At 36.7% G+C, this 576,716-nt stretch overlaps 8 protein-coding genes and 1 pseudogene across 12 annotated transcripts; 6 read left to right on the top strand and 3 right to left on the bottom strand.

The window, feature by feature from the left end:
• The first annotated feature begins 2,153 nt into the window (after positions 1–2,153).
• On the top strand, positions 2,154–36,107 carry LOC118538763 (transmembrane protease serine 11A). The gene is given in 10 exon segments (XM_036096930.1): positions 2,154–2,256; positions 6,342–6,412; positions 16,944–17,011; positions 19,164–19,324; positions 23,718–23,756; positions 25,704–25,781; positions 25,784–25,874; positions 32,437–32,696; positions 34,070–34,212; positions 35,946–36,107. Coding segments are annotated over 10 exon segments (1,176 nt in total).
• Positions 36,108–68,408: 32,301 nt separating this feature from the next.
• LOC118538753 (transmembrane protease serine 11D) lies at positions 68,409–104,212 on the top strand. Its single transcript, XM_078068176.1, has 11 exons — positions 68,409–68,465; positions 70,134–70,185; positions 73,165–73,302; positions 75,203–75,321; positions 83,871–83,938; positions 89,021–89,178; positions 91,946–91,984; positions 95,362–95,539; positions 98,920–99,179; positions 100,296–100,438; positions 103,381–104,212. Exons 1-11 carry the CDS (start codon positions 68,409–68,411, stop codon positions 103,540–103,542), a joined length of 1,374 nt encoding a protein of 457 aa, XP_077924302.1. The 3' UTR covers positions 103,543–104,212.
• A 12,547-nt stretch (positions 104,213–116,759) lies between these two features.
• Positions 116,760–116,966, bottom strand: LOC118538755 (large ribosomal subunit protein eL39-like). Its single transcript, XM_036096922.2, has one exon. It carries the CDS (start codon positions 116,964–116,966, stop codon positions 116,811–116,813), a length of 156 nt encoding a protein of 51 aa, XP_035952815.1. The 3' UTR covers positions 116,760–116,810.
• Positions 116,967–120,636: 3,670 nt separating this feature from the next.
• LOC144381237 (transmembrane protease serine 11C-like) lies at positions 120,637–181,299 on the top strand. The gene is made up of 10 exons (XM_078068175.1): positions 120,637–120,710; positions 128,538–128,656; positions 134,137–134,255; positions 145,643–145,710; positions 149,355–149,518; positions 170,974–171,012; positions 174,288–174,459; positions 175,663–175,922; positions 176,792–176,934; positions 181,138–181,299. Exons 1-10 carry the CDS (start codon positions 120,637–120,639, stop codon positions 181,297–181,299), a joined length of 1,320 nt encoding a protein of 439 aa, XP_077924301.1.
• A 15,403-nt stretch (positions 181,300–196,702) lies between these two features.
• Positions 196,703–210,540, top strand: GNRHR (gonadotropin releasing hormone receptor). Of its 2 annotated transcripts, none has more exons than XM_036096920.1 (3): positions 196,703–197,221; positions 207,614–207,830; positions 210,296–210,540. In XM_036096920.1, exons 1-3 carry the CDS (start codon positions 196,703–196,705, stop codon positions 210,538–210,540), a joined length of 981 nt encoding a protein of 326 aa, XP_035952813.1. The 2 variants fall into 2 exon arrangements, with proteins under 2 accessions (XP_035952813.1, XP_035952814.1); XM_036096921.2 differs by having other exon boundaries at positions 207,739–207,830; positions 210,296–210,323.
• Positions 210,541–221,402: 10,862 nt separating this feature from the next.
• Positions 221,403–221,490, bottom strand: LOC118538764 (small nucleolar RNA U3; annotated as a pseudogene).
• A 4,419-nt stretch (positions 221,491–225,909) lies between these two features.
• On the top strand, positions 225,910–334,835 carry UBA6 (ubiquitin like modifier activating enzyme 6). Of its 4 annotated transcripts, none has more exons than XM_078068737.1 (34): positions 225,910–226,048; positions 229,637–229,699; positions 249,635–249,729; positions 250,502–250,530; positions 254,295–254,389; positions 254,906–255,017; positions 257,052–257,132; positions 260,154–260,276; positions 262,117–262,240; positions 263,903–264,006; positions 265,230–265,292; positions 266,087–266,163; positions 266,748–266,814; positions 271,857–272,000; positions 273,350–273,417; positions 274,515–274,593; positions 275,688–275,768; positions 279,257–279,334; positions 280,647–280,828; positions 282,329–282,434; positions 284,304–284,393; positions 284,501–284,581; positions 285,372–285,500; positions 293,916–293,967; positions 294,056–294,119; positions 295,094–295,163; positions 296,481–296,552; positions 299,734–299,851; positions 300,996–301,189; positions 302,006–302,133; positions 303,680–303,767; positions 303,928–304,022; positions 306,024–306,126; positions 334,577–334,835. In XM_078068737.1, exons 1-34 carry the CDS (start codon positions 225,978–225,980, stop codon positions 334,622–334,624), a joined length of 3,174 nt encoding a protein of 1,057 aa, XP_077924863.1. In that variant the 5' UTR covers positions 225,910–225,977; the 3' UTR covers positions 334,625–334,835. The 4 variants fall into 4 exon arrangements, with proteins under 4 accessions (XP_077924863.1, XP_077924865.1, XP_077924864.1 ...); XM_078068739.1 differs by lacking the exon at positions 334,577–334,835 and adding an exon at positions 331,710–333,973; XM_078068738.1 differs by lacking the exon at positions 334,577–334,835 and having other exon boundaries at positions 306,024–308,400.
• STAP1 (signal transducing adaptor family member 1) lies at positions 322,038–354,702 on the bottom strand. The gene is made up of 9 exons (XM_036096924.2): positions 354,514–354,702; positions 344,028–344,099; positions 338,327–338,440; positions 337,028–337,084; positions 334,464–334,636; positions 332,655–332,783; positions 327,039–327,108; positions 324,286–324,382; positions 322,038–322,831 (listed from the first exon to the last, which is right to left on the bottom strand). The coding sequence occupies exons 1-9, from the start codon at positions 354,631–354,633 to the stop codon at positions 322,797–322,799; spliced, it is 867 nt and encodes a 288-aa protein (XP_035952817.1). The 5' UTR covers positions 354,634–354,702; the 3' UTR covers positions 322,038–322,796.
• Positions 354,703–363,631: 8,929 nt separating this feature from the next.
• On the top strand, positions 363,632–450,513 carry CENPC (centromere protein C). The gene is given in 20 exon segments (XM_078068736.1): positions 363,632–363,882; positions 368,416–368,462; positions 373,406–373,476; positions 374,191–374,285; positions 376,550–376,655; positions 381,851–382,136; positions 383,073–383,288; positions 386,086–386,631; positions 386,633–386,697; positions 393,740–393,931; positions 400,146–400,437; positions 407,060–407,203; positions 408,370–408,452; positions 426,042–426,101; positions 435,146–435,250; positions 436,011–436,139; positions 437,791–437,886; positions 439,586–439,740; positions 446,016–446,106; positions 447,003–450,513. Coding segments are annotated over 20 exon segments (2,868 nt in total). The 5' UTR covers positions 363,632–363,864; the 3' UTR covers positions 447,074–450,513.
• The last annotated feature ends 126,203 nt before the right edge of the window (positions 450,514–576,716 follow it).

Here is a 576,716-nt window from a genome sequence, read left to right as displayed (position 1 = left end):
CAGGGTGATTATTGATAGATAAGAATTTAGTGCCATTATATTACCTGTAAAGTTAGTGTTTCTGGAGATTTTTCTCTGTTCCTTTCTAGTCTTTGCTGCTTTCAGCTTTTCTTTCCCACTCAAAGAGTCGCCTTTAATATTTCTTGCAGGGCTGGTTTAGTAGTCACGAACTCCTTTGGTCTTTGTTTGTCTGGGAAATTCTTTCTCTCTCCTTTTATTCTGAATGACAGCCTTACCTGATAAAGTATTCTTGACTGCCTATATTTCCTGTTTGGCACGTTGAATATATCATGCCACTCTCTTCTGACCTGCCAAGTTTCTGTGGATAGATCTCCTGCTAACTTAATTTGTCTTCCCTTGTAGGTTAGGGATTTCTGTTCCCTTGCTGCTTTCAGGATTCTTTCCTTATCTCTGTATTTTGCAAATTGTACTATGGTATGTCTTGGTGTTGGCCTGCTTTTATTGATTTTGATGGGAGTTCTCTGTGCCTCCTGGATTTGGATGTCTGTTTCCTTCCCCAGATTAGGGAAGTTTTCAGCTATAATTTGCTCAAGTAAATCTTCTGTCCCTTTTTCCCTCTCTTCTGGGAACCCTATGATATGTATTTTATTACACTTTATATAGTCCCTGAGTTCCCTAAGTCTACCTTTGTGATCCAATATTTTTCTTTCCCTCTTCTTTTCAGCTTTATCTTTCTCCATAATTTTATCTTCTATATCACTTATTTGTTCCTCTGTTTCTTCCATTCTTGTGGTCATTAAATCCAGTTGGTTTTGCATCCTCTTGTTTTCCCCATCAGTGGTTTTGGGGAATTGTTTTTCTTGTGCAATGCCCTGTGCTCTGTTCCCCCTGCCCCTGTCTCTCTCTCCTCTTTCCCTGATTAGGGCTCCCTCCCCTCCACAGCACCAGTGATTCTTTTCTCCCCCAAATCATGTCTCTGCATCTCCTACCTTCCATGATGTGGCCTCTAATTGCAGTCTTCAGATTGATTTCCTGGGTGTTCAAAATGATTTGATATTTATATAGCTGTGTTTGAGGGACAAAGCAAGCATAGGGTTCTCCTACTACTCCACCATCTTAACTGCTCTCCCTTTTTTCTTCTTTTTTAAATCTTCTGACTAGCATTCCATGAACATCCATGAACAAGCATTCCAAGCATCACAGTGGTATAAATACATCTAGAGCTATGTTTCTAAACTGTTCTGTGGAACATCAGAATCCCACAAGATATCAGTAGATATGGTGGTTTTTTAAAAAGTACATTTGAAAAACTTTCATTTCAGTTCAATTTGATGAATAGTATTCAAGTACTTACTAAGAGTCAGATGATGTATGAAACACTGGAGTTGTATCAGGGAACAAGATAGAATATATACAAAACCAAGCTAGAAATGCGGCTCACTTTACCTCCATTTGAAACCAGATTCTGAGACTTCTAGAAGTGAGGATCCTATCTAACTTTAACCCCATTTTTTCCAAACTTATTTGAATATGGGAAACCTCCTTTCCCCTGCTCCCTGGGAACATTTCTGGAGAAATGCTCCAATGCTATAGATGACTTTTTCACTGTCTTCAAGATCTTACACGCTTTAGGTTGAGAGGATATTTGTACACATAACATCTCAATAAATAAAACATACAGAGAATTTGTGGTAGCATGAAAAAAAGTGTCAAGTTAAATAAAAACCTTCAAAGTTTACAGACAACCCCAAATATGGTCATCATTCCATCAGCCCTTCCCCTCCTTCCTCCCCCGTCCAGATGACCTCTGCCACTGTCATAGGAGCCTCTGTGAGGAGGGAAACACGAGAATCCTAACTTTTTGAAAGTTCATCAGAATGTAAAGCCAGTAGAAAGGAAGATGTGAAAGCAAAAATAAATTTAAGCCTTAAGCACAACGAAGATGGGTGGCCTCTTGGATCAAATAACCTCCACTTTCACTTCATAAAACTCTTCATTTGCCTTTTATGCTGCTTGAAATACCACACATTATTCATTTGAATTAATAGGAAGCCTGTTCTGAAAAATATAAAAATCACTCTCAAAAGAAGTTTGATATCACAGAGAAAAATGGTTTTTGAGTCACAGAGGTCAGTTAGGTTTTAGTTCTGCTTACTGGCTACATGAATTGAGCAAGTTATTTACTTGTAAACATGAAGATAAATAATTCTACTGACAAGAGTGTTTGGAGGATGAAGTGTGACAATATGCCATCAACAGATGAACGGATAAAGAAGAGATGGTGTGTGTGTCTAGGTATGTCTATATATAATGGAATGTTACTCAGCCATAAAAAAGAATGAAATCTTGCCATTAGCAATGACATGGATAGAGCTACAGAGTATAATGCTAAGCAAAATAAGTCAGTCAGAGAAAGACAAATACCATATGATTTCACTCATATGTGGAATTTAAGAAACAAAACAAAAAAGGGGGAAGAAAGAGAGAGAGAGTGAGAGAGAAGCAAACCAAGAAACAGACTCAACTATAGAGTACAAACTGGTGGATACCAGAGAGGAGGTGGGTTGGGGGATGAGTGATATAGGTGAAGGGGTTTAAGAAGAGTACACTTATCATGATGAGCACTGAGTAATGTACTGAAGTGCTGAATCACTATATTGTACACCTAAAACTAATACACCATTGTATGTTAACTATACTGGAATTAAAATAAAACACAATAAAAAATAAATAAAATAAAGTAGTCCCAGAGTACCCAGACAGATATTCACATATCAGAGTATATTAGGTCACCAAAAAAGGTTGCTTTCTATAGCAAATATCTGACTTCAGTGGCTCAAACGGAATGACAATTTTCACTGGTAGAGGGAGAGTTTGGCACTTTGGTTCTAGAACAACTTTTCTCCAGGGATGGGCACCATGCTAGGAAAAGACGAGCAAAGTTTTCTGCACCAAAGAGCTTCTAGGAATTTAGTGCACTTAGCACTTTTGTTCAGTTACATTAGGAGTTAAGTAGTCTTATACGTGGCCTGGGAAGCTAACCAGTGGAGACAAACCATGAGAGACTCTGGACCCCGGGAAACAAACTGAGGGTTACAGAAGGGAGGAGGATGCGGGGATGGGGTAACTGGGTAATAGGTATTAAGGAGGGCATGTGATGTGATGAGCACTGGGTATTATATGCAACTAATGAATCATTGAACACTACATCAAAAACTAATGAAGTACTAAATGTTGGTTAATTGAACATAATAAATAAAAAAATTAAAAATAAAGAGAAAAAAATAAATCAGATAGTATATTTTAAACTTTAAGATACTGTATGAAGATTTATGGGAACATAACTTGTCTGTAAATTGGCATTTGTATAATAACCACGTTTTTACATTTGTACAATGATAACATTTACCTACAAGAAAGCAGAAGACTAATTTTGAAAATGGAAATATTTAGAACTTACAGATAAAATGATAAAGGGCACGTGGTTGACTGAGGAGTGAGCCTAAGGTGCTGCCTTCAGGGAGGGCCTTTCTAGAAAAAGGAAAACCATGTGGAGAAAGAGGTCTATAATATCTTTTGTTGACCCAAACCATCTTTGAACTCACATATATAAAAGTCATCACCTTAGAGCTTGGTTACTGAAGAAATGAATATCCCAACTCAGATCATTAACAGTTCATACTGCTCTATATATTCCTCAAGGTGTGTATTTTTCAGTCTGCAATTATTCACATTATCACCATGTTTTCATTGACAACATCTTTGGAAATATCATGTGATGAATATGCCCTTTTAAACACTGAATAACCAAACTTAATGAAGATGAAATGAATATGATAAATTGGATTTCACACAGATTATAGGTTGTGATACTCTGAATAAGTATCATCTATACTTGCCTTTTTCTTAAAGGAATGCAGAGTGCTAATTGGGCATAATCAGGGATTACTTTTAGTTTTCTTCCCATTTCAAGTTCTAAGAGTTCACTTTGTATTCCCCCCAATTTTTAGTTGGGTAAAATATCCCTTAGTCTTCTAGTTGTATGTTCAACATAAAATTCCATTCTACCACCCCCACAAAATTTAGAAATTTTAAATCTTATATGCTTTCTCTGAAGGCTATAGAGATTTCTGTCCATTTTCATGAAAGTCATAATATTTCCAGCTGTAAAAAAATTTTAGAAAGAACTCTAAGATTCCCATCCCCTGATGCATACATTTCTTCTCCCAGTTATTCAAACACTAATCCATGTGCTGCTGTAAGGGAATTTTGCAGATGTAATCAAGGTCTCAAATCAGTGGACTTTAAGATGAAGAGATTATCCTTGGTGGGCCTACTCTAATCAGGTGACACATTTGAAAAGGACTAGCTAGTTCTACCTGGAGAGACAGACAGATTCAAGATGTGAGAGATTTGTTTGAGGGTGATTCTTCATTGCTGGCTGTAGAGATGGAGTGGGCCACATGCAAAGAATGTGGGTAGAATCTAGGAGCTGAGAGAGGTCTGTGACAGCCAACAAGAGAATAGGGACCCCAGTTCAGCTTCAAAGAACTGAGTTCTGGGGCGCCTGGGTGGCTCAGTTTGTTGGGCGCCCAACACTTGATTTTGGCTCAGGTCATGATCTCAGGGCAGTGAGATCGAGCCCTGTGTTGGGCTCCCCACTCAGTCCCGAGTCGACTTGAGAGTCTCCCTCTCCCTCTGCCTCTCCCCCTGCTCACAAACATGCTCTCTCTCTCTCAAATAAATAAATAAATAAATAAATAAATAAATAAATAAAATCTTCAAAGAACTGAGCTCTGCTTATAACCTAAGTGAGCTTGGAAGATGATCACAAATGTCAGATCAGATAGCTGCCCCAACCAACACTTGATTTCAACCTTGTGAGAGCCTGAGCAGAGAACTCAGACATGACACATACAGAATTATGAGCTAGTTGCTTTAAGTCGCTAACTTTGTGGTAATTTGTGGCAATAGAAAATTAATACACCAGTGTATGTTTTATGATGCAAGCAGGAAAAAAATGCATGAGCACCATGGTGCAGTGCATCTCTACTTACAATCAGGCTAGATTCCCAAGGCTCTACAAAGCCTATTTCTTTTCAAATCTAAAATGATATTATGCAAACCACTAACAGTATCTCTCTAGAATGGAAAGTTGGTGATGCGTGTTTGCTTTAATGCATTTCTTGTTTGTATTCATAAAAGCGACACTGAGTTGAAAGTTTATTCATACAGGATTAAGTAGCAGCAGTTTTAGCCTATGGCTCCTGAAGCTTTTGTAATTTGGCATTGTACACCTGATATTCCCCAGATGTTTTCTCAAAGGAAGAAACATTAACACTCCCATTCATTGGTCTCCATTCCCCACTCCCATGCTCACAGCTCCTTGTATGGGATTTATAGATATGACTGCCACAGCACATGAAGCAGTGTGTCATTGGTTATTGAATCACTCTTCTGCTGAGAGTCCCACCGTTCAGTCTGTAACAGTGTGAGTTTGTGTGCATCTCAGTGGTGGGATATGATCTTTCTGTCAGCTACTTTCTTCATTTGTCCTACTCAGAGGAACTCTGCTATGATGGGAAGATAGATTTCAAAGCTTATAAATCTCCTTGAGGTCTAGCCTTTCGTCTTTGGTTCTCTTATTGTTTTTGAATGACTTGAAGATATAGTAAGATTCTCTGAGAAAATGGTCAAATAAATGAAGAATGAATGAATGATTGAATAGATGAATCTATAAAAAATAAATCAATTTAAGAATTTTAACATGGACTCAATAGAAAAGCCGTCTGGCACTGCAAAATAAATAAATAAATAAATAAATAAATAAATAAATAAATAAATAAATAAATAATAATAGTGCCCCAGGAGTTAAAAGGCATGAGTTTGAGATGGCTGCTAGTTCAGTTATATCAAAGAAGTCATTTAATCATCTCTGGGCCTCAGTTTTCTCACCTGGAAAATGTGTTGAATTTTACAAGTAGCCTCTAAGTTATCTTTCACTTCTGAATTTAGGTTTTAAGCCATTTAAGAGGCTAAGTAATATTATACTCCATGGAGCTTCTATTTGTTGTTATATTCTGGCACCTTAGCTTTTGTCCATTGGAAGACATGCTGCCTTTCCACAGCCAGTTGTCTAGATTCTTTTTAATCAGTCAATGCACACATTGTCACTTTCTTTAATTATTGTAAGTTTGGGTAGGATCACTGGCTGAGGTAGTACTTTATTTGAAGAAATATATTTTAGCAATATCAGGAGATATTTTTAAACTATAGGGTCATTACAAATGTGAAAGCTATAAGCTTGTAATACCATAACGATAACTAACATGTATTGAGTGCCAAGCACTACATTAAGCATCCTATATGTATTATTTTAGTTAATCCTCAAAAACAACTTTATGAGGTTAAGTGCAATTACTATCACAATTTTGCAGATGAGAAAATCAAGGTACAGAAAAGTTAATTTACTCAAGATCATACAGCTAGTAAATAATAATTGTTAAAATTTAAGATTACATGTTCTTAATAAACTTCCATCATCCCTAAGAATCATCTGTGTGATTTTACTTCCCATCTACAATCCCACAAAATTCCAGAAATCAAGTAATTATCCCTGTTACATTAGTGTCTTTCAATTACACTGTCAATGTTGGCCAGTGACCATCGTTTGCATTAACAATGGCAATGGTTGGGAATTTTCTTAAGGTTGTCTCCCCGTAAAAAACCCTGCTCCTGTGCCCAAGGAGCACCCAGGGACACTCAAAAAGGGCCTAAAATGATTCTCAAAATATCCTTTTTTTTTTTTTTTTTTTTTTTCTAAAGATTTTATTTATTTATTTGAGAGAGAGAGAATGAGAGACAGAGAGCATGAGAGGGAGGAGGGTCAGAGGGAGAAGCAGACTCCCCGCCGAGCAGGGAGCCCGATGCGGGACTCGATCCCGGGACTCCAGGATCATGACCTGAGCCGAAGGCAGTCGCTTAACCAACTGAGCCACCCAGGCGCCCTCAAAATATCCTTGATACTATGTGTCTATATAGTCTATAGCTGTAGAAACAAGGAACTTAGAAAGAGATGCAAGGACATAAACTAATGAGAAACACTCTCTAAAGGAATTAGGAGACAAAAGTGAGAGATTTGGCTCTGATCAACACTGAGGCAGGAAATGCTCCTACCAAGAAAAGGCAACTGAGTCAAGGTAAACTTAAACTTAGCAAAGGTATTAGTCTTAAAGTTTGGACTTGCATAAGGTAAGAGAAGTAAAAGATGCTCCATGCTTGGTGTAGGGCTGTGGCCCTATGCCTAGAGAGAGGAAACTGGATTTGGAAGATTTGAGAAAAAACTAAGCAGACATTATCAAGAAACTTCATGTTCAGAGGTTAGAAAGATTGGATGTAGAATATGGCTGAGACCTTACGTGAGAACACAGACTTACATTTATTTTGTAATTAAAGATTAGGCATATCTGAAAGAGGAAGATGTGTTTCACTGCACCTCTGACTTCAATGTATTTAATTTGAATCCTGGAAGAAAAAGATAATTGTTGTATATTTCATGTCTAATCTGCAATGTAACACTGCAAAGGAGACATTATTATCGACACTTTATAGATAAGAGAACTAAGCCTCTGAAGTTAAGGTCCACAGCCAGTAAATGACAGGGGGATATGTGAAGCCAAAGAGGTAATTTGAACATGTGCTCTTTCCATTAAATTGTTCTACTTGTCAGGAAGGAACTCAGCTAAGATAGGAAGCTTAGTTTTACATCAATTTTTCTCCCATTTAACATTTAAATTTATTATTTTCCTATTTTTTTATAATTTAAATTTTGTTAGTTATAAATTACATATGTTGTGCTAGGTAACTTTTACTTAAGCAACACATTGGGTTTATTTATTATATAAGTATGTCCTCCTCCATATTTTCCTCACTTCCCAGTATCAGTTTTGTGTTCAGCTTTACTGAGATACAATTTACAGATAACATTGTGTTAGTTTACAGTATAAAACATGTTGATTTGATATACTGCAAAATGACTACCACTCCATCATGTTACATAATTACCCTTTCTTTTTTGTGGTGAGAATATTTCAGATCTTATTCTCTTAGCAACATTCAAGTGTAAAACACAGTATTATTAGCTATAATGCCCATGTTGTACATTAGATTCCTAGAACTTATTCATCTTATAATTGGAAGTTTGTACCCTTTCATCAACATCTCCCTGCTTCTCCCATGCCCCACCCCCACCCCCAGCCTTGGTAACCACCATTCTACTCTGTTTCTGTGAATTCAGCTTTTTAGAGTCCACATATAAGTGATATCATACAGTACTTGTCTTTGTCTGACTTATTTCACTTAGCATAATGCCCTTTAGTTCTATCCATGTTGTCCCAAATAGCAGGATTTCCTTCTTTCTTGTGCCTGAATAATATTCCTGTGTGTCTGTGTGCGTGTGTGTATAGACACACACGCACACACACACACCTTTGTATATATACCCATGGGATTGCTAGATCATAAAGTAGTTCTAGTTTTAATTTTTTGAGAAAATTCCATACTGTTTTCCACAGTGGTTGCACCAGTTTACATTCTTCAAAAGAGCGCACAAGGGATTGCATCCTCTCCAACACTTGTCATCTCATCTTTTGATGATAGCCATTCTAAAAGGTGTGAGATGATATCTCATTGAGTTTTGATTTGCATTTCCCTGATAATTAGTGATACTGAACCCTTATTCATGTGCCTGTTGACCATTCAGTATGTCTTCTGTGGAGAAATGTCTATTCAGATCTTTTACCCATTTTTTAATCAGACTTTTTTTTTTTGCTGTTGAGTTGTATAGGTTCTTTATATATTTTGGATATTAACCCTTTATCAGATATATGATTTGTAAATATTTTCTTCCATTCAATAGGTTTCCTTTTCATTTTGTTGGTGACTTCCTTTGATGTGCAGGAGCTTTTTAGTTTGATAGATAGTACTAGTTTTTGCTTTTGTTACTTGTACTTTTGGTGTCATATTCAAATAATTGTTGCCACAACGAATGTCAAGAAGATTTTTCTCCATGTTTTCTTCTAGAAGTTTTATGGTTTCAGGTCTTATGTTTAAGTCTTTAATCCATTTCGAATTATTTTTGAGATGGTGTACAGGGGCGCTATTTCATTCTTCTGCATGTGGTTATCCAGCTTTCCAACACTATATATTGAGGAGATTATCCTTTCCCCATTGAGTATTCTTGGCTGCCTTGTTAAATATTAGCTGATCATAAATGTGAGGGTTTATGCCTGGGCTCTTGATTATTTTCCATTGGTCTGTGTGTCTGTTTTTATGTCAGTATCCTGCTGTTTTGATTACTATAGCTTTGTATTAGTGTTTGAAATCAGGAAGTGTGATGTCTTTGGCTTTGTTCTTCTTTCTCAAGATTGTTTAGCTATGCAGGGTCTTTTGTAGTTCCATACAACTTTTAGGATTTTTTTTCTATTTCTGTGAAAAATGTCACTAGAATTTTGATGGAGATTGCATTGATCTATAGATGCTTTGGACAGTATTTACCTTTTAACAATATTAACTCTTCCAATCCATGAACACAGGATATCTTTCATTTATTTTTGTCTTCTTTGATTTCCTTCATCAAAATGTTATAGTTTTCAATACAGAGATCTTTCACTTCCCCAGTTAAATTTATTCTTAAGTATCTTATTATTTTTAATATGATCTTTTTTATTTCTTTTTCAGCTATTTCATTGTTAATGTATAGAAATGCAGCCATTTTCTGTATGCTGATTTTGTATCATGCACCTTTACTGAATTCATTGATTAGTCAACAGTTTTTGGTGGAATCTTTAGGATTTTCTCTATATAAGATCATCTATCTGCAAATAAAGACAATTTATTCCCTTCTGATTTGGATGCCTTTTATTTCTTTTTCTTGCTTGATTGCTCTGGCTAGAACTCCAGTACCATGTTGAATAGGTGGTGAAAGTGGGCACCCTAGGTGTCTTGTTCCTGATCTTAGAGAGGAAGATTTCAACCTTTCTCTGTGAAATAATATATAAGCTGTGGGCTTGCCATAAATGGCCTTTATTATGTTGAGGTATGTTCTTTCTATATAAAATTTGTTAAGCATTTTTATCATGAAAGGATGCTATATTTGTCAAATGATCTTTCTATATCTATTGAGATAATCATATGATTTTTATCTTTCATTCTATTAATGTGTGTATCACATTTATTGATTTGTGTATGTCAAAGCATCCTTGTACCTCAGGAATTAATATTGCTTGACCATAATGCATGATCCTTTCAATATATTGTTGAATTTGACTTGCTAATTTTGTTGAGAATTTTTATATCTCTGTTCATCAGGGATTTTAGCCTGTAGTGTCTTTATCTGGCTTTAGTATCAGGATAATGCTTGCCTTGTAAAATGAATTTGGGAATGTTCCTTCTTCTTCATTTTTTTTTTTTTTGGAAGAGTTTGAGAAGAATTATTGTTAATTTTTCTTTAAATATTTGGTAGAATTCACTAGTGAAATCATCTGGTCCTGGGTTTTTCTGTATTGGGAGGTTTTGATTACTGATTCAACCTCCTTACTCCTTATTTATTGATCTGTTCAGATTTTCTATTTCTTCATGATATAATCTTGGTAGGTTGTATGTTTCCAGGAGTTTATCCATTTATTCTAGGTTATCCAATTTGTTAGTATATAATTGTTCACAGTAGTCTCATATGATCCTTTGTATTTCTGTAGTATCTGTTATAATATTTCTTCTTTCATTTTCTGATTTTGAGTCTTCTCTCTTTTCTTCTTAGTCTAGCAAAAGATTTGTCAATTTTTTTTACCTTTTCATAAAACCAACTCTTAGTTTAGTTAATCTTTTCTATTGTCTCTTAGTCTCTATTTCATTTATTTCTGCTCTGACCTTTGTTATTTCCTTCTGCTAACTCTGGGCTTTGTTTTTTCTTCTCCTTCTTTTTTAAAATTTTAATTCCAGTATAGTTAACATAGTGTTATATTAGTTTCAGGTGCACAATAGTTTTTCTTCTTTTCTAATTCCTTGAGGTGTGAAGTTAGGTTGTTTATTTAAGATCTTTCTTTTTTCTTAATGTAGGCATTTATCACTATGAAATTCCATCTTAGAACTGCTTTTGCAGCATCCCATAGTTTTGATATGTGTTTCCATTTTCATTTGTTTCAAGATATTTTTTTTGTTTTCCTTTTGGTTTCTCCTCTGACTCATTGGTTGTTCAGAAGTGTATTGCTTAATTTACACACATTTGTGAATTTTCTAGCTTTCCTCCAGTTACTAACTTCTACATACCATTGTAGTCACAAAACATAGTATGATTTCAGTCTTAAATATTTGCTAAGACTTGTTGTGGCTTACAGTGATCTATCCTAAAGAATGTTCTGTGTGTTCTTGAGAAGAATGTGTATTCTCTTGCTGTTGTGTGGAATGTTCTATATATGTCTGATTAGTCCATTTTGTCTAAAGTATGGTCAAGTCCAATGTTTCCTTGTTGATTTTCTGTCTGGATGATGGATCCATGCTAAAAAATGGGATACTGAAGTCTTCTACTATTATTGTATAGTCTATTTCTCTCTTTCAGATCTGTTTGTTTTTGCTTGATTTATTTAGGTATTCTAGTGTTAGGTACAATATTTATGATGGTTATATCTTCTTGATGAATTGACTCCTTTGTCATTATATAATGACTTTCTTTGTCTCCTGTTACCAGTTTGGGCTTATGGTCTCTTGTCCATATCAGTTTTTGAGGAGGAAGACAACAGAAACAAACAACTATAATAGAGGAAGGAGGTTGATGAAAATATCTGCATGTATATGTTTAGCACAAACAATCTATGATTGGAGGAAAAATGTGGATGGGTGTTTTCTGAGAGAAGTTTTTTTGAGAAAGGAAGCAATCTGAACCATCTCCAAACTTCCTGATAAAGTTGTGACTATAGCACAGTCTTTACTGGATAATCTATTTAGATTATTGTTCATCATTCAGGAAGTATAAGAGATTCTAAGAGTAATGATTCATATCCTCTCTCTCTGTTTCTCCTTCTCACTGAATAATTTAGAGATTTCCAGGACAACACGCCTGGAGAGCACAGGAACCTTCTAAAAAATGACCTTCCTTTGCCTCAGGCATTCTGGTTTAAATATCTTTAGTACAACTTTAAAAAGACACAAATTATATATATTCCTCTTCTAAAATGGTAATTCAGAGATCTAAGCCTTTGTGTTATGCTGAAAGTTAATAATTTATCCTTTATCACCTTAATTGCAAACATTTCAATTTATTGAATTTACTTTGGCTCTCAATCTCAGGAATATAAACCAATTTGGGATAAGGTTATCCAATATATTGCTACTTGCTATGTGTGATCAGACAGTTACAGATGTCCATCTGTTTCTTTCTGACGTCATACAAGGAAACACTGAGAAGGACTAGTGCAATCAAAGAAATAACTTTGATAATATCACATAATGTCACAACCCATTTGTTGATATCATTACCTCCTGGTTTAGGATAATCAGAAAGTCACACTTCCATGGCACTCCACCCACACACCCCACATGACATTGGATCCAACTGTCATCTCTAATAGACACAGCACTGGGTTCAAAGCTGTGGCAGTTGTTGTTTTTTGTTTTTTTTTTTAAGTGACTCAATACCCAGAAGGCCACCAAGCTTCAGAATCCCGTAAACACCATCACTGTTCGGGTTGGCCACACTCTATGTAAGTTTAGAAAAATTATTCATAACTGACTTTTTGATTCTTGTTTTGCCAAAAATCTAGAATTTTAAATAGATACAACTTTAAAAATTGCAATAAGAACTATCAAGATTATAGTTCTCATATTTAGAAGGCAAAGAAAACAGACTGCCTTTGGAGAGGGATAAAACAGTTTCTTGACCCCTTACATGCTGCCTACTACACATCAGTGGGTAGGGGCTTTTGGTAAAAACCCACATGTGTGCTCATCCCAAGGTCAGCTGGCTCACTGCTTTGTCACCTTGAGCAAGTCATCTATATAATGCAGACAACAATAGTATTCACCTCAGAGGGTTGATAAGAAAAGCAAATGAGCTCAGAAATACAATGGAGTTAGTGCTTGGTGCACAGGATACACAACTATGATGATTATTTCTACTATTATATCTATTGCATTGTTACCATGGAGGGGCTTTCCATAAGCAATCAAATTACCTGAAAATGTCCAAAAGGAGAAAGAATTCCCATCAGTAATTCATAGTCAGTTTGCTTTTTTCTCCAGAAGCATTGGTCTAAATCTGATGAAAAGCTCATTAAAAACTCTTGCAACTTTCCTGGTAAATGCAAGACTTTCTGATAAATGTTTGCTTTCTTTCATTCATTCATTCAACAAAAACATGCTGTATTCCTACATATTGTAGAGCATGAAAAAATCAATACTTATACCTAAAGGGTGTACAGTGTAGTAAAGGAGATAATATACTTGCATAAATAACTATATTAAGGAGGAAGTAGAAGGCATAGGAGGGATAAGAAAAATTAAGACAGAAAGAGGGAAGATTATTCTGAGGTTCAAGGAATAACCACAAAGAAGGTATTATCTGAAATAGACCTTGAAGGAGAGTTGTGGTTCAGAAAAGCAGGGCCAGCAGAATGGGGGAGGGTGTTACAGATTCAAGGAATAGCCTCTAAAGGGCAAGTACACAGGAAATAAGGGTCAAGCCTGACAGGTACAGGTGGTGTTGAAGACTGGACAGGATGGAAGATGGGCAACAGACGGTGAAGCCCTTGAATATCTGACTCTGTGACCAGAGGCAAAAATGAATTGTGCTTTATTCTCTATTTTTACCTGGAGGTCAGCCCTTAATTTCAATTAAGTCTTATTTAAGGCGAAACGTGTGTTGTTGTTTTTTTTAAAGTATCTCATACTGTTCTTTGTGTGCTACTCTTATTATAATTAGGAGAAAGCAACAGGATCTGAAGTCTTCTTCATGGCATGTTTGTGGGTCCTTTAATTCTCAGGGCTCATCTGGTGTGACATTGGAAGAAACTGTTTTTATATTCCACTGGCCGATCTTTGGTGGCATATCTATCTGAAGTTTGCAGTCTCAGGCCTGAAACACCTCCTACGTAAATACTAAAGATTGCTGAGAGAGAAGCCAAGTTGGGAAGCCTCTGACGGTGAAAGGCGGGTGACATGTGTAAACACATTTTGTTCAGGAATGAGAGCTGAATGGTTGGGCGCGTCTGTTTGTTGGAGTTAACAGCCTCTCCCTAACTCTTTTATTAAACACTCAACTAACCTTCAATTGCCCTTTTAGAACTTAATCTCAGTGCAGCTTCCAGCATTTCAAAATCATCAAAATAAAGAAGTACTACCCTGAAAGGGGTGGGGTCTGTGTTTAATGTTAAGTGACTAATTACAACTAGTAAACTCGGCAAATGCCCCAGAATGGGAGGTGGGCTAGATTTACAAATCAGTATCTCTATTAGTTTGTGTAAATAATACATTTATAACAAACTGGCACACAGTTTAGAAAAAAGTGTTCTTCTAAAACTGCTACAAATTTAAAATGCCAAAGTATCAGCAGAATGTTTCTTATGAAGTAAGCCTTCATCTTCTAGGAAAGAGTAATCATGATTAATGATTAATCATTATTTTAGGGTCTCTAAAGCTAGTTCATACATAAAATCCATTCAGCAAGAGTTTAGGTTCCTGTTTTCTCTGATTCCCCCTGCTGAAAATTTCTTTATTGTAGAAACCCTTTCAGCCAGTCCCTGTGCTGCAGCATTTCTCAGTGTTTTCCTCAGGCTACCTGATCACCTGGAGATCCTGGGCCTCACCCCAGGCTAATCAAAGAGGCTTAATAGGGGCAGGGTCCTGAGATTTGTATTAGAAAGAAGAAAACTTTATTTCTATGATTACTGAAGTCACTTATACCTAGATTCTTAACGATATTCTTCCCAGACAACTGAACCATTCAAAGACCGGATTGATACTGGGTACAGATATTTTTCTCAGCAGCCATGTGACTTTAGAATGATGTCATCTAAAGTCAAAAACTTAATCTAATATCTTCACCAACAAGTTACAGACAGCCAAGGGAACAATTGTGGGTGGAATTTCAGAGGATAATTACAAACCAAACTTCTATAAATACTCAACTGTTATTTACTTTTCTTCCCTTTAATATTTGGCACTTTTCTTCCTGTTGGGTTGGCCTGGGTTTTTTTGTTTTGTTTTGTTTTGGGGTTTTTTTGCCATTTCTTTCCTTTTGGATTTCCCCCAGATACTGAGTAGTAAGACTAGCTGTGTGTAACAAAAGAGAAGCCATTACAACGTCACTCCTGCAAAAACACCCCTTCCAAAACAGTTCCATTTCTAGCTTATAAACTCCACACCTCCTCAGCCCATTTAACCTCTTATGTAAATACAAATAAGTGTGTATATTTTGGATACTAGCAATTTTTCTACTTTCTAAATACTGCCTTTGATCTTCAGGTTTACAAGTATATGACCAATTATATCTTGGCTAGTTCTATACTTTAAGTCAACCAACTGTTTATTTTATAACTTATTGTTTCGTGTTCTGTGAAAGAACTTGAAGTAAAACGTACATCACATTTAACAAGGAGGCTGTGTGGTTAATGAGAAGAGATGGCCCTGCAAACAGAAGAACTAAATTTAAGTCCCAGTTTATGATCCACATGATGGCAGGGAAATTTACCTACTGCCTCCAAGTGTCAGTTTCCTCTTCAAATAAAATACAAATCAAGATAATTTTTATTCCATACCAGTTATTGTAAGGGTTAAACGAGATCAAGAATATTTTGTGTCCCAATTAAGCACTTGTGAATGCCTGGTAGTGCTAAGGAAGCCATGACTTGTTCCTTGATCTCTAATATAGCCTTTCATTTATTTTTATGTTTTTGCATTTTTCAAAATGAGTTGGTTTTCTTGCCCCTTCCTTAAGGATTTAGGACATGGTTTTTGCACATTTGGTTCATCTACGATCAAATGTGAAATGCAATGCTCAACGTTTAGTTTAGATGACACTGTTGCCACCAAGTGGTCACTAAGAGATACTGCAAGCCAAAATCCAGGTGTGATAAGCCACAGCCACATGATAATGGATCAGGCAATTAAAATTCTGTGCAAAAGAACCCAAAGTAGTAGCTTATCTTCTCCTTCCTTGGTGATATAAACTGAGTAATACAACTTTGATCTAAATCTGCAACGCCATCTTACTCTTTCTTCCTCTCTGATTTACCCTAGGGCCCACAATCAACAATTTAAATAATCATTGGCTCTCTCCCAAATCCCCAACGCTGGTTCTCTGTACTAACAGCCAAAGACCTGCAGAGAAATCTGAGACCTGAAATGCCGGGATGGGGGGTACAGTTCACTACCAAAATATACCCAACATCTTATGTGTGTTTAATCTTTATACCCTCTGAGTAGCATATCAATATCTTTTTTTTTATAGGCTGGGAAACTGAGGCTCAGATTGGTTCAGGAACTTCCAACATTGCCCAGTTTATGAGCAGCAGGATAGGCTTCAAACCCAGTACTCAACCAAGGTTTTGCTCACCATCTCTCAAAACCTCTCTCTGTGTCACATCTTGGCTCTGTGTCTTTTGGCTTCACCTTCTATATAATTTTAGGAAGATACTTCAAATTACCTATGTCTGCACATTAGAATCACCTGGGGAGGTTTTTAAAAATATGAACGCCTAGGTTCCTGGTTCCCTCCTAATCAATTATAACCAAAACTCTGAGGGGCTCCAGTATCTATAATTAAAAAAAAAAAATTGCCAGTGATTGTTTCACTGTGAGAGCTGAGAACCATTGGTTTAAATAATATTATTCATTTTAAAACTCCTTTCTATTGCTTTAGCATTTAATCAGAAGGATATTCTTATTATAAAATATCTTATTAACACAGAATTTTTCTCTTGTTTTAATAACAGGTGGATGAGATATTTATAGATTCAGCCTTGAACAAGCATTATATCAAGAACCAAGTAGTCAGACTGACGAATGTATGTTTGGGCAAAGGTGGACTCCCAGCCTGGAGGGACATAGAGCAAAGGAGATGGGAACTCATATGTTGTTGCCTCTATGAGTTTGGCTCTTGCCTAAGTTTTCTCATGAAGAGTATCTCTACAGCAATCTGGAGATACAGGGTTGACCACCATTTTCTAAATGCAAAAACTAAGACACAGGGAAGTTAAGTGAAGAACAAGGATTCAAACCCCATCAACTGGGGTGCCTGGGTGGCTCAGTTGGTTAGGCGACTGCCTTCGGCTTGGGTCACAGTTCCAGGGTCCTGGGATAGAGCCCCGCGTGGGGCTCCCTGCTTGGTGGAGAGCCTGCTTTTCCCTCTCCCTCTGCCTGCCGCTCTGCCTACTTGTGCTCTTTCTCTATCTTTCTGTCAAATAAATAAAAACCTTTAAAATGGTAACATTTTAAAAAAACCTTTAAAATGGTAACTCTTTAAAAAAAAAGGTTAAAAAAAAAAACATCAATTGATTGTAAGGCCCAGGACTACCAGAACCCGTGGCCTTGGGAAAACCCACCAAGTAGTCTTGACAGACGTATCAGTTCAAAAATAAGAAGGCAAAGCTGACTACAGAATGGGATCATAAGTTTTACCTGTAATGAAGTCCCAGGAGGCATGCCCAAAAAAAAGATGTTCCTGTTTTAACGAATTTTCTGCTTGTTATGGTAGAGGCGGAAGGCTCATATCAATTGCAGAAATTTCTCAGAGGTTTCAACTATGTTATTTGGAAAGCACGTAGCAAAACATAAATACATAATAGGTGCAAACCTATGGGCCCATAGGACTCATCCTCTTAAAAAATGAGTATGTTCAGACAGATTTATATAAAGGAAATAATAATAACTTTTCTCATCAACAGACTAATGCCTTATTGGAAGACTTACTCCAAGTTCCTTATACTTTACTAAATAGCTAGGGACCTCCAGAAAGATTTTATAATATAAATTGGATAAATTCTACAATGTTTAGGAGATAAAAAGCACATATTTGCTGAAATTCTCTGGACTTCATATCCTTTCTTTTCAAATTCTGATTTGCCATAACATTCTAGAAATATTATCATAGTCTTGTGAACTCCTTTGAATTTATAGTCATTATAACAATGTAAGCTTTTGTGTGGATCCAGAGAAATTCCACCTCATAAACAATGTTTTCCTTCTGTTTCAAGAGGGAAAATTACTTGGTCATACATTTGCCAATTTGACATAAAATTCTGATTATTCGTATCTTCACATTCTAGAGCCTAAATGGACCACGATATATAAAATGCTTCAGAATCAATATTTCCTGTTTTTAGTCAAAGGATTCAGGAGAATTCCTGTAGTGTTTTTCAGAGCTTGGGTCTTTTGAAGTGTAAAAATAAGAGACATGGCAGATCAATACATAGAGTTCAATTTTTTTTTAAAGGCCTTTAATTGTTTGGTTTTCCTAATTTAAAAGGAAAAACTGAATACTACAGGTAGAGGGTCTTGAACTTGCTTATATGAAAAAAAATTCAAGGAACTGGACATGTTTAATGTGGAGAAGACTCAGGAACCAAGATGTCACTGTCTTCAAATATTTTATGTGGGAGAGGAACCTGATGTTTTATATATATGTCCCAACTGGTAGACCTAAGCCTAACATAATGGGAGATATAAAGTGACATATTTCAACTCAAAATGAAGAATTATCTTAAAATTAGAGCTGACCAAAGAGAAACAGCCTCTGGAGGGAAGTAAATGTCCCACCATTTTAATTCCTGCACGGGGCTAGAGGGCCATGGATGCCTAGAGGTGATGGAGGTGTCAGATACATGAGAGATTGGCCAAAGACACCACGAAGGTTTCTTCTGATCATCAGACTTTACAATTTGGATGAAATTTTTTTGATATCTGAGTCTTACCCAACTGCTATAATAAGCCTTCAAATTAATGGGGAAAATTTACTCAAAACATGATGGAAACTTGAAGAGGGAACATACGAAATGATATTGGGTCAGCAGTGACATACAGATGAATGTCAACGTAAGAAGATTAGTCCTCAGCACTTTTAGCAATTAAGGCAAGATTCAGGGGCATTAAATCCAGGAAAGAGTATAAGACCCGATGTATTCTTTGAATAAACACCTTTCTCTTGTATGTTGTAGTCCAGAGGAAGATGGTGTGAAGGCAGACATCATTATGGTGTTCCAGTTCCCCTCTACTGAGCAAAGGGCCTTAATAAAGGAGAAAATCCTTAGCATCTTAAATCAGAAGATAAGGAACACAAGAGCCTTACCCATAAATGCCTCTTCAGTTCAAGTTAATGGTAAGTCAGTACATCTTTCTATCAGATGTGAAGTTTTCTATTAGGTCCATTTTATGTCTAATCTTAAACTTAACTTGCCATTACTTCCATTCCAAATAACAGCTAGAATTTAGATGGGAAAAGTTTTTCTAGTTAAAAAAGTGACATTTCAAGGTTTTATGTTTCTCTGATGAAAGCATGTCTGAAGTTAGTTGTCAAGTGGTTTTTCCTGTAGGTACTGACTGACACTCATCCTTAAATAAAGGCCAACCTTACCACTAACGAGAATTAATCTGACCCAGCCACTGCCTCCATGACTAAGCTAGTGCAAATACCAAGCATTTAGCAACAACTATTTTTTGGGGTGGGACCTTCCTAAAACATAAACTCATTTGTTGCCTTTAAAAAATATGTGTGGTGTCTGTATATAGTGAAGTTTCTCTCCACTTTTTCTCCTGTGGGCATTTGGGAAGATAGTAAATCAACTTTGGAGCCACTAAAGCCACCTTATAAGTGATGTTTTAAAAATCACTGAGCTAGAAAAAAATCTCTGGAACCATTATACCATTATCATTGCTCTAAAAAGGCAAGTCAATCTTTATCAAGGCCCTTTTCTATGCCCTTCACATGCAGCATCTAATTTCTATATTCTTAGGAAGTAGGCAAATTCACCTTTATAAATATAAAAGACAAAAAGTTAAGGATGCTAATAAATAAAAGGATGTAAGATTCAAATCTAGATCTCTAATTTCTTGAGAGGCTCTATATGAAAAAGTGTTCTGTGGTCAAACACATCTTAGAAATTCTGTCTATGATATTCATTTCTTATATTAGCATATTAAAGGCTCTGCGGAGTCCAGCTAGACAGAAACCTGTTTACCCTTGTGCATTAAGCTGCTTCCGCAGCACCTACTTCTGGCACCTAAGTGCAGATTTCTCCTACAAATTCCAATGGACACCAGACTTAAAAGAGTCTCAGAGTAAGTGATTAATATCAGAGGTGAAACAGGATGCCCTACCCTTGTAAGGGTCTGGCTGATTCTTCAAGAGGAAACCTGACCAGGAAGTGAAAATCTGAGAGAATGGGATGGGCAAGAGTTTGCTGGTGAAGAGTCAGCTACTCCCGGAATGAAGCTGGGGACGTCTCCCAACCCAGGAGGGAAAACCTGTCAAGGGCTTAATCCACCTTGTTAGGTGAGGAAACAAATGAATCGAGGTTGTGAAATAGTGGCAATTCTGATAAATTATATGATGTGTTGTGTGTGATTTCCAATAACCAGTTAATTTGCCAGGAATTTTAAAGCCTGAGCTATTTGAAACCAGCAATGAAGCATGAAATGGTTATCAGTTGCCTGGACTTTTTGTTTTTTACAGGATCAGCTTGTGTGCTATAGCATATTTTAATGACTAGTAGCTTAAAAGGCAGGGTGCTGATGGAGAACCTGGTTTGAAAGTTACCTAATTCTGGGCGCCTGGGTGGCTCAGTCATTAAGCGTCTGCCTTCGGCTCAGGTCATGGTCCCAGGGTCCTGGGATCGAGTCCCACATCGGGCTCCCTGCTCCGCGGGAAGCCTGCTTCTCCCTCTCCCACTCCCCCTGCTTGTGTTCCTGCTCTCACTGTCTCTCTCTCTTTCAAATAAATAAAACTTTAAAAAAAAAAAAAAAGAAAGTTACCTAATTCTAACCCCACAGAGTCACTTCAAGACCACCCAAGTAATTGGCCCATGACTTTACCTCCATTCTCTCATCCATAAAACTGCAATGATTCTTCCTGTAATCATAGAAATAACATGAGGATATACAAGAAAATAGAAACGGTGAAACATACATAGGCCATTACCATTTAGAAAGCCGTAAGTTCTACACGTGCTTTGGAAACCTGAAAGCATAATGCGAGTGATTGGTAGTAGAAAAAGCTGGATAAAAGGGTTTCCCTGAAATGAGAAGGGACAGGTCGGGCCAGCGGAGGGAAGCGTCTGGCTCTGTAGGAGCCTCGCCAAGAGGTGCGCTGGACAGATCCTCGGGCTGGACCTCACAGATTCCGAGGCCGCTAGCGAACCTTGAAATTTCCAAATGTAAAAAGAGCAGTGTTTACTAACACTTAGGAAAACCCATTTAGTGAAAAGCTCAGCAGAATCCTCAAGACAATTCTTTTTAATTATTATTATGTTATGTTAATCACCATACATTACATCATTAGTTTTTGATGTAGTGTTCCATGATTCATTGTTTGTGCATAACACCCAGTGCTCCATGCAGAACGTGCCCTCTTTAATACCCATCACCAGGCTAACCCATCCCCCCACCCCCCTCCCCTCTAGAACCCTCCGTTTGTTTCTCAGAGTCCATAGTCTCTATGGTCCATCTCCCCCTCCGATTTCCGCCCCCTTCATTCTTCCCCTCCTGCTATCTTCTTCCTTTTTTTTTTTTTAAACATATAATGTATTATTTGTTTCAGAGGTACAGGTCTGTGATTCAACAGTGTTGCACAATTCACAGCCCTCACCATACCGCATACCCTCCCCAATGTCTATCACCCAGCCACCCCATCCCTCCCACCCCCCACCACTCCAGCAACCCTCAGTTTGTTTCCTGAGATTAAGAATTCCTCATATCAGTGAGGTCATTCTTAACAGGCAAAATCACAGCTCTCCAGGAACACTCAATCTGGGCCGCTCCCAATGACTAGAAAACTATCAAAATTCTAGACCAAGTCTAGAAATAACCCTGCAGCCCAAGATTATCTGTTATTTGTCAAGAATCTGTGGGTTGGTTTTGTTTTTTTGTTTGTTTTCTGGGGTTTCTTTTGAAAAACAAAAACTGTGTGGCATGGATCCTTCATGGGAGGCAACGTGTCAAAGCAAAGCTAAAATCAGCTTCTTTGCATTACAAACACCATGGTTGTGAAAGATCAGCTCACTGCCTACATTTGGTTCATGTGTGCTCCCGTTCCCCTTATGCTACTTGTAGCATGTCGTATTCCCCTGAATACTACCAACTCGATTACTTTCAACTCAGAAGTATATTGGAGGGTCATTTTCATGACTAAAGTGTTAATGTTTATTTCACTCATACACATGAAAAATAAAATTATTTGGTAAAAATCAGATATCAACAGCTAGTTACTTGCGTGGGGGTATTTTAACTCTACGTGTAATCATTCTCCCTAAAAATTCAATCCTCAAAAATCCAATTACACTCACAACCATTTCAAGCAACCTGGTATCCTTCCTGGAAAGGGGCAATTTGCATCTTGCTCAAACTAAGATGAAGTTTTAAGGAAGAATTCTAACATTATACTGTTTTCCATTTTAATTCATTACTATTATGGGGCATATTAAATTAGTTTTTTAAAAAAATGAAACAAGAAATTTACCTACTTTAAAACTACATTTGACAGAAAATTGAGTTCTTCCATAGAGTAAATACTGAGAATCTGTCCTGAGCAATTGATTCTTCAGCATATAATGACTTGGGCATGCATGTAAGGGTATTCTTGATTCGGATATTTTCAAATTTCCCACTTCACAGAATTCGTCATTACTAGTTTGCCGAGTGGGATCTATAGAAGGTGAGTAGAAAGAAACCTTCTTATTTTGCACAATGTAAAATTAAAGACAGAGTATGATTCTGAGAACCATGGCACTGGTTGAAATAAGTAAAACAGTTTATCCTCATACTGCTCAGTAAACCTTTTTATCTTGAAAATCATCAGTTTTCAAATAGCTTTCCACAAATTTGAGTTGAAATGCTCATGTGTCCTTTGTCAGATTCCTAACTTTGTTGGAAATTGAGGGAATTTAATTTTAGATTCTGTCCAATAATTGGTCTTTACCAATATTCAGCAGATGTTGGATAAGAATACACAATAGTTTATTCTTCAGAAAAAATAATTTTGATAATCTAGTAACTGTTTTAGAAATATTTTAAATATAGTTTATGTGGGTGGTTTCAAAGATTTTTTTCATTCCCAAACCCTTTGACTAAAGAAAGGCTTATGTGAATTCTTAAATAGAAGAGATAAAAGCAGAGCTGCTCTGACTGAGGCTGGGTTTGAGCCTGGAGACCCCATCTAGTGGCTTCCTCTTTCCCCATTTTCTCTATCTCCTGAAGTGAAATCCAAAGAGGCTATATCCTGCACCATTAGGAAACCACTGTTCTGTTTTAATACAAACTATTTGTGGGTTTTAATCATCTACTATTTGTGCCTTAATCACCTACTGCTTGAGCATTTATCCACCTAATTAGAGGTTGCTTATGAATCTCTATAAAAATTATATACATATCTTGTTTATTGGGTTGCCGTTCTCCTGATTATATGCTCAACTGTCTAGAGTCCATATATAGTCAATATACTCTGAAAGACCAATTAAGAGAATATCACTTATCCTTCTATATTCTATTTTGTTTTTCAGCAATGAGCTCATCAACAGGGAAGCTAACTGTCCAAGCATGTAAGTCTAGTTAGCTCATAAAAACAAGTTCAATTTCCACATGAGAAAGGACACTATCTTCAAGTTAGCTCATAATTTCCCATCCATGTCACACATTTTCTTTGGAAGAGAGTAACAATTGGACAACAGATGGACATACATTTTTCTAACTCTGAGACTGATCTTTTTCATCTTGTTCAAGAAAAACATTTTACATGGTGGGAATTTGGGGGCAATTTGAAGAAATTATGTATTTCTGTTTTGGAATAAATGGGCTTGCTTTTCTAATTTTTTAAAAAATGCTATGAAATGTTCTTTCTGCTGAGAAATAAAATCACAAGAAAGCGATAAATGGGAAGGAAACAGACCCTATTGTCTGTGACTGAGCTATAAAATTTGCTTAATACATTCATTTTCATGGTTGACAGCAGCTCCGCCCACTCACTTCATATCACTGTGGCCTAAATTTTGAAAGATTTTATCAAAGTGGTGATGAATTTGAGCAAAGGTATTCATGCATTTGCCTCTCTGTCTTGCAAACACACTATATATTTCTATTCATTTATTCATTCATTCAGTGAGTATCTTTTTCACATCTACCAAGTGCCAGAAAGTGAATAACACTATGAATAAGACACGATCCCTCCTCTAAAATGAAGAGCTTGAAGGTAGGGGAAGACATAAATAAATCAAGAAATGTTAAAATGGTGTGATAAATGTTACAACATAGAAAGTGCAGTCAATCACAGAGTCAGCTTAACCTCGTCTTGTAGGGTCAGAAAGTGATCCCTGAGACAGGAGAGAGAGAAGTCAAGTGACAAGTGGAATGAGTGCCCTGAGCAGGGGCAGTAGTATGTAAAAATGTCTTCAGAAAAGCAAGAACATGGTCATTTCTTGTAACTGAAAAATGTCAGTGTAACAGGAACATTGAATGGGGGTTGGTGAACATGGGAAATGGGTATGATTAATAGTGATCAAGGACCAGAACCATGCTGAAACATTCTGACTTTATTTGGAGGACAATGGGAAGTCCCTAAAGGGTTTACACATACAAGAAAGATCAGTCAGTTTTCAGTATGGAGAATAGATTAGGAGAGCAGGACCAGAAGCAGGGCGATGAACTAAAGCTGTTGCGGTCCTCCAGATGAGAAAAATGGTAGTCTAGACTAGAGTAATGGCAGAGTGAGGGAGATTTCTAAAATGACTGGCCACAATGCAGTGTAGTCAATATCAGTAAAATGAGTTTTCTTTGTTGATACCCAATTAGTTGGAACAAGAATTGAATCTACCATATTTTCTTTATTAGCACCATGTTTGGTATATCTGCTGCCGAAGCGAGTACTTTAGCACCATGTTTGGAACAGGCTTAATTCTTAGGAACCCTAAGCAGCAAAGTAATCTCTAATCTGATGCACATAATACAGTACATATTTATTCCCACCAATAGTGAATGGGATGTTTATGTGGAAACATGGAACTCTCCATCCTGCAGTGTGAGAAACTGGCCATTATACATTAACCCATGCACACCTTAGGAACTAGTCATGCAGGAAAATATATGGGAGAAGGAGTTCCAACAAATGGACAGTTACTTGTCTGGGGAGTTCTTCTGGTGAAGACTTCATGTCAAAGTAACACACTGGATCATCTGAAACTGGGAAGCAATAGTCTTAGTAGGAGCTCCCAGGACATCTAGACAATGGATACCATAAATCCTCAGGACACATACTTTGTGATATGTCAACCCTTTGTAGTTTAACATAGCTTTAGTAGACAATATATATCCACATCTATCAATACAGGGATGAGCAAAACATCAACATATCAGGAAACACAGAGGATAGATATTAATATTGTACATGTTTGTATAATGATAAATGTCAGTACTACATTACAGTTCTCTATTAGGTACTCTGAATCAAAGACTATAGAGACATTTCTTATAACTTAATGATCTTTTCTCTTCAGGTTGTGGTAAACGAGTTGTTCCATTAATAGTCAACAGAATAATGTCCAGAGACATTGCGGCCAAGGCTGCCTGGCCTTGGAAGCTTCCCTTCAGCGTAATAACATACATCAGTGTGGGGCCACCTTGGTCAGTAATACGTCGCTCATCACTGCAGCACACTGCTTTACGAAGTAAGTTACTGACTGTAAGTTGGCCTCCACTATTGTTAAAAAACTAAGTTTTATTATGTTCTGAGTAATAACCAATGCCCCCAAATATTACTGAGGTAAATGAGAAACTTTTCTTTCTGGTTCTTTTCTAATATAATGTTATAGCTGTATACTTCTTTGCAAAATTAGTGGGGGTAGTAGTCATTATCCAGCACTCATTGGTCATGGCCTCACAGGTTTTGGGGAGGGGTGTTGGAGTATAGTTGACACAAATGTTACATTAGTTTCAGGTGTATAACATGTTGATTCAGCTTATCTATATGTTCTGCGGTGCTCACCACAAGTGTAGCTGCCATCTACCACCACACAACACTATTATAGCATCATTGACTATTATTTCCCATGCTGGGCCTTTTATTCCTGTGAGTTATTCATTCCATATTTTTCTCATCCCTCAATCCCCTTCTCCTCTGGCAACTACCAGTATGTTCTCTGTATTTATAGATCTGATTCTACTTGTTTATTCCTTTTTTTTTGGATTCCACATATGAGTGAAATAATATGGTATCTGTCTTCCTCAGTCTGAATTATTTATTATTAGCATAATACCTTCTAGGTTCATCCATGCTGTTACAAATAGCAGGATCTCATCCTTTTTTATGGCTGTGTAATATTCCTGTGTGTGTGTGTGTGTGTGTGTGTGTGTGTGTGTGTGTGTACGCATGTGTATGTATACACCTCACATCTTCTTTATCTACTCATTTATCAGTGGATACTTAAGTTGCATCCATATGTGGGCTATTGTAAATAATGATGCAATAAAACATAGGGGTGCACATAACCTTTTAGTTTTAGTTTCTTTTTTTAAGTTTTTATTTAAATTCCACTTAGTTAACGTACAGTGTAATATTGGTTTCAACTGTACAATTTAGTGCTTCAACACTTACATACAACACCCAGTGCTCATCATAACAACTGCACTCCTTAATCCCCACCACCTATTTAACCCATCCCTCCATCCACTTCCCCTCTGGTAACCATCAGTTTATTCTCTATAGTTAAGAGTCTGTTTATTGGTTTGCCTCTCTCTCTTTGTTCCCCTATGCTCATTTGTTTTGTTTCTTAAATTCCACATATGAGTGAAATCATATGGTATTTGTCTTTCTCTGATTTACTTCATTTAGCGTAATACTCTAACTCAACGTCAATGCAAATGGTTAAGACTTCATTCTTTTTTTATGGCTGAGTAATAACCCATTGTATATATATACCATAACTTCTTTATCCATTCATCAGTTGGATATTTGGGCTGTTTTCATAATTTGGCTACTGTAGATAATACTGCTATAAACATTGGGGTGCATGTATCCATTTGAATTAGTATTTTTGTGTTCTTTGGGTAAATACCTAGTAGTGTGGTTGCTAGGTCATAGTTCTATTTTCAACTTTTTGAGGAACCTCCATACTGTTTTCCAGAGTGGCTGTACCAGTTTGCTATTCCCACCAACAGTGTAAGGGGGGATTCCCCTTTCTCCACATCCTGGCCAACACCTGTTTCTTATCTTTTTAATTTTAGCCATTCTGATAGGTTTAAGGTGATGTCTCATTTGGCTTTGATTTGCATTTCTCTGATGACCAGTGATGTTGAGCATCTTTTCATGTGTCTGTTGGCCATCTGTATGTCTTCTTTGGAAAAATGTCTATTTGGGCCCTCTGCTCATTTTTCAAGTGGAGCACTTGGGGGGGTTTTTTGGTGTTGAGTTGTATAAGTTCTTTTTATATTTTGAATATTAACCCCTTATCAGATATATCATTTGCAAATACATTCTCCCACTCAGTAGGTGTCCTTTTTGTTTCGTTGATGATTTCCTTCACTGTGCAAAAGACCCCATATAGCCAAAGCAATCTTGAGAAAGAATAGGGCTGGAGGAATCACAATCCCAGATTTCAAGATATACTACAAAGTTGTAATCAAGACAATATGATATTGGCACAAAAAATAGACACATAGATCAATAGAGCAGAATAAAGTTCCCAGAAATAAACCCACCATTATATGGTCAATTAATCTACAACAAAGGAGGCAAGAATATACAATGGGAAAACACAGTCTCTTCAACAAACGGTGTTGGGAAAACCCGACAGCTACATGCAAAAGAATGAAACTGGACCACCATCTTACACCATACACAAAAATAAACTCAAAGTGGGTTAAAGATCTAAATGTGAGACCTGAAACTATAAAATTCCTAGAAGAAAATATAGGCAACAATCTCTTTGACATTAGCTGTAGAAACATTTTCTAGACATATCTCCTTGGGTAAGGGAAACAAAAGCAAAATTAAACTACACCAAAACTACACTACTATTTTGGGACTACACCAAAATAAAAAGCTTTTGCATGGTGAAAGAAACCATTAACAAAATAAAACAAAAGACAGCCCACCAAATGGGAGAAGATATTTGCAAATAAAATTCTGACTTATGATACCATAGTAAATTCTGCCTCCCTGAGTCTAAATCTGTATAGAGACAGATTCTTAAAGTTTGAAAGACATCAGAGCTCAATAAGTCAGTATGTTAGAACCCACAGAAATCCCTTATGCAGGTGCCTAGTTTGGCATGAGTAATGGAGAGCTTACTATCTCCAAAGTTTGCCAATTTTGTGGTAGATGGTTTTACTTTTGCAAATATCTTTATAACACTGAACACCAAATCTGCAACCTAATAACTTCCACCCACTGAAATTTGTTCTTTCATCTGGAGCAGCGAAGATCAAATTTATTTTTTTCCCCATAGAACCATGGAGAGAACTAGTCCCCTATTTTCTCTTTTTCAGGCCAAACAATACAACATGGGTGAGAATCTCCAAACCACATGTGAAAATAAATATCACTACTTTATTTCACAGCATCAACTTCAGATGTCCTACAACCTTGGTTCTTCTCCTCTGCATGTTCTTGATTTTGTCAGTGACTCCCTTGAAATATTCTTCCAAGAACTGAATACACTTTTCAAAATAGATAATATGACCAATGTCATAATGACAAAGTAAAATGGGAGGGCTTCTGAAAACATAAAACAATATAAATTGAATGTGACAATAATAGGTAGCTTGGTAACTAAACAATTCTATCTAAAGGATCATGATTAAGAATTGCTATTAAAACGCTGAGGATGTTTTTTATGGCCCACCAAAGACCTTAATCCTGCACCCTGTCCTAGACAGTGTATTTTCTAGGCTTGGCAGATGATGTGGAAGTTATAATCAACAAAGTAGCTGATGACAGATGCTGGAAAGGATAACCAATGTTTGGGTAAGAAAAACAGAAATTTCAAAAGGACTTTAATTATGTTAGAGTAATAAGCAAGAACTAAATGATTAATTTTAGTAGGTATAAACGTAAAGCTCTAAATGTGTCCAAAAAAATTGAAGTATATCAGTACCGAAAGCATATTTGTGCTTTAACCTGTGAAAATTGCTTAGAAATTCTTGTCAGAAAATAACCCACTATGAAGTCAGTTGTTCACAAAACTACTCTGTGATTTAAAGTGAATTAAAATAAATGCAGATTTCAAATAAAGGAGATATTAGACTCTTCATTGGTCAAATTCTGACTGGGATAGTGAATTCTGTCCTGGACAACACACTTAAAAGAAAACTTGACAAAATGAAATACTCTTAGAGTACAGAGTGTTGGGTGACTAAAAAAAGTGATAGTATAACCATACAGCCTTGCCTTTCAAAACCTATGTCTGAGATGCTTTCCTGGGGAAGAGAATTAGGGAATCAAGGAAGAACTTGTCAACACTTAGAGCTGTTCAAACATGCAAGGGATTCCAAGGTGAAGAAAGAGACTAAGGGAAGGAGAGGTCCCCACCTGCAGAAGGGTTCAAGTGAAGACAATTGCTACTTGAGAGTGTGTTCTTGCAACAGCAACTATTACCATTTATTAAGCTCTGGTGTGCTACAAATTTTTGGTTAGATGCTTAAGATTTGTTTTATATAATTCTTACACTCACTTCATTAAGTAAATGCCTGCTTGATAAGCCCTTTTATGCTGAGGGAAATAAGAAAAGTTAAGTTGGGATGCCTGGGTGGCTTAGTCAGTCAAGCATCTGACTCTTGATTTGGGCTCAGGTCATGATCTCAGGGTTGTGAGATCGAGCCCTGGCATCAGGCTCCCTGCCCAGCACTTAAGCTTCTCTCTCTCCCTCTCTCCCTGCTCATGTACATTTTCTCTCTCTCTCTAAAATAAATAAATTAAAAAAAAAAAAAAGAAAGTTAAGTACCTTGCCCCAGGTCACAATGTTAGGGGATGGTGGAACTGAACATAAGCATATATGTCTGCCTCATGCAAAGTCCTATCTTTCAAGCACTGGATCAGTGAGAGGACCAAATAACTTTTTATGGCCTTCCCTACTCTGGGATTATTTGATATCATTGCAGTCTTATACAAAATTAACACTTTAAGAACTCTTTTCATGTGATTGATTTTCAGGCTAATAATCAACAAAATTCCCAGATCCTTTACAGGGATGGTTTCCAGACCAGGAGTCACACTTTGATTTTTTACATTTTAGTTGAGGATCTAAATTACTGTTTTATACTTATCACCACTAAATTGCACCTTTTTTAAATTTAGGCCTAGATTAAAAATTTAGAAAGTTTATCTGTAATCTTCACTTAGTATCTCTCATATCAGGTGTTTTTTTGGGGGTTGTTATCTACAAATATAGCAAGTACAAGCTGTATTAAATAGTATGAGGGTGTTCTGTGAAAGCTCTAGAATGTTACTTTCAGTTGAATAAATACAATTCAAGGTCTGTCCTTTGCATTCCCAAGTTCAAAATACTTGATTTATGTTAAGTTTATCTAGGCATGATTAAGTTGAAGGAGCAAATTTACATCAATAAAACTCAAAAAAGACTGATTTATAAACAAAAATGTCAATATATGTATACTATATGAACACTTATGTTCACAAACCAATTTTTTTTTTTTTTAAGAGAGAAAGGGAGCATGAGCAGGGAGGGGCAGAGGAAGAAGGAGAGAGAGAATCTTAAGCAGGCTCCATGCTTAGCACAGAGCCCAACATGGGGCTCAATCTCACAACTCTGAGATCATGACCTGAGCCCAAATCAAGAGCCAGACACAACTGACTGAGCCACCCAAGTGCCCCCACAAACCAGTTTTTATTTAGTTTTTCTCATTTGAGTATTTTTGCACATCAAAATTGTGTATAAAAACACAATTTCAATTTTAAATTTTAAGTTGCCTTAGAGAAAAAAATAATAATCCTAACACAATTACAGCTGTCAAACTGGACGTAAACCCCGTTATATGTTTATATGCTTCTTTCTCTGACTAAAGCTACCTATTAAGAAATAATTAGGTTGAGAAACAAGTACCTATGTAAGCAATATCTGTCTCTGCTTATCCCTCATGGATGATGTTAGTTCAATTACTTAGTTAAGAACACTAATCTTGCTACTAACAAATAGATTTTGATGGGAAACCATGTCCAATAAAGAGAAGAGCAAAGACAGGCAAGCAGACATGATACTAGGCAAATAGTTTAACCCATCTAGACTTTATTTTCCTTAAGTATAAAACAAAGGCTTTACCAGAGGATCTTTCATTACTAGATGACCTTTCCAATCTCTATACGTACCATGATCCACCAGTTGCTCAAGTCCACAAACTAGAAGTCACCCACAAGCTGGAAGTCACCCACAGTTGGTCATCTTTCACAAGACGTCTGACAACTTTTACCTTGTTAATTCTTGCCCTCCAGGAATCTATTCTCCGGAAAGAACCTATGTGATTTTTTTAAATGTACGTGAGACTACATTACTCATGGCTTAAAATTATCCAAGGAATTCCCATATCACTTGAACAAAATCTAAACACTTTATTCATGACCTATAAGACACTCTAAAATCTGGTTCCTGCCTACCTCGTCAGCTTCATGCCCCACCGCTCTTCCCTTGTGTCTCGAACTGTAGTAAGACCTTGGGAAGTTGGTCTGGAAACTTGTCTACCTGTCTTCTCACAGCTGGCTCCTCATCAATCATGTCTCAGTCTAAACACCATATTCTCAAAAGAGAATTATCTACCTACCCACCCACCCCATACTCTATTCAATTGCTCTATTTTATTTTATTCATAACCATTATTACTGCTTGGATTTATTTATCTGTTAATTTGTTTTGCTCTTTTTCCTTCACTGGAATTGAATACAGCCAGCAGCAGGCACTTTTTCTGTCTGGTTCATAACTTTAACCCCAACACTTCAAATAAGACTCACCATATATAATTTCAATAAATATTTGTTGGAGAGATAAATGAATGATAGTTTATATGCTTTACAGTTCTAGAATTCAATAATTCTTTTTTGGATTTCAGCTCTAAGATACTGTTTGTACACAGTTTATCTTTCAAAATAGCAATAGACTATATTTAAAGGTCAAAGGAAACTATCATTACAGCCAAATATTTTTAAGATGGAGTTTTTTATTAGCCTTTATGCAATTATTATAGTGCAGTTTATATATTCTGTTCATTTCTAACCTTTTCCAGTAATGCAAATCCACGTCAATGGACTGTTAGCTTTGGGACAACAATCAACCCTCCACTAATGAAAAGAAATGTCAGAAGAATTATTGTCCATGAAAGATAGCACTCCCCAGCAAGAGAAAACGACATTGCTGTCGTGCAGTTCTCTCCCAGGGTCACCTTTACTGATGACATCCGCCGGGTGTGTCTGCCAGAAGCCTCTGCATCCTTCCAACCAAATTCCACTGTCTATATCACAGGATTTGGAGCACTCTTCCATGGTGGTAGGTATTTCAAAAAGGACCACAGAGCACTATGTCCAATTTAGGACAGTGTGATTTAATCTCCATCAATATTATCCTGCCAGCCATTTCCACACAGCTTGGTTGGATTAGTTAGAGCTCTTATTTTGTAAGTGACAGAAACTCAACTCTTACTGAAGCAAAAATAATAATAAAATGGCAAATTTGGCCCTTGTAATTTAGAAGTCAAGAAAGATGAGAAGAGTCTGGTTTCAGACATAGCTGGATTCAGGAGTATGGAGTATGATGTCATTTGATTCTGAATCTCTGAATCTTCCCATTTCTGGTTCTGTTTTCCCTGAGGTTGCCTTCATATGGAGGGATTCTATCTCCACATAGTGTCAAAGGTGACCAACAACATCAGGGTTTACATCATCTTCCCCTAGTAGCTGCAGAGGGAAGAACCTGTCCTCTTTGCCAGAATCTACGTTAATCCCTGAAAAGGTCTCTTTTGGTCCTGTTTGTGTCCTTGGATTGACTGGCGAACTCAAACCCTCATTCCTGTGTCTATACCGAGAAAGGCAGGTGTGTGATAGACAGGCTGGTCAGAATCACATGGAATAAGGGAGAGGCAGTTCTAAAAGGTTGGGCTTCAAGGAAGACATGAGAGAAGCAATGTTCCCTCAGCAACACTAGAGTCTTATGTGCTCTTCTCTATGCAATGCCAGGTGTTCATCAGGTGTGCTGTCATCCTCATGCCCACCTTCACTCCGAGACTCCCTCCCTCTATGCCCCATCTTTGTGAGCCTCCCTTGACTCTTTTCATCTCCTCCTCCCCTTGGTTTGCTCCACTACTCATTTTCACCTTCCTCGTCACCTTACAAGTTTTCCCATTGCTCCGCTACAATGTCCAGTTGCAGCAAAATCTGCTTCAGAACTACAGAGGTTAACTTAAAAGGGATCAAGAATAAGAATAGTGTGTAGAGATAGTCTCTGATAACAAAGCTTCCATGGCCCTCTCTAAAATGATTTAACTTGACATATTAACTTAAACTTCTAATAAATAAAAATGATTTTGTTTTTGAATATTTTGGGGCATACTTAGATACACTCTGGATCATAAAATCTGGTGTAGGTACATACATATAACAACAGCAAGAGAGTTTACTTAACTCTGGGAAATGTTTTTCTTCCTAGTATAGGTATTTATAAAATGTGATAAGGATAATAATTATCATTTAAATGTGCCAGATTTTAAAGGGGAATTTATTCTCTAGAAACTGCTTACATTAACCTCATTCTGTATTGACAATTTTAGTATGAAATAGATTAGATCGGGAAAAAAAATTCCACTCACTTCATTCTAGCTAAGGATGTTGATTGTAAACACTAAAATGACTTTGTTTTCCCTGAAGGGGAATCCCAAAATAATCTTCAAGAAGCCAAACTGAAAATCATAAGTGATGATGTGTGCAAGCAACCACATGTATATGGCCATGACATAAAATCTGGAATGTTTTGTGCTGGATATCTGGAAGGAATATATGATGCCTGCAGGGTAGGTGGAGAGGGATTATTTTAATATCATTAACCCAAAACATTTTTATCTCTTTTAAGAAATATTCTATGTTCTTTATGTTAGTACCAATACAGATATCTTGTCAGTTCAATAATTTCTAAATGCAGATTTCACAACACAAACATTTTTAGGTGTTTCATTAAGCAAAATGTTATAAACAGAGTTTCTTTGATGCTATCAAACAAACCAACAAATTAAATTTTCTTAATACCAGAAGTCCAAAGTTTCATAAAGCAGAGTCCCTTTTCTTAAAGTGCTCTCATCTAGAAAGTAAATAATCATGAGCAATGAACTATGATGAGATTTTTAAATGATATAAGGGATAACAAATATCTTTAGCATGAAGGGAACATTTTTGCAGCAAGTATCAGAGAGATCATACTGAAGGATATGAGACCTGAGGATAAATGGCTCTTACCCAGTTATAGAATAAGAGAACAGTATTATTTTTCTATATATAGAAAGAGCATAGCAAAAATTATGAAGGTGTGAAATTATAATTCATATTTGAGGGAATCCCAAGTAATCTGTTGGGTCTCAGCCTAAGGAGGAGGAGAGGCCGTTACACTAGGTGAGAAGGTGGATCAGACCATGTTGGGACTACCTGGTGCCCTCTCCAGTGCCTTCCTCTGCTGTCCAATAGCTATCCTGCAGGTATGTTTTCTGATGAAGGTAGAAAGTGTATTTCTTCCTGGACGTACTTGCTTTATAACATGAGATTCTTGAAAACCCCAAGAAGGTGACTACATGGTGAAATATCAAAATTGTTTTGATATTGGGTGACAGAAAACTCTGCCCAGAGTCTCACAAATTACACACGTAAACTTCTGTCAGGAAAGAGCAGGGAGTTTTGTAGCCTATAGGCTGGGCAAGAGCGGAATCTGGTACATATCCAGCGTCAGTTGCTGAGAATGTGGAGGGAGGCAGCTAGAATTCAGAGAATGCACAGAGAGGTCCAAGCCATGATGGACAAGGGGAAAGTAGTGACAGGAGTCCATTTGCAGACAGCACATGGGAATCTAGGCAAATGGTGAGATTAGTGATATGCCTCAGGAAGGAGGTGGTCATAAAGAGATTTCACTGAATTGGGGAACAGAGGTAAGATTCCTGCTCCATGACTGTGCAAGTGAGTGGTAAGACAAAGCTCTAGCCATAGAAAAATTGGGGAGAATATTGAGAAAGTGACTCAGGGACAGGGTCCAAGACAGGAATACAGTGATTATAACTGAGGCTCATGGTGAGGGGTTTAGTCTGTCCAATAAAACCGAGGTCCAAGCACCCTGCTTGGAGTCAGAAAAAAATTAACACCAGCTAGACTTTCTGTTTGTGTACTTGAAATTTGCCAGTAGACCTTAGTCATTCTTAACACACACACACACACACACACACACACACACAGAGTAACTGCGGTGATAGATGTGTTAATTAACTGATTGTTGTAATCATTTCACGAAGTATATGTATGTTAAATATCATGTTTGTACACTTTAATATACACAGTTTTATTTGTCAATTATATGTCTATAAAGCTGAAAAACTTAAAATGTGGAAATTGAAATTTAAAGCTCTTATAACTTTTGAAATCTATGTTTCAATTAATTATTCTATAATTGGTAATCAATACATATGCTATAGAATAAAATATGTGGTTCATCAGAATATTTTAAGTAATAAGCTTTATATTTAGCTAATTTTCTTTCTTTTATTTTCAGGGTGATTCTGGGGGACCTTTAGTTGTAAAGGATCTTAAAGACACCTGGTATCTCATTGGAATTGTGAGCTGGAGAGATAACTGTGGTCAAAAGAACAAACCTGGAGTCTACACAAATGTGGTTTATTACCAAAACTGGATCACTTCAAAAACAGGCCTCTAATTCACTGTAAAAGTTAAATATTGATATCAGTAAGGAGGCAATACATGTATGAGAATTTAAATATTCAGTAAATGTAGTACAATAAAGTGAGATTAAATGACATTACTTATTTTAGAATCACTTCTATCAAGCAATAACCCATAGCCAATTTAAAAGGAATTTAAATCCTTATAAATTTGTAAAGTAGTGGGTCAATTTAACCTGGCAGGAAGAATACAGCCAAGACACTCAGTTCTTTACATCATGCAAGTTGGAGTATAAAAGAGGTGTAATGCAAATTTTGAAAATAATCCATGATTTTTAGAATGTCTTTGTTTTTTGTTTGTTTTTTTTTTTTAATTTTTTTTTTTTTTTTAAGATTTTATTTATTTGTGAGAGAGACAATGAGAGACAGAGAGCATGAGAGGGAGGAGGGTCAGAGGGAGAAGCAGACTCCGGGCTGAGCAGGGAGCCTGATGTGGGACTCGATCCCGGGACTCCAGGATCATGACCTGAGCCGAAGGCAGTCGCTTAACCAACTGAGCCACCCAGGCGCCCTAGAATGTCTTTGTCAAGAAGATCCCCTTAAGTGAGAAAGTTTTTAATCTCTTAAAGAGTTCAGGAAAACCTTATAGAATTCCTTATCGTTTCTCCTGAGCTCACCAATACTTTTTTTTTTTTTTAAAGATTTATTTATTTGACACAGAGAGAGAGACAGCTAGAGAGGGAACACAAGCAGGGGGAGTGGAAGAGGGAGAAGCAGGCTCCTGGCTGAGCAGGGAGCCCGATGCGGGGCTCGATCCCAGGACCCTGGGATCATGACCTGAGCCGAAGGCAGACACTTAACGACTGAGCCACCCAGGCGCCCCCACCAATACTTTTTTTTTTAATTTTTCCTTATTATTCCAAGTTTTCCAAAGAGATTTTTCACCATAATACATTTTCTACTTATAAACCCTTTGGAAGGATCCTTGAAAAAAAAGTTATATCTAGGAAACAAACTATGGTGATAAATCAAGCCAGAGATCTTCTAACCTTTCTCTGTTGTGAAATCTCCCTAATTTTTTGGTGATTTTTTTAAACACAGACACATAGAGAAAGAGAAATACTGATTTATATATCCAGAGAAATCCTGATTAATAAATGAATATACATAATAATTAGCTAATCAAAAATGTATCCTTGTTTACAAAAACTGGGGGAAGGTGATGGTAACTTCATGAGTCATTACAAAACAATGGCACAAAAATTTGACATTTCATAGATGCATTTACATGTTTGAACCACCAGGAGGTGGCTCTGTACCTTTCTATAAGGTTAAATGCCTTGAAAAAAATTGAGAATTTGCTAATATGTTGAATAATCAATGAGCTTTGTCTTTCTACATAGAAAGAAACATTCATACCTTTGAATTGCTGCAGCTAATTATCTCTTAAGGCTTGTGGCAGTAGCCTAACTATTGCAACCATGAAACACTAGTTTAAAAAAATTTTAATAAATACAAATTTTAAGGACCTACCACACAGAACACATGAACAAAGTGATCTGAAAAACCAAATGTACCCCCAAAGTAAAGTGTCTCCTGAAGATATTAGGAGAGTCAGGCTTGTGTATTCCATGATACAATTAAAGGAAGGCTTTGTAGAAACAGTTACTCCGTGACAATGTCAGCTAAACATCAGGCTTATGGGCAGGTCCAAGTATAAGCCAAACCGTTGAAAAAATTGAGTTACTTTATAACAATGTCTCCCTATGGGCTATTGATAAGCCATGAAAATAATCCTACAATAATCTAAAAGACACTAACAATTTATTTACACTCACAAAAAAATATCCATAACCTGGACCCACAGAATTTTAAAGCTTAGGAAAGACTGCAAGTCATGCAGGCCAACACACCTATGGTTCAGCTAGCTGAAGCCAGGAAATGTAAATGACTTGGTGAACCTATAGGTAGTTTGTATCCCCAGTGGGCCTAGAACCCAGGTACCAATTTCACATGCCCTTTCCCTCACAAAGTCCCTTTCTGATCACCTATATTTATTAAATAATCAGATCTATAAGAATTCCAGTGACTTCTATTGAATCTATTTTAAATTAGAAAACAAGATCTTAAGAATTTTCAGTGATGTGATTCACTTGGGCAGCTGGCTGCCAATTCTCTGAACTCATTTTAAGATAAAGTTGCTTCTTCACATATAAAAATATACATAGGCTTATAAATTAGTTGATATTATGGTAGTAAGATGTAATTCTGACTTTTAATGTTAAGATTCAAGAAATGATCCTAGAGTTATAAACTTTGTATTGCTAAACTGTTCCATGCACCATTTCATTCTTGTTCACATATAAGCAAGTACTGATACATCATTTTAAATCTAATAATAAAGTTGATGATCAGAGCATTCTACAAATAATATCACTGAATCTGTGTTAGGCCAAATCTTAGCATGAATCTTACAACTGCTGTTAGGGATTGCATTTCTTTTAAATAACTATTTTGGGTCATTTTGGTTATTGTGATAACCAAAAATATCTCCACATGTTGACAAATGTCCCCTGTTGAGAACTATTGCTCTGAAAGCATTTGATCATTTTTAGAAATGCAAGAGATGGGAAATGCAAGCCAACTGGGTGGCTCAGTTGGTTAAGCATCCTACTCTTGGTCTGCTTAAGATTCTCTCTCTCTCTCCCTTCCCCCATTCTCTCTCTCTCCCTCTCTCTAAAATAAATGAATAAAATCTCAAAAAAAAGATAAGCAAGAGATATCTCAAAATTATGACACTGAGTATTCAAAAATTATGGTCTCCTGATCAAACTGAACATTCACTATCATGTTTCTAAAAGAAGTAGCAGAATAAGACAGTGGCTATTTCAAATACAGACTGATCTCCTTGTACACAATGTGCTTGAAGGATTTCTCTCATACCCTTGCCTAAACTAGGTAGAGTATATTCATGGAGTGCCATTAACCATAACCTTGAAGGTAGGCTTTTATAAATACATCCTCTAGTAGAGTTTCTCTATCTTGACCACAATCACAGTAGAAAATATATTTCACAACACAGCTCCATAAAAACATAACAAAATACATATATGTTAAAATATTAAAAACTGAACCAGAAGTTTCATCAAACAATACTTACCTTACTCAGTGCAATAAAATCCAATATTTTCTATTCTATTCTATTTCAGTTTTTTATAATGCTTGCCCCACCAAGTAAATTAATTTCAAAACCTAGTGGGCCATGACCTGCAGTGCCTATAGAACATTCTAGAATAATAACCCACAATTATGAACACCATATTGTTATTATCTCACCTAGTCCTACTGCTCTCTCCACCTTCAGCCTCTCCCCACTCTATCCATTTAGCAAACTGCAGCTCACTTATGACGCTATTCAATAATATTGTTCCCACGCACTCAAATCTTCACTGGTTTCCCCTTTGCCCAACAAATAGTCTAAATCCATGTCTCCATAGCTTTTAAGTCCCTGTACAATCTGCCAACAACCAACAGACTTTTTGTTTTGCTTGTGCTCAGTGCTCCTGTAACACTGAATGTTACGCTTCATTCCCTGAATACATTCTCCCCGCTGGTCATGCAATATTCTCTTCACTCTACAAGATCTAGTCCAAATTCACCTCTACCAAGAATACTTTTATTGTCCCAGATAAATTACCTCTCCATTCAAAACCTTTTTGAATTTCTTTGTTCCTCCTCTAAAGCATTTCTCATATTTTGCATTGTAGTTTTAAAGTACATGTATTATCTCTAAAATATACTTTAAGTTCCATAAGGCTAAACACTGCTTTACTCATTTTTGTATTGCACACAGTATTATAATATTCTGTATATATTATGTTTAGTGAAAGACTAAATTCACAGAGGCAAATTATGATTCCTATGAATCATAATGAATCTTCCTTCATAGGAAGGTAAGACACCTCAGCTCTCAGTTATTAACTGTTTCTCCCACGTCACGTTCCTTTCCAACCTGTGCTCATCCTCCTTTGCATATTCCTGAATGTTCCTAAAGACCTCCTGCTCCCCACCTGAACCAGAAGTGATCAACATACAGTAAGGTATGCATGATAGTGGCCCTTCAGGAGACCCTCTAATTTTTTTTTTTTTAAAGATTTTATTTATTTATTTGAGAGAGAGAGAATGAGAGAGAGAGCACATGAGAGGGGGGAGGGTCAGAGGGAGGAGCAGACTCCCTGCCGAGCAGGGAGCCCGATGCGGGACTCGATCCCGGGACTCCAGGATCATGACCTGAGCCGAAGGCAGTCGCTTAACCAACTGAGCCACCCAGGCGCCCGAGACCCTCTAATTTGAAAACTGTTCCCCATAATCCCTTAAATGAGCGCATCCCAAACATAGGGATATGTGGAAGTAAGGTTAAAAATCTCCCTTTCCCTTTCATCATTTTTATTTGATCTGCTAGGACTGTCCTTTCTTCCTCTTTCTTTCATGGACCTCACAAATCTGAATACTTCCAAATGGCCATGTTAGATGATTCTACTGATTGAGGCCCTTTTCTGTTGAATTTGCCTAATAGGAGACAATGGAGATAAAACTAAAACATATGCAGTACATCTACTTTTTAAAAGTTCACAGAAATAAAGGAATTTGAATTTCAAAAAAGATCATATTTGACTTATTGATTTTAGTTATTTATATAAGACTGTCCTTTTCATTTCCATTAGTAATCAAGATTTAACTGATTAACTTTTTAAAACTGTTTTTGCTGTTTTCCAAGTTCGGGAGACTCCTTCTACACCAGAAGTCACTAAATGAAATTCAGGGCAAAAACCCAAAACAACAGTTCCTCAGATTACAATAATCTGTCCCTAGTCTTAAAATAGGTTTTATTGGTTTAGACATAGTAGATGATGTTATGTGGTATGCAGTCACTGAAAATCCCTGCATAACCTGTTGAATATTTTGCTTGGGCTATAATGATCACTTAGGGTAATATCGTGGTACAGAAAAAGCACTAGGTTGAGCACCTCCCTGACTGTTACATGGTCACTTCCTTCATAGAGTGGACTACATCCACACTCTGGGTCTCTCAGGGCCATCCCAGAAAGGTTCTGGCATTCAGTTATGCACTATCATCCACTATCATCCGTAAGAATTCTCCTGCTATCCTTTGAAGGATCATATGCGTTAGCTGGAACCTGACAGTTAAAGGACTTCAAAATTCTCAAAATCCTCTTCTACTTCAGCAAAAGCAACACACTCAAAGAAACGGCGGCAGTAACCATGGGTAGTAGAGGCCACGAAAGTCTAGACACATGGCTCCATGACACCAGTTCCCTTCAAAGGAATATTATGCTTAATGTTGAAGAAATAATATTTCTTCAAGGTATTTGATCCTTGTGGGAACGCTTTCCTGAAGAACTGGATATGAATGAAGACCCCTGAGAAAAGATAATTCCAGTTTCAGTGATAAAAGCCAGGGTTAGTTTACGGGAGGAGATTGGAGGAATCCCTGCCATTATCTATAGATACTACACAGTTACCTCTGGGGTTCCAGATAAACCTCCCTCCCATGGTAAAGTTTGTTTTACTTTGTTTGAGTGGCCAAGGCATTAAAATATGAAACGAATCACTGTGGAACCTTAACTGTTTGTTACTAACCTTGAAAATTCCCACATATTGATTCATCTTGCGGGGATCATGTCTAGACGGAGAAAGCATTCGAGGTTTCTCTCAGTGCTCTTCTTGAAACTATACTAAAGGTGGTAACAGTCTGGCTCCATCACGTATACATGGTGGGGGTCTAGCACAAGCCTGAGGCTGAGCCTCCAACTCTCAAAGCTCCTCCTGCTTTCCCGGCAGCCTGGATGGACATCGAGGAGCCTCTTCTAGGTCATGAGTCCAGCCCACAGCTGAACACAGCTCTGTCTCCTTTCTCCCACTATGTCTGAGGCAATGAATACTACCCCTGCTGCAAAAGCACAAACATTACTCCTGGTTTTTCATGAAAACCACTCTAGAGGGGCACCTGGGTGGCTCAGTTGGTTAAGTGTCTGCCTTCAGCTCAGGTCATGATCTCAGGGTCCTGGAATCAAGCCCTGAGTTGTGCTCTCTGCTCAGCGGGGAGCCTGCTTCTCCATCTCCCTCTACTGCTCTTTCTGCTGCTCCCCCTGCTCATGCTCGCTCTCTCTCTATCTCAAATAAATAAATAAAATCTTTTTTTAAAAAAAAGGAAGAAGAAGGAAAGAAAAACCACTCTAAAAACAGCCTTGCCCTCACATTACCTTTCACTGGGCCATTTTTTTTTAAAGATTTTATTTATTTATTTGAGAGAGAGAGACAGATAGTGACAGAGATAGCGAGAGAGAGCACAAGCGGGGAGGAGAGGGAGAAGCAGGCTTCAGCTGAGCAGGGAGCCCAACGTGGGGCTCGATCCCAGGACCCTGGGATCATGACCTGAGCCGAAGGCAGATGCTTAACCAACTGAGCCACCCATGCGCCCCTTCCCTGGGCCATTTTTAAAAAGAACTTAACATACTCTGATTACAACATCTCCTACGTCTCCTATTTGATCCAAAGACCATATTTCCTTCTCATTAGGTATCTCTGAAAAGATCAGATCAACAGATTAGAGCATAGGACAAAAAATACACAGACACAAAAACACAGACTGGATTCTAAGGTGAGCTGGATAGCTTCTCTCTGTTCCTTAACTACGGACTATTTCTAATCCCAGACAGCTATTATAGTATTAAAAGTATTAATCATGGTATTAAATGTTCAAAAGCCTTGGAAAACAAATCAGGATGAATCAGTGGAAATGCACCAGTATTACTGAAAACAAAAACAAAAACAAAAAGGGACTCAAGTATGTGATCTTCCAACAGTTAAGTGAGAATTGTTATCTTTGCGTCAGAAGGATTTATGCTGCACGTTCATGGTTCCAAATGGCCTCAAGCCCTGTTAAGTACCTCTCTACAGTCTTGTATTTCACAGTTCGGTGGAAGAGTGAGACATCAATACAAAACCTGGCCATTGATACTCATTTGAATCAACTGGACAATCGAATAGAGGTTCAAATACTCTTTTAAGGTATTTGTAAAAGATTACACTATCAAATCACACATTTGCTGAATGGTGGATAGTGTAACACAGAAGTAAACAATACGAAGTTCAGTGGAATGTATTTGAATCCCAGTCTCACAACCTACCAGCTGAGTGACAATGGGTCTGTTATTTGTATTTCATGAAGTTTACATACTTTTATATGTCATCTTGACTGGGCCATGGTACTTAGTTAGATGTGTGGTCAAACATTATTTTGGATGTTTCTGTGAGGTTGTTTTGGATGATGTTAACATTTTTTCCAGGTTTAAGATATAACTGACACATAAAATTATATATATTTAAACTATAGAACATGATAATTCAATAATACACATACATTGTGAAATGATTAGCACATTAAGTTGATTAACACATCCATCACCTCACAGTTATTATTATTATTTTTTTTGTAGTGAGGACACTTAAGATTTGCTCTCTTAAGAGAATTTCAAGTATACAATACAGTGTTATTAACCGTAGTCACCACCGTGTATATTAGGTTGTCAGGGGCTTAATGGGGAGGTGTTGGTTAAATGGTGCAAACTTTCAGTTATAAGATGAATAAGTTCCAGGAGCTATGGTACAGCATGGTGACAACAGTTAGTAAAACTGGATTGTATACTTGAAAGTTGCTTTAAGAGTAGAGCTTTAATATTCTCATGACAACAGCAACAATAATAAAATGGTGATTGAGGTGAAGGACAACATTTTGCAATACATATGTGCATCACATCATCACATTACACACGTTAAACTGACACAATATTATGTGTCAATTATATCTCAGTTAAGCTAGAGGAAAACCAGTAGATTACCTTGAATTCAGCCCTAAATACCTACAAAAATAAATGGGAAAATTAACCTATTCAAAATAACAATCACAAATCCAACAAAACACAATCAAGAAATTTCCTTGTTTGACAATACCCAGGGCTAAGGCAGAAAAAAATCCAAGTTCAATGAAAGGTCTATGTGACTAAAGATCTACTAGGACATGTTAGGTATATTATAAATAAAACTAAAAAACAGAGTTTTCAAATCCCAACCGCAAAGTGAAGATCATGAGGGAAAACACTCTAAATTACAAGAGTTTGATTTGTAATCTATATAGACGATCTTATGTAGCTTTTTCTAGAAAAGACAGACCTAGGGATTTATCTATTTGAATAAAGTTAATAATTCCTGAGAATGAGATTGGTATACTTCTTAATGTTCTATCAAGATTTCAATTAACCAAGAGAATGTCAACAGTATAGAATTCTCTGAAAAGCCTTCAGCATGTTCCATAGAGTCAAGGGCACAGTTAAGACAGCATAGAAAAGAACTGTTTCCTGAAACATTAGCAGTCCAGACATTTTTAGTAAAAAAATGTTTATATGTTTTTCATTCCTTCCGCAGTTGTTTCCTGTCCAAGTCTCCTAGTTCTTGAATCAATTTCAGCAATTTTCTTTTTTTTATAAATCTATTTTCTGAGCACTAAATATTTTTTATTATAGTTTCAAATTATCTTTTCTTATCTCTTCTACATCTGTTGTTATTATTGTTCTCAACTTTTTGATTGTTTTAGGTTTGTGTAATTTTTTTTATCAATACAAAGTACCCTCTTTACCCTGTTAATGTTGTTGCTTTGGACCCCCACCCTTACCTTGTCTGCATGTTCGCTTGCTTTTCTTCTTCTTCTCTTTCTTCTTGATTTAGTTGTGTATCTGATAATGTATAGGTTTCTGACAACTGGATTTTCCTTTTTTTTAAGATTTTATTTATTTATTTATTTGTCAGAGAGAGAGAGAGAGAGGGATGGCACACAAGCAGGGGGAGCGGCAGGCAGGGAGAGAAGCAGGCTCCCCACAGAGCAGGGAGCCCGATGTGGGGCTCGATCCCAGGATCCCGGGATCATGACCCGAGCCGAAGGCAGACGCTTAACTGAGCCACTGGATTTTCCTTTTAAAACCATTAGAACTTCGCTTTTTACTACATCTTTTGAAACCGTTCATATATATTGCCATAATTTTTATGTTTTTTATAACCTCTGTCGCCTTTATTTCTGCCGTGTTTTTCTTATCTTGCCTGGCTAATTTCTTAATTATCTACATTGTATTCCCCAAATAACATGCCCATCCCCAGAGTAATAAAGACCTTACTAAATATTTCTATGTACTTCCCTCCCTTGGGGGAAGCTTTTGTATTCATAATGGTCTAGTAACCATTTTAAACATATATAAATTGTTTTCTTTAAAGCATCTAAAAACAAAAATGAAAAAAAAAAGTTTTTATGCCAATACTTAATGTAATGTCATCTTCCATAACATTTCCTCTCTTCCCTTCTCTCCAGGGAAATCCCTCCTTTGCTAGAGCCTGGTCTGTACTCTTGCAGGACGTCATGGTGGTCCCCAACAGGGTATTCAGAAGAATACTCACCATGGGAATCCATACCCATAACTTAATAGGTTCTAAGGTCCTTAAATTACAACACTGCACAGCTCTAGTTATATTTTTCAAAAGTAACTACTTTAAAAATACTACTATATATTTAAGTCAGTATGTGATGAGGCATTGTCTCTGACTTTAAGCGTACAATTAAATTCCTTCCATTTTTTCATCATCTTTGCTATCTTTCATATAATTAATGACATTAGAAAAAAAAACTTCTAAATAATACTTTCTTAACACTGAACAAGAACTATGTCCAAATGCTTGTGGGATTTTTATACTGTCTTTGATATAATTTTAATATCAATTTTAAATACCAATGCATGGTGTTATGATACTCAAGAATCCTTCTAAAATGAAAAGACAGATACAAAAGATCTGACAGTGGAAAAAGTAAGTCTACTCACATCACACCTCAAATACACTTAGTCATAACCTGAAGAGAACATATTTCATAGCAAAAAACCTGTGACTTCTCTGCGTTTTTTTCCCTACATGTCAAAAAAGTGAAAGTAAATAGCAGGTGGTATTTTTAGACATTCTCATCTCACTTCTGAATCCACAGGACAATATACAGTACTTTTAGTGACTTGAACAATCACAATGAAATCAGTTATTAAAGAAGTATCTCCAGGGAAAACAAAAACAAAAACTCTACTCTTGATTATAAGGAATTTACCCAGTTAGAATGTTCCCAACACCCCAAAAGTGCTGCTGGGTAAGGCCCTCTGGGTAGGCAAGACAAACCCGTATCCAGAATAGATGTCTAGTCCTATAAGGAAGAAATGGCTGGTACTTTCAGGATGTCAGGGGTCCAATGCAGTAAATATGCTATCAGGTAGCCAGTTGGTCTCCTTAAAGAACAGTGCCATCTTGTGGAATCAGTGCGTCTTTGTTGATGATAGGTTGGACATACTAAGGAGACTAGACTGGTGCTGGTAAGTGGGAACACAAGCTGTTGGACCCACATGGTCTCCATCTCTCCCACTGTGGCCATCTCATTTATGCACCCATCATGCCAACACTTAGTGATATTGCGCTAGAGTGACCAACTATGCCAGTGTACCTAAGATTGAGTTTCCAGAATGCTAGACTTTGAGTTTTAAAGCCTGACAGTTCCAGACAAAATGGAACAAGTTGATCCCCTACCAGCACATTCCTGATGGCCTTGGTGAATGGCGTATTATCTGGGCTCTCCCATGAAACCTAATTTTCTGATGAGTCTTTATATATATATATATCCATTCCACCATGCCTACTTCTCTGAGCCTTTTGATCCCTTGGCCTCTACTGTCTCCCACCAAAATTCTGGAATTTCAACCTTGTTTAACATGGGCCATTGTTTTTTTCAGACTTCTAGGAGCAACTCCAGCAGCAAATTGACACCATTCCCTGAGTACCTTGGCAGGTGTTATGTCCTATATACTGGGAGACTGCCCCAAGTCAATCAACCCCTCCTTATCCAGCCTTAAGTTCCAGACCCCTTGATCAAGCACCCTTTAATCCAATCAAACAGAAAGTGCTCCCATAGCCCCTGCCGGCACCGGCTGCTAATTTTTGCAGCTCCTTTGTAATATAGATTCTTTCCTCTCTCTTTAGGCCTGACACATTCCCAGATGGTTATGCTGTGACTTACCCTTGGTAAGAGGACTGGCAGCCAGGAGAGGAAATGCATGCCCCTCCTGAAGAGGACAGCTATCACCTTATAGGCAAGAGGCCTCTGCAGTGTCTCTGCAGAATGCTAACTCTCAAAGGACACAGGAGACCTACTTCTGCAGATTCAGAAGGCTCAAAACAAGTCTACAGAGTCAAAATCTTCAGGGACTTCTAGCCAGATTATCTACATTCCATGTATCAGGTTCCAGGTCTTCTCAAGTAGGGTTCTGACTTTGGAATAAAAGACCTGTCTCTGTTGAGCATTCAACAATCATGGGAGTTGAGCCACTCTATCCAATCCTGTGCTTGGTATTCAGTTTTCCTGATCACCTACTGCATGAGATGAGGGCTTCTAAATAATTGACCAAAGAGAACCTCTGGATCTCATACTAGGCTTTTAATTATGTTAATTTCCCTCAACTTTTCATTATCATTATTACTGCATTATGGAGCATACACACACCCTAGCAGCAACCATGCAATTCCACTGTCCTTAGGTCTGCCACCCCCCCACACACACACCTTTCACACATGAATCAGGGCACTGGCCTGTGCATTCACCTCTACTATCATGCTGGCCTAGCTCACTGGGGCTGAGAGTTTTAATATCATACCACCATGTGTGCTAGAGGCTGTTGACATGCCACCTACCACCAAGTCCTCATTACCAGCTGGGAGGTGAGTGATCCAGTCCCCAAATTTCATCTTAATGTCTGTTTTCTTGGAGCTCTCTCAGTACTATTACAAGTTGGATTTTCTGGATAAGGAATACTGAGACAAAGTAAAAGCATAAAGGTTTATTGAGAAGTAACACCTGTTAAAGGAAAAGGGAGGAAGTGGGATTGGGCCAGGGCGTTAGCAGACAGCAATACCTATCTGACAAAATCTCTGCCTATCAACTGGGAACTCTGGAGTAAATATTATCTGTTAGAGAAATCCATATTATGTGGCAATAGCTGTACTCTTATATTACCACCTTACTCAGTCATTGGCTGAGACCACCAAAAGAAGAAAATGCCCTTGGCTTTAAAACTGAGGCAAACCTTGACAAAGGTAGCAGCTAGAGGCTGTCAGGTTGTATTAAGCATATCTTTTTATTCCGATGCTTTAATATCTGGGACTTTGCTAACCCTAGAGGGACCGCTGCTCGCAGGGCTAGCTAATACCCAAAGACAGCAAATAACTCCACCCGTGAGTGAATCCTTCATAGACAAACCAGCCAAGCCAGAGCTCATATCCCAAATACCTCCTTTTTTAAGCTCTTACACTCTGAGCCATTACTGCCATGCCATAGAAAAATGCGCCCACTATTATACTGCATGTACCCAGGGCTGTGTACCAGACAACTTAGGGACAGTTCCTATACCACAGAGCCCACTGAAATTATTCAAACTCTCCATCCTATAGCTGCTTACCCTGTCTCACTTGCTTCTTCCTATAGAAATCACAACCAAGGCTTTCGTCCATAGTTCCTCATTTTTCTCTCTGCCTCCTGACTAACTCTGGTGCTTCCCCATGTGGCCCTGCCTAGTGTGGCATGCTCCTTCCTCTTGGGAACAGTAAATAACAATCTTTTCAATGGCCATCATCTCCTGAGCTGCTGGCCTTACCATATTTAAGCAAACATAAAATCTATATTTTAAAACACAGTACTCACATACTTTGCAGCTGAGCACTCTGTCTTGAAAAATGATCTGAAGGATATCTCCATGTGTCCTACAAGAACAATTTTTTAAAAGCTCAAACATAGCTATGATACTTCTCATCCACATGAATGAATACTTAACCACATACCAGGCAAGGATGACAGGCTCTGAAAACATAGCAGTCCTTTCCCCCATAGGCCTATGGTCTACTGTGGAATAATTTCAGAAAGTGTGCTGAGTTCTGAAATGAGTATAAAAGAAGAAGCAAACAGATGTGGGTCACACTGAAGAGGAACCAAACTATCCTAGGAATTAAGAAGCTCTGGTAGAGAAAGAAGCATATAAGCATACCTTAAAGATTAATCAGATTTGGGAATTTAAAAGAAATTTATTGAAAAAGGTAGAAAAAGATGATACAAGCTGAGGGAACAGACCCAGAGGAGACAGAGAGGGCAGTATATTCAAGCATCTAAAGTAAACTCAATGGATAGAATATAGTGTAGGAAATGAGGTAGGAAGGAGAGGAGGGTAAAAAGGTAGACAAGGTCCAGATGCTGTGGAGCTTTGCCACCCATGTTAAGGAGAATGAACTGTATCTTAAATGCAAAAAAGCTACTGAAGAGTTTTTATAAGAATGGTGACATAACTCAATTTGCAAATGGTCATTCTTGTAGGTATGAAGAATGTACTAGAGTGGGAAAAGACTAGAGGCAGGAAGCTAATCAGAAGAGTGGCAGTAATCCAGCTCAGGGATTATAGTGGCCTGGAGTCATGTGGGGCAATGGGGCTGAAGACAGAAAAGAAACAGGTTCAATAAATACTTATGCACATAAGACTGAGAAAAGAGATGGAGTCAAGAATGATACCCAGATTTCTAGTGTAAGAAACTGAGTGAATGGGAGGAGACTTGTAGAGACGGGGAATGCCGGAGAAGCAGGTTTCAGATGAGGAAGGATGAAGATGTGAATACAAAGCACTAATGAAAAGATTAGCCTCCCAAAGGAAGACAAAAACCTCTTCCACTATAATAGAAAGGATATAGGCAGATGCGTAAGATATATAGATATGATAACAAGTAGTTGAAGGAGTGGCCATCTGAAACCGTCTATATTTTTCTCCAACAGTAGAACTATAAGTCATCTGTTAAAAGCAAGGGCAGGGAATAAAAAATAGAAAATAAACATTTGGGGAAGAGTAGAGAAGATCTGAAATGGTTTTTATAAAGACTAAACTAGAAACTGACCAGAGAAACCTAGTTATGTTGCTGGGCAGTAATGAAGAACCAGGTAAGGCCAACGGTCATTAATTGATAATTCGATCAATCTGAAAATAGATACTACTCTAACAGCTGCATGTATTCATACTGTTACCTTGTTATTAACCAAATAAGAAATCACTTAAGAGCCTTTTGTGGATATGCTGGATAATTTTAATTGGGTTTATCAGCCAGAACCTTCAGTTTATAAGATCACTTACATTGTGTATTAACATGTATTATATTAATTTGCCCTGATTGCTTTTCTGAATGTAGAGAAAAAATGCAAGAATCAAATTTGTGTATATGTGCAGGAAATTACCCTCCATAGGAGAAAATGATTCTATGCAGCCCAAGGGAGATCAATGTGGAGACCTTAGGAGAGAGGTAAATGATACATACTTCTTCCTTTAACAAGATAAAAAGGAACCCATGACCAAGATGTGTCTTTAATCTCTTACTATTATTAGAAACTGGTTTAAAAAATGTACACGAGGAATGCACAAAAAAAATCACTGGCTGCCAACATGAAAGCCATCACAGGTTGTAGTAAGCTTTGGATTACTTAAACCATGTTTGAACAAACTCTTTAGGAATAAGATTGGTTTGGAGAAGCAAGATCACATGTGTGAATCTAGGTGGGTGGGGATTTTAGAAACACCCAGGGCAATTTTCGAACTACATGCCCTCCATGTCTCAAGCAATTGTGACCCCTACACACATACATATACATACTCCCCTGAACATCGGAGGTGAGGGAATGACTACATTACATGTTGAACATGCCAGGTGCTTTACATTTGTTCATTCCTTTGATTTGATTTGACTGAATATAATGTTTACAACTCTATGAGAATGGTACTTTAACTCCATTTGTACACATAAGAAAACTGAGGCTCATAAACAACTTTTCTGAACCCTGCTGGGTAGGAAGCAGAAGAACTTCAATTTGACTCTAGGTGTATTCTAACTCCAGAGTGTACTGTTTCCACTACAACGTGCCTTCTGAATAGACAAAAGCCTTTGAAACATGGTGGGACATACTTATTCCCTAATTTCTAACTACCTACAAGTGGTAATATGTAAAATTAAACTTGGCCACACAAACAAAATCCAATTATTACCTGATTTTAAAATTGACATTTGGGTGCCTGGGTGGCCCAGTCATTAAGCGTCTGCCTTCGGCTCAGGTCATGGTCCCAGGGTCCTGGGATCAAGCCCCGCATCAGGCTCCCTCCTCGGCGGGAAGCCTGCTTCTCCCTCTCCCACTCCCTCTGCTTGTGTTCCTGCTCTTGCTGTCTCTCTCTCTGTCAAATAAATAAATAAATAATTTTTTAAAATGAATAAATAAAATAAAATTGACATTTACAATAAACGTAAATGTGTCTATTTAAATAACGTTTTACAACTCTCAAATGGTGGGCACATCCATTATCTTTCTTTTTCTAACCATATAATAATTCTGTGAGGGAGCTCATGACACATTCATTACCAACCATAGCCATATGACTGTGCTACCCTGAACCTGATGACTAAACATTTAAGCTCCAAATTCAAAGAAGACACCACTGGCTCACACCTTCTTAGATCATCTGCTTTTTGGTTGTTTTCTCTGCTTATATTGTTATGACGGGCTCCAATGAATGATTCATACTTCTGTCAAAGCAAGGCTTTATTAACATACATTTGCATATTTGGAGATAGTCTCTTTACCATGATCTCTCCCCCCTCGGCCTAGGCAGGCAAAAGAACCAATCTTGATGGCTCATACACTGCATGATTTATCCTCCACTAAAATAAATGATTTCTTCTATTTCCCTGAAGCCTGTTCATGTCAGTCCTCCTAAGTTGGGTTGTCTTGGTTTTGTGAGTGCACAACTGGAGGAATAAAATCAAGCATATGACAAGGAAAAAGAAGATTCTGATATTTTTGGTATAATGTCATCCTATACTCCTTATTCTTACAATGGCTTCCCCTTAAGAACAGAAAAGTCAAGACCTATCCTGCCACTCCCTGAGGATCTGAAGGTTAAGACTCAACATCTTTCGAACTAGGCCCTGTAAGAGCAATTCCTTTGCCTCACAAACCATAATTTCATTCCCCACCTCTCTTTCTGTGTTGAGATCATCATCACAGGCAAGTAGGAAGTCGCTTTCGGACTGAATGCAGTTTTTTTTTCCCATGCCACTCCTCTGACTCACTCCCAAGTTCTGTTGTGAATAGTGATAGGGCACTAAGGTCTGCATTAATACACTCAATTACTGAACATTTAAATAATATGTGTTGACTAAGCACCTACTCACTAAAAAAGGCCTTTGCTAAGTGCTCCAGGAAATACAAAGATGGAGGAGAAAGAGCATGCATCATTGGGGGAAAGTGCTGTCAACACACACCAGAAGACAATACTTCACATCTTTGAAAAAAATTATTTTTTTAAAAAGTAAATTTTTAAAAGCCATTAAAATATTTATATAATTTGGCCCAATAAATTATTTTTCCTTTCCACTTATTTCAAGGGAAAATTTAGCAGTGGAGTGAAAAATAAAAAGTATATTGGTGAAGATGGTCCTTGAAAGAATCACCTACTCCAGGCACCTGGGTGGCTCAGTCGGCTAAGAGTCTGCCTTCGGCTCAGGTCATAATACCAGGGTCCTGGGATCGAGTCCCGCATTGGGCTCCTTGCTCAGCGGGGTGTCCGCTTCTGCCTCTCCCCCTGCCTATACCCCTGTTCGTGCTCTCTCTCTCTCATTCTCTCTCTCAAATAAATAAATAAAATCTTAAAAAAAAAGAAAGAATCACCTACAGTTAAAAAAAAGAAAATATCTAAATACATTAGGAGATGCTTTCAGTGTTTTATGATAAATCTATTCAGTATAAGATGATTCATCCTTTAAAATGCAGCCACTGAAATTGTTAATAATTGATGAATCTATGTACTGTATCTGCAAGTTTTCTTTAAGTTTGAAGTGACATCAAAATAAAAAGTTATAATGCACATTTTATACAATAATTAGGTACGTATACAGCTACTAAAATAATATATACAGCTCCTAGAAATAAAAATTTAATAGCACAGGGGTATGCTTATAAAAATTACATTAGGAATAAAAAGCATAATACAAAGTTATACACTATGATATAACTGTATGAAAAAAGCTTGTATATGTTAAAAGTACTTAAAGGTTAACATGCAAAATGAAAATGGTTTGTTTAGGTAATTTTTTCAAAAGTTTTAAAAATATTTTTTCATTGTTTTTACTAAAAAAAAAAAAACCATCAGAATATCAGGCATGAGATATTAGGATCTAATGAAAATATGTAAGGGAAGGGTGGAGAGGAGCCCACTCCTTCCAGTGCCTCTTGTCTGATGTGCACATTATATAAAAAATGTGTAAGAAATTGAACACTTGCCTAATTGCAGTCCTAGAGTGAATTCATTAGCCATTAGCTATCAGTGATTTACAAGATAAAGGCATAGAATTTGAGTATAAAAGAGTCCTCTAAAACCACCTGATTCAGTTTTCTTTCTCAGTAGGTTAGTCAGATTCATAAAGCAGTGAGTGATTTTTTTTCTTAGGCTACACAGTTAGTTGGTGAGTAAACTAAGACTAAAATTTAAGTTTTAGTACCCAATCTCATTACACATTCCAGTTCTTTAGTAGGCAGTATATCTCACAAAGTCACCTCAGCACGACCTTCCAGATATAGTTCCTACTCCTTCCCGACACACGAGACAGAGATGTCTTTTCTCACTTCCGCGCTATTCTTGCCTGTGTTTTCATGGGGTGTGCCCCGGCCTGCAAACACTGCCGACGTCCCCCCCCTTAGCCTCACCCCGCACGTGCTCTTACCACACTCCACCGTCCACTCATCTGCCAGCAGTAGCGAGTTAGAATACTTTTTTCAAAGGACATATTTGGAAAAAGACAAAGTCAATTTTAGTTCCAACTGTTTTGCTTGCTTATGCCACAACTTGTACACTTATTCAATTACTTCTCTGAATCTCTGTTTCATATTCTACCAGAAGAACAGTATTTTGTCACAGAGAAGGGTGAATTCAGAGATAGTAGTACCCATTAGTGCTTAGAAAGTATTTTCTGATCACCCTCAGCTTGCTGTGGCAAAAAAGGAGGTGTGTGACAACATAACACAGGCAAGTGTCACATCCTCCTGAATTAAAAATAATGACTCCAGAGCACGTGGAGTAGTTGCAAGCTTTCATGAAATAGCCATCATCTGTTATCATGTTTAGTCACAATTTACCACAATAAATAAAATTCTTACTCAGTTGTGAAATTCCCTGTTTCTGATTTCATTCCACAGGTCATGCTATTGGTTCAAGTTGGTTCCTTCAGACTTGTTTAGCAAGTTAGATTTTAATCATGTGGGATTTCCTCCTTTGTCTTCAGCTCCTTCATAGGATCACACATAATGCATGATAGTCATTCATTTGTGTAGAAATCTCAAAGAAGTTGGATAGGCAGAAGAGAGGATCTCTTCATTGTTCAGGATCAAAATGTATAGGTAAGTCCTGTTTTCGTCTCTGTAGTTTTAGAAATTTTACTGTATCTTAGAGCATGTGAAAAATATACAGAAGCTGAAGAAATTTTGACTGTGTCTAGCAATCTTTTAGTTACTTTTCCAGAAACTTCACTGAAACTTATATTGTTTAGATAACATGTTTGATATTGTTTAAATAAGGTGCTTACCGCATGACTGATTTTTTTTACAAAATGAGTAAATGTAAAGAGACAGCTTAGGATTATGAAAACATACCTATAAATAAGGAAGTGTTTTTGTTCTCTCATGCTTTACTTTTCAAAAAGTGATGTGTGGATTTTAAAAATATAATCAGTAAAAAATTCCTCTGTTGCTTTAGAATTTTTCCAGGATTCTGTATTGTGACTTCTGTATCATTACTGGGTATGAAATACACAATGAAATCTAAAGTCCTCTTTAAGAAAATAAGATAGTGGGGCGCCTGGGTGGCTCAGTCGTTAAGCGTCTGCCTTCGGCTCAGGTCATGATCCCAGGGTCCTGGGATCGAGCCCCACATCGGGCTCCCTGCTCTGCGGGGAGGCCTGCTTCTCCCTCTCCTACTCCCCTTGCTTGTGTTCCCTCTCTCACTGTCTCTCTCTGTTAAATAAATAAATAAAATCTTAAAAAAAAAAAAAGAAAGAAAATAAGATAGTATTTGTCTACTTTTCATATACTTACCACATCATTATTTTCAAGTAAATTCTTATTGATACTTAAGAAAAAGTAGTATTTGTTTAGTTTTCTTTTTAGTTAATGAATACTGATTTTCATGCACATTCACATAAAAAAAGCAACAAATTGTGGTATCATCTACAGTCAGATGGTACAATCTCAAAATCACTACATAATTTGATGTGTTTGTATGTGCATCTATGAACGAACATATTGTTCATTTTGTTTTTCCATTAACACAGAAAAATGTGATATTAAGTCATTTTAAAAAGGTGGTAAAAGCATAAGTAATGTGTTGGCTATGTTAAGTGTAGCTGAGTTTACTCTAAGTCTACCAAACTTTAGAAAACTCAATCAAAATTTAAATTATTTTAGTAAAATATATGTACAACTATGCGCATTTGAATATATATATATATAGACACAAGTGAAAAATGGGTAGCCATCTAAGTTTCTAACAATAAATAATTAAGAATTAACAATAATATAAATAAAATAATTTCATATTACACAACGGATATGATGAATTCATTAAAAGAGTTAAAAACCTATGAATTTATATACTGTATCTGTCCTTACTTTATGCAAAAAAAAATCACAGAATTGTATTTACTCATTGACTATCACTTCACAAAGTATACATGTGAGAAAGTCTAATGAGGTACATAAAACACTAATCATATTTGTTGTATTAAAGTGGTAAGCTTGGGGCACCCGGGTGGCTTAGTCTGTTGAGGGGCCAGCTCTTGATTTCGGCTCAGGTCATGATCTCAGAGACCTGGAATCGGGCCCCCACGACAAGCCCCGTGTCATGTCCCCTGAGGAGCCCCATGTTGGGCTCCCCACTCAGCAGGGAGTCTGATTCAGGATTCTCTCTCTCCCTCTGCCCCTTCCCCCGCTCTCTATCTCTCTCTAAAATAAATATGTAAATCTTTAAAAGATAAGTGGTAAGCTTATGAATTATATTTTTCCATTATTTTTTAAATTTCTATAACAATGTAATATTGTTTTGGTAATCACTATACAGTTTGAAATGCATTTTGCTGAAACATTTGTATTTTCATTTTGTAAAGAAATTTCTCTGATTTTTCAAAAATTGACCCTTATAAGCAGCTAGATGTACATCAAAATATCATTCGAAGGAAAATAAAGAAAGATAGATAGATAATGCAAATAGTGAAAGAGATGTACAATTTTGGAATGCCTTGAATCAATCTAATTCCTAAGTTGATTCATCCTTACATGAAATACGACACTCAATCAGAACCAAATTTCCAATTACAAAAGACTCTTCTTTGAAACCTTGATTTTTACAGATCACAGTCTGAAATATTTTCTTTCTTAATAGTCTGCATCTATTAAAAATCAATTTGTTGTTCCTTTTTTAACCTAAAATTTATATCATTCCCAATTGATTTTGTTCATGGATTGGTTGGTTTTATCAGAATGAGATCATCAGGGTTACCAAGCCAAATCGATGAAATTTTGAAAATAACTTACGGATCCGCATCCAACATTTTGAGGATCCACGATTAGAAAACTATGCCTTCTGTCAACCTGAATAAAGAGCAGACTTTTCAGTGGAAAGGGGAAGGCATATTTAAATGGAGGAGGGAGTTAAAATCAGAAATATTTTCATTCTGACAATTTTACTTTGAAGCCAGGACATCTGCCTGAGTCTAATATTACAAGGAATGAATTAAAACATACAGTTTCCTTCTCAGCTGGAATATTCCTGTCAGCATAAAAGCATGCCATGCTATCTTCAATTTAAATCTCAAACTCCATGATTTTTCCAATTCCTCCATATGCTCTGAGAAAGCAGGGTATCCAAATTGGGAAAGGGAAAGGAAATAAAAGTGTGTAAAATATTTTTTATGTAATTCTTGGTAATTCTTAGGTAATTTTTGGTAGATCTCCAGGTAAATTCTGTGATACTTTTGGTTGAAAATGGGCTCTCTTGGAAAGTTTGCTTACTTTTATATATAAATTAAACCCCCAGATCCCTCCAGCTTGTCCTTTCCTAAAGGTTACAAAATGGTGTGTTTATTTCTTTACCCACCCTGCTCACTCCTCTCCGAAAAAGGAAATCGTACCACAGGGCCCAGGAACCTGGACAGCTACGTTATCATAATATAATCATTATTCATTTCAAATCCCTGGGTACTCCAGATTTTTTGTCAAGTCTACATAGGGAGTGTCTATGACTACTACATTACATAAAAAGTATGAAATGAGGTTTGAAAAACAGGATAAAGATTTATAAGCTGGAATTCAGAATGCAGTTTAAGGAAAGACTCAAGGTAAGGGAGTATATCTCAACTCAGGAAGAGACAAGTCTTAGCAGAATGCCTCAGACCATAACAAATCTTATTTACATTTTCTTCCCTTTTTGTCTGTGCTTGTGATATGATTAACTGACTAAACGGACATGCCAAAGCCCATCAGGTAGCCTGCCTTCTTCCAGCCCAAAACAACATGAGACAAAAGTAGAGAAAAAAGCCAAGACTGTCAGAAATACATTTCAAACTCTGCCTGTTGCTTCAATCCTGCTTTATGAATTGCTATGTTAACTTTCAAAAACCATGCTTAAAATTGTCAATCATTAGGCAAAGTCTGTATCTCTTAATAGAAATTAGACAAGTGAGTGTCAGCTTATCTTTACAGTCATAGAGCCCCAAAAATGTGAATTTAAAGTTCAAGTTTTGCTCACAAAAACCTCAGCTTGCATGCTGAAACAGTTGCCACATTTAGCCAGAATGTTTTTCTAAAGGTGGTCCAGGCTGGGAGGGGTTGTCCTCTGGAAGACACTCCCAACTTATTTCCTCAGAAATTTGTTACTTACCTGACTTTTATGCTGCTTCAGCCCCCAACACGGCTATGGTTGATACCCCTAAAATAAATCATGAGGACAAAACTCAACATCGACTATTGTAAGGGAACTTAAAGATATTCAATCCAATTCCTTAAAACGTATTGCTCCAACGTGAAGGATCCCATTCTCTTGAGCAAAGAAAACTTGCCATAACGGCACAATTTTTCAGAGTATGCTTTAAGTCTAAACACAGCACATGCTTATGATATGTAAAATAGAATCACCATCCTAATAAAACCATTCATTGGGTAACTATCTAAAACGATTGAAAATAAAATTGACTTTGGAAAAGTTTACACACTAATGACTAACTCAGCAGAAAGAAAATGGCAGATTTGTTGAATATTTACAGTATCCATTTGCCAGAGATATGAACAAGTGCCTCAGTGATTAATAAACAGATATATGAGCTCAAACTTCAAGCAAGTATATTAAAGAGCCATTGAATGTATTTTTTCTAACCTAGACAAATTTTTATTCTGACGATCTTACTTCTTAGCCAGGATATCTGCCTGAGTTTAAAACGGCAAAGAATGAATTAAAACATACAGTTTGCTTCTCTGTTGGAATATTCCCATCATCATAAAGACACACCATACTATCTCCAGTTAAACAATAAAACAAAGCAAAACATCCTTCCTTGACCTACATCCCTCCTCCAGCTATTGCCTTATTTCTCATTTCCTCCCCTCAACAGCAAAACTCTTCCAAAGATTTGTCTAGATGCGTTGCCTCCATTTCAATTTTCTTCTCCTATTCACTCCCTTTACTTTTTAAATTTTTTATTGTGAAATGTATCACACAAAGACTAATATTAAAACAAACCCCAAAGTAGTCATCATTTATTAAGAAAAATAGCATCACCAGGTAATATCCTGTCCATTAACTGCCCTCTCAACGACCTTGCCCAATCTAACTGTTATCTGGCATGTTATCTAAATGTCCTTGATTTTCTTTATGGTTTTACTCTTCAAAGACAGATCCCCAAATAACATATCATTTAGTTCTACCTATATTTGAAATTAATATAAATGGGATCAAAATTATGTTTTATAAAGTAGGTATAGTAATAATTTATTCATTCACACAGCTATATGATGTTCCATTGTAAGAGTATACTCTAACTTACGTATCTGCTCTTCTGGTTTTTTGCCATTACAAATACTGCAGCTCTGAACATTCTCAAATGGATCTCGTGGCACAAAAGTGCCAGAGTTTATCCGGAAAATGGATTTTCTGGGTCATAGAGTGTGGTGCATGTTTATCTTTAACCTATTCCCTCTTATCCCACTGCAAAAATGTTCTCAGCCCTACAGCTGTGAAATAGCTCATAAATAAATCTTTTTAAAAAATGAAGGTTTCTGAGTAGCAAGACCATACCTACTGAAACAGTCTATCTGGATGTTGGATGCAAGAATCTTTCTTTTTCCAAGCTTCTCAATTGATTCGTATGCACGCAAAAAATTGAGAGCAGGGGCGCCTGGGCGGCTCAGATGGTTAAGCGTCTGCCTTCGGCTCAGGTCATGATCCCAGGGTCCTGGGATCGAGCCCCGCATCGGGCTCCCTGCTTGGCGGGGAACCTGCTTCTCCCTCTCCCTCTACTGTTCCCCCTGCTTGTGCTCTCTCGCCCTCTCTATCAAATAAATAAATAAAATCTTTAAAAAAAAAAAAAACTTGAGAGCAGTTGGTTTAGATGGTAATTGAAGCTGATTGAATAAGATCAGCTAGAGAAAAAAGAGAACACCCAGACAGAGCATGGAGCAACATCAGACATTTAAGGGTAAGTAGAGGAGAAGCAACCAGCAAAAGACATTAAAAGGGGGAACCAGAAGGATACAAAGAGTGTGGAATCATAGAAATTAAGAAAAAAAAAAGTGTTTCAATAAAAAAAGAATGAGTCAACTGTGGGAAATGTTGCTAACAAACAGGTGTCTTATACTCCCTCAGAAAGACACTTAAGGAGTGCCTTAAGGCAAGGACAACTTTTTGACTATTTTCAAGATGTCCCCAGTGCTTAGCAGAATGGTATTATAAGTACTCAATTGTTATTGATCTTTGTAATATTTATTTAATAAACACTGTTAATAGAGTGCCCACCATGTCCTGGGTTGCAAAAAAAAACAATAAAATATCAGAGAAGGAGCATAGACAAAAAAGTCAAGAGGCCTCTCCATAGCACCACTTAATCTCTCTGCAGATCAGTTTCTTCTTCTGCATAATGGGAAGTCAGAGTGGTTATTCCTGAAGCTCTCTTTCATTGCTAACATTCTGTGATTCTATAGAATGTTATCACTCTTGAGAAATGCCATTTATAAAAAATTACATTATTTACAGCTAAAGCTGGGTTCTATCTAAAAGAAGAATGTAGAATTTATCACTTACTGAACACGGGCCAGAGTTCTAAGTACTTTACAAACAGCATCCCGTTTAATCTCACAACCCTCTGACGCATGTGATTATCCTCATTTTATAAATTAGGAAACTAAGGCTCAGAGGGGTTTTGTCATTTACCAACAGTCATTTAGGTCTGTCTAATTACAAAAGTCATGATTATCACCATTGTACTATATTATCTTTCTGTATTACTTGTGTAGTAGTTAAAAATACAGGCTTCTGGACAGGGCTGGTGTTTCATAGAATATTTATATAAAAATAGAAGAAACCCAGTAAATGGATGCATTGGTTCAGGAGACAGAACCCCTATGTGTGCGGCTCTTCATGCCCATGGTAAGGAGCCATGTTTACCGTGTAGACAGGGCCTCACTTCCATCATCGAACCCAACCTTACCCTGTACAGCTCCTTTTAAAGAACAGACCATTAAAAACTTTGGGAGATACAGTGGAGAACTAATCACCAGCAGTGCTTGCCCTCGTTTATTTGATTGACCGCGCACCAACACAGGGCCATGCACCAGACAGAATTCTAGTTCTGTTAACAAATGTTTAACTCGTTTGTCCTCACAAAAATCTGGAAGTAGGTACTATTGGTACCTTCATTTTGCAGGTAAGGAAACCTAGAAGTTCGGTGACTTCCCAGGTTCACACAGTAAGTTAAGTGGCAGATGCGGACTTTGAACCCAGTTAGTAGAGTTTCAGAGTCAGCTGTGGCTCGTGGAGCTTACAGTCTACTAGGGAGGAGGGGTGTGGGGATAGGAGACAGATAAGGACTTTGGCAAGCAGACAGGCTTTCTTAAGAAATACAGTGTTTTGCAAAAATAGAGTGTGCAGTAAAAGTGAGAAAACCTACCAATAGGAGTGGTCATGGAAATGAGAAGGTGCCGTCCTTTTAAAGGAGGAAAGAATAGTATGAAGGTGACAAGTAAACTCACTGATTCTTTGTTTAAGAACAAAGGAGAACACTGGAGTCCAAAGAAGTGATTTGCCTCACGTCAAGCAGTTTTTCTAACCACTTCAACAGTGTTTTACCCCTGCTATACATACTGCTTCCCAAGATAAGTGACATGTCTGCATTTTTCCTAAGCTCTGAGGAACATATTTTATTGTGTAGCCCTCAAAAATATTAGTATCACTGTTCATTTCATTATGACACAAAACCATCCTGGGAAAATAATACTGAGAATCTCAATTCTTTCCTCTGCTTCTGTAGACAATCTGGGCAAGGAGCCACTAGAATTAAATTCAGAAGGGGTTGAGTTCTAGATGTTTTTAAAAATATATTGATGTAACTAAGTATTACTCAAGAGCATTTGCAAGAGCTAATCTTGGCTTTTATCCATGATTCATTAGAAGCCACCTTTTTTTCTATGAGAACAATTATCATGTACAGATATAGTTAAATATAACTAACTATGATGAATACATGTGGGGTTCTGATTCCATTCTCTACTCATCCTAGAACCATTCTAGGAAATTTCTAGATTCTATCATGCCCATTAACCTATGCCACCCCAATTGTGCTTAAATGTCTTTCTTGCTTTAGATCCTTCACTGGTAGATTTTTACTTCCTTAACTTATGCATTTAAAGATATATATTTTTTTCTTCTACCCCACCTTTCATAGCACCCCCTTCCCTGCCTCTCTGCTCCCCTCCCCAGGCAAATAACATAAAAAACATGGCATACAGCCTTCCATACAAATTAAGCAGGATTGTTTCCTGGCAATTATTAGAATTTTTTTTTTTTTTAAGATTTTATTTATTTATTTGACAGAGAGAGACACAGCAAGAGAGGGAACACAAGCAGGGGGAGTGGGAGAGGGAGAAGCAGACTCCCCGCCGAGCAGGGAGCCCGATGCGGGGCTCGATCCCAGGACCCTGAGATCATGACCTGAGCCGAAGGCAGACGCTTAACGACTGAGCCACCCAGGCGCCCCGTTAGAATTTTTTTTATATTTGGGTCTATATATAATAATCAGATCAAACATTGGAGGATGAACATATTCGGGGCCAAAAATGCTGCTTTGTGCTCTTTTGGAGTGTGGTGTACCAAATTCTTCACCTTGGTGAGACTCACTTTGTAGAAGCAATGAAATATCCTGACACTTTCAATTTAATATTAAAAATCAAGTCACATTGAACTGGAAGTAAAGGCCCTTAAATCCTTTACTCATTTATTTTCTGTAGAAAGAAATATGTATCTAGTTCCACGTTAGGGTCAGTATATTTTGACAAAGAGATAAGGTTTTGAACATTTCGTAATGACCTTATAATAGAAGAGACCTGTTTATATACTTGAACTTTAGGAAACACAGAAGGAACTAGTATGCTTTCAGTAAAGTCACACTTCTATTCTGGAGCTACTCTGATCTAATTATATGCAAAACCTTTGTTATATATAGTCCGTAGACCAATAGCATCAACCTCACCTGGGAGCTTATTGGAAATGCAGAATCTTGGGCCCAACCCCAGATTTGCTAAAGTGTGCATTTTAACAGGCAATTCACATATACATTAAAATGTAAGAAGCACTAAACAACTACAATTAAACTTAACAGCTACACGGTAGTCTCTCAAGTATCCAAAATGGAGAGAGAGGTAAGCAAGAAGCATCCTTGCGTATTTAAATATGAATAAGAATGCCCTCTGAGCTGAGTGTGCAATAGTTCCCTAGTCTCTCCTGCAGAAACAATAAGTGCTTTGGGCTAGTTAGAACTCACAGAGCAGCATTTTCTTAACTGAGTTCTGGGAACATTGTGTTCCTCAAAATGTTAGGTATTTCAGGAATAAATACTTCTGTGCTCAAATAAGCTTGGGAAGCATTGCTGTCTAGTCAGATCAGAGCGCATATGGGAAGGAAGAAACAGGAGAATAGGAGAATGTGCAAAGAACAAATGGGTTTTGCCATTTTGCAGCTTGAATTTAAATATAAGCTTTTCTCGGGGGCTTTCTTCTCCACCCTGACACATAACAGTAATATGTGTGACACATTCCCCATGGATCTAACCAGGCTCATAAGCAATTCCTCCATGCACTACTTGTAACTTCACCCCCAAAATATAAGAAAATGCAAGTCAGTAAGAGTGATGTTATGCTAGAATTATCTGCTCTGAATTGTGTAAGAAGTAAGTCATTTCAAAACTCTGATGCTTTAACAATTATTTGTAACCAATCGCTTGCTGTCAACAGTAATACACCACTGTATCCCCATAGCTCACCGAGAATTGCACGGCCCTGGCACCAGAACTTGAACTGAACACCCATTCAGTTGAGTCCTTTTCTGCTTCTGTGAGCTCAAGCCCACCCTCACTGTCTCTCCGACAGCTTAATAATTTTGTTATTGTAGTAAGTTAACAATCACTAAAAAAATGAATTTAATTTTTAACAGCTTTTGGGATGTACCTCCATACCATAAAGCTCACCTGTTTAAGGGTACAATTCAGTGGTTACTAGCATATTTATGCTAGTTGTGCAACCATCACCAAAATCATCCCAACAGATACATTTAAGTTTAAAAATTTCAAGTACTCATTTCCCAAAGAGCATTTTGACAATAAAATCTGACATATTTATACTGTCATGAATATTTCCTTATAATTTTCAGAAAGTTGGCAAAATCATGTTGGTGCTAATAAAGGTTACAGATCATCTTCAGTCAAAAATAAAGAAAAAAAGGAAAGGAAAAGAAGGGAAAGAATAAAGAAAAACTAGGGAGGAAAAACACCTAGTTTCTTGAAAACTAAATCCAGGTAGGACAAAAATGTTGTATGGAGGAAAATAGACACAGAAGCAAATCGTCAACTAAATAATTGTTTATTGCTTAGAACCTGCTCTAGGTTAAATGGCTCTGCCGATCGCTACACTTTCTAGAGCTCAGAAGGAATACTAACATTGAATGAACAGCAGTGCCCTGTAGAGTACATGCTAAGCTCTCCCTAATATTAATTAGCAAGGAGATAGGTAACCTGTCTCAGGAATTTCTCTGTCATGACGGTTGGTTTTGAAACACAAGGCATACGTTCTTTGACAATGATAAAATCAACAAAATATTGCTCCCATAACTTTGTGGATTGATGACTTGTAGAGAAATACATTTAAAGTATCAGCATCATGGGTGGCGCCTGGGTGGCTCAGTCGTTAAGCGTCTGCCTTCGGCTCAGGTCGTGATCCCAGGGTCCTGGGATCGAGCCCCGCACCGGGCTTCCTGCTCTGCGGGAGGCCTGCTTCTCCCTCTCCCACTTCCCCTGCTTGTGTTCTCTCTCTCGCTGTGTATCTTGCTCTGTCAAATAAATAAAATCTTTAAAAAAAAAAAAAAAAGTATCAGCATCATGAAGTTTGAGAAGAAATATTTCCATCTGCTCTGTTGTTTTCAAATCACCTAGGTAGGCTCATCTTTGTAGACCATGCCATCGTCTACCATAATGCCACAGTGCCCATTTGCACACTGAGAAGAATCCATAATCTCAATTATGGAAGCAAGAACCCATGGGCCCTTTGATCAGCTGTAGAGTTCCAGCAAAGATGGCCTTCCTTATGAAAGCATATGTATATTAAGTGTAGCAGAGCAGTTACCAGAATATGCCTCCAAGTCCTTATCTGACTCTATTAGTCAGTAGTCTTCAGACATCTTCTATTAATAATTACACAAGACTGACTCTACAGTGTAAATCTCCTAACTCCAGGTCTTTATCTACATCCCCCTTAGAAATCTTTTACAATGCAAGAATGAAATAAGATGCTCAGAAGTTTAAAAAAAGAAGATTAAAAGAATCTTTTATTTCAAAAACACGACTGATATTAGAACAAAGAAAATCTCAATAAAAAAGGCGCCTGGGTGGCTCAGTCATTAAGCGTCTGCCTTCGGCTCAAGTCATGATCCCGGGGTCCTGGGATTGAGCCCCACTTCGGGCTCCCTGCTCGGCAGGAGGCCTGCTTCTCCCTGTCCCACTTCCCCTGCTGTGTTCCTGCTCTCGCTATCTCTTTCTGTCAAATAAATAAATAATAATAAAAATCTTTAAAAAAAATCATTTTCAATTGCAAAAATTTCAACATCTGCCTTATTTATTGCAGAAACATAAAGTGAACATTATTAACAGAGAAAATATTACAAAACTAAAACTATTTTTCAACTTATCAGGGTCCAAATAAATTAAGATTTGATACACTATGACGGAGCATGATCTATAATATATTCTTTCTCTACTAGTTGTTTAATGCAGCCTCAATCGCTAGGACCCAGTGAAATTTTTCTACATCAGGTAATAATTGTGGTAAATTATCTTGAAATACATTTCAATACTATAATGAAATAAGATGGAGAAAGAATGCCCATGGACTTCCAGTATATGAAAATGATTCCTTCAAGTTTAAGACCAATTAGACACATGTGAACAGAGCATCATCAGCAGTAAAGGTAGATTTGCCCTATTGTGGCCACACTTTCTCATGGGGTTCATTCTATGACGTCGATTTATTGAAAAGAGCCTGATGGGGCGCCTGGGTGGCTCAGTCACTTAAGCATCTGCCTTGGGCTCAGGTCATGATCCTGGGGTCCTGGGATTGAGCCCCACGTCGGGCTCCCTGCTCAGCGGGGAGCCTGCTTCTCCCTCTCCTCCCCACTCATGCTCTCTGTTGCTATCTCTGTCTCTCTCAACTAAATAAATAAAATCTTAAAAAAAAAAAAAAAAGAGAAGAGCCTGAGTTCCAGAGTATATCCTGAGTCCTAGGAAAGAAAATCCTTAACTAGCCTGTGAAGCAATTGAGCCCACACCTCTTAATTTCATTGGCAGCAGGGTCTCATAAAACATCATCAACTCCCAACTCCACTACTACATACTTACATGCACACACACACACACACACACACACACACACCTATTAGTCATTTGTTCATATCAACTTGCAAACTTTGTGAGAAGAATTTGGATTCTGGATTGGCTTTCCCTGTAAGTAGCAGATTCCAGAACTTTCACACATCATTTCAGGTCCGCTATATACAGTTGTGAAGTTTGTGCAATGCACAAAATTGCAAGGCTTAGGGGAAGATTGGAAGCTGACATGGAGCCTATGCTCCCTGACAAGCTATCTGTCCCAGAGTGTAGCTACATGCAGCCCACGGAGCACCCTTTTATAATTGTCTCTGTCTCACAGAAAAGCGGCCTTTTCCTAATTCTCACCAAAGTATTACATAAGTTAGCTCAGGTCCCTCACCACTTGCCCAGCCTCTGTATCCTCAGGAAGTATAAAGAGATTTATATATAAACTTCTTTAAATGCTACCCAAGATAAAAATAAATTGGCAAGTAAATCATTGAATTTAAAGAAAGTCACATAGTGCATTCCAAAAGTACACACACATAAAGTGGTGTGGGTTTGTGATTCAAGGATACGTTCTTATCTTCCATATGAACCTAGAGTTTTCAGGATGCACCATGCTTTAATAAAATAAATATATTCAACAAGTCTTAAAACTGTGGCACCGACTCTGCCACTATCCAGTTTTGCAATCAGAATAATCCTCTTGTGTCTCTCTTTCCTTTTACACTGCACCTGAGTTTATCAAGAACAACAACAACAACAAAAACTTAAGAAAGAAAGAAAAATGGTGGACAAGATCAGTGAAAATTTGCTGGAAATAGGAGGAGGGGGTCCTTTTCTCCCATTCCAAATTCAAACAGAAAAGCTATTCCATTTAATCTGTTTTCCATCTTTGAGCTTCCAAGCAAGACCTTGTTTGAACACAGTGTTTATCAACTGAAAAAAAATTAAAACATTGAATTAGATAGTCCCTACTGCCTGTCTAGTGGTAAACATCTAGTGTTAAGGAAATGGACTAAAATAAAGAAGTCCCTTTACTTTGGAACCATTTCTCATAATCTTCATAACCCCAATATATAATGTAAACACACACACGTATTCAAATATACGCATTTGTATATCCTATAACACAGGTCTATAGCAATATTTTTGAACTTTCCATTTCTTAGCATCAACAACAAGGTAGAGTGATAGAAATGAATAACAACATGATAATTAACAGAAAAATCCCCTCCCATCTGATGTGGATGTTTGCAGTTTGAGCTTGACAGACCTGGATTCACATTCCAGCTCCATCGCTTACTAGCTGAGTAAATAAGCTTCTATTTCATCATCTGTAAACTAGGCTTATTTACAAGGATTAAATTAAATGATGTAGAAAAACTCAACACAGTGCCAGGTACATGGCAAGCACTCATTAGATGGCAGAGATTATTCTCCAATCTATATTTTATTTGTCAGTATTTAAAACAAAAATGCATATCATATAATCCTACATAAAGTCCCTCCAAACTATAGTTAAATTATTTTTAAACCCTTCTTTGCAGTGTCATTCATCAATTTTTTCATAAATAATGCTTGATGTGGACTCTGTAGTGGGTGTTGTGCTAAGGATGGGACATGTCTTGACAGACACAATGCATGTGTACTTTTCAGGAGTTACAGCCTAGAGGTGGGTGCAGGCAAGAAAATTGTTGTTTCCCACAAGAAGGGATAATGACTAGAATAGAGAAATTCACTGGGAATTATGAGATCAGATGAGGGGAAACTAGGGGCAAAGAAAGTATCTACCTGGAGGGAAAGAAAGTTGGTTGAAATCCCTTAAGAACAAAATGGGAATCTATGGAGCAGTTGAGGTATGAGGTTTTGTAGGCAAAGTGTCATCACACACAGAAGTCGCTGTCCCATTCGGGCTGGCTGGGGTTAAGTGGGCAGATGAGGATATGGCAGAAGCTGAAGATGCAGAGGTGACTATGAAGGCTTTCAGTGCCATGTGGAAGGTTTGGATGCCATCCTGAGGATCTTGACAAGCTATAGATAAATTTCAAATGAGGCAGGGGAAGGGCAGAGTGTCAGAACCTAAGACTTATATTCAAAAAACTCCCTGGAAGGATTTGAAAGGGTTGATTTGAATGAAACAAAATCTTGCTCATTCCACCCCCATCTCGCTGCGCCCCTTGCTGTTTCTCAAATTTACCAGGTGAGCTCCTGGCTCAGGGCCTGCTCTTACCTCTGCTGAAATCATTCTTTTCCTGGAACTTTCGTAGCTTGCTCACTCACCTGCTCTGGTCTTTATTCAAATGTAACCTTTTCAGCATGGCCTTTCTTGGCCACTCTACCTAAATTTCCAGCACCACATACACACTTCCTTTCCCACCTCTCTGCCCTTTTCCCTTATTTTACTTACTCATTTCTGTCTCCCTTCACCATTAGGACTGCTGTTTGTCTGTTTCTTTTCATTGCATTACAGCACCTAGAACACTGAAGTCACTCACTAAATGTGTCTTGCATTAACTAATTAATGACTGCATAGTTAATGAAAGGGAGACAAGTTAAGAGGCCTTGCAAGTAATACAAGTCAGTTGATAACAGTCAAAATTAAGAACAAAATAGAGGGTACAGAAAAGAAAAGATTTAGGTGTAAGATAAGGACTGTGTGGTGACCTCTTGAATGTGAGAAAGACCAGGAGAGAGCAGGTGCAGCTAATTTCTAGGTCTCCAACTTAGGGTACCAGATAGATAGAAGTGAATCAATTCACCAATTTTAGAAATAGTTGAGAGTGTAGTACTGGGGGAAAAGTTCAGTTTCAAGGAGGGTTTCTTTTTTTTTCTTCTTCTTAGATTCTACTTTATTTGGTAAAACTCAGAAACTAACAACCAATTCACAGCCCCCCACCTCCTTCCCTCTGAAGAAAGCAGTTCCCCAAAGACAAAAAGGCTGTGGCTTGGGTATCACCCACCATTTCCAGGTTTCATACTTGGGCAACTCATGGCCTGATGGTCAGGCCTCCAGACCCAAAGCTCTCAGGCAATAGAGAAAGCTAAAGGAAACTCTCACTTCAGAGACAATGAACCCATCTCGCCTCTCTTCCCCCTACTCACGGCCTCCCCGCACCCCCAACCTAAATAAAAAGATAGCAGAAGACAATGCATGAGTGTCATACAAACACACACACACACACACACACACACAACTTCCTTTCAGTCCAAGGGTTACAAAATCCCTCCCTGGAAGGACAACTGGCAACACCAATCAAGGCTTCATGGTGCAAAGTGATGGTTGGAATCCTCTGAGACTGGTAAACATCCAGGGAGAAAATATTCCACCTTCACCCCATTCCCAGACCTCCCACATTTAAGAAGGTTGTAAAGCATCCAGAAGATGTCTGGAGATAACTGGCAATGGCGGGATGAAGCTCAAAGACAGGGCTGGGCTGAGGATCTATCCTAGGAAATGTTACCCTATAGCATGCTTGCTGAAACTATGGCATAAAGTGGGATTATCAAGGAAGAATGCTTCGCAGGAGAAGACAACTGTGGACCAAATCTTTGTTATCATGATACCTGAAATCTAATTTAAAAGGATACAAAATTGTCTAAAAGTCCTTAATATGCATATGCATCTGAATTTGCAATTCCCCTGTCACTGTTTTCCTCCATTCTTGCAGGTGATGGACATTGTTGCCAATGGCTCTATTAATCCACAGCCCTATATTGGTTGTAACTATGTGTCAGTGGCAAAGATTAATTAATATTCCTAAATAATTTTGATATATTAATGTAAGATTTACTTCCAAATTATAATTAAATCAACAATTATTTTATTGCACACTTACTATGTGTAAGACATAGTCCTAGCACTCAATGGGTGTTGATCCCATTTGCTTCCCCCAAATGAAGTCAGAAGAGATAGGAGTCCCGAAACTTTCCTGTCTCCTGTAGTATGAGGGAGGAAGTGTATGTGAAAGGAAGAGCATGTGCTTTGATTCAAAACAACCTAGTTTCAATTTTCAGCTGTCACTCTTGAGTAATTTTGAGTTATTTACTCTCTGAGCCTCAGTTTCCCTATGTTCAAAACAGGGATCCTAATACCTGCTTTACAGTTTTGAATCCTGGCACTACACATGTACAATGCCTGACACTTAGACTCTCAAAACTATAGAATAAGTTTTTCAACATTACTGTAACTTTTCCAAGTTAATAAAAGAGAGCAAACGAAAGGGGGAAGCCGGTTAAACATGTTACGACTGAATGATTTGTTTTGCTTTGTTCAAACGCAAGCACTAAAAATCTCAGTGGTCAGGAACCGGCTTTAAAAGCAAAGTATTTTCTTGCACAGATTTCCATTGCATTGAGTCAGAATTCAGTGTTTGCAAACATGTTATCTCTAATAGTTTACAAAGTAAATATTGTGCACAATTTAGTTTGTGTTGGCATAAGCTTTGTAATCAACCACATACAGAGGTTCAATGACAAGTTGCGTTACCAACAAGAGAGTAGATATTTCTTCAGCTGTTTCTACAGGGTGGAGCAACCCATTCTTAGGCAATTAATTATGGCTTGTGAGATTAAGGTGATTTGAGCTCCACACCCTTTGTTTATTGAGTCATATGTTTCATGGTGCTTTTTAGTCATTGAGTTTAAGCTGTTTTCCATGAACTGAAGCGAAGTTGGCGCTAAAGTCATTCCCATGGGAGCCTCATCCAAGCTAAAGCAGCACATGCTGACTCTAGCCTTTGGTTTTTGTTTCTCGGCCTCCAACTTACTTCCTGTTTCTCAGTACTTCTCTCTCCACACTCATAAGTCTTGACACATTAGTTCATCTCTGGTTGAGGAGAAGGATCAATCAGTTTGGAAATTATTCAGGCTTTTGGGTTCACCCTGGACTCCCAACTCTGTCTCCCCTTGGCTCTGCCATTACTCAGGAGCCACTGACATTTACTGACGTCACAAATGCCAAACACCGTGCACTTGTGATTGCATGTCACCGGCACAGAGACCACATAAGATGACACGTGAGTAAACTGAGTCTCAAAAATCAGCAAACATCAAAGTGCCAATTTCCTCCAATTTGAAGTTTACCGCAGTAGTGGTTTCCAAATGTTGGACTCTGGACCAGTGCCAGTGAAAGTCAGTTTTCACCAGTATAGCAAAATGAACAAAGAAGAGCAATGTAGTAAAAAGATATCATAAAGCTAAAGCTACGTCATTCATTTTTTGTTAGCCTGAGACAATCCTTCCTACTTCTAGCCTCTTAAATGCCCCTTCATTAAATGATAATGTTTGAGCATGGTCGGTTTTTGTATGATTAATGTGTTTATTCAACAAAATTGAAAGTTGGCAAGTCTCGGTCTGCCTCCAACAATCTCTTGATATGTTACTGGTCCCAGAACCACAGAAAACGATGTGCACGTGGCACACTGCAAAATACCAGGAAGTGCCCTTCTATGAGTCTCTGAGTTGTGGAGAGCCCAAATAACATCAGGCAGCCCTGCCATGAAACCTAAACGTCTGCGAATCACTAACCCTCAGAGCATTCTCTTCACACTTACACCAGAAGGTTGGCAAAACAAATAGGAAAAATGAGAGACTATATTCTTGCTAAATGTAACTGTTTTTCAGCTATATTAAGGCCTTAAATCTGAAACATGCTCAGAAGTTAACACATGCGACAAATATTTATAAATATAAATATTTATGAACCACCTATTTATGGCAGGCACCCTGGGAAGTGTCTGAAACATAAGCATGCATGCATGCTTTCCCCTCCAGAGGCACACAGCCTAGGAGATAACCTATTTAACTAGAAATATATTTCCTAACATAACCTCATTGATATTCAAGACAGCCTGTGTGGCAGGTATTATTAATCCCATTTGTCAGACTAAGAAAGTCTCAGATGAATGACAATATGACCTCCACACAAACAAGGGAGAAAACAGAAATTCACACTTAGCTCTTCTGGTTACCTCCGCAGTGCAAGGGTATGTGGTTGTGGGGAGGGAGGCACTGAAGAAGACAGTACCTGGGCCACGTGCCTAATAGTTACCAGATACTGTATTAGTATAAATCTATTGGCTTACACTGCAGCTGATAAATTCATGGAGGAAAAACAGTAAGTCACACATCTGCTGTTGGGACAGTTCTGATTCATTTCAGGGGCTTGCTACTCTCCTGGGCCTGAGCACTCAACCTCTGGTCACACCCCCAGTTTTAATAATATAGAGAATATGACAGGGAGGAATGCTACTGTTCTGACTCCCTCCACCCCTCTCCCCACCCAGAATGACTCCTCTTCTGTACACCACTGGGGATGGTACCCAGTTAAGGGAGCTTTACCATAGTAAGTGTCCAACATAGGGTCTTGGAAAGACAACAAAACAGTACAATTAGTTGTTACTGTTGAGAACCTCATCAACTGGCAGAAGAAGGGAAAATAATTGCAAGGCATAGGTTTGGTTTACTTATTCTTCTATCAAACTACCAAAATGTCAGCATTTTTGTGCTGAAAAAAAATTGAAAGTCATTAAGGAGAATGTTGTTAGTTCAGGTTCATTTCCAGGATTATATTCTGATCAAGAATCATGTTGTTTCCTATAAATAGAGCTATGTTCAGGCTGAAACACATAGGAAGGCAGAAAATGTTCACGAGCACTGAAATAATGGCTTCTCTGAGTGAAAGGATTAGTCTTTGACCATTTTCTCCTGTTTTAAGGCCAGCACGGATGCCATCAACCTCAAGATTCCTGAATCCATATGTAGTGTGTTTCACTGTTGTGGTGGGGGTGGTAATCTTGGCAGTAACCATAGCTCTACTCATCTACTTTTTAGCTTTTGGTAAGTACTAGAAGACTAAAAGGACCACTTTTCAAACCAAATAACTAAATACACCTTCAAATGAAAAGTTTGGCATTCTCTCTTTTATTATCACTTTTATTTTTTAATATAACATAATTGTATGTCTTATATATCCCTAAATATATGTTTGTGTCTATATTTTCCCTCAATCAGTACTTTTTTCTATTCTCTTTTTTTTAGCATAATAAACCCTTATTACTTAGGCAAGAATTATTCTAGCCAAAGGGAAAAAAAAATCTCTTGATTCTTTTCTGACACTAGAATTTGTCTATTTTGTTTTCTCATTTAATATCATGATTTCCTTCTTCATATATTAACCTGATGAAATTGTAAAAGTGAAATATTGCAAAGAATTTTAAGTTTCAACATTAAAAATTTGAAAGTATTTGTTAATTCATGATCTTTCTCCTGATAAAACAGTCTTGGGAGAAAGATGAGGAGTAAAAACAAATTTTAAAAAGGATCTGTTATTTTATTATTTCTCTTAGTATTATTATATCACAAAAATATAGGACACATGGAGAACAAACAATATAAAGAACACATGATACCCTGCTTACTCATAAACAACATTCCTTAATATCTCAGTGAACATTCTTTCAGTTGCTTTCATGTAGATAAATAAAATGTGTCAAATTCACTAGATAATATATGCTATAATCTGCTTTTTTCACTTAAAAATGCACTTTGGTATTATTTTATTTCAGCTATAATTCTGTTAAATCATTTAAATCCTACATGTGGGTGTGTGTTTAGGTATATGGGTATGTATGGGTGTAGAGAGACAGAGAGAACATAATTTATTATATGTTCTATTGTAAATAGGCAAAAATGCTTATTTATGTGAAAGTTGAAAAACTCTCAATGGCACAATAAAATTACCAACATTAAGAAAACCAGTAATAATGAATAATCTTTTCAGCCAAGCTAATTATAAAATTGTGGCTACATTTTGCTATCAAATCACCTGGAATCAACTACATCTAAAGTGATTACAGAGGCAAGAAACCTCAAGTTTATGATTAAATTAGTGAATTTTCACTCTTAATGGCACTGTATCGTCACACAAGTTGAGGAGTCTAGGTTCATCCTCTGCACCATTTATGGCCCTTGAAAGACTTATTCCTCCACCACAAAGGACGATACTACCCTTCCACCAGGATCTCTAACTCTTTCCTCTGAAGGAGATACTTCTCTGCATAAATTATGCTTACGAGTGATCAAAAGAAAGCAGGGATTTTTCCTAAGACAGGTTAGGTTATTATGTCCATGTTCATAACGTTTCTAAGATGTGTACAGTGTGTTTTAGAAATATTTACTTTCTTCACCCCGCTGAATATGTCCTCTGGCAGACATTCTTTGGTAGAAACAATTCACACTGGACAACCAATTAGTTATCTTGTTCAAAGGCTTATTTTCTAGCTTATTCTAAAAAACTAACAAGTCACTGAGTTCTCTAAAATGATTATTATTTGAAACCATTCTTAAAACTATTCAGAATTACTCTGGGTTATTCTTTAGTGTTAAATGAATAATAGCATATTATAGACATTCATTAATACTTCTTGAATGAATAAATCTGCAATCATAAATCTCCCTAAAATATAGGAAAAATGAAAATTATGATACTTCTGAGCAGTTTAATTTCACAAATAATGCTGCTCTGATTTTCCTACATCCTTAACAATTTCAGATCTGTCATTTTTTTAAAAAACTGAAAGCAAAATAATTTTATTATAGTTACATTTATAGTAAGTGTGGGGTTTTCTTTAAGAGAAGCAATTTTTTTAATTGTGTAATATAGCATCCTAAATCCTGAATAAATTAAGGTTTAAAGTACTTAGTAGTGCGACTGATTCTCCTTTTCTTTGTTTTACAGATCAAAAGTCATACTTTTACCATAGCAGCTTTCAAATCCTAAATGTCAAATATAGTAATCAGTTAAACTCACCAGGTACACAGGAATATAGGACTTTGAGTGGAAGAATTGAATCTATGGTAAGTTAATATTTGTATTTGCTCTTTATTCCATCATAAAACAAATTTGATAATAAGTCTAAAATTTTGTGATCTATTTGTAACTGCTAAATGTTCTGCATATTTTTCCTCCTTGAATATTGAAAGGTGTGTTTCTTTGTGCTTTTTCCAAGTTAATTTGTTAGTATACTGGTTCTTCTTTACATTTTTTTAAGTCATGAGTGTAAAGTGCTAGAAGACTCTTGAGTAAATTCATATTTTATATGATTATGACTTCAAAGGCTGGAAGTCTACTGTTTGTGCAAGTTGAGCATTTACTACTGCTCCCCTTGAGATTGCCTTTTTAAATCCTTTCCATTTTGCCTTCTTTCCTTTTTCTTACCCAACTAAACACACAGGTAGCAGGTGTTAAATGACATGTTTGCATGTCAATAATGACATAGTTTAGACAACATCCTACTCTGGTTCAATGATAGACAGAGAAAATAAGCAAAACAAGGTCAGGCTTTCACTTGAAGAGGCCCACCAGGAAACCTCACAAGTGGACCCTTTTGTATTCATTTATGACCATGGACCAGAGTCTGGCCTTTAGTCCGCACAGTCAGAGCTGACCAGTCTCAAGGTTGCTTACTTACCTTTTTAAAGAGTCCTAAGAATATAAATTAATCCAATGTCTCTAAAACGTCAGCATGTAACAGAATCACTTGACAGGCTTGTCAAAACACAGATTCCTGGGCCCTGATGTCAGAGTCTCTGATTCAATAGGTCTGGGCTGGGCCCAAGAATTTGCATTTCTAAGTTCCCAGGTGATGCTGATGCTAATGGTCCAAGACCACACTTTGGGAACCACTAAGTTAATCTATAATGAGAGCTCTTATGGCTGGGAGACTAAATCATTGGCTCATCTAACACATTTTTCCCTAGAGGCAAACTTCGCTAGAAGCCAAATTATGAAACAACTGCTTAGTTTAATGGGATTAGAGCAAGGGAAGTTAGGTATATTTAAATGTTTAATGAGATCAGAATAAACAGCTGAATTAGTGATTTGGGAAGAGAATCTATGAGAGTTCCTATGATTTTCCTTGTTTTTGAGAACCTTGACAGTTTTGCAAAGTACTAGCCAGTCATTTTATAAAATCCCACAACTGGGCCTTTTTTGTTTGTTTGTTTTCTCTTGCTTAGAGTGGAGTTACAGGTTTTGGGGAGGGAGGAAGATCAAAGAGGAAAAGTATCATTTTCATTCCATCACATGAAGGGGGTTCATTACACTGTCAGTATGACTTAGTACTGTCGACTTGATCACCCAGCTGAAGCAGCATTTGTCAGGTTTCTACATCGTACAGTCATTCCCTCCCTTTTCCATACCATACTCTTTGGAAAAAAGATACTATGTCTAAGCCACACATAAGGAGTAGAGGAGTGGGGAGCTATGCCTTGAATATTTGAAGAATATTTAAAATTCTTCTATTTGTCTATTCTCCCCATGTATTTATTTAACCACTTGCTTGTATCAATATAGTGGTCTTTGCATTTTTAAGATTAATTTTTAGGCTGCACTCCAGAAGTGCTCCAGTTTACATTCTCACCAGCAGTACATAAGTCCACATAGGTATGCTTATTTCCCCACAGCATTAACACACAGCATCGTAAATCATTTTAATTGTTGCTAATTCAGTAGGTAAGAAGTGACATCTCAATCTTATTTTGGTTTACATTTCCTTAATTACTAAGATTTAATCTGCCTTCTTATATTAATAGGTCATTTTTATAACTTCATTTGTGAATTGCCTGATCACAACCTTACCCATTTTCTTACTGGAGCACTTGTCTATTTTATATGGATTCAAAACAAACAAACAAACAAACAAACAGTTGTCCTTATTAGAATATTAAAGTCTGCCTGTCATTCACATTGCATATATTTCTCTGATAATGTGATTTGACTGTCAATCTTGTTTATAATGTAGGGGTTTTTTAATGTTAAACATTTAATTTTTCATATAGCCAAATTATCAATCCTTTTTATGATTTCTCACTTTTGTGTCAGGTTAAAAATGGCTTTCTCCACTCTAAATACTCTTTAAAATATTCACCTTCATTTTCTTTTTATAATTTTATTATTTCAGTTTTTATAATTTTATCTTTTATTTGTTTATAATTTACTTTGCAGTAAGGTAGAGATCCAGGTTTATCCCCAAAATAGCTAGGTGGTGGTACCAAAAGAGTATGTTCAATAGTGCAATGGATTTATATGTCATGCCACCTTTATTATACACTAAATTCCTCCTTTTCTTTATTCTGTACTCTCCTTGTCCTCACTGATTAACCTTCACTGTACCAGTACCAAGCTATTTAGAGTACTGTGGTTTTACAATATATTTACACATCTGGCAGAGAAAGATTTCCCTTGAAATTCTTCTGATGTATGATTTCCACACTCTCATTTATTTATCCTTCTGTGAAAACACTTTGAACATTTAAAACACTGTATGAATAATACTCTAATGCAGTGCTAATTTATGGTTTACAAGGCACTTTCTAACCCTCATTTCACAACAGCCACATGAATTAACAAATCATTTTTATAGATGGGTAAAGTAAAGGTTGTGAGATTAGGAGACATGTCAAACATCAGTCAAGTGGAGAGTGGTAGAACCAGCATTCAAACTAAGGGCTCGTAACTCCAAATCCAAGGATCATGCCATTTCCCAACGGTAACATGAGTACCATCATTATCCTTGTCCCATAGACAACGTGTTATACTTAATGAGCAGAAGAATAGTCCCAGAACCTTCTGTTCTATTAGGCAATTCACGTCTCTTTTCTAGCTCTCAGTTTACTCATCAGTGAAATAAAATCATGGGACCAGATGATTTTTATACTACATTCTAAATCAAAAAGTCTATGATTTTGTGACTTTCGAGCATGATATTCATCCATCTGTTTTTCCTATCCTGACCCCCTGGCCACTTCTCTGTGTCCTTACAGGATCACCCTCCTCTACACTGACATTCAATGTTGAAATTCCCCGAGGCTTTGACTTCCCTCTCCATGAGCATTACTTCAACCAATACTTATCTAATGACTCACTTGGTCTCGAGCCCAGACTTTTCTTCTGTACTTTGGAACTTTTCACCCAACTGCCAGCTTAATATCTCTACTTGGCTAGGTTTTTTTTTTTTTTAATCTCAAATTTATCATGTCCCAAAATCAAACTCATGATCTCCCCAAACCATAGTAGACTTCTTCCAATAATCCTGTCCCCATTAACGTCAATGTCACTGACTCAGTTTTCCAAGCCAAAAACCTAGAATTCATCTTTGATCTACTGCCCTCTATCATTCCAAATATCCAGTCCATTACCAACTCCTGTAGGTTTTATCCCCTCTATTTCCCTCATCTCCATTCAATTCTCTTCGTACCTAACACCATGCCCTTCCAAAGCCATCACCTCTACTCTGAAGTACTAAAATAGTACAAATAATTTGCATTATTTCTTCCCTAAAATTGAATATATCCATATGCAGCAAAAGAAATTATTCTCAGGGTGCCTGGATGGCATAGTCAGTTAAGTGTCTGACTCTGGTTTTGGCTCAGGTCATGATCTCAGGTTCTTGAGTTCAGGCACTAAATCATGCTCCGCACTCAGCAAGGACTCTGCTTGAGATTCTCTCTTCTTCTCCCTCTCACCCTCTCCACTGTGCTCTCGCTCTCTCTAAAATAAATAAATCTTTTTTTTTAAAAGAAATTATTCTCAAATTACAAATCTGACTATATTATCCCTTTGTCTGAAACACTTCAGTGACTTCCCATTATTTATGATAAAGACCAAATTCTTTACACACTAACATGGTCTGGCCTTTCTCTCACCCTAGCCTCCTTGTTCTCCATGCTACAGTTGCACTGGCCTCCTTCCATTCCTGAAACACAGCCTGTGTGTTCCCACCTTGGGACTTTGCACGCACCATTCACTTCATCTGTGAGGCTTTTTCCTTCCTCTTCAACTAGCTAACTCTGATTCTTCCTAACAATCTCAACTTCATAAGCATTTCCTCTGAGAAACCTCTCTAATCTCATTGGTTGGATCAAATTCCTCTACATATTTCCATACTTATCAGTTATAATTTTACTCCAATGTGGATAATAACTTGATTAGTGCTTGTCTGCCACCCTTAAATGTAAGCTCCTAAATGGCAAGGACTGTTTACTTTCTCTCACCATTGTACCCCAGTGCTTGATAGAAGGGGTGTGCAGTGCAAAAGGTGCTCAAAAACTGTTGTTGAATGAGTGACAAAAAAGAACAAGGTCATCTAGAAATAATGAAAGCACCTGTTTGCAAAATACATGGATCAAAACTATGAGTGCATTCTGATTGAATGGGTCTTTCTAAATAAAAGACTTCAGTCAGTATTCATACCTGGGATCAGCTGAAACTTCCCTTTGGTATCAGGGGTGATATTGCAACAAATTCTGCAAACAATTGCCACTCTTTCCAAAATATACCTAGTTATAGTCCCACAAACAAAGTAGGACATAGGAAGAAAAAAAAAACCAGTATCAATTTGAGATTAATCTTATCACATCAATTTATACCAGCAGGGCTTCTGGGTAAAATTCATTTCAGATGCATCCATTCAACAAGCATTGATTGTTCCTTAATGCCTAAAAAAGAATTTGGTACACACTTGACATTCAAATATTTTTTGAATGAATAAATAAATGATGCATTCTGTCTGTTGGTTCCCGTGTCAAGTCTTAGGGAGACAAAATGAAGACATCACTGCAGTCAGGAGCTCACAGTGGTCTCCAAATGGGGTTGTGCATTCCAGGAAGGGGTTCACAATAATTAATTGTGAATACTCAAATGCTCAGATATCACTCCACATGTGTTTTTCCCATAAGGAATACTTTTTAGAACTTTGTTACTATTTAACAAGGGAATTGACACTGGACCTCTTGTTTGGTTTTAAGTCAGCTGGTCCCACGCAATGTGTGAGAAATCTTGAGGGAAGAGGGGAGGGGCAGTAACACAGCAGAACTGACTAGGTTTTAGGGTATTTACCTGCTCTGAGTAGATTTCAGTGACGTGCAGTTTCAACTGGATTTAAAGATTGTATTATCTAGTTTTCAAAGTAAACTGAATCAATAAGGGAAACAGAAAATCATGCAAAACACAAATTTTAAAACCCGCAATTTGGAGATAACTCTAATATGCAAGGACAGTAATGAGCAAGTAAAAGAACAGTAACATAATGTCAGAACTGACACTTTCCTGCTCCTGACTAGAGCCAAATTACCAGATGAAGCAATACCTTTCTCAGAAGACACATACACACATGTACACACCCTGTCTCTTCAAGATGTAAGTGAAAGAAATTAGCCACATTTTAAATAAAACTCACAGCACGGAGAGGAGACTGAAAACCTATGTTTAGCAATGGGTCCATCATTAGGTGTTTGGATTTTCTTCTGTTTTACTAAAAATGAGGCATGTTATCTATAAAAGTGCTTAGACATGCACACATAAAAATTGGGGGAAAGGATTATCATGTTTGGTTGTTTTTGAACACATTTCTTTAAAAACATATAAAATGAAACACATTTCATTTGGTTTGCAAGGATAATCAATTGACATCAGGGAAGATGGAAAGTCACTTGCTAAATTTCAACAAACCTTTGCACAATGGGTGGGAGGGACTGACAACTTCGTGTCATGATTTATTAAGTTCTGTCAGTGATGTACTTTATGCATTTGAGCCACATAATTGTGTGGAAACTTCTTCAGCACTTCAAACCAAGTATTTAAATTAAACTTAGAATCATAACTTTGAGTCATTTTATCACAAAGTGTTTCAAAAATTAAAAATTCTATCCAGTAACATTAACAGTGAAAATATTATTATTAAATATAAATGGAATAAAATTCCTAAATGTTTGTTCTGTAACTCAACCTTTTTAATTTCTAATTTTGTCAATGTTTTATAATATATATTGCTAGCAGTACAGTATTATTACATGTATGTAATTTATAAATAAATATATATGTTTTGGCTACTCATGCACAAAATGCTTTACCCATAGGAGTGCATAATCAAAAATATTTGGAGACCATTGTGGTAACAGATCATATTGCCACATATTTTCTTTTTCTTGAAAACTGAGCTTTCCAGATCTTCTGGTTAAACAGAAAAGAAAGTGGTAACTGGAGGGTGGTTGAAATCACAAAACAACATTATTTCTATTATTCAGCTCATAAATAATATGAACAGAACGATAGCTACCAAGGAAGAAGACACTGAAAATAAGGTGCTTTGTTTTCATGATTAGCTAATAAGATCTTTTCTCTCTAAGGATGAAAATGTGTGATAATTACAAAAATTCTATATATAATTTTACCTTTTAATGACTGGTCTACTAACAAATTCAATGATTCATTTTGTTGGAATTTAAAAAACCCACATCTCACTTCAATTCTTATTAACGATGAATATTACTGAGGTATGAGGATCCTAGTCTATACTAGAATACTGAGATAGTATTGTTACCCTCAATCAGGAGGGAAATATAAAATAGTTCTCTTTTATCATTGTTTACTTGATTTTTGTCCAAGGTAATGAAAAGGTCAATAGTGCAGATGACAAAATCAATTGAGTGTGAAAGTTAACTTGTTTGACCCTTTGAACAGTAATAATTTTGAAGAAAGGGAAAAGGCCAAAAGGTTGACTGTAAAGCTCACTGAAAGTAGATGCATAGTCTTTGGGAGTTGCAGTAGTCGACTGTATACAGATAATTTTTTTAATACACTTCTGACTATGTAATTATAGATGGAAAAACTGAGAGGAAGAAAGGTTACAAGGCTCATTCAAGTTCTCATAGCAAGCTGACTTATCTCTCTGTTCGTCAACTTCCCTTTCCACTAACCTACTGGAATTCTCTACAATCATCTGCTCACTGATTTTCTACCCAACATTTGATAAGTTCTAAAGACAGGGCCAATAACATTCCACTCTGGGAAATATGGAATCTTATCCATGGTCCTCTTCTTTTATCCTTGTATAAATATGGAATCTTATCCATGGTCCTCTTCTTTTATCCTTGTATAAATATGGAATCTTATCCATGGTCCTCTTCTTTTATCCTTGTATCTTGATATCAACCAATTAATCAGTTTACTTTCTTTATGTTGCTAATTATCTTAGTCTTCACTAAAGTTTTCCACATAGCAAAAATGTCATAATTCAGGTGGATTTTTTTACTTTGGTCCAGTCTAGCCTGTGCTGGTATAATGCCAAACCATGAATTAAAATATAATCATAGGAAACATTTATCCAAATTCTAGCAATTCCTTCAGCTTTAGGTCAGTTCCTTTTACTTCTGTTAAAATCAAGTAAAATTAAAGTTAAATCATTTTATTAAAATACTTCCTATAATATACTATATTAAAAAGCATATTAAAATCGATCCTTCTTTGTAGTTCACTGGAATATAGTTCACCAAATGACAGCAATCATTAATTCTAGATCATAGAATTTGAGATTTTTTTTTGTTTTCTTCTTAACACTAATATTTCCTAAATTTTTAAAAAAGGAACATGAACTATTTCCACAAAACCAATAATCTCATTATTCTTTAAAATATTCAAAGCCTCTCTGAAAAGAAAGAAAATTATCATTTCGTCAAACAACTGGTTGGTCTGATACCAGCCTAAGGGAAAGGAGATTTTAAAAGATACAATGTGGTATAAAAGAGATTGCATAAACTTTACAGTCTCAAGAAAGATTGGTTTCAAATCCTGGCTTAATATAATATTCAGCACACTACTTAATTTCCATGTCCACGTCTCCCTTATTGCTGCCTCACAGTACAAGCCAATGGAATCCACTCCTGCATTAGGAAACCTTGGTACCTCTGACTGACCCTGCATCGTGGGAGAACCACTGCAGTCACAGAACCACCCCTAGTTCACCATGAAGCTGAGCTTTATAACTCAAGAACACCATCCTTGTTGGGACTGAAAAATGATTCAGGGAGACACTTAAGGTTAGGTCAGGAAATTACCAACTGATGTTAAAAATAACGTCAGATGCTTAGGTATTAGTCATAATTAACAAGGAAAAAACTGCCCTTTGCCTCTTTTCCCCCTTTTCATCACTCAATTTAATCTGGTGTTACCCATTTAAAAACAGTGGTTGAGGAATCACACAAATATAAGTTGTATCATGGACTCCCCTAGTGTTGGCTTGGCGTTGGCCCCAAACCCCTTGGGAATAGCCACCAAATCACACTGAGTAAAACATCTAATGTTGAGATGACTTCTAGTGAAGATGCATCCTGTCCATTATCATCTTTGTATCATAGATGAAGAAATAAGCCCTGCCTCAGAAGGCTGTATCACTGGCCTAAATCAATCTCATGTATTCTGAGAGGGAGTTGAACTAAACTGAACCGAACTGAAAACTCCAGTCCCTATTCCTCATTAACTTAAGTTCTATGTTGCAAGGTTGGGAGGAAGAAGGGAGGGGAAGAACAACTGGAACTACAAAGAGGTTTTTTTTCCTTTCTTTCTACAGATCACTAAAACGTTCAAAGAATCAAATTTAAGAAATCAGTTCATCAGAGCTCATGTTGTCAAACTGAGGTGAGTGGAACTCTATAAAAAATATATAAGCTTAGATTCAATTTGGTCCATTTGACTTTTGTTCACAGCATGGATAATGAATGAGGCACTCACACAATTTGTTGCAATATTATGAAAGAAGTATCATGGGCAGCTTAAAAAACAACGCCAAAACAAAAACAAAACATGCTACATATGACCTATTTACTAATGTAAATAAATATATCACTTCAATTCTTGATAGGAAAGGAAGAAAGTTTAAAGGGAGTGGGGTGAAGGTATGGTAATAAAGCCATCCAACTGTATAAATCCAGTGGATCCCATTCACAATCCAGCATATGTAAACAGTGCCTCTGGAGTTGTGCAATGTTGTGGTCCTGGGCATATTCATCCAAGATCAGAACACTATGACCAACATCAAGCTTTTTGGTCTGTATCTGCCTGGAATGCTCTAATATAAAGGATGCTGTGGCCAAATCCAGGCATGTCTGGCATGAATTAATAATAAGGGGAGTAACAGTATGCATTCCAGTTATTTGACAGTCCTGCCTTAGTTGAATGTGTACTATCTGTGTGATGTGATGAGAAAGGCCCTCCCAACCAAAACACTAACCCTACCACAAATGCTTCAGATGCGCACATTACCCGATCCTTCAAATAATAAGCAAAAGTCCTTTGAAAGGGAGGTATTTCTCAAATACCACCACCACAAGAAAACTAATATTTCTTATTTTTTGAAGAATCAGTAAGTCCCAGGAGCATGAACATCTGGTCAGATAAATTTTGTTAAGAAATGAGAGGAGTAGGAAGAATCCATGGGAAGAATATTTACCAAAATGAACTTCAGTCAGTTCAGTGTACATTCCCCTTAGCATTTTCCTGTAAAAATCTCTGTATTAGCCACTAGCTCTCAAAATCCATAGGACTGGATGAACCATCTGCATTTTCTCCCCTTTTGTTCCCTTCCCACCTACTGCTCAATCCCCTACAATCTCGCTTCTAATGTCACCACAAAATGCTAATTACCCTTGCCAAGTTCAACAATGACATCCAAGTCACAAGCTCCAAACAAACTCTATCAGTCTTCCGTTACCTCTCAGTGGTATTTTGTGCTGTTTTATTTTCAATCCTCCTTGAAATAGTACCATCCTGTAGTTTCTATGACCTAAACACCTTTATTTTCCGCATATCTCTCCCTTCACTCCTCAGTTTTCTTCAGCAGCTCTATTCCTTCTCTGCACATCCTTCAAATGTTGGACTTCAGCCCGTGTTATCAGCCTCTCATCTTCTCAGCTCACATTCTCTCCTTTCAGTGGCTTCCTTGCCCCCTGTATGTTCATTATTCTCAAAGTTGTATCTCTGGGCCAGTCCACTCCTCTCATCTCTAGACATGAAAGTACACAGCCATCTACTTGATGTCATCATACACGTATCTCACAGACAACTCCACTTGACTGTGTCCGGACCTGAACCTGTCATCTCTCCCCCACCAGAGGTTACTCTCCTACTGTTGCCCACCTCTATCAATGGCATCACTTTCAACCTGTTGCTCAAGAAAGAAATATGCAAGTCACCTTTAATTTCTCCTCTCCCTCAACCCACACATTCAACCATCTAATCTTTCAGTTCTATTTCCTAAATATCTCTAAGATCCATAACTTTTCTTCAAATAGTGCCCTCAACCATTTCTCTCCTGGACTATGAACAGTTTCCCGAATGAGTCTCCTTTCCTCCAGTCTTGCTCCACTCATTCTACACGGCAACCAGAAAGACTTTTTAAAACAAAATTCTAAACATATTATTCCCCTAGTTAAAATCCTTCTATTGGCCACTCATTACCTTTGCAATATGCCAAATATTATATATAAATATATGCATATCAAAGGTACATGTATTCTTGATATATGTATAATGTGTGTATGTATGTATGTGCATATACATGTACATATACATACATACATATAGACACATATATGTGTGTGTCTTTATAGATATATATACGTATATATCTATATATATATACGTATATATATACATATATATCTATAAAGAGAGAGAGAGAGGGAGGGAGGGAGAGAGAGACATTTTTATACACATACATATAACAAAGTTTATCCAACTGTCCTTTATCTGACTTCCTCTTACCATCTCCACCTCTGGGCTTATCTTTCACTACCCTCCACCTAGACTAGTCTCAGTCCCACTAGACTTCTCTCAGTTCTTTACTATCCTGAACCTCACGAGGGGTTTTCAATATTTTATTTTCAATATTTACATATCCTTATAGGTTAGACATTTCTCCTAAAACAGAAAGACAGCTAGTAATATTTTCTAATGCATTCTGATCATCTTTGCTTTATTTTAGTGATTATCCTTAAAATTTAAATAAGGAGAGCTGGCTTAATTCACCACCCTTCTTTCAAATAATATAAGGAACTTGAAACTCTTGTTCATGTTATTATAAATGATGTTTTAGTTCCACCCTATTTTAAATGACTCCAAATTAGTCATTGTTATGATAGATTACCGGTTTGCCATTTTCTTTGTTCCTTATTTACCGTCCCCTAACCCTCCTGGGTTCAATCCCCTTCTTACTGAAGTACTTCCTTTATAAATTTTCACAAGAGTCCATGAGCTATAAAGTATCCTTTTTGTTTTGCTTTCATCTAAAAAATGTCCTATTTATCTTCATTCTTGAATAATACTTTAGTGTGGATATGAAATTCTAAGTTAATAGCTATTGTCTCTCAGCAATTTGAAGATACAATTATATACTGCCTTCTTTGTTGCTATTAAGAAATTGTCCTTCAGTCAAATGTTCCTTGGTAGCTAATCTCTTCTCTATTGTTTGAAAATCTTCCATTTGTCTTTGGAGTTCAGTTTTTTTAATGATGTATTTGCATGTGGGGGGCGTTTCTTTTATTTAGTATGCCTCAGACTCTTGTGATCTAAGGCTTCATATCTTCATCAGTTCTGGATAATTCTCATTATCTCTTGTAATATTGCTGCTCCTTTATTTTTTGGTGCTCTTCTTTCGTTTTGCATTAGGTAAACATTGAACCTTCTCTAGTCTCTTATCCTCTGTTTGATCTGTTTCATCTCTTTATCTGTGTTACATTTTGTGTGATTTCTTTATTTTTATCTTTCAGTTAACTAATTTCTCTTCAGCTTTGTCTGATATTTTGTGTAACCCATCCATTGAGTTTTCAATTTTGATTAAAAATTATGACTATGTTTTCCTGTCTGCAAGCTCTAGTTGTTTCTTTTGTGAACCTGTCTGGTCTGTTTTGATAATGTCCTATACTTTTCTCATATTTATGATTCTCCCTTTTATGTTGTTAGTCATTTCAAATAAAGTTACCTATCTGTTAATTTTATTATGTGACCTTTTTGAGGTTGCTGTCCTCATTCTGCTCATTCTAGCTCATGATAAATTGTTTGCCACTGGAACTGTATGCTTACCTTTAATCCCACTTCATAAGTAGGATACTATGCAGCCTGGATTTCACATTCAATCTACAGAGCATTTGCTTCTATCAGACACTCTAGGAGGATCAGCAGCACATGGACCTTTTTTTTTTTCTTTTTTTTTGGTTAATTTCTTAAAGTTTCTGGAACCATGCAGGTGGTAGTAATGCAAATCCAAAACTTTCATGTAGGTAGGCTCATGATCATGAATTATCAGGACAGTCTCCTTTTTTCTGTCTAGACCTGGAACTCTGAGACACATAAACTTCTTTATTTTTTTTTTTATGACATGATGAGCACATTTTTTTTTTCTTTCTGATCCATGCTTTCACTGAGGGTTTAGTTCTTTGAGAATCCTGGTCTTATTTAGAAACCTCATGTTCATCTCCCTAATTAGCACTAGCCCAAAGCCTCCTCTCCAGTATCCATGTAAATGCTACAACTCAAGCTTGTTGGATATTCTAGAGCTTACTACATAATATTCATGTTCTTTATTTTTGGTCTTCCAAGATTTTCCTTACTTTAATGTGAGTTTAGCTTTGCATTTCAAATGAAATTTATTATATTTCATCAAGTATTTCTGGCTATTTTATATGGAGAATTTTTTAAAATTATTTAGACTTTCATGTTGCTAGAAATGGAAGCTATAATTATTTCTTCAGTGTCTGCTCCTCTATCTAAACTGCAAAATCCATGAGAATGGCAGGTGTGAATCTTGGTCATTGTTAATTTCTGAAACTAAGAACAGTGCCTAGCACAAGAAGGTAGCTATTTAACATTTGCTAAGTAAATATTAAATTAATATCTGGAATGAATATTATGGCAGAACTGACAATTGAGAGGAGAGGAAGAGGCCTAGAATGAATATGAGAGACAAATTTGTCTATTGCACATTTTCAGAAAAGAAGATGGCCAATGTTAGGTGGATGAAATGATTTACATGGTAATTTACACATAAGGAAGTGGAAATTATATAGATTTTTGATCATTGCAGCCTTTAGTCAAATTATTAAGGTTCATTGTGGAGAATATCTGTGGCTAACTGATACATAGATAAAATTTTAACATATGACTTTTAGCCACATTAATGCATTTAGGTACTAGAAAATTAACCCGAGCCTTTAAGTCACATAAATTTAAAACGTCTTCTCCTTATAGGTTTGTTTAATGGGGTAAGGGATTTTTTTTTTAAGATTTTTGTGAAGTCTAATAATAGCTAATACTTACAGTGCACTTACTGTATGCTGTGTACCCTTCCCAACAGTTTTGCATGTATTAATTCACATAATCTTCATAACAACCCACTTTAATGTGAGGAGACTTCAATACAGAAAGTTTAAGAAACAAATAACTTACTAAAGTCAAACAGTAAATGGCAGAGCTGATATTCAAACTCTGGCATTCTGACTTCAAAGCCAGCTATACCAAATGGTAGATACAGTGTACCATGATTTGAAATCAAGTATTTGTGGAATGGCATTGTGATATATCCTTAAGTATGCAAACACTGTTATGTGAATCTGTTCTAAAGTTAAATTCCCCAAGTGAATTTTTTAATGTTTAATCAATAAGAGTATATAAACAGAACAGCATAAAATTATAATTTTTTATTTTTAATATATTTATGACTTTCAGGCAAGAAGGTAATGGTGTGACAGTAGATGTTGTCATGAAATTTAAATTCACTAGAAATAACAATGGAGCATCAATGAAAAGCAGAATTGAGTCTGTTTTACACCAAATGCTGAATAACTCTGGAAACTTGGAAATAGACCCTTCAACTGAGATAACATGTGAGTACCATTATTTTCTTTTTTTTACCATTTTATCCAAATATATCAACTTAACCAGTTATAATTCATGTTTTAATTTAATGAGATTGACTTTTCTTTCCTTAGAATTAAACTTTATGAAAACAAAATACTATAAAGGTAGACATAATGCATAGTTCATTCTAACATTTAAAAAATCATTTAGCATTCATATAGTAAATTTTATTAGCTAGAAATTCTTTCATTAATTTTCCCTCTCAACACTCCTTATGAGAGATGTTGTTGTCAGGTATTCAATCTGTAGTATGCTATAGAAATGGTAAATAGCTGCTCAAGGTCAGAGAACAATTTAATTAACACTCCACCTCACCCAGAACACAGCATGCAATTGGAAGGTATCTGATAAACTTGTAGAATAAAGGAGAAAATTAGAAGATTTAGCAACATCCCTAACTCCTCTCTGAAAATATCTGTACCTCTGACTGTCTTGAATCTATTTCCATTTTTTTCCATCCCTTTCCATTATTATCCATGCCTAAGGGACCCACTCTGGTCCCTTTCTTACATGAGGTGTGCCTGTGTGGCTCAGCAGTTGGGCTCAGGTCATGATCCCAGGGTTCTAGGACGGAACCCCACTGTTGGGCTCCCTGCTCAGCAGAGAGCCTGCTTCTCCCTCTCCCTCTGCTGCTCCCCCTGCTTGTGCTGTTTGTCTCTCTCTCTGTCAAATAAATAAAACCTTAAAAATATATATTTCTTGCATGACTAAAAAAAGACTTAATATATGTGCATAGAATTTAAGGACCCTCCTCCAACTTTGTCATGCACTGCTACCTTAATAAACCATGATTCCCTCATAATAAGCTCAACATTAAAGGGATTTGGTTGCCCCCACACTGGACTGGTATTAAATCAGTATATACCTGTTACAGCTGTACTAGTTGTTAAGATATTGAAATGCTTTCCTATGTGTTGGTAAACCACCACTGCACCAGGCCCACAAAGGTGTCTTCCCAGCCTCTTCAAATCCTCCCATCCCTACCCTGGACTCCCGGCACGTCCCCCTGTAACTGAAGAGTTAATGCTTAGCACGGCAAGGACTTCCAAGACACTGCTCTAGCTCCATGGTTTGTTGTGTCCTTTCTGACTGGCTGATGCTCCTCCATTACAGTTTGCTTAATCCTCACAACAACCATATCTTATACTTTTATTGTTCCCACTCAGAAAAGATAGAGAATTACCCAGGGTCCTACAATCAGCATATAGGGGAGTCAGGATTTGAACTCAAGTCTCTCTTGTTCAAAAAATGAAAAGGAGTGGTCAGTTCTTTTTCTTTCCTGCCTCCAAAAAGATGTTTGGGCTCCTCTGACACTTACAAAGCAGATGTGATTCCCAAACCCTGTGAAACTTCTGGCAGCAAGGAAGTTTGGATAAACTGATTGTAGAAAGCATGAAAACCTGTCTGAGAAGTTTAGATTTATTTTATAGGAAATAAGCTGATTTCTCATTAAAAGTTTTCAAGCAAGGAAAGATATGATCTGACATACATTTTTAGAAAAAAACAACCTGGTAGAGATAGACATCTTGAAAAGTGCAAAGGTGGTGTCAGGGAATCCAGATTGAAGGTTATTGTAATAGCATAGATGTCAAATGATGAAAGCACGAACTAAAGTAGTAGCCAAAGGGAGAGGGAGGGTGGGCGTAATGCAAAGCATTGTTAGAGGCTAGAAGGTATAAACTCTGAAAACCAATAAGATGTGAAAATGACAGGAAGGGAAAAATTAGAGACTTGTTTCAGATTTCTAGCCACTGGTAGAAGTGGGATCATTTCCTAAAGGAGGAAATGTAAGTAGCAAATTTGGGGTAAATTTGGTCACATTGAGTTTGAGACAGCTGTAGGATGTGCTGAGAAAATGGTTCTGTAAGCAGACCTGAAACTACAACAGACAGACCTTCACTATCTGCTATCAACATATTTTCTGTCTGGGCGCTCCCACCATCTCCCTTCATGCTGTACTTGCACTACGAGCTTTACGGACGTGATCATTCCACAAACATCGTGCATCTCCATGCACTTGTACTCACTACACTTTCACCTGGAATACCTTTTTACTGCTTGTCTGTCTGGAAAGTTCCTTTTAGGTCTTCAAAATACAGCTCAAATGTTTTTCTCACCATGATAACTCAGTGAATATCTCAGGTAGCATGATCACCCTCTCCTGTCTCCTCTCCACTTCGCACTTATACTTATTTGAATGATTCCTTGATTAATTTCTAGCTGTAAATTATGTGAAGGCAGACCTCCTGTGTTTTGCTCACTGTTATACCTGCCCTACTAAGAATAGTATCAGTAGAGTAATACATATATATCTATATATACCTACATATATATTCAAGTAAATTAAATTTAACTTCTCTTATACTATTTATCGCATCATATCTCAACAACTTGCTTATGTTTCTGTCTTTCCAACTAAACTGAGTGACTTAAGAGCAGGAATATCTTTTAAATATCTTTTAAGTATCTTCTAGTGTTTGATGAGAAATTAAAGCACAAACTTTAATATAAATACAATAAATGGGAAGAAGATTGTAAACCCAGAGATTTCTGGGGCTTATGACTCAGAGATTCTTCCAGCAGGTCTAAAATGAAGCCTAGAAATCTGTATCTCATCAGCCCTCTGAGTGATTCTGATGATGGTTGTCTGAGAACGACATTTAAGAAATTAAGGTGAAATAATATACATTCCTTATTGTATTGATCTTACTTTCACTTTTTTTTTAATACCAGCAATTACTGACCAGGACACAGTACATATTTTCACTGAAGGTAAGTTTCAATATTATCTTATACAAACAGTTTGCCAAAAATAAATAGTAAACGTTCAAGTATTTGCGCTCTTTGCCAAGGTAGTTTCTTTTTTTTTAATTTAATTTTATTATGTTATGTTAGTCACCATACAGTACATCATTAGTTTTTGATGTAGTGTTCCATGATTCATTGTTCTTGTATAACACCCAGTGCTCCGTGCAGTACATGCCCTCCTTAATACCCATCACTGGGCTAACCCATCCCCCCACCCCCTCCCCTCGAAAACCCTCAGTTTGTTTCTCAGAGTCCATAGTCTCTCATGGTTCGTCTCTCCCTCTGATTTCCCCCCATTCATTTCTCCCTTCCTTCTCCTAATGTCCTCCCTGGTATTCCTTATGTTCCACAAATAAGTGAAACCATATGATAATTGACTTTCTCTGCTTGACTTATTTCACTCAGCATAATCTCCTCCAGTCCCATCCATGCTGATGTAAAAGTTGGGTATTCATCCTTTCTGATGGCTGAGTAATATTCCATTGTATATATGGACCACATTCCTTATCCATTCATCTGTTGAGGGGCATCTCAGCTCTTTCCACAGTTTGGCTATTCCGGACATTGCTGCTATGAACATTGGGGTGCATGTGGCCCTTCTTTTCACTACATCTGTGTCTTTGGGGTAAAATAGCCAAGGTAGTTTCTATTGAGGTGTTATCTTAATTCTTAGTTCACTCGTGTGGGTCGCTGTTGAGAGAAGACGTTGCTGATTCCACTGGCCCATGGAGTGATGTTTAGAAGAAGGAGGTGGCAGCAGTGACATTCGGTGTCGAGTTTGACCTCAGGAAAATTTACTTGGCAGCTTCGGGAAGCTTTTCCTACCCCGAGTCTACGGTGGCACTTCTGTAAACTTGTAAATTATGTTTAGTGACACCTTTTATATGGCTCCTCCTGACCACCAGAATAGCCTGCTTTGCTGTGGATTTAAGTTAATCAAAAAGTATAATTTAAAAAAATTATAAAAGTGTTGTCAGTTTTATGTCTCTAATCTGAAGGAAAAGACACGACTTCCCAGTGTCATTCTGTATACTCTCAGGCTAGTACAGCAGAAATATAATCCCTAGAAAACTGCTGTTTCCTTCTCTGGTGATGAAATGTAGTTAGAAATTAGTTCAGTGTACCTCAACAGCTGGCCTATCTCAAATACTTAAGTGACGTTACAAGGTAATGCTACCTTTATGGGTATTTCTCAACTTCATTATATATTTAATTCATGCTTCTTTTTAATGAAAATGTGCTTAAGTGATTTACTAAGGAATTTGGTTGAAGGATGCAACAAAGGAACTTATGTTCTGTGTATATTCTTAATGGAAGACTAGCCCTCCTCTATCTGGAAAGTCTGTTAGGAAAAAATGTCTTTGGATGGATGTCCTATTGAAGCAGTGTCACGACTTTAGAGCAATAGAAATTGTTGTTGGTAATTTACTTCTAATTTCTTAGTAATAGACTGAAAAAAAGCAAATAAACATGGGAATGGGAATTGAGAGGACTTGAATGATCATTTCAGATTAAGCCATTGGAATGTTCATGGGCTTTCTTTCTTAAGATGTTTAAATCTCATTTAGGTACTTAGAAACCCTCAGTTACCCTCAGGAATATCCTGTGGAGGGGCGCCTGAGTGGCTCAGTCGTTAAGTGTCTGCCTTCAGCTCAGGTCCTGATCCCAGCATCCTGGGATCGAGCCCCACATTGGGCTCCCTGCTCAGGGGAAAGCCTGCTTCTCCCTCTCCCACTCCCCCCTGCTTGTGTTCCCCCTCTTGCTGTCTCTCTCTCTGTCAAATAAATAAAAAAAATCTTAAAAAAAAAAAAAAAAGAATATCCTGTGGACCTGAAGTAACTCTTTTCCAAGGGCACATTTGGTAATATAGAATTGGTTATGGAGGTCTGGAACTTCCATGATGAGCTGGATTACCACTATGGAGATTTCTTGATAAGAACAGTTTTCCTCCAACTTCAATGTACACAAGAATCACCTATTAGAATGTAGCTTCTAATAAGTTCTGAGGATTTAACATAGGGTGACTAAGATTAATAATACAGTATCGTATGCTTGAAAGTTGCTGAGAGTAGATCTTAAGTATTCTCGCCACACACACACAAGAAAGAGTTAACTATGTGAGCTGATGGAGGTGTTGGTTGTCTTGATCTTGGTAATCAACAATGTACATGTACATCAACTCATTGCACTATACATTTTAAATATACAGAATTATATTTGTCAATTATTCCACAATAAAGTCGGGGAGAAGGAGAATGTAGCTTCTGATTTGTTCCCTGGTGTGGGTCTTTGAGTTAATTTTTTTTCAGCTTTGAGGTATAATTGACAAAATTGTAAGATATTTAAAGTACACATCTTGATTTGTTATACATATACATTATGAAAATATTCCATCTAGTTAACATATTCATCACCTCACATATTTAGCCCCCCCTTTTTTGTAAGAACATTTAAGTTCTATATTCCTGCAAGTTTCGATTATACAATACAGTGTTATCAACTGTAGTCACCCTGTTACACACTAGATCCTCAGACCTTATTCACCTTATAGCTGAAATCTTTTACACTTTCACCAAATTCTCCCCATTTCCCCCACCCTCCAGCCCTTGGCAACTACTTTCTACTCTTTCTTCCTAGGAATTTGACTTTTTTTTTTTTTTTTTTTTAAGATTCCACAACGTATAAGTGGTACCATGCAGTATTTGTCTGGCTTATTTTACTTAGAACGATACCTTCCAGTTTATCCATGTTGTTGCAAACAACAGGATTTCCTTCTTTTTTAAGGCTGAATAATATCCCTGTGTGTGTGTGTGTGTGTGTGTGTGTGCATGCGTGCACATACGTGTGTGTAAATATATATATAAACATTCTCTTGACCCATTCATCCATTGATAGACCCTTAGGTTATTTTCACTCAGTGGCAACATCTCTAATAAACTTCCATACTGCAGGTCCACAGACCACACTTTTGAATAGCAAAGCTAGAGAGAGGATGGAAATTTCCTAGTGAACTTGTGGCCCAGGCTGTTACAACCAGCACTGACCTATCTTAACTTCTATTCATGAGAAACTCCAGAGAACTCTGAAGGCGCTCCAGAATTTGAAGACTCCATGTAATTAAGTTCAGAAATATTCTCTAAAATGCAGTCTCTAGTCAACAGTAGTCACATAAGTACTCTAAAAAATAACACACTGATCATGCTTTTGGAAAGGCTAGCATGTTCTGGGGAAGAATACGTAAAAGACAGAAAAGTTGTAAAAGATAGAGAGACTCTGGCAGCATCTCCCAAATGTAAATGAATCATGATCTTCCCAGCTCATTAATGCCCTTGTCTCATTAGGCTGTGGGGCCCATCCAGACCTAATAACTTTGTCTGAGGAGAGGATCCTTGGAGGCACTAAGGCTGAAGAAGGGGACTGGCCGTGGCAAGTCAGTCTACAGACGGGTAATGTTCACCACTGTGGAGGCATCCTGATCAGTAGCATGTGGATCCTGACAGCAGCTCACTGCTTCAGAAGGTGAGGTCACAGCTTACCTACTTACCTGGGAACAACTAGAAGAGACATATACAGAAGAACTCCACCCATACCCCAAGGACTGAACATAATTGGATTTTGCTAAAAATAATTGAATGCAAAAAAATAATGAGTCTTTTCTTCTTATTCATGATAGCAAAAATATTTTTTTTCTCCTTCAGCTTGCTAATTTAATCCTATTTTTCTGTTTCAGGTAATAGTATGCTATCACAATGATTTATATGTCAGAATGTTTAATTTAAATCCTAGCTATGAAAGCTTGGGAAATTTATTGAACCTTTATAAGACTCTTTTTTTTTTTTTCCCCAAACTAGGGACATACTATTATCTATGTCTTAGTGTTTTTGACAGAATCAAATACATTAATGTAAACATATGTTAAATGTTAGCAAAATGAATCGCTACAGGAAATTTTCATATAATATTATGTAAGCTGATCAGCAGGCTGATGGCTGATCCAAGACTGTCATATGCCATTAACTAATTCTTTCCAAAACAATTATTGAATATCTACTATAAGCACAGTGTTATCATAGAAGCTAATTAAACATTGCCTGTACTTTAAAGGAGCCTAATTCTAATGTTAGAGATAGACATGCACAAAAATAATGATCAGTAATGGTGAGTAGCATAAATAAAATGAATTTAAACAACTTACAGAAAATTCTTCATTGATGTGACTAAAGGCTATTGCTAACATAAGGGTAATAATCTGCCAGTGGAGAGTAGGATGCATAAACTTACTCAGAATAGGACTTTAGACTTAGATGACTAAAACCTGTTAGGGACAGACACACTTTATTATTGGAGCATGCTAGACCCCTATAGTTGCTGGGAACTAAACTCAAAATGTTCACTCAGAAAAGTAAAGACGATCTAAAGCAAATGTGCCTCTGACCATAACTATTCTCTTCTCAGACTCACTGAGTATCCACAGTCTAAAATCCAACTTACCACATACCCTCCTATCCAATCGATCAAGACTTATTTCTCAAAGCATGAACCTTGAGCTCCAGCCAGATTGAATTATTCTCTTCCCTTGAACTCTACCTACTTTTTCAGGTTTAAGAGCATTGTGCACTAGTCCTGTAAAACTTTACTCCCTCTTAATAGTTTTCTAGCAGGTATTATTATGCAGCAGTACCCTCAAATCTGCAAAGGACTTCTTAGAAATAGTGAAGATTTTTCAGAATTTCAATGGGAAGAAATGGAGGAAGGGATATTAACATTTTAGGGAGAAGAAGCAGATTGAGCAAATGCTCTTAAACCTGAAAAAGTAGGCAGAATCCAGGGAAAGGGAATAATGCAATCTGGCTGGAGCTCAAGGCTCAATCTTTATTGCCACCTGAAAGGCCAAAGAACAATGGCACTAATTGATTTTAATCACCTCTGAATGTGGAAACCAGGAATGCAAATACTTGCATTAGGAGGCACTTAGCATAATCAAGGATGTAATATAAATTGTACTGGATTCTAAGCCCTACACAGACCCAACCACCAAAAGCTAAGTAAAGGATATCACTATAATGAAAGCCACAGTTACAAATATCACCAATGATTACCAAAGGAATTCATGATTTTAAATGCTTGGAACATCTTCTTTCCTGCTTTGTTGAAGATTAATTAACCATATAATTGTGGGTTCATTTCTGGGTTTTCTGTTCTGTTCTATTGATCTCTGTATCTATTTTTGTGCCAGTACCATGCTGTTTTGATTACTACAGCTTTGTAATATAACTTGAAGTCCAGAATTGAGATGACTCCAACTTTTCTTTTTCAAGATTGCTTTGGCTATTGGGGGTCTTTTGTGGTTCCATACAAATTTTAGGATTGTTTGTTGTAGTTCTGTGAAAAATGCTGTTGATCTTTTGATAGGGATTGTGTTAAATGCGTAGATTGCTTTGGGTATATAGACATTTTAACAATATTTGCTCTTCCAATCCATGAGCACGGAATGTCTTTCCATTTCTTTGTGTCATCTTCAATTTCTTTCATCAGTGTTTTATAATTTTCAGAGTACAGGTCTTTCACTTCTTTGGTTGGGTTTATTCCTAGGTATCTTCCTGTTCTTGGTGTAATTGTAAATGGGATTCCCTAATTTCTCTTTCTGCTGCTTCATTACTGGTGTATAGAAATACAATAGATTTCTGTATGTTGATTTTGTATCCTGCACCTTTACTGAATTTGTTTATCAGTTCTAGCAGTTTTTTTGGTGGAGTCTTTCAGGTTTTCTAGATATAATATCATGTCATCTGCATTAGTGAAAGTTGTACTTCTTCCTTGCTGATTCAGATGTCTTTCATTTTTTTTTTTTGTCTGATTGCTGTAGCATACTTATTTATATTTTTATTCCCGACACTCCCACTGTTTCTTATACAAAGTAGACACTTAGTAATGACTTGTTCAACTCTAACTAATGAAAATAATAGTTACCTTCATTGAGAGCTTACTTTGTGCACCAAACACTGTGCTTGACACACCTGTCTCAATACTTACAAACTGTGTGAGAGCATATCATCAATCACATTTTATGCAAAAATAAAATAAGAATTAGAGATAGGAAATAAGTTGCCCTAAATAACACTGTTAATGTATGGCATGGCTAAGATTTAAATCTAAATGAAACTTTTTCCAAAATCATGCTCTTATTCACTTTCTGGATAAAAAAAAAAAAAAGGAGGGAAGAAAGAGATGAAGAATATCTTCAGAATCTTCTCTGTAAAGACCCTGAGCAAAAGAAGTTCAATATGAAAAATTTGTGTAATTTGCTTGCAAACTACTTTTTTCTTTAGAATTTTTAACAAGCATTCACTCTTTTTTTTTTTAAGATTTTATTTATTTATTTGACAGAGAGAGACACAGCAAGAGAGGGAACACAAGCAGGGGGAGTGGGAGAGGGAGAAGCAGGCTTCCCGCGGAGCAGGGAGCCCAATGCGGGGCTGAATCCCAGGACCCTGGGATCATGACCCGAGCCGAAGTCAGACACCTAATGACTGAGCCACCCAGGCGCGCCTAGCATTCACTCTTATATAAGCTATTGTACCTTATAAAATTATTTCCTGGATATATAATTTTTAGTTCTGTATCAGCTCTATCTAAACTCCATAAAACTCTTACGTTATTATGTAGTTACATTTTATTTTTATTCAACCATAGTAGCAACATTGAGTTAATCAACCCCCAATTCACAGATCCTTTAGATAAATGATGATTCATTTACTAGCTATGTAACCCAGAAATATATACCAAAGAGAAATTGGTCAAATAGTTGCTAGCTGGTGACAAGGATGATAAACACAAAATTCAAATATTCGAAACGCTCACAAATTTCCTATTCAAAGTATATTTTCCTATTTTTTTAGCCAATCTAATCCTCGTCAATGGACTGCCAACTTTGGTGTTTCAATAACATTTCCTAAACAGAGAAGAAGAATACGGACTATTTTAATCCATAACAATTATAATCCTGCAACTCATGAAAATGATATTGCAGCTATACAACTTGATGGAGGCATAAACTTTACCAAAAATATCCATAGGGTGTGTCTCCCAGAGGCTACCCAGAATATTCCACCTGGTTCTTCTGCTTACGTAACAGGATGGGGATCTCGAGAATTTGGTGGTAAGTGTCTCAGGAAAAATAAAACAGCAATAACAACAAAAAGTCTCCTGGTACTTGCTGTTATGTAATTTTTTTTTTAATTAGGGAACACCTGAAGGACATATTCTATGGAAAGAAACATCTTATAATCTGATGAACCCAACCTCTAGTTATTACTGAGTTTCCTCAGCAAAGCAAAGCAATGTCCCTACAAACTATGGGGAATTCTCAAACATAGTAATAGGGACATGTAAGAGAAAGTGATAAAGAAACATGAGTTTTTCAGTGATCCAGAGACTCTATAGGTCTCAAATGTCTCCCCAATAAAGAAAATTTTTAAAAAAATGAAAAGAAGATTTGGATAGATATTCTCTAAGGGTTTTAACACCCTCTAAGGTATTAACAACCATTAAGGTATTCTGAGATGAAATGAATCCTACCTCTAGAGCAAGAAACTCTACATGTACATAAGCATTGCTCACTCTTGTTTATTGAATGAATAAAATAGGCACAAAAATGAGGGCAATGTGAAAGAACAAATAGGGCCATGGTGAAAATAAGAATATCAGCCAGGGTGTGGAAGGATAGCATTAACAATTTCTACATGCTTCAGGTCATGTTGTAGATTGTGTCTCCAAGGAATAATATGAAAGCTTAATTGTCATTGTGTTTTCATGACCCAAAGTAATTTGGTAAAATAGATAAAATTTGTACCAATCACAAAAATGGCAGTGCCACTTTGAAGGAACATTAGTGTAAAATAAATTAGTTCTTTAGCCTTGAAACCAGACTGGTTTCTCTTTCATTGCTAGATTAAAGGTTAACTCAATATGTTATTTTTCCAATTCAAAGTCAGTCAGTAAATAACTTAAATGCTACTAATCAATAGCAGATTTGTTTTGTTCTCAAGGTCTTAGGGGCACTGCATCACAAAGCTAAAGCAAAAAGAAATAAAATAAAATTGATCTGTGTAAAGGGGTTATTCTACTCTACTATAGGAATCTTTGCTGAGAAGAAACTCCTATTTACATCTTCAATAGACTATAAGAAATAGTGTTTGGGATACATTTATTCCTTCCCATGTTTTCCATAGAGTTATTAATTTATCCATTTTATTTCTGCTTTTATACTTCACAGGTAACACAGTTTCAGATCTACAGCAAGCACGGGTCAGAATAATAAGTAATGATGTATGTAATGCACCAACTAGTTATAATGGAGCTGTATTGCCTGGAATGCTATGTGCTGGTCTACCTCAAGGTGGAGTGGATGCATGCCGGGTAAGTTCATGACAATGTTATCACATCATTATCCAAGTTTATAAGTACTTACTAGCCTGTGACACTGTGATAGTCACAGAGGTAACATAATTATGATACACAGCCCTGATCCTCTAAAAATTTGTTGTCTAGATTTTCGAGTTAAAACTGTTTTATGAAGGTGATCCAACACTAATTTTGAGAAACCAAATTCCAGAGTGTTTAACCATCCAAGCTCAAGAACAATACAGAACTGCATTTTTCAATTCCTTAACCTTTGTAACCAATTCTTTTATCTATAAAATGGGGATAATAGTAAGTACAGAACTTTTTAGGTAACATTAAAGAGTAGATGAAGATTAACTATGTCAGGCATGTGCTCAACAACAAAGAAATCTCAGCCATCTCAGCTATTTTTACTGTTGTTAACCTGGACCATGACCACTGATTAATAACTTCAATCTCTGAAAAAAAAATATAATTTCACTCTCAAACTTTCAATCACTATAAAGGTTTAAACAAATTAATCACTCATCTAAGAGTCATAGACAATAACTGATTTTAAAATATAAATAACACCTGAATATCAGCACCTTAAAGATAGAAAATGTACACCAAAAGCTTAGTTACTTGAGTCACAACAGTTTCCATACCTGTAAAACAGCACAAATGAGGGGGGGAAACTACTTAGCCTGTCATTTTCAACCAAACATAAAAATGCAAATAACTATGAAATCTTAATTAGAATAGGGTTTTAATACTAACATTTCAATTAAATTATCTAAACAATTAATGTGGTTATGTCCTTTAGTAGATTTTAATCCTATGTCTGAAACCCCATATAATAACAACAAATACTATCAGAAATTACATTTCTGGAAATTTAAGAAAAATTAGTCTTTTCTTGAGGAATCTGCTGCTGTTTTCTGGAGCAAATTGTACGCAGAAAAATCAGGTTTATTCTTTCCTCAAACATTAGTGACTTTTATATTTAGTGCTCACATTCTTGAAAAAGCAGATAAGAAGTAGCTCTTCCACAGTTTTTTCCAAGATCCCAATCTATGGGCATTTTCCCAAAATTAAACATTTTTATTGAATGCAAGGTGTGTATAAATAAATGGAGAGGAACTGCTTATCAATTTCCAAAATACCATTAACTACCCATTGGCCTTTACCCTTTAAGTGGAGATGTCTTTGTAGCAGAGGACACTTACTCATGCTTTACTCAAGATGCCCCTTATCTTCTGCATACACAAATTCTGCTCTTCCCCTCAAGCCCAGATGAAGCCTTAACTCATCATGAAACTTCCCCTGTGTGTTCTACTCCAGACCCAGTAATTTTCAACTGAAATGCTACAATACATAGAGTTTGTGCTGCATAAAGTAATAGCACTTTACAAAAGAGCTTGTGAGATCATACTTGTTTCAGTTCATTCATTCATTCAAAGAAAATGTATGAATTACTTTCTGTGCACCAGATATTGTGCTAGCACAGCAATGTGTTCCTTGCTCTCGTCAGAGCTATAGTCTGCAAATGTCTGCACAATCAGACAGTGAAGCCGCCCAGATACAGGCAAAATTACACATCCCTCTTAGTTTAACATCTGTTTGCCCACTCTTGGTAAGACACTATGCAGAGAAATTTCTTCCTAGAAAGAAAAAATTGTAACAAAACACAATGATGAAAAAGCGCTGAGAACTGGTTAACTGGAGCACAAACACACAACCCAAAGGAGGCAGGTGCCAATCAGCTCCATGCAGTGCTTGCCATGCAAGTTGGTGATTCACACACTGACCCTTCTCCCCATCTAGACTGGTAATTTAGTAGGTATGAAGAGCTAGCTACTAGGAGTAGTCAAATGAATAGCAAACTATTCTAAAAGCACCCTTGGTAATAACTGACTTTTATTAGTACAGACCATATGCCAGGCTGTACTGAAAGTGTTGTGTGTGTAAAACTCATTTAAATACATAGAAACATTATTCACAGATGAGGAAACCGAGGCAGAGAGAGCTAGCATTAAACAGCTTCCTGAAGGTCATATGGCTGATAAATGGAGGCTTCTGTCCCAGGCTATCTAACTCCAGAACCCATAGACTTAACCTATCATGCAGCATGTAAAACGGACTAAATTTGCCTCCCCACCTAGATCACTGCATGTACAAATATTTGTTAGTTGGTTGATTATAATTGGTAAGTATTTCATAAGGAGTGTTTTATTCATTGCCATATAGTTTTTTTGATTATTCACCAAAGAATACTTTTTGATGACACATTATGCATCAGACACCTTGCAGGACTATGAATAGGAAGATAAATGAGACTTCTGAAGACTCATTCATCCAACAAATATGTCCTTAGCTTCTCCTGTGCACTAGAAGCTTAGGATACAACAGTGTCCCGAATAAAGGTCCTTATAGAACAGCCAAGAAAACAGACACTGAACAAACATCCTATGTGCCGTGAGTTTGGCAGCAATGTGTGGCTGCCACCAGGGGAACCGGTACAAGGGATTAAGTTCAAACAGACACACAATGTGCTTGTATAAAATAATACAGAAGCGGTGAAAGAGATACACACAGGACGTGGGAACACAGGCAGTGAAAAACTAATCCAGCCCAAAACCAGAAGGGGTTGGGGGGAGGGGGGCGGGAGACACAGGCCAAGAAGGCTTCCTGGAGGAGGTAAAGTCTGGGATGGGAAGCAGTCAGCCAGGCAACTGAGGACAGTCTGGGAAACATGCTTCTCATCTTCTCATAACTGCTGAAGGAACAAGTGTTCTTGAAGGATTTCGGTAATTTTCACTTGAAAATTGGTATAGTATTTCAACTTGGTCTAATATTTCAACAGGAAATATCAGACTAAATTTATTTACTGTGGTAATGGATGTGACTTCTGACACAGAAATAAACTCCTTAATACTTGAGGGTTGTCTCATACTTAATCATTGTGTTTCCTTCAGGGTGACTCTGGTGGCCCACTAGTTCAACAGGACTCACGGCGGCTTTGGTTCCTCGTGGGCATAGTAAGCTGGGGAGATCAATGTGGTCTGCCAGATAAGCCAGGAGTGTACACTCGAGTGACAGCCTACCGTGACTGGATAACCAAAAAAACTGGCGTCTAGCGCAATAAATGCATCTCTGGCAAAGTCTGTATGCAGGTGTATGTCTAAAATTCCAAACCTTTCCTTTTCAGGTGCAAGAGAGACTAAAAGTGCCCTATTTTAATTTCCTGTTACATAAATATGGTTTCACAAACACTATCTGTTCTTTATTACTACAGATTCTATGTTTTCTCAAGAAAGCTATATGAATATTGCATAGTATTGTGGCTGTGGGCCAGGGGAAACATGTAAGCTAGTTACAGAGGTAACAATCTTATTACAGTTGTGATAAGAGCTAGTAATGAGAAAACCAGTTACCCTGAGAGTAGACTTCAGAGGAATCTGGACAAGTCTGCAGTGTCAGAGGAGTCTTCTCTGAAAAGTCTCACTGAAATTGGGCAAAGTATAGAAACTCACAAAAGAAGAAGTGGCAGAATAACATTCAAGACAGAAAGAATAGCATGAGGCAAGAAAAATAGTATTTATTTGAAATTTCTGGTTATGCAATATTCTATAGGTGGTATTAGTCCTAGAATTAAATATGTGAAGTCACTGTACAATCCTACAGCAATCTTAATTATCCTATAAAAACACACTCGCATAGGAACTAATGAATTTCAGGCATTTAAGATCAAAGCTGTCACTCCTCAACTGAGACCCAATGAATTATAATTTTATGATGACTTTTATTAAAAATATCCTTCATCTATATGAGAGAATTTATTTCCTCTATAAACTGATGAAATACACCAACACAACCTTCTCAGCTATCTTACAACTGCACAGTGCTTTTGAACAACTATATAGGAGTAATCTTAAGAACTAAAGATCACCCAGTGGCAGTTATTTTTGAGAATTTAAGGATCCTCAATAGCTAAATCCAAGTAATGAATTTCGTCATATGTGAAGAGTTGTTTTGCAAAGAGAAAGGTTAAATAGTTTAATTTTAATAGAATTACCTTAGAAAAGAAACTTTTCCCTCTCTTCCTCTTTCTTTCTCCCTTTCTCTTCCCTACATGCACATTACCAAAGAACATAAATAAAATCCATTAAAATTCAATGGCACAGCAATTTATGTCGTCTGAATCATGAATGTAACTGAATTTTTATGGGATCCTAGCATTAACTGAAGCTTGGTTATGCATGACCATCTGTGTGTCAGGGCTTCTCTCTTCTAAAAGCTAACACAACACCTGGGTATCAGAACAACAACATGCGTTGTGATGCAAACTTCTTGTATTTCCTCATGTAAATTGTGAAGAGACCTACAGTGAAGTCATTTACTTTTAAGGAAAAGAAGTTGAAAATTTAACCAACTTGATGAAATGTACAAATTGTTGGCACACTTTATTTCAAACAAACTTTATTAAAACTATTTCCCTACCTAAGTATTTAGGGAAGTTATGATTATGAAGGATGATCCAATTTATTTAATTGGTTCTCCAACAAGAGAATTGCTAAGTAGACGCTAAAGGCTTGGTACTTTCTGCTGCCTTACAATCAAGATCTGTAACTGAGGCAAGCATCCAGCTTGACACTCCCTGGCTTTACCTTGTGAGGACAACATTAAACTGGTAATTTAGAGTAAGCCTCAAGGGGGGTGTGTTTAGTGTATAGGGCTGTGTGTGTGTGTACATGCCCTCACATAATCATATTTTTGTTTATTCCTATATGTTGAAAGCTATATAAAGTATTTATTTAGCAGAAAATAGAACAAATTCAATTTATTGAAAATAAAATATTAGTTAACAAATATGTTTATTTTTATGAAGAGATATTTGAACACCAGAACACCTATTTAAGAGCTTCTTTTTTATTTTCTTATTTTTAATGTACTGATGGGTTCCATTTCCCGAGAGCTAAATAACTCAGTGAAAACAATTTTGTACATTTGTGGGAAGAGCGGTGATTCATAAATTCTTTCAGTTCTTAAAAAAAATCATTCTGGAAACTCTGACAAAAACTTTCTAGCACCCTAATTCAGTGCCAGAAAAAATTATTAATACCAGGGGAAACCTTGTTCAGCATATAAAAAACACAGACTAACCAGTAAAAAAAAAACAAGGCAAACAAAGTGAATATTTGATGTTCAAACTGAATCCTCCTGGGTTTAAAATAGTGAGCAGAACAACTGAAAAGAGAATTATCCAAGAAAGTTTAAAGCAAACAAGTGGCTGTTTATTGCACTACTTGGAAGCCTTAATTGCAGAGTGTAGATTATTCATTTAACAAATTTATTGAGCCTTGTTATTCTAGGCTCTCTACTAGACACTAATAAAATTAAGATATATAAGACATAGTACCTACACTTAAGACACCCAGAGAATGATGGTGTTGATAAGCATACAATATAACTTGATGGATGCAATGATAAAGAGTAGGATATTTATTACAGGATAACAAAAGAAGGGTGAAGGTCCTAGAATATTCAGGGGAAATATTTTTTAATATCAAAAGTGAGTCTTCCAGGGGCCCCTGGGTGGCTCAGTTGTTAAACGTCTGCCTTCGGCTCAGGTCCTGATCCGGAGCCCCGTGTCAGGCTCCCTGCTCAGCGGGAAGCCTGCTTCTCCCTCCCCCACTCCCCTGCTTGTGTTCCCTCTCTCGATGTGTCTCTCTCTCTGTCAAATAAATAAATAAAATCTTACCAAAAAAAGTGAGTCTAGGGGCACCTGGGTGGCTCAGTCGTTAGGCGTCTGCCTTCGGCTCGGGTCATGATCCCAGGGTCCTGGGATTGAGGCCCACTGGGATCAGGCTCCCTACTCAGCGGGAAGCCTGCTTCTCCCTCTCCCACTCCCCCTGCTTGTGTTCCCTCTCTCACTGTCTCTCTCTGTCAAATAAATAAAATCTTAAAAAAAAAAAAAGTGAGTCTTCCAGAGCATTGATTTGCCATGAATAATAATTACTCTCCGGTTATATGAGAATGGAACAAAGAACTTCTATTTATCTAAATCTGTCACAGGCTCTAATTTACACAATTCAATTCCTATTTTCCAGTTTGCTAAACATTAAATAGGTCAAACAGATCCAAAATAGGTTTTTTTCTTTATATTTTTCATAAGTCTATATAATCCAAATCCCAAAACACAGTCCTTCTCATTTCTAATCAATCACTTTGATTAATATCCTATGGGGAAAACAGGTCATTTCCCCACTTATTTCTAGTGATTAATTTCTATAAGAATCAGTTGTCCTTTGAAGGAACAGGTCCCTTATCAAGAGAAATACTTAAGCAGAAGCTGGATGATCACCTGCAGAAATATTTTGGAGGATTTCTGCCACAGGTCAGGCTTAAAAACAACAGATCATTTCCATGGTCCCTTCCAGGCTAAGAGTCTACCCACAATAAGGAAATAATTTTGAGGGAGCATAAGATCTTTGAGAGAAAGAGGAATTGCCGAGCATTGGGACATTGTTTGTTTAATCAACATGAAACATGAAATAAATCCTCTAGAATAGGACAAAAGTGCAAGAAGGGAGACAAGTCAGAAGACTTTTGCAATAATCCAGGGAAATGATGGGATTTACTTGGATTGAGGAGCTAATAGTGAAGATGGTGAAAAATACTTGAAATTCAGGAAATATTTGTAGAAAGAAACAGAGAAATTACCTTTAGACTAGACTTAGGGGCTGAGGAAAAGGGAGTGATCAAGAATGACTCAAATTTTGAGCCTGAACAATTGAAAGGAAAATTTGGGAGGAGAACCCAGTTTGAGGATGGGGAATTAAAAGTTTCTTTCTGGGGCACCCTGGGTAGCTCAGTTGGTTAAGCATCTGACTCTTGATTTTGGCTTAAGTCATGATCTCAGGGTTGTAAAATGGATCCCCAGGTCAAGCCCCAGGTGGAGCCCCACTGTTGGGCTCTGCACTGCGTGTGGAATCTGTTTATCCCTCTCTGTTCCTCCCCCTCTGTCCCCCCCCCTTCGCCTACACACACATGCTCACACACACACTCTCTCTCTCAAATAAATAAATAAATAAAATCTTTTAAAAAATTAGTTTCTTTCTGAATCTGTTACATTTGAGTTGTACAAACATTCAGGTCAGACAAACAACTATAAATACATATCTGTAGCTCGGAGAAGGGATTGAAACTAGAAATATCAATTTGATGGCATTTACACTTTCAGGGAAGTAGGGGACAAAAGCCATTTTCGATGACTGGGAGAGAGAATGGGAAATGTAGTTTTTAGAAAATAAGGAAATATCTTGATGACCTCAAGAAATATCCTGATGTCTTAAGATGAAAAAAATTATTTTAGTATCATAACAAAAACAGACTTAAAGAAAATGTGTTAAGTTTGATTTTATTAAATTAAGAACATTTTGTTATTCAAAAGACACTACTAAAGAATAAAAAGAAAAAAATGACAGAGGGAAGATATTTGCAATACATATAACGAAAAAATAGCTCATATCTAAAATGCATAAGGAATGACTACAAATCAATAAGTAAAACAAAAAGCCTGATAAAAGAAAATGGACCGAAGATTGGAATTAATTACATCAGAAAAAATCGGAATGGCCAATAAATGCAATAAAAGAGGCTCAATCTTATTAGAAATAAGGAAAATAAAAAATAAAGCCATTATTATATACCACAACAAGACACCAGTGGATAAAAATTGAAAGCCTAGGGGTGCCTGGGTGGCTCAGTCGTTAAACGTCTGCCTTTGGCTCAGGTCACGACCCCAGGGTCCTGGGATCAAGCCCTGAATCGGACTCCGTGCTCCACGGGAAGCCTGCTTCTCCCTCTGCCTCTGCCTGCTTGTGTTCCCTCTCTCGCTGTGTCTCTCTCTGTCAAATAAATAAATAAAATCTTAAAAAAAAAAAAAAAAATTGAAAGTCTAACAAATTGAAACCTGACAAGGATGGCATAATATAAACTGCTTTAAATAACAGGGAAATATTGGCATTACCCAATAAATATGCATATATGCATATCATATGCATATCTTATGATCTAGCAATTCTACTCCAAAGTGAATATGTTAGAAATGGGTGTACATAAGCAGAAATATTCAAAACAGTATTATTCATAATAGCCAAAATAGTGGCAACAACCAAATGGCCATCAGCAGTAGAATGAATAAGTAAATTCTGTTATATTCTTACAATGGATTTTCCTATAGCCATAAAAATGAATAAACTATTGCAACGATGTGGATGGAACTGGAGGGTATTATGCTGAGCGAAATAAGTCAATCAGAGAAAGACATGTATCATATGATCTCACTGATATGAGGAATTCCTAATCTCAGGAAACAAACTGAGCATTGCTGGAGTGATGGGGAGTGGGAGGGATGGGGTGGCTGGGTGATAGACATTGGGGATGGTATGTGCTATGGTGAGCGCTGTGAATTGTGTAAGGCTGTTGAATCACAGACCTGTATCCCCAAAACAAGTAATACATTATATGTTAAAAAAAAAAAAAAAAGAAGAAGATAGGAGGAAGGGAAAAATGAAGGGGGGGAAATGATGGGGGAGATGAACCATGAGAGACTATGGACTCTGAGAAACAAACAGGGTTCTAGAGGGGAGGGGGGTGGGAGAATGGGTTAGCCTGGTGATGGGTATTAAAGAGAGCACGTATTGAATGGAGCACTGGGTGTTGGGTGCAAACAATGAATCATGGAACACTACATCAAGGACTAATGATGTAATGTATGGTGATTAACATACCATAATAAAATAAAGTTTAAAAAAAAGAAGAAGAAATCAGAGTCACACTTAACAAGGATGAGCCTTAAAAACACAAAGTTAAACAAAAGAAGACAGTCATTAAAAAAATACATACTATTCTATTTTCAACTGTATTGTTTAAGAATTCATTTTTACTCATGAAAATCTATTTTCAAAAAAAGCAAGGAGTCTATTACCAAAAAATAAAAAAATATGTTCACCTTTAGGGGAGCATAGTAGAACTGTACCCAAGAAGGGAAAGGCAGAGAGCTACTGGTTTGTTAGCAAACTTCTATGGATATTTGCTTTATAGTAAGTCATTAAGTTGTACATTTATATGTACTTTTGTGTATGTGTATTATTTTTCACATCTCTGATACAGAACAATTGTCAGTATCCTCAAGCATGGTGAGGGAAAGCAATCAATAATTCTCAGGCCATTCAGAAAAGAGCCCTTGAAGAAAATATATGAAACTTTTTAAAAAGTATGTACCATTGTAGATAGCAGAAAAAGCAATTTTTTTCCTGTTCATGATCCACATTAATATTTTCATTGAATTTTTATAGATTTAACAGGATGGTCTATCAATGTTAACAGTGTTAAGAAACAATTCTAGTGTGCATAGTACTATTAAATTATCTAGTACTATTTCTTCTCCAATTAGTTATTTTCCTAAATTATAAGTTTGAAGGTAAAATAAAAAGATATATATAATCCCATGTTGTAGCAAGAGACAAGCTCAAATGATTCAGAGACTGTAAATAATTATGCACATAATAATAAAAAAGTTAAAAAATTTTAAGTAAAAAAAGACAGTATGTTTTTTCTTTGTGTTTGTAAATAGAATACTTGTGATAGTCCTTGGAAAAGTACTTAGGGATTCAGTGACCCCAACTTTTCTTTGCTGGTAATTTTCTGCCTTACCATTTTCAGTCCCTCTTTAAAAGGGTTACAAAATCAGGACTAGCATTTTACAGCCTTTATCATTTGCAGTGCTTTCATACAAAAAGTCTTGAAATAAGCATCCTTTAATATACTAAACATTTCCATTTCTATGACTATAGTAATTTATTTTCCTGTTCTGGTTTTACTAGTCACAGGGAAAACAGGGTTTCCTATCAGCTGTTTCTTTACTTGATTCACAACGGAGAAAGGAAACTATCAAATATAGAAGCCAACTCTATGACTTTAAGACACTAACATATACTCAGAAGAGATAAATTCAGTAAATTCCTTGGATATTACTAGATATTTAGATGTTTGGACTCATAGCAGGGAAAATGTTAGAATGTAGCTTTCTAAACTATCATAGACTTAAAATTTATTTTTTAAGATTTATTTATTTGACAGAGAGAGACACAGCGAGAGAGGGAACACAAGCAGGGGGAGTGGGAGAGGGAGAAGCAGGCTTCCTGCGGAACAGGGAGCCTGATGCGGGGCTCGATCGCAGGACCCTGGGATCACGACCTGAGCCGAAGGCAGACGCTTAATGACTGAGCCACCCAGGCACCCCAGACTTACAATTTTTGAAAGTAGGTTTTATTGCAGGCATCCACACTGAGGAGAAGTTTTAACATAATGTCAGAGCCTTATAGATACATTTTTAGATGACAACAATATAAAGAAAAATTTGATAAACAACAATGATACTACTAGTCTAACTGCTATGGTCCAGCATTGGATAGGATTTTCACATTATCAGACATTTTTATATATTGTTATTTTTAGAAAAGGAAAGGATAAGGAAATAAATTTGACTCATAGTATGATCTAATGGTCATATTTAGCTGAAGAAGCAAGCATGTTCCTTAAAAGGCTTTTTGAACTCCAGGTAAAATGTCAGATGTTAATTGAAGTGACCAAGCCAACACAGTAGGAAATGACAGCAGACTCAATTGCTGGTTCTCTGACTCAGACCAAAGCTCTCCATCTTTGTGCACACCTCTCAGCAGCCATTTATATGTACTATTCCTGCACTCACCATGGTCTGTTGGAAGAACCATGGTGGGCCATAGGCACTGTTTCCATTTCCTTATCTGTGAGGCTTCAAAAATAATTTTCCCTACTTCACAGGGTTTTACTTCGAATAAACTAAACATTATAATAAATTACATGAAATAAACTGTATAAAACCTACTAAGAAAAGAATTTAAAAATAGAGTAACTCTGAGCCAAAAAAAAATTTTTAAGTGGGAATTTTTGCCCTGAAGTCATACAACCAAGTAATTTATTTCACAATCAGCTATACATTTTAAAAACCTATTTTATAAAAAAAAAACCTATTTTATATTAATCCTTGATTTTAATTTTAAGTAGGATGTCTTTTTCTAAAGATCTAATCACACTCAAAAGGGATATGCCCCTCTTTAGCAGAAAGTGCAAAGTCTTCCTACCTTTGCAATTTCCAGTCCTATTAGGTGAAAGACTTCAGTTCCCACCAGTCTGGCTGGGTAATTAAATAAATGCCATCTCTTTTTAAAAAAACAGATTGTATTGAGCTCCTTTTCAGAATGCCAGACAAAACCTGATCAGGAAAAATTAAAGTGTGAAAGTTTCAAAGTTCACACGCTCTTGTTACCAATCATCGACATGTTCTCATTAAGTGAAATGAACATTAAACCTCTCTTTTTATACACACAGATCAGGCAAAGTGCTTTTCTTAAGTTAGTAGGGGAAAAAAAATAAGTTCTCATAAAAATACCTTCAGGATCACATTCTTTTATGAAAATAAAGCATACCTACAATATTATGAAGTTAGCTTTTGTTACATGATTATAAAATTCATTTGGATAAAACCCATGAAGTAGAGACAATTTCTCCGAATTCTAACATAAATGTATTTAAACTGTGGTCGTTAACATTTTAGGCCTATCCTGCTACTAAAGTCTATGGATTATCCAAAAAGTCCTATATTCTTTAAAACTTGCTTCAGATAACAGTTTTTGCTGACAGTAGTTTTGTTAAGATACTCCCACATGAGCAGATTTGCTGGGTTACCCCAGTTAAACAAATGTATTTAGTCTCTTCACTTGACGAATTTTGAAGTTATGTTTCAGCTAAGAAAATTTATTTTAATCTAGAATTCACAAATATTTTCTCACTAACTATTCTACTTCATTGGGGGTATTTGTGTGTGATAAGTAGAAACCATAGAAGCAAAAATTCATTTTTCCCCCAGGAATGTTTTGGAAAATAATGTATGACACCAAGCAAAGGTGACTGATACTCCACTCATTGAAAGTATGAGCTGAGATAATAAGAGTAACGGTAACGACGATAGTTATAATAGTTAATATTTATGAAGCATTTGCTAACCACCAGGCCTTCCAGGTAATAAACCCAGGAGAGATATTATTATTAAAACCATGTTTAAGAGGAAAAACTTAAGGTTCAGAGAAGTTCAGTAAAATGTCTGCATTCACAGAGCTGGTAAATTGCAGAGTTAGGATCTCAAGGCAGTTTTTTAGATTCTAAAGCCTGTATATTTATCCTTTAGAAACTCATCTTTAGCACGATTTAAATTTGGCATATTATTTTATTTTCCAAACTCTGAGTTTTCAAGCTAAGAAGCATACAATAATACAATAATACATATAATAATATATATAATAAATATAATAATACAATAATAATAAATACAATTTCCTCTACATTAAAATGAGAGTCAGATTCTCACTAGTGCCTTCTGCATTATGAGAGTCACCATGTTTTGATTCTAGATTTTCAAAGGTTATTATGTATTCACATCTCTTACTATCAACAAATACAACACTGGCTCAAATTCAAATCAGCACCTCCAAAATCATGACACTCAGATGGTTTGGCAAATTTCTTTATGTTCTTCCTCATGTCTCTCTAGACACAGTCATACTCTCAGTGTGACAATGTAACATATAATATATGCCTCCTTTCTGAACCAGGCTGCTTCCATCTGAAAGCACCACATAGAAGCCGGTCTGTTTTCCTTTCTTTCCCAGGCTCAAATATGCCCACAGGACCCACAAAGCTACTCATAAGCCTCACCACAATGACACCTATCTTCACATCCAGGCCACAAATGCTACCATCTCCGGAGATTTCCTCAACTTCCAACCCTCGGGAATGATGGAGAGGTCTGTGCAGGGGTAGAGAGAGTGGCTTTTCAGTCTTCCCTGAAACTTGTGTCACACTTTTTCCTAACAGACGATTCTGATGGGGTCCAGAGTCTCAAGAAATAGCTCTCCAACATTTTATTCAGTTTTTTTTAATCATCCCTTCTTCAACATTTCACCAAACTCCTCATTATAATAAAATGTTCTGTTTGGGGCCCTGACTCCTCTAACTCTGGTTGATGGCAGTTCCAGGGACCTGATGCTTCCCCCGAACTCCCTCTGGGCACTGCCTCCAATAAACTCCCCCCCTCTAAGAGAAAGAAAACTAAAGCGTGCACACATATCAGTGTGATGCAAACAGATGCTGAGAGGGAACACAGGATGAAGGTATGAGGGGTATTGGTAAAAGCTTCTGGGCTTCAGGTAAGTCAGCTAGAAATAGTATTCTACTATAGTTTCAAATGACTGTATCTTTCTCTGCACATGTGGTTAACTGAATCACATACTATCTGTAATTCCTAAACTTCTTTTCTAGTTCTAATGCTGTCCTAACTCAATACCACTCATACTCGTATTTATTATGGGCCACCTGAAAAATCCTGCTTTTGCTCCTCTTATGATTTATGCCTTTTTCATGGGGTGATTTCACTGACATTTTGTTTGTACTGAACAGGCTTAGGATGCAACCCTCTTTCTTTTCAACCTTAAATATATGACTTTCTACTTTTGAGAGTCAGAACAATTTAATAAAATATAAATTTTAATAAACTGTTAAATCATAGGCAATAAAGATTTAAAAAAAATTAACACTAGCTCCAAAAATATGCTTTTACCACCTACTTGAATCAATTGAAAAAAAAAAAAAGCTTTAAAATTATTCTCCAGATGTTAAAGTCTACCTAATTATATTACTCTGGTAAAAAAAAGAAATCTTGTTTGCTTTGTAGCACTTATCAGAACAAGGAAACTTTCCTTTTCTAAAACTCTGAAGATTTTATAATCCCTTCTCTAAAACTTTTTTATATAGACTTGTCAAACTTGTTTTATATAAATTGCCTGTAACTTCATTTTTTTTTCCCCAAACCTGGGTCAGGAAACATCGGTCACAGCATGAAATGCTCTTAATTTTATGGTAACACTTACCCATGGCAGAGATTGGGATGAAGACTTCCTTTACTTCTCCACCACTTCTAGAGAACCAGAGAGAAATGTGACTTTTTGTTTCTTCATAGTTTCATATAATCTGGGGGATAAATGCCAGCATAGAAACATAGTTGTAGGACCCTCCTCAGTGGCAACATTGTTAGAAAATAAGAATAACTCTCTCATGAAAAAGAGCTCTCTAATTAGAGGGATTCTTTTATCCTGCCTCCAAAAAAAGAGAGATTTTTATTATGCTCCCTAAAATACGTTCTTAAATTTTAGAAGTAAAATTGAAAATTTCTAAATAATTTAAAAGTGGACCAAATAAAAAGACTGTGTAAGTGAGGCAAAGAAATGGAAGGAATAAGAACTAGAGGGCCTACAATCCTGAGAAAATTCGTCAGGATAATGTTTGTGTTAAGCAAACGTGAAATTATCCATCAACTAAAAGAAAATATTTACCAATATGTGAGTATATATTTTCAATTACTTATGTACATATGGAAAAGTTCAATAGGATCTTACGTTTTGACATACTGGATTTTAATTGCTCAGGTAAGTTTTAAACATCTAAAAAAGCAAGATTTGTGTGTATGCATTTACACATTAGGTTTCTTATGGAATTCAATAATATTGAATGATATAATCATTGGGACTGAGAAGACAAAAATATATAGCAATTGACTTCATGACCAGTTTAGGTCACAGATTTCTCATGAAATTTACACAATCATGCAACACACATACACAAACTTTCCACAAAATCTTTGTGGGATTTAAATTTTCAATAAATTAAAATGCAGTTGATTTTTATCTCAGAATTCCCATCAGGATGCACAACAGATAAGAGACATTCAATGAATGCTTGCCAAAGGAATGAATGAATGAAAGTTAAAATTCAATGACATTAAAGAAAATTACATTTCTTCTCATAGTAGATGGAGATTGTAGTCACAGGAAATTTTTTCTTATATGCAGCTATTTTTATTATGGCTTCTAAAATCAGAATGCCTTTGGGAAAAAAAATCTAGAGTGCATTTGTTCTAAACTTTAGTAAAACTCTTTCAAAAAATTGTCCTAGTATACAGGCTGAGTTAGAAAATGTTATAGTGCTAATGGATCAGCTAGGTATTTACAGAGACATGGACACAGACATAAACAATATTATGCAGCCATCAAAAGGAATGAGATCTTGCCATTTGCAACGACGTGGATGGAACTGGAGGGTATTATGCTGAGCGAAATAAGTCAAACAGAGAAAGACATGTATCATATGACCTCACTGATATGAGGAATTCTTAATCTCAGGAAACAAACTGAGAGTTGCTGGAGTGGGAGGTGGGGTGGGAGGGATGGGGTGACTTGGTGATGGACATTGGGGAGGGTATGTGCTCTGGTAAGTGCTGTGAATTGTGCAAGACTGTTGAATCTCAGATCTGTACCTCTGAAACAAATAATGCAATATATGTTAAGAAAGAAAAAAAGAAGAAGAAGAATGTAGCAGGAGGGGAAGAATGAAGGGGGGGAAATCGGAGGGGGAGAAGAACCGTGAGAGACGATGGACTCTGAAAAACAAACTGAGGGTTCTAGAGGGGAGGGGGGTGGGAGGATGGGTTAGCCTGGTGATGGGTATTGAGGAGGGCACGTTCTGCGTGGAGCACTGGGTGTTATGCACAAACAATGAATCATGGAACACTATATCTAAAACTAATGATGTAATGTATGGGGATTAACATAACAATAAAAAAATTAAAAAAAACACTTTCAAATATATACACTTAGGAACTTAAAAGAATTATATATATCCATGGAAACACAATCATATGCACATTAGCAAAAAAAAATTTTTTTTAAGTATTCTCAGGTAAAAATAGAGAACTTGACTAATATTTGTTTTTATTAGACAATTTTTATAAAAATAGTTTAAAATATGAATTATCAACAATGAATATACACATATATATTAATAAAATCTATAAATACTACTTTTCAAACTATGAATTGCATGTATTCCAGGATTACCTCTTAAACTAGTTTTCTTGGTATTGTAAATAAAAATTTTTACACAGAAGAGTGTCTTCTAAAATGGCTTATTATGTTTAAAAACCAAAATATTTCCTCTTTCCTAAGTGCCATTTATTTATTTATTTATTTATTTATTTATTTATTTATTTAGAGCCAAAAGTTCTCACATTTATTACTGAACAAACCTACTGGTGCAGAGGCATAGTCACAGAGCAAAATCACTTCCATGATAAGACAAGTCTATGGCCGGGTAGGAAGGATGTTTACAGAATGATAGAACACATGATCTTCACGCAGAGTAATTAAATATGTGTGCCAATTAAGTGTGTCATCTCATGATGTGTGACGCCTTATAGACCCAGCTTGGTTCTTCTCCAGTGCTTCCTCTTGGAGTTGTACCTGATTTTATTACCAGTTTTCATCCAAGTCCACTGGGGAATGGGACGATTCTGCTTTTGTTTCTTGGCCCGGAATCGCTTGACTCTGAAAGTCTTGTGAGAAGACATGGCGAGCAGTCAGCCACGCAGAGCAGGATGGTGGCGAAAAAGAGAAAGCTTCCTAAGTGCCTTTTAAACATTGAGGTATTTTTCTATTTTATCCTTTGTGGCTTTCCCAACCTTCCTTCCGTTAAATGTTTTCTATTTGAAAACTGGATAGAAAAGTGCATAATATGTACTTTATACTTACTTTTAAAGGAGATTCACTTTAAAATTTTCACCTGAAGTGTTAAAAGTGGCTATAAATGAATAGGCCAAAAAAAATTTTAAACATTCCTTCATTTTCAAAGAATGTTACCTTGTAAGTAATGTTATAGTAATGGGAAAGAGGGGTACCTGGGTGGCTCTTTATTTTGGCTCAGGTCATAGTCTTGGGTGATGGGATTGCCCAAGCCAGGAGTCCACTTGAGGATTTCTCTCCCTCTCCCTCTGCCCCTCCACCCCCCACGCTCACTTGCGTGCATGCATGCATGTGCTCTCTCTCTCTCTCTCTGCTCTCTAAAATAAATAAATATTTGAAAAAATAAAATAATGGGAAGGAATTAAAAGCTTAAAAAAAGTGACACTGACAATTATATCAATTTTCACTTTTTCATATTCTCTTCCAGTTTTCTTCTAAACATATATATAATTTTACTTGGTTTGTAATCATAATTGTTGATTCGCAAACTGACCCCTATACACAGAGGACACAGTACGACAGAAGGAAGAGGCAAACCACTCCATATGGGTAGGTGACAGTTTTAAGAAGCTAGGGAACTTACACATGAGGCTTGTCTTAGGCACCTGGTCCAGAGTAGATCTCTACATCAGGGGCCAGAATCTTAACAGATTATGTAGAGGCATCAACTGGATTCAGCCACATATTCTGTCCAGAAGGTCTCAACACATTGTTCTCTCAAGTCTGCGACCTTGAATATGGCTCCCACTGTGGGAACCATGGGCAGAGGGTAGGGTCCAAGGATGGGGGGGGGTAAGGAGCCCCTGATTGCTCACTTTGCTCCAGGGTCAACCCGCAGTTACTTCCTCTCCATGACCTCCTTTAACAATAATACAAAACTACTTTGTATTCTGCCTTATTCACTTTATATTTTATCTTTAACATCATTTTATGCTGCTTCATGGTAATTACCAAAAGATTTTAAGTTTTCTTAGTTTATATGTCATTGTATCAGTTAATACTGTTTTAAAACTAGTTTTTAAACCTTTCTCATTTCAATCCTATAGTTGGTTATTTTTAACAATAGCTTTTAAAGTGGACACTTAGAGTTGTAACAAGAAAAAAACTACTTTTAGATTTTCTGTGGCATCTTTGTTCTATATAATTTCTTAGAGCTACTGTCCTATGTCTTTCCTTAGTAGTTCTAAACATCTTATTGCTTAAAAACTAAAACTTTTCTGAAAATCTCTTTTCTGTATAACTTAAAAGCTGCCTCAGTTTTAAAGTTCACACTCAAACTTGCTACTCTAGCTGATATATTTCCTTGCAATAAACTGAAGTATGCCCCCCACCAAAAGTAGTTTTCTTAATTATGTCTCTTTCAAACTCCCATTCCGCCTAATAGTGTTATCTATACACTCTATTCTTGGTAGATTTAATCAATCCAGGGTTTTCCCAGATAGTTTGGGGTTTTCTCAGGCAAGTTACCATATTCTGTCCCATTACCTAAGTTCCAGGTATTCTAAGTTACATAGTGTCAAAGGACTGGGGCTATGGGGCTGATCTCCAGTCATCATTGTCCAGACTATCCTCTCTGGAGGGGCCCATTGCCCCAGCTGGTCTGCAGACATTATCAGCCCTCCACACCTGTCCTCTCAGATGTCCAGTTTCCCATTTTTATCTTGGATTCAGACTCCACAAATTATGCTACTAACTGCTGGCACAGTTTCCAACAGGTCAACCAGCTTTCTCACATTTTCTGCACACTTCTTAGAGGCATAGAATAAATGGACCCCACTACTCTCAGTCACCTCCAAACTAAGCAAAATTACTTCAGCGTCTCTCCACCTCAATACATTGTGAAGTCTCTCTACTTAAGGGCTTAACTACCATGATGGCACAAGTAACTCAGCAAGGTGCAAGATTCCCGGAGTTTGTGAGCATCAGATGATAAAGCAGTATATTTTGAGAAGTCCACATGGAAAAAGTAAGGATTGAGCTAACCATAAAGAATGATTAGGATTGGGGGGCCTGAGTGGCTTAGTTGGCTAAGTGTCCAACTCTTTGTTTTGGCTCCGTTTTGGCTCTGATCATGATCTCAGGATCCTGATCTCAGGGTCATGAGATCGAGCCCCATGTCGGTCTCCATACTCCATAGGGAGTCTGCTGGAGATTCTCTCCCTCTGCTCCTCCTCCCCAGTCTCTCTCTCTCTCTCTAAAATAATAAATAAATCTTTAAAAAATGAATAGGTTTACAAAGACAAATGAGAGTGAGAACATACTGGATATTTTGAGGACATGGGCAAAAGCATAGAGTCTTGGAATGCTCAAATATAATTAAAATGGAAATTTTTTAAGAATGCAAATATATCTATCTGATCAAGGTCCTATTAATAACTGATAGAAGAACTACTATGATGTTTCTTTTTCATTCTAATGCAAATATGACTTTTCTGATTATCTTTCCCTTTACATGTTTGAGAAAAAAGGAGGTAGCATAGGTAGAACAATGATTCTACTTGATCATATAATCAGGTTCCCCAAGGAAGCCTTCTCTCCCAGAATAACTAGATTCTTCCTTATTGCTGGTCCCTGGCCTCTGGCAAGTTCTTTCTCTTCCAGGTGGCTAAACATTAGGATGTGTCCTTTCTAGTCTCCACACCAATATCTAAATTGGCTGCTAAGAACAGGAATGCTATCCAAAACTTGAAAGATTATTGGTTAAACCCATATATATTTTTAATAAAAAGCAACACCCTTTGGATTTCAGGACACACAAAAAAATTAATGGGTGCTAGTATTAGGATAGCAGTAAAAATTTCTTTTTTTTTTTTTAAGATTTTTTTATTTATTTGTGAGAGAGACAATGAGAGAGAGAGAGCATGAGAGGGAGGAGGGTCAGAGGGAGAAGCAGACTCCCTGCCGAGCAGGGAGCCCGATGCGGGACTCGATCCTGGGACTCCAGGATCATGACCTGAGCCGAAGGCAGTCGCTTAACCAACTGAGCCACCCAGGCGCCCAGCAGTAAAAATTTCATAGAGGAATTCATGAAAGGATGATCTATGGGTTGAAGGAGGTTGAAGACAATTATAAATTGGAGATCATTCAGATCCTAATGTAGGGTTAGAACTTGGAGAGCCATTGGTCTTCCACCAAAAAGCAATAAAGAAATTGCCACAATCTTTGGAAGTGGATTCTAAAGAGTGAGAAGAGCAGCCACTTGTCTCCAAATTCACAAAATGCAAAACTGAGAAAAGACTCACTATCCGTCTCAAACCAGGTGACTCAATTGCTTCCTCAGTCACAACAGATGAGAGTTTTAAATTTTGCCTCCATTTGGCTCATAGGATTATTTATTATTTATGGAGTGCGTTTTACTAATATAAAATTAATTAGTAAATGTTCAGAAAGCACTTTGAAGAGGAGGAGTTATATGAGTGCTAAGTATTATCATTATCATAAAACACATAAAAGTCACAGAATGATGTAAGCTACGTAGGTGGAGAAGGACTGTGCCACATGGCACTCAAGGAGAATACAGCAAAGGGAGAGGCTCCTCAGGGACAGCGTGCATGGGCACCCCTGAAGAACAGGTAGGCTGACGGCGGGTGGGGGGCAGGAGGGCTTACCCTTGCTCCTCAGGGAAAGTCTCTGAAGGGATCAAACTAGTTCATTTCATTTGTATTTTAAAATTCTTAAAGTAACGATTTTTATAAAAATAAGAGCAATATAGGGAGCCTGGGTGGTTCAGTTAGTTGAGCGACTGCCTTATGGCTCAGGTCATGATCCTGGAGTCCCGGGGATCGAGCCCTGCATAGGGCTCCCTGCTCATTGGGGAGTCTGCTTCTCCCTCTGACCCACTTGTGCTCTCTCTCCCTCACACTCTCCCTCAAATAAATAAATAAAAATATTTAAAAAAAATAGGAGCAATATATATCCCAAATAAAAGAAAAATAAGAATGAATAAGATTGATAAATTTTAATCATTAGAATCTGTTTTGCTTGTTAATTTTTGTGAGAAATCTTTGCAGCAAAATTAAAGCATTCATGAAAAGTATGTTGAAACTGCTGAAGTAAAATTGGGGAATTTTACTTTTAAAAAGAATTTTTTTAATTAAAAGAATACAAGATAGTTTATATGTATCTATTTCTAATGATGTATGCTGACAATAGAGACATTAATATTTATGTTCACAATATGCTATTTTACCTTTAGGTTGTGGTAGATGAAAGTTTAAGTCTTAATTTTTAATAATTGAAACATCAAAATGCTTCACTGCTAGACATTTTTAGTGGTGTGATTTAAAATTTTAGTTGGAAAAAAATATTTGTGAAAAGGAAAAATAATTAAATAAAAAATAATAAAGTTTTAGTTGGAAACAAGAATAGGGGATTTCATTTCTTCCCATTAGCTGTGCCATATGCTCAGATAGCAGTTGGCCTGAAAGTCAAACAAACGTGCTGACTTGTTCCATGGTACGCACAGATGAACAAATACTTTTTATGTTTTGATTCGTAAGCTAATCAAATTAAGACAAAGATAAATGTTCACATACACATGACAGTGTTTCCTAGCACTCCAAAAAATCAATACCTTGATAAACCCACTGAGCCTGGCTCGTATTTTTAATAAAATCCTCAGATAACTTTTCTGGTTGCCGTATCTTGACAACATCTAGATTCTAGGGGAACAGTTTAATATATTGTGCAGAATGTAACTTCACAATAAACAGCTTTAATAATCAGTCACTTTACATATTCACATTAACATTTAGCTTAATTAGCTATAAGAGAATCCCAGAAATGTTTTCCAAATTGCTACTGTTAATCCTAATGAATTAACAAAAGTCTAGTAAAAATGTTTTATCTTGGCTCTAATGTGTTTTATGTCCATGTTAATTCAATCAACTCCTTGTGCTCCATAAACAGTATGTGAGAAATAATATGTAGATAGACTCTGGTTTCATCCATTCAAAGAATTAATAAAAAGTACAACTCACCAGAAAGCCACTTTTTCTGAAATTGCTAAATAATCCTCAATATCATTACCATTTCATTATTGCACCTGAATAGCTTCAGGATATACTTGGTGAATAAATAAAACAATTAGAAAAAATTAAGGCATGTTACTGAAATCAAAACAAGTTTTTCTATTGCTCGTTAACTACACCCAAGACCCAATTTCTGTCAAATAAGTAGTCTATTTTCAACCAATATTCTACATAATAATACTTTGGGAAAATGGAATTTGTATGTCTGGCATTGTTTTTAGAGGAGTACTTAAAAGAACTGGATATTGACAAAGTTTAATTTTCCTTTTGAATTCAGGAATACACACACATACACATACATGTGCACGCACACATGCACGCACATGCACACACACACAGGGGAAACTACCTTCCAAATCAATAAAACCCTTTGCAAATAGGAAGAACATCTGCATCTTAGAAAACTCAGGTAAGAATGACAGAAACACTTAGTTCATTTGCCTTTAAAATTAATTTTTATTCATTAACCAAAATTTTACATTTGTGAATCAAGATAGTAAAGTCACGGTAGTGATCTCAGATTTTGGCTGTAAGATAAGTGAGAGTTGCATGTTAGAGTGGCCTATACAATTTAATTTTCCTTCTAGAGATCAGAAAAGAATCCTAATCCTAACTCTAACCCTAACTATGCTGATAATAACCAAAGGACAAATCTCTACCTAGAATGCTTACCTTCCCTAGGTTTGAAAGTGCTAAAGAGAAAATATTGTCCTACATGTCCTCTTAAAATTAGGAAACCAGAATGGGTGATTTGCAAAGTCCCTTCCAGTTCCAAGAGGCTATGTGTCTCTCATTTTAGGAACTTTACACTGGAGGGAAGATTGAAGTCAATCTCCCTATTAAACAAATTCTTGTTTACAAGAATCACTTTTATATCAGCTTATGACAAGAGGAAACAATAAATAAAACGTACCTGTGTTCCTATAGGGTGATTTATTATAAAATTACCAATATTCAAGTTTTTAAACCTACAAAACCAGCATTTTTTAGATAGATCTATTAGAAGGACACAGTTGAGATGAATAAAAAATATACTCCAAGATTTTGCCACCAATTTCATACTACAATCATCACATTTTCATTGAGGCTTATTCCATGGCAAGCTGTATTGAGTAAAATATACAGGCATACATATGTGGGAGTGGAAGAAGCTGCTTTAGGATAACAGGATTGTAAGTTACCAGGGTTTTACTATATAAATTAGTCATTTATTTTTTCCCCAAAATTTTAAACACTCTTCTAGACTCATTGAGTTGGTCAGATTGTAGATATTTAGAGGAAAACACTTGTCATAGTGAAGTGCCTTTTAGGGATTTTTATTTTATTATGAACGAAAAATGTTCATTGGCATCATACTTTCATAGAAATATTAAGATATTAATTTTTATGTGCAAGGTGAAAACATAATTTGGAATATATTTAAATGGTCAAAGTGGTTTTTAAGTAAAATGAAATTTCTAAAAACATAAGACTTGAAAATTTCACCTGCATTGAATATCTAATTAATGTTAGCTCTTTAGGGAGTATCATCTCTTCAGGGAATGACTATTAAGTAATGAAAAGTAAATTTTTTATAGGTACTTGATTCTGTTTTCAAACAAAAATCAAATAAATGTAGGTATTTCAAACTAATCAATATTTAGTATGGTCATTTCAACATATATTAATATGGATATATCAAGCATACATACACACAAGCATACAAGCATATATGGAGTGTTGTACATATGGGTATATTATATATAAAATGTAAAATATATAATATCAAGTATATAATATAATCCAAAAATATGTTACTGACTGAATTGTGTCCCCTCAAAATTCATATGTCAAAATCCTAACCCCTAGTAACCTCAGAATCTGACTGTATTTGGAGATAGGGTCTCTAGAGAGGTAATTAAATTATGGGAAGTCATTAAAGTGGGCCCAAAGCAGTGTGGCTGATGTCCTTATAAAAAGAGGAAATTTGGACACAGACGTACACAAAGGGAAGACCATGTGAAAACTATGGCCATATACAAACCAAGGAGGGAAACCTCAGGAGAAACCAACCCTGCCAACACCTTGATCTCAGCCTTCTGGTCTCAAGAACTGTGAGAAAATAAATTTCTGTGTTGTCTAAGCCAGAAAAAAAGAAAGAAAGAAAATTAGGACACAGATATGTACAGAGGGAAGATGATGTGAAGACATAAGGAGGAAAAACAGTCATCTATAAGCCAAGGAGAGAGGCCTCAGAAGAAACCAAACCTGCCAACACCTTTATCTCAGACTTCTAGCCTCCAGAACTGTGAGAAAATAAATTTCTGTTGTTGAAGCCACCCAGTCTGTGGTACTTTGTTATGGCAGCCCAAACTAGTACTACCAGTATACTTGCAAATAAGTATAATAATATAGTATATAAGTATATAACACAAAACTAATATTTTACAGTTCTTGTAGTTTACATTTATTAGTGATCTTGTTCATCATTGTATACCCCTTGCCTAGCACAATGTCTTACACATAGAAAATGCTTAATAAACATGAATACAATAAATTACTTAACTTGTAAAGAGGCATTTCTTCCACCCACATTTTGTGTGCTCCAAAGAAAAACATTAAACTATATTGAAACATAAATACATTGGATTAAAGTTGCTCCCAATTCATAAATAATATGATAGTTTATTCTAAAAGCTTTTATTATTGTTATTCTCTTACCCTATCCAACTACTGTTTCCAAACTGTGTATGTCATCCCATGCCTTTAACAATCCCATGAGTCTATGAATAATGATGAATCATCTCCCAGAGTTTCTTAAAGATGTTTTGATTAAGATATTTGAAAGGCAGAGTTGAGCCCTAAAATACTCATAATTACACTAAATGTAAATTGTCTAAATACACCTGTAAAAGACAGATATTAACAAAATGGATTTAAAAATATAACCCAACTATATGTTGTCTACAAGAAACTCACTTCAAATAACAATATAGTCCATTTACAACTGCACCAAGAATAATAAGATACCTAGGAATAAACTTCACCAAGGAGGTGAAAGACCCATACTCTGATAACTATAAAACATCCATCAATGAAAGAAATCAAAGATGACACAAAGAAATGGAAAGATACTAAGTGCTCATGGATCTGGAGAACAAATAATGTTAAAATGTCCATACCACTCAAAGCAATCTACAGATTTAATGCAATCCCTATCAAAACACCAACAGCATTTTTCACAAAACCAGAACAAATAATCCTAAAATTTGTAAGGAAACAAAAAGAACCTGAATAACCAAAGCAATCTTGAGAAAGAAGAACAAAACTGGAAGTATCATAATCCCAGATTTCAAAAGTATTACAAAGCTGTAGTAATCAAAATATTATGGGACTGGCACAAAAATAGACACATAGATCAATAGAACAGAATAGAGAGCCCAGAAATAAAGCCACAATTATATTGTCAATTAATCTTTGACAAAGGAAGCAAGAATATCCAATGGGAAAAAGAGAGTCTCTTCAGCAAATGGTGTTGGGAAAACTGGACAGCTACATCCAAGAGAATAAAACTGGACCACTTTCTTATACCATACACAAAATAAACTCAAAATGGATTAGGGACCTAAATGTGAGACCTGAAACCATAAAAATCCTTGAAGAGAGCATAAGCAGTAATGTCTCTGACATCGGCCATAGCAACTTTTTTCTAGATAAGTCCCCTGAGGCAAGGGAAACAAAAGCAAAAATAAACTATTGGGACTACATCGAAATAAAAAGCTTCTGTACAGCAAAGGAAACAATCAACAAAACTAAAAGACAGCCTATGGAATGAGAGAAGATATTTGCAAATGACATATCTAAGAAAGAGTTAGTACATTTAACAGCAATTTTTGAAAAAAAAATTTTTAAACAGCTATTGATATATGCAACAACCTGAATGAATCACCAGAGAATTTTGCCGAGTGATAAAAAGCAAAATCTAAAAAGTTGCATATTGTAGGATTCCAATTATATAACATTCTTGAAATGACAAAATTATAGAAAAGAAGAGACTAGTGGTTGCCAGGGAGTTAAGGAGGGTAAGGGGACTGAAGGCAAGTAGATGCGGCTATAAACAACAACAACAACAACATGAGGGACCCTTGTGATGGACATGTTAGGTATCTTGGCCATATCATTATAGATATCCCAATTATGATACTGTGTTATAGTTTTGCAATTTGTTACCATTGGGGGAAACTGAGTAAAATATACCAGAGATCCCTCTGTATTATTTCTTGCAACATATGAGTCTAATTGTCACAAAATAAAAAACATTTAATTAAAAAATTTTGAAACACAAATACACAAACTTCTTCTCTTCCTCTGAGGTGGAGTATCCTGTAAGATAACTGAACCAGAGCCTTTAATAAATCAATGTCATGAAAAATTTTAAAATGAGGGCAGAGTATTGAAGCTGTTCTAGATTTGAAAAGGTAAGAAGTATAGTAACCAAATGCAATGTGAAGATTTTGATTTGACTTTTGTTCAACAACAACAAAAAAATTGTAGAAGACAATTGAGGACAACTAGAGATATTTGAGTATGAACTTGGTGATAGAGGCTGTTCAGGAATTATTGGTAATTTCATTAGGTATTACAATGGTCATATTTTTTTAATATTCTTATTTTTTAGAGGGGAAATAAAATATTTAAGGGTGAATGTCATGATGCAATTATTTTTCTGCAACTACTTGAAAATGTTCCAGAAAAATAGATGAAATATTATAAGGTGTTCACAGTTCTTAAATTTGTGTGATGGATATATGGAGGTTTATTAAACTATTATCTTATAAAATTTCTCTTGATCCCATTCCTTCACCATGTATAGTTCCATTTCTTTATTACCTTTTTTCAGCAAAATCTTTGAAAGAATGGTCAGTGGTCACTGTCTCTGGTCCCTCTACATCCATTCTCTTTGAAACCATCTCTAACCATTCTCTTCCCCTGCCACTCCTAAAACTTCTTGCATCAAGATCATTAGTTACCTCTATAATGCTAATCCAATGGTCAATTTTCAGTGCTCATTTGCTTATCTTGAGCTACCAGCAACATTTGACACAGTTGTTTCCCTTCCTTATCCCTGATACACTGCTATTGGTTTCCAGGACACTACTTTCTCTTGCTTTTCCTCCAACCTTTGCTAGTTGCTCCCTCTCAGTCTTCTTTGCTTGGTCTTCCTCTTCTTCCTAATCTCTTAATATGGGAGTGCTCCAGTGACCATATCCTGGTCTTCTCTATCTATACTTACTCCCCTGAGAATCTCTTCTAGTCTCAGATCCTAATCTATATGTTGAAGAATGCCAAATTTATATTACTATCCCAGACTCTATCCTACCAATTCTATACTTAAAACATATCCAAATTCAAACACTTTTCATTTCCTCCACCTCTACCACTCTACAACATCATCTTGTGCTTGAATTGTTATAATCATTTCCTATCTTGTGGTTCTGCTTCCACCCTTGCCTTCTATAATTTACTTTCCACAAAGCAGTCAGGGAGATCCCATTAAGAAATGAGATCAGATCATCATAGTGTTCTGCCCAAAGCCCCCTAAAAATCACATTTCACTCAGAGAAAAAGCCAAAATTATTACAATGACCCACAGAGCCCTGTATGACCAAGGCCTTGGTACCTCTCATAATTACTCCCTCATTACTGTTTTCCTCATTCACTGCTTCAGTCACACTGCCCTCCTAACATGCCCTTCTAGGCATACCTCTCCCTCATGGCCTTTGTGGAGTTGTTCCTTCTGCCTATAACATTCCAGATACCTGTATGGCCAACAACATCTTCTGTTTCAAGTCTCTCAGATTTTACCTTCTCAGGAGGCCTAACCTGACTGCTCTATTTAATATCATATCCTGCCACCATCATCTCACACACACTCCCACATTTCTGATCTTTACCTAGCTCTACTTTTCCTATAGCACCTAAGATCTTTTTACCAGTTATATATCTTATTTATTAATTATATATATCAATATATATTATTATTTATTCATTATACCTTGTTGGCTATTTCCCCTCAGTAAAATGTAATATCCATAAGGAAAGAGATCTTTGTTCCTACTACTGTACCTAGTCCATAGTAGAACATCTACAAGTATTTGCTAAATGAATGAATTTTGATTTTAGTATTACCATTATTATTCATATGTGCTGAAAAATAAGCAGACCAAATATTATATTTACTAGTTCTACATGTTTTCCAAGCTCATCAGTCCAATGAATCCATAATGTAAAATAATCCATTTTATACTTCACATCAAGTCTATATTTATTTCTGAGAGTGTCCTATATCCTGCTCATATTAACACTTGATTTCCTATTCTTTCTGCTCAGAGGGACAGAGTCAAACACAAAAATGAAACTCACAACATGTGGAAAGATTACCCTGGGTATCTTAATGCTGGTTATTGCTGCAGTAATCATTGGACTCATTGTTTATTTTGTCATTTATGGTAAGTACTCATTGTGTCTGACTTTCTAATCACATAGAATTATTGATTCTATTATTGGGAAAATTAAGAATTTTGAGAATGGGGGAAGGAAAGAAGTCAGACAACATTATTTAGCAGAGAGAATTTCTTAAGGTTAATAATATTGATTGCAAACTTCTTTAGTAACCTTTGGCTTAGGGTATTCTAAACCCAGGGATTTGGTGTACTCTTTTTTTAATTCCTGCTAAAGATTTGGGTTCTGGGAATATGTTGATGAATAAACCATAGTTCCTACCTTTGCTGAACTTGTAACTTTTTGAAGAGATAATCAATAAGTTAACAAACAAATATAAAAGCCCAGAATATGGGATTCTAAGCTAAGATTTTTTGTTTCAAAGCCTATAATTTTTTCTTCATGTAATGTTTTCTTCTAATAAAATTCTTCCTAAAAACTAGAATATTTCCTATTGAAGGATGAAATCTAAAAGGTCAGTACAAATACAAATTTTGTTTATATTTTACATAAAATACAAAAAAATTATGGGTTCCTCAAGATCAATCTTTCTTATAAACAGCACTTTGTGCCAAATTTGCTGTGTGCTGTTCTTGTCACTTTCTTTAACCCACTATTTTCTAACTTTTCAAGAACGAGGGCCTTTTTATAGGAAAAAAATATTTCTACATTCCCACAAGAGAATAATTACTTTGTTGAATAAGAAAATAAAATTCTAATGTATTTAAGAACTCACTCTTAGAATTACTCATAATAATACCTATTTCCCAGAAATTATAAACTTTAGCAACTTAAAAACTTCTTAAAAAGAAAAAATCCCAAATTAAATACTTGTGCATAAGAATAAGTAAGTTTTGTTAATAATGTAAGTTTCCTCAAGTCATAGTAAACCTGTGGGAACAAGACTAGACCCTCCTGAGACTGTGTAAAGTGTTTGATAGGGCTTATCTTTATAAAAGTCATTGGTTTTTCACCTTAAGGCTACATACCTGATGTCACAATATCTTGTATGAACTAAAACATTAAATCAGAAAGACACTTTTAAGAAGTCTACATATTTGTCACTAAATAAACCAAATCTCAATCTGATAAACCAAATATTATGCTTTTTATCCAGATGCTTTGGCATCATATAGAGGCAGCCTTATGATGCTCCTCCTTTGAATGAAGCTTTCACTACCATTTGAAGATATTCTAGTTCACTATGCCAGACTCCAAACCTGAGAGCAGTGAGCCATCTCCTCATGATAATTACCCTGTCACATATTTATTATTTAAATAAAGAGGCCAGAAAAACCGAAGCACTGTACAAATATTCATTCCCGGATACCTACCTTTTTCTGCTTCACATGACTCTATATAATGTTCTGTTTTCTATTTGGTTAACTTTTTAAGAGACAGATAAATAGGTAGAAAATAGATCAATAGGAAGGAAGGAAGGTAGAGGAGGGAGAGAGAGAGAGAAAGAAAAAGAAAAAGAAAAGAAAAGAAAGAAAGAAAGAAAGAAAGAAAGAAAGAAAGAAAGAAAGAAAGAAAGAAAGAAAGAAAGAAAGAAAAGAAAAGAAAGAATAAAGAAAAGGGGTATCTGAAACTACCCAGATTCAATTCAACAAGCATTCACTGGGTTACTACTATGTATTTAATGGCAGGTAGTAGGCCAGGTGCCATAATGGAGGAATAGCAGTAATGGAGGAAAGTTTTTAGAGCATCACACTAGCCTTTTGCTAAAAGTGCTCAGAATCTACAGCACAGTCATCACACTTTTCCCGTAAATGGCCAAAAAGTATTTTCCACTTTGGTGGGCCATTATAGTCTCTATTACAACTACTTGAGTCTATTGTTATGAAAAAACTACCAAAAAATCCTTGAAACAAATTTGTTAGGCAGGAACCCCAGAGGTGTTCAGAAAGTCCAGAAGTAAATGTCTGCTCATTCTAAAACCATGGCTTTGCAAGAAGAATAGACACTCCCTGACCCAGGAAACATTTACCTGAGAACCTTCCATTTCTGCCCTTTCTGCTTCCTTCTCTGGGTTTCTTCCTTAGGTGAAATTATGTAGAGAAATCACATCTGCATCTTGAGAATGTTCCTCTAATGGCTTCAGTACAGACCCCCAACCTGCTACCACCACAGCCACAGACAGAAGGGCCTTGAAATGGTAGAAAGTCCACCTTTCTGGGTCTTTTGTCTCAGGAGAGATTCGGAAGCAATAAGCTCCTACATGGAGGCCAAACTTTGAGTCTCTCCTTCCTTGTCTTCAGGGACATTCCCTTCCCACAGATGCCCCAAAATTCTGCTGTAGCATGGATAACACAGGCTGCACTGACCCTCCCCCCACCAAACCCATGTAAAACAGACCCTGTTGCCTCCCCTTGAACTAAAGGCTGAACTCAACTCTCTGAAATATACTCCGGACACTTCATACTTAACCCTGGCCTCACCTTAGGATCACCAGGAGTACTTAAATAAAACATTGATGTTCCCACCCAGAACAGACAGACTCTGTGGGAAAGGGCACATGTGATGAGAAGTCTTAAAACTCCACATGTGATCCTAATTGGAAACCCATGCTGAGAGCCACTTATTGAAGCCTTGTTTCTCAAGCTTTTAATGTGCATAAAAATCATTTGGATGGATGTTAACTAGACTTACTGTGATGATCATTTCATAATACATACATACATCAAATCGTTGTGTTGTACATCTGAAATTAATATATGTCAATTATGTCTCAATTTTTTTAAAAAATCACTTGAACTTTTTTTTTAATTTAATAAAAAATATAAAGAGGAGAATCAGTCAGGACATAGTCCTCCTTGGAGCTCTTAATCTTAGCTGAGTGTATCCTGGATTATTTGAAAAGTATGACTCTTCTAGGAAGGAAAAAAACAATGAAAATAACACTTAGAAGAAATCCTAGATCATAAATGTCTTTTGTTGCTCAAGGTCTAGGTTACATTTGAAGGAGAGGAGCTAATTTTTTATTATGATAGTCTGTGAGTTCCACTGAATGCCAACAAAACTCAATTTACCACTATACCTTCTTTTTTTTTAAGCTTTTATTTAAATTCCAGTTAGTTAATATACAGTGTTGTTAACTTTTATGCTCATCACAAATGCATTCCTTAATCCCCATCATCTATTTAACCCATCCCCCCACCCACCTCCCCTCTGGTAACCATCAGTTCTCTATAGTTAAGAGTCTGTTTCTTGGTTTGCCTCTCTCTCTTTTTTCCTTTGTTCATTTATTTTCTTTCCTAAATTCCACATATGAGTGAAATCACGCAGCATTTGTTTATATCTGACTGCTTTATTTCACTCAGCAAAATACTCTCTAGCTCCATCCATGTCATTGCAAATGGCAAGATTTCACTCTTTTTTATGGCTGAGTAATATTCCATTGTATGTATATACCATATCTTCTTTACCCATTCATCAGTCAATTGACCATTATACATTCTAATTAAGGGTTGGTGCTCTTATAGAGTTACAGAGTTAGACAATGGCTTTCCTCTTTAGTGTTTGAAATTTATTTAGTATTCCAAGAAGTTAATATAACCTAACACTGCCTCGATGTCTGGATTCTCAACCCTAAATATTCTAATAGAAAAATAAGAAGCCATGGAGTATTTATGAATAAAAATATATAACAACAAAAATACTATGTTTCTTTGGAATTTTCTTTTTACTGCTTTACTGAGACATAATTGACACATACATTGTGTAAGCTGAAGATGTACAATGAATTGATTTGATACACTTATATTACAAAATTGTTACCACCATACACATATATTATTTCACATGTTTCATTGTTGGTGTATAGAACAACTGTTTTTTGTGTATTGATTTTGTATCCTCAATTTTACTGAACTTGGTTAGTTCTAACAATTTTTTGCTGGGATCTATAGGATTTTCTCTATATAAGATCACATCATCTGCAAATAATGACAATTTTATTTCTTCCTTTCCAATTTGGATGCCTTTTATTTCTTTCTCTTGACTTATTGCTCTGGCTGTGACTTCTAATACTATGTTGAATAGGAGTGATGAGAGTGGGCATCCTTGTCTTATTCCTGACCTTAGAAGAAAAGCTTTTAATCTTTCACCATTAGGTATGATGTTGGCTATGATTTGTCACATATGGCTTTTATTATATTGAGATATGTCTCTTCTAGAACCTATGTGTTGAATGTTTTTAAGACATGAAAGAATTTTGTATTTTGTCAAATGCTTTTTCTGCATATATCAGAGTATATGGTTTTTATTTTTTTTTCTATTTATGCAGTGTATTTATTTATTTGTGTATACTGAACTATCCTAGCATCCCAAGACAAATCCCGCATGGTCTTGGTGTATGATCTTTTCAACGTGTTGTTAAATTCAGTTTGCTAGGGGGCGCCTGGGTGGCTCAGTCGTTAAGCGTCTGCCTTTGGCTCAGGTCATAACCCCAGGGTCCTGGGATGGAGCCCTGCATTGGGATCCCTGCTCCACGGGAAGCCTGCTTCTTCCTCTCCCACTGCCCCTGCTTGTGTTCCCTCTCTCACTGTGTCTCTCTCTGTCAAATAAATAAAATCTTTAAAAAAAAATTCAGTTTAGTAGTATTTTGTTGAGGATTTTTGCACTTATATTAATCAGGGATATTGGCCTGTAGTCTTCTTTTCATGTAGTGTCCTTACCTGGCTTTGGTATCAGAGTAACACTAGCTTCACAAAATGAATTTGAAAGTATTCCTCTTCTTCAAATTTTTGGAAGAGTTTGAGCTCTCGATCTCTTCCTCCCTCTTTCTCTTTCTCTCTCTCCCTCCCTCCCTCTAAACAAATTTGTTAGGCACTCCCTCTCATTGTGCCCTCCTAGTCTCTGGAATGGAGAGATACAACAGGATCTGAGAAAAGTTGCAAGAAAAAATTTAATTTCTGCTGTATTTGATGTATTAAAATAGTACAGTCCAGCTTAACACTCAACTTTTTCCTTTGCTTTACTTTTATACATTTTTTAGTTTAATTTTTTAATTTTACTTACTTAATTTGCAGTACTTACAAGTCATGACTCATTTTACTTTCTCTTTTATTCATTTTCACTTTCTAAGTGCTTTATAAATGATAAAACCTAGGACTCCACTGATTCTCCTAAATGTAATCTGTGATGATCACAAAAACTAAGATAATTACCTATGCTTTAATATAATTTCTCATAGTAACATATCTGTCTTCAGATGGCCAAAATTTGAAAGATGGCACATTAAAATTTTACATTAAAAATTCTGAATACACCTTTGGGTAGTGTTATAATTTCATAAACATTGCTCTGTTGAAGTTATTTTAACAATCACTAGGAATCAAGATGATTGAAATGTTGCATTTTTATCAGAATTTATATTTCACTGCAATTTTATCAGAATATTATATTTCACATGATCTTCTTAAGAATGAAAATAATTACAAAATGAATGAAGTGAGAACTATTTTGTCTTTTCTCTCCTTTCCAGAGAAGACACCTTTCTACCATCACATCAGCTTTAAAGTCAATAACATTGACTATGACAGCAAGTTTGAAAAATCATATTCACAAGAATATATGGACCTAAATAAAAAAATAGTGTCTTTGGTAAGTTGAAATTTTTGTGCATTGTCCTTTTAAATGTTATGTTCCTAGATGTGCCAGAAATCTAACAATCACCTTTCAAGTTGGAAATGATTGATAATTGCACACTATTTTTTACACTATCTTAGTTCTAGATTAAGATAGCCCTTTCAGAAAGTCAGTTAGAAAACATGTATGGCGGGGGGAAGAAGGAAAGATGGCAGAGGAGTAGGGGACCCTATTTCAACTGGTCCCCGGAATTGAGCTGGATATCTACCAGACACTCTGATCACCCACGAAACCAGCCTGAGATGTAAGAAGATCTGGATCTCTACAAACAGAATATCGCAGGCGGTTGGTTTTGAGGTATGAAGCGGGGAGCCATGATTCCACGGGCAGATATCGGAGGATAAACGGCAGCGGGAGGGTGCCTGGCCATGGGGATCTTACACCACCGGTGAGTGGCAGCCTCGCATGCTGGGGACGGGGCACAGACTCGCAGACCGGTAGTGGTGGGGAAAGGACTTTAGGGCAGCCCCCAGGGCGGAAACCCCGAGCGGCGGGGTCGCACCTGCGAACTGCAGGCCCCGGGGTGGAAACCCGGAGCAGTGGGGTCCGCGGGCGAACTGGGTGCAGCTGGAGGTTTTAGAAGCACAAAGGGCAGAGACGTGCCCCGACCTGGAGGCAGGACTGGGAGCACTGCGGAGGGGTGCACAACCCAGGACGCTGCAGTTTATAGCAGCACGGACAGAAATGGAGATGGTGTGGCCTGGAGAGCTCACTGAAGAATAGACTGCAATCTCTCTGCTCTGAGGCAGAGGGTTGGAAACGGTCTCTTCTGCTCTGACTCATGGAAAGCCACCAGGGAAAGCCACCAGGGAAAGCCACCAGAGAACAAATAAGCAACCTGGAAGACAATATAATAGATAAAAAGGGAAAAGAGGAGCCCAGGGAAAAACAACTCAGAATCCATGAAAATAGAATCAGAGAAATAAGTGACACCATGAAGCATTCCAATGTCAGAATAATTGGAATCCTGGAGGGAGTGGAGAGAGAGAGAGGACTAGAAGATGTATTTGAGCAAATTGTAGCTGAGAACTTCCCTAATCTGGGGAATGAAACAAACATTCGCATCCTAGAGGCAGAGAGGACCCCTCCCAAGATCAAGGAAAACAGGCCAACACCCCGGCATGTAATAGTAAAACTTGCAAATCTTAGAACCAAGGAAACCATCTTAAGGGCAGTTAGGGGGAAGAGATTCCTTACGTACAGAGGGAGGAACATCAGAATAACGTCAGACCTATCCAAAGAGACCTGGCAAGCCAGAAAGGCCTGGCAAGACATATTCAGGGTACTAAACGAGAAGAACATGCAGCCAAGAATACTTTATCCGGCAAGGCTTTCATTTGGAATGGATGGAGAGATGCAGAGCTTCCACGACCGGCAGAAACTGAAAGAATATGTGACCACTAAGCCGGCCCTGCAAGAAATATTAAGGGGGGTTCTATAAAAGGAGAAAGACCCCAAGAGTGATATACAACAGAAATTTACAGGGACAATCTATAAAAACAACGTCTTCACAGGCAACATGATGACAATTAATTCATATCTTTCAATAATCACTCTCAACGTGAATGGCCTAAATGCTCCCATAAAACGGCACAGGGTTGCAGATTGGATAAAAAGACAGGACCCATCCATATGCTGCCTACAAGAGACTCATTTTGAACCTAAAGATACATCCAGACTGAAAGTGAAGGAATGGAGATTCATCTTCCGTGCCAGTGGACCTCAAAAGAAAGCTGGGGTAGCAACTCTTATATCAGACAAATTAGATTTTAAACTAAAGTCTGTAATAAGAGACACAGAAGGACACTATATCATTCTTAAAGGGTCTATCCAACAAGAAGATCTAACAATTGTAAATATCTAAGCCCCCAACATGGGAGCAGCCATCTACATAAACCAACTGTTAACCAAAATAAAGAGTCATATTGATAACAATACGGTAATTGTAGGAGACCTCAATACTCCACTCTCAGCAATGGACAGATCATCTAAGCAGAAAATCAACAAGGAAACAAGAGCTTTGAATGATACACTGGACCAGATGGACCTCATAGATATTTACAGAACATTCCACCCTAAAACAACAGAATACTCATTCTTCTCAAGCGCACATGGAACTTTCTCCAGAATAGACCACATACTGGGTCACAAATCAGGTCTCAACCGATACCAAACGATTGAGATTATTCCCTGCATATTCTCAGACCACAATGCTTTAAAACTGGAACTCAATCACAAGACAAAATTTGGCAGAAATTCAAACACTTGGAAGCTAAAGACCACTCTGCTCAAGAATGTTTGGGTCAACCAAGAAATCAAAGAAGAACTTAAACAATTCATGGAAATCAATGAGAACGAAAACACATCGGTCCAAAACCTATGGGATACTGCAAAGGCAGTCCTAAGGGGGAAATACATAGCCATCCAAGCCTCACTCAAAAAAATAGAAAAATCCTGAATTCACCAACTAACTCTACACCTTAAAGAACTAGAGAAAAAGCAACAAACGATGCCTAAGCCACGTATTAGAAGAGAAATAATTAAAATTAGAGCAGAAATCAATGAATTAGGAACCAGAAACACAGTAGTTCAGATCAACGAAACTAGAAGTTGTTTCTTTGAAAGAATTAATAAGATCGATAAACGACTGGCCAGACTTAACCAAAAGAAAAGAGAAAGGACCCAAATTAATAAAATTATGAATGAAAGGGGAGAGATCATGACTAACACCAAGGAAATAGAAACAATTATTAGAAATTATTATCAACAATTATATGCCAATAAACTGAGCAATCTGGATGAAATGGAGGCCTTCCTGGAAACCTATAAGCTGCCAAGACTGAAACAGGAAGAAATTGACAACCTGAATAGGCCAATAACCAGTAACAAGATTGAAGCAGTGATCAAAAACCTCCCAAAAACCAAGAGTCCGGGGCCTGATGGATTCCCTGGGGAATTCTACCAAACATTCAAAGAAGAAATAATACCTATTCTCCTGAAGCTGTTTCAAAAAATAGAAACAGAAGGAAAGCTTCCAGACTCATTCTATGAGGCCAGCATTACCTTAATCCCCAAACCAGGCAAAGACCCCATCAAAAAGGAGAATTTCAGACCGATATCCCTGATGAATATGGATTCCAAAATCCTCAACAAAATCCTAGCTAATAGGATCCAACAATACACTAAAAGGATCATCCACCATGACCAAGTGGGATTTATCCCCGAGATGCAAGGGTGGTTCAACATTCGCAAATCAATGTGATAGAATACATTAATAAGAGGAGGGAGAAGAACCATATGGTCCTCTCAATTGATGCAGAAAAAGCATTTGACAAAATACAACATGCTTTCCTGATTAAAACTCTTCAGAGTATAGGGATAGAGGGAACATTCCTCAAGTTCATAAAATCCATCTATGAAAAACCCACAGCGAATATCATCCTCAATGGGGAAAAGCTGAGAGCCTTTCCCTTAAGACCAAGAACACGTCAAGGATGCCCACTCTCGCCACTATTGTTCAACATAGTACTAGAAGTCCTAGCAACAGCAATCAGACAACAAAAAGAAATAAAACGTATTCAAATTGGCAAAGAAGAAGTCAAACTCTCTCTTTTCACAGACGACATGATACTTTATGTGGAAAACCCAAAAGACTCCACCCCCAAATTACTAGAACTCATACAGCAATTCAGTAATGTGGCAGGATATAAAATCAATGCACAGAAATCAGTTGCTTTCTTATACACTAACAACACAACTGTAGAAAGGGAAATTAGAGAAATGATTCCATTTACAATAGCGCCAAAAACCATAAGATACCTCGGAATAAACCTAACCAAAGAGGTAAAGGATCTATACTCTAGGAACTACAGAACACTCATGAAAGAAATTGAAGAAGACACAAAAAGATGGAAAAATATTCCATGCTCATGGATCGGAAGAATAAACATTGTTAAAATGTCTATGCTACCCAGAGCAATCTATACCTTCAATGCCATCCCGATCAAAATTCCAATGACATTTTTCAAAGTGCTGGAACAAACAATCCTAAAATTTGTATGGAATCAGAAAAGACCCCAAATCACCAAGGAAATGTTGAAAGAGAAAAACAAAGCTGGGGGCATCACGTTGCCCGATTTCAAGCTTGTAATATATTCAAGTAATATATTACAAAGCAGTGATCACCAAGACAGCATGGTACTGGCACAAAAACAGACATAAAGATCAATGCAACAGAATAGAGATATGGACCCTCAACTCTATGGTCAAATAATCTTTGACAAAGCAGGAAAAAACATGCAATGGAAAAAAGACAGTCTCTTTAATAAATGGTGCTGGGAAAATTGGACAGCCACATGCAGAAGAATGAAACTCGACCATTCTCTAACACCATTCACAAAGATAAACTCAAAGTGGATGAAAGACCTCAATGTGAGACAGGAATCCATCAAAATCCTAGAGGAGAACATAGGCAGTAACCTCTTTGACATCGGCCACAGCAACTTCTTTCAAGATACATCTCCAAAAGCTAGTGAAACAAAAGCAAAAATGAACTTTTGGGACTTCATCAAGATAAAAAGCCTCTGCACAGGAAAGGAAACAGTCAACAAAACAAAGAGGCAACCCACAGAATGGGAGAAGATATTTGCAAATGACACTACAGATAAAGGGCTGGTATCCAAGATCTATAAAGAACTTCTCAAACTCAACACCCAAAAAACAAATAATCAAGTCAAAAAGTGGGCAGAAGATATGAAAAGACACTTCTCTGAAGAAGACATACAAATGGGGTGGGTTAGCCCAGTGATGGGTATTAAGGAGGGCACATATTGCATGGAGCACTGGGTGTTATACAAAAACAGTGAATCGTGGATCACTACATCAAAAACTAATGATGTATTGTATGGTGACTAACATAACATAATAAAAATTAAAAAAAAAAGAGTGTGCTTTAAGTTAACCTTTAGCAGACTAAAAACCTAATGAAAAATCTTGACTAGCCCCTTGGACATAAGCTTCCTTTATCATAGATACACTCTAATTAACTCAAGTAATTCAGAGAAAGACAATTATCGTATGATCTCACTGAGATGTGGAATTTAAGAAACAAAACAGAGGATCATAGGGAAAGAGAGGAAAAAAATAAAACAAGATGAAACCAGAGGAGACAAACCATAAAAGACTCTTATTCATAGGAAACAAACAGGGTTTTTGGGGAGGAGAGGGGTGGGGAGATAAGGTAACTGGGTGATAGACATTAAGGAGGGCATGTGATGTAATGGGCCCTGGGTATTATAGAAGGCTGTTGAATCACAGGCCTGTACCTCTGAAACCAATAATACATTATAAGTTGATGATTGACTCTAAAAAGAAGAAAGAAACTGGATAAGGAGAGATGTGACTTTCCTATAAATGGCAGTTTTTTAACTACAGAGGCTAGGGCTTCGTAGGGAATATTTTTATGTTTTAGATATGTGGTTTTCTTGTGGGTAACTGAAAAAGAAATCTCTGTGTCATTTCTTATTTTTTGTAGCTCTCCATGCTCAATTACAGTGAACAGAAATTCTAAAAATTCGAGTGAGGTGGTAGCTTAACAATAATAAATAGCTTTATTAATGGTCAGTACTGTCCTTATGTACTACTTTCTTTAATCTTCACAACATTCCCATTTTCCATAGGAGGAAACTGAGGCACTAAAAGGTTAACTTACTCAGGGTCACACTGAAAGTATGCTTCCACCTTCTTTATGATTTTTGTCCTATAATTAAAAAGCATGCAAATATAAAATCTTGAGCATGTTTCAGATTACATCAATTTCACATGGCCAGTCAAATATTCAAAAATGTTTAAACAAACTCTGTGGTTTTCACATATAATTCACTGATTCATAAATGACCAAAATGATGTCTAATATGTGTAGGGTACCAAAATTACCCATACAAAACAGGCCAGTCAAGCCCATACATCAAACTATTTACCACAGTGTCCAAGAGCAAGAGACATCTTTGGTCACTACATAAACAGGGCATCTGTCAAATAAATTTTCCACTGAGTTAATCTGAACCTGGTAGAGGCATATGCACCTTTATGCATATTCTCTATTTGGGTCAGTCTTTCAAATGACAGGTTATCTATAGAATTCATCAGGATTAGAAATATGTAATTTTTAAAAGGTAATAAAATGAAGGATAACATTCAGGACTCCTGTTCCATCTAATATAGGTTAACAATATTTTAGCTCGAGTAAAAACTGTGTTAGTGTTCATTCAATCTTAGGACCCTCAAAACATATTCAGAAAACTAAAGCACTAGCAGTGGTCCCAAATTCCATATTATTATACTCTCTAATCGAGGCTATTTTTTAAAATATTTTTTAACATCTTATTTATTTATTAGAGAGAGAGAGCACAAGTAGGCAGAGTGGTAGGCAGAGGGAGAGGGAGAAGCAGGCTCCCCGCTGAGCAGAGAGCCCAATGTGGTGCTTGATCCAGAACTCCAGGATCATGACCTGAGCCAAAGGCAGACACTTAACCAACTGAGCCACCCAGGCATCCCTAATCTAGGTTATTTTTAAAACAAAACAATATCTGATGTATTAAATGGAAATCATTGTACATTAAATTTTCAGCCATGAAGAAATTAAGAAGATGCAAGGTTTATCAAAAAAAATGTAATCAACATTACAGAGTTGTTATTCATATTTCAAATGATATAAAGATAACTAACAAAATTACTGATGTGCTAGTTTTCTTTTCTACAGTTGGAAAACAAGAATAAAAGAAATAAATACTAGATATTTTGGATTGTCTGTAGTCATGAGGGGAGGGTGGTTACTGTAAAATGAAAGAAAGAACCATAGACCGAGATGCTCCACATCTGAGAGCATCTAACTAGCAAATATGCTATCTCTTTTGCATCCACTTTTGAGGTATCTGTCATGTGAAGGTAGTATTTTCCTATCTCTATAACAACACATCATCTTACAATCCTTTGTCACACATTTAACAGTATAATTTAACAATATAACAACATCATCAATAAAATGTTTTCCTATATATTTGTGAACTGATTCGAAAGAGAGAATTTTAAATACGTGGATGGTTTGTATAATTAATTATAAATGAATATGTTAAACAATACTGAACTGTTACTATGCTAAAATTTGATAAATCAGAAACCAGAAATTCCTCAGAAAAGTGGCTCCAATTACTTTCTGGAAATTTTTCCTTCTCCTTGTGATATAGTTATTTTTGTTGATCTTCAGAAAATCTAATCTAGTCTGAAATTTTTCATAGACAATTCCTTGTATATAGCCATACACTTAGGCTTTGATCAAGTTCCTCTATTTATTAAAAACATGTATTGATTTATACTGTTGAGCCTCCTGTATTTGATAAGTATTGTGATGACCAATTTCTCACCCATAAAGGTGATTTAAACATCATAAATGATCATGATTTTGTGCTTAATAAGCTCATCCTTGGGTTCATCATTCTCAAGATCTTCCCATCAACACAGTCCAGACCTCTTTCCACCTGCTTGTCTAACTGGTGACTTGGCAAGAATTTTGTACATTTTTGTTCAAAGAGAAAGAAGGGAGAGGGAGTGTCAAGTGAAGAATCTGAGAAAAGTAAAAAAAATTAAGGTTACTGGTATGAAAGAGAAAGATTTGAAGTTTGTAGTATGTGTGTCTTTTGATTTCCATTTGAATTTCCAATCTTGTCTTTCCTTATTTCTGGGAAAATAATTAGTTCTGAATCTTATGTGGGTTTCTGAAATTTCCCACTTGATTTTGGGTCAAATATCTGACAACTTTTTTCCTATAGAGGCTGAGCTTCTTGAAAATAGGAATTGGATAAGTGTTACTGGAACAATTTCCATAACTTCACCTTACAGCTCCTTGGAACACCCTCAGCCTAAAATCACTATTCATTGTAAGGATGGCAGGCTTTGGGATTATTTAAGGTGTGTGTGATCTTTTGAGCTGTTGTGAGGTCTGGGAAGATGAAGATAATAAAAAGAGGGATGAAGAATTAAGAACGTTTGAACAAACTACAAATAGCTAGTCTTTGGAAAGAAGCACAAAAACTAAAAGCATTGCAAGTTGTTATATTTTGATTTGGAGACAGTGCCATATCTGGTGTCTGAGTTCACACTGAAGCCTATTTTAAAAAGAATTTAGCAGTCATTTGTGGTCCTCAGTCTAGTCTCCCCAGTTTCCATTCATTATATTACCATTCTCCCACTCACCTAGTCATTATGTCTTTTTTTTTTATTATGTTATGTTAATCACCATACATTACATCATTAGTTTTTGATGTAGTGTTCCATGATTCATTGTTTGCATATAACACCCAGTGCTCCATTTAGTATGTGCCCTCTTTAATACCCATCACCAGGCTAACCCATCCCCCCACCCCCTCCCCTCTAGAACCCTCAGTTTGTTTCTCAGAGTCCATAGGCTCTCATGGTTTTTCTCCCCCTCCGATTTCCCCCCCTTCATTTTTCCCTTCCTGCTATCTTCTTCTTCTTTTTTTTTTTTTAACATATAATGTATTATTTGTTTCAGAGGTACAGGTCTGTGATTCAACAGTAATCATTGTATCTTAAAGTCAATGTCCACAATTTCCATTATCTAATCATTCAGTACATTTTAATAATTATCCTTTTAAAGTGATCCAGCCTGACTTCCAAGGCAAGATTGCTGATCCCTCATTCTCTCCTCAAATCTCACTGAAATGATGGAAGGAAAATGAAAACAACCCAATGTGTCATACAATGACAGAAATGTTGCCATCAATACACTAAGAAGTATATTTGGTTTCCTAGGAATTTTTTGTCCCCCACGTTTAAGTCTTTATCCATATGGAAGTAAGTTTAGTTTAAGGTAGGAACCCAGACTCATTTTCTTTCTGGTATAGATAATCTGTCAGTTGAGCTGATACTACTTATTAAATAATCCAGCCTATTCCAATGATTAAAATGCCATCCTTGTTATATCCTAAAGGTCCATATATTCTAGGATATATTTTTGGATTCCATTATTGGGTTCCACATTAATCGGATAGTATTTCCTTCCCATGGCTTCATCTCCAACAGTCTTTCATCCCTTTATTTACAAGTATGGATGTTTTAAATAATAGATAATGAGGTTTTGATTTTGAAAGCAACCTGATAGATTAATGACAAAGTTTTCCCTATTCCCATCAATTGTAACAAGTAGTATACTTGAGTTTATTTCTCCAGTTTCCTTTAAGTAAATTATCTATTTTACTTTTTTGCTTTCTTTTCCTTGTGACTGGTTTTAAATTGTTTTTCATTGTATTTTTTTCTTCTTGGAAATTTCAATATACTTAGTTAATAGTTAAATTATTTTTCCTGGACTCAAATTTGGATGCATATATTTTTCCACTAGTATTACAGAAATTATTAGCCCCATCAAATGTTATTTCTCTTACCTAAGCCCAACCTTAGAAGAGGCTTTTATCTATTTTCACTTTTGTCCTCTCCTCACTTCCTATTCTTTACTCTTGAAAAAGTTTTTAACACTTCTATTTCCCCTCCCCCTATTTCTGGTGATTAGGTTTTGCTGAGATAGTATCTGATGCTCTAAACTATTATTAGAATGTTTCTTAAAGTACATTGCTTCCACTGCAAGCATTGAAATTATACACTCATTGCACTGAACACACACCCTCCTCAGGTTTCATTGTTCACCACTATTCCCTCTCTTCATCTTTCCTTCTATTGAGATCTCATTTCTGATTTTTTAAAATTTTTTATTGTTATGTTAATCACCATACATTACATCATTAGTTTTTGTTTTTTTTAATTTTTTTATTGTTATGTTAATCCCCATACATTACATCATTAGTTTTAGATGTAGTGTTCCATGATTCATTGTTTGTGCATAACACCCAGTGCTCCATGCAGAACGTGCCCTCCTCAATACCCATCACCAGGCTAACCCATCCCCTCCCACCCCCCTCCCCTCTAGAACCCTCAGTTTGTTTTTCAGAGTCCATCGTCTCTCATGGTTCATCTACCCCTCTGATTTCCCCCCCTTCATTCTTCCCCTCCTGCTATCTTCTTCTTTTTTTTTTCCTTAACATATATTGCATTATTTGTTTCAGAGGTACAGATCTGAGATTCAACAGTCTTGCACAATTCACAGCACTTACCAGAGCACATACCCTCTCCAGTGTCTATCACCCAGTCACCCCATCCCTCCCACCCCACCCCCCACTCCAGCAACCCTCAGTTTGTTTCCTGAGATTAAGAATTCCTCATATCAGTGAGGTCATATGATACATGTCTTTCTCTGATTGACTTATTTCGCTCAGCATGACACCCTCCAGTTCCGTCCACATCATTGCAAATGGCAAGATCTCATTCCTTTTGATGGCTGCATAATATTCCATTGTACATATATACCATGTCTTCTTTATCCATTCATCTGTCGATGGACATCTTGGCTCTTTCCATAGTTTGGTTATTGTGGACATTGCTGCTATAAACATTGGGGTGCACGTACCCCTTCGGATCACTACATTTGTATCTTTGGGGTAAACACCCAGTAGTGCAATTGCTGGGTTGTATGGTAGCTCTACTTTCAACTTTTTGAGGAACCTCCATACTGTTTTCCAGAGTGGCTGCACCGGCTTGCATTCCACCAACAGTGTAGGAGGGTTCCCCTTTCTCCGCATTCCCGCCAACATCTGTCGTTTCCTGACTTGTTAATTTTAGCCATTCTGACTGGTGTGAGGTGGTATCTCATTGAGGTTTTGATTTGGATTTCCCTGATGCCGAGCGATGTTGAGCACTTTTTCATGTGTCTGTTGGCCATTTGGATGTCTTCTTTGGAAAAATGTCTGTTCATGTCTTCTGCCCATTTCTTGATTGGATCCTTTGTTCTTTGGGTGTTGAGTTTGATAAGTTCTTTATAGATTTGGATACTAGCCCTTTATCTGATATGTCATTTGCAAATATCTTCTCCCATTCTTTGTCATGTTTTTTCTTAGTTGGGATATGTGAATGATGATCTTTAATTCAGAACCATTTTCTCTCACTGTTTATTATTTTTTCCCTCTATCTCTTTTTTTTTCTCTTCTCAAACCTCTATGTACTCAATGATATTAAGGATTTATTTAATTCCTGGGATGCAGGTAGTAGTAAAATAAAACCAGTTTAGCTATTTAATGATAACTGGTGAAGCTGAATGATGGGTACATGGGGTTGATTATACACTTTCATTTGTTATTGTGTATGTTTGGAGTTCTCCATAATGAAAAATTAAGTTTTTTAAAAATAAAGCAGTCATTATTCATTTTACTTTTTAACAGATAAATGAAACATTTCATGGATCCAAACTGAGAAGACAGTATGTCAAATCACACGTTGTCCAAGTAAGGTATGTAAAATAGCCCAAGAGGCACAGAGCAGAAAATTCTGTCCTTCACCCTCATGCCTCATCTTCAGCTGGTATAAATTGAAAGATTGAAATAAATCTTAGCTTGAGGCTTCAAAAACACTAGCATTTTCAAATGTGAAAAAAGGTATTCAAGATCTTTTTGGAAAATTATTTAACTGGAACCAAGAATTCTGACTGATTATGAGTTTCAGGTAAAGGTTGCATGGGTTTGTTTTTTATTTGAAGGCACAAAGTCAAAAAACAAATCTAAAGCCAGGAGATGATTTCAGTATAAGAAAAGAATGGATAAGATAAGAGAGGACAGAATATCTGACCCAGTATGGGCAAACTAATTTGGCTATCTAGCCAAATCTAGCTTAGAGTTGTGAATTAAATGTAAAAGCTGGGGGGGCGCCTCGGTGGTTCAGTCGGCTAAGCGTCTGCCTTTGGCTCAGGTCATGATCTCAGGGTCCTGGGATTGAGCCCCACATGGGGGGGGGTCCCTGCTCAGCGGGGAGCCTGCTTCTCCATCTCCCTCTGCCCACGGTCCCCCTGCTCGTGCTCTCTCTCTTTCTCTGCTCTCTTTCTCAAATAAATAAAATCTAAAAAAAAATAAAAAATAAAAGTTGGGAAATGTCATATAAAACACATAATTCTCAGAATGTGTTGAAAAATAAAAAGATCTGACAATACAGGGCCCACATCCCCACGTGGCAACAGTGCACTGAAACCGAGGCCGCACAGTGGCAGTTCCTAACGCTCACATGATGCGTGCATATATATTTGCACCCAACCAGTTGCACTCTTCTCCTTTGCCTTCCTGACTCCTCTAGGAATCCCATTCTACAGCTATTGTCTAGCCGCAAAGATATTTATCCAAACACTGGTGAGGCACAGATAACCTGAAACAGATACGAAAAAAACAGTAACCACAAGCACAAATAGAGAAGTTAATATGTTTTGGAATCTATTTCTCCCTAAAACTAGAACTTTTGCTGTTTGATTTTCCTGGTTTAAATAATCCATGCTCTTAACCAGTAGCCCCCTAAAACTTTATTTATCTTAACTCATTTAACCTGATAACCACCCTGTATGGTATGTATATGTTAGTTTCTTATTTTACAGATGAGGATACTGAAGCAAAGTGACTTGCCAAGGTCACACATTTAATGAATTATAAAGCTGTAGTTTAAACCCAAGCAGTTATATCTAGATGACTGCATCAACTTCAGCCTTCACTCTTGCTCCACGACTATTCTGCACACAGCAATCGAAGTGAATTGGAAGAGCACAGCCTCCCCCTACTTAATATCCTCTGACAGTCTCTCACAAATACCAAACTCCTTAGAGAGTCCATATGACCCTACCTGATCTGGGTACCCTGCCTCTCTCTGACCATAGGGTTTTTTATTTTTTTAAGATTTTATTTATTTATTAGAGAGGGAGCATGAGCAGGGGCGAGGAGTAGAGGGAGGAGCAAAGGGAGAGGGACAAGCAGACCCTGTGCTGAGCGCAGAGCCCCATACGAGGCTTGATCCCAGGACCCTAAGATCATGACCTGAGCCAAAATCAAGACTCAGTCACTTAACCGACTGAGACATCCAGGCTCTATCTCCTTTGAGGGTTACATTTCAAAGAGATGGATTTCAGGTCCTCAACAAAGACATTTCTGCGGTTCTTAAACTGCAAGAGGCTTTTAAAAGATTTGCATACAGTTCAAAGAGGCAGAAAAAGAATTCACAACTTTTCTAAAGTAAACGCTCTATAAGGAAAGGGATATGGGATCTAGAGTCAGGAAAAAAAACATTTAATAAAATTGAGGGGAGTATTAAGTCTGTCTTGGCCAGGGTCTTTGTACTTGATGTTCCTTCTTTCTGGGACATTGCTCCCCCCAGTTCTTATGACTCACTCCTTCTTGTCATTAGGACCTCACTTCAAAGAGGCTGTCCCTGCAGCTGTCTATAATGTTCCCACCTCTAACCTTCAAGTCATTTTTGTCTTCTTCATAGAACACACCTTGAAGATTATTTTATTTCTTCATTTTCTTGTTTCTCCTACTAGCATGAATGCAGGCACCTTGTGGTCTTATATGCTGATAGCTAATGAAGCTCTGACTGAGAACTCTGTCTGATATATTGCCTGGACTAATACACATCTGTTAAGTGAATGAATGAATGAATTAACGAACTGAAACTTCAGGAATGAAAGGAAAACTGCGTATGGCAAAGAATTACAGGCATTTGTCATATAAAACTAAAGATTATTTTATGAGTCAAGAGAAGGTAACATTAAAATAACCTGTAGTTCATGTTTCCAGTAGAAAAGAGGATCATGACTTTGATGATGTCACATTAAGAATCCATATGTCTGTATTTAGTTTAGTTTTAGATCGTTATTCAACACAGGAGAAAAGTTCAGAGTGACATGCATGGTTTGACAAAATCTTTAAAATAAACAGAGCAATATAACATGTCCTCGTCTATTTATTCCATGAGAAGTAAAGGGTTTGTCTCTACAAATCACACAAGAAAAAATAAGCATTGCACCTGCACAAAAGCAGAAGAGGTGAAAATACTTAATAAGTTGACATGTAACTACTAAATTCTTACTACTGTACAGAGGAAATAAAAAGAATACATGTATAGTGTTCAAAGGAAGAGCATCTGGTGTATGTATATCCTAAAACAAAGTAATAAGGGGTAATATGGAACTTAGCTAATCCATTATTTAGAATTATCCTGGAAAAATATTATTGAAATAATAAAGCTTTACAATTAGTCAGAAAATCTTGGATCTCAGCCATGGTTTCTGTGTTTGTTCATGGGTATTGCGAAGGTTTGCAAGTGGATGTTTTCAAGATCTCTCTTGAGTCACATACTCTGAGGTGTGGATTTTCAAATGCATAAATGCAGAGAAATGCCTGGGAAGAGGGGAGGAGGCACAGAAACCTAGTATAGAGACATCCCATCGAGTCAGTAGAAGTTACTCCCTTTAAAAATTTCTGGTTTATACACTTGCATCTTCAAGTGAGAATTACAAACAAAATAAATCCAGTCTAAGGTGTTTGCTCCGTCACGATTTCCAACAGATTAGAGAGAACTTGCCCACTCTTGCAAATGGTGCCTCCACCAAAACAAAAAACAAAAACCCAAGATAATAAATGATGCTCTCATCTCACCTGTTATGTTTCATTTTACTATTTGCTATTAGCCCTACATTCTGAAAGTCCATCGTGGGTTTATTATACATAGATATATTTATATTAATAAATATTTTTTGCACAGCACTGAGATTTACAAAATACCTCCACAGACGTTAATTTAGATGGTGTGTACAATAACCCGGTAAATAATATTATCCCCATTACAGAGATGCAGAAATTTGCTTAAGTACAGAGCATGCTAACGGCTTGCTGTGGTCAAGGGGTTGGCAGATGGTGAATCTAGAATACAAACACAGTTCCCCTGAGTCTAAATCACGCTCTCTTTGCTGTTCACCATGTCCATAAAGTACCATTTCCACTCTCTGGAGAGTGGGATAGCTGCAGGGAGCTGTGCTTAATAAAATTATACAATGACTCCACTAAGAATGATCAAGGTTCCAGTAATAAAAACATGATTTATTTGCCTGTTTCTGTTCTGCAGCCGAGCCCAAGGGAAAGTGATAATACATGCTGTGCTGAAGTTTAAATCCTGTTTCAAAAATACTGCAGCAAAATTTCGGGATAAGATTGAAACCACTTTATATCAGAAGCTAAAGGGCAAAACTGGGTCTTTATGTATAGATTCTTCTTCGTTTAAATTTTCAGGTAAGCCTTTTTATGTATGGTATAGAGTGATTTTCACCCTTTAATTTTAATGTCGTGTTTTTTATAAAAATGAAAACACTTCTCTCCTTAATTTCCTATACAATGGTTATTGCTTTTTAACCACTGTTAAAATAATCAGGGTCCATGTTAATCAATTTCTTGATATAATATCATTCTTGTATTCCTGGAATTAAACCTTACTTGATGATAGAGTTTTTAAAAAAGTAGTCAGAGCCCCAAATAATATTTCTTTGCAAAACAAGGCAGCCATAAACTTTTTTTTTTTTAAGATTTTATTTATTTATTTGAGAGACAGAATGAGCAAGAGAGAGAGTGTGTGCAAGCAGGGGGTGGGGTGGGTTGGAAAGGCAGAGGGAGAAGCAGACTCCCCACTGAGCAGGGAGCCCGACCCGAGGACCCCGGGATCATGACCCAAGCCAAAGGCAGACGCTTAACCCACTGAGCCACCCAGGTGCTCCGTAAGGCAGCCATAAACTCTTAATGGCTTGTTCTGTGGGTTGTGTTTTCTCCCTCAGTTCTTTTGGATATCTCAAGAATCTAGACTCCTACGTCCCAGAAATGAGTTTGAATCTCTTTAGCATCAAGTCAACTTCCTGATAGGCCTTTAATGGACTTCGTCTCTCTCACTCTTCTGTACAATATAATTCTTTTTAATTTTTTTTAATTCAGTGTAGTTAGCATACAGTGTTATATTAATTTCAGGTGTACAATTATACAATCTAATTCTTATTCTTGGTCACCTAACAATATTGTGAAAGACAGCTTCTAAAAGGTAGGGACAAATGTCCCTTCATTCCCAGGATAATGAGTGTCTCTCTGGTCTTGATAAAAGTACAGTGAATGCTTGGCACAGCTAAGCTCAGCTATCAATTCTCTGCTACCACAAATCTGATCAAGGGCAGAAAAGTATCCCTGCCCCTGCAGGAAGGACTAAAAGGATGAAATGTGTGTGGAAAAAAATAAATCAAGGCCAAGGGTTCATTTGCATAGAACATCAAAAAGATCAAAAAGCAAAACCTGAACATGCTTCTCCTGGGTAAGAAACCATCATATTGTTGAAATGTGACTCTCCCCAGGTTATTAGTGCTTTCTTTTTTTAAAAATATTTTATTTATTTATTTGACACAGAGAGACAGTGAGAGAGGGAACACAAGTAGGGGGAGTGGGGGAGGGAGAAGCAGGCTTCCCGCAGAGCAGGGAGCCCGATGTGGGGCTCGATCCCAGGACCCTGGGATCATGACCTGAGCTGAAGGCAGACGCTTAACAACTGAGCCACCCAGGGGCCCCTAGATGCTTTCTCTTAGAACCTTCCTTCTCATACAGCTTATCCTATGTGTGGTGACCTCAAAAGAACACAGAGAAATAAAGCAGATCTGCAATTTATAGAGAATTTGCCACCAAAGATATATTTTTGAAAATTCATCTGCTAAAAATGTGAACTTAAATGTAAAGAAACAGCATTACATTTCCAGCATTCCTCCAACCTTTAAGAACATTATGTAGGATCCCAGGAAAACTGACTTTCTGAGGGTCTTTTCCAGATATACTATTTTTTTTGTCAGTAATTCTATTTAATACAATGCCACCCTACAATTTTATGAAGAACAGTGACTGTTAAGCGTAGTATACTTAAGAACAGATGGTGCTTTGGTATTGTCTTAGCCTCTACTTGTTGCTTAGAAACCCCCTCTCCCTCCTACTTCATCCCTCTTCAGAAGTTAGATGCCTTGTGAAACTGGGGGTTTATAGGTGCAGAACCAAACCCAGCAACCAACTGGACCAGTTCTGCAAAACCACAATGAAATGAGTTAACACAAAACTCACATTCAAGACAGCTCTTACTTAAAGCGATTATGAATCTTCATTGGTCACCACATAAATGGGTCTCTGGTTTAGGGATTTATGAAAAGCTTATTTAGATAATCAAGGTTGCTGTCACAAGGTTGCTGCTATCTTATTGATAGCCTGGCCTTATGCTTTCTGGTTAGTTCAGTTGCTTAGAGCGTGCTCCTAAGTATGTCAGCATTGTTCAATTTCATTTTTATACAAGCTGCTTAACAAAGAGGAAAAAGTCACTACTTCTTACAGCTGCGGCTTAGACATCACTGGCCAGTGCAACTAGTTACAACAACCAGCTGAATACAGAACTAGTGTTTCTATATTATTATGCCTAGAAAGAGAAGATATAGAATCGTGGTTAAAATCATGGGACCTGCTGAGATTTGAATCCCAGGTCCTCTATACCTCTGCTGTGTGACCTTGGAAACATTGCCTAACATTTCTGCACCTCAGTCTAAACATCTCATTATGGGGATGATGATAATAAAAAATATTGCATATGGTTGTTGTATTTCAAAGACCTCATGCACTTTAAAAAACAGGACTGGTGTAAAGTAAGTATCATTAATTGGTTTTTATCATGAGAAAAAAAACACTCAAAAGGTATGTCCTATGGATTATATATTTGCAAGTCAACTTTATATATGTGTATATGCTATTCTTTTTATTAATAAGCCTGCCTATACCTTCCCCCCCCAAACTCAGGCTTCACTATGGATGAGGGGTCAGAAACTGGAGGTGTTCCTAAGGGAGAATGACCATCTCCCTCAAAGCACCAGTACAGTAGGGGCAACTCGATGTCCCCACCCCTAAACCCCCACCAAAGACAAATCACTTTATCTGACAGAGCCTTAGCTTCTTCATCTTTATAAAGATCATGGTTCATATACTTCATAGTCGTTTTTTTTTCTGAAAAAAAAAAAATGAACACACACATCTAAAGCTCTTAGTGCAATGCTTGACATAGAGCAAGTACTCAAAAAATAGTAACCAAGATAGATTTTTTTCTATATATACACTTTGCAAGAATATTTTCCAGGAGATCATGGTTATTCTTCTGATAACTGTATTCTTGGATATTCACTGCACACCAATTGAATCTTAGGGAACATACCTATGTGCCTTTGATATATAGATTCATAGCAGGGCCGCCCCATGTAAAGAGATTTTACCAGCCCCAAGAATGAAGTAAATCAGTGCCCATTGAACCAAGGGATAAAATTATTGCTTTTGTAGAAATAAAAAGTTAACCAACTCAAGTGTCTATTAATATTTCAGCACTTAATAATTATACCTACCCCAGGAAAACAGCTTTATTTAATTCTTAGTTATAATACTAAATTACTATTGGCTTAATGTATTCACTTACCAAATAGATACTGACTAAATACTGACTATGGCAAGGAAATTTGAATAAAATTCTACCTTACCATTTTTTGTTTATGCTAATATTAAATTCATTTTCTTTTCCTATGCACATACCAAATGATATAGGAATGAGTATCTAAAAAGGGTATTGGCTGATGTTTTTTTAATAATTCGCCATGTATCATCATGACTAAAAGGCAAAATCTCACAGGATTTCCATTTAGAATTTGTATTCTCTATAACTGTCATGCATATTAAGTTATTTATTCCAGATCAGTGGCAAAATCAGGAATAGTGAAAATGGGTTACTGATTTCTGGTCCAAATTAAATTCATGAGAGTTCATTATTTATTGTACAGTAGACATTTGGAAGACCTTAAAGTTGAAAAAGACCTTAGAGATATTCAGTCTGGTTGCCTGATTTATAGGTAAAGAAGAGTCAATGAAATAAAATTCACTCTAAGTCATAAAATAAATAATGGGCAAACCTGAGACTTTAACACATATCTTCTGATTCTAAGTGCACTGTGCATTCTCTACGCTATTTCATGAATCAATTTAGGACTGAGAGCTGCACTAAAAATCTACTTAAGATGTAGGTTTAAAGATTCCATTGAGAAAAAAAAATCTGGCTTCTTTTTCTAAATCTGAAGTCTATCATTACAAATCAAAATCTTTTAAACTCTGTTCTCAGTTTTAACATCAATGAAGAAAGTATGTAAACCCATATCTAACTTAAAGAATTGCTGAGAGGAGTTGAAATCAAATATTATGAAATATTAACTTTAATAAACAATTTTGAAGTACTTGTACAAACACTTTGCCAGTCACTATGGGGAAGTCAAAGAGAAAAAGAATATTGTCCCTCTCGACAAAAAGCCTATAAAATAAATAAATACATATACAAGTGTATACATTTAAGCTTACACTGATTTAGTGCATATGAAAGGCACAATCAGTATCACTATTACACAATATTTTAAGCTTATCTAGTATAAACAGTGTGATGTGGATTGGACCTAAAATCCAGCTGGTAAAATCAAACAGTGATTGCAAGTTACTGAGAACAGCGGAAAACTGATTTTGTCAACAACGTGCCCCAAACCCCAGGCTTCTCAGTCCACTGGCCTCTAAACTCTTGTCATCACTTTTGGCCAACAATCCCAGGAGAGGTCAGATTCCTTTGACAAAGCTCTCAGAGAAGCCAGTTCCTTTCCTTCACATCACTTTCCAGGTTTTAATTATGTACTCACTACAGTAATTATTTGATTACTGACCATCTCTTCCATCAAATTAAATGTCAAAATCTCCATGAGAGCAGGGGCCATGTCCTTGTTTGTTCACCATTAAGTCTTCAAGCCTAGCACAGGGCCTGGCATATAGCAGTAAATGATTGTTGTTTGCATTAGTGAATTCCATAATACCAAAGCTGCAACTGAAAACCAAGTAAGAGAGAATATATACAGCCTTTCTCAACTGAGGTTCCCCAAAAGAATTAAGCCCTAACAAAAATAATGTGAGTGACTGTTTTCAGTTCTTTTAAGGATGATACATAATACAATTCCAGATTCATAAAAGAGAACTTCAGATAAATAAAGGGGATTAAGAGTACACTTCTCTTGATGGACACTGAGTAATGTATAGAATTGTTGAGTCATATTCTAAACTAAAGCTCATACAACAATGCATGTTAATTATATTTCAGTAATAAAAGGGGGGAGTTCATTAATTTTGTAAAAATGAAAGCTCCCTTGGACATTAGAGCTTAATTCTCTTCTAGAATCCCAATAAGGAAGGCTGATAGCAAGTGTGGTGTAAATATGCTACTAGTAGATATTACCACTCCTAGATTTAGGATGGAAAGAATGCTTCAATTATTAAGGCCTATGAACACAATGTTTAATTTAATTTTCCAGTCACTCCTGAATTCCATGAAAAATGACATTCTACTACCTTCAAGGTACTAACAATCAGTATTTATGGAGTGCATTCTTTAGTTAGAGAGCCATGTTTTTTCCATCAATTCTAAACTCTCCCATGAGGCAAATTCCTTAACCTAATACCATTGACTTCAATGGGAAAAATTTTTATGCATTTCCAAATCCCTGAATTTATGTTCTCTATGCTAAACAATATCATATTCCTTTAAAATAGAGATGAGAGGGGCGCCTGAGTGGCTCAGTCATTAAGCATCTGCCTTCAGCTCAGGTCATCATTTCTGAGTCCTGGGATGGAGCCCCGCGTTGGGCTCCCCACTCAGCAGGAGTCTGCTTCTCCCTCTGCCTCTCCCCCACTGCCTCCCCACTCCCTGCTCATGCTCTCTTTCTCTCTCTCTCTCTCAAATAAATAAATAAAATCTAAAAAATAAATAGAAATGATAACCTCAATAGTTAAAATTGGTTAACACAATTTTCCTTTATTACTTATTTTATAATATGATTACTTACACGACCTGGTTATTTTATAGTTTAACAACCAAAACAGAACATATATATAATATTTAATGTTTATGTAATTTAAATTTTAATGCACAAAAAAAGAACAAGTAAAACAATACAAATGATATCTCACCAGACATGTTGACCTCACAGAGTGATGCCCTTGACACTCACTGCCATAAACTATCACACCAAGAGCTAAGAAAAAAATGTCACACTACACTAGATGTACCAACTACATGACTACAAGGATGACCACATGGTGGCTCTCCTAAAAGTTCTGAAAGGAAAAATTCAAGTCATTCCTTGTAAAAGTGAAGAAATGCCTCATAAGCTAAGTAAGGGTTTTAAATGAAACGCCTTATAAAGTTGAATGCTCATAACTTTAATGAGCATATTTAAAAATAATAATCATTTCCTACACAAAGATGCCTTGTACATACTGGTACACTTAACTATCTATTGAATAGGTGTGAGAAATATTTTAAATACTTATGCTAAATTATATGTGGTTAAAGTAAAAACTCAAATTATGTGGAAGTAGCAGAAAGAATAATAACATAGAACTTTATATACAAGGACGACAGTCCTGACCCATTATTAAGGGTTTTACAAGAGGAAGAATAAAGCTCTGGCCTACCACTCATTTGGGAGCAACTGGCCAAGGCAGACACGGATGATGATGTTAGTAGAACACATTTCTTTCATGTGGCTTGATCCTGAGATAATGCATGGCTTCATTTCTACCATGCTTTAAGGAACTGAACTAACCAATCATTTGTTAATGATTCTTTAATCCTAGAGGACATTTTTTTAAAAGCATTGTATTGCCCAGAGAGTCCTTTCTTAACTAAGAACCAATCTTAAGCTCTCTAAACCTGTTTTATCAGCAAAAGTTTTCGTAAAATATTCTTAGTGTAAGACCTTGACCATTCAAAATTCCTTGGAAGTAAGTCTTCTAAATAGGCAAATTTTCCAAAGAGTTTATATATTTTTTAAATAAAATATAGAAAGTATCTTTAAAATTATTTTTTTCAAAAATCTATCTCAAACTTAACACCTACTTTTCTGACATTATTATGGACACTCATTAATATATAGTGAGTATTGTGTTCCCTCGGGGCATTTAGGGAAATGTAAGGTTATTGATGCCTTCAATAAATGATCCCAATATTTAAGGTTTTCAGCTCTCATATTTGTTCTTTATATTTTATTTCTTTCTCGTACTTTGATGTCAAGCAGAGTTCTTGCTGTCACTTCTGTTTTCTCTGTGTTCTTTCTTCTAACTTCTCCAAATTTATTTCAAATATTTCATAGTAATTTATACATAAAAATTAGAAAAGTAAATAGCCTTTGAATGAGGGTATTTGGGGCCTTCTTATTTAAGTGAGGCTTGGATGGCTATGTATTTCCCCCTTAGGACCGCCTTTGCAGTATCCCATAGGTTTTGGACCGATGTGTTTTCGTTCTCATTGATTTCCATGAATTGTTTAAGTTCTTCTTTGATTTCTTGGTTGACCCAAACATTCTTGAGCAGAGTGGTCTTTAGCTTCCAAGTGTTTGAATTTCTGCCAAATTTTGTCTTGTGATTGAGTTCTAATTTTAGAGCATTGTGGTCTGAGAATATGCAGGGAATAATCTCAATCTTTTGGTATCGGTTGAGACCTGATTTGTGACCCAGTATATGGTGTATTCTGGAGAAAGTTCCATGTGCGCTTGAGAAGAATGAGTATTCTGTTGTTTTAGGGTGGAATGTTCTGTAAATATCTATGAGGTCCATCTGGTCCAATGTATCATTCAAAGCTCTTGTTTCCTTGTTGATTTTCTGCTTAGATGATCTGTCCATTGCTGAGAGTGGAGTATTGAGGTCTCCTACAATTAACGTATTATTATCAATATGACTCTTTATTTTGGTTAACAGTTGTGGGACCTTCTTATTTAAATAATCTCTAGTGAGTAAATTTTTTTATATAACTTTTGGCTCCTCAGACACCTTCATTTCCTGATTCTTGACTTAATTCCAGAGAAAGTGTTGCTAAGTCTCCTGAAAGATGTGGAGCATTATTCCTGTTGGCATTTCAAAATGTCTTCCAATAAAGCTAGATATTTACTTAAAATAATATTTAAGGATTTTTAAAATGCAACCTTGAGCTTAGAGTTTGAAATACACATTATTGAATAATACAACAATGTATTAGACACATCTGCCACACAGTAGGACAGTCTGTGTCCTGACTGATAGCCAACGTCACACATCTGAGGTTGGGATAGATCTGTGTGATGATTAATTTTATGTGGCAATTTGACTGAGCCACAGGATGCAAAGATATCTGGTTAAACATTATTTGTGGGTATATCTGTGAGGATGTTTCCAGAAGATATTAGCATTTGAAGCTGACTGCCTTCCCCAGTGTGGGTGGCATAATCCAACCCATTAATGGCCTGAATAGGATAAAAAGATACAGAAAGGGTAAATTCTCTCTCTCTGCCTGATTTTGAGCTAGAACTTTGGTTTTCTCCTGCCCTTGTACTGGAATTTTTACCACTGGCAGTCTATTTCTCAGGCCTTTGGATTTGAACTGGAATTACACCACTGGCTTTTCTAGGTCTCCAGCTTGCAGATGACAGATCGTGGGACTTCTCAGCCTCCATGATTGCCTGTGAGCCAATTCCTCATAATACATAAATGAATGAATGACTGAATGAATGAACAAATACTTCTGTTTCTCTGGAAAACTCTGACTAATATAACCTGCCAGAGCACACTGCCAATCACCATCAAACCCAAATAATCTTAAATTTTCTATGGGCTTTCAGACAGCCTACTTGCCCCACATACTCCTAAGAGGAGTGTACATATAGCTAGACTAATGCCCTTGTCTCCCTTCAAGTTTGTCCTAGCCTTCTATCATTTCCCAAGAACCTAAGATTTTGAGGCCATTGCACTTCTTATACCCAGGTTGAGTGAGTTATAACATAATCAAAATTAAGAGTGATGAGTTTTAAGTTAAAGAGTTTGCACTTTGGTAAGGTCCATTAAGATCCATTAAATTATGAAAACACAAGGTCAAAGCTTTTCTTTCTAAAATTTTATTTGATAATATTGTATAAAATGAGCTAGAGGGGAGAGTCTTAAGCAGACAGATTGGTTAGAAAAGAATTAAAATGGTACAAGTGTGAAGAATTGAAAACCTGAACTATTACAGTGAAAATAATATTAGAAATAGTGGACATATATCAGAGAGGTTATATTTACAGAATTGATAGAATGGGGCGCCTGGGTGGCTCAGTAGGTTAAACATCTGCCCTCAGCTCAGGTCATGATCCCAGGGTCCTGGGATCGAGTCAAGCCCTGCATCGGGCTCCCTGCTAAGCGGGGAGCCTGCTTCTCCTTCTCCCTCTGCCCTTCCTCCCTGCTCATACACTCTCTCTTGTTCTGCTCTCTCTCTCTCAAATAAATAAATAAAATCTTAAAAAAAAATTGATAGACTTTAACTGATGTGAGGCACAACAGTGAGAGGAATTGAATACAACATCCAAGTTTTAAGTCTGAGTAATTAGTGGGAGGATAACTTCATATAGAAATAGACAATAGAGAGTAGTAGAATATAGATGATTAGCTTACATTTTGAGTATTAGGTAGAATATACATCTCCAGATAAAGTTATTTATCAAACATTTGGAAATAAAAGATTGGTCCTCTGGAGAAAGTTTGGGTCTAAAACCATAAATATGATGGTCATTCCCATAACATGATAACGAAGTCCTAAAAAAAGAATAAGATTGCAAATATAGGAAGGTGAGAAGAGGGAGAGTCAAAGATAGAGTTTTGGGGAATATTTTCATTTATTAAGAAGAAAAAAAGAGGAGTCAAGATTTGAGATGATAAAACAAAAAAAAATACATGAAAAGATATGAGAAAAAAGTTTTATAATTATGCAGTAAAGAATTCATGACTTTACCTTCCAGGAAGATGGAGTAGATGTACTTTTCCCTATCCCTCCCAATAAATACAGCTAAAATTCCTATATATTATATAGAAAACAAACATAACAAGAGCCCAGACTGGGTAGTGACTTTCAGGGCCCAACAACATGGTGGTGAGTTCCCACCAGTTTGCTTCATATATTCTCAAATGGGACCTGAAGAAGCCATCGACCCAAAAACTCCCAAGAATACAGGGAAAAAAGGGGGACAAAAAGCTTGCTTTCTTCAGTCAGAAGACTAGGAAAGCATCAGTATAACCAGATAGAATGCTTTCAGACAATAACTGCCCTACTACAGCCAAAACACCAAAGAAAGAACAATGGCCTTACCCCAAATCATGCCAGCAAAGCCTGAGTAGGGATCCTCTACTTCCACCCTTCCTGAGCCCTAGTTAAATACGTACAGGACTTATATGCTGAAAACTATACAGCACTGATGAAAGAAATCAAAGAAGATGTAAATAAATGAATAGAAAAGTCATCTTTATGGATTAAAAGACTCTCAATTGTCCCCAAACTGATATACAGGATTATCTTTTTTTTTTAAGATTTTATTTATTTATTTGACAGAGAGAGAAAGTGCACAAGCAGGGGGAGCCGCAGGCAGAGGGAGAGGGAGAAGCAGGCTCCCCACTGAGCAGAGAGCCCCATGTGGGGCTTGATCCCAGGACTCTGGGATCATGACCTGAGCCGAAGGCAGATTTTTAATGGACCCAGGATTATCTTTTTTAATCCCAGGCACCCAGGATTATCTTTTTTAGGAAAAAAAAATGTAGGAGAAAATCTTTTGCGAGGGCTAGGTAGAACTCTTTGATTTGACAACAAAACCATGACTCGTAAGAGGAAAATTGACAATTTAAAATTCATCAAAATTAAAATTTTTGCTCTGCAAAATACCTGGTAAAGAGGATGGAAAGACTACAGACTGGAAAAAAATACCACTTATCAAAGGGCTGGTATCTAGAATATATGGAGAATTCTCAAAACTCAGTGAAAAAACAATCAGTTTAGAAAACAGGCAAAACACGGGAAGAGACATTTAACCAAAAAGAATATACAGACGGCAAATAAGCATATATATAGACTTCAATATCATTAGCAATTAGATAAATGCAACTTAAAACTACAATGAGATATTGCTACAAATTTATGAGAATGGCAGAAAATTTTTTAAATAATGACAGAACCAAATGCTGGCAAAGACATGGAGAAACTGCATCATCCATACTATGCTTATGGGAATGTAAAATGGTACATCCATTCTGGAAAACAGTTTGGTGTTTTTTTAATTAAACATGCAACAGCCACACAACCCATTAATTACATTCCTAGGTATTATCCCAGACAAATGATGATTGTGTTCACGCAAAAATTTATACATGATGTTTATAGCAGCTTATTCCTAATAGCCAAAAACTTAAAACAATCCAGATATCCTTCAAGAAGCTAAGGGTTAAACATATTTGGGTACATCATACCATGGAATACTACTCAGTGATAAACAACTTGGATGAATCTCTAGAAAATTACACTGAGTGAAAGAAGCCAATCCAGAAAATTATATATTGTATTATTCTACTTATATGAATATATAACATTCTTGAAATGACAAAATTATAGAAAGGGAGAACAGATTAATGGTTACCAGGGATTAAGGACAGAGTAGGATGGAAGTAAGTAGATGTGACTATAAAAGAGCAACACAACAAATTCTTGTGGCGATGGAAATGTTTTGTATTTTGACAGCATCAATGTCAATAACCTGGTTATGATATGGTACTGTAGTTTTGAAGATGTTGTCTTTACAACATCTTTGCAAGATATTACCTTTGGGGGAAATTGAGAAAAGGGTACATAAATGTTATTTATTACAACTGCATCTGAATCTGCTATTATATCATAATAAACCTTTGGATTTCTTAAAATTACATTTAAAAAGCATACACATTTAGTGGGATTAGATCTTAGACATCTGATGACTTTGGCTCTTTATCTCTTATGTTCCTAGATCTCTGAGTTACTGTTGTAACAAATATTATTTAAATGAGTCATAGCATGAGTTTTCTTAAATGTCTTTGAAAAGTTTGGCAATCTTTTTAAGACTGAAAAACTAGCATTATGGAGGTACTCTGACTAAAATATATTAATGATATTTTATCCTCCATTCCAGCAGCCTAAAAACTTTTTTTATTGAGGTATAATTGACATGTAACATTACATTTATTTCAGTTGTACAATATAACAATTCAATATTTGTATGTATTGCCAAATGAACACCACAATAAGTCTAGTTAACATCTGTCACCATACATATTTATAAAAAAATTTTTCTTGTGATGAGAACTTTTAAGTTCTATTCTCTTAGCAAGTTTCAAAAATGTAATATGGTATTATTAACTATAGTCACCATGCTGTACATTACATTCCATGCCTTATTTATTTTATAAGTGGAAAATAACCCCCTTTTGACTCCCTTCACCCATTTTGCCCACCTCTCCCGACCCCACATTGATTGATTTGCAGATGTTGAACCATCCTTGCATCCCTGGAATAAATTCCACTTGATCATGGTGTATGATTCTTTTAATGTATTGTTGAATTCAGTTTGCTAATACTTTATTAAGGATTTTTGCATCTTTGTTCATCAGGCATATTGACGTATAATTGTTTTTTCTTATGACCTCCTTATATGGTTTTGGTATCAGGGTAACACTGGCTTCGTGAGTTTAGAAGTGTTCCCTCCACTTCTATTTTTTGGAAAAGTCTGAAAAGAATTGGTGTTAATTCTTCTGTGAATGTTTGATAGAATTCACCACTGAAGCCATCTGGTCCTGGACTTTTGTTTGTTGGGAGCTTTTTGATTACTGATTGAATCTCCTTAGCAGTAATAAGTCTGTTCACATTTTGTATTTCTTCATGATTCAGTCTTGGTAGGTTGTATGTTTCTAGGAATTTACCTTTTTTTCTAAGTTGTCAAATTTGTTGGGATTATAATTGTTCACAGTAGCTTCTCATGATTCCCTGTATTTCTGTGACATAGTTATAACATCTCCTCTTTCATTTCTGATTTTATTTATTTGAATTCTCACTCTTTTTTTCTTGGTGAGTCTAACTAAAGGTTTGTCAATTTTGTTTATCTTTCAAAGAACCAGCTCTTAGTTTCATTTATCTTTTCTATCATTTTAGTCTCTATTTCACTTATATCTTCTCTGATATTTGTTATTTCTTTCCTCGTGGTAACTTTATACTTCTTCTAGTGCCTTGAGATGCAAAGTTAGGTTATTTGAGATTTTTTCTTGATATTGAAATCTTTTGACATTCATAAACAAGGTAAGATTGTACTATCTTAGAAAGGTACTAAAAAGGTACTTAGAAAGGTACTTAGAAAGAAAGGTACTAAAACCATCAGCAAAACCACTTTGATTCTTCTTTTACGTAACTGATGAATTATGTATGACTCTTGCCTGCTTCTCTTAATGCAGTACACATTAAATAGCTAAAAGTACCATATACTAGATGCCAGCTTTATTTATTTTTATTTTTTTATTATTAACATCTAATATATTATTTGTTTCAGGACTACCAGTCTATGATTCATCAGTCTTACACATTTTATAGCACTCACCATAGCACATACCCTCCCCAGTGTCCATCACCCAGCCACCCTAGCCCTCCCACCCCCCTCCACTCCAGCAACCCTCAGTTTGTTTCTTGAGATTAAGAGTTTCTTATGGTTTGTCTCCCTCTGGTTTCATCTTGTTTCATTTTTCCCTCCCTTCCCCTATGATCCTGTCTTGTTTCTCAAATTCCCCATATCAATGAGATCATATGATACATGTCTTTCTCTGATTGACTTATTTTGCTTAACATAATACCCTATAGTTCCATCCATGTCATTGCAAATGGCAAGATTTCATTTTTTTGATGGCTGCATAATATTCCATTGTATATATATACCATGTCTTCTTTATCCATTCATCTGTCAATGGACATCTTGGCTCTTTCCATGGTTTGGCTATTGTGGACATTGCTGCTATAAACATTGGGGTGCACATACCCCTTCGGATCACTACATTTGTATCTTTGGGGTAAATACCCAGTAGTGCAATTGCTGGGTCATACGGTAGCTCTATTTTCAACTTTTTGAGGAACCTCCATACTGTTTTCCAGAGTGGCTATATCAGCTTGCATTCCCACCAACAGTGTAGGAGGGTTCCCCTTTCTCCGCATTCCCGCCAACATCTGTCGTTTCCTGACTTGTTAATTTTAGCCATTCTGACTGGTGTGAGGTGGTATCTCATTGAGGTTTTGATTTGGATTTCCCTGATGCCGAGCAATGTTGAGCACTTTTTCAGGTGTCTGTTGGCCATTTGGATGTCTTCTTTGGAAAAATGTCTGTTCATGTCTTCTGCCCATTTCTTCATTGGATCATTTGTTCTTTGGGTGCTGAGTTTAATAAGTTCTTTATAGATTTTGGATACTAGCCCTCTATCTGATATGTCATTTGCAAATATTTTCTCACATTCTGTCAGTTGTCTTTTGGTTTTGTTGACTGTTTCTTTTGCTGTGCAAAAGCTTTTTATCTTGATGAAGTCCCAATAGTTCATTTTTGCCCTTGCTTCCCTTGCCTTTGGTGATGTTTCTAGGAAGAAGTTGCTACGGCTGAGGTCGAAGAAGTTGCTGCCTGTGTTCTCCTCAAGGATTTTGATGGACTCCTGTCTCACATTTAGGTCTTTCAACCATTTATTTTTTTTTTAAAGATTTTATTTATTTATTTGAGAGAGAGAGAATGAGACAGAGAGCATGAGAGGGAGGAGGGTCAGAGGGAGAAGCAGACTCCCTGCCGAGCAGGGAGCCCGATGTGGGACTCGATCCCGGGACTCCAGGATCATGACCTGAGCCAAAGGCAGTCGCTTAACCAACTGAGCCACCCAGGCGCCCCAGGTCTTTCAACCATTTAGAGTCTATTTTTGTGTGTGGTGTAAGGAAATGGTCCAGTTTCATTCTTCTGCATGTGGCTGTCCAATTTTCCCAACACCATTTGTTGAAGAGACTGTCTTTTTTCCATTGGACATTCTTTCCTGCTTTGTCGAAGATTAGTTGACCATAGAGTTGAGGGTCCATTTCTGGGCTCTCTATTCTGTTCCATTGATCTATGTGTCTGTTTTTGTACCAGTACTATACTGTCTTGATGATTACAGCTTTGTAATAGAGCTTGAAGTCCAGAATTGTGATGCCACAAGCTTTGCTTTGTTTGTTCAACATTTCTCTGGCTATTCAGGGTCTTTTCTGGTTCCATACAAATTTTAGGATTATTTGTTCCATTTCTTTAAAAAAAAAGTGGGTGGTATTTTGATAGGGATTGCTTTAAATGTGTAGATTGCTCTAGGTAGCATAGACATTTTCACAATATTTGTTCTTCTAATCCATGAGCATGGAACATTTTTCCATTTCTTTGTGTCTTCCTCAACTTCTTTCATGAGTATTCTATAGTCTTCTGAGTACAGATTCTTTGCCTCTTTGGTTAGGTTTATTCCTAGGTATCTTGTGGTTTTGGGTGCAATTGTAAATGGGATCGACTCCTTAATTTCTCTTTCTTCTGTCTTGTTGTTGGCGTAAGACCTGTACCTCTGAAACAAATAATACATTATATGCTAAAAAAAAAAAGAAGAAGAAGAAGAAGAAGAAGAAGAAGATAGCAGGAAGGGAAAAATGAAGGGGGGGAAATTGGAGGGGGAGATGAACCATGAGAGACTATGGACTCTGAGAACCAAACTGAGGGTTCTAGAGGGGAGGGGAGTGGGGGGATGAGTTAGCCTGATGATGGGTATTAAAGAGGGCGTGTTCTGCATGGAGCACTGGGTGTTATACGCAAACAATGAATCATGGAACACTACACCAAAAACTAATGATGTAATGTATGGTGATTAACATAACATAATAAAAAAAAAAAGCTTCCAGGACAAACAAAAACTACAAGAATTTGCGACACCAAACCAGCCCTACAAGAAATATTGAAAGGGGTCCTCTAAGCAAAGAGAGAGCCTAAAAGTAACATAGACCAGAAAGGAACACAGACAATATACAGTAACAGTCACCTTATAGGCAATACAATGGCACTAAATTCGTATCTTTCAATAGTTACCCTGAATGTAAATGGGCTAAATGCCCCAATCAAAAGACACAGGCTATCAGATTGGATAAAAAAACAAGACCCATCAATATGCTGCCTGCAAGAGACTCATTTAGACCCAAAGGCACCTCCAGATTTAAAATGAGGGGGTGGAAAACAATTTACCATGCTAATGGACATCAAAAGAAAGCTGGGGTGGCAATCCTTATATCAGACAAATTAGATTTTAAACTGAAGACTATAATAAGAGATGAGGAAGGACACTATATCATACTTAAAGGGTCTATCCAACAAGATCTAACAATTGTAAATATCTATGCCCCTAACATGGAAGCAGCCAATTATATAAGCCAATTAATAACAAAATCAAAGAAACACATTGACAATAATACAATAATAGTAGGGGACTTTATCACCCCTCTCACTGAAATGGACAGATCATCTAAGCAAGAGATCAACTAGATGCCAGTTTTAATGTTTTTTTTCCCTTAAAGTGATTTCTGTTACTGATGAGTTGTGTGTCTAAGAGCTTTTATTAAAGCTCATAATGTGGAAAAAATCAATAAGGGACAAGAAAAGGCATTCAAAATATGAATAGACCTTTTTTTAAAAAAAGAAAGAAATGTCTTTACTCTGTCAGGAAGAAATTTATAGATTTTGGAAATTTTTTCCTAACCAGTTTTTCCATTCTTTGTACCTTCTACATTCTTTGTCTCCTGTGTAGGATGTCTGAAGAAACACACAAGAGTCCTACATGTTTGGAGTAAGAATAGTTGTGGTTTGTGTTCAATGACAGGTTACTTGTGCAACTTCCAAAACCATGTAATTTTCATGGATTTACTCATAAGTATTGCATAAAATAAGTTATAATTATAATTATTTATTTATTATCTATAAATTATTTTATGGTTGTCATTGGGTCTATTAACCTATGCCTGAATATTTTTATTTTTGTTTTTGTTTTCAAATATGTATAGTTCCCAGAAGAATTTTTTTTAGTGTAGAAAAATACATTTAAAACAAACAACTTAAATAAATTCCAGAGAAAAAATTTTAATTCGTTCAGAATGAACAAAATATTACAAGGTGATGGTTACTTTGCATCAAAAACTACTATGTGCAAACCAGCAAGAGAACATGAAGCTAAGAAATTATCTGAGAAGATAGAGTTAAGAAGGAAAGCTTCTTGGAGAAGCTACCTCTTAAGATAGTTCTTAAAGAAAGCAATGGACATGAACTGAAAGAAATTCATCCATAAAGTATTCTCAGCTGGGTGTTGTAACAGAGCTATGCCATCAAAATGCAGACCTTCACAAGGTGAAGGTCTCCTTCCCTGGTCTAGGTACCAGGGAGAACCAAGCTAGAAACTTTTCAGATGAAAGTGCTAATCCTAAATATTAACTTTCTGTCCAATATGTGTCCTCAAAAGGGCCCCTTAGAAACACAAGTATGTCATTTCAAAAGCTTAAGACAGGTGTTATCACTTACATTGTCCACCGCTTACTGTTTTAATATAACTGTCTAAATATACCCCTTGGGGTATATGGGGCACCTGGGTGGCTCAGTCGGTTAACTGTCTGCCTTCAGCTCAGGTCATGATCCCAGGGTCCTGGGATCGCATCGGGTTCCCTGCTCAGCAGGGAGCCTGCTTCTCCCTCTCCCTCTGCCTGCCACTCCCCCTGCTTCTGCTCTCTCTCTCTCTCTGTCAAATAAGTAAATAAAAATCTTAAAAATAAATAAATAAACTAACTTCTCAGGACATGTTTTGTCCTCTCTTCATTATAATAGTCTTCTGTACAGCTTCTAAGGCTTAAAATCAATGATGGCTAAGTAGAGAATAATATCCAAATAAATTTGGATTTTTCATATTTCTTGAAATCTGCATAAAGATAAAAAAATTGGAGCACTGTTCTACCTTAAAAACTACTACCTGCATACACAATTGGTTATTAGGTTTAATTAATTTTAAAGATTTAATCAATTTTAAAATTTATTAATTTTATTAAAACATTTCATTAAAAGATGTATTTATTATAATTAATTAACTTCTAATAAATTTTTTTAATTTCATCTTCAGAGTCAAAATAGCAAACATATTGAAGATATGTGCTGTAAAGAACTAATCTACATCACTCTGAGGAAGGACAAATATGTAATGTCTAAACACAGAAATAATTTTCAGTCTAATTAGAAGCATAAAGAAAAGCATTTACTGAGGGTAAATACGCATCCAGGTGATTAATCAAAACTTGCAGTGTGCGAAGAATCAGCTTTTGTTCAACCACAATCCAAGTGCATACTCCATTCCTTTGCCTTTTAATTCAGACCATTCATATTAATGCTCCTTTTTGGGAAGAAGGTGGGCAGTGAAAATATTATGAATGAATTTCCAAGGTGGAAGATGATAATTCCTGTGTTATAAAACAATTTTATAGTAGTTACCTTACTCAGTAAGTCCATGACATTTATTTATAGTTTTAAAATTTTCACAAACCTAACATGAAAAATTTTAAACATCACATAAAATACTCCAAAACAAAATCAGTAATTTCCTCTATCTGTTTAATGCTAGAAGACTAGGGAAACTATTTGAAAAGTAGGATTAATCAATTTATTTACTATTTGGACTCATGTAAAGTAATAAATTCACCTAAGTAAAGTTAAAGCCCATGATCTATGTAAAATTTATATTATAAATGTATCTACTGCTACTGTAAAAGTCTTCCTTATGCTTCAGAATCCTACAGCTTAGTTTTCATGATTATTATGTTTCAGATATTTTTTCCATTTCTCTCATTTATTTTTTTAATTTTAATTGTATATTTCATTTTATTTTTTGTTTAAATTCAATTAGCCAACATACAGTACATCATTAGTTTTTGATATAATGTTCAGTGATTCATTAGTTGCGTATAACACCCAGTGCTCATCACATCATGGGGAAAGGGAGGGAAAACTGAATGGGAAGAAATCAGAGAGGGAGAAAAACCATGAGAGACTCTTGACCCTGAGAAACAAACTAAGGGTTGGGGAAAGGGAGGTGGGTGGGGGGGATGGGGTAACTAGGTGATGGGCATTAAGGAGGGCATGTGATGTGTTTCAGATATTTTTTAAGGAAGAAAATAGTCACTGGATATCAAACTTTTACCAGTACATCCAAATTTGCATTTCTTACTTTCTAACTCCAGAAAGACACCAAATATTAAATCCATTTAGACACCAAAAGTCCATTTAGAAAGCATCTAAGCATCTTTTCTAATCTAATGTTCAACAATGAGTGAATCATGCCTATTTTGCCCCAAGTAAATTTCATTGGCTTCTTTCCAAAAGAATGTTTGTCATCAGCTATTCCTATTTCCCCTGCTGCCCCTCTATGCTCAGTGACTTTTCTTGGTGCAACCAATTTTCTAAGCACAAATCTACCATAGCACTAATCATATAAGATTACATTATCTACTAAGTTGTACATCTCTTCCACTACAAGTTCACTGAAGACAGGGTCTACGTCAATTGTCTTTGAGTCCTGGCCCATAGGAGAAGATCAATGCACAGTTCCTGAGCTGTTTTTAAAACTGCTCTGTCTAATCATCCTTTGATGGAATCTCATTCTTGGCAGGGACAGTGCCATTGCTACATTGTAGACAGACTATCTTAGGTTACAGAGTTGACTCCTGACTCAAACATAAATTCATAGGAGTTCTAGGCTTTGAGTGTGAGCCAAGGAACTTGAAGGAAACACAAATAGCCACACAGCAGTGACTCAATCCAAAGGAGTGACAGCTTAAATCACTTCCCCATGTATTGTACCTGTCCTTCTTCCTACCCAAGTGATAGTTACTCTATTAAGCTCCGGGATGATAACAACTATTAAAAGCAAATTATAAGTCAAAAGCCTTTCTTCCCTTTAGCGAGTCATACATCAATAAAGAAACCTCAAAGAAAGAAGAAAGTTCTGTGAACATAGTAGGGTTTTCTAAATAATTAGTTCTTGTAAGGTGTAGGATTTGACATTTTTTCAGTTGATTTACAGGAGTTAAATTATATCCCAAACTCTTAATATAGTTTGATACATTTTACTAACCACACAAAGCTCAAAATCAAACTCTAAAGATATCCTGTCCAATAAAAATTAGCTTCTGGAAGGCAGCTATAAAGGATTAGGTGGAAATGGGCCACCTTTCTGTTAAAGTGGGTGTGGCTCATATCTACTCAGTCTCTCTGACGGTTGAATTGCTCCTGCCTTTTTGTTCAAACAAGCTGACTTTCTGGTAAAGGATACTTTTGTCTTCCTGATTTGTTGTGCAACCTAATGTATGAGTGTGTAACTATAATTGTCATATATAAATGGATACTCCCTGGATTTACAGAAATGCAAGAGGATAATAAAAATGAACTCACATTGGCATTTATAGTATTTAACCTATCAAGCAAATGGTGACTCATTTTTTAAGAGAAACTCTTAAGTAGAAATGGTTAGTATATTTACATTTCTCTACATCTGAAATTTGGGACATAATTGTGATTCACTTGTTCACCCTCTCCTCATACACTTTCATCATGGGTTGCAGGTTCTGCAGGGATTTGGGGCCGACAGCAAAATTGTCTATTGTAAATCTCATCCCAAAATACTCCCTAGATGTCTAGGAATGAGCAGACAATATTAAAGTCTGCCTTATTACTAAAGTAAATTTTTTTTTTATCCAAAGCAAATGGGAAATGAAATGGCATGCTTAATTGAGTATTCTGAATAATTGAAACTACACAAAGGATATTAATTTTAAAAGGATCAAAATATAGCAAAATGCACTCAACACCAAAAAATGCTCTAAATATAATAATTTACATAGTCTCTCCTACTTATTAGCATTATTTGTTATGGTATATGGTTATTTCAATATCTTAGCCTGGTTTCTCAAAAAGTGGAGCCTGAGACAGGGACTTGCATATGGTAGTTGATCTGAGAAAGAGTAAAGAGTAAAAAGAATGAAATGAGGAGGGAGAGTGTTCACCATCAGAAGCAACTCTAGCTCTATCCCATGGGATCTTCTGAGTTATATATCAGAACTGTGCTCCCCTATGACTCAAGGGGGAAGCATTTGTCCATTGACTCCCATCTTACACCAGCTCCAACAGAGTTAACTCCCACATTTCCTATTGCCCATCTGGGAATGTCCAGTGGGTTCCTTCTGGCAGAAAGTGAGAAACCTAAAGTGCTAACTTGAGAAGGGCATGTGTCAAATTACTCCTGAGTAAAGGGGATCCAAATCTGTGTGGAATTCGTCACCACATTGTGGCTGGAATAAGATATGGGCTAAGAGTATTTAAAGTGGTGCATAAATGAGGTCAAATACATCCAGTCATCTGGTGATTTGGATTGAAGATACAGTGAAAGATGATTATTTTTCATACATTTTAGTACTTTCCAGGACCCGGACCTCTTTTTCAACTTATAATGGGGAACCTGAGTCTTTTTAGAAACAGAAGAATGAATACTAAGATTTTATTTCTCTCTATGCTAATCCATGATCATAGAAGTTATAGAGTCAAGATTGAATAATTGGATTATATTTACAGAATAATGTGTTCCTCAAAACAAAATTATTAGTATTAATGTTAAAGATTATGTCCATAAATGTAAATATTTCCTTTTCCTTTTTCTTTGACTTTTAGATATTGCAATGCCGACAGCAGAAAATCTTCTCCATGTTTGTAAGTTCATTAACAAAGAGTTATTTTCTAGTGAAATTTAATTCCCTGAATGGCAAAAAAAAGACCTCCACTTGACAATCAATACGGTGTCCATAAAGATGTAATGGGAAGCCTGCTTTTAGAAACTTGGGAAAAGATGACTGTGGTTGGTCTTAAATTGACTGATATCATTGATTGACTGCTATAAATTGATTTTAAATGAGAAACACATTATTACATGCCATAATGGCAGAGGGGATCTAGGGACAAGCAGTGGTAATTATGAACTTAGGATCTAAAACCAGCTACACATCAGTTTTGAGACCCAGGTCCAACATGTACTAACTGGATGGTTAGTTAGTTTCTCAAACCTTCAGTTCCAAGCTGTTGCAATGACAAAAAAAGCACAACTAAGGTACTTACAAAAGTACACAGCTCATAATAAGCACTCAGTAGATGTCAGTTGTATATTTTATTCTACCTATAAAAACTGTAGGCCTGGGAACTCACTGTGGAATTCTGATCATGCAAGCCAAGTTTCATGTGCTGAGACTTGCATGCAAGCAGCTTGCTTGCTGGCGAAGGCATTCTGCTTCCACTCTCCCACCAGCCGCCCTGGGAAATATGATCCCCAGGGTTGCTGGAACCTGTCGCAGGCTATCAGAGGACCACTGCTCCTACCTGGGCACTGAGACTAATTAGGGCAGCTGGAAATTGCCCTCCAGGGCCCGGTGACACCAACCCTGATGACTCTTACTACCTTTCAGTCATAGCAGAGTTGAGCAACCTGGGCAAAACTTAACCACAAAGCTGTATTAGATTATTTTTCGCTCTGATATATTTTGACTGAACAGTCCTCAAGCTACTTAATAGGACACCTTAAAGTCAGTCATTCCAATTAAAAATTTTAGTACTGATACAATCAAAATCCACAATTAAAAATGTGTCAGGTTGGCAGAAGAGATGTAATCAAAACAGGAATAAAAAGAGCAGTAAGAAAGAGATCAGCCAATTTGTACATCCCCTAGCTAGAACACTAAGGAACCATCCAGACCAGTATTCTGAACTTGACTTGGCCTATCTGAGGTTTTAATTTTACTTTAAATAAATAGCAAGAGGGGAAAGGTAGGCAAGAAAAATCAAACAGGATTAAAGAAAGAATAGAGTTTGGTACATGACAAAGTATATTATAGTAATAAATGATGGAATGGAAGTTAGAAGAGTATGGAGGCTGTAAGAGCTTGGTAGATTCTTTGATGTTTCTGGAAGTATTAGCCATCAAGTCTTCATTATATTCCTTAAGTTCTTGAAATTTGCCATATGACCTCTTCTGATATAACAAAAGCTACAAGGTGCCATGTAAGATTTCAGCAGAGGTAAATAACAAGGTAATATTGCAGAGGTGGCAGCTAGAAGCTTAACAGACACAGCAACGATGAGCAAATGAGAACTCAGAATGGAAATTGATGCATGAATATAAATTAGATTACAATTCTGAACAAAAGCACAAACAGGAAAGTAGAGTCACCCCAGGGAGGCTCTCCTAGCCCACAGAGAAGCATCTTTGTTTTTCTATTTCCCTGAAGGAAGTTGAGTAAAAGCCAACTTCCTTTAGGAGTTGTCCAAACAGAAGGGAGGATAGGGAGGAACCATTATACCTTTGGGTTCTGAGTTATTTGTTTTATCCCCTGCAGATTCCATAATAAGGGAGTGGAAAGAAAGAGAAAAAGAAAAGGGAGTTACATTCAGTGAGTCAAAAGTGAGACTTTCTCATTCAAAAATAACAACCACCTAGGCTCTGCTTCAGTAAGTGGTTTTTATGAAAAGGATGCCTTAACAATCCGAAGTTTAGATTGCATCAGAGAGAACAATCTAGAATCAGAAGCAACATACAAATTTAAGGACTTCAGAGGGCTAGTAAAGACCATTTTAAAAGTCCACATGTCCCTCCCCTGTGCTTCTGATGCCTTTCCACCTTCAGGAACGACTATCTCCAGATGTTACCTTGTCACATCCCTGTGAAGCAATTGACCATCTACCTTTCCAATTAATTTAAAGTTCTCATTCTTGATACAAATACCTTTCTCTAACTCAGAGTTTCCTAACCTTAACACTATTAACATTTTAGGCCAGACAATTCTTTGTTTCAGGAACAGTCCTATGCATTATAGCATTTTTAGCAGCATCCCTGGCCTCTACCTACCAGTAGTGCACACCCCTCCCACAAATTATGGCAACCAAAAATATTTCCAGATATTGCCAAATTTCTTCTGGGGTTAGGGGTGGAATGTAAAATTGTCCCTGATTGAGAACCACTGCTTTCATCGATGTCCACTGCATTGATTATGGCAAGTTTTTCTCATTCTCTAAATGTTAGGAACATACCCATTCCAGAAGTCAAATATTTTTATTTCAAGATGTCTTGTGGGTCATATGACATAGACTTCATTTCTATAAACATTTATCGAGCTCCTTATAAGTGATAGGTTCTCCATGATAGTTTCTAAAAATATATTTTTTAAAAAGATATAGTTCCTGCCCTCTAAAAAATTTAATTAATGAGGCTGACAATCTCTAGTAAAAGATACCATAAATTGTCAAGGAACAAGCTCAGTGCTTTAGTTAGAGTAAGATGACATAGTCAAGAGAATCAGAGAGAGACAGAATTATAGTGAAGCTGTACTATTACTGCAGATTTGCTTTAAAGACTTAAAAGAGTCTAGCAGGTTCTTTGGATCTAAGTTGACATGAGAGCACAGTCCTGATGCAGAGAAGCATATCACTTTGGGAAAGGGCTGGCTCTCTTCATGTGTCATTCTTTTTAGCCAGATGTTGTGGATTGTAACTTGAATGTGAACACATTTCTGTCTACTCTGTCTCTTGTCAATATCCCATTGACATTCACAGCCATTCACTCTTTCTTATGAATGTTTCAGAGCAATCACAACTGCTCACAAAATTAAAAGGCACACATTTCCATAATAACTTAGTAACTCGTTACTGATTATTATCTTCCAAATTCAAACATTTCATTTCACTTGCTTCTTATAACAGATCAGAGCAATGCCATGCAGGTACACGGAGAGTAGATGTGACTGATGAGGATGGGGGAGGAAGATGTCAATCTCTATTTTGAATGAATTCTCAGGAAATCTCATGTCCACAGTTTGTCCTAACTTCTCCAAGACTATGGGCTTTTCCTCAGTTAATCTTATTATGAGAGTTTGTTTACTATAGCAATGCATGCATAAGCAATATCAATATCATTGTATGCTAATGAACTCTATTTTGAGCAGGTTGTGGACAACGAACAATAACTCCTTCTGGCAACAAGATAGTAGGGGGCATGGATGCCCAGGAAGGGGAATGGCCTTGGCAAGCTAGCCTGCAACAGAACAGTGTCCACCGATGTGGAGCCACTCTGATTAGTAACAGCTGGCTTGTCACTGCTGCTCACTGCTTCATAAAGTAAGCTCTGGACCACAAAAAGCCTCGAAGCCACTCATGCACCAAAAGTCTGATACATACCTTTCAAGAATATGGCCATACAACTATGCCTCCAAATGTTTGATATTGTGAAGTATACTCTCAAAATTACTCAATGAATCAGTTTTTTTTAAAAAAGATATATTCAGGCTAGAACAGGATCTGTCAACAGTGGTACTATTATATTTGGTCCAAATGATTCTTAATTATGGGAGTGGCTGTCCCGTGCATTATAGGATATTTAGCAGCATCCCTGGCCCCTACCCACCAAATGCCAGTAGCATGCCCCCCAGGACTGACAACCAAAAATGTCTCCAGTTAACACCAAATGTCTCCTGGAGGACAAAATAGCCCTCAGTTGAGACTCGCTAAGCTAGACTGAATTCAATTTTATAAAGAAACTATAAATCCCAAACTGAGCACTGGTCTTCTATTTCTTTCTCATCATTATTTCATCTGATTTTATTTATTTAGTCATAAATATTTGAATTCATCCTGCATCCTCCCATATATATTATAGTCCGATGTGAAATTATTATTTCTTTAAAGGATATATTATTGCACCAAGTGTTTGCTTTGTTTTTACCCTTTTGTTTGAGGTTTCATTTTACTAATTTCTATTGGCTTTATGTAGCACTTACTGGTTTTATTTTTAAATAAAAATCCCTCTTAAACTTGAGACTTTGAAATGTTCTAACAGCACTATTTTTCACTGCTTAGTATACAAACCCTTGATTAACAAATAAGAGCAAAAGTCAGAAATATCTTCCTATTTATAGTTTTTAATGATTATAAAAGAAGATTTAGGCTATTTCCTTAATTTCCATAAGTTTACTCTGTCCCATAATCTTGCCCACTTTTTATTTAATCTTACTATCTTGTCTTATCATATTTATCTTTCTAAATACTCTTGAGACTTTCTGGACAGATAAAATGAGTTCCCATGGCTTATCTTTTAAAATATATCTTATGAAGAAAAGATAAAAAATAAAATATAGCTTATTGAATATTCAAAGTTTATTCATGTTATTGTTTTTATTTTTTCTCTTACATATATCTTTACTTTTGTATGTTAAATGCACTACAGGTATTCAATACTTATCTAATTGTTTTAAAATATATAAGATATTAATTCCTACAACTCTGAAATACAGGATTTTTAATAAATAAATCTATTTTCTTTAGGGCCAGGGATCCCAAAGAATGGAATGTTAGTTTTGGGATTCTTTTAAGTGACCCACAAGTACAGCGAAGTATCAAGGATATTATAATTCATGAAAACTACCATTACCCCGCACATGATAATGACATTGCTGTTGTGCATCTGTCCTCACCAGTATTATATACAAGCAGCATCCGAAGAGCATGTCTTCCAGAAGCTACTTACACATTCCCACCCAATTCAGATGTGGTGGTCACTGGATGGGGAACATTAAAGTCTGATGGTGAGTTCCTAACCTTCCTCCACTACATGGTTTGAATTTGAGTTTTAGGAGTTAAAAAAAAACACTCCAAATCATAACTAAACCTGAGAAATACTTTCTCTAGATCATTTTAAAGAGGATAATGTGCAATGGATTGAAAATTATCCTCAACCACATTCATACAGAAACTACAATTTCATAGAGCTTTTACCATAATTTCCCTTAAATTTTTTGTAGTTTTTGTAGAAATGCATTATTTGAAGAAGTAATTCATTTTCCTCCATTTTATTCATTCATTCATTCTATAAATATTTACCTTGATTACCACCTTTATTCCAAATACAGGTCTGAGTGGTTTGGATATATTAATGAATAAAATAGGTAAATATTCCTGCCCTCATAAAGCTTACATTTTTAGCAAGAAAAGACAATAACCACGAAATATAATAAATATTTGTTTTATGCAGGTAAGTACTAGACTAAACAAACAAGACTGCAGAGTATTGGACATTTTTGATGAGGAGAAATGAGTAACTCTAAGTGACAAGGCAATGCATCCCCATGATCTTAATAATGTAAAGATTTAGTAGCTATTTCTGTTCATAAATGCATCTGAAAGTACAAAAAAATAAATCTAAAATTAATTCTAAGATTCAGAATTACTGTAACAGCAGAAAATCTTAAAATGATTATAAAATGTATGTTTCTGGAATATGAATTTTTCATTTTGTTTTCTAAGGTTACTAAGAAACTAAGAAAGGAGACAAAAGTCTAATTAAAATGTATGTTTTACATTGATTTGGAAATTATGCATAGTATTAGGTACTAATAAACCTAGTCAGAGATATTAATATTAACTTAGCAAAAGTTGTATAATTTTCTTCCTTTAGGAACAAGTCCTAATATACTCCAAAAAGGACTAGTGAAGATTATAGATAATAAAACCTGCAACAGTGAAGAGGTATATGGTGGTGTGATCACACCTGGAATGCTGTGTGCCGGGTTCCTGAAGGGAAGTGTGGATGCCTGCCAGGTAAATCTGCCTATTCCATTTTCTTCCTTTTTTTTTTTTTTTTTTTTAAGACTTTATTTATTTATTTGACAGAGAGAGACAGCGAGTGAGGGAACACAAGTGGGGGCAGGAGTGGGAGAGGGAGAGGCAGGCTTCCCACTTAGCAGCGAGCCCGACGAGCCCCTCAGATCCCAGGACCCTGGGATCATGACATGAGCCGAAGGCAGACGCTTAACAATTGAGCCACCCAGGCATTCCATTTTCAAGATTTTTTTTCTTGTGGTTTTTAATTCCAATTTACTTGTTCAATTTTCTCAAAAGAAAACATTTTTAGTATTTAATAAGATACTTATTAAGTGGGGCGCCTGGGTGGCTCAGATGGTTAAGCGTCTGCCTTCGGCTCAGGTCATGATCCCAGGGTCCTGGGATCGAGCCCCGCATCGGGCTCCTGGCTCAGCGGGGAGCCTGCTTCTCCCTCTCCCTCTGCCTCTCTCCCTGTTCATGCTCTCTCTCTGTGTATCTCTGTGTCTCAAATGAATAAATAAAATCTTTAAAAAAAAAAAAAAAAAGATACTTATTAAGTTAAAATACTAAAGTGCTAAACCACTCCTACTTATATAAGAAGCTGTCAGTAGGAGTGGGGAAGAGACTAAATTTGGAATAAGCAATAAAGAGATGAATGGAATATTGGCAACTTTAGTTAGATTGGCCCTCTTTCAGTGAGAAGCACCCAACTGAATCCAACACCCAACCTAATGATCATGGAGCTTTCTTAATTGAGGGTGGTTCCAATACCCTAAATATTTAGTTTATTTAACAATGCTCCACGTAGCAGGCACTGTTTTAAGCTCTTTACAAATATTAATTTATTCTAGTTATGATAATTCTGTAGTGTACATTTGTACTATTATAAGCCCTATTTCTCAGCTGAAGAGACTGAGATAAGGAGACCAAGTAAATTGTTTAAACTCACACAGGTATTAAGTGGTAGAACTCGGACTTAAACAGAGGACATTGGGCTACACAGCCTATACTCTGAATGCTACACTAAGCTGCCTTTCCTTATGCTTAATATGCTTCAAACACCTCTGATGCTATTTATAAGCAATAGTCTCAGAGTTAACAAAAGTACTACTGCAGTTATCTAGGCAGGCAGAATCAGTGGTAAATACAGAAAGACCCTATATTTTATTCATTAGTTTTTATGGATTATGAGGGGCCAGACCCTGTGCTAGGTGCAGAGGAGTTAAAAGTGAATAAAGCATTATTCCTGCACTCTAGGAACGAGAAAACATACAAATAAGTACTTGAAATACATAATTATCATCAATAATTACAGATTCCCATCTTTCCAACTGTCCCACTAACCCTATTCTTCAAAGTTATGACAACTTTAAATCCCAGTTTTTCTCGATTTTCTCTCAGTCCATCACCCCTCAGCACCATGACTCTCTTCTAACCTTATGCAGCCTAGAGGTTTTATTATTTCAACCACTCCATTGACAGCACCCTCAGTGACTTCACCATCTTCTACTTCCCCACACCCATCCATGCTAATATTCTCCAACCACAGAGCAACACGACTATTTTATTGGCTCCTATACATAAGCTCCTGAGCACAACTAGAAGAAATCTTGCAGCCTTGTAAACTGGTGTCATATAATCACAGCTGGGTCCTTAACACACTACAGAATTCTTTAATGCATCCTTTATAGTCTATGTCAGCCTTTCATTGCATTATTGAAATGTGTCCCTATATGCCTTTATATTCCTTAACATATGACATTTCCTCATACTAACTAGAAAAAAGAATGAACGAAATCATGAGATCAACTTTAATTTCTTTTCTACATGACAAATTTATATTCGTACTTATCCTCACCTTCCAGGCTCAGGACAAATTTCTTCTACTTTTCAAATCTAACCTTTTGTCTGTATTCTTCATCCCCTCTCTCTCCACACAAATTAGTTACATTAATTTGAACTTTCTTCCATATTTTCCAAACTGCCCCACCCCAATGGGCTCTTCCACATATTCTGCAAATATTATTAGGTCTCTCCCTTAATATATCCTACATCACAGGGTTTTAGGTGAGGCAGCCACAGAAAATTTATGGGGCACTAATTAGGGTAAAGAGAGAAAACAAAGAAAGAAAGATTTTGTTGTTGCTTTGTATAAATATGTAGATATATACATACAAACTCCAATATTTGAGTGTCTTAGGCACCACCAATATGGTATTCTTTTTGTTGACTCCAGTCATGTAAATACAAGTAATGAATCATGTAGTTGAATCATGCTCTTCTAGTCCATCTGCATGGCTATGTTAGGAGAAAGATGCAAACTTGGTTTTCCTTTGCTGCCACTAGCATGTCTCCTGAGGATAACTTTTCAGTATATAAAATGCAGATAGATATATGTGTACTGCAACATCAGACAGTATCGAAAGGGACAGGGTTCCCATCAGCTTATATATTTATGTCTTTTTTTCAACTCCAAATAAAATTTAGTGAGGTGTATATTTGAGTAACAATTTTACAAATGATAGGGTAAAAATTGCACCATCTTTCAAATATGGTACCTAACCCAGTGATTTATCTGAGTTGAGACATGATTGCAACCATATAAAATTTCATATAGAATATAAAATATATATATATATATATATATATATATATATATATATATATATATATATCCTACTCTTTCTTTTTCCCTTTTTGGTCAAATCTCTACAGAATAGTTTACTATCATTGTTCCATATTCTCAACTTAATCACTCTCTAACCCAGTGCTTGCAGACTTTCGCCCCACCAGACCAGTGAAAGTATTCAAGCCAAGATTACTAATGATGATCTAATTGCCAGGCATTTATGTCCAGTGTGCCATTAGAAATAAAAACCTTGGGCTCAGGAAAGAGTTCTGGCTGTACATACATATCTGAAAGTTATTGTCATCTGGGTGGTAAATGCATGAGTTATCAATACAATTGCTCAGATAAACTATATAAAATAAGAAGCACCTAAGTAATAGAACTCTGGTATAGTTTTTTAAGGGGCTAACAGTAAGAGATAATAAAGATCAGAAAAACAAAAAACAATAAGAAATTGGTGTCATGGGATTCCAGGGATCAGAGAAAAAGGGAATAGTCAATAGTGACACATGCCAAAGAGTGAGATAGATGCTGGAAAGAGTGTCAACTTCAACAATTGTTTATTGGTAAAGTTTAGAAGGTTCATTGGTGGAAAGAAAAACCATTTAGGAGAAAGTTGAAAATAAGATAAGAAAACAGAAATTTCAATATAAACTACTACTTCAACCCATTTAGCTATGAAAGGAAGATAATTAGGGCAATAGAGGAGGTCTTAAGATCCAGAAAGGCTGTCATTTTTTTCAGATGGGCAAAACTGAAAAAAAAAAATGTATATGCCTGGCAGGGAAAGACAGTGCAGGAAATGAAGACATATTAGGAAAAGCAAACAAGAGAAGATTATTGATAGAACAGTGCCCTTGATCCAGAGAACAGGTGGAGGGATTAGCCTTGGAAAGAACTAAATACCCCCATTTATCTGACAATGAGTGTAAATACAGATGTGGGCTGATACAGGTAAGCTAGGAAGTCAAAAGAGACAAGGACAAGAAATGGAGAGATGCTATCTATTGTTCTCCACTTTATGAATTTGAAACTAAGAGATTAAATTTTTCAAAATTATAAAATAAGCTTTGTGTACTGTTAGTACAGCCTCTATGGAAAACAGCATGGAGGTTCTTCAAAAAATTAAAAATAGATTACGATATGATCCAGCAATTCCATTTCTGGGCATATACACAAAAGAATTGAAAGCAGGGACACAAATAGATATTTGTACATTTAATCCATAGGAGCATTATTCACAATAGCCAAAAGATGAAGCAACCCAAGAGTACATTGATGGATAAGTGGATAAATAAAATGTTGTACATACATAAAATTGACTATCATTCATCCTTAAGAAGAAGGAAATGCTGACACATGCTTCAACATGGACGAAATTTGAAGGACACTGTGTTAAGTGAAATAAGCCAGCCACAAAAGAACAAATACTTGTATCACTCCATTCAATATTGAAATATCTAGGGTTTTTTCCCCTTTCTCTGCATCTCCCTGTCTTTATTACGGAAGAGAAAAATAAGCAGTATTCATCTTTAAAGTATAGTAATTGTATGTTTCCTTTTTCTATTTAGGGTGACTCCGGCGGACCTCTGGTTGGTGCAGATTATAAAGGCACTTGGTTCCTTGCTGGCATTGTAAGCTGGGGAGATGAATGTGCTCTCCCAAACAAGCCTGGTGTCTACACTCGAGTAACATACTATCGAGACTGGATCTTGTCCAAAACTGGTCTTTAGTGCAGAAGTTCTTTATAGATTAAAGGTTGAAAATTATACCCTTTTAAAATGTGTAATTCCCAAACCACATTTAATTTAGAATACCTTTCTTTATGCACATTTAATGTTGCAAATATAAAGATATACAATTTTAGAACTATGAAATTTTTGTATATTAGATTTTGAAAAAGGAATAGTGACAGCAATGAACCAGGATATATAATTTCCCCTATACTCCTCTCCAGACTGAAGGTAATTATATGAACAAATATGGATTACAGTTCACTAAGGTCTCTACTGATTTGTAGATCCAGGTCCCTTAGGAAATCATAGAATAGGTGTTAGCAATAAACTCCCTTCTGAGTGTATAAATAATCCCCTGGTGAATCACATGGCTGCCACAAGCTCCATATATTGGTAGGTTGTAGCCTAGTGAATTGCTGTATAGTGCCTATAAAAATTTCCAAAGAAATGCTGTCTACCTGTCTTCTTTCCATGCCATGCCAATGCTAAGCTCTTCTCTATTTATGGCTTCCTCACTTTGATGACCCAAAACAGCATGTTAATCCCATGGGGTACATTGAATAGATCCCAATGCTTGTTGATCTGTTCCTAGTTCTCTTTCATATATAAGTGAGGCCAGAAGATGTTTCTCACATACACACATACAGTAGTAAAATTGTCCTCAGACACATGGGCTACATTTCACTACATAGGCTTGAACATGCTATGCAGATAACACTGTATTACGTATCTCCAATCTCTTAAAATTCCTCAACAATATCAATTATCAGCCAGAAATAAATAATATGGAAATTTTGCTTTCCCTTCACTTTCCTTTCGCCCATACAGAAACATTCTAGCTGAGGGCACAGAGGTCTATAAATGCACTGTTTAGGGCTCATGCCAACTCACCACCTAAACAGATCAGTTGGCTTTTATCATGAATATTACCACATGGTCGTACTTTCCCAGACTGCAGTCCAGTCCTTCTCTTTTTCATCACTGACATTCCTACAGCTACCACTAATAGCTTTCATTATGATATAAATTTTGTCCATGGACCCCAAAAAATAATGACGTTAATAATAGTAGCTAACATTTATAGACCACTTACTATGTTCCAGGCACACTTGACATGCATTATTACACTGAGCCTTCACAATGACCTTGTGAGGATGGTTCCCTTGCAGACTTAATTTTTTTTTTTTGTTGGTCAGTCTATTTATTTATTTATTTATTTATTTTATTATGCTATGTTAATCACCATATATTACATCATTAGTTTTTGATGTAGTGTTCCATGATTCATTGTTTGCATATAACACCCAGTGCTCCATTCAATACGTGCCCTCTTTAATACCCATCACCAGGCTAACCCATCCCCCCACTCCCCTCCCCTCCAGAACCCTCAGTTTGTTTCTCAGAGTCCATAGTCTCTATGGTTCGTCCCCCCCTCTGATATCCCCCCCTTCATTTTTCCCTTCCTGCTATCTTCTTCTTTTTTTTAACATATAATGTATTATTTGTTTCAGAGGTACAGGTCTGTGATTCAACAGTCTTACACAATTCACAGCACTCACCATAGCACATACCCTCCCCAATGTCTATGACCCAAACCACCCAGCAAACCCTCAGTTTGTTTCCTGAGATTAAGAATTCCTCATATCAGTGAGATCATATGGTACATGTCCTTCTCTGATTGACTTATTTCGCTCAGCATAATACCCTCCAGTTCCATCCACGTCATTGCAAATGGCAAGATTTCATTCCTTTTGATGGCTGCATAATATTCTGTTGTGTATATATACCATGTCTTCTTTATCCATTCATCTGTCGATGGACATCTTGGCTCTTTCCATAGTTTGGCTATTGTGGACATTGCTGCTATAAACATTGGGGTGCACGTACCCCTTCGGATCACTACATTTGTATCTTTGGGGTAAACACCCAGTAGTGCAATTGCTGGGTCGTATGGTAGCTCTATTTTCAACTTTTTGAGGAACCTCCATACTGTTTTCCAGAGTGGCTATATCAGCTTGCATTCCCACCAACAGTGTAGGAGGGTTCCCCTTTCTCCACATCCCTGCCAACATCTGTCATTTCCTGACTTGTTAATTTTAGCCATTCTGACTGAGGCAAACTTAATTTTATAGATAAGGAAACTGAGATAGAGAGAAGTGAAGCCCAGAGTTTATAATTGGCTGAGCTGCAACTCAAAATCAAAGGACTGGATTCCAGAACCCACACTTTAAACAACTATGCTCTGTTATGTGATATGGTTATAACTAAGGATCTACCTAGCATAGTATTCTAAAATGTAATATTTGTCAAGACTGTATAGATGAATTAATACAATAACTTTATTATCTGATGGATTTTTAAAATATTTTGACATATATCAAGCTATACATTTATAAGAATTAGTATTCCTACTTTTTAATTTTTTAGAAATTAAATATTTACAAAAAACTACATGGATATTGGTCAGGATTCATTGTTGGTCACAAGTGAGAGAAACCCAATTAACACTAGCTTAAGTGAAAAGAAAACATTTTCAATTCATTTACTAAAAATCTAGGGATCTACAGTGGCAGAACTGAAGCTAGTTCTAGGGGCTCAAATAGTATCTTGACCTCTAGCCCCATCTTAACTTTTCCCTCCTCTGTCTTCATTCATGGCCAGTGCTACCTACTGAGGTGGTAAAGATCTGCTCCCTGGCTCTACCATTAGGTTTTCTTTAGTGCAAAACTAACAGTTCCACAGATATACAGCCCTCCTGCCCTCTGGTTCCAGCAAAAAAATAAATAAATAAATAAATAAATAAATAAAAATTCTGAGGATGCCTATGATGGACCCAGCTTGGATCAGTGTATCCCTCTTGGTGGAGGAGGGTGGGGGGTGGGAAGATTTGATCAATAGCCCTCAGAGCAGGGAGGGGCATTTCAAGAAAAAAAAAATGCTAGCAGACAAAAAATAATGGTCATCTATTACCCAGTGCAAAATGTGCTATCCTTTAAATCAATACAGTATTATTCTAAATTACATTACCTCACAACAGATTCTATATTTTCATGTGTTTATTATCTTAACTACAGATTTTGCATAAAGCACTATCATGCTATGCATATTCTGGTATCTTAGAAAAAAAGCAAGATGATTTAAGTCACCAGTACTCTTTTTTACCTACCTTCTTTGTGTATAGAAAGTGCATAATATTCCTGTGGGGGGAAAAAGTACAAATACTTTTTATTTTGGAAAATAATTTGACATGAAAACAGGTATGTTAAGTAAACACATTTAAGAAATCCGCCACTTCCAAATAGGGTCGGTTTAAGTGAATTGACCTGCATAATGGTACACTCTATGATGACAGACTTCCTTTCCCTCCTCTCTACAAGAGAGACTGAACAATAGGGAAACCAGTTAGAATGGTGCCTGCCCACTGGGGCAACAATGTTGTTAACGCCTGGGTCTCTCCAGAGTCAGGCATTCCTGCTCTAAAACAGTATCTGGCAAGAGTTAATGATGAGACGTTGAGATAATAGTGAAAACTCATTACACTGAATATAAATAAATAAGTTATTACCGTTTATTAAATAGGTAAGTTAAGTATTATACAATAACACTACAAGTAAGTACTGTATGTTGAAGGCCACTTTTTCTGTCAATTCCTCCTTGCTGCTAAGTAGTAATATTTTAATTAATTTATAAGGTTCACTTCCCAGTTGGTTTCTTCTTTTGCCTGTTTAAACTCCATGCCTTTGTGCCTGCTACTATCTGTTTATGCCACTGGAAGATGCATGTAGCATTGTTCACACTCTTCCTGACATAATTTAACTTCCTTCAGAAAATCTTATAGGTTAAGTGCAAAAAAGCTGGCTTCCTCAATGATTTTCATCAAGGCTTTTCACCAAGTAAACAGTACAAAACAAAAGCAAAAACCTTTATAGATAGTTTATTCTTTATTCATTTTCAAGGATCCTCTTGTTAAAAAAGAGAGAGAGAACCATATGACATACATATTCAAGTACTAGAAAAAATAGTCTTGTCACATTTTCTTTTAACCCCTCACTATGTGGGGGTTTTAATATAAATTCACATTAATTCTTTTTCTAAGAGGAAATTCTTTTTTTTTTTAAGATTTTATTTATTTATTCATGAGAGAGAGAGAGAGAGAGAGGCAGACTCCCGGTGGAGCAGGGAGCCTGATGCAGGACTCGATCCCAGGGCCCTGGGATCATGACCTGAGCCGAAGGCAGATGCTTAACTGACTGAGCGACCCAGGCATCCCATAAGAGGAAAATTCTTATTCATATAGTTCACTATAATTCATACAGTTCAAATGACATTTCTTAAAATTTTTTCATATTAAAAAAATGTAAAATCTGTATTATAGACTCTCAGTCTATAATTTCAACACCTAGAACTCTGATACACAGAAATATTTGTTAAATAAATCAATGAAAGGGCGCCTGGGTGGCTCAGTTGGTTAAGCGACTGCCTTCGGCTCAGGTCATGATCCTGGAGTCCCTGGATCGAGTCCCGCATCGGGCTCCCTGCTCGGCGGGGAGTCTGCTTCTCCCTCTGACCCTCCCCCCTCTCATGTACTCGCTCTCTCTCATTCTCTCTCTCTCAAATAAATAAATAAAATCTTTAAAAAAAAAAAAATAAAAAAAATAAAAAAAAAAAAAATAAATAAATCAATGAAAGAATGAATCAATGAGTATATCTTGGAAACTAGCTCCTATGACTGGATTAAATAAGGCATATCCAACAAATGAAAATACAACATTTTAATGAATAGAAATCTGTGCATAATAAAAGAAAATAACAGAAAATGATTTTGAAGTTGACAGAGAACTTAAAAACCATGTCAGGAATTTTACAGGTAAGAGCTGAGACCCCAGAGGCCTAAGAGTCACACAAGAAAATGGGGATCACTTGATTCCCAATGTTGTGCTCTTTCTTCTCTATTATATTCATTATGAAAATGTAGATTAAATTCCATTACAAAGAATGCTATTGCCCTCAAATGCTGATTTCCTAGAATGTTTTTTGAATAGATTTTCTAGTGTAAGGGACATTATTGTTGCTCCACTCAGATCCCTCTAATAGACACAGACATTCCTCCATCCATTGTTGAGCTACTCTCTTCTGAGAAATGCCCTGTTTATGGGAGCTACCACCCAAATGGGCCTGAGAAGTGATACCTCTCCCCACCTAACAGGTGGGCCTCAGCCAATGGGTAACTGAGGCAGGAGTACAAAAACTCAGACCCCTACCCAAATGGTGGGCAAACCGTGGTGCCATTTACACTGCAGTGCTCCATGTGGGATTGGGCTAAGGCTGGAGTCCAGCCAAAGCCACATTTGCCTGGCTTCTTCCTCTGCCCTATCTTGCTTTCCTCACTCTCTTACAGGCTTCCCCTTGGAGCACTTCCTCAAACCATCTCCAGCTCTGATTCTAGGGAACTCAGCCTAATACATTAGTTGGTTTCATTTTCAGATTAATTAGTTAGGGAAAGCTGTATTTTTCCTAAAATACATGAATGTGTTTTTCTAATACAATAAATCCACTATAGTAAACCCAACTGTATCTTTATTGTTTCAGAATATCTTGCCTAAATCTCATCATTACAAGCATGATGTTTCCTTGTATTGTACTTATAAGGTTAGATGCAGGTGGTTTAAGCATCTAAATGTAACTATACTGATTTTTGGACATGGTCTGTGTTTAACTGAACCCCTGTTATCACTTTGGTTTCTTTTTTATTCATCTTATTTTCATGGAAGTATAATGCAAAAACATTTCCATAGTAACTAACCATATCCTGGTTTGTAGAATTCCAGTTAATCAAGTTTTGCTACTCAAAGACTTTTAAGAGATTTTTATTTGTTCCTATGGGTGCTTTGATGATCTAGTTAAAAAATTCTATATAACAAATAATACTATATCACAGATATAGACCCCTATCTATGAAATTACTCTTTATAATAAAAGCCTTGAATATATATATCTGCATTATAGACCAGGGAAAATAAATTGGAGAAGGGTTATTTACAAGCTTCCTATTATTACTCTTACCTTCAAAAAATAATACTAGTAAGTTTCAAAATTATACATTCTAGCAAAATAATCACAAAAACATTCCAGATAAAAGACAGTAAAATCATCTATTGGAGTAAAAATCCTTTTCAAAGATCTTGTTAAGTAAGTACAGCATCTCTGGGTATCAATTCTCTTTCAACCTTAAGTCCTAATGATTAAAAACATAATATTGATTTTTATAAAAATCAATTTTTAAAAACTCTGTTTGATTAAAAATTATCATAAAAGAATTAATGTCATTGTCATTAACTCCAAAAGGAATAGGTTATGTCTTATGGAGCCGGAAAGATTGCTGAGTGGTTTTTGTGAAGTGGCAAAGCATAGGGTTAAGAGCCAACTTACCTGGATTCACACCCTGGTTCTACCACCTAATTTGCTGTGTGAAGTTAGGTAGCTTCCCTGACATTTCTATGCTTCAGTTTCCCCATTTATAGACTCAGAATAATAATAGTATTTACCTCAAAAGGTAGTTATAAGGATTAAATGACTAACTAGCTACAAAGCACTTAGAATAGTTCTTGGCACATAATAACTTCTATATTGGTATTTGTTAAGTAAAATCTTAATTTACAAGAGGCTAACATACTTGAAGAATGGGGATAACCATTTATTTCATATTACCTCCTCCTGTTAAAGAAATATAAGTTAGAAAAACAGGGGAAAATACTAAAATGAGAATTGTTTAAGTCAGTGTATTCTTATTCTGGTGGAATATTCTGTGTAGATTTGTGATACATTATTCCCATTATTTTATTAAGTAGGAATTAGGAAATAGTTCAATTTTATAAACAAAGAGAAATTTCCTATGCTCTCTCTAGAAGTAGCATAGGTAGTAAAATAAATTTTAAAAGCATTTCTTCACTATTTTCCCAGAAAAAAATACTACATATTTAAATATTTGTGACATTAGATACTAATTATTTCTAAGCTAACTTCAGTGGCACTCAAAACTGCCATGGGGTTCCTGGGTGGCTCAGTTGTTAAGCATCTGCCTTTGGCTGAGGTCATGATCCCAGAGTCCTGGGATCGAGCCCCACATTGGGTTTCTTGCTCTGCGGGGAGCCTGCTTCTCCCTCTCCCACTCCCCCTGCTTGTGTTCCCTCTCTCGCTGTCTCTCTCTCTGTCAAATAAATAAATAAAATCTTTAAAAAAAAAATGTACTTCTGCCATGTTGTTATACCTCACTCTGATATAGAATGGAATTAAGTGTTGGAAATCTATTTAATTCTGCTACCAAAAATATTAAACCTTAACATACTAGATGGTATGGGGCACATAACAGAATTTAAAGCAAGCAATAGTGATGATTTTTTATAAATGCCTACTGAAAGGAGAATCAGGAAATTATAAAAGGAAATAAACCACTCTTAGAAACATCAGAGCCTTTATAGAAACACTTTTAAAAGAAGAAAAAGAAGGACTTTGAATGAATAGTGAGTATGTTATATAGGAATTAATATGAGAGCCCAGTCTTTTAATTAATTTTATGGAAGCCCAGTCTTACTGAAACTTAATTTGAATAAAAATGGATAATGCCAATAACCACATATACTTTCTAAATTATATTTTGAAATTTAATTTATGTTATTATACATTTGCATCACAAATTCTTAAAATTATTGGAGATGTAGCTTTCAAATGTCCAAAGCTCAAAAAGATGAGATTAAGATGTGTTGTATTTTAGGGCGCCTGGGTGGCTCAGTCGTTAAGCATCTGCCTTCGGCTCAGGTCATGACCCCAGGGTCCTGGGATCAAGCCCTGCATAGGGATCCCTGCTCAGCGGGAAGCCTGCTTCTCCCTCTCCCACTCCCCCTGCTTGTGTTCCCTCTCTCGCTGTGCCTCTCTCTGTCAAATAAATAAATAAAATCTTTAAAAAAAAAGATGTGTTGTATTTTAGAATTGAATTACTTTATGAAATAGAAATGCTAAGTGTGTCAACAGAAAACTATCAACAAAAGAATAAAATTAAAATTATACTATTTTCAATATACAGCAGCCCACATGAAGTTTATATGCACAAAAATATCTCAACATAATATGATTATTAAATGTCTGGAAATATCAGGTATAATGAACTTTGTCTAGCCTTTCTTCAGTAACTACAAGTATAGTGCCTAAGACATAATGTTCAATAGATGTTGAATTAACTGAATTATTGAAATAAAAATGATCACCCTTGCTTTATTAGCTCATATTTAGTTACATATTATTAATTATAATTAAAACAAAAAAGATTAATATTTTCAGTATTTAGTGAATATATTAATTTTGACAAATAAACGTGATCATTATACTTCTGCTTTTTCATTCACTTCATAATATTGATATTTTTTTAATCTGATCTCTAATATCTTATGTAAATTTTCAGCTATAATATCCTATCATTTACCTCTGACACAGCTATACTGAAATGAGAACTATAATAATGTCTCATGGCATGATTCTCCAAGTAAGATACACTCTCAGAAAATGAAAGTGAATCTTCCCTTTTCAATGCTATGTATAACCACTCTACAGTATGGAGGTTCCTCAAAAAGTTGAAAATAGGGGCGCCTGGGTGGCTCAGTCGTTAAGCGTCTGCCTTCGGCTCAGGTCATGATCCCAGGGTCCTGGGATCGAGCCCCGCATCGGGCTCCCTGCTCGGCGGGAAGCCTGCTTCTCCTTCTCCCACTCCCCCTGCTTGTGTTCCCTCTCTCGCTGTGCCTCTCTCTGTCAAATAAATAAATAAAATCTTTAAAAAAATAAAAAAAAATAATAAAAAAAAAGTTGAAAATAGAGCTACCATATGATCCAGCAATTGCACTACTCAGTATTTACCCCAAAGATACAAATGTAGGGATCTGAAGGGGTACGTGCACCCCTATGTTTATAGCAGCAATGCCCACAATAGCCAAACTATGGAAAGAGCCAAGATGTCCATCGACAGATGAATGGATAAAGAAGATGTGGTATATATATACAACGAAATATTATGCAGCCATCAAAAGGAATAAGATCTTGCCATTTGCAACGATGTGGATGGAACTGGAGGGTGTTATGCTGAGCGAAATAAGTCAAACAGAGAAATACATGTATCATATGACCTCACTGATATGAGGAATTCTTAATCTCAGGAAACAAACTGAGGGTTCCTGGATGGGGGGGTGGGGTGGGAGGGATGGGGTGTCTGGGTGATAGACACTGGGGAGGGTATGTGCTATGGTGAGCGTTGTGAATTGTGCAAGACTGTTGAATCACAGATCTGTACCTCTGAAACAAATAATGCAATATATGTTAAGAAAAAAAAAAAAGAAGAAGATAGCAGGAAGGGAAGAATGAAGGGAGGGAAATCAGAGGGGGAGACGAACCATGAGAGACTATGGACTCTGAAAAACAAACTGAGGGTTCTAGAGGGGAGGGGGGTGGGAAGATGGGTTAGCCTGGTGATGGGTATTAAAGAGGGCACGTTCTGCATGGAGCACTGGGTGTTATGCACAAACAATGAATCATGGAACACTATATCAAAAACTAATGATGTAATGTATGGTGATTAACATAACAATAAAAAATAAATAAATGCTATGTATAATTTAACATGGCTTAGAAAAAATTGAATAGCTTTTAGAATTTGTTCCTCATTTTCATGGCAATTTCATGGAAACACTTCTCATAATTAATAGTCCACTTTCCTTCCTCAAATCCTTCCAATTAAACTGGAATGAAAATTCTCCCCCTTTTACTCACCTCATAGTCATCACAGACACTATCATTCTTGGTTAAATGAAGTTAAGTCATGTTTTGAAAAACGGGAAAAAATATATATTCCTCTTCTCTGATAGTGTGCTGCCTCTATCTTTTCTTCCTGCTAGAAGCAAAATGTTCTACCAAATATTTTTTATTAATATACTTCTCTTTTATTTTTTTTATTATTATGTTATGTTAATCACCATATATTAGTTTTTGATGTAGCGTTCCATGATTCATTGTTTGCGTATAACACCCAGTGCTCCATGCAGAACATGCACTCTTCAATACCCATCACCAGTCTAACCCATTCCCCTCTAGAACCCTCAGTTTGTTTCTCAGAGTCCATAGTCTCTCATGGTTCATCTCCCCCTCTGATTTCCCCCCCTTCATTCTTCCCCTCCTGCTATCTTCTTTTTTTTTTTTTTTTAAACATATAACATGCAGAAGAATATACTTCTCTTTTAAAAGATACCCAAAGGATACAAACATTGTGATCCGAAGGGGCACCTGCACCCCAATGTTTATAGCAGCAATATCTACAATAGCCAAACTATGGAAAGAGCTCAGATGTCCATCAACAGATGAATGGAAAAGAAGATGTGGTATATATATACAACGGAATATAAGGCAGCCATCAAAAATGATGAAATCTCACCATTTACAACAACATGGATGGAACTAGAGGGTATCATGCTAAGTGAAATAAGTCTATCAGAAAAAGACAATTATCAAATGGTTTCACTCATATGTGGAATATAAGAAACAAAACAGAGGATCATAGGGGAAGGGCAGGAAAAATAAGATGAAATCAGAAAGGAAGACAAACCATAAGAGACTCTTAACTATAGGAAACAAACTGAGGGTTGTTGGAGGGGAGGTTGGTGGGGGGATGGGGTAACTGGGTGATGGGCATTAAGGAGGGCACGTGATGTGATGAGCACTGGGTGTTATACACAAACAATGAATCATGGAACACTACATCAAAAACTAATGATGTAATGTATGGTGATTAACATAATAAAATAATAAATAAATAAATAAATAGAAGACCTGCCTTCTTCTATTTTTTTAGTCTTACTGGTAAAGAGATGTTAAAAATCTATTTTTGGCTCCTCTGGGTCACTTCCAAACTGCCATCTCTGTTTCTCACCTCAGAATTTAGACTTGCAATCCAGAAAAGGCTGAGCAATTGGGTACAAGAAGAGGATGGAGAAGATAATATAAAGAAAAGCAAAGATACCATGCTTGAGGACCAACTCAGGTCATGAAACAGAGATTCGCTCTTCCCTGGAACTGCCTGGGTTCCTGTTGGCTTTCTAGGAATTGTATATTATGAAAGAGGCCTCTATTATTTAAGAGAGTCTCTTTTTCTTGCAACAAAAAGGACATAATTAACATGGCATCAAACTTCATTCACCCTCTACTTCACCTATCCACTTTCATGGCCACACCCTGTACTTTCTTGTTAATCAGAACAAGTTCACATCTGGAATCTTAAATTCAAATTTCTATCTACATCCTCCTAGGTTTAAGACTCCCTTACTCCATTATAACTTGTTTTCATTCCATCAAGATTCTCTTTTCTTGACCCTCCCTCTTATTTCAGTCTACCCCACCTCCACCCCTTTCATAGATCCACTCCCTTCCCTGACTCCTAACTTCCCTAACTTCCTTCAACCCTAACTCCTTAGTGCCTTATTGCATAATCAGCTTCAAGGGATCTGTCCTCTTGTCTTTCTGCAACATCTGCCCTAGTCTCTTGACTGTTCTCCCTCTCTACTGGTTCCATCTCTAAATCTCTAAACATCCTCAAGACTTACGTATCTGTTCTTAAAATTCTTTTTTCTTTATGTCCACTTCCTCAAATTTCATGTGTTCTTCAATAGCCATTCTCACCACAATCACCAAAGCTACTCAAGGCAAATCATCAGTGACCTCCCAGCTGTCTCATCCTACTAAGTCTCTTTGGGCTTTTTCCTGTCACTAAGATATTTGATGTATGGATCGCTCCCTCTCTCCTGAAATTCTCTCCTCCCATTACTTCTCTGACATTACCGTCTTCTGGTTTCCTCATTACTTTACAATGTGGGAAATGAATGTGAGGAAGGGTTTCTGTCCCTAAATGAGAGGCAAAAGGCAAAATATACTTCAGTATAATCAGATTTTATCATGAACAATTTTTCCTTTCTTCTTTTGGTTTCTGGGCCACATATAAAAGCTTTTCCAATTTGTAAAATCTACCCAAGAGTTACCTTGTTTTATTTGGTTTCAGGCATATGGCCCTGCTAAGATTAACTGACATGATGTGTATGCAAAGCCTTTTGAGTTCTTCAGGATAATGAACTGTTACAAGGAACCTCGTATAGCTAATATAGAAGGTACAAATTTTATGGTCACAAATCTCAGATGTAAAAAAATGTCTTTTTAAATATTCTATATAAACATAATTTCACTATCTCCCCTAAACCCTCAACAGCTGAGAACTCAACAAATAGTATTTCTTTCAATCTGTTGTGAAGTTCTGGGTGAAAACACTATGTTTTTTAATATTATAAACATTTTGTTTGTAATACAGTTTAACTTACTTGGAAGCTCTAGTGGGAATTTGTTTTTCTTTAACTTTCTGGTTTTACTTACTGATTTTTATGTACAGGCAATCCTTACTACTTGCAAATTCACCTATTTGTTAAAATCCATTTGTAACCCCAAATCAATATCCACAGTGCTTTTGTGATTATTCCCAGACACATGTTTACACAGAGTGGGGAGAAATTTGAGTGGCCCGATGTGCAATTCTCATTATAGCTTTCATACTATAAGTAAGCTTCCTTTCTATAGTATATTTAGTGCCATGTTTTTTCATAGTTTTGTGCATTTTGTTAGTGATTTCACTGTATAAAATGGCCCCAAACAGAGTGCTGAAATGCTGTCCAGTGTTCCTAAGTGCAAGAAGACTACGATGTACCTTACAGAGAAAATACATGTATTATTTGTTAAAGATGTATTTATTTATTTATTTATTTGACAGAGAGAGAGAGAGAGACAGAGCTAGAGAGCACAAGTAGGGGGAGCGGCAGGCAGAAGAGAAGCAGGCTTCCCCCACCACCACCCCTCCCCGGGGCAAGGAACCTGATGTGGGGCTCGATCCCAGGACCCTGGAAATCAATAATCCAGTACATCCAGAAAAAGGAAGAGAACATTTGCTGATATGAACATGTGGCTGCTCTCGAGAGTCCTAAAGCGTAATCAGTGTGTGATGAAGCCATGGAAAAAGTGGAAAAGTGGAAAAATGTGTGGATTCATGAGATGAGGATTAATTTTTTAAAAATATGGTGGACAGCCTTGTTCTGACAGTGAAAGCCAAAAAAATAAAAAATAAAAATAAAAATAAAAAATATGGTAACTGACCTGCACAATTCAAAAGGCCATATGGTGTGAAAAATGTCCAACTTGCAGGTGTGGCAATTTCTGCATATCAGGAATCTTGGGAACAATATTTTAAATATCTGCTAAGTGTTACACAGGAAAAGGGTTATGTGAAAAAGCAGATTTTCAATAATGAGACTCCTTGTTTTACAAGGGTGTTGGCAAATGAACATATATATAATGCAAATGGTTGTGGCTCACAAAAACCTAACCCCATATTTTTGTTTGGAGGAAGTATTCAGTATTCACCAATTCAGTGTTCATGGCAACTTGATAGAAGTACCACAAATAATGAGTCAAGTCTGTATTTATGCTAGATTTGTGCTTAGAAACACATGTGATGTATTTCCAAAAGGTGTACGTCACATAATTTCTGACTCATCTATTCCTCTCACTAATTATTCTGAAGTAGTCCATTTCAGAACCAAAATACTACATTAGAAAATATTTCCAGACCCTTCAGAAAACCACTTAGGAGGCCAGAGTCCACGTCCTGCAGTATAATATTTCCTTCAAGTCTAGAAGTGGTGAGAGAAAGCCAGGAATTCTGGGCATGAAGTGACAGCCAAGAGGGAGCCCAGGTAAGCAAGTGCTCTACGTTCCACCAGATGCAGGAGGCAGCCGGCGCAGAGGGAGTCCGAGATGCACACGGACATATCCAATACCCTTATCTAATCTTCTGTAGTACCAAATAAGCTCCTTCAGGGCCCGGATGATGCCATGTGCACAATTTGTCACCTGCAAAGTCTAAGAGTATATGTAGCAGGTATTTAGTAACTATTTATTAAATAAATGAATGTAAGACAGAAAAAACAAATAAATGAATCAACAAGAATGGACCATCTAAGTCAAAAGAGTCACCTATACTCTTTAAAAAAAAAAAAAAGATTTTATTTATTTGGGAGAGAGAGAGAAAAAGAGAGAGCATGAGCAGGGGGAGGGGCAGAGGGAGAGGGAGAAGCTTGCTCCTCGCTGAGCAGGGAGCCTGATGTGGGGCTCAATCCCGGGACGCTGAATTCATGACCTGAGCCGAAGGCAGATGCTTAACTGCCTGAGCCACCCAGACGCCCCAAGTCACCTATACTCCTAACATTATTCCTGCTTTAGCTACCACGAAAGCAAACTAGTTCACAAAAGACAAATCAAGCTAGTGATTTAATAAATTCCAGTGTAAGTCATATCAGTGTTAGTAAATAATATCATCAAACACCCACCATGAACGCTAAAGCAGTAACACAGAGAGTTTCTAAGTGGCCCCAATTTGAAATGATCAGACAACATATAAAGGAATTTAAGCAAATATTCATATTACATATAAACATATATGAATGTGGGTACAGCATCTATACAGTATTGTCTCCAGTATCTCGCTGCCTTATGCAATAATGTGCAATAATGGCAAGTATAATGTTTAAACAATTATAAATGCAAGGCAATAAGAAAAAAGAGTTGATCATTTTTACTGCAGCCTAAGCATGGATAATCGGGCCATTTAGATCAATAGATAAATTTGAATGCAGACCAATTTGTATTAGATCAAATTAATTCTGTAAAGGTATTAATTAGATGTTTTGTGGAAGACGGTTTTAAATGAATATGTTTGTCTAGTGCTTGAACGCACAGCAGTGTGTGACCGAGAGAGAAAAACAAATGTTTTTGAGAAATGAATTAATTTCTTAAAACAACAGATTTGAACTGGATTCAGTTCTTTTTTAGTATTTTTCTCCAACTTCATTTTGTATCTGTTGGACAGAATAAGAGCATTTAATAGTCTTTAGAAAATCTCTTTATTAAAGTTATGTAAATAGTAGCATGAGCGGATTTTAAATTCAGAATTAAGCTTCAGATGTCCTTCTCTCCTTAGGAAAAATGTTGTGAAAACCAGGCCATCTGCTGAGGTACTACGGTTACATTTGGCCCTCAGAATGTGTTCGACATGCTCTGTTTCAGCACTCTGCTGGATTACTAGCCCGCAAAACAAGTTCACCTTGATCTTTTACGTTAAACATAAAGTAGCTCAGGGACAAAATTTGACGTAAATCTAAACCTGTGATGTTTCCATCTAAAGAAGGCAGAAATAAAACGGAGTTTTGGGCTAGATGACGACAAAACATCACAAGTGCCAGAAACACAAGTCTTGAAGCTCCGTCGGTCAGGAAACATGGCAAGCGCCTCGCCTGAACAGAATCAAAACCACTGCTCAGCCGTAAACCACAGCAACCCACTGATGCAAGGCAACCTCCCCACCCTGACCTTATCTGGAAAGATCCGAGTGACAGTTACTTTCTTCCTTTTTCTACTCTCTACAACTTTTAATGCTTCTTTCTTGTTGAAACTTCAGAAATGGACTCAAAAGAAAGAGAAAGGGAGAAAGCTTTCGAGAATGAAGGTGCTTTTAAAACATCTGACCTTAGCCAACCTGGTGGAGACTCTGATTGTCATGCCACTGGATGGAATGTGGAACATTACAGTCCAATGGCGTGCTGGGGAGTTCCTCTGCAAAGTCCTCAGCTACCTGAAACTTTTCTCCATGTATGCCCCTGCCTTCATGATGGTAGTGATCAGCCTGGACCGCTCCCTGGCCATCACGAGGCCTCTAGCTATGAAAAGCAATGGCAAGCTTGGGCAGTCCATGATTGGCTTGGCCTGGCTCCTCAGTGGTATCTTTGCTGGACCACAGGTAAACCATTATCATGAACTTGTTAGGATATGGCAATCACAGATTTCCTATCTCAACTTGACTACTGTACTGTATTATCGCATGTCAAAGGCAATATTGTATTATCTTTAAGAGCTTGGACTCAGGGAATTAGAGAGTAGAGTTTAATCCCGGCTCTGTTACCTTGGGCACATCTTTTAACTTCTCTGAGTTTCAGTTTCTTCATTTATAAAATGGAGGTAATGCCTACTTTATGCAACTTTCATGAAGATTAGATGAACAATGTATTAAAGTGTCTAGCATAATCTCTGGTACATAGTAAATGCTCCTCAAAAAATGTAGCTACTGTCAAATTTGACCTCATCCCCATTTTATCCTTTCATCTAGTTTCCCATTCACTCTGATTGATATGGTAAATGGAGAGAATCTTGAGGAACTGTGAAATTTGCATAGGTAGAAAGTGCTTATAACTTGTCTCACTTGGGACTTCTTGAGCGGAAACTATTCTGTCACTGTTGCAACTTAGAATTATTCTCAACTAGTATGTTGTAGTGGGAAATCCTGGACTTTTGAAATTTGAATATTTCTCTGAGATTGACTTGAGCTTATCTGGAGGTAGCCTAGACTGCAACAGGCTATTAGCAAGATTAGGATTGTTGGTGTAGGCACAAGGCTTCTGGTTCAGGCAGATATCACTCCAGATTGTCCTCATCAGAGGCAACCTGATTGACTGAATCTGTCTTCTTCAGCAGTCATATCTCTGAAGAAAAGGACACATTCTTACAGATAACAAAGATCCTTCAATAACAGATAAAGAAGTTGTCCGTATGCTTGTAAATGTACTGTATGATGATGAACCTAGGGTTCAAGGATGTGTCAAGAGGTAGACGACCAAGTTAACCAGAATGTTTCAAAAACCAGCCTCTACAAATGGAAGTTATCTACACATTCTACATGAGCCAGGTGGTTAAAAAACAAACAAACAAACAAACAAAAACAAACAAACAAAAATCCTGCCATGCAGAACTCACTAAATATAGCAAAAAACTAGGAAGTTGGATAACCAAATTTTCCCAACAATTCCTCACTTAAATGGAAAAAGCTAAAGTATTTTGATTTCCCTGGAGAAAAGCATAGTATGATTCTCACAGTGAATACACAAGAAGAGGTTTAGTAAATGTGTCTCTCAAAATGAGGTTATTTTAGCTAAGGTTTATGCCTGAAGTTTTCCATTTTGTTTCTTTAAAGTAAGAGTGCTGCTTATTTATTGATTTTCTTAGGGAAGACAGTTAGGCTCTTCAGACTGAGTCAGATACTGACGAAACAAAGAAACAGCCCTCGGGGCGCCTGGGTGGCTCAGTCGTTAAGCGTCTGCCTTCGGCGCAGGTCATGATCCCAGGGTCCTGGGATCGAGCCCCGCATCGGGCTCCCTGCTCCGCGGGAGGCCTGCTTCTCCCTCTCCCACTCCCCCTGCTTGTGTTCCCTCTCTCGCTATCTCTCTCTGTCAAATAAATAAATAAAATCTTAAAAAAAAAAAAAAAAAGAAACAGCCCTCAAAGAAAATGTAATTCAGTTGTGGGAGACAAAACTTATATAAAACTAATACAACTATATACTGAGCACTTTTTTAAAGATTTTATTTATTTATTTGATGGAGAGAGAGAGCACAAGCAGGGGGAGAGGCAGAGGCAGTGGGAGAAGCAGACTCCCCACTGAGCAGGGAGCCTGATGTGGGACTTGATCCCAGGACCCTGAGATCATGACCTGAGCTGAAGGCAGACACTTAACCGCCTGAGCCACCCAGGTGCCCCTATACTAAACACTTTTAAAACCTATTACAAGTGTAAGAAGAAGAAGAGATGAGTAAGAGTTGAAATGGGGAAGGAATGCTTTAAGGTTAAAGGTAGGATAATTTGAGTCTTTTAAGATGGATGGTATTTGGATGGAAAAAATAAGTCAAAGATCACATATGTTTTTCAGCAAGAGTTGAAAAGTATGATTAATTTTCACAGGAGACTTGTCTGGCTGAAGCAAAAGATTGAGAGGTAGGACTAGCAGGAAATCAGATTTGGTGGTTGCTCCCTTTTCTTCCACCTCGTAGTGCACGATTTATCATAAAACATCATGATTATGCATTTACTTGTCTTTGCCATTAAGGCATACACTCTTAAGTGATGGAGACTGTTATGCTCAACTTAATTAATATTCACAGTACCTAATAAGAAAACTAGCAAAAATAGAAATGTAAAAGGTTTGGATAATGTGATTTCTCTTCAGATCAAATAAATCCTTCACCTTCTGCTGAAACAATAAGTTTGGATGAGTGAATCAGTGAATGAGGGGTATGATGGACCTGTGTTATAGAAGACAGGGATAACCAGGGGAAATTCCGAAATTAACATGGGAGCCATAAATCCTCCATAAATCCTTTGTGAGTCCGGGGCAAGAAATAAAGTGATTTTTTAAGAAAAATACTATAAGAAAATTTACATAGACCCAAACAGATCCAAGAGACAGACAAAGCTTTTCCAGCTTTTCTGGCAATGAGGTGATTAGGTTGGTGGCTAGAGTAGTCTCAAAGAAAACTGATTGTAAGAGGGACATTTCAAACAAACAAACAACAACAACAACAAAAAAAACAAAGCTTGGCAACAAGTTGGATTTAGGGAGTTAATAACCAGAGGGTGTAAACTACAGCTCCACTATTTTTAGCCAAGGAGTTTTAACAGTAAAACCATTGAAATAGGCAGGTAGGTTGAGAAAAGCAGTGTTTGTCTACCTGTTTGTTTCTCTGTTTGTTTGAAGGGGGAGGGAAGCCAGGCTCTGAAAAGAGCTGAAAACATTTGCTTTAAGACATAATTCTACCGATATAAATTCACTGTATAAGTACAGGTATTTGGAAAGTAGTTGTTCAGTTGGGATACTGACGAAGTCTAAACAGAAGTAGAAATAGGTTAATTTGAGGGGCTAAGTTGGTTGAGTGTTCGACTCTTGATTTCAGCTCTGGTGGTGATCTCAGGGTCATGGGATCAAGCCCCGCTTTGGGGCTCCATGCTCAGCAGGGAGTCTGCTTGAGGGTTCTCTCCCTTTCCCTCTGCTCCTCCCCGCCCCCCTCCCCTGCCGCAATGCACACTCTCGTGCGCGCGCACTCTCTCTCTAAAATAAGTAAATATTTTTTTAAAAAGAAAAGAAATAGGTCAATTTGTGATCGGCCTTTTGGCTAAGATCAAGTGTGATATTAACTGAAATGCAAACCAATAATGTCAGTCTCCTTTAAAGGGCTGTCCCAGAGGCTATAAAAAATATATTGCTTTATTAATTAAATTATTTTCATCCAAATATATCACAGCAATAATAGAAAGATAGTGTCAAATACTTATTTATCTTGATGTAGTAAAAAGAAAATATAAAATTAAATTTGAATTGTTTAGGATGTTCATCTAATAGCCTGACCTCAAATACATTACTCTTCCTGAGAGATTTATGTGAATATGGGCCACAGAAAATGATGGTATTATTTTATGGTGAAACACATGACTCATCCTTACTTTCAGCAGCAGATTAAATTTATAAAGCACTTTACTAAAGTTTCCTGAAAAACCTCATTCTATGCAGTATGTAACAGCCATGTTACTATCCCCATCCCGCGTATCAGAAAGTATAAAGAGTACCTTTGAGAGCAATGGCGTGCGAACCTTTCTGGCAGTAACCCAAAGTAAGAAATACATAGCACATAGAGACTTTGCCTGTCTGTCTCTCACATACCAATAACTGAGAAAATTTTTCATAAAATATTCAACTGTGTTTCTTTTCATTTTTTAATGTTGATTGCAACTACCGATGGGTATAATCTGCAGTTCAGGGACGCCTGGGTGGCTCAGTCGGTTAAGCGTCTGCCCTCGGCTCAGGTCATGATCCCAGGGTCCTGGTATCGAGTCCTGCATCGGGCTCCCTGCTCAGTGGGGAGTCTGCTTCTCCTTCTCCCTCTGCCTGCCACTCCCCTTGCTTGTGCTCTCTCTCTCTGACAAATAAAAAATAAATAAAATCTTAAAAAAAAAAAATCTGCCATCTGAAGGGGTTCATTAACTTTCCCAATGTCACTTGGACTGTTGGACTCATGTCTTTTTATTAAGTCCAGGTTTTCTTTTTATTAGAGCTCTCTGCTATCTCTCTGAATAAAAGAGGTTTTAATCCCATGACTAATGTTACGCATACTTAATGGGAAAGATGAGAGATTGAAAGGGCTTCTTATTTCTAGCCCGTGGCACACCACAAGTCCACCTCGTGCTTCATCATGCTCTCTGGATAAGCCCACTGACAAAGGTGCATCCTGTAGTGGACAATTCACATTGTAAGGATGACTTTAATCATCATCCTCTGGTGCATATATTGATCATCTGTTACTTGAGTAATTCTATGATGGTTTGAGGATATATTTTCAGAAGTTTCAGCATAGCCTAGCTGCACTGTCAAACTTTTTCCTAGTAATGGAAGTTTTTAAAAAGCAAAAATTCTACCTGGAGCCCCAATAAATACATGAAACATATAAGTGGAGCTGTTTTTGCTGAAGAGGGATAAGCGAGGCCAGTCTTCTGCTTGGGCATTCACTAGCCCTGCTCACGGTCTCTGAAGACCTTAGATCTCCCTGCAGCAAAGCTTGGAAGGCAACAGAATAGTAGAAATGGCATGAGTATTGGATTTAAACAAAGTTGGTTTTAAATCCCAATGCTGTCTCTTACTATCTCTGTGGCTCTGAGTAAATTACTTAACCAAACTTAAAAGAATAGTGGTGAAGAAATTGTAAAGAATAAGATACATAAAATCACCTAGTACAAGGCTTTATACTTAGATACTCCATTAATGTTCATTCCTTCCTCTCCTCCTGTTTTCATTCCTTTGTTCATAATAGAGTTGTTGAAGTCAGGAGGGACAATAATAGGGAAATATGAGTATGAATATTAAATGATTCTTCAAGAGACAGCAAAGAGAATTGCTTACATGAAGATTGATTATTTCCAATTTCTCAAAATTATAGCATTCTGACTGATAAGTCAGTTTTGCCAAACTACCTCCTAGTTACCAGCCTATCCTACTCTTTCTGAAAGCTATATACACCAAAGCATAATAATTCAAGTCCTGAAGGTCTTATCTATAACAGTAAAATAAGGTTGGAAGGAAGGAAAGAAGGAAGGGTGAGAGAGAAAGAGGGAAAGAAAGAGGGAGAAAAGAAAAAGGAAGGGGAGGGAAGGAAAAAACATGACCCAAAAGAAAATCTGCCTTAAGACTATGTGTAGTTGGGCTGGTAAGTACATGCTGAGGAGAAAACATTTGCTGAATTAGGGGTGTTCATATCTCATCAAAAATCACATGGTTTCCATCGGCACTCATCTCTCACGACAAGAATCATTTGCGGAAGTTCACACCATTAGTTTATCTGTGATGATATGGAGCATTACATGCTGACAGCATTTAAATTCTGTCGCTAACCCGGGTTGGAAGGCAAGATATATGAGACATCCTTTAGTCTTTGGTGTAAAGACATGTGATCTGAAGATGTATAGAGGCTTGCCTTGACACACAGAATGCACTTGACTGGACTAGAATGTACTTCTGAACTTGACAAGCAGCTTAAATCCAATCAATTCCCATCACACGTGTACAATATGCCAAGAACTATACTGGAACATAGGAGTAGCATACTAATAACATAAATAACAACAATAAACATAAATAAATAAATAACAACTATGATGATGATAAATATTCGTTTATGGAAGACATAAATATGTGTCAGGAATTGTGCTAAATCCTTCTGCATGCATTATTTCATGTAAGGCTCCCAAAAACCCTATATATTGTATACAGTTATTATCTTTATTTTATTCATACAGAAACTAAGGTTAAGAATGTTCTATAAAATGCCCAAGATTATAGTCTAGTAAGTGCAGATGTTAGTACATCCAGTTAATTCCATCCCCAGAGCTTTTAGCTACTACACTATTGCACATTATGCAATTTTGTCTATTTCTTTTTGTCCTGTAGAAGACTAGAGAAGGAAAAGGCAGGAAAGTCTTAAGTTGAGAAGAGATGTTTAAGAACTATCAGGAAAAAATATATGGTAAATACTTATAAATATATAAATAAATACATAGGAATACACATTTATAAGTTGTGTGCCTTGAAATTTTTATAATAATGGTTACAACTTTTACAGCGCTGTGTGCCAGGCATTATTCTAAGTGCTTTGCAAGCATTAATTCATGTAATTGTCTTGACAACTCCTAGCGGTAAATACTATTAATATCTCCATTTTATAGAGGAAGAAACTGAAGCACATCATCTAAAGATAATTACCACTGGAAAAGATTAGGTGATAATGTAATTAGTCTGGGGTAAGGTGAGGGTTAAAAACAATACTCTAAGAAGCACCTGCAAATGACTCTAAAGAAGGAAAATAGATTGCTCTTGTTTATGGCAAAATAAAGCAAACACTGATGAGAACTGGGGCCAAGGATGAGAAAGGAGAAACTAAGAAATTAAAGAATTATAATCCAAGGACAAAAAAACAAAACATTGGAAGTAAAGTGTGTCCCTATATTAATCACTCCAATGAACATGGTCTTGGAGCACAAAATAAGCTAGATTCAGCTTATTCATGGGCAAGTAAGATTCTGAGTTACCATGACACTCTACTGTGTCACTCTTTAGAACTCACAACAGTCTTCCTTATGTGACAGGTGTCATATACACGCTATAGGTCCCCTACCAAATTTTAAGTTCTCTGAGAGTAGGATATATCTGGTTCATCTTTTATGACAGAGAGCACCTAGTATAGTTTTTGACCAAGTAGTTGCTTTAACAATAAGCATTTGGAGTGCCTGGATGGCTCAGCTGGGTATGAATCAGACTCTTGATTTCAGCTCAGGTCTCAGGGTCAAGAGATAGAGCCTGTGAAGGGCTCTGTGCTCAGTGGGGAGTCTGCTTGAGATTCTCTCTCCCTCTCCCTCTGCCCCTCCCCCACCCCCGTGCACATTCTCTCTCTCTCAAAACAAAAAAAAAAAATAAGCATTTATTAAACAAAGATAACCATTAGCTCAAATCATGGCCCTATTTCAAAGTTATTTTATTGAAAGTTTCATCATTATGATTTAAAAACATGAAACATTAAAGTGAAAATGTGGCAGAGCAGTGCAAAACAGGAAGTCAAACTTGGGTCATCTGGGTCCAAGTATGATTGGGAAGATGGGGAGAGAAGTAGCTAAGGTTTTAAAGAAATACTAGATTCTCAGGTTCTTTGTGAAGTAACCCTTCCAAAGACTTCAACTCACAACATCTGTGGGGCCAAATTCAAAACTAAATTTTAAATAAGATCAGGTTGCCAAAAAGTATGGAAAATTTAAAGGGTTACTTTGTGATGTGGAAAAAATTGGTCTGGATTGTAAAGTAGAATTAGCTGAATAGAGGTTTTGAGTTTCTGAACTTTAAATTTGATTATATGATCTTTGGGCGCCCTCTAGTGGATTAATTTAAAAATACTATTTCGCCCTTGAAAAAAGATCTGAAACTGAAAATCAACATTTTGATTACAAATAAAAGATACAGCATTATATTTTATATTATGTTTACTATATTTTATTTATTGTTTATCATATTTATATTTTATTAAATTTTTCTACTCCACAAGCAAAGAAAGTAAATATAGGGTTTTTTTTTTAAAAGCACACTCTACTCCCATTCCAATACCTCAAAAAGGAAAGAAATCCTGGGTCTGTGGAATTAATTAAATTAAATTAAAATTTATTTATTCAATCAAAAACTTTAAAAAATAAATACTGTCCCTCATTTGCTTAAAATTTTTTAAATCCTGTAACATTTTGTTTGAATTTACTATTAGTTTTACAGTGCTTGGGCACTCTTATCTTTTGATTTTAATAATGCATCATAGTAAAATGAAGTTTCTCAGTGGAAAAGCTTAGAAATGACTGGATAAGAAGTGTGCTTGATAAATGGGGAAAGAATGAGTAAATGTCTACTAGAACTTCTTTTTGAAAACTACTTGCAACATTTGTTTAATAGTTGATACAATTTATGATTTAAAGAAAAACATAATTTCACACTTAAAGAAAGTTTGCAAGAATCATACAAAGATTTCTGGAATACCTTTCCCTGGGCTTCCCCAAATATTAACATTTTACTGCATCTGTTTATTTGCTTCGTCTCCTATATACATTTTTTTTTCTGAATTGTTTAAAAGTAAATTCAGATATGATGTCCCTTTTAATACTTCAATGTGTTTTTTCCGGCACATACTCACAGTACAAGTATCAAAATCAGGAAATTAGTACTGAAAAAATACTATTATTTAATCTATATAACTTATTCATATCTCACCAATTGTCCCAGTGATGTCCCTTTTAACAAGAGAAAATCCAAGATTATGCATTGGATTTAGCTGCCACATCTCATTAGCCTCCTTTAAATTGGAACCATTCTTCAGCCTCTCTTTGTGTTTCATGACATTGACATTTTTGAAGAGTGCAGGCCACTTATTTTGTAGAATGCCCCTCTAGTTGAGTTTGTCTAATGTTTTCTCATGGTTAGATGTAGGTTATGTACTTTAAACAGAAATACCAAAGAAGGAATGGTGAGTACTTCTCAGTGCATTATAGGGAAGCAGCTGCTGTCCATTGGTCCCATTATTGGCAATGCTAATTTAATTATTCGGTTATTTCTCTACAGTCAAGTTATTAATTTTACTCTTCATAATGACTAAGTATCTTGAAGGTAGGTACTTACAAATTATGTAAATATCCTGCTTTCCTCAAACTTCACCCATGTTTTTACTATCCATTGATGATTCTTGCCTGAATCATTTATTATTACCATTTGGTAATCACTACTTTCATTATTCCTTACACATTTATTAGTTGGCTTTCTACAATAATAAAGAGTTTTTTTCCCCTCCCCATTTCTTTGTTGCTATTATTTTGTAATGTATATCAGCGTGGACTTGTGGATTCTTCCTTTATTCAACAGTTAATCATTCCTTTTTATCAGGGCTTTGTTTTTTGGTTTTGGGGTTTTGTTGTCAATGCTGACACTGTCCCAGATTTTCTTTCAAGCTGGCTCCAGAGCTCTTCTGACATGCTCCACTATTCTTTTAGTACTTCCTGGCTTTTTGGCACAAGCTGTTCTAAGCACATATTGTAGTTTGCCTCTGTCACCCTTGGGACTCACCCACTTCTCCAGTGAGCTCTGGTTCCTTTTGGTAGAGAATGGTCTTTAGAAAACAAGACCTGGGTACGAGAGTGCTGGATGTGCTTACTGCCAGTAGGATGTCATTGTTCCTACACTCCCAGCAGACAGAGCTAGAAAATAAGTACATACCCACAGACACACACACAGACACGCACACGCGCACACACGCACACATGCGTGGAAATCCACATGGAGATTTTCCTTACTCTTTTTCTGCAGGTGTATAGCACTCCATTGTGTGGTCCACCGGATTTTATTCAGCTACTGTTCTATGAATTGGTATTTACATTATTTTCAATGTTTTTCAATTACAAACAATGCACCAATGAATAACTTTGTGCCTATGTATTTTCATATAATGGAAGTAGGAGTGTATCTTCAGAGTAAATTCCTAGAGATCAGATTGCTGGGTCAAAAGTAAATGCAGATGTAGTTATGCTACTTATTGCCAAATTCTTCTCCATAGGGGTTGTGCCAATTTGCATTCCTACTAGCAATGTGGGAGAGTATTTTTTCCCCACAACCTGGCCATGAGAGTTTGTTGCTATTTTTCATTTTTGCCAATCTTGAGAGTAAAAAATGCCATTTCAGTGTAGCCTTAATTGGCATTTTATCACGAATGAGGTTGAACATCTCTTCATATGCCGAAGGGCACTGCTGTATCTTTTTTTGTGAATGGTCTATTCATGTCTTTTGACCATTTTAATGGGGTTTTCTGTCTCAAAAATAGAATTTAAATATGTATCTTGGGGGCACATTCTAACTGTTAGACACAGTTTTGGGTGCTGCAGATATAATGATAGACAAAATCACTTGCAAAAACCTAACTCAGCATAATTGCATCTGAAATTGAAATACGAACAGTGTTTAAATCCTTGGTTGATTTTCTGCTAGGTTGAAATAATTTCCAAAAAAATCCAAAATCCTATAGATCCATTCACATTACCCAAACATATTTTGAGTAAAGATCCACTTACAACTTTTCACTGAAGCGCCAAAGGGATAATATCAAGGCGCTGAGCTGTCGCTTTGGGCAATGTGTTTAAAGGCCTGCAGAATACAGAAGGAAAAAGCTTTCAAGAAAACATGCAAATACTGTTTGAAAGAAAGTAACGCCATTTTTCAGTTGTTTTTTTTTTTTCTTTTCTCATACAGTTATATATCTTCAGGATGATCCACTTAGCAGATAGCTCTGGACAGACAGGTTTCTCTCAATGTGTAACACACTGCAGTTTTCCACGATGGTGGCATCAAGCCTTTTATAACTTCTTCACCTTCAGCTGCCTCTTCATCATCCCTCTTCTCATCATGTTGATCTGCAATGCAAAAATCATCTTCACCCTGACACGGGTCCTTCATCAGGATCCCCACAGTACGTATTCCTTAGATTCGGTGTTAATTATGGGTAAACAGGTTTTACAACAGCAATATTCAACGCAGAGTGTCATGTACTAGGTGCCAGATACTATTCTAAGCAGTTTGCATATTTAATATTCACAGTAAATCCATGAGGTAATACTTTTATTATACCTCTACTATCCCCAGTTTACAGATGAGGTAATTTGGTATCTCCCAATGTTCCAAATTTGTACCATGAAATTAAAAACGAAAGAACAGTTACCTCATGTTACCCAGTAGAAGCATTAGCAAATTGCTCCTGCTGGGCCCACCACAACACTATACGAAACACCTGATTTCTAGAATATCGCAAAGCACACCTCGTTAAATGGTAGTCAAGAGACTCATTAAAGTTAAGCTGTTCCATTTCACACTCAAATCCCCTATTCCACACAACATAACTGTGCACGTGTGTGTGTGCACGTGTGTTGGTGTGAGAAATACTGTTGAATACGTCATTGACTCTTTCATCTGAATCTTCACAGCTGTGGTTGTGCCTTTTTTTGCTTCCGTAATCTGGTGCAATCTCGAAAACTAAAATTTATGAATTTGCAAAGTAAATATGTCTATGTTGGCATGACATCCAAAAGACATGTTACCAATGGCATGGCACAGAAGTTATACAGGGCACAACTTAACAGGAAAATCATCTTATTTACTGTAGTGTGATTACTCTCAGCAGATACTTTCTCAAGGAGATAATTATGGCACCGTCCTATAATTGATACTTGGGCAGTTCCCAGAACAAAATGGTATTTAATACTTAATTTAATTTATTTAACTTATTTAATACAAAAAACATTTGCCCTCAAAATCTTACCCCAGAGAAAGTCAGTTCTATAAGGGATATCTAAGAAGGGCACATGGAGAATAAGAAGATAGACCCCAAATAGGGATTAATCTGAAAAAATGTGAGCTAGGCAGAAGCAGAGAATCAAAACAGAAGAGGCAAGGAGCAATAGTTAAATATTACTAAGACAGATTTAGTTAATTAATCTTTTCTTTATTCAACCAATATGTATTAACTACTCAATATTGCTGGAAATGGTGATAGATGAGGATACTGTGGTGAATAAAACAGCCCAGTAACTATCCCACTTTCATGGAGTCTACAGTCTAGAAGAAGATGGTAAAACAGTAAACCAGTAATGAAATGTGATGATATCTCAAAATAGGCGGAACGACAGTTATGTTACAGGAGGTTCAACATTTTTTCAGATTCAGCCCCTGTGCTAAGCCAAAATGCTTTTTTAAATGTGTTCATTCCTATTGATTGCTTTATTACTTATGTCATTAAAGTTTACAGATATTGAGGATTAAATGAAATAATGTGTGAAAAGAACAAGACCCATAGCAAGGTGCACAGTAAATGATAATTAGGTTTGTATGACAGAAATCTACAACTAATCTGTACTCAATAAATTACTGATTTTAACATTTCTAGTCAAAAATTAATTTTATAATTAAAATATCATGCATGTAAATCTTTTCCTCCATGTTTCCACTCTTTTGTGATCAATGAGTAAGAAGTTGCCAAATGGCTACTTCTGAAAAGCATGATCTATTTCCGTCAGAAAAAAATATAGCATGTGAAGGGTATTTTTTATTTTAAAATAGCAGTTCTGGATTATGAAATACAAGAACAGATTTTAGGTACTTTAAAACTGCAGTTAAGAACTACGTGCTAAATGTCATGCAAGCTGCCTGTTAGAGTCCACATTTCCATTAAACTCCAGTGAATTTACACACACACACACGCAGAGCCCACATATACCACATACACCACATATTTAACAAACACATGCACACACCTCACATACACCATACACATACCACACATACACCACGCACACACATACATGTGAACTTTAAATGATTTACTGATATGAAAAGGGAAATTGTTTTGAATACCATAGAGAGAAGCACATGGTTGAGAAAGATAAATTTGGACAACACTCTTTCATCCATGTGTGATTCTCATCATCCTTACTGTCAGAGATACTCAGATAGTAAGTATAGTTCTGTGTAAACACGTAATCGAATTCAGCTCAACTTCAGTCTACTCTCTTAAATTAATGTTTTAAAAGTTTGAGTACCCACACATTTCAAATCCAAATTAATTCGGTGAAAATTTATTTTTAAGAGCACTGTCATCTTTAATCTTCTCTATTCATTATATGACATAGTGGAAAACTTGGAACATTAATATCCTTTACAAACAAATTTTCATTATTAAAAATTATTAAAAATAATGGAAATTTGTTCCTGTTCCACTAATTAGTTTTAATTAGTGACCCTTCCTTTTTGTCCATTTTGGTTTTGTAATAAAACTGGTCTTTATGTTTTTAAATTTTATTTTATTATGTTATGTTAGTCATCATACATTACATCATTAGTAAAACTGGTCTTTAAACACCTACTTTTTTCTCTATCTAACAGAGTTACAACTGAATCAATCCAAGAATAATATACCAAGAGCTCGGCTGAGGACCCTAAAGATGACAGTTGCATTTGCCACCTCATTTACTATCTGCTGGACCCCCTACTATGTCCTAGGAATTTGGTACTGGTTTGATCCTGAAATGTTAAACAGGGTGTCAGATCCAGTAAATCACTTCTTCTTTCTTTTTGCTCTTTTAAATCCATGCTTTGATCCCCTTATATATGGATATTTCTCTCTGTAATTGATAGACTATGTAGAAAGTCATACAGAGAAGAGCAAGGTAGTGAATTTCATCAAATGGGAATAAGAAACACAAAAGTTGCAGCACATTTACATACAAACAAAACAGAGTTTAAGTTTATATTAACGTCCTTCTTCTTTTTAAAATCACATTGTCAGAAACTCAATTGCAAATTAAAAAAAAATACAAACACAAAGAAAAAGAAAATTCAAGAAAAATAATAAAATATTCCCTCATAATCATAAACTTCTGAATTAATGTCTGCCCTTTCTGGGCTCCTATAACACATTACATAGGTTTCTTATCACTTTCTCCTTGTCTATTAATGTATAAATATTTAAAACAGCCATGGCCTAAGACAAAGAGATTCCAAAAAGTAAGGCTGAGAAACCATAACACAGTCTTAACCTAGGCATGCCTTTGAGAGTTTTTTCCCAAGGGGCTTAGCAGCAATTATATCTTATGCTACAATAATATCTAAAGCACAGAGTGAGTATTTCCCCTACCCATAAGATCAATCTTCCCTCCTCTGGTTAAAAAATAATGCAATGAATCTAATTTTTTTTTTAATTTCAAAAGCATTCTGAAGTTTGAAGTATTCAGCAACCAACTCACCATCCATTCCATCGTAGTTCTCCTTCATCCCAGTCTTTATATGGAACAGCGTGAAGTGCCTTCATAAAAAGGGGAGGTGTAGAGGGATTAGTATTTGGACAGGGATTAGAACATTCCTCTATGCTGCATAGTCAATGGAGTCTGTGGTAATTAACTGTAGTAATAACATTGTTTTTAAATATAATCAAGAAAAACTGATTATGTTTTATACATAATATGCCCTCTGTTTTAATATGAGAGATTTTTTCTATCTTCTGATTTTACTAAATCTATAACCCAAAAGTCCCTGAGAAAAACAAGTAAGAAATCAAACAAAAGCACAAGTGAAAAGATATTTGATACATAAGAGGAACACTGAAAACTACAGTTTTAATATATACAGGTCAAAGAAACCAATGAAGTATTGAAAAAAGGTAAAGAAAAACTGTAAATGTTTAACTAACTGATATTCACATTCAGGAGTAAGGTTTTCAAAATATGTGGGCACAACACCTCTTTTAATTCAGGACTATTTCTACCTGTTCCATGAGAAAGGAGGAGGATGAAAATTATGAGAATATAATATACACGACAAGAAAAGTTTGTAAAGGACTTTAAAGAAATTCATCCATCATTTAATTTTTTCTTAAAAAAAATAGGTAAAATACTATTATATTCATATGAGATATGTAGTGCCACTCAAAGATGAAATGTAATTTCAAATTTCCAGAGCATGTGGATCTGTGGAAAGTAAATTACTAATTAGACTAATGGTAGACTTTCCTTATTTTTCTCTTCTCACACATACTCTTCAGTGTTTATGTGTGTGTGTGTGTGTTTCCACATCCTACATTATTTTCCAATTCTATTTCCACTGATCCTGTTTGTCACCATTCAGCTCCTTCCTTTTACTCTTTCATTCATATTTTCTTTTTTACTAAGCCCATACCTTTAATTAATCAATCCATGTGCCTACTCTACAGCTGAATTGGGCAAGGCTCAAAATTTGTAATGTGCTAAAATGCTCAAAGTTAACTTTTAAGGCATGTATATTGATACCAAGATTTAATAGTTCTACCAGATGACACAATACTATCGATAAGTCACAACAAAACCAATCTTCTTTAATCTTTATCATACACTTATTCCTAAGATGGTAACAATTCTTACTTCCAGATTTAAAGGCAAAACAACACACATATATAAGATATAATTTAAGGGCTTTATTGGATATGTGTTTAATGAACACATGTCAGCATGGCTCTTAGATGTTCAAGAAACTTTTATTTAGATATGTTCTCAGGCATTTTTTGATACATTAACTAAAGGGCTATTCAAAATTTGGTGCAGGGGTTTATAACCTATGGTCCATGCACAAAACTGTATTTCAATGCAACTGCTTTTCTTTTATTTCTATTTGTGTTATTTTATACATTTAAAAACATTATCCTGAAAGGGGTTTATAGGCCAAACCAGACTGCCAAAGGAGTTCATGTCACAAAAAAGGTTGAGCCCTCATTGATTTTGTATAAGAAAGTTTATTACAATAAAATTGTATCAGGACGTATTCATTTTAAACAAATAAAAATCTTTGGGGGGGGCACCTGGGTGGTTCAGTCAGCCTCAGTTAAGCATCTGCTTTTGGCTCAGGTCATGATTTCAGAGTCCTGAGATAGCCCCGCATCCCTGCATCAGGCTCCCTGCTCAGTGGGGAGTCTGCTTCTCCCTCTTCCTCTGTGCTCTCTCTCACTCTCGCTCTCTCTCAAGTAAATAAATAAAAATCTTTTAAAAAAATGAATGTATTCATTTGTTTATATGCATGCATAATAATGTTAATATTGAACTGGATGGTTTCAATTTGGTTACTCACCATTTCAGACTTGGAAATTTTCTTAAGGCTCAATATGTTCTGAAAAACTTCTCAGAAATAAGTATATTATATAAATATTGTGGTCCATAAATTATAATATGGATATATAAATTAAAATTTATAGCTCAAGGGGCGCCTGGGTGGCTCAGTCGTTAAGAGTCTGCCTTCAGCTGAGGTCATGATCTCAGGGTCCTGGGATCAAGCCCTGCATCTGGCTCCCTGCTCCGCGGGGGGCCTGCTTCTCCCTCTCCCACTCCCCCTGCTTGTGTTCCCTCTCTCACTGTGTCTCTCTCTGTCAAATAAATAAATAAAATCTTTAAAAAATAAATAAATAAAATAAAAATTAAAAAAATAAAATTTATAGCTCAAAAGGTAAATGTGGCTTTAAATGAAAGATATGCCATTTAACAGAGAATATTCAATATTTGATATTACAGTCATTTACTCTATTTCCAATCATAATAAAAGATGAAGATTCCTTGTAAAAAAAAAATGGATATACTCTGTAGAGTGAATCCAATATATAGATAATGAAGATTCTATCTGGCTGTCTCCTTTATTTAGCATATAAAACTGGCTATAATTTGGGTTTCCTCTTGCAATTCAATTTAGTAAACAAATGACATAAACGAATGACAATGAATTGAACAAAGATTGCACTAATTCAATTTCAGCCTAAGAAACAGAGCTATAACAGCTAAGAAGGAAAAAAAAATACTGGAAGAGGAATCGGTATCACAAACATTACTTTCCAAGGAGCATATATCAGTATAAATGAGTTAGGAATTTCCTTAAAGTGACCTGGCCTCAGAATTTACTTTGTAGTCATAAAGATAATATTTATGGGCCGTTAAAATATGTTTAGAATTTCACCTATTTTACCTTTAGCCTAGTTTCAAATGTTGAGTCAATGCTTTGAGCTTTTCTAATTACTATAAATTGTGTCCATAGGAAACTAAATAAAAGAATAAGGTCGAGTTTAATCTCTAATTAAAATTCATTTATTTAAATCTTCAATTTAATTGTTAGGGTTATTAAGTTTTAAAAATCAAGTTTAAAACTATAAGCCTAATTTTTAAAGTTATATAATATATAAAATGCATGTATAGGAACAATAGAAGAATATACGTAAAAAGTATTGATATCGTTATCTCTAAGTGGTTTTTTTCAATCTTCTTTCTTGTGAATTCCTATAATTCCAAGTTTCCAGAATGAACATTGCTTTCATAATGAGAAAAAAATAATAAATGTTATATGTGTGTGTTTGCATGATTTTACATGTCACTATTTCTGTTAGAATGCTTTCTGCTGTAGTAAGAAACATCAGACTAGAAGTGACATGTTTCATCTCATGTTACAGGATGTCCATAGGTGAGCTTGCAGAATTGGTTAATTCAGAGCTTTGAATCATTTTCTCTGCTTCCGCTAGGCTTTCCTTTCACGATTAGAAGTTAGTTGCCATTCTAAGTCTCAAAAGTAAAGCATGGCTCCCTCTTCCCCAGAACTTTCAGCACTTCCTTTTAAATTGGCTAGAATTGGAACACATAGCCAATTCTAAACCAATCACTAGCAAAGGAGAGGGGAATTACCTTAAACAACTTAAGGGTATGTTTCATTTTAGGAAGGCAGGGCTCATTTCCCTGAATATTTAGCTACCAGATAACAAAAATAAAGAACGTACTTCATTCTCTCCCTCTCTCTCTGTCTCTCTCCCTCCTCTCCCTATCTCTCTGTTTTTCTCTCTCTTCCCTTCTCCCTCCCCTCCCTCTCTTTTTCTCTCAGTCCTGTCTCTTTCTTTCTCCTAAGAGCAGAAGGAGAATGTTTTGGAGGTCTGAAAGCAGCAGTAACTTCCACTACCAAAATAAAATTGAAACTATGTATACCACAAAGTTAAAATAGCACACAATTTAATACAAAGCATACAGACTAACTACCCTTATCAGAGCACAGTAATTGCATAGTAATTGTAGTCCTAAGGGGAAAGAACAGATTTTATTATTTTCCACAATCTAAATCCAAACATTTTAAACTCCAGTGGTTGCAATCTTCAGTAGATGCAGAGCGTGGTTTCTGCCCAATTATTTACTTTCTTGGGAACTCTTGGTCCCTGTTTTTTGTTTGTCTGTTTTTATCATTCATTCCATTAGGTAAGAAATTTTCATATGTTTTTAAAATTCTGGCCATCACTTCAGATCCAGAGAATAACTGTCAAATAACTTAGTAATTAAATATGTGGCAATCTGAAGCATATTTTCCATGAAGCTAATAAAACTTAACTTCAAGTTCCTTACTTATTCAGTTTCTGCCTGAGGCCCTGGGAAAGATGTCTTCACAATGTCATATATTTTTATAAAATTCACAAAAATAAGATACTATAATTGCAATGGGTCAAGACTATCTTTTCCCCTCTTTATTCCCCTCTGTTGCACTCCTCCCCTTGGATGAGGCAGTATTGGGATGGCCATGGATATCTTTAGGATCCAGCCAAAGGTGAGTTAAAATAGGAATATATTAACATTGAATCTAGAGGGATATGATGTGGTTCTTGGTCACTTTCAAGTACAGTTAAGTCACTGCTAACTATCACAGTAAGCTCTAGGCATAGTACTAGATGAAATATCGGTAACCATCATACTGATTTATCTGTCACAGTGACAGGAAAGTGTAAGGTCAGAAGTCATATCATGATGTAAATGTGTCTGGACATATGGCACCAGAACTATGTGGGTCATGGAGGGAAAACAGGGTATAAAATGTACAGAAGCTGGTCTATGGAAAATTTTTCCAGTCCTCAGGAAATGCTTTACACCCTAAAGTATTTCCCAATAAATCACAACTTTGTAGAATCCACTCTGAGGGCAGATGGAACCTGTGATTTGCTTCCAACCATGCTTTACTTACGGCGATGCTCATGGGGTGTGACTCCCTCGGTTAGGTTACAATAAGGCAAAGGTGATGGGATGTCATTCCCATGATTATGTTATGTTATGTAAGACTCCATCTTAGCTGACTGGAACCAAATATTCCTGCTGCTCTTGAAAAAGCAAACAGCCATGCTGTGAACTATCTTTGTAGAGAGGATTTCATGGCAGCGAATTGTGGGCAGCCTCCAGGACTTATGGGTAGCCTCCCACGAAGGCTGGGCCCTCAGTCATACAAATGCAGGAATTCTGCCAAAAAAACTGAATAAACTTGGAAGTGGATTCCTCCTCAGTCAATCCTCCAGAGAAGAGCACAGCCTGGCCAACATCTTGATTACAGCCTGATGAGACCCTGAGCAGAGGACCCAGTGTCACTCCAGGACTGTGTAGCCACAGAAGCTGTGAGATAAGAAATATGTGTTGCTTTAAGTTGCTATGTTTGTGGTAATTAATTATGCAACAATAAAAAACCAATTACTTCACATGTAAAATTATAAGGAAAAGATTTGGTCCTTAGCAAGTCCTAGTTAAAATGGAAATTCTCTGCTCAGAAATATACTCAACAATGCAGCATATACAAATATAAATTCCCCTACATTTTTTCCTTTTTGACTTCAAATGTACAAAGTATCTGAATTTCTGTGTTTGTAGGACACAAAACTATATGCAGTACTAAATACATCAAGTATGTCTGTTTTATGCATCTCAGTGTATCAGAGGTCATTACTAACGAAGAACTGTGAAATTGAAAGAAAACTTTTTAAACTATCAATATATAAAAATCTGTATTATAAAACATTATTATATAAAAACATAATCAGGGAGTATGCATCCAAAATAGCTTAGGGAAAAAAGTATTTTAGATTATGGCAAGGAATTAATGATTAAAATTATTTCATTATTTTTGTAGATTGATGTTTATGATATTTGTCAGCTTTTTGTAATTTGTGATTTCCTTTCTCATTCTAACAATTTTTTTTCTTTTATACCCAATTATGTATTACAGAGAGCTCTCAAAATTGTAAAAACTTCAGGCCCCAGAAAACATGAATCCTCTGATAGGAAGGAACTAAACCCCTGCATTCTTTCTTTCTTTCTTTTTTTTTTTTTAAGTAGGCTCCATGCCCAGTGTGGAACCCAACACAGGGCTTGAACTTGTGACCCCGAGATCAAGACCTGAGCTGAGATCAAGAGTGAGATGCTTAACCGACTAAGCCATCCAGGCCCCCCACCCCTATGTTATTTCTAAGATCATTTCCACTTCCCAAATTTATACACTAGTCCTAGTAAAAGGATAAAATCTTACTTTCTTGCCAAGTTTGCCATCTTGATGATCTCTCCAGAAAGTTATACTTGCTAGAATGAGGTCCTGCCTCATACTTGCCATTCTAATGCCTCTTCTGATCATGCTTGGGACTGAAGTCTGTTCTTAAATCAGCTTTAACTAGGGAAGGACATGCTATCTGATTTCAGACATCCCAGCTGCAAATTATATGCCAGGCTGTGTACCAAAATTTTTAATGCTGCCTGCGTTTATATATTTCTAATTATTATGCTCCACCCACCTGATAGGATGTATCTTGCTATACTCTCAACTACCTCTTTCCCCATTATTAGTCGCTCCCCTGAACTTCTCATTATTTATCACTAAATATGTTAGATGTGTTCTACTTTCTAGGCTGTGCTTTCTATCTTTACTAAGGGCTGGTTCCTCTACAAACAACTGCTTACCCCAATAGATGTAGTTCCCAGAGCTAGCTCCACAAAGTCTTCCCAAGTCTACTGCAGATAACAATCCCATAACTGGCTATTTGACAAAATACAACCACTACCAGAACAGCACTTTCACATTCAATAGAAATAGATCTCAGAGAAATACAGATGCAGAAACTGACAAAGATCCATCAGAGGAGAGCTCTCTCAACTTTTCACTACTAAATCTATAAACCTTCCTCAAGGACATCTTGTTCTCTGTATTCTCCTATTACAATGGAAGACTTCTCCCTGCTCCACTTAAAAGCCAATCCATCCCCCTCTGTTCTAGATACCGTTCCCTCTCTACTTTCAAGCACATAACTTCTTCAGATCTTTCCTACACCATCAATCTCTCCCTCTCTACTAAATCATTCCTATTGGCATATAAAAATACTTTATCAAGGTGCCTGGGTGGCTCAGTTGTTAAGCGTCTGCCTTCGGCTCAGGTCATGATCCCAGAGTCCTGGGATCAAGTCCCATATTGGGCTCCCTGCTCAGCGGGAAGCCTGCTTCTCCCTCTCCCACTCCCCCTGCTTGTGTTCCCGCTCTCACTGTCTCTGTCAAATAAATAAATAAAATCTTAAAAAAAAAAATACTTCATCATCTCACATCATTAAAAAAATCCTCAACTATATATTTGATTTCAGCTTCACCATCCACAATCCATTTTTCTAGTCTTCACAGAAAACTTCTCAAGAGTTGTCCACATCTGATCACTCCTCTTCCTTACTTCCCTTTTAATCTTCAACACATGTTAACCTGGATTCTGTTCCTTCTACTCCATTGAAACTCTTGTCCAAGGTCACCAAAGATCACCCTACTATCAAAACTAATGATGATTTCTCAATTCTTGACTTACTGTAATGCTCATCAATATTCAAACAATTGTCCATTCTCTCTGTAAGGAGCTCAGATGGAGGAGGACTTCATCATATCTGGGAAAATACTGGAGTAGAGAGAGATGGAGAGAAGATTTGACTTGGGAGAAACCACATGACAAGGAAGTGGGTCAGGTGATTGCCAAGCACAAGGGAGCTTCATGGAAGCTAAATTGATGTCTGAAAGCCATCCTTCCTCCTTCAACTGAGTAAAGCACATTGCCCTCATGGAGGTGACCTATTGATGGTTTCCTTATCATATCCAGTGATATCCTTCATTTTCAGATATTTGCACATCATCCCTTGATCATTCATGAAAATAGTCATTGTCCTAAAACAGTGCTGAGCCCCCATCTGAATAACCACTGTGTGTGGAAATCCCACTTTTCATTAGTCTAGTACATTTGTAATTCTCCTGAAAAGGAAGAAGCATAATTTTTTAAGAATTTGAGGAGAAAACCCAGCATCAATACTTGAGTGGAACTGGACAGTGATGAAATCCTACACCTATTCACTTCCCAGTTGAGACACTCTTCTTAGTTCTGTGAAACCATCCCCTCCTGGTTTTCTTCCTATGTTACTCACAGTTCTTTCTCAGTTTTATTTTGTGTTCCTTCTCTTCTACTTAATATTTATATGGGCTCAGGGCTAGGGATTCTTGTTTGTCTGTCTGTCCTCTCTCCCTTGGGAGTGAAAGACAGGGAGAGAGAGAGAGAGAGAGAGAGAGAGAGAGAGAACCTATGCACCTATGTGCAAAGCATACATTAGAGCAAGCGGGTTAGAGCAGTGCAAAGTGTGGTCATAGGTCTGGCAACACCACAGCATACACATCATCAGGGAATTTGTTAGAAATGCAAATTCTCAGGCCCTACCCAGGCATACTGAACCAGAAACCCTAGGTGAGGTCCACAATCTGTGCTTTAACAGGCAAGCCAGGTGATTCTGGTATGTGCTGAAGTTTTATGGCCCCTGGGCTAGAGTTTCTGGCTATCAAATCGAAGATGAGAAAATAAGCCAAAGATGAGAAGGAGGATCATCTGAACATTGTTTCAGTCAGGAAAAAAAAGGTGTAACTTTGGGAGGCAACTGAGTGTGATGGTGAACAGTGACTATGGCTGAATTTGGATCTCTTGGAACAGGGCTCTGAATGTCCTCTTTTATAAAAGGGCTTTTTTATGAAGGTGACTTTATCCTCCAATTAGGGCAGAACCTGATGCACTTACAGGACATTGCCTAGAAAGCCACAAGGATCTGAAGCCCCACTTGGGGATTTTTAGGTTTGTTACCAGTTTTCTACCTGATTTTTAGGTTTGTTACCTGTTTTCTAATATTAGCAGAAGGTTAAAATTAGGAGCATCATTTATTATACTTTATCTCCAGTCACTGTTGCATAAGTAATTAAGTCAAATAAGAAAAGGGTCTTGGAAAATTATATTTCATTTTTAATCTATGATTTGTCTATTTATTGCTCTGTAGGCAATATTTTAAAAATATTTCAGGAAAATGTAATCTGCACATATCCTAATTCTTAGGCCACTTAAGAGAATATTCACATTTTGAAAAGGTTTATTTCCTTCACAAAGGAATTTCTCTGGGTTCTTCTAAATAGTTAGCTTCAAGCCAGTTCAAATGCTACAGCAGCATCTTTGGGCAAAGAAGCCTGCGTCAGAACTCGGGAGATTGGCTGTTTTCCAATTATGTTCATGAAGGTCTGACCTCAGGACTCAGTACTTTCTATTCTTTTTGATAATCATGAAACAGGTGTTCCCATTGTTGGGATCTGGGCATAATACACTAGGAAAATACTCAATGAGGAATAAAATATCCGGCTCTGCACCTCAATGATGTGAACCTATTCAAGACATTTAGCCATTTTAAGTCATCCTTGGTAAAACAATGGGGTTGTATATGTAGATGACTGTTAAATATCCTCCCTGTGCTAATATTCAATAACTTAGGAGTATAAAGTAAAAAAAAATACATGTTAAAAAACTCTGTAATTATAAAACACAACATAGATGTTATCTTTATAATTTATGATGTGAACTATTTGAATTACAGAAATCCAATTGGCACTTAAGTTTTCAGGAAGATATTCATAACCATGTACACCTATATAATGATCAAGATGGGGAGATTTTAAATGCATTGTTGTATCTTGGATTGGATCCAGAACAGAAAAAAATGACAGTGAAAAACTGGTGAAATCCAAATAAAGTGTGTAGTTATTTAAGAGTATTGTACCAATATCAATTTCTTTTGTTTTGAAAAATGTACCACAGTTATGTAAGATGTTATCATTAGGGGAAGCTGAATAAAGTGTATACAAAAATTCTGTCTTACCTTTGCAACTTTTCTAATTTTGAAATTTCTAAAATTATGCCAAAATAAAGATTTTAAAATAAATTATTGTGCTATGGCTTTGAAATATAACTATGCATATATACACATATATGCAGCACAGGGACACAGAAATAAAGGAAAGAGACAGTGGGTCTTTGACAGATCAAAGTTGAGAAGAGAAGAGTGTCAGGAAATCACAAAATCAAACCACCATATTTTTTTAATATTTCACAAAAGCAACAGAAAAGAGAGCTCTTTGATGTTAGAAAAGTTTTACTGAAAGCTGTGAGAAAGGAAAGATAAACTTGGACTAAGAAAGTAAAAATCTGCCTTGCCATTCTTCAGGTATGGATAATAGACACAGATAAAGCCAGCTGTAAAGTTAACAGAAGATAATATTTTTCCCAAAAACAGGCTGTAAAGTGTCACAAAAACCCGACTCTGGGTAACTGCTACTTTTTTTTACTCACAAAGAATCCTTTTCTCTAAAGTCACAGATTGTCAAATAGCTTGCTCTTTGAAATCAATTCATTAAGATTAAGATATCCTATAAACAAACTATAGAAATGATTCCTGAAAGTATAGTCTTTAGCAGCAATGTCCACAATAGCCAAACTATGGAAAGAGCCAAGATGTCCATCAACAGATGAATGGATAAAGATGTGGTATATATATACAATGGAATATTATGCAGCCATCAAAAGGAATGAAATCTTGCCATTTGCAATGACGTGGATGGAACTGGAGGGTATTACGCTGAGCGAAATAAGTCAATCAGAGAAAGACATGTATCATATGATCTCACTGATATGAGGAATTCTTAATCTCAGGAAACAAACTGAGGGTCGCTGGAGTGGTGGTGGGAGGCATGGGTGGCTGGGTGATAGACATTGGGGAGGGTATGTGCTATGGTGAGTGCTGTGAATTGTGTAAGACTGTTGAATCACAGACCTGTACCTCTGAAACAAATAATACATTATATGTTAAAAAAAAAAAAGAAGAAGACGATAGTAGGAAGGGAAAAATGAAGGGGGGGAAATTGGAGGGGGAGACGAACCATGAGAGACTATGGACTCTGAGAAACAAACTGAGGGTTCTAGAGGGTAGGGGGGGAGGGGGATGGGTTAGCCTGGTGATGGGTACTAAAGAGGGCACGTATTGAATGGAACACTGGGTGTTATACACAAACAGTGAATCATGGAACACTACATCAAGAACTAATGATGTAATGTATGGTGATTGACATAACATAATAAAATTAAAAAAAAAAAAAAAGATTAAGATATCCTACTCTTGGCTAGATGACCTAAGTCACTTAACACAGAGAAGCAGTCTCTACTTCCAACCCAGGGGCAGAACTTCAGAAAAGGGGTTTGTGGACACGACACATCTATTTTAACTGCGGTTTCCAAGAAAACAACAGCCGGGGCCCATGTTGGAGTCCAGAACGAATGGAGACCCCTTTACAAACAGCCTCACTTTCTTTTGAGCCTAGAAACCACTACTTCATTTTAATTTCTCCTAAATTCCACACTTCCCCAAATTCCTATAATAAAGCCATCATTTCCTTTGTTTAGTGAGGCACCCCATAGATCTTCTGGAATGTGGACTCCTTCCTTGCAATAAACCAGAAACTTGACTTTCTTGAAATACGTTTTTTTACTGATGGACTTAAGCTTCTTGGATGAGGAAGCCTGCCCCTTACTAAAAATTTGGGAGTAATAATTTGACATAAAAATGAACAACAAAAAAAGTTTCAAGTTCAAATACTATACAAAATTATTATTAAAAAGAGAAAATAAGGAGTATAACATCATCATTATAGATGATGAAAACATACCTGAAAGATGTGCCACAAAAATAGATCAAAACTTGTTACTATTTTTAAAGTAGCTAAATAAAAAAGATACAGAGTAGGAAAGAACAACATGATTCAGAATTAGAAAAACTCAACTGAATGGCAGGAATCCTTTTACAATGTGTATTTTTATCAAATCATCACATTGCACACTTAAAATATCTTAAAAGTTTGTCAATTACCTCAGTAAGGTTGGGGAAAAACTCACAAATGAGGTGATAGATCGCAGAAGAATTAGTAATAACAAATAAATTAGGGAGCGCCTGAGTGGCTCAGTCAGTTGAGTGGCGGACTCCTGATTTTGGCTCAGGTCACGATCTCAGGTTCCTGGGATTGAGCCCCACAATGGGTTCTGTGCTCAGCATGGGGTCTGCTTGAGGATTCTCTCATTCCCTCTCCTTCTGCCCCTGCCCCCGCTTGCGTGCTCTGTCTCTCTAAAATAAATAATCTTTAAAAAAAAAAAAAAAGAAGAATAAACCAGAAAGGTGGATGGAATGGGTAAAATAGGTGAAGGGAATTAAGAGGTACAAATGTCCAGTTATAAAATAAAAAACTCACAAAGATGAAAAGTACAGCATAACAAATATAGTCAGTAATATTGTTTTAACATTATAAAAGAAAAGAAAGAATAAACTAGAAGGAACACAAAAGCTAATGCACGTAACAGATTATGATTTCCTATAAAGAACCTGAGCCAATCCTTAGATCCTCTAGTCAGTTTGGTTGTCTGATGCTCATTCTCTAGTAATTTTTCAGGAAGTTTTTATGACAACAATAGTCTCGTCAATTGTCAAATATTGATACTATATCAGGTGTTGATAATAATTTATATGCTTTGTACATGAGAGTTGCTTTTGCTGGATATAAAATCTTTAGCCCACATTTTCCCCTTAAGTATCCTAAATATGTTGTTCCACTTTCTTTTGGCAAAAAGTTTCACTGTCAAAAGTCTAGTGATATTCCAATTTTCTTCTATTTTGCAAATGTAATAATACATTAAAATATTAAATTGGGGTATCTGTTATACTTTTAAAATAATTCACACTATATTCACACTAAGATGACCTCAAATTTGAGAGTACCACTATCTTCTGTATTGATGAAAAAGGAAAAAATACATTTCAATTTCAGGGATATTAAAATGTAAAGAAATGTGGGTTGTGGATGAAATTCAAGCTATCCATTTTCTATTGTTGTATATCAATTTGCCACAAACATAGTACTAGCTTAGTACTACAGTAGAATCCTGAAAGAATGGGACATAGACCAAGTTCCTTTCAACAATTATGTAGAAAATGTACAGAACTAGATTAAGAAGCCTGAATAATGCCAAAGGCGAGCAACATGAAGTTTCCAGGTATTTGGAAATGTTCAATTTTGAAATGAGAATGAAGAGGCACAGAGGATAATGCAGTTTTGCCTGGACCTTCTCTGCACACTAGAGAGGAAGAAATCCCAATTTAAAAATATCGTACAGGGCGCCTGGGTGGCTCAGTTGGTTAAGCGACTGCCTTCAGCTCAGGTCATGATCCTGGAGTCCCTGGATCGAGTCCCGCATCGGGCTCCCTGCTCGGCAGGGTGTCTGCTTCTCCCTCTGACCCTCCCCCCTCTCATGCTCTCTCTCTCATTCTCTCTCTCAAATAAATAAATAAAATCTTTAAAAAAAAATAAAAAAAAATAAAAAAAAATAAAAATATCGTACATTACAGAAGGTGATATAACATAAAGCCAAAGTATATGCTAATTTTTAAAATCCTTTAGACGTTTCTTCAAAGGTACAGTTTAGAATGAAAGACAAATCCTAATGTTGACTACTACTAATTCTTTTCTAGGAAAGGGGAAAGGGGAACCAATAAAAAAAATTAGGTGAGAAGTCCTTAGACAGGTGTTCTAGTACTGAATCTGACAGTGACTTGGTCTGTCTTATTTCATTATTTTTTTCAAATATGTTTGCCCTTATAAACATAAAGTAATCCTTTTTCTCTATTATATGCTTTCTTTTTTTTTTTAATTTAAATTCAGTTAGCCAACATATAGCACATCACTAGTTTTTGGTATAATGTTCAACGATTCATTAGTCGTGAATAACACCCAGTGCTCATCACATCCTGTGCCCTCCTTAATGCCCATCACCCAGTTACCCCATCCCCCACCCACCCCCCTTTCCACAACCCTCAGTTTGCTTCCTGGAGTCAGAAGTCTCATATGGTTTGCCTCCCTCTCTGATCTCCCCCCCATCAGTTTTCCCTCCCTTCCCCTTTTGTCCTCTGCACTATACCTTATGTTCCACATATGAGTGAAACCCTATGATAATTGTCTTTCTCTGCTTATTTCACCTAGCATAATTCCCTCCAGTTCCACCCATGTCGATGCAAATGGTAGGTATTCGTCCTTTCTGATGGCTGAGTCATATTCCAGTGTATACACGAACCACATCTTCATCCATTCATCTTTGGAAGGACATCAGGGCTCCTTCCACAGTTTGGCTATTGTGGACATTGCTATAAACATTGGGGTGCATGTGCCCCTTCTTTTCACTACATCTGTATCTCTGGGGTAAATACCTAGTAGTGCAATTGCTGGGTCATAGGGTAGCTCTATTTTTAACATCTTGAGGAGTCACTTCGGCTGTCTGGAAGTTCTTTTCCCTCACCTATATAGTGGGAGCCAACGGGATGACAATGTCATTCATAGCTCTAAAAATCACGACTCTATTAAATCTGTGACAGTGCCCGGCCTGTAGTAGACGCCCAAAATTATTTGTTAAACGTATAACGTTTTAAAATGGAATCCCGGAAATCCTGAAAATCTGGAGCTACCTACTACAAAACTTTCGATTTTTTATTTATTAAATGAAGGGGCTTCCTCTTATTGCTATGCAACCCCATCACTTCGCTGGCCACTGGAATCTCTGTGCTTGGCCACAGAGCCAGAGGCACCGCGAAACTTCAGTGTTTCGGTCCATTAACATCCCCCCGAACCTCGGTCGCAGCCGGGCCGCTTTCGGCACACACCTGCGGCGAGGCCTATCCCGGTCCCCCGTGGCCACACCCAAACCGGAAACCAGGACGCCCCTGGGCTTGACGGGAAAGCTGAGGCCGGCCGCATGCTCCCCGGCCCCGCCCCCTCCGGTGATGTCACCACCCGCCCCTTGACCTCGCGGTCCCGCCCCCTTCCCTGCCTACCGGTAGCCTGCAGTGGCGACGTCTCTTGGAGGGATGGAGGCATCCGAGCCGGTGGCCACACCTCAGGGGGAAGAGGCGTCCTGCTCTTCCTGGGGGGCCGGCAGGTGAGGGAACGAGTGTGAGCGCGAAGGAGCGAGGGGTGGCGGGCGGGAGCCGGGCGCCGGCTTCTGCTGCTCCCGCTCGGGCGGATAGGGAGCGCGCGCGAGGCCGCGGAGCCGGGCAGAACCAGCCCTGGGAGGCGAGGGGAGCGCGCGGGGTGGGTGTGGCGTGGTGGGCTCGGACCTCTGCGGCTCCCGGCTTCGCTGAGGAGAAAGGCCACTTTTCGGTCCTTTTGCGCTTTCTCAGTTCCATTTGGGGTCTGCCATCTTCTCAGTCACTGGACGTGTCTGGGGGGAAGGGGCGCGGGGTGGAGCGGAGTGGAGCGGGCTCCGTCGAGTGTTCTGGCCCGGGTCGCTTGGTGTGAGCTTTCCAGCCCGGTTGCCAAACACCTTCCCTCCTTCTTTCCGTAAAATGAAAGCTAAGAGCGCCACTGTGCGGGATCCTGCACCGAGATCCTCCTCTGAAAACTATTACCAGAGGGAACTTGGTAATGATGAATCAGAGTCAGTCAGGACACCCTGAGGCCTCTGTTGACTACAGTTTAAAAAAAAAAAAATCCAGGAAAAAACCCAGGAGTTACTCATTCTTATTTCCCAGTTGGTGTTAAGGTTTTTCACGTCTTTTGCACGCCTGCAAAATCAGGGGGGGAAATGTTCGTGTGGTTCCTTTTCAGTCATCTCATAATTAATAAAGCGGTTAGTTACATACTCCCCACCACTAGAGTACAATATTCCAGAGATAGAAGTGATGGATATATGCTTTTGAGCTAGTCTGAGACTGTCCATAAACCTGTAGCTTTTTTGCTAGTTCAGACTGAAGGGATGTTTTCACTACCATGATATTGCCTGCCGACACATTTACTTGGGGGATATTATGTAATACAAACAAAACCTCCCCTTGTTTAAAGGATTTTTGATTGCCATATACATCTTATTACAAAAATGACTTTTGAAACATTCCAGTAAGGCAGGATTTTCTGAAAAATAAGTGCCGGTCATATCATTAAGAGACAAGGCTGTTCAGAACGTAGCTGTTCTCATATTTACTTAAGAGCTTTGCCCACTATTGTCCTCCATGCAAGCAAGACAGCTAGTGAAAGTATACTAGGGATAAGAAAACTGTTTAATAGGAAATTTTGCTTATTTTCATATTTCATTACTGTGCCAAAACAGGGCATATTGTGTATATGTGTATTTTTATTAGACAGGTGATCTCCTAAACTACAGCTGTCTCCTGGTTTGCTCTCATAATTGCAATCAGAAATATTTCTAGTAGTTGGCCATGTATCACTTAGCTAGAAGCTGATAATATTTTGATTAACTCCATTTACAGATCTTTTGGCTTATATATCAATACCAGGCTTAGAAAACTGAATTCCAAGACCTAAATTTCGTGCTTTCACATTATTTTTAGAATCCTATAATTGACAATTAGAGCTTCCCAGTACATGGAATGGATTATACTTTTGCCAAGATGATATTGATCTTAGCTGTCACTGTGTCTCAGGCCAAAGTGCCCCACCTTTGCCTGGGAACCATTTCTGTTTCCCAGTGTTTATCCTATTTTCATTTTCATTTCATTTTTGTATGCCATGCTGTGAAAAAATTGAGCTATGGTAAATGATACATCACTACAAGTATATTTTATCATGCTAGTATGCTGCTTTTTAAAAATTTTTTTAAATTTCCTTAAGTAATCTCTACACCCATCATGGGGCTCAAATTCATAACCCTGAGATCAAGAGTCGCACGATCTACCAACTGAACCAGCCTGGCGCCCCCCCCCCTTTTTTTTTAATTTTTAAAATTCATCCAACAGATACTTGAGTGCTTTCTTTATGCCTACAATGAGAAGCAGTAGGCAGTAGAGCATGGTGATCAAGAGCTAGACTGCTTAGGTTCAGATTCTGGCTCTACCATTTACCTACTCTAGAACCTTGGGCAGGTTATTTAAATTAACTTCTGTGAGCCTGTTTTTTTCCCTCTGTTCAGTGGAGTTGGTAATAGTGCCTGTCTCATTAAGTTGTAAGGGTTAACAGAGTTAGTACATCTAAAGCACTTAAAGCAATGTATGACACAGTGTTTGCTCTTAAATTATTAAGGGGTATTTGGAATTCTTAGCAGATCATATATTCTCTTGGGGAAGGCAAACAATAAACAATTAGTGATAAGTACTTTGAAGAAAATACAGCAGTTAATGAGTTAGGGAGTGACCTAAGGAGAAGACACATTTCATTGAAAGGCTGATAGAGTGGTCTATGTAATATTGTGAGGCAATATTTTAATTGAGACTTAAATGATAAGAGTCAGCTATTCAGAGATCTAAAGGAGGAACACTTCCAAGCAGAGGGAATAGCAAGTGTAAAAACTGAAGTGATAGCATGCTTGGCTTTTTGAGGAACAGCAAGTAGGCCAGTGTGGCTGAAGATGGTAAGAGGGAAAGTAGTGGGAGTTGTGATTGAAGAGGTAGTTGGGAGATAGAACACCTAAGCCCTTTTGAGCATGGTAAAGTGTTTAAATTTTTTTTAAAGATTTTATTTATTTAAGAGAGAGAGAGGGAGCGGGGGGAGGGGCAAAGGGAGAGGTAGAAGCAGACTCCCTGCTGAGCTGGGAGCCCGCTCCTGTCAGCCTGCTCCTAGGCCCTATCCCAGGACCCTGAGATCATGACCTGAGCCAAAAAGGCAGATGCTTAACCAACTGAGCCACCCAGGCGCCCCAGGTGTTTAAATTTTATTCAAAGAGTAAAGGATATTTACTGAAGGATAGTTCTAAGTTGAAGAATATCTGACTGCATTCTAAAAAATTTAGGCTGTAAAATAGAAAATAAACTGAAGGGGGAGGGCAATAGTAGCACCAGAGAGACTAGTTAGGAGGGCTTTGAAATAGTTCAGATGAAATATGATAATGGTTTGACCTGAGGCTGTACTAGCACACAGATGGAGGAAATGAGGGAACAAGCTAAGAAGATCTCTAGATTCTGGGCCTGAGCAAGTGAGTAAATGGTGGTACCAGTGAGTTGGTAAAGACTGGGAAAGAATAGAGTAAGCGGAGAGAATTAAATTCTGTTTTGGGCTTGTTATGTTCATGAAACCAATTAAACATCAGAAAAGAGAGATTGTTCTAGCAGATGTGGAAAATCTGGATGTCAGAAGAGAGATCAAACATAGAAAAATAAGTTTAGATATCATCAGTATATGGTAAATTCCATGTGTACTAGATTAGAGAGAGTATGTATATTAGAGAAGTTGTATGGGGCACTCCAACAAAATTGCTAAAATACAGATCCATCAGAATATACGTAAAACAACATCTGATAACACCTAAGAATAAAACTGCAGGCTGTAATCTTACAATACACACAGAGTAGGCAGTCAGTGAATTTAATTTTGACCTATTTTTAAAATGGAAATAAAGGGGTGGAAAATAAAATATATATCTGGTTTGTAAAATCCCCTTTAGTAACTGCCATGTATAATTGAATATTAGATTATAGAATGTGAATATTGAATACCATACTGCATATTAGACTATAGAATATGAATATTGAATAACCATACTTGCCCTTATAAGTTGTGTTGTTGTTTTTTTTTCCAGTACAAATACAAATTTGCCCATTGTATCAGCAGAATCTGTGGAGATTGATGATGCATTATACAGGTGAGAACCTTATGGAAACTGAAACTTAACTTTACTCATTTATCGTTCTGAAGTAATGGAATACTGTATTTGAAAATACCATTAGGCCTATGCAGAGTTTTGTAAATACATCCTAAGAGTTTCTCTGAGATTAAAATTGGGGTTTTCTCTGATTTTTTTTTTTTTTTTTTTCTGTAATCTGAAAACTCGAGTAATATTTAAATCTCAGTTGCTTTAGGTTTAGGTGATATGGCTAAGAATGATTTTGTCACCCACTGTAAAACATTCCTCTTGTTTTTGGACAGGAGTACATGTTTATGTTCTTGATAGTGCAGGAGTCTCATGAAAAACAGTCCATTTCACCTCAGTTATACGGTAACATCTAGAGAATATATTTATTTCAGTGTAATCTCATTAACAACATTGCATGTTTGCACTATAAAGACAGCAAGGAAGTATTATGTGGTTGAAGGTGATTTGAATGGAATTTAGTGAGTTTCTTTTTTACTGTATCTTTTCATGAAATCAAAATATTTTTATTAGAATTAAAGAGAAATTAAAAATATATGTATTGCTAGCACCTTTTTTTTTTTTAAGTTATTGATTTATTTGTTTAAGTAACCTCTACATCCAACATGGGACTTGAACTCAAGACCCCAAGATCAAGAGTCGCATGTTCTTCCAACTGAACCAGCCAGGTGCCCCTATATTGCTATCACTTCTAAGACATTTTTTTAATACTTCAAGTTGTTTGTATGGAAGATAGTATAATCTCAGTTTTAAAGTTTTTAGATTTCCTCTTTCTATAATTATGAAAAATAGATTTTATGTAGATAGAATTTGGAATAATGGGCTATTTATTTTGAATTCTTCATATTTTGTGTGGGATGCAGAGTCAATCTTGGGCATTTTAGGATGAGCTGAATCAACCTAGTAGGTTGATTTCAATTAGTTTTGTGCTGTACACTTGGAAAAAGAGATAAAAGATTAAACTTAATTTTGCTTTGTGAAAATTGTTTTACTGTATGGTTTCCTGATTATAAATATACTTTAGAAATCACCTTAAGTTTGGACTCTTAATCTATAATTATGATGTTCTTAACGTCCTTTTGATCATATTCTTGGGATAACAAATGGCAGCTTCTTGGAGTAGCATTGGCTAATTTTATTCATTGTTTAGTTACAATCCTTATGAAACTTTTTTATATCCCTCCAACCCTGTAATGGCTGATTAATGATCATAATTTTCAGTAAACCAGAGATTAAATTTTCCATTTGCAATGTTGCATAAGTAGGGCTGCAGTTTGCTTGAGTGAAAAATATAGAATGTAGTAGTTTATATACGATCAGGTATTGCTGGATCATAAAGTAGTTCTATTTTTAATTTTGGGGGGAACCTCCATACTGTTTTCCATAGCAGCTAGACCATTTTACATTCTTACCAACAGTGCACAAGGATTCCATTTTCTCCATAGTCTTACCTTTTTATTTTCTGGCATTTTGTTTTTTATAATGGCCATCCAAACTGGTGTCAGGTGATATCTCATTGTGGTTTTGCATTTCCTTGACAATTAGTGATGTAGAGCACTTTTTCATACCTGTTGGCCGTTTTTGTCTTTGGAGAAATGTCTGTTCTAGTCCTGGCTCATTTTTCAATCATATTCCTTGGGGGGGTTTTGCTATTGAGTTGTAGTTCCGTATATAATTAGGATAGTAACCTCTTACCAGATACATGGTTTGCAAATATTCTCTCTCATTCTGTAGTTTGCCTTTTCACTTCATTGACTGTCTCCTTTGCTGCGAGTTTGAGGTGGTCCCACTTGTCTACTTTTGCTTTTATTGCCTGTGCTTTTGGTATCATATCCAGGAAATTCTTGCCAAGACCAATGTTAAGAAACTTTTCCCCTATGTTTTCTTCATAAGTTTTATAGTTTGGAGTATTAGATTTAAGTCTTTAATCCATTTTGAGTTGATTTTATATGTGGTTTAAGGTAAAGGTCCAATTTCATCTTTTACATGCAGAAATCCAGTTTCGCCAATACCATGTATTAGCCCCAACTTTCCTTTTCCTCTACACTGGCCATACTAGACTACTTTCTTACCAAACACAGTTTATGCTTTTACACTTAATTGTCTTTTCCTTGGTTGCCTTTTTGTGCTTTAACAGCACTCAACACCATTAGATCCCTTTTCCTGCCTCCCTCTTCCCCATTCCCAAGCTTAATTAAATGCTACCAAATCTACTCAGTAACCTAAGCTAGAAACCTTGGTATCATCTTAGATTATTCCCTATCTGTCATCCTCCAAATTCAATTTTTTAAAAATCCTTTTAGTTCTTTCTAAACAAATCTTAATTCCAACTCTGATTCTCTCTCCCTGCATTCAGCATCTCTCAGTTGAACTACTATAATAGTCTCTTATGTGATCTCTTTAGACCTAATGAATCTCTAATCCGCCTTCCATACTTTATTCAAAGTGATATTTTTCAAATTTACTTAAAAAGCCCCGGCTTCTCTGTTTAAAATACTTATATAGTTCCCTATCATTTACATTTGTGAAGCCAAACTGTATAGTATGCATTTAAGTCTCCTTTTCTGTACAACATAACAGTGGCTGAGAGGATAATCTTTGGTATGAGATCTGAATTTGAATTATCCTTCATCATTTAAGAGTGTATGATCTTAAGTTACTTAACCTCTTAAGTCTGATTTTTCTTTCATTCATTTATTTTTTCATACATTCATCCATTCAACAAATATTTAAGGAGAAAAATGTATACAGATTGCAAATTAATCATGAAGAATAGTGCCTAGGAGCTCAATAATTTCTAGTTACTATTTACTGTTTACTGTGAGTTATGGCCATATCTTTCTTTTTAGTGTCCATGTCACTCCTTACTACTTTACCCTTTAACATCCTGTTCTTTAGCTTTGTCGAACTATATGTATACATTGTCAGAGTCTAGGATTTGATATTACCCTACTTAAAACTTAAAAGCTAACCTATTATTGTTTAGTGAATGCTGACAGAAGATGTTAAACTTCAGAGTCAGAGACAAAGGACTTCATTACTTACAATACAGAAATTAGCATGCCTATTAGGATGGTGGTGGTTCCCCTTGCTCCCAAGTCCCATAGGGGCAATGCCATGGGCCCAGATGGATTCTTTGTAGGTAATGCATTTACATCACAGCTAAAATACACTGCATTTGGGGGACCCACCATTTTATGTCAAACAGTAAGCAAGCCTGCTCTTTGTCTTAGAGAAAGACTGACCTCATCCCTCAATTTTATGTGCTGCAAACATGACCCTAAGAAAAGGCCCAAGTAAAGAACAGTCCGATCCTTGCCTGCTAGGCATATCTAGAGAAACATGGAATGTGAACGACCCATGAAGGAGTGTCTTCCAACGTAAAAACATGTTTTTTCACTGTTATTGAGGTGTAACTGATGTATAATAAACTGTACATATTTAAAGTATACAATTTGATGTGTTTTGACATAATGTATATATTAATGAAATCACCATAGTAATATAGATAATGAATATATCCATCACACCCAGACATTTTCTTTGTGCCCCTTGGTAATCCTCCTCCCTTCTCTCTCCATCTATCTACCATTTCCCCAGGCAACCACTGATCAGTTTTTTGTCACTATAGAGTACTTTGCATTTTCTAGAATTTTATATAAGTGGAATTGTACAGTATGTACATATTTTGGGGGGAGAGGGTCTGGCTTCTTTCACTAAGCATAATGATTTTGAAATTCATCTGTATTGTCTTATCAGTAATTTGTTCCTTTTTATTGCTGAGTTGTATTCTAGCATATGGATATACTACAATTTATTTAACCATTTTTTAAAAATTTTTTATTTAAATTCAATTTAACATATACCATATTATTAGTTTCAGAGGTAGAATTCAGTGATTCATCAGTTGCATACAATACCCAGTGCTCATTATTTCAAGTGCCCTCCTTCATGTCCATCACCCAGTTACCCCATCCCCCTACCCATCTCCCCTCCAGCAATCCTCAGTTTGTTCCCTATAGTTAAGAGTCTCTTATGGTTTGCCTCCCTCTCTGTTTTTCTTATTTTTCCTTCCCTTAACTGTTGATAAGCATTTGGGTTGTTTCCAGGTTTGCGTTATTACAAATAAGGCTGCTATGAGAATTTATATACAAGTTTTAGGGTCAACATATGTTTTCATTCACTCTTTGATAAACACCTCAAAGTAAATGTCTGGGATGTATGGTAGGTGTATTTTTTTAACTTTTTAAGAAATGCCAAGCTGTTTTCCAAAGTGGTTGTACCATTTTACATTTCTACCAGTAGTGTATGAGAGTTTGAGTTACCCCACATGTTTACTCACCACCTGAAATGGTCAGGTCTTTTTTAATTTTAGGCATTCTAGTATGTGTATAGTAGTATTACATTGTGGTTTTAATTTGTATTTCCATAATGACTAACGATCGTGGGCATCTTTTCATGAGCCTATTTGCTACCTATCTTTAGGGAAATATCTATAAATCTTTTGCTTCTCTTTTTTTTATTAGCTTGTCTATCTTAATGAGTTCTTTATATACTATATATATCATGTCCTTTGTGTTATATGTGGTTGCAAATATTTTCTCCTACTAGTTTGTGGCTTGTCTTTTACTTTTCATAACAATGTCTTTGGCAGAGCAAAATTTTAAATTCTGATCAGACACAATTGATGTATTTTTGGTCCTGTTTTTTAAATATTTGCAAAACTCAAGGATACTTAAGATTTTCTCTGATGTTATCTTCTTGAAGTTTCATAGTATTAACTCTTAAACTTAAGTCTATGATCCATTTTAAGTTAATTTTTTTATAATGTGAGGTGAAGGTCAGAGTTTTATTTTTTTCCATATAGCACTAATGTTTTAGCACCCCAGTTGAAGATTATCCATCCTCTTTGAATTCCCTGGGTCTCTGTCTTTGGCAGAATTCAATAGAGTATATATCTGTTGATTTATTTCTGGAATCTTCTTTTTCAGTAATCTCTGTGTTTCACTTTACAACAACATCACACACTGCCTTGCTTACTATAGCCCTGTCATAAATCTTGGAATCTGGGAGTGTAATTCCTCCAACTTTGATCTTCTTTAGCAGAGTTAGTTTGGGTCTTCTGTGTCCTTTGAACGTCCACATACATTTGAGAATCAGCTTGTTGATTCTTTAAAAAAAATCCTACTGGAATTTTGTTTGCGTTTGTGTTGAATCTGTAGTTCAATTTTGGGAATGTCAACATTTTGACAGTATTGAATTTAAGATCCATTAATAAACACCATATGTCAATTTATTTCTTTAGTGTCTCCTAGTAGTGTTATATAATTAACAGTGCAGAGATCTTGCGCAGCTTTTATCAAATTTATCCCTAAGTAATTTGCATTTTTATACTATTGTAAATGGTCATTTTTAAATTTCAATTACCAGTTATTCATTATTCTTAAATTCAAGCTCAATTGATTTTTGAATAATTATTCTTATCCAGCAAGCCTGCTAAACTTACCCCCTAGTTCTAGTAAATTTTTTCGTAAACTCCATAGGATTTTCTAACAGACATTTTGTTTGAAAATAAAGTTTTACTTCCTCCTTTCCATTGTAGATGCCTTTTAATTCTTTGTCTTATCACAGTGGTTGGAACATCCAATACAGTGTTAAGTGGAAGTGGTAAAGGTGAACAGCCTCACTTTGTTCTTGATGTTCGTTGGAAAACATTCATTCTTCCATGGTGGAGTATGTTGTTAGCTGTAGGTTTTTCATAGATGCCCTTTATTAGGATGAAGAAATTTCCTTTTGTTACTGGTTTGCTTAGAGTTTTGTTTTGGATTTTGTTGTGTTTTTTTTTTTTAAGTCAGAAATGGGTATCGAGTTTGTCAAATACTTTTACTTCATTCATTGAGGTGATTATATGGATTTTCTTTTAGTCTTTTAATGTAGTGAATTATAATGATGGCTTTTAGATTATGATATGCCCCTTGCATTCCAGTTCTAGGATGAAACCCATTTGGTCATGATGTACTTTTACATATATGTATAAAAATTTTGTGTTTTTTTTGTTTTGTTTTTTGTTTTTTGTTTTTTTTTAAAGATTTTTTATTTATTTATTTGAGAGAGAGAGAATGAGAGAAAGCAAGCACATGAGAGGGGGGAGGGTCAGAGGGAGAAGCAGACTCCCTGCCGAGCAGGGAGCCCGATGCGGGACTCGATCCAGGGACTCCAGGATCATGACCTGAGCCGAAGGCAGTCGCTTAACCAACTGAGCCACCCAGGCGCCCATGTATAAAAATTTTGTTAAGAATCTTTGCAACTGGTTATCTAAGACTGGTAAATCACTGAACTCTAGCTCTGAGACTGATAATACTCTATATGTTAATTAGTTGAACTTAAATTAAAAAATGGAAAAAAAGAATTTTTGCATCTGTGTATGTGAGGGATATTGTTGTGGAGTATTTTTTAATTCAATGATTTTGTGTTTTGATATCAGGGTAATGCTGATCTCATAGAATGAGCTGAGTATTTCTTCAAATTTCTAGAAAGTGTGTGTAAAATTGGTATTATTTCTTCCTTAAATTTTTGGTAGAAATAACAATGGAGTTTGGAGTTTTCTTTGTGGAAAAGTTTTTAACTACAAATATAACATCTAATAGACATGATAACATTCACGTAATATACAGTTGACCCTTAGCATAGGTTTAAACTGCTCAGGTCCTTGTGGATGTTTTTCAATCAATATATTGGAAATTTTTTTGAAAATTTACAACAGTTTGAAAAAATTTAAACCACACAGGCTAGAAATACTTAAAAATTAACAAAAAGGTATGTCATTAATGTATAAAATATATGTAGAGACTAGTCTGTATTATGATTTACTACCATAAAATACACACAAACCTATTATTTAAAAAAATTATCAAAACTTATACACACAGAGAATATACATGGTGCCATTTGTAGTCAAGAGAAAGGTAAACCAACATAAAAATGCAGTATTAAATCATAACTGCATAACTAATATAACACTGTATGTTAACTAATGGGAATTAAAATAAAAACTTAAAAAATTATGACTACATAAAATTAACTGTAGTGCATACTGTACTAGTGTAATAATTTTGTAGCCACCTCCTATTACTATTGTGGTAAGCTCAAGTGTTGGCGAGGATCCCCTTAAAACACCATGTGATGCTAATCATCTTAGTGTGCACAGTTTCTCTCTTCAGTAAATTGTGTATCAGTAAAAAGTGATCTCACGGTTCTCACATATTTTTCATTGTGTTTAGTGGAATACTGTAAACCTTGACTAACACTATGGGTCCCATACAGAGTGTCACTAATGATGCTGGAAGCACTCCCTAGAAGTAGAGAAAAGCCATGACATTACAAGAAAAAGTTGAACTACCTGATATGTACCATAGATTGAGGTCTGCAGCTGTGGTTGCCTGCCATTTCAAGATAAATAAATGCAACATAAGGACCATTGTTAAAAAGGAAAGAGAGAGAAAGAGAAAGAAAGAAAGAAAGGGAAGAGGGAAGGGAAAGAGTTAGTGAAGCTGAAGCTGCAGGTCCACCAGCAGGCACAAAAACCTTGTACTTTTTGCAAAATACCTTTTTATCTTGTATTGAAAATGCAGCTTTTATGTGGATATGAGAGTTGCTCTAAGAAAAACATGCTTATACACTTTAATATGATTTGAGAAAAAGCAAAGTCATAAGACAACTAAAGCAAAAAGAAGGTGAAGGATCTAAAGCTGGAGAATTTAATGCCAGCAAAGGATGGTTTGATAATTTAGAAAGAGACTTGGCTTAAAAAATGTCAAGGTAACAGGAGAAGCACTTGCTGAACAAGAGGCAGCAGTTGAGTTCCAGAAAGCCTTTCAGAAAATCATTGTGGAGAAAGAATATCTACCTAAACGCAGATGAAAGTGTCCTATTCTGGAAAAAAAAATAATGCCACAAAGAACATTTATTAGTAAGGAAGAGAAACAAGCACCAAGATTTAAGGCAGGAAGGGATAGGCTAACTCAGCTATTTTATGCAGATGCAGTTGGGTTTATGATTAGCACTGCCCTTACCTATAAAGCTGCTAACCCCCCTCTCCACCCTTGAGCCTTAAAGCAAAAAAGTAAACACCAGCCGCTAGTCTTTTGGTTGTACAACAAAAAGGCCTGGACGTAAAACTCTTTATCCTGAATTGGTTCCATCGATGTTTTGTCCCCGAAGTTAGGAAGTACCTTGCCAGTAAGGGACTGTCTTTTAATATTCTTTTGATATTGGACAATGCTGTTGGCCACCCAGAACCCTATGAGTTCAATACGAAAGGCATCAAAGTGGTCTACTTGCCCCCAAATACAACATCTCTAATTCAGCCTCTAGATCGGGGGGGGGGGGGGGTCATAAGACCTTTAAGGCTCATTACACATGGTACTCTATTGAAAGGATTGTTAATGCCATGGGCTAGAAACCCAATAGAGAGAACATCTGGGGAAGGATTACAGCATTGAAGATACCATTATTATAGAAAATGCCAGGAAAGCATTCAGGCCCGGAACAGTAAATTCCTACTGGAGAAAGCTGTGTGTAGATGTTGTACATGACTTCACAGGATTTATGACAGAGTGAATCAAGGAAATTAGGAAAGAGATTGTAGATATGGTAAAAAAAAAAGGGGGGGGGCAGGTGACGGGTTTCAAGATATGGATTTTGGAGAAATTCAAGAGCTAATAGACATCATACCAGAGGAATTAACAGAAAATGACTTGATGGAAATGAGTACTTCCAAAACAGTGCCAGGTGATGTGGAAGAAGATGAAGAAGCACTGCCAGAAAACCGATTGACATTTGACAATGTGGCAGAAGAGTTCTGGTTATTTAAGACTGCTTTTGACTTCTTATATGACATGGACTCAGAATCTGTGATACGGGCACTGAAACTAAAGCAAATTGTGGGAGGAGGATTGGTACCATATAAAAACAAATTTAGGGAAATTAAAAAGTAAAAAACAGACAAATCATGATGTATTTCCATAAAGTTACACTGAATGTGCTTGTATCTCTTGCCTACCCTTTTCCCCTCTCCACTTCTTCTACGTCTGCTACCCTGAGGCAGCAAGACCACCCCTCCTACTCCTCCTCCTATTCAGTATGAAGGTAATGAGAATGAAGACCCTTATGATCTGCTTTCACTTAATGAATAGTAAATGATCACTGTGCTGCACAGTTAATAAACTGATCTGTTGTGTGTGTGTGTGTGTGTCTTTATATGAAAAACTATTAACTGTACAGAAAGAACTGAATGAGGCATTTTTGTCATCATCATCATCATCTAAGTATTCATTGTGTAGAATATCATGTACAAAACTCAGAAGTGGCTAGCCTATCCTTACATAGGCATAAGGTGAATATGTAATACAAAATTAATGTGTTATCTTACTGTTTCATATCTTTGCCTTCAAAGAATTGCATTACTCTACAATATGACCCCTTCTCTCTCATCATTGGAGAAACTGCTTATCAGCTTCTCAATACAAGTAAGTGGGTTTTTTAGAAAATGTAACAATGTTTCCAATACTGTCTAGATGTATGACTACCGTAATACATGCCATAAAAATTTTGTAAAGATTTTCTCATTAGTATATAAGCTAGGCTACCATGAAGCAATTGAATCAGTTATGCTAGGCTACCAAAAGCAATCCTATTGCTTCCGCTTTGTTTTTAATACATGGATTGTTAAACTTATAAATAAATATGGATTCTTTTTCACTTTATCTTTTTACTTTAATGTCTAATGTTAATAATACATATAACATCTACAGTGTTTTGTATCATGTAAGACAGCATTGATATAGATACTGACAGATGATTCATCTTATAAGCAGATGATAATTTACTGTATCAATAAATACAGTACAGTACTATAAATGTATTTTCCTTATGATTTTCTTAATAACATTTTCTATAGCTTACTTCATTGTAAGAATATGGTATATAATACACAGAACATACAAAACATGTTAATTGACTGTTGTTGTTACTGGTAAAGCTTCCAGTCAACACTAGGCTATTACTAGTTAAGTTTTTGTGAGTCAGAAGTTATGCACAGATTTTTGACTGTGTGGAGGGTTGGTACCCCTAACCCCAACATTAAGAGTTAACTGCCTTTCTCTCTGAATGAGCTTTGAGAGTTTGTCTCTTTTGGAGAATATGTTTGTATCTTAGTGGTTGAACTTAGTGGCATAAAATTGCTTGTAATTTTCCCTGAATACCCTTTTTAATGTCTGTAGAATCTGAAATGATGTTCCTTCACTCATTTCTCTTACTGGTCCAGTAATTTTTCTTTTTTCCTGATCATTCTGGCTAGAGGTTTATTGATTTTATTTTAATCTCAAAGAACCAGCTTTTAGTTTAATTGATTTTCCATATTATTTTTCTGTTTTATATCTCGGTGATTTCCTTTCTTTTTGGGATTTTTCTTCTGCTTACTTTGATATTAATTTGCTTTTCTTTTTTAATTAAGTTTTTTTATTTAAATTCCAGTATAACTAACTGTTATATTAATTTAGGTGTACAGTATAGTGATTCAGTAATTCTATACATTATTCAGTGCTCATCAGAATAAGTATACTCTTTAATACCTATCACCTATTTCACCCATCTCCCCACCCCCAACGCCCTCCCTCTGGTAACCATCAGTTTGTTCTCTATAGTCTGTCTCTTTTTTTTTTCCTTAAATTTGTTGTTTCTTAAATTCCACTTGAGTGAAATCATATGGTATTTGCCTTTCTCTGTCTTATTCTGCTTATCCTTATACTCTCTAGCTCCATCCATGTTGTAGGAAATGGCATGATTTTTCGTTGCTAACTGATATCCCATTTTATATATGTACCTCATCTTCTTTATCCATTCATCTATCGATGGACAGTTGGGCTGCTTCCATAATTTGGCTGTTGTAAATAATGCTGCAAGAAACAGGTGCATGTATCCCTTTGAATTAGTGTTTTTGTATTTTATGGGTAAATAACCAGTCGTTCGATTAATGGATAGTAGGATAGTTGTTTTTAACTTTCTGAGGAACCTCCATATTGTTTTCCACAGTGGTTGCACCAGCTTGTATTCCCACAAACAGTGCCTGAGGGTTCCTTTTTCTCCACATCCTCACCAACACTTGTTTCTTGTGTTTTTGATTTTAGCTATTCTGACAGGTGTGAGGTGATCTGTCCTTGTAGTTTTGATTTGCATTTCCCTGACGATGAGTGATGTTAAGCTACTTTTTGTGTGTCTGTTAGCCATCTATATGTTGTCTTTGGAGAAAAGTTTGTTTGTGTCCTCTGACCATTTTTAAATTGGATTATTTGGGGGTTTGGGGGTGTTGAGTTGTATAAGTTCTTTATATATTTTATATACTAGCCCTTTATCAGATATGTAATTTGCAAATATCTTGTCCCACTCAGTAGGTTGTTTTTTAGTTTTGTTGATTATTTCCTTCACTGTGCAGAAGCTTTTTATTTTGTTGTAGTTCCAAGAGTTTATGTTTGTTTTTATATCCCTTGCCTCAGGAGACATATCTGGAAAAAATGTTCCTATGGGCAGTGTCAGAGACATTACTGCCTGTGTTCTCTTCTAGGATTTTTATGGTTTCAGGTCTTTTATCCATTTTGAATTTATTTTTGTGTTTGGTGTAAGAAAATGGTCCAGTTTCATTCTTTTGCATGTTGCTGTCCAGTTTTCCCATCACTATTTGTTGTCTTTTTCCCATTGGATATTCTTTTCTCCTTTGTTGACGATTAACTGACCATATAATTGTGAGGTCATTTCTGGGTTTTCTATTCTATTTCATTGATCCATGTTTTAATTTTTGTGCCAGTACCATACAGTTTTGATTACAACAGCTTCATAATATAACTTGAAGTCTGGAATTGTGATACCTCCAGTTTTGTTTTTCTTTTTCAAGATTGCTTTGGCTATTGGGAGTCTTTTGTGGTTCCATACAAATTTTAGGATTGTTTGTTGTAGTTCTGTGAAAAATGCTGTTGGTATTTTGATAGGGAATCTAAATCTGTAGATTGCTTTGGTAGTGTAGATATTTTAACAGTATTTGTTCTGTCAGTCCATGAGTATGAAATGTCTTTAATTTCAATTTATTTCATCAGTGTTTTATACTTGTCAGGGTACAGGTCTTTCACTTCTTTGGTTAAGTTTATTCCTAGATATTTTATTATTCTTGGTGCAGTTATAAGTGGGATTTTTTTTCTTAATTTCTCTTTTTTCTGCTTGGTTATTAGTGTATAGAAATGCAGCAGATTTCTGTATGCTGATTTTGTATCTTGCAACTTTACTGAATTCATGTATCAGTTCTAGTTTTTTGGTGGAATCTTTAGGGTTTTCTATATATAGTATCGTATCATCTGCAAATAGTGGAAGTTTTACTTCTTACCAATTCTTACCAATTTGGATGCCTTTTATTTCATTTTGTTCTCTGATTGCTGTGGCTAGCACTTTTAGTACTTTGTTTGAATAAAAGTGGTGAGAGTGGATATGTTTGTCTTATTCCTGACCTTAGGGGAAAAGCTCAGTTTTTTTCCCTTCAGGTATGATGTTCGCTATGGGTTTTTCATATAAGGTCTTTATTATGTTGAGATATGTTCCCCTCTAAACCTACTTTGTTGAGAGTTTTAATCATGAATGGATGTTGTACTTTGTCAAATGCTTTTTCTGCATCTATTAAAATGATCATAATGGTTTTTATCCTTTCTATTGCTGGTGTGATGTTCTTTTTCTAATTTCTTAAAGTGGAAGTTGAGATGATCAATTTTTGAGATCTTTATTCTTTAGTAATATGTCCATTTCATGCTAAAAATGTCCCTCTAAACACTGCAGTCTATGTGTCTCACAGGTATGTCTTCATTTTCATTCATTTCAGAAAACTTTATAACTTTTTTTGATTTTTTTTTTTTTTTGACTCATAGGTCATTTAAAAGTGTATTATTTGGCTTCCAAATATTGAGAGATTTTCAGAGATCTTTCTGTTTTTAATCTCTAATTCAGTTCCATTGGTATCAGTGGATAAGCTTTGCATGACTTCATTTTTTTTTTTTTTAGTGTTTTGCTATAGAATATGGTCTATTTTGTCATTGTTCTATGTGCATTTGAAAAAATGTGTGTTCTGTTGTTTGTTGGATTGTCCTATCAATGTCAAATTGATTGATCGTGTTTTTCAGGTATTCTATATCATAAATGATTTTCTGTCTAGTCTTTATACCAATTATTGAGAAAGGGATGTTGTCTTTCATTTTGTGTTTGAACATTTCTCATTTCAGTTCTGTCAGTTTTTGCTTTGTATAGTTTGAGCTTCTGTTATTAGTGCATAAACTTTTAGAATTGTTATGTGCTCTTGATGTACTGACCCTTTATCATTTTGAAATGGCCCTCTTTATCCTGGTAGTTTTCTTTGTTCTGAAATCTATTTGTCTAATATTAATAGAGCCACTCCAGTTTTCTCTTTGTTATTGGTAGCATGGTTTATCTTTTTACACTCATTTACTCTTATTTGTGTATTTAAATTTTGGCTCCTTGTAAATAGAATATAGTTGGGTTTTTCTTTTATTCAGTCTGCCAATCTTTGTCTTTTAATTGGAGTGTTTAGACGATTTACATTTAATGTGAAACAGTGATACCATTTTGCTTTCTAATTGTCTGATCTCTTACTGGTTTTCCCTTTTTTCCTGTGTTTTTTTTTTAATAGTTGAGCATTTTTTATTATATTTCATCTCCTTTGTTGCCATATTATATACTTATGCTTTGTTTTGTGATTACTTTATGGTATGTAGCATATATCTTTAATATATTACAGTGTATGTTAAAATAATCTGTCACTTCCTGTATGGTATGGGGATGTAACAACAATATAATTCCATTTCTCGTAACCCAGGATTTCACTCATTGTTGTCTTACATTTTACTTCTACATGTTACAGATTTGCAATTCATTATTGTTTTGGGCTTAAATAGTCAACTCTTTAAAAGAGAATTTTTAAATAACAAGAAAGGGTTTTTGTATTTATCCATATATTTGTCATTTGTGGTATTCTCTATTCCTTTGTGTAAGTTAAGATTTCCATCTAGTATCATTTTCCATCTCCCTGAGGATTTAGTGTAACATTTCTTATTGTGAAGGTCTGTCAGCATTGAATTCTTTCAGTTTTTGTATGTCTAAAAAACTCTCTACGTTCTTTTTTGAAATTGAGTACAGAATTCCACATTGGCAGTTTTTTTCCTTTCAGTGCTTTTAAAATGTTGGGCCACCGTTTCTGATCTGTAGTGCTTCCTGGGAGAAAGTCAATTGTCATTCTTATCTTTTCTCTGTAAATAATATGCCCTATTTTCTCTGATTGCTTTTAATATTATCTCTTCACCCTGGTTTAAACAATTGTGATATGCCTTGGTGTAGTTTCCTTCATATTTCTTATTTTTCGATTTGTTCACATTGTGGTCTGTGAGTTGATTGATTGTATTCCTGGAAAAATTTTAGCCATTAGATCTTTAAATATATTTTTATCTCTTTTTCTCCAGTCTCTTTCAGGGATTCTAATTGTTGTTCCACAACTCATTTATGCTCTGGGCTTTTTGGGTTTTTATTCAATCTCTGTGTTTCATTTTGGAAAGTTTCTGTTGCTGTATCTTCAAGTTCACTTCTGCAGAGTTGTCTATTAATTCCATCCAGTATATTTTTTCATCTTCGATATTATGGTTTTTATCTCTACAAGTTTTGCTGCTCATGCTTTCCTCTACCTTGAGCATATGGATTATATTTATAATTATTTCAGCATATTTGTATATAAAGTCTATAATCTAAGTCTGTTCTATTGTCAGTTTTTCTATTCATTATGAATTGTATTTCTCCACTTATTTGCATACCTGGTAATTTTTTAATATATGCCAGACATTGTGAAGTTTACCTTTTTGGGTGCTGCATCATTTTGAATTCCTTTAAATATTCTTGAGCTTTGTTGAGAGACACAGTGAAATTACTTGAAAACAGTTTTATTTTTTCAAAGCTTGCTTTTAAGCTTTGTTAGACCTGGAGAGAGAAGGCTCTGGAACCTGAATACCATCTTCAAATGTTTGGAGTGCTGTCACATCGAAGAGGGATTAGACGAGTTCCCTATGGCCCCAAGGAGGTAAAATTAGGACTAGTGGATGAAAAGTGTAGGGAGATATCATACCTTCAAGAAACAGAGAATCTTTAATGAATAGGGCTCTCTAAAAGTAGAGTCGATAACCTTGGTAATTTCTTTCCACTGGATACTTCACTGATATTTTGAGTATCCGCTTTATAGAGTAAGCTGTAATATAACAATGCTGGGCTTGAGGTTATACTCTAGGCTCCTTAAATCCCATCTTTACTACTTACTAACAATATGAACTTCATAGGATTTAAGTGTCACTATCAGAGTACCGGACATTGCCTAGCACAAAGTAGGTACTTAATTAGTACCCTTTCCCTTGGTGGCCAAACATTGAAAAGGTAGATAATTTAGGTAACTGCTGAGAATCTGTCTGAGATTTTATGATTCTTTGGAAAACTTTGATTCATATATCTTTGTTTTATCCTTTTGTCTTTAAGTTCTTTGTCATTTTTAACCAAATTTGTGTCATGGTTATTCATTATTTACCTAAGTAATCTTCAAAATAATTCATGAAAACAAGTCTGAGATGAAATACATTTTTTTAACATAGTTCCTGTGACTCTGAACATAGGAAGAAGGACTTAAGTCCTCTGCTAGGTAGAACATAAACGCGTTGTTTTTATTCTTATGTGCCAATTCATTTCATTAATTTAGCAGGTTGTTTTTTTGTGTCTATAACATGCCAGGCCCATGTTAATCACTGAGAATACAATAGTAAATAAAGCAAAGGCCCTGCCTTAAGGAATGTACAACCTCCTAGGAAAAATAGACAAATAGCAAAAACACATTGTGATAAATGTTGTAATAGCTCAAATGTAGGATGTTATGGATGTACATAAAAGATGATCCAGCACTGTCTTGAGTAAGTTTAGGTGTTGGGAGACATATCAAGGGGGAAAGTAATGTATAAGCTGAGACTGGAGGATGAGTACAAGTTTTTCAGGCAGAAAATATTGAGGGGAGGAATACTCCCGAAAAATATCTAATGGCCAAAGACAACACACCATGTTTGAGGAACTGAAAACCTTTAGTCCACTTGGAGCATGGAGTTTGATGGAGGAGTGACAAAAGATGAGACTAGAGAGGCAAGCAGAGACTAGCTTATGAATGGCCTTGTGACTAATATTAGAATCTAGATTGTATCATAAGAGAAATAGGAAACCATTGGAGTTTTTTTTTTTTTAAAGATTTTTTTTTCAAAGATTTTATTTTTATTTATTTGAGACAGAGAGAATGAGAGAGAGAGAGCACATGAGACGGGGGAGGGTCAGAGGGAGAAGAAGACTCCCTGACGAGCAGGGAGCCCGATGCGGGACTCGATCCAAGGACTCCAGGATCATGACCTGAGCCGAAGGCAGTCGCTTAACTAACTGAGCCACCCAGGCGCCCCCCATTGGAGTTTTTAAAGCAGGGGAATGATTTGACCAGATTTGTATTTCAGAAAGACTTTTCATGTTAGTAGGAAGTTAATAGGTTATATATAAAACTGAAAAATCAAGAAATGAAAATATAAACATATTACTGGGAAAAAGGGGGTAAATATTAGAAGAAACAACTGGAAGAATTAAGAGTGGTTGCCTTTGGTGTATAGAAATCTGGGTATGGAAGAGTTAGGTCAGGGAACTGATTTTTCTTTTTTTTTATTCCTCCAATAAACTTTATTAGAATGATTTGACTTTCTTAATCTACATGCATTGTAGCATAATGGGTAAGAGTATGGATGCTGGGGCACGTGGGTAGCTCACTCGGTTTAGCGGCTGCCTTCAGCTCAGGTCATGAATCCAGCGTCCAGGGATCAAGCCCCACATGGGGCTCCCTGCTCAGCTGGGAGCCTGCTCCTCACTCTCCCACTCCCCCTGCTTGTGCTCTCTCTCTCTCTCTCAAATAAATAAATAAAATCTAAAAAAAAAAAATGCATTTAATTTTAAAAAAAGTATGGATGCTAAGGCCAGACTGCCTGAATTGAGTCTTACCTCCACTATTTATAAATTATTTAATTTCTCTGTGTTCAAGTTTTCCTTTCCATAAAAATGGAATAATAATAATAATAGAACTTGTAGAATTTTGTGAGGATTAAATGAGTTAATACAAGTAAAACACTAAAACAATATGTGGTGCATAATAAACACTCAGTGTTAGCAGTTATTACATGTCAGCACTGTTAAGGTACTGATATACAAGAACAGACAAATTTACCATTGTATTGGTGAAGGGGTTTAAATATTGCTTTTAGTAATCAAGAGAACAAGCAGACAAAAAAATCAGAGTGTATAGAATTCATCAACATGGTTATTAAAATTAATATAATTGTATATATAAAGAATATCTAACCAACTGTTGAGTACATTCTGTTTTGAGAGCCCATGGAATATTTGCAACATTTGCAAATTCTCAAATATTAAAAAATGAAATCATATAGATCTATTCACAATGCATTTAGGCTAGAAGTAACTAACACAAAAGATAGCTAGAATATTCCCCATGAAATTAGAAGCTTAAAAATATACTTCAGATTAACCCATAAGTCAAAAAAGAATCATAATTAAAACTGGAAAATAATAATGAAGTACTGTGTATCAAAACTTGGGATGCTGTTTAAGATCAGTTCAAGTTTTACATGTGTATTTTAGAAAAGAAAACCTGAAAACTAATTAAAGTTTTTATTTCAGGAAATTAGGAAAAAAGAAAATAGAAGACACCAGCCAAGGCTAGCCTTGTAAGCAGGCCAATGACCAGCCCTGCTGTTAACTTTTCCTACACATTAAAGATGTGAAACTACAGGGACTTTGATATACTGCAGGAGGAGAGTTATTTGGTACACTTCAGAAAAAGTTTGGCATTATCGAATAAAGTTATCCCTGCATTTCTTCTCCTAGATATATTATGCTATAAATAGATCTGTAGAAACTGCTACATATACATGTGTATCATGAGACATATCTAAGAATGCTCATAGTCTCACTATAAGTAACTGTCCAAAGCTATAGATTAGCAGGGGTGCCTCGCTGGCTCAGTCAGACGAGCATGCGACTCTTGATCTCAGGGTTTTGAGTTTGAGCCCCACATTGAGTATAGAGATTACTAAATAAATAAATAAACTTTTTAAAAAAAAGCCATGCTACAAAACTATAGAATAGTTAAATTATGGTATGTTATTACAATAGAATAGTACAGTACAATAGAATAAAACAACTGAAAATTAATGAATAACCACATGCATTGATAATAAATAAATCTCATAAATACAATATTATTCAAAAGAGGCATGACACAGAAGACAATATTCAAAATGATTCCATTTATATAAAGTTCCAAAACAGACAAAACTTAAATATATTGCTTAGGGTTACACAAATAAGGGTGGCAAGACTATATAATACACAATTCTGTACATACCATAGTAGATGTTCAGCAAATTTTTGATGAATAAATGGATGGTTTGGATCTCTGAAAAAGAAATGGTAAATACTGATTTAAAAAGAAAAGTTTAGGTTTTATTATATTTTGCAGGAATAAGGAAGGAGGGTGCTTGGATGGCTCAGTTGGTTAAGCATCTGCCTTGGGTTCAGGTCGTGATCCCAGGGTCCTGGGATCGAGCCCCGCATCGGGCTCCCTGCTCAGCAGGGAGCCTGCTTCTCCCTCTCCCACTCCCCTTGCTTGTTCTCTCTCTCTCTCTCTCTCTGTATCAAATAAATAAATAAATAATAAGTAAATAAGGAATAAGGAAGGAAATAATAGCTTATGTTTATAAAGTTTCTTCTGACTAGATAAGAAAACCCTTTTCAGGCTTTTAAATTGAATATAAATAGCTGAAATACAGAAATCAAGTAAACATCTATATATATATATATATATATACTAAACAAACATACATTAAGCCAGCATGTATGTTGTGAATTCCAAAAAAAGTCTTGTAAACCAAGGGGTTTAGTTATCTGTACTTAACTCATCTTTCAGTGATTGCAAGAATCCATTGGAATGTCCATTATCTTCAAAAACTTGGTACAGCATCAAGTTTATCACTGTTCTTTCAAATTAACTTTCTGTTGCCTTTATTATTGTATCTGACTTTTTTAAATAGCCAATGCGTATTTTTTTAAATTTCCGTTCTGATGCTACCTTGTGGCTATTAATATGGATGGCTTAATAAGATCCCTTACATACTTTATCAGCATTTATATTTAAAGTAATGTTTGGGAGCACCTGGCTGGCTCAATTGATAAAGCATGCGACTCTTGATCTTGAGGTCGGCAGTGTGAGTGAGCCCTATGTTGGGCGTAGATATTACTTATGAAAAGAAATAAATAAAATAATAGAAAACTGCTATAAGTCATCTAAACTCCAAGAAGGGAACCAATTTTTTTGTCTCAGAAATCCTGTTTACAGTAAAGGCTTAAAGTGGAGATAACAAACTCAGATGCCTGTAGTGGCCCCTGAGGTAGTAAATGAAAGGAGCAGGATGGGAACTGTGGCAAGTCTAGAGACATAATCCTCCCTATCTAAACAGGACAACTCCTACTCAACTCCATCTGTTTGTTGCTATGCGAGAAGGTGGTGCCAGATCTTCAGTTTTTTCAGAATATGTCATATATTTGGCAGTTAATTTAGAAACATTAAACACTGTGCAAGTGATCCAAAACAGGTCTGTGGCAGGTTCTAGTTGCTAGGCTATTCATTTGCAAACAACCTTAAAGGATATGTAATTTGGGTGAAATAATTTGTTTTTTATTGTGTTTTACCTATAGTCGACAGAGGTACGTTCTTGGAGACACAGCAATGCAGAAGATGGCCAAGTCCCATGTTTTCTTAAGTGGTATGGGCGGTCTTGGTTTGGAAATTGGTAAGTAGTATTTTTATTCATAATTTTATATGACACTTTGAGCAATGTAAGTTAAAGAATTTAATTTCTTTCCCTTGTATATATTATTCCCTATAAAGGAAGTTAGATCCAAACCCTTGAGAAGATTCAGTTTTGATTCTTTTGGCAACACTATTTCTTTTCTTTCTTTTTTTTTTTTTTTTTATGATTTACTTACTTATTTGAGAGGGAGAGCAAGCAGGAGCAAGGAGGAGGAGCAGAGGGAGGAGCAGGCTCCCCACTGAGCAAGGAGCCTGACCTGGGGCTCAGTCCCAGGACCTTGGGATCATGACCTGAGTCAAAGGCAGACACTTAACCAACTGAGCCACCCAGGCACCCCTTGACAACACTATTTCACTATAACACTATATACTGTTAATATTCTTCCACAAGGAACCAGTAATGACTCTTTTGCTTCTCTTTGTTGTGATAATAGCCATTAATGATCATTTCTCTATCTTTGTTTTTTTTTCATTTCTGTATCTTTAATTCATTATGATAGAGCACACACACATATATTTATAACAGCCTGTCTGAAATAATACACTAAAATTTTAGTGTATTATACCTCAGTGTGGTATGATAGAAAATTTAACTTTTTCCTTTTTGTTTGTCTGCATTTTCTAAGGAACTTGTATTTCTTAGGTAGTAAAAAAGTTAAAATTATCCAGTCAGAGATGTGACCAAGCTCCATCAAAACTGTCTAATATATGTTCTTAATATTAAGCTATTCCTTTCTCTTTTTCCTTCATAGCAAAGAATCTTGTTCTTGCAGGAATTAAGGTAAGTGAGTAAATGTCCTTGGTTAAAATAAGTATTTGTTGTGAACTTTTTTTTTTTTTGCTCATCCTTAGTGGTAATATTGTTTACACTTTGGCCTAATTATTGCTGCTTCTTCATTTAGTAGCAAAATTGTTTTAATGCTGTATTTTCCTCCTTTTAAAAAAACTATTACAGAAAATTTCAAAATTATATGACAGTAGAATAGTCTTAACAAAACCCCATGTATCCATCATGCAGCTGCAATTACCTGCTCATAGACAAATTTGTTCCATGTTATCTCTTTCCCATTCTCCACTGTTGCCCAACCACCAAATTATTTTGATATAAAACTCAGACATCCACATAGGGGAAGGGAAGGAAAAATAAAATAAGATGAAAATTGAGGAGGAGACAAACCATAAGAGACCCTGAACTCTGTGAAACAAACTGAGGTTGCGGGAGGGGGGAAGAGGGGGGATAATTATGTGATGGGCATTAAGGAGGGCACTTGCTGTAATGAGCACTGCGTATTATTTGCAACTGATGAATCACTAAATTCTACCTCTGAAACTAATAAAAAAAAAACCCTTATACATTCTATTATATCATCCTTAAATATATTAGTATATATCTCTAAGTGATAATGGTGCCTTTTGAAAGCATAACCACAGTACCATTTTCACACCTAAAAATGTAACCAGTTCCTTAATAGCATTGTCTTAGTTAGCTATTGCTGAAAACAAATTACCCCAAAACTTAGCAACTTAAAATTTATCAGGGCCATCTTAGCTGGTTCCTCTGTTTGAGGATCTCTCATGAGGCTCCAATCACGATATTGGCAGGGCTACAGTCATCTCCAGGCTAAGGAAAGAATCTGCTTCCCAAGTTCGCTCACATAGTGATTGACAGGATTCACTGGCAAGGCTGTTCCACTTCATATTCCTACTTCATTTCCTTGCTGGCTCTTGGTTGGAGGTTACCCTCAGTTCCTTGAAATGTGACCCTTTCCATAGGACAGCTCACAATATGGCAGTCTGCTTCATCAGAGTAAGCTAGCAAGAAGACAAGAAAGGAAATGTATTAGCAAAACAAATCAGTCTTTTGTAACCTAATTTCAGAAGTGACATTCCGTTATCTATGCTTGTTTGGTAAAAGCAATTCACTAGTTTATGAATGTAAGGAAAAGGAATTACACGAAGGCCTGAGAAACAGGAATTGGGAGTCATTGGGGCTAAATTATAGCTTGCCTACCTCAATCATCAGATATCTAGTTAGAGTTCAAATTTTCCCAATTGTCTTATGAAAATTTTATTTTTTGGTTCTAATCGGGATCCAAGTCAAGTCATATACTGAATTTGATTTCTTTCGATGTACAGATTTCCCTTCCCTGATTTTTTTTCCCCTTAGAATGTACTTGTAAATGAAACCAGGTCATTTATCACATATACCTCTGCCCTTGTATTTCCTGTAAACTGGTAGTTCTATCCAGAGATTCAAATTCAGATTTGATTGTTTTGGCACTGTTGCTTCACAGATAATTTTATGTTTTCTCATCAGGAGGAAATCATAATCTGCTGGCCTTGTTTTTATGATTATTACTAGCTATTAATGATCATTGCCTAGATTCATTATTTCATTAAGGATAATGATATTCTAATTCTGTCATTTCTTTTTGATTTCTTAGCTGGAATAATATTTTAGACAATTCTCCATCACATATTTGGTTTCACTAAAGTGTAGTTTGTACATGCATAAAAGGCAGGATAAATACTTGATTTTTTTTTCACCCTTTATTTACCAGGTTTCAAAATCAGTAGTTCCTATCATCCCCCAACAGTAACTAGTGAACTTGTGTGGCCTGTGTGTGTACATGAACATCATGATAAATGTGGATTTGAATATATATGATTTGTTTTGATCCAGTGTAGTTATTATTCTCGTTGATGCTTAAATCATTTCATCTTTGCTTATTGGGATCTTCATCAAGTTCTGGAGTCCTTTTGATACAACCCTAGTAGTCTTTGTCACTGATGGTAAAGTCTTTTCAGTGGACAGAGCTAGAAAATTCATCATGAGTGAACACTGAAATTTCTGAGTTTCATGTTTAGGATGATAGCGTATCTACCTCTTTAATTTTGTTATTTTGTATTTGTATCTCTTGTCTTACTCTAAGGGTTTGAGTCTTAATGACATGGACCTAATTATGTATTTGTTTTATCCTATATTATATTATACCTATTTATGACATAACTTCAGCATAACAATTTCAGTATTTTTAATAACAATATAATTATTGAAATCACTTTATGATTTTCTTTTTTATCCTTAGGAAGAATCCCATCTAGATTTGGCAGGCAAATTAACTACTGTTTAGAAAGTAGTAGTAGTGGATTTTTAGGGATCACTTTTTTAAATTTAACGTACTTTTACTGTTATAAGACTTACATGATTCAAAGTAGAACTTATAGGGGCGCCTGGGTGGTTCAGTCGGTTAAATGTCCAACTTGTGATTTCGTCTCAGGTCATGATCTCAGGGTTGTGAGATCAAGTCCCACCCTGGGCTCTGTGCTGGGCTTGGAGCCTGCTTAAGATTCTCTCTCTGCTTCTCCCTCTATGCCCCCAACCCCCCGCCCCCAGCCACATTCTCTCACTCTCTCAAAAAAAAAAGACAAAGTAGAAATTATAAAGCAAGGTTTATTCAGATAAGTCTACCTTCTCTCTACTCAATTCCCTCCTTCCCTTATTAGATTGCCCACCTTTTTTTCATGTTTTTAAATATAAGCAAATGCATACATACACATATGCAATCTGTATATGGGTATGTATACATATTTATCCCACATGCCTTTCTTAGATGAAGTGCCATACTTGCCTCCACCTTGCTCCTTATCACTTAACAACATATCCTGGGATTACTCCCTAATGATAAATATATATATTTCACTCTTTTTTTATAGCTGCATGGATATACATTGTATGGATGTATCATATATAATTACCCAGTTCCTTATTGGTGGACATTTTTATTATCTTTGGGTCTTTTCTATTAAAAATAGTGCTACAGTTAATACTCTTGTACTTAATGTCTTTTCGTAGCTTTCCCAGTGTGTCTTTGTGATAGATTCTTAAAAGTGGGATTGCTGTGTCAAAGAATAAAACACATTTTGCTAGAGATTGCCAAATTATTTTCCATTGAGGTTATTCCACTCTACATTCCCACCAATAATAGAATGCCTGATTCACCTCATTCACCAATAGAGTATATTATCAAACTTTTGGATTTATGACATTCTGATGAATGAGCTAAGGTATTCCATTCTTGAACAGGGTTGAACCTGCTTAAATACTTTAAAGGACCATATGCATTTCTTTTTCAGTATACTCCCCGTTCCTATACCTTGCCCCATTTTCTGTAAGATCTCTAATATAAGTTAAAAATGTTCTTTCCGGTTAGTCATCTTGTTATCTTACTTTGAACCTAGAGCATTTGGAAATGTTTGTGAGTTCTTTTGATTTTTTGTATTTTGATTAATATAACGTGCTACTTTCCTAAATTAAAATTCTCTTAAGGGTTAAAGTAGTTTTTTCATTAATTTTCCTGGGTTTCCAGATATATATGGTCATACCTTCTGTGAATGAATCCAACTTTATATCCTTCCCAATTCTTAAGCTTTTAATTACTTTGTATTGTCTAATTACACAGGATAATTCTGATACAATATAAATGGTATTGGAGATAGTTGTCTTATTCCTGACTTTAACAGAGATTTTTCTCTTTTTCGAAGGCACTTACCATTCATGATACAGAAAAATGCCAAACATGGGATCTAGGAACCAACTTCTTTCTCTGTGAAGATGATGTTGTTAATATGAGAAACAGGTGAAGATAGGATATTTTGATGTATTTTTGTAGGATTTTTTTTTACTCTTGCAATTACTTAGAATATTTTCTGTGCCCAGAACAGAACTGTGGACTCATCACCATAAATTCACATCACCATAGAAAATAAGTGTTAACATATACTTTTTAATTCTTTATATTTGTGAAATTTTTAAGATATTCATATTGCTACCTAGAAATGAATTTAAGATTGTTAAACGTCATTATTAATCCTGAATTATTAAAAGACGTAATGAGCTTGGAACCATAGGGGTACACTTTGAGATTATATGGCTTACTATGGATATATGACAGTATACTACATCTCAAGATTATATAGTTTTCTGTAAAGATAAGTCTTACCTTCTTTCTTCCTGTATAGTTGGTTAAATTTTCATTGAAATTTTCTAACATTCAGGTTTCTCTGATATCGTCAAAGTGTCCCAAGTATGAGGGATTGGGTTATTGAACGAAAGAATTGTAAAAGTCTTTTTTTTTTTTTTTTTTTTTTTTTAGGGCTGAAGCTGTACTTCAACATATTGCAGAACTAAATCCATACGTTCATGTCACATCATCTTCTGTTCCTTTAAATGAAACCACAGATCTCTCCTTCTTAGATAAATACCAGGTTGGTACTCTATTTTATATTAGATGTTATTGACAGATTACAAGGCAGATTGTTAAGTATTATTGTAGTATATAATTAATTAAACCTAGTCTCTTGAGCAGAACAGAAAATTTTAGGATAAAAGACTTTCTTTGGAGTAATACCTTTCAAATGCTCCATTTTAGGGAAAGGGGCTCAGAATTACTGACAAAACCATTACATTTGACTAATGACCATATACATGTGGAAACCCAGCTACTTTCACAGTAATGTTCATAAAAAACTACCCAAAACTCAGTGGTTTCTAGCAACATGTATTTCTTTCTTCTGCATCTGCATGTTGGTTGGAGTTCAGCTGTTCTAGGCTGAACTCAAATTGCAGAGTCTGTGTTTTGTTCCATATGCCTCTCTTCTAGAACGAGGCGGCCACCAAGAACATGGTGTCACGGCAATAAAAGAAATGCAAAAGGGCAAGTCCAACTATCTAAACACATTTCAAGCTTCCGTTCATGTTACTCCCATTAATATTTCATGGGCCAAAGCAAGTCACATGGTCAAGCCCAAAGTTGAGGAGCAGGAAAGTACACTCTGCTCTTCTAAGGCGATGGGCAAAGGATGATGTATAATCCGATTGCAGAGGAATAAAAAGTGCAGATCAACATTCAGTCTACTTCTCAACACCTAGATGTTTTAAAAGTGATTAGGTGGACCCTGATTTTCTCTGTAATTTAATCACAGAGATTCATGAGATTAGATTTCCAGAAGGAGAGTATTAGAAAAGAGCAAATATTCGAAAAAATTTTGGCTGAGAATTTTCCAGCATTGATAAAACACAAATTAGATTCAGTGAATGATGAGTCTAAGATTTGATTTTATTCTGTTTACAAATTTAGTAAGTTAGCCTGTTACTATTATTGGTTGCTGGCAGAAAACATGAGATTCCTGGGTCAGAGACTCAGGACTTTATTACTCAGAGCATGGTAAGAAGTATGAGTATTATGAGGCACCTGAATGGTTCAGTCAGTTAAGTGTCTGATTCAATTTCAGCTCAGTTCTTGATCTCAGGGTCGTGAATTCAGGCCCCACGTTAGGCTCCACACTGGATGTGGAGCCTACTTAGAAAGAAAAAAAAAGTATGAATATTATATTTGCCTCATTTCCTCTTGCCTTCCCCCCAAACCCACTAGTCTAGTGCAGAGGACTCAGTGGATGTCTGCACATATAATGGGTTCCTTTTGAGAAGAGGACCACTGAGCTTGGGAAACCTGCTGTTTCATAGCAAGCAACAAACAGGCTTGCTCTTTGTTCCAGAGGAAATCAATACATCATTCTGTAAGCTTGCACAAAGCAAATATAATCCTGAGAAATGGCCCAAGAATGGTCAAGAGCCTTGGATTCATGGCAGACCCAGTTGAAACATGTACAAAAAGTAAGAGACCCATGGAGGAGAAATATCTCCCTACAGGAAGCACACCATATTCTGAGCTAGATAAATAAGAATAAATCCACACCTGGATATTTGTAGTGAAAGTGAGTTATCCAATTCATGGGAACTAGCAGCAAGAAAAAGTCTGGATTGAGAGTCTAGTTCTGCTTTTGCCACTTGATAGATGAATAATCTTAGGAAAGTTTTTGACCTTTATAAGTTATTTAAGATAAGATCTGATTATAAAAGCTCTCATTATCTCACAGGGTGATGATAAAAAGGTAAGCATTGACAATTATAATTTGCTATTTTAAAATAACAACTTGGTGGTTTCACTAATGATACTGTCATAAAGCAAAAGTTGTTGTATTGTGAATCTGTTGAATATATGAAGTAAAAGCAAGCTAAGCCAACTAATGTAATATGAAATATGTTATTTTTATTTTCGCTATCCCATAATTCTGCAGGTTTTAACCTTAGGATGGAGTACAATAGAATAGTATTTTTTAATAAGAAAAGTAATGTGTTTTTGGCATAATGCAAACTAAAATGCTTCTGATTTAGAAGTATATTTTTCCAAACTAATTGTTTATTTTCTAGTATTTAATTTCTTATATTCTTCTTAACAGTGTGTAGTATTGACTGAGATCAAACTTCCATTGCAGAAGAAGATCAATAACTTTTGCCATTCTCATTGCCCTCCAATTAAGGTAATAGTATCATTTAATAATGACATGTAGTTAAAGAACACTTTCACTGTTAGAATTTGTAGCTTTTCAGTGGGTTATATAAGAATTTTTTTTTTTTTTTTACAAAAATGAGGACAATCAGTTATATTTTCCTCTTTAATTTTGGCATCATATTCATTTCCTATTTTTAAAACCAAGATCTAAATTTGCCTTATAGCAAATTGCCAAAACTAAGGAAGAATTAAGGTTAGGAATGGAAAGGATAGTAAATATTGAATTCATCATCTATCTTTAAATATGGTATAATGGTGGTTTTCAGGAGGTTTATTGGTTCTTGTAAGAGATATTCATTGAGCATCTGCTACAGATAGAGTTGTAGGCACTAAGAATATGTGAATAGGAAGGACATACAAATTTTCCTACTCTAGAAGATTATCATTCAGTAAGGAAGATACATAATAAAAAAGCTAGGTAAAGAGTAGAGTATAATGTCTGCATGATGTTGGGATGGGGACCAGTGCTGGTTCTCTTAAATTGAAGGTCAGGGAACTCCTCTCTGAGGAGATGACATTTGAATAGAACCCTGAATAATGATAAAGAGCCAGCTATGGAAAATGTGGGAAAGAGCATTCAAAGCATGAAGAACAGCAAGTATAAAGACTTGTAAGTGTTAAAATTTGCTTGATGTGTTTAAGGAACAGCAAGAAGCAAGCAAGACCAAAATGGAGTTTGGGTAAAGAGGAGAGTAGTATGAATACAAGTTACCAGAGGATTAGGTTCAGAGAAGTACTTTAGAGGTACTTATATAACTTATATAACTTTGAGGATAGCTGAGTTTTAAGCCCATGATTTTGGCCTGATTTATGTTTTTAAAAGATCACTTTGGATATGCTGTATGGAAAATAGTCTAGAGCAGTAGTTTTCAAAGTATGGTCCAAGGATACTAAAAATTCTTGAGATCTTTTCATGGGGTCTGCAAAGTCAAACTATTTTCATAATATTACTAAAATGTTATTTGCTTTTTCACTCTGATTCTCCTATGGGGTACAGTGGAATTTCCAAAGTCTAGATGATGTGTAGTGATACTATTGCTTTGACTGCTAATGGAATGTGTGTGTATTCTTGTGTTTTAAATGTTTCTCAGTTTTAATCTCTAACACAGCAAATATCAGTAGTTATAACCCAAATAAATAAAAGCTCTTTCAGTCCTCAATAATTCTTAAGAACATGAAGGAATCACAAAATCAAAGAGAAAAGAGAGCCGTTGAATTATAAGAGTAGAGTAGAGGCAACTAGTAGCCTAGTGAGAGATGCTGGTGCCTTATTCAAGAGAGGTAGAAATAGAGATTTTAAGAAATCATTGAATTTGAAGTATGAGAATGGATGAATATGAGTTGTGAAGGAAAGAATGATCAAGAATGACATCTAGATTTTTCTGGAGTAATTGAGTCATGGTGACGTTGGAAAGACCGGAAATAGGTTTAGATTGGAAAAATCATAATTTATCCTGTGCAGTTACATACATATTACTAGCTCTACCTCCTTTGTGGGGTTATATATGTTCCTTTGGAAAAAGGAAAAAACTATTTGTTCCTTTGAGGTAGGCACTAAGCCAACAATCATACTCTATTAAATAGATGTGCTAAAAATTTTTGGATTGTGCTGTTTACTAACATATTTACGTTCTGTGCAACATTTGTGCTGTGGTTCACAATTCAAATTAAACAGATGAATAAAACGTAGGATAGTGAGTAAACTTAAGACAGGGCACAGAAGTTTTACAAAATAATTACACTGAGTTATGAACTAAAATCTTTGTTTATGTAATTGATGTACATAGTCCTACTTGAAAGTTGTTTTGAAAAGAAATTGTCCTCAAGTTTGCAGCTTTTAAAGTTAAAAAGTTTCTAAATTTCTGCTCAGTTTTGTTTCATAAAAAATGCTTTGTGTACCTATTTTGATAGTAAAGGCAGTACATGATCCAGTAGGAGGTAGTCTTCTATTAGCTCTTTCACTACTTTATGTAAAAGTGGTATAAATTACTTTAATGGGCTACATTTTTATGTCCAAATATGAATAGACTTTAGTTTTTGTTAAAAAAAAAAAAATCACTTTATACAGGATCATACGTGTTACAGAATAAGAATTTTTCTTTATTATTTTTAACTGTAAAAATAACTTTGAACACAAAAACAGTTTCTTTACAGATTTTTAGAATGGAGTGTCTGTATATAAAAATCACTTTTAATAAAGCGATGATTAATGATTGTGTTTAAGAATCTGATTTTTACCTCTCTTGACTTTGATGTATACTGTCAGTTCCTCAGTCCTTTTTTTTTTTTTTAAAGATTTTATTTATTTATTTGACAGAGACACAGCGAGAGAGGGAACACAAGCAGGGGGAGTGGGAAAGGGAGAAGCAGGCTTCCCACGGAGCAGGGAGCCCGATGCGGGGCTTGATCCCAGGACCCTGGGATCATGACCTGAGCCGAAGGCAGACGCTTAACGACTGAGCCACCCAGGCGCCCCCCTCAGTCCTTTTCTGTTTATTGCCTCCATTTTCAGCTTTTAGCTCTGTTCTATTTTCCATTAACTCTACTTTTGGTGAATGGACACTCTTTTTATTTTCTCAAATGAAAAGTAAAAATTTACTGCTAAGACCATTGAACCAAAATAACCATTTCTTAAATACTTTGCTTGATTTTTAGGGCAAGGAAAGAATTCTTGTTATTTAAAAATCAGAGAATGTATTATGATGATGTGCTGCATCTTCTAATTGTGTAGTAACACTTAGATATCCAGTCCCAAATACCAGTATCCTTGATTCCTGATCCAATTTACAGACAAATAATGTATTTTATTTGTGATTCACTTTATATCCCAAAGGATAATCTTTTGTTTGTTTTTGTTTTGTTTTTTTGTGGGGTTTTTTGGATAATCTTAATTATAAATAAAGTCATTGAAGGGGCTTAAAATAGTAGAAGTGGAGGTTTCTCTTTATGTAAATAGATAAGCTTGAACTTGTTTTTTATCATTTCACAGTTCATCAGTGCAGATATACATGGAATTTGGTCACGGTTGTTTTGTGATTTCGGTGATGAATTTGAAGTTTCAGATACAACAGGAGAAGAGCCAAAAGAAATTTTCATTTCAAATATAACACAAGTATGATTGTGTATATATACATATATTATTGTATATTTATATGATTGATTTTTTAAGGTTGATGTGAATACAATTTTTTAAAAGGTGATATTAGCAAAATATTGTAATATATAATATTTTTAATTTGTTTTATGATATTTTAAGGTAATTCATGAGGGAATATTATGTTAATTTCTTGATTGTATTATATTAAAACTAAATTTAAGTTAGGATATTACAAGAGTATCTGGATTCCTTCTAACGTTAATAATCGATAGATCAACATTTACTTATGTCATAAATTTTAATTTTAATTTTGTTCAGTGTTGTGCTCCTGTGGACATGAAGTGTGATTCAATGTTTGCTGAACTGTGTTTATTGTGTCAGATCGTAGATGTACTAAGTATGTCATGAGTCACCTGGCCCAACACTTGACTGCAGGAGGATGCATGCTTAAGTCATTATAGACAAAAGCTTTTCTAAAATTTGTTATATTTCTAAAACATCATTTGGAGGAGGAAAAACGTGTAAGAATTAATTACCCTTAAGATCAAAAAGTATGAACTTTCTAACCACATTCTCTTCATATAAGCTTAAGTTTTTTATTCCCTAAAAGAATTGGAGAAATCATCATGGTCAATTTCTGCTACTGGTTTTTTAGTCTAAATCATTACGTTTATTTGCATTCTTTCTAATCAATTTACATTAAAGCTCAAAAGAAGCCAAATGTAAGGAAATAATATACTTTGACCTAATAGTGTTTGTGCTTCTATCTTTATGCTTGATTTTTAACCCAGTGTAATGTTGCCTTTACACCCCTTTTTAAGAAAAATGCTAAAAAAATCATTCTCTGTCTCTCTACTTACAGAATGATTTTTTTATTCAGCCTTTAACCTTTGTACTTGTTTTTAGTTTTGTCCCTGAGAATATCATACAGTTAGAATAGGCTCCAGGGTATAGTATGGATTCTTGTATTGCATTGGTATTTTCTTTTATTGAATAGTGCACAAAGTATGAAGGTTATCCATAAAGAATTATAAAATACCATAAATGTTCCCATTTAACTTATCTGCAAATTATTCCTCTTTTTTAATAAAATCCTTAAGAATTTTATTCTTCTTGAGACATTAGTAAACCCACATTAGGTTAGTTTTATCTACATGTTTGTGATCATAGTTTTGTTCTTTTCCAAATTACTAAGCCACAGGAGACTTTTTGGAATCCTCACAATTATGAAAGACAGAATGACAATTCTTTAGGTTTTATGTAGATTAAATTATTATTACCTTACTCAAGAAGTGTGTTGGATTACATATAGCTAAGAAATTTCTGGGCCTTTGACCTATTTCATCCATCCTGTTTGGTAAGATAAGCCAATTTCTTCCTATTTTTATCCTGGTAAGCTGGGCTACATGATATTTTTTTTCCTTTAAGTGTTGGGGAGGCTTTAAACTACCAGTTTCCTGGCTTTAAATTTCTATCCTTCTTTCTTGTATTTCTTTGCTCTTCAAAGTTAGACTCATCTTTTTTTGCACAGAGTTTTTTGTAACATGACTTTAAAATTTAAATTTGATGACTTTGAATGTCTTTTAGAAGTCACAAAAATCTTTTTATCTGTGAAATATTTGAACTCCCATGTAGAATCTCTATCTCCCCAAAATATAAAAATTATATTTTAAACATTCATAATAAAATAAGATGATCATTACTTTGCGATAATTCTTAAAAGGCTTGCCTTTACTAAGTATCTTTACTAAGTGTCTTAGTATTTTGATTGTTTTGAGAATTTTATGATAGCATGGTCCCTTTTGTGTGAGATTTGAAATTTGTACAAAAAAGATATACATGAACTTGTCTTTAGGCTAATCCTGGCATTGTCACCTGCCTTGAAAATCATCCTCACAAGCTTGAGACTGGACAGTTTTTAACATTTCGAGAAGTTAATGGAATGACAGGCTTAAATGGATCTACACAACAAATAACTGGTAAGTTCATGTGTTTTATTAATTCATTTCTACTTACTTGTTATTCAGCACTTAAATAACTTAGTCTACTCAGTGTTGAGAACACAGCATTAACTCAGACAAACATGATCTAGTTCTTGGCCTCAAAACATTCAATCCAAGTGAGGAGATGTTTGCATTAAGCAGTGATGGTATAAAGAGAGTACAGGCATTCTGGGAACTCTAAATGTAGCAAAGAAATCTACCCAGTCTTGGTACAGCAGCAGTGGGGACAGAGTATCTTGATTAAAAAATTAAGATTGCATTGACTTAGGAAGGTGGTGAAAAGAATATTCTATGCAAAGACATATAATAAAAGACAGAACAGTTCAAGGGACTAAAAAATATGGCAGTGCTGGCAGTGGGAGTTGAGATAGCAAAAGTCTTAAGGTATTTAAGAGGAAATTTCATAATCTCATATAATAAGTAAGCAAAGATTCCAACATGGGGAACTTATTTATTCATTTAGGGAGTGCAAGAAAGGGAGGTTTTGGAGAGAAGATAATGCAGACAGCTTAGGCTCATCGAGTAAGGTGGCAATGAACTATACAAGTGGAGACATGTTTTTGTTCAGTGGCTTGGATGGATAAAAGGAATGAATGGATGTTATTGCAGGCAAGTTTGTGGGTTTGTTGGCAAAAAGTTGAAGAAATTCGGGGTTTTTTTAATAGATGAGATCATTGTCCCAAGGAGAGGAAAGGTGCCAAGGTCAGAGATTTGAGGAGAGTAAATATTTTAAAAAAATAGAAAGATTATCAAGCTTCATTTAGTGCCAGTTTGAAGTTGAAGATAGTGAATTTTTGCATAGTTTGTGATTTTCCTCCAGCCATGTTTAAAAGAGTTAAAGACATTGCCAGACATCTTGTAACTCAAAGATGGCATGTTTACACCTGTTAGCTAAAAACGATTCAGGTTTATCTTTAGGACATTTTAAAGTCTAATTATGTAATTACTGTATAGACTGGTAAATGGATTATTTTTTTCTTGTAATGACTGCAAAATGGATCCTTAGGAGAGAAAAAATTAGTCCCTATTATGAACTCTTTATACTAAAACAATTTTGGATCTACAATTAGTTAAGCATCTTTGGTAACAAAATTACTGGATTTTGTTTCCCAGACTATATCCAGATATGTAAAATACAGATTAGATCATTGATATTAAAGAATTTTTATCTGCTTTTACAAAAATTGACTCAACTAATCATTTAGGGTTATTGTTATTTTGGGGTCTATACAATGGGGGATTGTGATGGTTCAGAATCTTAAGGCTTACGTATAAAATGTTCCATTTGTCTGCCTATCTACTCATTAGCAAGTACCACACTATATGTTAGTATTACTTATATATAATTAGTTATCAATATTAGTGATTGATGTTGTATAAAATATTTTAATATCTAGTGATAAGCACCCCTCATTACTATTTTCCTCCTCTGAGTTTTCTTGGTTATTTTTAAGTCCTTAAGTTCACACTGGAAAAATAGCTTGTCTCGTTTTCCACACTTTCTGCCTCCTACAAAAAAGATTTATAATGGGATCTTCTAATTTTATAAATTAGGAAAAATTAACATCTTTATCATAATAAATCTTCAAATTTGAATACTTATATCAGTATATAATGGTTTTCTTATTTTTCTTTTAGTGGTATCACCATTTTCTTTTAGCATTGGTGATACTACAGAACTGGAACCTTATTTACATGGAGGCATAGCTGTCCAAGTTAAGACTCCTAAAACATTTTGCTTTGTAAGTATTTTTTTTTTTTTTTTGCTTTAAATATATTTCTTTGCAGAAGAAAAATGGCAGAAGAGAAAAAAGTAATAAAATGTTAACCGGACGGTTAATTTAGGAGCTGAACAGATTTTTGGTTTTTAATTTGTACCCACTTTGAGGGAAATGAGATCAATTTAAGGAAATAAACTGGATATCAAGATTTATATTTCAATTAAACTCACTTATTTACATTTTTAAAGTAACAGGAATATTTTATTTGTCATACTTGTCAGTTCAGGTTTTTAAATTTTAATTTCAAGAAAGAGTGTATATGTTGGAAATGTAAAGTAAGTCCTATAACCTGGCATTGAAAGGAAAATGTAAATATCTAAATAAAGAGAATATAGTAGGGACACCTCAGTGGCTCAGTCGGTTAAGTGTCTACCTTCTGCTCAGGTCATGATCCCAGGGTCCTGAGATGGAGTCTCACACTGGAGGAGCCTGTGTACCAAGGAACTAAGGAGTCTCTTGCAGCTTAAATCCACAGGCCACTTCTCATTATAAGCTGTCTACTACATCTCTATCTTTTCTTGCAAGTTCTCAAGGTTTAACTTGATTGCCTCTTCTTTTCCAGAACAATTATTAACCATAGTCCTCTACAAGGCTTAGTCCAAACCAAAGTTTGAACAAAACAACAGATTAAAATACAGTTCATCAAATCTGCCCCTGCATTATTTCGTCTTGCCACTATCCCCAGTTTTTAATTATGCCCCAGGTTTATGCCCCAAGTAAATTTCAGATTGGGTGGGTGTTTTGGGGGGATGGTTGGTTGGTTGGCTGGGTTTTTTGGCCTTCGTGTGTTCTTTGCTCCACACAGAAAATTTCAGCTTTTGAGTATTTATTCAGGTCTTGTCAGGCTAACAGTTAATCTTGATAATTTGATATCAAAAAAATATGGTAACTTTTTGATTAAACAGATTTTTTCAAGTACACAGGTGTTTTCACCAATTCTTCCCAAATATAGTATGTACAGCAGGTTGTCTCATTGCATTTAACATTTAAAAAATGATGTGTAGCAATTAAAACAAGGGACAGTGGGGAATAGTAGCTCTTTTATATTTCAATTAAACCATATTAGCCCAACCATCCATATTTATTTCAGACCTTTGGGAGAGATGTATTCCTTTTAGTGCTCTATATATTTTGTTAAGTAATCACTTACTTGCTCTGAAGTAATAGTTTTTGTTTCTTTTAAGGAACCATTGGAGATTCAGATAAAACATCCAAAATGCCTTATTGCAGATTTTAGTAAACCTGAGGTAAATAAACGCTTTGTAGGTTTGAAAGAGGCAGCAGAGTGGGGGTTGGGAATTGGTAAGAGACATTATAAAGTTAAAGTAGGGTAACCATGTATATACCTTTCTGTCAGGTTTTTTAATAAAGGTTGGATTCACATATCTAGGGTTAACTCCCAAGAATTAAAAACAGGAATTTATACCATGGAAAAATATTAAAATAATAGAAAATGTTTTACTTTAATAATGATATGCTAGCTTTGGCAGTTAAAAAAATGATTTCAATAATTTATGCAGATGATCTTACTAAAAGATTTTCTGAACCATGTAGAGTTTTATATGATACATGTTTCTTCCTAAAAACCTTGGAAGCATTTATTCTGTTCTTTTAAATCCCTGAATATAATTTTGTAGCAGTGAATGTATTTGTGATAAGGAAAGACTTATATTAACAGTTTCCAAATTGTAAATGTTGATCAGGAAAAAGGATTAGGTGATACTGATCTTGTACAGATGGTTTTTTGTTGTTGTTGTTTAATTGATAATTACTCTTTCATATGGATAATGTACTAAAAACTGGTTATACTACCTGGGATTGACACTTGGATCTGTTGCTTAAATATAGCTTCATGGCCTTGATGTCAAGCTGTTTAACTTCTCTAAGCTTCAGCTTCCTTATCTGTTAATTAGAGATAATAGTAGTATTAAGGTAATTAATTTATCGTAAGAAATAATATTTATGAAGTGTTAGCACAGTGCCTGTCTAGCACGTATTATACTCTCAATAACTGTTGACCAATTTTTAATGTTCTAAATAGGCACCTTTACAGATTCACACAGCAATGCTTGCCTTGGACCAGTTTCAGGAGAACTGTAGTCGCAAGCCAAATATTGGGTAACGTTTTTTGTTTGAAATAACTTTTTCCCTTACTATAAAAGCAGTATTTTGGAAATGATAGTTTAAAAAATTTAAAAAGTAACTAAAGCCCCTTATAGTTGCAACACTACTAGATACACCGAACTATATAAACATTTATTATAACCTTCTGTTCTTTGTTCTGGTGGAAGTGGAAATAACAATTTATAAAAATGGAATTAAGCTAAATAGGAATTTTCCCATTTTGAAGTCTTCAAAAGCTACAACTTTCTAAAACAAAAAAATCTGAGAATTATTGAATTATGAGTCCACTATGTAATTTTTTCCTTTCTAGCCTATTAAGTCAGAGGTATTGTTGCAAAAAGTTTTTGCCTTGTCAATTTAAAACTAAATCCTATTTATATACCATCCTTAGGTAAACATGATTTTTAATTAATGTATTTATGAATCAGTTACCTTCAAGTCAGGGAAGCACTTCATGCTACCTGCTGGCAAAATTCCACTTTTTTTTACATATTTCTGAAATTTTAGTTTTGAATATGACTTACTGTTTATAGCACTTGAGAAAATTGAAATTGGGGTGCTTCATTTTTGAATCCTAGGTGCCAACAAGATTCAGAAGAGCTCTTGAAACTAGCAACGTCTATAAGTGAAACCTTGAAAGAGAAGGTGAATATTCAAAGTTATGGCCATCAAAAAAGGTGTAACATATAAACATTCTGTATATTAATATTCTCTTAACTTTCAGATCCCAGCTTTGCTGCTTATTAACTCTGTGACAGTAGGCATGTTACTTGAATTTGTTCTGCTTTAATTTTTAAATCTATGAAATAGGGTTAAGCTACCTCAGAGGTTATTATGAACACTAAGTGATTTAATTTTGTGAAGTACTTAGAAGAGTATGTGGCATATAGTAATTACTATTTGCTGTTGCTGCTATATTTTTAGTATTAATATTATCTCTTCTGATTTACTTTGTTAACCCACTGAAACTCACTGTATAAAGTTGTTAAGCTTTCCTATAAATCTTTTATCCATTATTTATTCATATCTCTTAACTGCATTTTGCATATCATGTTTGGACATTTCGCCCAGAAAATGGCTTTTCCATGTTACGATGCCGGTGCCTGCTGGCCAATAGTTTCATTTTAGCAGATACCAAAATAGCAGCGTTCGTGCAATTAGTTGAAAATTTTATTGTTTTCGTTATTATACTATAAAAAGGAGGAGGAAATGAAAAGTCTTAACATTAGTGGTTAAGTAGAAAATTATCTCATATTTTACGTGAAGAAGGAAATAATGTACTGAAAACAGTGAGTCATTAACCACAAGTTAAAGGCCTTTTATGCATATTTAGTGGTTACAGAAAAGTGTGAAAAGCTACAAATAGACTGATGAAGATTGTGATTAAAAGGAAGGATATGATTAAGGATTCATCAGGCTTATTGAGATAAAACTTAGATAAAGAAAATTTCACCCTTTTTAGATAATACAGTACACAAAATTCTGTATACAATTAAACTGTACACAATTAAGTCAAAGTGTACAGTCATGTATCCACCACCATCATCAAGAGATAAAACATTTTCATAATGCCAAAAAATTCCCTCATGCCTCTATATAGTCATCTCCCTCTCCCCCAACCAATCCAAGCAACCAGGATAGTTTTGCCTTTTCCTTAGAATGTCATGTAAATGGAATCATGCAATATGTAGCCTTTTGAGTCCGGATTCTTTTACTAAATGTAATGAATTTGAATTTCATCCATGTTGTTGCATTTTCATTCGTATTTATTGTTGATTAGTATTCCATTGTATAGGTATACCACAATTTGTTTTCCCCTATAGCAGTTGGTGGACATTTGGGTTTCCAATATGAGCAATTATGAATAAAGCTCCTACACACCTCCATACGGATTTTGATGTGGACATATGTTTTCATTTCTCATGGGTAAACACCTAGTAGTGTATTACAGAGTCAAATGATAGGTATCTGTTTAATTTTATAAGAAACTGCCAAATTGTTTTTGCGGAGTCGCTGTACCATTTTTGCATTTCCACCAGAAATGTATGAGAGTTTGAATTGCTCTGTATTCTTTCCATAATGGTGTATTATCTGTTTTTTGATTTGAGCCATTTTAAAGTGTGTGTATTGGTATCTTGTTTTGGTTTTAATTTGCATTTCATTGATGACTATGAATTTTGTATCTTTTCATGTGCTTATTTGTCATTCCTGTCTCTTCTTTGATAAACTGTCCTTTCAAATCTTTGTCTGTTTTTTAATTAGGTAGGTTGTTTTCTCATTGATTGAGAGAGTTCTTTATATATTCTGGGTATCAGTCCTTTATGGGATACCTGTTTTACAAATATTCTCGTCCAGTCCGTGGGTTGTCTTCTCATTTTATTACAGTGTCTTTTAAAGAGAAGTTTTTAATTTTGATAAACTTCAGAGTTTCAGTTTTTTTGTATGTGGTTGTACCTCTTTTTAAATCCAAGGTCACAACTTTTGTCCTGTGTTTTCTTTGAGAATTTTTATAGTTTTGTGAGCTCATTTTTGTATACATGCCAAGTATAGGTCAAGTGTACATAACTTACATTTTGAATTCATTGGGTACAGTTTTGTGAGTTTATTTTTTTTTATGAGTTTATTTTTTTATACCTTGCCAGGCATAGATTAAGGTTGATTTTTTTGTATATGAACATCCAATAATTCTAGCCTATTTGTTGAAACGATAATTCTTTCCTTATTCAATATTCTGGGTATTCGTTGTCAGTAATTTATTGAACACATATGTGTAGGGCTACTTCTGAACTCAGTGTTATATCTTCTATTGGTTGTTTCTGTCCTTTTGCTAGTACCATCCTGTCTTGATTACTATAGCTGTATGGTAAGTCTTGAAATCAAGTTTGGTCTCTGTTTCTTAGAAAGAGCTCAAAATTATGTTTTTTTTCTGAGTTCTTACATGTTTTAAATATTTTCGGTAGCCTCCATGCTTGAAAGACAACTTGGCTGAATATAAAATTATAGGCCTTACTTTCTTCAGTGGTATCTTGCTTTGTATCTTACTGTTGAGAAATTTGTTGAAAAATATGATGCCAGCTTAATTTTCTTATTCTTATAAGTAGTCTGGTCTTTTTGCCTTGTGACTTTGTATATTTTTTCATCTGTAAAGTGTAATAATTTTACCTGGTTATATCTCAGAATTGATCATTCAGTCCATTTTCCCAGGTATACTATGAGCCCATTTTGATACATAGATTCAGATTTTATTTATTTCTTCCCCTTTTGCGGGGGAGGGGAGTGTTTGCTGGTGGAATGGATCATTTTGGTACTTAGTTATTAAATTTCCGACTCAAGGTGAGGTTTTTTTTGTGTTTGTTTTCCCACATCTCCCAAATGTTCGTTAAGGATATATAATTCACTCAATCAAATTTCCTCTGCCTTGTGATTAGTTTGGAGGAGAAATTTTCAGGAGCTGAAATGTTTTGATTCTAATTTTCTGCTTCCTTCTTTCATAACTTTGGTATAGTAAATTGGTTTTTCTGCATATTTTTGGTTCAGAGTAAGGGTTTTGCATGCTTTTTCAGATTACTACTTCTAAAACCCCTATTCCCTTAGGATACTGGGGTTTCTTTAATGGATGGTTTTTTGGGGTTTGGGGGTTTTTGGTTTTATTTGTTTTTTTTTTTTTTTGGAGGATAGGTGTTGGTGTCTTGTGGAACTCTTTGATTTCTGCCAAATCCTTAACTTCCTCTCTTATTTCTTGTTTTAGCCTTCTGTGTCAAAGGATGTCTCCCTCTTTCTATTTACATCATTCTCTCCCAGATAAATTCTTTCACCATAGTCAGTGCTGAGATCTGCTAGATTTCATACATTTTCAGTATTTTTTGCACTTAGTATTGGGCTTTCTGTTTTCTTAGAATGATTTGCCAGTAGGCCTTTCATTCTGTTTTCTGTGGTTACACACTTCCTGCTCTTTGTGCAGCCTTGCAACAGTATGATGTCCAGAAGTGGTTTTGTTGGAGGTTAGAACTTATTTTTCTATTTACAGGTAATTTGAGGTTCATAATGTTCTGTTTCTTAGTAATACTGAAACTCTGCCACTGGTTTATTTCTCTTCTTGTGGATAATGTGGATATATACCTATTTTTAGAGATTGTGTGGGGAAATTCAGGTTTAGGCTGTTGTCATTATCCTAAGGCAACCAAATATTGTCCAGATTTGGCTGTTTGTTAATTAAAAAATAATAGAATCTTGGGAGATAGTGTAACCTAATGGTAAGTTGGACTTTTGGGGTTCAGATTCCATTTTATTAGCTATAAAATCTTAAGTAAATTCCTTTTTCAAAGTTTCAGTTTTCTCATTTGTATGAAAAAAATTATATTTCCTAGGATTATTTTGCAAATTACATGTGGATTTAATATAAACTCACGGTAGGTGCTCAAATTACCTGCTTCTATTCACATTCTCATCATTGTTTTTAATATTATCACTACCACCAGTATCTCTGCCTTCAGAAATGGCACAGCTTAAATGAAATCATAATCTGGGTTGAGTTTAGTGCTAAGTAGTTGAAAAATAATGAAATCTAGAACAGTGAAATGGAGTGGGTGGAATAGTAAGTAGAGAGTAACCTCTTTTTGTATCACAAAATGCACATGTAGTGTTATTTTACATAGGATTTCAAATCAGTTGAGCTCTATTTGATTCTTATCATTAAGATTAAGGTTACGGGTGGGGCACCTGGGTGGCTCAGTCGTTAAGCGTCTGCCTTCGGCTCAGGTCATGATCCCAGGGTCCTGGGATCAAGCCCCACATCGGGCTCCCTGCTCTGCGGGGAGCCTGCTTCTCCCTCTCCCCCTGCTTGTGTTCCCTCTCTCGCTGTGTCTTTCTCTGTCAAATAAATAAAAAATCATTAAAAAAAAAAGATTTTATTAAGATTAAGGTTACTGGTGTTGAAAGAACAGGAAGAGAAAGAGAAGCCAGAGCTCATGAAGAGATCTTTCTGACAAATAAGAATTGTGCTAATAGCTCCAGAATCCAATTCTCCAATATTTCCTTAAAAATACTAATAAGAAAGTCTTATTTCAAGAAACACCATTTCAGTTTTTAAGTATGATAATGAGAACTTCATGGTGATTGGTTCTTAAATTAGTATGAAAAATTGCCATTACTCTCAATTTTTTTTCTAACAGTGTATTGCCTCATTATTTTTGACCTTTTACTTTTTATTTACCACTTCAAGCACAAACTGATAACTCCTTATCATTTTTTATGGATCAGTTTATCTTTATTTTCACTTTTTTAGGATCAAGGTTTTCCCATAGTTTTCATTAAAACACTTTTTAAAAAATTCTGGTTGTTTATAAATATTGACTGACATCACAGAACTAACTGGTCTTTAACAAAAACTGTAAATGGTAGATATTCCGGTTAATCTTAAATCTTACCCTAGTGTAACATAAAGATTCAGAAAGCAAAAATGGGCAGTTACTGGTATAGAGAAATACTGCTTATGGTAACTAACATGCATTTGGATCTTTTATTATGAGATTGGAACTTTTTTAGGACTTAAAATCTATTTAGTAGGGTAATTGAGTAGCTTTTTTAGAAGTTAAGCTACAGTAATTTAATAATTCTCACACTAAGCCATTGAAATTTTGAGTGTCTTTGTAACCATTGATTATTGTCTTTCGTGGCTTGTGTTTCAGCCAGAAGTAAATGCTGACATTGTGCATTGGCTCTCTTGGACTGCTCAAGGTTTTTTACCCCCACTTGCTGCCGCAGTAGGAGGTGTTGCCAGCCAAGAAGTATTGAAAGCCGTGACAGGGAAGTTTTCTCCGTTGTGCCAGTGGGTTAGTTCTGTATTTTAATATTTTTCTATACTTAATGTTGAATTTCCCACCCATACAATGAGTGTTTGTTATGAATTATCATATTAATATATTATAAAAGCAACGTTAAAATATTTTTTGATGCATGAGTTAGATGTGATATGCCACCAAAATTTAATTCTCTAATTGAAACTGACAAGATCATTGGTTGAGGCTATTGGAATATAACCCAAAGTTGCATTCTAGGATATATTTCCCTCATTTGTGAGAGTGAAGGAATGAATTTTCTACCCTTATACTTAGTTTCTAGTACTATTAGCTTAGCATTCATGGGCTCTCAGGACTTTTAAACAGTTCCAAGGAATCTTTGGGCATCAAGAATCTTCAGAATCCCTTCCTAGGTTTAAACTAACGGTAAAAGCATGGGAGTGGTGTAAGTTTGAGAACTATATATATAGGGTAAAAACATCTCAAGAAGGAATAAAAAAATCCTTTCTGTTACCAAAAGGAATAATTGGCAGAGGGTATCAAACGATACTCTTCGGGCCCTTTCCTTTTTGAAAACACTTTAACATTTTGAATATAACATTTATCTTTTTTTATGTTTTAAAAAGTATCCACATAATGCTATTTTGCTGCTGAATTACTTGATTTATTTTAACACAGAGTACAAGTTCAGTTGTAAATGTCTGGTTTAGATACAGCTGTTAACGGTATGGGGAATATAAGTTAAGTGTTATTAATATAGATTCTGTGCTGTTATAATTAAATAAACAACCATTTAGTTATATTCAAATTTAGCCACATAAGTAACTTAAATGAAAATGAGAGTGAATTCTTTTTTTAATAAACTTTAACTTGGTATTTTTTTAAATGCTAAAATTATGGCTTCCTAAATCATTTCCTCTGTGGTATATGTAATTATAAATGACGTAATATACCCAAGCTGGAAAATAAAACAGTAGGTACTTTCTGATCTAAAAGTAGTCAGATTACTTATTCAAATGTAGCTGAAATTGAATGGGGCTTCCAGAGTTTTTATGTAATTATAAATAGATTTGGAGGTGAAATTTCCTTTTGTTTGTTAAAATTAGAATATATCATTTTTAAGATAGGTAAGTGACATGAATCAAATTATATCTTTTTAACAGTTCCTTCAGGTTTAGTCATTTGTTTTAATGAAGTAATATAGGTATGTATATTGTATAAAAAGAAATGATTTTTTTTTAATGTATTTTACTCAGGATTGGCATTTTTATCATTGTTTTCCTTAATGATTATTAAATAACTACAGTAGAGAAAAACTACTTTTTTTTTAGCAATTTAATGTTTATACATAGTAAATTGTGTTTCTATCTTCTACTTTAAAGTTATACATTGAAGCAGCAGATATTGTCGAATCTCTAGACAAACCTGAACGTGAACAATTTCTCCCACGGTAATTCTGAAATTTTTCTTGCTTTTTTCTTAGTTGAGTGTTTGTAAGAGGCAACTAGGTTAAAAGAATTTTTTCTTGAATATGCATTTGTTTTAGATGTATTTTCTCATAACTTGTTGACTTCTACAGTCATTTTTTTCTCTACTTAGAGGTTATTTTAAGGGTCAGAATAATGCAGTATCTTTACCACTTTATAAATAATGAATGTAAAATTTTAAAGTGTATGCCGTGAAAATAGCATTCAAAATACCATTCTGAATTTAGACGAAAACAATTGCTATCTGCAACTTTTATTTGTATCAGTCATTCTTCATCTTTTTGAATCACAAATCTCTGAGAATGTGATAAAAGCTTATGGATTCATTCTCTCCAGAATTCACATAACCCAAAGTTCTGCTTTTAATTTAGGTGTATTAACAACTCCAAAGCCCATAGACTTCTCTAGGAACCTTTATTAAAAATCCCTACCTGGGACACCTGGGTTGTGCGGTCAGTTAAGTGTCCGACTCTTGGTTTCAGCTCAGGTCATGATCTTAGGGTTGTGAGATCAAGCCCCACGTCAGGTCCACATTCAGTGTGGAGTCTGCTTGAGATTCTCTCTCTCTTCCCCCCTCCCGTTCATTCTCTCTCTCTCTCTCTCCCCCCTTTCAAATAAATAAATAAACCTTTAAAAAAAAAAAAAATCCCTCCCTCACTTGATCTCAGGATCATGAGATCCAGCCCGGCCTTGGGCTCCACACTGGGTGTGGAGCCTGCTTAAGATTCTCTCTCTCTCTCTGTCCATCCCCCTCCATTCATGTGTGCGTGCTCTCTCTTTAAAAAAAAAAATCCCTACTTTAGAAAATTGTTTTTTCTAGATAAACTGAGGTCACCTTTACTTAACTCATTTGGATATAGGATATTAAATCAAATGGAGAAAGAAAAAACTGATTTCTTAATGGGCTTTTTGTCTTTCAAATAAGATAATTTTCTTTTAGATTGGAGGAAACTCAGAGTATTCTATTTAAAGTACAGCATTAAATTGGTATTAACAATAGTGAAACTAATCTTAATAATGTTTTTATGCCTTTCTGGTTTTTGGTATGTTTTTTCCTCAGAGGAGATAGATATGATGCCTTACGAGCTTGCATTGGAGACACTTTGTGTCAGAAGCTACAACAGTTGAATATCTTTTTAGTAAGTATAAATAATGATGAGAATAAATAGTAGTCAAACTGCTATTGTGTATCCTCAAATTCATTTATGAAAGCAAATTTGAATCTAAGTGAGTACAGTTCCTAACAGAGTAGACATTCAGTAGAAGTTTAAGACAGGCCAAATCCATTCTGCTGCCTGTTTTTGTAAATAAGTTTTATCGGAACATGGCCAAACCCATTCATTTATGTATTTTGTGTGGCTTCTTTCATGCTATAATAGCAGAGGTGAGTAGTTGTGAGAGACCATATGGCCTACAAAAAAAATATTTACTGACCCTTTACAAAAAATGTTTGCCAACCCCTAGTATAAGAATTAATACATTCAGAATTAAAATATGAGTATGATAAGTTTTGAAAATTAAATGATTTTCTAGAAATACATTAAAAATTAGATTTGGGATGAGCTTTTTTTTCCTTTTTCATTGTTTAAATTTTTTCTTACCATATGAAGGAAGATATAGGTAGAATCTGTCTTTCTTAAATCTTAGTTAGTGCATTGGCAAGATATCTCTCCCCATTACCATAAAACTCCTTTTCCTGCCATTGATGGTTTTTTTTTTATTATTATAATCAGTTGTGAAAATAACTGCTGATTTTGTAGTAATAGTTTTTTAAATAATGTCTTGAATATCAGGAGCTGTTGCTGAGCTATAGAAAGTCTTAGAATAGGTAGCTTCATCAAATGAATTTTGAAAATTATCTATAAACAAGGAATCTTTTTCATCAAAATGTTGCACTGATGTTTTGTGATATTTGTTTCTATCTCATACAAATAATTAGCTCAGTTGTTTGCTTTTGTTGGAATATTAAAATGTCTTCTGTTTAAAGGAATTGTAAATATTATGCTTTTCCTTACTTGATTTATACGTTTTTCTTCCTTGACTGAAACAGTTAAAATAGCATAATAAATTAGTTATGTATTCTAAAGTAAAATGAATCACAAATGTTCAAATTATTTTAAAAATTACACATATATTAAAAATTGGCATTTGAAGAAAGTTAATATGACATTTCCCTGTAGTAAGTAGTCTTAATTGTATTTAATCTGATATATTTCATTTTTCTCCTCTATAGGTAGGATGTGGAGCCATAGGCTGTGAAATGTTAAAAAATTTTGCTTTACTTGGTGTTGGTACAAGCAAAGAAAAAGGAATGGTAAGATAAAAATCCTTGAGAGTTAAAAGTTTGTATTTCTGTTGCTGCTCATTTTTGTACTATATTTGACTGCATAGATCTGAAATACTAATTTTTGAGGAGAGAGAATTATGCTAGAAATTGGAAAATTCTCATTCTGTTCTGACCACTTTTCCAAAAGTTACGTGACCTTGTGGCAAATTACTTTGAATTCTCTGTTCCTCAGTTTCTTTCTCTAATACTATGAAACTGGTATCTCTGCTTCCTAACTCACAATGTAATTATGAAGATCAAATGGGAAAAGGGTTTGCGAACTATAAAGCACATTAGAATTGTTATTTCTATTAAGATTCCTTATTAATTATTAAATAAATCTTTTAAGATGGGAGAAGCTAACATTAGAAAGTGGCGGAGTTCTCAGATAAAGTTTCAATTAGTGATTATCAAAATAAAAGGGAGTAATATAAACTTTGGTGTTCAATTTAAATTAAGATGATAAATGTGAGTTAATTGGGAAGCCATGTCATATATTTAAATAGAAATATATTTTGCTAATTTGTTTTGCCTTTAATATATAAACTAGCTTCCCAGGTAGTGATTTCATAGATTTATCATGGTGACTAACAATAAGTAATGAAATGACTAAAATTTATATACTAGTTCACATTTTATAGTTATACTAACTTTGTCTTAATATTCCACTTAAAAAGAGGGTATTCATTACTATTACAGTTATAGACAGATATTCTTACATACATATTTTTCCTGCTTAGCATTTCTTAAGTTGTGTTTCACATGCCACTATTAGTTCTGGTGATTTTAAAAGGTATTTCTAATTTAAAAAAAAAGAAAGAAATCTTGGTTACCTAAGTTTGGGAATCACCTGAATATCTTAACTCCTTGGAAATTCATAATGCATATCAGCATATAAAGGTACTTTGGTAAATAATCCTGATTTCAGGTGACAAAACACAGTAAGTTAATGTGCACAGATCTCTGTCCTGCAAATAGATAGATTTGCTATGTAAATTATTCTTTTTTATAGCGTTTACAAATGTAGCCAAACTAACTGGGGAAAAAGGAAAGGGAGATCCCCAGGTTCCAGGAACCAAGAGAGAAATTAATTCCTGAGCTGAAAGCTGTAGTTATTCACAAGTGTTTCTTGAGTATATGTCCAAAACATTAAATAGAAAAGGAAGTAACTCATGAGAAACTTTTAACTAAGAGCATGTACCACACTGGTGTGTGGAATCCAGAATTATATCTTACAAAAAACTTCAAGCAGAGAGATGAATATAACAAATAAGACCATTGAAATCTCCAAAGCTCTGACAAAAACAAATATGAAATTGCATCATGGTGAATCTTAAACACCAAGAGTACGTAGAATTATGCAGAGAAATTAACATCTGTTCAAGACAATTCACAATAAAAAATGACAATCCACTAGAAAAAAAGTACCACCTAGAAGAAAAATCAGCCAATGAAAATAGAAAAATCAGCTAAGAACTATAGATAACAGGAGTGCTACAAATAATGGAGCAAACAAACTTTAAAATAGAGTTTAAAATGACCAAAGGTAAAAAAAAAAAAAAAGGGCGGGGGGGCGGATAGAAACATGAGAGGGGGAAGGCACTAAAATTTTTACAGGAAACCAAATAAGACTTTTTGTATAGTCAGTGAACTTAAAATTCACATATAACTGAAGTGAGAATTGATGAATAGAAGTTAAAAACGCAGAAAGATATCTCTCTTTAATGAAAGAGGATGCATTTGCATGGTCCAACATAAGTGTAGTAGAATTTTCAGAGAGAGTAAAGATAATGAAAAACAATATATTCCAAGATAATGACAAAAGTTTCCAGAGTTAGAGACCAGTGTGTTGAAATTGAAAAGGTAAACTAGTCAGCAAATCAAAGGCAAAGATAAAAAGAGAGATTACCTAATAGATTTCTCATCAGCAATAAATGCACACCTGAAGACAGAGAAGCGTATCTTCATAGTGCTTTGGAAAATTACTATCAATCTAGATTTCTGTATCCAACTACATTATCTTTCAAGAGAAGTAAAGATAACTGACAGGTGAGATGACGAAAGATGATCATTTATTGGTTCTCATTGAAAGAACTTAGTAGATAACATGAGCAGTGCATGAAGCAAGGGTAGGTAGAGGCATTTGTCAGCATTCGTAGATTTAAATAAGTATTGGGGTTTTTTTTAAGCTTTAATTAAAATATTGACTTTGGGGATGGGATGATTAAAAATAAGTATAATGTTCATTGATATGAAAGGAGAAGGGAGAGTTCAGATATCCTCTAATTATTCAAGAGGAAGATGGAGATTGTCATTAGAGCTTAAGTCACATGTGCATGTGAAAATTTTGAGTATAACCACATAAAAATAGATGTTTAACTTCCAGACCAATTCAGTAAGGATTGAGGGGGATTGGAATGAAGAAAACTTAAGACCGCCCCCCCCAAAAAAGGGAGTGAATAAAAAGTGGGGTGGGGGAGGTAGAAAAAAAAAAGCCTTATATCAGTAATCACAATAATTATATATTGATTAAATTTTTGTTAAGAGACATTTTCTGTTTGGTGCTTTTTTTTCCTATTTAAAAGAGACACACTCTAACACATAATTATATAGAAATGTTGAAAACAAACCCCCCAAAAAACAGATACAATCAGGTAATACCAGCTAAAAGAAAGTGAATGTGTTTGTGAACCATCAGTCACTATCTAACAACTCAAACACACTGGGGAAATACTGCTCCTAGTCAGATCTTGTACAAATACTAACTTAAGTGACAAATGCATTATGAATACTTTTCAGATTATCTTGGATCTGTTTATTTTCATCTTGCATCCCTTAGAATGTCTGCAAACTTTTTCTTAAAGGACCAGATTGCAGCTATTCTAGGCTTGTGAACCAAGGATCTCTGTCACAACAAGTCAGCTCTGCCATTACAGCATGAAAACAACCATAGACAGTGCTTAAAACAAATGGCATGACTGTGTTCCAACAAAATTTATTTACAAAAACAGGCAGGCTACCTACACTGTAGTTTGTAGACCTCTGCTTTAGCAAGAGTTCCTTTCAAATTGAAACATGCAGACATTCTTTCCAAATTTGTTGCAATTGAAAATAAATATGTTTAGAAAGAAGCGCTACCACCTCTTTGGCTAATCCATCACATGTTTCTAAAATGTGGTGATGTTTTTAGCCTCTTATTTTGTTACGAATAATTAGAAAAAAGTTTTGAGCACGAATTGTCATCAGTTTCAGCAGTTTTGTTTTACATGTTCCTATGCTAAATATTAATTATAGTTAAACATAGTATAAAAATATTAGTATTGGTAACCACTAGAATATTTGTATTTTTATAACTTCTACCAGCTAAAATAATTTAGAATAACTTCTGGGAATTGTTTTAGTCTTTCTGAGAGAAGCAAAATAGATTTAAATTTTTCTCTTACATAATTTCAGCTTTTTTCTATTCTTGACATTAGGTTACAGTTACAGATCCTGACTTGATAGAAAAATCCAACTTGAATAGACAGTTCCTATTTCGGCCTCACCACATACAGGTTTGTTGCTACTCTGTTTCAAATTTAAGTTATCTATTGTGTTATACAAAAAAGAGAGTTTCCTTTTTATAAATAGAAAATAGTGCTTGAACAAGCATAATTTGTTTTTATATTACTAGACTCTCAAATTATCAAACATTGAGAATAACATTTGGGACAAATATACAATTTTTTTTAATGTAAAAATTGGTCTTTGCATTGATTTTGGATATAAAATCTAAGTTGTGAATCATGGGAAGTATTTTTTTCATTTTATAATCAGGATGTATCTACATATTTAATCTTAGAAACTAAGGATACAGAGACAGATTTCCTAATTTTAAGTTTTAATAGATCACACATTTGGCACTGTCTTTTGGAGTTTTTATTACAAAATAGGTAAAGTTTAGCACTTAGAATTTTTTGCTCTTTGATCTTACTTGACTATTTAACATCCTCTTTATTGTAAAATAATGCTAGTTTTCAGTCTTTTTTATAGAGTTCAAAATATTTAAGAAAAGAAGCATTTTAGTCAGTGAAACATATTTGCTTTTTCTTTAAAAATGTTTTTGCAGTTTATTGTTCAACAACCCATTGATAATCTTGGCCAAAGTAAGGAATGTCATTAACAGGAAAGTAACTACTAGAGCATGTGGCATAATTGCCTCACCTATCCAAATACAAAACAAATAACAGCATCTGTCAGGAACCAAAATGTATGTCACACAATTCATTGACTCTGTGCATTTTACTTATAGAAGAACTTTTAAGGCCTGTTTAATTTTATTTTACTGAGTTCTGACAAAGTTTACAATTTATGTACTTAACAGCACTGAGAAGTAAAAACGTGTCAAGGGGACTCTTATAAAACTGAAACATATATAATATTTTTTTAAATATTTCCATCAAGAAATTAGTAATATATTTATAAGATTTCAGTACCAAAGTGTTAACTTCCCATACCTGTGAGAGCTCATTTTCTGCAGTTAGGATTGCTAATATTTTACTGAATGTGTTATTTTTTTTCTAGGCACTTACCAAGTTCAAACCTTAATACTAGGAAAAATGCACTTTTAATAACTGATATTTTAAGAACTCTAAAGCACATGGCTAAAATAGAGGTTGTTTAGATTTCCATTAATAATGTGTTAATTATTCAGACTAATGTAGATTATTAAATGTAATGTGACTACAGTGAATATAATTTCCACAAACTAAAAATGAAAGCTGGTCTCATTACTTTACTCTCCTATAAAAAATGTGTAAGTTCAATTATGGTCTAGCTTTTCTGTTTAACATTTATTTCTTCTGTTTTTATTTGTTATTTTTTTAGAAACCTAAAAGCTATACTGCTGCCGATGCAACCCTCAAAATAAATCCTCAATTAAAGATAGATGCACACTTGAATAAAGTATGTCCAGCTACTGAGGCTATTTACAATGATGAGTTCTATACTAAACAAGATATAATTATTACAGCATTAGATAATGTGGAAGCCAGGAGATATGTAGACAGGTATGTTCTTAAAATTCAGGTTCATAAAAATTTATTTTGTTTTCACTTTTTTCCACACCTATTTATTGAAAAGTTACCCAATTTTCTGATCATTCTTTGTGTTTCTATTGTGGTTCTCAAGCCCACATCCTTTTTATGATTTCCCATTATACCTAGGATAAAATTCAAAATCTTTACATGGCCTAAATGTTTTTCATAGAGTGTCTGCCATCTGTCTACCACCCTAGCTTAAAATTTACCTATCTTTGCTGGCTCCCCTCATTCCAGCTACACCTTCCTTCTTTCAGTTCTTGTAAGGTATCCAACACTTTTTCACCTCAGAGACTTGTACATACTCTCCTTCAGACTCAGAAAATTATGCTTCTCTTGTTCTAAAAATTCTGACCCAAATCTACCTGGTTTAGTTTTGGGTTTTTTTTTCTTCCAACCTTTCATTTTCATCCTAAGTATCTTTATTCAAACAGAATTTCTTTAACCACTAAATTCTATAGATCCTCCTATGGTAACCTTTCACAGCATTCTGTTTTTTTCTTTATAGTGCTTATTTTTACTGATACACTTATTTAATTAATACTTGTTTCCTCACTAAATCATTTATTCAGGGACCATTTATTTTCCCATCACTGTATCCTCAGTGCCCAACATGTCATTCAGGAAATAGTTGTTAAATAAGTAGATGAATGTATAATGTATATATCTTATATAATTTTTCTTACATCTTTATATGACTTTTTAATGTTAGAGTTCTAGAGCAGATTTATTAACAGAAAAATTTGCCAGTGGAGAGTGTAGTTGAAAGTTTGTTGTCTTGGGCAGAGGAAGAATAAAAACTTTAAGAAATTAAAGTGTGTAGAATATAGGTATTATAAGTATTAAGAAAGAAGGTTAATATTGGTTGAGATAAAGAGAATATTGAGAAGATACAGTAGGACAGAACTTATAGTCAGAAAATAACCAAAGAGGGGGTGCCTGGGTGGCTCAGTTGTTAAGTGTCTGCCTCCGGCTCTGGTCATGATCCCAGGGTCCGGGGATCGAGCCCCGCATCAGGCTCCCTGCTCTACAGGAAGCCTGCTTCTCCCTCGCCCACTCCCCCTGCTTGTGTTCCCTCTCTCACTGTGTCTCTCTCTGTCAAATAAATAAAACCTTTAAAAAAAAAGAAGAAAGAAAATAACCAAAGAAGAAATAGAAAGCAAGGCAAGAAAGGGCAGTACATTAGTTTAAGAGTTAACCTAGAGTAAAAGAAAGTTGAAGCCCAAAATCTAGTAGTAGTAGTAGAAGAAGAAGAAACAGGCAAAAATTACTAGGTTGAGCAACAAAATTTGTGGGAGAAGGGGGACAGAAATGATAAATGCATTATTTGGTGGTAGTGTATCTGTTTCCTGATGTTACATTCAAGAAGTGGTCAGTGTGTGAAATGATTAACAGAAGGTGGTAAGATGTCCTCTGCTTACATTGTTATTGCTCACTTAACTGTTCGTTACCTGTTATCTTTTCAAATAGCCGTTGCTTAGCAAATCTACGACCCCTCTTAGATTCTGGAACAATGGGCACTAAGGGACACACTGAAGTTATTGTACCTCATTTAACTGAATCCTATAATAGTCATGTAAGTGAACTGACATTTTGAAATAAATGCCTCTCTTCTTTATATCTCATAATGTTTATATCTCATTTTTTTCTCATTAGTCAGCAAATTTGATTTAGCTTTCCTAATCTGTTAATTGATCTGTCAGTAATTTCCATACATATGTGCATATGCATTTTTTAAAGAGAGTTGAACTTATTTTTTTAAATCATCAAAATTTTATTTCTAGCCTTCTTTGCATTCTTATTCTTGTGTTTACTGTTATTTCTCAGCGGTGCTTAATTGGTTTTCTAACAACGTTTGAACTGACCACCCAAAATCTTACTGATGACTCAGTTGATACATGGGAGGAACCAAGCCCTCTATATATATGTATAAGGCATATAGATGTAATTTTTTTTTAAACTCTACAAGTGATTTTGATACACTGCCAAAGTTGAAAAACACTGGCCTAGGAAATAATTGTAGGGTTTAGGATTTTAAAAAAGACCAACTCAAGTTGTAAAATGGAAAGAGGAATGTTTTTACAAGTGTAACTATCACTTTATTTAATAGTTAATTTGCTTTAGTAAAATTTTTAAAGACATAAAATTTGTTTTCCCATTCTCATGAAATCAGAAGTTTATGTAAGTTTAATTTGAAGGAAATTAGAGAAAATCATGATATGCTGAGGTTATATTGGAAGATTTTCAAAATAGAGAATGCTTGATTTTCTACCACATTTTTCCCAAGCCTTTTCCTATATTCTCTGACTTTATACTCAGAAAAAATAGAATTCTCTTCCAGCTTCCCTCTTTGGTTTATAAAATATTTTATGGTATTTCATAGGAACAAACTGAAATATAAATCTCTAAGTAAAAAGAGATAAAGTGAGTCATTTTAGATTGGTTAAACCAATAAGGCTAAGCCAAATGTACCCTATAATAGAAAATGGGTCTTTTTAATGGTATTTTTTTTACATGAGACAACATAGACATTTGCTGTTTCTTTTTTGAAGGTTCTTTTTATTTTTTTAATTTTGTATTTTATTTTTTTAATTTTGTTTTTTTAAGTTTTTACTTAAATTTCAGTTAGTTAACGTACAGTGTAATATTAGTTTCAGGTGTACAATATAGTGTTCAGCACTTCCATTCAACACCCTGTGCCCATCCAAGTGCGCTGCTTCATCCCCATCACCTCTTTAGCCCATCCCCCCAACCCCATCCCCTCTGGTGACCATCAGTTTGTTTTCTGTAGTTAAGAGTCTGTTTCTTGGTTTGCCTCTCTTTTTTTCCCCCCTTTGTTTCATTTCTTAAATTCCACATATGAGTGAAATCATATGGTATTTGTCTTTCTCTGACTTATTTCACTTAGCATAATACTGTCTAGCTCCATCCATGTCGTTGCAATGGCAAGATTTCATTCTTCTTTATTTGTTGTTTATTTAATACATACTTTCTGTACAAAACTATACCAAGCATCAAGGATATATGATCCCTGCTCCTAAATTTTTTTCTCCATGGAGAAAGAAACTCCTGGTATGCTGAGCACTGTTTTGGGGATTCATGAATTACTTTTCAAAGTAGGGAATGTAAGGTTTTCAATGTCACCTTGATTCTTGGAGAAAAAAATTAATTATATATTGGAGCCTGCTGTAAGTACCACATGGTACCAAATAAGTAAACAGATAATAAGTTATATAAAATTCATGTTTTTTTGTGACACTGCTGTTAATAAATAGGTTAAGTGCCAAAAGAATCCATTTTTCCTCTTATTTGCCTAGGAGAAGATATAAAAATGTTGGGTTCATTTTATTATTTCATTTTATTTTTTAATGGTCTTAAAACACTCAATCGGCGAAAAATTGCCATTGCTTTTCTTAACTATCTGTTGTCATGTTTTATAAATTAGCGGGATCCCCCAGAAGAGGAAATACCGTTTTGTACTCTAAAATCCTTTCCAGCTGCTATTGAACATACTATACAGTGGGCAAGAGATAAGGTAATAAAGATCTTTATTTCAAGAAATTTTTATTTGAAGTAGAAAAGATATTTCCATTTTTAAAAAGACTTCTATTTGTAACTTTTTTTTCTTTCTTTCCTTTATAGTTTGAAAGTTCCTTTTCCCATAAGCCTTCATTGTTTAACAAATTTTGGCAAACTTATCCATCTGCAGAAGAAGTCTTACAGGTAAAAATCAATACATTTTAATATAATCTCAACACTGTCTCAGTGTAATATTATTTGCAAATTGCCTATAAATAGTTTATTTTACCTCTCTAAAGAAAGATTATAGCATCATTACGGTACATAGTAAGTGCATGAGGAATCTTGAAATTAGCAAGTCACAAATGACCCCTTTTTTAGTTTGTATGAACTATGTAGAATTGCCAATATTTGACCATGTTTGACCCACAGAACAGAAATTCATATGGTTCAACCTAAGAAAGATGTCATAATAATAAAATAATAAATAGCTTATTAATCAAACTCTTTGAAAAAAACTGAGATGAGTTCTAGTGAAAATTTCATGAGTGGACAGTAATCTCTGAGACTTAATACTCTTATGAGGACAACTTTAAAGATGTTTTCTTACTTTTCTTTATTCCAATACTAAACAGGCCAGCTTTTTAGTGTAAAATGTTATTCATAAGCACTTTATATTAAGTACATCTGTAGTACTAACAACTTACAGCCATCAAGACATGAGGATAACTTGTCAGATAAGAAGCTACAGTTGAAATTTCATGTGCTGTCTTTTCCCATTCTCCCTCCCAAAAAAAAAGGAAAGAAAGAGGGAGAAGAAAAAGGCAGGGACATGGAGCTCATGGTGTAAAAATTAAAATCATAGGTCACATGAGCTGGCACTTCAAACTTTGGCTAATACTTCCCCGGGAATGATGTGGGTGGGTAGGTGGGTGTTGTGTGTTTAATTAGAAATGTATTTATTTTGTTTGTTTGTTTTTTTCTCTCATGCTAGAAGATACAAACTGGGCACAGTTTAGAAGGCTGTTTTCAAGTTATTAAGTTACTTAGCAGAAGACCTAGAAGTTGGTCCCAGTGTGTAGAATTAGCAAGATTAAAATTTGAAAAATATTTTAACCATAAGGTAAGTATACATTATAAAACATTAAGAAGAGATATGACCTTGGCACATTTAATTGCTACCAAATTAATTTCACTAGCCAAACATCTGCTCTTTTGGGAATCTTTCCAGAAATAAGTAGTAAGTTAAGTGAAAACAAGTAAAGGGCACACAACTGATTTCTCTTTTAATGTTAAAAGAATTCACTTAAACTCCACCCATTGGTTTGTCAGTCATACATTTACTTGATCCTATCTCTCTGTGTGCAAAATTGGGTTTCAGATAGGTGTTCCTTCTGGAGAATAAGGAATACATTTCATCAGTAGTCTAAAAGAAGTTTGTTGTTCAGAATAAAGGAAGAAACTGAGAAAATAGAGATGTTCAGTAAGAAAGTTGAATTTTGCCTTGCCCACCAATATCCAAAATCACATTTTATGTCTGTTTTCTGTTTCCTCATTTGTAAAATGGGGTTAATAAATTGGTGCGTAATTCATAGGGTAGTGTGAGGATCAAATAAGTGAATACATGCAAAGCATTTTGAGCAGAACCTAGCCCATAAGTGCTCACTAAATATTAGCTGTTATTCTTATCTCCCATTACTCACAGTTGCTAGAATGTGTCCTGCACTCTCTCTTGAGTCTCTCCCTCTCTTTAGGCTCTTACCTATCGGACTATAAAGTAAGTTCATCTTTTTTAAAAAGTCTTTTGCTTACACTTATCCTTGCTTTTCATTTCCTTCTTGGCTCGGCTGCTTACGTAAGTGGTCTTATACTTACTGTTGCTACTTCCTCATCCAGTAAATGTGTCTTCTTTCCCCACTCCTATTCAAATTATTTTTACCATAATTATCAATGACCCCTTGTTTCAAAATCTAAAGAACTCTTTTTAGTCCTTACCTTTTGTACTTTTTTTTCCTAAGCTCTTTTGCTATGGAAAAATTCAACCAGGGAAAGTGGAAAAAATAGTGTAATGAACCCCCATGTAATTTTCACAAATCTGTCACCCAGGTTTAACATTTATCAACTTGTAGATAATCTTGTTTCATCTATATAACCTTCCCAATATACCCTCCCCAGATGGTATTGAAGTGAATCTCAAACATCACTTATCATCTCAAAATACAAAATACTGTATATTTTTACTGGTTTCGTTTTTGTTGTAAATTAGCTCTTTGAAAGGAGCAGAATTGTATGTAAAATATGCCACTGTTGTGTAAAAAGTGATAAAATAATGTATATTCATGTTTGCTGTAGATGCAAAAAAAGAAAAAACTAAGTGTTGATAAAAAATAACAAGGGGGGGGGAGAAGCAAGATGGCAGAGGAGCAGGAGACCTGGATTTCGTCTGGTCCCAGGAATTCAACTGGATAGGAATCAAACCATTCTAAACACCTACGAACTCAACAGGAGATTAAAGAAAAGAATAGCAACAACTCTCTGAACAGAAAAGCGACCACTTTCTGGAAGGTAGGACGTGCAGAGAAGTGAATCTGAGGCTATATTCAGGAGGATAGGCGGCGGGGGAGGGGGCCTCTGTCGGCCGCTTCTGGCAAGCGATAGAGCCACAGAGCACAAAATCGGAACTTTTAGAAGTCTGCTCCACTGAGGGATGGAACTCTCGCTGGGACAGTGTGGTCTCAGGACCCTCGGGGTCACAGAAAGACCGGGGGTGCCTGAGTGCGGCAGAGCTCTCAGGTATCGGAGCGGGGAAGCCGCCTGCAGAGACAGAGCTGAGGAGCGGGCTCTCAGCTCGGGTTGCCATAAACTGTGATCCATGGCACAGTCGGGCCCCTGCTCCTCCAGCAGGGACCCAACAAGCAGCAGATCCGGGAAGACTCCCCTTCCTCCCCCAGGAGGAGCGGCGCGGGAGCTCACCGCAGGGATCTGCTGGGTTTGGAGACTCCACACGGGGTCAGGTGCCAGAGATAGAAACGCTCGGTCACAGGCCGGGTGAGTACAGAGTGCTGCCGGAGTCTGGGGAGATGGGAGTGATTGCTTTTCTCTGGGGGCTCACTGAGGAGTGGGGCCTGAGTTCTCGGCTCCCCCGGGGTGGAGATTGGGAGGCCGCAGTTTTCACTGTCCTCCTCCAAAGCTGTGCAGAAAGCTTGCAGGGACCAAAAGCTCCCGAGAGCAAACCCGAGCAGATTACTTAGCCCGGACCTGGCAAGGGGGGGGGGGCAATTCCACCTATGGCAAAGACATTTGGGAACCACGGCAACAGGCCCCTCCCCCAGAAGATCAGCAAGAACCGCCAGCCAAGACCAAGTTTACCGATCAAGGAGAATGGCAGAACTCCAGTGCTAGGTGAATACTGCACATAGAATTCATGGCTTTTTTCCCATGTTCTTTAGTCTTTCAAAGTTTTGTTTTTTTTTTTAACTTTTTCTCTTTTTTTTCGAATTTTTCTTTTTCCCTTTTTCAGCCAACATCTTATCAATCCCTTTTTTAAAAAATCTTTTTTATTTTTCATTTTTAGAGTCATATTCTATCCCTTCATAGTAGTTAACCTTATTTTTGGTATATATATATAAGTTCTCTCTTTAAAATTTTGGGATACAGTTTCTTCTAACAGATGAAAATATACCCTAAATCTCTAGTGTATAGCTTTGTTCTAGTCTCCTGCCTGATCACATTCTCTCCCTTTTTTTTTAATCCTCTTCTTTCTTTTCTCAACCAACTTCTTATCAATTCCATTTATAAAATCTTTTATAATTTTCATTTTTACAGTCATATTCCATCCCTTCATTGTATTAACCCTTATTTTTGTACATATATAAGTTGTTCTTTCTTTAAAATTTTGGGAAGCACTTTCTTCTAACAGACCAAAATACGCCCAAAATCTAGTGTGTGGCAATGATCTATGCACCAGCCTGATTATATTTGGTCATATTTTGTTTTTTTTGTTTTGTTTTTGTTTGTTTTTATCTTTTTCTTTTTTTTCCTTTTTTCTTTCTTTCCCTTTCTTTTCCCCCAGTTTCAGGTCTTTTCTGATTTGTTTAGTGTATATTTTGTGGGGACGTTGTTACCCTGTTAGCATTTTGTTCTCATTCATCTATTCTCTGGACAAAATGACAAGACGGAAAAAATCACCTCAAAAAAAAGAACAAGAGGCAGTACCGACTGCCAGGGACCTAATCAATACAGACGTTACTAAGATGTTGGAACTAGAGTTCAGATTGATGATTTTAAAGATAGTAGCTGGGCTTGAAAAAAGCATGGAAGATATTAGAGAAACCCTTTCTGGAGAAATTAAAGAACTGAAATCTAACCAAGTCGAAATCAAAAAGGCTATTAATGAGGTGCAATCAAAAATAGGCACTCTAACTACTAGGATAAATGAGGCAGAATAGAGAATTGGTGATACAGAAGACCAGATGGTAAATAAAGAAGTTGAGAAAAAGATAAATAACTACTGGATCACGAGGCCAGAATTCGAGAGATAAGTGATACCATAAGACAAAACAACATTAGAATAATTGTGATCCCAGAAGAAGAAGACGGAGAGAGAGGGGCAGAAGGTATATTGGAGCAAATTATAGCAGAGAACTTCCCTAATTTGGGGAAGGAAACAGGTATCAAAGTCCAAGAGGCACAGAGAACCCCTCTCAAAATCAATAAAAATAGGTCAACACCCCAACATCTAATAGTAAAACTCACAAGTCTCAGAGACAAAGAGAAAATCCTGAAAGCAGCTCGGGAGAAGAGATCTGTAACCTACAATGGTAAAAACATTAGATTGGCAACAGACCTATCCACAGAGACCTGGCAGGCCAGAAAGGACTGGCATGATATATTCAGAGCGCTAAATGAAAAAATATGCAGCCAAGAATACTATATCCTGCTAGGCTGTCATTGAAAATAGAAGGAGAAATAAAAGCTTCCAGGATAAACAAAAATTAAAGGAATGTGCAAACACAAAACCAGCCTTACAAGAAATATTGAAAGGGGTCCTCTAAGCAAAGAGAGAGCCTAAAAGTAACATAGACCAGAAAGGAACCCAGACTATATACAGTAACAGTCACCTTACAGGCAATACAGTGGCACTAAATTCATATCTTTCAATAGTTACCCTGAATGTAAATGGGCTAAATGCCCCAATCAAAAGACACAGGCTATCAGATTGCATAAAAAAACAAGACCCATCGATATGCTGTCTGCAAGAGACTCATTTTAGACCCAAAGACACCCCCAGATTGAAAGTGAGGGGGTTGAAAACCATTTACCATGCTAACGGACACCAAAAGAAAGCTGGGGTGGCAATCCTTACATCAGACAAATTAGATTTTAAACCAAAGACTGTAATAAGAGATGAGGAAGGACACTATATCCTACTAAAAGGGTCTATCCAACAAGAAGATCTAACAATTGTAAATATCTATGCCCCTAACATGGGAGCAGCCAATTATATAAGCCAACTAATAACAAAAGCAAAAAAACACATTGACAACAATACAATAATAGTGGGGGACTTTATCACCCCTCTCACTGAAATGGTCAGATCATCTAAGCAAAAAATCAACAAGGAAGTAAAGACTTTAAATGACACACTGGACCAAATGGACTTCACAGATATATTCAGAACATTCCATCCCAAAGCAACAGAATACACATTCTTCTCTAGTGCCCATGGAACATTCTCCAGAATAGATCACATCCTAGGTCACAAATTAGGTCTCAACTGGTACCCAAAGATTGGGATCATTCCCTGCATATTTTCAGACCACAATGCTTTGAAACTAGAACTCAGTCACAAGAGGAAAGTTGGAAAGAACTCAAATACATGGAGGCTAAAGAGCATCCTACTAAAGAATGAATGGGTCAACCAGGAAATTAAAGAAGAATTAAAAAAATTTATGGAAACAAATGAAAATGAAAACAACTGTTCAAAATCTTTGGGATACAGCAAAGACGGTCCTGAGAGGAAAGTATATAGCAATACAAGCCTTTCTGAAGAAACAAGAAAGGTCTCAAATACACAAGCTAACCCTACACCTAAAGGAGCTGGAGAATGAACAGCAAATAAAGCCTAAACCCAGCAGGAGAAGAGAAATAATAAAGATCAGAGCAGAAATCAATGAAATAGAAACCGAAAGAACAGTAGAACAGATCAATGAAACTAGGAGCTGGTTCTTTGAAAGAATTAACAAGATTGTTTAATCCCTGGCCAGACTTATCAAAAAGAAAAGAGAAATGACCCAAATAAATAAAATCATGAATGAAAGAGGAGAGATCACAACCAACACCAAAGAAATACAAACAATTATAAGAACATATTATGAACAACTATATGCCAGCAAATTAGATAATCTGGAAGAAATGGCTGCATTCCTAGAGATGTATCCACTACCAAAACTGAACCAGGAAGAAATAGAAAACCTGAACAGACCTATAACCAGTAAAGAAATTGAAGCAGTCATCAAAAATCTCCCAACAAACAAAAGCCCAGGGCCAGATGGCTTCCCAGCGGAATTCTACCAAACATTTAAAGAAGAATTAATACCTATTCTTCTGAAACTGTTCCAAAAAATAGAAATGCAAGGAAAACTTCCAAACTCGTTTTATGAGGCCACCATTACCTTGATCCCCAAACCGGACAAAGACCCCATCAAAAAGGAGAATTACAGACCAATATCCTTGATGAACACAGATGCAAAAATTCTCACCAAAATACTAGCCAATAGGATCCAACAGTACATTAAAAGGATTATTCACCACGACCAAGTGGGATTTATCCTTGGGCTGCAAGGTTGGTTCAACATCCGTAAATCAATCAATGTGATACAATACGTTAATAAAAGAAAGAACAAGAACCATATGATCCTCTCAATAGATGCAGAAAAAGCATTTGACAAAGTACAGCATCCTTTCTTGATCAAAACTCTTCAGAGCATAGTGATAGAGGGTACATACCTCAATATCTTAAAAGCCATCTATGAAAAACCCACAGCAAGTATCATTCTCAATGGGGAAAAATGGAAAGCTTTCCCTCTAAGGTCAGAAACACGGCAGGGATGTCCACTATCACCACTGCTATTCAACATAGTATTAGAAGTCCTAGCCACAGCAGACAACAAAAAGAAATAAAAGACATCTGAATTGGCAGAGAAGAAGTCAAACTCTCACTCTTTGCAGATGATATGATACTTTTGTGGAAAACCAAAGACTCCACCCCAAAACTGCTAGAACTCATACAGGAATTCAGTAAAGTGGCAGGATATAAAACCAATGCACAGAAATCAGTGGCATTCCTATACACCAACAACAAGACAGAAGAAAGAGAAATTAAGGAGTCACTCCCATTTACAATTGCGCCCAAAACCATAAGATACTTAGGAATAAATCTAAACAAAGAGGCAAAGAATCTGTACTCAGAAAACTAAAATACTCATGAGAGAAATTGAGGAAGACACAAAGAAATGGAAAAACAGTCCGTGCTCATGGATTGGAAGAACAAATATTGTGAAGATGTCAAAGAGCAATCTACACATTCAATGCAATCCCTATCAAAATACCATCAACTTTTTTCAAAGAAATGGAACAAATAATCCTAAAATTTGTATGGAACCAGAAAAGACCCCGAATAGCCAGAGGAACGTTGAAAAAGAAAAGCAAAACTGGTGGCATCACAATTCCGGACTTCAAGCTCTATTACAAAGCTGTCATCATCAAGACAGTATGGTACTGGCACAAAAACAGACACATAGATCAGTGGAACAGAATAGAGAGCCCAGAAATGGACGCTCAACTCTATGGTCAACTAATCTTTGACAAAGCAGGAAAGAATGTCCAATGGAAAAAAGTCTCTTCAACAAATGGTGTTGGGAAAATTGGACAGCCACATGCAGAAGAATGAAACTGGACCATTTCCTTACACCACACACAAAAATAGACTCCAGATGGTTGAAAGACCTAAATGTGAGACAGGAGTCCATCAGAATCCTAAAGAAGAACACAGGTAGCAACCTCTTCGACCTCAGCTGCAGCAACTTCTTCCTAGAAACATCGCCAAAGGCAAGGGAAGCAAGGGCAAAAATGATCTATTGGGACTTCATCAAGATAAAAAGCTTTTGCACAGCAAAGGAAACAGTCAACAAAAACAAAAGACATCCAACAGAATGGGAGAAGATATTTGCAAATGACATATCAGATAAAGGGCTAGTATCCAAAATCTATAAAGAACTATCAAACTCAGCACCCAAAGAACAAATGATCCAATCAAGAAATGGGCAGAAGACATGAACAGACATTTTTCCAAAGAAGACATCCAGATGGCCAACAGACACATGAAAAAGTGCTCAACATCGCTTGGCATCAGGGAAATCCAAATCAAAACCTCAATGAGATACCACCTCACACCAGTCAGAATGGCTAAAATTAACAAGTCAGGAAACGACAGATGTTGGTGGGATTGCGGAGAAAGGGGAACCCTCCTACGCTGTTGGTGGGAATGCAAGCTGGTGCAGGCACTCTGGAAAACAGTATGGAGGTTCCTCAAAAAGTTGAAAGTAGAGCTACCATACGATCCAGCAATTGCACTACTGGGTATTTACCCCAAAATACAAATGTAGGGGTCCGAAGGGGTATGTGCACCCTGATGTTTATAGCAGCAGTGTCCACAATAGCCAAACTGTGGAAAGAGCCAAGATGTCCATCGGCAGATGAATGGATAAAGAAGATGTGGTATGTATATACAATGGAATATTATGTAGCCATCAAAAGGAATGAAATCTTGTCATTTGCAACGGCCTGGATGGAACTGGAGGGTATTATGCTGAGCAAAATAAGTCAGAGAAAGGCATGTATCATATGACCTCACTGATAGGAGGAATTCTTAATCTCAGGAAACAAACTGAGGGTTGCTGGAGTGGTGGGGGGGTGGGAGGGTGAGGTGGCTGGGTGATAGACATTGCGGAGGGTATGTGCTATAGTGAGCACTGTGAATTGTGTAAATCTGTTTGAATCACAGACCTGTACCTCTGAAACAAATAATACATTATATGTTAAAAAAAAAGGAAGATAGCAGGAGAGGAAGAATGAAGGGGGGAAATAGGAGGGGGAGACAAACCATGAGAGACTATGGACTCTGAGAAACAAACTGAGGGTTCTAGAGGGGAGGGGTGTGGCAGGATGGGTTAGCCTGGTGATGGGTATTAAAGAGGGCACGTTCTGCATGGAGCACTGGGTGTTATGCACAAACAATGAATCATGGAACACTACATCAAAAACTAATGATGTAATGTATGGTGATTAACATAATATAATAATAAAAAAAATAACAATAGAGGTTATTCCACGTATGGGGGCAGTGACAGGAGAATGGATAGAGAGAATACAAGGGTAGCTGGAGGCTTCAGTATATATCTTTTATGCATTTTTTATTTTTTTTTTTACCTCAGATAATATTAAGTAGTAATTTTTTAAATTAATCTTTTTTCTTTAGGCTCTTCAGCTTCTTCACTGTTTTCCTCTAGACACACGATTAAAAGATGGCAGTAAGTGTGACCAAGTGTTGAGAAGAATGTTTAATATAATTTATTACTAGTTACCTATAATGAAAATAATATTTGTATCTTTTGTTAGGTTTGTTTTGGCAATCACCGAAGAGGCCCCCTTCTCCAATAAAATTTGATTTAAATGAACCTTTGTAAGTATTTATATCCAGTTTTATATGCCTCCTTTATTGTAAATTTCTTAACTGTCTATCAGTTTACATTGCAGGGTGAAAACCTCAGGCTCTGGAAATGTTAAATTATTGCATCCCTGTTATTCTAAGAGTTAGCATATTAATCTGGCCAATAAAGCCAGACACAGTCATTCTCCCTACACATACATGAATCTGTTTGTTTAAATGGTAAAATAACTTCATTATTTTTAACTTAAGTGAAACCAAAGTGTTACCTCTTTGACTTTATCCATAAGCAAAAACCATAAAACGACAACAGATGTTTTCCTATTAAATGAAGCCAGTATTTAAGAAACTTTAGTTATTTGGGGGGAAAATGATTACTATTAAATATCTCCCTAAATTATCTCAAATTAATTTTCAAAGTAGTTAATGTTTAGACAGACATTTTTATACACACACATACCCCCATATGTATGTATTCCAGTTAAACACTTAGCTTGTTAACAACCTCCTTTCAACAAATAACTCCCATTTAGTTTTCTCATGTGATGTTTATGTTTGGCTTCCAGTCACCTTATCCTGATGGCTCTCCTATAAAACCTGCTTTATTTGTGTTTTTAGTCAAACTTCATTTGCTTAATTTGAACCTAATGTATGTTCTTTAAAACAAAATTTCTAATTTTTTTATGAATTAAAATGAATTTTCTTTTCTAGTCTAATTTTTCTACTTTTCGCCACTCCTCTCCCCAAAGTAGTCACGATCTTTTCCTGAATATTTGTACTTAGAAGGATAGACATCTAATATTTCTTATAGCTTCTATAATTTCTTTGGTCTAAACCAGAAGTTCATTGCCTAACTTTTAAATATTCCTGTAACAAAAGTTCCGTGATTATTTTTCTTAAACATTTCAAAGACTATAGTTTTTGATGAATTAAACATCTTTGAAACTGTGCATTCATTCACACTTTGCCTTATTTTTTAATTTCAAAAGGCACTTCAGTTTTCTTCTGAATGCTGCAAAACTATATGCTGCAGTCTATTGCATTCCATTTACAGAAGAGGTAAGATAACCTTCAAGCTCTAGGAAGTGATACAAAACCAGGTAAAAATTCGATGACCTATCAGCTAATAGCATCATCAAAATATGTTTTTATGTTACAAGAATTGTTCTTTGATGTAAACTTTTTGTTTTGTTGTATTGTCCATTCTAACATAGCAGAAGCTAAAATCTTGTTGCAGCATTACTAAGTAGAAGAAAGTCAAATTTTTCTTTCTAAAGTAATAAAACAAGTATATGTAAGACCTGTCTTTACTTTTAAAGCATTTATAACCTGTTAGCTTCAATTATCATAATTACTCTGAAAACCCAAAGTGAACGATTTTGTAACAATTTTTAAATATTCCTTAGAGATTCTCTTTGTTAACATTTCTTTGATTTATTTTGTGATAATAACTTATGTCTTCAAATTTCAAGAAATTTAAAATGCTATCCCATATTGACATTTCTTAACCCTTATCCTATTCCCTTAGACATCATCTTTACTAACTAACATCTAAAGGGTCTAATACAGTTTTAATTGAGAGGCGGATCTGCATTCGTGATTTTTTTCTTCACAGATACAAAATAGAGCCAAATAAATTGCTATACTTTTAGGTGGGCTGAATGAGGAAATAAGCACCAGAGCCATAATTAACACTGGCTATTTTGGACCCAGATAAAAATGCCTACTGTAAATTAATCCTTTTTGGAGCTAATGGTAAAATATACCATAAATGTCTGGTTAAAATAGTGCCATTCAGTCTGGTATTCTTTTTGTAAAAAGAGTGGCAATTTTGTGATAAGAGTGTAGGTGACCTCAAAAGCAGTATGTCTTAGTTTTTCCTAAGTAGCTTCTTAATAATATAGATCTGATAGCCTTGAATTCATCTGAGTTCATCTTGAGCTATTTAAATATTTTTCTGCTTCCAAAGGTATGAATTCCATTTACTTATGTATTTTATTTATTGAGTTAGTATTTATTGAGTATAACTTTGTGCAGGGAACTTTATAAAACAATTACAAGATAGTCCCTGATCGCAAAGCACTCAGTCTGATACAACCAGCCCTAAAACTACCTTTTTAAAAATTTATGGGAAGAACTAAGATTTCAAGTTTGTTGACTAATGAGTAATTTTTCCTACACACCACCCCTGCCTCCCACCCTTTGTGAATGGTATTTTATAGAATAAGGGTAAATTCAAAGTGGATGTAGTCTAAATAGTCCAATGATAAATTATTCAAATAGTTTAGTATGATAAGGACCTTTTAGGATTTTTTAACTTTGGAATTCAGAATTTTAAAAAATGTTTTTTCATAAAATTACTCTTTAAAAAAACAGGACTTATCAGCAGATGCCCTCTTGAATATTCTTTCTGAAGTAAAGATTCAAGAATTCAAACCTTCTAACAAGGTATGTTTAGAAATTTATTCACTCAGCAAATAGTTATTGAACTTTTACTTGTATCACGTCCCATTCTAAACCTGGAGAATCCCGCAGTGAACACAGCAAAAGTCATATTCTTATGGAAGTTATAGTCTATTGGGACAGAGGTGGACTGTTAAAAAAAAAAAATGCTATTTTATAATATTTCAATATTGGCATAGTGCTAAGAACTAAAAATAAAACAAAGAAAAGGAATAAAGGGTGATGGAGCTGGTGTCATTTTATTGGGCTAAAGGGGAAAGCCTCTCTGACATAGTACCATTTGGGCAGAAGTCTGAAGGAAGTGATGGAGTGAGCCATGCTATTATGTGGTGAAACACAAGCAAGAACAAGTTCAGAGAAAGGCCTTGAAAGACTTTGAAGGCGAGGATTTTTCTGAAGGAGAATATGCAAGAAGAGTGGTAGACAGTGAGATAGGAGAGAAACTTAGGGTTATGATAAATAATGTTTTATTATGAGGTAAGCCAGTGAATGATTTTAAGCAGAGGATGAAATAAATTTAAAAGGATGACTCTGGCTGTTGTGTTAAGAATGATTATATAGGACATGAGAGAGGAAGCATGAAAAGCTCTTAGGATGTTATAGGCAAAAGATGATGGTGTTTTGAATGAAGTAGTAGGTAACAGGTAATTTGTAATAAGGGATTGGATTCTGGTATATATTATAATAGTCCTGACAGGATTTGAAAGAGATTAGAATTGGAATGTAAGAGAAAAAAAGATTGTTACTTTCTTAGTTGAAATAAGAAGCATGCTTAATTGCTCCAGGTGAGGAGGAGGAGAAGTTAAAGGAAGTTTGAGCAGAGGAAAAAAGGTGTGAGATAATTGCTCATGGGGGTGGGAGAGTTACTTACTAGAAGATGGAGTAGAATTCTGAGATAGCACTGAGAATCCACTTAATGTTAACCCACTTAATGTATTATACTAAATGTGGCTGGGAAAAAAGGCATTTAAATGCCTGGGTGCTGCTGTAGAATAGCTGGAAAATTGGATATAACTAGGGTTGGGCTCTTGCTGGGCAAATATGTTAGAAGGAAAAAGAGATAAGGAGTATTAATAAAGATGGAACATGAAATTTAGGTAGGGTAAATAGGAAAGTTTGAAAATATTAAGTAATTTTCTTTTTCACATGCTCATTATATGCCTTTTTGTATACACTCTAAAAATCATCTACAAAACAATCTTTTGTTCCCCTTACCCTCCAGTTGTATTGAAAAATATAGAATAATGATTGCATCCCTATAAAATTCAAGCAGGAAGTGGTGTGTGCAGTCTTCCACTCTGCACTTTTATTTTAGGAAAAAGGAAAATTTGTAGCTGTTTGATATTGTACAAGTAAATGGATGTGCTGAATGAAATGTTCATGACTTGTAGCTTATCAAGAATAAAAGAACAGAAAGGTAAACAGAATTCCTATATAAAGGAGTTTCCAGTTATGGAATGAATAAGTCAAGGGAATAAAAGGCACAGCATATGGAATATAGTCATTGATACTGTAATAGCAGTGTATGGTGACAGATGGTAGCTATACTTGTGGTGAACATAGCATAACTTATGGAGAAATTGAATCACTATGTTGTACACCTGAAAGTAATGTAACATTGTGTGTCAACTATATTCAGATAATTTTTTTTTTTTTTTTTTTTTTTAAAGATTTTATTTATTTATTTGAGAGAGAGAGAATGAGAGACAGAGAGCATGAGAGGGAGGAGGGTCAGAGGGAGAAGCAGACTCCCTGCCGAGCAGGGAGCCCGATGCGGGACTCGATCCCGGGACTCCAGGATCATGACCTGAGCCGAAGGCAGTCGCTTAACCAACTGAGCCACCCAGGCGCCCCTCAGATAATTTTTTTTTTTAAATAAGCTTCCTAGCACATGTTCCTAGTAGACAGAACTGCTAGACAGAAGCCAAAGAAACATGTATGGATAACTTTACTAATCTTTATTGCTCTTCAGTGTTTTGTGGCTTGAATTGCTTCTTTCTCTATCAAAGTTTTGGAGTAATAAATTATCCTGAGCATTTTAGCTACAGTTTTAGTTTTAACATGAATTATGAGCTTTTTGCAACTCCCTGAAGCAACAAACACCGAAACTTCAGAGTCTAGCACTTCTAGTTAATAGATGCCAAAAATATCAACTAGACATTCTGGCAAATAAAAGTTTCTGCTTCCTTGACTCTTTACTGTTTCTCAAATACTTATAAGAATACTTAATCTGTAAAAACACAAGTTGAGTGTGTACTATACAAAGAAATAGTATTTTTAATTAGTGATGATGTAGTTTTTTGGTTTGAAAATACTAACTTTACTGCCCTTGTGGAATGTCTAATAAGTAATTTCTTAAAGATAAATTACTTAGATGTGCTGCTCTGAGCATGCATCTATATGAGGGTAAAGGAAGACATTCTTTAGGAAACAGCTTCTTGTCAGCAAATATTTAAAGGATGCACATATTATATATTTTATGGATTTCTTTGGAGACAGAAACAGCTCTGCATTAGAGCTATGCAATTTGGTTTGAGGTAGATTTGTCAGAATTACAGACTGTTGATTAATATTAACTTCATTCTACTGTGGAATTTTAAGAAATCTGTATGAATGCAGATCTTATAAGCTATTCAGTGAATATTTTAACATGAGTAAATTTGTTTTAAATATATTGAAGTTCTCTCAATGAACAAGATAAAGATCCCTGTTCTAAGAGTTTACATGTCAGTGTGAAGAGATAGATAATAAAACAAATACATAAATAACATAATATTACTTAACAATGGAAGGTGTAAAATACATTGGACCATAATGATTAATGTGATAAAACTAGGGACACCTGGTTGGCTCAGTCGTTAAGTGTCTGACTCTTATTCTAGGCTCAGGTCTTGATCTCATGGTTGTGAGTTTAAGCCCTGTATTAGGCTCCACGCCCTGATTTAGTGGTATCAAAGCCATCCTTTGCATATCCTTTAATAACTTCATTTTCCTGGATTTTTCTCATATATTTCAGTGATTTAAAAACATATATAAAAAATAATGTGATTAAACCAGGTAGAGGGAATATCTTCTCTGTGTGACTTATTTGGTAAAACAGATATGGTAATCAAACTTAGGTATAGGATATGATAACATTAATGAATATATGTCCACGTATTTAAAGGTTGTTCAAACAGATGAAACTGCGAGGAAACCAGACCATGTTCCTATTAGCAGTGAAGATGAAAGGAATGCTGTTTTCCAACTAGAAAAGGCTATTTCATCTAATAAAGCTACCACAAGTAAGGGGAAATCTTTATAAAAATGATTTGAACTGGAGGGAATTTTTATTTTCAATAAACTCTATACCCAAAAGCTTATGGGACTAAATAATAACTATAATAATAATGATGTTAAGTTGATTTCGTGATCATATGTAAGTCACTGTTCATCTTTAACTGTGACTAAATTCATTATTTTTTCACCCTTGCCCTATCCTCAATTGCTGAAATGTAAGTCTGCTTTATTGTCGTTGTTCTGATTGGTTTAGTCCTTAAGATTCTACTGTGTAATTCCTTTTTAACTCATGGCCAGCATAATGAGAAAAAAAATGGAGGTCCTGTATAGACTAACACTTAGACCCAGTGAAGTCACTTTAGGATAAAAAACCATAGACAGATTTATTCCTGGTTTATTAGTCTCCATAGTTATACACAGGAATTACAACTTGACCTGTATACATCCTTGTTAAATGGTTTTAAACATAAGGAAACCAAACTTGTATTCCTTAAAAACAGAGCCATTTGCTCTTGTTTGTAGACCTGCTCACCATCTTTTATAACATAAATCAGCAGTTTCCAGACTTTCAGGATATTTATGCACAAACCAGTAAAATTCAGGAAAAAATAACCTAGGTTAGCCAACTATTTATTTTGTAAATAAAATATGTTAATTTAATCATTACAATTCTAGAAAAAAACTTCCATTTCTTTCTCATTTCATAACAGATCAAACTACCTCTATCTACAGAATGATTTTTAGAAACCACTAATCTAGAAATATTTCAAACATATATTCTTTTCATTAGATTTTAACTGACCCTGTACTAAGGTATTAGAGGCAAAATGTTTCAGAGTAGTATTTATGAAATCAACTTTAGAACAGTACCCAGCGTTAACAATTTTATTTGTAAACAGCTTAATAGCAGATGTGTACATAGCTTTCTTACTTTCTGTGTTTTAGAAAGATTTTTTTTAATATAGAAACTTCTGTGATTTAGTGATATCAAAGCCTTCAATAACTTCATTTTCCTGGATTTTTTTAATATATTTCAGTCATTTAAAAACATAAAGGAATATTTAAGAATAGTGAATCCACATTGCTTTTTACCTAATAAAACCTTTACAAATTACTACAAAACTTTATTTTTCTGGTTATTATGATCAGGTGATCTTCAGGTGGCAGTGCTTTCATTTGAAAAAGATGATGATCGCAATGGACATGTAGATTTCATTACAGCTGCATCGAATCTTCGTGCCAAAATGTATAGCATTGAACCAGCTGACCGTTTTAAAACAAAGCGCATAGCTGGTAAAATTATACCTGCTATAGCAACATCCACTGCTGCAGTTTCTGGCTTGGTGAGTTTATTATTCTTTGAATGGAAATACTTCTTTTCCATTGTCTCTTACCTGTTTTCCCCATTGTACCACCCCAGCCAGTCACTCAGAGATCTTAGAGAAGGAGGGATCCATATTGATCTTATAATTTTAAATTTCAAGATATTTCTGAAAATACAGTAGTCCACATTTTGAAGCTTTACAGATACATAGACATTTTAACATAAAAATTAACCTGTGTCAAGATAGTATAATTTTTCTTATAAGCAATAATCCTCTTAATCACTCTTGTATCCTTCATACAAAGCAGGTACTGTATTTTTCTTGAATAAGATGAACTGCTCTAATGGTTACTCTTTGATTGTATTGGATTTTAGTTTTTTGCCTTAAAAAATGTAATTCCTGTTAGTGATTCAGATTTCTTACAACTTAATCTTTCCTTAATGATTCAGAATCTTTAGGCTGGCCCTAGTTCTTTTGCTGTACTATAGTGTTATACTTAGAAGCTGTGTAATTATCTGCCCCTATATTAAATTATTTTAGACTATTGTGTTTCTTGAGTTCTGGTATCTTCCAAAATAGGAAGATTATATGACCAAAATAATTTTTTTGGTAACTTTGCTCACCCCGTACAGAACAGGTAAAAAGTTTGACAGTATAAGATATGCTAATAGTGGACAGATTTATAAGAAATTCCTATTATTTCAATCCAGTAGCTGCTTTTACTCTTTCTTTACAGAGAAATGCTTGAGTAGAATTTAGGAAAATTAAACAGATGAATGAAGTCGTGAATAGGTTTGGGCTCTTTATATAATCAGATCACCTTCTTTTATCTAGGTTGCACTGGAGATGATCAAAGTAGCTGGTGACTATCCGTTTGAAGCTTACAAAAATTGTTTCCTTAACTTAGCCATTCCAATTATAGTGTTCACAGAGACATCTGAAGTAAAAAGAACTGAAATCAGGTATGCGTGAAGGTCTATTTCTCCTGCATAATGAAAATGAAATAAAATTTTTACCCTCTAAAAGGAAAAAAATCGTAGTTTTACCTCTCCTTCTCTTTTTGAGATATACATATATATATATACATACATATACATATATATATGATCCTTGCCATCACTTCAAGACTAGGTCAGAATCCCATCTTCATGAAGCATTGCTTTTTTTTTTAATTGAGACATAATTGACATGCATTAGATTAGTTTCAGGTGTGCAACACAATGATTCAACACCTGTACGTATTAAGAAATGATCAAAACAATAAGCCCAGTCAACATCATCAGCATACATAGTTAGCCTCTTTTTTTCCTTATAATAAGATCTTTTAAGATCTCTCTTAGCAACTTTCAACTATACAGTATATTATTTTATTAACTGTAGTCACCATGCTGCCCATTACATACCCATGATTAACTTTATAAGCTGAAAGCTCGTACCATTGGACTCTTTTCACCCATTTTGCTCATCCCCCAGCCCCACCTCTGGCAACTACCAATCTGTTGTCTGTATCTATGAGCTCAGTTTCAGGGTTGTTTTTTTTTAAGATTCCACATATAAGTGAAATCATACAGGTATTTATTTGTCTTTCTCTGTCTGACTTATTTCACTTAGCATAATGCTAATGTTGTTCCAAGTAACAAGATTTCTTTTTTATGACTGAATTATATTTCTGTGTATGTGTGTATCACATTTTCTTTATCCATTCACCCATTGATGGACACTTAGGTTGTTTCTATATCAATACCTTAGCTATTACAAATAATGCTTCAGTGAACATGTGAGTGCTGATATGTTTTGAGTTATTGCTTTCATTTTCTTTGGATAAATACTCAGAAGTGGAATTACTGGATCATATGGTAATTCTGTTTTTAATATTTTAAGGAACCTCCATCCTTTTGCTTTTGGTACCAAATGTAAAAAACCATCACCAAGACTGATGTCAAGAAGCTTATTACCACCTGTGTTTTCTTCTAGGAGCTTTATGGTTTCAGGTCTTATATGCAGATCTTTAATCCATTTTGAGTTAATTATTTTTTAAGATTTTATTTTTAAGTAATCTCTACACCCAATGTAGGGCTCAAACTTAACAACCCCGAGATCAAGAATCACATGCCCTACCGACTGAACTAGTCAGGAACCCCTTGAGTTAATTTTTGTGTAGTGTAAGATAGTGGCCCAATTTTATTCTTTTGCTTTATGCAAAGCATTTCTGATTAAACTAGCCATAGAACACTCACAACATTTAATCTGCCACATTATTTAGCATTATTTAGCATTAAGCTCTCTTGCTAAGACACCCTGATTTATTATCAGACACTGGAAGGCTCAACAAGGTGTTCTGATAAAAGTGGTTACCTTGTATGGTGTAATGGAGAAATAAGTTGTTTTTTCTTTCTCCCCTATGTTATTATGTAGCTAAATCAAAAATAATGGACTTCTGGGGCTTTTTATTATTATTAAAGGGAAAAATATTAAAATGTTTTTGTTTTGAATATTTTTCTACAACAGAAATGGAATATCATTTACAATTTGGGACAGATGGACTATACATGGAAAAGAAGACTTCACCCTCTTGGATTTCATAAATGCAGTCAAAGTGAGACATTTATTTACTTAGTTCATTAGTTGTAGGTTTTCACAAATAATATTTAGCAGAAATTTGTCTGCTGTCTTTTTACTGGTTGTAAAACATTGTCACCCAGCCTTTTATATCTGGACATAGCTTTGATTATTTCTCTCTTGGTATTTACTTTTAGGAGAAGTATGGAATTGAACCAACAATGGTGGTACAGGGAGTCAAAATGCTTTATGTTCCTGTAATGCCGGGTCATGCAAAAAGATTGAAGTTAACGTAAGTATTGAACCTTATATCAGAAGATTCACAAGACTTAAAACATAAGGTGGATGCACACTGGGAAATCAAATAGATTTACCTCTGCTAATTTAACCAGTTTGTTAATATCACTGTCTCCCAAAAATCAGGATCTTTATTGATAGCATCAGTGTTATAACCCATGAGCAGTAGGTTAGATGACACATGTTAACTTGTATTAAATAAATAAAAGTTAGCGTAAAAATATTTGTCATATGAATCTCTGCATGATGGGTGCTTTAACATGCATATTTTAACTAGGATTATCAGTTAATGAGATTAATCACTTTTAATTACTATAATCCAGGCTTTATGATCTATACTTAAAAAAACAAAATTGCTATTACATATAATAAGGCATTAATTTGCCTTATATTATTTTGTCATTAGGATCCCTGAGTATCTCTTGGATACATTAATAATAGTATTTCCTGTATACTACCTAGATGAGAGTAGAATGTGTGGTCCTAAAGCATACTGGTTAGTGGAATTTAAAATTTGTTGCAAGTAATTCACAGTAGTGCTTTATAAGTTGGCCAGTACTTGGAATCTCCAGCATGATATACTTTGTGAATGATATTTTTCATTTACCAGATATTTACTAAGGACCCATTAAGTGGCTAGACAAGCTTGGCTTCAGAAAGACCTGGATTCACATCCATGCCCAGCTACTTGTTTTGTCACATTGAGTAGCTTACTGAACTTTTGTTTTGTTTTGTTTTTGGTTTTTTTGGTTTTTTTTGTTTTGTTTTTTTTACTGAACTTTTTTGAAACTTAGTTTTCTATCCACAAATAGGAATGATTGTGCCCATAGCTATTGAGCATTAAAATAATAGTAAAGATTAGCAGTGTAATAGCAACTGAAAGGTAGCCCATAAATGTTACTCCTATTAATATTTTGTCATTATACGTCTTTATCAAATAGCCTGTGCCCTCAAGGAATCCAGTCTATTATGAGAAAGGGACATGTTAATCATTAAAATGTAATTGAATAATTAGTATAATAAAGGTTTTTACAGAATACCTTAGGCACTACTAACTCAAACCTTTCCCTTAGGATAGATTTCATTTGAGCTACCTTTGAAAGATATCAGGCAAAAGCAATAGCTTATGCAAAAGTATGCAGCTAATAAAGAGCATGCATGATCTATTTGGGAAATCAGTATTTTGGAATAACTTAAGGATGGGATGATAAGAATAAATGGTAGAAAGAATGAGAAGTTATAAATGGGACAAAATTTCTTTGTAAAATGGAAAGAGCTATTACTGAGGTTTAAATAGATTACATTGTTCAGGGCCTGGCATGAGATAGGTACACATGGCATATGATATATAACAGTAGGCAAGAAAGTAAAATAAGATTTATATTTTAAGAGGATTCTGGTAGCAGAGTAGATTGGAGGTAGGAGACAGCTCGCTCAAAGCTAATCTAGTAATCTAAGGATATATATATAGGTGATAACTTGATTTAAGACCGTATCAGTAACATTAGCAACAACAAAGTGGTTTTTTAGTGAATAGGATATACATGGGATATAAGAGAAAGGTAAAACTTAATGTCTTTCACTGTGATTAGCTTGAAGATTTAAATCTAGTTTGCTTTTTACTCTTTACATAGAAATGCTTGAGAAGAATTTATGATGCCTCCACACTTTATAGGGAATATGAGGATAATTCATTTTTAAAAAACATTGCTTACATTTTGGTTTTGTGGGTGGCAGAGATTATCTTTAACAAATGGTTTATATTCTTTACCAATACTAGCAGTAGTCCAGACTGATTCACTGTTAGATAAATGAATGTCTTGAGTTTAGAGGTTTTAGTAAAGAAAAATTATAATATATGAAAGCAGATGAATTATTAGATTTAAAAGTAAATGTAAAGTCTAATCAGGTCAGATTCTCTGGGCAACACTAAATAGCAAATCTCTTTCATTTTACAGAATTTACCAAATTATTTGTCCTTGATTATCTTTCTTAGAATGCATAAACTTGTGAAACCTTCTACTGAAAAGAAATACGTGGATCTTACTGTGTCATTTGCTCCAGACACTGATGGAGATGAAGATTTGCCTGGACCTCCAGTAAGATACTATTTTAGTCATGACACTGATTAACAGAAGTTGTCTTAAATTTATTCCAGGACTACTTGATTTTGGAAAGATTGCACTTAATTCAGGAATGAAAAAAAAAATCAATTCATAATACTATGGATTTCTCTTTGATGAAGCCTTAATTTAAGGGAAACATCAGTAGAAAACTACAGCGAAGAATTTTAAAGCATTTTGAAATATAATCTATACTTGTCTAGTGCTTCATATGTGAATATGAACACAAGCAATTTTGAACTGGACTGATGTTTTGTAATGCTTACAAAAAATTTGTGTATTAACCTTTCTGGATAAAAAGAAGGAAAAAAATATGTATCCATCACCAGAAGAGATAAAAGATCAAGAAATTCAAAGTAACAAATGCAACTATCCAAAAAGTTTAATCTTACTTTGTGAATTTTTTTGTTGTTGTTCACTATTTGAGACCCAGTTTTTCTATACAAATAGTGTTTGGCACCCTGCACCTCTTATAATTAGGCTTTTGAGTTTAACACCAGTGGGAAAAGGAGAGATGGTAGCAGTGAATGAAGAGTAGCCATTTTAAATTGTGTGGTTACAGTTTACTGTCCTGCTAATTTAACTAACACCAGTGGGAAGAGGAGAGATGGTAGCAGTGAATGAAGAGTAGCTATTTTAAATTGTACGGTTACAGTTTACTGTCCTGCTAATTTAACTGGAGTTTGTTAATATCACTATCTCCCAAAAATCAGGATCTCTGTTGATAGCATCAGTGTTGTAACCCATGAGCAGTAAGTCAGATGACACGTTAACTTGTATTAAATGTTAACAGTATTATATGAACTCCGACAACCCTCTTAGAGGGTCCATGAATGTGAACAGATAAGTGTGGCTAATCATTTGGTTCTTCAATATGCCTTCTAATGTGGCTATTTTATTTATTTGGAACTCTAAACCTGATTGTGATAGTATATAAGACTAAAAGGTTTTGTAAAGGGAGTGTCCTTAGAAGTAGATGAAAACTAGCAATTAAAAAAAAATCATTACTAGTTGAGTCTTAATTTTTTTTTCTTCCAGCAACCTAATGGACAGAAAAAAAATATTTTATTTTAAAGGGAAACATACTGTTTTATTCTGCATTCCCAGAAAGGGAGTTGACAAAGATAAAAATTTATTTTTTTAGGTCTTTATTGATAGAAACTTTCTGTTTTCTGATAGGAGATATTACAGAAAATTCATATAAATGCTTTCATTAAAATGATATAAAATGTACTCAACACTGTAAACTTGGTAAAAACAGCAATTTGTTTTATTTCTAAGGCTATCATGCATTCTAAAGCAATTGGCATTTTGTAACCACAGGAAGTCACTTCCCTCTAGCTGCTTTTAGTCTGATCTCTTGTTCAGGCCATTAATAGGTACTTTGATAAACTCAAAACTAGATTTACATCAGTATTACTCCTATTTGGTATCTTTTTATACTCTCTACTTAACTTTCCTTTTATTTCATTTATAAATAGTTGAAATTACTTTGTCAACCAGCGGTATTGTTTCATTGTTTTGTAAAAGTATCATCCAATTGGGAAAATATATTTGGGAGTGGAAGGTGAATTTGTATGAATAAAAGGATACTCTGCATTGGAGGCAAGGATAGGTGGACGGGATGAATTTAAAGGAAATGGATACCCTTTAAATAAGTAATTTTTGTTCAAGTATAGTGTTTAAAATTCCTTAAAATTGAATTCAGAACATCAGAGCTCTGTGGCTTGGAACTCTTAAGGCTAGCAATAATAAAAGGACTTTTCTATAAGAAGCCTTTTCTCCATTTTCATTTTGCTTTGTATGATAGTAACAGATGTTTTCCAGGTAGCCATTCAGTAATCGTCAACTATGATCTAATAGCTTGCTTATATTTTATTTAAATCTCCACGTGTTTTCAGAAGTAAATTTGGAACCATGCTATCAGTTCTTATTTATAGTGATCAGTGCTTTAATACACATAAACAAAACCAACAAGGATTAAGTTCATTTTGTGATTAAACCTGAAACCATTTTATCATTGCTTTTTTTTTCCCCATAGGGGTAATGGTTATTGCCATTAATCTCTATTTAGTTCTACTAAGCTGGAAAGCCAGGGTATGAAGTTAATGACAATTTTTTTTCATTATTTGTTTTATTTCTGTACCATGAGATCACTTTTGGTAATTAAAATACCAGGTGCAAAAATTATTTGATTTTGTATAGTACCACTGAGTGATTTTTTACTTATTAAAAATAAATTAAGAAATTTGACAGTATCTTTGTAAATCCTGTTCCATGGTTGACTCCAGAGATTCCAATTTTGCTATTCGTTTTGTACATAATGTTTCTTTGGTGTTTTCTAATTTTCATGTTTTGCAATCATGGAGATATAACAATCAGTGAGTGTAGAGGAACATTACTTCAAAGTGCCTTTGGCTCCTGGAAATTCTATTAAAACAATTGAGAAATGGTGACTGTGTAAAACCTAGAAGATCTGGTAAATCTCACACTGTTGGTTGGGATATCCAAAGTATATTCCTCTTTTTTTTTTTTTTTTAGATTTTTATTTTATTTTTAGTGGGCTTCACACACAATATGGAGCTTGAACTCACAACCCTGAGACCCAAGAGTCACATGCTCTACCGACTGAGCCAACCAGGCACCCTTAAAGTATATTCCTTTTTAGAGTTCAAAAGTTTTTGGTACTCATCAGTAATTTCCTTCCTCTAGATTGTCCCAAAGCTAGAACTTAGAAATAGATGTATATCTTTGTTTTTATTTTTTGTCTATTATAACACTCCCTGGTGATGCCAATGACAAGGCATAAAAAAGTCAGCAATGTTTAGAGTCCACTATTGTATAATTAGTAAAATGAGGACAGAAAATTGTTCTTCTCAGATCTTAAGGAAAAATCTGTTGACCTAATAATTAAATTATAATGAACAAAAATTAAAATTACAAAAATTCATTGTGATTGTAAGTAAATAATCATTTTGTATACAGTCAGTAGGTATGGATTTAACTATTTTATTTTCAACAAATCCAAACCAAAATCAGGAAGTTGAAATCATGGGGATTAGAGTAAGTAATCAATAGGTAATTTTCAGTGTTCATTTTTCTCTTGCCATTTCTTAGCTTTGTTGAGAAATATATATTCAAATATTCAAAATATTTTATTTTAAAGGGAAACATAATGTTTTATTCTGTATTATACACCATATATATATATATACACAAAAGAATATATGGAATATAAATACATAAATATATATATTGTATATATATATACACAAAAGAATATATAGAATATAAATACACAGTTTAAGGATTAATTGTAAAGTAAGGGCTTGTATAACCAGCTATCAAATCAATAGAACATTGACAGCAGCCCAGAAATGTCCCTTGTAGTCCCTTCTCAATCACAACCAGCTTCCCTACACATATTCTCTGGCAATACCACTATCCTACCTTTTGTGATAATTCTTCATTTTTATTTATAGTGTTAACCACCTATTATGTACTTAAATAATATAGTTTACTTTCTGATGGCTTCTGAACTTGATGCAAACGGAATCAAACTATTTTTTTTTGTGGCTGCTGCTTTCCTTCAACATGAGAATCATCCATGTTATTGCTTATAGTCACACTTTAGTCGTCATTGTTGTGTAGTTTACCTTTGCATTAATATACCACAACTTATTTATTCATTCTATTGATGTTTTTAGTTTGGGGCAATCACAGTTCCTCAATGAATATACTGTATGTATTTCCTAGTGCAACTAAGGTATATACCTAGGAATGGAATTACTTGGTCATAGGTATTCACATCTTAAATTTTATTAGACAACAGAGTATTGCCTTAGCAGTAGAGATATCCTGTATTTCCACACTTTGCTCGACACTGGTATTAACAGATTTTTTTTAATTTTGCCAATCTGGTGGATGTGCAGTTGTATGTTATTGAAGTTTTACTCTGTATTTCCCTAGCTACCAGTGAAATTGAGCACCTTTTTCTGCATTTGTTGGCTACTTTGACTTTCTTTTTTGCAAAGTGTTTTTTCAATTCTTTTGCCCATTTTTCTGTTGTTAGTCTTTTTCCTCATTGATTTATAGAAGATCTTTATAAATCCTGTTTTTAGTTAGCTATATATTTCCAAATATCTTCTCCCACTCTGGCTTGCCTTTCCCTCTCTTTATGATGTTCTTTGCTGAAAAGAGTTTCTCAGTGGTACTAAGAAGTATCAGTCTTTTGTTTTAAGGTTAGTGTATTTTGTGAGTTGCTTAAGACATGGTTCTCTATCCAAGGTCATGAAGGTACTCCTCTGTATATTGTCTTCTAAAGGCCTTAGCTTTGCCTTTCACATTTTCAGTTTTCAATTCATGAGGAATTAATTTTGTGTATGCTGAGAAGTTCCTCACCACCATTTATTGAATTAATAAGTATGTTCTTTTTTGCAGTGCCACTCTTCTGCATTACCACCCAAGTCATACATCCATTTATGTGTATATCTCTGAATTTTTTGTTTCTTCTTTTCTATCCCTGTGCTAGTATGGTATTTTCATCACTGTAGCTGATGTATTGTTTTTTATATTTGGCAGAACAAGTCCTCCCAATTTATTGTTCTATAAGAGTATCTTGGTTATTCTTAGCTCATTGTATTTTCAGTTCTCAAATTTCTAATTACAAATATGCAAATTCTGTCACTCTTGCAGTTTCCAGTTGTCTTGCTGAAATTTTCAATCTTTTATCTACCTGAACATGGAAAGCATTATTATTTTATAGTGTGTGTTTAATCCCAAATCTGGAACTGTCCTCTGGGTCTGTTTTTTGTTTTGTTTTGTTTCAGCTGATAATCATTATCTTACATCCTTGTGTGTATGGTTATCTTTAATTTATGCCAATATTATATGTGAAAAGTTGCCTTTAAAAATAACTTGATGTCCTGCATAGTATTTTCATCCTCCAGAGAGGCACTTGGCCACTAGTAACTCAAGACCAGTTCCAGAGTCAAGATTTTATGAGTTATCCATGTGACTCAGAGTTGAGCTATAGACTACTACTGCTCTTACTTCCTGTTTACCCTTACTCCTACAACCCTCCAGAGTTGGGTTCAAAGTGTAGATTAGGGTTACCAGGGCCCCCATCTCTTGGCTGGCACTGGACTCTACCTTTCAATCCCTCGTCCCTTAATTCCTCAGCTTCTCAGTGGACTCTTACAAATCTGCAAAAGCTCCCAGGGCCCAAGTGATCCCAAATGAATGGTTCACTTTTATGAATTTCTACTTTCTTCCAGATGTTAGTCTCACCGTTCACTAATATAGCTCTCCAATGCCATCCAACATTTTTTAAATACATTTTGCCCACCTTTTCTAGATATTCTCAAGTAAGAATGTTAATTCAAATTATGTAGCCCACTTTTTATCCTCTTTATTATGTGTTAAATAAAAATTTTTGTATTGCTTCTGTATTTGGAAACATACTAAATTCTAATGATTCTTATAAATTATTTGCAAATTAATTTGGATATTCTGTATAATCTTCAAATAAGGACAGTGTTTAGTCTTTTCTAAGATCCAACATTTTATTTTTGTTAATCCTCTCTCTTGTGTGTTTGCTTTCTATCCCATTATTTTCTGCTCTTACTAATTTTTTTCCTATTTTCTTTGCGTTTCCTATTTTCTTTATTTTTTTTTTTTGCTAGTGCTGTTTCTAACTTCTTGAGCTGGATAATTACCTCATTGATTTTCAGCCTTTCAACATATGCATTTAAAATTAAAAATTATAAATATCTCTATATTATATTATAAATGTAAATATCTCTGTATTATAAAATTATAAGTATCTGTATTACTGTAATATAATCATATGATATTCTAATTACTGTTGTAGCCATATTCCACAAGTTTTGACACATAATATGGTTTTTTTTTTTTTAACATTTTATTTATTTATTTGACAGAGAGACAGCGAGAGAGGGAACACAAGCAGGGGGAGTGGGAGAGGGAGAAGCAGGCTTCCCGCCGAGCAGGGAGCCCAATGTGGGGCTCAATCCCAGGACCCTGGGATCATGACCTGAGCCGAAGGCAGACGCTTAATGAACTGAGCCACCCAGGCGCCCCAACACATAATATGGTTAATAGTTAAAATATTCTCTTTCCATTAAGAGTTCCTTTGCAACTCAGGTTTTTTAGGTGTTTTTTTCAGTGTTTCTTCATTTCTAAACATAAAGTTTGGATTTTAGGGATTCTTTTTAACACAATTTGATAATCTCTGCCTTTTAACTGAAACACTTAGGCCATGTACACTTAATGTAATTGCTGATATATTTAGGTTTAGTTCTGACATTTTATTTTATGGGGTTTGGTTTGGTTTGATTTTCTTGTTTTATTGTTTTTTGTTTTGTTTGTGTTTGTTTTTGTCTACCCAGTTCTATGATTCTTTGTCTCTATTTTCTTGCCTTTAAAAATTTTTTTTTTGTGGTTTTTTTAATTCCATATATGCCACTTACTAATATTATCTCTACTCAACTCTAGACACCCTTTTGTATTCTGGAACTTTGCAAACTGCATTTCTCTTTTGTCATTTGGCTTCCTTTAGGTTCCATAGATAGGTGGCACTAGGAAGAGGACTGGAATGCCGGAGAAAGGAAAAAGAGACTTTTACCCTTGCTATTTGCTTTCCGACATTGTCAGCATCACCTCAGCAGTGGCTTTTCTTCCAGTAGCCTCTGGTTGGTTCTTAGCCTCTAGCTTTTCTCTGGTACTCTGCGGGGTATCTCTTCTAGGCTTCCAGGTTCTAATAATGTTACCTTCTTCCCTTTAATAGCTGTGTCCCTTGCTGATGTTTTCAATTCTCCCAAAACCTGTTTAACAAATTTTTTATGTTAAACTCTTTCTTAATATACATGATATGGTTTCTCTTTGCCTAAGCTATACACACTTTTTTTCTCTTTTCTAGTTCAGTGGCTTTTGTCTTTTGATTACCCTGTATTACAGTTTGCACATTCAGATTAAGCCAGAGTAAATTTTATCATTATCTTTACCTTTTGCTAATTATAGTTTACAAAAATGGCCACGGCAATATTTCCAATCTACGCACTTCTAGAATCTTGCAACCTCCTCCAAACCCCATAAAAGACCATCTATTTTCACTCTCTTTGAACCTGAACCAGAATTTATGATTGCCCTAACTAATATAACAAAATGCATCATATGTAACTACAACTTTTGAGGTTAGGTCACAAAAGGCTATGGCTTCTGCTTGGCTCTCTCTTCCTCCCTCTTGGAAATCTCACCCTTGGATTCCAGACATGATGTCACGAGGAAGCCGAAAGTAACCCCCATGGAGAAACTGAGGTCCCCAACCTACAGCCAGCATCAGGTGTCCAACATGAGTAAGTAAGTTCAGATGATTCCAAGCCCCAAGCTTAATGGAGCAGAGACGAGCCATCCTTGCTGTCCTGCCAAATTCCTGACCCACAGAATCCATGAACATGGATGGTTTATGCTAGTAAGTTTTGGGGATTATTTATTATTTATTATTATTATTATGTTCTAATAACTAGAACAACTCTTAATTCCCAGTTTGGCTACTATGATCACGTATTTTATTTCTGTTACGTACTTTAATTCTGTTGTCATTTACATAAATGTCTTTAGTTCTGCAAGACTGTTACTCTGTTTATGAAGTTAGTGTTTTATTTACCCATACACATATACCATCTGAGCTAAATTTCTTTCTACCTGAAAGACTTTAGAATTTCATTTTGTGAGAGTCCACTGGTGGCATACTTGCTCATGATTTCTTTGTCTGAAACTATATTTTGCCCTCATTCTGCAAAGATACTTTTGCTGAATGTAAAATTCTAGTTTGGCCTTCATTATCTTTCATTGGAGATATTTTTCTACTCTCTTCAAACTTCCCCTATTGCTGTTGAGTCAGCCTTCAGGCTAAACTAAACATTGCAGCTTTAAAAGAAATCTCTTTATCTGCTTTCATTTTATGAAGTTTAATTATTATGTGTCTGGGTATGGATTTCTTTTATCTTGTTTGGGATTTGTTCAGCTCTTTGAATCTAGGTTTGGGTCTTTTCTTGGTTCTAAGAAAGTCTCGATTCGGGGCGCCTGGGTGGCTCAGTCATTAGGCGTCTGTCTTTGGCTCAGGTCATGATCCCAGGGTCCTGGGATCAAGCCCCGCATCAGGCTCCCTGCTCCACGGGAAGCCTGCTTCTCCCTCTCCCACTGCCCCCCGCTTGTGTTCCCTCTCTCGCTGTGTCTCCCTCTGTTAAATAAATAAAATCTTTAAAAAAAAAAAAAAAAAAGAAAGTCTCGATACTACTCCTTCACATATTGCCTCTTTCCCCATTCTCTTCTGTGGGGATTCTCACTAAACACAGCGGACTTATTCTGCCTTCTATGTTTAAAACCCTCTTTTCTGTATTTTCCAGTTGTTTCTGTCTCATCATGCTTTATTCTATATCATTTCTCCTGCCCATATTCTAGTTTACTTCATCTGTTTTTTATGTTACGACCATTCATTTTGTTTTTTATTTTGGTTATATTTTTCAGTCCTAGAAGTTCCGTTTGATTCTTTAAACCAAAAAAACTGTTAGATTACCTTTTATAGTTTTTTGTCCCCTGCTGAAATTTTCTAATGTCTATTATTTAAACTATAAGGGCCATCTTATGGTCTTGGTCTGCCAGTTTTAATTTCTGCAGTTTTTGTGGCTCTTTTTCTGTTGTTTCTCCCAGCTGATTTTGTTGGTCTTTTTTTAGATTGTCCTCCTTGGCCAGTCCCTCGACTGTTTCTGTGTCCTTCATTCCTTTTTATTTTATTGCAGTCAACCACATTGCCTCATTATCTTCAGGAGTCTATTTTTTTAAGCATTCTATATTAAGCACTGTTTATTCTCTTAGAATGCAAGAATACACCCTTAACATTTTAAGATTGTTGCAAATTGGAGCTCTTCAGTCTCTTATTTCTTATCAGTATTTGGACTTAGTCGTAAGGCCCTTGAGAATACAAGATAGATTTGATAGATCTTTGTAATCTTTGCATCAGTAACCACTTGATATCACAGTAGATTTTAAAGGAGTAGTTTGCCTACTTGATTGTATATAGCAAACTTTATTGTATGTGATAAAAAGGCAGATTTCTGTATCAGTTATCCCCAGAAATTAACTCTCTAAGTCTGAGAGAGGCTTAGAATTCTTCATACTTTCAGGCATCCCATATAATTCATTAAATTGGTTTGCTAGGACTGCTATAATAACACAGACTAAGTGGCTTAAACAACAGAAATTTATTTCTCATAATTTTGGAGGCTAATCTGATCAAGGTGTCAGCAGAGTTGATTTTTTTCTGAGGCCTCATTGGCTTGTAGATGGTCATCTTCTCCCTCTGTCTCACATTGTCTTTCTTCTGTGTGTGTGTTCTGTTTTCCTCTTCCTTTGAAGACACATCTATATATAAATTGTTGGAGCTAAGAGGACCTTAGGGATCCATTCTAACTCATTTTTTTCAAATGAGGAAACCAAAGAAGCCAAATAAAACAAAACAACCAAATAATTAGATCCAGGAGTAGAATATAAGCCATACCTTTTGATTCTTACATGATTGCAAAAGTGATTCTCAAATTTGATGACCATCAAAATCACTTCAGAAGCTTGTTTTTCAAGAAAAAAATTATGAGAAAATATTTAATTCAGTAGATCTAGTGTGGGGCTGAGGAATTAGTATTTTTAAGGAATTCTTTGTGATTATAATCAGTCTCCTACTGTGTTGTACTTGTGAAATGGGTGATTACAAACCCTTTTACCATCTTTGTAGATTAATGTTTTTACAAAAGAAATATGGGTTGATTTTAAGCTTACAAAAAGACACATCAGGGGAAAACATGGAAATTGATCATTTTTATGTATTTCCAGTAAGAGAGAATGGCACAGTTTTTCTGTTAGAAAGGAGCTTCTAGTACATTTCATGTCTCTAGCATGATTTCTAGCTAGATAATTAGAATGATTTATATTTGATAAATTCGTCAAATCAGATTTCACCGAAACCTAGTGAGGCTTTTTTGGCATTGCTAGAATTTAGGAGAATCTGCTGTGGAAAATTGTATAGAGGGAAATGTATTTAATTGAAGCCTAGGAAAATAAAAACTTCATTTAGAAAGGACCATAGGTTTCCAATTTATATCATTACATAGGAATGTATATATCTGTGAGTTACTCTCATAGCCATATTCTATGGTTTCCCCATGAATTGGTTTCACTCAGGAAAGATAATGAAGTTGTATGCTATAATGTTTAATTTTGGTATTGAGGTAAGCAACTTGGTAATTAGGATCAGGAAAATAAAGGTAATTTTCTCTACAAGCAAGATCTTCCTTTTAAAAATAATAAGTTATCAAGATACATAAATGTAGTTTTCCTATTTTACTTTCATGCAATATATAGATTTTTCTCCTTTCTCTTCTCCCTTCTGTGGTGGTTTCTTAGCCTAAAAATAATGCTTAATTAAATAAAGAACCAATATCAAGGCACAGGGCAGTTTTTTTAATTTCAAATGTAAATTGATTTTCCTGTTGTACTTGGAACATTGGTGGTGTATTTAATAAATGTTAGTTAATTAAATAATGAATATTCATATGCTTTTAAAATTTTTATTTTATTTTTGACTTGTGATTTGGCTCCTAATAAATTTTTCTCTAGGGAACATTTTTTTCTTCCTGACTAGCTTAATATCAGTTACCTACCCTACCATATTTTAAAGTGGCTTTTAGTTTTGTTGTTTCTTTTTTTTTTTAAGATTTTATTTTTAAGTACTCTCTACACCCAGTGTGGGGCTTGAACTCACAACCCCAGTGCTCTACTGACTGAGCCAGTCAGGTGCCCCAAAAGTAGCTTGTATTTAAACTGCTGATTTCTTTTGGGACGCCTGGGTGGCTCAGTCGGTTAAGCGTCTGCCTTCAGCTCGGGTCGTGATCCCAGGGTCCTGGGATCGAGTCCTGCATCGGGCTCCCTGCTTAGCAGGGAGCCTGCTTCTCCCTCTCCCTCTGCTTGCTGTTCCCTCTGCTTGTGCTCTCTCTGTCAAATAAATAAAAAAATAAATAAAATAATAAACTGCTGATTTCTGAAGTTGGGAAAAATAAACTGAGGAAATATCTTTGACTGTTTTGGTTCTATCATTGCTTTTCCTTTTGGTGCCAAAGAAAAAGCTGAATGCTGGCATGGGTTAACATCAAGGATCAAAGAAAAAAAAAAAATCTCATTTTCTTTTTGATAGTGTGTTTTTGGAAACACTTTAATTTTCTCCAAGTCTCCAGATTTTAACCCTTAGGTGCTCTACAACTTCCATTTCCTAACTCAAGGCAAATTAAAGCTAAGGTCTCCTGCATCCCCACTATGCCCCAATTAGCTATGGAGTCCAAACTCCCTAAAACAATTGTAGGGTTGCCCAAAGTTTCCTCGAAGCTTAAGCACTATCTGTCAAGATGGGTTTTGCTGTTTTTGTACTTTGTTTTTTTTTTTTTAAGTCCTTTCTCCACTGTCATGTACTCTTCCAGTTTGCTGTTCCATCATCTTTCTGCTTTTCAAAGACATTACTCTACAGAAGATAGTCTGATTATTTTTCAAGGCTCTCTCCATGTGATCATCTAATTCTATCTGTTCATATGTCATGTCGCTCCCTCACTCTTTTAATAAGGGAATCTGAAATGCAGGGAGGTTGAGTAATTTGTTTCTGATCACAAAGCAAACTGAACCAGTTCAGTCACCAGAGCAATAGTAATCTGGTTGTCTGTTTCTAAAAGCATTGACATTTTACATGAACAGTCCATTTTTGGTTATTTCTTTCCATTCTTTATTTATTTTTCTCTTCTGGCCCTGCTCTGAGGATGGCACCATCTCAAAGCACTAACTACACTATAGCAATAGAGGGCAGCATAAGCACCTAACACCCCCAAAGAAAGCTCATCCTGGCCAGAGAACCTGGGAAAATGTGGCCTAAAGAATGGGTGGACAGGGTGGGTGGGGGTTGCCAGGGAGAAGGGTTGGAATTCCTGTTAGTTTTTTCTTCCTCTTCTTTTAATGTCTTTTCCCCAAAGGCGGTCCCACGGGTGGCTAAAACTCTTAAGAAACCCCATCTTTAGAAGACCAGGAAAAAGGACCTTTGGTAGCAGGAAAGTGGGGGAAATCCTGGAGAGATGAGAGAACTGAAAAAGCATCTCCTATAAGTTCCAGGCTCACCCCTAAGCTGTGCCTTCACAGAACATATAAAACCGATAACGAAGGCTTTGAGAAGTAAAAACTACTGAACTATATAAGGTGTATATAGTCTTTATGTAGTTTATTATATATATGTATAGTTTATAACTAAACTATAAACCACTGCCTAAGTCCTAGGTCAATCCCTGACACATACATGCATTGGACAGACCCAAACCAACATAACAAAGGCTTTGAAAACTGAACTGATACTGGAACTTCTTCCCACAAAGAGTAAGGCAGACAGAACTGGTTCAATCTAATCAGGATGATTATCTGCTTTAAATTTTAAAAAAAGTCTCCAGGGGCACCTGGGTGGCTCAGTTGGTTAAGCGTCTGACTCTTGATATCACTCAAATTGTGAGTTCAAGCCTTGCCTTGGCTGGTGCTGGGCATGGATCCTGCTTAAGATTCTCTGTCTCCCTCTCCCTCTGCCCCTCCCCACCCTCCTCTCAAAAAAAAGAAAAAAGTGCAGAAGACCCAACTAAGGGAGGCCCAGACTCCCAACCCACAGAAACAGGAAAGGATAGGGTGAAGGGGGGGGGGGGCGGAGAATATGAATATCTGTATACAAATATCTATCACTGGAGATGGCAATCACTGAGAAGGTTTTTTTAAAAAGGCTTCAGAAATAAACATGGGTTTGGATTCCAACTTCATTTACTAGTTGTGTTTCTGACTTAACTTTAGTCATATGTGAAAACTACTTAGGTAGTGATTATATGAATCATCTCATTTTTATTTCTCCCAATAATCTTACAAGGAAAGTATGATTATTATCCTTGTTTTATGACGATTCACATAATCATGGCACTTCACACAGTGCCTATCACAGAGTTAAGTACACAGTCGCCCAGGCTCTAGTTACTTGCAATAGTCCTTTCCTGTTTCTAAGAATGACAGTTTTCCTCTAGGAAGAAGGGAGGGTTGCTTCCTCCTTCCCTAATGTTATGCTTATTCATTCATTTATCTATTCTACCAATATCCATCAGCTTCCACTTTGTGCCAGGCCCTAGGCCAGAAGACTAATTCAAGGACTTAGAAAAAAATGAACCAATTCCTTAAAAGAAATTACCAAAATTCACTCAAGAAAAAAATAGATAACCTGAATTATCCTACATCTATTAAAGAAATTGAATTCATAGTTAAAAACCTTCAGTAAAGAAATCTTCAGGCCCATATGGCTCATTGGGTGAATTCTACCAAGTATTGAAGTAAGAAAAAAATACCAATTCTACACATATTTTCCAGACCACAGAAGAAGAAGGAATGCTTCCCACCTCATTTTTTGATGGCAGCATTACATTAATACCAAAACTAGACAAAAGGAAACTTTCTCAGTCTGATAAATCATCTTTTTAAAACCTACAGCCAACATTATACTTATTAGTGAAAGATGAAATGTTTTGTCCTTTAAAACTGGAAGCAAGGAATGCCTGGGTGGCTCAGTCGGTTAAGTGTCTGCCTTCCGTTCAGGTCATGATCCCAGGGTCCTGGGATCGAGTCCCTCATCAAGCTCCCTGCTCAATGGGGAGCCTGCCTCTCCCCCTGCTTGTGCTCACTATCTCTCTTTCTCTCTGACAAATAAATAAAATCTTCAAAAAAAAAGAAAATTACAAGGAATCTAAAAAAAAAGCTTTTAGAAATGAATAAAAGTCTAGCAAATGGAATCTTAGAATTACAAGATCAGTATATAAAAAGTGTATTTCTATATATTACCAATAAATAATTGGAATCCAAAATGTTAAAAACTACCATTTATAATTGCACCAAAAAATTAAATCGTTAGGTATTAATCTAACAAAATATGTGCAGGATCTGTATGCTGAAAATTATAAAGAACTGTAAAAGAAATAAAAAAAACCCTAAATAACTGGAAGATGAATTGGAAGATAATATTGTCAAGATGTCAGTTCTCCCTGAACTCATCTAAAGCTTCAGCAAAATCCAAATCAAAACTCTGGAGGATTTTTCTATAAGTACCATGCTGATTCTAAAACTTACACTGAAAGGCAGAGAAACTAGATTGGTCCAAACAATTTTGACAAGAAGAACAAAGTTGGATTTATATTTTCTGATTTCAAGAACTACTGTAAAGCTACAGTAATCAAGATAGCATGGTATTGGCAAAAGGGTAAGAACAGATATCAGTGGAAATAGATCCACAAAAATACGGTCAATTGATTATTTTTTTTTAAGATTTTATTTATTTATTTTGAGAGAGAGAGAGAGCACATGAGAGGGGGGAGGGTCAGATGGAGAAGCAGACTCCCTGCTGAGCAGGGAGCCCGATGTGGAACTCAGTTCTGGGACTCCAGGATCATGACCTGAGCCGAAGGCAGTCACTTAACCAACTGAGCCACCCAGGCGCCCCAAAGGCTATTTAAATGAAGAAAAGATTATCTTTTTTTAACTAACGGTGCTCAAACAATTATATACCTGAATGCAAATAAAATGAATTCTGCCCTTAAAATTAATTTCAAGTAGGTCATAGACCTAATGTAAAACATAAAACTATGACACTTAGAGAAGAAAACCAGAGAGAAAAATCTTTGTGATCTTAGGTTAGGCAAAGAGTTCTCAGATACAACACCAAAAGTACAATCTATATACAGAAGCAAAAACTGATAATTTTTACTTCATTAAAATTTAAAACTTACGCTTTGCAAAAGATACTATTAAAAGAATGAAAAAACAAAATATTTGCAAATTATATCTGACAATATCTGAATATGCACTGAATTATCAAATTTCAGTCATAAAAAAACAAAAAACAAAAATGTGGGCAGAAGGTTTAAACAGATATTTTACCAAATTATATGAATGTCAAATAGCACATGAAAAAATGTTCAACATAATTAATCTTGAGGGAAATGCATATTAAAACCACAGAGATACCATTAGAGTAACTTTTTTAAAAACGTGACAATACCAATGGGGTGTGGCTGGCTCAGTTGGTAGAGCCTGCAACTCTTGATCTCAGGGTCATGAGTTCAAGCCCCATGTGTGGTGTAGAGTTTACTCAAAATTAAAGAAAAAAAAAATTTAATGACAATACCAAGTGCTGATGAGGATGCAACTACAACTTCCCAGCATCAATGGCAGATGTGCAGAAAGGTAGAACTGCTCGTGAAGGGAGTTTGGCAGTTTCTTATAAAGTTAGATGGATTCTTTCCATATAACCCAATATCTCATTCCTAGATATTTTACCCAAGTGAAATGAAGACATGTTTACACAAAATCTGCATATGAATATTAATATAGTTCAGTAAGTAATTGCTAAAAACTGGAAACAACCCTAATACAGTTTAATTGTTGGATGGATAAACAAACTAGTTCTTCCATACCGTGAAATACTATTCAGCAATAAAAAAAGAACAAGCTAGGGGCGCCTGGGTGGCTCAGTCGGTTAAGTGGCTGCCTTCAGCTCAGGTCATGATCCCAGGGTCCTGGGATCGAGCCCCATGTCAGGCTCAATAGAGCATCTGCTTCTTCCACTCCCTCTGCCTGCCTCTCTGCCTACTTGTGCTCTCTCTCTATCTCTCTGTCAAATAAATAAAATCTTTAAAAAAAAAAAAGCTAGTAATACACATATTTGTGTGAATCTAGACATGATGAATGAAAGTAACCAGCCTCAAAAGTTTTCAATACTGTGATTCCATTTATATGACATTTTGGAAAATGCAAAACTATAGGAATGGAAAACATCAGTAGTTGCCAGGGATTATGGGTGAGAAGAGGGGTTGACTACAAAGAAAGAACATTAGGGCATTTTTTTGAGGTGATGGAACTTTCTGAATCTTGATTCTGGTGGTGGTTGTCAAAACTCATTGGACTGTGTACCAAGAAAAGAGTGAATTTTATTGCATGTAAGTTAAATTTTTTAAAAAAGAAGTATAGCCCTTGTACATAAGACACATCACACTTAGATTTATTCAATTCACAGTTTCTCCTATACTAAAAGCTCAAACAGGGCCATACTTGATCCTTAACACTAAGAATTTCTAGCCCAAGGACTTGAGGTTTCCTTCTCCTTTTAACGGCTCTGAGATCTCATGTGAGAGAGCCTGAGCTAACTCCTCAAGTATTAGAGAATAAGTGAGGAGAGTGGTTCAGCCAGCTCCAGCTGGCCGCCAGTGCCAGATGTGTGAATGAGGCCAACTTGAAACATACAGCCCCGGTCAGGCCATCAGCTGGTTAGTCGTGTCAGTGACAGCAAGTGAGACTAGCAGAACTGCTCAACTGAATCCAATCCAAATTGCCAATGCACAGAATCGTGAGCAAATAAAATAGTTGTTGATTTAACTACCATGTTTTGGGGTGGTTTGTTACACAGCATTAGATAACTGACATGAAGCAAATTATATCAGATTCACCATCACCCTAAACATTTTTTTTTTTTATTTTAGAGGTGTTACAGGAAATCCTTTGGTCTCTGGAAAAAAAAAAATTGTATCAATAGTTACTTCTTACATTAATAATCATATTAAATAATAGTTAATAGATTTCTATAAATGGTGTTTTCCTGCATTAAGCCTGTGTAATATATTATTCTGGCTATATCTGTAGTAATGTCTTCATCCCTTGTAGTTGTATCTTAAGAGAGATGTTCAGAAATTAGTATATAGAAAAGGTCAAAGATGTGATAAGAGGGCTGAAGGAACCAATAACTTACAGAGGACAGAGACTAAAGCGGGGGGACGGGGCAGGCATTGTGGCTGCTTTTATATATTTGATGAGCTTTTTAAAACCCTGAGTTGTTCCAAAGCCAGAAATGGATTAATATATAGAAGTTAAAGGAAGAAATATTTCAGACTCACTATTAAGGAAGAATTCTCTAAGATGAGCACTGATAGAAGTGAAAAACCAAAAACCAGTGAGGCGACCATCATTAGGAACTTTCAAACAAGCTGATTGGTCACATCTTAGAGATGTCTTCTGTACTCAGTGTGCAGGTGATTCCCATATGGAGTGAGATGCTGTACTAGACAATTTCCCTGAAGTTCCTTCAGACTGAGTTTCTTTATTTGGCATCACAAGATTCATAACTATGTTTTCAACCTTGGACGTTTAAAGTTGCTGGCTTTTTAAACTTAGTCAGACTTTTCAGATATGCCCTGATGCAGGTAGCCAAACAAAGTTGTTTTACCTCATAATCTGTAGGAATGGGGACTTACTTTGTTATCTTACACTTAGACTTCTGACTTTATGATAGAATAAGCCTCTCTCTCAAGTCATCTACTGCCTAATGGCCAATTCCCATAGTCTCTCTTTAATCTTCATCCATTTTAATCTGACTAGAGCATCTCATACTGTTGACAGATCATACTTTTAAAACCCCTGTTTGGTTTCCATGACTCTATACAAGTATGGTTTTCATCTTCTCTGAACTTGTTTGACAAAGCCAAGTAGAGGGGTGCCTGGATGGATCAATCAGTTAAGTGTTTGCCTTCAGCTCAGGTCATGATCCCAAGGTCCTGGGATCGAGCCCCACCATCGGGCTCCCTGTTCAGAAGGGAGCCCGCTTCTCCCTCTCCCTCTGCCTGCCACTCCCCGTGCTTGTGCTCTCTCTCTCTCATTCTCTGTCAAATAAATAAAAAATCTTAAAAAAAAAAAAAAGCCCAAGTAGAATGATGATGAAATTAGTAGTCACAATACATGCCTTCCGGCTTTTCTTTCTCTAGAATGGACCAGTACTCATCCACCAGAATATATTGGTACTCCCTTATTTTCATAGGGTTAGTGACCAAATGACTTACAAATAGATAAACTTAAAAGCTGAACTACATTCCTACCTGGTTGGTATTACAAATCATCTATGGGGGGCAGGGGGAGGGGTTGTTGTTTTGTTTTGTTTTCCTTAATACAGCAATGAAGTGAAGAACATACCAAGGGTTTCATCAGTTGAATATATAAATGGTCGTAAATTTCCTCGAGTCTCCTTCATGAAATAATCAATGACACTGAAAAGGTTTGGGAGTGTTACCTGTACAAAGAGAGTGAGAGAAGGCTCAGTGTCATCCATGTGAAGAGAGAGTAAAAGAAAGCTCAGGGGAAATTTAATGATTACTGTGAATTTCCTGATCTCTAGTAAAACATGTCAGTACTCCACTTCAGTGAGGTACTGAATGGCCAATGTTTCCTACCCATGCATTTTTTTTCTCTTTTATAATATCTAATTCCCTGTTGAGAAATTTCCCCCTCCCCATGGGATACATTTTGGTGGACAGTAATTAGGTACTCTGCTCTTCCCTAGTTATTGTATGAGAATGTGACTCAGGTTAGGCCAGAAAATTCTCCCTTACTGAAGTTTGAACTTGAGTAGAGGAACAAGGAAGGATAGCAGATTCCTAATCAGATGGTTCTTACTACAGTTGACCCTTGAACAACAGGGTTTAGGGATGCCAGCCCCCATGCACTCAAAAATCCATGTTATAACTTTTGACTCCTCCCAAAATGAAACACTAATAGCCTACTATTGACCAGAAGCCTTACCGATAACATAATTAGTTGATTACCACATATTCTATGTATTATATACTATATTCTTACAATAAAGTAAGCCAGAGAAAAGGAAATGTTATTAAGAAAAATACATTTAGCAGCACTGTTCTGTATTTATCAAAAAAAAAAAATCCACATGTAAGTGGACCCATGCAGTTCCAACCCATGTTGTTCAAGGGTCAACTCTTCCTAGTCCCTGGAGGTGCTCCAGCTTTCCACTCATTTTATGTGCTTCCTATGTTCTTAAATCTGTCTTTGCTTAAGTTAGTTATTTGGTTTCTTTTGTTTGAAACCGAAGAACCCTTAAAGCCAGAGAATTTAGCATTTTAATATCTCCCTTTAACAGGATAATTTACTTGGCCAAGAGTAGCTGAAATGGGTTGCCACCCCCAAACCATATTTTTATACAAGTAAAATCAGGTTAAACCTGAATATCCCTGGAATTCATAAAATGGCAAGCTGGTTGAAGGGTAGGGTAGGGGAGTGTGAAAGGTGAAAGAACAATCCAGGCTGTTAGCTTTCCTTACATTGGGGACTATTCGGGCTAATTACAGATAAACAGCCCCAGTTTACTAGTCACAGAGGCACATTCTTCTTCCCTGACCTTTGCTTCCAGTCAGTTGGTTATTTAGGTTATCCTTCAGCAATCTAGTTGTTTGTTTCCTTCATTAGAATTTTTGAAAAAGCCCCTGCAGGCACGGACATGAGAGCTGAGAAGCTCTGGGAAGCATTTATGGCAAAGATGAAAGTGGGGTGTATGAGTCAGCAGCTTCCCTCCTCTTGGCAAAGGTCACTACTGCATTCTAAGAAGTAGGGTCTAAACCTAAAAACTGCAGGGACTCCTGCGTGGCTCAGTTGGTTGAGTGTCTGCCTTCAGCTCAGGTCATGATCCCAAGGTCCTGGGATGAGTCCCATATCAGTCTCCTTGCTCAGCAGGGAGCCTGCTTTCTCCCTCTGCCTGCCACTCCCCACCTGCTTGTGCGCTCTCGCTCTCTCTGTCCCTCTCTCTCTCTGACAAATAAAATCTTTAAAAAAATAAAAAATAAACATAAAAATTCAACCATACTGCCCCTTTCTCTATTTGATCAACACAGTGAGCTTGGAGAGTCAGAGGCACTAAGAGCTCAATTTTAGAGATGTTAAAATAAATATCTTAAGACTCATCAGTTCCATTTATGTGATATCACTTCCCTGGTCCAATCTTCCCACCACTGCAGCTTAAGATCACACAGCTATATTCCCTTTTTCTGGCACCTGGACCATAGCTCACATCACTACATTGTCATTGGTTGAGATGAGTGTAAATACCAGTTTTCCCTGTATAATAGGCATTCCCTCAGGGTAATGGTGAAGATTAAGTGATATATGTAAGGTACTTAGCTCTCTGCCTAATACAGTGACCTAGTGATTATATTGTATCACTAGCCCCATGGTAAGTTGACTGGGATGGGAGAGGGGTTGCAGACCAGGAAGAAACCATTGCTTCATGATTATATTGCTATTATGAGGGGGATTTCTGAACTTCTGCATGACGGGTATTAGAGGACTAGGCATTCACATATTTTTTTTTCCCCATTAGAAATAAGCACATTGTAGGGCACCTGGGTGGCTCAGTCGTTAAGCGTCTGCCTTCAGCTCAGGTCATGATCCCAGGGTCCTGGGATCGAGCCCCGCATCGGGCTCCCTGCTCGGCAGGAGGCCTGCTTCTCCCTCTCCCACTCCCCCTGCTTGTGCTCCCTCTCTCGCGGTCTCTCTCTGTGTCAAATAAATAAATAAAATCTTAAAAAAAAAAAAAAGAAATAAGCACATTGAAATATGTATCATTGGTGGATGTAAAACAGATGATTAGGAAAAAAATCTTCCCTCACTGAAATAATCGTATTAATAAGGATTACAGAGAAACAAAAGTAGAATTGTTAGCAGATTATCTTCTACTGTGCCTCCTCATCCACCTGCTCTTTTATTTCGCTTCTCACCCTGGATATCTGCCACTTTCGGGTCTCCTTCACCTGGCTGTTTTTCACCAGCACTATGTTCCTAGGCAAGAGATCTGCTTTTCCACGTTTCTTTCAATTCTGTAAGGTAGATTTGGGAAAAAGCGGGAGAAAATTCATCAAAAACAGGAAATAGCTACTTACAGGTTTTTCCAGTTCAATAGTGTAGTTTTTTCCTACACTTATCACTTTGTAGTGCTTGATTCTTGGCATACTAAAATGAAAAAAAAAAAAAAAGGTTAATCTTCATTTGAATATACTATTGGATCAAATCAAACTAAAGTGAATATAAAATATCTCCCCTATAGTAAAACCTATGTTCCCATTCCAGTAGTTAGGCAAAAAAAAAAAAAGGGGGGGGGAATGGTGGTTTTTCTTTTATTTACCCGGTTCTCTATGTCTGTTTTTGGAGGGGTTATACATTAGGGATATAGGAAACTGAGTCATTGAGTGGGTGATTGGATAACAGGAAAAAATGAATCAAGAACTGAAAATCTTTCAGGCAGAAATTATTTTTTAATGCCAGTAATTTACAAAGCAGGCAACATTATAAAATCCTGTGTAGGTACATAGAAATCAGATTTTTATTCTCTGGATTAAAAGGGAAGTAGAATACTTTCTACTCTACCTCATCACTATTCCTATCAGAAATCCCTGAACGGCTTTTCTTCCCACTAGTTCATTGCCCACCTTGGATATCTGCTAACTTCATGGCTGACTTAGAGGTAATAGAAAATGCTCAGTGAGAATGTAAACACAGTAGATGAACCGTAATGTTTTCCTCTTCTATGGTCACATAGCGCTCTAAATTATTACCACCCTAAACACATGGTATTTTATTGACTAGAATTGCTTAAGAACAAGAAGCACGATCTATTCACCTTTGTCTTCCAGCATTAGGCACACAATATTTATGAAACTGAATTTTTAAAATATTACAAGCCCATCTTATAGTGCTATTTGCTACAATTAATTTATACTGAGAGCAGAAGTCAGTAGGTTTGCCTTGAATTCCTTTGATTCATGTGACAACAGTGTCTAATGTTGAAAAGTTAAAAGCATTTATTACACTGCCATTTGCTTGAAAGAGAAACTAATTCAACATCTGTCCAATTTACAGAAGCAGTCTAAAGCTATCAGGTTAAGTTTGTTGGCAGGGCCTTCCACCTTCTTTTTTATCACCCGTCTCTCCATTTCCAGATCCCAGTCCTCTAGGACTGAACTACACTTCTTTTCAAGGGACTTTTTCCTCATCTACCACTCTATCCCAATATTCTCTCAATTGAGTATCATTGGAAAACTGCTAATAATTTTATTCCAGTGGCTTATTCTAGAACTTTACTTTTAAAACATGGGATAAAACCTAACTAACTCTCTCCCCTCCTAAAAAAAAATAAAAAATAAAAAGTATTCTTTATTGCTGATCTTCCAGGAATCACTAGCAGACTGGTGAAGGAAACATTTTTGGACAAAGGTCTTACAAGTACCTTCTTTTGGGGTGGTTGGCTCTGGCTTTATTTTTATCCCTACATGAAAAGACTTTTATAATCATATAGCTACTTTTGAAAACTCACCCATTCCAATTAGAATTCCTGTATTCCTACGAAATAAATGATTATTATTCCTTGGAAGACTGATAGAAAACTTGAAGGGCATGATCTTTATAACCAGAAAGACTGAGGTTCAAATTCTGGTTCTACGTGTAAGTTCTCAGCCTTCATTTCTTCATCTATAAAATGGAGATGGTAATCCCATTCCTCATAGGGTTGTTGTGAATTAATGTCTGAAAAGTCCTTAGTACAGTGTCTTGCACATTTAGACACATAGCAAATTGTAACTGTTTTTACTACATTTTAAGTATATCATTTTAACTTAGTCGTTTCTGCAAGGCTCAGCTGCTTCATTTGTAAAACATGGAAAAAACAGTCTCAGTTTTTACTGTGGCTGAAGGAAATGCTTGTCAAGCGCCCAACACAGCACTCACAAATGGTACCCTCGAAGGGGTGACAATGATTGTTGTTAGTAACAGCTGTTATATCATCATCATTATTCATGACAAAGCTGTGGGAGGAAAAGCAGCAAAGATTACGAGAGTCTCTTGGAACTTTTGACTAAAAGGACTAAGTTCTGAAGCAGAAAGTAAGATAGAAAAAAAAATTCCATTGAAGTCGCTTAGGCTTTGAATCTCATTTTACACCTTTGTTTTTCTTTCATATTTTGTTTTGTTTTTCCCAAGAAATAAAGATAGAGGAAAAAATGAGGTTGATAAAATTTGCTATATTGAGGTTTCCTGATTATGACCTCAGAAAAGAAGTAACCTGTCTTTTAACAAGTGTGTGGCCTTAAATGTGATATAAATACTTGTTTTTAGCTTCTGACCCACAGTTTTGCAAAGGAATTAATTTGGGGTCAATATTTTCTACTGTTTCCTTGACTAATGGCTTTCCAAAGTGTATATACTACTAGCTTGCCATGTAGTCATAACAGCTTTTTTTTATTTGAAGATTTTATTTATTTATTTGACAGAGAGAGAGACAACAGGAGAGGGAACACAAGCAGGGGGATTGGGAGAGAGAGAACCAGGCTTCCTGCTGAAGCAGAGAGCCCGATGTGGGGCTCGATCCCAGGGTCCTGGGATCATGACCTGAGCCGAAGGCAGACGCTTAACGACTGAGCCACCCAGGCGCCCCTAGTCGTAACAACTTTAAGAAAACAAAGCCAAACCACTAAGTTTGTTGTAGGAATAGCTTTGTCTTAGGAATTCACACACCACTGGGTTGGGTAAAGTGGGATATTTTACATCGAAAGAGGGTCACCTGATAATTGGGCACTGAATGACTTTTGCTTCTTCCCAAGAACTACTATCTTCCCTCCTACAGCTGATTTGTTAACTGATGGAGATAATTTTACTTTCAAGCACTGCTTTGTAAACTAGCCTGTCCTGTTCAGCTAGTATTTTGCCAGACCCACATAAACTTTCACGGCTGCACATTTCTTCTACAACCTGTAAGAGAATGAATTGGTTCTGTGGGTTGTTATCCACCTGTGTTCAGGTGCTTCCTAATCATCTAGATTTTTTGCCAAAGTCTTTACATTAAGCTCTACAGTCTAACAAGCTAACATTCTCCTACTCTCTACAGCGGCTACCCTTTCTGTTAAACAGAAGATATGAAATCTAGGCCTTCTAAAAGTTCTATTTTGAGGCATTAGACAACACACATAACAATCCCTAACATCATAGATATATCTGGCTCATAAAGAAAATTGGTGCAACAACAGTTAAAATTTTTCTTATCCATTTCCAACCATAAACTATTCCCCAGAGCCTAAATGAGCATATTGCCGCTCTAGCGTTAGAACGTGCTAGTTTGACCATTCCCCTCACTCTGCTTTCTAAATATGCACTTTTGGGGGGAGGACGATTAGTTTTATGAAATGTTATGTTTTTAGGACCACCAGCTGTACAAAAGCATGGATTTCTATGTGAATTCAAACTGGAAGTGATTTTACTAAAATTAGAATTATAGAAGTTTGATATGAATTCCTTTGCCAGACTCTTAGGAGTTTAAATATAGCTTAAATACAGTAGAGATATAAGTAAAAACTATGATGTTCAATTCATATCCTAAGTATAGAAGCTCATTGTGTTTGGTCACAAACCACATCTTCAGCAGAAAACACTGTTATTTCTGATAGCTCACGTTTACGGAAAATACAGTGCAAAAGCTGGGCTAATTTAGACCATCTTAAAAAGATCAGGTTGCTATTGTGCAGAAAATATGTGGTCTGTAAAGAGTCATTAGGTCTCGGGGACTTTGTTCATTTCATACAGAATAATAATGCAGGGTTCACATGCTAAATGGGTCAAACACTCAATCCAACCAAGAAAAGAATAAAATGAAGGAAAAAAAGCTAATCACTCTCTTGTGTGATTTAGCTTTCCAGCAGTTAAATTTCTTTTTAAAACAAAATCTGAGAAATAGATTTTAATTCAGTTTTATGTGCTCTTAATTTTTAAAGGCATACTCAATGCAATTTCCTAAATGCTGAAAAAGGACAAGCTCCTTGACCAGGATGTACTCAACAGAAAAATTCACTTTTCTCCCAGGGCTTCTAAGCTCACTTATATGTAACGGCAGTCACAATTTTTATTTCTTTTGGATTTGTTTCAAAAGAGCTAATTGAATTATAAATCAGATAAATTAAAATTGAGTAATCTGTGATATTCTACCATATTAGTTGAAAATGCATTAACTCCAAATGTCAGCCTTTAAAATAGAAAATAATGAAACAACAAGAAGGTTAAGTTGACATAGGTATTCATTGTGGAAAATCACACACACACACTCACACACAGAGCTCTCTCACTTCACACACAGAACCAGGACCTGATCTACCTCTAACATTCTTGCCATCCATTCAGGGCACATGGCTGGTGTCTAAAGACAAGTTTCTGTTTATATGGAGTAATTGGCAAGTGATGAAGCTTGTTGGACCATGGCTTGTTGTAATTATTTTATTTTTACTGCCTTTACTCACTGTCAGTGTCTTCATATTTAATATATTTAGAATTATTGATATTTATAGTGGACTGACTGGTAAATAGATGCATTGATAGATATGTTTCAGCTAAAATAATTAATGGAATATTATCCCCAGAAAGAATAGCAAATTCAAGACTCAAAGTTCTGCTTATGCTTTTATATGAAAGATAATTATTGAACATTTTCATTTAGGACAAAATCTATATTTTAATTTCATTATCATTTGTCAAAGTGTTAACTAACCTGGAGTGCTTATTTATTGAAATGCAAGATTTCATAGACTCAGAGCTGGAGTGGACCTTAGCAGATCCAACCACCTTAGCTACATGGAAAAATCAACTTTTGCATGTAAGTATTACTGACTTTATCAAAGGTAAGCCATTTTACCAGAAAGAAATTCTTAACCTTGACAAGAGGCTCCAAGGGCTCCTTTATATAGATGTCAGATTATGTCACTTCTTCATGCATCACAGTCCAGTGGCCTCTCATGTCATTCAGAGTATATAACCTTGTCCCTTAGTGACCTGTAGGGCTCAGTGATCAGTCCCTCCCCCCACCTCTGGAATCTCACTTACCACTGTTTGCTTGCTCACTGTATTGCAATCACAGAGGCCTCTTTTTGGTTTTGAACAAACTGAGCCTTCTCCTGCCTCTGGGAATATGCACTTGCTGCCTGGAACGCTCTTGTCCTAGATATTGGCTTGGTTTGTCCCCTCACTTCCTTCAGGGCCCTGCTTAAATGTTAGCTAATGAAGTAGGCCTTCCCTGACCACTCTATATTAAAACAACAGAATCAGAAAATGTTTCTCTAAACATCATCTCTGAGTGTTCCCATCTCCCTCATCCTATTTACTTTTGTCCATAGACCTTAACTACTATATATATGACTTTTTAGTTATGTATTTATTTACAGTCCATGTTGCCTTACAAGAATGTGAACTCCTTAAACCAGGGATGTTGTTTTGTTCAATAAAGATATGTGAAACGAATGAATGAATAAGAAAACTATACCCAGGATCAAAGTAATTTGCCCATTCTTCTTTTTCCCTATTGCAAATATTAGCCTTGGCTCTACTTCTGAAACATTCTCTCCCTATTCTTGTATTTATATTTTTAGCCCCAACAGAAGACGTAGCAGGTGCTGATCTTGTGTGACTTTGCTTTTTAAAGTGATACCATGCTTTTAACAATACCATACTTTTTTAATTAAACATACTCTATCTCCTGCCGGATAGTGATGGAGTAGCTTTTACTGTCACTACCAGGTCTCAGGATCATATTTCCCAAAGAAGGGTTCTTCTCAAGCATCTCAGTTGCTTCTTTCCGGGACACAGTATAAAAACATCTACAGAGGTGAGACAAAAAAACAGGATTTTTTTTTTTTAACTGATGAAGATCATAACTTGAAAAAATGCTACCAAAGTAACTCTAAGAGCTGCAGTTATTAACTCTTCTTAACTTAATTCCCAGCTTTCTTATTACCATTACAGTGATACAATTACTATTATTACAATCCTGTGCCACTATTAAATACACTTTATGCTTAAGGCCTTCCCTCCCTCATTCCCTCCAAACCTCTTTCTTTAACCAAAAAAGACCTGAAAAGTTAATCTGTCAGCATGTCATCACCAGTATCATCTGAAAATCTAAGATAAGAATTAATAGTGTATCCCCAGTTCATAATCTCAGTTTATAATAAGCTCTTGGATAAATAACATTTGTTGGTGGTTTCTCTTCAGGGACACAAAGCGTTTCTTTATATGCTTCTCTTGTATGGTCTGTTTTAAATAACTGGTATTTAAGGGTGTGTCTGAATTCACTCCTTTGGGTATAATATAGCTTTCTAACGGCATTGGTGCTATTTTTATGTGTAACATTTTTAAGAAAGCACTTCCCATCTTTATAGTAAATATTGTCGCCAATGAAAAGTCTGTTTTTGTTTTTTTTTAAGATTTTTATTTATTTATTTGACAGAGAGCGAGAGAGGGAACACAAGCAGGGGGAGTGGGAGAGGGAGAAGCAGGCTTCCCGCTGAGCAGGGAGCCCTGTGTGGGGCTCGATCCCAGGAACCTGGGATCATTACCTGAGCCGAAGGCAGATGCTTAACGACTGAGCCACCCAGGCGCCCCAAAAAGTCTGCTTTATCAACAGAGAAAAATCTGGCAGGATATGCAATACCCCGAAATGTTAACAGTGAATATCTCCGGTTGGACAAAGAAGGATTTAATATTCTTTTTATCTATCTGTAATAAATATGTATTACTTGTTTTATTGAGCAAAAAAGAAAAAGAAGCAGTCTTTGTGACTTTTAACCCATCAGTCCATTAGATGTCCCTGGTTTCAGCCAAGAGTGATGGTAGGCAGGTTTCAGCAATTGTGGTACAGCTAGACTCTGTGTGAGAACCTGATGTCACGGGTGGTACCCGGACAGGTTTCCCTGACAAGAAGACCACGTTTCCAGGAGGAAAGACTTCACCATCTTAGTCACACTTTCCAGTAATGTAAGAGCAAAAAATAAAGGTGTTGCTGAATTCAGCCTGTCTGTGCCTCTTCATTTCCCCAATACCACCTTACACACTTTACACAGGGCCTTCCTCAAGTACAAGCTCAATGACCACTCACTGACGGGACAACTGAATAGAAAATTCAGATACTTAAAATTCTTTGGTGTAATTTTCTGACAGAAAATCAGTCCATCATGGATTTGCATGGTGAAAAAAAAACAAAACATCTTTTCCTTCTTTCTACATAGCAGTTTTTATTTAGGTTTGAGCTTTGGAAAGAATATCTATTTGGTCTGAAGGTGTGGGTGGAAGGGGGTTTCCTGTGTGGTAAGAGGGTTGGTTCAAACCTGCATTTTGCATTTTGTTGATCATGACACAGAAGAGGAACTGTGGCATCAACTCAGAGATCTAAGTGACAGTTTACTGTCCCTGCTTTAATGAGGTCAGGGGCTCACTGTCTGATAACTGGAGATTAATATTAACAACCTAGTAACAAACCCCGGAGTTCGTGGTGCACTTACGCTGGCATAGGACTCAGTACATCTGCGTAATCTTCAGTCGGTTCCTTCTCCTTTTCCATAGCTGAGCTCGGGGTCCGTTCTATCTCAATCCTCCTTTTTTTCTCTCTCTCTAGGACTTCATGCAGTCGAATTACTTGCCCAGGGAGGAGGGACACGTGTAGGGGAACTGACAGCTGAAACCAATGAAAGCAGTAGGCAAACAAGAAAGACAGCCGAATGACTAACTGGTGTTAGCAACAAAGAGACCGCTGTGGTCCTCAGGGGCGCCACTTACCTGACACAGGTGGATGGATAGAATCGTGAATAGAGGATCTTGGTATCTTAAAACTGCCTCCCAACCAACCAAACAGCTTTAACCTGCGCACGGTGCCCAACCTCCTTTCAATCTGGCACACAGCGAAGTATACCTACCTTGCACTACAAGCTAATTCGAGTAACAAACCTCTCACTGTTCGTGCTGAGTTCACTCGTTCTTGCTGCCAGGGAAGTCCCAAAGCACCTGCAAGGTGCCCTGCTCTCCCACAGCTAACCTGGAATTAGCTCCCCCAGCCATACGACAACATGGAGTTGAGATGAACTATTCATTAGATGACTGAGAATTGGTAGAGGTCCATATTCCAGTTTATTTGTGTGTATATTTCAAACTGACATTCACACATTAGGATTACTCTACTGCTCTACTTCGTTTTGTTTTGACCTTTTTTAGAGATGTATTTTGGATTGAGCAACCTATGCCCTCCTGATATTCATACCTCTGATATACATCTCCTTATGGCCTATTTACATGTTCTTATTAATTCCTATTGTTTCTCTCTTACACATTGCATATATATGACATTTGAAATAAAAACATAATAAGGGTATGCAATCAAAAAGTTATTCCTCTGGATAACTAAACTAATAATCACTTCAGTTATTTCCCTTTTATACCAATCCAGAAAAAAATAATAGAATGAGGTGAAACTAATGAAAAAGCTACGGCTTATATTGCCTATTATGTCCCAAGCATTGTGCTATCCCAAATCCTCACAGCAATACTATATTATAGGTAATGTTATTCCTACTCTACAAGTAGGAAAAAAAAAAAAAGGTTCAGAAAGATTAACTAGCCCAGGATCACACAGCTAGAAAGTGGTAGACTCAACCTCCAGTTTATTTAATTCAAAAGCAAAGTCTCTGCTCTTTCGACTACAGTCTGTGCTTCTCAAACTTCTGGTAAAATTCTAACAACAGCACGGTGGGAATATAAGAGTGTTCAGGGAACATAGTAAAAACCAACATTTACAGAGCACAAAAATTAAGACAACTTTTCTTCTCTTGGAAATTCACATGAATTTTATTTTGTATTCTGAATATACTTACATACATGTTAATATGAAAACAATGGTTTTTATCCTTACCTCAAAGAAAAAAACTAAAAACAGATTTTTTATGCCAAAACATCAAGTATAATTAGTGTGCCAGGAAGAGGCACCCCAAGGTTTTCCAGTGGCTTTAGTGTTCTCCTTGATAACCTTACTCACATACACTTGGGGGACTTGGATCCCAATGTAAGAAGTGCCGTGCCACACAATGATGCTTTTCCACAACACCGAAGCAGTTTCCCAAAAAGTTTCTTCCACTTCACAAGGCAACATGTCTTTCACATCTTTAACTGGCCCCCTTTTCTAGCCTCCTATGACTTCCCTGCATGGTGGCCGAGCCTCCAACTTTTACCTGTTATTGGCTGATATAAAGAACCAGCATCCATCATCTCGATAAAGTGCACTGCATATTTCATATGACTGCAAAGCCTTCACTTAGGAGCTAGCGTTGGACAGACTCTGTATTTAACTGACTGTAATAAACATAGAAAGTTTTCTTCTCTAAAGGTATCAGAGAACATGGTTCTTTTTGGGGGGCTGGCTCTCAAAGTCCCTCATGTTTATGACAGTTGCTACAATAGCTTCATTTAAAATAATGGTGGAGATCCTGCTGCAACAGTTAAATGTAAGCAGTTTTGGTCTTAACTATTTGTCTCTGATAAGATGTCACAGAGTTGAACATGTAAGCATAGCTTTGTCTTAAGACTCACTAAGCAAATGTTTGAAGGTGAATTTTCATTTTGATTGGCTCTCTGTTATATTGTTTATGTTATTCACGAAATTCATCTCTTAGCATTTTATAAATATGTATTAAATGAATAAGAAAGTAATTGGAAAATAGTTTAGAAGATGCTATGTAAGCTATAGATATCAGCATAACAAAGGACCACTGTGTCAAAGGACAGGACCAAGAGGTAGATCTCCCTGACCACCTGTAACTCTCCAGCTGGGACAAGGCCCTGTTTACTTTCTGCATAACAATAACAATTATCACAATTTTAAATTATCTTGTTCATTTTCTTTCTTCCTTTCCATCCACCTGATAAAAATATGAATTTCACGAGTAAGTGTAAGGTTTATATCGCTCCTTTTCAATTCTTGTATTTTTGACCCCTTTCACTCTGTATGGTTCATAGCCAGTGTCCAGTAAATATTTGTTGAATTAATGAATCAATCAAAAGTAATGTCCTTCCTACCTACCTCTGTTACTGTAAGAATGAAGCCTCTCCATTCTTCCCCACTTTCTGTGTTCTCTGTCTAAAGAGGAAGACAAAAAGATAAAGACAAAGAAGAGACATGAATGATTGTAAACATTAACTTCAGATAACTTTAGAATTTCATATAGTTGTTTCATAAGTCTCAAAATGTGTAAAACCATCAAAACCCAGCAAATCTTGATTTCGGCTCAGATCATGACCTCAGGGTCATGGGATCGAGCGCCCCGTCGGCTCCCTGCTCAGCGTGGAATCTGCTTGAAATTCTCTCGCTCTCTTTCTCCCTCTCCCTCTGCCCCTCCCCCCACTCATGCTTTTTCTCTCTCTCTCTCTCAAAATACATAAAATCTTTAAAAACAATCTTATTATACTGTACTCACCCTTCTTGTGATGATGTGAGCTGATAAAATGCCTACGTGATGAAATGAAGTGATATGTATGACATAGGCACTGTGACGGAGTGGAGGCTACCATTGACCTCCTGATGATAGGTGAGAAGGAGGATCATCTGCTTCTGGACCGCAGCTGACTGCAGGTAACTGCAGTCACTTCAAGCGGAGACTACGGTACTATAACATTTTTTCCTGGGTTTGCTGCATGTACAGTGACGACTTTAACAAACAGATCTCTGCTCATGGGGAATTTAGATTTTTGTGAGATTAATACCGTATTTTACAAACTATGTATATCTAACACAGAGTTCTTTTTGGAGTTTTTCTAACTGTAACAATAATGTTCTTTATCATTTGTTTTCCTTTTCTAATACAGAATTCAATCCAGGATCACACATCACATTTAGTTGTCATACTCCAGTTTCCATGATTGGGAACAGGTATCCAGTGTTCCTTTGGCTTTTCTTACAGTGGTGTTTTTGAAGACTATAAGCCAATTACTTTGCAAAATATGTCTCGATTTGTGAAATATGGGTTTGTCTAACTCAGTGGTTCCCAACATGTATCATGTTGGACATGTCTCAGATTCATCTGGGAACTTGGTGAATGTCAATTCAAGAACAACTTTTTAAAAACACCAGATGGGATCTCTGACTTTGTTGGAGGACAAAAGTATATGGTTTCAACGTGCTTGTATACTAAACAAGGGAATATGCCCTTTCAAATCCCTATTTAGAAAACTGCAGTTTTTGGCAAAAGGCAAGAAATATTAACAAAGTACAAGACTTGGCAGCTCCTCTTAAAATTCCTTTTTCTCAGCCATTGGGTTATGAAGAGGCCAATGCTATTTATAACCACAATTTGTTTCCAGCTAATTGCTTCTCCTTACTCACCTTCAGTTGCACTTCCTCTTTTGGCAAAACAAGGGTGAATTTTGCACAATTCTTTTCAGTTGAATTCTGGTCAGTAAGGCATGTGAGGTCTATTAGGTCTAACTTGTCAACATACTGCAGGGATAAAGGAAATCTCATTACATTATTTCACGGGTAACATACATTAGGTCTGGCAGGCGGGAATATAAGTAATCTCTTCCTTTCAACTGATTTGTACCTTGCATGTTATCCTGGTTTTCAACTGGGCATCGCAACTCTTCCGAACCCAGAGGGCATTTGGAAAACGTATTATGTGGCGGTGTGCTGGACCTGACTCATCAGGTTAGCAAAAGCTGATCTTTTAATTTTTAGGAATTTTGCAAGCCAGTCACTAAACACAGCTATTATTAAAAATTAAATGATATAAGCATACAATTATTTTAAAAACAAAGGTAATTAAATTCAAAACTCATTATTTTCTTTTTTTTTCTAAAGATTGTATTTATTTATTTGACAGAGAGAGACACAGCGAGAGAGGGAACACAAGCAGGGGGAGTGGGAGAGGGAGAAGCAGGCTTCCAGTGGAGCAGGGAGCCCCGTGCGGGGCTCGATCCCAGGACCCTGGGATCATGACCTGAGCCGAAGGCAGACGCTTAACGACTGAGCCACCCAGGCGCCCTCATTATTTTCTTTTTTTTTCTAAAGATTGTATTTATTTATTTGACAGAGAGAGACACAGCGAGAGAGGGAACACAAGCAGGGGGAGTGGGAGAGGGAGAAGCAGGCTTCCCGCTGAGCAGGGAGCCCGATGTGGGACTCGATCCCAGGACCCTGGGATCATGACCTGAGCCGAAGGCAGACGCTTAACAACTGAGCCACCCAGGTGCCCCACAAAACTCTTTATTTTCTAGTTGTATCACTAAATAGTATTCACTATGCTCTTGAGGTTATTTACATCTTCATTTCTGTTTGATGGAAATACCATCTAACGGTGCATTACTGTACCTTTCTTCCCAATTCAGTGAGGTCACATTCACAGGTTGAAATCAGCTATGGTGGAAGTATTTACATCCTGGAAATAGGCAAATCTTACAAATTAGGGCTTGATTTACTCTTTAATTGTCCTAGGGGCCAGCAATTTTTTTTTTTTTTTTTCCTGCGCAGGCTAGATAGTAAATGCCTCCGACTTTGCGGACCAAATGGAGTCTCTGTTGCAAATTCCTATTGTTGTTGTTGTTTTAATAGAATACTTTAAAAATGTAAAAAATATTCTTAGCTCAGACTGTACAAAATCAGGCCACCGGCTAGATTTGGCTCAAGGGCCACAGTTTGCTCTGCTCTGGTTGAGACATAAGAAAGTGAAGGAGAAAAATGTTAATAATGCAGGTGAAACTTTAAAGTTTGTTGTGTCTGAAACTTTTTCATTGTTAACAGAACAAAAAATTGACGAAATAGAGGGTGTTCTTCCATAATTCAGAAACTATTGTTACTTAGCAAAGAACTTGCCCATGTCATTGACAAAGAGGTGACATACATAATTATTGCTTTACTTTCCTCTTATTCCTTAATGTAAACAAAAATATCAGCCAACATTCATGTCAAATGTCATATTTAATGACAATAAATTTATTAGGGAAACAGCAGTTTGGGAAACAACTCCATCTGTCAAATCATGATTGAATTGCAATCATAGTTGGCTATGGATCCGAGTTCAGAAAAATCACTGAAAGTATTCTATGGGAATCAATTACCTATATGGAAATTACAATAAAGAATATTGTGTATTTTATTTTTTTAACTGTGTGCTACACATTCTTTTTATCAGTAATATTTATAATAGATTTATGTACATATATTCATATACACAATTTTTTCCAGAATGCTATTTGACATTTTTCACATGCCACTGGTTATGAGGATCCTATTAAGAAATTCCTATCTTATCCCAATACAATAAGAATGTAATGTATGGTGATTAACATAACATAATAAAAAAAAGAAAAATAAATAAAAAATTTCTTCTGAACAATTGGTATATATGGACTGGTCTGTATGCAACTGGTCTGTATGCAACTGGCTTTCTAATATTAGATCAAAACCACCTCCAGTAAGCTCAGTAGAGTGTTTATGGCATAATATTTTTTTCTGAATTAGCCTCATTCTTGACTTCTTTTTATCTTCCTCTGTTTTGCCCAACATAACTTATTTTGCTATGTTCTTGTAGGTCTCCTTATTTTATTTTTCTAAATAAAGTAAGGCATAAAAATAAGTAAGTAAATTTTTTTCCAGACCTGTTCCTATGTTGATGAAGTTAAGGGTAATTTGGGTTGACCTATTTATTTTCAATGAACAAAGAGCAATTTAAAATGGAAGGGAAGGTATAAGGGAAGCAGGATAGAATTTCAAATTACACAAGATCTTTTTCTGATAGATTGTCTAGATTAAGCTAAATGAATTTTGCTGAAACAAAGGAGGAAGCAACAGAGGAAGAAGTGGCCAAATTAGATAGAGTGCTGTAAACTGATCTATTGATTAGAAGAAAGGAACTTACATCTTTTTTTTTTTTTTTTTTTAATTGTAGTGTTGAAAAGAGCCTTAAAAGTCATCTGTCTAATCTATTGCCCTCTGATGCTTGAATCTCCTTCAGGGTATCCCTCCATGTAGCCATCCTGTCTATGTTGGAGTATCTCAAACAACAGGAAACTCAGGCCTCCTATGCCACTCTGCCTGCTAGCAAGCTTTTCCTCATATTAAGCCATAGTTTTTCTTCCAGAGAATTTCCATCCATTGGTCCCAGTCCCCTTTCTCTGCAATAACATGAAACAAATTCACAGGCTCTTTCACATGACCTCCTGACAGCCTTTCAAATAAAGGCAGCTTTAAATTCTTCCCAACTATCCGCCGAATATCTAGTTCTCACCTGTTCTGTCTCTGTGCTTTCTCCTGAGACTATCACCCAACACATTTCCTAAAGCCTGTACCCTCTTTTAACAAAACCGGTAGATGGACAGTTCTGCGGTATTTCATTGTAACAGTCTCTTCGTGGCACAATGGTTCAGAATGCTGGCTCAGGAGCAAGATCTGGATTATACCCCTTTCATTCACTGTCTGATCTTGCACAATTTCTGAATCCTGAAACTTGACTACCCTCATCTGTAAGTGGTGATTAAAACAGTACCCACCCTGCAGAGTTGTTATGAGAATTAGACGAGTTTGTATATAAAATGCTTGAATGCGGGCACCTGGGTGGCTCAGTCGGTTAAGCGTCTGCCTTCGGCTCAGGTCATGATTCCAGGGTCCTGGGATCGAGTCCCACGTGGGGCTTCTTGGTCAGCGGGGAGCCTGCTTCTCCGCCCCTCCCCTGGCTTGTGCACTCTCACTCTCTCTCAAATAAATAAAATTTTAAAAAATTAAAAAAAAATAATAAAATGCTTGATTGCTTACTCTGTGCCAGCTACTCTCTTAAGTCCTTACCTTCACTACCTTGTTTAAACCTTTTGATAACCTCATGACATGGGCTACTCTTTTCATCCTAATTTTAGAGATGTGAAAATAAGCGTGTTGGACAAGATCTTTTATTTGGTCGTCTAGGTATACTTTTATCCCTTCACTACACAGTGCTACGCACCAGGAGAGAGACTAATGTGGACAACATCTGACTTCCCACTGGGTGGGACGCTGGTTGACACTGGCAGGAGATCAGAAGACTGAGGAGAGTGAGCTATTTATTATCCTATGCAATTGTTTCCTCAGTCAAAGATCATACTCTTCTTAATGCAGTCACCTTCGCACACCTCTGTTCACTGTTCTCCCACTTTTTTTTCATATGCTGGACATGATAGAAGGGTGCTGTTACTATCCTCAGAGTTCTGTTCTACCCTTTGTGGTTTTCCTACATCCTGTCCACAGCTTTGAATATAGCATCTTCATTAAACTTTCTTCAAAAATGCCCAGTTTGCGGGGTGCCTGGTTGGCTCAGTCAGTGGAGCATGAACTCTTCATCTCGGGGGTTCGAGCCCCACGTTGGGTGTAGAGATTACTTAAAAATAAAATCTTAAAAAAAAAAAATGCCCAATTTGAGATGTCATCTGTTTCCTACCACTTCCCTGTCTGATAGACTGAGACACAGAGAGGTTGGTAGCTGGCCTGAGAACCGACAGCCAGCAGTGGCGGGGCCAGCGTAAACGCCCAGGCAGTCAGCCTGAGGAGCAGGCTGCCGTGACCAAGCGGTACCGCCTCCTGCCAGGGAGTGAGTGAGCAGTGCCTGTTTGCTCTCCTGCTTACCTGTGCTACGCACGGTGCAGGCCAGGGGTGGTCACGGGGTTACTGACATCCGTAGGAAGTAGGAAGGCACAACAGAAGAATTCATTTTGTTAAAATTTATTATGGTGTTTGGAAACACCTTTACACAGATCTATCCAGAACTCTGGTGAAAGATGATCATTTTAAGTTTGTTTTTTGTTTATTTTTTGAAACGACATCTGGTGAGTTTACCACAATTGGCACTGAAATGCCTGCAGCTGGAATACATCACAAAGGCTCTTTTTCTGTTCCTTTCACTAGATCTGGGCATGTAATAATGATGTTCTAAGAACTGTGGGCTACTACATCCACGGTCCAAAGTGTTTATATTTAAACAAGTGACCAGCAGCGCCTGGGTGACTCAGTCGTTAAGCCTCTGCCTTCGGCTCAGGTCATTATCCCGGGGTCCTGGGATTGAGTCCCACATCAGGCTCCCTGCTCTGCGGGAAGCCTGCTTCTCCCTCTCCTACTCCCCCTGCTGTGTTCCCTCTCTCGCTGTGTCTCTCTCTGTCAAATAAATAAATAAAATCTAAAAAAAAAAAATAAGCAAGTGACCAGATCATAAAATCTCCTAAGGGCATTGCATTCCAAGGTAGGCAAGCATTTGGCACTAAAATACTATTTGTGGAAAAAATGAAATACACAGTTTTCGATTTTTGTGGGAAAGGTGAAATATAAATCACTTATTTGAAATTACTACTAATAAATAAGTCTTAGAATCTCTTTATTGTTATTCTCATGCTTAAGCTCTTAGAAGTCCTCTATAGTGGGTTATGTTTTTGTCTCCCTAGGAAAATTAAATTGTGACATATGTTATAAGGCTTTGGGGGTTATCTAGTTCCTTTCAGATCATTAGTGCATGCTAGAGCAAGGTAAAAAGCTGGGGAAATTTAGGCTATCCCTTGGCATTAAACAAGTTGTATCCAGATATCTGGCTGAAGTTTTCACATTTCGAGGCACCCCCGTGGCTCAGTCAGTTGTCTGCTTTCAGCTCAGGTCATGATCTCGGGGTCCTGGGATAGAGCTCTGCATCGGGCTCCCTGCTCAACAAGGAGTCTGCTTCTCCCTCTCCCTCGGCCCTTCCCCCCTGCTTGTGCTCTCTCTCTCTCAAATAAATACATAAAATCTTAAAAAAAATAAAATAAAAATTTCACGTTTCAGCTGTTTCTATTATTGGCATCCGAAAGAAAAAAAATGCAAAGTTAAAGACATGAGTTTATACCTTCTTCTGAGGTGCCCTGGAAATTTTACCATAGGTCTTATACCTGATAGCTCCCACAGATATAACAAAAGTTCTTATTTGAATTGGTTTTACTAGAATATCTTTACGTCGGAAGACAGAAAACCCCAAATGAATAAAACTATATGACAAGTCTATATTAGGAAAAATTCAATCAGCTGAATATGTTTTACTACTTACTGTTGGACTTTTTTTGTCAGAATAAAAGAAAAGTGTAGTTCCTCTCAACTCTGTCCAATAATGTTTATACTCCTGTGGAAAAAAAATTATAAGCATCATTTCATTGGTATATATTCACCTATTTTCCTATTAATATTTTTCTTTGTAACTTTCTTAATTGCTGTTTGATATAACGTTCTTCTTTATCCTGAGATAAATCACCTAATTTTATGGCTTAATTTTACATTTAACTCTTGATTAAATCCTTTACAAATTTATTTTAGCATAAGGTGTGAGGTAAGGATGTGATTTGATTTGTGTTTAAATAGATCATTTTTCAAAACTTTCCCCATTGATTTAAGACACTTGACTTTTTATGTAGGTTTCAGTGGAAGTTTGCACCTGTAAAAGGGGTCATTTAAAGGGGCAGGATAGGACAAGCATTAAATATCTATATTCCAGAACAGTTGAAAGGATTGAATGGATTGATAAATGTAAAGCACTTAGCAGAGTACATGGCTCATAGTTTGAGTTCTATAAATAGTATATGCTTATATAAATAAAGGCAATGTGAACAGTTCATAATCATAAAAATAATTTAACATGATCAAAACTAAACTTTGAAGTCCAAATTTCATTCATGTGGTGAATATTTCATTATTGCTACATTCATATTATTATGGGTTCTATAGAAATACAACTTTTTAAGTTTAAAAAATTTAAAGTCTCATTTCACTCAAGTGAAAATTTACTTAAATAAGGGTAATTTACATTTTATATGAAGACTGGCTGTATTACGAAAGAATGGCAAGGGGATTTCGAGAATAAAATCCTTCCACATCTTAAGACTTAACCTTCATACGCAGCTCTTTCCAAAAGTATGTTTTTAAAAATTCCAGTTTCATAGACATGTTGATCATTCCTTCCTTTAGGGTTTAATAAGCTCAGTTTTTATAACACGTTGGATTATCTTGACTTATATTGAGGATTAATATAAGGGAATTACATGAAATTTTTTTCATTTGCTTATAAAATGTGAAGATACTTTTATATATTATGGTATTTTGGGTCTCTTTAATACTGACATATCATTTATCCTTTTTTTTTTACCAGAAAATGTTTGTCACCTCTTCAGAATTTATATACGTCTTTTCTCAAATAATGGGAACTCTACAGCCCATCTTGTTTTTATTTGCCTTGGCTCCCCGGAAGCTCAAGATTAAATTCGTTTTGAATTAAAACAACCATCTTTCTCATGTTCTTAGTAGAACTACTTTCTCCCTTTCTCTTCATGCCTGATAAGGTGCTATTTTAGTTAGCTTTTACTGTGTAACACGCCGCCCTAAAACTTAGCAGACTAAAATAGGAAACATTTTCTATTTCCCATCATGCTGATGCTGGTGATGATTCTTTGGGCATACTTCCCTGTGGCAGGTCTAGGGTAGCCTCACTCACTTGCCTGGGGTCTTAGCTGGGAATGCAGAACTGAGAGTGATACAATCAGAAACATATTTGGTCTTTTTCCCCAGTTCCTGGCATAGAGATCCTAAAACTCGGAATTTCCTGAGGGACAGGGGTGTTTTTATTATTCACAATGAGCCCCTTTACATAATACCTGAGTTTATACTAATGAGACCCCTGGTAGCTTCAGGCTAGGTCTGGTGGCCAGAAGAACAACTGATTAATGGGTTGGAATTTTCAGCCCCACCCACCAAACTCTAGGCAAAAAGGGGGGTGGGCTGGGAGATTTAAGTTTCATAAAAACTCTTGAACAATGTGATTTGATGAGATTCCTAATTGGTGACCACATCCACATCCTGGGAGGGTAGTGCGGCCCGACTCAATAGAGACAGAAGCATGAGTGCTTGGGACCCTTCCAGACCTTGCCCTAAGTACCTCTTCATCTGCCTGTTCTTTTGTATCCCTTACCAGTAAATATAAGTAAAGTGTCTTCCTGAGTGCTATGGGCCATTCTAGTAAATTATCAAATCTTAGGAAGGGGTCATGGGAATTCTTTTTTTTTCCCTTAAGATTTATTTATTTATTTTATATAGAGAGAGAGCCAGCAGGGGGAGGGGCACAGGAAGAGGGAAAGACAGAATCCCAAGCAGACTCCCCGCCAAGCATGGAGCCCAACTCAGGGCTCCATCTCACAACCCTGAGGTCATGACCAGAGCCAAAATCAAGAGCTGGACATTTAACTGACTGAGCCATTCAGGTGCCCCAGGAACTCTTGATTTATAGTGAATTGATCAGAAGTATGGGAGGCCTGGAACTTAAAATTGGTGACTGAAGTGGAGGGCAGCCCTGTGGGACTGAGCCCTTAATTAAGCCATGGGGTCTGCACTATGTCTGGATAGGTAGTGTCAGAATTGAGCTGAATTGTTGAACACCTACTTGGTGTCCAGAGAATCAGAGAGGTGATTGTTGGTGTTGGAAAATCCCCCACTGAGACAACTGGAGTCTCACTCCATAGGGTCTTGTCTCCAGTCAGGTAACCTAGACTTGTTCACATGCTAGCGGAAGGATTCCCAGGAACAAGAGAGGGCAAGATCCAATGTGTGAGTACTTTCTAATGTGCTTTTGTCACGTTCACCAAAGCATGGCCCAGCCCAGATTTCGAGGGGTAGATAAATAAATGCAATCTCTTGATGGAAGAGCAGAAAAGTCACATTTCAAGGGAAGATGAATACAATGAGGCTTGAACAAATTGGTAGTATTACTGTAGTGATCTACCTTAGGGACAGAGCTGGAACGTGGCACAGGTTTCTTTATCCAGGACCTGTGGTCTTTCCACAACATCCTACCTCCTAATTTACAGTTGGCTATAATGTAATGTATGGAACCTGCTGATGCCTCCTGAGCCAAGAACAAATTAACAAAGACCAATTCTAAGGGGCATAGGATTGAAGGATCAGCCAATAGATGGCCCCCAAAGGAGCAATTATGAAACTGGGCAAATAAATTCTTCCTCTTATCTGAAATCCAGATACCCAGTATTTACCTGACACATCTCAGAGTCAAGCAGTTTAATAAGACCAGAAAACAAACCTTGCCTTCAGCCCCATCAGAAATCTTTTATTTCCCTCTTTTCATATACAAAGTGTTTGTTGTTGGCATTGCGGTAGCGGTTTGCCTGGTTTTTCTGCTGCCTTCTTATGCCCTCTGATCTACCCTGCACAGTGCAAGAGAGTGAATTATCTCCTCTGCAGACAGTAGGACTGTCCCAGGTTGGAGACAATATGCTCAACTTAACCCCTTTCTGTCCTCCCTCTGCTCAGCCTACTGGGAGGGAGTGGGCGATCTTCTCTGGTCCTGCCATGTGGCAAAGGGCCTCCAGGAGGGGCAGCATTATGGCTCTTAAACTGAGTCAGTGAGTGACTCAAGGTAGCTCAAGCCTACCTAAATCTGGGGTAAAGTGTTAGCATTGTTTTGGCCATATCTAAACCACATATCGATAGATTTTATTGATGATAAAAGTACCTAACTGATCTTTGTGGGATTCCTCTGTCTTAATTTTTAGTTGGTTTCATACTTGGGAGACAAAAAAAAAAAAAAAATGCCCACAAATGGATATAAAAATCTACAGAGCAGGGGAAGTGGGAATAACTGCTAATGGGGTTCCTTTTTAGTATGACGAAAATGTTCTAGAACTAGATTGTGGTAATGTTGTGCAACTTTGTGAATGTATTAAAAGTCCTGAATTATAAAGGTGATGATGATAGTGACGACTATGTCTCCTATATGAGGGTGCACTGTTAACGGACCAAGAATAGAGGTAGGCACCAGCCTCCTGCTCTTGCTTCTTAGAGTTGTTTAAGGATTAAATGGAATAATGCTGTATATAAAGTACATAGGACCTGGGATTTAGCAAGTGTTCCATAAATGTTAGCCACTTAAAAAAAAAAAAAAAAAAGCATTGTCTCATCACTCACATTATTAACAGGTACTTTGCATTTTAAATTATCCATATATTTTTTGCACAATGGTGATTTTATGTGTGTATGTGACAGTGGTGGCATCTAAAAATCTCCAAAATAGATCTTTTTCAATGGGATTATATATGAGAAGGGGAGGATATTTTGTGAGCCAGGATAATGAAACCCATTGCCATTCACAAATAGTATGAAAGTGTGCTTTCATATTGTCTTAAATAGAGAAATAGAAAACTACATTGAGAAATTCGGCTTGAGAAGTTGCTAATATATATACTGTCTCTATGATCAATCAGATGTTCTGTAAAACCCATAAGAGCATCTAGTTACTCTGTTGAAAAATACTTGAATTTTCTCAGGTTTGACTTTCTTTTCTTTTTTTTTTTTTAAAGAATTTATTTATTTATTTGACAGAGAGAGAGAGCACAAGCAGGGGGAGCGGCAGGCAGCAGGAGAGGGAGAAGCAGGCTCCCCACTGAACAAGGAGCCCGATGTGGGACTCGATCCCAGTACCCTGGGATCATGATCTGAGCCGAAGGCAGATGCTTAACCGACTGAGCCACCCAGGCGCCCCAATTATCAGGTTTGACTTTTTTTTTTTAAGATTTTATTTATTTATTTGACAGAGAGAGACACAGCGAGAGAGGGAACACAAGCAGGAGGAGTGGGAGAGGGAGAAGCAGGCTCCCCACTGAGCAAGGAGCCCCATGTGGGACTCAATCCCAGAACCCCGGGATCATGACCCGAGCCGAAGGCAGACACCCAAGGACTGAGCCACCCAGGTTTGACTTTCTTTCTTTCTTTTTTTTTTTTTAAAGATTTTATTTATTTTATTTTGACAGAGAGAGAGAGAGCACAAGTAGGCAGAGTGGCAGGCAGAGGGAGAGGGAGAAGCAGACTCCCCTCTAAGCAGCTAGCCAGACATGGGCCTCCATCCCAGGACCCTGGGATCACGACCCAAGTTGAAGGCAGACTCTCAACCGACTGAGCCACCCAGGCGCCCCTTGACTTTCGATTAATAATAAAACAATTCAAATTTGAGGAGGGAAGCTTTTTTTTAAATCATATTTCTTTTTAATGCTTTCACATTCTGCTCTAGTGATAAGCCTCTGCAATGCAAGGAGCAAGTCAAAGCTACACTGTAGTTTGGAACTAGGTTGGGGGTGAGGGAGAGTGGGAGAGCTCAGAATGCAGGCACTTTAATTGGAGAACCTAATCACAGGTTGTGTAGTTTTCTGGAATATGGCATCTAAGACTCAAGTTCAAACTGGAGATTCTCTGATTCTCAGAGGAAAAGAAAGCATGAGAAAACCCTGAAGTCAAAGTGTACCACTCTGTTCATCTTCTTAATTAGCCTCATGAGTATTAACCTGCCATAAGACAGAAAAACTAAAATCACTAATAGCCAAAGTTTATTGAGTTTTTTCTGTATACAGACAGACATCCATCTGTGCTTCTAAGAAAAATTACTGAGGTGTTCAGTCATGAGAGAGAGTAGAATTAATCAGGGAAAAATAAGAATTTTACTGTTTGGGGTGCCTGGGTGGCTCAGTCAGTTAAGCATCCACTCTTGGTTTCGGCTCAAGTCGTGATCTCAGGGTGGTGGGATTGAGCCCTGTGTAGGGCTCTGTCCTCAGCGCAGAGTCTGCTTGTCCCTCTCCCTTCCCCTCTGCTCATCTCCCAGCTCTAAATAAAATCTTTTTAAAAAAAGAGTTTTACTGGGAAACAAACATACAGATTCATGGAAAGGATTAAAGAAGGTTTGTTAAGTGGGGGAAGAAGTAAGAACAAAGGCACTGAGTTGATAGTAAAGGCAGCCTGGAGGAAAAGAAAGATTACAAATAGCGGTAGGTCCTGTGAACTCCAACCACAGCTACAAACCTAAGAACAGATCAAACTTGTGTTCAGAATGCAGAGATCACAGTCTTGATTTAGTTTCTGATAAGCTCTTATGAGCATACCAGTACAATCTGAGGCATCTATAAATATCAATCTCAGTAATCAACACCTTGGTATATATTTATGTCTATAGAGATATGTAAATATTTTTAAAAATTAATTTTGAAGAACACATTTTTGAATGAAATACATTTAGCACAAAGTTTTTTTTTTTTATTTTTTAGCAATCATTAGTGTTGAATTTCTGAAGAAAAGGAACTGAAATGGGATTTTGAATTTATCGCTAGCTTCATAATTATTATCTGACCTTGCATTTAGAGTTTAAGGTCACTATCTCATTTTTATTCAACTAAACAGATGTTTTTGAAAGTCTACTGAGCTACTATTGAGCTCAATATGATAAAGAATCTAGTGATTAGACATCCCCAACCTTTGGAAGCCCACAATCAAATGGAATTAGTTTAGTTTGAGAGGCATCATGATGCCAAATGCTTTTCAATAAAATCCAAGCTAGCCTCCTTAATGGATGAGGAACCTTGAACATAACCTTTGTGTCACAGCTCATTCACCTGTGAAGTAAATAAAATAATTTCTACACAGAAGAGTTACTGTGAGAATCAGAGCAACAGGACATTAAGAGCCTAGTATGGTATCTATCTTATGTCCATATCTCAAAAAAATATACCCATTATTATATAGTCCATTTGATCATCACAACAACCCATTCAGTTATACAAGAGAGTAATTATCTATCTTACAAAAGAGGAAACAGATTAAAAGATTTAAGGGAATTGCCCAGCTTCCATAGTTGGACTGATATTTATATCTCCTGGCTCTCCAGCACTCTTTTCTTATTGATGTAACTAGTAAAAATGGATTACATGCAAAATCCAATTATGCTCCTCTCTATCCCCTGTCCCCAATAAAAAGTTGTGATTCTTTTTCCTGTGAGCAAGTCAAGTACCTTTGCTCAAGGAAGGATGTTGTATAGTGGTCTCCAAAGTGGGGCACATAAACTCCAAAAGTGTGCAAGATAATCCCACTGGGAAGAAACTTTTAGGATATCTAATTATATTTCATTTATCTTTCTTAATAACTTTTCTGTATATATGAAATATTTTTTTGAAGTATTAGTACAGGAGTACAATACATAATTTCTAAATAAATTAATATTCTTATATTAGAGATCTGTGCTCAAAAATGTTTTCTTGAAAGGAGTGCGTTGTTTAAAACATTTGGAGGTTACCAGCATAGAGAACTATGTTTAAGGGCACAACTGAGATAGCCCTAAATTTTTTCTCAATGAATTAGTGGCAATTAGAGGACTAGTCAGAGAAATGTTATTTTGATACTATTATGATGACCACATTCTTATGTTCAGGCTAATAAGAAGATATATTATACACATCGTCCTTAATTTTAGCATATCACAAATTGAAGAAACTATGAGCTTTCTCTTTTTAAACAGTTCCAGAAAAATGAGAATTTTCCCCATTTGCAAGAATTTTCCCCATTTTCATTGGTTTCCTGCCGTGGCATGCTCTTATTATCATCTTCCTGATCAATCCAAAATTCTAGTATTGTGGCTTAAGTAAGTCTTCCTTCATTATCTTTCCCATGAAGATTATGTATTTTTAATGGGTTCTTGACCTGGTATCCATGGACTTTCTGGAATTGTATTTAAAATAGTATATGTTGGCACCTTTTCCTAGGGGCAAAATTCTTTAAATTCTTAAAACTGCCCCTGTCACAAAACAGCTAAGAAACACCTCTAAATGTGTGATCTCCTTACAGACTAGGTTACTCCTCGGTTATATTTTCTCTAGCTTAAATGTTTTGAATTCCTTCAGCAAAGACCCCGCTTAATGTTCTGCAGAACATCCCAACTTCCTCTAGCCCATTTTCTTTAAAGATAATCTTTTATTACCCCTGACTCACCCTCACTTTCAAAGGTTCCCTGGCACTTTGCTGCTGCTTGCCTAGAAATCCCTCTATTTTCCTTAGCTTTTTCTCCCAGCTTTCATTTTCTAGCACTCTAGCCCTGTGGCTCTCCTTTGAGCCATATTAACAGTTGACCCTTGAACAATGCGGGGGGGTTAGGGGTGCTGACCCTCCTGCACAGTTGAAAATTGCATATCACTTTTGACTCCAGAAAAATTTAACTACTAATAGCCTGCTGTTGACCAGAGGCCTTGCCAGTAACATGAACAGTCGTTTAACACATACTTTATATGTTATATGTATTATATACTATATCCTTATAGTAAAGTAAGCTAGAGAGAAGAAAATGGTATTGAGAAAATCATCAGGAAGAAAAAGTACATATACAACACTGTACTGTATTTATTAAAAAAAATCCAAATGTAAGTGGGCCCACACAGTTCAAACTTATGCTGTTTAAGGATCAACTGTACTTATGGACTTAAAACTGATTTTAGTATATTAATAAGAACATGATAAATAATGAAATGGAAGGAGAATGAATCTAATCTTTAGTGTAAACCAGGTATTTTATATGTTATCTCTTTAATCCTTGAAACCACCCTGTAAATCGACATTATTGTTGTCCTCTTGTTCTCTTCTCCTTGACATACAAGTAAAAGATACGTTGCTATGAATTCAAGTGGAAACACAAGCTAATTTTATCAGAAATATTTATACCTATAGTTTATTCTTTCCATTTCAAAGCATGCTTTCTAAGAAAAGGTAGAGTAGCAATCAGGTGAGGGAGTCATCCCTCCTTACTATAAACTAAGCCTCTTGAAGGTAGGGTCTTCGTGTTATGTTTATATTCTCTAGAAGTCCATATGATGCTTGGTGCATCGGAGACACACAATAAACATTGCTTGAATGAATAAATTAATTGAGCACCTGTTGTGTCCCAGGCATAGTACCTTGGGTAGCAAGTCATATTTTTTCCATTTTATAGTTTGAGAAAATTGAATCTCAAGGAGATAGGATAACTTGTACAGATCACAAGCTGTTTAAGTGGCAAAACCATTAGGTAAAGACATATTTTACTGACTCTCTAAAATCCTTGTTCTTTCTGTTAACCGTACCAATGGAATGCCTTCTTTAAATATCAGAAGCAGTTATTATAAATACTTTGATAGCTATTTAAAGAATAACCAAATTTAAATTACAAATCAGAAATTTTGTTTTCCCAATTCCAGTTTCCTGGCAAAGTGTAACTATGTGGATAACCTGTTGTAACAAGATAGAATTCCCTTTAAAAGCATAAAGGAGGAACAAAAAATATTCTAATGTAGCTGCCAAATTTACTAATACATGTTTAACACCCATAACAGAAGGTAAGCTACCATGTCTTTGCAAAAAAAACCAGAATGTGGTATTACAGATATTTTCACATACACAATTTTTCTGTTAATAAATCTTCAGAAAATATATCCTGTTATCATTATTAAACATTTCTTGTGACATTTCTTGAAACAATTTTTTTCTACTTTGTTAGTATTAAAATTTCATAAAATTTGACCTAACTTATTTCCTTTTTCATTAATAACAGGCACTTTCATGTTTATTTCTCTCATTAATTTCAAATTCTCCGTAATTGGTATTTTAAAAACACTGATTTTAACTAATTATAAGTTTTCATTTTTACATATAAAAAAATACGAAATGGGCGCCTGGGTGGCTCAGTCGTTAAGCGTCTGCCTTCGGCTTGGGTCATGGTCCCGGGGTCCCGGGATCAAGTCCCACATCGGGCTCCCTGCTCGGCGGGAAGCCTGCTTCTCCCTCTCCCACTCCCCCTGCTTGTGTTCCTGCTCTCGCTATCTCTCTCTCTGTCAAATAAATAAAATCTTAAAAAAAAAAAATAGGAAATGCTTTTTGCATTTTCTTAGAGTGAATGTATTTATGTAGCTTTGTGTATATATTACCCACACTGCACTTACATATTAGCTTTTCAAGTCACTATGTTAATGTTTTTAGAATATATAACTATGCATAATGCTAAACAGTATCAATTTTATCATTTTCATAATATTTTACAAAAGTTTACTATTAAAACATAATTTTATCATTATTTGTAAACTTCAAATAAATGAGAGTAGGAGCAAAATGCTTAATTTCAGTCATACTATGTTATCTTAATGATACATGTCATCGTGGAAGCATACTAGTAAATTGCAGAAAAAATATAGGAAACATTTTATCTTCTAAGCGGAAATCTTCTGTAATGTTTAAATAAATTCTTTGGAAGTGTAGCTTATTAAATTTTCTTACATTACTAACTTAACATTAGAATGTTATATATAATACAGATATATATACGTGTATGTGTTTAAGCCATACGTTGTCTTTAAATTGAGCAAAATTGGCATATTTCTGAGCTCAAGGAAGAGGGTTTTGTTTTTTTTTTAAGATTTAATTTATTTATTTGACAGGGACACAGCTAGAGAGGGAACAGAAGCAGGGGGGGTGGGAGAGGGAGAAGCAGGCTTCCCGATGCGGAGCTCGATCCCAGGAACCTGGGATCATAACCTGAGCAGAAGGCAGACGCTTAATGACCGAGCCACCCAGGCGCCCCAAGGAAGAGGGTTTAATAGCAACAGAAACAAGGAGGCCCTTGTCACATCACATCAAATCACCATGAAATTACTTTTATGTTAAGACAGAAACTGCTGGTTTAACATTATCATCTATGGACTTACCTGGTATTCTGACCTCTTGACTAACAAAAACCCTTCAAAGTACAAAGGTAGAGCAGTAATCTTTAACCTTTCTTGGAAGATCCTGCGAGGGGCTGGTTTTGGGGGCTTCTTAGCCATCATACCCTCTCGGTGTGTGGTTTGATTTCAACTATATCCAGGCTCAAACAAAATGAGATCTCCTTTGTGTGAGAGGAAAAAGCAACTGTTCAAAGAGGAAGTCCCAACTCGATATTTAACCACCAACAGTACACACACACACACACACGCGCGCGCGCGCGCGCGCGCGCACACACACACACACACACACACACACACACACACACACCACTTTTTTTTCCTTTACTTTTTGTGAGGTGAGAAAGAACAGGCATAGACCAAATTTGAAAGGGCAATCTCTGGGTAAATTTAGAATTACTTAGGATTACAGTAGCAAAATAAACAGAAGATTAACATCACCAGGGGATGAAAGGAACCAATGTGGTGATTATGGACTTTGGAGGAGTCATCAAGGTCACATTTGTTTTCTTCTACCTTTTTTTATTTATTGCTTTCCATTTTCATGCCTAGAAGACATGACTTGAATTAACTCCACTTCATTAAAAATCACTTCACAGGATAATTTTATTAGTACTATTTGTGTTGTAAATCTTTTAGGACTGAGGTTTGTTTACATTTTTTTAAAAACTGGAGTTCCTTATCCCATGCCCATTTTGATGGTCCACTAACTACAAACCATAGTTATGGGAACATGGGATTTTTTACTTTTTTGTCAATAAGAATTTTTGAGTTTGTGGGTTACCAGTCGATGTTTGGCAAAATCTGTCTGACAGAGAAAGCTATAATATTTAAAATTTTTGTTCTTGTATGCTTTCTGAGTTGTGGATCACTGATGCTATGATGCATGGATGGGGGTCTCTACAGTTATCTAGTGAAATTTAGAGAGCTACACTGGGGCCAAAATGCATTCAGTAGCTGCATGTGGAAAAGGTTCCATGAGAGACTGGATTTGGCCCAGCATTGTGCAAGGAATGATGGGAGAAGGGAACCATGGAAGGAATACTGGTATGTTTCGCAGGGATCCTGAGAAGTTCCACCATTTCTTATTTCACCCTCTGTATTTAAGATTTATTCTAGATTTAGTATAGCCCAGGCCTGAGCATTGTCCCCAGTTAGAGCAGTTGATTCTTAGAAATCAAAATAAGGCAGGAATCTCCAGTTTGTTCCTCCTTTCCTAGTGGAGACATTACATGGTTTTCTCCACCACTAGGGGTTCCATTGAATATGCGCAGCCAAAGTGTCTACAAAGTGAGGTATAACAATACAGACCAATTATCAGTAAACTAGAGGAGAGTGTTTAATGCATCACCAAAATGAAAATGGTTTGAAACAGATATTGGGAGTTGAAGATTCAAAATTACTCCTTTGCTTTTATATTATCTCAAGACCTGCTTCCTATTATTACTCAAACCTTCTAAGATAAACCTTCAATATAAGTTGAGCTTATATTTTTGAGACAAAACCATGCTAATTTTTAGTTTCAATGTAATAGGAAAATGAATTGAATGACAAAGGAAAACCTCCTGATTTGATAAATGACCTCATCCACCTTCTTGGCAGCTGGTAGCTGGTGTAACAGGGAGGAAAGGAAAGAAGGGATAAGGACTGAGAATGGAAAGAAAAAGGGAAGCGAGGCAGGATGCTGAGAGCTAGCAGTAGTTGGAATATGAGAAAAGCAGTCACTGGCTTTATGGCCAGAGAGTTTCATGGGAGAAAAGAATGCTTCTAGAAAAATGTAAACGTAGCAATATTTCTGAGAAATAATCATCTAGTTAATTATGTCTCTCTTACCTTTAAAAAAATAAGCAAAATTAAAGAAAAGCCAGTTTATCAGCCTAAGATGCTTTGGTTTGCTGATTTGCAAGTCACATTAATAGTTAATATACCAATGTTCAAATTATGTCTTCCGAAAAAAATAACTCCAAGACTGCAAAAATCCTGCTGAAACATGATTAGCCAGTTAGATCTGTCCATAGTTTCCAACTGCATCATTACAATGGAAATGCTCTTAGAGATATCTCAGATTTTAGGTGGTGAATAATGGATTTGTAAGTAAGGAATCATAGTAGAAAAAGTGTTTGGGTGTAGAGAGAAAAGCCAATTTTGTTTTTACCGGCTCAGAGACCTTGAACAAACCATTTAACTTATCTGGGCTCACAGCTTCTTCCCTTCTTGTCTCCAGAGCAGCAATACGTTTCTCAGTTGTCTACTTTTCACACTTTTTCTTCTCTGACTCATTTAAAAAGCAGTCTAATCAAGTCACTCCCCTGCTTAAAACACTTTGATGGATTCTCACTACTACACACTCACTAAGTCCAATTATTATAGCCATCATCAGTATCTGTACCAGAGGAGTTTGTTATACATCAGGTACATGGCTAATACAATTCAACAACTTTGAATGGAATATAAGATTAACTCATATAACACCAAAATCTCAGTGCTCTTTTGAGTCATTTATGTTATAATGCAATTCAAATGAATGAATGCACATTTTTACAACAGTTAAGGCTCTCTAAAGTACTTTATTATCCACTTATCAGAATTGATTCAATCAATAAGTCTGTATAGGAGCCCCCAAACCCTCTCCTGTACTTCCAAATTTCTGACCTTTGTTTTACTTAATGTTTATTGATGCTTTTTGCCATTTTCATCACAATTCATTGCAGTAAATTTTGAAGATGTTTGAATTGAATACATTTACATTTACGATCCATAACTGAAGAATACATCTTTAATTTTAATGACTATGTGGAATACTTTGTGCCATGGTGAGTCATTATTATTAAAAAAATATTTCTACTAGGTCTTTTGGGACTGAAAAAAAAAGGCGAGGAATCACTGTTGTAGAAGTGATATTAGTAGCTCTGTCAGAGTGGTTTAATTTGCTAACACAATTTTTAGTACAAAGAGTTGCATCTAGGTTATAAGAGTTTTTCTAGTTATATGTTCTCACTATTTATGCAGTGTAGGGTGTAATTTATATGACTGAGAAATATTTCTTGGATGTCACATAGATACAGGACACATACTAGTTTCTAAATGACGTAAGTCATAGTATAACGGTAGCTTTAATAAAAACTCAAAACTCCAGATAGGTTGATAGTTTGGGGGGAAAGAGCAATAATGAATTTGGTTTTAACCACATCAAGCTCAATATATAGAAATGTTCGGTCTACATTTTTCTTCCTTTTCACTTCATTTAAGATCCACTACTGCTGTTTTATGGGATAAGGTAGATCGGTGCTCAATATCCATTCCAGCCCCTTCCAGTGTGCCGTTCTTAACTGCAGAGGCTGAAAAGCTAAAAATGACATATCCAGACTTTTCTGCAGCTGGAGCTGGGATGCATTCCATATTAGCAAGGAAGAACAGAGTCAGAGTTTATTCTTAATTTGGCTTTTTTTTTTTTTCTAGAGGGAAGCATAGTCGGGAGACATCTCATTTTTCTGTGGCAATACTATCAGAAGTCCCAGTATTCAATCCCTGGTTTCATGGTGGTGATAGTCAAAGCATGGAACATCAGTTTTCTGATACCTATAATGACAGGTATGGTGTGTTTCTGGAGCCAGAAGCAGTAAGGAGGCTTCCTGCTCGTGGAGACTTCTTATTTGTCGTGTCTTCCTAGACATGGCAGTTTTGTAACTGCAGTGACTTCCTGATTAAGCAGTATCACTATGGTTCTGGAGACTCCCGCATCAGCATCAGCTTCCCAAGTCTTCAATTTGCAGCAGCTGGCTTTTGGTGGTTCACTTCCGTAGTGTGTCTTTGGGAATCATTCCTGAAAGCCCCAAATACATTATTTCTCCATCCCTCCCCAACAATTATGTAAACCAATAAATGCCTATTAGTAGTTCCCCTTTTTGGCCTCAATTAACTATTACGAATTCGATTCTATAGAATTGACCCCGATCTATATAGTTCTGCACTGTCTATGGGAAGAAGTGAAAAATTATGTTAACATTGGAGGTGCTCCATAATCTAGTACCATTTTGCAAACATGAACACTCTACAATATCTGACAATTTTTCTCTGTGACAACAGCACATCATTTCTGCTTCATGTCTTTGGTTGCAGTTTATTTTCCTACTTCTCTCACCCCTTATATCTCTTACGGCTGGGCATTGCCTGCAAGCTACAGTGTGGGCACTTTGTTTATGAATCTCTACAGGCACTTGAATTGACAAACATATATCATGTTCTATAAATACTTAAAATAATTTATTTTTCCTCATAAATGGAAAACTTATATAAGTTTTAAGTCTTTAGGCATAAAGAAGAAAATGAAAATCACATGCTATTTCACCATCCACCATGAGCACTGTTTGGATAGGTACCATTACTTTTTTGGCACATTTTCTCTAGTTGTGTGTATTTATATAATCAGATTAGTACATGCTGTTTGATAAACTGCATTTTTCATATAGTGTATCTATAGCACATTTCCATATCAATAAATATTAACATTCATTATTTAAATTTTTGCCTAGTACCACCAAAGTAATATAAGTCTTTGCAAGGTTAAAATTATAACGCAGAAAGTATATTATTAAGCTTGTGGTTATTAATTGTGTTTTTTTAGTTTATTTCTTTTTTTTAAATTGAAGGATGATTGACACGTTACATTAATTTCAGGTGTACAACATAGTGAATCTAAATTAAATGTGTTTTAAATGACAAAACTCCTTTTTAAGAATTATACTGATCAGAAGTAAACTATAGGCTACAAAATGGAGATCCAGAGAATAGTCTATTTGTTGTGTTCCTCTATTTATTTATTTAAAAATTTTTTGTAAGTAAACTCTATCTCCTAGGTGGGATTCTAACTCTCAACTCTGAGATCTAGAGTCACATACTTTACCTACCCAACCAGCCTCACTGGTTGTGTTCTTGTTAAGAGTAACAATGTGTATATAATAGAATTCAGTTGCAACTAAGAATCAAACACAGCATAGAGGTAACCGTAAAGCTGTTTACACAGCACTAAAATTAAGAACTCATGGGGAGCTTTACTCAATCCATAGTAAAACTGTTTGTTTTTTTTGTGTGTGAACGTTGCTGCCACCTACCTGCATATTGCAAGCACACTTTACTAATGTGGCAATTAGAGTCTTAGAGCCTTCCTATCTGAGGATAATTTTGTCAGAAAAGGCTACTTAAAGGCTACTTAACACATGGTTAACATTTGACAGTAAGGAATTTTAAAAATTGAAATATTATATTAAAAAATACACTCCAAGAAATAAACTACAAAATTATACAAATAAGTTTATTTTACTTCAGCAAATTTTAAGTTATAATTGCAATGTCATAATTTTTACAAATTGATTTTTGGAGTGTAATTTTTTCTGACAATACAGTAATTTCCTAACATTTTCATTTTTGACTTTTGCAGAATATTTTTTTTTTTGGAAAAATTCTGAGAACATTGCAATTTTTTTTTAAGTGTTTATTTATTTATATGACAGAGAGAGACACAGCTAGAGAGGGAACACAAGCAGGGGAAGTGAGAGAGGGAGAAGCAGGCTTCCCGCAGAGCAGGGAGCCTGATGCGGGGCTCCATCCCCAGGACCCTGGGATCATGACCTGATCCAAAGGCAGACGCTTAAGGACTAAGCCACCCAGGCTCCCCAAACACCTGCAATTTTATTAATGCCACTTTGCCCTATCATTTTACCATGAAAAGTTTCAAACATACAGAGAAGCTAAAAGAGCAGTATTAATAAACACCTACACAATAATTACATCAGTAATTATTAACATTTTGCCATATTTGCTTTAACTATATCTCTGTCTTCTTTTTTAAGATTCAATTTTTTTAAAGTAATCTCTACATCGAAACTGGGGCTCGAACTTAAAACCCTGAGATCAAGAGTCACATGCTCTACTGACTGAGCCAACCAGGCACCCCTCTATCTTTTTTTAAACTGAACCAATTTAAAGTACTTACAAACATCTCATTTTACCCCTCAATACTTAAATATGTATATCCTTATCCTAAAAGAATAAGGGCATTCTCAACACAATAGCATTATAATATCTAAGAAAATTTTACATTTCCCTGTCATTTAATAATCAATTACTATTTTAGTTTTCTACTTTTTAGTGCTCTTTATGGCTTCTTTGTTTTGAATCAGACTGGCCCTAATTCACACATTGCATTTGGCTGATATCTCTCTTTCTCTCTCTACTGGCCTGACCCCCTGAGCTTGCACAGATGAGTCATCAAGTGCCAGAGGCTACCTCAGTTCCATTATAATGTTAAAATCCCTCTGAATATTCATCCCAAATCCTAAGAAGAGGAGCCTGCTTTCCCTTGTTTGGGAGACACTGTTTTGGAAATTAATCCCGGTGATCTCCTTGTTTGTACAAATAAAATTGACCCTGTGAGGCGACTCTTCCTGGGATAACTTGACTATAACTCACCAAGGAGTGGGCCTACTTTGGTTTGTTAACACTCTCTCTAACGTCCTTAATTTTTTAAGTCAAGTTTATTGAGGTATGATTTACAGCAAAAGTCATCCTGAGATTTTTGACACAGGTTCTGAGAGTTTTGTCAAAAACATAAGAGTATTATAATCACCATCATAATCAAGACATAGACGATTTCCACCATCTTAAAAGTTCCCTCATGGCCTCTGTTGTCAGCGTCTTCAATCCCCAACTTCATCTCCTGGCAACTACTGGTCTAATTTCTATTTGTATAGTTTTATGTAGGCAAATATAGGGAATCATACAGCAGGTTGTCTTTTATGTCTGACCTCTTACTTAGTATAATGCTTTTGAGATTCATCTGAGTTGTTGCATGTATCAGTAGTTTGTTTTTATTGCTGAGGAATATTCTGCTATATGGAGGTACCACAGTTTGTTTATTTACCAGTTGATGGGCGTATAACCAGTTTGGGTTTATTATGAATAAAGCAAATTTTAAGTTTTAATAGTAATTGTGTTACTATTTCTAGAACAAATTCATTTTTAGAGTACCATTTTTAATGTCTAAAATATTCTTTAAAATCATTTTAACAATTACCAATTTAAAATCTACATAAAATCCTAAGTAACTAAATGTGCTTACTACCCTTTCAAGTTAAATTTCTGGATATTTTATTTCCCATATACCCATCTAATATACATACTTCCATAGGCTGATACACACACACACACACACACACACACACATACTCCTTGCCTAGGTTTCAGTAGTTGTGATAGAAAACTTCAAGATTTAGTCAGTTGCCATAGAAGTTCATAAGGAGTGATCTGGATGTATTTTGGGGGGCAGTGGGCCTAAAATGACAAATCTGGGGTTTATAAACATTAATTAATTAACTAGCAACCCTATTTTTGGATGCTAAAAACATGGTGGAGCGATTAAATAATAGGACAGATGCAGAGGGAACTAAAAAATTTGTTTGGGAATGAATGGTGGAGTCTCCACAACTTTGGTTTTCATAAAGGTGCTTCTCCATTTTCTCTGTAGAACAGACCAGTTCATCACCAATACCCTTTGTGCCCTACATTTTACACCATGTCAAGTATCTCAAAATACCTCTGAGAGTCACTGTCTCCAGTGGAAATCATTTTATATGTGGAACTTTTACATCTGTGATTGTGCTTGCTAAAACTTCTCACTGAGAGGTAAAAAAAGTGTAGTGATTAAGTGCTCAGTTCTAGAGTCAGGACAGCAGGCTTCATCCCCAGTTCTGCCCTTTAATGGTAGTGCAATTTGGGGCAGGTTACTGAAGCACCGTCCCAGTTCTGTTGTCAGTAAAATGGGGATATTAGTCGTCTTCCCTTAATAGGAATGTTCTAAGAATTAAATAAGTTACTGCATGGAGAGCATTAAGGAAAAAAAACTTGGCATACAGTGTGAATTGAATAAATGATAGTTTTTATTATAATCTGTTCCAAATGTGACAGCATCAAATTATATTATGTAGTCTGATTGGCAAAACTTCTGCTAGATCAAGTAAAAAACTCCATAATAATACCAAGCATTATTTATTGAATTCTTACTATGTTCCAGGAATTTCACCTATATATTAAAAGGAATTAATCCAATATCTCAGCAATTTTACAGACATTTTACAGACAAGGGATTTGAGGAAGAAATAGTTTAATTAACTTGCCCACTATGGCAGAATTTGTGAAGTAGAATGGAATCCAGCCTGATTGCAGAGTTAATATATAACCTCTCTTCCCTACCAAAAGTAAATAAATAAAAAACCCTCAGCAGGCGATAACATTTGTTAAATCATTACAAGTTTAAAGTTTATTAGCTCAACTCTTGACTAATGTATTTATTCAATAAGTATTTTCTGTTTAAAATTCTCTGCAAATTTTTATTAAATCACAAAAAATAGACACAAGTTTCATAGAATCATAAAATGGTCAAGTTTTCAGAGCATCTAATTTAGCTCTCCCATTTATATAACTATATTAAGGAAACACCCAGAATGGTGCCACAAATTGTCCTAGATGACATTGCTAATGGCTGAGTAGATTCAAGACTCCTGATAAAGACCCCTTTCAGGATATTATACCTAAATGACATATATTTACCTAGGTCATTTTGTTGGCAATGCTTCATGAAAATATTATCTACATATCTGAAAAAAGAATACATTGTCATCATCATTATTATATTATTACTTTCAGAGTTGATGCATAGATGGGCTGGGGATGGTTGACAAGTCTGCATAGTGAAATATTTCTCTTCAAACAACTTCTGCAATTTCTACCTCTTATCCTTCCAAGTATTATTTTTTACTGTATAATAGAACCCTTGACAAGTCTTGCACTGGGCTCAAGGGCAAAGGCTGCTCTCAAAACGATGTCTAGCTAAGTAAAACTCCAGCTTTAAGCTCCGTCTCCGCTTGGCTGGGGAGCGAAGGAGGATCCAGCGTTAAGTAGAAAGGGAGGGCGGGGCTACGGGAAAGATGGGGCGGGGCTTCGGTGGGCGCTGCGATGGGCGGGTCTGTTGGAGCGTCCTGTGAAGGGGCGAGTCCGTAACGGCTTTCTATTGGTTGCTCGTCTCGTTTTGCGCATGTGCAGACCGTTTCAAACCCCGGAGTTTGCTGGTCGCGGTACCTGTGAAGGGCCCAGCCAATGGGTGAGGACCGTCGGTAGCGCGCTTACTGGCTCGCAGGTCTCTCGATTTTTGCCGCCTCCCACCTCAGTAGAGCTCCTGGGGCGCAGTCTAACCGCTCCTCCCGGACTCTTGGCAGTGCCAAGCTTCTTCGAGTCACGGCCCGCGAGAACTTCAGTGCCAGACTCTAGGGGCCGGGTCGGAACATGGCTGCGTCGGGTCTGGTAAGTGCAGGCTCTTGCCGCTTCTGGCGAACCGGAGCTCGGCCGCCCCTGACACCGGCGCTCGGAGCGGCCCGGGGCGGCTCGGGGCGGCTCGGGGAGGCGGGGGGGGAATGAAATGTTTAGCCGGTGCTGTGGCTTCTTGGAGATTTCAGTGGGAAAGCCCGCGAATTTTTTGAGATCAACGCTGATCGTATGCCGATAGCCAGAGTTAATTTCCGTGTATTGTTTCCTCAAGGTTTCTTTTAATTTTGTTTGTGATGGCATCTTTCTCTTCAGAGAATCTTGTGATTTCTACTTTTTTTGGCCTAACTCTACTTCTTAGTCCTCCAAATAATTTCCTGTCCATAGAAGTATTGGGACGTCTTAAAAGTGTGGACTTGATGGTCTGGAGAAGCAGATTATTTGTAGATAGGTATCTGTTAATGATAAAGTTTTCTGAAAGGCAGCTATTAGTTAAAAGGTGCTTAAGGTGGGAATGACTAAAGGGGGCGGGCACTCATTTTTTGTTTCCGTTTCTGGGCTCTCTTGGTATTCACTATTCTGTATTTCACACTTTGCTTATGGTTACTGTATATTATACAACCCATATCAGCCCCTTCCTAGTGTATTTTCTACTTTATCTCTCCCCTTTTAAGAAAATCTTCATCAATGATCTCCCACTTATGTAAAGTTATAAATGTATGCTTGTATGCATGAAGATGTATAAAAGGATGCTATAGAGCGTACTTTTTACTGTGAGCACATACATTGTTTACATTACGTAGAATTAAAAAAAAGGGAATAAAGCCATTCTCATTGGAGGAAAAGGAAGGGAATAAAATTTACCAAATGCCCACGGTTCCTTTTTTAAAAGAGTTTGTTTATTTATTTATTTTTTTGACAGAGAGACACAGTGAGAGAGGGAACACAAGCAGGGGGAGTGGGAGAGGGAGAAGCAGGCTTCCCGTGGAGCAGGGAGCCCGATGTGGGGCTCAATCCCAGGACCCTGAGATCATGACCTGAGCCAAAGGCAGACGCTTAACGACTGAGCCACCCAGGTGCCCCAAGAGTTTATTTTTTTAGAGCAGTCTTAGGTTCTTAGCAAAACTATGCAGGAAGGTACAGAGATTTTTCCATATCCCCTAACCCCCACACATGCTTAGCCACCCCTATTATCAGTATCCCCCACCAGAGTGGTACATTTATTACAATTGATGAACCTACATCGACACATCATTATTACCCAAAGTCCATAATGTACAATAGGGTTCACTCCTGGCGTTGTACATTCTGTGGGTTTGGACAAAAATCTAAAGACACATATCCATCATTATGGTATCATATAGAGAGTATTTTCACTGCCCTGTATATCCTTTGTGTTCTGCCTCTTTACCCCTTCCTCCCCACAGAGCTCTGGTAACCACTCGTCTTTTTACCATCTTCATAGTTTTGCCTTTTCCAGAATGTCATATAGTTGGAATAATACATACATAGCCTTTTCAGATTGACTTTGATTTGGTATTACACATTTAAGGTTTCTTCATATCTTTTCATGGCTTGATAGTTCATTTCTTTTTAGTGCTGAATAATATTCCATTGTCTGGATGTACCCCAGTTTATCCGTTCACCTAACTGACATCTGGTTGCTTTCAAGTTTTGGCAATTATAAATAAAGTTGCAATAAACATCTGTATGCAGATTGTTGTGTGGACAGCTGTTGTGTGGACAGCTCCCTTGGGTAAATACCAAGCAGTACGATTGCTAAGTCATGGTAAGAGTCTGTTTAGTTTTGTAAAAACCACCAAACTCTTCCAAAGTGGCTGTACTATTTTGCATTCAAAAATAAATGAGAGTTTCTTTTGTGCCATATCCTTACCAGCATTTGGAGTTGTTGGTGTACCAGATTTTCGTTATTCTAATAGGTATAGTGGTATCTCATTGTTTTAATGTGCTTTTCCCTGATGACATGTGATGTGGAGCATCTTTTCATATGCTTATTTACCATCTGTACATCTTCTTACTTGAGCTATAAGGTCTTTGGCCCATGTATTTTTTAATTTGGTTGTTTGTTTTCTTATTGTTGAGTTTTAAGCATTGTTCCTATATTTTGGATAATAGTCCTTACCAGATGTGCCTTTTACAGATATTTTCTTCCAGCCTATTGCTTGTCCTCTCATTCTCCTTTTTAATTTTTTTTTTAAACCATGATCAGTGTTTTATTTGGATAAATGTTGGCATGGATTTAAAACCGGTGATTGATAATAATAGCATCAATGATATTAGTAAACAATTTATTTTCTCATTGTGATCTCTGCCTTTCTTTTATGAATTTCTTCATAAAAATGTCAGATGAGTGGGGTAAAGAGAGTGTTTATGTGTGGTGGGGTCATTTATATCCCAATGGGCCAAGTAAGAGTGAGGCTCAATAAATATTTGGTATTGATAATAGTTTTTAAAGCATGCTGTTCATCCTTTTACTACCCAATTTTCAACTAGAATTGATTTTACAATAAAAAGATAGTACCCTAAGTATCTCAAATATGCTCTCGACTTCCAAAATCAGCATGTCTCTGTGTTTTATTTTTCCTGTTGTTCCCAGTGATGGGGCTGCTTCCTGGTTGGAGTTAATGATTTTTTTTTTTTCTTGAAGCATTCTAGTATTTTTTATTCTCAATTTTTCATAAATTTCACTATTATGTCCCAGGTATGGATCCTCTTAAATTCATCATGCTGGCTATTTATGCCCTACACATTTAGGGAATTTGATTGTGTATTTTCTTAAAGTTATCTCTTTCCTTTTTCTTTGTTCTTTCTGGAATAGCAATTGGTCAGAAGTTGGACCTCCTGATTTTTAGATCTTCTTCGTTTTATTCTTTCTCCCATTTTCTACTTCCTCTTCATTTTTTGTCTTTTTTTTCCCCTCCCAGAAATATCCTTGGCTTTTTCATAATTATTGCATTTTTTACTTTAGGCAATGATGTTTTTAATTATTAAGAATTTTTCTTGGTCTCAGTGCTTATAGTATACCACTTTTGTTTTATGAGTCCAGTATTTCAAATCTCTCTTGAAGGTACTAATTGAGTTTTGTTTTTTGTTTTTACGTTTTCTTTCTCTCTCCCTTTTTTTTTTTTTAGTAGGAGCCTAATTGAGGGGCACCTGGGTGGCTCAGTCAATTAAGCATCTGCCATCTGCTCAGGTCATGATCCCAGGGTCCTGGGATCTAGGCCCCACATTGGGCTCCCTGCTCAGTGGGGAGCCTACTTCTCCCTCTTCCTCTACCCCTCCCACCCACTCATGCTCTCTCTCTCACTCTCTCAAATCAATCAATCAATCTAGGGACGCCTGGGTGGCTCATTCAGTTAAGCGTCTGCCTTCGACTCAAGTCATGATCCCAGAGTCCTGGGATGGAGTTCCTCATTGGGCTCCTTGCTCAGCAGGGAACCTGCTTCTCCCTCTGCCTGCCTCTCCCCCTGCTTGTGCTGTGTCTCTTTCTCTCTCTCTCTGACAAATAAACAAATAAAATCTTAAAAAAAAAAAAAATCTAAAAAAAAAAAAATAGAAGCCTAGTTGACACTCAATGTTACATTACTTTCAAATGTACAACATAATAATTCAACAGGTTTATATGTTGGGTTATGCTCTTCTTTCTCATTCTTGGTTTCAGTTTTCTCTTGGGCCTTTTTCTTTTCCATCTTTAAAATTTATATCTTTTTTTTATTATTATGTTATGTTAATCACCATACATTACATCATGAGTTCTTGATTTTCCTGTTTTGCTTAGAGACTTTTAAATGTCTGGTGATCCATAAGTGCTAGTGATAGTTAAGACTGAGACAATAGAATACAATTTTTTTAGCTCTGTGCTTTTTTTTTTTTTTAATTTAAATTCAATTAGCCAGTTAGCTCTGTGTTTATGGGGTAGGGGATGTGGGGGTCTGCTATTCTGTTCATTCCCTTTCTCACTCTTTCCTCCTTCATATTTCGAGTTTTCCTAGTTTGGCATTGTTACGGCTTTTTCCTGGGCAGATCAGCTTTACTCCTCAACAGAAACTGGATCCTCCGAGCTTACTTTTGGCTCCTACTGCTTTTATTCTGTTTCATCAATTAACATACTCCATTTGTTTTCCATCTTCTAGAAATTTGTTAAATTTGTTTGTTAATCGATGGTCCTCTCTTCCATTCTCTTTTTCATTGTTGTTTTATGTCGTTTTAATGCTTAACTATTATTTTACAGGGATCTGCCTGCAAGGAAAGGAGATAAATAGATACTGCTAGTCAACCAATTTGAATTATTAGAAGCACAGGTAGTTGGAATTTTGATGATGGAAAAGGTATGGAGGCAGGTGGAAGAAAAAGAGAAAGATGGAATAAATCCCAGGATGAGCAAATAGTATAAGCAAAGATTTTGAAACAGTAGATATGAGGCAAGTTCTCTTTCAGTTGATCCAGTGAATTCCTCTTTATAGTACTATAATGGGCAATTAGCAAAACTTGCTGAATGAATAAATGAAGAACTTAAGTTTTCACCAGTTGGGTGATTTACTTTTCTTTCAGGATCATCTCAAAAATGACTACAGAAGAAGATTTTGCCGACCTGTCAGGTGAGTTATATATTTAAGCTTTTAAGGTCATTTTTATGTCTATCTTCAGAAAGTGATTCTTAAATGAAGAAGGGAAAAATTACTTCTAACATAATGATTTCTGTGCCCACTGATTAGGTATAGTCTACTTAGTAATTTTATATTTACAGAAATATTAATGCAAGCAGAGTAGTGACTTAGCAGCAGTGAGAGAAGAAATTCAGCTGATAAATTATGGATCAGGAAGAGGCAGTCTTAGTTCTGACTAAATGACAGCCATGGGGAAAGCACTCTATAGAGTGGATTGAATGGTAATATTACAAAGATGCAGCTTATTTGGTGGGGCTAAAAGAAAATGTGGGTGTAGGTTATAAAAAGACAAGAGAGGATCTTTGTAGTGTGGACTGTTCAGTATCTTGACTGTGGTGATGATATCTGAACCTACAGATGTGATAAATTGCACAGAACTAAGTATGAACATAAACGCACAAATGAGTACAGTTGACCCTTGAACAACTCAGGGGTTAGGGTTGCTGACCCCCATACATTTGAAAATCTTCACGTAATTTTGACACCCCAAAATCTTCTACTAACAGCCTACTGTTGCCTGGAAACCTTACCAGTAACATAAACAGCACATACTTTGTACACTGTATATTATATATTGTATTCTACAATAAAATAAGCTAGAGAATAGAAAATGTTATCAAGAAAATCATAAGGAAGAGAAAACACGTTTACAGAACTGTACTGTATTGATAACAGTAAGTTTTTGTTGTCTGTTTACAAGAGGAATCGTCTGTTATTACCTACTAATATAGTCTTATATGATACAGAACACTGTAGATGTTATATATATTACTAGCACTAGACATCAGACATGAAAAAATTATGTGAAAAGAAATTCATATTTATTTACAGGTATAGCAGGTATTGATAAAGAAGCAGCAATATGATTGCTTTATGGTAGCCTGGTGTGGTCAGTATGATTGTTTCATGGTAGCCTAGTCTATACATTAATGAATAGAATTGTTATAAAATTTTTATGGCATATGGTATTATAGTCATATCCATAATATAGTCTGGAAACATTGTTATACTTTTGTAAAACCACTTACCTGTGAGGAAAGACATATGTATGGAAATATAATTCTTTGAAAGGAAAGTTACAAGGCAGTAAGATAACACATTATTAATTTTATATTAAATATCACTCACCTTATGCCTATGTAAGGATAGGCTATCCACTTCCATACAAGTTTTGCACAAGGTGTTCTATACAATGAATACTTAGATGATGATAATGACGACGATGACATAAAAATGTCTCATATATTTCTTGCCATACAGTTACTAGATTTTCACGTGAAGACACACAGATACATGCAGTTTATTAATGGTATGGCATGCTGATTATTTACTGTTCATTAAGTGGGAGTGGATCATTGAGGATCTTCGTCCTCATCGTCTTCACATTGAGTAGGCTGAAGAGGAGAAGAAAGTTGAGGTGATCTTGTTTCAGGTGTGGCAGAGACAGAAGAGGTGGAGGAGGTAAAAGGGGAGGCAGGAGAGGCAGGCATACTTGGTGTAACTTTATGCAATTATATCATAATTTTTGTCTGACTTTTGCTTTTTCATTTCTCTAAACTTGGTTTTATATTCTGCTGTTTACCTTAGTTTCATTGTATGCCTGTATCATAGAAGGTCCATGTCATAAAAGAAGTCAAAAACAGTCTTGAGTGATTGGAAGCCTCTATCAGATTGTCTGATGTCATTTTGTTTTCTCGTGGTGCTTCTACATCTTCTTCCACGTCATCTGGTATTGTTTTAGAAGCATTCATCTCCATACAGTCATCTTCTGTTAATTCCTCTGGTGGGATGTCTGTTAGCTCTTCAATTTCTCCAAGATCCTAATTTTGAAACCCTTCACCCCCCACCTTTTTTGCCATATCCACAATCTCTTTCGTGATTTTTCTTGATTGGCTCTATCATAAATCCTGTGAAGTCATGTATAACATCTGTACACAGTTTTCTCCAGCAGGAATTTATTGCTTTGGGCTTGATGGTTTTCATAGCTTTTTCTATAACAATAATGGTATCTTCAATGCTGTAATCCTTCCAGACTTTCATGATGTTGTCTCTGTTCCATATTCCATAGCATTGGCAGTCCTTTCCCTAGAGAACCATGTGTAACAAGTCTTAAAGGTCCTTATGACCCCCTAATCTAGAGGCTGAATTTGAGAAGTTGTGTTGGGGGCAAATATACCATTTTGACTCCTTCAGTGTTGAACTCCTGGGGTTTTGGGTGGCCAGTGGCATTGTTCAATATCAGAAGAACTTTAAAAGACAGACCCTTACTGGCAGGACTTCCTGACTTCAGGGACAAAGCATTGATAGAACCAGTCCAGAAGAAGGGTTCTCATTGCCCAGCTTTCTTGATATAGTACAACCCAAAATCTGGCAGCTGGTGTTTATCTTTTTCCTTCAAAGCTGGGGTTTAGCAGCTTTGTAGATAAGTCAGTCCTGATTATAAAGCTGACTGCATTTGCACAAAATAGTAGAGGTAGCCGATCCTTTGCTTGCTTCTCTTCTTTAGTAATAAATGTCCTTTATGACATTTAGAGAGAGAGAGAGAAAGCGCGCATGTGTCTAAGCAAGGGGAGGGGCAGAGAGAGTGGGAGACAAGCAGACTCCTTGCTGTGAGGGAAGCTCGACAAGGGCTTGATCCCAGGATCCTCGACGAGGGCTTGATCCCAGGATCCTGAGATCATGACCTGAGCCAAAACCAAGAGTCGGATTCTAAACTGACTGAGCTACCCAGGTGCCCTCTTTTTTTTTTTTTTTTTTTTTGAGAAAGAGAAATAGTATGCGAGCAGGCATGCAAGCAGGAGGGAGGGAAGGGCAGAGGGAGAAGGAGAGAGAGACGCTTAAGCAGGCTCCATACTCAGCGTGGAGCCCGATGTGGGGCTTAATCTCACGATCCTGAGATCATAACCTGAGCTGAAATCAAAAGTTGGATGCCCAACCAACTGACCCACCCAGGTGCCCCCTTAGTGATGATGATGATGGGGATGATGATTTTTTTTTTTTTTTTTGAGAGAGAGAGCGCACAAGCGGTGGGGGCAGTGGATGGGCAGATGGAGAGGGAGATAATCTTAGGCAGACTCTGCACTGAGTGGGGAGCTCAGTCTCATGACCATGAGATCATGACCTGAGCCACGGCATGTTGGAACTCGTCTGCTGCCTCTTGTTTGACAGAAGGTTCTTCTCAAGTTATCTTGACTTTTTTTTTAAGCCAACTCTCTTTCTAAATGCCATCCTCTTCTGGCATTAAATTCTCCAGCCTTAGATCCTTCACCTTCCTTTTGCTTTAAGATGTCTTATAATAACTTTGCTTTTTCTCAAGCCATATTATAACCTATATTTATGCCTTTCTTTGAACAAGTCCTGCAATCCACATAAAAGCTGCATTTTCAGTACAAGATAAAAAGGTATTTTGCAAAATGGCAAGGTTTTGTACCTGCTGGCGCAGCTGCAAAGACAGCTTCACAAATTTCCTTTTCTTTTTTTGCAATAGTCCTTATGCTGCATTTATTTATCTTGAAATGGCAGGCAACCACAGCTGCAGACTTCAGTCTATGGTATATATCAAGTAATTCAACTTTTTCTTGTAATGTCATGACGTCTCTGTTCCTTGGGAGCATTTCCAGCATCACTAGTGGTACCTTGTTGGGTCCCTTGGTGTTATTCAGGGTTTATGGTATTGCACTAAACATGATGAAAAATGGGAGAACTGTGAGAGATCACTTTTTACTGCAATCCACAATTTACTGGAGAAGTAATTGCTTCTGCTCACTCAGAGATGATTAATGTTAGATGGCATTTTAAGGGGATACTCACTAACACTTGGGCTCACCGCAATAGCAACAGGAGTGGCTATAAAATTATTACAGTAGTACAGCATGCACTACAGTTAATTTTATGCCATTATGATTTAAACTGCATCTTTACATTTGTTCACATCTTTTGACTACAAATAACACCATGTATGTTCTGTGTGTGTAAGTTTTGATAAATTTTAACTTCTAATAATAGATTTGTGTGTATTTTATATTAGTAAATGATAAAATAGAATAGTATCTACATGTATTTTAATGCATTCATGACGTACTTAACTTTTTGTTAATTTTTTTTATATTTCTAGGCTATGTGGTTTGTCTGCGAGGTTTTTCAAATTTTGCAAATCTCCAAAAAATTTTCCAGTATGTTTACTGAAAAAAATCTGTGTGTGAGTGGACCCATGCAGTTCAAACCCATATTGTTCAGGGGTCAACTGTATATGTAGAACTGGAGAAATCTGAATAGGATTAGTGGATTGTATTGATATCAGTATCCTGGTTGTGGTAGTATAGTTTTACAAAATGTTACCATTTGGGGGAACTAGGTAAAGTGAACAAGGGAATTCCTCTATATTATTTCTTACAACTGCGTGTGAAACTACAGTGAAAATTTTATAGTGATTCATAAGCTGCTGTTAAGGTTAATAATATTAAATAAAAAATGCATTTGAGAACTTCAAGGGAAGACTGTTACTTGGAGCTGTTAGGACTTGTGACCATAGAGTTTTTATTAAAAAAGTGTTTTAGTACTGATTGGATTTCTCCAAAACCATTTATATTCTTGTTTAGATATAGCAGTAGTCTAAAATGGCTTTAGATGTGGCTCTTCAATCAAGGAATATAATTGTTAATGTAGATAACGACATACCGCTTCAGATACTTTTCTTGAAACTCTTGGACTCTCAAGTACTTGTTTTGTCCTAGATAGTGAAGGTTATATTTTTCCCATTAAGTAAAATAACATTTTATAATGAGATATGAAATTTTCAAAGTAGAAGGTAACATAAATAGCAAATATCTTCTGGAAATGATATGTAACATTTTCCCTTCATTCCTTCTTATTAGAGTACCTGACATTAATTCGAAGCAAGGCCAGAACATACTGGAAATCTTACAAGACTGTTTTGAAGAAAAAAGTAAGGCATCTTCAAGATGGACTTTGATGGTTGGGTTGGATGAAAATATAAATTTGTCATATTAATTAATATTAAACTCAGCAAATGCATTCTAACATTTAAATATATGTAAAATATTTTCCCAGAAATGTTGAGTACATGTGCAATCCTTCGTGTACTTCCTGTTACACTGAGGATAATAGTAGCAAAAATGAAAATAATTTGTCATTTCCTTTAGTTCATACTAGATTCCTGTACTCTGGGAGTCCATAAATAATTATCATACACAAGAGAAAGTTATTTCATGTAGTGGGAATAAGTGTGCAGAATTCTTGGATCTCTAAGAGATAATGTTTGATGATTTGCAGTTCTTTCTACAGAAATGGTGAATTATGGCAAAAACTTTTCAAAAGTGCTGATCAGCATCAGAAGGTATTGAAATAGGAGAATAGGCCAACCGAAGAAACAAACAAAGTGGAAAAATATTTCTTCTATATAAGCTCTGAAAGAAGAGCTGGTACATTATTTCTTCAGGAATGTTGTTTGCCTTTTTCAGTTCCTGATGCCTTCTAGGAATATTTGAATGTTGAAGTGATGTCTGTACTTAATTTTAAACTAATTGTTCTTAAAGAGTTGACAGACTTCTTCACATTTCATTTAGGGCTTCTTTTAATTGTAACTAAAAGATTTTATATCGTATTTATTTAAAAAAATTTTTTTTTTGCTTTTTTTAAGGTCTTGCCAATGACTTTAGCACAGATTCTACAAAATCATTGCTTTATTCAACACCTAAAATAGGAGACATTTGTATTCAGTCACCAAGGAAAGAGGTAAGTCAAAAAGAAGAGCTTTAATATTTTAATGAATGAAGCATTACACAATATAGTTACGTCTATTTTAGTTGTTTTTAAGTCTTATTCTTAAAAGGGAATCCTATATTCCCACTCAACTTTCATTATAATTTAGAGGTGTTTGGTGAAAATTTTGACTTGACGTTTCATGTGTTTGAAATTGGAGGTCTGGGTGTAGAATTATTAAATTACAACACAATCATTTTTCACCCCTCCTAAAATAATAGTTGAATTAGGTTTTTAGGAAAGTGGACAACTGCTGAAGTTCCTAATCCAGGTTAGCAAATTTGGTTATTTTCTGAAAACCAAAGTTGATTTATTGCTCTAAGGACAATGAATCTTACAGGTTATATCTTAAGAGGATAGGCTGACCTAACTACAAAATAGCAAACTTTCAAATAGAGTTTGTGAAGCTAATGAATAAAGACAAGTTATTCAAAAGTACAATACAAATTGGAGAGAAAAATTATGTAGTGTAGCAATAACATTCATTAGAAACTTGTATAAACACTTAGTTATACAGTTGACCCTTGAACAACACAGAGGTTAGGGTTGCGGACCCACCCATGCAGTTGAAAATCCACTTAAAACTTTGACTCCCCAAACACTTACCTACTAATAGCCTACTCTTGACTAGAAGCCTTACTGATAACATAAACAGTTGATTAACACATATTTTGTATATGTATTATATATTGTATTCTTATAATAAAGTGAGCTAGAGGGGCGCCTGGATGGTGCAGTTGGTTAATCATCTGACTCTTGGTTTTGGCTCAGGTCGTGATCTCAGGGTCGTGAGCCCCACGTCAGGCTCTGAACTTAGCACGGAGTCTGCTTGAGACTCTGTCCCTCTCCCTTTACCTCTCTCCTACTCTCGCTCTCTAAAATAAATAAATCTTACAAAAAAAAATAAAACTAGAGAAAAGAAAGTCTTAAGTTATAAGGAAGAGAAAATATATTTACAGTACTATGTTATATTTATTGCAAAAAATTGTGAATAAGTGGATTCTCACAGTTCAAACCCTTGTTCAGGGGTCAGCTATATATAGCCTTTTGGTTCCAAGGAATGAAAACAGATCCATTTCTTTCAGAATTGAGAGATCTTCTTTAATGTGGTAAATTATATAACGCTGATTTTTGAAAGTTAAATCAACTTTAAGTTTTCTGAGATAAACCACTATCTTGAATTTTCTGTTCATCATTCCCATCTTTTTTTTATAGTTACATAATGGGTGTGTTGCTGACATTTGTGTCAGCACTTCCTCCCCTACCTCTGACAGAGGTCCCGCTATTATCCATATGTTGGGTGCTTCACTAGAAGGACTTATGAGACTCATCATATAGTTGTTCTTGTGACTGAGATTTATTATAGCCAGGTAGGATACACAGCCAGATTGGTAAAGGAAAAAGACACATCAGGCAGATTCTGGAGGAATCCATGTCAGGCTTTCTGTGTTCCCCGCAGAGTCCACACAGAGTGCACTTGTTGCTTCCAGCAGTGAAATGTGTACGTCCTGTCTTTCTGCCCAGGGAAGCCTTCTGAGGCTTAACCCATTTTTATTGTGGGCTGGTTACATGGGTACCCTCTGCCCACCACAATCCTATACTCTCTGAAGGAAAAAAAGCAGGTGTTCACTATAAATCACATTTTTGTACAGTCTAGGCAGCTGGCGTATTAGGCACAACCTTATCAGCTGGTCATGGAGGAAATGTTCTGAACGCCAAGTCCCTAGGTGCCAGCCAAGGGCTAGCCCTGCTGTAAGCAAGTTCTTTAAATGATCAGGCCTGCTATGTTAACTCCTCTATTGAGTTAATCCCTAAAATATATATATATGTATATAGTTTTACATGCATCCACTTTGAACTTCATGTAAATGGGATTATGACATATTTCTGTGACTTGATTTTTTTTTGGTTAACAGTCATTTATTTCTGTTGCTGTAGTTTAGTCATTTCACTGTTGAATGTGTGATGTTGTTATAGGACTATACAATAATTTGTCCAATTTACTGTCAGAATAGGTTTTTTGCTGTTCACAGCAGCATTGTTTCCGTGTTAGGTTATTTGAAATTTCAACTTTACTAGGTAATGCCAAATTGTTTTCTAAAGTAGTTACTTCAGTATACAACTTTACCAGCTGGTTTATTGTTTTTAAATACTTGGGTTTTTTTCCAATTTAAAACCGAATGTATTTAATCAGAATTACTAATTTTTAATAGGTCTAATGTTATATATCTTTTTAGGCTCAGTGCCAGAAATCTCATCCGAAGTCAGTTCCAGTTTCTTTAAGGAAGAAAGAAGCCTCTCTGCAGTTCACTGTAGAACCAAGTGAAGTTGTCAACAGATCAGGTTGGTGGCATCCCCATAGATGTTATTTGCTTAGACATAATTAAAAGGAGATGCTGAAGGTGTTGCATGTGTTGGCTTGAGTGACAAACTCACGGGTCAGCCTAGGCAGAGTGGTCAGTGTTTGTTTTTTTTTTAAATATGAAAAATAAACTTTATTTGAATATTCATTTCTTTGTTTTAGTGGTAAGAACAATGATTATTAGGATATGGTAAGAGACATTAAGTAAGAATTATTACAGAGGCTATAGTTTTAAGAGTTTTCAAATAGATTTGTCTTTTTTTTTTTTTTTTTTAAACAAACGATAAATATTATCTCACATAGTTTCTGTGGGTCAGGAATTGAGAAGCAGCTTAGATGGTTCTGGTTTGAAATCTCATGATGAGGTGGCGGTCAAGATGTTGGCCATTGTTGCAGTCATCTGAAGGCTTGATGGGGGCTAAGGATATATTTCCCAAGATGACTCATGTGGGGCTGGATGCAAGCAGGAAGCCTTAATTCCTTCTCACATGGCCCTCTCCATGAGCTTCTTGAGCATTTTTTTTTTTTAAGTGAGGTATAAGTGACATGTGACATGTTAGCTTCAAGTATACAACATGATTTCAAAATTTGTATATACATGGTTAGTGTTCTTTTTCTCTCTTCTTTTGTTCATTTCCTTTAGTTATATGTGCTGCAACTTTTAAAAGTTTATTTACATTTTTCAAATTAGAAAAGTCCTTCATTTGAAGTAAGCCTCAAAGATTTAAAAAAATAAAGCTACTAATTGTTATTCCCATTGTCCTGCTGAGGTAACCTTTGAATGAAAACATATATAAATGTGTGCATGCATGGGTGTGCATGCTTTCAGAAGAAGCTTTACAATTTTCTTTTACACCAGCAGTGTAGGAAAGTATGTTTTACCTGATAGATCATTTGCTTTTTTATTTATTTTTTTGCCAGTTTGATCAGTATTATATGATCTCATTGTCACCTTAGTGTCTATATCTGTGATACCCACTGAGTTTGAGCACCTTTTTATATATTTATTGGCTATTTGAATTTCCTTTTTTCTGAGTTGTCTATTCATATCCTTTGTCCATTAGTTTTTTCTTGTTAATGAAAGGTCTTTGAATTGAGTATCTATAACTGTTGATCTGTAATTTGTGTGACAGATATTTTTCCAAATGATCCCTTGACTACAGATTTTGTTTATAGTATCTTAAACCATATGATGAGTAAGATTTTTTAATTTTAATTGTCAGATGTGTGACTTTATAGCTTTTTTTTTTTAAAAGATTTTATTTATTTATTTGATGGAGAGAGAGCGCGCAAGCAGGGGAAGCGACAGGCAGAGGGAGAGGGAGAAGCAGGCTCCCCGAGGAGCAGGGAGCCCAGTGCGGGGCTCGATCCCAGGACCCTGGGATCATGACCTGAGCTGAAGGCAGTCGCTTAACCAACTGAGGCGCCCCTGACTTTTATAGTTTTTGACCTTGTTTTGGTTAAAAGGTCTATCTTATCCTAATGATATATGTAGAATCTTAGATTTTCATCTTGTTAAAAAAAGTTTTTATTTAAATTCCAGTTTGTTAACATACAATCTAATATGAGTTTCAGGTGTACAATATAGTGATTCAGCACTTCCATACAAAACCTGGTGCTCATCACAGGTGCCCTCCTTAGTCCCCATCACCTATTTCACCCATCCCCCCACCCACTTCCCCTCTGGTAACCATCAGTTTGTTCCCTGTAGTTAAGAGTCTGTTCTTGGGGCGTCTGGGTGGCTCAGTCGTGCCTTTGGCTCAGGTCATAATCCCAGGGTCCTGGGACTGAGCCCCGCATCGGGCTCCTTGCTCAGTGGGCAACCTGCTTCTCCCCTGCCTGCTGCTCCCCCTGCTTGTCTTTGCTCTCTCCCTCTCTCTCTGTATCAAATAAATAAATTAAAATCTTAAAAAAAAGTCTGTTTCTTGGTTTTCCTTTCTTTCCCCTGCACCCCCCATATGTTCATTTGTTTCTTAAATTTCACATATGAGTGAAATCATATGGTATTTGTCTTTTTCCGACTGATTTATTTCACCTAGTATTATACTTTCTGGATCCATCCATTACTACATTTTGTTTTATTCATTTATCCATTGATGGATATTTGGGTGGTTTCCACTTTTTGTCTTTGGTGAATAATGCTGCTGTGAATGAGAGCGTACAAATATCTTTGCAGTCTCTGCTTTCGGTTCTTTTGGATACATACCCAAGAAAGGAATTATTGGATCACATGGCAATTGTATTTTTAATTTTTTGAGGAACCACTAAACTGTTTTTTGTAGTGGCTGCATCATTTTACATTCTCATCAGCAATGCGTAAGAGTTCTAATTGCTCCACATCTTCACCAACACTTGTTATTTTCTTTGCATGTGTGTGTGTTTTGTGATAATAGCCATCCTGTGGGTTTGAAGTAGTATCTCATTGTGGCTTTGATTTGTTCATCATTGTCATTAGGGAATTTTAAATTAAAATAATAATTAGATACCACAGCACACCCAAAAGAATGGCTAAAATCTAAAAAACTGGTTCTCCTTTGTAACTCATTTCTTTGAGAGTTTCTGTCTTTTCATTTGTTTCAGGAGAAACAAATGAAAATCAATTTATAATTGATTGTTAAAACATTTTATGAAGGATGCTTTAAAATTCTTATTAAATAATTTCAACATTTGATTCATCTTGTCTGTGTCCATTGATCATATTGTTTTTGTTCAGGTTGTGTTTTTCTGGCTTTTGGTATAATCCGTCATTTTGATTGTATTCTTGACATTTTGGTTATTATTTTAGGAGACTCTTGATTGTATTTAAATTGTTTGTTAAAGCATATAGTTGCCTTGTTTTGGTTTAATGTATAGGTTCTTGCTTACTTTTGTGGATTTTATTTCCAGTGACAGTTAAGTGTTTAGAGTCCTAGCAGTGGTATTTTGGTCTGTTTCATTTCCTGATGCTGCTGAGATTCCTCCTCAGTTCTTGCTGGTGCTGTGTCAGATGAATGGAAGGTGCTTTCCTGAGTCCCCCATGTCCTCATTCACTCAAATGGGGGGTTGGAGTCAGAACCCGTTGGGATTGGATCTTCTTAAATGACTGGGTGGAGGACAGGATGGGGGATGTAGCGTTCTTTTATGTTCTTCCTGCCTTAGATTAGACTGCCTTTTGGGGCCCTCATTGTGAAGTAAGGCCTGGGTTGTTGACTAACAGTGGTTCAAACTGTCACCTTGGTCTGTGAAGCAGTGGCTGGGAAGGTCAAAGACTTCACTGCTTTGCAGCTGTTTGTGGAGCATACGGCCTGCTGTCTTTGACTGTTGAAGTGGGTACTGGGTTAGTCCAGGGACAAGGTTAGTCCAGACTTTGCTCCTCTGCTACTGCTGTCCCATAGAAATTATGGGGTGGGGCCTAGCATGGCCTAAGGCTTTGCTGCTCTTACAAGGCCACTGCAGAATGGAGTATTGAGTGGCCCAGGTTGTGGAATGGGAGTTGGGGTTCCCCACTAGGTCTCTGTTGTGTTTGCCTTCTCCAAGTCTTTTGGCCAGAAAATGCAGGGTTTTTTTTCTCCCATGCCTATTTATGGTTCTGGGTTACACGCTTCTCTAGAACCCAGTCTGGGGATACATGGGAAATAAAGGAAAACACAGAGGATTCACCGTATTGTCTTTTGTTGCTTAAGACTTGAGGTTCCTAGCAAATATACCTCTTTCCTTCCAGCTTTTAGAGTTCTGTTACTGTTTGATGGATAATTACCAGGAATTTAGTTTAGTTATATTTAGAGGGAAAAGTAGAGAAAACTGAGTATACTGTCTTGTTCTATAACCTTCCAAAAGCTCCTTTTGGATTGTATTTAAAATTTTTAAATCTTTGCTTTTTTTTTTTTTTAATTTTTTTTTAACGGAGAGAGGGAGAAAGGGTGAGTGCGTGGGGGGTGGGGGGGGAGAGGGGCAGAGGGACAGGGAGAGGGAGAGAGAAACCCAAGCAGACTCTGTGCTATGTGCGGAGCCCAGCGTGGGGCTCTATCTCACCACGCTAAAATCATGACCTGAGCTGAAATCAAGAGTCGGACGCTTAACCGACTGAGCCACCCAGGTGCCCCTAATCTTTGCTTTTTAAGAGTATGAATCAATATGAAATACTCCCCAACAGTTCTACTCTTTCTTTGATATTTGAAGGCATAAGGCTAAGAGAATATGTATATTCTTTATATACATGTATATAAAGGTACATGTATATATGTATATAAACTTTTATGTATAACGTATATTTTTATATGTATACCTTTACATATATATACACACATACAAATCTTTTATATAACACTATACATATCTGTTATGTCTCTCTGTGTGTATGTGTGTGTATAAATATGTGGTCTAGCTGCCTTAGTTTACTGACTTTTTTTTTTTAAAGATTTTATTTATTTGAGAGAGAGAATGAGAGAGAGAGAGCGAGCACATGAGAGGGGGGAGGGTCAGAGGGAGAAGCAGACTCCCTGCTGAGCAGGGAGCCCGATCCTGGGACTCCAGGATCATGTCCTGAGCCGAAGGCAGTCGCTTAACCAACTGAGCCACCCAGGCGCCCCTAGTTTACTGACTCTTAACCTAAAAATTGAATCTCATAATTTCTCTAGCATTACTTCATTATTTTAGCTGTGTCTAGATTTATTCAAATCTTGGGTAAATTGAATATCCATAGAATTGTGAATTTTCTGTTTGAAAATTTTTGTCACTTCAAAACTTAAGAGCATGGAACAAATACATTTTTTTTTTAAAGCTTTTTTTTTTTTTTTAAGATTTTATTTATTTATTTGACAGAGAGAGACACAGCGAGAGAGGGAATACAAGCAGGCAAGCAAGGGAGTGGGAGAGGGAGAAGCAGGCTTCTCACTGAGCAGGGAGCCCAATGCAGGGCTCAATCCCAGGGCCCTAGGATCATGACCTGAGCTGAAGGCAGACGCTTGACTACTGAGCCACCCAGGCACCCCCAAATACATCTTTATATTCATTAATTTCATGAATTAGAACTTTTAAAGCACTTATATATTTTACTCATAGATCTTTGATTATAAACTTAATGAACCGTGAGTCTTCTGAAAACTGTATCTAGTTATTGCTGCTGAATTTTAAAAAACACATTTGGTTCTAATATTATTTAAAAAAATTTTAATATCTTCATATAATTTTCTTCTAGTTCAAGACCATGAAGTTCATCAGCAAATTTTGGCAACTGATGTTGGTTCTAAAAATACACCTGACTCGAGAAAAATGTCAAGGAAAAAACTAAAAGATCATCACAGTGAAGCCGATGAGGAATTATACTTATCTGTTGGCTCACCTTTTGTTCTTTTGGATGCAAAAGCTTCTTTATCGCAAAATGCAATTACATCTATTGCCCAAAAGAGAGAGACCTACACTTCTGAAAATTCAGTGAATACATTGTCTTCAAGTACAGAGATTTCTCTTAAAACCAGAAAAAGGTGAATTTTTATTTATTGAAACAATATGAATCCTACTTAAAAATTTTTAAGTTACTAATTTATTAATTTATTTTTAATGTATTTTATGGTAAATATTGAGGAATATTAAGATGAGAAGAGCATAACATAGTTCAGTTTATATTCAGTTTATATTTAATAAGGAAGGCTTAAAGTATACTTCAGAGAAGTTTGTGGGTAAACATTTCTATAGTGTATGGAAAAAAAGTATTTTCTTATAATATGTTTTCTATAACTTCCTAAGAGTATTTTCTCTATGTCTTTTGTAATTACAATGGTAGGTATATATCGGGTCATTTCTAGGATGGCAAAGGGTAAGTATTTTGAGGATAAGTTGTGGTAAATCCGTGTCTATTTCTTGGGGCTCATTTTGGCCTTTAAGAAGCAAAGTAGATCATTCAAAGTCCTTTGCTACTGGGGACTTTTATAGTGAGTGTAATTAATGTCTGTCTAGTGTCTTGTGTAATTCTTGGAGCCAAAGAGTTAAGTACATTTTAAGATTTTGCTATTCAAAATGTGGTGTGTGGCTCAGGATCAACAGCATTGCATTATCTGGCAGCTTGTTAGAAATATAGAATCTCAAACACTATTCTAGACCTACTAAATCAGAATCTACATTTTAATAAGATTCTTCAGATGATTCAAAATCTTACTAAATGTTTGAGAACTAGTCCTCTAACCTACAGATTTCCTTGGTCTTTTCTCTTACTTTTTTATTGACAAATAAGAAATGTAATTTTTCTGAGCAATTGCCTTGTGTATTTTAAGAGATTACAAATCAGAATTTGTGGACTTTAAATAAAGGACTAGTGAAAAATTTTGTAAGTGGTCTCTATGGTTACTGAAAGGGGGTTCAGGAAAATTCCTAACTCAGCAAACTGTGAGAGTATTCAGCTTGCCTTCCTTTTAAACTTTTAGGTTAAACTTTGAAGATAAAAATTCTTTGAAGAAAGTAGAAATAGCAAATAAAGTATCAGAAATAGAGGATAAAGTATCAGAAGAACCACAAGAGAGGAAATCGTCAAGAACATGTCAGAAAAGAGTACCAGATTCAGAAGATGAAATTCAGCCACAAACTAAAAAGAGTTTTTCAACATTGTTTTTAGAAACTGTAAAAAGAAAAAGTGAATCCAGGTGAGTTATTAAGAAACTGTCTTTTGAGGCATTTTTCTTTTATATTCTGTGAACAATATCAAGGATTCTTAATGCTATTTAACTAAAAGTTAACCTTATTGGTGCAAATTTTAATTGAAATTATGCCTAACCCTAAGGAGAGTATAGTTTCTTACCAGCAAATCACCCCCAAAGCCATCATTAAATACTTACTAAATTAAATGTGAAAGAAAGTAAGTTTATTCAGCACTCATTGCTTTCATTGCTTATTCAGTGCTTTTGCTCATTAGCACTTTCTAGTTTGTATGATATCAAAAAATGAAGGTAGTATTTAGAAATAGAATTATGTCATGGTGTATTTCACAATTAAGAGCTTTAAATCTTCTTTCCTTTTTTTCTGCTTGTGTTAAAAGTATAGTCCTAAAATAAATTTTAATCTGTTCTTGCCTACTTAAAAACCTTCAGAGGTTCTACTGTGTCCACACAGTGATTCTTAACTGTGGCTGCACACTGCAGTTAACTAGAATTAATGCAGCGAGGGATGGGAACCACTGGCCTATAAAAACTTTAGATTTGTCTGCTGGTATTTACAGCCTTCACTCTCCCTAGTTAGCTGTTTCTGCCAACTCGGTTGTACACATTTGCATTTGTCCCTGCTTTGGCATACCATTTTCCCCTTTCATGTGCCAGTCTCCTTTTTCTTTTCTGGTGACATCTGCTTCCTGGTTCTTGGATGGCTGTCTTCTTGCTATAACCTTACATGGCAGAAGGTGGCAAGGGGGCTTTCTGAGGCTTCTTTTATTAGGGTATTAATTCTATTCATGAATGTTCTACCCTTATGAGTCAATCACCTCGTAAAGGCCCCACCCCAAATACCATCCCATTGGGGATTAGGTTTCAGTTTATGAATTTTGGAAGTATATAGACATTCAGTCTGAAGCAAGTGTCAACATTGTTTTCTAAGGATATCTTCAGTTTGAATAATCTTGATGTTATGGAAGTCCCTTGAAGTAGAATAGAGGAGCAGATTAGAGAGTTCTTTTATTTATTTATTTATTTATTATTTATTTATTCATTTATTTATTATTTATTTATTTGACAGAGAGAGAGCGAGAGCACACGCAAGGACAAGCAGGGGGAGTGGCAGGCAGAGGGAGAGGGAGAAGCCCGCTTTCAGATGTGGGGCTCAATCCCAGGACCCTGGGATCATGACCTGAACTGAAAGCAGATGCTTAACCGACTGAGCAACCCAGGCGCCCCTAGAGAATTCTTATTGGCTGATTTAGGAAGGCTTAATTTTTAAATTCTTAGCATTACTTCTTTATATATAAAAACTAACAGATATTATGAGTTATATACAGTAAAGCAAATTAAACCTATTTATAACAGATTGGCTAGTTCTTTAAATGTGGAAAAGTAACATTTCTGTTTAAACATTCATTCATTGTGTTTTCTGTTTATATTGACTTTGTTTTTCATTAGATTTTCTAGAGTTTTCTAAGTATATAAACTTAAAAAACTCTACCTAATAGAAGATAGTATATTTCTTAGCATATATGTATATATGTATGTATACACACATACACACATATATGTGTATATGTATATATGTATACTGTTTTACATTATAACAGTTATCAGGGATTTGAGATTAGGGAAGTAGAGAAGGCATTTTCATTTCATAATCCTTTTGTATATCTTATTAGTGAAAAGATAGAAAAAGCAGACACAATAATGGTTAAGCATCCTTACTCAAGTGGAAAAGGCAGAACCAGGAGTGCATATGCTAGATTCAGAGTTTGGATGTTTACCCTAAGTTTTTACTTATGCATATCTCACTTCAGTATGTAGTTTGCTTGAAGCTGTTCTTATAAAAGGGAAGGAAATGCAAAAGAGTCCATCAGATTACTGTCTTTTAAATAATTCCTTCCTTCTCTAGAAAGCTTTCCCAACTAATTGGAAGAGATGCTGTTTAATCCCAATTTGCCTGCCTTTCTAGCTACTTTCTATTTATTTCTATACCATGAATGCAATATTAAAACTTATTTGAGGGCGCCTGGGTGGCTCAGTTGGTTAAGCGACTGCCTTCGGCTCAGGTCATGATCCTGGAGTCCCGGGATCGAGTCCCACATCGGGCTCCCTGCTCGGCAGGGAGTCTGCTTCTCCCTCTGACCCTCCTCCCTCTCATGCTCTCTGTCTCTCATTCTCTCTCTTGCAAATAAATAAAATCTTAAAAAAAAAAAAAAAAAAGTTAAAAAAAAAAACAAAAAACTTATTTGAAAATGTATGTGAATTATTCAAACTTGGAATGAATTTTTACATAATATAATTTAGTGCATAATTTAGTAGTGTTTTCTTAGAATATTAGACTTGAAGATGTCTTGGAAATAATCTTGTTTTGGATGTGAAGAAATCTGGCCCCTAAGAGACATCTATACAAACATAATTAGCATAACATTACATATAACAATGGCATGCATTTTTGGACTGTCTGACAATGTGTCTGCGCTATGTTTAACACATCTCTGGGTTTCAACTGTACAGTATATATAGTTGGTTGGGGGGGCATTAATTTTTTTGATGTCTAGGCTTCCTTCCAGCTCTAAATTTCTGTGATCTCATTAGTGTTATAAATGAATATAATCAGGCATTATAGAAATGTAAAAGAAGAGGAGGATTTTCAAGGGTAAGGGAAAATTGAGGAGATGTGCACTGTTCTTTAAAAGATACATAGATTTTATTTCCTATATATTTTCTTCACACAGCAAAGGTAAAAACTGTTTTTTGAGCTATTATTTATTATAACATCCTGTTTTAGTCCTATTGTTAGGCATATAGCAACTGCTCCACTTCACTCATCTCCTTCAAATGACCTAAAGTTGTTAGAGGATGAATTTATAATTGATGAATCAGAAAGAAGTTTTGCCAGTCGATCTTGGATTACTGTACCCAGAAAGGCTGGGCCTCTGAAACAGTGCACAGTATACCCTGCAGAGAGCTCTGCACTCCTTCAAAGTAAGAAGTCGAGAGAAAAACATCACAATGTATCACCTACAACTTTGACAAGTGACAAACATTCTGACACAGATTACCCAATAGAGAAATCTCAGCCCTCTGAACAAAAAAGACTGGGTAGGAGTTGTGCTTTGACAAATGAACTGGAAAATCATTATAGATCTACAAAATATGAAATGTATTATGAGAATGCAGAGAAATCATCTGGAAAGAAAAGGACTATAAAACAAAAACAGAGAAGAAAATTTAAGGACAGTGTACTTGAAGAACAGGTTGATACGGAACAATCTAAAGATAAAAATATAAATATGTCACGTATCACCCAAGGTAAGTTACAGAGAAATTCAGACAAATATGGAAGAGTGTGAAGAGATGATAAATGTTGATATTTCCAAAAAACAGATGCTGCCTGTGGGTAAGTGTTTTATATTAAGTATAACTGTGAACATTATTCCACCACTTTATGTTTTTGTAATATTTCTATTTAGCTTTCAGAAGTAGGCAAAGTAAACCTAAATCTATAGGCTCTTTTCTAGCATCTCTATTTTACATGTAATTCAATTCTGAGTCACTTGAGTTTTGTGTAGCTTCTAAGAAGATGGCAGTATATATAAAGGGAATAGTGAAGGGAAAAGGCTTGTAAAACAGGTGGTTACCAGAATATGAATAAGACAACATCATATATTCTTTGAGGTTTAGTAAAATACAAACGGAAAAAAAAACCCAAGATAGTATGGGGCTATTTTTAAAAAATTTTTTATTGTTATGTTAATCACCATACATTACATCATTAGTTTTTGATGTAGTGTTCCATGATTCATTGTTTGTGTATAACACCCAGTGCTACATGCAGAACGTGCCCTCTTTAATACCCATCACCAGGCTAACCTATCCTCCCACCCCCCTCCCCTCTAGTATGGGGCTATTTCTTATAGGATAAAACTTCATACTCTTCTGTTCCATCATTTACTCATTGATCTAACATTCAGTAAATTGCCAGACACTGTATTAGGCACTGAAATTACAAAGATGACTAAGACACAATTAATCACCATTAAAAAAAAAATCAATCTAGTAGTGTCTGTAGACTAGCAGATATACACATATATTCACAGGATGATAATAGAATTACAGAGAACAGTTGTCCAAGTAATATCTCAATAGATCTTTTTATCTTGGATCATTATATTATTTATCATCCAAACTGGGACACTTAAGAATGAGAGGGGATGTCAGGACAGGAAGCATAAACTGGGATTGTCTCAGACAAAGTTGGAGTATGGTTACCTTCTTTATGTGATCATTGTATAGTGATTGAGGTTTGTAATGATGACAATGTCATGAAGAAAAGATTCATTTATGTTCTTTGTACCACTTTTTAAGTAATAGAAAAGATATTCTTACAGAATTTCTTTAGAATAGTTAATGGAATAGAAAACAAATATGTAACAAATGTATTAGACACTTTATATGTGCAAAATATAATTTAATCCCTCTTGACAATCCTGTAAGTTAGGTGGTAACACTCAAGGTTAAAAAATACTGGCTCAGGATCTGTCGCGTGGTTAGAGCCTATATTTTTTCAGCACTATCAAGAAGTTTTGAAATAAGTAAAAATGTTTTCGATACTGATTTGAAAAAACTATTAACCAGAAAACTCTCTTCACTAGAATAGTATTTGTACCTAGAGGTCCTAGATGACTGTAATATAATATAATATTGCTGATACAGAAGGGAGAGAGAGTATATATTAAAGCATAGTATTTAAGCTAGTTTTTATGAAAAGAAATTCCACTTCAATTATTATTCAATTATTTTAGCTTTCTTTTTGTATAATCTACAAATAGACTTTATATCACCTGAAATAATAGTTGTCAGTTTTGTCTGTGTTACCTTTGTGTATTTGAAAAATTCTGCTTAAAATAAAGGGGAAAAAAGCCACCTTTTCTATTTTGTGGACCTCTCTTGTAAATGTCTGACATGTCCCATATTATTATTTTAAAAAAGATTTTTATTTATTTGAGAGAGAGAGCATGAGTGGGGTGGAGAGGGATAAGCAGATACCCCACTGAGCAGGGATCCCGGTGAAGCTGGGCTCTATCCCAGGACCCTGGGATCATGACCTGAGCCGAAGGCAGACACTTAACCGACAGCCACCCAGGTGCCCCCCCATATTATTTTTATTGGATTCTTTCCTTCCTTCCTTCCTTCCTTTCGTTTTCTTTCTTTTTTCTTTTCTTTTTTCTTTCTTTCTTTTTCTTTCTTTCCTCCCTCCCTCCTTCCTTCCTTCTTTTCTTCTCTTTTCTTTTCTTTTCTTTTCTTTTTTCTTTCTCTCTCCCTTCCCTTCCATTCCCTTCCCTTCCCATTCTTTCTCCCTTCCCTTCTCCTTTCTCTTCCCCTTTTCCTTCCCCTTCCCCTTTCCCTTCCTTATTAGCAGCTGGCTATTTTAAGAAAATACAAAGAATCTGACTAAACTGAAGTTATATTATAGGAAAGTTTTTTTTTCTTATTAGTCCTTTAAGTAGAATATTAATTCATAAAATTTGAAGGTACAAAATTTTGATTTATTCTAAGTTCTTAGGAAAAAACATTGTATCAAGAAAGTATAGGGGTGTCTGGGTGGCTCAGTCGTTAAGCGTCTGCCTTCGGCTCAGGTCATGGTCCCAGGGTCCTGGGATCGAACCGTGCATCAGGCTCCCTGCTCAGCAGGAAGCCTGCTTCTCCCTCTCCCTCTCGCCCTGCTTGTGTTCCCTCTCTCGCTATGTCTCTCTCTGTCAAATAAATAAATAAAATCGTAAAAAAAAAAGTATACTTGAAGGATATTGTTTAATTATAAATGTTAAACATTTATTAAGTACCTGCCAAATTCTTCACACTGATTTTCAGATATATTAAATTCTTTATCTAGATTGGTTAGTGAAAATAATGTTTGATTTATTACCAATTGTATTTATTTTGTCTCACTGTCATAACAAATTACCACATACTTAGTGACTTAGAACAACACACATTTGTTATCTTATAGTTTTTATGGGTCACAAGTCTGAAATAGATCTCACTGAGCTAAAATCAATGTGTTGACAAGGTTGCTTTTCTTTCTAGTGATTCTAGGAGAGAATCTGTTTCCTTGTCTTTTCCAGCCTTGAAGTTGTTTATATCCTTGAATCCATGGTTCCCTTCTTCCATCTTCAAAGCCAGCAATGCCAGCCTTCTCACATTTCCAAATTCTTTTGCTTCTTCTTCCATTGTCCTGTCTTTCTGACCACTGCTTTTAAGAACACGTATAATTAGATTGGACCAGCCTAAATAATTCAGGATAATCTCCCTATTTTAAGGTTTATACCTTTAGTCACATCTGCAAAGTCTCTTGCCATATAAGGTAACATTTTCACAGATTTTGTGGATTAGGGTGAATACATTTTTGGCCAAAATGAATATATTTTGGAAGGATATTCTGCTAAACATATCAGTTTTCAAAGACTAATATGAAAATGATTTAATTCCAAGGATATTTTTACGCTGAAGATATTTTGTCTTTAATTCGAAAGGCACTTGACAAATTTGCAATGCCTAAGCTAATGATTTATGTTGAGGCAGTGGACTTTTCCACTTCTCATGTCTCTTAGGCTTCTCAAACTGGATGTATTAGAAACTAAATTCTTCCAAACTTGCTCCTGCTTTAGTTCTCCTATCTTCATAAATGGGACCATAATAAATTTGGTAGCTCAGGAAAGAAATCTGAATCATCTTTGACTCCTCTTTAGCAACCTGTATAAAGTTTGACTTTCATATCTGTTACTTCTCTCCATTCCTCTTGCTGTTCTCCTTGCCAAGTTAGAGTCATTTATTTCTTAGATTATTGTAGCAGTTTATGCACATACCCTCTGTCTTCTCTCTACTCTCCAGATTCATCTCCTGGGTTACTTTATAATGAATTTCTCCCAGTTCCATGAACAGACTACTGTCTCAACTGTGGGCCTTTTAAAATGCTGTACCTTTTGCTTAGAAAAATTTTCCTAAATGTACTCTGTCCCCTACCAACCTTTGTACTCAGTTTAAATATCACTTTACTTGATTATTACTCCCTATCCCAGTATGTTCCTATATATGCTCCAATAACATCCTTTTTATTTTATCAAACATAAAATTACTTGCTAAATTTCCATCTTTCCTTCTGGCAGTTAGACTGAAAGTTCCATGAGAACAGCAACTATTTCTGTCTTATTCCTAAAATACCCCTCAGATCTTAGCCTTAGCAGTTATCTCTGTGGGTCATTGGAATACATTATTATTAATGACAGAAGTATTACTCTATTTTGGATGAATAATTTTGCTGTGTTTATTAAAACATATCCCACCTTTAGAAAGATACTCCTTTACATGTATATATGCAAAATTTCCTGTAGTTAAAGAAATGTATCACTTCTAAGTCACCTCTTTTTCTGGCCATTGCCTTACTTAGGACATATGTTCCCTCAGTTCTAAGTCAGCTCTCTTCACGTTACCATCTGTTCATATATCAGTTGTATCTTCTGTATGTGTTCTTGTTTATTAGTTTTCTAAATTGTTTGTCATTCAGTTTCTGATCTTCCCTGACCTAGAATTAGTTTCTGAAATAATTAATTGGTTTGTTTTAGACTTTGATATTCTTTTTCTGTGTCACGGTCTGAATAAGTCTTTCACAATAGCATTTTCCTCCTGAGATTCTTTTCCCCTAAATCATTGTTCACATTGATTTCTTTTTTTGAAGTTTATTCATGAACATGGGCAATTTCTGTCATCATGAGCACATCTCATTTGTTAGAACAGTTCCTGAGGGGGTGCCTGGGTGGCTTAGTCAGTTAAGCATCTGCCTTCAGCTCAGGTCATGATCCCCGGGGGTGCTGGGATTGAGCCCCACGTCGTCGAGCTCCTTGCTCAGCAGGGAGTCTGCTTCTCCCCCTCCCTCTGCTGATCCCCCTGTTTTCTCTCTCTCTCTTTCTCTCTCTCAAATAAATAAATAAAATCTTTATAAAAAAAAAAAACAGTTCCTGAGGTACTTTTGATAAGGTAAGGGAAAGAAAAAAAGGGGGGAAATAGAAGAAAAGGAGTTGGAGAAGGGAAAGGAGGGTGGACATATAGGAGGCCTGAAAATGATGCTCACTGGTGAGGATTCTTGCAGTTGTACAGATAATTCCTTAAACCCACTAATTAGTGGCAACCATGTTGAAAGTTCTCTTTGCTTTAGTGTTTTGTAAACTGACCCTTTATTATTTTCTATATCCATTCCCTAAAATATGTTCTTTATCAAGATTTGCTATCTGTGGTGGCTCTTCAAATATCTCCCATTCTCATCACTTCTAACATATTGGTTAATTCCCATATTAAGCATAATATTGGTAAAGTATATTCTTTCCTTTTTCATCAACTTTTCTTGTGTCTCGTTCAGATCATTAAGGCTAATGTTTTTCTTTTACTCCTTTTATAAGCATAAATCATTCTCTTTATCTTAAATTCAGAGTTGCCGAATCCTGTAACTTATTCTCAGACTGGACTCAGAGAGTTTTACTGCTGTAAGGGATCTTGACATACTTTGGCTCGTTTTCTATCTCTCTACTCCTCAGTCAAATTTACCTGGGAGAATGACTACAACAGCAGAACAGTGCTTTTCAAACTTGCATATGCATTTGAATTCCCTGAGGATTTTCTTAACATTTTGATTCATAAACCGGCTTAGTAGGTCTCAGGTGGGACCCAAGATTCATTCTTTCTTTCTTTCTTTTTTTTTTAAGATTATTTGGAAGAGAGAGAAATAGAGCAAGCAGAGAGAGGGGGAGGGACAAGCAGACTCCCTGCTTAGCACAGGGCCTGACACTGGGTTTGAGCTCATGATCTGAGAGCATGACCTAATCTGAAATCCAGAGTTGGACGTTTAACCAACTGAGCCACCTAGGTGCCCCAAGATTCTGTATTTCTAAACAGTCTCTTCCGGGTGATACTGATACAGCTGATCTGTGAAGCATACTTGGTGTATCAAAAACGTGGATCCTATCTAAAATAGCTCATGCTGGGAAGTACTTTTGCCAATTTCATTACTGTAACATTGGCTTCACCCTGAATTCATATTTCAAGCCTATGTGCCAAACACAATGTTATATGCTACATATAGTAAAGATGACAAGATGTAGTTTTCATTATAGCCTAATTAAACACTAGCTAATTTCTGATGCTATAATATTTTGATTCTCCTATTTTTTTGTTTGATTTCCTTCTATGTCTTTATTGATTACTTTTCCTCATTTCATCTATAAATTTTGGTGATTCTTTCCATATTCCCCGTTTAATAGTTTGTCCTTTGCTCTTCCTTTATATTCATTCCTTGAGAAAATTATTCCTTTGCTTTAGATATCATCTCCATCTGAATTATTTCCCCAAATTTACCTTCTTAGTGAAAGTCTGGTCTTGTATTTCCCATATTTCCAGGTTTCAACCTGTATTATGTTCTCCTTTCATCTTTTTAAAAAGTTCTGTATAGTTTTATATTTAATTATGTGGTTAAATATAATACCTGCTCTATTGGTCTTACATACTTTTATGTAGTTTGTTTACTCCATGAATATTTCCTACTTGATATGAGTTTAATTCCTTCTTTGGACCAGAAGTCTTTGTCTCAGTTGCTTAATAAATGATGGTTTCTTGATTTATTTGATGATCAAGAAAATTTTCCGTTGTCTACTAACACCTAATATTTTAAACCTATTTCTGAGTAAAAGAAATTTTCCATTTTGGTGATTGTGCCCCTCTTAACTGTATTATTTGTATTGAAATATCTTGTATTTCCCTGATTTTTTCTTCTTCTGGTTGTCAGCCACAAAAAACAAACTAGAATTGATTTCACCCTTCTGTTAGATTCTTTTCTTACCCAATTGTCGTGGTAGTGAAATGAGGTTACTACTGACACCAAACCTTTTTATTAGCTATGTATTGCTTGCCATATTCATTGTTTCTTTTCATTCTCTTTTCTTTTTTAAATTCTGTTAACATAAAATAATGGTTTTCCTTCATATAGGAACATCTCTTTATTGAAACCTCACTTTAAATCTCTTTCAAAAATTAGATTGACAAAATAATGATTTAATTCAAAACAGAAAAGCAGTGGTTACGTTTTTTTTTTTTAACTTGGAACATTGGTAAGTAGTTGGAAGAAGCCATATATTTTTCCTTTTCAGAGTGTACTCATTTTTTTGGCTGAGGAGTATGTTAGTTATCAAGCAATGTCAAAAGTTTATATTTAACTGACAGAAACAGATCTTATTGAGAACATTTGACTTAAAAAAAAGAGAGATGAAAGAAGCCCACAGAATAAATTTAAGATATTCCTATAATTGAGAGGTTTTTTTTTTTTTAACCTATTGTGATTTTCTGAAAACTCTTCAGTTCCATAGATTGTAAATTGTTTTTTATGGTGTTCTTTATAGGAAGCAAGAAAAATAGCACCAATGTTCCTTATACAGAGACTCAGAAAAAAGATAAGGAATATAAAAAGAAGCATTTTCCCAGTGGGTCCAAGAAGAATAAACTTGTACCTGAAGAAGTGACTTTAACTATTACAAGAAGTCGAAGAATTTCCAGGCGTCCATCTAATTGGTGGGTGGTAAAGTCAGAACAGAGTAAGTATTTTATTTAAATGATGTTCATTGAGAGCTCCAAAAAGTCATTCTATAAGAGGCTTTATGTTTGATTTATACTCCCATTTTCCACAGAAAACCTAATGAGGACAAAGTTAAATTGGGTCATTAATAGAAATATTAAGTCAGTTAAGTGTGAAGATATTGGGCTCTACTATATATTGTATTCTAGATATAGGGATATAGCTGTGGAAAAACAAATCCCTGCTCTCGTGAGACTTAACATTTGAGTGGAGGAAGACCAGCAATATAAGTGTATAATTCATGCAGTGATGGGCAATAAAGAAAAATTAGCCTGGTGATGGGTATTAAAGAGGGCATGTACTGAATGGAGCACTGGGTGTTATACGCAAACAATGAATCATGGAACACTACATCAAAAACTAATGATGTAATGTATGGTGATAAACATAACATAATAAAAAAAAAGAAAAATAAAGCTGATAAAGGATAGAGATGGGAAGTAGAGGTAGAAGTGGGGTGGATAAGAAGATAGAACAGAATAATGTTTTTGTAAAAGGTAGTAATAAGAGTCCATTTTGATCTTTCAGAGCATATATCTCAGAAAAATGAAGAGGGGAACCATACAAATAACTTGGTGTGTAACATTTCAGACCAAGGGAACGTATTTATAAAGGTGCTGATGGAACATACTTGGCATGTTTGAGGGATTCAAGAAGGCTAGTATGGCTAAAGATGAGTAAGCCAGGAGAGATGAAGTCAGAGAGGGAGGCTGTGATAGACAGTTTAGACGAAGTGTATTGAGAAGCTACTGGAAGATTTTAAGCAATGAAGTGACTTGATTGAATCCTCTTTTAAAAGAATTATTCTTTTTTTTTAAATTAAGAGACTTTTTAAGAAGATTTTATTTATTTATTATTAGAGAGAGAGATCATGAGTGGGGTGAGGGTCAGAGGGAGAAGCAGACTCCCCGTTGAGCAGGGAACCTGAAGCGGGGCTAGATCCTGGGACTCCGAGATCATGACCTGAGCCGAAGGCAGATGTCCAACTGACTGAGCCACCCAGGTGCCTCTAAAAGAATTATTTTTACTGCTACATAGAGGGGAAACTAAGGCATGGATACTAGTTAAGAGATTGTTGGAGGGAAGAGATGAAAAGTGGTTGGATTTGGTACTAACAGATTGGAGTAAGAGAACCAGAAGTCTAGGATGACTCAGATTTTTTTTTTTTTTTTTGCCTGAACAAATAGAATAAGGGAGCTCTACTATTTACTGAATGAGGGAAAGTATGAAAGAAGCAGATTTGGGAAGGATGTCAAGATTTCAGGTTGTAATAAATTAATTAGGTATCAATGTAGATACATTGAGGAAATAGCCTGGTAAATGAGTTTAAAGTTAGGGGAAAGATTTGGGAAGACATATAACTAGGGACTTACCAATATATAGATGATATTTAAAACTTTAGGACTGCTTGAAATTCCTAGTGATAGACTGAACCTAGAGAAGAAAGAAAGCCAAGGATTGAGTCCTGGGAGACTCCCAATGCCAGGAGTCAAGAGGGAAAGGAGGATCCACCAAAAGAAACTAAATAGTTGCAGTTAGTAAGGTTAAAGGAAACTGAAGAGAACTTAGGGTTATGGAAGCAAAGTAATGAAAGCATTTTAAGGATTGAGTGATGAACTCTTTTAAATACTGCTGATGGCTTGAAGTAGACGAGAGTTAAGAACTGACAATATAATTTCGGCCATGTGGAGGTTGTTGGTCACTTTGATAGAAATGGTTTCTGTGGAATGATCAAATCAAAGGCCTGACTGAAGTGGTTTCAAGAGTAGGAAGTGAGGAAGGAGAGATAATAAGATAAGGAAGCATAGAGATGTGGGGTCAAGGGAAGGTCTTTTTTTTTTTTTTTATAATGTACAAGATGTTACGTCGGTTTATCTGCTCATTTAAAATAACCATAGAATGTGGAGAAGGGAGAACCCTCTTGTACTGTTGGTGGGAATGCAAACTGGTGCAGCCAGTGTGGAGAACTATGGACGTTCCTCAAGAAGTTAAAAATAGCTGTGATCCAGCAATTGCACTACTAGGTATTTACCCAAAGAATATAGAAATACTAATTCAAAGAGATACATACACCCTGATGTTTATAGCAGCATTATCTACAGTAGCCAGATTATGGAAACAGCCCAAGTGTCCATTGACAGATGAATGTATAAGAAGATGTGGTGTGTATACACACACACACACGCGCGCACACACACACACACACACACACAACGGAATATTACTCAGCCATAAAAAATAAAATCTTGCCATCTGCAATGACATGGATGGAACTAGAGAGTATTATGCTAAGCGAAATATATCAGTCAGAGAAAGACAAATACCATATGACTTCACTCATACGTGGAATTTAAACAAAACAAATGAGCAAAGGGGAAAAAAAGAAAGATAGGCAAACCAAGAAACAGACATTTAACTATAGAAAACAAACTGGTGGTTACCAGAAGGAAGTGGGCAGGGGGAAAGGTTAAATAGGTGATGGGGATTAAGGAGTGCACCTGTTGTGATGAGCACCGGGTGATGTATGGAAGTGTTGAATCACTATATTGTACACTTGATATATTGAACTAATATTATACTGTATATTAACTAACTGGAATTTTTTTTTTAAAGATTCCATTTATTTATTTGAGAGAGAGAGAGAGAGAGCGAGAGAGAGCACAAGCAGGGGCATAGGGAAAGAGAGAAGCAGGTTCCCTGCTGAGCAGGGAGTCCCAAGTGGGGCTCTATGCCAGGACCCTGGGATCATGACCTGAGCTGAAGGCAGATGCTTAACTGACTGAGCCACCCAGGTGCCCCTACTAACTGGAATTTAAAAACTTAAGAAAGACTCTTGAATATAAAAAATAAAATAAAAAATTAAAAAAAAAAACCAACCTCCTAGAAAGTTAGAGTATAAATACAGGATCACAGTCCTTGAATAGGTAAGGAGGGGACTGTGATGCAGTACACAGATGGAAGTAGGGTGGTAGAGTTGATGGTGAGAAGATGAATATGTACTCTTCTGTCTTTTTTGTTTTCTCAGTGAAGTAGTAAGCAAGGCCATCAGGTGAAAGTGTAGTGAGAGAAGTGCTAATGGTGTCTGAAGTTTCCTTACAGCAAGAGGATACAAAGCAAAATCAGAGAAAAAGTACATGGGCAAAGTCTGAAGGAGTCCTCTCTCAGTGGATTCATACCAGAGGCACTTAGTTCTTTTGGCAATGAATACTAATGATAGATGTGTGAAATGTTACCTACTTGGGAAGCTCATTAGAGATTTAGAGCCCAAGATTTTTACTGGAGGTGGTCACCTAGGCACCCTCTGCCTAGTAAGTACTAAAATTCCAGACTCCCTGAAGGAAAGCAAGTATTTGACATAAATTGTATTTTTTTGTAAAGCAGTTTAGGCACACTAAACCACATTTATCAGTTAGGAAATGATGGGAACCCTCTGAAATTAAAGTTCCCAAATGCTAGCCAAGAGCTAACTTTGCAAGCAGGTCTTTCTAAGGATAACATTCTTAGGTCTGCTATGCCAACTCTTTTTCTGTACAATGTGAAACATTTATTGTTTTGGAAACATCTTTGATTTTTTAAAGGAGGTAATCATGAAAAAAAGAAAATCATACTGTTGACTCTGTGGTATTTAGATCCACAAATGAGAGTAGAACAAATATGGCACTACATCTGAGGCCTTGTTGCTATGAATTTTTGAGTCACTGGGATCCTTGATTGCCAGTAGAAAGAAATACTCTTTTGCAGCCTTTCTTGGATTTTGGACTTAGACTGAGTTTAAATTATGATTTCTCCACTTTGGGTAAGTTATTTTCTTCAGTTTCTCATTCTGTAACATGATTACAAATCCTTCTACCTCATGATAAGGAGTAAGTGGCATGTAGTTAGTATATAAAACATTATCTACTCCTGTTATTGCTCTGTGGAACTCACCTTTCTGCCCCAGGTGCCTGAAACTGCTATAGCAGATGAGTGTGTAAATATATAGGTAAATAAAAATCTTACAAAGCCTGGATAAGTTTTCTAGAACTCTGGGACTTACCAAAAAAGACTTATGTAGCAGTCTTGAAACAGATGTTGAGTTTCTGATCAAGTAGGGAGTCACAAAAATGGAGGAATTCTTATAGATCTCAGAGTTAAAACAATCCTTCATCTGCTAGAAAAAGAAAGTCTGAAGCTCAAAAAAGCAACATGGCTTGCAATCTAAGGTCATAGACTTTTGTGCTAGAACTGGAAAACAGTAGAACCCAGGTTTCCTGACTGTTGATGTAATATTTGTTTCCCTAATAAGCAACCAAGATGCCTGTAGTAGATGTGTGGCCCTACTGCTTTTATGTTGAGAAACGTTTATGGAGTGCCCACTGTGAGGCTGGAATGGTGTTAGGCACGGCCAGTACTACAGTGGTGCAAGTGAGTAACAGAATGAGAAATTTGAGGAGGCACTCGGTCTCGGGTTTGTGTGAGTTCAGGTTCAGTACTTGTATGACTCTCTGAGAGTGAGCACCTTCTTAAATTTCCCACCCTAGTTAAATTTTTTTTTTTTTATGATGAGAACTTTTAAGATTTACTCTTTGGTATTCATTTTGCAATATATACATATATAAAATTTTTACATCGTGTACCCTAGACTTATACAATGTTATGTGTCAATTATATCTCAGTAGACTGGAAAAAATTGCTTCACCACAGTCCTGCCCCTGGTGTTAGGCATTGGGAATATAAAGATAGGTAAAAGAGCAATCTTGGTCTCAAGGAATTGTCAGTCTGCTGGAAGAGAAAGATAAGTAAACAGTTAGATGGATGATAAATATTATTAAAGGGTTGAGAGAGAGCTACTTAATTTAGGCATGGGAATTAGGGAAAGCTTCCTGAAGGATGAATTAGGAATCAACTGAGTGACTGGGTGGGGTGAGGAGGAAGGATGAAATGTTTCCAGTAGAGTAGCATGTACAGAGATATGGAGCTGAGAGTTTAACCTTTTAAAAATTGTTTTATCAGAGTTATTTGGAGGGCTTGTTAAAACACAGATTATTGGGCTCTACTCAGAGCTTCTGATTTAGTAGGTCTGAAGCCTAGCCTGAGAATTTGCATTTGAAACAAATTCTCAAGTGATGCTGATCCTGCTGGTCTAAGGACCAACAAGAGGGCACGTACTGAATGGAGCACTGGGTGTTATATGCAAACAATGAATCATGAACAGTACATCAAAAACTAATGTTGTAATGTATGATGATTAACATAACATAATAAAAAAGATTCACTTTGAAAAAAAAAAAAAGAACCAGTGCTTTAGAGAAATGCAGGTAGTTCAGTATTGCTGGCTTTTTTTTTGGTTTGTTTATTTGAGGAGAATGTTGAAAATTTTGATTAATGAAGTAAATACTCTAGGTGTAGAAATAAATTACTGAAAATATTTGGACTTAATCCTTAAGTTACAGATAATCACTAAAAGATTTTAGCAAGGTTGTCATGATCCAGCTTGTGTTTTCTTAAGATGATTCTTGAAGCAGTGTGAAGAATGGATTGAGGAACAGCAAGGCTAGAGAAAGGGAGACTAAGAGGTGCTTTAATAATCCAGTTAAGAAATGATGAGGGTCCAATGATAGGCAGGAAAGCTTGAAAGACGTGGATTTGAGAGGTATTAAGAATGTAGAAATGACAGGATTTGGGGATTTGATTGTGGATAGGGATAGGAGTCTTGGATGACTCAGATTTCTGATGTAGGTATCTGGGTAAATAGTTACACTTTCATTAAGATAGGAACTAAAACCAGAAGGTCAGATTTGGGGGAGAGTGGTAGGTGAATATTATGATACCAGTATCTACATAGTAATTAAAGTTAAGAGTAGAAGGGTCCCTCAAAGTAGATAGAGTGAGAAGCTGAAGCTGGAAGCTTGGGAAATAACAGGATCTTAAGGATGGCCAAAAGAGTAGTGGGCAGAGACACAGAGGGTGGTTTTGGGAGCTTGTGATACATTTAAAGGGGTTGAAAAGCTGCATAGTTTATGACTTTAATTTGAAAACAAACAGCCTATGAGATTGGTGTGTGTGTGTGTGTGTGTGTGTCTGTCTGTCTGTCTGTGTGTATTTACATGTAAATAAATAATGTTGGTATTTCAGTGAACCTGCTAATCTGGATAAACATTATGCTAACTTTAGGTTATCACTGAATCCTTCAGGTCTTGTTTATAGCAATTCTTCAAGAAGAAATGAATTGTCAGTGCATCACAACAGTAGACGAAAACCTGCTGAAAAATCAAATCAATCATCTAAGAATATTGAGGAAAAAACCATTCCATTTAAAGGGCAGAAGAGAACTACTTTGGGCAGCTCAAGAGCACAGGAGTTTTTAAATACTAAAGATTCTGGAAGAATTATTGACCATGATGAAATTGCCGGTTGTTCCCAGAATGAGTCATTGGAAAATGATGAGGAAGACCTGGCTAAGAAGAAAAATCTTGATCATTCTGGGTAATGTCTGTTAGGTATACAATATAGTTATTTTTGCCGTTCAGCATTTAATAGTTTGTCAGTGTCATTTAATCATTTATGGAGAAACTGTTAGCATAAAGGGCTCTGCAGTCTGGCAAACCTGGTTGTAAATCCACGCCCAGGGCAAAGTAGCAATCTGAATTTGTTTCCTTATATTAAAATGGGGAATAATATATAGTACCACGGGATGTGAGTGATTTTTTTTTTTTTTTTTTAAAGTGGTAAAAACATAAAATTTACCATTTTAGTCATTTTTAAAAATGTATTTTATTTTTTAATTTCAGTATAATTAACCATCTTAGTCATTTAAAAAAAAAAAAAAAAAAGGATTTTATTTATTTGAGAGAGAGAAGAGAGTGAGAGAGAGAGAGAGTGCATGAGCAGGGGGGAGTGGCAAAGGGAGAGGGAGAAGCAGGCAGACCTCAGTCCCTGGACCCTGGGATCATGGCCTGAGCTGAAAGCAGACGCTTAAACTGAGCCAGCCAGGCACCCCTTAGTCATTTTTAATGTATAGTTTGATTTGCTTCCTTTTAAGTGAGGTTAATGTGATTTCAATAATTAGAAATACATCTTAATACTTCTCCCCCTAAGGTAATAATAGTTAACATACTTTGAGTGCTTATTATGTGCCAGGTGTTTGCTAGGAGCTTTCAATGAATTTTCATCAGTCCCGGGCGCCTGGGTGGCTCAGTTGGTTAAGCGACTGCCTTCGGCTCAGGTCATGATCCTGGAGTCCCTGGATCGAGTCCCGCATCGGGCTCCCTGCTCGGCAGGGAGTCTGCTTCTCCCTCTGACCCTCCCCCCTCTCATGTGCTTGCTCTCTCTCATTCTCTCTCTCTCAAATAAATAAATAAAAAATCTTTAAAAAAAAAAAAAAAAAATTTTCATCAGTCCTAACAACCTAGTGAGTTAGGCATTGTTCTTGCGTATTTTTGCTTATTGACATAGTATGTATTCTTTCATTTACTCAACAAATAATACATATTATATGTGAGAAACTGCAAGGTGTTAGGGATTTATGGGAATAAATTATAGTGCCCTAAAATATAGCAGTGTATGTCATTGTAGTACAGAAAAAAATCCCATACACATTCTCTTTTAACTTTTTCACACCATTTCCATACCATTTTCCAGGTTTACAAAATTATTTCAGGTTTACAAAAAAAAAAAAAAAAAACACCTGATTCCCCCATGACCTCACTTAAGAAATAAAATATTATAGCGACCGTTGAAATCCCATGTGTACCTTTGCTGAGCCCATTCTTCTCCCTTGTTAGTGATACTGAATTTGGTAGTTACCATTCTCATGGATATTTTTATACTTTTCCTACATGTGCATGTTTATATGAACAGCATGTGGTATGGTTTTAAAAGTTTATAAAAATGGTTTTATTAGTATATACATCCTCTGTGACTTGCTTTTTTTCCACAGTTCATTTTTGAGATTATTCATGTTGATAAATGATTTATTTTTATTCCTTTATAAGAAGTGGAGGTTGGCAAACTTTTCTTAAAGGGCCAGATAGTAATTATTTTAGGCTTTGCTGGCCAAAGGGCAAAATGGAAACAGTTATGCCTATAGGTAAATAATCATTTAAGATGTAACCTTTGAAAATATACAAACCATTTTTAGCTCTCAGTATATAGAAAAAATCAAGTGGCTCATTGAATTTATAGTTAACATCTTGTATGGTTATATGAAAATACTTAGTTTCTCTCTCTTTTTTTGTACTTCATTCCTTTTTATTGCAAATAATATACCACTTTTTATCCATTCATTAAAGGGTGAGCATTTGGGTGGTTTCCACTTCTGCTGTTATTTTTTTAAATGATTTTTATTTATTTATTTTATTTATTTCCAGATGCTACTGTTTCTTTTCTTCAAGTATAATTAACATAGTGTTACATTTTCAGGTGTACAATGTATTTAGTCTTTTGATAATTTTTCACTATGAAAAACCAGTAGAGGAATTTTAGGAATTAAAACTTACTAGGTTTTTTGGGAGAAAATAAATTGAAGCCTTTTCAATACTAGAATATTAGTGACACATACCCCCCACACACACACGCATGCGTGCGCACACACACATGTGTTGAAATCAGGGAGGAGGTGGATAATAGTATTTAAGCCAAAATCAATAAATTAATTTGTCTAAGGAGTCTTCCTTTTTTTAAAAAAATTTTTAAGGCATCTTCCTGATTAGAGATGTTACATGAGTTACTTCTGCTCTCTGCATGTATCTAACAGATATTGAAACTTTTAACTTGTTTAAAAGTGATATTTTTTGCGTCTTTATAACCATGAGCATTAATTAAACTACAAGCTAACTTCCTTTTTCCCTATTAAAACCTGTTGGGAACAAAATAAACCAGACTTTAAGAGCTAGAGCACTTAAAGTGTAAGCAGTCTTCACTGAGTTTCTTTCATTCAAATTTATGTAATCACTTAATTTCTATATTATTTCTAGAAGCCAGATGGAACAGAAGCTCATTACAGTAGATTTCTTTTTTAAAAGTTTTATGAAGGATACTTCACATATCATACAATTCACTCATGAAATGTGTACAATTCAGTGGTTTTATAGTATATTCACAGATAGGTGCAAACCATCAACATAGTCAATTTTAGAGCATTTTCAGCACTTCACGAAGAAGCCAGTACCCTTTAGTTAGCATTTCCCATTCCCTCTTCCACTGCTCTAAGCAACCACTAATATACTTTTTGTTTGTATAGATTTTACATTTTGGATTTTCACCTGAATAAAATCCTATAGTATGAGTTTTTTTGTACTGGCTTCTTTCTGTTTGGATATTCACTGCCCCCCCATCCCCCTGGGTTTGAACTCATGATCCTGAGATCAAGACCTGAGCTGAGATCAAGAGTCAGACACTTAACTGACTGGGCCACCCAGGTGCCTCCTGTTTGGATATTTTCAAGTTTCTTGTTGTAGCATGTATCAGTAGTACTTCATTACTTTTTATGACTAAATAATATTTTATGGTATACCATGTTTTGTTTATCTGTTCATTCATTGATGGACATTTGGGTTGTTTCCACCTTTGGCTCTTTTTTTTTTTTTTAAAGATTTTATTTATTTATTTGACAGAGAGAGACACAGCGAGAGAGGGAACACAAGCAGGGGGAGTGGGAGAGGGAGAAGCAGGCTTCCCACCAAGCAGGGAGCCCGATGCGGGGCTCGATCCCAGGACCCTGGGATCATGACCTGAGCTGAAGGCAGACGCTTAACGACTGAGCCACCCAGGCGCCCCCCACCTTTGGCTCTTTTGAATAATGCTGATATAAACATTTGTGTACAGGTTTCTATGTGGACATATGTTTTCAGTTCTCTTGGACATATACCTAGGAGTGGAATTGCTGAGCCATATGGTAACTCTATATTTAAATTATTTGAGGAACTGCAAGACTGTTTTCCAAAGCATCTGCACCATTTTATATTTCTGTGAGCAGTGTATGAGGGTTCCAGTATCTCTGCATCCTTGCCAACAGTTGTTATTACCTCACTTTGATGCTAGCCATCCTAGTTGGTATGAAAGTGGTATCTCATTGTGGTTTTCATTTGCATTTCCCAGATGACTAGTGATGTTGAGCATCTTTTCATGTGTTTATTGGTCATTTGCATATCATTAGAAAAAGATCTTTTCAGCCTATTTTTAGTTGGGTTGTCTTTTTGTTTTTTTTGTTTTTTTTTTAATTTTGTTGTTAGAGGTCTTTATATATTTTGGATACAAGTTCCTTGTCAAATAAGGGATTTGCAAATATTTTCTCCTATCTGTGGGTTGTCTTCTTTGCTTTTTAATGGTGTCCTTTGAAGCACAAAAGCTTTTAATTTTGATAAAGTCCAGTCTATTATTGCTTATACTTTTTTTTTTTTTTTTTTTTTAAGATTTTATTTATTCAGGGCGCCTGGGTGGCTCAGTCGTTAAGCGTCTGCCTTCGGCTCAGGTCATGATCCCAGGGTCCTGGGATCGAGTCCCACATCGGGCTCCCTGCTCGGCAGGAAGCCTGCTTCTCCCTCTCCCACTCCCCCTGCTTGTGTTCCTGCTCTCGCTGTCTCTCTCTCTGTCAAATAAATAAATAAAATCTTTAAAAAAAAAAAAAAAAAAGATTTTATTTATTCATAAGAGACAGAGAGAGAGAGGCAGAGGGAGAAGCAGGCTCCCCGCTGAGCAGGGAGCCCGATGTGGGACTCGATCCCAGGACCCTGGGATCATGACCTGAGCCGAAGGCAGACGCTTAACCATCTGAGCCACCCAGGCGCCCCTATTGCTTATACTTTTGATGTCATATCTAAGAATCCAAGTTCATGAAGATTTGTCCCTATCTTTTCTTCTAAGAATTTTATAGTTTTAACTCTCTTGTATTTAGGTCTTTCATCCATTTTGAGTTAATTTTTGTATATTCTGTGAAGTAAGGGTTTAGCTTTTCCATATGACTATCCAATTGTCCCACTAAGTGTTTATTGAAAAGACTATTTTTTTCCCCATTGAACGGTCTTGACACCATTATTGAAAATTAGTTGACCATACGTATATGAGTTTCCTTCTGGATTCTCAACTTTTTTCTCTTGATCTGTATATCAGTTCTTGGTCCAGTACTGTACTGTGATGATTACCATTGCTGTGATAAGGTTTGAGATCAGGAGGTATGAGTTCTTTTTATTCTTCCTTTTCAGGATTCTTTTGACTATTCTGGGTTCCTTGCAATTCCATATAAATTTTAGAATCAGCATGTCAATTTCTACAAAGACATCAGTTAAGATTCTGATAGGGATTGCATTGAATCTGTATATCAGTTTGGGGGATATTGCTATTTTAACAGTAAATCTATTGATCCATGAACATGGGATGTTTTTCCATCTATTGAGATCTTTAACTTATTACAACAATGTTTTCAGAGCATAAGTTTTACACTTCTTTTGTTAAATTCATTCCTAAGCATTTTATTTGTTTTGATGCTATTGTGAATAGAGTTGCTTTTAAATTTTACTTTTGGGTGTTCATTGCAAGTGTATAGAAATACAGTTGGTTTTTATATATTCTGCAACCTTGCTGAAGTCATTTATTAGTGCCATTTATTAGCTTTTTAGTGTACTTAATAGGATTTTCTGAGTACAAAAATCGTGTCATTTTTGAATAGAGATAGTTTTACCCTTCCTTTCCAATCTATTATTTATTTGTTTTATATTGCCTAATTGCCCTGGCTAAAATCTTTAGTACAGTGTTTAATAGAAGTGGTAACAGCAGACTTCCTTGTCTGGTTCCTAAATTTTAGGAGGAAAACATCTAGTCTTTCACCATTTAGTGTACTGCTTAGGTGTAGGTTTTTCATATATACCCTTTTTTCAGGTTGTGGCAGTTCTCTTCTAGTCCTAGTTTGTTGAGCGTTTTTATCATAAAAAGGTGTTGGATTTTGTTAAATGCTTGCTTTTTTTTTTGCATCTACTAATATGATGATGTGATTTTTTTTTGTTATTGATCTGAGGTATTATATTAATTGGTTTTTGGATGGTAGACCAAACTGCATCTCTGGTATGAATCCCATTTGGTCATGATGTATGTATAATTCTGTTTACACATTGTTAGATTTCTTTTGCTAGTATGTTGAGTTTTTTGGTTTAGTTTTCTTGTGATGTCTTTGTCCAGTTTTGGTATCAAGATAATCTTGGCCTCATAAAGTGAGTTGAGAAGTTCTCTTCTGTTTTTTGAAAGAGTTTGTGAAGAATTTGTATTATTTGAATGCTTGGAAGAATTCAGCAGTGAAACCATTTGGGCCTGGGGTTTTCTTTCTGGGTAGTTTTTTGATTACTGATTTATTCTCTCGTTACAGGTCTTTTGAGATTATTTCTTCTTGAATCAGTTTTGGTAATTTGTGTGTCTTTAGGAATTTATCCATTTCATCTAGGTTATCTAATTTGTTGATGTATAATTGTTCATAGTATTCTCTTATAATCCCTTTTATTTCTTTAGACTGTGATCGTAGGACCAAAGTCTGCATGTTCTTTAGTTATTTTGCATGCAAATTATTTTCTCACATATGGTAAGAGTAGGCTGATAGACTGAGTCAAGAAACAAATTAAAACATAGGACTTACAAGAGAAATGGGAGAGAAGAGAAAAATTATACAATCTGGGAATAATATGTCCTATTTGCATATATTGGAGATAAATTAAATAGCTGTTAGCTACTAAAGAGATGAACCAGAGTCCCTCTGAGCATCCTATTGTTCCTCAATAGGCTGACTAGGGGTGTCAAAGAAAACAATTTCAGTTGTTTGTGGATTTTCAAAAAAATGATAGATTAAGTGTGTAATATACATTATATGCTGCCTGTAGTAATGTCTCCTTGTGTTCCCCCCTGTCATCACCTCCATCTTAGGCCAGGTCTGTACCATTTCAGAATTTTTCTTAGTAGGTCCTAGAATCAAGTTTTCTTCCTAGGCTAGTTGTAAGTCCTAGGACCTGAATAGGGTTATCTAATATTTGTTACAACCAGTATTATATGGCCTATTCATTGTGTATTGTTTCTAGAAGAAATATTTTATGGAGAAATGAAAATAATTTTACACTTTACATTTTCACAGAGGTACAAGAAGCACAAAGGATCAAGATAATATGACTGGACAAAATGTTCATCTGAAGTCTCAGATCAGGGGATTTACACGCAAGACGCCAGCAGAATCTAACTTGGATTCTGGAGAGCCTAAGACTTCAGTTTTGGAAGGAAGGTATGCATGTGTTCTAAGGATAATTGGATTTACTTATTATATTAGTCACTCATTGCTGTGTAACAAATTACCCCAAACTTTAATAGTCACTTGCAAACATCTATGGTTTCATAGTTTCTGTGGCCCAGAAGTCTGGGTTAGCTGGCTAGTTCTTACTCAGGGGTTCTAATGAGGTGTAGCATTCAAGATGTCTACCTGGTCTGCAGTCCTTTGAAGGCTTGACTGTGACTGGAGGATCTACTTATAAGGTAGTTTGCTCCCATGGCTGTTAGATGCAGGCCTTCCTTGTCATGTGGCCCTCTCCATAGGGCTGTTCAATATGGCAGCTGGCTTTTTACAAAGCAAGTGATCCAAGAGAAAGTGTGACTATGATGGAGGTTAAAATTCCCTTTTAATAACCTAGTATCTGAAGTTGCATACTGTCACTTCCACTTCATTCTGTTTGTTAGAAAAAGGTCATTAAGTCCAGACCACGTTCAAGGAATGGGGGATTAGGCTCTCTCTCTTGAAAAGAGGAGTATTTAAGAATTTGTGGGTATGTGTTTAAAATAGGTACACTCAGTGAACAAACCAAATTAACCTATTCTTATAATATCTGAAGTCATATACCCTTTTTTAAAATGAAAGAATGGTAAATTATAACATTCTCAAGACATGTAAGTGATGGCTAAGATTTCTTTACTATTTGGTGGGTTATGACTCCTAGGCCTATCCTGGGTTCATAATAGAAGGAAAGGAATCTAGGGCTGGGATAAGCTGAATTATCTCGGAACAACTTCTGGACTATATTTTAAATTCCACTTGTTTTTGACTGTATTTTTAAATTAAGACAAGCTGATTTATTTCTAATATTTTTTATAATACTGTTTGATTTGATTTTTATCAGGGGTGTTACTTGAGTTGACTTAAAATTTAAAATTGATTCATGAAATTTAAAAGGTTATAAAATTCAGTATTTGTCCTCTTTGACAGTTATAGGATTAAATTATAGATCCTTTATTTTATGTAGCATGTAAATATATTTTTGGTAATCTATAGCATCACTGTTGGTTTTATAAGAAGGAAACCTTTGGCAGTTTTTGGGAGAAAAATGACCATTAGGATAGATAATTAGATATATGTATTATACAAGTACAAATTTGATGGTTTACTTTTTTATCTTAAAGTGGACCTTTCAGGCTCAAGAATTGTTTAACATCTGGAAAGAATAATTCCGATGTGGATGACAAGGAAGTTCAGAAAAGTTCAAGTAGGTTATTATTTATTGTCTCTTGTCTTGATATTTATGGCATTATGCATACAAAGTAAGGGTGTGCTATGTTTTATATAAATTATCACCAGTGGCAAATGTGTATTGAGTACTTACTCCAAAGAGCCTTACTATATGTTTAGAGATTTGTAAGACCTTACACCTATGTGATAGAGGAGGAAGAGAAAGAGAAAGAATGCCAGAGTGACAGTCCTTTCATTGAGGTAGAACATAATGAAATAATTGACACTTAAAATATCTCTTCTAGTATTGAAAAATGTTAAGGGGTGCTGGGGTGACACGGTTGGGCGCCTGACTCTTGATTTCAGCTCAGGTCATGATCTCAGGGTTGTGAGGTAGGGCCTGGCATTGGGCTTATGCTCAGTGCAGATCTGCTTGAGACTTTCTCTCCCTCTCCCTTTGCCTCTGCCCACCACACACTTTCTCTCTCTCTGTCTCTCTCTCAAATAAATAAATCTTAAAAAAAAATAAAAATGTTACGCTGCTAAGGGTATAAATGAAGCAAGATTAGCCGTGTATTGATTACTGTAGCTGTATGATGGATATATCAGTTTCATTATATAATTTTTTCTATTTTAAATATGTTTGAAACTTTATATAGTTAAGTTTTTTAAATGCCTCTTAATAGTTTTGTAATTTTTATGCTGCTAAAGAATATGTGCTTGGAATTTAATCTGTTATACTATTTTTTCTTTCCTAATTCACTAATTAATTTTCCTTTTATTTTTAATTTTTTTAAATTGGAATCTCTCTCTTTTTTTTTTTGAGAGAAATGGAGCACACGCAGGTGTGCCCATGAGCGGGGCTGGTTGTGGGGGGGGTGGGGTGGCTAGAGGGAAAGGGAGAGAATCTTAAGCAGACTCCTTATTGAGCTCAGAGCTGATCTCACAACTCTGAGATCATGACCTGAGCCAAAATCAAGAGTTGGACACTCAACTTACTGAGCCACCCAATGCCCCTCTTTTTCCTTTTGATTTGCATCTCTTGAAATGCTAGGAATGTGGAATTTGGAATTTGTTTTTTTAAAGATTTTATTTTTAAGTAATCTCTATACTTAATGTGGGGCTTGAACCTACAACCCTGATAACAAAGAGTCGTAGGCTCTATCAATTGAGCCAGCCAGGCGCCCCCTTTGTTTTTCCTTTTAAATTGTTTTTTTCTCCTTGTGTTTAGATTTATTTTATTATTTTTCTCCTCTAAGTTGAATGCTTTCTCTAATTATTTTTCTATTTTTTATTTGATAAAAAATTTTTTATTTGAAAAAACAATGAATTTTCCTGAGTAGTATTGGCTTAATTTTAGAGCTTTTTATTTATTTTAAAAATTTTTTTAAAAGATTTATTTATTTATTTATTTATTTATTTATTTATTTAGAAAGTGTGTGTGGGGTTGGGGGAGAGCAAGAGGGAGAGAGAGAATCTGAAGCAGGCTCTGTGCTGAGTATAGAGCCCCACCTGGGGCTTGATCTCAAGACGCTGAGATCATGACCTGAGCCAAAATCAAGAGTCAGACTGTCAACCGACTGAGCCACCCAGGTGCCCCAATTTTATAGCTTTTTAAATGTTCTGTTCCTTTAAAAAAAAAAAAAAGATTTATTCATTTATTTTAGAGAGAGAAAGCCTGCGAGCAGGGGGAGGGGCGGGGGGGGGCAAAGGGAGAGAGAATCTCCAGCAGACTCCCTGTTGAGCGCAGAGCCTGATGTGGGGCTCAGTCCCACCAACCCTGAGATCATGGCCTGAGCCGAAATCAAGAGTTGGATACTAAACCAGCTGAGCCACCCAGGCCGCCCCAGATGTTGTATTCTTATTGTAGTATACCCTAAATTACAGTGATTTTTCTTTGACCCAGGAGTTTTTTTAAGAGTATATTAGTTAAGAGCTTGGTCTCCAGAGTCCCTGGGGTTGAATCCAGCTCTACCACTTATTTACTATGTTATCTTGAGTAAAAAACTTCATTCCTCTTACCTTCAGCATCCTTATCTATAAAATGGGGATATCGTTTCCAATCTCATAGCTTTCTTGTTTAGTTTAATATCTGGTTTATGTTAAAACATACTGTTGGCTGTTATTCTGAAGTGTTTTGTTCTTTGTTAACAATTTCTAGTTTCATTTCATTGTTCTAGGGAACTTTGGCTTGTATTATTTATTTTTTGAATTTATTAAGGTTTTCTTTGTGATCCATAGTGTGCTTAGAGCATATAAAAAATTCTCCCATGGGTGCTTGAAAAAGAATATTATTCTTTTGTGTACATATATGGATATAAAAATACACATCCACTTATTTTATTGAGTGGATGTATATTTTTGAATATATTTTGAATATTTATGGAACTCACATTTTTTTTATTTTTAAAGATTTTTATTTATTTATTGGAGAGAAAGTGAGTGAGCATGAGCGGGGTTGGGGAGGAGAGGGAGAGGGAGAAACAGACTCCCCGTTGAACAGGGAGCCCGATGCAGGACTTAATCCCAGGACCCTCAGATCATGACCTGAGCTGAAGGCAGATGCTTTCACCCAGGTGCCCTGGAACTCTTGAATATTTATAGAATATTATGGAATACTTACTATGTATCCTTCTAGAGGCTGCAGATGTGGTAGTGAACAAAACTGACAAAAACTTCTGCACACCTGGAGCTTACTTTCTGGGGGACCAGGATAGAAGACAATAAAAAAAAAGATAGCAAAACTTATGATTTGCTGGATTGAGAGTAGAAAAATAAAGCAGGGATTTTGCAGTAGGAAATGGCGGTTACATTCTTAGGTAGATGGGCAGAAAAGGCCTCACTGAGGAAGTGATCATTTGAGCGAAATAGGAAAAAGATGAGGAAGCAAATTATGCAGCTGTATGAGGAAATAATGCCTCAGGTAGAGGGAAGACCAAGGGCAGTTTTTCTGATATGATAATGATTCTGATGGCAAAACACCAAGGAGACTGGAGCAAAGGAAGAGAGGGATAGAGTAGTAGGAGATGATGTCATAGAGATAACAAGAATGAAAGATCACGTAGGATGTTAAAGGCTTTATTTTAAGGATTTTTGGCTTTTCCTAAGAAATGATAAGGCATTGGAGGGTTTTGAGCAGAGGAGCGATATGACGACTTATAAACAGAATGACTGTGGCTCTTGTATTAGGGAGGGACTGGTGAGTTTGAGGGGCCTGGTGTAAGGTTGGAAGCAGGGAGACTGGTGAGACATTACTAATCCCAGTAAGAGTTTGCTTAGAGTCGGGTGGTAGCAGTGGAGGGTGGAGAGCAGTAGTAGGATTTTGAATATTTTTGGAGATAGAATCCACAGGATTTCCTGATGGATGGGATGTGGCATGTAAGAGAGAGATGTCAGGGATAACTTTGAGGCTTTTGGCTTGAGCACCTGAAAGAATGGTGTTGTCATTACTTGATTTGGAGACTGCTAGGGAAGGAGCAGATTTTGGGGAAAAGAACAGGATCTTAGAATTGAACATATTACATTAGATATTAATTTGATCCTTTATATCCTTGATTTGTGAAATCTGCTGAAGACTGCCAGAGTTGAAGTAAAGTATTTCCACTGCAATGGTCTGCTTTTTTCTCCTTCTATTTTCTGCAGTGTTTGCTCAGTACATTTCAGTGCTGTTACTAAGCATGTAAGCTTTTATATGGAATGTACCTGCTTTGGTCAAATTTATCTTCTTGATCCTATTACAGTGCTTTTACCTTGTAGTCTGTTTTGTCTAATATTAATATTGTGACCCCTGCTTTCTTTTGGTTCATTGTTCTTTTTTGTATTTTTATTCATCTTTTTACTTAACCTTTCCTACAGAACTAAAACAAAGTGGTTTAGAAACAGAACATGATTGAATTTTTATTTTTAACTTTCTCTGTCAGTATTTTTTCCTTTAATAAATGTTCAGTACATTTATACTTACTGTCAGAACAGATAGCCTTGTTACTTTGTAAAGTTGGTAGACATTCTCACATATGCCAGCAAGAACTCAGAATTTTTTTTTTTTTTTTTACAAACAGTTGAATAGTAAAAATAATCTTTGAGTCATTATCTTTTTTCCTTTAAACTAGCTGGCTATTGATCTTTTGCCTCACAATAGCTAATGCTTATGAGTAGAAATTTAAAGGCAGACTTATTTTTTATTTTCTTTGTAAGTAACCTGTTTTCTTCTATCTCCATGCTTATTAGAATTCTTTGGTGTTTGAAATTCAGGTGTTATCTCTTTGTTGCTGTTTTTTAAAATTTTTTTTGGAAATTATTAAATTTATTACTTAAATTATTAAATTTTAGAAATTATTAATTTTAAACTTACTCTGAAATCCCATATCTGCTTCACCCAGATTCCATATTTGTGAACATTTTACAACATTTGTTCCATCTCCCTCCCTGCCTCTGCTACATATATATTCATACACGTTTCTTATCATTAGCCTTTAAAAAAATTTTTTTTTAGTAGGCTCCGTACCCAGCATGGAGCCCAACATGGGTCGGGGCCTGAACTCATGACCCCAAGGTCAAGACCTGAGCTGAGATCAAGAGTTGGACACTCAACTGCCTGAGCCACCTAGGTGCCCCTTAAAAATTTTGTTTTTTTATTGAAGTATATTAATATACAGTGTTATGTTAGTTTTAGGTATACAATATAATGATTCAGCATCTTTATACTTTATTCAGCAGTGCTCATCATAAGTGTACTCTTTTTTTTTTTTTAAAGATATTATTTATTTATTTGACAGAGAGAGACACAGTGAGAGAAGGAACACAGCAGGGGGAGTAGGAGAGGGAGAAGCAGGCTTCCCGCCGAGCAGGGAGCCTGATGTGGGGCTCCATCCCGGGACCCTGGGACTGTGACCTGAGCTGAAAGCAGATGCTTAACTACTGAGCCACCCAGGCGCCCCCATAAGTGTACTCTTAATCCTCTTTATCTATGTCACTCATCCCTCACCCACCTCTCCTCTGGCAACCACCAGTATGTTCTCTGTATTTAAGAGTCTGGGTTTTTTTTTGTTTGTCTCTTGTTTTCTTCAATTGTTTTGTTTCTTAAATTCCACATATGAGTGGGGCGCCTGGGTGGCTCAGTCGGTTAAGCGTCTGCCTTCGGCCCAGGTCATGATCCCAGCGTCCTGGGATTAAGTCCCCCATTGGGCTCCCTGCTCAGCGGGGAGTCTGCTTCTCCCTTTCCCTCTGTCCCTCACCCCTGCTCGTGCTCTCTCTCATGCTCTCTCTCTTTCAAATCAATAAATACCATTTTAAAAAAAATTCCACATATGAGTGAAATCATGTGGTATTTGTCTTTCTCTGACTGACTTGTTTCAGTTAACATTATACCCTCTAAGTCCATCCATTCCATCCATGTTGTTGCAAATGGCAAGATGTCACTATTTTTATGCCTGAGTACTACTCCACTGTGTGTGTGTGTGTGGTTTGTATACATACCACATCATCTTTATCATTCATCTGTGGATGGACACTTGGGTTGCTTCTATATCTTGGCTATTTTAAATAATGCTGCAGTAAACATAGGGGTGCAATGTATCTTTTTGGATTAGTGTTTTTGTTTTCTTTGGGTAAACACTGAGTAGTGGAATTACTGGATCATATGATAATTCTATTTTTAATTTTTTGAGGAACCTCCATGCTGTTTTCCACAGTGGCTACTCCAATTTGCATTTCTACCAACCTGCATGAAGGTTCATTTTTCTCCACATCCTCACCAACATGTTCTTATCTTTTTGATTCTAGTCATTCTGCCAGGTATAAGGTGGTAGTTCATTATGGTTTTGATTTGCATTTCCCTGATGATGAGTGATGTTGAGCATCTTTTCATGTGTCTGCTGCCCATCTGGATGTCTTCTTTGGAAAAATGTCTGTTCAGGTCCTCTGCCCATTTTTAAATCGGATTATTTTGTTTTTTGCTGTTGCGTTAAGTTCTTTGCATATTTTGAATATTAACCCCTTATTGGATATATCATTTGCAAATAATCTTCTCCCATTCAGTAGGTTGTCTTTTCATTTTGTTGTTGGTTTCCTTTGCTATGCAAAAGCTTTTTATTTTGATGTAGTCCTAATAGTTTATTTTTGCTTTTGTTTCCCTTGCCCAAGGAGACATATCTAGAAAAATGTTGCTACAGCCAATGTCAATGAGATTACTGCCTCTGTTTTCTTATAGGAGTTTTATGGTTTCAGGTCTTACTTCCAGGTCGGTAATCCATTTTGAGTTTATTTTTGTGTAAAGTGTAAGAAAGTGTGGTCCTGTTTCATTTTTTTGCATGAAGCTCTCCATTTTTTCCAACACCATTGATTGAATATGCTGTCTTTTCCCTGTTGTATATTCTTACCTCCTTTGTCATAGATTAATTGATTATATAAGCATGAGTTTATAGCTGCATTCTCTCTTTTATTCCACTGATCTATGTTTTTTTTGTGTTTTTTTTTTGTGCTAGTATCATACTGTTTTGATGTACTACAGCTTTGTAGTATATCTTGAAATCTGGTATTGTGATACCTCCAGCTTTGTTCTTTCTCAAGATTGCTTTGGCTATTATTAGCCTTTTCTGTACTATTTGAGAACAAGTTGCAGACATAGTACTATGTGTAAGTATATGCAGATATGATGTAAGACAAGAACATAATCACACTTTAACCAACCGTCCAAGTCAGGAAATCAGCATTAATATAACACTAGTATTCCTTCACTGATTCCATGCAGATTTCACCAGCAGTTCCATTAGTGTTCTGGTTCAGGATCCAATCCAGGATCATAGATTGCATTTAATTCTCATGTCCGTTAAGTTTTCTTCAATAAGGCATTTTCTAACTTTCTGACCTTTACATTTTTTTGAGAGAGTACAACTTTTTATTCTTTAGAATGACTTTCAACCTGAGTCTTTCTGATATTTCCTCATGATCAGATGCCAGCCTTGCACATGTGACAGTAGTACAGAAGTGATGCTGTGTTCTTTGTGCATCTCATTAGGAGACAGTGTTTACCCATCTCCTGTTGGTGATGTTAATCTTGATCACCTGTTCAAGTTATTATCTCTACTCTAAAGATATGGTTGTTCTCTTTTATAATTGGTAAGTATTTTGTGGTGTGATATTCTGATGCTATTATAATAATGTGTTCCTTTTCAAACCTTCACACCAATCTTAGCATCTTTTGAAGACTCCCACTCGAATCATCAGCCACTTAATGATGTTACCAAATTGTGCTGTTCTATTTTCCTGTTAATTAGTGGCATTCTGTAAGAAATAGTTTTTCTTACCCCTTCTCTCATTTGTTTATTTATATAATTATGGGTTGCTACCTGTGTTCCTGTCTGTTGATGGTTGTAATCTCTTTTATTTATTCTAATACTCATATTGTGCCAGATTTGGTCAGTAGGCATCCTTTCAACTGGTCCTTATGTCCTTTTACTACGTTTCTGTCATTTTGTGAATACTCTCTTTTGTTTGGCTTAAGATGTTCTGGCCTACTTTCCCTGTCTCAACTCTGGAGTCACTTATTTCTGCTAAGGACCTGATTCTTTTTAGTGGATAATGGCATTTAGAAACTCAGATCTGGGCTCTTGGTGTGCTTCTAGGCTCTCTTAGTGGACAGTTCTTAGTATATTTACTTACTTGCTTCATTCTTTCTCTGATCCCATCAGCTGCTTCCCACAGCTTACTGCTATGGGAGAATTTTCAAGGAGTGACTAACCCTCTACTTTTTCTAGTGGGGATTGCATGAGAATTTAGATTTTGTTTTTGGTAACAGCTTTATTGAGCTATATATTGAGATATTCACATACCATAAAATTTACCCATTTATGGGATGTAATTCAATGGTGTGTAACCATCACAATAAATTTTAGAAAAATTTTATCATCCCCAGAAGAAACCCCATATTTATCTTTAGCAGGCACCTTTCCTTCCCTCACCTCTCATATCTCCTATGCCTATGGCATCCACTAATCTACTTTTAATTTCTATAGATCTCTCTAGATTTGCCAGTTCTGGACAGGAAAATTAGATTTTATGATCACTAAAGTTTCTTCTTAGCCAGCAATTTTATAAAGTATCTAATTCAATCATTTAATTTTATTTTTTTCTTTTTTTTTTTTTTTTTTTTTTGACATTCAGCTACTAGTTTACTATTAGAAGTAGAATTGCATTTATCATTTATGTGATTCTACATTTATTTTCCTTATTACCAACAAATAAAATATTTTTCAAGCAAAACATTACTGGTAGTTTATAAAAATTCAATAGTTATCTCAAAAAGATATGAGGTCATAAAAGGCAATTGACTAATGTATAAGAAATATTAACAAATAATTCCTACATGATTACACACATTGATGATTTCTTACATGGAATGGTGCATCCAGTTTACTAACATTTCCCAGAAGGATGACAAAATAAGAATAAAAGCAATGATTTAAGGGTTTATACCCTAAATTTCCTGGAACTATTCTAAATAAGTTGCTTTATTATATAATTTTCACATACATATTTGAGGAGATCTAAAAATAAATCATCATTATATGTAATTATTTCAAAGTTCCTATTTTGAATAAAGATAAATTAAAATATAACATCATTGTCAAAGAAAATATGCACTAAATATACTTGAAAATTGCTTCTACAAAATATATTGTTTCATAATTTAACAACTTAATTGAAAACTGAAAATTCCTGAACATTTTATTTTATTTTATTTTTTTTTTAAATTTTTTATTGTTATGTTAATCCCCATACATTACATCATTAGTTTTAGATATAGTGTTCCATGATTCATTGTTTGTGCATAACACCCAGTGCTCCATGCAGAACGTGCCCTCCTCAATACCCATCACCAGGCTAACCCATCCTCCCAACCCCCTCCCCTCTAGAACCCTCAGTTTGTTTTTCAGAGTCCATCGTCTCTCATGGTTCTTCTCCCCCTCCGATTTCCCCCCCTTCATTCTTCCCCTCCTGCTACATTCTTCTTCTTCTTTTTTTCTTTCTTAACATCTATTGCATTATTTGTTTCAGAGGTACAGATCTGAGATTCAACAGTCTTGCACAATTCACAGCGCTTACCAGAACACATACCCTCCCCAGTGTCCATCACCCAGTCACCCCATCCCTCCCACCCCACCCCCCACTCCAGCAACCCTCAGTTTGTTTCCTGAGATTAAGAATTCCTCATATCAGTGAGGTCATATGATACATGTCTTTCTCTGTTTGACTTATTTCGCTCAGCATAATACCCTCCAGTTCCATCCACGTCGTTGCAAATGGCAAGATCTTATTCCTTTTGATGGCTGCATAATATTCCATTGTATATATATACCACCTCTTCTTTATCCATTCATCTGTTGATGGACATCTTGGCTCTTTCCACAGTTTGGCTATTGTGGACATTGCTGCTATAAACATCGGGGTGCACGTAGCCTTTCGGGTCCCTACTTTTGTATCTTTGGGGTAAATACCCAGTAGTGCAATTGCTGGGTCATACCGTAGCTCTATTTTCAACTTTTTGAGGAACCTCCATACTGTTTTCCAGAGTGGCTGCACCAGCTTGCATTCCCACCAACAGTGTAGGAGGGTTCCCCTTTCTCCGCATCCCCGCCAACATCTGTCATTTCCTGACTTGTTAATTTTAGCCATTCTGACTGGTGTGAGGTGGTATCTCATTGAGGTTTTGATTTGGATTTCCCTGATGCCGAGCGATATTGAACACTTTTTCATGTGTCTGTTGGCCATTTGGATGTCTTCTTTGGAAAAATGTCTGTTCATGTCTTCTGCCCATTTCTTGATTGGATTCTTTGTTCTTTTGGTGTTGAGTTTGATGAGTTCTTTATAGATTTTGGATACTAGCCCTTTATCTGATATGTCATTTGCAAATATCTTCTCCCATTCTGTTGGTTGTCTTTTGGTTTTGTTGACTGTTTCCTTTGCTTTGCAAAAGCTTTTTATCTTGATGAAGTCCCAATAGTTCATTTTTGCCCTTGCTTCCCTTGCCTTTGGTGATGTTTCTAGGAAGAAGTTGCTGCGGCTGAGGTCGAAGAGGTTGCTGCCTGTGTTCTCCTTTAGGATTTTGATGGGCTCCTGTCTCACATTGAGGTCTTTCAACCATTTGGAGTCTATTTTTGTGTGTGGTGTAAGGAAATGGTCCAGTTTCATTCTTCTGCATGTGGCTGTCCAATTTTCCCAACACCATTTGTTGAAGAGACTGTCTTTTTTCCATTGGACATTCTTTCCTGCTTTGTCAAAGATTAGTTGACCATAGAGTTGAGGGTCCATTTCTGGGCTCTCTATTCTGTTCCATTGATCTATGTGTCTGTTTTTGTGCCAGTACCATACTGTCTTGATGATGACAGCTTTGTAGTAGAGCTGGAAGTCTGGAATTGTGATGCCGCCAGCTTTGCTTTTCTTTTTCAACATTCCTCTGGCTATGCGGGGTCTTTTCTGGTTCCATACAAATTTTAGGATTATTTGTTCCATTTCTTTGAAGAACGTGGATGGTATTTTGATGGGGATTGCATTGAATGTGTAGATTGCTCTAGGTAGGATTGACATCTTCACAATATTTGTTCTTCCAATCCATGAGCATGGAACGTTTTTCCATTTCTTTGTGTCTTCCTCAATTTCTTTCATGAGTATTTTATAGTTTTCTGAGTACAGATCCTTTGCCTCTTTGGTTAGATTTATTCCTAGGTATCTTATGGTTTTGGGTGCAATTGTAAATGGGATCGACTCCTTAATTTCTCTTTCTTCTGACTTGTTGTTGGTGTATAGGAATGCCACTGACTTCTGTGCATTGATTTTATATCCTGCCACTTGACTGAATTCCTGTATGAGTTCTAGCAGTTTTGGGGTGGAGTCTTTTGGGTTTTCCACATAAAGTATCATATCATCTGCAAAGAGTGAGAGTTTGACTTCTTCTTTGCCGATTTGGATGCCTTTGATTTCTTTTTGTTGTCTGATGGCTGTGGCTAGGACTTCCAATACTATGTTGAATAGCAGTGGTGATAGTGGACATCCCTGCCGCGTTCCTGACCTTAGGGGGAAAGCTCTCAGTTTTTCCCCATTGAGAATGATATTCGCTGTAGGTTTTTCATAGATGGCTTTTATGATATTGAGGTATGTACCCTCTATCCCTATACTCTGAAGAGTTTTGATCAAGAAAGGATGCTGTACTTTGTCAAATGCTTTTTCTGCATCTATTGAGAGGATCATATGATTCTTGTTCTTTCTTTTGTTAATGTATTGTATCACGTTGATTGATTTGCGGATGTTGAACCAACCTTACAGCCCAGGGATAAATCCGACTTGGTCGTGGTGAATAATCCTTTTAATGTACTGTTGGATCCTATTGGCTAGTATTTTGGTGAGAATTTTTGCATCCATGTTCATCAGGGATATTGGTCTGTAATTCTCCTTTTTGATGGGGTCTTTGTCTGGTTTTGGGATCAAGGTAATGCTGGCCTCATAAAATGAGTTTGGAAGTTTTCCTTCCATTTCTATTTTTTGGAACAGTTTCAGAAGGATAGGTATTAATTCTTCTTGAAATGTTTGGTAAAATTCCCCTGGGAAGCCATCTGGCCCTGGGCTTTTGTGTTTTGGGAGATTTTTGATGACTGCTTCTATTTCCTTAGTGGTTATAGGTCTGTTCAGGTTTTCTGTTTCTTCCTGGTTCAGTTTTGGTAGTTGATACATCTCTAGGAATGCATCCATTACTTCCAGGTTATCTAATTTGCTGGCATAGAGTTGCTCATAATATGTTCTTATAATTGTTTGTATTTCTTTGGTGTTGGTTGTGATTTCTCCTCTTTCATTCATGATTTTGTTTTTTGGGTCATTTCTCTTTTCTTTTTGATAAGTCTGGCCAGGGGCTTATCAATCTTGTTAATTCTTTCAAAGAACCAGCTCCTCGTTTCGTTGATCTGTTCTACTGTTCTTTTGGTTTCTATTTCATTGATTTCTGCTCTGATCTTGATTATTTCTCTTCTCCTGCTGGGTTTAGGCTTTATTTGCTGTTCTTCCTCCAGCTCCTTTAGGTGTAGGGTTAGGTTGTGTACTTGAGACCTTTCTTGTTTCTTGAGAAAGGCTTGTATTGCTATATACTTTCCTCTTAGGACTGCCTTTGCTGTATCCCAAAGATTTTGAATAGTTGTGTTTTCATTTTCATTGGTTTCCATGAATTTTTTTAACTCTTCTTTAATTTCCTGGTTGACCCATTCATTCTTCAGTAGGATGCTCTTTAGCCTCCATGTATTTGAGTTCTTTCCGACTTTCCTCTTGTGATTGAGTTCTAGTTTCAAAGCATTGTGGTCTGAAAATAGGCAGGGGATGATCCCAATCTTCTGGTACCGGTTGAGACCTGATTTATGACTTAGGATGTGATCGATTCTGGAGAATGTTCCATGGGCACTAGAGAAGAATGTGTATTCCGTTGCTTTGGGATGGAATGTTCTGAATATGTCTGTGAAGTCCATTGGGTCCAGTGTGTCATTTAAAGTCTTTATTTCCTTGTTGATCTTTTGCTTAGATGATCTGTCCATTTCAGTGAGGGGGGTGTTAAAGTCCCCCACTATTATTGTATTGTTGTCGATGTGTTTCTTTGCTTTTGTTATTAATTGCCTTATATAATTGGCTACTCCCATGTTAGGGGCATAGATATTTACAATTGTTAGATCTTCTTGTTGGATAGACCCTTTAAGTATGATATAGTGTCCTTCCTCATCTCTTATTACAGTCTTTGGTTTAAAATCTAATTTGTCTGATATAAGGATTGCCACCCCAGCTTTCTTCTGGTGTCCATTAGCATGGTAAATGGTTTTCCACCCCCTCACTTTCAATCTGGGGGTGTCTTTGGGTCTAAAATGAGTCTCTTGCAGACAGCATATCGATGGGTCTTGTTTTTTAATCCAATCTGATAGCCTGTGTCTTTTGATTGGGGCATTTAGCCCATTTACATTCAGGGTAACTATTGAAAGATAGGAATTCAGTGCCATTGTATTGCCTGTAAAGTGACTGTTACTGTATATTGTTTGTGTTCCTTTCTGGTCTATGTTGCTTTTAGGCTCTCTCTTTGCTTAGAGGACCCCTCTCAATATTTCTTGTAGGGCTGGTTTCGTGTTTGCAAATTCCTTTAGTTTTTGTTTGTCCTGGAAGCTTTTTATCTCTCCTTCAATTTTCAATGACAGCCTAGCTGGATATAGTATTCTTGGCTGCATATTTTTCTCATTTAGTGCTCTGAATATGTCCTGCCAGTCCTTTCTGGCCTGCCAGGTCTCTGTGGATAAGTCTGTTGCCAATCTAATGTTTCTACCATTGTAGGTTACATATCTCTTCTCCCGAGCTGCTTTCAGGATTTTCTCTTTGTCTCTGAGACTCGTAAGTTTTACTATTAGATGTCGGGGTGTTGACCTATTTTTATTGATTTTGAGAGGGGTTCTCTGTGCTTCCTGGATTTTGATGCCTGTTTCCTTCCCCAAATTAGGGAAGTTCTCTGCTATAATTTGCTCCATTATACCTTCTGCCCCTCTCTCTCTTTCTTCTTCTTCTGGGATCCCAATTATTCTAATGTTGTTTCGTCTTATGATATCGTTTATCTCTCGAATTCTGCCCTCATGATCCAGTAGTTGTTTATCTCTCTTTTTCTCAGCTTCTTTATTTTCCATCATTTGGTCTTCTATCTCACTGATTCTTTCTTCTGCCTCATTTATCCTAGCAGTTAGCGCCCCCATATTTGATTGCACCTCATTGATAGCCTTTTTGATTTCTACTTGGTTAGATTTTAGTTCTTTTACTTCTCCAGAAAGGGTTTCTCTAATAACTTCCATGTTTTTTTCAAGCCCAGCTAGTATCTTTAAAGTGATGATTCTGAACTCTAGATCTGACATCGTACTAATGTCCGTATTGAGTAGGTCCCTGGCAGTCGGTACTACCTCTTGTTCTTTTTGTTGAGGTGATTTTTTCCATCTTGTCATTTTGTGCAGAGGAGAATAGATTAATGAGAGAACAAAATGCTAGCAGGGTAACAACGTCCCCCGAAAATATACTCTAAACAAATCAGAAAAGACCTGAAGCAGTGGGAAAAGAAAGGGAAAGAGAGAAAAAAGAAAAGGAAAGAAAAAAAGAAAAAAGAAAAAGATAAAGATAAAAACAAACAAAAGCAGAACAAAACAAAACAAAACAAAAACAGAATGTGATCAAATATGATCAGGCTGGATTATAGATCAGTGCCACACACTAGATTTTGGGTGTATTTTGGTCTGTTAAGAGAAAGTCCCTCCCAAAATTTTAAAGAAAGAAAAACTTATATATGTACAAAAATAAGGGTTGATATGATGAAGGGATGGAATATGACTGTAAAGATGGAAATTATAAAAAATTTTAAAAAAGGATTTGATAAGTTGTTTGAAAAAAGAAAGAAGAGGATTTAAAAAAAAAAAAGAAAGAAAGAAAAAAGGGAGAGAATGTGATCAGGCAGGGGAGTAGAAAAAAACCATACACTAGAGATTTAGAGTATATTTTGATCTGTTAGAAGAAACTATCTCAAGATTTTAAAGAGAGAACAACATATATATATATGCCAAAAATATGGGTAACTACTATGAAGGGATAGAATATGACTTTAAAAATGAAAAATAAAAATGTTTTTTTTTAAAAAAGGGATTGATAAGATGTTGGTTGAAAAAGGGAAAAAGAAAAATTCAAAAAAAAAGAAAAAAGGAAAAAAGAAAAAAAGACAGTTAAAAAAAATAATTAACTTTGAAAGACTAAAGAATCATGGTAAAGAAGCCATGAATTCTATGTGCAGTATTCCCCTAGCGCTGGAGTTCTGCCGTTCTCATTGATCGGTAAACTTGGTCTTGGCTGGCTGTTCTCGCTGATCTTCTGGGGGAGGGGCCTGTTGCCGTGGTTCCCAAATGTCTTTGCCGGAGGCAAAATTGCCCCGCCCTTGCCGGTCCGGGCTAAGTAATCTGCTCGGGTTTGCTCTCCGGAGCTTTTGTTCCCTGCAAGCTTTCCGTACAGCTTTGGAGGCGGAGAGTGAAAATGGCGGCCTCCTAGTCTCCGCCCCGGCGGAGCCGAGAACTCGGGGTCCCGCTCCTCAGCGAGCCCCCAGAGAAAAGCAGTCAGTCACTCCCGTCTCCCCGGTCTCCGGCCACACTCCGCGCTCACCCGGCCTGTGACCGCGCCTTTCTATCTGGCACCCGACCCCGGGTGGAGTCTCCAAACCCAGCAGATCCCCGCGGTGCACTCCCGCACCTCTCCTCCCCGGGGGAAGAAGGTGAGTCTCCCCGGATCTGCCGCTTGTTGGGTCCCTGCTGGAGGAGCAGGGGCCCGACTGTGCCGCGGATCACGGTTTATAGCAACCCCGAGCTGAGAGCCCGCGCCTGGGCTCCGTCTCTGCAGCCGGCTTCCCTGCTCCGATACCTGGGAGCTCTGCCGCACTCAGGCACCCCCGGTCTTTCTGTGACCCCGAGGGTCCTGAGACCACACTGTCCCGCGAGGGTTCCACCCCCCACTTCGCCACCAGAGTGACGTCCCTCAGCGGAGCAGACTTCTAAAAGTTCCGATTTTGTGCTCCGCTGCTCTATCACTTGCCAGAAGCGGCCGACGGAGGCCCCTCCCCCGCCGTCTATCCTCCCGAATATCGCCTCGGATTCACTTCTCCGCACGTCCTACCTTCCAGAAAGTGGTCGCTTTTCTGTTCAGAGAGTTGTTGCTATTCTTTTCTTCGATCTCCTGTTGAGTTTGTAGGTGTTCAGAATGGTTTGATCCCTATCCAGCTGAATTCCTGAGAGGAGACGAAATCCAGGTCTCCTACTCCTCCGCCATCTTGCTCTGCCCCCTTTATTTTTTTCTTTTTAAGAGAGTGTGTGCATGCATGTGTGAAGGAAGGGCACAGAAAGAGGGAGAGAGAAAATCTAAAGCAGGCTCCATGCTCAGCATGGTGCCCTACTCGGGGCTCGATCTCATGACCCAGAGATCATGACCTGAGCTGAAATTAAGAGTCGGACGCTTAACTGACTGAGCCCGCCACCCAGACGCCCCAATTTAGTAATTTTAAACAGTCTTTTGCTCTCATGGACTCATTTGAGAATATAATGAAAGCGTAGACTGACTTTTCAGTTCTAGGTCATTCATGGACATTAATTGTTCCAATTACATGTTGCTCCATAACAAACATCCAAAACTTAGTGGCTTAGTACAACAATTGATTTCTGTCTCATTGTTCTGTGGGTTGACTTGGCTTAGTTGGGCAAGTCTCATTTGGGCTCTCTCATGCATTCATACTTAAATGCAAGCTGCTGGGGCTGGAGTCATTTGAAAGCTCAACTGGGTTGGAAGTCCAGGGTGACTTTTTCACTTCTATATTTAGCACTTAGCTAGGGTGGCTGGAACAAGTTGGGGGCTGGCCAGGTGTATCTTTTTTCTCCGCATGTGGTTAGCTTGGGTTTCCTCACAGCATGGCAGTCTTGGGGTGGTTGGACTTCATATGTGGTGTCTCTTTCTCCAGAGTGAAGTTGTAAGAGACCCAGGTGGAACCTGCATATCTTCTTAGGACTTAGCCTTTGAAGTCCCAGAATGTCATTTCTGCTGTGTTCTGTTAGTCAAGCTAGTCATTAAGATCAGCAGAGATTCAGGGAATTAGGGAATTCAGAGAAAAGGGAATTAGACTCTGCTTCTTTTTTTTTTTTTCAAAGATTTTATTTATTTATTTGAGAGAGAGAGAATGAGAGAGAGCACATGAGAGGGGGGAGGGTCAGAGGGAGAAGCAGACTCCCTGCCGAGCAGGGAGCCCGATGCGGGACTCGATCCAGGGACTCCAGGATCATGACCTGAGCCGAAGGCAGTCGCTTAACCAACTGAGCCACCCAGGCGCCCTAGACTCTGCTTCTTGATAAAGAATGACATTTGTGCATAGGAAGAGAAAGAATTAATGGCAGCTATGTTTAGATGCTATTTCAATACTTAAGTTGAAAACTCTGGCCTAATTGGCACACTGATAAATTTAGTATACTTATACTGTTTTAGAACTTGAAAGATCATATATTACATTATTAGCATATTGATTGTTCTTTATTACACCCTACATTTTAATCTACCAAGTGGCTTATTTCACCTGAAGTCCAGAAAACTTGCTTATTTTTTGTTATTTTTAACCGTTAGGCTCTTTAGACATACACATTGTAGCAAAATCAAGAAAAATGTTATACTGTTTTTCATTAGTCTTTATTCCTCAGCAGTAAAAAGTAAAAGAAGTAATAAGATGATTGTCAGGTTAAATTTAATTAAAATACTTAATATTGAAATTGACTGGGGTGCCTGGGTGGCTCAGTCGGTTAAGCGTCTGCCTTCAGCTCAGGTCATGATCCCAGGGTCCTGGGATCAAGCCCTGCATTGGGCTCCCTGCTCAGCGGGAAGCCTGCTTCTCCCTCTCCCACTCCCCCCTGCTTGTGTTCCCTCTCTCGCTGACTCTCTGTCTGTCAAATAAATAAATAAAATCTTAAAAAAAAAAAAAAAGAAAGAAATTGACCAACTAACAGTTTAATTCAACATGGAATTAGCAGCCTTTGGTCACGGTATTATCATTTGCATTTTGCAGGTGACTCAAGAGTAAAAATATCTACAGTAATACCAGAGAATAAAATACATCACAAGTTAGGTAAGATTATTTCTCTCTTTTAATATCTTCATATTATAAAACCTCTGTTACTAAATAGGACTTAATTTTTCTCATGCAGGGAGGAAATATTTGGATTAATTGGCAGATAAATTAAAACTGTTTGTTTAGTTTTTATGAATTTCACAGTAAGTCATCAAGGCCAAATGATGATCTTTATTGTTCATTTATAAATCCTGTGTCCCTCTCACTCTTTGCCCCATATTAAGGAGCATGATTTCACCTATGCTAAGCAGTTAGGGTGGAGAATTCTGTAAGTAATAACTGCTAGGTAGATGACATCCCTGACAACTCCCATTTTTATCCAGTCCAGCAGTAGCTGGAATAAGTAGGCAAAGATGGGAGCTGGGGAACCCATGGAGAGGCCATGGAGGATTAAAACCCTGTGGTTCCCCATGATATATTTGCCAGTCAGGATTCATGGGACCTTTTGCCTTTGTGGGATTGTAGTGGCCTTTTATGTTTCTCTCTATGCCTGAAGTTGTGAGTGCTCCTGAACTTGTACCTGAAGAGAACCACTAGAAGTGAAGTTTCCTCAAATTGCTTCAACCAAAAACTCATGTTTTGTCAATATTTTGTGGGCCCATATGAAGAAAGACTGTTAGTCTTAATGCTTTCTTGAAGTGGAATGATAACTAATCAGGAGTAGGCAAACAGAAATAAAAATGTTTCTGAGCAGGGACTTTAGCAACTAGAGAGAGGAAAATCAAGCATCATGCCTAAGAACAATAGGCAACTGCTGGTGAGCTAGAATTTTTGTAGTAGGTTAATAACAGTTTTAACAATAAAAGAAATATGAGCATTTTCAGAGATTCAGTTACAGCATAGAAAACTTACTGGGACTGAAAAAATCCAATTTTTTAAATTTAAAAAGTCAGTAGATGAAGTGAAAATAAAGGGTGGTCACTGTTACTGAGAGCTGAATTAGTAACTGTGTGTTGACATGGAAGACATTCCTGAGAGACAAAATATGAAAAGATGGAAATCGTGAGGAAAAAAGGTATACAGTGGAAATAATATGGAGACAGCTGAGAAAACTTGCAAATAATAGGATTTCCAGAAAAGATAAACAGGTGGAGGAGGGAAAAGAGTTAAAAGAAGTATGTTAAAGAAAACTTCCCTGGATTAAAGATGGCTTAAATCTGCAATTTGAATGAGTTTGCCAACTGCTAGTCAAAATTATTGAAAAAGATACACTTCTAGACATCAGTGAATAAAATCCTAAATTTCAAGAATATAGGGAAGCTTCTAGACAGAAACATTTATATATAAGGGAGAAAAAATGACTAGTACTGTTGATCTGTGTAACATTGGAAGAATAAAATAACATCTATAGCCTATTTTAAGAAATGTATTACAAAAAAAAAAAAAAAAAAGAAATGTATTACAATCCAGTAATCTTATACTTAGCCAAGGTATTTTCCTTTCTGATAAGTGAATTTACTTTGCAGATAATGCAAAGATTGAGTTGACTCTAAATCCTCCCGGTAAAATACTCACGTAAGGTATTCTAACCAAGTGTATGCATCAAAACTAACTCCAAAGAGAGGAAACAGTGGTGAGGAATAATTCTTGTAATAATATGTGGTTAAATTTAAATAACGTGTATTTGGTTTCTGTTGCTGTGTACTAAATTACCACAATTCAGTGGCTTAGACAACACACATTTATTTATTATCCATATTTTCTTCAGGTCAGAAGCCCAGGCACAGATTAGCTGGGTCCTCTGTGCAAGAGTCACAGGCTGCAATCAGAAGTGTCAGCCCGGGTTGTGGCCTCATCTGAGGTTTGAGGTCCTATTCCAAGCTCCTGTGGTTGTTAGAATTCAGTTCCTTGAAACTGTGGGACTGAGGTACCTGTTTTCTTGCTGGCTGTGAGCCATGGGCCATTACTTTCGGCTTCTAAAGGCTACCTGCAGTTCTTTGCCACATTACCCTTTCCGTACGTCCCTTCATAGTATGGCACCTTGGTTCTTCAGAGTCAGCAAGGAAGAATTTCTCTCTGCGTCTGCTAGATGGTGTCTTATATGTATAATATCATATATTGTCATATATATAATCATGATGTAATCATAGTAATTCCGTCACTCTTACCATATTCTGCAGATGAGAAGCAAGTCACAGTTCCCACATACATCTTAGGAGAGGGGATTATTACACAAGGATGTGAATTATTGCTGATTACCTTAGGGTGTGACTACTACCTAATGCTAATGTGAATGGGATTTTATAAGTGCTAAATAATGACTTTTGTAGTATTACCTTGAAATCCATACTATCTTTAATTAAAACTTAATGTGGTAGGGAAGAGAGTAGGGGCAGAAGAGCGGTAGTAAAAATAGTCTAAAAGTTTTATTTTACTGAATGAGAAAAGGAGAGGATAGCATATCTTGGTAAGGGATATAGTTTTTAATATAATCATGGAGAAATGAGAGTTTAATTTTTGAGTGTCAAGAATGGGAAGGTGACCTTGGGGTGAAAAAGCACAGCAAAACTTTGAAATGAGCAAGGGAGGGGAGGAAAAAGATAAGGTCATTTGCTCAAATCAATAAAAATGAGAAAGAAGCAGCACTGATGTAAAATAACTAGTTAAATATAAAGTAAGATGGAATGAATAAAAGGAAACATGTTGCTTGTTACACTAAATAATGGATTGAATTCCTCTAATAAGGTAGGGACTCTCAGATTTGCTTAAATAGTACATATTGAATTATGTGTTTATAAGAAACACTTAAAACAGGTTAAAAAATAAAAGATTGTCAAAAAAATAGGTAGACTACTGAAAATAAAAAGAAAATAGTGTAATTTTAGTATTAGGCAAAGTGGAATTTAAGGTTAAAATGAAAGTCCTGAACAGAATAGAGAAGGACATGTAATGGTAAAAAATTAATGAAGAAAATAGAAAAATCATAAACACTTATGCACCAAACAACTTAACAAATAAAATGTATAAAGAAAAAACTAAAACAACAACAACAACAAGATTTTTACTTAAACAGTATAGTTAGACTGGGAGATTTTAATAAGCTACTTTCAGAATTGAAAACTTCTAGCAAACAGGAAGTAGGTAAAAGCATAGGAATTTGATTATATAGCCAACAAAGTCAGCTTACTATATAGAACTTTGCATTGTTAGATAAAATGAGTGGATTTATGTGTATACACACAAACACATGCACACATAACTACCCCAATTTATATGTTTCCTATTGTGGAATATTTAGATGGTGTTCAATTTGGTTTTTGGTTTCTAAATATAAATAATACTACCATGAACGTTCTTGTAAATACAGCTTTACCCATTTTTTTAAAAAACAGTAATAATGGTGCACCTGGCTGGCTCAATCAAAAGATCATGCGACTCTTGATCTTGGGGTCCTGAGTTCGAGCCACATGTTGGGTGTAGAGATTACTTAAATAAATAAGTAAGTAAGTAAATAAATAAAGTTAAAAAAACAGTAATAGCTAATGTTTAATGAATTGCTATATGTCAGGCATGTTACAACATTATATTAATTTACATCTCACAAAACTCTATGAGGTGGGTTCTGTTATTTATCTGTTATTTATTTTAGTAGGCGGATGGAAAAAACTACAGTTTACATTAGAGAGGTTGAGTGGCTTTAGCTTCTGTGATGTTTCACAACTAGTTCATGGTTAAGTTAGTATGTTAAGTTTGACTCCAAAAACTAGCTCTTGAGAATTCAGGAGAAATACTTCCAGCAGAAAATCAGTTAGATGGTTATGGTAAATTGTAATAACCAAAGTATTTTACAACCAAAGTTGTAATGATTATGAGAGTTTCAGTTTGTTTTTTTTTTTTTCTGCCTCTGCTTTTTAAAAATATATTTATTTATTTAAGTTTTTCTTTATTTTTTAAATTTTATTTTATTTAAATTGAATTAATTAACGTATAGTGTTTTATTAGTTTCAGAGGTAGAGTTCGGTGATTCATCAGTCTTTTCTTAAATTTTTTATTTAAATTCAATTAACATATAATGTATTATTGGTATCAGAGGTAGAGGTCAGTGATTCATCAGTCTTATACCCAGTGCTCATTCCATCACCCAGTTACCCCATCCACCCACCCCCCTCCCCACCAGCAACCCTCAGTTTGTTTCCTATGATTAAGAGTCTCTTATGGTTTGTCTCTCTCTCTGATTTTGTCTTGTGTTAGTTTTCCCTCCCTTCCCCATGATCCTGTTTTGTTTCTTAAATTCCACATATGAGTGAAATCATATAATTGTCTTTCTCTGATTGACTTATTTTACTTAGCATAATACCCTCTAGTCAATCCACATCGTTGCAAATGGCAAGATTTCATTTTTTTGATGGCTGAGTAATATTCCATTGTGTGTGTATATATATGTATGTGTTTATTTTCTTTATCCATTCCTCTGTCGATGGGCATCTGGGCTCTTTCTATAGTTTGGCTGTTAGGGACATTGCTGCTATAAACATTGGGGTTCAGGTGCCCCTTCGAATCACTACGTTTGTATCCTTTGGGTAAATATCTAGTATAATTGCTGGGTCGTATGGTAGCTCTTATTTTTAACTTTTTGAGGAACCTCCATCCTGCTTTCCAGAGTGGCTGACCATCTTGCATTCCCACCAACAGTGTAAGAGGGTTCCCCTTTCTGCGCATCCTCGCCAACATCTGTCATTTCCTGACTTGTTAATTTTAGCCATTCTGACTGGTGTGAGGTGGTATCTCATTGAGGTTTTGATTTGGATTTCCCTGATGCCAAGTGATATTGAGCATTTTTTCATGTGTCTGTTGGCCATTTGGATGTCTTCTTTGGAGAAATGTCTGTTCATGTCTCCCGCCCATTTCTTGACTGGATTATTTGTTCTTTGGGTGTTGAGTTTGGTAAGTTCTTTATAGATCTTGGATCTTTATCTGATATGTCATTTGCAAATATCTTCTCCCATTCTGTTGGTTGTCTTTTGGTTTTGTCGACTGTTTCCTTTGCTGCGCAAAAGCTCTTTATCTTGATGAAGTCCCAGTAGTTCATTTTTACCTTTGTTTCCCTTGCCTTTGGAGACATGTCTAACAAGAAGTTGATGCAGCCGAGGTCACAGAGGTTGCTGCCTGTGTTCTCTTCTAGGATTTTGATGGATTCCTATTTTACATGTAGGTCTTTCATCCATTTAAAGTTTATTTTTGTGTATGGTATAAGAGAATAGTCCAGTTTCATTCTTCTGCATGTGGTGGCTCTCCAATTTTCCCAACACCATTTGTTGAAGAGACTGTCTTTTTTCCATTGGATATTCTTTCCTGCTTTGTCAAAGATTAGTTGACCATTGAGTTGAGGGTCCATTTCCAGGTTCTCTGTTCTATTCTATTGATCTGTGTGTCTGTTTTTGTGCTAGTACTGTACTGTCTTGACAATAACAGCTTTGTAATAGAGCTTGAAGTCTGGAATTGTGATGCCACCAGCTTTGGTTTTCTCTTTCAACATTCCTTTGGCTATTCAGGGTATTTTCTGGTTCCATACAAATTTTAGGATGATTTGTTCCAGTTCTGTGATAAAAGTTGATGGTATTTTGATAGGGATTGCATTGAATGTACAGATTGCTCTAGGTAGCATAAACATTTTAACAATATTTGTTGTTCCAATCCATGAGCATGGAACGTTTTTTCATTACTTTGTGTTTTCCTCAGTTTCTTTCATGAGTGTTCTATAGTTTTCTGAGTACAGATCCTTTGCCTCTTTGGTTAGGTTTATTCCTAGGTATCTTATGGTTTTTGGTGCAGTTGTAAATGGGATCAACTCCTTAATTTCTCTTTCTTCTGTCTCATTGTTAGTGTATAGAAATGCAGCTGATTTCTGTGCATTGATTTTATATCCTGCCACTTTACTGAATTCCTGTATGAGTTCTAGCAATTTTGTGGTGGACTCTTTTGCATTTTCCACATAGAGTATCATGTCATCTGCAAAGACAATTCTTTTTTTTTTTTTTTTAAAGATTTATTTATTTGAGAGAGCGAGTACATGTACAGGTAGGGAGAGGGGCAGAGGGAAAGAGAGAAGCAGATTCCACAGAGTAGGGAGCCTGACATGGGGCTCGATCCCAGGACTCTGTGATCATGACCTGAGCCAAACGCAGATGCTTAAACAAATGAGCCACCCAGGCACCCCTGAAGTCTATTGCTGTTGTATTACTGTCAGTTTCTCCCTTTGTGTCTGTTAATATTTACTTTATATATTTAAGTGTTCCTATGTTGGGTTCATATATACTTACAACTGTTACATCCTCTTGTTGGATTGATCCCGTATAATTATGTAAGTCCCTTCTTTGTCTCTTGTAATCTTTATTTTAAGGTTTTTTTTGGTTTGATGTAGTTATTGCTACCCTAGCTTTTTTTTCACCTCCATTTGCATGGACCCTTTTTTGGTCCCAACTTCAGTTTGTATGTGTTGTTAGGCATGAAATTAGTTTATTGTAGACAGCATGTTGATGGGTCTCGTTTTTTATCCATTCACTCACCCTATGTCTGTTGATTGGAGCATTCAGTCCATTTACATTTAAAGCAATTATTGATAAGTATGTACTAATTGTGATTTTTTTCATTGTTTTCTAGTTGCTTTTGTAGTGTTCTCTGTTTCTTTTTTTTTTGCTCTCACGATTTGATGACTTTCTTTAGTGTTATGCTTGTATTCTTTTCTCTCTTTTTTTGTTTTGTGTTTCCATTACAGGTTTTTTTATTTATGGTATTAACATGAGGTTCATATATAACATTATGTATATAGGAGTCTATATTAAGTTGATGGTTGGTTAAGTTCCAGCACATTTTAAAAGCACTATATGTTTGCTCCCCCCTCCATGTTTTATATATATGATGTAAAATTTTACATCTTTATTTGTGAATCCTATAAGTAATTTTTCTAGATATAATTGATTTTACTACTTGTGTCTTTTAACCTTCATACTAGCTTTATAAATGTTTGATGTACTACCTTTTTCATATGTTTGCTTTTACCAGTGAAAATTTTCCTTTCTTAATTTTCTTACTTCTAGTTATGGCCTTTTCTTTTCTGCTTAAAGAAATTCTTTTAATATTTCTTGTAAGGCTGGTTTAGTAGGGATGAACTTCTTTAACTTGTTTGGGAAATTCACATTTCTCTTTCAGTTGTGAATGATTACCTTCCCTGGAAGAGCATTCATGGTTTTGTTGTTTTGAGTTTTTTTGTTTGTTTTGTTTTGTTTTGTTTCTCCTTTCAGGACTTTGAATATATCCTGCCTCTCTCTTTTGACATGCAAAGTTTCTGCTGGAAAATCAGTTGATATCCTTATGGGTTTTCCCTTGTACATAACTATCTGCTTTTCTCTTGCTGCTTTTAAGATTTCTACTTTATCTTAACTTTTGATGTTTTAATTATTTTGTGTGTTAGTGTGGACCTCCTTGGGTTCATATTATTTGGTGCTCTCTTCTTCCTGAACTTGGATGTCTGTTTCCTCTCCCAAATTAGGGAAGTTTTCAGTTATATCTTCAGTTAAGTTTTCTGCCCTTCTATCTCTCGTCTCTTCTTCTTCTGCACCCCCTATAGTACTGCTGTTATTACACTTGATGTTGTCCCAGGGTTCCTTTAACCTATCCTCATTAAAAAATATTTTTTTTCTTTTTGCTTTTCAGCTTAGGTGCTTTTTTACTGCCCTGTCTTCCATCTCACTGATCCATTCTTCTGCATCCTCTAATTTGCTGTTAATGCCTCTAGTCTATTTTTCCTTTCAATTTTGTATTCTTTAGCTCTGATTTTTTTTTTTATACTTTCTGTCTCTTTATTGAAGTTCTCAGTGAGTTCATCCATTCTTCTCTCAAGTTTGGTGAGCGTTTTTATGATCATTACTTTGAACTCTTTTTCAGGTGGATTGTTTATCTGTATTTCATTTAGGTTTTTTTTGTTGTTGTTGAGTTTTATCTTACTCTTTCATTTGGAACATGAGCATGAACATGTGTCCTTATTTTGTTACCTCTCCTGGTCTTGAAGAAGTGGACTTGTGTAGGAATATCCTCTATGTAGACTCTGTCTGCTTGGCGGTTTTGGGTGGCCGGCTAGACCTGGAGTGTGCTTGGGCTGTGATCACCCTGGCGTGATAAGCCATGGCAGGTGGGGTTCTACCCTATGGGGATGGCTGGAGCTTGGGTCCTGGATCTGGCTATGGTAGCCCTAGCAGCCCAACTAGAGCACCTGAATTCTGATCCCATCTGCATTATCAAAGTGGAGGAACATAAGCAATGGTGCTTGCCAGCACCTGTGACCTGGAGAGAGTTCCAGTAGCTGTGCCACTTTTTGTCAGATGCTCTAGGGTTAGTAAATGGATTTTCTTCAGGTATAGTCAGTTACCCTTTAAACCACTGGTTTTTTGTTTGTTTGTTTTGGGTTTTTTGTGCTTCAGGGCAGGTGAATCTGTGCACCTCTCAGTGACATCCCTCCCTTCTGCAGGTCATCGGATCGAGGTGAAGTTTCAGATACTACTGTGTCTTGTCTCTCCTACCTTTCTCTCTGTGGCCCTTCTGTCCTTTGTTGAGCAGAAGTTGTTCAGTCAGCTCTCAGTTCTTCAGAAGGAATTGGTCTATATATAGGTGCAGGTTCAGTGTGTCCATGGAGGTTGTGAGTTCAGGGTCTTCCCTATGCTACCATCTTGGACCGCCTCTAGCTTTGCCTCTTTTTGTGAATATTTTTGCAGACTCATTTTCTATAAATTAAATTCTGAATCAAGTTATGGCTAAATTGCCTTCAATCAGTTTACATTTCTACTTAAAATATATTTGAGTTTCTGTGTACCTTTAACATCATTCACCCTGGGTGTTACCAAGTTTTTTAATCTTTGCCAGTCTAGCAGCTTATTTTTTCATTGGCATTTCTTTAACTATTAGCACAAATATATTACAAAATTTTTGTTTTTCTACTGTTTTGTCTAGAAACATTAGTGTTCTAGAGGGTGATATCAGTTGTTCCACTACAAACTATCCAATTAAACATTTATATGTGTTCATTTTTGTGTAATATCTTTTTACAGTATTGCCTTCCAACACACCAAATGTTCGCAGGACCAAGAGAACACGATTGAAACCTTTGGAATATTGGCGGGGAGAGCGAATAGATTATCATGGAAGGCCATCAGGTAAATTCCAATTTACACTTTAATATCTGACAATAAATAATAATGAGAATGCAACAGTTTATGTATATTATGTGCAAAGCACTGTCTTACATATTTACATAAATTACCTCATTTTATCATCATCTTCCAAAAATGAGGCCAGAACAGATTCAAGTACAGATTTGTCTGATTACTATAGAAATGCTTATCTTTTTCTCTCTTTGGTAGCAGTTTGAGGTGAGTGTGTGGCTTGTGAGTGTTATTATTCCATACTATTGAACAAGGTTTTTAATTGCATAAAGTAAGTCATTAGATCAGAACATGAGAAAATTATAAAAGTGGCAAAGATTAGTAAGTATTCCCCTTTACTATTCTTATCCCATTTGCTCATCATATTTCTCTACAGAAATATAGACAGTGGGCAAGAAAGTTATTTCCTTTCTGTGATGGATAAGTCAAAGAACTAAGGTCACTTGTGAATGAATTATTATAAATATTTCATTGCTGGCTTTTGTGTTCTTTGTTATTCAACCTCACTTTTGATTTCAAGCAACAGAGATCATTCTATCATGTTTTATAAGTCATCTAGATTTAGGGTAGTAGAAACATAAGTGGAATTGGTTGGTATTTGTGTTGTTTGAGTTACTAGCTCTAGATTATAGTAATAGTACTGTATTCTCTGATAGTCTAAAAGGAAATGTGCTATAGTAATTTAAATTTTGTTTCAATATTTTTACTCTCTCAGGTATGGTACTTTACCTTTTTTGTTGTTAACTTTCAGGAGGATTTGTGATTGGTGGAATACTGTCCCCAGACACAGTATCATCTAAAAGGAAGTCAAAAGGAAACATTGGAAAAGTCAACAAAATGGATAATAGGAAAAGGATCTGTCTTGATAATGAGGAAAGAAGTATGAACTTATTCCTGAAAGTAACTTTTAGATTTTATTTTAAATAATATTGCTCTGAGAAGTAGCTCTTTACAAATTTTGGAATTTATTTGTAAAAACGTTAGATATAATACTTCAGGGTGAATTCACTTTTTTTTCTTTATTTTTTATTAAATTTTTTATTTTAATTCCAGTATAGTTTACATACAGTGTTATATTAGTTTCAGGTGTGCAATATAGTAATTCAACAATTCTAAACATCATTACTCAGTGCTCATCATAAGTATACTCTTAATCCCCTTTACCTCCTTGACCCATCCTCCCACCCACCTCCCTTCTTACATGCTTTATTTTAAATGAGTCCCCTCAGTGAAAGTTACTTTTTTTTTTCAACAAGAACGTTTTTAACTTGAAACATACTTCAGAATACTTGGTTCTAAAAGATATATATAAAACATTCCATCCAAGGAAAAAAGAATACACATTTTCTTCAAGTACACACAGAAGAATCCTCACATAAAAAGAGACATAACAAATATTACAAATTTAAGAAGACTGAAATCATACCAAGTATATTTTCCAACCACAATGGTACAAAATTAAAGATCAACAATAAAACAAAGCTGGAAAATCTACAATGTAAACTATTAAATATTTAGTATGTAAATATTAAACACTACACTACTGCACAAGCAAGCATTGGGCCAAATAAGAAATCAATGACAAAATTGGTCATTACTTTCAGTGTTACGTTATTGTTTATTCTGGTCTCTATTTTATTTATTTCTGATTTTTCTTTGTTATTTCCTTCCTCTACTAAATTTCAGCTAAATCTTTTTCTAGTTCTTGTGGTGTAATGCTAAGTTGTTTCTTTGAACTTTATGTCTTAATACAAACATTTTATAGCATAAATTTCACTCTTAACGTCTGCTTTTGCTGCAACCTATAGGTTTTGGAATATTGTGTTTTCTTTTTCTATTTTGAATTCACTTTTTTTTTTTAAAGATTTTATTTATTTATTTGACAGAGAGAGATACAGTGAGAGAGGGAACACAAGCAGGGGGAGTGGGAGAAGGAGAAGCAGGCTTCCCGCCAAGCAGGGAGCCCGATGCGGGGCTCAATCCCAGGACCCTGGGATCATGACCTGAGTTGAAGGCAGGCGCCCCTTGAATTCACTTTTTAATGTCCACTCTTTTTTCCAAATTCTGAAAATAAACATATTTTGCTTTTTAAAAAAATCATTAATAGCATAATATAAAACACTTCGCCATGAGTAAATTACCCTGTCATTGAAGCTCACTTTTCCCATGCTCAAATTATGATTAAAATAGACATTTTAATGAATTTTTAGTGTATTACATACTTCTAGCTCTCTGAGAGAATATTCAAAACATTTTTGATGATGCAAGAATATCAAGAGTTATCATAACAGGTTTACAGAAAATAAGTTTAGTATGTTTGATTCTATATTAAATCATTGTGGTTTTTGGATTTTTGTTTATCAGAGTAGTCATTTATAAATAGGAAAATAGGAAGAGATGGTTACGCCTGTGGTAGTCTTTTTTTTTCTTTTCTTACAACTTGTCCATAGCGGTATTTCATACTAGACTTTCTTTTAATTGAGAAGAATTTTAAGTAAGTAGTTTGTATTACAGTGGTATTTCTTTTGCAGAGAATAAACTCATGGTAAATCTGAATATACCTCTGGGAGATCCATTGCAGCCAACAAGGGTAAAGGACCCAGAAACAAGAGAGATTATTCCCATGGGTAAGATTAGGGATAATGAAAATGCTTAATTTAATAATTAGTAAGGACAGATTGCTGGCTTGATGACTAGCCTATCTGCTTTCTCTTTTTCTTCCCAACTCTTTTAGAGCCAAAGTCCAGCAGAGTCTCTAATTCCAGTAAGCAGCCTATGTGAGGACTACTCTGGGGGAGCTCTGATAGCAAACAATGTCTAGGGGACACATAGCACAATGTATTTATCCTCTAGGGTACAGGTGTTATCATCAGGAGTGTTGCCTCCCCCAGTAGGGCCCAGGCCTTCTTTAACCAAGATGACACATGGGAACAGGTTTTTTTTTATGGGTAGCCGTTAAAATTTAGCTGGTAGATCCCAGAATACACCCTTAATGTGAGTCCAGACAGGGATTGTGGGCAGGATTTAGACAGCCTTCTGGGCCATGGGATGCCAATAATAGTACCTAGGAAATCAGACCTTTAGGGTGATGACTAGCAAGAACATTGATATGCCACACAAATGCCAGGCTTAACCTTAAGGCCAGCAGAGGGTCCTAGAGGCCTACTGTTGTATCTAATAGGCATTAAAAGTACATTGTCTCTGAGACCATGATTGGTTCCAAAGGATGGGCTATAGTGTGATGAGGGCAAGTAGGGGACACTTAGCTATTTACCAACAGGTAATATTTATATACAGGAAATATTTAAGTGTTTTAGCTGTTTTAACTATATTGGTGAGTACTGAGGACCATTTATCCTAAGTCAGAGGACAAATAGGTCAAATCAGAGAGGCAGTAGTGGTATTCCCAATTAAAATTTTGGCTGTGAAATAGGTTCCATTTGACATCTTAAGTAGTAAAGTTATTTTTATAATCAGATTATTTGGCAACAGAGGTAGAAGTACAGAAAATTTTGTTTAGTGTAGTTTCTTAACTAAAAACAATGCTATATTGTATCAGGTTGGAAAAGTTGTGAGTGTTGTCAGGAGTTCATAACTTTTTGTCTGTTTCTTGAGTCTATGTATTTTCTATATCCTGTAATCTGTGAGATTACTAACATTCCCAAATATCCAAGGAAACAGAAGTTGATTGCAGAAGAATATTTTAACTATATATTTGGAAAGGTTTATAAGTAAAAGGGAAATTCAGAAATGAGATAGTGATTGTGAGCAACAGTAAGTACTCTTGCTTTACTTGATAAAAATCTTGCTATTTAATAATCAGTCAAGCAAGCACAAAATCTATTATGATGATATATTTAATTGTGAGCTATGTTAAACTTTTTAAAGATGTGGAATTCTGTTTCTTAGCTAATTTTGTTTTCTGTCTGAGCTATAATAGAAATAATAATACTGCCATTGTTACTATTAATAGCTAAGACCTACCTAATGCTTATTTTGTGCCAGACAGTATTTTAAATATTTTATACACATTAATTCATTTGATATTCACAACTCTAGCATAGATGAACTATTATTGTCCCATTTTATAGAAAAGAAAAGAGAGGCACAGAGAGAGAACTAACTTGCCTGGTCATACAACTTGTGAGACAGACAAAATTTGACCTCTACCATTCTAGCTCAAGTAAATGACCTTAATCACTTCTGTCTTTGTAAGGCAGGTTTATATCTAGGAAAAATTCTGTTGTATATGTGTGTGTATATGTTATATCATTGAGCGTTATTATTGCTGTTTGCTTTATATTTATATTAGTGTTTTTCCCTTAGATCTTTTAAGGCCACGAGATACGTATCAATTTTTTGTTGAGCATGGTGAGTTGAAAGTGTATAAAACACTGGATACACCTATTTTTTCTACTGGAAAATTAATATTAGGACCACATCAAGAAAAGGGAAAGCAGCATGTTGGCTCAGATATATTGGTGAGTGTATTTCTCCATATGTTTATGTTGCTCTATTGGTATAACTCTGATTTATTGGACTTGATGAGGTATTAAAAATGCTGTTTTATCAGAAATGATATTACTGTAGTGCATAGAGAATTTTTCTGTTAAATCTGTTTAGAGTCAACCAGCTAATGGTTATTTAAAAGTACCTGTTCTGTGCATAGTGGTGTAACCTTGAAGTTCAAAAGTTTAAGGAATGTTCTTTACTTAAAAGAACCATATAATACAGGTTTGCAAACAAATCATTAGAGCTATTGAAAATTAAGTCTAAATTTCATTTCACTGATCATGTAGTTTAGCAATAATGAGGTTTTAAAAGTCTTCAGAATCATGTAATCAGCAGTAGACTGAGGACTAGGAGCTACTTACTTCAATAAGCACTAAATAATGTATTACTATATGTGGCAGTATTACTGGCTGAAATTATAATGAGATTCAAGGTGAGTCCATCTCTTTCTCTCTGTCTCTCATTGGAGATACACGCCCCTGCACCATTGATGTGAGATATATATATGTTGTATTTGTACATTTTGAATTTGAAAATTACAGAATTTGAATATCACCAAATTTTAATAATATTTACTATTTTACTGCCATTTAAAAATACTGAGTCTAAGGCATATTTTTCAGTAAGTAACATTTCAGGAACCTGTCATATCATGCATTACTGGAGTATTGCATTCAAAACAATTGTTTTTACTGACAAAATTAAACTCAAGAAAGAAAAAAAGAAAGAACAACAAGCCCTTGAGTTTATATTATCAAAGAAGGGCAAATTGAGGCAAGAAACGAAGGTACACATGAAAGTCAAAAGAGTAATTCATTAATACATTAGTATAACTAGAATTGGATTTAAAATACTTTAAAATATGCTTTAACCCAATCTTAAAATATTCTCCAGATACTATTAAAAGAGTAAAAATAACACATTGAACTAACTAAAGTAATGATGATTTCTGCATGAAGTTAATTAATTAATTAATATAAAAATGAAGATAAGCATTATGAAATATCATCATTGAAATAATAGCAGTTACCCATTAAACCATAATGCCTTTATTATACAAAAGAAAATTTAAATAGTAAATGTTTGAAAGTATTTAATCTGGCTACTATTCAAAGGAATCCACATTAAAAACAAGAATATTTTATATTTACATAGCTAGTAGAAATTATTGGAAAAATATTTGTACCCTTTGATTTATGAATCTCATTTCAGAGTATTTTCCTCAGAAAATAATTTAAAGGCTAGGGAAGCTGGGCATATATAGGTATTTATTGTAACATTGATAGTAATTGCAAAAATTAGAAACCATTGGAAAGTGTTGCAGAAAGAAATGGTTATATTTTATATTTTGACTTAATAATAAGATGTCATTATATGATAATAAGCAGTTATATAGCATTTAGATGTTCCAGGTACTATAATAAGCATTTTTATATCAGTTTAAGCATATTATTTTTGAAGAATAGCCATATAAGAAGACCTTTAGGATAAATATTTAAGCAAACTTATGGAAAATAGAAAACTCTCTATTTTATTCTGACTAGAATTTAAAAATGAAAATTGAAGGAACTAGTATTGCCTTTAACTTTTTATAATGAAAATCAGAGTTAAAGTTTTTTATTTTTTTGTATAATAGAGTATTTTTACGTTTTTTAAAACATGAAGCACACTTTTAAATATATGCTTTTGAGAAACAAAAGGGACCAGATGGAGAACTAGCATAGGCCATTAACTCTTTCCTTCAAACTCAATATGAAAGAATCTGTATGAGAGGGAGATAGTAGCAGTAGTAGATTTGTTAAAATCAAACCACAGAAGAATTAACAGATTAACTATGGGAGTTGGGTGTGGAGCTCTCCCAAAAGACAAGAAGAGATTAAGAAATGGAAAATAAAAAAGTGAAGTGATGTGGAGAACAGAAAAAAAAAAAACCAGGAGAAGAGAGGAAAAAACACAAATGAGTGAAGGGGTGGAAATATTTGAAAAATTAGACAATAAATGTTCCAGAACTAAAAAACAAAAAAGTGAGAGTAACATACTTTAAAGAACCAGAGTTCCTTAGAGAAATGTCTGAATGCAGGCCTGGAGCTGAGCTTGAAATTATATATATATATATATATATATATATTTTTTTTTTTTTTTTTTTAAAGATTTATTTATTTTAGAGAGAGAGTGTGGGGAGAAGGGGCAGAGGGAGAGGGAGAGAGAGTCTCAAGCAGACTCTGCTCTCTGCGTGGAGCCTGACACGGGACTCAATCCCACAACCCTGAGAATATGACCTGAGCCGAAACCAAGAGTTGGCGGCCTACTTGACTGCGTCATCCAAGTGCCCCTGAGCTTGAAATGTTTTTTTAATCATAACTGCTAGCAAACTTACCAAAGACCATTAGAATTGGGTCGTAAGGTCTCAGGATCCAACTTGAAGATGCTCTCACTGGACAAAGATGTGAAAACTTGAGAATCAGTAAGAATAACTTAAGTGGAGTGATACATATCCATTATATTTAAATTCATGAATTTGAAAGACTGCTATAAAAAAGAAAAACTGCTCTTGGAGAATTCCAGGAGCCTAACTTATTTTGACAACAAATATGGTAAATAAAGGGAAGTAAACATTTTTTTTTTGCCCTTTTCTTATAAACTGTACTATTATGTAACCAAATAAAAATGAGGTGATGTTGTCCTTTTTAGAAATATTCCAATTAGAGGTGCCTGGGTAGCTCAGTCAGTCAAGCCTCTGCCTTTGGCTGAGGTCATGATCCCAGGGTCCTGGGATCGAGCCCCACATCAGGCTCTCTGCTCAGTGGGACTTGCTTCTCCCTCTCCCTCTGATGCTCCCCCTGCTTGTGGTCTCTCTCTCAAATAAATAAATAAAATCTTTTAAAAAATTCCAATTAATAAATGAAAAGGGAATGGTAGAATAAAATATTACCATTTTGCAATCCCTGATAAACTGTTGGATCTGTCTAGGCATTGAGTATGAATGTCTGCTAACATCTAAAAAAGAAGATGACCCCAGAGGTTGAAAATAGAGCTACCGTATAACCCAGCACTTGCACTACTGGGTATTTATACCAAAGATACAAATGTAGTGATCTGAAGGGGCACCTGCACCCCAATGTTTATAGCAGCAATGTCCACAATAGCCAAACTATGGAAAGAGCCCAGATGTCCACCGACAGACTAGTAGAAAAAGATGTGATATATATATATATATATATATATATATATATATACACACTCACACACACATACACAATGTAATATTACTCAGCCATCAAAAAATGAAATCTTGCCATTTGCAACGATGTGGATGGAACGAGAGGGTATTATACTAAGTGAAATAAGTCAATCAGAGAAATAATTATATGATCTCACTCATATGTGGAATTTAAGAAACAAAACAGAGGATCATAGGGGAAGAGAGGAAAAAATAAGACAAGAAGAAATAGGGAGACAAACCATAAGAGACTCTTAATCATAGGAAATAAACTGAGGACTGCTGGAGGGAAGGAGGTGGGGAGGGTGGGGTTAAAAAAATTAATTAAAAAAGTAAATTAAAAAATATATTAAAACAAAAGAGAAAAAATAAATAAAAAACAGACAACCAGACTTTATGTGCCTCCTGATGGAAGAATACAATGCTATGTATGAAATAGTCTTGCCTCTTCCATTTCCTTTAAAAACAAACCAACCAACCAAAAAAAGAAAAAAACATAAAGCAAACAACAAAAATACCTGAATTTGATCAAAACTCTAATATCTAACTACCAATTTAAGGATATAAAGAATAGATGACCTTTCAAATGATACCCTGAGGTTGTAATCAGCAAAATTCAACTATGCAAAGATTTTTACAGCAAACTTTTCTGCTTGATTTCTTTAATAGGTAAGTTGCAAGGAATAAAAAAGAACCAAGTAGAACCTATAGATCAGTGTTTCTCAACCATGGCATTACTGACATTTTAGACTGGATAATGCTTTATTGTAGAGGGGCTTCCTGTGCATTGTGGGATGTTTAGTAGCATCCCTGACCTCTGCCAACTAGATTCTAGTAGTATTCCTCTAGTTGTAAGAATCAGAAATGTTCCCAGACGTTGCCTCTTGTCTCCTGAAATTGAGAAATTACCTTCAAATTGAGAACCACTGTAGACTGAGCAATTTAAGAGGATAAACAGACTCTTAAAAATACATTTAAGAGAAAATTGGGAATTTTAATACTGACTGGGTATTTGATATTAAATATTTATTTATGTTTAGGTGTGATAAAACTGTTGTAGTCGTGTTTTTAAAAAGCACCTTGGGGGTGCCTGGCTGGTTCTATTGGTAGAGCATGTGACTCTTGATCTCGGGGTCGTGAGTTCAAGCCACATGCTGAGTATGGAGATTACTAAAAAAATAAATAAATAAAACTTTAAAAAATAAATAAAAATTTTAAAAACACCTTGATTTTTTAGTACACACTGAATATTTACAGATGATTTATGATGCTGGGGTATTTATTGCAAAATAACGTGGAATGGGGGAAGTAAAGAGATGGAACAGGGAAGGTTGTTGGTATTAGATATTCATGGGAGTTCATCATTCTATTTTTGTGTACTTAAAAAGCCTTCCTATTAAAATGTTTGCAGAAGTGGAAAGAGGTGTACTTAGCTAAACTGAATAGATAAAGAAAAAAAAACACTTAAAAATATATGCTTGACTCTCTGGGTAGTATGTTTGTTACCTTTTTGTCTTTTAAATTGAGGCAAAATTTCTTTAGATGTAATAAAAAATTTTTTTTTATTAAATTATAAAGTACCTTTGGAACTTTTTGAAGAGCTTTTTTCCTATTTAGGGAGTTAGCGTATTATAGTGGTTAAGAGCATGAATTCTGGATTCAAAGTGCCTGAGTTCAAATCTCATTTTTGCCATTTACATTGTGAACTTGGAAAATTACACCCCTCTGTTGCCTCATTTTCTTCATTTGTATAAAGCTATTAAAATAGTACCTGTCTCATTGCTACTTAAATACATTAAATGAATACAAATTAAGTGTTCAGAATAGTGGCTGGCAAGGAGTAAGTGCTATGTTAAGTGCTAGCTGCTATTGTTTTTCTGGTATTTTAGGCTCATTTTACAAAGTGTTAAGAAAGAAAAAGAGAAGGAGGTGGAAGAGGAGCAGTGATTCTCTGAGGCAATATATTTTTGATGGCTGAATCTCAAAATTTGAATCTGAATGTTTGAAGGCTTTATATTTTTTTAGTTACCCCAAAACCAGATCGTTGCCAGGGTGTTACCTATGTATAAAATGTAAAATTTGCCATGAATATGAATATGGAAGCCTTTATGATTGAGAGTTAGATTTATCCTCTTTTACTTTCTTAATGTTGATGCTTGTTTAAATGTATCATTTATTTGTTTTGCTTTTTGTTCTCTCTTTCATCTGTCAGTTTGAATTACCTGTCCCAACCATGTAACCTTTAAAGAGGTGTATATAAAACCTAGCTTATTTTGTAGTATAGCTAAGTGATATTATTTACCGTGGTTCTGAATTTTCATAAGCTGGTAAATAATAAGAACAAAAGAAATTTCTTCCTGTATTAGTTTTCTATTACTGTTTTAACAAATTACTATAAATTCATTGACTTAAACAACACCCGTTTATTATCTCACAGTTATATTGATTAGAATCCTGGTGAGCTTGGCGGAGTATTCTGTTTAGAGTATCACAGGGCTGGAATCAAGATATTGGGAGCTCTGTATCCCTCTCTGGAGACTCTTAGGATGCATCTGCTTTCAGGTTTATTCAGGTTGTTGGCAGATTTCAGTTCCGTGTTGTTGTAGGACTGAGGCTCTCATTTCCTTGCTGGCTGTTGGCCAGAATTCAGTCTCAGCTTCTAGAAATAGCCTATATTTCTTGGCTCATGGCCCTCTTATCTTCAGTGCCAGCAACAGTCTATGTCCTTTTCATGCTTTGAATTTCTCTGGTTTTCCTCTGCTTCATCTTTCTTCTGCTTCTAGGAGAAATTCTCCACTTTTAAGGGTTCGTGTGATTAGAATAGGCCCAACTAGATAATCCAGACTTACCTATCTCCCAATCTCAAGGTCCTTTTTGCCATGTAACAAAACAAATTCTGGAGATTAGAGTGTGAACATCTTTGGAGGGTCATTATTCTGCTTACCACATTTCCTTTAAGTTTCTTTGTAGTGTGTTGTTGTGGTTGTTGAATTTGAAATGAGATTTTAATTTTTAATTTTACAGGTTTTTTATGTTAACTTTGGTGACCTTTTATGTACCTTACATGAAACATCTTATATAATAACAACTGGGGATTCATTCTATGTTCCTTCAGGTAAGAAAAATAAAGACATCTTCTTTCATATAGTTAAAATATTTATATAGTTGCTCATGAGTACCATGCAAATAGAAGCCACAGTGGTCAAAATGAAATGTCATGTGACTCATGCCAATACATATTTTGATTTTATCATTAGGTAAGTATGTTAGTATTTGGGTACATGAAAATTGAACAAGAATTGCTTATTACAAAATGTAAAAATATTTAGTTTTATCCATGGTAGGAGGAAAATTATTTCTGCTCTATTACCTATAAGACATTATGTAGTCAAGCAATTTTTAGTAGGTTATTTTAAACATACAGAATAGTATGTTTCATCAGCTATTAAAGAGCACAAGCCTCTGGAAAGAGGACTTTTAATTTGTTCATTTATTTATTCATCATTCAACAAAGGTGATTGAGAGTCTGTCAAGCACTGCTCTAAGAGTATAGGATACATAAGTGACCAAAACGGGAAAAAATCCCTGCCCTAATGGAGCTTACATTCTAATGAAAGGAGACAAAAATAATAGCAGTGTTTATATAGTCCTTAGTATGTACCAGCACTGTTGTGAACACATTATGATTATTATAACTCAGTTAATCTTAATATGTATCAATTTCTAATATATAGAAATTTTCTCTTCACCCTTGTCTAATTCACCTTAGCATTCATTATCAGAATGATGTGAGATTTTCATTTCTGTCAAACCTTATCTGGATCACAGGTGATGGTTAACTCTAGGATTTTTTAGTTCATGGAATTAAATAAGACTTACTTTAGGTTAGATGAATTGATTAAAAAAAAATTTGATACTATATACTGTAACTGCCTTAGTGATGGCTAAACATTCAATTAAAAGGAAATGATTCCTATGGAAATAATTTTTTTCTTACCACTTTACTTCTAGGTAATTATTACAACATCAAAAATCTCCTGAATGAGGAAAGTGTTCTTCTTTTTACTCAGATAAAAAGATGAAAGATGAAGCAAAGTTAAATACGTATGTGTGTATATATATATATAGACACACACATATATATATACACACACACATATAAAACAGTTTGTGCAGTTGAGACATTTATCTTTATAATTATTTGTGATATTTTAAAATAAAAATTTTATTCAGTTTTGTGTGTTCTTTTATCTGATAAACATTTCAAACCCCCATGTGTCCTTCTGATTTTTTTATAAATGTACACATAGTCTGTAGTGATGCCCATATTCATAGTATTTTAATAACATGAAAAGAATCTCTGCTCTCACAGGGAAATATAGGACATTTCTTTTTTAGAAGAGATTTGATTATTATGTTCATTCATTTAGTAATCTTTTCCAAATGTTTTAAGTCACTAACTAAATAATCCAATAATAGAGAATTGTGATATATATAAATAATACATCTGTATTACTTTCTTAGGGCTTTGTAACAAAATATAGTACAAACTGGTGGCTTAAAAACAAAAATTTATCGTCTCACAGTTCTGAAATCAAAATGTCGGCAGGACCATGTTCTCTCTGAAACCTTTAGGTTTCACAATAATGCTTCTGCTTAGCACTCATCTTTCTATTAGAAGGAGAATCAGTGTGAAAGATCATTAAAAAATAACTCAGTCTTCTTAATGTTACCAGATGCACTAAAAATATGTAGATTTAGGAGAGAAAATGACTAAATGTCACAAATTGCTAACAGCTATTCCTGAAGTCATTTTAATAAGTATTTTCATATTAACCTGAAAATCTTAGTTTCATTTGTCATCATTGTAATTAAGTGTATGCGTTAACTGTTGCTTTTATTTAAAAAAATCAATGCAAATTTATTTTCTTGTGAAGCTTGCTAAGACATTGTCTATTAACTTCTCAGTGTCTCCATAAGTTGCCGAATTTAGCATATGAATGAACTTTTTATCACTAGAAAAACTGGTTATATTTGCTTTCCCAAGTCAAGAGTTATAGGACTAGATGTGTTTCCATCTTTACCTAGACTGGCCAGATTTTTGTTCAGTCATCTGCAGTGGCTTGATTATTTTTTTAAGTGAAGCATTTATTTTATTGATGTAACTTACAAATAGTCAAATGCATAGATCTTACAGTTCAATGAGTTCTTGGCAAATACATCTTATACATTAAGTAACCCACAAAGCTTTTGCCACTTCAGGAAGTTTATTCTGTCTAATTCAATACCTGTCAACCTGACTTGGGCCCTTGGGCCACCATTCTTCTTTATAGTGGTAGGGAGGTTGTTCTAGAACTTTATATAAATGGACTCATAAAATATACTTCCATTCAACACATTGTCTAAGTTTCATCCACTGTGGTATGTATATCAGTTGTTCATTCATGTTTTATTTCTGAGTAGTATTCCCTATGAACACTGTTCCTTCTTTTTGTAATCCTTGGAAGAGTTTATAAAAGATTGGTAACATTTCCTTCTTACATGTTAGAATTACCAGTAAAACCATCCACGTCTGGAGTTTTCTTTATGGAGAGATTTTTTAATTATGGCTTTGACTTCCTTAGTAAGTACCAGAATATCCAGATTTCTTATATCTTTAGTTTTGGTAAGCTGATTTTTGAAGAATTTGCCTATTTCTAAATTTTCACCTTGATTTGCTTGAAATTTATAATATTTTCTCTTTCAAAAGCTTTTTTGAGATTTGACATAAAATAATCTTAAAATACACATAAATTAATATAAAAATAGTACAGTATCTGAAGCACAAATTTTGCTGTATAATTATTTCTTTTTTTTTCTTTTTCTTTTTTTGGTCATTTTTTGCTAAGCTTTTATCAGTTTCGTTCTTTCAAAATAATTAACTTTAGTTTCATTGATTTTTCTCTCTTTGTATTTCTATTCCATTCATTTTTTATCTCATCTTTATAATTTAGTGCATTCTGGGGCACCTGGGTGGTTTAATTGGTCCAGCGTTGGGAGTCTTGGTTTCAGCTCAGGTCATGATCTCAGGGTTGTAGATCGAGCTCCTCACTGGTCTGGGCTCTGTGCTCAGCAGAGTGTCTGCTTCTCTCCCTCTCCATATCCCTCTTTCCTCTCTCCCTCTCTCTCATAAATAAACAAATATATCTTTATAATTTAGTGTATTCTACTTTGGGTTTGATTTGCCCTTTTTTTCCTAGCTTCTTAAGATGAATGTTTAGATTATTTTAGAATTTTCTTCCTTTCTAATTCAGCCACTTAAAGCTTCACTTTGATATGTAGTTTAATTCAAGATATTTAAAATTTTTTCTTGTCCTCATTGACCAATGGGTTATTTGGAAGTGTTTCTTGTAAATTGTGAATATTTGGGGTTTTTCCAGATATTTTTTTTCTGAACTAATTTGGAGATTTGCTAAGTTTTTCTGAAGTTTTAACTTTTGCAGCCATATGGTTTACATTGCAACTACTCAGTTCTGCAGCTGAAACATGAAAGCATCAGTAGACAATAAGTAAATGAATAAATGTGGTTATGTTGCAATAAAACTTTATATACAAAATGCGGTGATCTGTATTCAGCCTGTGAGTGTGATTTGTTAGCCTCTGATGTATACAGAAAACATACTTTGTACACTTTCAATCCTTTAACATTTATTGATACTATTTTATGATCGACAATGTGGTCTTTGAGCGTGGTCCTTGTGTTAGAAACAAATGTGTATTCTGTTGCTGTTGGGTGGGTTATTCTATGTATGTTGGTTGATAGTGTTGTTTAAGTCTTCCATATACTTACTGATTTTTGTATAGTTTTTCTTTCCATTACTGATGAAGGAGTATTGATACCTCTGATTCTACCTATTAAATATTTATTTCTTTTTTATATCTGTCAATTTTTGCATCATCTATTTTGATTCTATTATTAGGTTCATATTCATTTATCATTGTTTTACTGTTGAAGTATTTATCATTATGAAATACCTTTTAGTAATATTTTTCATTTTAAAGTTTATTTTGTCTGATGTTAATATAGCTACTTCAGCTGTCTTTTATATACCATTTGTCTGATGTATCTTTTTCTGTCCTTTTAACATTAATTTATTATATCTTTTAATTTAAGATGTGTCTCTTATAGAAAGCACATAGTTGGATCTTGAGTTTTTAAAAATCCAGTGTAATAGGTTCTGCCTTTTGATTGGAATATGTAATCCACTTATTTAATGTAAATATTGGTAAGATTGAACTTATGTTTGCTGTTCTGTTTTCTATATGTCTTAAGGGGTTTTGTTGTTTTTATTATAATTGTTTCTTCCTGTCTTATTTTGGGTTAGCGGTCTTTATAGTGTACCATTTTAAATCTTACACGAATTTGTATTTTGAGTTATTATTTTAGTGGTTGCTATGGAGATTTCTGTATTCATCTTAAGTTTATCTCAGTCTCTGTCAGGTTACTACTGACTTCATTTCAGTAAAATTTATCAGTTTTGCATTTTTTTGGCTTCACTTCTTTCCCCTTCTAATTTATACTATGTCATCGTATAAATTACATTATAATATGCATATATTTGACTGTATATTTATATATTCCAACAATTTTGTTATAATTTTTGTTTTGAATTATCCTTTTTTTTTAATTAAGAAAAGAGAGAAAACATATACAATCTTTTATATTTACTGTCTTTGGTATTCTTCATTCCTTCCTGTGTAACTAACATACTACCTGGCATTTTTCCTTCCAGCCTGAAGAACTTTAGTACCTTTTACAGGGTAAGCCTATTAGCAACATATTCTCTTAATTTTTGTGTATCTGGGAATGCTTTTATTTTGACTTCATTTCTGAATGATAGTTTCACTTGATAGATAATTTTAGGTTTATGGTTTTTTGTTGTTTGAGCACATTGACTTTGTTTTTCCATTGCCTTTGTCCTCTATCATTTTTTTTTTTTTTAAGATTTTATTTATTGACAGAGAGAGACACAGTGAGAGAGGGAACACAAGCAGGGGGAGTGGGAGAGGGAGAAGCACGCTTCCCGCGGAGCAGGGAGCCCGACGCGGGGCTCGATCCTAGCACCCTGGGATCATGACCTGAGCCGAAGGCAGATGCTTAACGACTGAGCCACCCAGGTGCCCCCTCCATCATTTTTTATAAGTCCATTGTTAATTTTCTGTGTGGTGAATCATTTTTCTCTGGCTCCTTTGAAGATTTTTTTAGTCTTAATCATTTTGACTCTGGTGTTTCTAGATTCTCTTTGTATTTATTCTACTAGGGATTTGGTGAGCTGTTTGCATCTGAGTGTTATTGTTTTTAATCAAATTTGGGAACTTTTAGGCTGTTATTCAAAAGTTTTTTTCTCCTTTTTCTTTCTTTCCTCTCCTCCTCTGACTCTCATTACACATATGTTGGTTTCTGATGTTCTGTTCATTTTTTCAATCTTTTTTCTTTTAATTCTTTGGATACTTTCTATTGATATGTCTTTAAATCAATGATTCTTTGCTATATCATATTTGCTGTTGAGCCCATCTAATGATTTTTATTTTTAATTTCAGTAATTATGCTTTTTAACTCTAGAATTTAAATTTGGTTCTTTTTATAGTTATATAGATTTCCTATTTTGTTGATTCATTTTTAACATACTTACCTTTAGTTCTATAAGCATGTTTAATACCCTATTGAAGTCTTTGTTAATCTAACGTCTAGGTCCATATAGACTCAGTTATCATTAATGACTACTTTTCTTCCCTTTAGTGTGTTTCATGCTTGTCTGTTTTTTGCATGTCTAATAATTTTTGGCTGAAAATTAGACATTTTAGGTAATATATTGTAGCAATTCTTGGTTATGTTTTATATCTAAGGTTTCGTCGTCTTTTTTTTTTTTAATTTATGATCTTGCCTGGACTCAAACTGTGTAATCTATTGTCCCTGTGGTGTCTCTGCTCAGTTTTTTAAATTCTTTATTTCAGTTTTTATCCTGGCTCCCTAGGGGTAGCCTCTGTCTCTATATAGTTTAGTAGTCAGCCAATGTTTAAACAGAGGTTGACATCAAACACTTTTGAGTCTGTAGACCTTCTACCCTCTGCTAATTGTTCCCTGTGTGGGATGGGGGAGATACGTTCAGTATTGCAACCAGTTCTCAAGTCTTCCTGTGGTCTCTCCTGTGTTTGCCTCATTTCTGAGTTAGACAGGATGTGTACAGAACTAATCTTAGCCCTTCTGTGTGTCTTGTTTCTAGGATCATCTAAATAAATTTCTGGCAGTTCTGTTGCTCTCTAAGAACTGGGACTACAACTTTTGGCTAGTAACTACAACTTTTTCCTGGCCATTCCTAACTGATTTCCTCCACATTAACTGACAAAGCTATAGATTTAACACCGCTGCACTGAATCAAGTCCATTCCCTCTTAGGGCAGAGTTGTTGGTTTTTGTAGTCAGCCATAGCCTGTTAAAGATACAATCCTTACTAATCAACTTGGGTAGAATGAGAACCTCATTCAAGAATCCCACAGGCTCCAACTTTTTTTCTTTCTTTTTTTTTTCCCCAAAGCTCTAGCAGTTTTTTCAGGAATAAATAGTTCTCAACTTATAATTTACCCTAGGTTGGTTTCTCGTGCCTTGAAATGATAGTTTTTGACCATTTTGTCTAGCTTTATATTTTTTTAAGTAGGGAAATTGTTGACCTCTTCATACTTGTATTACTGGAAATAAACTTTCATTTATTTTATTGTTGGTTTTTTTTTTTCTTTAAAGAATGTTATTTAGGGGGTAACTTATTATTGATCAGCGTGATCCTGTTGAGAATTCGTTTTAGTTTGTTAGGACAGTTTTAGATTGGCCGTTACTCTAGGGACTGATTCTCACCTAGAGGTGATTTTATGATTCAGTGGACATCTGGCAATGTCTGGAAACAGTTTTGGCTTTTCTTTTTAAGATTTTATTTATTTATTAGAGAGAGAGAGAATCAGGGGGGTGGAGGGGCAGAGGAAGAAGAGAATCTTAAGCAGACTCCACGCTGAGTGCAGAGCCTGACGCGGGGCTCAATCCCAGGACCCTGAGATCATGACCTGACCTGAAACCAAGAGTCAGACGCTTAACTAACTAGCCACCCAGGCGCCCCTGGAAACAGTTTTGATTGTTACAGTGAGTATGTGTGTGGGTGCTACTGGTACTTAATGTGTAGAGGCCAGGAAGGCTGGTAAACATTGTACAATGAAACAGACCCTCCCACTTCCAACATTGCATGCCAGATAATTACCTGTTAAAATGGATCAGTAATGCTGAGGTTGAAAAACCATGTTCTAAAGGCAAAGTAGCTTTCCTAAAGTGTGGCCTTTCTGTGTCTAAAGTAAAAGCCTGGGTTGTTCAACAAGGGCTCTCTACTTTGGTTGGTGAGAACCATATCTACATTTTGCCCCTTCTTTCAGTGCACAGCTCCTGGTAATTCTGTCAGGCCTCACAAAGTTTTTTTGTTTGCTTTTAATAAAAATTGTATATAAATTGTGTATAACATGGTGTTTTGATATACATAGTGAAACGATTACTGCAGTCAAGCTAGTTAGCATATGTCTCCTCAGTTTCCATTGTGCGTGTGTGTTTGCATGTGTGGCAAGAGCACCTAGAATCTGCTCTCTTAGCAGATTTCCAGTACATAATACTGTATTAACTGTATTTGTCATACTGTACATTAGATCTCCAGAACTTTTCATCCTGTATAGCTGCAACTTTGTACTCTTTCAACAACCATCTCCCGATTTCCTCCACTTCCCTGCCCCCAGTAACCACTGTTCTACTCTTCTTCTTTGAGTTCAACTTCTTTAGATTCCACATATGAGATAATTTTCCAGAGAAGACATATAAATGACCAACCAGGTGTATGAAAAAATGTTCAACATCACTAATCAGGAAATGCAAATCAAAACTACAATGAGTTATCACCTCACATCTGTTAGGATGGCTGTTATCAAAAGGATAAAAGATAAGTGTGGATGAGGAGATGGAGAAAAGAGAACCCTGTTGGTAGGAATGTAAAGTGGTACAACCTTTATGGAAAACAGTATAGAGGTTCCTAAAAAAATTAAAAGTAGAACTACCATGCAATTGGGTAGTCACTCTTCTGGGTATATATCCAAAGGAAATGAAATCAGAGCTATTTGCACTTCCATATTCATTGCAGCATAATTCACAATAGTCAAGATACAGAAAGAAGCTGCCAACAGATGAACGGATAAAGAAATTGTGGCATATATATACATAATAGATATTAGTCTTAAAAAAGGAGAGCATGCCATTTGCAACAACATGGATCAATCTGGACTATATTATGCTAAGGGAAATGAGCCAGATACAGAAAGACCTCACTGAATTTTGTCTTGCATATTTGCAATTTATTCAGCCAAACTAGGGCAAACCAAATGTTGTAGCTATTTAAATTTAATTTAAACAAAATATTTAGTTCCTTACTTGCACTTGCCACATTTCAGGTGCTCAGTAGCCACATGGTACTGGTGGCTGTCATACTGGACAGCACATTAAATATTTCCATCTTTGCAAAAAATAAGTATTTCCATCATTACAGAAAGTTCTATTGCACAACACTGTTTTTGGGCACCATGCAGGTTTCTGGAGCTCTATTTTCAATGCAGTTTCCTCTTTGGTATCCCACTGCAATTCCAGCTCTCTCAACAGTCCCATGTTTTCTCTGCCCCATGAGACCACTGCTCTGTTTGAATTCCACTCCCTGTGCTCAGTTTTGGAAAGTGCCCTTAAGCATAAAATCAGGTGACTGTGGAGCTAACCTTAGGCCTTTCAAGAATTGCAGCCCTGCACTGTTGTCCAATGCCTGCACATAGTTATGTTTAATATTTTGCTAGTATGTAGTTGTGCAGAGAGAATAAATTCAGTATCCATTAACCCATCATGGCCGTCTCCCACAAAAGCTCATGATGCTTGTAATTATTTTTATTGTTTAATAATATTCCAGTTTTGTTATCCATTCAGTTGCTGAATGGATGTACCTTTCATCCAGTTCCCCCCAATGGTTACATATTATATAACTATAATACAATGTCCAAAACTTTTCATGGGTACAATGTGTATGATTCCATGTCATTTTATCATGTGTAACCACCCCTGCAATCAAGATACAGAACTATCATCAGGAAGCTCTCCTTTATGCTGCCTCTTAATAGTCACATCAGCTCCCTTTTTCCCATCACCCTGCCTTCTAGTCTTCTGGCAACCATTCATTTATTTATCATCGCCATAATATTGTCACCTACAGATGGTTATATCAATGGAATCATATAGAATATATGACCTTTGGCTTTTCTCACTCAGCTTAATGCCCTTGAGAACCATCCAAGTTGTTCTATATACCAATAGTTCATTTCTTTCCATCATGAGTAGTGTTCTTTGGTATGGATGTGCTACAAGTAAAGATGGTATTTTGTACCTGTTTTTATGTAAATAAGTTTTTATTTCTCTGGAATAAATGTGCAGAAATACATATGGTAAGTTGTTTTTTAAGAAACTGCTAAACTGTTTTCCAGAGTGGCTGTACTGTTTCACATTACCACTATCAGTATATGAGATAACTAGTTTCTTTGCATCATCACCAGCATTTGCTGGGGTGCCTGGGTGGCTCAGTTAAGCATCTGCCTTTGGCTCAGGTCATGATCTCAGGGTCCTGGGACTGAGCCCCGCATCAGATTCCCTGCTCAGCGGGGAGTCTGCTTCTCCCTCTGCCCCTACCCCCTGCTTGTGCTCTCTCTCTCTCCCCCAAATAAGATCTTAATATATATGTGTGTGTGTATATATATACACACACACCTAGAACTATTACAATGTTATATGTCAATTATATCTCAATAAAACTGGAAAAATTTATTTCTAAAAATTTTTTTTAAAGATTTTATTTTTTTAAGTAATCTCTACACGCAACGTGGGGCTCAAACTTAAAACCCCAAGATCAAGAGTGGCATGCTCTGCGGACTGAGCCAGTCAGGCACCCCTGGAAAAATGTATTTTAGATATGAGTCATGTGTTGGATATGTGGTTTGCAAATATTTTCTCCTAGTCTGTGGCATCCCTTTTCATCATCTCAATGGGGTCTTTTGCAGAGCGAAGTTTTAAATTTTGATGAAGTCTAATTTATGATTTATGTTTTTATTTTTTTATTTATTTATTTGACAGAGAGAGACATAGCGAGAGCAGGAACACAAGCACGGGGAGTGGGAGAGGGAGAAGCAGGCTTCCCACTGAGCAGGGAGCCCGATGCGGGGCTCGATCCCAGGACCCTGGGATCATGACCTGAGCTGAAGGCAGATGCTTAACAACTGAGCCACCCAGGTGCCCCTATGATTTTTTTAATAGATCATGATTTTAGTATCAAGCACATTATTTTATTATTAAGGTATACAACTTGATAATTTAACATGTATACATTGGGAAGCAATTACCACACAAGTTAGCACATTCATTATTACCTCACATAGTTACCATTTTTTTGGATGTGTGATAAGAACACTTAATATCTACTCTCAGTAAATTTTAAGTGCACAACACAATATTGTTAACTATAATCATGCTGTACATTAGATCTTCAGATCTTACTCATCTTATAACTGACATTTTGTTCCCTTTGACCAACATCTTCCCATTTTCCCCACATCCCCGCCCCCCCTCCCAACCCCTGGCTACTACCATTCTACTCTTTAGGAGTTTGACTTTTTTAGATTCTACATATAACGAGTTATACAGTATTTGTCTTTCTGTGTCTGGTTTATTTCACTTAGCACAATGTCCTCCAAGTCCATGTTGCCGATGTGCCAGGATCTCCTTTTTTTTTAAATGCCTGAATGATATTCCATTTGTGTGTGTGTATGTGTGTATACCATAATTTTTTTGTCCACCCATCAGTGGATACTTAGGTTGTTTCAGTGTCTTGGCTACTGTGAATTATGCTACAATGAACATGAGAGTGCAGATACTGCTTTGAGATCCTGATTTCATTTCCTTTGGCTATTTACCCAGAAGAGGGATTATTGAATTATATGGTAGTTTTATTTTTATTTCTTTGGGAATCCCCATGCTGTTTTCCATAAAAGCTGTACAGTTTTATATTCTTACCAACAGTATACAAGGATTTCCTTTTCTTCACATCCTTGCCAACACTTGGCAATTTCTTGTCTTTTAATAATAGCATTCGTAACAGATGTGAGGTGATAACTGGTTTTGATTTGCATTTCTCCGATGGTGGGTGATATTGAGAACTTTTTCATATACTTTACCATTTGTAGTTCTTTTGGAAAAATGTCTTTTTAGGTCCTTTACCCATTTTTAAATTGTATTTATTTCATTTTTTTTAGTTTTGCTATTGAGTTATATGAGTTCTTTGTGAATACTTTTTCTGTAAGTTGCTTTTTATTTTGTTGAATTTTTCCTCTGCTGTACAGAAGTTTTTTAGGTTGATTTGTTTATTTTTGGTGTTTCCTGTGCTTTTGGTGTCAAATCAAAAAAAAAAAATTGCTGAGACTAATTTCAAGAAGATTTTCCCTGTTTTCTTCTAGAAGTTAACAGAGTTTCAGGTCTTACGGTTAGGTCTTTATTTTGAGTTAATTTTTGTATATAGTGTAAGACAAGGTTTTAACTTCATTATTTTGCATATGGATATCCAGTTGTCCCAACACCATTATTGAAGTCAGTTTTTCCCCATTGTGTATTCTTGGTACCCTTGTTAAAGATTAGTTGAATTTATATGCATGGATTTATTTCTTGGCTCTCTATTCTGTTCCATTGGGTTATGAGTATTTTTATGCCAATACCATACTGTTTTGATTACTGTATCTTTTTAAGACAACTTAAAATCAGTATGAGGCCTCCAACTTTGTTCTTTCTCGGGATTGTTTTGGCTATCTGAGGTCTTTTGTAGTTCCATATGAATTTTAGAGTTGTTCTTATTTCTGTGAAGAATGCCATTGGAATTTTGATAGGGATTGCATTGAATCTATAGATGGCTTTGGGTAGTATGGTCATTTCAACAATGTTAATTCTTCCAATCCATGAATAAGGAATATCTTTCCATTTATTTGTGTCTTCCTCAATTTCTTTCATCCTGTGGCTAAGAGGGGGCTGTAGCTAGGTTACGGGACTATTTCAGGATCTGCAACTGGACTGAATTTGGAAGTGTATGCATGTGTCTGTGTCTGTTTTTTATTAGAGTTATACATTTGTTTAGGTTTTATATTTAAATGCTTTGGCCAGAATTATCAGAACAAAGTTTTGTCTCTGATTTTGAAAGTAATGTATCTAGTTGTACATTGTTAAGATACTTGTTTAAGATAGTTATTTTTAATATTCTTTACAGTGTTAAGGAATATTCTTCTGTTCTCCTTTTTAAAGATTTATGAAGGAAGTGGGGCTAAACCTTATATCATGTCAAGGTTCTTGGCTTATATTAAGAAGTTTAATAGGTAAAAACTCACTGCATAACAACATTAGGATAGTAGTTGGCATATGAGGTTGACAAACTCATTTCCTTCCCACCAAATCTTTTTGTGTTCCTTTGCCAAGCTTATGATGGATGAAGATGAGAACAATCTCTAAGACTATTAGAGTGGGCTTCTTTATGCACACTTTTACTACTTCAATCTTCCCAGGCTTCATATTATTCTGATATTCTTGCTCTTCTGGAACTCACAGGTAGTTATTTTTTGGGCATCCTGATTACTTTGTAATCAGGCCATAACATGCAGAACATATATGAAAAGAAAAGAATGATAGTTTCCTTATTTTACTATTGCTATATTTTTCCTCTAGTGGTCTCTTGAGAATAGGACACAACACAGCAAAAGTTTTTTCCTCAGCAATCAAGATACAGACCCTCTTCCCACATTATCGTGTAAAATTCATCAGAGTTAAGGGCCTCCAACAAATAGTAGTTACAAAAGCACTAGGCTATGAAGCTCTGAGCTGTCCTTGCAGTTGGATTTCTATCCAATGAAAGATCAGCTTTTAGATCAGCTCTGTATGAGTGAATACTTTTTGTTTTCCCTCAGAGAATCCTGCACATGGGAGCAGAAAATGCAGGTTACAAACCACTGATGCTATTTATATGGAAGATTTACATAGTATAAGATACCTTATTAGTCTTTTAATTTCTGAGCATTTTCTTCCTCTGGTTGCTCCCTAAAATCTTAGCAAAAATATTTGCTAGTTAGAATATACTTTCTTCTTAGCACAGAGTAGGTCTTCAAAAGCAATGTTTCACATGATTCAGATGTGGGTAATATAACGAACATATTTTTAATAAAAGCATTTTAATAACTTGTATCAGAAGGTTACTACAATTTTTGGAGTTATAAAAACAATATTTCAACAAAGTATATAATTTTAGGTATTTTTAATTTATTTTTTATTATGATTATATGCTTAGTCATGTTGCCTGGTGAGCCAGAGGGAGGGAATATTCTAGATACCAAATTCTCACTCCAGTGAGGCAGATCAAGATACCAAGGAATTATTAGTAGTCTGGAAGATGTAATTTAGCAAATGATAGATGCTGAACTTAAAAAGAATACTTATTTTAATATTTTTGTCCTGCCATCTGCATTTAATTACAAACCAATTGTAGCTCATACACAGCTGCTTAATTCATTCAGTGATCCAAAAGTATTTACTGGACACCTGCTATCTGATGATTAAATGACATAACTGAAGGTTTTTGTAAACAATAAAGTGCTATAAAAATGCAAGGTAATGGTATACAATTCAATAGCGAAAACCCAAATAATCCAATTAAAATGGGCAGAGGATCTGAATAGACATTTTTCCAAAGAAGACATACAGATGGTCAACAGGTACATGAATAGGTGCTCAACATCATTAACCATCAGGGAAATGCAAATCAAAACTACAGTGAGATATCACTTCATATGTTAGGATAGCTGTTATCAAAAAGACAAGAAATACATGTTTGCAAGGATGTGGAGAAAAGGGAACTCTTGTATATTGTTGTGTACTGTGTACTGTTGTTGGGAATGTAAATTAGTTCAGCCACTATGAAAGAAAGTATGGACTTAGCTTAAAAAAAAATTTAAAAATAGAACTACCATATGAGGGCGCCTGGGTGGCTCAGTCGTTAACCGTCTGCCTTCGGCTCAGGTCATCTGGGATCGAGCGGGGAGCCTGCTTCTCCCTCTGCCTGCCACTCCCCCTGCTTGTGCTCTCTCTCTGTCTGTCAAATAAATAAATAAATTCTTAAAAAAAAAAAAAGAACTACCATATGATTCAGCAATTCCACTTCTGGTATTTATCTGAAGAACACAAAAACACTAACTCATATTCATTGCAGCAATATTTACAGTAACTAAGATACAGTAACTAAGAACAAACTAAATGTCCATTGATAGATGAATGGATAATGAAAATGTGATATACACACACACATGCACGCACACACACATATACACATACATATACAATGGAATATATTTCAGCCAAAAAATAGAAGGTAATCTTGCCATTTGTGACAGACAACATTGATGGACCTTAAAGGAAATACTGTATGATCTCACTTGGAAGTGGAATCTAAAAAACCAAAAATAACCAAAACCAAGCTCATAGATGTAGAGAACAGATTGGTGATTGCCAGAGGTGGTGGATGGGAGGTGGGTGAAGTGAGTGAAAGGGGTCAAAAGGTAAAATTTTCCAGTTATAAAATAAATAAATTATGAGTATGTATTGCACAGCATGATGACTATAGTTAATAATGCTGTATTGCATTGTTGAAAGTTGCCAAGAGTAGATCTTAGAAGTTCTTATCACAAGAAAAAAAATTGTATGGTGACAGGTGTTAACCTAGACTAATTGTGATCATTTTGCACTATTTACATATATTTAAACACTATGTGATACACCTGAGATTAATATATGTCAATTATACCTCAATTTAAAAAATGCATGGTAATGGTTCATCGACTATAACAAATGTAACACTAGTGTAAGACATTAATAATAGAGGAAACTGTTCTGTCAGGAGAGGGGGCATATGGGAGTTTTTTGTACTTAATTTTTCTATATGCCTAAAACTAAAGAATAAAGTCTCTTCATGATGAGATGATGATAATAAGAAAAGAAGAAGCAGCAGCAGCAAGGTAAGTTTGTTGTTGCTATTGAATACAAGACAAAGTATCCGAATATTATGTAACTTTAAACATGCCTAGTAGCTAAAAAAGAATTGATAAGGTTTAAGAAACTTAGAATTCCTGGTTCAAGATAATAGACTAAGCACTATATTTTCCCCCCAAATGGAGCAGATTGTTGAGCAGTTCCTGGTTTGGGTTTTGGATCCTGGGAAGTAGAACAGAGTTTGTTGTCCTCAAAAATAGATACAGAGGAAAATTAAAAGAAGAGGCAGCTGAACTCATGGTTTAAAATGCTGAATACTTTGTGTCCTTTTTTTTTTTTTCAAATGGCAGCCCTGTCTGCCTGTTGACTAGCTCCCAGGCCACCTACCCTGCAAGGAATCCTGCCTGTTGACAAGTGTCATCCCCCTACATGAAACCCACCCACCCCTTCAAATGAAAGGATTACTAGGGAAACAGAACAAACAAACTTCAGAGGAAACCCACACAGGAGGGGGAAAAAAAGTATGAAAAAGATCAGGATTAACTGACACAACAACCAACAAGAGACAGAAACAATTCATATTGAGAGAAGAAAATGTAAAAAAAAGTAAAAATTCTAGTTAGTGTCTTCATAAGTATTAAAGAAGAAATTGGATCCATAAAACAAGTATCACTATTGTAAAAAAAAAAAAAAAGCTGTTAGGCAATAAGAGTTGTTAGAAATCTAAGTATTCAGTAGGTATGGTAAATACTGGAAAGGACATGGTTGAAAAACCAATTGGCAATCTAAAAGAGATAAATAAGTAAACTAAAGAGAAATATGATAGAAAATTTAAGGGACGTGGTAGATAGATTTAGCAGGTATAGCATTAGTAGAAATTCTATAAAGAAGGAGCAGAATCTGGAAAGGAGAAAAAAAAAATGGAAAACAATTTTCTTGAGCTAAAGAAAAAGAAGAGTCTTCAAATTGAAAGAATCCCCTAAGAGCCAACAGGAAAAAAATTTGAAAAGATGCACCTGGAAACGTTTTAATAATACTTTCTGAACTCTGGATAAAAAGGAAATCCTAAAAGCTTTCAGATAGAAGTAGAACAAGATCCTTACAAGGAATAAGAATCAGCTCAGACATCTTATCCACAATAGTGGGCTGTATAAGACAAAGGAAAATTCCTTCCAAGTATGAGATAAAATGATTTTGAACTTAGAATCTATACCTAGCCACATAATCAAGTGAGGGTAAGATAGACAGATTGTCAAAATGAAAACATTAGAAAAGTTTGTGACCAATGGATATCATATGAAGAAAATTGAGAATATACTCCAGAAAAAAAAATTTTTTTTACAAAGATGAATTCAGAAGATATTGGAAATAGTAAGGATCGGTAGGTCCCAAGAGACACATTTCTTTGGCTGTTACTCTAACTTGATCCTACTCTGAAAATTGTAATATTAAAATTATATTGTAAAGGGTGTTTTTTTAGTTTTTAAATAAGTCTATGTAGAAGGCCCAGAGGTATAATTTTAGTTACAGATCATAGTGTAAACTATCATAAAATTAACAACGCAAGAAGGTATATCACTAATACCATTTGTAGATTCTCATTAAACCCTAGGTTCTGGGGCACCTGGGTTGATTAAGCATCTGCCTTCTGCTCAGGTCATGATCCTAGGGTCCTGGGATTGAGCCCCCACATCAGGCTCCCTGCTCAGCGGGGAGCCTACTTCTCCCTCTCCCTCTGCCTGCCACTCCCCCTGCTTGTGCTCTCTCTCTCTCTGTCAAATAAATAAAATATTAAAAAAATAAATAAACCCACTGGTTCTGTGTGACTTTCCCCTAGGCCTGTGTTGGGTAGACAACAGAAAGAGTTATCCACCCAGATTGCTTCAACTGTCATCTCTATCCAGATAAATGTTGAATTTGTATTTTGAGCTCTTACTTCTCACTCTTGGACTCTAGTCTATTTCACACTGCCAGTTGATGTCTTGCTCTGGGTGTCCTAATAGAATCTCAAACTCAACATGTCCCAGTCTGAATCCATCATGTATTTCTGGTTAAATGCCCAACAAGCTTTTCCTTATGACTACTTATCTCTAATTAACAGTACCTAAACTACTTAGGCTTACAAACTTAGTCTTCCTAGATGCTTCCTTTCTCTTATGCTCTTGTATATGATTATTATAAAATTCTATATTTCTACTTTTGTGCATTTCATATGATGAGGTAGAACCCTTTGTATCCATCCTTATCCCAGCCTTTATTATTTCCTGCCTAGACCGTTGCATCAGCCTCCTAAACCTGTCTCCTGCCTTGTCTATAATATCTCCCTTATTATAGCCATACTACTTATTGTTATTAAATTAATAATCCTAAAGTATCCTAAAGTATAGACATAATTTGTTTATTCCCTTGCTCAAAATTTCCCTTGCTCAAAAATTTTCAGAGCGATTTAATAGTTTCCTACCACCTATTGCAGTGATTCTGAAATTTTAGTGTGACAACACATGGGGAGGTAGCTACGAATGCACATGTGGGAGGCTCACTTACAGAGATTCCGATTTATTTAATCAAGAATAGGGCTCAGGAAACTGTATTTTTAACAAATATCCCAGGTGAGTTGTTGTAATGCACTTATCCTTTGGACTAATATCCAAATTCTTTTTTTTTTTTTTAAAGATTTTATTTATTTGACAGAGAACACAAGCAGGGGGGAGTGGGAGAGGGAGAAGCAGGCTTCCTGCAGAGCAAGGAGCCCGATGCGGGGCTGGATCCCATGACCCTGGGACCATGACCTGAGCCGAAGGCAGACGCTTAACGACTGAGCCACCCAAGCGCCCCACAAATTCTTTAGCTTTATAATCTTCAATAATTGGTTTCTAGAATACCCTTTTTACTTATCACCTTCCTACACATATACATGCTTTAATGAAATGAGATTATCCCAAGTTCTCCAAACACCAAATATTCCAGACTTCATTGATTTTCTTAATCTTTTATTTCCAGCTAGAATACACTGCCTATTAGTTGCTGCTGGTTCCTCTCATTGTTAGGGGTCTGTTTGAATACCACCCCCTCAATGGAACATTCCCCATCCCCTGACCAGATGTGAACTCTCCTTTCTTTAAATTTCCACAGTAACAGAACAGTGTGTGAGATTAGACCCAGGGATTTTTTTTGAATCTTAGTGAACAAAGACTGAGAAAGAAAAATGTAAAGTCAAGGCTGGTGTTTTTTTTTTTTTTTTTTTTTAAAGATTTTATTTATTTATTTGACAGAGGGAACACAAGCAGGGGGAGTGGGAGAGGGAGAAGAGGCTTCCCGCTGAGCAGGGAGCCCGATGCGGGGCTCGATCCCAGGATCCTGGGATCATGACCTGAGCCAAAGGCAGACGCGTAATGACTGAGCCACCCAGGCGCCCCAAGGCTAGTGTTCTGTATCCTAAAAGGCAGAGGCTTAGATTTGTCTCTAAGGCAAAATTCACTTTGTTCTGGAATGTAAGTTGGGCTCGAGGAAGCACCAGCCATGTATCCAGATTTTGCTTACGTTACAATCCACATAGTGTTTCACAGAATTCTCGATCTTAAAGAAAGAGAAAATTCTGAGTATGTTCAGACTTTAGTTCAGATTTTGCTAGGGCTGCCATAACAAAGTACCACAGAGTGGGCAGCTTAAAGAAGATAAATTAATTTGCTCACAATTCTGGAGGCAAAAGGCCAAGATCAGTGTGCCAGCAGGGTTGATTTTTTATGAGGACTCTCTTGGCTTGTAGATGGCTGTCCTCTCCATGTCTTCACGTGGCCTTTCCTCTATGTGTGTCTGTGTTCACATTCTTCCTCTTAGAAGGATACCAGTTATCCTGGGTTAGAGCCCGCTCTAATGACCTCATTTAATTTAATTACCTCTTTAAAGGTTTATCTTCAAATGCAGTCACATTCTGAGGTACTGGGGGTTAGGGCTTCAACATACGAATTTTTCAGGGACACAGTTCACTCACAGAAGTGATTATAAGACACTACCATTTCAATCTCCTTACTATTTATTTAGAGGAAATAAATTCACAACAGGATTTGAAATGAGAGATTAGCAAAAACAGTTTTGATGACACTGGTAATGCCATGAATTTTTAAATTTTGTTTTATTATTTAACTCCTTCAAGTATGTGTTTCAGCAATATATTCATTATCTTTATTAGTCTATATTACCTAAGGACCATATTATCACAACTTTTAAACTGTTCAGAATATCTTAAACCATGAAGAGTCCTCTCTTTTCTACTACTTGATTTTCCTCACTTTTTTAGGTACATTATTAGACATGTTTCAAACCATATCCAAATATTATGACAGAATATAATTAACATTTCCAGCGTTAAGACCCAGAGAGGCATGACTTGTTAAGATCACAGAGTTAGAAAGAGGCAGATTTGGGACTTTGAATCCAAATCTGTCTGAGGCCACGGCCCATTCCCTTCATTAGTGTACAAGGTTGTGTAGTGTCCCCTAAATTCATGCCCACTTGGAACCTCAGAATTGATCTTATTTGGAAATAAGATCTTTGCAGATGTAATTAAGGCAAGGATTGAGATGAGAGCATACTAGATTAGGGTAGGCCCTAAATCCAATGGCAGTGTCCTTCTAAAAGAAAATGACACCCAGGGACACACAGAGAAGGCCATGTAAAGATGGAGGCATAGATTGGAGTTATTCTAGTTAAGCTAAAGAAAGGATGTCAATAGCCACCACAAACTGGATGAGGTAAAGAAAGATCCTCCCCTAGAGCCTTAAGTGGGAGTGTGGCCCTGTGACACCACAATTTCAGACTTCTAGCCACTAGAACAGTGAGAACAAACTTTTATTGTTTTAAGTCACCAAGTTTGTAGTGATTTGTTGCAGCAGCCTTATGGACAGTTACCCAGTTCCACTGCTTTCAATTCTTTTGAATATATACATAAGAGTGGAATTGCTGGGTTATTGGAAATTTTATGTTTAACTTTTTGAGGAGCCACCAAATTGTTTTCCACAGCAGACACACCATTTTACATTTTTACATTCCCACCAGCAAAGCACTAGGGTTCCAATTTGTCTATATCCTTGCCAACACTCGTTATTTTGTGTATTTTAAAAAATTATAGCCATCCAAGTGATGTGAAGTGGTATTGTTTTCTTAGCTGTGTTTTTGCATCAAAACAATTAATGAATTGCAATTGGGCAACAAAGTTAAAGTAACTTTTTGATAACCAATGGATTAAAGTTAAAGTGGTTTGTAAGATAACTTCATTTGTCAAAATATTAGCTTCTGCATCTCCACTGACTCACTGAGAAATCACATATCCAGACTCCCCACCATGTTAGAAATGTGTTCTCCCAGGGCCAGTCCACTCTAACCACACTGATGCTGCTCACTGCTGATTCTACAGGGTGCTCCAAGAACAAGAAAGCACCAACATGTCTAATCACTTTTACTTCTAGGTGACCCCAACCTAATTCTAGTAGAGTAAGAAAAAAAATATCGGCTGATGTTATTGGGAGGGATATTGCAGCAGTTCACTAGAAGGAAAAGCTACAGGAAGTAGAGACTCAGGACTAGAAATTAAGATTCAGCGCTGGCAAGAGAGCACTCGGGATCTTTCTTTGCTCTCTCTCCATATTTGTCTTTCATTCTCTCCTACTGCAAAATAGGTAGATGACCAGTTCTAATTTTACACTCTTTCACATGCTGTGAAGCAAAAGACTATGTTTTGCAGTATCTCTATCAGAAAAGTCTTGGGGATTATTCTGATTTGCCTCACTCCCTGTGACCTCCCCCCCCTGCCCCCCCCTGCCCATTGCTGTGGTGGAGAATGGATTTGAGTAACAGTGGGATAGTTAGTTTTATGTTAACTTGAGTAAGCTAAGGAATACCTAGATAGCTGATATAATATTTCTGGTGTGTCTGTGAAGGTGTTTCTGGAAGCGATTAACATTTGATTGGTGAAATGAATAAAACAGATGGTCTTCTCTCCAATGTGGGTGGACACCTTTGAGGGTCCACATAGAACAGAAAGGCTAAGGAAGGGCAAATTCTCTCTCTGCTTGAGCTGAGACATCCATCTTATCCTACTTTTGGACATTGGTGCCCCTGGTTCTCAGGATTTTGGACTCAGATTGTAACTTACACCATCAACTCCCTGATTCTCGAGACTTCAGACTTGGAATGACACACCACTGGCTTTCCTGGTTCCTGAGCTTGCAGATGGCGGATTGTGGGACTTCTCAGCCTCCATAACTGCAAGAGCCAATTCCTGTAATAAATCTTTTATCTATATCTACATATATCCTATTGGTTCTCTGGAGAACCCTGATTAACACAAATAGTGTGCAAGGATGTATACGGGGAGAGAACAACACTTTCATTAAAGTTGTCTTATTCTGTTTAGGCTACTGTAACAAAAATACCATAGACTGGGTGGCTTAAACAACAGAAATTTATTCCTCACCATTCTGGAGGCAAGAAAGTCCAAGATTAATGCACCAGCAGATTCAGTATCTGGTGAGGTCCCACTTCCTGGTTTGCAATAGAGTTCTGCTTCCTGTGTCCTCACATGGAAAGGGAATGGAGGAGGGGAAGCAAACTCCCTACTGTCTCTTTATATAAAGGCACTAATTCTATCACAAGGGATCCACTCATGACTTAATTACCGCCCAAAGGCCTCACCTCCAAATACCAACATATTGAGAATTAGGATTTCAACATATGAATTTTGGAGGGATACATTCTTTCTACAACAAAAGTGGACGTCATGAAAATTAAAAACTTTTGTGCTTCAATGAACATCATTAATAAAAAGAAAAGACTCATAGAATGGGAGAAAATATTTGTAAACTGTAAGTCTGATAAGACTTGTATCTTTGGTATATAAAGTACTTCTGCTATTGAATAATAAAGAGACAATCCAATTTAAAAATGGACAAATAATTTGAAGAGCTATTTCCCCAAAGATGTTATAAAAATGGCCAATTAATCACATCAAAAAATGCTCAACAGCGTTAACCATTAAAGAAATTTGAATTAAAACTAATATACTTCACACCCACTAAGATGGCTAATATAAAAAAGACAGATAAAGACATGTGTTGGGAAGGATGTGGAGAAATTGGAACTCTCATACACTACTGGTGGAAATGAAAAATAGTGTAGTTGCTTGGAACACAGTCTGAAAGGTCTTTAAATAGTTGAACCTATGTTACCACATGATCCAGCAATGCTACTCCTAGTTATACACTCAAGAAAAATTAAAATATATATTCATGCAAAAACTTATACGTAGATGTTCATAGCAGCATTATTCATAATAACCCCAAAATGGAAACAACCCCAATTGTATCAACCGATGAGTGGATATGTGAAATCTGGTATATCCATATAATGGTGTATTACTTGGCCATAAAAATGAATGAAGTACTGATGCATGCTACAATTTGGATAAACCTTGAAAACATTACGCTAAGTGAAGGAAGCCTGTCACAAAAGACCACATGATTTTGTTTATATAAAAAGTCTAGAATAGGTAAATCTGTAGACAGGAAGTAGGTTAGTGGTTGCCTAGCGATGGGGGGGGAAGAGGAATTGGAGGGTGATGGCTAATGGGTATGGATTTTCTTTAGGCAGTGATTGAAAATATTCTAAAATTTATGGTGGTGATGATGCCTGATGCACAACTCTGAATATACTAAAAATTACTGAAGTTTGCACTTTGAATGAACTGTATATGTGAATAATATCTCAATAAAACTATTTTTTAAAAAGTACCATGTCTATCTGGTGGAAAAGCATTAATGTTTGAGTAGTGAGCTGAACCAGCCACTTTTTTCATGGAACATCATTTTTACCTGAGTGACTGACAGACAAGCTATTGTTATTCAGGCTTGGGAATTTGGCAGACATTTTAAAAAATTAATTAAATGAGCCTATAACATCACGGAAAACAACTGACAGTATTTGTTTCCAGTGATAAATTTGAGCTTTCAAGTGAAAATTCGAATTTTCTTTGAAGACTTGGAGACTTGTATCTGCCATCTTGAACTTCACTTCTTCCTAAATCAATGTGAATTTTTGATATGGTGTAGTGAAATGCATCAACACTGGAAGATTTGCATAACTCAGTGAACCAATATATGTATATTTTTAAAGATTTTATTTACTTATTTTAAGAGATAGGGAGAGACAGAAAGCGTGAGTGGGGGTAGGAGCGGAGGGAGAGGGACAAGCAGACTGCGCTGAGTGCACAGCCCAATGTGGGGCTCAATCCCATGACCCTGTGATCATGACCTGAGCCAAAATCAAGAGTCTGACACTTAACCGACTGAGCCACCCAGTCCCCCCAGTAAACCAATATTTTTAAATGAACCATGTGTGATGCAAAATCACATATGGGTAAAAGATCCATTCAAAGTGTAAGAGAGACCAATGGATTTTAACATAATGGAATTCAAAAAGTTCACTAATTGGGGCGCCTGGGTGGCTTACTTGGTTAAGCGTTCAGGTCATGATCCCGGGGGACTGGAATCAAGCCCCACGTGGGGCTCTCTGCTCCGCGGGGGGCCTGCTTCTCCCTCTCCTTCTGCCCCTCCCCCCTGCTTGTGCACTCTCTCTCTCTCTCTGTCAAATAAATAAATAAAAATCTTTAAAAAAAGTTCACTAATATTGCATTTCAGATGTAACATTGTAACTAACATTTAAGATACCACCACTTACCAAGTTTTGGCATAGTATCAAAGAAGAATATACACTATAATCTGAAAAGGCTATGAAAATACTTCTCCCCTTTTCAACTACATATCAGTGTGACCAGATTTTCTTGGTGTATTTCAACAAAACAACATATTGCAACACACTGAGTGCAGAAACAGAGATGAGAATCCAGCTGCCTTCTATTGTTACGGATGCATGTTTGTGTCTTCCCCAAATTCCTATGTTGAAACCCTAATCCCCAATGTTATGGTATATGGAGTCTGTAGGAGGTAATTAGGTTATGAAGATGGAGCTCTCATGATGGAATTAGTGAGCTTTTAAGAACAGACAGGACAGAGTTCTCTCTCTCTCCCCCCACTTCCTCCTTCCCTCCCTGCCAAATGAGACATAGTAAGCAGGTAATGAATTATCTTCAAACCAGGACTAGGTCACAAAATACTGAATCTGCTTACTGTTGATGCCTTGATCTTGGACTTCCCAGCCTCCAGAACTGTGAAGAATAAATTTCTATTGTTTAAGTCACCAGTCCATGGTATTTTTGTTATAGCAGTCAGAACTAAGACATCTATCAAGCAGATATTAAAGAAATTTGCAAAAACATGAAACAGTGCTACTCTTTTCCGAAAATTTAGTTTTTTTCCCTATGAAATATTATGTGTTTTGTTAACATGTAATAGGTTTATTGTTATTTTTAAAAATAATTTAAATAATTTGGAAATAAGCATTTAAAAATTATCTTTTAATTTCTAATACATTAAATATTAATAGATACAACCCATACAAATCTCTTTGGGGTCCTTAAATTTTTCAAGAGTGTAAAGGGAACCTGAGACCAAGGTATTGAGTAGAGAGAATGCAGTCTGTGTCAGGGCATTCACTACACAGAAGGAGAGAAGGGCCACCTTTTCAGCTCAGGTAGGAACCTGCATGGGGAAGAGAAGGAAGAATTGTAGAATGGAGATAGGTGTAGGACTTATTCCCTGCCCCTACCTCAGGGTGTGCACCTTGGTTTGGGGGAAGAAAGACAGGTCAGAAAGGTTTGGGGAATTGCAGAGCAGAGTGCCTTTGTGCCAGGTTTTCCATCAGAGAAATTGAGGGAAAAGTCCTATAGTGCTTTCCTCCAATGTGAAGTGGTTGTGAGGTTTACCCTCCTTGATTCCCTGAAGTCTGTGAGTGTCATGAAGAAGATGAAGATGGTTCATATGTTCGTATGGGGTTATGTGGAATGTGTCCAGAAGTGTGGGACCAACTTGCTTGCAGGTAAATAGTCCAAAGCTAGGGGCCGGTGGGAGTCTTGGGAGAGTCAGAGAACCAGCACCATCAATGAGGATTAGGGCAAAGGCAGGTCCCCAGTAGTGGGGGAGACCACTGATGTTGGCAATGTTGAGAGAATAGTCAGCTGAAAGAAGGATGCTCACAAAATGAGACCAAGGTGAGGTGCTGGGATACCTCAGAGATAAATATGGGAAGAGAAGCCTCTCCCTTGTTGTATAAACTTACCCTACACTCTGAGAGGGGGGAAAACCCCAAACCTGGAAGAACCAAAGAGACTGAGCTAAATTGGAAGAGAGGTTTTTGTTTTTGTTTTTAATATAGAAGTTACTGTGAATGGGTAACTTTTTTTTTTTTTTTCCTGTTACTGAGTGGAAATGAAGGCCTTTGAGCGAATTAGGTTTATTTATAAAAGAATAAAAAAAGTTACATCTGAGTTGTGACTCATTTCTCTCTCCACTAAATCTTCATTCCTATGGTAGGTCTGTGTATACTCAATGTTGTATCCCTAGAATAGAGGCTTATGTTTGGTCACTCAATAAATAGTTGTTAATTGAATGAAGAGAAAACTGATTTGGAGATCTTGGTTCTGTTTTATATTTGTCTTTCTTATATACAAATGTTTATGAACAAACCAGGCCAGACTGAGCCCAAAGCCCCATGGCATTCAAGCCAGATTTCTGCTCAGAGCCACACCCTGACTTCCTAGGATGCTCCAAGTAAAAGTTCACATCCTTACGGTGGCCATCTAACATTCCCCCACACCAGCTCTCCTCTTTGATCTACACCTCTCCCCTCCACTCACTCCATTCCAGCTACATTGGCTTCTCTGCACCTAGAATCTACAAGGCATGCTCTGCTTTGACCATCTTTCCCTAGATGCCTATGCATCTAACCCCCTCACACCTTTCTAGTCTTTGTTCAAATGCCACCTTCACCTTGAAGCCTTCCTGTTTAAAATTGCAACCTACTTGACCCACCCGGGAATACCTTTCCAGGTTTGTTTACTCCCATAACACCTAGCACTTTCTCATTCATAATATTTGTTTCTTTGCTTATGGTCTGCCATTCCTTACTGAAATGCTCAATGAGGACAAGAATATGAATTTCAAAATTTCTTTTACTGCAAGAATATTTTTTGGCATAAAATAGGCTCTCAATACCCATTTGTTGAATTTGTTGAGTTGAACTGAGTACTCATTGTTTACTGGAATCCCATTCCTAGAAGTCTCTCTGAATCTCCTCTTTTCTGGCACACAGCCCCATTTAGCAGCCCTGAACTGTGTACTCTGTTCTTGTATTTTGACTTTTGGCTTTCAGACCTTTTCTAATCACCAATCCCTGTAACTATGCAAGAAGTTTATCTAGAAGTATTATCTACCTTCTTCAAAACAGCTTCATTTTTATTCTCTGTTGGATCATCTGTTTTCTGGGAATAGCCTTTATTTCCTTCATGTCACTGTCATTCTTCACAGCCCCCACCCCAGTCACACATCCAGGACGTTGTTGGCAGCCTTGTCTTGTCTTGTCTGTCATGTAATCTGACTGTCAAACAAGTTTCACTCACTACCAACGTTAGCATATTGAATTCTTCCATTTACATTGCAAGTACGCTTAGCCCAGCTGGATTGAGGCCATTCCACACATTTTTGGAATTTTTTTTTTCCATGATGGTTGGGAAGTATAGGGAGTAGGGGGGAGGTGAGGAAAGATGGGAATTAGGCATAGTAATTATATGGTGAATTCAGGACCCTCCAAAGTCAGCACACCTTTTTTTTTTTTTTTTAAAGAGCTGACAGGGATTTTTGAAATCTGTTGCTTTAAATTATGGAAATGAATAAACACAACCTTATAGATATCAAGTTCTTTCCACAGTCACCAATAAGTAAGTGGTAGAGCTGAGAATGGAATCCCAGGCTTTCTATTTCTCAAACTAGTACTCAGGCTACCCCCCACAAAAAAGAATATCTCAGGGAAATCATTTGCCTTCTTCAACATCACCACCTCTTTCTCTCCTCTCTTCATTCATTTCTCCTATTTTGATTGAGTGGAGTTTATAAATTTGGGTAATAACCTGGTCCTTAGGTTTAGCCTGAAGACACCATTGTAGGGAGTCACAGGTGGAACCAAAATGCAAATGTTTCATCTGATTTCTAGTTCACTACTTTCCCCACTGGAATGTATTATTTTTCTGTGTGGCATTGAAGTTAATTATCAATTCCCAGTTACAACCTGTGGCGTTAAATGTACAACATCAGGTTAAAATAGGGCTGGTATTTTGTAAAAAGTTTGTAAAAATGATTTGAATAAGTTTCTGCGTAAATATTATTAGCTTCCTGGTAAAATGGGGAGTCTGCTGTATTACATCACTGTCCTAAACTGAATGGGAATGAACTTGAAAGTATATATATGTTTCTCTTTTAAAAATTATTTTTTTTGTATTTTCTTAGTTTCAAGCATACATATAATGATTCAACAATTCTATACATTACTATTCATTGAAATAAGTATATTCTTGATCCCCTTTATCTATTTCACACATTCCCCCACCTACCTCCCCTCTTGTAACCACCAGTTTGTTCTCTCTCTTTATAAGTCTGTTTTTGTGTTTGTCTTTTTTTCTTGTTTGTTCATTTGTTTTGTTTTTAAATTCCACATATGAGTAAAATCATATAGTATTTGTCTTTCTCTGACTGACTTATTTCACTTAGCATAATACTGTCTAGTTCTATCCACATCCTTGCAAATCGTAAGATTTCATTCTTTTTTATGGCTGAGTATATTCCACTGCATGCATATATCATCTTCTTTATCCATTCATCTATGAGTGGGCCTTTGGGTTGCTTTCATAACTTGGCTTTTGTAAATAATGCTGCAGTAACTTAGGGGTGCATGTATCTTTTCAAATTAGTCTTTTCGTTTTCTTTGGGTAAATACCCAGTAGTGGAATTACTGGATCATACGGTAATTCTATTTTTAATTTTTTGAGGACCTCTATAGTGTTTTCCACAGTGGCTGTACCAATTTGCATTACCACCAACAGTGCATGAGGTTTCCTTTTTCTCCACATCCTCGCCAACACGTGTTCTTGTCTTTTTGAATTTAACCATTCTGACAGGTGTAAGGTGATATCTCATTGTGGTTTTGATTTGCATTTCCCTGATGATGAATGATGTTGAGCATCTTTTCATGTGTCTGTTAGCCATCTGGATGTCTTCTTTAGAAAAATGTCTATTCAGATGCCCTGCTCATTTTAATTGGGTTGTTTTTTCGTGTTGAGTTGTAGAAGTTCTTCATATTTTTTGAATATTAACCCCTTATTGGATATATATTTTACAAATATCTTCTCCCATTTAGTAGGTTGCCTTTTTGTTTTGTTGATGGTTTCCTTCACTGTGCAAAGGCATTTTATTTGGTATAGTCCTAATAGTTTAATTTTGATTTTCCTCCTCCTTGCCTGAGGAGACATATCTAGAAAAATGTTGCTATGGCTGATGCCAAAGAAATTACTGCCTATGTTTTCTTCTAGGGTTTTTGGTTTCAGGTCTCACATTTAGGTCTTTAATCAATTTTGAGTTTATTTTTTGTGTATGGTATAAAAAAATGGCCCTGTTTCACTTTTTTGCATGTTGTTGTCTAGTTTTCCCAGCACCATTTGTTGAAGAGACAGTCTTTCCCCATTGTATATTTTTGCCTCCTTTGTCATAGGTTAATTGACCATGTAAGGGTGGGTTTATGTCTGAGCTCTCTGTTCCATTGATCTATATGTCTATCTTTGTGCCAGTACTATACTGTTTTGATTACTACGGCTTTGTAGTTTATCTTGAAATCTGGCATTGTGATACTTCCAGCCTTGTTCTTCTCAAGATTGCTTTGACTATTTGGGCTCTTTTGTACTTCCATACAGATTTTCAGATTATTTGTTTCAGTTTTGTGAAAAACACTGTTGGTATTTTGATGGGATTGCATCAAATCTGTAGATTTCTTTGGATAGTATGGACATTTTAACAATATTGTTTCTTCCATGAGCATGGGATATCTTTCCATATGTTTGTGTCATCTTCAATTTCTGTCATCAATGTTTTATAGTTTTGAAGTACAGATCTTTAACCTCATTGGCTAAGTTTATTCTTAGGTATTTTATTATTTTTGGTGCAGTTGTAAATGGGATTGTTTTCTTAATTTCTTTTTGCTACTTCATTATTATAGAAATACAACAGATTTCTGTATATTAATTTTGTATCCTGTGACTTTACTAAATTGATTTATCAATTCTAGTTTTTTGGTGGAGCTTTTAGGGTTTTCTATATATATAATATCATGTCATCTGCAAATAGTGAAAGCTTTACTTCTTTCTTACCAATTTGAATGCCTTTTTTTTTTTTTTCTTATTCGATTGCTGTGGGTAGGACTTCCAGTACTATGTTGAATAAAAGTAGTGAGAGTGGGCATTCTTGTCTTGTTCCTAATCTTGGTGGAAAAGCTCTCAGTTTTTCACCATTGAATATGATGTTAGCTATGGATTTTTCATATATGGACTTTATTGTGTTGAGGTACATTCCCTCTAAAACCTACTTTGTTGAGGGTTTTTATCATGAATGGATGTTGTACTTTGTCAAGTGTATTTTCTGCATTTATTGAGGTGATCATATGGATTTTATCTTTTCTCTTTTTAATGTGATGTATCATGTTGATTGATTTGTGAATTTGAACCCCATCTTTGCATCCCAGGAATAAATCCCACTTGGTCCTGGTCATTTTTTAAAAATACATTGTTGGATTTGGTTTGCTAATATTTTATTGAGAATTTTTGCATGTGTGTTCATCAGAGACATTGGCCTGTAGTTCTCTTTTTTTATAGTGTCTTTATTTGGTTTTGGTGTCAGGGTAATGCTGGCCTCAGGATGAATTTGGAAGCTTTCTGTCCTCTTCCATTTTTTGAAAGAGTTTGAGGAGAATAGGTATTGATTAACTCTTCTTTAAGATGTCTGGTAGAATTTACCAGTGAATCCATTTAGTTCTGGACATTTGTTTGTTGGGAGTTTTTTGATTACTGATTTAACTTCATTGCTGGTAATCATCTGTTCAAATTTTCTATTTCTTCCTGATTCCGTTTGGGAGGTTGTATGTTTCTGGAAATTTGTCCAATTCTTCTTGGTTGTCTAATTTGTTGGAATATAATTTTTCATAGTATTCTCTTATAATCCCTTGTATTTCTGTGGTTTTGGCTGTTATTTCTCCTCCTTCATTTCTGATTTTATTTATTTGGGTCCTCTCTCTTTTTTTTTCTTATGAGTTTGGCTAAAGTTGTATCAATTTTTTTTATCTTTTTGAAGAACCATCATTGATCTGTTCTATTATTTTGTTTAGTTTCTATTTCACTTATTTCTGCTCTGATCTTTATTATTTCCTTTCTTCTACTGGCTTTGGGCTTTGTTCTTCTTTTTCAACTCCTTTAGGTGTGAGGTTAAGTTGTTTATTTGAGTTTTTTCTTATTTCTTGAGGTAGGCCTGTATTGCTATAATTTTCTCTCTTAGAACAGCTTTTGTTGCATCCCAAAGATTTTGGACTGTTGTATTTTCATTTTCATTTGTCTCCATGTATTTTTTAATTTCCTCTTTGATTTCTTGGTTGACCCATTCATTGCTTATTAGTATGTTATTTAGCTTCCATGTATTTGTGTTCCTTCCAGGGTCTTTTTTCTTTTTTCTTTTTTTTTTTTTGATTTCTAGTTTTATACTGTTGTGGTCGGAAAGTATGCATGTTATGATTTTAATCTTTCTGAATTTGTTGAGACTTGTTTTGCATCCTAACATGTGATACATTCTGGAGAATGTTCCATATGAACTTGAAAAGAATGTATATTACACTTTTTTTGGATGGAATGTTCTGAATATATATGTTAGGTACATCTAGTCCAAAGTGTCATTCAAAGCCACTATTTCCTTACTGATTTTCTGTCTGTATTATCTATTCATTGACATAAATGGGGTATTAAAGTCCCCCACTATTATTGTATTATTGTTAATTTCTTCTTCCTCTGTGTCTGTTAATAGTTGCTTGAAAGTATTCAAATAAAGATGATGCAATTACATATCATGGGTATAAAAATGGCAGGCTGACAAAAAAAAAAAGAGGCCACAATCATCCTTCTTCACTCTTCCTTGGATATATGCCCTTTACAATGTGACTGTGCCAGGCTTGTGACTCACTTTGGCTAATAGAATGCAGCAGATGTGACAGTGTATCAAATCTGAGCCTAGGCCTCAAGAATCCTTGAATAATTCTCAGGCAAGTTTCAAGGTTTGGCCTTAACAGGCCTTGAAAATCTGCTCTGATACCATGAGAATAAGCCAGAATGAGCCTGCTGAGGGGTGAGATACCGTGGATCGCAGAGACAAGTAGTCTCGACTGAGACCATCTTAGACCACCTTCTGGCCAACCCAGCAAATGACCACAGATGCATGTGAGAGCCCAATGAAGACCAGAAGAGCCACCGGCTGAGCCCGGTCCTAACGGCTGAACTGCGGACTTATTGTTTTAAGTCAGTACGTTTTGCATGGTTTTTTATACAGCTAACTGATACAGATTACTCAGCTAACCATTTGTTGTAATAGCATAACTGATCCGGTTAGAAAGTCCTGTCTAGGGGCGCCTGCGTGGTTCAGTCGTTAAGCGTCTGCTTTCGGCTCAGGCCATGATCCCAGGGTCCTGGGATCGAGCTCCGCGTCGGGCTCCCTGCTCAGCAGGGAGCCCACTTCTCCATCTCCCACTCCCCCTGCTTGTGTTCCCGATCTCTCTGTCAAATAAATAAATAAAATCTTTAAGAAAAAAAAAAGTCCTGTCTAGTGAATTCGTTTATAATGCTATCTCTGAGACAAAGCAGGGTGTTATTTCAGGATGGATGCATCTGTGGTCCAATGTTCAGTTAGCACTTCAGTCGGAAAATTATAGATTTGCTTATTTAAGTTGTGGGTTCTATTTTAGCTTTAAAGGTCATCTCTGGTAGTCCTCTTTTGGAGCCATAGAAATAGAAGAATTTTTGTTTTATATGTGCTGTATACATAAAAGCATGTTTCAAGTGTGTGGTGGAAATAAAAGTGAACCAGAAATTATAGAACCTAAAGATTTTCTTGACCTTGGCACTGATACCCTGGGGTTGTGTCTTGCAGCTAATGCTGGTGACTGAAGATGAGGGTGATGTTAGGGCTCTCGCCTTGTCAGCATTAGAATGAAGTGAAGGAGGTGAAGGAAATGGCCATCTGGATATGAGAATGGAAAGTTGACAAAACCACAGCAGCATCACACAACAACACTTTGTCTTCAAGGTAAGAAGTCTAAGTTGCGTTGATTACATCTTTCAAGGATATCAGTAGTTGTACTGATAAAAAGTAGGAATGATACACTTGCAGAGACTGTAGCTTCTAAGCAGGAAACCCACAGAACTGTGCAAATTCCAGTCTTCCTTTGTAAACTCAGCTGTTCCTCATGTCTTGTGTCATTTATTGCCACTGTATATGAAATATTTTCCCCTTTAAAAGGATACCAAGACTGAACTTTTGAGTATCTGGCATTTTGAAAAAAGGACCAAATGCAATCATCTGGTAGTTTTAAGTGGCAGCTTTAAATATCATGCTGAGATATACTAAAATTACATAGGTGAACAATGTATCTATCCAGCCTTTGTAAAGATCTATTTAACTCAGTGCAGTGTGGAAATGAAACCACAAGGTGGCAAAAGAATGACTCTAATCTCCAAGGTTTTTTTTCCCCTCTAAACTAAATGATGTATCCCGTATGAGCTAATTAACCCTGTCATTAATTCAATGGAAGGGTTAATTAGTTAAAGCTAGGCATAATAGTTACAATTTCCAAAAATATTTTAACCTTTTAATAATCTCCATTTTGTTTTTATCCAGGGAACACCAAGGAATGAGAATTTGGCTTGCCAAGAATAAATCCACATTTCTTTTTGGCTTAAGAACTAGAATCTAACATTTAAAGTCGATTACAATGAATAGACACAGAGCTCCAATATGCTAAGATCACCCTGGAATTAAAATGAATTTAATTGTTTTACATTTCAGCCCCAAATTCTTATGTAGGGAGAGGAGATCAAAGAAAAGGGAGCATTCTTTTCTGGAAGGAATTTGGAAAAAGAAGATTTGCAAGTTAGGTTTAACTTCCCACTTCAAATGATTGCTGAGGCAGGTCAGGTTAACACATGGAGAGGGAGGAACAGGAAAGCGATGATGGAATGCAGGTTGAGCTAATTGGACTGTAAGTGACAACCTTTCTGATGCATTGCTATGGCCTTCCATACATTATCTTTTTAAATCCTCTTCAAGAACCTATGAGATGAGGAGCATTATTACCATCCCCATTTCATAGTAGAAGAAATTGAATCTCAGGGTGGTTAACTAACCAAAGATTACTTAACTAGTAGGTAGAATGGAAGTTAGTCTGAGTCCAGAGTTCATGCTTTTAGCTATTGTGCTCTACCACCCCTGAACACATGCTAAAATTAGCAGCATGGCCTCAGGTTTTGTACTTTTATAAGAAAATATGTTTCATACATAGCATAATATATAATAGACAATACACTGACACAATCTAATAAATAACATATACCATATACATGGTAAGCTTGACTGCAGTTTTATTAAAATACGTTTTTAATGTAGTTGACTTCTTTTTACAAGGGAATAGACACAGAGCTCAAATACAAGGGATAAAGAACAAATTAAAAGCCAGGGAATCTGAGTTGTTACTGGTCCATTTAGCAAAATTTTCCCAGGAGTGTGTCCTTATTTTTTTGAAACTGAAACAGTGCCACATCTTAATAGTTGCCCAGCTGTTTTGTGGACTTCCAGGAACAAACTGGGAAGCTTCCCCAAGGTTCAGCCTTTCAAATTGGCCTCTGCGTGTATGTGTGAATATGTGAATATGTGTGTCTGAATGAAGTTGGCCATACTGAGAAGGAAAGGAGACTCAACCTTCCTCTATCAAATAATTATTCCTATGATATAGGAACCAAGTTGCCCCTCCCCACTGTTGCTAGGGGGTACTTGTGAATCTCAGGAGGCTGGAAGGTTTTAATCAATCTTGGCTGAATAAATATATTCAGTTCCTCTGATTGAAGATGGCAAACTTTGACTGAGCTACAAATTAAAATTATAAATTTATATTTAAAAAGCCATAAAACTAAATAAGAGTGAATAAAATGCAAATAGTTAAATACTCAAATGATTTTTTTTTTTTGTAAGTTGGTAACATTTATAATTGGAGTTATTAAAGCTTAAAGCTAGCTTAAGGCTTTTGGGACACTATACACAGAGATAGAGAGATAGAGAGATGGAGCAAGAGACTAATGAGGAAACTGCCATCCTCAAGCAAAAATTATACCTGCTCTGGCACTGATGCCGTCTGCCTATACCATCCTCTATTCCTTCTTCTTGTGTTAGTTTCTCCCTCATATTTCATAAGGACTTGGACACCTGCCGATAGTCTTTTCTCCTTGCTGCTGTTGACCATTCAATGCCCACTGGACAGCTCAGCCAACACCTAGCCTAGTGGTACCTCTACTCCTGAGACATATACCTTTACCCACACTTGTGACATCATCATCATCTGGCATGCTCTGGGATGAATCTCTGTCTTATCCTCTGGACAGCTCACTTCCTTATTTGCAGTTTACCTTTTCTCTCATCTCAGTGTGATCTCTAGTCTCTTGCCTTTCATGTTTTCCTAAGTCTAGATATTAGTTTTTTTCCTACTAAAAATTCTTTTTTTTTTTTTTTTAAAGAAACAGCTATATATTTTTAATGTAAGGATTGGGCATACAAGAAGCATTTTACATAAATTCCTAAGGGATGTACATCCCTTGTACAATGCTGTTTAGTTTCATACCAATGCCTTCTTCTCTGATTTTTCCACCAAACTGCAAATCTCATTTTGCAGGACTTGAGATCAATGAAGGTAAATTCCCCATTCTGCATTCATTCCTCCACTCTCAGCAGTTTTTTATCCTTCCTCAAATTCTGTGGTATTGTATTTAATCCAGAACAGCTTTTTTTTAAACCCAAATGTTACAGATTAGAAGCCTGAGGCTCAGTGACATGAAAAACTTGTTCATGGTTCCCTGGCTAGATGTTGGTAAAGCCAAGTCAGGTTTTCTGAGTTCAGTGACTTTTTTCCCTTAGAAGTTTTTAAGTGATCTCAGAAAAAATAATATACACATATTTTATGTATGTTAATAACTTTTTTCCTGAAATTAAATTTTATTAGTGTGATTTTTGGTAATAGAAAAATGACCAGAGTATTAGCTATAATCAAGGAAAGTTGCGTGAGTGTACATATTGCGCCAGCAGGTGGCGCTCTGCACATGTAATCTATTTAAACAACTCAAAATTTCTGAATAATGGTAAGAGTTTAACTTTATCAAAGAAAAAGACAACACACCATCTAATTAATAATACCTCTAGCAATTATAGCTCAGTTGTCACATGTAGCACCTGTGAAAGCGGATCAGAATAATTTAAAGATTCGAACCAAGGCTCTAGAGAGAAAATTTGGGTGTTTGGTCTCCTTTTGAAAGTACCTTAATACATAAGTTTTTCACAAACTACCAAACCATTTTGTGCAGGGAATTTCAATCCTTGGTTTTATGGCACATCAGGACGTCTCCAATTATTTCAAAATGTGCCACAAAAGTCTTATAAAATTATTATAATTCTCATTATCTTAAGTAAAAATATAGATTTTAATGCTCTTAGGAAGGAGAGGAAGCAGCAACTTAGATAAATGATAGCTTTAAGAAGAACTGGAAGAATGCCCTTGCCTATCTAAAATATCTCCCTTATTGATTTGCAATAGTGCTCTAAATTAACATTTCCCCTTCTCTTCCTTACAGGTAAGGCTTTGAAGGACCCAGTAAACTGCAAATGTGTTATCTGGATAGGCTAGACCATTACATCATTCATACTTGTCAATACCACCACAACAGGAATTAGAGTAACTTTAGTCATTTAATCACCTGGTAGTGATTTGAGTCCAAAGGACGAAGGCCAGAAAATCAGATGGGGGAGAGGATTAGGGAAGATAGATAGCTGGCCCTGAGGATGTCTAGTGTCCTGAAATCATTGCTTTTGATAATGGTGTTCAGTTATATACATTTTCTTTTGTCTCTTTCTTTTCTTTTCTCCCTTCTCTCCCCTCCCTTCCCCCTTCACACTGCCATACCAACGTGAAGGAATCCTTGTTGACAAGTATATCTTTCAGAGGTACTTGGCTTGAGTCACCTTGCTAATACTTTCCGCTTACCCACCTGAGAGGGCTCATTGCTAGATGAGGGGACTGAAGGAGCAGGAGCCCAAGGGGTGGGCCACCAGAAGTGGGAGCTAAGGGGGTATTAGGGGAAGTTGAGCTGGAGCAGATTTCCCACATCAAGGAACTCCACAGAATAGAGGCCTTGGCAGAAACTCTCCCCACCCCCAGTCCTCTAAAAAAGTACGTGCACATGCACTCCACACGAGAGCCGGCATTTGGACACTGGCCACCCAGAGTGCACGCGTGTCTTAACACAGCAGCATCCGTAAATAAAAAGACACCGCTTTTCTCTAATTCCTTTCCCTTGTTCAAAAAACCCAAGAGCTAAAAACAGAAGAGGAGTGGAGGACTTAAAGAACAGACAGAAAATTATGACCACTTAATGTTTATGTGCCATTGAGAGCATATAAAAAAATACGACAAAGAATAAAAACATTTTCAATGTACGCAACGGTGCCACCAGAGAGGCTAGCTGAGCTGCAGCTGAAGGCCGACAGCTCCCTGAGTGCTGAACACGCTGACCTCATCCATTCATTTATTCACTCAACAGATATCAGCCAAGCTCCTAGTAAGTGCCAGCTACTGGAGATATGATGGGAATAAAAACCAGATGTGATCCTTGTTGTCAAAAACTTACTATTTAGTGGAAGCTACAGATAGTAACCAAATAACAATGACCATAACCTGGAAAAGTGTTTTGAGGGGAGACATATGATTCTTCAAGACCACATAAAAAAGTAATCTCACCTACAATCTCCATTTAGTATATTCTGGGGGGGAAATCACGTAATTATTTTATGTATTGAGTCTAAAATATAGAAATGAGAAGGGATGCTGTCTTGAGATCAAAGGTAAACATGCTATCTCAGAGTCCCTCCCTCCCTCCCTCCCTCCCTCCCTTCCTTCCAACTGGTGCCTTACCAGGTATTCTCCCCATGCTTGGCCTTGAACAAGGTACCTGGCTCCTGAGCGAACAGAGGGGCTGATCTGCAATCAGTGTTCCATGTGGGTTAACCTTGACCAACCAACAAACAAAAAAACAAACAAACAAACAAAGATGGGATCCTGGCACATAAACTTCCCATGCTTTTTCTCTTGCAGGGACGACTCTGAGGAGTTGTTCATTCTTACACTCTTTCCAGAGAAGTTCCCCCAGGGAATAAACACCTCTGTGTCAAATTAATTGAACAAGGAGGCCATTAGACTGAGGTGGTTCTAATACCTTAGCAACCTACCGAAGCAAACCAAAACCTAAGCCTGCAATGCCTCCAGGTTAAAAAATTGAAACCTGAAGACCACCAATCACTAACAGCCGATGAGGTTTTCCCAAATAGTGCAACTGCTTAAACTATAGCCAATCCAATAATTTCCTTGCTTTGCTTCCACCTCCACTCTAGAAAGTCTTTCCCCTGCTGCTGTCTGTGGAGCACTCCTAAAACCACTGCCTGATTCAAATCAGTTTTTGCTCAGATGGACTCTCAAAAAATTTTAATACGCTTCTGTTTATTTTTTAACACGTGCCCGACAACTTGCTGGCTGACTACGAAGTGGGGCATCCGTGTGTCGCATCACATCCCTCCTTGCTTCCTTTCCTTTCTTCTGTGCCCTCTGCCTTGGCCTTCCAGCCTTTGACCAAAGTATTACCATCTTGATTCTCGCCCAGGCTCTACTTTCTAGAGGCCCCAGGCTAAGACCGGGCGCTACTGGTGGTAATGATGTGAATGGTTTTGGAAATCTCTGGGGATTTGCAGACCGTCCAATGGAGAATTGGACATTTTCCTGGTTAGTTTCTTTTCCACCTAGGGTTGTGAGCACCTGAGCACAAGCGTTTGTATTTTTGTCTTTGAATTCTCCGTCTCTAGCAGAGTCTTGGCGCTCAGCAGGGATTCAGCGGACACTATAGCTGATTTAAACTAAAGGATTGAACTATCTATGAGTCATTTATGTACATTCTGCTTGAAGAAAACTTTATACTTAAAATACAAACTTTATACTTAAAAACTTTATACTTAAAACACAAATTGTTAAGTAAAGTTAGTCAAAGAGAGATTACTCGCATCATAAAATAGCATCTTCAGGGAATTATATAAAATAAGGAAAACCTCTCGCAAAATTTAGTTTGTCAGAAAATTGGTTTATGCAAACATATCTAGGATTGTGTTTGTTTCTAAAAGAAGCAAGCCAGCTAGCGTCATTCATAATCAAAGATTGTTTGTGACAATACTGAAATGTTCTATAAAATGTGGACTTTTCTTGATATATGACAGAATATCTAAACAGATTATGAAAATATTCACATAAATATGCATGGTTAAAACAGCTGTTCAAAAACCGAAACCTTTTAAAAATGACCTGCCCTCTCTAACACATGGCTTAATAACAAATATTCATGTTTCTGTCCACTAATATGAAGTGCTTCTGATTTACCTCATTTCTGTTCTTTCAAAGAGTAACCATTTAAGTTAGGATCCAGAGGCTTCTACCCAGAGGCAGAGGGAGGCTCAGCGCTGAGGTCCTATGAGCTGGAGGGCTGTCTGTCCCAAAGGTGGGACAAGCTCAGCTCCAATACCAGGCTCATCTGCTTTCAAAGATTGGCTTTCAAGTTTTAAACTGTAACTTAACCACAATTCAGTCCCCTCCTTTATAAACTGATGATCATAACACCCTCCTGATGGCTCGTTGCATGGATGAAAAGGGATAAAGTATGCAAAAGTGCTTTGTAAAGTGTAAAGCACTAGTTAAATGTGGATATTATTATTATTACTCAGGAAGAACACTTAGCTCATTGCTTAGTAATGGTGAGGCAAACAGTGTCACTAAATAAGACAATATAATGGTCTTAAGAGGCTCTAATTCAGTTTCTCCTTTTTATTCAAGCACACAATTGCATTCTAACACTTCACAGACAGCCTGAAATGGGCCCTGTGGAGGCTGATAAGGAAAATTAGAACAAGGAGCTATTTGCTCCCTCATTTTAATAACTGAGGCAAGGAGGAGGCACTTCAATACAAAAAAAAGAAGGAACACTTTCTCTTACTCAGTCCTCAGAAAGATAATGACTCCATTACAAAGCAGGCCTTCCGCAATAAACGATGAGGTAGTGCTCCAGCAGAGTTTTCCCTGCATTTGAAGAAGGAGAAAGACACATCACTATCAAAACAAAGTGCCTTACATGTGTAAAATCAGACTTAGATTTTGTCACCATTCACAGAGGATGGTCATTTTCACAGACTTTTTTTTTTTTTTAGTCACTGGGGATAAATGGGCCTCAATTATAGATATCTGCTGGGTATCAATGCCTTTCAATTGCATTCACTTTTATTTGTATATTGAAAAGGAAGAAAGGTTTTCCTTGATCCTCTTAGGGTGTCTGGCTGGGTCTGAAAATTAAACTGACAAAGATTAATAGGAGAAAAGCATACAAGTTTATAGAAGTTCTATGTGACATGGGAGCCTTCATGAAGGAAATGAAGACGTGAACACACTCACCTGAATCTTTTATACTAGGTTTGATGAAGAGTGGGCAGTCGTGTGGAAATACAATAGGTCAGAGCATGAGGTCAGGTAGTAAGTGGCGGGAACTGAGCAAGTCCTGTTTCTTGGACTCTTCTTGGCGGCCCTTTGTCTTTGGAGATAAGTGTGTTTCTTTCTTTCTGATACAGGGGCTGACGCCTCCCCCATGAAGGATTTTATGACCCGTCTTAGGGGAGAAGTTGGTGGGGGAGGTCAAAGTGACCTCCTTGCTTCTGCTGTTTTCTCAAACTCCTTTGGCTTAAAATATTCAATATGCCAAGGTCCATATTTTGGAGTAGTGTGTCCCGAATCTCATCAATATACACTCACTTGCTTTCATCATAATTCCTAGAGATAGATATAAAACTTCCCTTGAATGTTAGTTGGGGAGAATACAAAATTTGTTCCTTGTTTAGGCAACATAAAGAAACCCGTGGCCTCTGTCGATGTGTACGCAGGAGCGTGCGTGTACTTGGAGGCAGGTACACTGTTCCGTTAATGCTGAATCTCGGTGACTGACGGGCTGAGAAGTTTGAAATAAAAAATAAAGCACTTGTAAGCAAACTTTTGAGACCAATGTAAATGTCTACCATACAGTGCCTGGAATATAACAGATACCCTGGAATTATTTATGGAAAAAAACGAGTGGTATCTATAGTCTATAATGACAAGTAAAAAAGGTTTGTGGTAATACTTAGTTCCCAAAGATACAAAGTTCTGTTTCAGATGTTTTGCTTGGGGAGGTGATTGCTGTTCTTACGTTTCAGTGTTTTTAGTGATAGCATTTCCTACTTTTCCATTTAGCCTCAAATTGTAAGCTAATATAGAATTCTAAAGTCCAAGGGGTCAGCGCTGGAAAACCGTGGGAACAATTCGTTATAAGGTATGCCCGGGATTCTTTCCATGTCTGTGTAGAGTGAGTGCACGCACACATGATCTGAGTTCCTACGGCTGAAGCTCAGGGCAGCTGTGGTGACTTGTTATACGCCAGGCTTTCATTTGGCTCCTGGTTTGATCTTTTCTTGGCTGTGTAATTTGGGGCAAGTTATGTAAGCTCTCTGGGCCCACTAAAAAATCTGCTAATAGTAGCACCTTTCTTATAAGGTTGTTGTGAAAATGTAGACAGGTGATGTAGATAGAGCAACTCTATTTTTTATTTAATACTAAGTGGTCAGTCTTATCCAGTGTTTCAAGGTGAGGTTAAAATATAGCGGCTTTTGTGCCAACAAGTGGCTGTTTTTAAAGGCCTGTCCATTCCCTGCCTATTCACTGAGAGTGATTCTAGCATAGTGTTCTTTGCTGACAAGGATGGAAACATTTTTAGAAAGATAGCAGGATAGTAGCAGGCACTATAACTTTTAAACATCACACTGGTAAACAGTCAAATCAGCACTTTTCCTCTAAATTCTTTGGACATTTTGAACTTAAAATTAATTTCTTGTGGCATATTGAAGAATCTGATTTTTATCAGAAAAGAAAGAATTCTTTCTTTTTTTTTTTTAATTTTATTTATTTATTTGACACAGAAAGAGACATAGCGAGAGACGGAACACAAGCAGGCGGAGTGGGAGAGGGAGAAGTGGGCTTCTGGCAGAGCAGGGAGCCCAATGTGGGGCTCGATCCCAGGACCCTGGGACCATGACTTGAGCTGAAGGCAGATGCTTAACAACTGAGCCACCCAGGCCCCAACTTTCCAGAATTCTTATGCTGCTCTTTCATTGTGTATTAAAATGTAATTTTTTTGAGGCGCCTGGGTGGCTCAGTCGTTAAGTGTCTGCCTTTGGCTCAGGTCATGATCCCAGGGTCCTGGGATCGAGCCCTGCATCGGGCTCCCCGCTCCGCGGGAAGTCTGCTTCTCCCTCTCCCATTCCCCCTGCTTGTGTTCCTGCTCTCACTATCTCTCACTCTCTGTCAAATAAATAAAATCTTTAAAAAAAAAATGTAATTTTTTTTTTATTAAAGAAAGTTACTATAGCTAATTCTAGAAGTAGAGACGTGAATAGGAAAACGTGAAAAGGGCCTGTAATGTCCCAGTCCAGAGATATTGGACTATTATTTTTCCATGATTTCTCTTTGTACCTCTAAATATATTAACAAAATGTGATTAAAATATACATATTATTTCATGACATTTTTCATCAACTACATCGTGATTACATTTCCATTGATAAATGCCACAGTGAGCCATCACCGATCTATGTTAACAGTGATCTTTCAGTGATTCAACACTATTCTACAAGCTTTATGTGTAGTAAGTCATATCCTCCTCAGGACAACCTATTTATAATAGTGTTACTATTATACCCATTTTATGGATGAGGAAACGAAGGGATGAGAGACTAACCTACTTACCTTAGGTTGTTCAGCTAGTATGTGGCAGAGCCAGGATTTGAACACAATTGTTTCCCTGCTAAATTCTCTTTTCTCTTCTCCTTCAAAATGATCTCAATTTTATTTTTTCTCTAAGCCACCAGCACTCCAAGGATTCCTCAGTGCTTTTCCACACGTTTGGTGACAGGTTACCCATGTTTCCCTTCAAGGGAAGGAGACTATGCCACCCAACACCTGCCACTTTGGCATGTGGATTATGCCATTAGGCAATGAAGGCCAAGTAGACTCAGGAAAAGTTTTACCTCTCTCTTAACTGACTCAGAGAATTTAAATATGGGGCCTAGCCCAGAGAGACAGCTATTACCAGGGATAACTTTTTATCTGAAAAAAGTTTTATTGGGATGGTAGGGCAAACACCTGACCACCAAATATTTGCTCTTCTTCTCTTGCTGTGAATTGCCCTCTGCTTTGAAGCCAGGCCTCTGTCCCCATTCCTTAGCTCAGGATGGCATACAAGCCTCAATTGCTCAACCTCCTTTTGGTCACATATTTTTACGGCCTCCTGTACATACAAAATTAAATTTGTTTTTCTCTGTTAATTTGTCCTATGTCAATGTAACTGATGAAGAACCAAGAAGGGAGGAAGGGAAAATTTTTCTGTCTGCACCCTTCAGCTCCTTGTGCACCCACGTCACTACCGAGATGCCTCTCCCATCAACTGTTCCTCTGGGCACAGCTTTCTTCTGCTAGTTTCTGCTATTGCTCCCTCACCCCAGGCCTCTAAGAAGGAAGCCACATTCTCGCTTTTGTTTCTCACTCCCAGGCCTCTTCTTTTTTTTCTCACAGTACAAACCAGGCTGCATCCTGGAGCAAGATTTCACTGAGTATCGTGGATTAATGTACCGGATATCCAACACAATGGCAACTTGGCTAATTTAAACTGGCTTCTAGTGCGGCTACTCTCTAAGCTGGTGTACCCTCAGGGTCCTCTAGGGGGCTCCCTCCCTGACCGCTCTACTGTGGGTCTCCAGGGACAGGTATCAACTCCAAGAATTTCCACGTCTTTGAGTTCGGATACTTGTCTCCGTCTAAGCTAAGTTACTAATTTTCATTTTCTGTCCTAAGTGGCCTTTCTCCAGCATGACTGAAGAGGAAATATCTACTTCATTTAGAGGACTCTTCCGACCCATGGGGGTGTGAAAATTACAGTAGGAAAATTATATTAGAACATATTATCAAACATCAGCAAATCTGGGGTTATTCAATCCTAATTAACACAGCATAAAGGACATCAAAAGTCCAGCTTAGTTTTATTTTCTGTTTTTTCTTGCATTAAAGCTTATTTCTACATGTGCTTTCTGCAGTCCTGTGGTTCTCACCTTATATCACTTATAAGCAATGTTCAGCACACATCCTTTCAAGATCAGGTAGCAATTTGCAGCACATGAGTTATATATACAGAGATAAGACATAAGCTATTCATAGGCAAATATTTTCCTTCATTTTCGTTCCTCCTTTTGTAAACACAATCAAGAGATAGAAAAAGCTGCGGTTTAACCATTAACAAAAACAACAACAACAGCAACATAATTTACTTTGAAGTAAAAAAAAAATCTGAATTCAGGTGATGTCATAGTGTCACAGCTTTCTTCAAGGCTATTCAGTGGATCCTTTCCTTAAATTTGTGTAACTAAAGATCATATTCAACATTTCTTAAAAACAAATATAACTCAAAGTTAAAGTGAATTCTTAATCCTAGGTAGGTAGAACATTGTTGTATCTTTAAAAGTTCATTTTCCCATGGGCGTCGGTGGCTCAGTTGGTTGAGCGTCTGACTCTTGGTTTTGGCTCAGGTCTTGATCTCAGGGTCCTGAGATTGAGCCTCGCATTCGGCTCCAGCCCCACATCAGGCTTTCCACTCTGTGTGGAGTCTGCTTGGGATTCTCCCTCTCCCTCTGCCCCTCTCCCTGCTCATACTCTCTATCTCCCTCTAAAGTAAATAAATAAAATCTTTAAAAAAAGGTTCACGGGGTGCCTGGGTGGCTCAGTCGGTTAAGCGTCTGCCTTCGGCTCAGGTCATGATCCCAGGGTCCTGGGATCGAGCCCCGCATCGGGCTCCCTGCTCAGTGGGAAGCCTGCTTCTCCCTCTCCCACTCCCTCTGCTTGTGTTCCTTCTCTCGCTGTGTCTCCCTCTGTCAAATAAATAAAATCTTTAAAAAAAAAAAAAAAAAATAAAAAAATAAAAAAAGGTTCACTTTCCTAGGTTATATTATCAAGGTATTTTTAAAAAAACAAAAATAAGCCAACAATAGCAAAACAAAAACAAATCCCCCAAAAGAACAATAAAAGCCCACCCTCCCATTTCACTAAGTAAACTTATATATAATTAAAAATACTTTTAACAACATTTTTAATGATTGCATAATATTGTGTTATATAGATGACCCACATTTATCAAACCATTTATTTATTGTACATTTAGATTACTTGTAATTCTCCATTATTTTAACACAGTACATTATGTAATCTCAAAATGTTACATAGACAAGCACACAGTGATTTTCTTCAGATGACAGATTTGGGTGATTTTTATTTTTTTTATTTTTTATTTTTTTTAGATTTTATTTATTTTTTTCAACAGAGAGAGAGAGACAGCGAGAGAGGGAACACAAGTAGGCGGAGTGGGAGAGGGAGAAGCAGGCTTCCCGCGGAGCAGGGAGCCCGATGCGGGGCTCGATCCCAGGATCCTGGGATCATGACCTGAGCCGAAGGCAGACGCGTAACGACTGAGCCACCCAGGTGCCCCGGTGATTTTTATTTTTATTTGTTTAGTTTTATGAGTGAATTCTAAAAAACATCTAAGGAAGAAATAATAATAATAATTCTACACAAACTCATGCAGAAAAGTGAAAAGGAGATAGTACTTTCCAATTCATTCTATGAAGTTGTCATACCTAGATACCACAAGACAAGGATGTTACAATAAAACTATAGACTAATATCCCTTATTAACATAGATAGAAAAACTCTAAACAAAAGCAGATTAAGTCCAAATATATAACATAAGCATATACATTATGATCAAGTGTGTTTATCCCAGGAATGCAAGGTTGATTTAACATTCTAAACCAATCAATTAAATTACATATTAACAAACTTGAAAAGAAAATCAATATGATCATCTCAATAGATGCAGGAAAATTATTTGATAAAATGTAACATCTACTGCTAATAAAAATACACAGCAAAACAGGAATAAATGGGAATTCCTTAACCTGGTAAAGAGCATCTATGAAAAACCTACACCTAATATCGAACGTAATGGTGAATGCTCTTTCCCTAAGACTAGAAACAAGACAAGGATTTCTGCTGTCATCATTTCTATTCAACCTTATAGTAGAGGTTCTAGCCAGTGCAAAAAAAAAACAAGTAGGAAACATCCCGAATGGCCAAGAAGTAAAACTCTATTATAAGATGACATTTCTGGGGAGAGCTAAGATGGAAGCATAGTAGGAAGACCCTAGGTTTGCCTTGTCCCTTGAACACAGCTAGGTAACTATCAAATCATTCTGAATACCAAGAAATTGACCCGAAGACTGATAGAACACATTGCACAACTAGAGGGAGAGAAGAGGCCACATAGAGGAAGTGCGGAGACATGGTTTGGGGGAGAAAAGGATTAGAGGATGCTGCAGAGGGGAGGGAGCCCTGGTGGCAGAGAAGGGCAAGAGAGAGTGGAGCACAAGGAGAACACTTCCCAAAGCCATTGGCTGGGAAAACAAGAGGGCCAGACTTTTGTGAGTTTTGACTTTCCGGATTCACTTGTGTCTCCAGATTTTAGGATGGCAGTTTTCTTGCAATCTCAGTTCTCTGATGGGTCCAAGAAAAGTCATTGAGTTTTAGTGTGTTTAGCTTTCTTGTTCTAAGGATTAGAGTGACAACTTCTAAGCTCTTTATGTGTTGGAGCTGAAATAGGAAAATCCCTTTTTCCAGTTTTGGACAATTTTCCTAAACTTTTCTATGTATCAAGCTAGATCACAGGAGATGAGAAATAATTTCTGGCTCCTCTCCCAACTTTACAAAATGGAAACACTTTTCCTGCTTTCACAGAGCTCAGTCTAATGCACAGGAGAGACCATGTAAGCACTGGAAGAGAGGCAGTTGGTAGAGAGAGAGGCCTAGGGGGTCATGGAGCACAGAAGAGGGCTCTAATCTGCTGTGGAGGGATGCAGCAAGATAGGGGGAGGGCAGGCAAGGATTCAGGAAAGGGAGGATACCTAAGTTGGATCTTTGGGAGTTACCATGATGAGGGGAGATGAGAGAGGAAGGGCCATCAGGGTTTAGGGAAAAGCAAATGCAACATCATAAAGATGAAAGGGAAAACGTCTTCAACATCATTGCTTAGTATTTTTGAGTGCTTTGCCTGTTTTAGGCAATTTACTCCTATTGTTTTTGGGCTACTTAACTCAGGATGCTCTGCACCACGAAGGGAGTGTTTGTGGATGGCTTCTGCACCCTCTGCCCACCTCTTTCAAGTTACCCAAACCTGATACAATCAGTAGCTTTATTTTCTATTGAGTTGTAAGTGAAAATGTGATACATTCATTTCAATTATAATTTGTTTCTAATGTCTTAATTTATGAGATTATAAAACAAGAGGGAAATCCTTAATTTTCATGTGTTATGAGAATTTGTTTTGTGAGAAATGCTTTAAACTAATTAATGAGACTAATAATAGAACCATGCGAGTTGCAAGGTGTTCAGTTAACCACAGCTGCCCTCTGGGAACGTTCCCTGGATGTCAGCGATCCATCCGAGGTTTTTGGGAACTTAAGGAGAGCTTCAAGCCCAACACAGGAGAGAACTGCCTAATTAGAACAACAGACTGGGAGTTGGTTGCCTTGAGCTGTATTTTTGCTTTAGTAAGTTTTTCTGTCTGACCTTGGGCAAATTGCATGATCTTTTGGGGGCATTCTTATCTTTCAAATGCTGATAATACTTGCTTGATTTTAGGCCTTTTAAGGTCTTGGATGAAAGCTGTTTTATAAGCTTGTTGTATTATCAGGAAATGCCAGATTTAGAAGTTATTATTAACTATGGGAGGCGTGTGAACACACATCTGCCCCCCTTCCAAGATTAAAAAAAGAGATCCCTCACCATCGGAGTTCAACTGCTGGGTTGCCATGGGCACGGTGCTCCTTCGTGGTATCGCAGAGCAGTTAACCGTCAGTAGTGACTAGTGGGTAGAAGTTGTGCTTTCACTGTTCTTTTCAGGTCAACATTATTTATTTATTGACTGCAGGCTTCATTATATTCTACTGGGTGTCTTTACAAGTGTCACCACAATGAACATCTGACATTGGCTCTTGTAACGTCAAGGAAATGGCCTGACCAAAATGGGAATCCCACAAGATAAATAATGAACATGCTTTAAAAAACAACACTAAAATTATAAAAGAGAGAAAATAATCAGTTTCCACTGGGTAGCTTACAGCAAATATACAGTGCTCCCCTGAACATAAGCAGGCGCCCATTTATCATGATTTCTATAACGTTTAACCAGACTGGTAAATATTTATGCTAGTAGAAACAACATTCCCTTTATTTCATCTCATTTACATTCTGTGAAAGTATGGTGCTTTTTTTCCCCCATGATCTTATTTGTTGATGTTTTGAAAAAAACAAAACAAAGACAAAATTATTAAAAATTATGCTACCAAATCCTTTGAGGCAAATGTTTCCAAGACATAGCAAGTTATTTGTTCCTGAACTTTTGCCTCTCTTTTTCTTTCTGATGCTGTTTGCTTATTTATGTGGAGCTACAAAATAGGTTAAGTACAAGGCAAGATGACTTGCTGACAAGCCATCAAAAGCCCTACTCTGAACTGCTTCTCTCACTGGGAATGGGCTGATATGTGGGCTCACTGAGGAGTGTCTTCCTTCCACCATCAAGGACTCAGATACCACCAAATTTCCTCAATCACACAAATGTAAACAGCCCTGGCAAAGTTACAGTTTATACTGATTTATTCATTTAAATAGTAAACAGTGTCAAGTATCTAATTTATATTGGGACGCACCACAGGCCCTGAGAAATTGAAGATTGATAAGCTCAGCTCATAATTTCCAGAGATTTACATTATAGAAGAGGAAACAAACACCCAAACTGTGGAATTTGATTTCTAGGTCTTGCTAATCTATTGGTCAAATTTGATCAACTCAAATTCCTCTTGTTTGTAGCTCTTGTTTCCTCTTGTTTATAGTTACAGAACCTGGTCTTTTTAATACCCACACCCCATCCACTATTTATGGGGATTCTTTGAAGTGATTCACATCTCTTCAAGAACGGTCCTCATATCTTCTTTAGTCATTCATTTTTGCCCTGGCCACTGCTGCTGGTGTCCCAGGGGAAAGATAACCACATTATCCTGGGTATCTACAGATAGGAAATTGTCTAGGATTCACTCCAGAGTCATGGCTCTAGAAAATGGGTAACTAGTGGTGGCACTAATCAGAAAGGGGGAAGTAAGAGGAAGAACAGAATTCGGGGGAAAGTTAAAAAGTGCATATTGTCTGTTTTGAATTAAAGGTGTCTGTCAGACACCAAATGGAGATGACAAATGAGTAGAATTACCATTCTGTTACTGAGGAAAGAATTGTGTCAATTTGGGATTTGTCAGCATATACCGGCTGTCGATGGCATATTTGTTGAGATCGCCCTGGGAAAGCGTTTAGAGAGCGGAGAGAAGGATTATATATCACAGAGAAAAACAGCTCCAGCTTGTTGTTAAAACCATGTTTTGGGAGCTGAGAGAGTGCAGAGAAGATGAAGAGAAAAGGTATCTTGAAGTAAGGGGTTGAGGGAGCCAATATCAAGGGGAAAGGGCACACATTTAGGAGACTGGTTAGCCAAAGACAGATTCCAACAGCTTCCCGGTTTTGCCAATGACTGCCCCTTCCACATAGAGGAGAAAAGTTTGAAAACTGAATGTTGGAGCAATTAGTTCCCTTGATAAGATTCTGTGGCTTCCATTGTCATGCTCCAGATAGGTTCATCCTCCTAAAACCGAGTAAAGCCAAACCAAACCAAACCAATATGACTTTTGTGATGTATGTGTGGGAACAGTAATATTCAGTCCATTGCAACTACCAATAACTGTATTTACCTATGTGTTCCTTCCTCTCCAATCTCCTGTGTCACCTCCCGGAGTCACCAACATACTGATTTTTGTGACGATCTTTTTCTTGCTTGACAAAACTCCATGTATATCTATAGGCCTAAATAATATCTTTTCCTTTGCCTATTTTTAAACTTTACAAAAGGACATGCATCAAACTATATGGTGTCTCCTCCAACTTCTTTTTTTCACTTGACATTATGTTGTTAAAATTCAAATATCATGTTGCCTGTAGTAATATATTGCTGTGCAAATATCCCATGATTTTTTTTTAAATCTATCATATTTGTCATTGGGAATTTAGGTTGCACATTTTTTACTATTATGAACTGTTGCTGCTATGATCATCTTGCGCATGTGCAGAAGTATCTCTTAAGGCGTGTCAGATGGGGTAAGCAGATTATGCTGTGATAACAATTTAACCCCTAGACATAGATGGCTTAACACAACAAAGGTTGGTTTCTTGGTCAAGGAGTCTCAGGGACCCAGGCTGATAGAGGCTACATTATTATGCATCATTAGATGCACCTTCAAGAATATGAGACCTCCTTGGCCAATGGACATGGCAGAACTGCACTGGGCCTTTCAACCTCACAAATGACAGATGACTTCTAGACACACTTCCTTTACCTAAAGGAGCCATATGGCCAAACCAATGCAAGAGAGGGAGGGTGAGAACTGCAAGGGAGTAGATATTGGAATGTGATCACTCTGTCTCTGGCCCTTAGCAGTGAAGTTCCTGGGTTGTAGGCTTTATGAATATTCAGTTTTTCAAGACAATGCCAAATTGTTTCCCAAAGTGTTGATGAAAATTTATACTTTCAATAGCAGTGTAGAAGAGATGTAATTTATTCTTTTAAAAGAATTTAACAAATATTTTCTCCCCGAAATCCTTTTCTCGAGGCATTTTTTTTGCGCTTTATTTTTGTACTTCCAAGTAATGTGAATAGAGATATTCTTATGCCTATTTTCCAGATAGAATAAGTGATGCGTTAAAACAAGTGATGTAGCAGATTTCTGTTGTTTTTCTTTGTCTATTCTATCCGTCCTTTGTTTCTGGTAATAGCACCTGATCTTTCATTTCTTGGGCCACATTTCCCCACTGCATGTGGTTATGACTCTATCATGTGTTTTGATCCCCTCCCCTTCGTCTTTCTTACCATAGGAAAGGGGATAAGATAGGGCCTGCATAGTTCAGATTATTTAATCTCTTTGCTACAAGGATTTGTTCAGGGGTGGGCCTGTGACCCAAGTGAGATAATCAGAGACTAATGTCAGATTTTGCTTACGGATGTTCAGAGAGAGACACTCTCTTTTAACGAGACTGAGAGTTGTAAGACCCATGTGTACTGGAGCTGCTATGGGCTGTTGGCCGTAGCCACCGTGAATGCACTATCTGCAGAATAAGGCCAATGCAGACAGTAAATAGAGGCCAAGCACAGGAGACAGAGAGAGACACAGAGCCTTAGTAACATAGTTTGATCTTGACTTAGCTGTGTCTGAAGACCAATCCCTGGACTTTTCAGTTTTATGAGCTAAAACATTCCCTATTTTACTTAGGTTCGTTTCAGATGGATGTCTGGGGGTCCTAATCAGCTAGTTAGTGTAAGGGATAAGATTGGATTCTAGGTCCTCAATCTCTTGGTTGGACTGTCTTCCCACAAATCTTATTGTGACTCTCGGCTCTGCTTTGCTGGGCTAAATATTACCAGCTTCAGTTTTCACATTGATTTCTGCAAGTAGAGACCTAAGAAAATTTCGGTGCAAGAGGAGGCTTTAAGATTTTGAGGAACCATTTGGAAGGGTACATCATGAGTAATGTGTCACAGCACAAATTAATATATTAGACAATTTTGTCATTGTTCCCAAGTCTAGAAATTGATTCTTGAGTTCCTTGGTCCATGGCACTATAAAAAGTTACACATCCATCACCTTACATAGGATGGTGAGATTTTATCTTTGTACTTACCTCAAAGTGACCAATAGTTAATTAGACACATAAAACATTCTCTAACATAGACAGTTTTGAACTTGAAGTTTTGCTGCTGACAGAGAGAGGAATTCCAGAGAGTACAGGGGTCTGAACACAACATAAATCCAAAACTCTCTCCAATGTCTCAATAACTGCCAAGTCAGCTCTGAGGCTAATTAATCAAAACAAATTTACAATTAAGCCCACAAAGAAGCACTAATTGCTATGCTTGGCAGGGGGAAAATGTGCTGAAAAGGGAAACCTGAAAGCAAGAATGGAGAGTGGTCTTGTCATTGTGCTGTCAAGGGCGTTGCTTCAGGACAGCTGCACAGGGGACCAGACCTTCTTGTGCGGGCCAGGATGTCTCATCAGCACGAAGGCTGGAGACGCAGGCCCCTGCTGCAGGGTGAACGCAGGGGATCTTGTACCTGTCCTCCAGGTTACGGACTGCGATCAACTGAATGTTTGTGTGCTCCCCCTCTCAGACCCCCCCATTCATATATGGAAGCCTAATCCCCAGTGTGATGGTTTTTGGAGGTGGGGCCTTTGGGAGGTAATGAGGTCATGAGGGTGGAGCCCCATAATAGGATCGGTGTCATTTTAAGGAGACAGGAGAGAGTTTGCTTCTCTCTACTCTCTACCATGTGAGGACACAGCAAGAAGACGGGCATCTGTAATCAGGAATAGGATTCTCACCAGAACCCAACCATGCTGGTACCTTGATCTCAGACTCCCAGCCTCTAGCATTGTAAGAAATAAGTGCCTGTTGTTTAAGTCACACAGTCTGTGGTATCTCTCTTCATAGCAGTCTGAACTAAGATAAGGCCTGTTCCTTCCAGAAAATATGACTTTTTTTTTTTTTAGAATCTACCCCTTGATCTACATATGTATAATAGGGAATAAGGAATGCAGAGGCTTAAGGTTTTGGAGGATCCATATCTTTCCCAATCATATCTAGTGAATAGGGCTTATAGACCCCTCTTTCATTGGTTGTTTGCATTACTGACAGTCCCTTGCCTCTGAATTCCTAATTCTGCATACTGAGGCACATTGGTCTCCCATGAAACCCAACCTGCTTCAGTTTCCAGAATATGATGGACTTGAAGCAGGTATAACGTAGTTAACTTTGCTGCCACTGGTTTGGTATTGATATTTGACGACATTGAGCTACGATATTGGCCACTGTCTTTGGAGTTGTAAAACTTCTGTCTTGACTTTCAGTCCTGGCCTCTTATTTTGGATTTTGGTTTCTTCTACTCTGTTTATTCCCTTTCCTCCCAAGCCTGCCTGGCTCCTGGAATCTTGTTCTCAAAACTTGGCAATTATGGCTGATGACAACTGTCTGTCTAATTCCTAATGCTGGTCACTTAGTCTCTCAGCGCATATGGACTGACCTCTCAGGTGAGAGAGTCCTGCTAGGGTCCCCCTCTTCCTTCTGGGGACATAGTTGTATGACATTATCTAGCTTCCTGTACAGGTAGGTGGGCCCATATGCCTGAGTTCTGGCTAATGGAATGTGAGGGAAAGTGATGGATGTCACTTCCAGACAGGGCCCCCCAGATCTCCCTGGAAATCTTTCTTATCGGTTCTGTCTTTCAGTGGAAGTTTCAGAGGCTCTGGAGGAAGTGGAAACACAGGATGGAAAGATCCTGGTATGTGAAGGACTGTGCAGAGCACAGCCCCATGCTGACCCACCTTGCCCTAAGTCACTAGGCTACTGGGGTTGTTTGATGCAGCAGTGAGCTTGTCTTGATGAATACATCTTACCTTCATCCATTCAGGGAATAGATATCTACTGAGTACCTACAGAATGCTAGCTAGATTCTGTGTTAGATGCCAGGGTTTAATAGTGAAAAAATATATATATATACCTTGGCCTCACAGCTCTTATAATCTAATACCAATGACAGTGGGGATGGGGGGCTTACGGAAGGAGACAAAATCCAAAGCAGCATGATCAACAATTTCAAGGAACTGATGTCTATTGAATATGATATGATGAAATTGAGTAAGAAAGATCTCCTGAAGTTTTGGACCTTGAATTGTTATTAGAGTAGTATGTGAGTTAGTAAGTAGTTTATGTGAGTAAAGAGGCTCTTTTGGATAAAGTTAACTAAAAAAATGTACTATATTATAGGGAAAGAATCAAAAGCTTACTGATCCTTACTAGATCCTAGCCAACATGCCTGTGCTTCTGTTTAATTCTCCTTACATTATAAAGTAGATATTATCTCTACTTTTTGTTGTAGACTGAGGCTCAAGGACACTAAGTTACTAAACTGAAGTCACACAGCTAAGTAATGGTAGAACTGGTGTTCTAATGTAAGCCTACTGCGCTCTTATTGCGCTATGCTATTTAGTTGGGTTGAAGTTATTGCTGTCATAGCATCAGGAATGAGACCAGCACCCCGCCCGTTAGCCCACGGGGCAGGCTTCAGTCTTGGGAATGAAAGCAAGCACAGAGTCCTTTCTTCCCTGGAGAGATATACACTCCATTAGTTTTTCATTTGCCAGAAGCTTCAGTTTTTTAATATTTTCTCTTTCCTTTTATCTCAGGGGAATATCAATCTGTACAGATTTATTATTAATTCCCTAGTAACATGCTTAGCTGCTCAAAATTTTTTACTGTTGCTTGTAAAAGAAGGTTTGCCTGTTCTTGAGATTTCAGGGACTTCGATCACTCTGGGATGAAATATCACCTTGAGGGATGTAAGGAGAAGAGGGAAGTACAGGAAAAAGTAACTCTCTCCACCTCCCACCCCATCTGCCTTTTCTCTGGAACAAACATCAGCCACTTTTTGGAGGCTTTCTTTCCATCAAATTAACTCTATGCTGTTTCTCCACAGTCCTCTCCTTCCAAGGAGTATCAAACTTATACTTAAAATAGCATTTATAGAGGAAATTAATCCTCAGGCAGAAGATTCTCACTTTCTTTTTTTTTTCAAGTTACTTTTCATGCCTCAAAGTCTATTTTTTTTTTAATTTTATTGTGTTATGTTAGTCACCATACAATACATCATTGGTTTTTGATGTGGTGATCCACGAAAGTCTAATTTTTAATTGATTAATCTGATAATTAGGATATCTTTCATATGTGGTTGCAACAAAGCATACTTTTGATTGTTAATCTGAGCTATTGAAAAATTTCCAGTGAAAATTTAGAAGAGTTAACTTCTATACACATTCACATTTATTTAACCAATATTGATGAGAGGGCCACTATGTGTCAGAGCTGAGCTCTGCCCCGATGGAGCATATAGTCTAGTGGGAAACAAGAACATTAAACAGAGAAACACACTGATAATTTTATAAAATTGTAGTTATAGTTAATTAAACTACCTGAATTTGGTGGGATGCAAGCAAGAAACCGTTTTGTTTTTCTGTAGTTAGTGCCTTTGGTTATATTTCATGATTCTCCCTTTCACGCTTGTTAATGACCTTTAGGGAGGGATTTCATAACTTTCTAGCCACTTTAGGGTGTAAAATACTCAACCCAGGCTAATCTAGAAGTCTGCTCCCTTGCTCGACTCACTTTTGTTTCCCTTTCCCAGCCCTGGCCTGACCTCTGGGGGAACATGCCCTGGGGAGAGGGTCATGGTCTACTTTCCATTCCTTTTTCCTGACTTGGTCTGTCAGTTTGGGCCCCATCAGTGGTGTGTGGGGTTGGGAGAGTGCTGGGGTGGAAACGAATTACAGAAAAACGGCAAAAGAGCTTTTAATCAGCTAGTGCTACGTGAGGTCCTGTCTTGACTTCTGATTGTCACTATGGCAGCTCCCCTTCGGCTCCCATCCTCACCTCCAGTGGTGCACCTGATAATTGCCTGATGCTAGGGCCCCTCACCTGTAAGGCTGATCGCTCTGGGCGGCAGCCAGGCACCTCACTCTGGCCTACCTTCTGTAGAGTCTACCCAAGGAACATATACATGTCCCTGTCACTTTCCTTCCTCTCCTCTTGTATGTTGGTTTTGGTTGGGGTGAAGAAAACTAAAAGCCACCTTGAGATCTTTGAAGAAGAAGAATAGACTTTCATGGGTCCCAGAAATCATTTAATGTAATCTCATCAGTTGTTCCGTAAACGAACACTTCAGAGTGCAGGCATTAAGGGTGCTGGGGTTTGAATGTTTTTTTTTTTTTAAGATTTTATTTATTTGCGAGAGAGAGAGTGAGAGACAGAGAGCATGAGAGGGAGGAGGGTCAGAGGGAGAAGCAGGCTCCCTGCCGAGCAGGGAGCCCGATGCGGGACTCGATCCAGGGACTCCAGGATCATGACCTGAGCCGAAGGCAGTCGCTTAACCAACTGAGCCACCCAGGCGCCCCGTGAATGAAATGAGCCCAGGTCCTAATCTCACTCCTGTAACTTTGCAGATTTTGTGACTTCATGAATGTTACCTAACTTTTCTAATAATAACACCAAAATCTCCTGAGTATGTATTATGTGCCAGATGTTTTACTAATTATTTCACCATTTTATCTTTTTATCTAATTTTGTCTTTAATGACAATGCTAAGAGGCAGTTACAAATATCTCATTTCACCAATGAGACACTTGGAGGCCAGAGAGGATAAATAACTTGCTTAGGATGACACAGTTAGTAAGTGGTGGTAAATTTAATAATTTAAAAGTAAATTTAATTATCTAAACTGAGACGGTCTGAATCAAGCACTAGAAACATAATCATTTCACAATACCAGCCTCAGTTTTCTTATGAGGAAGAGTAAAGAAAATATTGGCATTTATATCATAAACCTGTGAGAATTAAATGAAAGGCAATATACCTAAAATGTGTGGCACATGGAAAGCAGTGGGAAATTTTAGCTAAAGTTATTTAAAATTATTTTTCATGTTGGCTGCTTTTAAATATGGAGCTACACTTAGCTCATCACTGCAGCTGAATAATTGCTTAAATGCCTTGGCTTGTCCTACAATGATTTTATCATCCTTTAGTGTTCTAAATACAATTTGCTACTTATAAAAACATTTATGGCTTTTTATAATTATTGACACACCATTTATAGTAGCTATAATGTTTTTTTCCTTTTGAAAGTTAGTTGTTGTAGCTTTATATAAATCCAGTATTAATCACTTGAGAGCTTCAATGCCAACTGCAACAAAACATTCTTCTACATGTATATCCAGAGGGATTAAAAATTTGCAAGCTCTTGTTCTATGTATATACATGGGGCAAAAGGGTCATATGTAGATACACACACAATATGTGTGTATGCAGTGTGTTAGCATTTGACAGTATAGGGCAGAGTGTAGTGAGTTATTTATCTCTCTCATTCCTCTGCCGGAACTTGGAAAACAATCTTTCCTATTTCATGTTAATCTATAAAATTGACACATATATAATAAACTAGAGCAGAGATAGGCAAAGTCAACTTAAGTCAAAGTGACTCCCAAGTCTCCTAGAATTGACTGCAGGGTGACGGAATCAGTGCATGTAATTAATGAGGGGAAGTAGGTCAGCCACGGAAGCATAGACAAGGGAGATACCCATCAGCAAGGGCTGGTAATTCTCATCTAAGCATTGACCAGGAGAAAAGGAGCCTCAGATCACACAGAATAATCTCTAACACCTGTGGAAACAAATACAACAGGCGATCCAGTCTGATGTCACTAATCCGTTGAACCAGCTAATATCATATTCATAATTTTTTCTTCCAGGTTGGTTTTCCAATAGAGGGAGAGTATAATAGTATTCTGGTGGGCATAACAGTTGTATTTTATAATATTAATTAATGAATGGGCATTCTGACTTTCTGGATCCCATTGCTGAGAGGTGGTTCTCTCTCTTTCCTTTTAGGACTAACCAGGTTTGAACCTGCCATCTTCATAAAGTCACTAAGCCCTGGACTTTGGTAAATTTACCAAGTTTTGCTACACTGTAAGGCATCTTGGAGAAACTGCCTGTATTTCCAAGTGTATCAAACAATTTTTTATTTTTTAAATTTTATTTTTAATTTTTTTAAGATTTATTTATTTATTTATTTGAGAGAGAGAGAGCGTGCGAGTGTGCGAGTGGGAGGAGGGGCAGAGGGAGAGAGACTCTCAAGCAGACTCCCTGCTGAGCACAGAGCCCAATGCCAGACTCAATCCCATGACCTGAGCCGAAACCAAGAGTCAGACGCTTAACGAACTGGGCCGCCCACGCACCCCTCAAACAATTTTTTAAATCAGGTTTCTATTTCAATATGTCTATCACTTATAACATGGGGTTATGACATGTAATTTTATTCTATGTGATAGTATAATCCAGTCCTCTGAGAAAGAATGCAGTTCTGACATCTGACAGTGATTCTGATAAACTTTGTAGGTGACACTCATTTATTTAACAAACATTTATTGAAAACCAATTATACACCAGATTTTCTAAAAGGCACTGGGTATATAGCAGGAGTCTGAGATTTTTCCGTGGAGGGCCAGAGAGCAAATAACAGGCTGGTGGGCTACACGATTGCTGGTCACAATTCAACTCTGCCGTTGTATCGCGAGAGCTGCCGCGGATGGTACTTGAACAAACAAGTGTAGCTTACAAATTTTATCTATGAACGCTGAAATAGGAATTTCATGTAATTTTTACTTGCTATGAAATATTATTCTGATTTTATTCAACCATTTAAAATGTAAAAGCCTTTCTTAGCTCACAGGCCAGACAAAAACAGAGAGCGGGCTGGATTTGGCCTGTGAGCTTTATTTTGCCTTTGGTATATAACAATGGATAAAACAGATATGATACTTGCTTTTTGGGGCTTATACTCTAGTGATATATTGCCTTTGATTAGTATGCAGAAAATTATGATATGCATGTGTCGGGGCAGGGCCATCCCCTTTCTACTCACAGGGCATGACCCTAACGTTTGTGGGACCCAGAACAAGAACACCCATGAAGGCGCATAAACCGTAAGTCTAAATATTTGAAAGTTATAAATCAAGTTGGCAAAGTGGTAAATAAAACATGTTCTATCATATTATCTTTTTTAAAGTTTTATTGATATAACATTGTGTAAATTTAAGGTATACAATGTGATAATTTGATGCATCTATATATTTCAAAATGTTTACCATAATAAGGTTTGTCAACATATCCTTTGCCTCATCTAATTACCATTTTGTTGTTGTTGTTATGGTGAGAACATTCAAGATCTCATCTCTTAGCAACTTCCAAGTATACAAGTATACCACACTGTACATTACACCCCCTAAAAGGAATTAAAGTTATTCCTCTTAAAACTGAACGTTTGTACCCTTTGACCAACATCTCTTTTTCCTCACTCTCCAGCCCCTGGCAAACTAGAGGACCAGATTCTAATTTAGAATTCTCATACTCTTTGGAGTTCCACACCAGAATCCTGCAGCTTGGGAAGATACAGCCCCAAGTGCTGGCGTGCATCTAGCCCCGCCTTCTCTCCCCACTCCCAGCTCCATCCTCCATTGTGAGGGGCTTGATGTACATTCTTATTGACATCTTAACCTCTAAGTCCAAACTCTGACCATATCCATGCAAGCATCTTCCCTGTGGCCACCGCTTGGGTCTACCTGGGTAAGAGGCTGGGTATAGGTCCTGGAAACAGCTTTGGGACAGTAGGGTCCTTGGACTGTGGTCTAGAAAAGGGAAGGGGTTCAGGTTCCATGTGCCATATCTTAGTGGGGTAGCACAGCTGAAGAATGGCCAGGGAGGGGTCCTCTTAAGTGCAGGGTCCAGGAGAAGGGCCTCATGGGACAATAAAGGGATTGTCCATGCTGGAGGACAGCCCATCTTCAGAGGCCCTTCTTCTTCACTTTTGTTTCACCTGTGATAAATGTTCTCTGTCTCCTTCCTACTTTGGACTTCTCATCCCTCTGGTCTGTCCTTTGTTTCCAGTGTGAAACACTATCCTTCTTTCTCCCTTTTCCTCCTGCCCAGAATTAGCTAGTTTTTTGGAGGCACTCTGGATGAGATCCAGAATCTTTCTCTCACATTTGTTCTAAATGCTCATTTGAATCTCTTTTTCTGCTCTAGTGTGTTTGATGAGAAAAATAGCACTTTGCTACAAGTAAGAGAAAGGGGGAGGGGAATACCTAGAGCACAATTAGATTAATACTTCGAGATATTACCATGCTATATGTATTATGTTTCCAAAGGATTACTTATTCATTATTTTACAGAATAAATGTGAATTAATATTTCTTGATTTACAAATGCTGATAAACTATGAAAGAAGATACCAATTGAAGCAAAATGTGAAGGAACAAAACAGCTATACATTTAACAATACAAAACACTGAGTGCTTTGAATGTGTCAGGCGCTAGTGTAAGCATTAATATACATTGATTTATTCAATTATTTCAACCCTATGAGATAGGTAATATATTAGTATCCATTTTACAGATGAAGAAACTGAGGCACAGAGAAGCTGTGTAAAGTAATTTTCTTAAGGTCACATAGCTAGAAGGGGCCATAGCCAGGATTCCAACTCAGGCAGTTTGGTTGCATTCTTACTTTGGTGTTAAAAGCTATTAGTATGTATTCAGATAGAGAATGGTCAGACATTTAACTGTTTATCTTTAGAGATCAGCTTTTAGCCCATCTGCAGAAGCAGAATTCAGTCAATTTCCCTAGTGGTCCCTCTGAGTTGTCTTAGAAACTCTCCTTGTAATAAGGCAGTGATAACTTCCCTTGTTTTTCCCGTGGTTGGAGTTTGTTCAGTTAGGTTATGGTCACCTTATCTCTAGAACTTTCCATTTCCAATTGCTTTCCTTTCTCTGGGGAACTTACCCACTTTTCCTTACCATTTGTTCCTAAGACTTGCAGTTGTGAAGAGCTTTATATTCAAAGTCAAGGAAGCTGAGAGCTGCCAGGGCTTAGTTGTTCTTGTTCAGTCTATGTGTGTTTTTTTTTTTTAAGAGACAGTTCTTCCAAACTTTTTAACATGGTTTAAACACGTATCATAAATAGAAACTATTTTTAATAAACAATAGTTTTGTTTATCTGTAGGCATATTTGGAATGGAATAACTGTTTGGAAGTTGTTTTTGGTTGTTGTTTGTTTTTAAGTAGGCCCCATGCCCAATGTGGGGCTTGAACTCATGACCCTGAGATCAAGAGTTGCATGCTCTACCGACTGAACCAGCCAGGCACCCCTGGAAGTTGTTATTTTTGAAAATCTGTGAGTGTGATTATTTGAGATATCACCCTTCTTTAAGGTTTTCCAAAGTAAGCATAAATCCTTGAGTTTTGTCAGTCTAGATGATTATCCATATGCTTTGTTTTTTAAGTGAATAATTTACCCAGGTTCCTTACTAGTTATCAAATAAATCAGATATAAAACAGCGATGGCTTATAAAAAATTTCAAAACAGACTAAAGAAAAAAGGATCCGACCCTATTGCTTGCTATTGACTTAGAGATTATGGACTTAGAGATTATGGACATGAGCTCTTTGTGTGCCAAATAAGCATTTTTTCATAAGTAGGTTATAAAAAATGCATTTATTGAAGTTTATGTGTAACTACAGGCTAATATCTCACAGAAAGTCTGCTTCTTGAAGTGTGAATTATTTGGTTTAAAACATCAGTCAGCACACACAGAGTTGTGATACTGATAACACAATCATACCTCAAGAACAGCAGAACTTCATAGTTGTCAGTGACCTATCACAAAACTTTTTTGGGTTTCACAGTATTTCAACAGCATTAATGTACCATAATACTCTCTTTTTGGATATTTTTTTAATATTCAGTTTTAAGATGCTATTGATTATAAGATGCACCAATTTAAAAAGAGCTTTACAGAGAAACGTTACAGCATATCAAATATGCACATCAAGTGTGTGATTATATCTAGATTTTAGAAACATTACAGTGTGAAGAAATCTATGTCTTAGAATTGAAGCAGTGTGGCAATTCTTACTAAAAAAATATAAGAAGAAGAATAGCTAAAATGGTTAAACAATTCCCTCAAACCCCATTTCTCCATTTTAATAATATTAATGATACAGATAGCATCAGTTGAGAGCTTTCTATTTGCCAGACATTGCCAACACCGACCACAGATGATCATATTTAATCCTTACATTAATTCTTTCAGGTGGGTCCCATTATTACCCCTGTTTTAAAGACACAGACACTGTTTTCAGATTTAGAGATGAACATTGGGACCGGTATTTACCTTTAAAATACATACATAATGGCTAAATGTCCATTTCCCATATGTTACCCCAATTCACATCCATCGTTACCCTACTGATAAGATACAGAAAACAAAAAGATGGGACTTTATTTTTTAAATTTTATTTTATTATGTTATGTTAATCACCAGACATTACACCATTAGTTTTTGATGTAGTGTTCCATGATTCATTGTTTGCGTATAATACCCAGTGCTCCATGCAGAACGTGCCCTCTTTACTACCCATCACCAGGCTAACCCATCCCCCAACCCCCTCCCCTCTAGAACCCTCAGTTTGTTTCTCAGAGTAAGATGGGATTTTTTGATAACTGCTTGTGGGTGCCTAATTTTGGAGGAGGAGGCAATAAAATCAAATTTTATGGCAAAATGTGATGGAGCTGGAAACAAATCCAGGCGGTCTGGCCCCAGACTCTGTATGTGGAACCCTCCACGGTATTCTCTCACTCAGATAAATCAACCTTCATTCTGGCTCAAGCTTTCACTGAAATAGATTCAGGCTTCATCTTTTTAAATTTGAAATGAAGGTGAGGGTGGGTGCATTCATGTCATAATCTTAAACCACATTTCAGATTTTACTCAGATGAAGCAGAATCCATCATAATTGCAATTTGATGGCAAATGTTACATCTCTCTTAGCACTCTGTTTTTACCTTTACCATCTGGTTTTCTTTTCAGGGTCAGATTTTACATAAGCCACACTCCCTTTTCCTAGCTCCCAACAAGTCGTCCTTGTCTTCTTTTAAAAATTATGTCATGATATGGGGCACCTGGGTGGCTCACTTAGTTGAGCGCCCAACTCTTAATTTTGGCTCAGGTCATGATGTCGGCATTGTGAGATCAAGTCCGCTGTCGGGCTGCACTCGGGGGAATCTGCTTGAAGATTCTTTCTCCCTCTGCCCCTCCCCCCAAGTGCTCTCTCTCTCTCTCTCTCTCTCAGTAAATAAATAAGTAAAATCTTAAAAAAAAATATTTTGTGAGAGTTACTACAGATGAAAGAAGAGGACATGAACATCAGGGCTGAACAAATGAACAGATGCTGAGTGGCCAGGTAAATTCACTAGTTTTGTGATTTACTTCACCTTGTCAAACTCATGGTGGGGGTGGGGGAGCTGGAGGTGGGGGTGGGGGGGGCCAGGGGTAGGGAAGGGATATGATTCAAATTCAGTCTCAGCAAAATTAAAAATTACTGTAAATCATGGAGTTCTGGGGTCACTGAAGAGTATATGAAATCTCAAATATTGAATGTTCCATTGCCAAAGGCTTATTGCCGTGATTCTGCCTCTGTTGGTTCAATGCTAGCCACCACTGTGGAATGATGGTAGAATTCACTGATTTTTGACATTAGGTATTTTAGCCATTCCATTTTATGATGTATAGTTCTATGTTTGACTTTATCTGTGAGGTAAGAAATAGAAATAAAATGTCTACAGTAATTTTGACCTGTCTTACGATATGAATTATTCCTTTGATTTTAGCTTTAAAGAATAGACATTTGAGTCTGTTTTATCTTTATTGGCTTGATGATTTGTTTCTGAAATTAGAATCTGACTTTGCTTAATATCTTACTAACATAGGGCAACATCCTTTATTTATATCATAAAAGGTGACAAGCAGAAATGTGTTTTGATTAGCAGCTGCCCTCCAAGTCACGCCCATACAGAAACATTTCTAGTTAGATCACACCCCTCCTCCTCGTTTAATCAAACTGGATACCATGTCCCTACTTCAAGTTGAAAGAATTTAGTGCTGAAATTTCAGCCTGGGTTTTATTTACGAACCAGTTGCCTGTGAAATATGCATAGGCATTTGAAATTAGTAATAATGAGTTGAATACATACGTATTTAGAACAATGTGTGGAGCATTTCCTGACTTTTCTTGTGGTTAAGGCAGACTAGGACGGCAGCAGCTTCCTACAACTGCCATTACCATTCCACATTTCTCTTTTATTGCCCATCAAACATGTATAGATTTAATGACCTGGAGAGGGATCAGTGAAATTCTTCACAGCACTGCATGTTTATTAATGGGCCTCCTGTTCATTGTGATGTGTTAGTGTCAGGATTATGCCAGTGGTATTGCAGGAGGCAATTAAGGGTTTCTTTATTCCTGATAAAAAGGAAATTAGTCACTGATCAGCAACACAGAGCACCTCAACACCTTGGCAAGTGCATGCGGGAAGGAGGAAAGCAAGGGCTACAAAGAGATTAGAAGATAGGGAGATGTTTGACGAGTTTGCTCTGTTAGAGGACATGACAAGAAGGAACAGCAACAGGGGCTGTGAAAGAGGAAAGAATGGAAAATAATGAAAGCAAAAAAAGAGTTGGAAAATGGATTGGATTGGGGGTCTTTACCACGGTTCTTGAGTTCCTTTGGCAAGAAGAACATTAGGTTGATTCAATTAAAGTTATTTTAATTTCATTTAAGAGGAACTTCTTGATCAGTTATTTCTATGAGTCTATAGAGGTTCTTTGGGGCTGTAAGAGTAAGGTTTAATCCCTGCCCTCAAATAACAGCAACAACAATAAAAACAAACAAACAAACTTAGAGAAGAGTTGATTGAGGGTTGGGGCTGGAGGTCCACCATCTGATTCAGGTATTTGACAAGCATTTATTGAGGAATCATATCATGTGACTCTAGCACTATTTCCTTTCATTACACAATTACCTTTATTATGGACTGAATTGTGTCTCCCCAAAATTTATGTGTTGATGTTCTAACTCCCCAGTGTTTCAAAATTTGACTGTGTTTGGAGATAGAGTCTTTAAAGAAGTAATTAAGGTTCAATGAGGTCATTAAGGTAGGCCCTATTCCATTATGACTGGTGTCCTTATGTGAAGACAAGATTAGGATGTGGACACACACAAGGAAGACCATGTAAGGCACAGGGAAAGGTGATGGTTCCAAGCCAAGGAGAGAGGCCTCAGAAGAAACTAACACTGTTCACACCTAGATCTTGGTTTCTAGCCTCCAGAACTGTGAAAAAATAAGTTTCTAACCTACACTATCACATTCAGATCTCAGGATCATACTTTTAGAAAAACACAAACACATAAGAACTTGTTCCAAAGAGGGAGTCAAGGATGCTGAAGGACTCAGCAACATGCCACGTCAAAAATGGCTTAAAGGGCTACAAGTGTCTTTCTAAAGATAGCCATCTTCATTTGAAGAGAAAGGAGGGAATAGACTGTTTTTGAATCAGTCTACAGGGAAGAAATAGGACCAAGCTCTTAGAAGGATAGATTTAGTTTCAAGCATGGGCAGCTGAAGCACAGGAAAAAAAAAAAAGGTCTTTAAGGATTTTTTGGGGGTATTTTGGGGGTAGAACTATATTTGCTTTGCTCACCTTTATCATAAAACATGAGTGGATTTCTAGCTTTAAATTATTGATGCCAGGTCTTGGAAGGCAGTTCTGGATCTGCTACCCCAAATTCCATTTGTATTCAACACCAACAAGGCAACTGTGAGGGGCTCACTTTGAATTTCACCTGGTTAGGCCATAGGCCAAGAGTCATTCCACACCTAGTTGTCTCCAGCTGGCTCTCTATTGGTTAATTAAGAGAAAAATCCATTCCCCAGGGTCCAGGTGTCTTTCTCCTAAGTAATTCTATAACTTCTCTGTCACAAGATGGAAAAAGTCTGTTCATAAAGAAGTGTGGATGCTCTGTCATTAGGTAGAGTGTTTATCTTGTTTAGTATTAAGTGCCAGAAACACAGGCCTCAAGAGGGAATGGAAATGAAAACCTTATGCATAGTTGGGTATCCCCTCAGAAATGGTAAATGCAGAATGTCAAAATTAAGTCCTTGCTTCCATCGTTCTTCCTCTTAGGAGAAGCCCGGAGATCAGGGGGCCTCTGTACTCCTTGATGGACAGACAGGCAGCCCCAGGTCCCCACCAGCCCACCACTCCTGGGGAGGCATTCCAGGTCCAATTCTGCCAGTGACCAGGTTGGTGAGTTTTTATTTTTGGTCTAAGCCACATCTTCCAAGTTGCCTTCATTTGGTATTAAAGGTGATATTTTGATTCTTCTTCTGTCATTTCTTTGTTTTACTTCCCAAATTATTTAATTTGAGAAACATGGGCAGGGAAGAGACATTCTAATTTTGGAGATCCCTCAGAGTTCCAGCAGGTACCCAGAAATAAGGTCCAATGTGAAGCTGTTCTATTATTGTACCATAAATATCAACTATTATCCTATTAAAGTGTATGACTTTTCCTTTGGATCAAGGGGGACATTAGATCTGGAAATCTGTGATTTTAAGAATTTATCCTTTAATTTTAATGGATCGCAAGAAAATGTTCATTATGTGTGGAGTCAGCAATTTGTCATTATCCTCAGCAAGGCAAGACTATGACTTTAGAAGCTCTGAGCAATGCAAGACTTTGATTCTCTGCCCCTTCCCCTCCCTTATGTGCTAAAAATTATTAAAAAAAAAAACCCCACAGTGTTTGAACTATAGAGGAATAGGAATAGCAATGGCAAACTTGCACAGCATTTATTGAATATCAAATATTCATAATAAAAAATTAATTTATTCACTTCTTAGAGCAAACCTATGACATAGGTACTATTCTCATGTCTATTTTATTGTTCATGGTAGACCTGGGATGCAGTCCTAGATGGACTGACTCCAGAGTCCATGCTCTTAATCATGCTATACTGCTGTTGCTGCTAATAGTAATAGTAGTAGTAATAATAATAATAGTGTAAGGGTATTTGACAAAGTTCCATTTTTTTCCTCCATGGTAAATCTATTACTGATTTTGAAATGTATAATTCACATATTGAATTCTTAAAAATCCCCCCACCCCTACTTGGGTGCTCTTGTTTGGTGCTTGGACTTTAAGCATATTCTTAGTTTAGCTATTGGGTAATCCAACAGTGGCCCTGAGTGAGGACTTGAAAAATCTGCACTGTGCATAAATATAACAAAATGTAATTAGAAGGTCTATTGGGTGGAAGAGAATACACTACATCGTTTGCCTCCAAAGCCAAAAGAGGAGCAAGTGACTTGTGAATCTCTTGACTTCTTTTGTAGCACTTTGAATTCACGTAATTAAAAAAAACAAAACAAGAAAAAAACCCCCAAAAACCCATCAGCCTGAGAGGTCTCTTACTTTCTAAACCATTCACTAAGCTGCCTTCTTTTCAACATAATGAGCCGTAATTACTCAATGATCTTTCAAAGGGCAAGTATCTCTGGGACCTAAGATTTCCTTTACAAAGGCTTCCTCAGGTTTGATTTGCTAATCCCCTTAGTTAAAATGCAGTTATTTCTTTTGGAGATCAAGACTGCTGTAACTACAGTAGATTTTTAAATAATGGGATAAAAATGTTATACTTATAAAGGTTATCTGAAATCTATTTGGGAACATTCTTCTATACTTTGTATCTACACAACCTATTGTTCCATCCATGAAGGTAGAAGCAGAACTGTGCCTGACCTCAGGCAGACAAAGAAAAATTTGCTGTCAGCTTCTTGTTGAATGACAAAATCCCTAAGGCAAAACTCTCCTAAGTTTTATTTAATTTGTGTTGTACCTACAGCACAGCCCTTCTTTGCTGTGTCAAGAATTTATTGAGTTGTAATTAGACTGTCTGAGGGGAAACTGCATTCTAAGCTGGGACCACTTGAGGATTATCCAAGAGCTAGACTAAACTATGCTTAAAGTACCAGCCAAATGGGGGATGAGAGGAGATGGAGAGAGAGAGAGAGATGGAGAGGAAGAAGGATAGAGAGAGGTGAGGGGGAAAGATTTATAGAATTTGATATGCGCTATTGCAAAATAAGAGCCTTCTTTCACATGGTGGACATGTACTAGGGGCTTGGTGTTACCTGGAACCCAGTGGTCCTACAAGAAGTCGTCTCAGTCTTACCACGTAGATTTATTTTTCTATCCTTTGGTTACCCTGAGTGCTGCGATTCCTACATATGTTCGTTTTTTCTTTCCTCCACTGTTATTAAATTATTATATTTAATTATTACTATTTTAAGGGTCCTATCTATTTTCAGATTCCAAATACTGTACAAATTCGTGACACTAAGGTCCTTATCATGGTCTTGTCTCAGCTTCCAGTCTGTTGAGTAGCAAGCAGCCCCTGCATTCACATTTAGAATACCCTTGCTGACACGATGACCCAGCCGTTTGCCATACAAATGTAATCAAATCTATTAACGCCTTTATAGATCAAGTTTATTTCTTCTTTATGGAAAGTAGTTGAGGAGAAATGGTATAGAGGAACAAAGGGGCTGGCATCTAGCGGGTATAAATGAGGGAGTTTTCCCCTTCCAATTGCCATACAAATCACAGGGAGTTTTTTTTTTTTTTGTTGTTGTTGTTTTTTTGTTGTTGTTGTTGTTTAGCAATAAACTCTTGAGCTGAAACTTAGGCTGAATGTAATTTTCTTTCGGGTGAGATAAGGATGAGTAGGGAAATTAGTTGTTTGGGAAGAAAGGCATATAAAAAGAAAGAATTTCTTACAATTTCTGGCTAGAATCTCATGGGACTTCCTGCTCTAATAATTGCTATTAAGGTCCACTGTCTTGTCTAAGATATGAAATCAGCACTGTGGGAAAAAGGTTTCTTATTTGCACTTCCACGTGTGGAAGGGTATTTTGTACATCATGAGGTTGCACTGGATCCAAGTTTGTGCTGAAATTGACATAAAAAGGGAGTGGAAAAAGTTTTTAAGTATCTAGGCAGAAGAAGGGAAGATGGGTGATGGAATTCATTGAATATGACTCAAGAGCATTACAATTCTATGTTTAAGTTTATTGGCTCTCCATGACATAGCAACATGTGTCCACTAGAGGTCAGTAAAAGGCAAGTGGATGAGAAACTTTTCCAGCAGGACACTTCCCCCCACACCCGGGTGGGTTTCTCAGTTTTAACACTCACATTTTGAAAGGCTTTCTTTTAAAGATGACTAAAATGTGGTATTCAAGGTTTCCTGGGAGAGGAGAGCAAAATAAAGAACTCCATCTCCAAAAGAAGTGAAACTGAAAAAGAAAGGTTTAAAGAAGTTACATAGCAGAAAACCTTTCTTTCGCCATTGTTATCTAAGAGTGAACAGGAGTATTTACTTTCACTGATCTTTTGGATATTGGTTTTAACAGGTGTAATATAGCTTATTGCACACCTTTACTGTCCTCCTACAGTGTTGGAAGGCAACTCTCTGCTGTGGTTCCAACAGCACATTTTCTGAACCTTGATGGCATTGGTTGCACTGTTTACTATTTTTTCTAGTACATGCCTTTCTCTTGTACTAGTTTGCAAGCTTCTTGATGACGGGAATCTGATCCCAGGCATTTAAAAATCCTCAACACTTGAAAAAAAATCCTCAGTACTCGGACATTGCTTGACTAGAACACTGTAGGTCATCAAAAGAGTTTGTGGAACATGTATGAATCACGCATTATGTTTTCATTATTATTTACAAAGTACAGTAGTACTTGTGTGTGTGTGTGTGTGTGCATGTGTGGGCCTTTTTCATTCTACAGAAGATTTAAAGTGGATAAACATCCATATACTATCTTTCTTCTCATAAAGCTAACCAAAATGATCATGTCTCAATTTTATCTGTTCGCTTTTACATTTCTGATCAAATTCAGAACTAAAAACTAATGTCTCCAGATGTAAAATGCGGGAGAAAAAGGATCACTGTCACTTTAACCACAACCAGTTTTCTTGAATAAAGTCAAGATGGATTTCAGAGCTTTTCAAATTGATGGGTGTTAGTCTGGCAGGCAGTGAATTCTGGCCCTCAATTCTCGAGTTGTCAGACTATTTCACAGACCTGCTGCATGATGGAAGGCTATTGAATATTACTCAGACATTGACCATTATGTTATTTTCTTCTGCCAAGCATTAAGCACTTTCCCTTTAAGATGGGCTTCTGGTTCCCCCTGGCTCTGTGTGTTTAGAAGTCCTATAGAGGAAGCAGGTACCCAGTCTGACATCCAGAGCACTCTCAGCTTTGGCATCCACGTCTTTCATGGTAGGTGGCTCAATGTGGTGCCTTTGAACACACGGCCCCAGTGGGAGCCCTATTATCTGCTAAATATTTCTGGAAATGTTTATTCAGAACATGGAGCACAGCAGGCTGCCCCCCTACTCTTACACTGACAGCTAAGCCTTTGAAATGGCAAATGCATAGACCTCCTGAGCGCCTCCACTTGGCCCCTGCTGTTGACATTTTCAAAGTTAACATATAAAATGATTCCACTGAAATAATATTTTTGAAGATCCTACTGCCCAAACTTTATCAAGTTTCACAAATTAGCTCTAGGATGACATTTGACTTAGGTAGAGAGTATGAGTTTTAAGATGAATATCTGACAGATTACATTCAAACAAATCCCATTATGACATCCAGAACGTATTTTGAAGCCTCCCATTATTCACTTGAGACTGTTTTTTAATTTCCTGGTGTTATTTCCAGACACATAGTCCTAATTCATTGGAGCTAGTTGACCCCTCAGAGACCTTCTAGTAAAACAATACCTTCAGTTTAGAGCTAAAGAGATCAAGGCTCTTGGAAGATATCTGAAATGACTTCAGAGATGGGACATTCAAACTTTTTCGGGCAACTTTTCCCTCAACAGTTTAATTAACTCAGTCTATGTATGATAATTGAGAATGGTATAGATAGTGTCAGATTATATCACAAAATTACACTATCTCAGTTCCACAGAGGATAACAGGGCAGGCATGGGTAGAATCAAATAGCATCATTTCCGATTAAACCATTCTCCTTTCTCTACCTTGTCTTTTCCTTTCTAGTCTTGAAAGGAGGTGAATGTGGGAAAAGAAATGTCATATGTATAAAAAGATAAAAATCTGATTCCAGGTTTTACATTTTACAGGTAAGTGGGGAGTAGTGGCAGAAGAAGTAAAGATGGGCTCCTAGACATTGTCTACTTTTTCAGAACTTCTCCCAAGAAGTATATACAAAAGTAGTAATGGGCTGGCTAAGCAGAGCAAAAGTTCCTTGGTGATAGTGGAAAAGAGGTTATTTTATTTTTGGTGGAGATCCAACCCAGGAATCCAAGGCACTATTTTTGGTGGAGATCCAACCCAGGAATCCAAGGCACAGTCTCAGTGCCATAGGTAACACGCTTCCTGTTCATTTCAAAAAAAATACTTACTGTATGTTTCAGGCAGGCATTGGATATACACCAGTGAACAAAATAGAGTCTCTGTTCTCATGGAATTTACATTCTTATGGGAGGAGATAGACACTGAACAAATAAGAGATGAGAATGCTAACCAAGAGATGTTCAGCAGGACAAGGGAGCTAAAGAGTAGTGGCAGGGGTGGGGTGATATTTTATAATGGATGGTTGTCTTGGATATTACGATGGGGACTTCAAAAGGTGCCCAAGCAGCTGCAACATTGCTTAGGCTTTCCTTGGGAGAACAGTCTGTCCTGGCAGATAGGATATTGGATTCTCTGTCACCTGTATGGCCCATTTGATCAGCCTATACCAGCCAATATCCCATCCTTAGTCTCCAGCACCAGCCTCCCCACTCCTCCTGCCACACCTGGAAATGGACTTGTGTGGTCTCTGTACTGCTCATGTCCCCTGTCAATATTAGTGGCGTTGGCTTAGTTTTGCTCCTTGTCTGTGAGCCAAACTGAATTTAACTGCTATTAAACCCATTTCTGACAAATGAGGCTCAAAAGGTATTTGAATTGAGTTGAGAACCTGGTTGAGAACCTGGAACAACAAAGACTATAGGAACTAAATCCATGGCTATTCTGGTCATATTACTCAAGAGATATTCTTGAGATGGAGAGCCAGATAGGTGAAGGCTTCCTTTTGTGTTTACGTTTTCTAAGAGCAGTCTCAGAGCTAGAGAATTTGTGAGGGAAATTAGAAATACATTATTTTTTTCATTTTGGCACATCTTCTTAGGGTTTATGAAAAGAGATTTTGGTTGAAATTGGCTTTTGATGTAGATCAAACAGGAGGCTCTTAAAGATCCTCGAAAAACCTGTTACTTCCCCCAAAGACTCTCCTAAAGCATATTGAGTTATTTTTCATTTAGTAGATCTCTTCATTCAATAAGCGTTTAGTCCACACAATGCTCACTATAGCTATTGTTTGAGGAAGGCTTTGTCCCTTGCTAAAAAGTAGGACACCCTGGAAGGTGTGAAACATTAATGATTACCAGTCGTTTATGCCTTATCCTGATTAAGCTTCAGATTTTTGTCTGTGACAATGTTTGGTGGAGGGAGGGGAAATAGAGAGGTGAAGAGAACTTGATTTTACAGAGCAAGAGAAAGTACAGTGAGGAGGCCCACTGGGAACGGAGAACAAGAAACAAATTCCCAATTTTGGTGAAGGCCAGGATGTTTTTTTGATTCTGTTCTTCTGATATTCACTGTCTTAATATTTTAACTCATGCCTCTATACAAGTATGATCTTCAAAATATTCAGTGACTGATATGACACTGAAACCAACCAATCAGGACAGACACTGTGAACACCCACTACTACTGAACCGGAGGGGATTTCTTGGTTATAAAATAAGTTGAGTGGGGGAAACAAGGACTGACTCATTAATAAACAAATAAGACTGAAGCAAATATAATGACCTAAACAATGGGGTCTGAGTCCTGAGGTAAGCTGTGCTGGCCACCTTTGTGGTTTTGTGGCAGTTGTCTTTTTCTTACATCATGCTTACTGCTTTTAGACTTGATTGTTTTGTAAATAAAATAACAGTGATTGTTCAACAATATTTCTGCTGATGTGCTTCATATAGACTAGTGACTCCTATTTGTGATAGAATTTTCAATCTCAAGGATCTTTGAAAACTTACTGTATTCATGTAGTGTTGTATTTTTTAATTTGCACTGAAAAATTAAGATGTCTTTCCACTATCAAAGCAGATGCTCAATTAATAGTTGTTGGATGAAAATTTATGAAAGCAAGCAAGCAAGCAAGCAAGCAAGGCTCAGATACATCATGTCCTCCATAAAGTATTCCTGACTGCCTAAGCTGGATGTGATTTCTCCCTCCTCTGATTTTCCATTGCCCTCTTGTTTGTATTTATTACCTCATGCAATTTATCTTCTCATAAATGCACGATGCCATTTTCTCAAATAAATTACAAAATTGTAGGGTGTTTTCTATTTTTTCATACCATCCACTCTCTTGGTAATGAAGAGTTGAATTAGGAAGAGGGAATGGGAGAGAGAGGGAGACCTGGTGGTGGGAACTGATAATGGTCTCAACTAATGTGGTAACAGTAGGAATGAAAGAGAAGGGGAGATACAAGCAGCATAATAATAGAATCACTCAGACTTCGTAATTGGGTCTGGGAAGATGGGGAGAAGGAAAAGTCATAGCTAACTTCTGATTCTGAGCTTTTAAAGTGTTAGGATTCTTGGACCTAGTCTCTTTTACAAGGTATGCTGTAAAGCCAGTGCTGTTTTACTCATGGAATATGAGCTGATAGAGAGGGTTTAGCTATTGCTTTTCAGTGTGGTTGGGTTTACGGTTCAGCCAAGGTTACACAGCTAGTAATTGGCTGAGCAGGGATTATGAACCGGGGAGTGTGGCTCTAGGGCATGCTTTCTGGCCACTGCGCTGCGTAGCCTCTTACATTAAATGAGATAAGGCTTATGGAACTTGCGAACTTGAAAGCTGCATTCAAATGTTACTTCAAATGAACATTATGGGAAGTTTGTATCGTTGGAACTGAAACTCAAAGCATTAGGAGTGGTCAGTGGCAGATGAAGAGGGTTACAAGGGAAAATAGATAACAAAGGGCAGGTGGTTCCACAAAGGCACAATGAGTAGCCTAAAGTGTGGGATAAGGAAGGAGAATGTATGTGGCTGTTAAACAACCTGACCAAACCTTTTCCTGGTCAGCTCAGTGAAAATGGAAACCTGCGGAGAGCATTTACTCTTAGAAATTTGATCCCAGAGTTTTCTAAACACTTTGGATCTGAGAGAGGGGGACAGTGACTTGGGGTTTGTAGCTCACATATTTCTTCCACCTGCCACATATATACACAATATTTTTGAGTTAATCAGTTAGGATAATGGTTATCCCAGAGCCTGCTAAAGCAAGGCCACTCTATCCTTGGAATTGTTTCTAAATGTAAAGTAGGAAGTGATCTTTTGTTTGAGCCACAGAATATAAGAGCCAAGAGTCCAAGATTCTGCATTCAAAATGCAAGTGATATCCTCAGAGAATATCACAGCATAAATAGAATTCCTAAATGCAGAGGGCAAGGATTCTGCATGGCACACATGCACAAAAGAACCAACAGGGTATCAGTTGGGAATCAATTCTGTTAAATGCAAATACAATAGGGAGCAAGCAATACATTGTTTCAGAGGCATTCTTAATTAAGCAATTCAAATATGCATTTAATTCCTGCTTAAATGAGGAGCAGAGAAAAGGCAAGTGGACAGCACTTATTGTTACATGTCAGCGCCTTGGAAAGTAAAGGGTGTTAGAGGAGCTTGAACAGGGCCAAACTGGTAAGAGCACAAAGCATGGGAGTCGGGCACTAGGAAGGAAGCCATCTGAAGATGAAGAAGAAATTGCATCTTAAGTTTAGTGTTGGCGAGGGAGAGAGAATTGTTCCGGATGATGAAATCAAGAGGTTATTACAGTAATTTCTGCAGGAGACAATCATGGCTGACACTTGGGGTGCCTGGCTGGCTTAGTCAGTAGAGCATGTGACTCTGGATCTCAGGGTTGTAAATTCAAGCCTCACATTGGGTGTAGAGATTACTTAAAAATAAAATCGGTTAAAAAAAAAAAAAAAAAGATGGCTAACACTTAACTAGCCCTTAATATGTGATAGTCACTCTTTTAACTACTTTATTTATTTATTTTTCTAACTACTTTATACATAACGTGTATATTTATATATAATAACTCATTTAATGCTGTGATGATATGGTAGATACTATTTTAATCCCCCCATATTACAGATGATGAAACTGAGGAATAGAGAGGTTAAGAAACATGCCATTGTCACATGGTTAGTGGTATAACTGAGATTTGAACTCAGGCAATCTTTTTAATCACTGTAATACACTTTCTGACTAAGATGGTCTTATTTGAGATGAAAAGAAGTAAACAGAGTCAAAAAAATAATGAGGAGGTCCCGCACTTGGTGATTCGCTGGGGGCAGTGGAGATAAGGACTTTGGGTTTGAATATATTGAAATTGAAGGGCCTTTGGGTCATTCAAAGAACAGCTGACAATTGCATAAAGGGCCAGAAATTCAGGAGAGGGATCTGGGTTGTAGCTCCCCATTTGAGAGCTGCCAGAGTGGGAGAAATCCAGTAGGGCGAGTGTGAATTGAAGAATGGAGAAAGGTGAGGGCATAGGACATAATCTTGAGTTCTCCTCACATTCAAGTAGAGGTATAGGAACCTACCAGGAGCCTGGGAAGGAGTAGCCAAAGAAGCAAAGGAAATGAGGATAGTCTAGGGTGTCACAGATGATGAGGTAAATGAATTTAAGAGGCAAGGATGGCCATATAAGCGAGAAGACAAAGGTTTAGCCTTAATGAAGTCAGAGCCGTATATTCACTAGTTTAAACAATATTTATTTATCTATTTTTTAGAGAGGGGTAGGGGGCAAGGGGCAGAGAGAGAGGGAGAGAGTCTTAAGCAAGCTCCATGCCCAGCACAGACCCTGATGCGGGGCTTGATCTCATGACCCTGAGATCATGACCTGAGCCAAAATTAAGAGTTGGACACTTAACTGACTGAGCCACTCAGGCACTCCTAAACAGTATTTTGATGAGGTTTGGCAAAGACTGAAAGAAGAAAGAGACTTGAGAAATCATTGTTTTTTACTATAAGTATTCTTAACATGTACAAATGCTGACGGGGAAGAGTCAGGGTGAAGTTGTAGTCGGGAGAGGGAGGAATAAACAATGGAGCTGCTTCTAGATGTATTAGTGAGAACAAAGCTAAACTGCTCCAACGAAGAGACCTTAAAATACTATAGCTCAAATAAAATCACCCTTTATTTTATTCCCATGTAACATTGTAGGGCAGCTCGTTTGCTAGGCATCTCTCTTCCACAAGGACATTCAAGGACCTAAGTTTCTTCGATCCTGTGTTTTCTTGCTTCCCTATGGCATTGTTTTGTGGGTGGTGGGTCTCCACTGTGTCATTTGCTTTCTGAGGGAAAGGGAAACAATATGGAGAAGGTATTCCTGTTGTTGTAAGACACTGGCCAGGAAATGCATATCACTCCTGCCAGCGTGGTCAGGTGGTCACACCTCTCAGCAAGGGAGGTAGGAAATGTCTAGCCAGCCACAGGATTTTGCTACAGTTTTGTTTCTGTGTAAGAATGAGAGAAGGATTTTGGGGGACAGTTTACAGTCTTCTCACAAAAGAGGAAGGGTTCAAGTATAAGTTGAGAAATATATATTCTCCAGAATCAAATATCTCTTTATTTTTTTTTTAATATTTTATTTATTTATTTGACAGAGAGAGACACAGTAATAGAGGGAACACAAGCAGGGGGAGTGGGCGAGGGAGAAGCAGGCTTCCCGCGGAGCAGGGAGCCGGATGAGCGGCTCGATCCCAGAACCCTGGAATCATAACCTGAGCCGAAGGCAGACACTTAACGACTGAGCCACCCAGGCGCCCCTCAAATATCTCTTTAATTCAAATGCTTTCCAGGAGTTAGCAGGAAAGCAACCTGATTGAACTAATTCAAAATTAATATGTTCCTGACTGGATGCCCATCACCTTTTGGGAAGTATTTGCATTATTAAGGAGAGTGCTAAAGAGAATATTGAGACTTTTAATTTAGAAAACAAAAGTATCCCAAGAACATTTGCCTAATAATAAGAAGTAAAAGTTTTAAGCCAGGTAGAGCTTTAAAAGAGAAGCAGCTGTTGGTTAAGACAGATATTTTGGGAATAAAAACTTTCTCTGAACACCTCAAATGTAACACCACCTCTTCCACCTCTGAACTGAAAACCGGCTTTTGTCCTTAGACCTGCTGAAGTTGACTGTTCCTACAGGTCAGTTGTCACTCATGAATGTGACAACGGGAATACAGTAAAGGCAGATGAAGGTAAGAATTTTTTTTTTTTAAAGAACACAAAATATATCTTGATCACTGTACAAATGAGTTAGCTTTTCCACTGTCAACTTCCCTTTTGATTTCATTATGGTAAATTCCAACATTATTATTTCTAACTGGTGGTCATTTATCTGACATCCTCAGTTACCCAAAACAAAGCAGAGAAATTATGTAGGAAAATATCTGAGCATTAAAATAAATGTCACAAAATTCATGCCTTAAGACTCATGTGCTTTTCTTACAGGAGAATTTGTCAGGCTTGCCATTCACTCCTGTTTCACACATGGCTTGCACAGGCTGGATTGTCTGGAGTAGGGCCGCAAATGAGATCGGAAGCAAGCTAGAGGCAGGTGTATTGAGAGTATGAACGATTGATGAGAATAAGTCAGAGAGGAAAAGCAATGTAAAAATAAATGTAATGCAACATGAATGTGACTCTCGAGTGTTTAGTGTTTGAGATTCACCTCCATATCCTTTAATAATTTCTGAGGTCATCACCAATACAAGTATCAGAATAGGAATTCAGGATCATAATGGTTTGGGAGTAGTGTAACTGTAGGGTTGTTTAAAATGGAAGCAAGTAAAGTTTTAAAACACCTTAAAAGGCTATAAAATCAATACTAAGTCTCTCTACCACTCAGAATGAATGTTTATCAAAAGACCCAGAAGGTGAGTAAATTATATTATTTCTGTTATGCTTTGTGTCCTGGAAACAGTAAAAGAAGGAAAAAATTTTTTTCTCTCTTTCCTGGATGAGACAAATTTCTCAAGTAGATAAAAATTGTCCATCACACTTCTATTTCCTTTCCTCGCCTTAATTTAATATTTTTATTTTTATTTATTTTAGAGAGAGGGGGAGAGAGAGAGAAAGAGAGCAAGAGAACACCAGTGAACGCGAGGGGAAGGGGAATGAGGAGGGGGAGGGGCAGAGGGAGAAGGAGAGAGAGAATCTAAAGCAGGCTCCACGCCCAGTGTGGAGTCAGACGCGGGGGGGAGGGGGGTTCATCTCATGACCCTGAGATCATGACCTGAGCGGAAATCAAGAGTCGGAGGCTTAACCGACTGAGCCACCCAGGCACCCCACCTCAATTTAATACTTTTGTCCTGGAAGGAATTCTCATTACAGATTCTATGCCCTCATTCTGTACTAAGCCCCTGACTGGCACAACAACACCCCCCTCCAGACCACTCCCTACTTCCCCAAGGGCCACCCTTGGCCACTAAGTGCTCCAGTGATTAGAACAGGGCCTGGCACCTAGAAACATTCAATATGTCTAAATGAATGAATGAAAGAATAGATGAATAAATGAAACAAAAAGCTCTCAATGCCTCTAATTGTCTTCATATTTTCTCCAGTAATTAAAACTCTTGAATTCAAACGCTTTCCAGGAGTTAGGAGGAAGGCAATCTGATTGAATTAATGCAGTATGAATATGTTCATGATTGAAAGCTCATTAATCTTTTGTGAATCATTTGCATTGCTAAGGAGAGTGCTTGATAGTCCAAATGAATACCTAATTCATAGAATTTTAGGCAAAGGAACAAGGTGAGACTACAAACAGGCAGGCTTAGTAATGGTATCGGGCAGAAGAGAACTGATTAGGGCAGATTAACTTTGCCTGGGAATCTGTTCCCAGGGTGAGAGTTGCTAAAGCTGCCTCTACATTTTATTAACTTCTTTTTACCTTCTCTTCCAAACCAGTAGGTTCTCTATGAGCACATAAATGTTTTCTGGACTGCTTTTATGTTCCAGTAAAATAGAGCATAGGACTAGAGTGATGACAGCCATTTGTATGAATGGGCCATTGCTAAGTCAGGGACTGCCGGAGAGATAGATTTAGGTCTTTGTTATGGAGGTTGTTAGTTTTGGGAGAGCAGTTCAACTTTAAATGTAGAAACTTGAATGGCTTGTGTAAGGATGCTTCACACATCTAAGATCAATTTCTGGATGACCCCCATGAATTTAAGACTACACTTTGTCTGGATTGGAAAGTCTGTGTGTGTGTGTGTGTGTGTGTGTGTGTGAAGGGGGAGGCTGGAAAAGGTGAAGTTTGGAATAAGCAAGAAGGGACAAACAAGATTGGCTATGGATCGTCCTCTGTCTTTGGAGAAAGAGTCAGCCCTCCTTTCCTGCCTTCCTTCCTTCCTTCCCTCCATTTCCCCACCCTGCTCCCTCTCTGCCTCCATCTTTCCTACTCTTCATGTAACAATATTTATGGATCACCTTCTGTATGCCTGAGCTCTTTGCTATGTTTTTGTTGCATTTGGATATTAATTATGTTCTGAGACCATACCAGATTTTAAGTCACTAAGACCTCAATTTTGCTTGATTTTCTCTAATTAACCAATCTGCAGTGGTTGGTGGTTATTTTTGTAATCCTAGATATTTAAGGGTTAATTCCTTAATAATAATGAAGCAGGCATTCTCAGTTCTTTCATGCCTTATCAGGCCCTTCTACTCAGGTCATCAAAGCAATGAAATCTTTGATGAAAATTCTTCTCAGTAGATTTCTCAATGAGAAGAGTAAATTGAGAAGAGGTGTCCTGCAGTGCCAAAATAGGACTTGAACAAAAATTTGACTAATTATTCACCAATTCATATGCATTTCTTTAAGTTTCTTCTGTATCCTAAGATTGAGTTTGGGGCTCAGATGGATGTTTGTTTGTTTTTTGTTATTGTTGTTTGTTTGTTTGTTTTGATCTATTTCTTTCTGATTCTGGAGTACCATTTAGATTATAATAATGGCTAACATTTATTGAGCTCTTAGTAGGTGCCAGGCATTGCACAGAGTACTTCACAACAACCCTGAAGTGAAGTGAGATAGGTACTGTTATTATCAACACTTTAGGGATGCAAAAACAAAGTTGAGAATGGTCAAGTTATTTGCCCATGCTCATACAGGTAGCAGGTAATGAAACCTGTTTTAGAAGCCCAGAACCCCACCCTCTGCCATGCACTACATCTTTTCTATGATTCTAAGAATATAGACCATTGGGCACAAGACATTTAGAATAAGAGTAATATCTCTGTCTATGTATATCTCATTGACTATAATATGTGTACATTTTTCAAGATTTTGTTCATTTTTTTGGGACATGAATAAAATTAGTAAAAGAGCTAAAATCCATTCTGCCTTAAACTGAGATTTTCTCTTGTATCAGGTAGAAGAGTGGTAAGAACTGTCCTGGTATTTTCTCCTCTTTTTCTATTGCTATTCTGAGCAAGAGCGAGATGGGTTTCTGACCTCTTTTTCTTGCTTTCTACTTAAATAGCATCCTCTGACAGCCAGATAGAGATTAGTCAGTGTAAGAAAAATCAAAGCTATTTTCTATCTGAAAAGGTTACTGAGCTAAATTATTTTTTCTCTTCTGGAGATCTTTTAAACAAACTGCACACACACACACATACACACAAATGTTCATTCAAGAAAAATTAGAAACCTCCGGAGAAGTTTAAGGCCAGAATAGATTCTCTCACCTGCATAAATGTAGAAAGTAAAGCAGATAATCTTTTTTCTTTTATAACTCTGATATTTTTCCTCTGTAGAGGTTACTGTCCAGTTCTGTGGACAATGCATAGAATCACAATAAAAGACTTTAGTTTCTGTCCTAAGACCTTTGATAATATGGCAGAGGAATGATCTTAGTCATGCCTTTCACTTTTGAAAAACAAAAGTTAAGGTTTGCTGGGTTAAGGCTGCACATTTTAAGAACCATATAAAACCATGTTCCCTTTATGGTTCATGTTATTTCTTTGGGAATAAGCTAAGACTTTGTAGGAAATGGTTAACTGTTTGAAGTGACTGGCAAAATAGGAAACCTTGTTCTTACTAAAGACATAATGATAGTAATGGTCTAATTTCTTTTTCAAATAGTGTAGATGATCCAGTAAATTTCTCTCACCAGTTTTTCTTTGCTATTGTGATAGGTAGAATAATGGTCCCCCAGAGAAGTTCATGTCTCCATCCCCACAACTGTGACTGTGTTAGTTTACCTAGGAAGAGGGATTTTGCTGATGTGATTAAGTTAAGGATCCTGGGATAGGGTGATTATGCTGGATTATCTAAGTGGGCCCATATGATCCTAATGGTCCTTGTGAATGAAGAGGGAAGCAGGAGAGAGTGGGGGTTAGAGTTGGACATTGTAAGATACTCCACCACTGGATTTGAAGATAGAGAAAGGGACCATGAGCTGGGGAATGGAGGCAGCCTCTGGAAGCTGGAAAAGGCAAGGAAATGGATTTTCCCCCAGAGCCTTCAAAAAGCAGGCAGTGCTGCTGATATCTTGATTTGAGCCCACTGCTATGGTCTGTTTGTGGCTCCCCAAATTCATATATGAAAATCTCATACCCAATGTAATGGCACTAGGAGGTGGGGACTATGGGAGGTGTTGAGAGAGAAACCCTCATGAGTGGGAAGAGTGCTTCTATAAAAGAGACCCCACAAAGCTACCTAGTTCCTTTGTCATGTGAAGATACAGCGAGAAGTCTGCAGCCTGGAAGAGGGCCCTTGCCCGACCGTACTGGCTTATGGATTTTCACTTCCAGCCTCCAGAATGTGAGAAATAAATTTCTGTTGTTTCTAAGCTAACTAGTCTGTGGTATTTTGTTATAGCAGCCCAAATGGACTAAGAAATCCATTAAGACCCATTTTAAACTTCTGACCTTAGAACAGTAAGATAACAGTTGTTTCAAGCTATTAAATTTGTGGTAATTTGTTATAAAAGCAATTGGAAATTAGTACTTGCCATGGATTGCAACAATGGTTATGGAACAGACGTTAAGCCTATAACTGGAATCAGCGTGGGAGGAGGGTGCCAGGAAGTAATGCACTGTGTGTGAATGATCTTGTTGGTGCTGAAATTAGAGATAGTGTCAATTTGGAGAATACTGCACTTGTTACTTTTGTGTTTCTACACTACCTCTGCATAAAAAGTCTGGGGTTGGTAAACCACCTTGCTGGGGTGCTTTGTGTAACTGTGTCATAATCAAATACTGAAAGACCTTCAGGTGGGGGAGGGGATGGGAAAGGGAAGAAACCATGTTGTAAGTTTTTAACTAGGAGGATAAAAGTTAACATCAGTCATGGGCAAGATCGAAGTTTCTAAATATTAGTTTCCTGAGACCTCTAATTACATAACAATATCTAAATGTGAAAATTTAAAAATAATGGGTTCTTTGTTACCCAAGAGAGCTTTAATCAGAGCTTTTTTGTGTGTTTCTGCATACACCCTGTGAGATAATAGAGAACATATATATTGGTCTCTGCCCCAGTTCCTGGCACAGAGCTTCTTCTTCTTTTTTTTTTTTTTTAAGATTTTATTTATTTGACAGAGAGAGACACAGCGAGAGAGGGAACACAAGCAGGGGGAGTGGGAGAGGGAGAAGCAGGCTTCCCGGCAAGCAGGGAGCCTGATGCGGGGCTCGATCCCAGGACCCCGGGCTCATAACCTGAGCCGAAGGCAGACGCTTAACGACTGAGCCACCCAGGCGCCCCTGGCACAGAGCTTCTAAAAAGTCTTGTAATTTCTGAAGTAATAAGAGCACTAGGAGCCTCTTTTGTTCTAATATTTGATCTTTGACTGCAGTTCTTAAATCCTTTGGAATGTCCTGGGTGATAGCAGTGTCTTTGTTCTAATGAGGTATCTCTGGGTGGGCTCGGGGATGGGGACTGGTCACCAGAAAGATCAAGCCACGATTAAAAGCTTGGAATTTTCAGCCCCATGCCATATTCCCTAGAGAGGGGAGACTGCCTGGAAATGGAATTAATGATTGAGCATGCCTGTGTGATAAAGTCTCCATAAATATCCCAAAAGTATGGGCTTTGGAGAGCTTCTGAGTTAGTGAACCTGTGGAGGTATTAGGAGAGAGGTGCTCCTAGAGGGGGTAGGGAAATGAAATGCTCCTTTGCACGTACCTTGCTTTACACATCTCTTCCATCTGGATGGTCATTTGTCTCCTTTATTATATCCTTTTTAAGTAAACTGGTAAATAAACTGTTTCTCTGAATTCTGTGAACTGCTCCAGGAAATTAATCGAACCCAAGGAGGGGGTCGTGGAAACCTCCCAAGTGTAGCCAGTTGGCCAGGAGTGTAGGTGATAACCTGGACTTGTGATTGGCTCTGAAGTTGTGAGGGGCGCCTTGTGGGAACCCCTGACCTGTGAGATCTGATGTTGTCTCCAGGTAGATAGTGTCAGGACTGAATTGAATTGTAGGACACGCAGCTAGTGTCACAGAGAATTGCTTGTTGCAGCAACAATGCCTCCCACATCTGGTGTCGGAAGTGTTGCAAGTCTCGCAGTTGTGGGAGCATAGAGGAGGCAACCTGGGAGAACGACGAAGGTTTTCCCTGTACACACCTATACCTGTGCTGATCTCTATAAGGATGCTTCTGAGGAACTGTGATACGGCAACATGCTCTGTTATCATCACTATGAGGTAAAATTATTGCTTGGGGCATTTTACTGATCATGTTAAATGTTGACAACCCGCAAGAACCATATATGTTAAGTGTCATTGTGATACTCTGAGGGAACAGAGATCTTGGAGGCATAAAGCCTGAGCTCTAATGTTCTCTCTCAATACCTGTGTAGTTCTCATAGGCTTATAGGACTTCGGGAGTGAGAATTCATTTATACCTCTTTCATCTTAGGATGGGGATAGCCCCTTTGCATGTGCTTTTCTATCTGTAAAATGGGATTATGTAATATCATCTTTCTCAAAACTTCAGGAGGTTTAAGATCCTTCAGGGACTTAAAATTACATATTGCATTTAGACTACTTTGTCACCTTAGTCTACCACAGATGTGTAAGGTTTTATTAACACCTGGAATACTTAATTAGCTGGAAGACACTGTTCTTGACTGCCCTGGATCATAGAGAAATGGTCATGTAAGTGACATTACCATATTTTGAAAATTCACTCATGACGGCTTTCGGGAGACAACAATGATAGTGAGTCTCTTTTCTCCTATTTGGCCTACATTTAGCCCTGCTTTGCCTTTCATTGACAGGTTCGCTAATTTCTTTTTTCTATCTAGAGAGTATAAGCCTATATACTATTGCTAATGACATCTTTTCCTCTTTCCTGTTTCATTTCCTTGTTCCCATCAGTGGAGGCGACACTTGGCTCTGGAGTAGTTCTGTTTTATATGTCTTGGGGCTGATTTTTTTCCATAGGAAGCACAAGTGAATGAGAAAAATATGGTTTGAATATCAGAATTTTGTTTTAAAGACAACTTTTAATAATGAACTCTGTTTATTTTATTGAGAGATATCAGTATAACTGCTTCTGCTCTGTGCTAAGAATTCCAGTGTGATATCTATTGTTTGTTACTTTTAATGTTCTCATTAACCCAATGCTTTTGAATGAGCCATAGAGTTAAATTATTTCAGTATCTGAAAGTGAAGATATTATCTAGTAAGTTGCTGCTCCAGCATATTCTGATGGCTTCAAGGAGCTAATGAGGCTTCCAAAGGTGCCTGTTTGGAAGAAGCTATAGGACCACAGACATCAGGCATAAGTAAGTGTGTAGTATAAAACTCTAGCTGGGAATGTGAATAATCAATTAAAAAACCCAGAAGCATCAGTATAAATCTTAAGGATGCAATATGGATTCTACTGTAGAAGGCTTAATGAATCACTACTTGGAAAACTATAAAAAGATACTTCCTTCCCTGGGTTCTTCCCCTCGCCTTACTATTTTCCCTTCTCAGTCTTTGCTTGCCCCTTAAATCATTCCCTTAAGTCCTTAAATCTTTAGGTCTGCCTTCACCTACTATATTTTTACTCTTCAAATTTTCCTTAATCGTATCCATTTCCATCATATGACAGAGATTACTCTTTGTTGAATCAATATCTACTCATCTCTCTTCCTTAGTTAGCAGAACCCTGATTTCGTGCAGGGAGTTAATGGGCTCAGCTAAAACATTCTACTCCCTAACTTCTATTATACCTATGTGGGGCTGTATGGCTAAGATCAGGCTAAGGAATTGTGAACAGAGGTGGTGTGCGAGATTTCAGGGGAGGCTCCTAAAAGGTGCTGGAAATGTCCTCTCCTGCCCTCCTTGCCTTCTTTCAGCTGCGGATAATATAGCCATAATGGGCAGAGCTTGAAGAGCCACACTAGACCAGGAAGTGACCTTGAGGTTGGAAACCATGTACTGAGGATGGTGATGCAGAAAGCTGGAAGCCTTGCTCCCTGATGACGGGTTGTAGTCTCCATATCAGCCCTGGACTCTGCACCTCTAGATCCAGAGAAATTACTTTTAATTCTGTTAAAACCACGTTATATCCAAGCAACATAACCTTAATTGGTAAACATAAATTTTTATGTGGATACCTATACCACATCTTTATCTCTAACCTTGTCCCCCTGAGTCTTAGATTCATGTGTTGAAATAATTACAGAACATTTCCTTGTTGATATTCCGTACGTATTTTAACATAATCTTCTCCAGACTGAGCTCCTAACAGCCCTCCAGTACTCTCCCTAACCTGCCCCCATTGTGTCTGGAATTTTACCATAGTTGCGGTATCCAAGGAGAGCCCATGGGGCAGTCCTGGATCTCTCTCCTTCCTCTCCCATCATTCCAAACAGTCATCAGACCCTCCTAGTGCTTTTCTCCTCATAAATATTTACTAAGTTTGTCTCTTCACTTGCCATCCCTCTCACACAGCCCCAGTTCAGCTTCTCATCATCTCCAGCCTGTCCTGGGTACTTGAAAGGTGATTCTGCCTTTAATTCTATCCTCTGCACAACTAGTTTTTACACATGTCACAAAGAATTTATTTTAAAAGCAAATTGGATCACATCATCTCCTGCTTAAAACATTTCAAGAGCTCTGCAGCAACAGGCCCTTGATCTTGGCACTCAGGGCCTTGATCTGCTCCTACTTATTTCATAATTTTCATCACTGCTCCTCTCTGTCCTATATTTCATACTCCAGTAATACTGCAATTTGTAGTTTCTATAACATGCATGGATTTTTAAGCTCCATATACCATTCCCTTTGCCTGGAACTGTCCTCTCTTCCCCCTTAATCTTTCTTTAGTATAATGTATATTCTTCCTGACCTAATTTGGTCCCATCTTCTCTGTGAAGCCTTCCTGGATTGCCATTCCCACCTGGCTGGATTGGGTGGCCCCGGATCCCAGACGAGTTTTCAGTGCAGAGGATCTGGGGGTGGGGAATTCCCTGAAGAGGGAAAAGGAAGAAGAGGGTTCTGAAGTAGGATTGCCAGATTCAGCATATAAAAGTATGGATGCCCAGTTAAATTTAAATTTCAGACAAAAAATGAATAATTTTTAAGTATAAATACATCGCATGCAATATTTGGAACATACCTATGCAAAAAAGATATGTTGTTTGTTTAAAATTTAAACTTGTATGGGCATCCCATATTTTAACCGGCAACCTTATATTGAAGACAAATTAGCATACTTCTTATTTTTACCTAGTTCTCTTTCTGGCCTCACTTATGAAAATATTGATAGTAAAGAACGGATCAGTTTTAAATATCACTGCCCTGATCCCTGTCTGCAGAGCCACTTCTTGAAGGAGGGAGAGAGGGACAGCTTGAGAGCACAGAGAGGGAACAAATCTTGAGAGAGCCTCCGCTTCCACAAGCACAGCCCTCCCCTTTTGAATAGGGGCAAATTTGAAACAAATCATATCCTTGCCTACTGGATATTAATTGAGCTTGTTGAAGTGTCATTCTGAATCACTACAACCTGGTTTATCATTCTATTCTAAAGAGGAAGAAAATGCTTTAGCAGCTCCCCAGAGCCCCAGGAAGGCTCTCAGAAGACAGCAGGGGGCAGGAATGTAGCACCCGGTGTGGCTTCCAACAATGGAATTGCTGAGAAACTTTGTCAGGAGAGTACAGATGAGCTCAGCCAGGTTTGGCTGTTCCTTTGAAAGGGCAGAGAGGGAACTTACATTTCTTGGGCATCTACCAAATGACATATTATGCCTAGCGTTTCCTTAAAGTTCTGCAGACCCATATTCAGAACTTTGGTGTCCCATGGAGGTCTGGCAGCTCTCTGTTGAGAATTAGGTCATATGCACTTTGAAGTAAGGTCTGCTTTTATACTACAGGGCATTATAGAATAAATGTATCTACAAAAATAAATTTATCAGTAAATTATACTGGACATTTTGAAGTATAAATATGAACTTTTAAAATAATGAACTGTGAACTTGTAAAATCTGTGCGATTAACACTAAGGCTACATTTGGCCAGGTTATTTTAGCTGTGTCCACTGCTAGTTACAAATTTCCTTTTTCTCCGTGAAAGAGCTATTGCTAACCCACAGTGTCTCTGCATTAGGGTCTGCTCAGTCTCTTGCTCTTCTCCCTTCTCACAGCTGGAATTGCAACAGATGGGGTTATCGAATGCCGAGAAAGAGATGAGATTAACACAGGTAATGAGCAGTAGTTTTACCGATGGAGGAATTTTAGTTCATTTGGGAAAATTCCAGACGCTCAAGATCTGCAGTAAGATAAATCAAAACCTAGTTTTGGGAAATAAAAGGGGTATGGCTGCAATTTAACATTTGTCTAGAGCCAACATCACACTTAACATGGCGTGAGGTAGAGGAGCAGCTTGGGCATTGGCCTCTGTTCCTAGTTTGTTGTCTAAGAACAAAGCTTTTGGAAGTTGGAACCACTTCATATTTTAATTGGTTCACATGGGCATTTAAAAAGTGCATTTAGTTAAGAGGATGCCACTTGTTCTTCAGAGGCTGATGGTTTCTATTTATCTAGATCTACTCAGGAAGCAATGGAGTGAGTTTATGCCACCCGTGACTTAAATGTCATAAACGACTTAGAAGCTGTTTTCACACTGAGAGGAGCTAGGGCTTTAATGATCTTTGCAATCCTTCCTTTGTTTGTTTCTTCCTCCCCTCATTCCCTTCTGCTTCCTTCCTCCTCTTTTCTGCCTCCTTCTACAGTATTTACTGAATGTCTACTTTTATTCTTGGTGTAAGAGATAGAGTAGTGAACAAAACAGACAAAAATCCCTGCACTCGGTATAGTCTAATTGGGGAGACAGAACTTAAACAAGACAAATTTGAAAATGTATACTATGGTAGATAGTGACAAGTGCTAAGGAGGAAACTAAACAAGAGGAGGAAGATTATGGGCATGGTTGTTAATTTCAGAGAGTGGTCAGGAAGCCCTTACTCAGAAGATTTCAGGAAAGATCTGAAGAGGTAAGAAAGCAAATCGTGTGGATTTTTGTGGGAAGAGCATGTTAGGAAGAATGACCAGCAAGGGCAAAGGCCCTGAGGTAGGAATGTGCCTGTGTCTTTGAGGAATAGTAGCAGGCAGACCAGTGTAAGGACAGAGGAGTTTAGTGAGACATGGCCAGAGAAGGGATGCAGGACTGGACTGTGTGGGGCCTTGAGGTCTCTGTAAGGACTTTGGGCTTTACTCTGAGCAAGATAGGAAGTTGTTTGGGAGTTTGGAGCAGAGCAGAGAGATGAACTGACATATATATAATATACATATATTTGAGATTTATTTATTTTAAAGATTTTATTTATTTATTTGTCTCAGAGAGAGAGAGAGAGAACACAAGCAGGGGAAGCAGGGTTAGTGGCAGGCAGAGGGAGAAGCAGGCTCCCTGCTGAGCAAGAAGCCTGATGCGGGGCTCGATCCCAGGCCCCTAGAATCATCCCCTGAGCCGAAGGCAGACACTTAACTGATTGAGCCACCCAGGCACCCCTATTTATTTATTTTTTCGAGAGAGAGAGAGAGCATGTGCACGCATGATGGGCGGGGGGCAGAGGGAGAAGCAGACTCCCTGTTGAGCAAGGAGCCCGATGTGGGACTCAGTCCCAGGCCCCTGGGATCATGACCTGAGCCGAAGGCAGACGCTTAACCCACTGAACCACTCAGGCGCTCACAACGGACTTATGTTTTAAAGGGATCCTTTTGGCTGCTGTGTGACAATAGACTAAAAATGGGCAAGGGTGAAAGCAGGAATTCCAGTTAGGAGGCTATTACAACAGCCTAAGCAAGATGTAAGGGCAGTGTGGATCAGACTGACATCAGAGGAAGTTTTAAGAACTAATTGTATTCTGCATATATTTTGAAAGTAGAGCTAACAAGTTTTGCTAGTGGATTGTGTGTATAGTGCGAGACAAAGAAAGAAATCAAGGAGGACGCCAAGGGTTTGGCTTGATACAGAGAGGGGAAGGATTTGGGGGCAAGCAGATTTTGGTTAGAAATGGCAAAAGTCCAGTTTGGGGCATGTTAACTTTGAGATGTCTGTTAGACATCCAAATGAAGATGTCAATGGGCATTTGGATATATTAGACTTGTATTCAAGGAAGCGTCTTGGCTGGAGACAGGAATTTGGTAGTTATCGGCCCGTGGATGGCATTTACAGTCATGAGGTTGGATGAAATCACAAGATAGGAAAGCAAAAATGTCCCCAAACTAAGCTCTGGATAATTCAAATTTGAATGTTGGGGAAATGATGAGAAAATAGCAAGGAAAATGGAGGGAAAGTATCCTGAGAGGGAAGAAGGAAACCAGGGAAGTTTGATAGGTCAGAGGCTCTAAGTGAAAAAAGTGCTTTAAAGCAGAATGACCAATAGTATCAAATGCTGCTTAAGGGTCAGCTAAATGCTGCCACCACGTCTGAGAATTATTCATGTGGAGGGCCTTGGTGGATCAGTATTATAACTGAACTTGCCACCTGAGGTGCATTTAATTGAACACAACCCAGGGGAGTGCTGAAAGCAAAGAACTTTTTATTTCTTGTTACAAGTAAGGAGACAGGGAGATAGCTCTCAAAGCACTGTCTCCCTGTGGGGCTAGTACAGGAAGCTTTTAGTCACTGTATCAGGGGCTGGGGGCAAGGAGCTTGCATATACATTAAGGAACTTAAACATATTCTATTACTTAAGCACTTTGGTTCAATTGCGTATGCCTAGCATGTCAACATGCTAGTGCATACATTGTATGTTTAAAAAATGTTGAACCCCCACCCCAATAGAAGGAGCTCTTAGTATTAGTATTATAATAAGTTAGAAGTAACTTTAGGCAACTCGGGAGGGCTTCTGCACAGGTTCTCAGCTCCAAGCTGGCTTAAACTGGTTCTTGTAATGGGGTATCAGGTGAAACACCTAGCTGGGGGTCTCCTTGGCAGGAATTGCTGGTTTTGCAAAACAAAAACACATTCCTTCCCTGCTTTTATCCCCTCCTCCTCCTTCCTTCTACTGATTGCTTTCTGCCCTCTGTTCTAAGTAACTCCCCATTGTATCCTAGCTAACAGGGGCAGAGGTCTCCTGAAAAGATGGACACTGTTGATTGGAGGCCGAGGAGGTCACGCTAGCAGGTGCCCTGGTGCCACTTAGTCTGGTCCCCAGAGGTCCTTTCCATCTCAAGAGACTAGAAATCTAGAAAGTATCTTTGTTCTTTATGTTGGAGATTTCATTTGGTACCTTTGGTGATTATATCTCTAGGGTAGCGCTGATGAACTACCTGTCCTACAGGTTCCTTTGAATGATAAGCAGACATTCTCAACCCTTGAGCCTAGGTCTGTGTGTTCCTTGATTGGTCAGCTGTGGCTGGGGATGACATGACCCCTAATGTTCTGAGCTGACAGGATGGACCTGGATGCTGGCTTTAGTATCATGGTGTGATGGAGGGCATGCTTGGTTAGAGAGAAGCAGCGAGGAAAGAAGGAAAAGATTGAAAATACTGAGTACAGAGAATACTTTCAAGGAGTTTTATCATAAAGGAAAGGAATCCCATTCCATCTCTTCCCCTCCCCTCCCCAACTTTCCTCTCCCCTTCCCTCCCTACCCCTCCCATCCTCTTCCTTCTTTTCTTTCCTTCTAATTTTCTGATAAGATATTAATGGAAAAATAAATTTAAGTCCTCTAGAATCCTTACAGCTTCTACATGTTAAAAGAAAGAAGGCTTTAAAACAATAGGAAGAAAGAAAGAAGGAAAGAAGGAAGAAGAGAGAAAGAGGGAGGGAAGGGAGGAAGGGAGTAGGACAACGTAGTAAGATTCAGTCACATTGGATTCTTTTCCAGCTCTACTATTTCACTGCTTTCTTACCTTGGCCATGTTATTTAACATCTCTATATCCTAGGAACCTCATCTATGAAATGGGAAGAATTTCTCCCCCTTAAGATTATTGTGGCAAAGTTCTGCATAAGGCATAAAATGCCATGAGAAATGATAAAGTAGCCTTGGTGGGAACTGAAAAAATATTTAGAAAGTGAAGACTAAGTTGCAATAGATATTGACCTTATTTTCAAACTGAAAAAAAGATTACCATATTCTATTTTAGATTTAACCAATATAGATATTTTCTTTGATTAGAAAAGAATACTATTTTTATGCAGCTAGTATGTATATAATTCTATGCTGTGAGTATTTCTATGCTCTAGGACCTTAAGATTGGGAAAACAAAACAAAAATACACAAAAATTTAAAATGGAAAGGAAATATAAAAATTTGTTAGGTAGGATACAGTAAGATAAATTTTTTTCTATTACCAGTTTATAAAATGCAATATAGGCAAAAAGGTTATACCCATTTCTTTCAGAGTTAAACATTGCTAATGTAATACATTAAAAAAAATCATTAAATAGTCATTAGCATTGTCTCATTTACCATGCACTTAGGTGGAGAAAGTCAGTTGTTATCCTAATTCTGAAATTTGGGCCTGTGATATATAGTCCTGCCTCTGTCAGAAGAGTTGGAATGAATTGGGACCACATAGGAATTATAATTCTAAGAACTTGTGTCCTGGAAATAGAAAGATCACCAAGTGACAATAGAATCATGATTCTTGGAATAATTTCTGTTTCTGCCAAGAAACCAACACAGTTACCTAAATCCTCACTCATAAAGTATCCCTAATAGAAAGGCAGAAGGCAGAGCACCTCAGCCATGCCTTGAAAATCTCCTGTAGCTTTAGGGAAAGTATGGCTCTGTGAACCAATGCACACAAGACCCACTTGACACCTGAGAATGCCAAGCTCTACTTTAGCCCCGGGAGCTCTGAGATTTTTAAGAAAGCAAGCTATTCTTTCATATGATTTTCATCACCTCACAAAGCAAGGGTGGGTAGCCACATTTAAGATGAATTGTTAGTCTTGGGATCACCAATTAGCAAACTGTGAAAATAGATCCTTTTGCACTTAGGACCCCCACTTTCCTATCAAGTACCTCCCTGTTACCTTCTTCTTTCATCCCTCCTGGTGTGGCAAGCACACTTCTTTTGCCCATCTCCTGCCTTCACTCTTCTCATTCTCATAGACAGACCTATTTAAAAACAAAGGCTTTAATGATGAAGAATAGTTTCTTGGTGTGAAGGGCTGCTTTCAGTTCATTTTAGCAATTTTCTTAGTGCCTGGAACGTACACACTGTAGACGCTTAAGTGCAGCTAAGGAAAGTTCATGTGACTATTTTCATCAGTGCTGCCCACTTATCGTGATAAGTAGGCTTTTTCAAATGTTCAGCTCTAAAGTTATGTTCTTCAAATATAGGAGAAGTGCTATGGACAAAACAGTGTTGCCCACCCCTGAAATCAACCCTGCCCAACAGCTGTCAATGTGATATTCCTCCAGCCCCAATTCCCTGGGCTCAAAATCTGCAATGGTTGCTGGGATGGTTCCAGCTGAGGGCACCATTTAACTAGCTGGGCACCATTTTGTTCTTACTGTTTTCCACCTTTTCCATTGATCTGAATTTTCTCTCAGTGAACACAATACAAAAGAGAAAGAGCTACACACACACACACACACACACACACTCCTTGGCTCAGCCCTAAACATCTAAACAACTCTCCTATCAGTTAAGTTCTAATGAAATTGTCAAATGTGCTCGTTTGTGAATGAATAGGATTCAAACAGGACTCCCTGCTGCATCCCATAAAGTCTTGTTTGGAAGATTGTATCTAATTATTAACCCGTAGGAAGGCTTGATAGGATCACTTAGAATTTTCAGAGATTTTGCCAGCTCTACACACGAGTCGGAGAGTCCATGACAAACCATTGCTGTATTACAGATGGCCTGTATATTCCGTGCTGTTTGGGCCCTCATAGAATGACCACATGGTTTGTTGACCTCTGAAGGAGTGCGAAATTTAGCTTGCAGATTTGTAACTTTGAACTGGAGGAAGAACAAATGTCATTATGCTGCTTTTGCTTTGTATTTTCCCCAGAGGAGTGCTAGGCTCTCCTGAGGACCTTATGGTTTGATCTCCTTTTATCTTTCAAAACTTCCCCTTCACATTAATTTTCATTTCAATAGATCCATGAGAAATTGTGGCAGCTTTAATAACATGAACGTTAGAAAAAATCCCATAACATCAATTGCATATTTCCTACTGATTAGTGGTTTTCTCTTGATTAAATTATGCATTTTTAATACAAGTCCTTTATTTCTCAATGGTAACACATGGCAGAGTCATCCCTTGGTGTAGACCAAATGCCTTTATGGGTCCCTGTCTAGGCATATATGGAACTGCTTTGAACTTCAGACTCCGGGTATGAAAGACACCCAAAATGCTTAATAAACGCTTCTGTTACAACTTTTTACATGATCTCTCTAAGGGGAAAAGTAATCTTCTCATTGTTAAGCTAGTGAAGGGAAATGGAGACATTGAAGGTGGGTGGCTTGTCCAAGGTCACTAAGAGACTCACCATCGCGCTAGCTGAGTAGCCTAGGGATTGAAATCCCAGACTAGAGTTATCTCCGAGTATGTTCGATTTCCAACTGGTTTAGTAACTGTGTGGGGTGTCACTGTGGTGCACTTTATTTCTTAGCACCAAACATCCAAACATATTGATCGTTTTATATTGGCTTCTAAAGTATCTTAATCTCAGTAACTTCTTTATGTTTTATGTGATGCTCAGGGAAATCTCGGCCAGATTTTTGAACAATTTATGGATAGGCAGACAGTGAATTGTACCTGAGGGCTTTCTTCCCTCTGATTCTTCTGTTCTGAATTTCAGAATGTTACATGTTAGGAGTAAGTGCTGCACAAAAGAAGTTTTCAGAGTAATTTAGGGCAAGTCATTATATGTACTTTCTCTACTAGCACAGATTTTCTTATTCTAACTAGAGATCCAGGCTCTTTTGCTGGTTGTAGGCTTTTTGCATGAGTACAGGAGTTTGGCAGGAAATCTCTACATGTAGTGATTCTGGAAGAGGGCTGGGCCCAAGGAAGCCTCGTGTGTCACGGTGTGGCCCAGGATGACCCAATGCTAGGTATTGTGAGGTTTAGTTGGAAGGAGGTAAGTTTGGTTGACATGGGAGACAACACCAATTAACTCTGAATTATTAGTATAGCCTCTAATTTGTTTCCCCGTATCCATCTTTGGCACTGCTAGTCTACACTCTACCTCATAGCCAATGTGAGTTTTCTAAAATACAAGTCTTGTTTTTCTTTTTAAAGATTTATTTATTTTAGTGAGGGGGGTAGGGAGGGGCAGAGGGAGAGAATCTTCAAGCAAGCAGATTCCCTGCTGAGTGGGGGGGGGGGGGCTTGATCCCATGACCCATGAGATCATGACCTGAGCTGAGACCAAGAGTCGGATGCTTAACTGACTGAGCCACCCAGGCACCCCTAAAATACAAGTCTTGTTAAACAATGGTCCTGATTAAATGTTCTTGCAGTTGCATCCTGTGTTCATTAGGCTAAAGCTAGGTTATGCTGTGGTAGCAAATTAACTGAAAATCTCAGTGGCTTTACAAAGCAAACGTTTTAAGTCTTATTCATTCTCTGTGTCCCCTGTGGTACAGGAGTATGGGGGGCAATGTTCTGCCTCACACCGTTGCTCAGGGATCCAGGCTGGTGGAGGCTCTACCATCTGAATGTTGCTGGTAGCTGTAGTAAGGGTAGAGAGCACGTGAAGAGGCCACATTGTTTTTTTGTGCTTTGAACCAGAAGTGACATATATCACTTCTGTCACAGCCTATTGGCCAGAACAGGCCCTGTGATTCCTTTAAACCCAACGTTTGGAAAGTGTGGTCTTTCATGTGCCCAGAGGAGAGAACAGATACTGTGGAGCACTGTTAAGTTGACTGCATTCTTCATTGCACTTGTCATGGACGTTTCTCATCATTTGCTCCTTTCTTCAGCTATAACTACCGTCTGCTTCCCCCTTCCCTTGCCATCCTCACTTCTCAGTTAGATGCAGTCATACTCAACTTCTTGCAGTGCCCAGATTGTGCTGTGCTGTCTCTCACACTTTTGTATGCACATACACTGTTTCCTTTGCCTAAAACACCTCTGCCCACTCTTTGGCACTTTTTATAATTCAGTTCTAATATTGTTTTCTCTGGGTGTGAAGATTTTCCTGAATACCACACCCCCAGTGTGGGTTATTTATCTGTTCTCTTGATACCACAACACCCTGTACTTAATATCTCTGTAGCATTTATAATATGGCACTCGAATTGTGTGTTGGCACACATTTTCTTCCTGCTAGACTGCTAAGAGTTATCTTGGGAGTGGAGACCATGCTTTAATTAACCTTGAAACCCCAGCATCCAACACATGGCACATAGTATATGTTCAGTAAATATTTGTTGAGTGATTATATGAATCACAAACTTTGCACCTTTGTTAGTAGGTCAAAATGGAGGTTGGATTTGGAAGCTAGGAAATTAAAAAAGGTCTATATGAAATATATAATAATTGATATCTGATCTTTTTGGATATCCATATTCACACAATAAATCAGTCCCTTTAAAGAGTAATTTTTATATTTATCTTGGATTAAAGTCAGTGCTCTGTAAAGGGTTATATCATCTAGATGAAGGATTTCTTCTTTCCTCAGGAATAATCTCTCTTTAAATCAGTTTACAAATTTGCCATCTTTTACACCTGTGTTTTCTATTTGTAAAATTGTGTATAAGAATGTAAGTCACCCAAGCCCATGATCACACTGGAGGCCATGACATACCTTCACTTACTATTTTCCTTGAAATTCTGGGGAAAGTTCATGCTGCTGATTATACTGACCCTTTGTGTGAGACTTACGTTTTGCCTCTGTTATGGGTTGAATTGTGCCTGTCTAAAAGAGATGTTTATGTACTAACTCCTTGTACCTGTGACTGTGACCTATTTTGAAAATAGGGTCTTTGCAGATGTAATCAACTTAAGATGAGCTCATGTTGAAGTAGGGTTCACCCTTATAAGAAGAGGAGAATAGGCACTTGGGAAGAATGCTGTATGATGACAGAGGTAAAGAATGGAGTGATGACTCTGTGAGCCCAGGAATGCCAAGGATTGATGGCCACCACCAGAAGCTAGCAAAAGAATGATTCTACCCAGTGTCTGAGAGCTTAGCATGACACCTAGATTCTGGACTTCTAGCTTTCAGCTGTGTGAGAATACATTTCTGTTGTTTTAAGATATCCATTTTGTGGTGGAAGCCTTAAGAAACTAATACAGCCTCTTTCTAATGTTTTTCCTATAATACACAGAATATGTGCTAGTATTCAAGTCCAGGCTTGCAAGCTAGCTTGCAAAAACAAAGCAACTTTGTGAGCCATTAAGGGTTGACTATAGTTGTTGCTGTTTCTTTCAAAGGAGACTATTGTAAATGGGCTGGGAAAGAGATGTTTGAAAACAGGAGAAAAAATAAAAAACCAGCGACCCCTTAACTCAGCTCTGAGACTGCTGTTCTTGTGAGGACAGCTCCAGATAAGCCAAGGCTGAGAAGAAGGCAGGAATCCTTCTGGATTGAAGAGAGTGTCTGGATGGCCAGGAGAACTAAATGGCTGAACTTCTGCTGGATTTAGTCAATTGACGCTCAAGTCTTATGTGCTCACTCTTTTATGTGTCTTCCAGTACTACACTAGTTGGAAAGTTAAAAATGTATTTTCAGGAATCCATTGCAGTAGGAATTCTGGAAGGAAATTATGTTCTGGCAGTCGCATGTATTCAAGAGAGATTTGGAAGGTGGAAGCCAGGCAGAGGTCCTAATCCTGCTGCTGCTTCTGTGGGCAAGCAAGGTCCTGGAAATGTGTCAGAAGGCAGCTAGAGTACCTGGCTGAGTGTTTCAGAGTCTGCTCAGTAGCTCTGTGGGTGTCGAGAGAGAGTTGTGGAGTTGGTGGTGGCAATTTCTTGATTCCTGGGTGGAACTTCTGCACTGTGTTCCTGTCTTCAAAATTCCTAGTGGTACCCCCCTGACTTCTGATACACCAGCTTTTGTTAGAACTTTGCAAACATGTGATTCCCTATATTAAATTCCAGGCTGTTAAAAATACTAAGTCTGTTTCTTGGACTAAGTTCAAATCCAACCAAGTCATATAACCAATCCAAATTGGGAATTTGGATTGGTTATATGACTTGGTTGGATTTGAAGGCAGCGATGTTTCTGTTACTACCAGAAAACTGAATCCTTGTAGTCAGTGGCATACTGTGCAAGAGTTCCCTAAATTATCACATGGGGTCCCCAGGGATAAAATATCTATGGGATGCAGGCTTTAGAAGACTAAGGGACTTTTATGAGAGACTCCTCTAATAGAAATGACGACCGCAAAGACGATGGGGTGGTATGGCTGTGAGGCGGAACCTTCCAATTTTTTTTTTTCTCTGATATCACTGCAATCTGATCATATGAGTTGCTAAATTATAACATAAGTTGAATTCACAGCTTTACCAGGTTTTTTTTTTTTTTTGGAGGGGGGCGTGTCAATGTTTAGACATTGATTGGGAAAGACTGGGACACTGAGAATTGGAATGGGAATATTTGATTAGACTAAAATGAATCTGGGTAGCCTGAGCAACCAAACTCCTCTGAACCTCCCTTACCATCAGAGGCAGACCCTCCCTCCTGCCTAAGTGGTTGTGTTCATTGGACAACTTGGGATGACATCTCTTGAGACCTTTACTTTGAAAGGACATGTCAGCTCTCCTCATGCTGCATCCCTACCATTCTTTAATACCTTGACATAAGTCAATCTCAGCATATCCCAGGAGCATGTACAAAGTCCGATCCAGTAGAAAAAGCTTAAACATAAAAAAACTTGCTAAATATCAGCAGACATCTGGAAAAATGGGAAAGAATCGGTTCTAAGTGTGCTAGACCAGAGAGGAGGGGATATATCTTTATGTGGGGCTACATTTAAGGTTATGGGTAGACTTACAAGAGATTCTGCATTTAGGGTGCCAGCTCAAGGATGGGAATTGTTCTAACAACTTGAAATGGCCATCATCTACTACTTCAGCATTCAGGTATAAGGATCACTACCTCCTCCCTTGGTGTGATCTTGGGGTTGTGATCCAAGCCTCAGAATGTCAGTACTGTGATGGGGTGGGCCAATGGTCTTAAGTGGCAACTTAGTATTTTAACTGAAATGCTAGCTTTCCATGCTCCACCATAGACAATTCCTATGGAACTTTATAGGAGGCCACCCTGTTGCAGAAAATTAGACTTGGACAAGTTAACCCTTATCTTTTACTTGGTTGATTGACCAAAATCTGAACTCATTCAACACCAAATAAAGTTGACTTGGCAAATGTTGTGTGGAAGAAATAATACAAAGATTTAGGGTGATGAGAATATTAAAATTTATTTTATCATATGTTACTCACCTCTTCCTCCTGTGTCTTCTGAAAGGGCTCAGAGAAAGTTGCCTTCATAAAGGCATTAAGAAATACATTGGTAAAGGGAGAGATAGCATTCTTAAAAAGTGCATTAGTGGATATATTAGTCTGCTAGAGTTGTCATAACAAAATACCTCAAACTGGGTGGCTTACACAACACATTTTTTTTTTTTCTCACAGATCTGGAGATTAGAAGTCTAAGATCAAGATGTCAGCTGGTTTAGTTTCTCCTTGGCTTGCAGATGAATGCCTTCTTGTCGTGTCCTCACGTGGCCTTTTCTCTGTGCATGTGTGTGATACCGTTGATTTATAAGAAATACATATTTGGTCTTCATTGCTGTTTCTGGTGTAACGCTCCTAAAACCCTTGGAATTTTCTAAGTAATAGTGATAAAGGTATCTTAATCATAACAAACCTCTTTCAACCACACCTGAGTTTATGTTAATGAGGTGACTTTTGGAAAGCACCGAAGGATGGGGGCTGGTTGCCATGTGGTTGAAGGGTTGGGACTTTGAGACCCACCTCCCAGACCTCTGCGGAGGGGAGAGGAGTTGGAGCTTGCCTCAACTGCCAATGGCTAGAGTTAAACAATTATGCCTCTGTCATGATGTCTCCATAAAAACCCAGAAGGGTGAGGCTTGGAGAGCTTCCAGGTTGGGGGACACATGGAGACTTGGGAGATGGAATGCTCAGAGAGCATGGAAACTGTGTGCTCCTTCCTATATACCTAGCCCTACGCTTCTCTTCCATCTGGTTGTCCCTGAATTATCTTTTTATAGTAAACTGGTAATCCAGTAAGTAAAGTTTCTCTGAGTTCTGTGAGCAGAGGTAGCAAATTAACCGAACCCAAGCAGGGGGGTCATTGGGACCTCTGATTTATAGCAGGTCACTCAGAAGCACAGGTGACATCTTAGACTTGCAATGGAAATCTAAGTGTGTGTGATGGTGGGGTACAGTCTTGTAGGACTGAGCTCCGAACCTGTGAAATCTGATGCTATCTCTGGGTACGTAGTGTCAGAACTGAGTTGAACTGTGGGACACCTAGCTATGTCAGAGAATTGCTGAGTAGTGTGGGGGAAAAGCCCACACATTGGATTGAGTGCAGAATTATTAATGTGCATCCCTAGCGTCTGTGTGTCCAAATTTCCTCTTCTTATAAGGACACTAGTCAGATTTGATTAGGGCCCACCTGAATGGCCACATTTTAACTAAATCACTTCTTACAGGTCCTATCTCCAAATACATTCACGTTCTGAGGTTCTGGGGGCTAGGGCTACAACATTGGAATTTGGGTGGGGGGGACACAATTCAGCCAATTCTATAGGGAATAGAGTAAGGATAATTATTAGAATGATTTGACTGCTGGGACTTTTGTGGGGGAAAAACTGTTGATGGTTTCTACATCGAATCAAATGGGCAGGTTATTAAGTTTTTTTTTTTTTTTTTTGACCTTTATAACTAAAGAAATAAAACAATCCCTTAAGACTGCTGAATGGAAACTGACTTGAGTTGATGCATCAAGGCCCCTTATTCAAACCTCAGTTTGAGAACATTCTCACACCCACAGCTGCTTGGCACATGGTTAAAATACCTGCAACACTTTTGTAAGTGTGTTCATTAGCTCTTTTTCCTAGCCTTCCCCAAATGATTTGCCATTTGACACTTGAACGCTGGGAAAAAGAAAAAAAAAATAGTTCTTTTAAGGATTATTGATCAGTGGCTTTCAAATAATGATAATCCCTGGAGATCTAGAAAACACTGTGGGCCTCAAATCAGAGTGGGTCGTATTGAGGATCAGGCGATGAATGAATTAAGGGCTATTTTGGTATTAAAAGCCAAGTAAAAACTATTCAAACTGCTCCTCCTTTTCAAAGTAGTAAATCAAAATCAGTGCTGTGTCTCTGGGAGAGAGAATCACAGAGATTAGTCCTACCACCAAAGATGGGATGAATATGGGGGTGGCCTCAGAGAAGGAAAGCAGATTATTTTAACCAAGTAGTAATTCCAGTTAGTTTCTTTGCTAGAATCAACACAGTCCCTGATATGCAGCTATAATCCCAGTGAGTTCTTTTTCTCTTTATCCCCAAACAGGGAGCACCAGAAGCAGTTTGCTCTTAACCTGACAAGAACAGGGGTACACATCTTACTTCGAGGCTGGGTCATCTCTCTGACCCTCTGTCACAACCTACTCCACAGGACGTAGGATGATTGTATCACTCTCTAGGCTATCAAAATAGTCCACCATATGGATGACATTAAGCTAATAGAATCTGATGAGTAGAAAATAACAGGTATTCAGTGTTTCTTAAACAATCAAAGATAATGGACCATTTTTTTGTTTTGTTTTTTGTGGATTTTTTTTTTTTTTTGATGGTGGACCATTTAAAAAAAATTTCTAATCTATTCAGACCAATACTTTTGTAAAATACAATAAAAATAAATTACCACTAAATGAATTACTACTAAAAAAATTAAAAAGGCAGGCAATAAAAATCCCATTTTAAAAATTAGATTCTGGCATATTACTGTGAACCTTTCTCTCTCTCTCTCTCTTTTTTTAATAAACATTTCTAAGTACTTTCAATTTCTATATTCATGGAGGATCAGTAACAGTTGACAATCCAGACTGCACTTTGATTAGTATTGACCTACATGTCTTGCTTTTCTAAGACTTATGTTTACCATAGGATGAGATGTAAACTCCATGTAAATTTAGGGATCTGCCACTTCGGTGAAGTTTTCTGGGAATCCAGTGGTATGGGGCATGCCAAGATATCCCATTCAAAGAAAAAGACAAGTCCATGTACCTTGTAAATCCTAACCTACATATACACATGCACATGCATGCACCTACAACCACAAATCTTGATAGGCTTTATCGATTTTTGCAGGCAACACATAACATATTTTGCTCCTCTGCTGTGACCCAATAATCCCATTAGGTTGCCAGTTTTGAGTGTGGTCCAAAGCAAGAAACTGTTCTTCAGCAAGTCTAGACTATAATGTAATCAGCTCTCCTAGAATATCTTTTACTTGACCTTGTAATTTGCCAGTCTGAGGATCCTGAATGGCAGAAGGGGATTCTGTGTATAGACGCTATTGCCGTTCCCTGGGATTTTGAAGAAAATCACGGCTTCTGTCTCAGCGTTCTCAAGAGAAATGGAACCAGTAGGAGGGATAGGTAGGTGTATAGGTAGATTGGCTTAAGTGATGATTGAGGCTGGCAAGTTTGGTATAAGGTAGGCCGGCAGCCTGCAGACTCCCAGCCAGAAGCTAAAACTGCTGTCCGGAAGCACATACCACTTCGTTCCTTTCCTGTCCTCCTCCTTCAACGGTTAGCTCTCCAGCTAACTCAGAATTAGCATTAACTCAAGCCAGGTTTTTGGTGGAGAGCTGTTTATAGTCTTTCCTAAGAGAAACTTGTGCCCCTGTGGCATTTTACCCCATTCTGCCCACACCTCATTATTCCGCCGATTCATGTGGCCTCTGGTCCTCCTTTTTTGTCACATTTTATCTTATGATTTGCTGTATCTCCTTAGAGATTAAAGTATTTTAAAATCTTATTTATTTTTAATTTTAATATTTGACATATTTTTGCTTTTCAATAAACTTATCCCTATAACTCTCATTGTAAATGCAAACATGGTTAAAGTGACTTTTAAAAATGCTTTTGATCTCCTGCATATGGAATGCCTCTAAACTGTTTTGAACCTTTGACAAAAGGAGTATGTTAGGCTGTTCTGTTACAGTGTTAAATGTTTACCTGTTCTGGCATATGTTCCTTTTCTGTGAAGTGTGGTGTTTGTGTTTCTGAAATGGCTAATGGATCAAATTCCTGGCTTTTGAGCTTATACTGGAGAAAGGCACAGTTCATAGGTTTGTGGAAAAACAGAAGTTTCTGAAACTTCAGTTGTCTACATGACAGTCTGCGTGATGCCAGAATTCAGTTACAAAAGGTTTCTGGCAGGTCTGTTTTGCAGTCATACCACTGGTTTGGCAACTGAAATCCAGATTATGAGATCTTCATGGTTAAAAATAACAACAAAAAACCCAAAGCAACACGCCCCCTCTCCCCCACAAAAAAACCCACCCAAATTCCACAAGCAAACCTGTGTGCCCTTTCAATCTGTTTCTGGCACATATATCACTAATTTATATTTATGGTTTTAATGGAGCTGTAGTTCTCATTGATTCTTTAATTTACTCCCTTCATGCAAACTGGCTAAAGTAAAATTTTGTCAGAATGAATTCCTGTCTGATTCTTTCTTGACCCGACACTGGACAAAATAAAACCACAAGGATAAAAGGGTCTGTTGTACACAGCCCAGTTACTTATCTTTGAAATTGGGGGCACTTATTATCACTCTTCTGAGTGTTATCCTTTGAATTTATGGACAAGGTTATTTGAGAAATTGAAATGTAGAAAAGAGAATGCGATAAGGAACTCTTTAAGTTTTTTTTCTTTAACATGGGGTCTACTCTTATTTGAACTATGATCCAGTGGAGACGTAGATCTTGAAGTCGGAATGGACACAGAGCCATTTTCATATTTTGTGTGTGGGGAAAGCATTTCTATTCTTCAATGGAAAAGTTGTTTGTATCAGTTAGAAGCCTACGGAGAACTGCTTAATGAATGTAAATGATATCCTTCAGCTTTGCAGTGATAGAAAACAAGTTCAAGCTTTACTGGATGGGTAGGCAAAATGGCAGCCAGGAATTGGCATAGAGGATAAAAGAAATTTACTGTTCAAATGAAATAGCTTGAGGCAAAAACTTGGATGTAGAAGAGGCAGAGCACTGAATTAAATTTGGGTAAACTGGAGTGGGTAAGCAGGAGGATAGGACAGGTCAAGACCAACTGATGAATAAATATGGAGGTAGAGCAGTTGAATGAAATTATTAAAATAAATTTTCTCTCTTTGTAAAGTAAGAGTAGCTAATTCCCGGAGCATCTCATACCTGGGTTATTGCAGTGGTCTTTGCCCTAATAACATTTTTCAGAGGTGTGTCTAAAGTTAAACCATTGTGTCTTCTTGAAATTCAGAGGATAAGTATCAAGTTCTCTAAGAGCTGCTCAAATACTTGCCTCCATTTCTGCATGGGGGAATGAGGGCTGATGGAGGGAAAATGATAGAATTTGTCTTTCTTCCTGCTTTAACTTGCATACTTTTTATACATTTTAGGAGACTCTGTGCTAAGGTTTGACAAATTGTCTTTCAGCTATCTCTTGTAATTTTCTTTTCTTTTTTTTTTTTTAATTTTTTTATTGTTCTTGTAATTTTCATGTAGTTGATCTCGCACCTAACTTAGAATATGGGAGTATGTTGGGGAAGGTTGTCGAAGAGCCATAACCACTGACTGACCTGTGAGCTGGACCCGGGTAATCAAAGGCTTTCCCTCTCCTCTCTTCTGGGAATGTTGGTTCTGCATGCTTTTCCCGCTGCCAGAAACTGCTCCAAGGACATCTGCTTGAGATAGTGATGTTGAATTGAGAACCCCTGTGTGGTATCCGTGGCTGAATCCTGTTAAGTGAGGCCTCTTTAAGAACTTTTAAGATTTGACAGGGTGAGGGTGGGGTCGGGTGCAGGGATCCCCTCATCTTGCTGCTGCACAAGACAAGTCTCGAATGTAAGTTCCCTTGGCTTGTCAAAAAGGCCACCGACCAACCTGGAGTGGCCTGCCTCTTTCTTCTCTCCCTGACCTCTGAATACAGGGGCCAGGTTCAGATTACACCCAGGAAGCTCCTGAGAAGGTTACAAACCAGCAATTGGCCAGCCAGCCAGGAAACTCTAGAAATGGGCCTTGGGGGTTGAAGCATCCAAAGGGGAAATTTCAAGATAGCCAGCAATCTCTATGTGGGGAGGGGGTGGCCCTTGTGTTAGATGCTTGTGATCACCTGGTGAGTTTGGGAACGCCCTGAAAACGCTAGCCAGTCTTATTGTGCTTATTGGAGGAAATGCACAGAGCACAGTGTGGCAAAGAAAGGAAACGAATGTGTGCTGCGGCGGGCTGGCCTCTACTCTGGGCAGTTCTGCTGGCCACCAGTGCCCAGCCAGGGGCTGAAGCTTGGGTCAGGAAGTCAGAAGGGGAGCTGAGGTTTAAGAAGGATGTGGGAGTGTCTACCACTCTGCTAGCTTTGGGGCCGGCAGAGGAGGGGGGAGAGCAGGATAATAAGTTACAGGCCTTACCATGCTGCTTGGCAAAGTTTAGGAGGGCATATAACGCCTCAGATTAAGATCTGGGCACTGGTGACAAAGCCTGATTAGGACGCTAAGAGGCATGGATTCTTTGAGAAAGTGATGAAAATGAAGAGGAAGATGTGGTAATTGATGAAGGAAATAGACAAAATGCCCCAAGTCTTCTGACCTCTAATACAAAGGAAAATTTTAAATAGCAAGTAGGCCAAAACTCCTAGGAGAAACTTGCATTCTCTGTCCCTTGAAGTTGTAAATCTTAGGTCTTTGAAATGTAAACATCCCAAGAGATAACCAAAACATTGCCCACAGAGACTGAAGGGAAAAAATAAAGGGAAAAGGCTTTTTACAATACAGGCTGCTGTAGAAGTTCCCTTATCCATTGCATTATAATGAGTCTCTTCAGATCTTTAACCATGGCCATTTTTAAGTCCGTTGTCATTTGCAGACAGTTATTGTTTTACTCTGATGCTTTGATGAAAAGGTGTTCCTGCAAAAGTGCTTTATCTTCAAGAATTCATGGAAAAGACTGACAGATTTCTGATGACTAAGATTAATTTGCCTTCCTGTAGGGGGGACAGAAACAAACCTTTCAAGTGCTTCCCCAAAGTTATCTGCATAGCCTCACCATGTCTGGGGTGATAGCTGGGGACCTGTCTCTGTTCTCCTTCCCATATCAGTAGAATGGGCCCATTACATGGATGATATAATATTAACATGTACAGATTTGCCTCTGCTGCAGGATATCCTGCAGGCTTTGCTGGAATATCTGTGAGGGAAAGAATGAGCAATGAACCTATAGAAAATTGAAGGCCTGGGCACCACAGTAAGGTTTTGGGTGTTGTCTGATCTAGTAAGACTGATTTTTCAAAATCTGTAATCAGTAAGGTGCAAACCTCTCCAATCCCAAAGTATGGGAATGGGGTATAAGTCTTTGTAGAAATTTGGGGGTTTGGAAAGAATTTTATTCCCCACCTGGCATAGTGCCCCCATCCTTTATTGCCACCTGGTAAAGAAAGGACACATGTGGGATTGGGGATCAGAGCAGAAAGCCATCTTTGAGAAAGCCAACTACTAGTGAAGCAGATGAAAGCTCTGGGCATCTCCCAAGCAGAGCTACCATTTGAGTGAGATGTGAATGTGACTCAGGAAGGTATGCATCAGCCACTGTGACAAAGACAACAAAAGGGGAGAATATCCCTGGGATATTGGTCCCGGGTCTGGAAGGTGTAAGAAAGCCTATATAGCCCTGTAAAGCAACAGGTCCTAGCAGTGGACACAGTGCTTCTCCAGGTAGATCTTCTCACACGGCAGCTAGAGGGCTGAGCTCAAAGTGGTCTGGCAGGTGATCACTCATGAGCCCTGGCCTTTGAACTGCCAGTCGGGCTGTTCTAAAGGGATTAACCCTATGGCTCAGACAATGGGAAGCTGAGGGGTAGATGATCATAAATAAGCCCTTGGGGGGTCAAGTTGCATATGGAAAGACATTCGGGTTCATCCCCAGGAGCCTGAGGTGCCTCACTGTTTTTCACGTTGTAGCCCATAAGGAACTGCTAGTCCTCTGTCAGTCAGGAAGCTGGTGCCCTAACCTGGTAAGAGCCCTGTCTACCGCCCCTTCAGTAGCTACAGTAGATTGAGTGCATAGACAGAGTGGCCATCGCAGCGCCGGAGGAGGAGAGCATATTGCCAAGGATGCTGGATTGCCCTTGAAGTATGGTGACTTGGTTAATAAAGTAACAACGTGTCCTGTGAATCCTACATAACATCCAAGGTGACTGCCAAGAGTCTGCGGCCATCCATCGGAGTTCCCAACTGGTGAGGGGCTGGCAAACTTTATACTGGCCCCCTCCCACTTGGTGTGTATCAACACTGCATCTGGCCTAACCTCAGCTTTCCCTTGCCTTTGTGCAAACCAGGTTGCCACCATTAGGGTATTAGAAAAACTGAGTACCGTGGATGGCTACCCTTGTACAATAAAGAGTGACCAGGGATCATATTTCAAACAAAGGTCATGATATGCAAGACTGGGCAAGAAAACATGACGTGAAATGGAAGTCCTATCTCCTATAACCCACACACGGCAAGGATGGTAGAAAGGAAAAATGGAGCAGCAAATTAAACTGTTAACAGGTAAAACCACTTTGGCTGGGTGGACTAAAATACTGTCCTGGGCTTTAACACATTTAAATGTTCAACCATCCGGGCCTATTGCCCCACATGCAAGACTGGGGGCCCCTGTTGAGGCCCCCAACACCAGGCAGGTATGGAAGTCAGGGGAGAGCCACTGCCCTGACTCTCACCATGGATCAATGTGCTGTGCTGCTGAGAACAAGAAATCCTATCACACCTGGAAAGGGAATTATCTGCTGGAATTTACCTTGGGACTGAGAGAGAGAAAAGGAATCCGTGCATATTTCTACAGCTGCAGTGCCAACAAAGATCCACTTGGCAATAGAAAGAAAAATGCAAAAATGAAGAGGATAGGATGAGGATAGAAACATACTAGATAGAAACATAATATGGGGTATCTTTCGGTTTTTGTATTTTTAGATATTATGTCTTTATGTTTTTTCCTTTTTTGGGGAATTTCAAATCATTTGACTAATCTAGATTTGTTCTTTGAGAAAATATTAGTCCCTTTAAGTGGACTTTGCTTTGTTTTTCTACTTGGGGTAATTATTTGCATCAGACTGTTTTTTCTCTTTGTAATTAACTTCTGTTTCTGATTGTTGTTCTCACTTTTACACACAAAATGAGCTTGGAATAAGAGGCCAGTTGAATGCGTCTCAGGTGAAAGCCTCATTAACATTGGTTTTGTCAGTATTTTGTAGGCTATATCTATTTTTAGTTTTCATGATTTGTTTTGGGAAGCCTTCCTGTCTATATTTGAGCAAAGTCTCAATATTGCTGTTTTAGTAAAATAATATTTTTTAGTATAAAATAATCCATGCTTAATGTAGAGAATACTGCAGAAAACACAAAGGAGAAAATAAGATCAGCTGTCATTTGATCACACAGAGATAACTATTATTATCATTTTGGTGTATTTTTTCCCAGTCATTTTTATATGCATGTTTAACAAGAGTATTCATGATGTGTGACCTGATGCGTTTCTTTTTATTTCATTTTGTGAGCCACAGATCTAGGGCGGGCAGAGGGAGAGGAAGAAGCAGACTTCCAGCTGAGCTGGGAGCCTGAGGGGCACAGGGCTCAGTCCCAGGACCTTGAGATCATGAGGCAGACGCTTAACCGACTGAGCCACCCCGGTGCCCAGATCCAGCATCATTTTTATTTATCATTTAGTTCATCTGATAATCAGTGCTAACCTTTTTGAAGTTACTTTGTTGACCGCCAACTCAGGGGGGGAAAAAAACACTCAAATGACACATCGTTCAAGTGAAGACGAGTTTCTTACTCATTGTAGTAAAAAAGGAAACCACCTATGGGTGGATATTTAAGGAGTTTCGTGGTTTGGTTTAAGGTGGGTCTTCAATGCAGGGATCTGAGTAGAATTGTGCAGTTTTTGATATTATAATTTAGGATTGGTGGGCACAGCAAGATGAAAGTTTTGAAGGAAGTCTTGATGAGTAAATAGTTTGATAACAAAGAAGTATTCTTATCTAAGAAATCTCTTTCTGAGAAGGGAGATGTTCACCCTAATGCCCAAGGAGGAGGCAAGTTGATCAGTCTATTGTTTGGATAAATGGATATTAAAGAGTTCATGAAACAAACAGTAATGTTATTTGAAACTTTATTTTCCTTGACAAGAATTTACTGGAATAGTAAAATCATGTTAATGTAGGAAAGTCAGTTCTTGATCCTGTTAAGTTTGTGGTTACAGGCAGTTTGTTCTCCATTTGATAAATCTTTGCCTATCTTTTAAAAACAAATGTGCCATTTTATTTTAGGTATGTCTCTTGGAAGCAGCTTATATTTGGATTATGTCTCAACTGAATATGAGAATCTTTGTATAGTAATAGAGAAAACACGCTTTTTGTACTACACTCAAATATTTTATCTTAAGTCCTTCATCGTTTTTTGTTAGTCTTACAAATTGTGGTTGTTTCCTTTAGTTTTATCTTCTGTAGTAACAAAGCTGTAGTCCTCATCTATGTTAATATGATCTGAATCTCAGCCATTAACTGAATACATACTACCTTTTATGTCTCCTTTCAATGATTATTTTGACATTTGTCTTCAACCTTTTACTGCAACTTAACAACAGTTATTTAAATTTAACTTTATTAAACTATTCTCAAAGTGCACTATTTGTCTTTACATCTTAACTTTCTTATTCTTGAACTCTTAATTTCGGTATCTTTAGGAAATTTTCGAGAAGGGCACAGAGAGGTTGTATTTTTGAGCTCCTGTACGTCTTGGAATCTTTCTGTTGTTTTCATGAATGAATCACAGTTGGCTGGGCCTAATTATTAGGTCGTAGTTCTTTTCTCTGAAAATCTTAGGTATATTGCTTTATTATTTTTCTGTTATGTAATTTAAGAGATGTCAGAGTCCACTTGGTTTTTATTCCTTAGTGGTTAATCTGTTTTCTCTGACATTATGTAGAGCTTTTTCCTTGATTGCATTCCTTTTAAAAAGTTTGCCAGAATCATTTAAAAAAATCATCTCTTTTTATTATTTTTCTTGGTTTACCTTATTTTTTCACAGTCCTGGTTGTTACTTTGATGATGAGTAATCTTGTTTCTTGAAAAGACCCGTAATTGCCAGGTTGATTCTAATTCTCTGTCTCTACCTGTAATGTTTTCTCATATCATTTTCATTTTGTTTCCTCATGCTCAGTTATGCTCTTTCAAAAGTATTCAGATTTTTGGTTTGGCTACTGTAATTTTGGTTTTCTTGAAACATCCTTTGGTTTTATTTATTTTCCTTTAAATTTTACTTCATTGTCTTTGTGTTTTCTCATTTAACTGTCCTTCCATTTTATTGTTTTATTTTCCTTAGAATCCCTGGCCTTGCCGGCCACCTTTTATCGCACTCTATTGAAGGTTCCTTAAAGGTTTCTGAAACTTTTCTTTTGGTTCTTCAACTAAATCAGATTCAGGCCTTTGCTCATTCTCTGAGTCTTCAAAGATAATTTTCCCTTTCCCTCAGATTTGGTTAATTTTTTAAAACCACCTTCACCTCCTCCCCCCCTGAACATTCCATTTCTTATGAAGAAAGAAATATCAAGACCTCAGCATGCCAACTTGTACCTGGCTTCTGTTAGCTTCACTACCTATTTGGGTGGCTGTTGAAAATGCTTCTCAAAGCTACTGATCTTGGCCCCTTTCCTACTTCTCATTCTTTGTTCCCTGAAACATTAAATTAATGGCGTTTCTCAGTGGTTCTCAACAGCAGTGATCATCATAGAGCTTTAAAAAGTACCTACTTCTGGACTTTACACCTGGAAATTTGTGCATGTATGTGTGTGTTTATAAGAATAATGGAGCAGGGTTTGGAAACCTGTATTGCAAAAACTCGATTTGATTTGACAGTCGTGGGTCAGTTGCTGTCTGTGACTAAGTCTTCCCCTGCAGATATAAGAACAGAGTCCTCGTGCTTTGTGTCTGTCTGATTGTGGCAGCCAGCACTGAATGGGCGGGGGTGTGCAGGGGGCAAGACATGGTAAAAAGAGAGAAACATGGAAAGAAAATTTTACAACTCAGAAATAGCCTTGTAAACAATGAAGAACCTGTTTTATTCCAAAAAGAATCTAAAATTTGAATTAAAAAAACACAACAGATTTGAGTACTGGCAAGTACCGTGATTGGTACTATATTTTTCTCAGTTCCTACCAGTTTGCTTTACTTTTGGAGACCATGCCTTCTGGCAACACTAGCTTCACAGGCGAGCAACCTGTGCGTTCGCTCAGAGGCCTGTACTTGGAGGGCCCATGCTTGGTTTAATTTTCTGTTGTCTCTGTCTTGAAACTCCTAATTTTATCTTTGAACTTGTGTAAGTGAAGTCCGGTGGGACCATGCAGCACGTGCGTGAAGGAGCAGGGTGTGCATGCCTTCTGTCCCTCACGGCCCCGTTTGCGTGTTACCTTTGTGATATTCCATGAGCAGAGGATCCTGGGTGGGATTCTGAGAGGTGCAAAGCGAGTACCTCTGTGACTTAGGCTATTAATTTCCTTTTGCTGCTGTAACAAGCTATCACGAACTTAGTGGCTTAAGTGATATGAATTTATTTTCTTACAGTTCGGGTCGTCAGAAGCCTGAACTGTGTGTTAGGTGGCTGAAATCAAAGACTGCCTCTTTCTGGAAGCTGTAGGGGAGAATCTCTTCTCTTGCCTTCTCTAGCTTCTAGAGACTGCCCACATTCTTTGCCTCATGGCTGCATCCTCTGCCAACTTTACAACAAGCAGTAGAGCATTTTCCAATTTCTTTCCCTGCTTCTGTTATGTTGCCTCCTCTGACTCTGTGATCCTCCTGCCTTCGTCTTGTAAGCATTATGTTGGGCCGTCCTGGGTAATCCAGGACCATCCTCGGTCATAACATCCTTAACTCAATCACATCTACAAAGTCCCTCCTGTCATGTAAGGTCACATACTCTCAGGTTTGGGGGATTAGGAGGTGGATATCTTTGGGGGGAATTATTTAACTACCACACTGAGTGAGGATACCACACTTTCTATCTGAACCAGAACTTGCTTCAAACGCAGGAAAAAAGCCAATGGAATTTCTGGAAACTCAGATGACCAAGCAACCCTATCATTTCTTGCTCATGGCACTTCCCTGCATTAGCCAACTGCTTGCACTCAAAGTGATGCCACAGAAGAAAAGGCAAGAGGGTACCCACAGTTTCTTTTACTTTCAGTCCTTCCTTAGTCACCAATAAAGGAAGAGTGGGTGTATTGGTAGAATATGTGTGTATCAAGAATTGAAGTAAAAATAGTGGCAGTACTTCCACTATTCCGGTGGAATGACTTATGCATGTATGAACTATGAAGTATGTGGTGTAATTTGGTGACTTTGCGTGTGAGGTGAGTGCTCTTTGCGTTCACATTTAAAACCGGCACTATATGATAGAAAAATGCACAGTAAAAGTCATGGTAATAATTACAATTTTTAATTTTCTTAGAATGGCATTAAATAGCAAATAATAAATACTGGAGGAAAGAGAGATCATCGAAGAATGAAAAAACATTGTACTTTCATACCTTTACAGCACTTTCTTGCTTTCTGCATAGGGGCTCCACATGTTCAGTTTGCATGGGGCCTTGGAAAGGATGTGGCCAGCCCTGCTTCTGGGGACTAAGGAACTACTGTTCATCTTCCATACTTCATGTACGCATGCACACAGCCATACACACATACGTGCATACAAGTGGTTATGCGTATCTATGTATTTGTGACAGACAAGGTGAGTTTTTGCACTAAATTGAGAGGAAATAGATGGGAAACTGGCAAGAGGGGGCAGAACAAGAGGAAGCAGTACTCTGTTGAGGGACCTTCTCTCTCAGCCTCAGCAAGACAGTCTTTTTTTTTTTTAATTTCTTCAAATCAGCAGGTTTCAAATTTTTTGATTTCTGGATCCCTTCCCTATAATATCTTAAGCTGTATTGAGGATGGCAGTGCGCTTTTCTTTGTGTATTTTATTTATTGATGGTTAGCATAATTTGAAATGAAAACTAAAAAAATTATGAAGTGTTTATTAATCCATAAAAAATGTTAATTAGCTATTACACATTCACTTTTAAAATAAGAACTAACTATATTTTTCTAAGTAAACAAACGAGTAAGAAGAGTAGCTTTGCTTTATTTCTTTAAACTTCTCTAATATCTGGCTTGATAAAAGACAGAATTGCATATCTGTTCTTACTTTTTTTTTAAAAGATTTTATTATTTATTTATTTATTTATTTATTTATTTATTTATTTGACAGAGAGAGACACAGCGAGAGAGGGAACACAAGCAGGGGGTGTTGGGGAGGGAGGAGCAGGCTTCCCGGTCAGCAGGTAGCCCAATGCGGGGCTCAATCCCAGGACCCCGGGATCATGACCTGAGCCGAAGGCAGACACTTAACGACTGAGCCACCCAGGCATCCCTTGTTCCTACGTTTAATTTGTTGCAATATCACATGTCATGTTGCTGCTGGAAAGTTTCACAGCACATCAGTGAGAGAATCATAGTGAAACATACAAGTAACATATTATTATGAAAATACTTTTGATTATTTTCGTAGGGGTTGCTGACCACACTGCCTTATATCATGCATTCTCTTGCCACAGGGCCTTTGCATATACTCTTAACTTTGACTGGGACATTGATTTTCTCCTTTATCAATTCTTCCTCTTTTCTTACCTTGAAGATCATTTGCCTTAGGAATCCATCTCTCATTTCCTCCAAAAGGTCATATTCTGTTACTTTAGGCTTTTATAATGCAAGGTACTTCCTATTTAAAATCCTTTGTCACAGTTCTACATAGTTCTATGTGATTATGTTTCTTTCTCTCCCACAAGACTAGAAGTTTCAAGAGAATAAGACTGTGCCTCACCATAGCATCCCAAGTATGAAACATAGTATCAATCCATATAGGTTTTGAAAAGTTGTTGGATAAATATGTTAACCTCAATAATATGGTAGATTTACCATCTGTCATAAATTTCAAAACATTATAAATTTCAATAAATAGGACCATTGTCTTTTCTCAAGACCAGGATATAGAAAATTATAAGCATATTCTTTTTGCATTACAACAAAAGAAGAAGAAGGGGATCAAGTTAAAACATGAGGGATTTGAGTTCAAAAAATTTCTTGATATTTAGTTTCTACTTTAAAGATTTTATTTATTTATTGGACACAGAGAGAGAGTACAAGTAGGCAGAGCGGCAGGCAGAGGGAGAGGGAGAAGCAGGCTCTCCGCTGAGCGGGGAGCCTGACATGGGGCTCAATCCCAGGACCCTGGGATCATGACCTGAGCCGAAGGCAGATGCTCAACTGACTGAGCCACTGAGGCGCTCGACTGACCGAGCCATCCAGGTGCCCCTTAATTTCTACTTTAAACTAAAATTTCAGGATGACAATTAAGAGTTGGTGAGTTGTTCAAATACTTTAGTGATCTGATGCCAAGCATTTGGCTATCTCTAGATACTTAGAGAGTACTAGATAACAGGTGGACTGTTACATTGACATCCAGGTGATTGGTTGGTAGATTAAACATTTGCATTTCTTTTAGTGTTGACTAGAAGCAAAGTAACAGAAAAATCAGTAAAGGGATCTTGTTTGGGGGGTTTTGGCTGAAAATGTTAGGGAGATGATTTCAGTGATTAAATTCTTTTTTTTTGAAATCTCATGGGAATATGAAAATGTCTTTTTTTCATACCCAAGAAAAACTAAGAAAAAAAAGTCATATGCATGGTCAATAGGATGTACAGATTCTTGAATTTAGGGTAAAATTTTGTATCTGTTTTAGGGGATGGGTGGTTTTCTGGTTTCTTGATCTCTGGATTGTATGGCTAACTTGATGTCGAGGTTGGGGTCTGTCTTCCTTCTACCCTTGGTTCTCCTTCAGTGCTTGGACAAGGGAGGGTACTGATTTTGAATGAATAAATTGATACTTGAAGCAAACTTCTTTTCTCCACCCAACTCGCTAATAATGGAACCAAACTGAATTGTCTGTTGTATGCAGTAAGAGTGGCTTGAGCAACCTTGGTTGTTGAACATTAGGTTTCCAATTTGTTTTATTTAATGTATCAGATTATATTGATAGTCTTGTCCTCTTACCATTTTCTATCAGACGGAAGGAAAGAAGTAATCTATGTGGCTAAGTAGAAGTTATTAAGTTATTGTCTATTGAAGATTTCAAGGTAATTTTCATTTTTACGTTCCCCAGTTATTATACCAACCCAGCAGGCAGTCACCTCCTTTGCCTCTTCAGGTATGAAATGGCAGGGGCTGTAGAGACACAGCTTGGTCACCGTTCACACAGTGGAGCAGAAGTTAATCAGCCTTAGAAAACGATTGGCTGACATTGTACCAGAGAGTCAATTAAAGGGAAACTGTTGAGACAAGAATTATGCTAGTTTTTAAAAAGTTTGCCTGTATGACTAACAGTTGAAATCATTAAGAATAAGAACAGAAAGCGAGATTCCTAAATTCTAATAAATTCTGTTTACCTCACTTTTAGATTGGCTTAATCTAAATTTACTTTGTTCCCCTCTGTTTTTAATGCACTCTGCTTGGAAAATGATATTACACTGTTCACTGTCATCTGTCTTTTTACAATTGTAAGAGCACTTTTTTTTTTTTTTTTAAGTTTTAGCTTCTCATGCCTCTTTAGAATGGATTTTGTCTTTCGCTCAAGGGCCACTATCCAAAGTCACTGGATAAAAGACCCTATAAAATCTTCCCTGGGTTTTAAGTCTTTGTAACTTTAAATCCATTGACTAATTTAGTGTCATTGAGTTTTCAATCTTCGGAGGGACTTCTTTTCATTTAATGGTCTTGCTTTCATTGAGATAAAGATATCTATTTTTAAAACACCTTTAATGCCAAATGAAATTGAAATTATTAATTGAATTGTTCCGTATTTCCCTGTACAAAGGATTTTCTGATCCTATACCCTGTTATTTGTGTGCATAGAAAGGACCAAAAAGGAGGTTAGTGGAAATGATCTACATTTTGAATTAATATATTCTTTTTGGAAATATAGCATCTATAATTTCAAGGTCAGCCTAGGGAGAAATCATACTTTAACAACAGTACTTTTCCTGTGCACAAAACTTCATATTTTCTCTTTACTGTTATTGCATTTGATTTTGGAGAGAACAGATTGGTATAATACACTGTAACAGAACTTCATTTCTAGGACTTGGCTTCCTGAGTTCAAATCTCAACAGTGGCTTTGTATGATTCACTTAGTTCTAAGATACCTCTTTCCTCATAGCTTATATGATGGTAATAGTAATAATATGTATCTCATTGGATATTGTAAGGTTACAGTGAATTGTTTTTAATAATTAAGTAAGTTTCTTAGAGTAAGTCCTGGTCCAGAGTTAGAAATATTATCATCACCACCATCATTATCATCATCATCATTATCATCACCACCACCATCATTCAAGAATCTAGATTGAAATATGACCACAATTATACACCTGATCCTCAAATCACTGTAGATTTGGGATACACACTGTTGGTTGCTTACTCTAACATCAATTTCCCTTTCTTTCTTGCTAACAGAATGCTACTAGCAAAGTACCCAGTCATGGGTATAAATCGTGAGGCATAAGCCAGTTATGGCTCTTGCACGTCCAACCAATGAAATGTAAGAAGAAATTTGCTGGGGATTTTCAGGGAAATATTTTTCCCTCTTAAGAAAAATTTCCTATTTGTATGCTTCTCTTTTTTCCTGCTTTGGGTGCTGTGATGACATGATGCCTACTGGTTTGGCAGCCATCTTGTGACCATGAGGATACAAACTTGAGGCAAAATCCTAGACATTGAGTAAGAAAGAGAAAAGAGTAGGAGGAGAAAAGGAAGCTTGGTCTTTGATGGCATTTTTGAAAATGGAATCACCTATAGGCTTGTTAACAATAAATGTTCTTTTTTTTTTTCCTCTTCTTCTTCTCCTCCTCCTTCTTCTTTTGAGAGAGGGGAGGGGAGAAGGGCCAGAGGGAGAGGTAAAGAGAACCTTAAGTAGGCTCCATGCTCAGTATGGAGCTTGACATGGGGCTCGATCCTACGACCCCTGCGGTCATGATGCTGAGATCATGACCTGAGCTGAAATCAAGAGTAGGGATGCTTAACTGACTGAGCCACCCAGGTGCCCCCAACAAATATTCTTAAAGTTTAAGATACTATTAATAAATTTTCTTTACTTGTAGATGAAAATATCTTAACTAATACTTCAGCCATGAATTTTTTTTGGTGCAAGTGACAGAAACAACTTAAACTAGGGAACTTATTCAGGGACTGTTTAGTCAAATTGATTTGCTATCAGAACCATGGTAGTTTTAAGGACCTCAGAGATGGAAACTAGGGCCTTAAAGACCTTTGTACACTTCCTCTCCATTTTCCCCTCTTTGCTTCTTCCTGTGTCAACCTCATTTGTTCCTGCTGCAGATGAACTTTTTTTTTTTCTTTCTGGTGGCATGTGCTCTCCATCAGAAAAAACGAAACAATAAAAACAGAGTCCTCTCTCTTAGCTCCTGTTTGAAAAAAAGCTAGGAAAGAATGCTAATTTGGTTCTTGCACCAACTGCTACAACCAGGGAAGGAGTTTATATCAGCCCACGGCTTTGATTAGGTTGTGAGGTCTCTTTCTGGTAGACTAATTGGGATAATACACATATGTTGGACAGAGAATTACTGTGGGAAAGGCAGCCACCCCTATTTATTTCTGGTATAAAAATTTAGTAGTTGTGAAAAATACTTTCCCTGGGGTCATTTGGGTCATGGTTTGAATTAGTTTTGATGTTTTCTTTACTAGGGTCATTTCTAATTTCCCTGGACTCATTAGACCCTGTGTGTATGTGACCAAAAGAGAAACTCAGAACCTGGAGGATTGTGAGGGCATGCTCCTGCGGAATTTGCTAATGTGGCTTACATTCTCATTTTCCAGAGGCTATTGCTTGGTGGGTTGCACTACACTGGGATTTGAAATGGGGTAACAGATCATGTATCAAAAACTTCTTGGGCTCTTGCCAGAGACTACTAATGTCAGTCCTGAGCCCCCTCCAAGGACCTCTCGCTCTTTATCTCAAGTGTTTTTAGGAGGTCTCTCATAAATGCTCATAGCAAACCACATGGTATTCCCTGAGCGCCACTCCATGGGAGACACAGCTGCTGGACCTCACAGTGCCAGCGAGGCGTCATTGTTGCTGCTGGACACTGTTGTCACCCCTCAAAACTGCCATTTCTCAAATGTTGCTGATCCCCGATCTAGGCTCTGCCGCCCTATTTGGCGAAGCACTGTGATTTCTCCCTGCTCATGGCAGCCCCTTTTTGTCTCCCAACAAGCTGCCACTGCCACAGGTATGAGGAAGGCTCTGAGATGCCCAAGCTACTCAGTGGCACATGGAAAGGTGGGGAGAACGCCTCTGCCCCTTTACAAGCTACACTGTTAAAGACGTTTCCAAATGTCAATAACTTACAGAGGTTTTTTTTTTTTTTTAACATTTTATTTATTTATTTGACAGAGAGAGACAGCGAGAGAGGGAACACACGCAGGAGGAGTGGGAGAGGGAGAAGTAGGCTTCCCGCGGAACAGGGAGCCCGATGCAGGGCTCGATCCCAGGACCCTGATATCATGACCTGAGCCGAAGGCAGACGCTTAACGACTGAGCCACCCAGGTGCCCCTCTTACAGAGGTTTTTTTGTTTGTTTTATTTTTTAAGTAAGTCCAGTGTCCAGTCTTCTTTTTTTAAAAATATTTATTTATTTATTTAAGAGAGAGTGTGAGTGGGGGGTGGGGGGTGGGTAAAGAATCCCAAGCAGACTCCCTAAGTGGGGCTAATCTCATGACCCAAGATCATGATCCGAGCTGAAATTAAGAGTCTCATGCGCAACTGATTGAGCCATCCAGACGCCCCTCTAACAGAGGTTTTAATAAGAACCTGGCTCTTCTTATTTCTTCAGTTATGACCTGCCCCTTTCCCTTTTCCTTTACTCTCATAACTGCACTGCCCAGCACCTAGACTTAAAGACCATGCCTGAAGCTGGCCCGGGCCAGGCGTGTGACATACACCAGAATCATCACCCCCCCATTTCCTGGAAGAAGGATCTGCTGTTGAGCTTAGCTTGTCCTCTTGACATTTTTTTTTTTCCCTATTGTGCTGTTATCTCCCAGGAGGTTCTTCAGTTTTGAGCGAGAATAGATTTCTGGCAGGCTTATTCCACTCACCACTTCACTCTGAACGTGAAAACTTGTCTAATCTGAGAAGTGGGTATCACTAGAATCTGTGTTTTTCAGAACCTTAGGTTTAAAAAAGATCAGCAAAATTTTAGAAAAAAGGGACATAAAGGAGTTCCAACTCTATTTTGCTTAATATGGTATTAAAAAGTAATCCAAAGTACCCTCACTACTACTATTTATCCATTATTTCATAAATGAAAGATAAAACTTAAGAATGATAAAAATGACACAGATTTAGGGGCACCTGGGTGGCTCAGTCATTGAGCGTCTGCCTTCAGCTCAGGTCGTGATCCCAGGGTCCTGGGATCGAGCCCCGCATCTGGCTCCCTGTTCCGCGGGAATCCTGCTTCTCCCTCTCCCACTCCCCCCACTTGTGTTCCCTCTCTCGCTGTGTCTCTCTGTGAAATAAATAAATAAAATCTTAAAAAAAAATGACACAGTTTTAGAAAACTATTTTGTTTCAAAAATACGCAATTGAAAATATGCTTACAGACACAAATATTCAACAGTACCTAACCCTGACTGCACTTCATAGTATACATATATTTACACAGTTTCTGGACTTAATCCCTAGAGATGTTGACTCAAGACTGGTGATCTATATATTTAAAAATCTCCCCAGGTGATTCTAATGCAGCCCGCCAGATTAGTATGTACACTATTTTTCTCTTCTACTTTTTTCCCCATAAAGTGGTGAAAAATCAATTGCAGATCAGCAATGTTTATAGACTGGCTCTTGGGACCCAGCTGGCTCAAATAAAATCTGGAGCCCTGGTTATCTAAGATTTCCCTGAGATATCCCAGTGCTTTCTTTCCTCACTGGAAGGAAAAGTCCTAAATGGTAAAATGTTACAGATAGGAAAATTATGTGACTTGATCCAGGTCAAGCATGACAAGTGAGTGTTAAGTGATAATGAAGTGCCCGTCGATTGGCGCTGACTGCTAGAATGTCACCCTGAAAAGATGCTAAGGATCAGCTTAAGCTCAGAAGAAATGAATGTCATGATTGATTAGCAGTGTCTCTTCTCAGGTAGAAGAGGAATATCATAGCACATGTGACACGTGTTTGCCATTTTTAGTCTGCCTCCTTGTAGATCTATGTATAATGTTGGAGAAAATATTAGTGGTTTTAAGTGTTCTAGCCTTCTATTCATTATAGTACAGTAATAGTCTATTTGAAATTGTACTAAAATAATGCCTGAATGCCTGTCAACTCAAAAGTCTTTGTGCATTAAGGCATTCAAACTAGAGTTGAGTTACAATTAGTGCATTTAAATCGAGGCCATACTCTTGTGTTACATCTCTCTGGCCCCTAAGGCACCTTACTATTTATTGAATGTACGTGTATTGGCTATTTGCTACATACCAGTTCTAGGCAGTGAGTTAGGGAGAAAGCCTGGGGAGAGTCCTTACCTGCAGGGAACTTTATCTATTGGGGGAAGTAGATCTAGAAACAAATGATGATAGTAGAAAATATGTACAAAACATCCCATAAACAGATAAAGGAAAGATTAGCTAAATTTTAAATGAAGAAAGAGAAATAGTGTATTTCCGTTGAAATAGTGAAAGAAGTTAGTAGAGTAAGTTGTTTCATAGAATATGCTTTGGTAGGACCTAGACTGTGTTGCTGAGTGTGGTCATTGAGTCTTTTTTTTTTTTAAAGATTTTATTTATTTGACAGAGAGAGAGATAGCGAGAGCAGGAACACAAGCAGGGGGAGTGGGAGAGGGAGAAGCAGGCTTCCTGCCGAGCAGGGAGCCCGATGTGGGACTCGATCCTGGGACCCCGGGATCATGACCTGAGCTGAAGGCAGACGCTTAACGACTGAGCCACCCAGGCGCCCCGGTCACTGAGTCTTTGGGCCACAGATTTCCTTAGCATCAACTAGATGTGATATTTACTTCTTTGAGACAACATAAAATTTATTCATTTATAGTGTTTCATGGTATTTACCTTACATTTTATTAGCATTTTTATCTGGAACCTTCCCCCTCAATAGATTGTAAGCTGATCTATATAAATAGGACTTCTATCAAAATAAGATGTAGAAGAATGGAGTGGATGTCCAGACATTAATCCCTTGTTAACTATGTGACCTCAGGCAAGGAAATTAAAAAAAAATTCTTTATAACTTCTCATCTTCAACATGAAAATAACAATAACTGCTACATTAGGTGGTTGTGAACATTCAACAAGGAAATGTATGTAAAAATTCTTAGTACAGTGCTTGGCAATTAGTAAATACTCAGTAAATGCTAATTATTACTAATATTATTATATGTCTTTGAGCTCTAAATCTATGCCTGTATCACAGTGGACACTTAGTTATTATTTGTTGTTTGTATTGAAATGAAGGACCCTTCATTTTATGATTTTCTTCTTCATCCATCCATCTCTCTATCCATGCATTCAGATTATCTGCTATGTGCTTGACACTCAATCCCATTCCCTCCAAAGAGCTCACAGTCTTGTCTTCTGAGTCTACATTGATAACTTTAATTTTTGTAACTCCTTCTAGAGTATTTCAGACAGAATTGAATAAAAGCTTTACTAGAATAGCTTAAAATCGTGTTTCGATCACTAGGAAGGGGCAGTGATGGTAAATTTACTGGGGAGACAAGTGGCACAGACAATGTTAATACGTGAGACAAGGTACCTATGAATATGACAATGTGCTCTATCACATAATACTATACTTTTCTTTATGACCCTGAAGACAATCTCAAGTAACTTTACTTTTTAGTTTATCTCTTATTAAATTTCTACTCTTAAAAGATAAAATACATTGTATCTGTTTTGTTCTTCATCATATCTCTAAATCTAGCAGATTGAATTTTACCTAGTAAGTACTCAATATACATTTGCTAAAGGAAAGAATAAATGAAATAAACAAGTTGTGGAGTTGACATTATGACTTTGTATTTTGGGTGTGGATATGATTGTATTGAAGTAATATGAAACAATGTTCTATTTTGGGTCTTTGTCTTTTTGGTTTCTTTAAGGCAAGAGTGTGTAGGCATGATTCAATGTGTATGTAGGGAGGTGTGGTAGGGTGGGGTGGAAGTGATCATTTCCCATTGAATGATTCTGGTTTTCTGGAGGGGATACAGTTTTACAGTTGGTAATATGGTTAGGTCAAAGCTCATTTAAAAAATCTCATTGTTTCTACAATATAATTCTGACTTAAGTGAAAATACTACATAAAGCATTAAGCTAAATCAAATTAATACCATGTGTTTTCGGAGTCCTACATCTTACTCAGATACATATGCCAATGATTTCAGCTTTTGGTATACCTTATTGTTATATGCTTTTAGTGCGTTTGACTTCATTTACATTAATGTGTTAGATAAAACTTAAATAAAGGAGAAATTAAGAATAAGGTATTATTCACATCAAACATTGTAGCACCACTATTTTAACCCAAATCTTGGGAGTAAAAATTCTTACAGGAAAGATATCTAAGCTTTTCAAATTATATCTATAAACAGAACTAGAGTCTCAAGCAGCATTTATCTCTAAGTCTGAGTTATAGCTCGCTTCATTGCTCCCTAAACACCAAATTTTCCACAATGGATGTGGACATATGTTCTTTCAGCTCAGTATGCTGTAGAGCCCAAGTGTTGCACATTTACACTGGCAGCTCCTTGGGAAGAAAAAAATAGCACAGGGAACATGGAAATCTTACAGTAGAGGAGGTTCGAAATACAAATGTTGAAGTGCTAAGCTCTCAGAAAGTAATAATTTCACTGATTTTTATTAGAAAGAGGATATATGAGCATAGAAATGAATGGTAAATCAGCATTTCTGCCTCTTTACCAGCTTTTATGATCGGCATTAATGGTGGCAACTGTCACAGAGATTACGGCTGCTTTATTTCAAGGGAGTCTAAGAGGCAGAACGTAGTATGAGTATTTTATAAACATGTATTTTTAAAGTCAGCCATTTGAGTTTGCAGGGATGACAGATGATTCCTGGGAGGGCTTAAACAGGGAGAGGGATGGAGTAGAGGAGGGAAGAAAGTGGGGAAAATAGTATCATTTATTTGATGTAGAAATTTGGGTGTTAGTTATAGTCCACATTTCTGTTAGCCATTTTATTCTAGCCTAAGTGTTGCCAAAATTATTTTATTGATCAGCTATCCTGGGTTTGAAAAAGCCACATTCTGACAAGGGCCATGTGACTTTTACTTCCCATTACAAATCAGTATGGGCCTCCAGAGTGTAGTTGGTTTAACTACATTTGTGATTATTTTGTTGAAGATAAAATCCCCTGTCACTTCCCAGACCTTCAAGCCCTTATGTGAGGTTTACAAAGTCATAGGGAGGAGATAATCCCTACCATCTTTCTTCTAGTGTGTTCTGTATATTTGATAAAAGGGAGCTAATGTATATGACTATGGTACAAAATGTACCCAAAGCAAATTGTTCCTATTGAATAGCAGTAGTACCATTTGCTAGAAAGGAAGCGTTCAGGCAGTTTCTGACTTAAAGATATTTTGTGGATGGAATATATACACACACACGCACACACACACGCTAAAGACATCAGCATTCCTGCTCTGTTCTCATTGCTCTATTAGAGCTGCAGCTACGGAAGCCATTATGATAATGTCTGGAGGTTTTAGAAAATTTGTTGGTACAGAGATGGAGGAAAGACCCATTTAGAGAACCTGACTCTCAGCTGTCTTCTATAGTAAACTCTTGACATTTCAAACTTCTTTTTTCCCCTTTACTCCCAAGTTGTTAGAATATTTCTTTTGCTCATTTATTCCTTCATCAGCAAACACTCATTTAATATTTAATATGTGTCAGGGATTCTACTAGGTTTTGAGCATACAGTGGTGAATGAGACAGAAACAGTTTCTGTGTCCAGAGAACTCAAAAGGAGAGATGACATATGAGACAAGGAAGTGAATTGCTGGAGAAGCACATGGCCACCTGATTTGGTCTATAGAGGTTTGGGACAGCTTCCCAAAAGAAGGAGCTTCTAAACTAATAACTGAAGGATGAGTAGGAATTAAATCCCACATCAGATGGCTTCATAACACAATGTATATGAAATAACTTATAAATTGTGAAGTACTGTGTAGAGATTATATTTTATTACTCATCTTCTTGTAATCAGGTAAACCTTATTGTAATCCTAAAATATCAGGGACCTTAAACATCTCAATATATTTTGATATATATTGTGGCTTGAGTATTGTTATTGGTGGTAGGAAGCATCTTATTTATAGTTGTTGTTTTCCATATCCTGGCCAAATATATCATTTTCTAGAACTGGTGCTGTATAACCAACCATCTAAAATATTTTGCCTGCTTAAATTTAGGGACTCAGTTAGGTCTTTCCCGTTGGGAGGGGCTGGGAAGATGAACAGTTTCTGTCCTGGAGTATAGCCAAGGGGTTATGACCACTGCTTGCCTGATTCATAGGTAGATGGTTTTAGTGTGATAGGGATTCAGAAAAGCTGGGTTCTTGCTCTGATGTATCAATTAGATAGGCAAATGGCCCAAGACAAATCACTTAATTTCATTTGATCTCATTTTCTCATCTGCAAAATGATTTACCTATGAGACAGTCTGTGATAAATTTGCCAGTGCAGTTTAAGTCTAATGTTCCCTATTTCTTTCCTTCCTTCCTTCCTTCCTTCTTTTCTTTCTTTTCTTTTTCTTTCTTTTCTATGTAGGCTCCACATCCAGCATGGGCTCGCTTGAACTCATGACCCCGAGGTCAAGACCTGAGCTGAGATCAAGAGTCGGCTGCTTAACCAACTGAGTCACCCAGGTCCCCCCAAATAATTTATTAATGCCTGCTTTTTTTTAAATTTCCTATTAAAACTCTCAATAGAGCTTAAGTTATTTGCTGATTTGCTTACTCCATGGAGCAAGTTTGCTTAGCTATTAATCCAAAAGGAACATGTTCCAATGTTCTATGCCTACAATTCAGAGCTTTCTCCTTAACTTAGACTGTTGGCTTACTTTTTCACTTATTAAACCATCTCAAATAAGGCAACCTTACAGAGAATAATACAGATATTCTTAAAACAAATCTGTTGTTCGAATTTTACCGACTATGGATATTTTCACAAATGTTGAAACAGTGACTTTGACAATAGTTTCTTCTCTGAAATTTTAGTGGGACCTTTACCCAATGACATTTCTTCTCCCTCTCCAATGCTTATGTGACCACCAGTCATCACTTTAGGTTTATAGGACAATGGGATATGTGAAGGACACATCAAGATAGATGCCTAACAAGTGAGCCAACATGAAGATTTGAGTAGCACTTTCCTGATGAAAGCTAATTTCTGGGTATTATTAGTCCCAGCAAAGAGAGTCAGACTGCTAAATGACATTTATTTTTATTAAAATTGAACAAACAGTAGTCTTAAGTTGATGCATAAGCTATTGATGCTTCCATGTAAAACAAACAACAGGTCAGAGAACAGGCTATAAAAGCAAGAACAAAACCTATTCATGCCTTTAATTTTCCTGTGGCAATCAGACAACAAGCTGATGCCAACCCCACCTCTGATTTATGAAAATCCTGAGGGAAGAAAACAAATCACACATTTTCTCTCTTCACTTATTCTTATACTGGTACTGCCAGTTTTTTTTAATTGAATTTTTATAATTGACATACTATTTTTGGGTATAAACCTAATGATTTGATATTTGTATACACTATAAAATGATCATCACAATGCCTAGTTTTCCTTTTACCATATTAACTTATATAATATACTATATGATATTATTGACTAGAGTCACCATGCTGTATATTACACTCCATGACTTATTTATGGCTGGAAGTTTGTACCTCTTTACCCCTTCTCCTCTTTTGCCCGTCCTAGAATACCCCATCCCTCTGGCAATCACCAATTTGTCCTCTGCATCTATGAGTTTTATTTTGTTTGGTTTGTTTTTTAGATTCCACATATAAGTGGAATCATACGGTATTTGTCTTTCTCTGACTTATTTCATTTAGCATAGTGCCCTTAAGTTTCATCCATGTGGTAGCCAATGACAAGATTTCATTCTTTTATGGCTGAGTAGTATTCCATTGGATATTTATATCACACCTTCTTTATCCATTCAACTATTGATGTTGTCTTAGGTCATTTCCATACCTTGGCTATTATAAATAATGCTGCAGTGAACATAGGGGCATGTATGTTTTCAAGTTAGTGTTTGTTTTTACTCAGAAGTGGAATTGCTGGATTATATGGTAGTTCTATTTGTAGTTTTTTGAGGCACCTCCATAATGTTTTCCATAGTGGCTGTACTAATTTACATTCCCACCAGCAGTCCATAAATGTTCCCTTTTCTCTACATCCTCACCAACGCTTGCCATTTATTGTCTTTTTGATAATAGCCATTTTGACAGGTGTGAGGTGATATCTCATTGTGGTTTCGATTTGCATTTCCCTGATGTTTAGTGATGTTGAGTGTCTTTTCATGTGACTATTGGTCATCTGTGTGCTATCTTTGGAAAAATGTTCAGATCTTCTGTCCATTTTTAAATTGAATTGTTTGGGTATTTTTTGTTGTTGTTATTGAGTATTTTAGATATTAGCCCCTTATTAGATATGACTTGCAAATATAATTCTCCCATTCAGTAGGTTGCCTTTTTATTTTGTTATTGAATTTCTTCACTGTGCAGAAGCTTCTTAGTTTGATGTAGTCCCATCTGTTTATTTTTGCTTTTGTTGCCAATGTCTTTGGAGTCAGATCCAAAAAAATTCACCAAAACTGATATCAGAGAAATTCCTTCCTATGTTTTCTTCTAGGAGTTTTATAGTTTCTGGTCTTACATTAAGGTCTTTAATACATTTTTAGTTAATTTTTGTCTATGGTGTAAGATACTGGCCCAGTTTCCTTTTATTGCATGTGGCTCTCCAGTTTGGTTTGGATGTCCAGTTATTTCAGCACCATTTATTTAAAAGACAATCTTATCTTCATTGTGTTGCCGCTCTTTTGTCAAAGATCAGTTTATTTATGTGGGTCTATTTCTCAGCTCTCTATTCTGTTTCATTGATCTATTTGTCTGTTCTTTCACCAATACTGCATAGTTTTATAGTAGTCATGAAGTCGCATAGTGTCAATCCTTAAACTTTGTTCTTTGCCTTTAGTATTGTGTTGGCTATTTTGAATCTTTTGCCTCTCCATTTAAACTTTAGAATCAGTTTGTTGATGTCCACAAAATAATTGGATGGGATTTTGATTAGGATTGTACTGAATCTGTAGATCAAGTTGGGAAGAACTGACATTTTGACAATATTTGAGTCTTTCTATTCATGAACATGGAATATAGTCTCCATTTATTTAGTTTTACTTTGATTTCACTCATCAGAGCTTTGCAGTTTTTCTAATATAGATCTTGTACATATTTTGTTAGATTTATACCTGAGTATTTCATTTTTTGGAGGTGCTAATGTAAATGATAATGTGTTTGTGATTTCAAAATTCAACTTGTTCATAGTTGGTTGATTGACTTTTTAACTTTCTATCCTGAAACCTTGCTATAATCACTTATTAATTCCATATTTTTTCTATATATTGCCAAGCTGTTATCTTAATGGCTGTTGCAGTTTGCATTTCCACCAGAAACTGATAAACATTCCTATTCCTAACATTTTCCCTAACAGATTTATTGTCAAACATTTAGATTTTGCCAATCTGATAGGTGTGCAATGTTTCCTCACTATAGTGGTATTTAGAATTTCTCTTATTAAGTGAGATTGGCCACTTTTTTCTTTAAAGGTTGTTTCTGTGTTCTTGTTCTGTGAACTACTATTCATATTCTTTCATCATTCTATTGGATTGTTGCTCTTTTTATCTGAGGTTTTGGGGAGCTCTTATTATATCATTTATGCTGGCTTTCCATCCCATCCCCTTATCAGTTATAAATAATTTCTCCAAGTTTTTATGTACATTTTAACTTTGTGTACAGGGTTTCTGGTCTGCAGAATACTTCTAAATTATTAATTATTCATTCTTTCTTGAATTGTTATTGGGTAATAAGATAGTTAGGAAGGTTTCCCTGATCTCAGGTTGAAAAGGTATTCATCTATATCTTCTTCCAATTCATATAAAATTTTAATTATTTTTTAAAAAGATCTTTTTTAAGTAATCTGTATACCCAACATGGGGCTCAAACTCATGATCCCGAGATCAAGAGTTGCACGCTCTACCAACTGAGCCAGCCAGGTGCCTCATAAAATTTTAATTTTTTTTTTTTACTTTAAATATATGATCTTTCTGAAGTTCATCTTAGTGGATGGTGTGAGATACAGATCTAATTTTGCCATAGCCAAAGGCTTTCCAGTTGTCCTGAAGCCAATTATTAAAAAGTCTGCCAGGTAGATTCTAGTCACAGCAGAGTTTGAGAATACAGATTTTAAGAATTTCAGTTTTTTTAGAAGAGGAGTGAAACACTTTGTTACACACACACACATACACACACACGTTAAGTTTCCTGATGTGGAAAATAAATTTTCATACAAAAACTCAAAAAACTCAGGAATGATGTTTTTGAAATAAATGTTAACACATACTTAACTTGGAGCCCAAATTCATTATCTTTCAAGTCTTTTTAACTTTCTCCCATAGTTTTAATTCCAAGTTTGACAATTTAGAGTTTTCTGGAGGGTAATATTCTCTAAGTCTTATTAAAGAAAAATAAACTTAAAAATTGGTTTGTCAAAATATAAAATTAATTCTCTGTGTATTCCATTAAAGACTTCAATAAATGAAAATCAAATATAAAGTAACAAGCTTTTAATAAGTATTTGGACCTGATCCAATCTAAAAATTCAGAAAAAAATAAGTTAAACAAAAAAAACAATTTAATCCAAATGTAACATTGTTGCTGATTAGAGTCTCACTATGTGATTTAGAGCAAAGCTGTTTTCATCTACCCACTCTGAAAATCAGCATGACCACAGGCAGTTAGAATCAAATAAATGGTCTTAGAAATAATTTTGTCCAATTTCTGTATTTTCTGAGGGTACAATTATTGCCCATATTGATGCTCTCCAGCTAAAGACCATGAGGAACACACCTGTAGTTAGACAATTTGGATTTATGCTTACTGTAATGAGCCATTGAGGGGGACCACACAACTGGTCATGGGAAATCACAGGACACCTAAGTAGGAGTGTTGGAAAGGTTTTTAAAGTAGGATTTCAGTGTTGGTTAGGTGATTTGGGGTAAGATGTTGGGAATCTTAAATCTTTGTTCTGAGGCCTTGTTCTGGATTGGATGCTGTCAGGAAGCAGGGCTAATTCTGATTGGGTATTTAGTATATCTTACTTAGAAGGAGGGGAGACTAGAGGGAAGCTAAAACTAGGCAGCATTCACTCATATTACTCAAGACAGGGAGATGTGGGATGGTTTTTCTGGTTTGGACAATGTTTACATTCTTCTCTGTGTTCAGACATGATTATAGAGTGGTCTTGTTTCTGTTTTTTTTTTTTTTTTAATTTGAGTATAGTTGACACAATGTTACATTAGTTTTAGGTATACAACATAGTGATTCAACGTCTCTCTAAGTTATGCTATGCTCACAAGGGTAGCCACCATCTGTCACTGAACAACACTATTCTAGTACCATTAACTATGTTCCCTATGCTGTGCCTTTGATTCCCATGCCTTATTCGTTACAGTCTTGTTTTTGTCTTGATATCATAGTCAGAGAGTGCTTTGTCTGATGTTGGTGTTCTGTGAGAAAGTGTTCAGGATAGTTTCCAGGTGTCAGGAGCTGCTTTTTTCTTTTGCACTCCAAAAAAAAAAAAGGCAGAATTTTTCCTTTTTGGTTCAATTTGTACACAATAAAATATACCTGTATCAGTCAGGGTAACTAGTTCCAGCTGCTCTAGCAGATAATCCCTAAATCTCAGTTGCCTAACACAATCATAGTTTTCTCATGCACATGAAATCCGATACAGACCTTCCTTATTGGGCCAATCTTCAGGCCTCATCCATCTTGTGTACCACATGTAGCCATCCTCCATATGTGGCTTCCAAATATGCCACAGGAGGAGAAGAGAAAGTGGAGAAAGCACACCAGGTAATTTAATACCTCACTGCAGAAGTGACACACTTCACTTTTCTTATATTCCTTTGGCCAAGATTAGTCAATCATCCCATATAGATTTTAGGGGGTCTATTAGTTAGGGTTCTCCAGAGAAACAAAACAGAACTGAGGGTGCATGTGTGTGTGTGTAGAGAGAGAGAGAGAGAGAAAGGGAGGACTTTATTTTAAGGAATTGGCTCACATGATAATAGAGACTGGTAGATCCAAAATCTGCAGGGTAGGTCCAACAGGCAGGACACCCAGGGTAGAGCTGATGTTGCAGTTGAAGTCTGCAGGCCGTCTACTGGCAGAATTCCTTCCTGTTCTGAGGAGGTCAGTCTTTGTTCTATTCAGGACTTCAGTTGATTGGATGAGGTCCACCCACACTATGGAGGGCAATCTGATTTACTCAAAGTCCACTGATAGAAATGTTGACCTCATCCAAAAAACACCTCCACAGAAACATCTAGAAAAAATGTTTGACCAAATATGTAGGCACCAGGGCCCAAACTGACACATAAAATTTAATCATTGTAGGGAGGTATGTGATTTCTGTCTGGATTTTCTGCCAAACCACTTGGAATTGGCAATTTGCAGCATGAGTCTTTGGTTGCCAGCCAGCTTTCTTGCCAAAACACTCCTTTTACTAATATATATGTTTTCAATAAAAATGCATATTTTATAAACATATATTTATTCACATTTTAACTCAGAGCAAAAACCTGACATTTACCTAGCATGATTTTATATGCTGTGTGATAGGTAGGATGTGTATTGTTATTTCCATTTTACAGATAAAGAAATGAAACTAAGGTGACTTCTGTGGGGTTACATGGTAAGGAAGTGAAAGGCCCAAGTCCAGAAATCCAATCTTCACTTCTTTTATCCACCATAGACACATACATAACAAAACAAATCAAAGGGAATAAAACAAATCATTCTTGGAATTTTGGATTTATATCATCTGCCAATAGGGAAAAATGTCTGTAACCTTGCATCTTTATAAGATATGAAAATAAAAATAATTGACATAATTTCAGTTCTTATCCAAAGTGTAATGGCAATATCATGGAGTATTTAGGCTTTCTGTAATATGGGAGGAATGATTAGTCCAAAAGGTGATGCGGTGGCATGACGATGTGGATTAATTATATTTAGGGCTTTTAATAATAATTGAGCTCACTGGTATGAGACTTATAAGAGGTGCACAGTGGTGAGCAAACTCAGTGGACCTGCCAGGCTTTCTAAAGTAAGTGCAAGCCAATTGCC

This window comes from Halichoerus grypus, chromosome 3 (assembly GCF_964656455.1).
Source record: "Halichoerus grypus chromosome 3, mHalGry1.hap1.1, whole genome shotgun sequence".
NCBI classification, from domain to species: Eukaryota; Metazoa; Chordata; class Mammalia; order Carnivora; family Phocidae; genus Halichoerus; species Halichoerus grypus.
Note: the sequence above shows the minus strand (reverse complement) of the source record. Positions and strands in the feature narration are given on the sequence as shown.

What these genes read in the sequence shown, in the direction of transcription:
- LOC118538753 (XM_078068176.1), top strand. Translation starts at nt 68,409, where the DNA reads ATGGCAGAAGCTGAAGATGCAGAGGTGACTATGAAGGCTTTCAGTGCC. An exon ending in CTTTCAGTGCCATGTGGAAG is followed by an intron (nt 68,466 to 70,133) that starts GTTTGGATGCCA and finishes CCATTCTTGCAG; the next exon opens with GTGATGGACATTGTTGCCAA. An exon ending in AGTACATATTTTCACTGAAG is followed by an intron (nt 91,985 to 95,361) that starts GTAAGTTTCAAT and finishes TTGTCTCATTAG; the next exon opens with GCTGTGGGGCCCATCCAGAC.
- LOC118538755 (XM_036096922.2), bottom strand. Translation starts at nt 116,966, where the DNA reads ATGTCTTCTCACAAGACTTTCAGAGTCAAGCGATTCCGGGCCAAGAAA.
- LOC144381237 (XM_078068175.1), top strand. Translation starts at nt 120,637, where the DNA reads ATGGCACTCAAGGAGAATACAGCAAAGGGAGAGGCTCCTCAGGGACAG. An exon ending in GGGAACATTAAAGTCTGATG is followed by an intron (nt 175,923 to 176,791) that starts GTGAGTTCCTAA and finishes TTCTTCCTTTAG; the next exon opens with GAACAAGTCCTAATATACTC. An exon ending in GAAGTGTGGATGCCTGCCAG is followed by an intron (nt 176,935 to 181,137) that starts GTAAATCTGCCT and finishes TTTTCTATTTAG; the next exon opens with GGTGACTCCGGCGGACCTCT.
- GNRHR (XM_036096920.1), top strand. Translation starts at nt 196,703, where the DNA reads ATGGCAAGCGCCTCGCCTGAACAGAATCAAAACCACTGCTCAGCCGTA. An exon ending in GTATCTTTGCTGGACCACAG is followed by an intron (nt 197,222 to 207,613) that starts GTAAACCATTAT and finishes TTTCTCATACAG; the next exon opens with TTATATATCTTCAGGATGAT. An exon ending in CCTTCATCAGGATCCCCACA is followed by an intron (nt 207,831 to 210,295) that starts GTACGTATTCCT and finishes TCTATCTAACAG; the next exon opens with AGTTACAACTGAATCAATCC.
- UBA6 (XM_078068737.1), top strand. Translation starts at nt 225,978, where the DNA reads ATGGAGGCATCCGAGCCGGTGGCCACACCTCAGGGGGAAGAGGCGTCC. An exon ending in CGGTCTTGGTTTGGAAATTG is followed by an intron (nt 249,730 to 250,501) that starts GTAAGTAGTATT and finishes TTTCCTTCATAG; the next exon opens with CAAAGAATCTTGTTCTTGCA. An exon ending in AAAAATATTTTAACCATAAG is followed by an intron (nt 285,501 to 293,915) that starts GTAAGTATACAT and finishes TTTTTTCTTTAG; the next exon opens with GCTCTTCAGCTTCTTCACTG.
- STAP1 (XM_036096924.2), bottom strand. Translation starts at nt 354,633, where the DNA reads ATGATGGCTAAGAAGCCCCCAAAACCAGCCCCTCGCAGGATCTTCCAA. An exon ending in GTACTGAGTCCTATGCCAGC is followed by an intron (nt 332,784 to 334,463) that starts GTAAGTGCACCA and finishes TCACCTCTGTAG; the next exon opens with ATGTTTTTATACTGTGTCCC. An exon ending in TTCAACTGATGAAACCCTTG is followed by an intron (nt 322,832 to 324,285) that starts GTATGTTCTTCA and finishes TTTTTTTTCCAG; the next exon opens with AGACCAAAGGATTTCCTGTA.